The sequence below is a fragment of the Cryptomeria japonica genome, chromosome 1 (genome assembly GCF_030272615.1).
Source record: "Cryptomeria japonica chromosome 1, Sugi_1.0, whole genome shotgun sequence".
NCBI lineage: Eukaryota > Viridiplantae > Streptophyta > Pinopsida > Cupressales > Cupressaceae > Cryptomeria > Cryptomeria japonica.
The window spans coordinates 33,183,690-33,760,405 of record NC_081405.1 but is presented as its reverse complement, the minus strand read 5'-3'; the positions used below and the strand labels follow the sequence as shown (position 1 = coordinate 33,760,405).

The window sequence follows — 576,716 nt, the reverse complement described above, 5'->3', positions numbered from 1 at the left end:
TTTTCCTGCTATTTCTATTCATTATTTTGATTATTTTGATTTTTTCCAGTGATTAATTTTTAGTTTTCTTGCTTTCTTTTCAGTATTTTGAGTTTTCTCAGTGACTAATTTTTCAGTTTTCTTGCTATCTTTCTTTACTATTTTGAGTTTTTTGGGTGATTAATTTTTTTTGATTAGTTGAAGTCACAATGAGTATGATCATATGTGTACTGTTTCTGGATTTGATTGTGTGAATGTTTTTGCATCTAATTTCTGATCTATCATTGGGATGAGATAGAGATCATAAAGAGAATAAAATTTAATTATGATATTATTTTATTTGTTTAGATTAGTTTTTGAGTTGATTCATATGAACCAATCTTTCATGAGAATGAATTGTCCACTTAGAATTCAGTATTAGCTATCTCTCTTCATTATTTTTGAATTTTTCCATTGACTAATTTTTTCTTTATTAGCTAAAGTCGCCATGAGTATGATCATATTCAAAGCTTTAATTTTTTAATATATAAATAGAGGTTCTGATATTATTTTATTCATTTAGTTTAATTTTTGAGTCAAATTCATTGATTCATACGAACCAATCTTTTATGAGAATGAACGGTTCACTTAAAATTTAGTACTAACTAGCTCTCTTCATTATATTAGAGTTTTTTGTGACTAATTTTTTCTTTACTAGCAAAAGTCACAAGAAGTATGATTATATTCAATATATTTTTTTAATGTAAATAGAGGTTCTTTGTTTAGTTTAGTTTTTTGAGTTCATATGAACCCATCTTCCATGAGAATGAATTGCCCAGTTAGAATTCATTAGATCTAGGTGATGTTCACAAGAATGAAGCATCGCTTCTCAAGAATTCACCCATATAGAATTTTTCCTAGTATTACTTTAACTCAAGCGGATTTAACCATGAAATTTCTTCTATTATTACCGCAACTCTATTTTGTTAAACCATGGAGTTCCCTTTAATACTACTCTAACTCAAACATGTTTGAACTATAGAATTTTCTTCAGTTCAAAGATGTTTAATCATGAGGTTTCTTCTAATATTCCTTTGACTCAATCATATTTAATCATAGAATTTCTTCCAATATCATTTCAATTCAAATATGTTTAATTATAAAATTTCTTTAATATATTTAATCATAAAATTCCTCAATACTAAAAAAATGAGATGGATCATCTTTTTAGAAAGCCTTGATGCTTCACCTCCATAAATATCAGTTAGATATGAACCATTTCTTTAATGCAAGATAAATTGATGTAAACCACTACTTATCATATAAATCAACAAATTTGACTTGGAAAACTAGAGAATTAAATCTTAATAGTAACATGTGGATGTTGGTCTTACGCTATTCGTGTCTCTTAATCCATGCAACCAAACAGTCAAATTTCTTTATCAGTTCGTTAAGTAGCTTGGATACTTTTGAATAATTCAAGACAGACCATCATTCAGAGTTAAAATTTAGAGAGTTAACTAGAGCTTTCATTTAAAGACGATCTGAGCTAACTTGAAGGCGATCTTTATGGCCACTCTACGCTTGGAAAGTTCAACGAAGGTTCCTCCATTCTGTCTCGATCAGATTAATTCCCCGGAGATTTATCCCTCTGGAACAACAGCGAGCTTTCCTGCTATTTTCTTACCTTTCGTAAAATCGTATGCCGTGATAAAAGTATAGTTTAATTTAAGGTTTTACAATATACGTTATTAGTTTTGTTGTTTCTAAATTTGATTGTATATTTTGTGGATTTGATAATAAAAAAGTGACACATAGATTAATAGTAATTTTCTTTCATTCTGATGATGAATCAGAAAGTGTGATTTCAAATATTGAGAATAAAAAAATGACATACAATCAAATCTAAATTAATCTTCTTGTTTTTGAATTTCATGATTGTCACGTTTTCATTGGATCACATTCTATGGTGTATCATCAGGATGAAAGAGAGTTGAATCGATGATAAAAAAGTGACACACAGATTGATGATAACTCTCTTTCATTACAATGATGAATCACAGAATATGATCCAAACATCGATGATAAAAAAGTGAAATCCAATAACAACCAAAACAAAAAAAATCTTAAAATTAATGAGCTACTAATTGTTAATTTTCTATCGTTGGGTACAGCTGCTACAGGGAAAGGATTCATTGCTCGAGATATGGGATTTGAGAATGCAGCAGGAGCGAGTGCAGGACAATCTGTTGCGCTTCGAGTATCATCAGATCTCTCAGTATTGTACCGTTGCAGTATCAAAGGCTTCCAAGATACTCTGTACGCCTATAGTCAACGCCAATTCTACAGAGAATGTGACATCTTGGGCACAGTGGATTTCATCTTCGGTGACGCCTCTGCAGTGTTTCAGAGCTGCAACATAATGTCCCGGAAAAGGCAGAAGAAGCCCAATGTTATCACCGCACAAGGCAGAAGTGATCCAAACCAGAACACTGGGTTTTCGATCCACAACTGCAGGATTTCAGCGGAGTCCATTCAAACATTTTTGGGCAGGCCATGGATGCCCTATTCTCGCACAGTGGTCATGCAGTCCTTCTTAGATGGTAACATCGATCCTGCAGGTTGGGCTGTGTGGGAGGGTAGTTATGGATTGAAGACATTATACTTTGCAGAATACATGAATTCTGGACCAGGAGCTGGGCTTTCCAGACGGGTCAGCTGGCCTGGATTTCATGTGATTACAGATGCAGCAGAAGCCAGCAAATACACCGTTGCACAGTTTATATCTGGGAATTCATGGTTGCCTTCCACTGGTGTTGCATTCCAATCTGGTCTACTTCGTTGACAAAGATCTACTGTTCCTGTTGCTTCCACTTTAAAGATCAACTAGCTCTGCCGACACACAAAAAAAAAGTTATAGCATTCCTAAATTAAATTAAAAGTACTAAAAGAAACAACCACTACTGTTTCTCATTAGAAAATATGAATGCCCATCAGATTTGAATTGTATGTAATTTTCACATTATTGATATTTGGATCATATTAAGTGATCTATTATCAGAATGAAACAAAAGGTATAGTGTAGAAAGCATATAGAAAATGTTTTTGTTGATGTTATTATAATCACAATTATTATAATCATCTATATTTATCAGTTGGATTACATGTTATTTTAAAATTTTAAAATTAATATATATATATAAATATTAATATGTTTTTTCATTATTAATATCAGTTCAATTATTAATAAGTTTGACTTTTCTCTTTTTTACCTATGACTATTTACTTTATGTCCCAATGATAGATCATAGAATTTGATACAAAATGTTGGCAATAAAAAACTACATGGTTTAATTGAGAAGAATTTATTGATGTTTCTTTGTCTTTAATTTTAATTTATCAATTTATGAATTTTATATGATTTATATTCTTTTTCAAAATTTTACTACTCTAGATGTCAATCATTATCATTTATTTCTTTATGTTTAATGTAAATTGCTTTGAAAAAAGTTGTCTAAAAAAGTAAGTACTTGAATTCTTGACTCATGTCATACAATGCTATTATAATGATTCATCTATGATTGCCATTATATATGAACATTTTTTAACATGTGTCTAAATGGTTAAAGTACAATTCCAGAACTTTATTAATTGTCTTTACATCTTTTCTATGTCATAAGTAGGATTCATATGGATTTACCTTGCAAATATTATTTTACAATGTACATGACTGTTTATTAAAGATTAAGCCTCTCATTATAATCATATTTACTTTTTTAAATGTATAAATATTATTAAATTTATTAATATATGAATTTTATATAATTTGTATTTTTAATTTTTTTTTATTCCTTCTAAATGTCAATCATTATAATTTATTTCTTTATGTTTAAACTTAATTTCTTTGAGAAAAGTCATCTAAAAAGTAAATACTTGAATTGTTGACTCAATCTCAAAAAAGAAAATAGTTGAATTCTTGACTCATGCCCAACCATATTATTATAATGATTCATCTATGATTCCCATTATATATCAACATTTTTCAATATGTGTGAAAGTGATTAAAGTACAATTTTAGAACTCTATATTAGTTTTTTCTCATATTTTCTATTCATAAGTAGGAATCCTATGGATTTACCTTTCAAATATTATTTCACAATGTACATGATATTTTCCTCCCCTCTACTTTATAGATTAAGTCTCTCATTATAATCATATTTACTTTTTTAAATGTATAAATATTATAAAATTTATTTAAAGAAGTGTTATCATTGACCATTGTATAATTTTATTATTAAAATTTATTTTCCTTCCATAAAATGGGGATATTCCTTTATATGGAACAATTAGAAGGAAGAGTGAATTGTGTTAGAGTCACTCAAGGACTCAAGCTCCCAAGATCATTTGCAAAACCATAATACTGTTCTACAGAAGAGAAAAATAAGAACATAACTTTACAATAATAGACACAAATAAATTAAATCAAATGTAATCAATGAACATGTAGATAAAATGTATATATTATACCCTTCTTATATAGGAAAGTTTTAGAGATATAAGACTAACTAGGATGATGACAAGTGTCTTAATCCTATGACATGAGGCTACTAGAGGATAAGATCACATGTCTACTAAAGGCTTCTAGAAAGATTCCTAGAGCCCTAAGTAAACTTAACATGTGAACATGTGTAAAAGGATCCTAACTAAGAACTAGTTAGATAATATGTCATGTTCACACTACCCAAGAAGAACTAAAAAGTAAATACATCTATTCAAACCAATACCCCACCTTAAGAGAAACTTATGGAGAATGAATAAAATGATAGAAATATGAGTCCTTACTATTAGGATTTGATATTTTATGCCATTGCATAAAATGATTTATCATAATGTTTTAGTTAAAAAAATATTTAGTTGTGGTACATCTAAGAGATGTGTTTAGGTCACACTATGTAATTACATTGGAAACACTTGTAATTTTGTATTTTAACATTGAGTTAGTTATTTTATGTGTGTGAGATATAGACTAATTAATTTAAAATACTTGTGGAAAGATATTTAATAAAGTGAAAACTTAGTACCCAATATTAAATGAGGGGTCAATAGTTTTGTGTTCTCATACTTTTGATACACATAAATTTTTATCTTACCACTTGGTTATCACTTAGTATAATTTATTTCTTTATGTTTAAAAACAAATTTCTTTAAGACAAGTTATCTAAAAAGTAAATACTTGAAGTCTCAACTCATGTCCAACCATGTTCTTATAATGATTCGTCTATGATTAACATTATATATTAACATTTTTCAACTTGTGTGAAAATGATTAAAGTACAATTTTAGAACTCTATTAACTTTCTTCTGGTACAAGAGCACCTAGTCACTCTTATGTCTCATGAAGGCTTTATTGTAATGGTTTCTTTAAATGTGTCTCGTGGAAGAATAATAAGGTCCTAAGGACCAATTGTAATACATACAATTTCATTTGCAAGGTCATACAATTCAATTTGTAAGGCTTTTAAGTCAATCATCATATGTAGACCAACATGGGCCAGATGTGATCAATCATGGTCAAAGTACTCCAAGTGGATGGAATTGATGTAACAAGTCCTTTTAAGTCTATTTTTACATGTCTAGGGTGATTATAGTTGGTTTTCTGTCATTTTGTTGAGTTTGAACAAAGTTGTCAACTTTTTGCAAAAGTTGCTATGCAACTTTCACAAAATTGCCATATTAATGAGCATTTCTTTGTAACCAATGGTCACCTATTCAAAAATCAGTTAGGGACTATTGGAAATGGTTTAAAACAAGTTTAAATATCCTCTTTTGGGTCGAGGCATGGTTTTTGTTGGTTTTTTGGTCGAAATGAAGAAGAAAGAATAAAATTGAAGCTTTGTTCCCTAAAATTTCTGCACATTTTGCTGCTATAACATTCATAACTCTCTTGTATGGTCAAATTAGGATGTGAGACCAGTGCCATCTAAAAGCTGGTTGAATCAAATTTCTAAGGACACCAATTTTATAAGATTTCATTAAGATTTGAGTATTTTGTGAACATTTTTCTAAAATCTGTCCTGAAACCCTACTTCTAAGGGTTTGATCAAAGAAATGTAAAAAAATCTCCATTCCACTGAGGGATATTCATCAAACTTGGTGGAATGGTAGGGATAGGTGTTTTACAGATGGGTTTTTCTTCAGTTTTGCAGGGACCAAGGTTGGATGCATCTTTGGAGCAATGAATGCCTAGCATCTCTATGTGTTAGGCCAGGTAAGTGTGGGTTTGAGTGAACTTGTGTTAAATATAATTGTTTTGGCACAAAAAACCTATTGAATTGGTGGTTTGGGGTTTCTGACACCTTTCCATGTCATTTTTTGAGTTGTTGGAGTGTAAAAATAAGGTACTTGCTTTGTAAAATAGGCATAATTGGGGCTTTAGAGTAGCGGTAAAAGTCAATTTTTGATGCATACCCTCGTAAACACCCTAGGATAATTTTGAGATATGTTTTATAACTCCAAAAAAGGTATCCAAAAATCATTTCACAATCTTTATATCTGGTCTATAACAAAATATATTCATGATAGTCCTAAAAGGGAGGGCTACTAGGAATTTGGGGTGGTTGTGAAGTGTCCTTTCATTCTACATGCTAGAAGCCATCACCAATGCTTGGAACCTGTTTGTTTGGGTGTAATACGATTTTTTTGAAGTCTTCCTTTAAATTCCTAATCCATTTGAATGTCTGCACTATTTTGAGTCCTCTTTGCCTAGGTCTAGGAGGCTTGATTTGGTAGGTGAGTTGGGAGAAAGATCTCCCTAATTGTGCATCAACCTTGTTGATTGTAAAAATCAGTTGTAGACCACCCTAAGCATCTACCCATCTCTACATCATCTTGTCATCTTTTCTATATCATAAGTAAATATAAATATAGATTTAACTTTGAAATATTAATTTCACATGTACATGAGATATTCCTCCCCGCTACTATTATAGATTAAGCCTCTCATTATACTTATTTTTACTTTTATAAATGTATAAATATGATAAAATTTAATTAAATGAGTGTTTCATTAACCATTGTAAAATTTTATTGATTAAAATTTATTTTAATTCCACAAAATAGGGACACTCTTTTAAATAAAATGATCAAAAGGAAGAGTAAATTTTGTTAGATTCACTCAAGGACTTAAGCTCCCAAGATCATTTGCAAAACTAAAATATTGTTCCACAAAATATAAAAACAAGATCAGAACTTTGCAATAATGGAAAAAAATAAATAAAATCAAATGCGATCAATGAACATGTCTATAAATGAGAAAAATTGTATACATTTGGCCTTGGTTATATAGGAAAGAATGAGAGATAAGACTAATTGGGATGATGACAAGTGTCTTAATCCTATGACATGAGACATCTAGAGGATAAGATCACATGTTTACTAAATACTTTTAAATTTTTTTCTAAAGCCCTAATTAAACTTAACATGTGAACTTGTGTGAAAATATCTTAACTAAGAACTAGTTAGATAATGTGTCATGTTCACACTACCAAGGTGAAATAAGAAAGAAAATATGCCTATTTACACCAATACCCCACCTTAAGTGACTCTTAGGTAGAATGAATTTAAGAAATGCTAGTGATACAAGGATGCAAAGATGAGTCCTTACTGTTAGAATTTAGTGTTGTACACCATTGCATAAAATTGTTTATGATAATGTTGTATTTAAATAATTATTTAGTAGTGGTACATCTAAGAGATTTGGTTAGGTCACACTATATAATATTTTTGTGACCACTTGTAATGTTGTATTGTTATATTGGGTTAATTATTTTATGTGTGTGAGACATAGAATAATTAATTTAATACTTTCTCGAAAGATATAAATAATAAAGTGAAAACTTAGTACCCAATATTAAATTATAGGTCAATTTCTTTGTGTTTTCATTATTTTGATGCACATGATTTCATCTTACCACTTGGTTATATTTGTGTGAGATTGATTTTATAAAAGAAAGAACATGTTTAGTGCTGAATGTTGGCTAGGTGAGTGGGTTGTTATATTGATTCTTTCTGAGGAGTGCATGTGTGAAACATGACATCGAATATGGTCAATTAATGCTTTAACACATGAATGATGCATTGGAGAGGCTTGATGTTTCAAATGTGTTCAATATAACTATGTAAATGTCTGTATTATTTGTTGTTAAATAATAGATATAGTATGGATCTTTTTGGAGGTTTATTTTCCCTCTGAGGGTTTTTTCATGGTATATCTTACATTATCTTTTGTACTATCTATTTTACCTATCCATCATGGTTATTCTATAGTATTTTATGCATGTTGGGGTTATCCAAGAAAATGGACTAAATAAACTAATTATTGAATGCAATATTTTCTAACAAGTGGCTTTAGAGATATTATTGTGGAAGGTTTGAGATTCCAGCTGTTTGAGTTATAACTATAGGTTTAGTAGATTTGGTCCAAAATTGAATCTATGGTTGGGTGAACTCACAATGTTGGTTCCCACTTTTTCGTACATCCTGATTTTTGCTGAAATGATACATTTTTTAGAAAGTATAATGGTTTAAGCTTTAAGAGGTCCCATTTGAAGTAATTAATTGAAGAGAGTTAGATCAAAGCCTCTTAGATCAAAATTTCTTGGATAGAACCTCTCTACTTCTAAATCATACTTGCAATAGAGTCTCCTTTGCATCTATCAAATGCTGATAAAAAACCAATTTTACATTAGCTTTTGCGGGGTCAAATGAATTAATTTAGAAGTTTTGTTTTTTTAAGTATTTATCCCTTATTATAAGCTTTCCAAATAGTATAATTTTTAATATATTTAATTTCATTAATATATTTTTATTTTATTTCTTATGAATGTAGGGTTTTCACCGAACGTGAACTTCTTTGTTCAATGCTTATGGAAAAATAGTAAGCATCACCCCAAAAAGTTTGAAAAATATTTATGCACTAGGTATTGAAGTCCTCTTTCCAACAAAACAATAATAATTAATTTTCGTTACATATACAACAAGTTATGTAATATCAAATGGACATATGTCAAAATTACAGTTAAATCAACTTCAAACCTTAATAAAATATAAAATATTGAAGATAATGTTACAAAACCAATTGAAAACACTAGATATGGATGTTTCAAAATCAAATTCGAAAGAATCACGTTCATATCTATTATAGAAAAAAAGTTATGCTATACAAAGTGAGTGTCACTCTTTAAAAATGTTGTTTTTTGAAAAAAACTAGTTTTCGAGGGAGATAGAAAAATAGAAGCAAATTGATTCCAAAAATAATAAAAAAAATATTTTTAGAATCTACAAACAAAATGACACAAATCACTAGTTCACATCATCTATAAATTCCTTACGGTTTAGAAGAAATAGGTGTTTGAATCTAAAGTTTTTTTTTGAAAATGAATATTGCAGTGTCAAAGCTAGCAAGAAAATGTAACACACTATTGTGGTTTCACTCGGTTATGTAAGAAAAATATGATAGATTACAAGGTTTGAAATACATTTACTAGTTGTAGTTTTATAGATTTGGATTTTTAAGTTTTGCAGTTTTGTTAGGTTTATTGTAGATCTAGGGTTTGAGAAAAGTGTGTTAAAAGGGTTCCCTAAAATTGGTTTTGATATGAGGATTTTGCAGAGAAAGTTTCACAAATAACCTATTGAGAGAAAAAAAAATCTCACTATTAGATCTAAGTGGGTCGAGAAACAAAGATTGACATAAAACTTTCCTCATTTTGACCAAGTTGAAAAAATAACACAAATTATTTTATCCCAAACCAAATTGTATGGTTATATAACCTATGATGCTATTAGAAGAAAAGAATTGAAAAAATATACAACAACTTCCTTTTGAAAAATCTTTGCAAATAAATTATAAATTAATAATTAAAAAACAATAAAAAATCAAAAGTTAAAAAAATATAAAACAAAATATAATACTACCTCTAGAGTACTAAAATCTAAAATACCACAGGGTACAAGATAACTCATGTCCTCCCCTTCCTTCCACACCCCTCATATTCTAAATTTCTATCACCATTTAAAAAAATGAAAATAAAATATTTAAATCATTAAAATATTAAACTTAAATTAAGTCACCCACCTTTAAAATAAATGGTCACTCCTCTTTTATAAAGTTATGAAATAGTAAAATTAAATTGAATTCCATTGTATGTTTGGGTTCACATATTGGAGTTTTGGTTTTTAAAAAAAATTAAATTAAAAGATTATTCTAAGTGGGATTAATCAAAGATTATTTAAATTACATAGTGAAATTGGATTTTTTCATCTAATTGGTATAATTTTCACTCAAGGAGTCATTTGTCAACATTTTATAGTCAATGGAAATCTCTCTCTAAGAACTACACAATGGTACAAGTTTAGGTCCATGATTTTGTCATTTTTATTAACTTTAGGGCATATAAATCATATGTTCTTTGTTATGCATAGTTCTGATCCTAAATTTTGCATATTGAGTCATATTTTTTTAATTAAAAATAGGAGTTGGAGAAAATTTCTAGTATACTATATAGTGATGTAGGGAGACTCTACCTTCCAAGCCACACACATTGCAAGCCACTCAAATTACTTGAATTAATTTTGAAAACTGAAAACAACAATGAAATTTTGTTGGTGTAATTATTTATTCTTATAGGATATAATTACACTTTACTTAAGTTAACTTAGGATTGTTGGTGTAAATAATTATTCATCATGGATATTATTACACCTTACTTAAATTTACTTAGGATAATGCATTTCATAGTAGTTTGGGTATGAGACACTTGGGTGTTTGTGCCACATTGGGATGGTGTGTGTAGGAGAATTTCCACCTTTTATGGTGTGATCTTGTTACTACTTTATCATATCCACTTATTGTGGAGTGATAATTCCACCTTCGGTGGGTGATCCACCTCATGTGGAATGTTTTATTGTTTCTCCTACCTACCTTTGTTTCTTATTGAGCCACATATCATGTTTGTGTGTGCACATATCCATATAGCCTTGCATATATATGCAAGCTCGTATTCATTATATGTAAGAACTATTGAACAACTATTGATCTTTTGATCATCTATCTATTGATGAGAATATAGTTAATTCTTGTCCTATATTTTGTCTCTAATTGTACATTTCATTGAGCTCTTGCTCTTGGAAAAATCTCACATGGCATCAGAGCTATTAGAGCATCATTGCTTCATCTTTGAGAGACATTATTGCAATGTCAAGAGGCAGATCTGAAGAGCAACATATTTTGGAGGCATCCTAGACTAGGTCCGACCTCGCCATTGCGAACGGGTGGTTGTTTTCATGAATTTTGAGTATAAATTCGGCCTATTTTGGTGAAAGTCAAATTTCGGGCTTCGAGGAAAAAATTTGCCCAATTTGGGCAGTACGGTACGAATTTTTGAAAAAAAATTAAAAAATAAAATAAAAATAAGGTGTAAGTGATTTTTTTTCAAAAAAAAAAAAAATTCTACAAAAATTCTCAGGACATTTTTTTATTATTGAAAAAGTTATCAAAAATAAAAAATCAAAAAATCAATAAATTCTATTGTTACGGGGGTTTAAATCTCCCCAACGACATCGTACTGCAGAATTTATTTTGCAGGGACCGTACCAGCCCATAGGCTGACAAGTCTCCACCCATGGCATTGCTTTGACAGCCTCCACCGGTCCGCTTCATTCCCGATGACATCCATCGCCGGCGACCACTCGTTCGTAGCTCCTATCGTCGTTTGCTCTGCTGCTGCACTTGCCAGCCCCCGACGACCCATACTTCTCGGCTCCTCCGACATTCCGCCGCCTCCGGCTATTCAACCTCCTACTGGTCTCCTTCCCACTCTGGCTTCGTGGTGGTACTTTTCGACTATGTGTCGTGCGCCATGCTTCCAGGCCGTGCCTCCATGCACCGTGCAATCGCCGCGACCCCCACACCACACAAACCCTGCACCACGCGACCACATCACCACACGGACCCTGCCATGCGGCCACATCACCACACATGCAGGTTCCACTATTAGAAGTACGGTCTTCCCTGTCAGCGGACACATCAACTTGACACCTATCTACCACAACAGCGTACAACATACACATCATCATTTTCAGCTAGTCACATATCACCACGTGTCAGTCTGTACAGTACGAACGCTGAGTTAGCAGGGGAGGTGAAGTTTTGGTGATGACCATACGGCCATCAAATTTAACATCGTGTTTTTATGACATCATCATTTTTGAAAATTTGGCAGGGCCCCTCCATTGAGCTTTTTGATTTTGTAGTTCAACTTCAAATGGTCATATCTTGCTCATGTTTGCTCATTTTCGGGTGCAATTTTTTTTGAAATGGGCTTGAATTTTGTGTAATTTCTTGTGGTGGCATTATTTTCTAATTTTGATGGACAAATGTTTCAGAAATATCATTTTTTGGTGATTGTACCTGTCCAATCCCCGTTTCTGCAACTTCTGGGACTCCGTTTGGGCTCATACGAACTCCTTTTAAGGTGCCATTTTTTTTGAAAGTGCATAATTTTTCGTCTTCTCTCATATTATACTATTAGTTTGCATTGATTTTGGGTATAAATTTTACTTTCAGCATATGGTATTTTTTGGCCAATTTGGCACTTGTATTGTATAGATCTATCTTACTAGCCTTTTGCATTGTAGTTATCAACCTATTGGGGCAATTGTAAAACAAAATCATAAGTCTACCTTTCCATTGTTTGCAAGTGGCCTATTGTACACACACTACATATAAATAGCCAAAATCATCATTTTTTTTTTTTGGGGGGGGGGGGGGTACTTTAATTGATTGAATTTGGGGGGGTGTATCTTGTGCTTTTGTGCTCTTGTTCTCTTGTGCTCCTTCATTTTTCTGCTATGGGTTCTCCTAAGTTTCCTCTTTTGACTCCTCATAATTATGCTACTTGGAAAATTGATGCATGGAATAAACTTATGGAAAAAGGACTAACTCATTATATTGATGGAGCTATTGTTGATCCTGCTGATCCTAAGGTTGATCTTGTTGGTCACTTGGATTGGTTCACTAAAAATATCATGGCAATTGGTACCTTAAGAAAGTATGTACCAAAGGATCTCATTTTTCATATTGAGAAATGTACTCTAATCAAGGATGCTTGGCAAAAGTTTCAAGAATTGTATGGTTAGGTTGATGAGATTAGGGGATATCATATTAATAGTGATCTCACCATGTTAGATCCCAAGAAATTTGATACTATACAAGATTATGTCACTAAAACAAAAGAGTTGAGGGCACAACTCAAGGATTGTGGCATTGATAAGAAGGATACTCAATTGATCTTCAATTTGATGGGAAAGCTTCCACAAGAATATGCAGCATTTGTTTCTAGTTTCTAAACCCATAGGATGACAATGGGTTCAAGCTACACAATGCCTACATTTCATGCTTTTGCCGAAATGTTGATGATGGAACAAACTAAGTTGATAAGAATGGGCATTCTTAAGACTTCTAAGTCTCAAGCATTAGTGGAAAATCAAGGGAACAAAGGAAATAAAGGAAAGGACAACTCAAACAAGAGGAAATGACAATCAAAGTCTAAGGACAAAGCATCACCTTCTCCACAACAAGGAGATTCATCCTCTTCCAAGAGGGACAATTCTCCAAAGAGGGAGAGACCTACTTGTGCCTATTGTAAAAAGGTTGGTCATGAGGAGCATCATTGCCATTCTAAGAAGATTGATGAGCTCTCACACATCCTCAAAAAGCACAACATTGATTTTCCTAATGCCTACAAGAAGGATGATTCATCAACTTCCACTTCCTTACATTCAAAAAGGAAAGGGCAAGCATTCATGGCTTCTACAAGTGGGAAGACTCACTCTTTTAGGACAAGAAAAGGAAAAGCTCTTTGTGCTACTACAAGTCATGATTCAGGGAGATGGCTTCTAGATTCAGGGGCTTCTCATCATATGGCATCTTCACAGTCTATGTTCTCTACATTTAAGCCTTGCACCATGCCGCATATTTTGATGGGCAATCAGACATACATGGATTTGATTGGGAAAGGATCTATTTCCATTGGGGATAACTCCTTCAATGATGTGTTGTGTATACCCCATTTAACAAACAATCTCCTTTTCATCTATCAAATCACACATGGAGCAACTAAGAGAATTGTGGAGTTCACACTTGAGCCAGTTTTCATTAGAGACTTGGAGACTAGAGCTATCATTGCAACTGGGATGGTTGATCATGCATCTCGGTTATACTCCTTTTCTAATTTTGTTGATGATGATGATTTCACATATGATGATTCTATACATGATGATCACACTTCTTGTGATGGTTCAGATTTTGAGGAGAACTTTGGGTACTTGAACTTGGGGATTCTCACATGTGATCCCGTTCTTGAGCCTTGTGTTTCATCTCCTCCTATTGATATCACATCACCTATTTCACCCGATGGTGCGGATAGTGTGACAATTTTGCCTTCTTCTAATTTAGTGCAATAGGATATATCTTGTCTTCCAACTTCAGTTTCATGGGATGAGTACTTGACAGACATTGCAGGTTTGTTTGTGGAATCCTACATTGCAGATTTGGGAGACATCATTGATGATATTCATCTTCTCTTTGATTAAGATGATCCTTCTTTGATTGTTGCGAGGGAACACTTTGACCCTCTTATTCATTCTCTACATGATCATTCTTTCGAGGTTGATATGATTGTGGATACTTATGTACAACAGTTGGAGGAGGTCTCTTTATGTTTTGAGGAGACATGTGAGTTTTTGGGACATGTTCTACATTCATCTCCACTAGATCTTGGAGTACCTTTTTCAGCAGTGTGTTGCAGCTTACCACCTTTGGAAGAGGTATCTTTCAACATTGACATGGGGACACTTGAGCAGTTTTCAAAGATTCCATTCATCATTTGTGTTTTTCATACATCTTCCCTTCGTGATTGGGGAGACTTCATGGATACACCTTTGGTTTTGTTTCTTCCTAAGGGGAGGAATGTTGTTCGATGTTCGTAGAGCTGTTACTTCATACATCATCGAGATTCTATCATTGGTGCATATTCTGCATTGAGGGGGGGGCTTCCTAGCTTCTCTTCTTCTCTCATATGGGGGGGACTTCTTCCTCACATGGGGTTTTGTTCCTCACATGCCTCTATGAGAGTTCTCTTGTATAGTTTCATCTCTCTTTTGGGGGAGAGTTTTTTCCAATTGGGGTTTTCTCTCTTTCCCTGCTTTGTGAGAGCTTTCATTGCATTGGTTTGCATGCATTTGCATTTGTACATGGGTACCTAACAGGGCCTCATAGCCAAGACCCATCTTGCATTGCTTAGTTGCATTGTAGACTTAAGTGCATTTCCCTAAGTTGCACTTAAGGGGGGGCGTTGGTGTAAATAATTATTCATCATGGATATTATTACACCTTACTTAAGTTTACTTAGGATAATACATTTCATAGTAGTTTGGGTATGAGACACTTGGGTGTTTGTGCCACATTGGGATAGTGTGTGTAGGAGAATTTCCACCTTTTATGGTGTGATCTTGTTACTACTTTATCATATCCACTTATTGTGGAGTTATAATTCCACCTTCGGTGGGTGATCCACCTCATGTGGAAATTTTTATTGTTTCTCCTACCTACCACACCTATTTCCTACCTACCCTTGTTTCTTATTGATCCACATGTCATGTTTGTGTGCTCACATATCCATATAGCCTTGCCTATATATGCAGACTCATATTCATTGCATGTAAGAACTATTGAACAACTAATGATCTTTTGATCATCTATGTATTGATGAGAATATGGATTATTTTTGTCCTATATTTTATCTCTATTTGTACATTTCATTGAGCTCTTCATCTTGGAAAAATCTCACAAGGATAATTCATCTCATCGTAGTTTGGATATGAGACACTTAGGGAAGTGTGCACATAGGGATGTAGCTTGTAGGAGAAATTCCACCTTTTGCGGTCTTATCTTGCTATTACATTCCACATTCGGTGGGTCATCCACCTCTTGTGGAATATTATATTATTTCTCCTACCTACCCCTACTTTGTCTTACCTACCCTTGTTTCTCATTGAGCCACATGTCATGATTGTGTGCTCACATATCCATTTGGCCTTTCCTATATAGGCAGACCTATATTCATTGTATTGGTTAATCCAGTTGATCATTTGTATATTGATGAGAATACAGTTTGTTCTTGTGTTACTATTGTCTCTCTTTTGTACTTTTCATTGTGCCCTTGATCTTGGCAAAATCTCACATGGTATCAGATCCATTGGGGCTTCATTGATTGGTTTTGGGAGACGTCTTGGAAGGCTTCTATTTTCGGATCTGAGGTACTGCATGTTTTGGAGGAATCGTAGAGCATTTTTGAGCCCACTGTAGACACCTAAAAATGTCTCATTGATCATGTACTAATTATTCCTCTAATTGATTAAATAATCTTTATTATTTAATTAAGTTAATTAATCTTATTCTTCTAATTTCTTCTAATTTCATATTTCTTCATAATCTTACTAATTATTCTATTTCTTATTCTATCATCATTTAATCATTTCAATCATTTTCTAAATATTAATTAAATATTTATTATTTAATTAATTGTGTTTAATTCCCCAATTTAAATAAATAAATTCTCAATTTTTATCTCTAATCATCTAATCATTCAACCCTCTTCTAAATATTAATTAAATATTTATTATTTAATTAATTGTGATTTAATCCTTTAATTTAAATAATCTTTAATATTTAATTAAATTCCATTTCTAAATAATTAAATAGTTTCTTTAAATTATTTAATTAACTAATTAATTCTTCTATTTCCAAATCCCCAAATTCTAATTTCATTTAATTTCATTTCTTCCAAATTCAAAATACATGTGCATGATTTCAAAAACCAAATTGAAAATCAAAGTCAAGTTCTAAATATATTCAAATGCTAAATTGAATTAATAAATTCAATTATTTGAATAAATCTCATGCAAAGATTAAATTAATCATCTAAATCTAAATGCAAGCACATGCTAAATTAATTAATTAAATCAATTAATTAATTAAATCATTTATCTCTCCAATCTCTATTTCCCTCTTTCAGGTAGTTTTTTCCAAATTAAGCTCTCTGTGTCATCTTCTTTATTTCCACCAATCATTCTTTTTCTTCCTTCAGTTAGCTTTTTCTCAATCAGTTAACTCAATTAATCTATTCAATCTATTGAGTTTCACTCCTACAGTCAGCAGTTCAACTATCAATTTTCATTTGAGCTCACCTGAGTTCACATCTCTTGATCAATCTATTCCACCTTTCAATCAAGCTTCTCCAATTTTCTATAAATTGAGTATCCAATCTCCATTTTCAACAATCACGAACTTTGAATCTTTGTGTCACTTGTAGGTTACCAGCGCAATATCTGAGAGCCATCATACCACGAAGAGGAGAAGAGAAATGGAAGCAAGACGTAGTCACAGAATAGGGAGTTTTTATAGATTGAAATCATAATTCCTATTTTGGCTTGATTGTATCTTTTCATTGTCTAGTTTGTTAGATTTATTGATTAGATAAGGATTCGTGATTTCCCTTGTGCTTCTAATTGATAGCTTTGTTTATTTGAAGAATGAATTCTAGCATGCGTTACATTTTGGTGAACCCTGTAGACACCTAAAATTGTCATGTCTAATTAAATAAATATTTTATTTATTTAATTATCTAAGCTTAATTCTTCTATTAATTAAATAAATCTTTATTTATTTAATTAATTCATTTATCCTCTTCTAGCCTTATTTCTCATTTAAATAAATACATTTATTTATTTAAATTATCCTTTTCCTAAATTAAATAAATATTCTTATTTATTTAATTATCCTACTTCTTCTATTAATTAAATAAATCTTTATTTATTTAATTAATTCATTAGCCTTTTCTACCTATGACACATGTCATTCATCTCTTAATTCATACACTACCTACCCCTTTCATTATTTTATTATTTCTTTTACCTACCCTCTAATCATAGCCGACCTCCTTTTACACCTCTCAATCGTATCCTTCCATTTCATATAGTGTCTTCTATATAAGGAGATGCTTCCTTCATTATCAAACCCTAATCAATCATCCTAATCAATCATCCTAATCATTCATCCTAATCAATCATCCTAATCATTCATGCTAATCATCTTTTATGCACTTGACTACACTACGATCCTACTTGCAACCACATTCCGTTCTTTGTTGAGCTCTTGTGCATATAAAATCTGAGAGCAAATATATCAAGCAAGATCAATGGAGATAGGAAGAATGGAGATCAAAACCCTATTGGACATGTGATGGTATAATCTTTGTGATTTCATTTGATTTGCATTGTCTTAGGTAATCTTCACATGTTATGGTGGATCTTTGTTGTTGTTAGGCTAGGGTTTTGTGGTTGAATTCATTTAGCCTTTCAATATTGTTATTATTGTTATCCATTTTCACCATATACATTTTGGCATGCCCGGTGGGACATGGATTTTTCTTAGATCTATGTTTTTTGCAAATTTTTCTAACCCTATATTGTTATTTTGTAAAACAATTTGGAGAATAACCTTGTGCAGCTAGGGTTTTGGACACAAAATCAAGATCTTGGAGAGATTCGATCATATCTCATAAACGGCTCGGAAATTTTGCACCAAATTTTTTGTGCAGGTTGAAGAAAGTATCAGGAGCTCTCAATCCAAAACTCAGAATTGTTGAAGTACATTTTCATTTTTTATTAATTTTTTATGATTTTTCATAAAAAATTAATTTTGAGAGCAAATGAGAGAATATTTTGGAAATCTCTCATAATTATACATAGGATCTGTTCTTTGTGAATTCAATTTTGATGCAAAATGTTTCCCTAAAAATTGGATCTTTAAAAATTAGGGTTTTTCCTTATTTTGATCAGATCTCACAAATAGCTTTGAATTTTGACATAAAATTTGTTTTTACAGGTTAGGAAACGTATCAGAAAGATTCAGTAAAAATTTCAGATTTTTTGGAAATATTTTGCATATCATATGAATTTTTTATGATTTTTCATAAAAACTTAATTTTGAGAGCAAATTAGCAAATTTTTTGGATTTTCTTACATTTTTGGAAATCTCTCAGAATTATACATAGGATCTGTTCTTTGTGATTTTAAATTTGATGCAAAAGTATTCTTCAAAAATCAGATCTTTGAAAATTAGGGTTTTGTATTATTTTACTCATATCTCACAAACTGCTTGGATTTGTTGCAGAAATTTTTTTGTGCAGGTTTGGAAGACCATCAAGACTCTCCAGTAAATATTTTAGATTTTTTGGATCTATTTTGCATTTTATATGAATTTTTTATGATTTTTCATAAAAAATCAATTTTTGGAGCAAATTAGCAAATTTTTTGGATTTTCTTACATTTCTGGAAATCTCTTAAAATTTTATAGGTGGTCTTTTTTTATGATGAATCAGATCTTTGAATTGGTCAACAAAACACATTGTTGAAGGCCCCTATTTCACAAAGTCTTTTGGATCTAAAATTTACCTAACTTGTGTGCTTGCAGGAAGGGGTGATCATTTCAAACAATCCAAACTACTAATAAATCTTTGTTGCAGGTCCTTAGCAAGGGTTTTTGGATTTTTATTGTGTGCTTTGTTTTCATAGACTAGCAAACACTTCAATTGGTGCACTAAAATTGAATCATTGTCTTTTGTGTCTTGAGCAATAGGCTCTTTTTGTTTAATCTTTAGAGGGCCTATCTTCCCGTGTGGTCTTTAGGACTACTAGTGAGAAGAGAACGACCCAAGTGGTAGCGAGGAAAACCCACCTCTTTCGAACCACTATAAACAAATGTATTCATGGTGAAAACTATGGATAACGTGTGCTGATTAGTTGATACCGACACTATGTCTCCCCATAAACCCGTTTGATCAAATTTATTTGATCATTTGTAGGGCGTAACTCCTACCGGCTGGGAGCCTTCTATATTTATAGAGCTGAAAGTGCCGCATGTATGGCCACACGAGCGGATGCCCTTACTAGCACCTTTTTATTTTAGAAGCCAAAATCCTTCTAGTTGTTGAGGTAGGAGGTCGGACCTCTGGTAGCGGCCCACACACATATGGTTCTTAGTAGAGATACAAAGTTCACAACAGGGAGTTTTCGTGGGGACTGATGCTTGGCTGACTCGAGAAGTGAGTGCTGAGGGTGGAGCCAGTGAGGTCAAGCATCTAAGTATCCGCTCTGAATAGCGTAGCCTCGGGGGTAAAACCTCATGTGGGATCAACAACTATTGTCTTGGCCAGCCATAAGAATTGTGCTTGACTTATTTTAAACATTCAAAACATTCAAAACCAAACAACAAAACATTGTGTCTTTTGTGTTTTCAAGTGTATGCAAAACATTTTTATATCAAACAACACACTTTTCTTGGAGAGTCTAAACACTTGCAAACATTGAGTCCTCATCAACATTGTGTCCTCTTGTCACGAAAAACAGTCAAACATTCAGATTTGGTCACAACTTCACAAATTGGAAAAAATTTACAGTCCAACAAACAAGAGCAATCAGTTTCGGAATTCTTGAGCCTCCTAGGTTGTTTCTCCAGGTTTTCATCTAGCATTCAACTTGTCTTTGGGTCTCACAAAATCCATCATTGCTTTACACCTTACATTACATTCACGTTTGTCTAAACTTGAGTCAAAAGGTCACTTGCTTGTCCTCACTATACTTTGTCAACACACTACATACAACAACACTTTGCTAAGTGGTCCCTCATCAAGGTTTCTTACCTTTGGGTCTCATTTGGTTTTACTTAGAGTCAAGGTCAACTTACCTCATCAAGAGAAACTATCCTCTCTTTGGAAGTCACACCTACTCTACTACATACATACTTGGTCTTACACTTTGGACATTGCAAGTACACTTCAGACTCATTTACATTCCATTCAACTCTTGGTCTTCCATACTCTTTCCATTTTTCATCTAGTCTCTCACATCTTGGTCAATACCTAGTTCATGGTTGAAACCCGTCTTCAAAAATCTAGGAGAGAAACTAAAGAGGCTCAAGAGTCCGCAAACATGAGTTCTTTTTAGTATGACAATGATATCTTTTTCAATTCTGATCATAATACATTACCTGACATGGATGTCTATAGAAACATTCCAAATGTTGAGAACATGGACACTATAAACAACAATGCTACACACAATGACAATGTGGACAACTTTTCAGTACATTCAGCAGATGTGGAAGAATCCATTATGAATCCCCATTTCAATTGATTGGTTGAGGAAATAATGAGGAGGGATAGACAATACTTCTTACAAATGATGGCACAAAGTGGAGCCAAGATACCTCATGATTTTGACATGTCTCAAATAATGGAACATAGACCTTTGCAACAACCTCACTCCAATATGGATCAAAGGAGACCTAATAGTGGAGGAAATAGAGGACCACATATGGTACCTGAATCACCATCAGCTTTGCTTCAAAAACTAGAGGTCCCACATACACATGGTCAAACATATGATACTTACCTTCGTAGACCATTATGGAAGTCTTATGTAGACAAATATGCTCAATCACATACTAATGCTAAGGATCAACCACCAAAACAATTGGATGTTCAAAGGCATGCTCAAAATTTGGACACAAGGAAACCTCATGTCAAATTTGGGGGCAACACAATGGAACATGACATGCCTGTAGAATATGGTATACATGCGCAAAATAGATATGGGGTTCCTCAACATGAATCTATACCAAGTGGTCCATATACACAACATCATTACAGACCTCCTCCATATGAACATGTGTATGATCAATATCATCCATATATGCAACATGCACCCCCTCCAATTGGTGCCTCAAGCATGGGGTATGGTCCAAGAAGTCGATCTCCACCTAAGAGCAATTTGGAGCAACAAATCAGGGAATTACAAAAGAAAATGGAGGACATAAATACACCAAAGCCAACATACACAATGAGAGACATATGTCCTTATCCATTTGACAAGAGCATTCCAATGCCTCCTTTTCCTACACACTTTGTGACGCCTAAATTTGACAAGTATAGAGGAAAAGGGGATCCTAAGGCGCACATAAGACAGTTTTTCACAGCTTGCATTGAGGTAGTAGCAGAAGAGACATATTTGATGAGATTATTCCCACAAAGCTTAGGCGATCAAGCTATGGAATGGTTCTCCCAACTTCCACCTAGAATTAAGTCATGGGGTGACTTAGCAGAGGCATTTATTCAACATTTCTCCTACAACATAGAGACATACATATGAGTCACTACTTTGTGCAATAATAAGCAAAAAGAGGGAGAATCTTTTGCATCATTTTTACAAAGATGGAGAAATCTAGCCAGCAGATGCTCTTGTGAAATTCCACAAAAACAAATGGTAGAAATGTTCACCCAAAATGTTAACAAAGACATTGGCTATGATCTAAGGAAAGCTTGTTTGTCCACCTTCAAGGACGTTATTGAAAAAGGCTTAGCAACAGAAAAGGTCCTAATTGAACAAGGTGTCATTAAAATATTCAAGGAAAACAAAGATGACTTTAAAGGAAAAGACAAGCCAAGATTTTGGAATAAAAACAAGAACACAGTCAATGATGGTGTTGTTGATGCCAACATAGTGCGACCCAAATTCATTTTTTCTGGATCAAGTTCTACAAACAATCAAGTGAATACTCAAACAACTTCTAGATCACAAAGGAAGTATACCCCATTGGGAGAACCACTTGAGTCAGTTTTCAAGAAGTTAGTGGCAAACAAGGTGATCACAATTACAGATTTCCCACCATATGAACCAAAGGTCAAACCAAATTGGTGGAATGATGATGAGTATTGTGAATTTCATAAGAGCAAGGGTCATAAGACAGGAAATTGTCATCGATTGAAGAACATCATACAAGATCTCATTGATAGAGGTGACATTGAGATTGAGGGACATTCGTCTAATCAAGAACATGAGATGTTTAAGGAACCATTCCCAAAACATGACAAAGGAAAAGCTAAAGCCACAGAGGATCAAACCAACTATACCAGAGAATCCTATAATTATGATTCAACTATCAATCACATCTCGATGGACAATTATGTCTCTACTATTATCATCAAGGACAAAGCGTCTGAGAATTCTACCCAGAGACCCAAGATTGTCCTAAAAGGTGTTGGATCTTCTTCTGAACCTACCTTTGAATGTCATGTTACAACTCGCCGAAGTAAAATAACTTTACAAGGTGCTCCAACTAAAAACACCACTTGTTCATCAACCAAACCTGAGTATGACCTTGTAGAACAGTTAGGGAAGACACCCGCGCTCATTTCAATCCTTGAGCTATTACTCATATCTCCCGCACATAAAGCTATTCTTGACAAAATCTTGAGAGATACTGTTGTTCCTACTGATCTGAACGTGGACCAGTTTCAAGCCATGGTGGGATACCTTTCCGTTCCACACTCCCTTACTTTCACAGAAGTCGATGACGCATCTGTAAGTCAGCCACATAATGCACCATTACACATTGAAGCCTTCATACACAAGCATCGAATAAAAAGAGTCCTGATAGATGGAGGAGCAGGTCTAAACATTTGTATATTGAACACTATTAAACAATTGGGATATTCTGACAAAGCTGTGAATTCTACAAACAAAATTACTATCAAAGCATATGATGATGAAGAGCGTTCATCCAAGGGTACAGTCACCTTACTTCTCAGAGTTGGGCCAATTACAAAGGATGTGGTTTTTCAAGTACTTGATCTGGATCTCACATACAACATATTGCTAGGACGTCCTTGGATTCATGAAATGAGGGCAGTCCCGTCTACATATCACCAATGCATTAAGTTTCCTCACAATGGAGTTGAAATAATAGTTAATGCTGACCCAAATCCATTCATATATTGCAACAATCTGCAACCTAGATCAAAAATAACAATCCCAGTCAATCGACAAGTTGTTCCTTCTTCAGTATATGTGGATCCAGAATCATTAAAAGCTTCTACGCCGAAACAAACAGAGCTAAAAGAAAATTTCAAGTTTAAAGACATGGGATGTGGTGAGTATATCTTTCATGTTGATCAACTCCCACTATCTCCTAAGACATTCAATCGACAAGAACAACCTACAAACAATTTTCAATGCCAAAGAATTGGGTGTGAACCACCTAGTGTTGTGGCTACTAAGTCCGAATGCAAATCTCCTCTAGCGGTGCAAGCAACTCTTGATATCAACAATCCTAAGAGTGGTTCCAACAAAGAATCTATTGAGCATATTGCCAGCACTCTTGATAACTCACATAGCCTTACCATATCATCCACTCATTCCATTTCCACTCCACTTCCAGACTTGGATCAACAAGAATTACAAAAGCCCTTACTCATTGGGGATCAAAAATCAAGCTTTGAAAAGAAAAATCTAAAAGTAAAAAATAAAGGAAAGTCCTTTAGGCCAAATCAAAATCAAAAGCTATTGGACTCTGCAAAAATCAAAGTCAAGGATAAAAATCCAATGAAAGAAAAAGAGCAAGAGTTGATCTCCCCTAATATCAAAATAACTGGGGGCAAAAATTCTACAATTGCAAGTCAAAAAGATTACTTGTTGATCCTAAGTCTCCATCATGCTATCCTACTTTCACTTCTTTTCGCAATCATAAGCATTCATATCTCATCCACTTGTTCCACACATCCATCTCCTTTTGGCGATACATCATGGATCTTTAATGGAACTTCCTCAAGGGACTTTGTTGTCAGGGATGCCCAAACTTCTTCAGGTGACACGCATACGGGACTATGTAGTCCACACACTAGTAATTCTATCTCAATTCCTTCATCAAGGAAGACAATCACTCGAGGTACACATCATTCACTCAAGGAACAATGCAGTTACAATCACAAAGTCAAGCCTCGCACATTTGAGGTAGGTGATTTGGTTCTCAGAGAAAATCCTAAAAATCAGCAAGACAGAGAGAAGAAGGGCAAGTTTGAACCAAACTGGCTTGGTCCCTACATTATTACAACAGCATATGGATTTGGTGCATATCAGCTCTCAACTACAGAAGGTGAACCTTTGGAGGATCCTATCAACAACATGCACCTTCGCAGGTTTTACACATAGCTCTTCAGAGTATCCTAATTCAAGAAATACAAAAAAATAAAAAATTTCAAAAATACAAAAAAAAAATTTATAAAACAAAAAAATCGTTACTTGGTGAAAACCTGGCAAACAAGCGCCTTGTGACACAAAAAATATTGAAAAATCAAAAAAAGTAAAGAGAAATAATTTCGTCCAACGGTGAAAACCACTTCGGTGGCGCCCTGGGCAAGTACCATGGTAAAAACTAGGTCACCAGCGCCATGCGTAGAGACATTGCTCCTCCCTCCTTCAGGATTCTCTTTCATTATTTCACTTTGCACACACTCACAACCTATTCGTTCATAATAAACTTACCCATTCCCATCATGGCTTGTTATTGATCTACCCAAGATTGGTTAGCCATTCATAATAAACCATCCCTTTACACCCCTTTCCATCCATAATAAACCAGATCCTATCTGTGGCTAAGGCAAATCCTATGTCTAGTGATGGGTGTGGAACTGAGAACATCACATGTTTCGAGGAGTATAGTTTCTTCCAGCTTCCTCCAATCTATCCGCACACAATCCGCAATAAAGCAACATTTGCATCACAGATCCGCAATAAAGTTTCATCTTCTCCACAATAAAGTATCAGTTTCATGGATTCAGTCAGTTTTAGATGAGACACAACAGCAACAATGGGCTTCAACAAATCAAATCTTTCAACAGACTCAGACAACATTATGGTTCAGTGCTATCTATCCTTTCTGTGAAAGTAAACATTGTGACCACAATCAAATAAGACTTATACAAGTGACAAGAGACACTAAACTTGAGGACTACAGTGGATGTTGGTGTCGAGTCTTGGTTTTCTTTTGATTTTATCTTTCTGGTGACATGTCTTTTAGCTTTTCCAGGATGTCTTTGACTAGAGATTTTATCTCCAGGATGTCTTTGACTAGAAAGGCGAGGATGGGGTATCGTCACCTTTTTGTATTTTCTGTCTGTGGATTGTCTCTTAGTAATGCTATGACTTGTCCAAGGATATGAGGACACTGTGAGTCTAGTGTGAACTGGGGCATTCCTTGTTTGTGACTGTCTTATCTCCATGCAAACAGGTACAATGACTTTCTGGGTCGAACATATGCCTCGATTGTCATAACCTACTTGCCATAATAAAGCTCAATGATGATAACGCACAAGAAGCTCTTTCACTTTCATATCTTCTATCTTTCATCCCCCTTTTCTTGATTGACTTTCATCATCCGCGTAGCCTGCTGTCACATGACTGAGTATAATGACACACCAAAAATATTTGCATTTCATGTAGCTGCACCTACATTACCACATATAAGCATTTCATACATACATATAGATATCACAACTGCATCACATCCTGCACACAACACCTTTTAGCACAATTTACATTTGCATTATCATATTCATCTGCATTACTTACATTCACATTTGCATCATGCATACACATATAAAACATAAAAGAAAAAAAAAATATTGCATTGCATCATATACATATTTGCATCCATATCATAAGCATCACATAAGAACATCTCATCACATAGGTACACATGCATATAGCTGCCACAAAGATGAATCATCTCATATATATATATAAAGTGTCATGATACAATGATGTCAAAATCATATGGCTACAATCACCCGTAGGTGTCTACATCATTATACAAAATGGTACAAAACTGATACAGAGGAACTCACTGATCACTCCTGCCAACACTATTGGTAGTGCTAATCCTATCCATGTCATGGTATCCCATGCCATGTGTCCCACCCTCATCTCCAGTCTGGGATCCTAGAACACTCATCTAAGGGCATCCCTGTCTCCATCTCGATCGTATGGAATTAGCTCCCCATCAATCGATATCCGCATAATCCTATATACATCCTCCAGGGTGACTATCATCTCACCCATCGGCAGATGAAACGTGCACGTCTCAGAGTGCCATCTCTCAGCCAGTGCAATCAGTAAACCCATGTTTGCCCGAAACTCAGGCACATATAGTACATGTCTCAAACCCATCTCCTCGATAGCGGCTCTGTCCTCGGCTGTCAACTTAGGTCGCAACCTCTGAGTAGATGGGAATCTCTCCCATGACTCCAGCATCGGCAAATACTCCTGCAGTCAAGCAAATCACTCATGTCAGTCATAGTGGCATTCACTGTTCATCACAAAATGCTACTTTTTATCTAAATGCATATTGCTATCTACTCTAGTGACACTCACTGTTCATCACAAAGTGTTGCTATTTATCCTTGTGGTACTCCCTGTTCATCACAAAGTACTACGTGTGTGACTCACAAAGTGTTACTCACATTTGCACTCCCTGTTCATCACAAAGTGTTGCTCATATTTCAGTACTCCCTGTTCATCACAAAGTACTCTATCTTGGTACTCACTGTTCATCACAAAGTGCCTTGATCTATCCTAGTCTTCCTAGAGGACCTGCTTGAGTATATCCCCTCAGCAGCTTATCCAATCGACAGCATATGTTCATCACAGAACTGCCGATTTGACCTAGAAGATGCAAATTCATACTTTTCAAACGCAAACACACTTACATGACATAAACGCGCTCAAAGACTGCATAAATACGCCTGAAAAACACAAACGCACCTGACAAACATAGATGCGCCTAGCGAACACAGATGCACCTGGCACCAACGTAGACGCGCCTGGACGTTTTTGACACTTTTTGGACCCTAGTCTAAGCGCATTTATTACCCTATTCGACATGCATTAATGACAAAATTAAATGCGTCAAAGTACGAGGAGGTTTGGTGGTACTTACCGTCTCTCCTGCCTCTGCTGGCCTCTGAAATCGGTGATCGCAGTCGAATCTATGAGTAAAAGCCATCGCTGCTGACTGTTGCTGCTTTATTTTCGCTCTGCACTCTGCTCTCATGGATGTGTAGATGACAATGAGGATGTATTTTCCCCCGTGGTCTATCTTATAGCCTACCCTAGCCCTCGCCTTCATTTTTCGAGTCAGTCTTCGTTATCCCGTGACTTTGTCACTTTATCCGGTCAATCCATTCTATCTTGTCTTTCTTATCGAGAGATTGTCTGCAATCTTTTCAGACATTTTCATCCAATCTCTCGAGGGGGCATATCAATCCCATTCTGGGGCAACTCTGTATCAGTTCATCTTATCTTCTTTGAAACAACGCGACAAGCCGCATTGTCTCAAAGAGGGGCAAAATGTAGACACCTAAAATTGTCATGTCTAATTAAATAAATATTTTATTTATTTAATTATCTAAGCTTAATTCTTCTATTAATTAAATAAATCTTTATTTATTTAATTAATTCATTTATCCTCTTCTAGCCTTATTTCTCATTTAAATAAATACATTTATTTATTTAAATTATCCTTTTCCTAAATTAAATAAATATTCTTATTTATTTAATTATCCTACTTCTTCTATTAATTAAATACATCTTTATTTATTTAATTAATTCATTAGCCTTTTCTACCTATGACACATGTCATTCATCTCTTAATTCATACACTACCTACCCCTTTCATTATTTTATTATTTCTTTTACCTACCCTCTAATCATAGCCGACCTCCTTTTACACCTCTCAATCGTATCCCTCCATTTCATATAGTGTCTTCTATATAAGGAGATGCTTCCTTCATTATCAAACCCTAATCAATCATCCTAATCAATCATCCTAATCATTCATTCTAATCAATCATCATAATCAATCATCCTAATCATTCATGCTAATCATCTTTTATGCACTTGACTACACTACGATCCTACTTGCAACCACATTCTGTTCTTTGTTGAGCTCTTGTGCATATAAAATATGAGAACAAATATATCAAGCAAGATCAATGGAGATAGGAAGAATGGAGATCAAAACCCTATTGGACATGTGATGGTATAATTTTTGTGATTTCATTTGATTTGCATTGTCTTAGGTAATCTTCATATGTTATGGTGGATCTTTGTTGTTGTTAGGCTAGGGTTTTGTGGTTGAATTCATTTAGCCTTTCAATATTGTTATTATTGTTATCCATTTTCACCATATACATTTTGGCACGCCCGGTGGGACATGGATTTTTCTTAGATCTATGTTTTTTGCAGATTTTTCTAACCCTATATTGTTATTTTGTAAAACAATTTGGAGAATAACCTTGTGCAGCTAGGGTTTTGGACACAAAATCAAGATCTTGGAGAGATTCGATCATATCTCATAAACGGCTTGGAAATTTTGCACCAAATTTTTTGTGCAGGTTGAAGAAAGTATCAGGAGCTCTCAATCCAAAACTCAGAATTGTTGAAGTACATTTTCATTTTTTATTAATTTTTTATGATTTTTCATAAAAAATTAATTTTGAGAGCAAATGAGAGAATATTTTGGAAATCTCTCATAATTATACATAGGATCTGTTCTTTGTGAATTCAATTTTGATGCAAAATGTTTCCCTAAAAATTGGATCTTTAAAAATTAGGGTTTTTCCTTATTTTGATCAGATCTCACAAATAGCTTTGAATTTTGACATAAAATTTGTTTTTACAGGTTAGGAAACGTATCAGAAAGATTCAGTAAAAATTTCAGATTTTTTGGAATTATTTTGCATTTCATATGAATTTTTTATGATTTTTCATAAAAACTTAATTTTGAGAGCAAATTAGCAAATTTTTTGGATTTTCTTACATTTTTGGAAATCTCTCAGAATTATACATAGGATCTGTTCTTTGTGATTTTAAATTTGAGGCAAAAGTATTCTTCAAAAATCAGATCTTTGAAAATTAGGGTTTTGCATTATTTTACTCATATCTCACAAACTGCTTGGATTTGTTGCAGAAAATTTTTTGTGTAGGTTTGGAAGACCATCAAGACTCTCCAGTAAAAATTTTAGATTTTTTGGATCGATTTTGCATTTTATATGAATTTTTTATGATTTTTCATAAAAAATCAATTTTTGGAGCAAATTAGCAAATTTTTTGGATTTTCTTACATTTCTGGAAATCTCTTAAAATTTTATAGGTGGTCTTTTTTTATGATGAATCAGATCTTTGAATTGGTCAACAAAACACATTGTTGAAGGCCCCTATTTCACAAAGTCTTTTGGATCTAAAATTTACCTAACTTGTGTGCTTGCAGGAAGGGGTGATCATTTCAAACAATCCAAAGTACTAATAAATCTTTGTTGCAGGTCCTTGGCAAGGGTTTTTGGATTTTTATTGTGTGCCTTGTTTTCATAGACTAGCAAACACTTCAATTGGTGCACTAAAATTGAATCATTGTCTTTTGTGTCTTGAGCAATAGGTTCTTTTTGTTTAATCTTTAGAGGGCCTGTCTTCCCGTGTGGTCTTTAGGACTACTAGTGAGAAGAGAATGACCCAAGTGGTAGCGAGGAAAACCCACCTCTTTCGAACCACTATAAACAAATGTATTCATGGTGAAAACTATGGATAACGTGTGCTGATTAGTTCATACCGACACTATGTCTCCCCATAAACCCGTTTGATCAAATTTATTTGATCATTTGTAGGGCGTAACTCCTACCGGCTTGGAGCCTTTTGTATTTATAGAGCTGAAAGTGCCGCATGTATGGCCACACGAGCGAATGCCCTTACTAGCACTTTTTTATTTTAGAAGCCAAAATCACTCAATCGCATAGACATAATTATGCATTTGACCCTTCATGGTCACGCATTTGTCCAGGCAGGGTCACACAATCGCCCTGTCCGGATCACGCAATCGCCCTTTCTGGGCACGCATCCGCAGGGTTAATTGTTGTTTTATTTTTCTTCTGTCTATTATTAATTCTGTATAATTCTATCCTAAATTTGGTTAATCCGGGATCAAAATTTATTTTTACTTTAGGATTTGATTAACAAAGTTTATGGCAAGAAAAGTTCAGTTCAAAATTTCAGGTATGAGAAGGATGAAACAACAAAGGAGGGAAGCTAAACGATATCAAAAATTTCTCCAAGAAGAAAAATTGATACAAGATTCAGAAGAACAACTGGCCTTAGACAGATATAATAGCCTAGTTCTTTCTTATACAATTAAATATGATCTAATCAATATTGAATGGATGCTAAGGGATTTGGCTAGGGCTTCACAATTGGTTTCGCAGGTTCTTGATCGGGTTTAGTTTTCTTGTATTTTTCTAATTTTTTTTGTTGTTGTCTGCATTCTATCACACAATTGACCTGTTAGTGTTACGCAATCGAGCATATAAAGTCACACATTCACTCTGTCATATTTACGCATTCGCTCTGTCAGATTCACGCATTCGCTCAATAAGTATCACGCAATCACTCAGGTAGTATTACGCAATCGCCTCTGTCAAGTTCTCAGTTTCTATTTTCTGTTGGTTTATTTTGCTACTAATCTTCTGTTTACAGCTTGTGGTGGATTTGCAGAGAGGATTAGATTAGTAATTTTGCATGCACATCTCACAACAGTTAAAATGGACATGCATGGATAATCTCACACTTCAATTTTTAGTGCTTAAAATCAACAATAGTTAAAATTGACATGCATGGATAATCTCACACTTTGTTGTTGGTGCTTAAAATGAACATGGGCTAAAATTGACATGCATGCATCTTACACTTTGTTTTTGGTGCTTAAAAATCAAACAAATGGTTAAAATTGACATGTATGCCTTCATTCTTGGATTTGGTGTTTAAATTGACATGCACATGCAGATCTAACACCTAAATTTGGGCTATAAAACAAACATGAATCAGGCTGCATTAGCTTAAACCATTTTTCATTTTCTTAAGGGAAAAGAACTTTTCAATTTGTCTGGGGTGGACCTACAGTTGCACTAACTGACTTTCTACCTGCCATCGGGCTTTTTGGGAGAAAGAAGGAAGGTGACAATGACATCCAAATTTTCTTTTTATTCTACATAGTGAGGGGTATCTTTGATTGGGGATTTCATCACCCCACAGAGGTACTTCGAATTGGGATGCGTTGGGGATATCATCTCTCCCAGCGTACTCTCGAGTAGGTTTTTCGAGCCGCTATATAAATATACTGGTCAGGCGACTAGAGTGTTGAGTGAATTCAACGTATGTGGGGGCCTTCCCTGCACCGATAAGCTCAACTAAAGCCTTAAGTGGCTTGCTCCGAGAATCCGTCGTTGGATCAGGATCCCTCGAAACCTAATACTAAGAACCAAATTAGTTGCCAAAAATCCTACGTTCAGTGGTTCCGGGAGTGCGGATCGTACCCCATAGATACCCCTCATGTACCTTACATTATGAGATAGAAATCCCTCGGTGATAAGATCTTCGGATCTTTGAGGTAAGAGAGACTGGCATGCCCGAGAAGTGTGTGTCGTGGAGTGGAGCCAGTGTTGCCAGACTCTCTATCTGTCCATCTTGTTTTGGTATTTTGCTGCGGGGGCCTCACTGAATGGTGTCCAATATCCAGCCTAAGATTGTATTCTGTGCTTTTTTATGTATCGTTGTGATAGACCAGTATTGAGTTAGTCCCTTGGGCTATTTCAGGCCCTATCCCACGTATCTCTAAATTTTTTGAGATTGTATGAAAATTGAGTCAGTCAGCTATACATACCTACCAACCATTGTTCTCAGATTTGGAAGATTGCAAAACATTGTCCTACACATGAAGTTACCAAAAACAAAGTCCATTTTGAAACTGATTCTCAAAACATCCTTACATACTTGTGACCATAGGCAGTCCCTTACATAGTCTTTTGCATTGTCCCATCTATGTCCTCATTATCATCCATAGTCCCATTTACATCCTCATTATCATCCATAGTCTTTTACATAGTCCCGCTTATGTCCTCATTATCGTCCTAAGTCTTTTTGCATTATCATCCTCATATACGTCCTTGTCTAGACCTCATATACGTCTGTCTTAGTTCATCATCATTTGCATAATCATCCTAGAAAGTCATACCCCAAACGTCCAAAACACAATCAAAGGATCAATCAAACTCAACCTCAACTCAAACAAGTTGGTCAAGTTCAATCAAACATTGTCACATTCAGAGAAATGGAGAAAATATCTTACATGTTGTGATCCTAGGTCCAAACCAAATGAGAAAACATCATGGATTGGAATTATACATTTTGTAGGGAAGGTGGAGGATTCACCCCTTCCATTCCTATTACATCTCCATCGATAGAAACCTTAGCTCAACAAATCAAAACTTTTCAACAACAAGTGACTGACATGACTAGTCCTGACAACCATAGGGGCTGGTTAGAAAACATGATGAGAGAAGTGATAGCCATGAGGAGATCAGTATCAGACCAACCTTCTTATTCTTGTGAGACCATTCAAACATGCCAACCTCCATTCTTCAACAAAATTGTTCCTACCTCAGTTCAACCAACATTAGAATCATGTAAACCTTCTTTTTCTTTCAACCCACTACATCAATCATACCAATCACATTTGATAGTTCTGATACTTGATATAAGTACAGATCCAATAGCCAACAAGATGAGAGGGGGGGGGGGTGAATCATACAAACTTAATCATCCATAAAAACATCAGATTCAACCTCGGTAACACATATATCAGTCATATAACCAAAAACTGTCAAACATGCAAACTCAAAAGCATATGAACAATATAAACCTCATAACGCCAGATTTAACGTGGAAACCCAAATAGGGAAAAACCATTGTGGGATTTCGGACCCACTAAGAAATATACTCTTCTAGAGTATGCTCAGTTAAAAGCAAATCCTGTTAAAGATTACAAACACATTGCTAGATGTGACCCGGTTAAGGGATTTCCCTCACATCTGTTAGGATCTTCACTTTGTTAGAAGTGACCTTGTCAAAGGATTTCAAACACTCAATTAGAATGTCACATTGTTAGAGGATTTACATATAAGACTGTTAAGTCCACTCGGTTAACAGATTTCCTATCACTTTCACAAAATAACAGTAATACAATCTGTCTGCAACTTCACATCTAAAATGCTAAAGCAGATTCCTATTTGTTTAATACAATCTAGACATAGAACTAATCTTGTCTATCTGTTGGGCATCAATACTTTGTTATTCTAACAGGTCTTCAAGCTTTTGTGCTTGGTAATCACTATGTAGCATCCCTATGCATACACTTGCCCACATACATTGTTTATCAATAGTTTCCTATTTATAAACAATCTTCTAACTGCTTAATCTCCTTGATCACATTTCCCATGATCAATCATGGCCATCAGATCTTCAATCTTGTCCAGGTTCATTGTATCTTTCGATCTGAAAACATTTTACCCCACCTTGGAACTTGCACATTCACCTTGGAACTTGTGTTAGGGTAATGCGGTTCAATCTGAGCTGTAGATCTTCTTGCCGACTTTCCATTGCCTTAGATTCGTTAACAAATTTCTTCCATGGCTAACCAATCATTGATCCGCTCCAGCTCATCAGCATCATTCATTAAATATCACATGTAAACATTTAATGCATTATGTTGTAGCTCGGTTACAACTCGGTGAATACTAAACTTCACTCGATAGACATTCTATCTTCATTAACCAACTGCGATAACCTTAGGGTTTACTAACTAGGTTCCTTAGGGTTTATCAACTAGGTTCTTTGCCTGATAACATAGTATAGTATTAACCTTTACATTTTACAACATATGTATGATGTTAAAACAATCTAAAACATCAAGATCTCATCATTATCTGACTCGGTAGAGTTGCCCATTGAATAACTTATCCCCTTATTCATCATATTCTTTCCTGTGTCTTTATCGACTTCTTTATAATCTTCATATCATACTTCTCAAGATATGGCAACATCATACTGAATTAGAAAATCAATTTCTTGACATCAATGACAAAATAATAATATCAAGATAGTAAAACATCTTTAATCACTTATGTCCATAATCATCAACAACCTTCTTAATATCCTTATTGAAATGTCAACAATCTTTCATTGTCTGTTATAATGTAATATTGCCAACAACATCAACCCAACATTCAAACATCTTTCAACCAAAATCAAGCCCTATTCAACCAAGGTCCAAATCAAAATTCATATCAACCCAACATTCAAACCTCGTTCAACCAAAATCAAACCCTATTCAACCAAAGTACAAATCAAAATTCACACCAACCCAACATTCAAACCTCTTTCAACCAAAATCAAAACCCTTTCAACCAAAGTCCAAATCAAAATTCATTTAACCAAAATCAAACCTGTTTCACCCAAAATCATACTCCTTTCAACCAAAATCAAATCCCTTTCAAACAAATCCCAAATCAACCATATCTATCCACCATTTCATCATCCCCTAAAGTCACACAAGACCAATCCATGCCATCTCTATCTAATAACACAACCTCCCAATCGTTATTCATCGTACAAATCCAATCTAATTCAAGTAATGATTCAAAGGACCTCATTCAAAATCCTTCTTCATCAGGCCAATATGTTGAAACATTCCAAGAATCTCCCATGCGTTTACAAACTCCTTCCCCATGTCAAGAGGATGATCCAAAATCAGAAGAAATGAGTCCCAAAACAAATAAAGATCAAGAACAACCACTTCCATCCTACCCAATTTTTGATCAAGATCCCATCGACCAAGAATCTTATGATGATCCCCTCACTCTTTTCTATTCCATTCATAATCAAACCCTTCCATCTCAAGAACAAAGTGTCATTTCAAGTCCCATCCAACATCCACCTCCTAAGCAAGATCATGACATCCCTTCCATCCTCCCTAATAATCCCTTTACAAACCAAGATCAAATCATATCTTTATCTTCATGTCCTAAACAAGATCCCATTCTTTCTCAAAATCCTGATCAAGATCCCTCCATTCCTTCATGTCCATGTCATAATCCTCCATGTTCTTCACAATATCCCCTCTCAAACAAACTTACCATTTCTCCTAGTAATACCAATCTCTCTACACAAGTTGTTCATGAACCCCTTATCAATGAAATCATCAATCAAGGTCATACTACACAAAGCAACTTGTCAGCAATTGTATGTGTGCCATCATCAAATGCTAATGTAGGGACAAAAACAAGCATAACACCTGCTCATGTCATAACTTCAGAACTAGAATCAATTTGCCTCATACACCCACACTTGATAGACTGGGGGCAAGAGAACCTACCACGATTGGATTTCTTTGAAAATGATAAGGCTATACCCAAATTCATGGGTTCTAGAGCTGGATTTCCTTACGATGATCCACAAAATCGAAAAACTAATAAAATCAACATTGGAGATGTTGAACATGTACACTTAGCTGAGTCCTTATATCCTATTGAAAAACACATCTTTATCTGACTTTTCAAACAAAGACCAATGAACTACCTACACGATATTATACCTAAGGGCTGGGTTAGTTTAGGTTTTACTTTCTGCATTGCATATCATATCATTCAAAACACTGCATTACAAATAGTTTCTTTTCCAAAATGCATCGCATTCTCAAAAGTTTCTGCGTTTACATATAGTAGCATTAATAAAACAAGGCAACTTTCCAAGTTTATCATTTGTTTTCATTCAAGAGAAGCAAGGGTCATTTCCTCTCTTAGATATTTGGACATGAAGTCTTTGAGGTCCTAAGGTCATTCATTTTCAACATTACCCTATGACGATGCTTTACTTATGGTTGGGTAGTGATTTCACTATTTGAGACTTGTTAACCCACAATCTATCAATTGCTATATCTCACACCTTAACAAGATTTCTAATTCATTCTAGACACCTAGTTGATCGTATGACTAGTGAAAAATCTAAATTTCTACTTCAGCACTGCTGTAATTGTCATACCCAAGTAGGTTTCATTACTTACAAGTCAAGGCAAGAAAAGAAAAAAAGACAAAAAAGAGCTATGCCAAATATCCATCTAAAGGCAAATAGAGCAATGATATATAATTGAAATATCATGTATACAAATGTGGTAAAAAACTTGACTATGGGAACATGCAAGTAACTCCATCAGGGCTATGAATTCCTACTGGCAATGGAGCAATATTTGAGAAATTATAGTCTATAACCTCGTCGGAGCTCTCAAGGCTTGCTGGCAGCGAGGCTTGCAGTGAGGCTCTATTCGGGATGCTTTTGAAGTTAGAATAATCCATGTAGCTAGTCGTATAGGATGCTAAGGATCTTTAGTGAACACAAGAGCGAGAATTAACTCATCTGCACACACATGGGCAAAAGAAGATTGAAGTTTCAAGAACCAATGGGGAAGTTTTCCGCATCTCCATTTGTAAATCCAAGTCACTAAGTGTGTTGAGAAGAATGTTCTGAAGGGCCTTAGAGATTGATTGACCGCTTATCTATGAAATGTTTTGCACCTCCATTTCAATTGGTGTATTCAAATGCAAAAACTAACACAGTCAACCTTGTTCGAATAGGAAATGCATCTTCATCCTGCACGTTGCATGCACATAGGTCATGTCAAAAATTCATTTGTCTCCATATGAATTCTATAGATCATCATGTCATACAGGTCTACATACTGGGGGCATAACTGAAAAAATCCTAAAAATTAGATAAAGTCCTGAAAAAATCCAAAAAATTAGATAAAGTCTTGAAAAAATCCAAAAAATCAAATAAAGTCCTGAAAAAATCCAAAAAATCAGATAAAGTCCTGAAAAAATCCAAAAACATTGAAAAACTCAAAACCCAAAAACATTGAAAATCATGAAATACCAAAAACATCCATATAAAGTCCTGAAAAAATCATCCAAAAATAGTCAAAACATCAAAAAAGCTATTGGAAAAGAACTAAAAATCGAAAATCAATCAATCAAAACACTTGCAATAAAATGTGTTGTGAGAAACAAATACCCTAGTAGATATCCAGGAAACACTTCACACGAAGTTAACAAAGGATATGACTATCCAGTCAAACATTTGCAATCAACTGATCAAACTGTCTTATCAATCGTATCATATCCATATCAATGTGATCATTATCTTGTCTTAAACAGAAGAGGATACACTCGAAATCAGATAGGTTAGTCTTAAATGGGGTCCGCAACTTTCTGAGATTAGAAATTATCAACCATCACATCAAACAATTGAGAATGAAGGCACAAGGTCAGTATAGCTACTGAATTTTGTCCGGGTTAGTCTTTATCTTTTATCATTTGGCGACAGATATTGTTCCTATGCTACTCAAGGATGTCCACAAGTGACTAGAGGAGCCATGATGGGCATTATCTTTTTCTTTGTTTGCTACTTGTCTGCTACATGTTTGTTTCTTCAATGAGATATCTTTACGTCTTGGTTCCTTATACCCTGATGTGCTAAGCTTAATTGTTCAATAATAAGGCTCAGTGATGAATATATATTGACGCAATAAAATATGTGACATAGGTTCGTGAGTCATTCAATTTCATTCTCATCTCATCTGTTTCTTGATAGTCTGTTGATTTCTCATCTTCTCTCTAAATCGTATATTCTTTCTAAACATTATTTTCTCATCATCTCTTTCTAAATTATTTTCTCTCATCTAACATCATTCTAAGGCTCATTCTCCCATATTCTATCTCAATATCATCTTCACATCACCTATCTCTATCTCTAATCAACTAACCATTCTTCTATATTTAATCTCACATTCTTTTTTTTCTTTTTTTTTTTGAGAGAGAGATCATTCATGTCTTTAATGCACAAACAATCTCTCGAGGGGGCATTACACCCTAAGTATCACTAGGGTATACTGGGGCAGAATTTTTCGTTTTCTTTGAAACAATGCCATTCCGACTTTGTCTCAAAGAGGGGCAAATGTAGACACCTAAAAATGTCTCATTAATCATGTACTAATTATTTCTCTAATTGATTAAATAATCTTTATTATTTAATTAAGTTAATTAATCTTATTCTTCTAATTTCTTCTAATTTCATATTTCTTCATAATCTTACTAATTATTCTATTTCTTATTCTATCATCATTTAATCATTTCAATCATTTTCTAAATATTAATTAAATATTTATTATTTAATTAATTGTGTTTAATTCCCCATTTTAAATAATCTTTATTATTTAAATAAATTAATTCTCAATTTCTATCTCTAATCATCTAATCATTCAACCCTCTTTTGAATATTAATTAAATATTTATTATTTAATTAAATTCCATTTCTAAATAATTAAATAGTTTTCTTTAAATTATTTAATTAACTAATTAATTCTTCCATTTCCAAATCCCCAAATTCTAATTTCATTTAATTTCATTTCTTCCAAATTCAAAATACATGTGCATGATTTCAAAAACCAAATTGAAAATCAAAGTCAAGTTCTAAATATATTCAAATGCTAAATTGAATTAATAAATTTAATTATTTGAATAAATCTCATGCAAAGATTAAATTAATAATCTAAATCTAAATGCAAGCACATGCTAAATTAATTTATTAAATCAATTAATTAATTAGATCATTGATCTCTCCAATCTCTATTTCCCTCTTTCAATTAGCTTTTTCTAAATTAAGCTCTCCGTGTCATCTTCTTTATTTCCACCAATCATTCTTTTTCTTCCTTCAGTTAGCTTTTTCTCAATTAGTTAACTCAATTAATCTATTCAATCTATTGAGTTTCACTCCTACAGTCAGCAATTCAACTATCAATTTTCATTTGAACTCACCTGAGCTCACACCTCTTGATCAATCTGTTCCACCTTTCAATCAATCTTCTCCAATTTTCTATAAATTGAGCATCCAATCTCCATTTTCAACAATCACGAACTTTGAATCTTTGTGTCACTTGCAGGTTACCAGCGCAATATCTGAGAGCCATCATACCACGAAGAGGAGAAGAGCAATGGAAGCAATACGCAGTCATGAAATAGGGAGTTTTTATAGATTGAAATCATAATTCCTATTTTGGCTTGATTGTATCTTTTCATTGTCTAGTTTGTTAGATTTATTGATTAGATAGGGATTCGTGATTTCCCTTGTGCTTCTAATTGATAGCTTTGTTTATTTGAAGAATGAATTCTAGCATGCGTTACACCCACCATTGCACTCAGGAGGCCGTTTCCATAAAAATCGAGTATAAACTCGACCTATTTTGGTGAAAGTTGATTTTCGGGCTAGGAAAAAGTTTGCCCAATTTGGGCGATACGGTACAGATTTTCGGAAAATATTTTTTTATTTATTTAAAAAGTAAATAAAACAAATTGTTGCAGATTTTTTTTAAAAAATAAAACAAAATGAAAAAGAGTTTTTTGCAGGGGCCGTACCTTGCGCAGCACGCAGAGTCGTACCAGCTGCAGGCACCACTGCCGTAGACCGTACCTGGTGGTGTTGACCTTCAACCGCCCACCGCAGCACACCACCCGACCTCCCGTCGTCGCTGGTTGCAACTAGCATCTCTGGCTCTGCAAACTGTCTTCCAGCACCAGGCCCACTCACCGCCGACCTTCACAACCGGCCGCCACCGACTCCGGCACCCTGGCCATTGGCTCTGACCTCCACTCCGTCCACCAGCCCCGGCACCTCGTAGCCTACCGACCAGTCACTAGGTTTTGCCGACTCCAGCCACCTATCACCGATCCAGTGACCAATAGTTGCCGACATCCTCCTTGCTGCTGTGACACGTCACCTCCCCCGGTGAACCCACGTCTACCACGTGGAAGGAGGCCACTGCCCTGTGGGAAAACATTCTGACACGTCATCCGCTCAGTCAACGCCATGTCAATATTTTCGTACGGTCAGCCAAGGGGTGCAGCAACCATTTTGATGGTCATACGGCTATCAAATTTAACATAGCGAATTGCTGACGTCAGCCTACGTGAGCACCTTTTTTGAAAATTTTAGACCCCTCTCCATTGAGCAGTTTGGTTTTTTGGTTCAACTTTGGAGGTTCACAACTTGCTCAATGTTGATCCTTTTTGGGTACAATTTTTTTGATTCAGGCTAATTTGTTGTGCTCTCCAAAGTGGTGTGGTTGTTTTATGATTTTGGTGCATAGTTTTTTTCAGAATTTTCAGATTCTCTCAGCTATACCTATCCAATCCTCAATTCTGCAACTTCAAAGGCTTTGTTTTGAAAGTGCATGTTGTTTCGTCTACTTTCATAATCTATTATCATTTTTCAGAGATTTTGAGTGGATATTGTACTTTCATATATTGGTCCTTTTTGGCCTACTTTGTACTTGTAATTTGCTTGGATCTTAGTTTGGATCTCTTGCATTTTCAGAAGTCCACTTTGCCATTTTTCACAAGTGGCCCATTCTACACGCACTAAGTATAAAGTGCCAAATCATCTTTTATTTTTTTTTTTGGGGGGGGGGTTCTTTGATTGAGTGAATTTGGGGGGGGTGTTTTGTGTGATTGTGCCTCCCTTTCCTTGTGCTCTTTCTTTTTTGTTGCTATGAGTCCTCATAAATTTCCACCTTTAACTCCTCATAATTATGCATCTTGGAAAATTAAAGCATGGAGCAAACTAATGGAAAAAGGGCTCACACATTACATAGATGGAACAATAGCAACACTACCAAATCCTAAGGCTGATCCTAATGCTCAGTTAGAATGGATCACTAAGAATTGCATGGCTCTTGGAACTTTGTGTAAGTATGTATTAGATGACCCCATTTTTCACATTGAGAAGTGTTCTACAATCAAAGAGGCTTGGGACATCTTTCAGAAATTGTATGGTCAAGTTGATGAAATCAGAGGCTACAAGATTGACAATGAGCTCATCAACTTGGATCCCGAGATTTTTGATACAATCCAAGATTATGTCACCAAAGCAAATGAGCTAAGATCAAAGCTTGAGGATTGTGGAATTGACAAAAATGATGCTCAGTTGATATTCAACTTGTTGGACAAGCTTTCACCTGAATATGCAGCATTTGTTTCAAGCTTCCAAACTCATCGTTTGATAGTGGGGAGTTCCTACACTATGCCTTCATTTGATGCTTTCACAGAAATGTTGATGTTGGAACAATCTAAGTTGTTGAACATGGGGATTCTCAAGTCTTCAAAGTCCAAGGCTTTGGTGGCTAATAAAGGGAGTCAAGGCAAAGATTCCAACAACAACAAGAAGCAATCTAAGTCAAGCCAGAATAGGAAAAAGGACAATCATCCTCTCCATCACAAGGCGATTTTTCATCCTCTTCCAAGAAGGGGACTCTACTTAAGAAGGATAAACCAACTTGTGCTTATTGCAAGAAGTATGGTCATGATGAGCATCGATGCCACACCAAGCAATTTGGTGAGTTGACACATCTTCTTAAGAATAACAACATCAATTTTCCATCCACCTACAACAAGAAGGATTCATCTCCTTCAACTACCTCATAGTCTAAGGGAAAAGGGCAAGCATTTGTGGCTAAAACAGGTTCTTCATAGTAGTGGATACTTGACTCGGGTGCCTCTTATCACATGGGTTTTACAAAGCAGTAGTTTTCTTCATTGTAGCCATCAAATGTACCTCACATTTACATAGGAGATGATACACAAGTTGAGGTTGAAGGGAAAGGTTCAGTTGACATGGATGATGGAACATTTGAGAATGTTCTTTATGTTCCTAACTTGTCTACCAATCTTCTCTCTATGTACCAAATCACTCACTATGGGAATGGGAAAAAGGTTGAGTTTACACCTGATTCAGTTGTGGTAAAGGAACTTGATAATGATGCCTTGGTAGCAGTGGGATAAGTCAATGACAACTTAGGACTTTATTCATTCTCTCACTTTGTGCCAAGTTCTTCTTCTAGGGCCTTGCTTACTCATCCAAATTCAGAAAGTAAGCTATGGCATGAGCGGTTTGGTCACCTCAACTACCGCTATCTTCAATAGCTTAGCACTAAAGACATGGTCACGGGTCTACCTCGAATCAGTTTTTCAGAGGGTGTATGTTCAGGATGTTCCATGGGCAAGCATGCCGAGGAGAAGTTTGATAAGGGGAAAGATTGGAGAGCTTTGGAAGTTCTTCAACTTGTTCATAGTGATGTAGCAAGTCCATTTCCATCACCTTCATTTAGTAGGGCCTGCTATATCCTCACCTTCATTGATGACTACTCCCGCTTCACTTGGGTCTATTTTCTTGTTCATAAGAGTGAAGTGTTTGACAAATTTCTAGAGTTCAAGGCTCATGTGGAGAAGCAATTAGGGAAAGTGGTCAAGATTCTTCGCACAGATAATGGAAGGAAATATGTGAACAAAAGACTTGAGGATTTTTGTACATTCGAGGGGATTGATCTTCAGCATTCAATTTCTTTCACTCCACAACAGAATGGAGTTGCAGAACGTAAGAATAGAACTCTCAAAGAAATGGCTAGCTGTATGATACATGCACGTTCTCTTGATCCCGCCTTTTGGTCAGAGGCTATCAGTTGTGCCACACACATTCAAAATCGGGTTCCTCACAAAGATTTGATAGGTTTTACTCTTTTTGAGGCTTGGGCTAGTAGGAAACTGATTGTGAGATATTTCAGAGTCTCTGGGTGTTCAGCATGGGCTCCCATTCCTCTGCAGAAATGCAAGGCATTGGAACCTTAGATTAGGCCTTGAATTTTTGTTGGATATCCCGAGGGTGTAAAGGCATATCGATTGATGGATCTTGAGACACATGAGGTGTTTATTGAGAGGAGTGTTCATTTTGAGGAAAGCTCTCCTAGCCTAGCCTCCCTTCCTCTTCTACCTTTCTGCATTGTGGATAGTGATGAGAATGATTCAAATGGTGAGACTCCTTCAACTCTGACATGCAGGGTTACATCTCTACAGGGTCCACTTGTAGTTGAGGAGCCTCGTTCTCCACCTCCACCTAGACCTTGTTGGGCTCAATAGACACTTGAGTTAGTGGCTTCTCTTGTTGGGGATCCTTCAGATACATAGAGGACTTGATCACAACATCAAGACCTTCCAAATGCATACATTGCTATCGCTTCTGATCCACAGACATTTTAGGAAGCATTAGGGGTTCCCGAGGGGGACCAAGCTATGGAGGAAGAGTATAGTTCCTTGATGAGGAACAAGACATGGGAGTTAGTCCCTCTCCCTAAGGGGAGAAAGATGGTTCGATGTAAGTGGATCTATCGAAACAAGTTTGTAGTGGATGGTAGTGTGGATGGCTTGACTTGTTGCGAAAGGTTTCTCTCAGGTTCCAGGTGTTGACTATACTGAGACCTTTGCACCCATAGCCAAGGTGAACTCCATTCACTTGACACTTGCTATTGTTGTAGCTCATGGTTGAGTTGTACATTAGATGAATGTGAAGAGTTCTTTTGTTCATGGGGATCTTGATGAGGAGATATATATGGAGAAGCCATAGGGTCTCATCCAGGATTCTTCCTTGGTTTGCAGACTAAGGAAATCTCTCTATGGCCTTAAGAAGACCCCTAGGGCTTGGTACGCCAAGATGGATTCCTTCCTTGTCTCAGCAGGGTTCACCAGGTGTCATTCTGATCCAAATGTCTACATTTTGCGACAAGATGACTCACACTTGATACTTGTGCTCTATGTTGATGATTTGATCATTACAGGGAGTACCACATCCATCATTAGCAGTGTCAAATCTGCTTTACATGACAAATTTTCTATGACTGACTTGGGTCTTTTGCACTAATTTCTCGGGATAGAGATTTCACATTCATCTTTCAGGATTACTCTTTCGCAGCCCAAGTATTCTCTTGATCTACTTGCATGCTATCATATGGCTTATTGTAAGCTTGCATCGACTCCCTTTCTTTCAGGAGTCAAGCTTGAGGCTAGGTGCTCTTCTCCACCAGTTGATGCCACATTGTATCGTCAGCTTGTGGGTAGTCTCATCTACTTGACTCACATGCCATGGCATTTCATTTGCAGTTGGCATGGTTTCCCAATTCATGCAAGAACCACATGAGCTTCATTGGAAAGCTGCCAAACACATTCTACACTACATCCAGGGTACACATCATTATGGGATTCACTATGCAATAGGCACGAGACTTTTCTTGGTTGGATACACAAGCTCCGATTGGGCTGGCGATCTTGATGATCATAAGTCTACTTCTAGTTACAACTTCCACCTTGGTTCATACCCCATTTGTTGGTAGAGCAAGAAGCAACATGCTATTGCTCTGTCTTCAACTGAGGTTGAGTATCGAGGGGTTGTTAATGCAATGAATGAGACTATTTGGCTTCAGGATATTCTCACAGAGTTTGGGTTCTCCACTCCACGATTGACAATTCTACATTGTGACAATTAGAGTGCTGTTGCAATCTCGAAGAACCCAGTTCAACATCAGCAGACCAAACACATCGAGATTGATATGCACTACATCTGAGAGTTGATTCAAGAGCAAGTCATTGATTTGCAGTATTGTCCTATAGTGGAGCAGGTTGTAGACATATTCACTAAACCCTTCATTGAGAGTAAGTTCTAGTAGTTGCAAGCTCTATTAGGGGTGCAAGATGTTTCATTAGGGGGGTCAACTGACTTCTCCTTCCTCTCTTATGGGGGGGACTTTTTCCTCTTTGAGGTTTTGTCCTTCTTCTTTGAGAGTCTTTTGTACATTTATCTCTCTTTTGGGGGGGAGATTTTTCCCACTGGGTTTTCTCCCTTTCTCTGTTTGTGAGAGATTGCTTACATAGGTTTGCTTGCATTTGCATATTGTACATGGGTACCTATCATGGCCTAGTAGTCGGGACCCATCTTGCATTGTTGACTTGAGTCTTCATTCCTTTAAGTTGCACTTAAGGGGGGGTGCTGGTGTAGTTATTTATTCTTATAGGATATGATTACACTTTACTTAAGTTAACTTAGGATAATGCATCTCATCGTAGTTTGGATATGAGACACTTAGGGAAGTGTGCACATAGGGATGTAGCTTGTAGGAGAAATTCCACCTTTTGTGGTCTTATCTTTCTGTTACATTCCACATTCAGTGGGTCATCCACCTCTTGTGGAATATTATATTATTTCTCCTACCTACCCCTACTTTTTCTTACCTACCCTTGTTTCTCATTGAGCCACATGTCATGATTGTGTGCTCACATATCCATTTGGCCTTGCCTATATATGCAGGCCTATATTCATTGTATTGGTTAATCCAGTTGATCATTTGTATATTGATGAGAATAAAGTTTTGTCTTGTCATACTATTGTCTCTCTTTTGTACTTTTCATTGTGCCCTGATCTTGGCAAAATCTCACAAATTTGAACATAAGATAAGCATGCCACGCTTCTTCTTATTAACCTTCCTAAATAGAAAATTACAAGAGTTTAGCCACTAAGACAACATTCATTAATCCGAAATCTAATTACAAAATAAACAACACCTGCAATCAGTAACATATGCAAAATCAAACTACAAGAAAATTTATTCCCTCCAACTCTATTTTTAGCTACAAACTAGCTTCCCAAGTTACATAATTGTTATTCTAAAATTAAATAAACACATGGGTCTCATACAAAACATCTCTAGACTAATATAAATCAGCAAACTAATATGAAAATTAGTAAATTATGTAAGAGTGAACTACAAGTAAATTCATCCAAAACTTGAGTTGCAAGTTTACTCCAAACTCGGTCCTCCAACCTACAAAACTAAACTTGCAACTATTAAACTAGATCCCTCCAACTCCTGTAATGAATTCAATGAAATGTGATGCAAGGAATAACTCCCTCATGGTTACTGCAACCATTATTGGGAAACTTGACCAAATCCCATGCCATCTCTAGAAAAGTGCTAAAAATTTAATAAAATTAACATTAAAATGTTGCCATAAACTTTCATAAGTCAACATAAAACAATTTCAACGTTTTCACCTCCAATGGAGAGAGGTGCAGTGACACAAGATAGGTTTTTTAAGGAGGCCAGTGATATAGGAGATGATGGGAAGGAAGATGGAGACACAGATGGTGGGAGGGCTCTGGCTAGGGTTTTTGGCCAGGGTGGGGTTGTTTTTCTAGCCTAGTGTTGCCCTGGCTCGCTTGGATGCCTTTTTCCTATGCTTATTTAGGGTTGTCAGGACTAGGGTCCTATGGTTCAACTCCCTTCTGATTTAGTTTTGGTTTGATGGGTTGCCATTTCCTATTCTCATGGATCGACTACGGGTGTTATCTATTAGTTTCTCCCTTTCTCTCTGTCATTGGCTTGGGGGATATCTCTTTCGTCTACATACTACGTCCCCAATTACTGCCATTGTGATGGGTGACTGAGGATGTGGCGGCTTCACTACTTGGGCTTGCATGTCTCTTATGTTGTTTGGATATTTCTACCCTTTTTATAGTAGTTTGGAGATGTTGTGTTATATCCCTCACATGGCTAGCTTTAGGAGTGCGCTTCTCTAGCGATGTTGTCTTGATTGAAGATGGGTGCCTCTATGTTTTCTCAGACCTTTGGAGGTGGGCTTCTATGCAAAGCTAAGTTTGGCTCTTGGGCTTTGTGGGTCTCCTAATTTTGGGCATTTTTTTTCTTGGGGTGTGCTTTTGTTCTATCACATGCGCCCCCTTTGGAGACTCCTTTTGAGGTGGAGCTTCCTTGGGGTTGGTTGGGGGTGTGGGTTTATGTGTGCTGATTTTTTCTCTAAGGTTGTTATTGCTCCTTTTGGTGCTAGCCTTGTGCTATGGGTGGTTGGTTGGAAGTGGGGGAGTGCTAAGGGTTGGTTACCCTATGGGTGTTTAACTAGATAGGGCCTTGCTCCCTTCCTACATTTTGTTGCACTTGCTTCAGAATGTCACCTAAAGCAGTCACTCCCTCCTTGAGCCTTTTCTTTTGATCCCATTGGTCATCACCCTCTTTTGTGTTTTTTAAAGGGAACCCTAAGCGTTGTACTTGTTGGGGTTTTGGTGCTTTTTAGCTTTGTGAATAATAGGCCTATTGAGGTGGCCCTTTTTGTGTTGTTCACAGGGATCTTAAACAACAAAAGGTTTAAGGAGGCCTTTCAAAACCCTATGGACTATTTTTTTCTGTTTTGTTCTTTGGTACTTGTGTGTAGGGAATGGCTAGGTTTCTCTATCACTTGTTTCTCATGTCTAATGATGGAACATGGCAGGTTTAGATACAAGGTTGTGGGAAGCCTTTTGAAACCTGCACGATGTTGTCTATTACCTTGGCTTCATTGTTTTAAGCACAAGGGTTTATTTAGAACATGGTTTAGGGTGTTCTTAAACCCCCATGCTTTTTCATTAGGTAATTTTGGATTTTTGAGAACCTAGTTCCCAGCAGTTTTTTGCTTTGGTCAAAAGCGTGTTTCAAAAAAGGCTTGCCTTTTTTGGCTTTTGTTCTTTTTGATGGTCTCATTTCTTGTGAGTTCCCCCTTGTGCACCTGTTTGGTGGTTATGTATCGGTAACAAGCCTATCTCATCTCTATCTAATCAAAACTTGCATATATCTACCTTAACTCTCACCAATAAAAAATAGTTATAAAATATCTGTAAAAAATATATTCTCCCCAAATCCCACACCCAAATAAGGAGGCCACTTAAAAATAATAAATAAAATATAACATGTTCTATTTATGTTACACATGGCCACCTCTACTAACAACCAATGAAACAGGTCAACTATGACAACTCCATAACTCCATAAGAATCTATAACTTAAGAGATGGATTTCTAAGTGTCCCTTGGGAGCCCACTAATGAAGACAAGAACTTGTAAATGGTAAATGAAATATTTTAAAATACTTACCATCCATAACCAAAATGGAATATTCCAATTGCAGATGAAAAAAATTGATCTGAGATCTTATGGGAGAACATTTAGATAGATCAATCATCCAACAATGAAGTACCTCCAATAAACACACATGCACACCAAAAATCTAAGCTAGAACATGTACATGCATGCTATGGAAACCTAATCCATTGCACTTCAAGTCCTGAATATTTTGTCTTTTGTAACAATATTTCTCTTAGAAGAACATGCACAAAAGCCTACGAGGAAACATAGATTTGAGATGATGAATGCCAAAATCTAGAGAAAGTGAAGTGCAAGATAACAAGAATGCAAGAATGCAAAAGTGAATTGATTGGTAGATAGATTGAAATGAGAGAGCCTAGGCTGAATTAAATAGAAGTTCTCTGGGTGGATCCTGATTGTGGTATGAATGTGGGATAAAGAATAAGGTTTGAGAGTTTAATCCCACATGTGTGAGGTGGATTTAAATGGGTAGAGGAGAAAGCATAAATGAATAATGTAAATACTTATGCATATGTTTGTGAAAATGTATAAATAATAATATTATTAAATACATAGATGATAGAATAATAATACTATTACATGATAAATGGAATAATAATATTAATAATGGATAAATGATAATATGGATGTTATTGATGATATATAATTATATTAATGAATTACTGTTGGATAAATAGTAATATTAATGGATGAATGATGCTATAAAGAAAGTAATTGGGGAAGGGATTTTATCACCCCTGGTACCTAGACTGCTTTTCCCTTCCCAGTTACTGTCCATCTTTCTTTCCAATTGTCTAGATGGCTTGTAGTCTTTTCAGTTATTGAAGGCCATAGTTGGTGATGTTGTTCAACCAAGTTTCCTAAGGCAAGGAGAAATGCTTAAATGCATGCAAAAATATAATTGGGTGCAGGTAATGGATACATTCTGGGGATTTTCCATAGATGGGACTTAAAGCACACCATTTTAGGTGACATTTTTGATGCATTTGTTCAAGGCCTACGTTATGATGACCCGCATAGACTCTACAATTCTTTGTATACTCTTCGACATGACATAGATGCGGCAATAGTGAAAGTACTCAAAGATAATTTTCTTGCAATATCCTTTCTTCTCTCTCATCCGCATGCACATCAACTTCAACCTGCACCTGTTAGACCATGACCTCTCATACCTGCAATGCAAATAAAGGGAGATGATCTTCTCGGTGACGCCTCCTCTGCTGCAAAACATGTTTGCCATTGAGGTCATAAATCTGTGAAATTTGATGCATGTTATGGGTTGTTTTGATAAACTTCTGCCCAATTTTGTAATGTCCATTTTGTTTAAATTATCGGACCTTTAATAGTTACTGTACATAGAATATGTGCCAAATGATAGCTACTGTAATTGTATTTGCACTAATAGATTTGTAATAGCTTGTCTGATATTATGTTGTTAGCTTCTTCGTACACTTAGTTTTATATGTAAATTGCAAGATTTTGCAATTTTGATTACTGCTAGTACTATAATTCTGGATTTTGTAAACTTTTTATTATACTTAATATAATTATGGCCTAGGCCTTTTATTTAAAAACAAATATTAACAATAATATTAATGATGGATAATATTGATGATAAATGATAATAGATGGAATCATGCATGAAAATGAAATGGATCAACCCGAGATTAGGATAACAAATTTTATGTGTCTACACCAAGAATGTGTTGTGAAGATATTGTTGACATGTGTCAAACTCTAATGCTAGATGAGATGACTCTTTGCATGATATCATTTTTATTTATTTATTATGCTATTAGATTTGATGGATACATATATTATGAAGTTTAATTTTTTAATATAGGTAAGAGATTTGACGAAGTCAATATGGATTGCTGTCCAATGAGCCCATGAGGTAATTGTAGATAATTATACCATTATGAGGGTCATTATACAACTTGATGGAGCTATATGAGTGTATCTCAATATTTTATTTTGATTAAGGGAAAACAAGTTTTGATGGGCCCCTAAAACCCATTACAACATAGGATCAAAAGATAGCCATTAAAGCACTACAAAAAGCAAGAGACAACAAACAAAGAAAAGACAGGTGATCGGCAAACAAAAGGCCAACAACATAAAGACAACAAACAACAAACAAGACCGACAGAGAAAAAGCCAAGGCTAGGTAAAGTTCTTAAGCATCTCGGCAGCTTCCAGCTCTAGTTACTCAATGTTCTCAGTAGTCTGCTTAATTTCCTCAATCTCCCTACCTTGGCTTTGTTTTTTCTTGGTGCTTGCGTGAGTTCTTCTACCATGACTAGTCTCCTTATCTTCAGGGGTGTCTTCCTTCACCTTAGTGATGTCCCCAGAGGCCTTTTCCCCTTTATCACTATCAAGTTTGTTGATAAGAACCTTCATGCTTGCAGAGGCAGCCTTTAAGATCTTATGACTCTGCTCTCCAATCTTCTTGAGCATATTCTCAACCCCTTCCAGCCTTTTTCCAATAGCCCCAACTCTGTTCTCTAGGATTTGGAAGCCATTACATTGTGCATTAATGAGCTCCTCAGCATTACTAATTGCTTTGGTAAGTTCACTTAAACAATCAGGGAGAGAGCTAAATTTACTAGTGCCAATAGCTTCTAAAGTCTCAATTTTGTTGGCTTCCTGGGTTTGATTTTCTTTTATTCTTATTATTTCCTTCAGAACCCAAAGGAAAACCTTGTTGAAGCTATCCGTGCCATTTTTGATGCAAAGGTCAATATCCAAACGGGAGCCATCTTGGGCCTTGTCTCTCGCCGAATCCAAATTCACCTCTAGACCCACCTCCTTCAAATCTACACTCTTAGCTTCCTTCATGGGGGTGTCCTCCCTAGCCAGACCCTTATCCTTAGAACCAGTCAAGAAGGGTGAATGGTTCTTAGCTTCCACATCCTCATTTCTCAGAGTTTTCCTTTTATGCTTCTGGCTAGAGGGGATTTGGACCTCCTCGTTGTTAGTCTCCATATCATCATCAATTTCATCTTCCTCCTCATACCAACTATCATCATCCTCCCCCTTCTGCTTCCTTCTTGCCGATCCTTTACTCTGATCCTCTTGCCCTATTTTTCGTCTTTTCTTGCTCGACCCAATGATATGGTGGTCGTCCTCAACATCAGCTTCAATGTCGTAACCTTCACCATCATCATAATCATTTGAGTCTTCCAATTCCTCATCCGACTTGGAAACCTCTACAATGTTTAGATGAATGGTGGTATTCTTGATGTGATTGTACAAAATCACCATCAGACCCTCATGCATAAAATGATTGGTTTTGGGGTTGGAGATAGAGTCCTTTATCTCAGTATCAAGGGCTCAGAACAAATAATATGGGATGAAAATTTTCTCCTTATATCGGAAATGGTTGAGAATAACAAAATGATAGCTGTAAACCCTAGTAAATCTCCCATCTAAAGTGATAAATTCCATAATAGCAAAAAGAACCCGTCGCCATATCAACTTAATTACCTTAGGGGAGTAGTAAGTGTGACTTCCCTTCACCAAGCTGGCTTTCTCCTCCTCATCCTTATGAAATTTCTTCACTGCAACATTAGACAACTTCCTATCCCTATAGAACTTGATACCATCCATCGGTAGACCCGTAGCCTCAACAATCATGGTCTCATTCACCTTGACATTCCCACTGCCAATGGTCAAGGTTCCCTTATTCCATCCCTTTTTGAAAATCCTTGTAATTTCTGGTTGTTTCTCTTGCATTCTCTCCATAAAATCAGTCATTTTAGCTGCTTGCAGCACAACCCAAAACTGAGGATGGTCCCACCATCTATCAATTTTGGTTTCCTCCGTTGTCTTGCGATTTCCTCCCATTTTGTTATTGATTTCTATCAATTGTGATTTCCTACAAATACCACTCTTTGCTATGGACTTTCTAATTAGTAGGGAAGAAACCACTAGAAGCCAATGGATATTTCTAATGCTTCTGCTCGAAAAGGAAAAAAGCACCCACAAAGCATGCGAGGTGATCCAAAAATTATTAATTTACCTCCTTCTCGGTTGCATACAAAATTGTTTCCTAATGCCACGACCTCCCCTATCATCTCGGGATATGATTTCAAATCCGGCCTTGCTTACCATGATATCTTTCATAAATTAAGATGTCATGTGCCACCCGAGGGAGCTCCCCCTCTCTATTCCAAATCTTGATTTTCCTACTCCGTACTGCCTCATTGGCGGCCTAGTCAACACTCATGTTGGCCTCTCTATAATCATGAGAAATGTAGCACTGATCGAACCCCTCAAGCATCTCCCTGCCGAGTCATTGATATTTTTAATTGTCCACGATGGTTGGTGTTTACCAAGGAGGTAATTGATAATGTTTATAGAATCTCCCTCCAACCATAACAATTTGACTCCTAGATTGTGTGCTAATTTGATACCTTGGAGGGTGTCCATAGCTTCAGCCAGATGATTAGTCTGATTCCCCAAGGGAAAGGGCACTGCCCCAATACAAAAGCCAACACCATTCCAGATAACTCCACCACAACCACTAGGACCTGGGTTACCTTTAGCAGCCCCATCGAAGTTAGTCTTAAACCAGTCATTACGGGGAAAAGACCAGATGCACATACTTCTTTTGATTTGGTTGGTATTGATGTTCATGTGGGCTGGGATGTTCTAGTTCTTGAGAACATCAAAATCCTCCTTACTATAGCAGTAATGATCTCCCCTAGCCATCACATTCTCAACAAAATTATATTTTATCTTAGCCCAAAACACCTCAGAGGGGTTAATATCATTCTTGAAGATTCGGTTATTCCTCTCTTTCCAGATACCCTAAAGGATGTGTGGAAAAGAAAACTTTCATAAATTTCTTATGGTCAGATTGTTTGTATTACATTACCAACTCTTGAAGCAGTCTTGAATCTCCTCAAGGAACACCCAATTCAAACCCCACTATTGAAAAAACGTAGCCCTGATAGGTTGGACATAAGGACAGTGTATAAAAATGTGGTTTAGGGATTCCTCATCATTGAGACAAAGATAGAATCTTCTGGGGATGCAGAACCCCTCTTTCTCAAGTTATCTGTGGTTAGTATCTTATTTTACAAAAGATTCCATAAAAAAATATTAATTTTAGGAGTCAAACCTGGATGCCAGGCCTTAGCCTAGCAGGGGCTAGGGTCTTGATACTGAGCCAACATAAGAACACCAAATGACACATAATAATTCCCTGAAGAGGCACCACTTCACACCATGTGGTCCTCCCTTCTAGGATTTAAAATTGCATGGTTGATCACTACATTTACTTGCTTTAGGTTGGGATCAATAGAGTTGAGGTCCACCCACTTTTGATCTCTCTAGTAGTTAGCAACTTTAACACTGAACTTCTCCTTACATGTCTAGATGATCATCTACGAAACATAATTATTGAGAAGGGCTCCTCCAATCCAGGCATCATCCCAGAAATCCACCTTCTTGCCATTACCTATGACCCAAACTTTGCCTAAACTTACAATACCTTTAGCATGGATAACACTATTCTAAATTGTAGAGCCACTCGGTATCTGATCAGAGACAAGGAAATCTTCCATGGTAGGGACCACATGTAAGTACTTAGCCTTTCAAATATCATTCCACTCTCCATTTGCCTGATAGATTCTCCAAATTTATTTGGCTAGAAGGGTCTTGTTCAAGGTTCTAATATTTCTTAAACTTGGACCCCCCACCTTTTTGGGTTTATAGACATTTTCCCAGGCAATGAGGGCAACTCTCTTCTTCTCCTCAACCCCAGACCAGAAGAAAGCTTTTTGAATTTTCTCAAGAGCATCTGCAAATTTTCCAGGAATTTTGAATAGGCTTAAAGCATAAACCGGAAGACTCTGGAAAGAAGATTTTAAAAGCTGGATTTTACTAGCTTGACTAAGAAGGGTACCTTTCCAACCAACCAACTTCCTACTGAATCTATCAACAAGACTGTTCCAAAACACCTCTGTAGGTTTTGTGCCCAAAGGAAGACCCGGGTAAATAGATGGGGGCTTTCCAATTCAACAACCAAGGATCTAGGCCATCTTAATCTGTCTGTCCTCCGGGGTGTTGAAGAAGAAAACATAGATTTTCTCTCAATTAATCGTTTGACCCGAAGCATAACTATAATTTTTCAGAAGGTTCTCCATAGTGGAAGCATCTTTGATCAATGAAGTGCCCATTAAGATGGTATCATCAACAAATTGCTGGTGGGAACATGCTTTGAAACTAGAAGAGAGAGAGATTCCCAACAAAAGCCCCTGAGAAACAAATTTTCTAATAAATCTACCCAGACATTCAGTCAAAATAATGAAGAGAATAGGGGAGATGGGATCCCCCTACCTGATGCCCCTAGAATTTTTAAAGAAGAGGGAAGACACACCATTCACAATGACAGAGAAAGAAGGAGTTGAGATGGGTTGGTCAATCAACTGAATAAACCTATCACAAAAGCCAAAAGCACCAAGCACCTTACCCAAGAATCCCTAGTCCACACGATCATAGGCTTTAGGCAAGTCCATCTTCATCAGGAAGCCTTGTTTTTTTTACTCCACCAACGAGTGTATGTTTTCATGAATAGAAATGATAGAGTCAAGGATTTTTTTGCCAAGAATGAAGCCACTCTGTTGGGGCGATATTATAGACAGGAGAATCATTAGCAGTCTCCTAGTAACCACCTTTGAGATAATTTTATAGAAATAATTGCATAAGCTTATCAGACGGAACTTATCCATAGAATCAGCCCCAGGATATTTGAGAATCAGAACTAGAAAAGTAGCATTGAGTTCTTTTAAGATAATCCTAGCCCCAAAAAATTCTTGCACACCTTTAACCACATCACATTTGAGAATGTTCCAAAAGGCTTAAAAGAAGAACAATGGGAACTCGTCCGGACCTGGGGCTTTATTGCCATCAAAGGAGAAAACTTGTTTCTTAACTTCCTCCTCAGAGGGGATGACCACCAAAGCCTTGTTCTAAACTTCATTAATTATGGAAGGAATGGTCTCTAAGAGGGCCCTCTGAGAACAATCATCCAGAGCACAATCCATTGAGAGAAGAGATTTGAAAATATTCCTAGCTTCATTCCCAATCTCACCATCCTTCCTAGTTTCAATTCCACCAATTCTCAACTTTGAGATCCTATTTGCAGCTTTATGTTTCATAGAAGTCATATGGAAGAACCTGGTATTTCTATCCCCAACTTTAAGCCAAAGAGATCTGGACCACTATTTCCAAAATTCTTCTTCTCTTCTAATAATCTTATGATACTTAACAAGCACTTCATTTTCCTCCCTGATTGACACTTCATTATATCCACTAGTTTGGATTTTATCCTGTATTTCCTTAAGCTCAAGCTGGGTTTTGGGCTTGGCAGCAAAAAGATCCCCAAAAAATTCCTTGTTCCATTTCTTTATATTATCTTTCACGTACCTTAATTTTTTCACAATTCTATAGACCACCACTTCTGAATGACCTTCTCAAGGTTAGGATGGTCCAACCACATCCTTTCAAATCTAAATGAGAAGTTTATTTTAACACATATTCTCAACAACAAAAACCACAGGAAAGTGGTCAGAACCAATCCTAGAAATTGCGGATATGGAGCATAGATAATGGTTAAACCAATCATTAGAAATAAGGGCCCTGTCAAGTCTGACTTGAATAAGATCTTCCCCCGCCCTACGGTTGGTCTAGGTAAAATTGGCACCTTGGAGATCAATATCATGCAGACCCTGGTTATTGATAAAGTTTAAAAGATCCATTCTACTATCTAACTAAGAGGGGACACCTCCAAACTTCTCTTTGTCACAAAGAGGGGTGTTCAAGTACCCCATGACCATCCACATTTCATCTTTAAAAAGAGACCGAATGGCCTCCAACTTCTTCCAAAATTTACGTCTACCTAGTCTATTATTAGGGGTGTAAATATTAGTCAGGAGCCATGTGGTACCATCCCCTAAATGATGAAACCTAACAAAGGCCAAATTACTATCCTTCTTAACAAGCACCCCAGTAACACGCCTTAGATTCCAGAAAATGACAATGCCCCAAGAAGCACCATCCTAACTACCTCCTAAAACTCCCCCATCCTTAAAAAGATTAATCTTCTCAACTTTCTCTTTAGTCATTTTAGTTTCTTGGATAAGAACAATGTCTGGTTTATGTTCTCTAACTAAATTTCTAAGAACATCTTGTTTATGTGGACTATTCAATCCATGTATATTCCATGAAACAATTTTCATTTTCTTATTAGGGAACATACCTTATGGATGGTCATTTGAGTACCATCCGCTATATTCTTGCTTGCCTCTTGATCTCTGATCTGGATTTCTTTTTTTCTTTTAGGAGGAGAGGGGATAAAACCCGTATCAACTTTAGTTTGGTTTCTTGTCTTGACTGGAGTAGCTTGAGGGGTGGATTTTGACCCCTTTTTTCCCACTTTCTTTCATTCCACTACTTCATTAATCTGGCCATCTTCCTCTTGGATGTTGTAGGTGATTGTCTTCTGCTTGACATCATCAACCACAGCCTATTTAGCACTTATATTAAGCAGTGAGGTCACTGGGGACTGTTGGAAGGTAAATTTCACCATATCTATTGATTGTTGTGATTCTGACAATGAGATCCCTCCAAGGATCAAACACCTCTGGGCTTCTTCATAGTCGGGTCTAGGGCCATCTCTGTTAGTGTTTTCCATAATGCAATTCGAATCTGCTTCCTCATTGGTCTGTAACACCACCTGTATTTCTCCATCTTCTAAGTTATGACTTCGTTGTTCCTCTTGATTGGTGCCTTGTCATTCTCTCTCATCTTTGCCCATTTGATCCTCTTTCCCTTCTTCAAGCATTTGGTTTTCTGGGTTTTCTACATTAATGTTCCCTTGTTGCTTGAAGGTGTCAAGGACAATGACACTCTGGGCTTCTTCTACCATTTTCTCTTTTTCAACAATCTCAGGTTGCTTAGCAAGTTTTTTTGCTCTCCATTGCGTTGTCTTGTCTTTCTTCTCTTTCTCTTTGACAACCTGTAGAGGGCATTTTCTAGCCATATGCCCTAATTTTTTACAGTAAAAACATGCAAAAGGGACACTTTCATATTCCATAGGTTGGTTCCATTTCCCCAATCTGGAGTTAATCTTGATAGATAAGGGCATATCTGTGCCTTTCATAACTCCCACACAAATCCTAGAAAAGGTAAGTCTTCTTCTAACTGTTGTGATAGGATCCATAGATAAGAGTTCCCCAAAGGAGCTAGTGATTCCTTTAAAGACATATTCAACCCAAAACTCGAGGGGGAGGCCTGACAATCCGACCCAAATAGGAGCTTGTACAGAAAAGAATTCATTTAGGTCCATCTTAGGCGACCACTTTTGCAGAGCAAGCATTGATTTTCCAATCAACCAAGGACCATCACAAAGCACCCTCAACATGTGTTCCTTACATAAAAAGGCCATCGACAACGCACCTTTGGACATAGCAGTGATCTCCACTTGACCTTTAAGCACCCATTTACATTTTGCAAATGCCCTGACAACATAAATATTCAGCCTTGGGTCCAGAAATTTTCCAACCAGAGTTATTTCCATAAGGTTAATATTATGCTCAATCACTCGGTCTAGAAATTCAATAGCAAATCTACCCTTTTCTAGTTCTGAGATATTATGAACTGGAGGGAGCGAGGACTTTCCACTTGGTTTGACACCGAAAATAGAAGTCCATGACCGAGCGTTGTCCCTTCGAATAGGTCTTTGCCTTAGGTCTTCTCCAACACGGGATTATCCATTCCCCCCATCAGGATCGAGAGGCTTGTCGCCAGCTTGTGGGTCTGCCGAGTCCTTTCCATTTAGCTTAGAGGAATCAGGGCAGTCCCAGGATTCATCCTTTCCACCCTCCCCCTGGTTCACCTGTCCATTGCAGGGTTTCCCGCCATGTCCTAAGTTCAAATTCAAAGTTGCTCCCTTCTCCCACTCCCACATGTCTCCTTTTTTCTCGTATCTCAATATTTATTATTACCCAATAATTAAAGAATTTATGACTCAAGAGTTCAATGTTATGGTATTATGAGAACTTTGGAGTTCAAATCAAAGCTACAGCCTTCTAAAGGTCACAAAGTAGCTTGATGGAGTTTCACTTGATTTAGAACTTGGTGCTTTAAAGAAAGATCTTCTTAAGAATGACTTTTTTTTTCTTTTAACTAGCATGTTTTGGTGTGTTGAATGTTAACCTTAAAGGGGGTCCCTTAGCAAGGTGAAATTTATGACTGTAGGATTATATTTGTAGGAACAATGTAGTCATGGTCAAATGTTAGTGTATCTTATTGAGATTAATATTTTGTGTTGTTATAAGTGGCTGTAGGAAGTTATAAATCATGTAATTATTTATAACTTCATTCATCTCCTTTATATAAAGTCTCATCAGTTCTTTGAATAATAAATCATGCATCCATCATGCTCTTCAAAAAGATTTAAAATAGTAATATATGTCATTTCAGGTTTATAATTTATTTTGTTTAAATAATAAAAATAAATAAAACAACATGTCCAACAATAAGAAAATTAGGTAAAAGCACAATGCTATGTCACCCTTTTATAAAGGAAGTGACCAACACAACTAAAACTGTTTAACTTCGATTGCATAAAAGTGACATTTCTAGATTGGATTTCAAAATGATGTAAACTGATCAAATGTAGAAATATTAATGAAATTTATGTCTCTTATTTTTTTAAATTAAAAAACAAATTGATTTTTTTTTATATATTCAAAGAGATTTTGTTATTGCTAAAAATTAAGGGTTTTAGTCGGTGTTAGCAAAACAATGAAAACAAACTTATTTTTTCCTGATTTTAATTTTCCAAATAGAGGATATATATATATATATATATATATATATATATATATATATATATATATATATATATATATATATATATATATATATATATATATATATATATATATATATATGCAGTGCTAAAAAAAATTTAAATTTTGATGTATATTTTTCTCATAATAATATTTTGAAGTCCAACGTAGCTGAATTTGGCAGTTTTCATTCGACATCACCTTTTGTCTACTAAATTTAGCATTATCAAAAAAAAAAATTATACCCTTTTGGAGAAGATTCTCTCATCTAGTGAAAAATAATTTTTATAATTTTTTAAATATCATTTAATATATTTTTTTAAATTTTTAATCAGCCTCTTTTTTAACTTAAAAAATCTACTTGCAATGTTTAAAAAATAAAATTATTAAAAAAATTATGTCTAGATTTGTGATTTTGAGCTCTGCAAGAGGGTATTTTTTGATTTTTGTAAGAAATTATTCTACCTGAAGAAAAATACAGTAGAAGTGAAAAGTTTCAGAAATACAAACAAAATGTTGATTTTGCTACCACATCATGTGACACATAGGATAGTTCAGTCGAACTAGGTTTATATTAAAAATAGTTTGACAAAACTTAGAACTCTTGGTGCCATCTAGGAGCCACGACCACATCAACAGGCACCATGCGGTAGAAAAATAGTCTGGTTGAACTAAGTTCTGCCAGATTGCACCAATTAGCCCAAAGGGTGACACAACTTTGTGCTTTTGCCCAATTACATATTCGGTTAAAAAATTATAAACCAAGACATTAACCATATTGCTAAAGTAAAAGAAAAGAAATAATGAGGGCACTAAAAAATAATTTGTAGCAAACACAAAATCACTAGAAGACTTATGTTGATAGAAAAATACTAAAGTATATTTTAAGGTGGGTCATTTGGTTTCTTTGAGATTACGTATCAATATAGATAGAATTTTGTTAAGAAGAGTAAATCTAAAAATCTCTGACCTCGATATTGTGGACCCTACAAAGCTATGAGGAGGATAAGTGTTCAGTGGGGTATGAGTTGGAGATTCCCTAAAATAGCAGGGTGAATTCACAAAGCTGGTTCCCACTTTTGCCGACAAAGGAATTTGGTGAAAATGGGAATTTCGGATTTGCCCATGTTCAAGCGAAATGGAAATGTTCGCTCGGACTACCCCTGGGAGTCCGAGCGAACCAACCTTTTGACTTGGGGTCGCTCGAACATCGGGCGAGTTTTGGGTTTGAGCGAACCCATTAAAATATACCCCCCATTCGCTCGAACCCGTTGTGGTTAGGGTTTTTTTTTTAAAATTTATAAATATAAAAAATGACAGTTAAAAAGTCGTTATCAAATTTGACTTTTTCTGTCTAGTGGGGATTGGATGGAACCAGTCGTCAGCATCACGTCACCAAGCTTTGTCTGCAGCAGTTAGCATCTTTCCTATTTCAGTTTTCGACCTTTGTTATATCAGGTGCACAAAATAACCCTTTGTTTGGTTTAATAATGTCTTTTTTATTAAATTTGTAAATAATTTGTTTGTTAATTTATTTTTTTAATTAAATAATTATATATAGTTATTGTTTTTCAACATTTTAGAAAAATGTTCGATAATTTATTGTTTTTCATTATTTTAGAAAAATGTTTGATAATTTATTGTTTTTCATTATTTTAGAAAAATGTTTGATAATTTAATGTTTTGATTGAAATGTGTCAATTTATTTTTAAAATTACATAATTGTATAGATGTATATTTTTTTCAACATTTTAAAAAATTGTTATGAAAAACATAGAAAACTAACCTATAGTAAATCAAAACTTAGAAAAACATTAGCAAAAAAAAAAAAACGTTAGAAAAATTAATTTAAATAAACATTAGAAAATTTAGATAACAAATTTAAACAAATTAAATTTCCTCTACAATGTGACCCATTTTCACATCCTATTACATGCACAACATGACCCCTTAAGACCACATATGACACTATACGTTCCCTTAGGAGGTCATAGAGGATCACATATAACATAGTAGTGTACATGTATGACATTCCCTTTAGGATCACATCTAGTGTCCTAAGGGGTCATACATGGTTCTAAGGGGTCACACATGTGTTATAACACATGCATGACCCCTTAGAACCGCATATGACCCCTTATAAAATTGTAGTGTGAACGACATACCCCTTAGTCCATCAAATAGTGTCTTAACACATGCGTGACCCATTACAACCGCATATGACCCTTTATAAAATCCTAGTGTGAACGACATACCCCTTAGTCCATCACATAGCATCTTAAGGGGTCGTATGTGGTCCTAAGGGGTCACGCATGCATTAACACATGTGCGACCCCTTAGTAGGTCACATAGGACCCCTTATAACATCCTACTATACATATGACATTCCCTTAGGATCACATAGTGTCATAAGGGGTCATATGTGGGCCTGAGGGGTCATGCATGTTTTATAACATATGCATGCCCCTTAGAACCGCATATGACACCTTATAAAATCCTAGTGTGAACAACATACCCCTTAGTCCATCACATAGTGTCTTAAGGGGTCGTATGTTGTCCTCAGGGGTCACACATGCATTAACACATGCGTGACCCCTTAGTAGGTCACATATAACCCCTTATAACATCCTACTATACATATGACATTCCCCATAGGATCATATAGTGTCCTAAGGGGTCATATGTGGTTAGAACCACATATGACCCCTTGTAAAATCCTAGTGTGAACGACATACCCCTTAGTTCATCACATAGTGTCTTAAGGGGTCGTATGTGGTCCTAAGGGGTCACGCATGCATTGACACGTGTGACCCCTTAGTAGGTCACATATGACCCCTTATAACATCCTACTGTACATATGACATTTCCTATGTGTCCTAAGGGGTTGAATATGTGGTCCTAAGGGCTGACGCATGCATTAACACATGCATGACCCCTTAGTAGGTCACATATGACCCCTTATAACATCCTACTGTACATATGACATTCCCCTTAGGATCACATAGTGTCATAAGGGGTCATATGTGGTCCTGAGGGGTCATGCATGTGTTATAACATATGCATGACCCTTTAGAACTGCATATGACCCCTTATAGAATCCTAGTGTGAACGACATACCCCTTAGTCCATCACATAGTGTCTTAAGAGGTCGTATGTTGTCCTAAGGGGTCACGCATGCATTAACACATGCGTGACCCCTTAGTAGGTCACATATGACCCCTTATAACATCCTACTGTACATATGACATTCCCCTTAGGATCATATAGTGTCCTAAGGGGTCATATGTGGTTCTAACCACATATGACCCCTTATAGATTCCTAGTGTGAACGACATACCCCTTAGTCCATCACATAGTGTCTTAAGGGGTCGTATGTTGTCCTAAGCGGTCACGCATGCATTAACACATGTGTGACCCCTTAGTAGGTCACATATGACCCCTTATAACATCCTACTGTACATATGCCATTCCCCTTAGGATCATATAGTGTCCTAAGGGGTCATATGTGGTTAGAACCACATATGACCCCTTATAAAATCCTAGCGTGAATGACATACCCCTTAGTCCATCACATAGTATCTTGAGGGGTCGTATGTGGTCCTAAGGGGTTAACATGCATTAACACATGTGTGACCCCTTAGTAGGTCACATATGACTCCTTATAACATCCTCCTATACATATGACATTCCCCTTAGGATCATATAGTGTCCTAAGGGGTCATATGTGGTTAGAACCACATATGACCCCTTATAAAATCCTAGTGCGAATGACATACCCCTTAGTTCATCACATAGTGTCTTAAGGGGTCGTATGTGGTCCTAAGGGGTCACGCATGCATTGACACATGTGTGACCCCTTAGTAGGTCACATATGACCCCTTATAACATCCTACTATACATATGACATTTCCTATGTGTCCTAAGGGGTTGAATATGTGGTCCTAAGGGCTCATGCATGCATTAACACATGCATGACCCCTTAGTAGGTCACATATGACCCCTTACAACATCCTACTGTACATATGACATTCCCCTTAGGATCACATAGTGTCATAAGGGGTCATATGTGGTCCTGAGGGGTCATGCATGTGTTATAACATATGCATGACCCCTTAGAACCGTATATGACCCCTTATAGAATCCTAGTGTGAATGACATACCTCTTAGTCCATCACATAGTGTCTTAAGGGGTCATATGTTGTCCTAAGGGGTCACGCATGCATTAACACATGCGTGACCCCTTAGTAGGTCACATATGACCCCTTATAACATCCTACTGTACTTATGACATTCCCCTTAGGATCATATAGTGTCCTAAGGGGTCATATGTGGTTAGAACCACATATGACCCCTTATAGATTCCTAGTGTGAATGACATACCCCTTAGTCCATCACATAGTGTCTTAAGGGGTCGTATGTTGTCCTAAGGGGTCACACATGCATTAACACATGTGTGACCCCTTAGTAGGTCACATATGACCCCTTATAACATCCTACTGTACATATGACATTCCCCTTAGGATCATATAGTGTCCTAAGGGGTCATATGTGGTTAGAACCACATATGACCCCTTATAGATTCCTAGTGTGAACGACATACCCCTTAGTCCATCACATAGTGTCTGAAGGGGTCGTATGTTGTCCTAAGGGGTCACACATGCATTAACACATGTGTGACCCCTTAGTAGGTCACATATGACTCCTTATAACATCCTCATATACATATGACATTCCCCTTAGGATCATATAGTGTCCTAAGGGGTCATATGTGGTTAGAACCACATATGACCCCATATAAAATCCTAGTGTGAATGACATACCCCTTAGTCCATCACATAGTATCTTAAGGGGTCGTATGTGGTCCTAAGGGTTCAACATGCATTAACACATGCATGACCCCTTAGTAGGTCACATATGACTCCTTATAACATCCTCCTGTACATATGACATTCCCCTTAGGATCATATAGTGTCCTAAGGGGTCATATGTGGTTAGAACCACATATGACCCCTTATAAAATCCTAGTGTGAATGACATACCCCTTAGTTCATCACATAGTGTCTTAAGGGGTCGTATGTGGTCCTAAGGGGTCACGCATGCATTGACACATACGTGACCCCTTAGTAGGTCACATATGATCCCTTATAACATCCTACTGTACATATGACATTCCCCTTAAGATCATATAGTGTCCTAAGGGGTCATACGTGGTTAGAACCACATATGACCCCTTATAGAATCTTAGTGTGAATGACATACCCCTTAGTCCATCACATAGTATCTGAAGGGGTCGTTTGTGGTCCTAAGGGGTCAACATGCATTAACACATGCGTGACCCCTTAGTAGGTCACATATGACCCCTTATAACATCCTACTATACATATGACATTCCCCTTAGGATCATATAGTGTCCTAAGGGGTCATATGTGCTTAGAACCACATATGACCCCTTATAAAATCCTAGTGTGAACGACATACCCCTTAGTTCATCACATAGTGTCTTAAGGGGTCGTATGTGGTCCTAAGGGTTCACACATGCATTGACACATATGTGACCCCTTAGTAGGTCACATATATGATCCCTTATAACATCCTACTATATGTATGACATTCCCCTTAAGATCATATAGTGTCCTAAGGGGTCATATGTGGTTAGAACCACATATGACCCCTTATAGAATCCTAGTGTGAACGACATACCCCTTAGTCCACCACATAGTGTCTTAAGGGGTCGTATGTTGTCCTAAGGGGTCACGCATGCATGAACACATGCATGACCCCTTATAACATCCTACTGTACATATGACATTCCCCTTAGTATAATATAGTGTGCTAACATATGACATGTTAGATCTCTCTATTCTTGAATTTTTTATGTATGTCAAAGATTTAAATATGTACACTTGTTAGATCTCTCTATCTCTCTGAAATATATGTTATCTCTAGATCTGAAATATATGTTCTCTCTCTCTCTCTCACTGAAATATTTGAAATTTTTACATGTATTTTTTGAAAATGAAAATGATCTCTCTCTCTCTCTCTCTCATGAAGATTTATATGTATATAATCTCTCTCTCTCTCTCTCTCATGAAAATGATCTCTCTCTCTCTCTTTGCTTACGTATTTATTTTAACTTTATGACATGTACCTAGATAGATGGCATCCCAGGATATACCTTCGCAGGCTTCTGATCAGGATCCACCTTTGCAGGCTCCTAATCAAGATCCACCTGCACAAGCTCCACATCAGGATCCACCTGCGCAGGCTCCACATCAGGAGCCACCACAACAAGATCCTCCACAACAAGATCCTCCACAATAGGATCCCCCCTTGCCCGACATTGCTACTATTTTTTATTACAGTGATCAGGAGTTGCATAGGTTGAGGGCCATACTAGATGACCCTTGTACTGATGGCGTGTACAAGAGTACGTGCACGTCCATTTTTGACAGTTTGCGGATATTGAGGGACCGCTTAGTATCTCATACCTCATTCTCACCTGAGGTTATAGAAGATATATATAGATAGTTTAGGAGTGAGGTGAGGGGTCCTCATTCTTTTGCTAATGTGGTGGGGGTGGTCTCGAAGGAGACGATCAAGGAGAGATGCTTCCCACAATATCAGGAGAAGAGTAAGGTGAGGGGATATCAGGTTACCAGATGTATCGACCCACAGGTTGCATCACTGATTTACCCATGATTCTTAGCAGCCCATGGTCGTTATCCTAATAATAACCAGATTCCATTATACTTTGCATAGTAGGTATTTGCTGAGGTTCATTGTCAGATGAAACCAAACTACCTTGATATTCCGGGATATTATGGACAGGGGAGGGGCAGGATTGCTGATAGAGATGCATATCGTAGGCGTGATAGAGCTCCACCTAAACACAGGGACCTTGTTGGCCAGATATTTCCTACTGTAGTCCCAGCCATGGCACCCATAGCGGATCACGTTGTGATTGCTTCTCAGAGAGAAGCAATTGATAGGATTGGATAGATTGCATCAGCAACAGCCACCATATCTTCTGACAGGGTGGGCAGATATATGATGAGTCGACCACGTTCATGATCATCCATAGATCATGCATCTTCTAGTCATGGGGGGGCTTCAGATTCAGATGATCGGTATATTTCTGCTGGCATCCCCTCCCTATATGAGGTAGTAGCTATAGTCGGAGGTAGTAGACATGTACAGATGTCGCAGTATTTAGCTGAGGACCTACTACATGCTTATAGTTTTATTTCATCTCGACTTGGGATACCATTGGGTGATGTTAGAGAGGAGATTCTCAGAGATGGTCAGGCTATAGTGGCATCGACGCATACCCCGAGGCAGTCACAGCATTCTCATCACTCTACGCATGCTCCAGGCACTGACTCACCTACAGATCACTCTGTTGCTGCAGAGGAGGAGCTACGAGCTGATCAGCTCCATATCACAGATGAGGGCTGGTTGGATTCATTTGAGGAGGAGATACGAGTTGATCAGGTACATATCACAGATGAGGGTTTGGACTCATTTGAGGATCAGCTGAGAGATTTGAGCCATACTAGATTTATGGACATGCTACTACAGTCAGACACTTCATCCATGATGCCCACTCATCTAGTTAGCCCCTTGCACTCCTCAGTGATACGTACAGCTAGAGAGAGATATGCAGGCACGAGCGATGTTGTTGATATGATCATAAGACAGGATCAAACTATACAGCCTACTCCAGGTGATACACAGGTATGTACATGTACATGTGCGTTTAAAATTTTAGAAGATATGTATACATACATTGCAAATTTGTACCTGATAAATCTATATATATAGATCTCATGTTTAATAAATAATCTAGAGTTCTAAGTTTTAATTTGTAGATCATTTAAATTGATTGTGGACTATTCCTTAAATTGACAGTTAGCTCATGTCACTCCTTCCTTGAGCTCTGAGCATGTGCATAGGAGAGATTCTTTAGATGTTGTTAGTGTACAGGTTAGTTATGGTTTTTGGTATATATATTTGATGTACATGCACGTCTAGAGAGATAGATATATTATATTTAATATTTAAATAGATTCTACTTTTGCAGGACTCCCCCTCAGATGGTCGCTCAGTTCCTAGCTGACATGATCCCTGTTGATTTGCTCCAGACTTTATAGCTCATTTACATTTATCTTTTTATATACTTTCATATTATATATATTCATGCACGTACATGGAGTTTAGACTCTAGATTATACTTTATACGTGGTTTGTGTTTGACTCTAGATTATACTTTATACTTTATACATGGAGTTTAGACTCTGGATTATACTTTATACCTGGTTTGTGTTTGACTCTAGATTATACTTTGTACTTTATACATGGAGTTTAGACTCTAGATTATACTTTATAAGTTTTATACATGTTTGATTACATTAGATTTATACATGTTTGATTATATTCTAGATTTATGTACATGATGTTTGATTAAATTAGATTTAAATACATGTTTGATTAGATTGTATATTTCATGCATGTACAACGACTTGTTTAGACTCTAGATTATACTTTATACCTGGCTTGTGTTTGATCAGATTATACATGTTTGATTATATTAGATTATATTAGATTATACATGAAATGAACAAACTAAACTTAATAGGTCATGTATTGAATAGTTCACATCCAGTACATTGTAGGTATGTGAGCTTCTAGGTATGTATATTGTAGTTAAATAGTTCACAGTTCATGTACATGTCCTAATTCCATATTAAATATCAATTTTACAAATGTACAGATTACATTTTAATTTAAATATGCATTTTTTAATTAAATACAAATACAAAATTACATACAATTAAACATGTACATTTAAATACATTCTAATTTGATATAATGTATAAATAAACTTAAAAAATATTTATCCTTTAGTTTCAAATGTTCAAGTTACTTGAGATCTAGAATTTATCGAATTTATCTTGATTGTATTAATTAGATTTATACATGTTTGATTAGATTAGATTTAAATACATGAAATGATTTTCAAATGTAAAAGAGTATGTATGATTATACATGTTTCAAGATTTTCAAACAAAAGAGTATGTATGAAATGAACAAACTAAACTTAATAGGTCATGTATTGAATAGTTCACATCCAGTACATGTATATTACATAGGTATGTATATTGTAGGTATGTGAGCTTCTAGGTATGTATATTGTAGTTAAATAGTTCACAACATGTACATGTCCTAATTCCATATTAAATATCAATTTTACAAATGTACATATTACATTCTAATTTAAATATGCATTTTTTAATTAAATACAAATACAATTACATACAATTAAACATGCACATTTAAATACATCCTAATTTGATATAATGTATAAATAAACTTAAAAAATTTTTATCCTTTAGTTTCAAAACAAGTTACTTGAGATCTAGAATTTATCTTGAACTTACATTAAAATTCAATTCATGTGGATTAATAAATGTATATATAGTTCATACCACATCAAGTGGTTCACAACGCTCTTCAATAACACTTAATATTTTGTCATGATCTTCACTATCTAGTCTCCACTTTTGAGACCGCCCTCGACGTGGAACTGTTTGAAGAATTAGGCCAACAGCAATGACCAAGTGACTATACTGATATACCTTGTTGTCAATTTGGTATTCAGTGAAATGAATCCCATGTTGAACAATTTTAACTTGTTTGAAATATGTCCCTTGCACTACAACTGATCCTGCATGTACATGTATATAAGAAACGTGAGAAATTAAAAAATTTCACATAAGCGATTTGTACATGTACATGTACATATATTCAAATCAGAACTCAAACCTGTGGGAAATGACATTCCATCACTCATCTCAGATTTTGATAACTTCTTTCTCTCTTCTATGCAATGCAATAAATAATAACTAACACCTTCTATATTTCCATCTTCTGCTATGACTGCAAAAATATCTCCTGCAATTTGACACAAGTTAAATAAATTCTAAGTTATATGTCATTTTTAAGGAAATGTTTACATGTGTACGTCATGTATGTACCTTTTTTAATCAATCCTGAAATATGATCGTAATCACCAGAAATCAAAGGAATGTCTTCAAAGTTTTCATCCTCATTTGAATCCTCGTATGTGTCAGAAACATCTAGTGGCACCATTTTCCATTCACTAACATATCCAAGCTCTTGGTTCTTGCAATCAACATAGTTTTCGAAAATGCATTCAGAACAAAAACATGAATAATCCCTAGTGTATAATGTCCATGGGCGATTATCTGTACTCATGACACAATGCAAAGATCTTGTCCTCTCCACACTCTTGCATCTATGCATTGATTTTATATCCACATCTGCAAAATGTACATGTGCACAAGAACGTACATGTAGATCAAGTTGTTAAATTAAAAAAAATTAAATAAAATACTAAAAGAGAACACGTACTAGTTATCTCCCAAAACACTCTATATGGAATGGGCTTATATGTTCTCGATGATGATTCCCTAGGATAATTCGGTTGCTCAAAGTGTTTCTTACACCATTCAACAACATCATGTGCATTTTCTATACGTTCTCCTGTGTACTTTATTTGATGCTTTCTTAGAGCATGTTTGATACAAGCTCCTGCACCATCATGTTCACCGTTTCCATGACCACTCTCAAAAAAAATCCAAACATGTGGTATTTTGTCATTTCGATGATATCTACATAGTGCATAAAATGGCCTCAAAGATTTAAATTGTGCCGCACATCCATCAGACCAAACAAAATGTTTAACTATTGTTATGCCTCTATCTTTCAAATATTCAAAAAACTTCTTAAAGCAATGTTGTACAAAAAGTGTGTCATGCTCCTTATCATCACTAATATAGAAGTGGTACTCTTTCTTAATGACACGATTTTCAAATGTACTATCAACACCATCCAAATTCATCTGTGCATGTCGATAACACACATGCACGAAAATAGTGATTTGCTTTGAAAAGTAATACTCTGATTGAATCTCTTTTTGATGTGCAAAAGAGTAATTCTCTGCAAAGTCAACTACAGATAGAATAGTTCCAAGTGGGAAAGTGTCTCTTAATCTTTTAAATTGTTCTTCTTGCCACTTGGCAAAAAAACCATGGCATATGTATGGTTTTATCAACTTACGAAAATTTTCCATAAATGTTCCAATAGGTATTTCCTCTTCTACATAATCTAGTCTTGTAGATTCCTTTCCAAATTTTGTTTCAAATTTTTTGTACTTGTAACTCTTGCAATTTACCATCTTCCTCATGTCAGTATCTTCATCTCTCAAAGGCAATTTAGCCAAGTCCCCGCATGTTCCACAAATTCCTCTTATGCAATTTATTTGACCGGTTGCATTATCATCTGATTTATCACATAAGATGGATGCTATGAATTGACTTGTTTGTTTAGGAGGAGCATTTTTTTAACCATCATTATCTTCTCTAATCTTTCGAAACACCTGATAGTACAAGTCAAATTCAATGTGATAACGACAACAAGAAGTTTCGAAAACTTTGTTTAACTTCACATAATATGGCCTTAACCATTCAAACATGGTTTGTCCAATCTTTATATGAGGGTTTGTTTTAGTAAACAATACATACAATTCATGTTTTGTTGTGTCTATCCAATGTTTTACATGGAGATCATAACGATTAGGACCAATCCTTTGCTTGATAACATCTCTACTATTTGATGAAGGGCGAGTATTATCATTCCAAAAACTTGTCACAAAGTTCCTAACAACATCTTCAATTCTATCAGAAAGAGGAGCTCTACACGTAATTGCCCAATTCCCTTCTGAGGTAGTATCATCCAAAATCTTTCTCCTTTTAACATATTTAGATATTGTCCTTCTACTAAAACCAAACTCAAATGACAGTGAAGAGATTTATCTTTTTTGAGGCAATCTTTCATTTACTAAAGATGTCAACATCACTCTTCTTGAAATGGTCTTATCTAGTTTTCGAGATTTTTTACCAATGTTCACCAAACCTTTCTTAACATTATCAACAATAGATTTTTGTAGCCGAGAAGATTTTGTCTTTTGACTTGTTGTATCTATACCCAACAATTTCATTGGATCTATTAAGTCTTTATGAGTAAGTACAATTGATAACAATTGAGCTTTTTCTAGTGTAGTATTAAGATTGTTGAAATGCGACATTATTTCTTTTCCACTTTTATTCATTGACCTCCTTTTAGTATGTCTAGGTTCTTCACTGAGACGTTTCAACTCATCCACATCCATTTCAAGTAAATGATCTAAATTTTTATAAGAAATATTTCTCTTCACCTGTTTAGCTAGATCCACAATATGCTCATCCATATCAGTGGTAGGAGGTAAGGAGCCTAACCCCTCTCCTTCAAAGGTCTCCATTGGTTCAACTTGGACAATCTCCTCCCTATGTTCATCAACTATATTGTGTTCTTCAACAGGTTCGTTTGCCCGTTCTGCACATAATTTAAGAGTTTGTGTAAGGTTCTTGAATTAATCAGAGATTATTCAATTAGGATTAAGAATAGGGATGAATTTGGCTTAAAGCTTTACATGTTAAAATTAGCCCATTCAATTTGGTTTATTAAATTTAATTACTTTCAGGACCTTATTGTTATAACTCTAATTAAATTACCTGTTTAGGTTTAAAGTTCAATTTGTTCTCAGGTTAGGATTAAAGTTCAATCTCTAATTTTGAGCACTAATTTAACACATAAAATAAAATTTTGATAAATTAGAAATTCCAATTTTGAAAATTAAAAGTACAAATATTTTGATGCATGCATACAATAACTTAGGTGACCTCATATTAATTTGTTATGGACCATAATGTAAGTGGACTATAATTTGTCACATATGTGTGTATATTTAAGACCTATTATTGCATAATAGACCTCCTAATCTGAAATGTTTTTGCATGTACGCGAAGTTGAATATAAATAGTTCACCTAAATTATTCAACATGTTTAATAGGTTATAAATTTATGTCACATTTAAGACCTATAATCAATGTAATAGTCCTAATAGGCCTTATTATTAAAATCAATATGACCACATTTGAAAAAACATTTCATAATTAATATACTTAACTACCCTTAAGACAGATATATTATGTGATATTAAAGGACCTATCACATGAAATTACTTGTACATGTAGATTAAATATTCAATATATATAATTTAGAACCTAGAAATTATGACATAATAGGTCTTATTAATTTTATGACTTAATAGGTCTTATCTATTATAAATGAACTTAATGATATAGGAGAAAAATACAATTACACAACAAGCAAGTTGATGGAATTTGAAATTTGCAAATACACATGTATTATCTCAAATTAATTATGCTTTCCAATTAAAACAAAATTATTTTTAATCCTATTAAAAATATTGAATTCTAATTAATTGATACGTAATACATATTAAATTAAAAATACATACTTGCATCATGATATCTTTGTCTTCTTTGTTCTCGATATCTTTCTTCCGTTTCGGGAGAATAATTCCTTGAAGTCTTATTTTGCCTTCTCTTCTTGTTCCCCATGCTTTTACAAAAAACCTTCAAATTATTGCCTTCAAAATAATTTTCAAATGTCTTCTTTCATCCAAAAATGCAAATTATTTTAATCATTTGGGTGATAAAAAACGAAAAAAAATTATGGACATTTATACGATTCCACATATGAAAAAAAAAACCAAAAAATGCGTCGGCCAGAGTTCGAATGAAAGCCGACAGTTAAAAATTGTTGGGTTCGCTCGAACATGACAGTTAAAAAAATGTGTGTGCCAAAATCGAGCTCATTGGTTTGAGTGAATGGGGGTTCGGTCGAACCATTTTTGGTTCGAGCGAACCCAATTTGCTCGAACTTGTGTTCGCTCGAACCCGCAAATTAAGGGTTTCTCCAAAAAAAATTCAGAGTTCTGAAGAATTAATGACTTTGGAGCTCTGGTTCAATGCATGAATGAAATAATATTGATAACCCAAAAATATTAGATGGTAGTACTCGAAGCAAGCTTTCTAACGAGTATAATTTTGTTATATTTTGAATTTATTATGTTCTTGTTTTTTTAATTTTATGGAAAATTGGTTTTTCACCGAACATGAACTTCTCTGTTCAACGCATTGGGAAAAATAAGAAACTAATTCAAAAAAATTCTGAAAAATATCTATGCCCCTGGTATTGATGTCTTCTTTCTAACAAAAAAAAAAAATTGAATTTTGATTTATATAGAACAAGTTATGCGTTCAAATGTAAACCTATGTTTGAATTATGACTAGTCGGACTTCAAAACTTTATAAAATGAAAAATATTGAACATGTCACTATAAAACCAAATGCAAGCCCTGGATATTGATGTTACAAACCAAAATTTGAAAGAATTGAGTTTTTATCATTTATAGAAAAAAAGTTATGCGTTTCGGGAGGCACATCACTCTTAAAAAATGTAGTTTGTTGTAAAAAACTACTTTTCGAGGGAGATGGAAATTTTTTTTAAAAATCCTTCAAAAAAAATTGAAAAAAATGTATATAGAATCTACAAACAAAATGCTAGAAATCACTAATTTACATCATCTTCAAATTTTTAATAGTTTAAAAGTTATAGTTCTCGGAAGTTGAAGATTATTTTAAAAATGTACATCTCAGTGTCAAAAGTGGCAAAAAAGTGGGAACCATTATTGTGAGTTCACCTAGCAAGATTCATAATGTTTTACATCTTCCTTTCTTAATTAAAGTTCTTGATCAACATATTGTGCCTTTAGGGGACTTACCACCTTTGGATGATGAGAGTCAGTTAATTTTGATTCCACAAGAAGTAATGGATACTCAAGGAAAAAAGTTGAGAAACAATAACATCACAGCATAATTGATCAGATGGAAGAATTTACCATTTGAGGATGCCAAGTTTGGGAGGGACCTAAGATACTTGAGCATCTCACTTTCATTTCTTGATAGTGAGAAATCTTGGGAAGGGTGAAATTTTCATGCCATTTTTTTATTAATTCAATTTCATGGACAAATTTCTCAATTCATGTAAGTTGATTTATTTCTTGTAAGGCCTTTTAGGGTTGACCTTGTTATGTAGCATGTAATTTTCAAAAATTTGGTCTTAGGCACACATTTATAGATAGGTTGACTATTTTGAAGAGTTATTTTAATTTTTTCCCTCCAAAATGAGGCCTAGGATTTCAGGCACCCAAGTATGGGTTGTGACATATGAAACTTGTAACATTTTTATTTGGGAATTCATCTCATCTTATTCTAAATTATATGCTAGAGCACTTTGTGTTCAAGTTAGTTTTATGAATGAAAAACCATGGGATATTGTAGTCAGTGGACAAAAACCCTCTGGTACATGAGGGTGATCTCATTTAGAGATCACAAGGAAGCTTCAAGGAGTAACACAATTTAGCTAGTTTTATCTTATGTGTGTTTGCATGATCATAATTATTGTTTGTGTCACCATTTTACTATAGGGTTTGTTGTTGTTCTATGATATTATAATAATTTTTATAATAGTCTTATTTGATACAAAAACTAGATTCATATCATTATATTGTGTTTCAAGGATTTCAAGGTCATTTTATAAAGTTCTAGTGGTGATTAGTTGCTAGTTTTTGCTGTAATTTTTAAAAAAATGAATTTTGTGAAGTTTCATTGATTCAATTTTTACGTCAAACTAGTTTCTTGAACATTTATAAAATTGATGAAATTTATGTATATTTTCATTAGTGTTGCAAGAAACTAGACATGTTCATTGATTATCATAATTTGCATTAGATCTTATTGTGGATTATTAATTTATTGAAATTATTAAGATATTTTATCAGAGATATCATAATATGTTCTTAAGAAATTATAGAAATGGAAAATTATTGGTCTTATTATAGCATTGTGGAAATCAAATCACCTGACTTCTCTTACCTAGTTAATTTTTTCCACTGGATCATTTTCATTTATATTTTACTCATCAAACTTATCAAATAAATAGTAGAACTCATTGAAATACATCTTTTCAAAACTTGCTAGAGGAATTATTTAAAGATATCTAGATTTTGAGATTTTTTTCTATCATTTTAGAACCATAATACATGTAAAGAAACAAACAGTCAATAAAATTTTAGAATATAAATAATTCATATATATTTTTAAAAATATAGAATAACTAAAGAAAAAATAATACACAATATTTTCACATAAAAAATCCCTTGTAAGTAAAAATTCTAATATAGTAAAAAATTTTGCTATTTGAAAACTATAGTAAAATTAATTAAAAACTCTTCTTTCATATTGAAGTGTGTGTGATATAAGTATGAATAACAATATAAGTTTTACACATTGGATGAAAAGAAAAAGATAATCATAAATATGCAAAATAGAAAATACCCCAAATAACACCTAATTTTTTTTTAAGTATGTTAAACCAACTAGTGAGATTGATCATATCCAAACTATTCAATATAAAAATATACATGTTCACATATCAAGTAATACCCAAATTAAAGAATGTAAACGAACGATTTTGAGGTAGAATCCTTTCACAGTGCAACTCCTTAGACTTGGAAACTCTTAATGATCACATATATTTTTACTTTTGTATTGTGATTTTGGCCTTGGTTTTGATGTATAACTCTATACCTTATGGTTGGGATTCCTTGGTCACTTTTATTAAAAAAAATAAAAAAATAAAAATATTTATATTAGATATTGTTTGAATTTAAATTTCAATACATATAATTATCTTTAAATAAGTTATATTTGGTTTGTTCTTATTAATTATCGATTTTTCATTTATTAAAGATAATGCATTTTAAAAGGTAATGGTAATATATAGACATGTTATGGAATGAATTAATAGATAAAAAGTTATAGTCTTGTTTATCAAATATTATATTTAATAATTTTGTGCATATATATATATATATAAACCATTTAATAATAAACTTATATATTTTTATGTCTATTATCACAATAGTTTTGATTAGATAAGTTTTGAAAAGGATCCGAATCTTTACAAGGCAACCATCAAGACAAGAGAGACAAATCTAACAAAATGTAAGATCAAGCAAAAAAAACAAAAAAACTAAAAAACCTAAGAACTAACCAAAAAAGAACACAAAAACAACAAAAGACCAGCCAACAACTAGAAAATAAATTTAAAATGCATATCACTTGTTTATGTATAACCAATTATAGTTCTTATATTATCATCCATTAAATTTAAGAACTTGTGTAAAATTGTGTTTCTTAAACTATTTAACATTGATAATACCTAATTTAAGCTCAATCAATATCATGCACTGCTCCTCGCATTCATGTAGCAGGTTTTGGATAAGATCATGCGCTTAAAGATATGATTGAAAGCTGTACCATGGGTTTTGGATAAGATCATGCTTAAAGCTATGATTGAAAGCTGTACCCTAACCCTAATCTGTGATATGTTGTTGGGGAACATCAGAAATCTCAAATCTTCCACGTTGGTATGGAATGACATTTTGAACGTGAATTGAATTTCAGAGCTTTTCAAAGGTGATTGAAGACCCAATTATCGCATTATCAACATAATCACAGAGAGATTCTGAATTTTTCTTTGAATTTGTCAAGTCACAGTCTTTTCAACAAGATGTCGGTGCGGTCATATCTTTGGCAGAAGAAAAACTAATGACAAATTCAATGCAGAAACTTCCCCTATTCAACCACTGTTAAAGATGAGAGTTGGATGTATGGAATCAGAAATAGCAATTAAAGGACGTCCAAGATGATTACTACAAATCATTAATTCATATCTAGCATTGAATTATGAGTGAACCAAGCATTAGCATCTAGCATTGAATTAGGAGGGAAGCGAGCATGCATTAGCTCTCCTCCTCTTTAATGATTCAGATGGAGAGTTTATATCCACCAACAAAACGGCTGACCATCTCTATCCTTGTATGCCGTACCTTTTTTTTTAGTTTTTTAACTCTACCTAGTTTCACATTCTTTGTCGAATCATCTTGTGATATTTCACACCCTATAGAGTAGTTTACTATCACACATATCATTCAAAGAGAATGCTTTCTATCTAAACTTGTAAAAGAACATTTTGTCAACTATCATGAAATTTCAATAAACTTTGAGAGTGAGAATTAGGTCAGATAAGGATCCTGTGGAACTTGATTGTTGCAGGCTTCCAAGAGTTAGCTTAGTTTTATGGGGAAGATGTAATGCTTTTAGCATATATATATATATATATATATATATATATATATATATTTTGTCTTATGGGGTTATCATCATATTGTATTATTTTTATGTCAAGATGTTCTCAATATGTTATTCTATATTGTAATGTAGATTTAGATTATTATTATGAGATGGATGTGATAGTTTATGGTTAGATATAATAGTTTATCTTTGTTGTTGTATACAGATATAGCTATATTTATATACAATCATAAATAAATGTTTTAATCGTTTTGTAGTAGTTTGAATGTAATAATTTCATGGTTTATGTGACCATATGTCTTATTGAATGATTATGCATTGTTTTGACTATTATATATTACTTGTATGATTTGACATCTGAATTGAGTGTGTAGGCACAAAGTTATTTCCCCACTTCAATATTTAGGTCTGTGCTATTTTGCTAATGATAGTTATTGGATAGATATCATATAGGGCCTTATGCATATATTATCCTCTATGGTATTCAAATTTAGTGTGAGATATGTCATGTGTGACCCTAGTAAACCTAGATCTAAATCAGTGGTGATTGTGGAGTCCATTTCAATTGTAGGTTATATGTAATCATATGATTTTAATAAAAGGACTTAGTTGTTAAGATAAGGTGAAATTAACCTTGCAATCCTAAGCCATTCATAAGTTTTCACGTTCCTTGGAAATTGTTCCCTAGGACATGTGAGAAAAATATTAAATATTTATACTTTATGGATATTTGTAATTGCATTTTTCAAGAGGTGAACATGAAGAGGTGATAAATATAAATAGAAATGGACAAAACACACTCCTTCCCATGTCCATATTGAGACATGAAGGGTCATGCATGAAGATGTTGGATATTGTTATTGCTAGGATACGTTGTTGTCATTGATGTCAACATATTCTTGTGTTTTGGTATTCTGGTGATTGCAGAGACTTAAGTTGGTAAGTTGATCCATTGTGCTCTAGTATGACTATATCCTTGGTTGTGGATTTGGGAGAGTATTTGGGATGTTCATGTGTATCTTCAAGTTAGATGGTTCATGATTTGGTGCTCCGTAAGTTATCTTTTCAGTCCCAGTTGTTGTTGTTAAGTGTTCTTGAGTGTTAGCATGTTAATCAATGGATATTTGATTAAGTGGTATTGGTGTAGCTATTGTGGATGGTTCTAACGTGATTTTTGGTGTTTCCTAATCATGTTCTATTTGTTTTGGTGGTCCGCATTGATCTTTGTGCGCATTATTGAAGATCTTATGGGTCTAGTGACATTTTTTCGTGTTATGCAGTATTTTCGATGGTGTAGCGTGTTGCGGTTGATCTTGGTGACATTTCTGGTGGCGTTACATGTTTGAGGATTTGATTTGAGTCCATGCTATGCCATCTATGGCATTGTATTGGTTCTGTGGTTGATTTATGTACTGTGTGATGTAATTTTGTAATTAGGTGTTAAGGGTTGAGCCAATCTTGTAGTCAAGGTTGATGATTTGTATAAATGGGTGTTATATTCATGTAATTTGTGTATGGTGGTTGTGTTTGCATTATCAGAGAGTGGTGTATGTGTGAATAAGAGAATTCATCTTTTGGTATGTAGTGTAGAGTAGAGATTATTACAGGGCATACAATTGTGCTTAACCAGAACTGTCATCTTGGGCATTAGGAGATGCTATTACTTCAATTCATCTTAACTGGATTGTAGTATGAATGTTATTGTAAGGTAGTGAACCTTCCTTGAGGGTTGTAGCCTTTTAGGTCATTATATCTTGAGCAGTGAGCTCTAGCCAGTGTGCCTTAATGCATGTGTATTCCTCATTGTAATATTTACACATACTATTGCAGAATATCATCTTATTATGGATAGGTTCACACCGTGGTTTTTCCTTTAACTGGGTTTTCCATATCAAAAATCTATTTTCCACATCAAAAATCTTGGTGTTATGTGTGTTGTTGTTATTGTGCTTAACTCTATTCTTGTTGTAGTTGATCAGATTTGTAGTTGTGCTTAAATTGCTTAATCTGATGAAAACTGATTCACTTCCCCCCTCTCAATTTTCCTTCATTGTTGCTGCCAACAATTGGTATCAGAGCTAGATCCTCCAGGAGAAGCTTGACCGCTTGAGAGGATCTAGGATGTCAACCTATGTTTTCAAGAAAGAGACTCTAAGATTTGATGGAAACAATTACACTGTATGGAAGGACAAGGTGGAGTGTCATTTGGAGTGTCTTGGAGATGATTATTGGAAGATTACAAAGAATAGCTACAATGTTCCTCAGAATGGTCCAGTTACTAAAGCTGAGATCAAGGATGTTGAACATAACATAAGAGCTAAAGAAGCATTTTTTGAGTTCCCTGACCGATTCAAAGATGACTAATGTGATGGGTTTGGAGACTGCACATGAGATCTGGGAAAAGTTACAGACCTTGTATCAAGGAGATAAACATGTCAAAGTTGCTAAGCTACAGAGTTTGAAAGGAAAGTATGAGATGTTGAAGATGGGAGAAGATGAGAACATATCATCCTTTATGGCTAAGGTGAATGGACTTGTTATGAACATCAGATGTGTCGGTGGAACTTTTGAAGAAGATGAGATTGTTGCTAAAGTGTTGAGATCTTTGTCTCTTGCTTACAAATCTAAAGTTTTTGCTATTGATGAGATCCAAATTGTGACTACTATGACAAAAGACATGCTGGTTGGTAATCTTGCTGCCTTTGAGTTGAGTGAATTTGGAGAGTCACATGGTTTTTTTTTAAGACTGCATTTAAAGCCAATGTATCTAGGAAGTAGAAGTATGATCCAAGAGAGAGTTTATCTAGGGTTTCTAGGTATGAAAGAGAAATGAGAGGGATAGAAGAACATGAAAGAGATTTGGATGAGCTTGAAGCACTTATTGCTAGGAGATTGCCTAAGGGAGCCAGTAAGTATGATGGTAAGTTACCTTTGAAATGTTTCTCTTGTAATAAGATATGACATTTTTCTTCTAGGTGTCTTGAAAGAATATCAAGGTATGATAAGCATGATAAAGTCGAAAGGCATCATAGATCTGATAAGCATGATAAGCCTAACTAGAAGTACAAATATAAGAAGAGATGCTATTATGCTACTGATGAAACTTGTGTGATAGATGAAGAATCCGAGAATGGGAATTGCTACTGATGAAACCTGTGTGATAGATGAAGAATCCGAGAATGGGAATTCAAAGACGAATTTATATTTATTGCTATCAAGAAAGATGATCTGGTACTAGTGCATTCTAGAAGTTGCATTGTTGAGGAGAAATATTTGGCTGCTAAGATTGAAGAGAAAGATGAATGGGTAATTGAAAATGGCTATTCACATCATATGACAGGTGATAAAAGAAGATTTGTGAATATGGAGAGGTATGATGGCGGTATAATGAGATTTGGAGATGATAAAGCTTGTGTGATTCGTGGTAGAGGTTTTATTTCTTTTGATGGTAAACATAATATTGATGATGTCTTATATGTTGAAGGTTTGAAGCATAATCTTTTGAGTGTTGGATAAATGGTTGATAAGAGATATGACTTGTAATTCAATAATGGTAAATACAAGATTCTAAATGCTTTCGGTATAGAGATTGCATCAGGGACTAAGACTAAAGGTAACATCTTTCAATTGAATCCCGATGAGAAAAGTTATTTGATTGCTCAAATAGATGAAAGTTGGTTGTGGCATAGAAGGATGTGTCATGTTAATTTTGACTGCATGATTAAGATAAGTTCTTCTCAAGCTATTAGAGATTTGTATAAAATTGTAAAACCTTCTAATCTAGTATGTAAAGAATGTCAGTTGGGAAAGAAAATGAAGAATTTCATTAAAAAGTAAGTTGTATACATCTAATGGTTTATTGGATCTTGTGCATACTTGTGTGGTCCTACAAGAGTGAGAAGCATGTAGAGTGTGTTAGGATTCCCAAAGATACTGAGAGGGGGGGGGGGTTGAATCAGTATCTTGCCAGTTAACAGATTTTCTAATCTCATTAAACAAATTGCATTCCAAAATAGTGTACCGGTAAACCAGAAATAATGCAGTAAATAAGATCAATAACCATAACATAGAAAGCATACCATAACACAATATTTTTAACGAGGAAACCCAGTGTGGGAAAAACCTCAGTAGGATTTATGACCCACAATATTCACTCACTGGCCAATAAATGAATATTACTTACAATAGGGGTCTGCACATGCAGGAAGGCCAACTGCCTAAAGCTCATTTCTTAATTGTAAAAAGGGAAGTCTCATTGAATTACAAAATGGATTATGCAAATCCAATATCATGTACTACTTTGGTTTAGCATCTTCTATTCCAGGTTTAGTACCAGTTTAAGCTCATACAACTTCCATAAACCTTATTCCAAAATCTACCTTAATAATCGCATGTTTGCATCTGCCTATTACAATCCACTTACTTACACAAATGATCCTACAAGATATCATACTTATATGAGTCTTATTACAATTCTCCTTGTCGGCTTACAAAAAGATTTTACAATTAAATACAAAATATAATAACCAAAATCCTATCGACCAAGGTGTCGGTATTCATCTTTGCCTCTATTGGTAAACTATATGTCGGTGCCTGTGTTTGTTCCTGTGTCGGTGCCTACCAGTGCCATAGGATTGTAAGGTTTCCATCAATGAAAATACCTTCAATCACCTACAATTTATCATTGGAGTGTGCATTTGCCAACAATCTCCCCCTTTGGCATTGATGGCAACACTCATGAGAAAAAGTCAAAATTGTATCCAAAAATGTGTTGTCCAAAAATCTATCAAAACTATGTGCTCCCCCTGAGTAGATGATCTCTTCTGCCAATCATTTTCATTTTTCTCATCCTACTACTCCCCCTTTGGCATCAATGACAAAGGCTATCAATTAATGTCAATTGAGTGTAGTTCTAACCGGTGGGTTACAATCTGATATACATCTGCTAATGCAAAATTCAAGCTGCTAGTGAACCTCTCGCTATCCTTCAATGATGCTTCTATCCTTTGGATAGTATCGGTGAGTATTTGCATTTTCTCTTCCGGTGTCTTAAGTCCTAGAACAAGTGCCTCAGAAATCTCTTTTCTCAAAGAGACGAGGATGTCTAGTTTCAGACCAAGCCTGCATTTGAGTTCCTTAACCTTGTATTTTATTCTTTCCTTTTCCTTTTCCAATTTTTCAAGTTTCTCCTCAAAACCTGCTATCTCTTGCTCTATAACTGATATGGGTTCTGGTGAACCAATGAGATTGTTATCTATATCATTTATTTCCTTTTGTGCTATGCTGATTTCCTTGTCAATATCCACTGTCAAAAGATCAGTCTTGCAGGTGTCTCTGTACAACTCCTTAAATTTCGTTAAAGTTTTGTTTAGTGCTGGTAGAAGGGTGTCAATGTGTTCCGTGCACTTCTTTATTGTCTCTTCAAATAATTTTTCTTTTTCCTTGTTCATTTTCTCACTAAATGTCTCCTCATTAATCTGCTCAGCTGTCAAAATATTGTCGATGATGTACTTAGACAATGTGTCTAGTTGACTCAAAGAATCTTTATTTTCCACATTGCACATGGGTGCAATCAGTTTCAATAAAGGAATAGTGTCATCAATAGCCTTATATGCCTATGCATTAAACTTTGTGATCTTCTTGATGGAATCCAATAATACCTTTGTTACATTTGTCGGTCTGAATTCTGTTAAGGAGGAACCATATGATTGTCCAACTGCCTTAACGATTTGCAATATGTTGGTGTGAGTAACCTCTTTTCTTATGTTGACCTCTAGTAGGTCAGTTTGAGTCTGCATTTATACTAGCAAAGGTTTGGGTTTCTCATCTGTTGCCAATGGCATTGTCTCTGTCTGAACCTTTTCCTCTTCATGTTTCTCAGAATGTACCTCTATCGGTTTTGTCTGATTGTGTCTCAGTGTTAACCACCGATTTTTCTGTATGTACCTCTGAACTGTCTACTGACGATATCTCAATAGATTTATCAGTAGCCAGTTGCTCAGTAGGTTTTTCAGTGTGTACATCAGTGGTATCTGTCTTTCTAGTATCTAGGGGATCAGTTGATTGTTCAGTATGTGTTTCAATCCCAATCTCAACATTTCCAACTGTATCCTCAATATTTGTCTCAACTGCAATGTCCTCAGCCAGTGGCTCAGTTGTCACATCTATCTTCTCAGTTGTTTCCTTATCAACCACAATGTTAACCTCTTGTGTGTCAATATTCATGGTATACAACACCTCTGAATCAGGATTGGTGTCTTCATGTGTTGTCTCTATACTCTCAACATTATCTGTCGCAGGTGGTGTATCAATATTTACAATCGGTGGAGTATCAGAAGAAGGTGGGGGCAAGTTATCTGTTACCTTTATGCTTGGAGGACCACCTACCTTGCCTTTACCTTTATCCTTTTTCTTTTGATAGACTTTGAAAGTCTTTGGTCATTTAAGTTCTTCTTGCTTTTCCTTCTCTACAAAGAAGATATCCCATTTGTCTGTTGTCTCTTTAGTGATCTCATTTACTCTGCCAGCCATTAATGCTACATGTCGGTGACCGGTGGAAAATACAGTCCTGTTAGCTTCACTTATCAGTTCATCAATTTCTTCTGCTGATTTTACTGGGTGAACTGCAAGTAATTTTTCTACCTTAATCTTCTTATCTAGTTCCACAATTGCTGACCTTTTTGCATCTAACCTTCTGTACAAGTCACTAGGTAGATCATCTACAACTTCTATCAAAACTTTCTTATAAACATCTAAGTGTACACTATTTTCTATGCACATAGCCATCAAAGAGATAATCATGGTGGAGGGAAAAGGAGCAAGAATCCCAAATTTCAAATTGGGAAATGGCGGAATTCCTGGGGAAGGCAGATTTCCTAGAGATTGTAGTTTTTTTGGGACCGAAACTGGCAAACAGGCAAGAGGTCAAGCATCTCAAGGGTCAGAAGAGGACAAGGAAAAAGAAAAACTGGGAGAGGATAAATATTCGAACCCCGGGGACCCACATGACAGAGGTAAAGGTAAAAAATGGTCTTCACTCTTTGGAGTAAAGCCGCTGGCTAAATCTGGGCTTCCAGAAGTTACAAATATCTCAGACCCAGCCTCTGGACAAGTTGCTATCTCTGTTCTGGACAAAGTGGTTGATATGACTGTAGCTGGCCTATCCATGACATTAGTGGGATGATTCTCTAGCTTTAGGCCTAACATCGATGATGTTAGGAATTTCAAAAGGAGAAAATGGCTCATAAAAGGTCAAGTGGATGTGGCAGCGCTGCCTAGGGGGTTTTTTACCTTCACTTTTAACTCTGAAGAAGACATGAATAAAGCTCTTTGCGAAGGCCCCTGGATGTTTGGCAAGTCATCCCTGGCTCTTCAGAAATGGGCCCCGAACCTCGCCCTTGACGATTCTTTCTTTGTTTCTGCGCCAGTTTGGATGCATCTCCCGGGTCTCCCGCTGGAATACTGGAATGAGGAAGTTTTCAAGGGTATTGCAAAATCCTTTGGAGAACTCCTGACGATTGACCCGATGACGGTGGCTAAATCATGGTTAGTATTTGCTCGTATCTGCATAAATGTAAATCAAATGACGGATATGCCACAATCCATAGAAATTATATCTAAACTTGGAAAATGGTCCCAAGTTATTGAATATGAATCTCTTCCATTTGCTTGTTTCCACTGCAAAAAATTGGGGCATTGGGCAAAATCATGTTCGCTCAAGAAAAGCAAGGAAAGAAAGATCGATAGCAACATCAAGAACAAAAAGATTTGGCAAACGGTAAAGAAACAAGGAGACCCATCAACTGAGTGTAACCAAAATAAAGATGTAACAGATTTAGCGAATGAAGTCAGGAGGATTGGGAATAGCAGTAATGATAAACAAGATTGTGTCTACTCTAACAACCAACTAGAGAGCTCTAAAGAAGTAGAGAAAGGTATTGAGCTGAACAATAAATTTAATCCAGAGGACCAGAAGGTTGGATCTGTTAGTCAGGAGAAGGAAGAAACCATCCCAGACCAGGAGGCTGGATCTGTTAGTCAGGAGAAGGAAGATACCATTCCAGCCTCATCATTCTCAAAATCAGTTGAGGAAAACTTTAATGAAGCTCAAGACCCCTCTGACATTGAGACCTTATTGCTTTTTTTTAATGGAAGTCCAAAGCCACTTCTATGTAAAACCCTTTCTCAAAGTGTGGATATGCTGGATGGGAATATCTGGATTCTTGGGTCAAGAGAAGGAAAAATGAACAAGGAGGAACCCAATGGAGGAATCTCAACTAGAAGCAAGATCAAGAAAAAGGCAGATGTCGGAAGTTAGAACAAAAAGCAGGGAAGGCCATCCCTAAAACATCAAAGGGAATAGGAAAGCTAGAAGAACCGTGCTGATGGAACATAGTGTTCCATTGAGTCAGCCCTATCCCCAGTTAAAGTATGAAGATAATATCCTGGAACATCATAGGGCTGAACGCCCCTCATAAGCAGGATGTGTTGCGAAACATCATTAGAGATCATAAACCGGATGCGGTCCTTGTACAGGAAACCAAGATGTCTAAGGAAAAAGTTGAAAAGATTAGAATTTTCAAGGAAAATGGGGTCATAGGATCTAACTCGGAGGGAGCTTCTGGAGGAATTGCGATTTTTTGGAACCAAAAAACTATAATTGGTAAGGAAATCATCTCTTCTTTTAATAGGAACTCTATTCAGCATGAGCATATTAAGGACAACTTTGTTTGGGTGTTATCTAATGTATACGCACCTAACACCAAAACCAGGAGAGTTAAATATTGGAACAACCTAGCAGCCGACAGACTTAAGTTTGCTGATGAAAGCTGGATTATTATGGGAGATTTCAATACTCTACTCAAAGAGGAAGAGAAGATGGGAGGTATCCCTTTACAACTTGATGGGAAACAAGACCTTATGGATTTCAAAAATGATCAAGCTCTCATTGATGTGGATCTCCAGGGCATCAATTACACCTGGACCAATAGAAGAACTGGAGCTAATCTGATTCAAGTTAAGCTAGATAGATCTTTAATTTCTCCTGATTGGTTTTCTAAGTATAACTGCTCCCTTGCTTCTGTTATCAAAATTGGGTCTGACCATTACCCCATCTCCTTTACTGCCAACTCTTTTTTGGCCAAGAGAAACTTCCCTTTTAGATTTGAAAAAGCTTAGCTTTCCCATCCTTCTCTGGAAGCTCATATTGCTGAATGGTGGAATTCTGAGGTGGAGGGTATGACTCTTTTTAGAATTGCCAAAAATCTCAACATGCTAAAAGCTAAAATTAAAATTTGGAACAAAGAGATTTTTGGTGACATATTCAAGAGAAAAATTCAAGTCAAAGCTGAAATAAAGGAGGTTCAGGATAGAACCAAGAGGCTAGGTTGTCTGAAGATCTTAAGATGGCCGAAAATGATCTTTTATCCAAATATCACACCATCATTTCCAATGAAGAGACGTTCTGGAGACAAAAATCCAGAGCCTTGTTCCTGAAGGAAGGAGATAAAAACACCCATTTCTTTCACTTAACTGCTCTCAAACATAGGGAAGCTAATAGAATAGCTAGATTATCCTGCAATAAAGGCATCCTAACAGAGGATAGTGATATCAGAAAGGAAGCTCTCGAGCATTTCAGCACCCTGCTGGGAGATGTGGATAGCTTGGATTTCAGCAATCAAAACACCCTTTTGCAAGCTATTCCTTCAATCCTGACGAAAGACGATAGCAACCTTTTATCCTGTATTCCCTCTAATATGAAAATCAAAAAGGTGGTGTTCTCCTTTCAGGGTGATAAATCCCCTAGACCGGACAGCTTCCCTATGTTCTTCCAAATTTTTTGGCACATAGTTGAGGCTGACATCTGCAATGGTGTCAAAGAATTCTTTGGCTTTAGAAGACTCCTTAAGGAACTGAATACCATCTTCATTGTCCTTATCCCAAAGATCCTCGGAGCTGATTCTCTCAACAAGTTTAGACCTATTAGCTTATGTAACTCTGTTTACAAGATTTTATCCAAGGTTTTGACTTCTAGGTTGTTGGAAATTCTTCCTAGGATTATCTCTATCCAGCAGATTGGCTTTGTCCCCGGAAGACAAATTTTGGACTCTATCATATCCGTTCATGAAAATATCCACTCCCTGAAAGTGGCAAATAACCAGGGCTTCTTCCTAAAGTTAGACATGGCTAAAACTTTTGATAGAGTGAATTGGCAGTTTCTCCTTAGGATCATGAAAGTGTTTGGTTTTGGTGACAAAGTTATTCAGCTCTGTTCTCAACTCATGGAAACTTCCTCTTCTATTGTAATTATCAATGGTTCCCTGTCTAGTTTCTTCAAAAGCTCCAGAGGTCTTAGACAGGGAGACCCCATATTCCCTATCCTATTTACTATTCTAGCTAAATGCATGGGCAAATTTATTCTTAAAAATGTGGAAGATGGAAATCTTAAGGGTTTGAAACCTTCTTCCTCTAATGTAGTTTGTTCTCATGAACAATTCATTGATGACTCTATTACCATGGGGGAAGCCACCATTCTGGAAGCTAAAAACATGAAGAATATTCTAAACACTTATGAATCTGCCTCTGGCCAAAAAATCAACTGGGATAAAATTTCTCTATTCTTCATCAATACCCTAGTCCAAAGGCAACTAAGGGTTGGAAGGATTCTTGGCTACAATATTTCTGAGCTTCCCTCTACTTATTTGGGGCTTCCTCTGTGTCTCAATCTCGAGGATTCTTTCTAGAATAAGCTGATAGAAAGACTTAACTTGAAACTTGCTGGGTGGAAAGGGGTTGTCCTTAGTCAAGCGGGCAAAATTACTCTGCTCAAAGCCACTCTCCAAAATCTTCCTATTTATGCTCTTGGCTTGTTCAAAATTCCCTCAAAGTTTGCAAAAGCCATTGAAAGAATCCAAAAAAAGTTCCTTTGGTCAGGGGTGGAAGTCAAAAATAGAATTCCCCTTATTGTCTAGAATAAAATTTGTTCCCCTAAGGCCTCAGGTGGGTTGGGCTTAAGGAACATTGGTTCTATGAATAAAGCTTTATTAGCCAAACAAATATGGAGACTGAAAGGGGAGGAAAGAGAATGGAACTCAATCTCGAAAAACAAATATCTCTATATGCAACCCTCTGAGGAAGAATTCCTTGATAATTCCTTCATTGTTGAAGGATCAGCTATATGGAATGTTGTTCAATCTGCTAAAAGCTAGGCTACTACTGGTAGAACTTGGAACCTTGGGGACGAGAGGAGAATAAGATTTTGGGAAGATAGATGGATTCTGGATAAAGCTCTGGAGGAAATTCCAATCCTTAAAGATTGGAAAGACTGGTTCAAAAGCAGGTTTGGTGAGCTGGTCAGAGATTACTGGAGAAATGGGAACTAGATTAATTTTAGCCAGCAGTGCCCAGGGCTCAAGTTCCTTCAGATAGCTCTCTCTGCTAAAATCCCTAGAGACAACAAAGATGACAGACTGATATGGAGGGAAACCCTGGATGGGAAATATTCAGTTTCCTTAGCTGTGGCAATTCATAATGATCCGGTAGAAGAAATTCCTATATGGGCTAAAGTTTAGAACAAGAAGTTAGTTCCAAAGGTTAATATCTTCTTTTGGATTTTCATCCAAAATAAGGTTTTAACCTTGGACAACCTTCATAAAAGAGAATTTATTTTTCCTAATAGGTGTTCTCTTTGTTGTAGGGAAGAAGAGACGGCTTGCCATATTCTCAATCAATGCACTTTTAGTCAGGATATCTGGAAAATTATCTTGAGCAGGTGGAACCTGAGCTGGGTTTTCCTGAACTCCCTTGGGGATTCCTGGCAACAATGGCAATGCCCTAATTCTAATCCTAAAATTGTGGAGACTTGGAGAATCACTCTACCGATTGTTATATGGAATATCTAGAAAGAGCGTAGCAATAGGATTTTTAGGGATAAAAGGGCTATTCCTGAAGTGGTGGCAGAAAAAAAATTTAGGAGTATTTTTGAATGCCTCTATGGCACTGATCATGGACTTGCCGCTAAAGATGACTTCAAAGACAGGTGGAACCTCTCTACCACTACTACCAACAAGGAAACTGGAAGAGAAGGTCTCGTTTGGTGTTTTCCTCCTCAAGGGTGGATTAAGGCTAACTTTGATGGGGCCTTTAAAGGGAATCCGGGTAAAGCTGGATATGGGGGCATTGTCAGGAATTTTGCTGGAAGTTGTTTAAAGGCGGTGGCTGGTCCTCTAGGGAATATAACTAGCCATTTTGTCGAAGCCTCTGCCGCCCTGAACACCTTAATTTTAGCCAAAAGAATTAATTATGATAAATTATGGCTTGAGGGAGATTCACTTAATATTATTAAGTGTCTAGAGGGGGAGTCGGAGCCTTCTTGGTCAATTGAAAATATCATCATGAAAGCTAGGGAGATCATTGCAAGTTTTAAAGAAATTATTATTCAACATGTCTTCAAAGAGCAAAATAGTGTAGCGGATTGTTTAGCGAATATAGGAGTTAACTCTAACTCCCAATCGATTTGGCACGAGGAGGATCTCAATCTAAACATTAAAGAGCTCCTTAGAAAGGATCGTTATATGGGGAGAGAAGGACAGTTTAATCATGACAGGTAAAAAGAATTATTTATGCCTTGTTGGAAAGGTCATCATTACTTGGAAAAGCGATAGATCTCCAACAATCGCTAATAATTTTCTGCACGCTTTGTGGGTAACCCGGTTCAAAATCTCAAGCAACTTTGGGAAAGAAGGAATTAGTTTGCAGAGAAATAGAGCAGATAGCTTGAATTCGAAGATGGGAGGTGACCTGAGGTGGGAGGAACCAGACAATACGTTGACTTGGAAAGCGATACTGAAAGTCTGGGCAAAACTAGAAAACGGCTCTCTCACCAGCTTCATGGAGAAGCTCGTGGACTATGACAAAGGTAGGGTCAACCTCGCCATTTCCAAGATTTCTAAAAACTGGTCTAATGGCTCTTTTAAAATCTATGGAGTTAAGTTTAAGCTAGACGCTGGGCTCATATCTACTATAACTGGAATGCCCCACACTAGGCTTAATTTCTTTCGAGACCTTAAAGTCTCCAACAATGCAGTCAATCTATTCCTGTGGAAAGAGAAAGAAAGGGTTAAAATCGGCAAAGCTACTGGGGGCTACTAAGAAGCTGCAAACATCAAGAAACTATGGGGTTGGGTTCTGAATGCAATTATGGAATACATCATGGTTGAAGGCCATTTCTCCAGGGCCCACACCTACCATTTCATTCTCTTAAACCATTTCAGACACGAAAAAAAGGTATCCCTGCCCTACTACCTTTTTAGGTCACTCTCCAGGTCCCTCAATAAACATAGGAATAACCCTTCCAACCCGATTCTCCACTGCGGGCTTTTGCTGCTCATCTATGAGCATTGCAAAACCCTCGCCTTGCTGGAAAATAAGAGGATTTATGCCTCTCTGGGTAAGAGAAAGATGGAAGAAGGAGACTCCAGCAAGGAGAAGGCGTCCTCTAGTAAAAAAAGGAAAAGTGCCCCTAGGTTGGAAATAGAGGAAATTGAAAAGGTAAGCAACGGAATGGAAATGGACGACTCCAATGGTGAAGACAGCTGGAAAGATGAGGAGCTGGGTAATGAGGAAGAAAGTGGTGATAATGAGCCTGGTCATGAAAGCCCTATCCTCAGTGATTGCCGTGGTAAGGACAACAACCATCCGATGGAGGAAGTGGATTTCAAAAATAACAAGGAAACTGATGAATTCCGAGAGGGAAACGAACAAAGATTTTGAGAAGGAACAGACTAAAGATAGGGTTGGCGAGGATAAGGAAAGTGCGGGTAAAGGGCTAATCTTGGATAACCTCAAGAAACTCTCTGAGGCGAGAATGGATTACGATAGATGGACCTATGAGCTCTTGAAGAACCTGGAAAAAAGGGGAAAAATATGGATGAGAAGAGGGAGGATGAAAACAAAGAGAAGATAAATTGGAAGCAGAATAAGGAGGATAAGGTTAAATCACTGGAAGATGGGAAGGAAGCGATGAAAAATCTTATGGGCATTATTCCAAGTTTCCTTTTTGCTATCATTAAAAACCTGGAGGATGTTGCTAAGGTCTCTGATCAAATTTGCTCTCCAAAACTGGTTGTGGACCTTGACTTGGATCAAGAGACCATCCAGACTGGTAGCAGTGATGCTACTTCGGTGGGCGGCATTGTGAAGAGGACTAGGGCTAGTGTCAAGAAAGCTGTGGCTGCTACTGCAAAGGATCCCCCCAATCTTAGGGATAACATCAAAGAGTTGCACGAAATTAGCAACACTCTGGCAAAAGCTCTAGAAAAAATCAACTAGTTTCTCTTCCGGACTCTGGATGGCCTGCTGGCTTTGGGAGGCTTTTTCTGGTTTTCTTTGGTTTTCTGCTGGTTTTTCATTGGTCTATTCTTTTTTATTTCTCGTTACTTATGTTGTTTAAGTTCTGCTTGTAAAGGGTTTTGGGGCCCCTTCAAAACCTGCTTTTACCTTAATCAAAAACACTATTTTCTATGCTTTCCTTTTCTTCATTAGTGAAAGTGTTATACAACTTGCTAACATTTGACAAGTTACCATCTTCAGTTATTTCATTCAAAACTTGTTTTTCCTTTTTCTTCCTTGGGGTCATTTTCCTTGCCGGAGGCCTTACTGCCTGTTGTTTCTGTCTTGTTCTCTTTGGTGTAGGAGTGGGTACTAGTGAAGGTTTCCTTTTCCTTTCTACTCTCTGAAACTCTGTCGGTATTTCACTGTCAAAGGAGGTACCTATCGGTGAAAGATGTGTTTCTAGTTGTAATACTTCCAAGTCACTCTCCTTAATACCAGTATTATTCAATATATCTTCCTTGATTACCTTTGCCTATCTTGTTACTTTTCTAATTGTTTGTTCTATTTTCTTTATTCATTTATGTGATTGGACTTTGCTTTCAATAGTTTCAACACTACCAAATATTTCTTTTGTTGGTTCTCTAGGGGCTTCTAGAAGGGCTTTTGCAAAGTTTCTATTATGTTCTCATCAGCCTCATAACCCATCTTTGTAACCCAAACTGTCCTCGAAATCACTGCCTCCATCCATATTTCATCCTTCTTTATAACAAAACATATCTCTTTTTGATATTTATCAACTATGGATTGAGATAGTCTTTCCCTAATTTTCATTCTAGCCTTAAGTGCCTGAAAGTGTTCAATTATGTTCTTCTCCATGTCATCTCCCATGTTATAAAGAATATCCAAAATTTGTTTTCCTACCGGTATGTCAAATCCAAAATCCTTTCTCCCAATACCGGGAACTTCCTTGGTGATATACAACAATAGACATACAAGTAAGTTGCCAAATCTGAATGTGCCTTTCTTGTCACCCTTAAGTTTCTTCAGTTTGTCTATTAGCTCATCTTTTAACCATTCACATATGTTAATCTTTGCATTACTATTTACTAAGTCATAAGCACTCTTGATACGTAAACTAGAAATAGAGTATAATCTACTGGCATGTGTAGCTTTGTATCCAAGAATCATGCTAATGAATCTTATAACATTGATATCCTTTACATCATTGACTCTTTGGGATCTCTTGTCATAGGTTGCACCGGTTAGGGTCATTACAGTGTCATTTGGAACCTTTTTAGTCTTGTTAGGCCTGCTACCGGTGGAAGGTAAGCCTATCACTGGCCTAACTGCTTCTTTTGTTCTTATGAATGGAATCTAGCCAAAAGAACTCCCCATGAACTCTGCTCAATACAATCCTTATAACCTCTTTGGGAAAATCAGGAATGCTAAGTATCTCCACAAAACCTAGGGTTTCAATTATCTTGTGTTCCAGTTTTACATTACCATTTTCATCACATATTACTGTCTTATACATGTTTATAATCTCATCAACACCTAGTTCTTCAATATGACAATGTATGTAAATTCTAGGATCCTTAGCATATGCAACTCCTTTGGGTATTTTAGAAAATTCTCCTAGGTTATCATCCTTCTTCGCTACTTCAAGAATGATTTTAAATACGGGCCTAGGGCATTTAATCACTTCAATTACTATAGGGTTTGCAATGAATTCAGGTGCAGAGGAGGAAGCCATTGTACAAATACCTTAATCTACCTTTAGGTTTGAATGCTTGAATGATTTAATTCACTTTTCGCTGTGGATGCCTTCGCTCAGGTTTTTCATGCTCTAAGGAAATTTGAATGCTCGGTGAGTGAAAAAGAGTGAAAAACACTTGCTTTATAATGTCATTTTCTTCAACTACCACATTAAATGCTTGTTGGTTAAGTGAAACTTAACACATCTACCGGTAAAGAAGCAATTCAACTTCTCACCATCAACCGAGGGTAAAATAGCATGTTTTTCAATTTGTTGCCATACCCCCAAAAGGATTTCTTTTCAATTAGATGAAGAATCTCCTGTCGGTGGAGTGATACTCTGCTCTACCGGTGAAGGAATAGCTTCATTGACATTTTGATCTGACTTTCTAATCCATTGTTTTGAGAATTCTTGCTTTACTTCTTCAACCTTCTCTTTACCTTTCAAACTGGGTCCTTTGTTATTTGCTGGTGATGCCTGACTTCTACAAAATTTTGCAATATGTCCAACCTTGTTACAAGCATAACAAGTCACATTATTTTTTTGAATAGCTTTTCCATATCCTATGCCGGTATGTGTTCTGAATTGATTAGATAAGTGTCCAAATCTTCCACAAACATAACATCTTACATTCATTCTGTAGTTTTATGAATTATGACCAATTTTGTTGCATTTGGAACATTGACCAATGGGTGCATTGGTGTTCTGATAGTTTCTAGATCTACACTGATTTTCTCTATGACCATACTTGTTATAGTTAAAACATTTCCCATTAAATTTGTAGGCATTAAGTTGTCTTACCTGTTTATTGTGATCATGATTGTTTGTAGTACTAGAGCTTTCACCAACTTCAAAGCCGAGACCATTAGTATCTCCATTAGGTTTTTGATTTTTCAGCATGTCATCAAGTTCTTTTGAGCTTTTCTTGAATTTCTCCTTGTGTTGATTTGCAGTAGCCAACTCATTTTCTAAGAAATCTTTTTGTCTCATGAGTTCAGTTTTATCATGCTCCAAGTGAATTATATCTGTCTTCAACAAATCATTTTCATGACTGAGTCTTAGATTTTCATTTCTAGCATCATTGATTCTCCTAGTCAAGTCATCTTCATTCTTCTTTCGGTCTTCAATGTCTTTACAAAACCTCATAGTCATATCTTGCATCTCATTCCTCAAGGTCATGTTTTCTTACTTCATCTTGCTTACAAGATCATTAAGAGTTTCTTTTTGATCATCATCACTTTGTATCTTCTCATGAAGTTCTCTTCTTTTGTTCCTAGCAATAGTGATATTTTCTTGAAGTCCTTGAATGATTTCCTATGCAACCTTCAGATCATCTTCAAGTTTCATATTTGTCAACTTTTCTGCATCATAATCTGCAAGAGTTGTTTCCAATTGCTTTCTCAAGTTTTCCATCTGTACCACTGTCAGAATCTTCCTCAACTTGTTAAGCTTTTGAAAATAGAGGACCGAGCTCTGATACCAATTGTTAGGACTCCCAAAGATACTGAGAGGGGGGGGTGAATCAGTATCTTGTCGGTTAACAAATTTTCTAATCTTATTAAACAAATTGCATTCCAAAATAGTGTACTGGTAAACCAGAAATAATGTAGTAAATAAGATCAATAACCATAACATAGAAAGCATACCATAACACAATATTTTTAATGAGGAAACCCAGTGTGGGAAAAACCTTGATGGGATTTGTGACCCATAATATTCACTCACTGGCCAATAAATGAATATTACTTACAATAGGGGCCTGCACATGCAGGAAGGCCAACTACCTAAAGCTCACTGCTTAATTACAAAAAGGGAAGTCTCACTGACTTACAAAATGGATTATGCAAATCCAATATCATGTACTACTTCGGTTCAACATCGTCTATGTCAGGTTCAGTACCGGTTTAAGCTCATACAACTTCCATAAACCTTATTCCAAAATCTGCCTTAATATTTGCATGTTCGTATCTGCCTATTACAATCCACTTACTTACACAAATGATCCTACAAGATCACATACTTATATGAGTCTTATTACAATTCGCCTTGTCGGCTTACAAAAATATTTTACAATTAAATACAAAATATAATAACCAAAATCCTACCGGCCAAGGTGTTGGTATTCATCTTTGTCGCTGCCCGTAAACTATCTATCAGTGTCGGTGTTTGTGCCTACCAGTGCCATAGGATTGTAAGGTTGTCATCAATAACAATACCTTCAATCACCTACAATTGCTCATTGGAGTGTGCATTTGCCAACAGGGTGATAGATATCTCATGTTGTTGATTGATGATTATTCTAGAATGATGTGGGTTACTTTTCTAAGGGAGAAATCAAAAGTGTTGGAGAAATTCAAGATATTGAAAGATAAGGTAGAGACAAAGACAGGGTTGAAGCTAAAGTGTTTGAGATCTGACAGAGGAGGAGAATTCACATCTGATGAGTTTGATTCATTTTGTGAGAAGAATGGAATTAGAAGATAGTTATCTGCTCCTAGAACCCCTCAGCAAAACATAACTATTTTGGATGCTACTAGGACTATGCTGATTGAAGGAAATGTTCCACAAACCATTTGGAGAGAAGCTATTAGCACTGTTGTTTACACATTCAATTGGGTGCATATAAAAGGTGATTCCGGTAAGACACCTTATGAGCTATGGTTTGGTCATGTTCGTATAGTTAGATATTTCAGAGTTTTTGGAAGCAAATGTTATATAAAAAGAGATGAGGATATAGGGAATTTTAATGCAAGATGTGATGAAGGAATCTTCTTGGGCTATTCTACTAAGAGAAAGGCCTACCGGTGTTACAATAAGGGATTGAAGAAGATAGTGGAAAGTGCAAATGTCAAGGTTGATGAGTGTCATGGAAAGAAGATCAGAGTATGTGGATATGAGATTGATGATTTGGATGTTATTCCAAAGCATGTGTAGACTAAGATCCTAAAGCAGAATGATCTTGTAGAGATAGCTAATCCGAATACTACTACTGCCAGTGAAGAAGTTCAAGAAATTGAAAATCAAAATAATCTTCGAGGTATGTGAAATTGAATCATTCATAAAATCAAATTATTGGTGACAAAAATAAATGTGGAGTGACTAGGAGAAGGATTGCTAATGAAGAGATATGTTTTCTTTCCAAGATTGAACCTAAAGATGTTGCAGAAGCATGTAAAGATGAGAATTGGATAAAATTTATGGAATTAGAGTTGAATCAGATTGAGAAGAATAAAACATGGGAGACTGTTCCGAGACTTAAAGACAAGAATGTGATTGGCACTAAATGGGTGGTTTGGAATAAATTGAATCAAAGCTGGTGAAGTGGTTAGAAACAAAGAAAGATTGGTATGCAAGGGATATTCACAGATGGAAGGATTTGACTATGAGGAGACTTTTTCTCTAGTAGCTAGAATTATAATTGTTAGATTACTTCTTGCATATGTTGCTTACATGAATTTCAAGGTATATCAGATGGATGCTAAGTTAGCCTTTTTGAATGGTGATTTGGAAGAGGAAGTCTACATTGAGAAACTAGATGAGTTTTCATTATTAGATGAAGGAGACCTGATATGCAAATTGAAGAAAGCATTGTATGGATTGAAGCAATCCCCTAGAGCCCGATATGCTAGATTGGACAGGTGTTTGATGAAGTTGGGATTCTATAAAGGTACTGCTGATAGTAATTTATACTTTGAAGTTGATAATGATAACATTTTGATTGTTGAAGTTTTTGTTGATGACATTATTTTTGGAGATGATGATTTGAGTTATTGTGATAAAAATCTTGTTGTTATTGTGCTTAACTATATTCTTGTTGTAGTTGATCAGATTTGTAGTTGTGCTTAAATTGTTTAATCCGGTGAAAACCGATTCACCACCCCATCTCAGTTTTCCTTCATTGTTGTTGCCAACATAAGAGACAACTTTTGGGAGGAGAAAAGGTGTCCATTTGGGGATTTGAATAGTCACTGCAAGCTAGAGAGCACTCAAAATGTGTAAAGGGGTTTTGGGTTTGGCTCCCATGAGGAGTCATTTGAAGAGTTGTTTATTATTTTCTTATGTCTATTGGCTATTTATTATCCAAGGCATGATATTTTGCGACTTGTTTTGGCCCCTTGTTTTGTAAAAACAATAGTGGCTTTTCCTCTCCCATTTGGCTATAAATTGGAGCCAAGGAATAGTTGTTTAATGATTAGTTGATCATAGTTTCTTTGAGGTTTCAAAGTAGCTTAAGATCAGTTGGAGAAGTGTATTATTGTGGCATTCTCTTTTTTAAAGAATAATAATATACTTGCCCTCATTCTCTAGCGAATTTTTTTTCCTGAAAGGGTTTTTCCACATAAATCCAGTGCCTCATTTGGTATGGATATTTTTATATTTATGTTGAATGGCATAATCACATGTTCATTTTAGATTTTGTAATATTTTTAATATTTGTAATCACATAAGAAATTTAATGATCCCTGTCACCAAGCAATCTCACATCAACAAAAATATTTCCTTTCTTACATTTCGGTTTGTAGCTATCATAGTGGTAGGCCAACATTGGGGCAAAGAATACAAAATATTTAATGCTTTATGATGAATTTCAGGTTGGTCTATACGTGTCAATCCGTGGCATAAACTTGCGAAATATGTCATGGCTATTTGCACAAGGGTTGCAGGCAGTGAGATGAGTGGGGATGAAGTGCAACTAGAAAACAAAACCTATTGCAAATTGAAATAAAACTGACGAAAGGAACTTTCACTTCTTGGCGACAGGATCTGTTCTATTCTTTTCATGTGACATAAACTGTGCAGAAATTACCACAAACTCTGAAACATTTAGATCACACAATAAAATATAAAACATGGAAACCAATTGGAATTAAATACCAACTGCAAAAATTACTATATCTATTTCTAACGTTTAACCAATCCAAACAATATTGAAAAAATAAAAACACACTTGCAGAAATAAAGTATTTACATTCGTCCAGTAGCTGAAGAGTGGGCGTCCTTCCTCCAAATTGCCAGATGAAGAAAATAATCAAAGAACTTTCGAGTTCAACTCAGAATAGTAATATTAAATTTTTGAATAATACAATTTCATATATTCTTCCTCATAAATCTACGTACACTATATTATGCTCACACCAATATATATCTTGTAGCTTATATTACGCTACTTATATATATGTTGCCTTATAACCAGTATGTATAGAAATCGAGTATTTGTTTTGACCACAACAAACAATCTATATAATATAATGACCCACGTAAAACCTCTGCAGTAGCCAATAAATAAAAACAGATTTGTTATAACAAGTAGAAATAGAGACATGAATAGTTGCATTCTTTTTCCAACTATGCAACCACTGCTGGAAACCAATAAAACTGAGGGGGGGGGGGTGTGAATCAGTGTTATACCGGAATGATAATTTCAAGCCTTATTAAAACATGCATACACCAACCGGTATACCGGTACATACATAATTGAAAGAAGTAAAGCAACTAATAAGACAATCACATAAATGAGAACCATAACACAGATTTATACGTGGAAAACCTCAAAGAGGAAAACCCGCGGTCGGATTTGTGACCCACAATATCAATCCACTGGCCATATGAAGAGATATTATAAAATATGAGGGGCCTGCACTTGCAGGAAGGCTTACAGCCTAGTGCACACTGCTCAATCACAAAAGGAGCCTCATTGACTACATAAATTCCAGACTATAATCTAGATAAGTGTGAACTGCTAAGATAGCATCTTCTATGTCAGTATACAGTTCCGGTTTAAGCTCTATTTGTTCCGGTCTGAAACCCTAAACCCTTTACCAGAATAACCCTTACATGAATTTCCTCCCATACATGATCTCTTTGATATATTTCACATCATATTACATTCACATATCCATAATCTTCTATCATATGTCTCTTCTCTCTCTATTTCCAAAATGATCTATCAAACTGTCCTATATATCGTATAAAAATTTACATGCCTTATGTCGACTTACAAAAATATTTACAATATCAAATTACATGTTGGCCAGATAACATAAATGCGTAAACATTAAAATAAATTGTCAATGTCAAATTCAGGATATGTCAGCCTCCAATACCAATAACCTTTACTAAACCATGTTGGCTTGTATTTTCAGTAACCAAAGAAATCCTCCTATCATGCCAGTGCCGGTGTTGGTGAAGTATCTGTGAAGTGCCTGCCAGTATACCATAGAACCAAAACATGAAGCCATAACACAATACCATGTTTCCATCAATGAAAACATAGTGAAACCAACCAATTGAGTGCCAATTGCCAACAGGGTGGCTGCAAGAAGTTGAGTCCCACTTTTGGGCAAAAAGTGGAAGTGTTTTCTCTGTTAATTTTTTTGGTTGATTGATATCAAAATTTGATGCACTTAGAGATTGAATCAAAAAACTTCAGTAATAGAAAATGTAGTGCTTAGAGTCTACTTTTCAAATATATAATTAATTTTAATACCCACATGCTAGAAATCCATTTTAAGTAGGCATGTTTAAAAACCAGTTTTTCAAAATGCCTGTTTCAGGACCATACCACACGTGTATGACCATCCTTTTTTGATGCAAATAAATGAATTTTTGCAAATCCTTCTAGGAAATGATACCTAAGACACCAAATATTGATGAGAATATTTTTTCTTATTTTTTTATTGAATATATTTTTTTTTATTAATTTTTAACTAACAATAAAGTAGATTTTCAAAACATCAGGTGTACGACCACCATAATTTGATGAAAATTTCATATTTTTCAAAAAAAAATTAATATTCAAAAGAATTGTATGTAGATTGATGTCATATAATTAATTTTTCTAAAATCCTAAAAACAAAAAAGTTATTAAAGTTTTAGTGAACCTTGGTATTTTAGGTTTAGGTTCCACTTTTGATTAATAAATAATACAAAAATAGTAAAAAATAATCTTATCACTATGAAATTTACATTTCTGAAATTAGGATGTTGAAAACTCTAATGGGTTTTTGTTTCGTCAAAAAAATCAATCAGAAAGACCCTCAAAAAATTAGGCCAAGGTAGAAATCTGAAGTCGTTTTACCTTAGTCATTTTTTTGGAGGTCCAAGCATAAGCTTGGTGGGACCAAGCCTATCCCGAAGAAAAAATAAATGCTAAGGGTTGTTTCCTACCCCTAATTTTTACAAACGGGTGCCCATTTTTTAAATTCAAAAAATGGACGCCCATTTCACTTTGTACTGTTGAAAGCGAAACGGTCGCCCATTTTTAAAAATAGGCATTCGATTATAAAACAGGCACCCGTTTCATTAAATAACGGGCGCCCATTTCTAACAAGATCCATTGGGCCAGAATCTAGCCCATAAGCACAAATCCCAATGATTGAATGATTTTTCAATCATTGCCTGACAGGTACGATCTGCAAAGAGAATGTTTTGATTAATCATTCTCTTTGTTTGTCTTATTGTCGATTTGGTAAGGAGATCGATTCAAATTCAAAATCTGGTGTAGTCATGGAATCAAATCAATGCAGGAAGAGGCAAAGGAAGGTTCTGACAACTGAGGAGATTGTAGCAAATAGGGAGAAGGAGGCAATGCGTCAACGAGAGAGAAGATCAAGAATGAGACAAGGAGCTTCAAGTTCCACAATCATTTCAGAAGAGGAGAACATCAATGAGACCATAAATGCTGACGAAGGAAACACAATAGAACCATTTAATTTAGGTGCATCTTCTAATCCATTATTGTTTACATGTATGTCTTCACAGCCCTATGTGTTTTCTCATGAAGAAATTGGTGATTTAGTAGAAGCAGGTTACTTATTAAATGAAATGCCAATTGAAAACCAAACCCCAAATGAAATTAGAACTCAAGTTGAAACTAAAATTGAAATCCAAATTGAAACCCCAAATGAAACTAGATCTCAACTTGAAACTGAAATTGAAACTAAATTTGAAACTCCAAATGAAATTGAAAATCCACCTGCAACTAAAACTAATAATGTGTATGTAGACATGGAAACACCAATTGAAAATGAAACATGTTTGAATGATAATCAAATGAATGAAAATTTTGAAATTAAAAGTGATGTACTAGACAACCTTCCTAGCTTGGTTTCATGGAGACAGATTAGGACACATGCAAATAGATTGTTTAGACATTTTTTTTTATAATAAGAAATTCGGGTTTCAATGTCAATTAATGGTACAACTAATTAAAATTACTAAAACGCGAAGTGATGAAGAAGTTAGGCTTTTATGTCAAACCAAGAAGAAGGACGAGTCTTTAAAACAAGTTGTATCGACTGTTGCTAGCGCCTTTGATACAATTGGAAAGAAAAGTTTTTCGAAAGATAAAAATACGACACGATGGGCAATAACAACAACTTTAGTAAGCCAAACAACTTCTAATAAAAGAATGATGAGTAACATAAGTGGATATCTTAATATTCATCGCAAAACTTTGTCAAGAGTTGTAAAAAGAAGAGTTAATTTTGAAAGTGATCCGGCAAAAAAATTGTGGACTTTTAGTGGTAGACTACCAAGGTTTGATATGAAACTTACTGGTGAAGTCAAAAATTTGATCAAAAAATTCTGGCACGATAATACGAGAGTATCACCTAATGTTAGAGATGTTCTTAAATTAAGAGTTGGGTCAAAAATTTGTGATCCACATCCAAAACACCTATTGGACATGACTCAAACTAAATTGTACAAAAGAAAATTTGGATGATAAGGTATTGACTATTAGCATTTGTCAAAGGTCTTTTGAAAAGTGTAAGCCTTGGTATGCTTGAATTAACAAGGAAAGAGTCACATGTTGTTGCAAAACTCATGTTCAATTTCGCTACCATTATGATGTATTTTGATATATACGTGTTACCATGCATAGTAATGGAATGTTCCAAGAATGTGGTATAAATATACCACCTAAAACTATAAAGGAGTTTCTATCAAGTTTGTTTTGCAACCCACTAAATGAGCAAAATTTTCTTTTCAATGCATGTGTTTCCGGTGTATGTGATATATGTGGCAATCTTGCATTGTTTGATGAATGTTTGCATGAAAATCTTTCAAATGATTTTGGACAACAATTAGTTGATGTTAAAAGATTTAAAACTATTGACTATCTACTGAAGGATGGAAAGGTTGGAAAACGATGCGATCTAATCACTGAAAAAGTTAGTGTTCATGCATTTATGAATGAATTTACGAGTAACATCGTACCTAAATATGTTAAACACACTCAAAATGCTAGATGGCTCAATGGTTAGTTTTGAATATGTAAGGATACATTTCTTGTTGGTAGTATACTTTCGGTTGTTGAATTTGCAGAGAACTACACACTTGCACCACAAGATGAGGTCCAATCACAATACCATAATTGAGTGCAAGTATCATTTTTTGTCCATATTGTCTATAGGCATGCACCAGATAGTACAGAAGAGGATCACAAAATTTTGAGAGAGTACCATTTCTATATGAGTGATAATAAATTATACTCATCTGAGTTTGTCCAGTATTGCTTCAAAACCTTTTTTTAGAATTTGAGGGAGAGATAAATTCAGATGACACAACATCTAATATGGTTTGATAATTGCATAGGGCAATTCAAGAATGCTAGAATGTTTTATTGGTTGAGTAGGATTCATAAGAAAACTAATATCAAACACATGTGGAGTTTTTCGAGGTTGGACACGGGAAAGGAGAACATGACGGTGCCGGTGGATGTGTTAAGAGAGCCCTTTGCAGAGAGCAACTAAAATTCGAGGAAAAGGCTAATTTTAAAAATGCAAGTGCAATTGTGGATTGGTGTAGTGCAAATTTATCCACAGGATCAAGTCAGAACTCTACAATTAGACGTTTCTTCTGGCTAGTTAAAGAGGATAATATCCTTCCAAGATATGATTGTGATACAATCAATGGGTCAACTAGATGGCATTCATTTAAGAGTTCTAATTCTAACACTTGGACTATATGGACTAGAGAGATTGCATGTTTTTGTCAATTTTGTGTTGTAGGTGAATGGGAAGAATGTGAGAATATGGAATGGGTTGAAGAATGGCAACACAAATCCTTAACGCCTTGTGAGACACAATATGAAGATGTTAGAAGAAATGAAGACCCAGATCATGCATTTGCATCAGAAGATTATGATCGTGTTTTAGACCTCATACAACGTGGTAATTTAATTCAATTTCTTGTTTATAACTTTAAATTATATATTTTTATGTATTGTAATATAATTTATGATTGTATTTGAATTCTAAATTCTAACAAGTTTTATTTCTACATGTACTTAAATTTGTTTTCTAGGACATGTGTATGTTGTTGTTGCACCTAAGGATAATGATGAGTGGGTTGAGTATTGGCTAGCTAGATATGTAGAACCTAAGAAAAAGTTGATATGTGATCAAGTAGATGATGATGGTTTTCAGTATCCCAGTTGGGTCTGTTGTGGTAGTTGGCACATGGCTACGCAAATACTTAACAAGAAGGAATGGCTTACCATCTTATGAAGACTACCAATCAGAAAAGAATATTATACACTATTCTGATTTGGTGGTGGCAACAAACATCAAATTAGAAAGATACAAAGTTAGACCTGCTAATAAGGTATTGTGGATACTTTCAGTAGAAGAGAATGAGGCAATCATAGATGCATTGCAGAAGAGAGAGGATGCAAATGGTACATTAGGTTGAATCAAATTTATATGCATGTAAGTTTGTGTTACTTGTTGAACTCTTTTAAATTTAATCATGATAATTGTTTTTCTTTGTCCCTTTAACATTGTATTTGTCTACATTTGATACAATTTTGGTTTCATAAACAACATTGTATTAGTTATCTTCTTCTTAATGTTATTTTGTGCACATTGTAATTGTATTACAATTGAATTCTAATTTTTTATGATATATTTATTTTATTGTAATCTCTTCATAGATTAATTGTAAGTTCAAAGATATAATTAAGTCTAAAATATAATTATCGGTTCAAAGATAAGGTTTATTCATAGTCATATAAGAACTATCACTATTCCTTCTACCATTCCTCATTATCATTGTATGACAACTCTATATTTATAGTGTGATTTTATATTTTACTACCATTCTATTGCGTCCTATCTCTCATTCTCTTTAGCCATCCTCCATTCTATCCATTTTTTTCATACCACTACTATCCGCACCTATACACCTTCAATACACTAGTAAAGTAGTGTGATCAACTTAAGAGGAAAGTGGCTACTATGTTTGTAGCTCTTACTCTATTGCACATTTTGCATTCGAGGTTGTTACACACTCATTTCCCAATGGCTTTGTTACAGCTATATAAATGAAATATTATGGAAAAGGAGGTCACAATGTTCACCTACCATCTTTCAATGATAAATGTGATAGTTCTGATACTTAATGTTAAGTACAGATGCCAAGCTAACAAGATGAGAGTGGGGGGGGGGGGGGCGGGGGGTGAATCATACAAACTTAATCTTCCATAAAAACAAAAAATTCAACCTCGGTAACATATACTTCAATAATATAACCAAAACTACTAAACATGCAAACTCAAAAGCATATAAACATCATAACACTCATAACACCAGATTTAATGTGGAAACCCAAACAGGGAAAAACCACTATGGGATTTCAGACCCACTAAGAAATATACTCTTCTAGAGTATGCTCGGTTAAAAGCAAATCATGTTAAAGATTACAAACACATTGCTAGATTTGACCCGGTTAAGGGATTTCCCTTGGATTTGTTAGGATCTTCACCTTGTTAGAACTGACCTTGTTAAAGGATTTCAAACACTCAATCAAAATGTCACCTTGCTAGAGGGTTTACAAATAAGAGTGTTAAGTCCACTCGGTTAAGATATTTTTTGTCACTTCACAAAATAACAGTAATAAAAAATCTATCTACAACTTCACATCCAAAATGCTAAAGCAGATTCTTATTTTCTCAATACAATAGGACTTATCTTGTCCATCTGCTGGGCTCTATACTCTATTATTCAAAATAGGTCTTCAAGCTTCAGTGCTTGGTAATCACTATGTAGCATCCCTGTGCATACACTTGCCCACATACATTGTTTATCAACAGTTCCTTATTTATAAACAATTCGTCAACCGCTTAATCTCCTTGATCACATTTCCCATGATCAATCATAGCCATCAGATCTTCAAACTTTGACCAGGTTCAATGTATCCTTCAATCTAAAAGCATTTTATACTGCCTTGGAACTTGTGCTACGGTATTGCGGTTCAATCTGAGCTATAGATCTTCCTGCCGATTTTCCTTTACCATAGATTCTTTAACAAACTTCATGCATGACATACCAATCATTTAATCAATTCCAGCTCATGAACTTCCTTCATTGAATAATGTTTTTATTCATTCAATGCATTCTGTTATTACTCGGTTGCAACTCAGTAGATACTAAACTTCACTCGGTAGACATTCTACCTTCATTAACCGATAGCGATAACCTTAGGGTTTACCGACTAGGTTCCTTAGGGTTTATTGACTAGGTTCTTTGCTCGGTAACATAGTATAGTATTAACCTTACAATCAACAACATATGTAGGATATCAAAACAATCTAAACATCAGGATCTCATCATTGTCTAACTCGGTAATAGTTGCCCATTGAATAACTTATTCCTCCCCTTATTCATCACATTCTTTATGTGCCTTTTACCGATATCTTTATACTCATCAAATCATACTTCTTAAGATATGGCAACATCATACTGAATTAGAAAATCAATTTCTTGACATCAATGACAAAAAAATAATATTAAGATGGTAAACATCCTTAATCAGTTATATCCATATTCATCAACAACCATCTCAATATCCTTATTGAAATGCCAACAATCTGCCCTTGTCTGTTATAATGCCAACAATCTCCCCCTTTGGCATTGATGGCAAAACCAATTGATTTGACCTATTCGATTTGGATTGCTATGAGATTCTGAAATGCTCTCCCCCTATCATCAGTCTTCTCCCCTTTTCTTCAGTCTTCTCCCCCTTTGACAACAATGCCAAAAAGTAAAGAACTAAAACATAATTGCTTCCTATATGAAGTGATTTCCTGCTATTATTTGTCAACTTAGTCTTGGTTAGAGCATTTTGTCTTCAATTCTTGTTCCCTATATTTGTTTCTTGCACACCTTTAGAAAACATCCTAAAGTGTGTAAACAAGCATCAATCCACACATAATATTTTGTAGATTCATCGAATTGATGTTTTCACTGAACTCGGTCAGTGAATGGAAGATAGGGGTAGGACCCTTAACTTACTTCTGAGATACTCAAAAGTGTCCCTTGGTAGTGGCTTGGTAAAGATATATGTTATTTGTTCCTTTGTGCTAACATACTCCAACACCACTTTCTTCTCTTGAGCTTCTTCTCTAAGATAATGATATTTGATAGAGATGTGTTTTGTCTTAGAGTGCATAACAAGATTCTTTGAAATGTTAATGGCACTAGTATTGTCAAAGAATATAGTTACTAGCTTGGTAACTTTCTCATTTATACCTTCCAATAGTTGTTTGATCCATGCTATGTTGATACAATTTAATGCTGCAACAACATATTCAACTTCTGTTGTTGACTGTGAAACACATCCTTGTTTCTTGCTAAACCAACTCACTAGTCTTTCTCCTAATAAGAAAGCTCCTCCACTTGTGCTTTTGCTGTCATCAATGTTGCTTGCCCAAATAGTATTAGTATAAACTTTTAAATCAAAGTCATTTCCTTTCTGATATACTAAGCCATAATCTTTAGTGCCTTTCAAGTATCTGAAAATTCTCTTGATTCCTATCATGTGTGTTTCCTTGGGATCTGCAGAGAATCTTGCAACTATACCTACTGCATGTGCTATATCTGGCCTGCTGTGAACAACATATTGTAGCTTTCCAGTCATGGATCAGTAAAGTGTCTCATCAACAGATGCAGATTCATCATTCTTTGATAGTTTACAGTTGGTAGTCATAGGAGTACTTATTGGTTTTGAATCCTCCATTCCAAATTTCTTCAAGATTTCCTTTATGTACTTGGATTGAGTAATGAAAATCTCATTTTTCATTTGTAGTATCTGTAAACCTATAAAATACTTTATCTCACTAATTAATGACATCTCAAATTCTTTGCTCATTTCATTTCCAAAGTTATTACATAGAGAGTCATTTCCATAAAAGATAATATCATCAACAAATATGGCCGAGATCAGTATTCCATTTTCACCATTCTTCATGTACATGTTACTGTTTTCACTTGTTCTTATAAAACCAATCTTGATTAAATAAGAGTGCAATCTTTCATACCATGCTCTAGGTGCTTGTTTCAGACCATATAAAGCCTTGTTCAATTTACATACCTGATCTTTATTCTTGTCTTCAACAAATCCTTCAGGTTGTTCAATAAAAACTTCTTCTTCTAATATACCATTTAGAAATGCAGATTTGACATCCATTTGATATACCTTGAAATTCTTGTAAGTAGCATATGCCAACAATTTTCTTACTCCTTCAAGTCTTGCCACAGGTGCAAAAGTCTCACCATAATCAATTCCTTCTTCTTGGGCATAACCTTTGCAAACTAGTCTTGCTTTATTTCAAATGACCTCACCTTTTTCATTCAGCTTGTTTATGAAAATCCACTTTGTACTGATTACATTTTTGTCCTTCGGTCTTGGGACCAGTGTCCATGTGTCATTCTTCTTGATTTGATCAATCTCTTCTTTCATAGCATTTATCCAATCTTCACTATTAAATGCCTCTTTCACTATTCTCGGTTCAAATTCAGATATTAGACATGTGTTCTGTCTCAGTTTGTTCCTTATCATCTCTGGATCATCCTTATCTCCTATAATCTGACTTGATGCATGATGTCTTCTGAAATACTTGGCTAATACAGGCTCAATAGGCTCTGTATGATCTTCTTCATCACTCGGTAACTGAATATTTTCTTCATTTCCTTCTGTAGTTTTCTCGGTAGGACTTGTCGGTTGAACATAGACAAATTCATCATAATCTTCTGGTTCTTTGGAGTTTCCTTCATCATTTCTTTTTGCAAATTCATCAATTTTCACATTTACACTTTATACTATTTTGTTAGATGATTTGATAAGACATTTAAATGCTTTACTTCTAGAAGAATAACCAAGAAATGTTCCTTCTTCACTTTTCTGAGCAAACTTGCCATTTCTATCATCTTTGTGTACATAGAATCTACTTCCAAAGATTTTGAAATGACTTACATTAGGTTTCTTGTCATACCAGATCTAATATGGTGTGTTCAAAGTTCCTTTCTTCAGTTGTACTCGGTTCAGGGTGTAAATTGTTGTGCTTATTGCTTCTCTCCAAAATGTTTGTGGCACTTTCTTTTCAATCATCAGGGTTCTGGGACAATCCACAATAGATCTGTTTCTTCTCTCAGCTATTCCATTTTTTTGTGGAGTTCTTAGTGCAGAGACTTGTCTTTTTATACCATGATCATTGCAGAATAAGTTGAACTCATCAGATGTGAAATCTCCTCCTTTATCTGATCTAAGACATTTCAATTGTCTTCCCGTTTCATTTTCAACTCTTGCCTTGTAGCATTTAAACATTTGAAAAGCTTCTGATTTTTCTTTTAAAAACATAGCTAACATCATCCTTGAATAATCATCCACAAATAATATGAAATATTTATCACCATAATAACTTTGAACTTTCATAGGACCATAAAGATTAGTGTGCACAAGATCTAAAATTCCCTTAGAAGTGTAGGACTTACTTGTAAAGCTTTATCTTGTCATCTTACCCATCTGGCATCCTCAACACATAGAATTCTTAGGTTTTTCCAAACTCGGTAGACCTCTTACTCGGTGCTTCTTGCTTATTTTGATCAGATTATCAAAATTTACATGACAAAACCTTTTATGCCATAACCATGTATCATCTATCATTGCATACAGACACTTGTTCCAAGTTGAGTCAAGGTAAAATGTGTTACCTTTTGTTTGTGTCCTGGTAGCAGCTAACTTTCCATGCTTGTCATGAACTTTGACAATTCCTTTCTGAAATTCTATTCGATATCCTATATTGTTTAGCTGTGCTACACTCAACAAATTGTATTTCAAACCTTCAACCCAATAAACATCATTAGCTTTAGCATTATCAAGAAGTGTTATAGATCCTTTACCTTTTACCAAACATGGTGCTTCATTACCAAATCTTACATAACCCCCATCATAATCTTCTAACATAACAAACTTGTGTTTATCACCTTGATGTTAGCATCCACTATCTATGATCAAAGAATCATTAGTATTTATGTGAGATATTAGGGCTTTTTCTTCATACCTTTCTTCATATGATCCATCTTTGATAGCCACATAAACTACTTCCTTTGTATCAATTTCATTTGATTTATCATCATTGAATTCCTCATCGGCTATTAAGCATGACTTTCTATCTCTTCATGTGAAGTCTCAGTGTCCTCTGTAATGATTATCTTTCTGTTTGCCATCTCGGTAATCTCTCTTTTCAGTAGAATCTTTGTCAGGACAGTTAGAAGCCATATGTCCTATCTTATCACAATTGAAACATTTCAAAGGTAGTATTGCTTTATACTTACCTTTGCCTCTCGGCAACCTTCTTGCTTTCTGATTTCCTCATACAGTTTGTGTACTTCCTCCATGTTCTTGCGAAATCTTTCACTTGCTCCATTGTGATCTTGATAGGGAGGTAGGGCAAGGGGGCTGCCCAATAGGCTTGTATTTTTACTAAGTGATAGGTCCTCTGCTAGTTTCAAGTTGTAGTCACCAAAATCAGAGTGCAAAAAGCTTATAGGGAACCTAGCAACTCTCCTTGATCCACCTCCCTAAGTCAAACACTCCCTGGTTGCTCAAGGACTTCAACTCCATTGTTTTAGGCTTTGTAGTCTAACACCTTACTATCCCAATTGGAATTCATTTCCTCTGACCTTGACCTATTCTCTGACTACACAAGGTCTCCTCCTGATGAATTACAAGTTTGTGTCAAGTTCTACCCCCATGGGTGTCTTTGGTCTTCTATGGTTTGGAGTGTAGTAATCCTTCACAAGTGCTTCAAACCGACTTATGGAGTCTATCTCACCAAATGTGTTAAATGCATGCAATATTAACTAGTTTCAAGTTGATTTGATGGGTTTTATGCTTTACAACCTTCCTTTGTGTACCTGATTTGACAAAAAACCATATTTTAGGCCTAAAACGGGCTACAAGGAATTAGCCCTCTTTTTGGCGTTTTGTGCTCATCCTGCTCCAATGATGGACTTCCAGACAAAAAAAACTTATATTTTGATACCTTTTTGGAATTTCTTGAGGATTTTCTAAGTCTTAGAATCCATTAGGCATCCTCCATGACTGTCCCAAAAATGGGTGCAAAAAGAAGGGTTTGCTAGGGTTTTGATGGCAAGAATCAACTTACAAGTTAGAAACCCTCAATGTGAATCATGCAACCTTAGTTCTACCATGCCACATACTAATTAGGCCAAAATAAAGTAGTTTTACACCTTCAAAGGTTAGAGAACAAGGTTTTACAAAAGATGCTCATAAGGAGTGTGCAACATTTACAACATTTCCCTTTCTTGCTTTCCACAAACACATCATTGTATGAGTACCAATTACATTAAAAACATGTAAACATGTCCAACATTAGTGGCAATGGAGAACCACATTAGCCATGCACAAAAAGGCATTAGGCAATTACAAACCAATGAATCATTCACTGTCAAAACTTGTTATCATTGCACTTTGCCTCTTTCACTGCATTTTCACTTTAACCTGTATTTAACACTATCAAAACTCTTTTTCAAAGGTCTGTCTAGTGCTTTTGATCAATGCTCTATCTTTGAATGTTTTTTGACCTTCATACCTACTATTTGGAAGAGGAAGATTGCATAAACAACTCAACTAAAATGCAAAAATCACTCATAAATGACTATTACAGCCAGCTGGGCATTTCAACTTTGCCTAAAGGATCATTAACTAATCTTGACAATCTCAAAACCCATGGGTAGGGTCAAAGACCACTCCTTGTTCTTGTTTGTAAACAAATAAAAGGAGAAACAAGGTTTTACAAACACCAATATATGGTGGAGAGTAAGCAAATGAGTGGAAACCAACACCAAAACAGTGACTCACTGTTTTTTTTTCACAATTTTCACAAACTGAAAAATGGAACCATCCTTATCATGGCTTAGAAAGCCTCTTTGCTTTCACATACAACTTGAACATCAAGACAGGTCTTTCCATCTGATGAATGCATTTTCTATAGAAGAGAAAAACATCAAACCTCTTCAAAGACCCTAGCCAAATAGCACACTTGCCTAGGGCTCCATGGCCACAAAACTTCTTGCACCTGCATTTTTTAAATAAAAACATGTATTTACATATCTTACAAGTTGACCAACTAGTTCTTGGGAAGCCATGAACATTTAGGGCTTCAAGAAGCCAAGTTGGTCAAGCATCCTTGCCAAATTCCTAGACAAGGCAGTGAAACTGTCAAAACCAATTAATTTTGCTTAGAACTCAAAACTTAATGAAATTTGATGCCACCAAAGGGAAAACCTTTAGGAGGCATAAGATAACTTGAAAATGTAAGAAAAGTATGGCCAAGTACACCAGGTGTACGGACTGTTGCTCACATGGAGTTAAAACTTAGAGAAAAACAAGATAAAAACTAGCGCAAACTTTCAAATGCTTGATATCTCCAAACAATCAACCCTTACAATGGTTAAGGCGGGAGAATAAATACCTCTACAAGTCAGTTATCCTCCTGTATAGACAGGTACATGTCCAAGAGCACTCAAATTTGACATTTTCATGTCTAAAATGACAACTTTTAATGCCTAGATGATGCAAGGTTGATCTCAAAGACTATCAATCACCTAAGAACACTACTCACACCTAAAAACCAAGCACAAAGCCTATCTAAAAACTTTTCAAAACAAAAACACATTGAAAACTCACTTTTCCCAACATTTTGCCAGGCAACTCCAAACTGGCAACTTTGAGCAAAAAGATGAAAACAGGAAACATGACCACACAATGAGTTCAAAACTCATCCAAACAACTTAGAACAACTCAAAAAAATCTTAGACAAACTTTCCAACTCAAAAATAATAAAAATCAAACCTGCTATCAAACTTGTGATGAAATGAAGCTAGGTGCTCCTGCACCATACTCCCCCGGTGACAAAGAAGTCATGTGACTCCTTTGGGCAGAAAAGAGAGAGGAATACCAACCTTGTGGAAGTCGCTTTCAGGTATCCAAGTGGCTTCAGAGGCTAGTTGATCCTTCCACTTGATCAAATGTTCAAAGTAGTCATGCTGTCTAGTCTTCTTGATGTTTTTGGAATCAAGTACCTATTCAAGAATGGGAAAAGAAGAAGAGGGGAGAGATAGATGAGAAAGGGAATGTGAAATGTCTGAAGCTCTCTGAGTCTCTTCTGGAGGCTGCCCCTTGAAAGGTACCAAATCTGCAACATTAAAGATAGGAGACAAGGAAACATCAGCAGGTAAATCAATCTTATAAGCATTAGGACCATACTTAGCCAAAATCCTGCAAGGCCCTATTCTTCTCATCTGTAATTTGGTAGGAACTCCCTTTTTCAATTTGGACTTGTTGAGATGCACCACCACAAAATCTCCAACTGAGAATTGGACATCCCTCTTTGAAGCATCCACCCTTGCCTTGACTCTTGCTGTGGTGTCCTGCAAAGACTGCTTAACCTATTCATGGATCTCTCTCAGAGACCGTGCCATATCCTTTGCTGTCCCACTAACATGTTGCAAGTTAGTCACATCATGTAACTCAAAAACACCTTTTGGATGCATACCATAAACAATCTGAAATGGACTCTTACCAGTGGATCTATTTACACTATATTATAGGCAAATTTTGCTTGTGGAATGAGCTAATCCTAGCTTTGTCCATACTCCTTGGTGAGACATCTGAGTAGATTACCCAATGTTCTATTCACCACTTCTGTTTGGCCATCTGTCTATGGAAGATAAGCTGAGCCAAAAGAAAAGTTAGTACCCAATTTCTTCCACAAAGTCTTCCAAAAATGACCCAAAAACTTAACATCTCTATCTGACACAATGCTAGATGGCAAACCATGTATCCTAACAACTTCTTTAAAGAAAAGGAAAGCAATATGACTAGCATCATTAGTAGTTTTGCAAGGTATAAAGTGAGCCATTTTGCTAAATCCGTCAACAACCACAAAAATACTATCATACCCTGCTTTTGTCTTTGGTAAACCTACAACAAAATCCATGCTGATGCACTCCCATGGCCTAGAAGGAATGGGAAGTGGCTGATATAAACTAGCATTAGTGCTATTACCTTTGGCCTTCTGACATACCATACACTGCTCAACATACCTTCTAACATCTCTCTGCATCTTAGGCCAGTAATAGAAGTGTTGAACCAACTCTAAGGTCTTATTGAGACCAAAATGGCCACTCAAACACCCATTGTGTTTCTCTTGGATAAGGTTTTCTCTCATGGAACCTTTAGGAACACACAACTGTCCTCCCCTAAATAACAAACCATACTACAATGTATAGTCAGCATACTCACTATGGAAATGATTCTCAAAAGCGTGACAAACTTTATAAGTAGCAACAAAATCATCATCAGTAGGATACAAATCTTGAAAGCAATCAATACCAATACTCTTAACTTAAATCTCCTGAATAGTCAACAATCTCCTACTCAAAGCATCAAGTACTTTGTTACATTGGCCTTTCTTGTGCTTAAGAGTAAAGGTATATGCTTGTAGGTATTCTACCCATTTCACATGCCTATGGTTGAGTTTATCTTGAGAATTCAAAAAACTGACTGCCTGGTTGTCTATATACACAACAAACTCTTTAGGAAGCAAGTAATGCCTCCACTTCCTAAGTGCCTGGACCAATGCATATAACTCTAAATCATAGGATGAGTACTTTTTCTTTGCATCATTCAATTTCTCACTGAAGAAAGCAATGGGTCTATTATCCTGACTCAAGACTGCACCTACTGCAAGATGACTGGCATCACATTCTATAGTAAAGAGCTTATCAAAACTAGGAAGGATTAACATTGGTTGTGTAGCAACTCTAGTTTTGAGTAACTCAAACCCCTTATTGGCTGCTTCTGTCCATTGAAACTTAACCTTATGACCACCCTTTATTGTATCTAAAATGGGTACACAAATCTCACTGAACCCTCTAATAAACTTTCTGTAAAACTGGGCTAGACCCTGAAAACTCCTAACTTCACTAGCTGATTGTGGGGTTGGCTAACTTGTTATGGCTGCAACTTTAGATTGATCCATCTTAAGATCTCTACTGGACACAACAAAACCAAGATAGACTAGCTCTTGCTTCATAAAATCACATTTCTCAAGATTTATGGTTAACTGCTCATCAGATAATCTTTGCAAAACAATGGCTAAGTGTTTCAAATGCTCCTCTTTAGTCTTACTAAAAATCAGAATATCATCTAAGTAGACTACCACAAACTTACTAAGAAAATCCTACAATACTTCATTCATTAACCTCATAAAGGTACTGGGAGCATTAGAGAGTCTGAAAGGCATAACCAACCATTCATAAAGACCCTCATTTGTTTTGAAAGTAGTTTTCCACTCATCACCCGCTTTTATTCTTATCTGATGGTAACCACTCTTTAAGTCTATTTTTGTGAAATACTTTGTACCCCCTAAACAATCCATCAAATCTTCTATCCTGGGAATAGGGAATCTGTACCTTATTGTGATTTTGGTTATGGCTCTGGAATCTGTGCATAGTCTCCATGTTCCCCCTTTCTTGGGTGCTAACACTATAGGTACGACACAAGGACTTATACTCTTTCTTATTAATCTTTGATCCAACAACTCTTGAATCTGCCTAGCTACCTCTTTGTTTTGTTCAGGAGTCATCTTATAGGCTGCTTTGTTTGGCAAAGAAGCTCCTGGTATAAAGTCAATCTGATGACTAATGGCTCTAGGAGGAGGTAATGTTCCTGGTTGTCCATCACTGATGATGTCCTTAAAGTTATCAAGAATTTGTTGCACTTCTTGTGGGATCTCAACTTGTTTTTCTTTCTTCTCCTCCTTAGGGTTCACTACAAGTGCATAACCAATCCCATCTCCCTCTTTCATGGTTTGGATGCACTCTTTTTCATTGACTAATAACACTTTAGGTGCCTGTGGTTTGGTGTTCTTTGTCTCTTCACTAAGGGACTGTATTTTGTAGATAATGCCATTCTTTTGAAAGGAATATGTGTTTTTTTTACCATCATGGTGTGCCTTTCTATCAAATTGCCAAGGTCTACCCAATAGTAGATGGCAAGCATCCATAGGAAGGATGTCACATAGTATCCTATCCTTATATTCACCTATGTTGAATTCTATCCATGCTTGTTCATTAACTAGGACATGTTTCCCCTTGTTTAACCAGGTTACCTTGTAGGGTTCATTGTGCCTCATTCTAGGTAGGTTCAATTTGCTAACTGCCTCCTCTGAGATAATGTTATTTGTGGAACTTGAATCTATAACCACCTTACATACCTTGCCCAAGATTTTGCACTTGATCCTGAACAATGCTCTTCTCTGAGACACTTCACACTTGTGAGGTTCTTGCATCAATACTCTCCTCATCATTAGACTCTCACCATCTTCGGGTGCTAGGTTCATTGCTGGAGTTCTTGTACTACTTCCTTCCTCCTGAACATAGTTCACTCTCTTTTCACCTCCATGGGAAGAACTAGGCTTTTCTGGACACCTATAAGCAGGATGACCCAATTTCTGACAGTTATAGCATTTCATGGTGGAGAAGTAAGACCCTCTACCTAGTCCACTAGATCTACCCCTTCCTGGGTTTCTTGATCCCCTACCCCTATAGTTGGGCTTGCTCTGAGAATCCCCACTTTGCTCTATAAGTTTAGATTCTCCTTGGGACCTTTGATCTATATGTCTTCCCCCAAAACTGCCTCTATGGCCTCTACCATCTCTACCTCTTCCTCTACCTTTGTTATGCTGCTCTTTCTTCTTCCTACTCCTTTCCTCTACCTTAAGTACAAGTTGATAGCACTTCTAGACTGTTGTAGGACACAACAAACTTAACTCTTCCTGAATGTTCCATCTCAAGCCATTGAGATACCTAGCAACCTTGACATTTTCATCCTCTTGGATCTTTGACCTAAGGCATAGCTTTTGAAACTCCTCGGTGTAGCTACTAACATCTAACTCTTTTTGCCTAAGGTTTTGCCTTTCGTATGAAGTTGTATTTCATAGTCCTCAGGAATGTCAGTCTCTCTGATCTTGGACAACATTCCCTTCCAAGTTGTTATGGTCTTTTTGCCCTCTTTCTCACGTTCATCCTAAATGACCTTCCACCATGTTAAGGCACCTCCTCTCAACCTGGACTTAGCCACCTTCACTTTCTGGGCCTCTGTCACACCATCACATTCAAAATGGTTCTCAAGACCCTCAATCCACTCCATGACCACTTCTGGGTCCATTTTACCACTGAATAGTGGGACTCCTTCTAGTGTTCTCCCACTCATAGCTTTCAAGGCTTTCAAAAAGGGTTCATTCTCTATCACAGGGTCTGGTAGAGAGATTTCATCCTCTATAGCTAATAGCTTACCCGTGTCTTTTGTTCCATCTATCTTATTGCTGGCTTCATCTGCCTTCACTTCTACTTCTCCCAATTTCTACTCTAGGAGGTCTAGCTTCTCTCTGAGTAACCTATTTTCTTGTTCCTGATCTTCCATTTTCTTGGCTAACTCTGCATTTGTCACCATGGTTGCCAAATTGCTACTTCTTCCCAAGTGTACTTGGGCTTTGATACCACTATGATAGGGATGTAGGGAAAGGGGGCTGCCCAATAGGCTTGTATTTTTACTAAGTGATAGGTCCTTTGCTAGTTTCAAGGTGTAGTCACCAAAATTAGAGTGCAAAAAGCTTATAGGCAACCTAGCAACTCTCCTTGATCCACCTCCCTAAGTCAAACACTCCCTGGTTGCTCAAGGACTTCAACTCCATTGTTTTAGGCTTTGTAGTCTAACACCTTACTCTCCCAATTAGAATTCATTTCCTCTGACCCTGACCTATTCTTTGACTGCACAAGGTCTCCTCTTGATAAATTACAAGTTTGTGTCAAGTTCTACCCCCATGGGTGTCTTTGGTCTTCTATGGTTTGGAGTGTAGTAATCCTTCACAAGTGCTACAAACTGACTTATGGAGTCTATCTCACCAAATGTGTTAAATTCATGCAAGATTAACTTGTTTCAACTTGATTTGATGGGTTTTATGCTTTACAACCTTCCTTTGTGTACCCGATTTGACAAAAAACCATATTTTAGGCCTAAAACGGGCTACAAGGAATTAGCCCTCTTTTTGGGGTTTTGTGCTCATCTTGCTCCAATGATGGACTTCCAGACAAAAAAAACCTTAAATTCTGATACCCTTTTGGAAGTTCTTGAGGATTTTCTAAGTCTTAGGATCCATTAGGCCTCCTCCATGACTGTCCCAAAAATGGGTGCAAAAAGAAGGGTTTGCTAGGGTTTTGATGGCAAGAATCAACTTACAAGCTAGAAACCTTCAATGTGAATCATGCAACCTTAGTTCTACCATGCCACATACTAATTAGGTCAAACTAAAGTAGTTTTACACCTTCAAAGGTTAGAGAACAAGGTTTTACAAAAGATGCTCATAAGGAGTGTGCAACATTTACAACTTCTCCCTTTCTTGCTTTCCACAAACACATCATTGCATGAGTACCAATTACATTAAAAACATGTAAACATGTCCAACATTAGTGACAATGGAGAACCACATTAGCTCTACACAAAAAGTCATTAGGCAATTACAAACCAATGAATCATTCATTGTCAAAACTTGTTATCACTGCACTTTGCCTCTTTCACTGCATTTTCACTTTAACCTGCATTTACCACTGTCAAAACTCTTTTTCAAAGGTCTGCCTATTGCTTTTGATAAATTCTCTATCTTTGAATGTTTTTTGACCTTCATACCTACTATTTGGAAGAGGAAGATTGCATAAACAACTTAACTAAAATGCAAAAATCAGTCATAAATGACTGTTACAGCCAGTTGGGCATTACAACTTTGCCTAAAGGATCATTAATTGATCTTGGAAATCTCAAAACCCATGGGTAGGGTCAAAGACCACTCCTTTTTCTTGTTTGAAAACAAATAAAAGGAGAAACAAGGTTTTACAAACACCAATATATGGTGGAGAGTAAGCAAATGAGTGGAAACCAACACCAAAACAGTGACTCACTGTTTTTTTTTCACAATTTTCACAAACTAAAAAATGCAACCATCCTTATCATGGCTTAGAAAGCCTCTTTTATTTCACATACAACTTGAATATCAAGACAGGTCTATCCACCCGATGAATGCATTTGCTATAGAAGAGAAAAACATCAAACCTCTTCAAAGATCCTAGCCAAATAGCACACTTGCCTAGGGCTCCATGGCCACAAAACTTCTTGCACCTACATTTTTGAAATAAAAACATGTATTTACATATCTTACAAGTTGACCAATTGGTTCTTGGGAAGCCATGAACATTTAGGGCTTCAAGAAGACAAGCTGGTCAAGCATCCTTGCCAAATTCCTAGACAAGGCAGTGAAACTGTCAAAACCAATTAATTTTGCTTAGAACTCAAAACTTAATGAAATTTTATGCCACGAAAGGGAAAAGCTTCAGGAGGCATAAGAGAACTTGAAAATGTAAGAAAAGTACGGCCAAGTACAACAGGTGTACGGACTGCTGCTCACATGGAGTTAAAACCTAGAGAAAAACAAGATAAAAACTAGTGCAAACTTTCAAATGCTTGATATCTCCAAAAAATCAACCCTTACAATGGTTAAAGTGGGAGAATATATACCTCTACAAGTCAGTTATCCTCCTGTACAGACAGGTACATGTCCAAGAGAACTCAAATTTGACATTTTCATGTCTAAAATGACAACTTTTAATGCCTAGATGATGCAAGGTTGATCTCAAAGACTATCAATCACCTAAGAGCACGAATCACAACTAAAAACCAAGCACAAAGCCTATCTAAAATCTTTTCAATACAAAAGCACATTGAAAACTCACTTTTCCCAACATTTTGCTAGGCAACTCCAAACTGGCAACTTTGAGCAAAAAGATGAAAACACGAAACATGACCACACAATGAGTTCAAAACTCATCCAAACAACTTAGAACAACTCAAAAACATCTTAGACAAACTTTCCAACTCAAAACTAATAAAAATCAAACCTGCTATCAAACTTGTGATGAAATGAAGCTAGGTGCTCCTGCACTAGATCCCCTTTAGTGTACTTACTCATTCTATCATTGTAATCATTAGATTCACCAATATGAAAAGAATTGAATGCAGATTCAACTTTATTTACTGAAGACCCATTGTTATCAAAGTTACTTAACTCAAATGCATGTAGCTTACCATTAGTAGCATCTAAAGAAACTGGCATATTGGGTACATACCTCAATTCATTGATTGTAGAGACTCGGATTGTATAAGCTGGTAGAAGGGTTCTTAACAACTTACTTGTTATATCCTTTTCTTCAATAGTTCCACCTTCTCCATTGATTTGATTGACAATCTCCTTTAGTCTTGTACTGTACTGGGTTATGTTCTCACCTTCATTCATCCTCATAGATTCAAGTTGTCCTCTTAGACTGTCCACTTTTGCTCTTTGAACATATTCATCACCACCATACACAGATATGAGCTTGTCCCACATATCCTTTGCATCATTGCAGCCTTCTAGGTCATTAAACTCTGAGTCGGTCAATGCAGATGTTATTTCAATCATTGCTTGGATATGTTCTTGTTTCACTTTTATCTCTTCCATTGTCAATGGATAGGTGCTCAGTGTAATGAAATCATTCTCCAGATAATATACAACATATTCTCCAACTCCTGATAGGTGCAACTTCATCCTTTTCTGCCATGTAGAGAAACTTGACTTGTTCAGCTTCGGTGCATCCCTCTTATACATCTTTGGATCTTTTCCTCAAGTACCTTTAAACTTTTTCTTCCGGAGTCCAAAGCTCTGATACCAATTGATAGTTTTGATACTTAATGTTAAGTACAGATGCCAAGCTAACAAGATGAGAGGGGGGGGGTGAATCATACAAACTTAATCTTCCATAAAAACAACAGATTCAACCTCGGTAATATATACTTCAGTAAAATAACCAAAACTGCTAAACATGCAAACTCAAAAGCATATAAACATCATAACACACATAACACCAGATTTAACATGGAAACCCAAATAGGGAAAAACCACTGTGGGATTTCGGACCCACAAAGAAATATACTCTTCTAGACTATGCTCGGTTAAAAGCAAATCCTGTTAAAGATTACAAACACATTGCTAGATGTGACCCAGTTAAGGTATTTTCCTCAGATCTGTTAGGATCTTCACCTTGTTAGAAATGACCTTGTTAAAGGATTTCAAACACTCAATCAGAATGTCACCTTGCTAGAGGGTTTTACAAATAAGACTATTAAGTCCACTTGGTTAAGAGATTTTCTGTCACTTCACAAAATAACAGTAATAAAAAATCTATCTGCAACTTCACATCCAAAATGCTAAAGCAGATTCTTATTTGCTCAATACAATAGGACTTATCTTGTCCATCTGTTGGGCTCTATACTCTATTATTCAAAATAGGTCTTCAAGCTTCAGTGCTCAGTAATCACTATGTAGCATCCCTGTGCATACACTTGCCCGCATACATTGTTTATCAACAATTCCTTATTTATAAACAATTTGTCAATTGCTTAATCTCCTTGATCACATTTCACATGATCAATCATAGCCATCGGATCTTCAAACTTTGACCAGGTTCAATGTATCCTTCGATCTGAAAATGTTTTACCCCACCTTGGAACTTGCATAGATTTCTTGGAACTTGTGCTAGGGTATTGCGGTTCAATCTGAGCTGTAGATCTTCCTGTCGATTTTCCTTTACCATAGATTCTTTAACAAACTTCATGCACAACATACCAATCATTTAATCAATTCCAGCTCATTAGCTTCCTTCATTAAATAATGCTTTTATTCATTCAATGCATTCTATTATTACTCGGTTGCAACTCGGTAAATACTAAACTTCACTCGGTTGACATTCTGCCTTCAGTAACCGATAGTGATAACCTTAGGGTTTACCGACTAGGTTCTTTGCTCGGTAACATAGTATAGTATTAACCTTACAATCAACAACATATATAGGATATCAAAACAATCTAAACATCATGATCTCATCGTTGTCTAACTCGGTAATAGTTGCCCATTGAATAACTTATTCCTCCCCTTATTCATCACATTCTTTCTGTGCCTTTTACTAACATCTTTATACTCATCAAATCATACTTCTTAAGATATGGCAACATCATACTGAATTAGAAAATCAATTTCTTGACATCAATGACAAAATAATAATATTAAGACAGTAAACATCCTTAATCAGTTATATCCATATTCATCAACAACCTTCTCAATATCCTTATTGAAATCCCAACAATCTCCCCTTGTCTATTATAATGCCAACAAAATGTATAGATATTGCATATGAAGATAAATTCTAACCTAAATTACATTCATGAACTCTAAGGACTATACTCTTGAATGCTTCTAATCCTTAGCTCTTATATTTCTATCCATTATTTTGACGAGTTAGCTATCATTTTCTTACAAGCATGCATCAATATGGGCTTAGAAACAACTAACTAATTTAACTAAATATTTCTGGAGACATAATGAGTCAAATAATGACTATAGCATTAGCTTCCCAATATCTATGTGATAGGATTTGGCTGTACATGTAAGAAATATTGAACTCTAACTATTTTAATGTAATGGTTGGAATTGGAGGGCTTCCTTTACTAATTCCAGCCCTTCAAAATATCAAAAGAATTATGCATTTCAAAAAGAAATTGACAAGAAAGAATCTATGTCTACTTCCAATCAAAGAATCAATATTCGTCCTAATTGTCTACCTCAACTGATCGGGTGGAGGTGGAGGTGGAGGTGGAGGTGGAGGGGGTGGGGGTGGAGGTTGAGGTGGTGCTAGACCTAATAGCTCATATTTCTCAAACTCATCCATTCTGTGAAAATAATCTGCATATATATACAAACATGAAAATTTACAATTACTATTTAATTTACATTTCACCTTTCAAAATAACTTATAATTAAATACAATTTACCAACTTAGATATAAAAATGGAAACTCACATAGATCTATAATATTATTAATAGGTGGGTCTATTTTAATAATAAGCATCATTTAAGAAATATTATCCACTTAAATAAAAATATAAGAAATATTCTACAAAATAAAACATCATAATGCCCATGCAACTCAAACAATACTTTTTAACGTCTAAAGATGCATTAGTATAAGTTCCATCAAAATCATAAAAATAATATGAGAGAGAGAGAGAATAGATAATTAATAAATGACTCCACAAATTTAGATAATGAAGGTAACTTCCATCAAATTAAAATTTAGTACCCTTGCAATATTTAACCATTATCGCCAATTAGGCTACCACTTTATATTTTCAACTTGATAGGATTCGATTCAACTACTCTCTTTTGGTTTTAACTAAATTCATTAAAGTCATAAGTTATATCTATGAACTTGTCAATACATGTACTACTTTGTTGTGTTCTTTGCTAGAATCATTGGATGATTTAGTGATCGCAACTAGTAGTACTACACTAAGTTGAAGCTTGAATAAATAGTAGGTTCTCTACTCTTGGAGGAGTTAAAACAAAAAAAAACTCTATTTTTTTGTATATTCTATTTTATATTAGTATTTTCTTGTTCAAAGTCACAACCCACAAAATATGATTCCAATATTGATCTATATTTGATTCTTATTTTTATTAAATCTGCCACTAGTGTGATTTATTGTCCTCTTAACTTAAATCAAGCTATGTAAATTTAAAGCCTCGCAAATTTTGATAGAGAGCACATTTTTTCATGCTGCATGTGGCATTGAAAAGGTGGTTCATAATTCTTCATAGATCACACAATTATTTTCTAGAATATTCCCTCATATTTTATATTTTATTTTTCATGATTTCACATTCTAGTCATTTACTTGGACATCTTGGCACTTGAAAATGACCATCTTACATTAGATGAATTTGTTTGATATGTTTGATATGTATTGATCATTTAATTATTTATTTGAGGAGGTATCATAGGTTTCTCTATTCATCCTTTTGTGGTAAAATTAGAAAGGGATAACTATGATTCTTTTGTAAAATGATATCTTGATAAGTTTTAGGTGGTGTAATCATTTTCCTTTTATGTATGGACTCATACCTAAACTAGAAACACTAGAAATTATACAATCTTGGTGTAACATCATTGACCATGTAGGAGTGATTTGATCTAGTACCAAGATCATGATTCTATGTGTATTGCATTGGATATTGATTTCCCCCACACACTTTGGAATAGACTTTAGGAGATCCATGGAGACCCTCATATCTCTCCATTCCTAGAGGATCCTATTGTAGATTGTTTCATTCCCTTTGTAGATGAAGATCACATACCCTTCGATGGTGATACTTAAGAGGAAATTTATTATATCATAGGTCTTGCATGTTTTGACAATTTAGAGGCTTGTCTCATTCTTCAAGAACTCATCCTATCAAGACCTAATATCCATCTTAAATGTTTTTTATTATTTTAGATTATTATCACAAATTCCATAAACCCAATTGAGTTAGTCTAGCATGGCATTAACCACCTTCTAAACATGACCACTTGGGATTCATATCTTTTGAATATATTATCCTTGTTTGAGGAGTTTAGAATTACATATGTAAAATATTATTTTGAGGATATTAATATCCTCTTTCATGATAGTTATGCCATCATTGGCAACCCATCATATTATCTTTGGCGCTCATTCTACTTCAATCCTCACAAGATTCTTTATCATCATTTTGTTCCAACATGTGAATATTTGCGAAGTTTTTAGAGACAGAAGTCTATTTAGATTTGAATTTTGTATTTACCCAACTTATTATAATGACATTTCCAGTCACCAATGTATTTATTTCTTCCTAAAGGAAAAAAAAATGTTGTTTGCAAGTAATGGATCATGTTTTTTCTTCAAAATTTCATCATTAGCACTTGACCTACTTCTTTATGGGGAGTTTTGTATTCTCGTTTTATCTCTCTTATTAGGGGGATATTTACTATAAAAAGGAGGCATTGGTTATTAGAGGAAGATATAAGGATAAAGAAAAGAGAAAAAAAAAGAAAAAGGACATGTTATCATGTTTGAAAATATATAGTATATCTTTAGAGATTGGGCTAAGTTAGGAAGTAGTGAGGATTGATAGTGATAGCTAGAGTAAATTATCAAATTTAAGAACCCTATTTTTCACACACACAAAAAAACACATTCATATTCATTATCATTTTAAAGTTCAATTTAAACATAAATTAAACATCTAACTTTTACAAAAGAATCCTATAATTAAATACAACATTTAGAAATATAAATTTAAACATTCAGACTTTCACGCGTGATTAAAATAGAGAGAGAGAGGGAGAGTAGGTAATTTGATATACAACGAGTTAGAGAGAGAATATATAATTTGAGAGATAGAGAGTAGGTAATAATAGAGAGAGGGTAACATGTGAAAGAAAGAGGGGGGTAGTGTGTGTGTGTGTGTGTGTGTGTGTGTGAGAGAGAGAGAGAGAGAGAGAGAGAGAGAGAGAGAGAGAGAGAGAGAGATGGTAACGTGTATGTGTGTGTGAGAGATAGAAGGGGGGTTTATTATTGTTTTTCATCTAGGGTTTATTCTTAATTTTTTAGGGTTTGTTGTTCGTTTATTTTCTAGGGTTTTTTTTTTTTTTTTCTATCTAGGGTTTAGTATTTGTTTTTCTGTCCAGGGTTTATTGTCTGTTTTTTGTGTCTAATGTTGATTGTTCATTTACGTTTTTGTTTTTTGTTTTTTTCCTACGATTTTTACTATTCATGTTTTTTGTTTTTTTCCTATGGTTTTTACTATTCATGTTTTTTGCAATATTTAAAAACTAAAAACTATTTTAAACATGATATAAAATAAAATAAAAAATGTTTTTCAAACTTTAAAACACTAAAATTAAAAAATAACAATAAATTAACATTTTTTTATGAAAAATAATAATAATAAATTAACATTTTTTTATGAAAAATAATATAAATAAATAAAACTAAATATAAAAAATAAAACTAAATACCTGGAAGGAGGTAAAAAATGGTCTAGGGGTCAGCTGGGATGAAAAAAATGGGTACCCGTGCTCCTCTGAAACGTCTACCTATTTTTGAAATAGTGAAAATGATGGAAAATGGTTTTAAAAAATAAAATAAATACATTCCAAAAATGGGTGCCCATTTTTTTCAAATCAGCGCTCGTTTAGCTTCGGGTACCTATTGCTAAACGGGCGCCCATTTTTTAATGGCTCGGCACCCGAAGAAAAATGGTTGCCCGATTTGTAAAAATCAGGTACCGGTTTCTAGTAAGCTCTTTTCCCAACCCACGAACTTCCGTGGGATTGGGACCCAACTTTGTGAATTTACCCAACAATCTCCCCCTTTGGCATTGATGGCAACACTCATGTGAAAAATGGTCAAGGTTTCATCTATTGGTTTCATCCTGCCCTGCTCCCCTTGAGCTGAATATGCAAAATACTCCATATCTCCAAAACTCCATGACTCCAGAACTCCCCCTAATGTATACAACTATTTTTATTCTTTTTCACATCTATACTACTCCCCCTTTGAAATAAATGCCATCAAAAATTCAAAAAGGAATGTCAAAGAATAAGAACTGTACAATGAATATCCCTAAAAATATCTTACCGAAGCTTGACAAATTTGAAAATTTCTGGATAAGCCTTCTCCGGTAGCTAAAGATAAGCATCCTAGCCAGTTTTGAATGTGCCGAAAATAGATACAAGTCCACTCAATAAATGTGCAAAAGACTCTTTCTCATTTACCTTTGACGCTGTGGGCTTTCCCACCATATCCATGCATTCTTTCTTATGTACACTGAGTGAATCCAACCGGGGACTCACCAAGCCTCTCAGACTTCTGGCTCTTCTTATTATTTTGTCTCTTTCCTCCTTAAGAACAAAAACTTAGTTCTCCAAAATCAATGTTTGACCATCAATTGATTTAGTCAATGAAATCAGCTCATCAAAAGAATTTTCTCCTGAATCTCTTTTATCTTTTTATCCACATTAGATGTAAGTATTTTAGTGTTTCAACATACCCTAAATATATTTGTACATTGATTCAAAGAATTTTCTATTAGTATCAGCTTCTCATCAATCTTTTTCTTCTCTAATTCAATTACCTGATCAAATCTAGCTCTCTTAGCCTGAGTAAACCTTTCTAGTGCTTGCATGTTTGAGATTTGTTGTAAGGATTGAAAATCCTTGGAAATATGCTCAGTGATTATCTTAAGCTTGCCAAATGAGCTCACTTCATTTTCAATCTTACACTCTGGGACTAGTCTGTGTAAAATAGTGATTGATTGATCTATAATCCCTTTATTTGTGGATCCCTCCTTCATCAGTTTTTGTGTAGCCATCATCATCAGTTCAATGGGATTCATTTATGTGATGTTTTTCTTTTCTACCTATGAAGTCTCAATTGACAACAATGATGGACTAACAACCAGTTCCTTGCCAGATTCCTCTGCCTTCTCTTCTGAAGATTTATCCTTTATAACCTCCTCACTTGCACCGGTGGCTTCACGACTTGGTGCAGTCTGTGTAGCTATCAGTTCCTCTATAGAAACTGTAACCTCAACTTGTACATTTCTATCTGGAAAATAATTATCCTCAATATTAGTATCCTATACAATATTATCTTGTTCACTCTTTGTATTAACTGGTATCTCAATATTTGTCTGTACATCTGTATTTACTGGGGGCTCAATTTCCACTATCTTAATATTTTTTAAAACTGAGGGTGAAGTACCCATAATCCCCTTTCCTTTTCCTTCAACCAGGGTATCTACAGTGTCTGTCTTGGTTTCTAGTGAGGTAAATAATCCCCTTTTTTCTCCAAGACATTTAACCCATTCTTTTTGAGTCTCCTTTATTATTTCATTTACTCTTCCTAGCATCAAACTAGTTATCCTATGCTTACTATTGAAAACTTTTCTGGCTGCCACCTCAAGTGACTTTTCCATTTCATCAGGAGCAATAGTAACATAGATAGATAATGTCTCTTGAATTTTATTCTTTATCTTCTTGCATAGCTGACAGTCTTCTAGCATCTAACATGTTATACAATTCAACCAGTATTTGATTTTCTATTTCTATTAAGACTTTCTTATAAATATCCAAGTATAATAGGATTACTTCCTCTACCTCTCTTTGTTCATCCTCCTCTAAGTGATCATAGTAAAATTGAACATTCTTCAACATGCCATCTTTAGTGATTTCATCTACTAATTCTGCACAAGTTTTAGGTGGAACCTTACCAGAATCAATGTCATCCTTCTTATTCCTCTTTGCAGTACCGAATGCAGTTGTAGGTGTAGCTTTAGGTGCTTTCTTTTGTGCTGGTATTTTGATTGTAACCTTCCTAACCGGTTGCTTCTTAGCTTCTGCCTTTGTTTTGTCTGGTTTATTCCTAACAACCCTCTTAAATGCCAACAGTGTGTCATCCTCAGATTCTGATTCTGCAATAATAGGCTCAATATGAACTTTAGGATCCTTCCTCTTCTTGCCTTTCTCTGGGACAACATCAATTAATGCTTTGATTTCCTTTGAGACCTTCTGCAAATATTTGCTTGCTTTCCCTTCTTGCTTCTCTCTTTTCTTCCAATTGAACTCTGTTTCAACCTCTTGAGTTTTCTATTGCACAGTACCATAGGGCTTCTCTACCTCATCTATTGGTGCATCAATCAACATTTTTGCATAGGCACCAAGAATCTGTGCATCCACCTCATAGCCCATTTCTTCAATCCAATTCTTTCGAGGCCTAACTACTTCCATGAGTGTCTCATCCTTCTTTACCATAAATCATATGTTGGTAGAATATTTTTCTACAATATGCTTAGGTACCCTTATCTTAGACCTCATAGATTATTAGAATGATTTAAAATACCCACATACCTTATCATCTCTCTGGCTTCCTAAACTGGCAATTGACTGTTTCAATTGTCTCTCTACTAGGATGTCAAATGCCCATTGCCTCTTACCAAAACCGGGTGTATCATTTATGAAATATAACATCAAGCAAGCTAACAAGTTGCCATATCGGAATGTACCCTTCTTTTCACCCTTAATCTTCCCTAGATTTATCAACAACTCATCAAGCATCCAACCGCATAGATCTAATTTCACATTCTCTCTCATCATTTTATATGCAACCAAAATGTATGAATTAGAAACAAAATTCAGTTGGTTTGACTGAGTTACCTTATACCCAATGACCATGCTAGCAAATTTCATGTCTGTGTCAGTGATAGTGCTCACTTTCATGGATCTTTTGTCAGATTTCACGCCGGTAATGTTTCTCATAAAATTATTTGAGACCTTCTTGTCTAGATGTTGCCCAACCGATAACAAACCAGTGGTTGCCCGGATGGATTCCTTAGTGATTTTGTAAGGTCTATTTAACCATATAAACTCCCCATGTACTCTTCTCAGAACATATCTGATTATTTCATCCTCTAATTCCAGAATATCCAAAATTTGGTAAACCCTAGGTCTTCAATATGCTTGAATGCCAGTTTGATCTTTCTAGATTATCTCATCATCTCACTCATATACATGCCCTTAATTTCTGAAGTTCCCAAGTCCTCAATGTGACAGTGAATATATGCCCTAACTGTTGGCATTATAACATACAAGGAGAGATTGTTGGCATTTCAACAAGGATATTGAGAAGGTTGTTGATGATTATGGATATAACTGATTAAGGATGTTTACTGTCTTAATATTATTATTTTGTCATTGATGTCAAGAAATTGATTTTCTAATTCAGTATGATGTTGCCATATCTTAAGAAGTATTATTTGATGAGTATAAAGATGTCGGTAAAAGACACAAAAATATTGTGATGAATAAGGGGAGAAATAAGTCATTCAATGGGCAACTATTACCAAGTTAGATAATGATGAGATCATGATGTTTAGATTGTTTTGATATCCTACATATGTTGTTGATTGTAAGGTTAATACTATACTATGTTACCAAGCAAGGAACCTAGTCGGTAAACCCTAAGGTTATCGCTATCCGTTAATGAAGGCGGAATGTCTACCCAGTGAAGTTTAGTATTTATCGAGTTGCAACCAAGCGGTAACAGAATGCATTAAATGATTAAAAGCATTGTTTAATGAAGGAAGCTGATGAGCTGGAATTGATTAAATGATTGGTATGCCATGCATAAAGTTTGTTAAAGAATCTATGGCAATGGAAGATCGACAGAAAGATCTAGAGCTCAGATTGAACCACAATACCTTAGCACAAGTTCCAATAAATGTATGCAAGTTCCAAGGTGAGGTAAAACATTTTTGGATCGAAGGATACATTGAACTTGGTCAAGATTGAAGATCTGATGGCTATGATTGGTCATGGGAAATGTGATCAAGGAGATTCAACGGTTAGCAAATTGTTTATAAATAAGGAACTGTTGATAAACAATGTATGCGGGCAAGTGTAAGCACAAGGATGCTACATAGTGATTATGGAGCACAGAAGCTTGAAGACCTATTTGATTAATAGAGTATAGAGCCCAGGAGAGGGACAAGATAAGTCCTATGACTAGATTATATTGAGCAAATAAGAATCTGCTTTAGCATTTTAGATACAAAGTTGTAGATATATTTGTATTGCTGTTATTTTGTGAAGTGACAGAAAATCTCTTAACCGAGTGGACTTAACAGTCTTATTTGTAAAACCCTCTAGCAAGGTGACATTCTAATTGAGTGTTTGAAACCCTTTAACAAGGTCACCTCTAACAAGGTGAAGATCCTAACAGATCTAAGGGAAATCCCTTAACCGGGTCACATCTAGCAATGTGATTGTAATCTTTAACAGGATTTGCTTTTAACCAAGCATACTCTAGAAGAGTATATTTCTTAGTGGGTCCGAAATGCCACAGTGGTTTTTCCCTATTTGGGTTTCCACGTTAAATCTGGTGTTATGAGTTTTGTTATGATTATGTGTTCTTAAGGTTGCATGTTTTATAGTTTTGATTACATATATCTGTTTAAGCTACCGAGGTTGAATCTGTTGAATATATTGAATATTAAGTTTGTATGATTCACCCCCCCCCCTCTCATCTTGTTAGCTTGGCATCGGTACTTAACAATTAGTATCAGAACTATCACTAACATCCTCTATATAGACAACACCCTCTAGAATGCGAGAAAATGCTCCAACCAAATTTTCCAGGTTAGCCACATGTAGATAACGCTTAAAAATTGGCCTAGGGTGTTTCTTGACCTCTACCACAGTCGGGTCTGCAACAAAAATAAGAATAGAAGATGGTCCCGCTTCCATATTTAAAGATAAATACCTTTGATTTCTTTCGGTGAAAACCTCCATCAAATTCTTCTATTCGCTGGTGAGATCACTCAAGAAGAAATCTGATTGCTATGAATTGCCTTTGGTCACACTTAGTCACTCTGAATCACTCTGAAGTCACTCTGAATGCAAGGTAATTAACAATGAATTGTATTCGACCTTTTAACCTTCAAGAAAAACCCTAATCTTCCATTGACATAAATGACTACCGGTGAAAGATATTGGATCTCGCTCAGAACATATCCATTTTGGATAATTATCTCCAATGCCTGAAATATCTTCCAGAATCTCTTCCCAGGGCATATGCAACATCTGTTTGAATTTTCCCTACCCCTAAGGCATTTGCCTCAGTCACCAGATGAGCTCCCTGCCGGTGTAGGAGCAACCCCTTCTGCTAGATAAGTAATCGGGACATTCCCATCTGATGATTGTTCTTCAATATTTCTAACCCATCTTTGAGTATGATCTTCTTAGATTTCACTAACCTTATCTTTTCCTTTCTCATTTGATCCTCTATTGCCAATCGATGGATTTTTGCTTCTACAAAACTTAGTAATATGTCTAACCTCATTACATGCATAACATGTAACATTGTTCCTTTGAATTACTTTGCTAAAACTGGTGAAATTGTTTGACCTGCATTGATTAGCCATATGTCCAAACATTCCACATGCATAAAATTTAACATTCATTTTGCAATCTTATGTCTTATGACCAAATTTATTGCATTTAGAACATTGGAGCATAATCAGGGTTTTGATTTTCTCTATCTCTACTTTGCCTAGCCTTGTGACCAAATCTAATGTAAACAAAACATCTACCATTGAATTTATATGCATTAAATTGCCTTACCTGTGTCTTATGGTTTTGATCTTCATTAGCAGTACCGAAACTTTGTCCTTGCTCAAATCCAAGTCCATTGGAATCTCCAATCTACCTTTGTCTCTTCAATAACTCATCAAGCTATGTTGAGCTAATCTTGAAATTTTCTTTGTACTCACTTGCAGTAGTTAAATCTTCTCTCAAAATTATTATTTGTCTCTCAAGATCTTGTTCATTACTCTTGGATTGTACCAAATTATTTCTTAACCTATCATTTTCATGAGTCAACCTACCACATTCTTCAAATTTTTTGTCCAGGGATACAACAAGATTTTCTTCCTTCTTCTTTTTGTCCTTAATCTCCTTAGACACCCTCATAGTTATAATTTGCATTTCATTTTTCATAACCATGCTCTCCTAACTCAATTTCGAACATTGTTCCTTAAGTGCATCTTTCTCTTCATCTTCCTGACTTTGGAAAAGTTTCTTCCTCCTAGCTTGAACAGATGATAGCCTCTCTTGTAGGACAAGAATGAATTCCTTAGCAGAATTCAATTCATCTAGTTGTAGCTTTAAGTTCTTCAACCTTTTAGCATCATAATCTTCAAGTGTCATCTCAAGTTGATTCTCCAAAGCCATATCCATGGATTCCAGTTTCAGGATCTTCCTCAAGCTATTAAACTTCCTCTGAGGCACAAGGCTCTGATACCAATTGTTGGAAACCAATAACATTGAGAGGGGGGGATGAATCAATGTTATATCAGAATGATAATTTTTAGCCTTATTAAAACATGCATACACCAACAGGTATACCAGTACATACAAAATTGAAAGAAGTAAAGCAACTAATAAGCCAACCACATAAATGAGAACCATAAAACACAAATTTATATGTGGAAAACCTCAAAGAGGAAAAACCACACTGGGATTTTTGACCCACAATATCAATCCACTAGCTATGTGAAAAGATATTTAAAAATATAAGGGACTTGCATTTGTAGGAAGGCTTACAACCTAGAGCACACTGCTCAATCACAAAATGAGCCTCACTGACTACATAAAATTCTAGACTACAATCCAGATAAGTGTGAACTGCTAAGATAGCATCTTCTATGCCAGTATACAGTTCCGGTTTAAGCTTTGTTTGTTCCGGTTTGAAACCCTAAACCCTTTACCAGAATAACCCTTACATGAATTTCCTCACATACATGATCTCTCTAATATATTTTGCATCATATTACATTCACATATCCATAATCTCCTATCATATGTCTCTTCTCTCTCTATTTCAAAAACGATCTATCAAATTGTCCATATACCCTATACAAATTTACATGCATTATGTCGTCTTACAAAGATATTTACAATATCAAATTACATGTCGGACAGATAACATAAATGCATAAACATTAAAATCAATTGCTGATGTCAGATTTAGGATATATTAGCCTCCAATATCGATAAACTTTACTAAACCATGTCAGCCTGTATTGCCGATAACCAAAGAAATCCTGTTGTCCTGTTGGTGCTGGTGCCGGTGAAGTATCTGTGAAGTACTTGTCAGTATACCATAGAACCAAAACATGAAGTCGAAACACAATACCATTTTCCCATCAATGACAACATAGTGAAACCAACCAATTGAGTGTCAATTGCCAACAACCACCTCCACCACGAGTTTCCTCCATAGTCCATTTGGTTGTTTGCTCTATTTTTTGTTGACCATGAATTAAAAATTTGACTTTTTATAACAAATAGAAAGATTTCAGGTTTCCTCTACACAGTTGGCAAATGCATCTCTAATTACATTTATTTATCAATAATCTCATGGCTGCCTGTGCGTGATTAGATTTGGTACATGGTCAACATGTGAAGATGTAACTGATGACAAAAGTTCCTAGTTTGAATGTGATAGGAAGTTACCATGAAACAGGTGGCAGGTTGCATGCTGCAAGATATATTTTCCAAGGCATAAAATAATAATACTTAATAGTAAAAACAATCAATAAGTAATTTCCATATTTTACCTCAAAACTAAATTAAATACAACTTATTAATATTTAATCATATGCAACGTAAATGGTAGATTTATATGAAAATGGAATGGAATTTGAATGTAGGAATGGTTACGAAGGCATATGAAATAGGCAAAAATATAGCATAAAATGGAACACAATTGGCTCTCATCACATAGCACTTTCTTTGTATTGTACCAAATAAATCTCTTCATGCCTTGCATATTTGGATTCACACTCTGAACGTGGTCATCTACATCATATCCAAAGATCTTTCAATTTATGTTAAGTTATCACATCCACAAGTTCATTCCTTTGCTAGAACATTCAGTGTTTGAGGTGTATGTTTATTTGCAGACCTTTCTTGTTGTGTGTGTATCTACAAGTGGAACAACATTTGAGACATTTTGAACTTAGGGAATCCTTTCTTGTGGCATGCAATACATTTTCTCTTTTGTAATGTATTTTGAGGCTTGTTATACCCACAATAGGACTCAGAGGGGGGTCAATTAGTTTGGAACTCTTTAAATATGATATTAAAAATAATTAACAACTACACTAACAACATTAAGCATCAACACATGAACACTAGATTTATGTGAAAAACCCAATAAGAGAAAAACCATGATGAGAATCATACTCACAATATAAATTTAAACTTGACTACAAATTTTTAGGCTTATAGCCAAGGATCAGGAATCACCCAAAGGACTTGAAAGACTAAGGCACACTACCTTAGTGAAAGATACAATAAATTTCTCAACTAAGGCATACTACTTCAGGGAAAGATACAAGGTGTTGCCAAAAGACCCACTATTAATCAACAACAAATAAAAATGAAAAAATGATATGAGAAGGACCTTCTGATCATAAAAGTGTCCTTCAACCTCTGTGTGAAGCGACCAACATCACAACAAACATCCCTAATTAATGACCATTGTCACAACACTCTATCTCACATAGAGTATCACCTTCAAAGCTCTTCACAAATTGACTTTCACACATCTGCAATCTCAAATCTACTTGCACATCATTCAGATTTGTTTCTCATCAATCCATATTCTATTCCATATACTTCACACTCAGCTCATACATCCACACCCCTTAAATATAAGATAGATCATCGAAAACCTAATTGAGGCTCGACCACAATTGAAATAAACATTATTGTAGAAAGTAAGCCACCTAGACCAAAAATACTCAGGTTGGTCCTCTCTAGGAGAAAGAGGGGACCCAAAATAATTAGAATGTCCATTCTAAGTTGAACCCAACAATACACACACACTAATGTGCAACCTCAAAAGATGCCACCAAACGTAATGTGTAGATAAATAATAGAACTTAGCAATCAATCACCAAAAAGGTATCTTCCAATGCAAATCAGATCTGCACACACCATGGTGAGACCCATAACAATTCTCTAGCTCAACCTTCAAAGCATATCCAGACCAAAAGGAATGATCCAAACAATATAATCCAATCAAACTAAATATAATAAGCATGAATCATTCATAACTCACTAGAAGAATAGAAACACCACTAGAAAATTATACTAAAAATACTACATGAGAAACATGACCATGTCCACTAAACCGCAACATACAACTCACCATATTTGGAGGCCACCAAGCAGTTTTCAGACTAGTCTGATAGATGCCCTTATTGTCAGAGAATAATAACAACCAACTTTTGCAAACCACGAACCAGAAAACCAGTTGATACAATATATATAGAACATAATATTTACCATCCAAAGCATTGCAAATTATTTTACCAGTGAGACATCAAATATTGTTTCTTGCATACATTAAGTACTCTTGCATTTAAAACTCTTTCCTACATATTAAACTTGCCACAACCAACATTGAAACATCAAACCAATACCAAACACTAAACAAGGAAACCTGCAATAGCACATTATCATATCTAGACCAAATTCCATCTAGACCACCAGGTTTGACAAAAATGGAAACCAAACTCAAATTTCAATCAAACAGCTCAGATTTCCAACAATCTTCCCTTTTGTCATTGTGGAAAAACAACAAACAATTCCCCTTCTTCAATAAATCTCTCCCACAATTCTCTCCCCCTTTGACATCAAAGATAAAGGGCACAACACAATAGACTAATAATCAATAGATACCACATACTCCACTACTCCCCATGAGACTAACAACAACATCAATCCAGGACTATAAATGATAAACTTTGAATCTCCCCTTGGAAAGATGCACCTCTTTTAAGCATCTAGCTAGAGAAAGGATGGGCAATAACCCCTAGTTTAAGACTGAGGTACTTAAAAGCTTTCTTCATCAATGCCTTAGTTAAAATGTCTACAATCTTTTTTTGAAGGAATATACTCCAATCTGACTTCCTTTTTTGCAACTTTCTCTCTTAAGAAATGGTATTGGAGAGCAAAAGCATGAAGTTGTGTTGCACTTGGGGCTAACTGGGGGTATTCATGTCGGACTCAGTCTGACCAGACTACCACCCTGCCACATGGCACCCCATGTCATTGGTGTGACACCTAAATGGTGCCAAGAGTTTGGCCAAACTCAATTTCGCTATTTAGGTGCTTTTTGCAAGAGCTTGAGCTTAGAATTTTTCAAAAAAAATTAGAATAGTTCGACCAAACTCACCTATGTGGTAGGTGATAAGACAACCAAATCACCTATTTTGTTTGTATTTCTGAAACTTTTAACTTCTACTCAATTTTTCTTCAGGAAAAATATTTTTTTACAAAAAAATAAAAAAACCCTTTTGTAAAGCTTAAAGTCATGAATCTAGACATATATTTTTTTGTATTTTGATTAATTTTAATATTTTTTATTAATTGAACATTGCGAGTAGGTTTTTTAAGTTCAAAAAGAAGCTAATTAGAAATTAAAAAAATATTAAATGATATTAAAAAAATTAAAAAATATATTTTTCACTAGATGAGAGAATCTTCTCCAAAAGGGTATATATTTTTTTTGATAATCATAAATTTAGTAGACAAAAGGTGACGGTGAATGAAAACTACCAAATTCAGCTATGTTGAACTTAAAAATATTATTATGAGAAAAATATAACTCAATTTTTTTTAATTTTCTTTTAAAACACTGCATATATATGTCCTCTATTTGTAAAATTAAAATCGGCAAAAAATAAGTTCATTTTCATTTTGTTTGGTGACGCTGACTAGAACCCTTGATTTTCAACATTTTTTAGCAATAAAAAATCTATCTTTGAATATATAAAAAAAAAATGTCAAATTTTTTAAATTAAAAAAAAAATAATAGACATAGATCTCATTAATATTTCTATATTTGATCAACTTTTACATCATTTTGAAATTTAATTTAGAACTGTCACTTTTATGTTGTCGAAGTTAAATAGTTTTAGTTGTGTTGACCATTTCCTTTATAAAAGTGTGACACAACATTGTGCTTTTACCTTGGATTGATATATGTTTAGTTCTTGAATGCATTACCAAATTCTTTGAAATGTTTATAGCATGGATATTATCACACATAATGGGAATAGATTCATCATATACAACTCTGATATCTTGAATAGTTTGTTTAATCCACATAAATTGAGTACAAGAAGATGCTACTGCAATGTATTTCATTTTTGTAGTAGATAGAGATATTGAAAGCTATTTTTTACTTAAGTAAAAATCCAACCTGTCTCCCAAGAGAAATGCACCTCTGCTAGTAATTTTTTTTATCATCAATACTTTTAGCCTAATTAACATTTGTGTATGCATTCAGCATGAAATTTCCACTCTTCTTGTACCAAAGACCAAAATTTGGAATCCATTTGAAATACCTAAAAAAACCTCCAACTGCTTGCTCATGTGATTGCTTCAAATTAGCCCGAAATCTGACAACTAAGTAGATGACATGCATGATATCTGGTCTAGAAGCAATTAGGTATAATAGTCCTCTAATCATGGATATTTATTTCTTTTGATCAACTTTCGAAGATATATCATCTTTGCTCAATTTACAACCAACAACCAAAGGGGTTGCAATCGGTTTATAGTTCTCCATTTCAAAATTCTTTAGCATCTCTTTGACATAGTTAGCTTGAGAAATGAAAATTCCATCTTCTAACTGTGTAACTTGTAAATCAAGAAAGAATGAAAAGTCACCTATCATTGACATTTAAAATTCCTTTTGTATCTCCTCTAAAAACTCTTTATATAGACCATTACTTCCTCCAAACATAATATTGAATCAACATAAACAACAACAATCAATAGCTTGTTACCTTTAACTTTAAAGTAAATATTACTACCAACAGTACCTTTTCTAAAATTTTGTTGTAATAGATATCCATCCAATCTAGTATACCAAGCTGCTTATTTGAGTCCATACTGTAGATTAGGAAATTGAAAATCATTAAAGCAATAACAATTAGGACAACCACAAAACCTAAAGCTGCTATGAAAGCAATCCCAATCCAATCAATGAAGACATAAAGACAAGATATTCAAATCAAAAGAAATCAAAGCAAACCAACGTAGCTATCTCCTTCATGTGGCTCCATTGTTCTTCTTTCACCTTCAAATTTGATGTGAATCTCACCTACAAGTGCAAAATGCAAGTGGAAAGCAAGTTGTTGAGAGATGAAATTCGTAACATAAGGTTACTCAAAAATGTGATTGATTGATCCTTTCATTGAAGAAAATCATCCAATTTATAGACAAATTGGAGAGAGGACAAGATTAGCATGAAGAAATTTGAAAGGAAATTCAAATCAAGAATGGCAAAATTATGACAAATGTATGACAATTTCTATGCAAGGTGTATGACAAATTATGGCAAGTTGCTATGCAAGATGTATGACAAATTATGACCAACTATGACAAGATTGAAATAGAAATTAGGAATTAGGAGAAATTAGCAAATTAGAAAATTGAGGAAAAAGATGAAATAGAAATTAGGTGAATTAATTAATAGGTTTTTATCCATTAATTAACTCATGAAAGAGACCTAGGACTAAATAGATAGATTTATTTAACCCACAAAGAAGAAGAAAATGATTAAATGAACAAGTCATAAAACCCTAGAAATAAGAGGAAAAGGAATTAGGTCAAGACAACAAGAAATTAATGTAGGTTCGATCATGATTTTGATTGACAAAGGACCAATGTTGATAAATGATTGAGATTGGTTGACAAAAATCAATGACAAATTGACCAAGATTGACAAGGAGATCAAATTGATAGGTGCCAATTGGTGAGGAACAATGACTGATTGATCCAAATTGACATGATTGAAAAGGACAAGGATCGATGACGAATTGATCACAAAATGACAAGATTGACAAGGACAAGGATCGATGACGAATCGATCAAAAAATGACAAGGCTGACAAGGAAGAGGATCGATGACGAATCGATCGCAAAATGATGAGATTGACAAATTGATAATCGTAAATGATTAATAACAAGCTAAAGATGATTGAAAGATTGAAAAGAGGACAAAACCCTAATTCTATCATCGATTAGGATTGACGATGTCCAAAATGATGATAAATGAGCACGCACCATGATGCGACAGGATAAGATCGACCAAAATCATGACTGAAGATTGCTATCGACAAGACCTAATTTGAAAGCAAGAAAAATGAGGAATGCAGAAGAAGGAATCGATGCTCACAAATGATAAAGACCAAGTGCACAACATAGAAGAAATGTTAATGCGATGCAAGAACCCTAAAATAAGGAAATGTGCAAATGTTAAAGTATGACTCCACAAGCGTTGACCATTTTTAGACGTCTACATTTTGCCCCTCTTTGAGACAATGTGATTCTAAGCGTTGTTTCAAAGATCAATAGTGAAAATACCCCAGACAATAACAATAACATATGCATGCCCCCTCAAGGAATTGGCCGGAAAAATCCAGAAAAGAGGGCAAGTGATCGATAAGAATGACAGAAGACGATAGGTTCGAACGGATAAAAAATCGAAGGTCGGATGCACAAAGGACAAGTAGTGGAAGGCACAAAAGACCACGACCATCATAAGATGGAGACCATGCACGTCCATCTAGGTACTGACAAAGATCTATATAGGAGACAAGGAGAAGGAAAAGAGTTCATTTGCACTGGCCAAAGTGGAGGAGTTGTTGCTCAGGAAAAGGACCCTTGCAGAGAGATGGTGAACATTCCAATGGTAGATCACCTTGGGGAATGTGTACACACCTATAGACAACTAGATGACGTGGGAGTAGCGGTATGTACCTCAAAAACCCATATGTTCAATTTCATGAATTTTGCTTGATTGCGGGACATTGCGGGGCCCACAGGGGAGGGAAAACTGCAGAACTGTGCCTGTGTGGGCACATTCTGCGCCTATGTAATGATGTTTTGCACCTGTGTAAGGTACATAGGTGTAGCTTGATGCTACACAAGCGCAAAACAATGTGCACAAGTGCAATTGTGCACTTAGGACTCTAGTTTGACCGAAAACAGCGTGCAGATGATCCTGAAAAGAGGGATAAGGGTAGGATAGGTCAAAAATAGATAAGAAAACCTTGATTGGTGCATGAAACAAGGAAATGCAGACCTTAGGAGAAAACCCTAAAACTGACAAATTGTGCCCCAATTGTGATGTAGAGTCGACAGTATCCGTTGATCGCACGGGAGAACAGACCCGACTGTTTGATGTTGTGATACAGACTCAGGAGTACTGACAAAGACACATTAGTAAGACTTGGATTATACTACATTATGTACATGCTCGAGATTAGGGCAAACACAGGACTTCTCACCGCATTGGCCGAGCGATGGCATTCAGAGACTTCCTCTTTCCATCTTCCAACTGGAGAGGTGACTGTGATATTAGAGGACGTGTGGTGTATCCTCTACATTCTGATTCATGGGGAGATGGTGGTGTACGACCCAGTGATAGGGAGAGACTCTTTGTGCAGATTATTCGAGTGCGACGTAGATGACCTTGATATCATAGAGAGGGAGATCCGTTGGGAGACCATGGCAGCAAAGTATGATCAGCGATATGTGGTGATAGCAGTGGTTATGGCATGCCTATTAGCAGGTGACAGATGAGGACATGGATTCCCTATTAGATGGGGAAGAGTGCTAGAGTGGATGGCGACAGAGGGGACTGTATACGCATGGGGACCATGTGTGCTGGCCATGCTATATTTTCAGTTGCATCAGATAACATATCAGAGGGTACAGACTTTGAGCTGTGGGGTCACACTTTTACAGGTATGGGCATTTGAGCACATAGCCATATGTCGGCCAATTGTAGAGAGACAGGTAGTACTGCATCGACCATATGTGTACTGTTATGGGGGAGTACTGAGATAGGGTCCATTCAGATACATATTGTATTGGCAACATGAGCTAGACAGGTTGAGAGATTTCACATGGAGGCCATATCATGATTGCCCTGGATGGTCAGATGATGGCGATGAGCTACCATATTGCAGAGAGGAGATATACCTAATTGGGTGACCAGTGAACCACCAGAGAGTGATTGAGATGTATCTGCCAAAGAGAGTCAAACGACAATTTAGAGAGAGGCAGAAAGTACCGATAGGGACTGCACACTTTGCCTGATCCCACAGAGAGACGAGTTAGTGGGGGAGGATGATTCAGCCACACATAGCATATACCAACTTCAGACAACTACAATGGAGACAGTGAGATTGGAGATTAGATGTTGTAGATGTCGGGACGACAGAGAGGTATGAGCGATGGTTTGCACGACAGCGGCCAGTGCCATTGATGGATCCTGATATTCCGGTACCTAGGAGATAGGAGGACTTCCCACTCACTGGAGAGGAGGAGGATGGAGATGAGGGAGAGGAGGAGGGAGATGATGAGGAGGAAGATGATGAGGATGAGTGGGATGAGGATGAGGGGGATGAGAAGATTGAGGAGGATGAGGGCGAGGGGGATGAGGAGGCTGAGGAGAGAGAGGAGAGTCCTAGGTGCACACAAAGAGATGAGCCAGATCCAACAGATCATGAGTCATTGCAGGATATACCCATAGGGCAAGAGATAGCTAGCATAGAGGAGATGCATATATGTAGGGCTGCCATAGCGAGTCAACATGATTACATTGCTACATTGGAGAGATAGAATGCTATCTTGAGGACAGAGCAGGATCAATGGTCAACTGAGAGGGATACATTCAGAGCAGAGATAACTAGGCTGACAGTGGCTCAAGATACAGTGATAGCCCAGGCACAAGAAGTAGAGCAGAGAGTGACCAAGTATGTTGGGTTGATTAGGGATGCTAGTGCGCATGAGATGGCATAGATGTTATTAGAGGCAGGAGATGAGATGTGCCATTTGAGGACTCTATATGAGAGTACAGTTCCACTAGAGCAGAGAGTAGTGTCATATCAGTCATGATCGAGGACAGAGAGTAGGCCACACTCTCGGAGGTCAGTGAGCAGCATGGGGGTGAGTGTACCTATGAGACCACCATAGCTAGGACTAGGGACAGGAGGTGCTTCATCCTCAAAACATGGCAGGGATGAGGAGGACAGAGGGAGCACCTAGTGATAGAGGCATGTGCTCCTTATGATGGAGACATATATAGTTTGACATTATGTACTCAGCCTGTGGGCCATAAGTAGGATAGACAGTCCAATTTTGTACTCCGATATTGATATATGATACGATATGCAGCTATATGATGGGATGCAATGTGTTATGGCTTATGTTTACTTTCCATGTATAGATGTCTTATGCACCGTCTATATACTATCTTTGTAACATGTATGAATGTTGTTTATGTTTTTGATGCATTTATAAGATGAAATGGATAAAAATCTTTGTATGGGCTTGATATAATGCAAATGTACTAACCAATGAATACAGGATGCAACTTATTTTTATTTTTTAGAGATCAAAGAACTAGACCGAACGGACTGCCAAGACTGACAAAAGAAATGTTAGTAAGAAGAAATTAGACAGAGGATAGGTAGAGATGAAGGAAAACTTGCTTTCACAAATGCACGTAAGTAGGTGAGAACCTTTATTTATTGTAGCAAAGCAAATGTAGAGCATCATGGCATTGAAGGCCAGAGCTGGAACGCAACCCCTTTTGCAAAAGATAGACACATCGCACACAAGGAATGAGTGAAGCATCCTAGGGTACATACATCAAGGGTCGAGGTCTATGCAGCATTCACAAAGCAAATGTACTTATCACAGACACCCAATGATATAGTTGCCCCAGTTTGTGACAAACATTCCACAAACAACAAACACAACAAAAAAAAAGGAAAGGGACCATGAACCATCTCAGTCACTCTAAATCACTCAATGACATCATCGAGCAACATAGGAACATGATTGAAGCCAAAGATAAATCAGTAAAAAGATAAGATGCACAAATCCAACCAAGTCAAACAAACAGTCTGATCATCATCATCAAAAGTGGAAAACAAGAATGATCATTCTGTCTGGTTTCAGGGAATGTGGTACCCCGTCGAAGACAGGACATAGTCTGCTGTTGAGTATACCACACCCTGTATAAGACCCATGATAATGTTGACAAGGACCAATGGTAATGTTGATGCTATTTGGATTGATGTGACAACTGTGATCAGGTTAAATGCTTGCTTGGTCGAATAGTTAATCTATTAATGCGTGATTTCATTTAAAGCACAATGTTTGATTGATTGTCATTGGATGTATGCTCAGCGATCTATCTATGCACAAAGGGGACCATTTATTGACAAAATGCAAAATGCCAAAGAATTTGTTTTTGGATTTTTATGTTTTTCACTTTGTAGGAATTTCGAGTTTTTTACAATTTTTTTGTTCATTTTTCAAGACTTTATTTGATTTTTTAGGGATTTTTTTCAAGACATTATTTGATTTTTAGGGATTTTTTCAGGACATTATTTGATTTTTAGGGATTTTTTCAGGACATTATTTGATTTTTAGGGATTTTTTCAGGACATTATATGATAAGAAAGCTCCAGTCCGCACGCAACAATAACTCCAGTAATTGATCATGACAAGGAGCGTGCACCCCATGAAAAATTGAAAGACATATACAGCAACCAGGACCAAAACATATGCACAAGGACTGGAAACCTAAGTATGCAAGACAATGATGTTGACCAATCACAGGCCTGGAATAGAACATTGAGTCAGGGCCAGGATAATCGTGATAAACCTGCGGGGGGAAGTACAGCTAGGAGTCATGATAGATAACGGAGCAATAGTCTTTTACACATGGTGCTTGTTTGCCAGGTTTTCACCATGGTACCTGCCCAAAGCACCTGTTTGCCAAGTTTTCACTCAAGGGTGAATGATTTTTCTTTACTTTTTTGCGTTTCAATTTTTCACTTTTTTTGATTTTTTTTGTATTTTTGAGTTTTTGATTTTTTTGTATTTTTTCAGGATAATATTGAAGAACTAGTGACAGAAAAACTATTCCTAGTACTTTCGAAGGTGCATGCTATTTATAGGATCTGACAAAGGTTCATCGTCTGGGGTTGCAAGTTGATATGCCCCCGAACCATAGGCTGCAATAACTATGAAAGGCCCAACCCAATTAGGCTCAAATTTTCCTTTGATGATGTTAGTAGATTGTGTATTCTTCAGGTTTGCCTTTAGGACCATGTCTCCCACTTTGAAGTGTTGCCCTTTGACCTTCTTTTTATAAGAGCGACGGAGACGGTTTTGATATGCTTGCAAATGTGTCAGGGCTGTTTGACGTTTCTCATCTAACATCTCAAGCTGATGTAGCCTAGAGACTCTGTGCATCTCATCATCAATCAAATGTTGCAGGGAAACATGCAAAGAGGGAATTTCCACTTCCAAGGGTAAAATGGCTTCCGCTCCATACACCAAGGAATAAGGTGTTGCGCTAGTAGGTGTGTGGATGGAAGTGCGATAGGCCCATAGTGCTGGATTCAACTGTACATGCCAATCTCAACCAACGTCATTGACAACCTTTTTCAAGATCTTAATGATGGTTTTATTTGATGCTTTGGCTTGACCATTACTTTGTGGATAGTAAGGACTGGAGAAACGGTGTTGGATGCAAAACTATTCATAGAGTTCCTTGACATCTTTATTTTTGAATGGACAGCCATTATCTATGACTATTGCAAGGGGAACCCCATATCTGCATATGATATAATCCAGTAGAAACTTTGAAATTTGAACACCAGTGATATAGGTCATAGGGATAGCCTCAATCCATTTTGTAAAGTATTCTGTGGCTGTGATGATGAATTTGTGTCCGTTTGCAGATGTCGGGTGAATCTTGCCAATAAGATCCAATCCGCATTGAGAAAAGGGCCACAGAGATATGACAGAGTGAAGTTCTTGAGCTGGTGCATGAATGTAATTTCCATGTATTTGACATTTGTAGCATTTCTTGACAAAATCATGAGCATCCTTTTCCATGGTGGGCCAATAATATCCAGCATGAACCAAATTTTTAGCTAGACTCAGACCATTGAAATGGCCCCCACATATACCATCATGAACCTCGAGTAAAGACATTTGTGCCTTGTTAGAATCCAAACACTTGAGGAGGGTATGGTCAAAGGAACGACGGTAAAGGGTTTCTACGATGATGATATATTTGGCAGTTTGGCGTATGAAGGCTCAGCGTTGGTTAGAGGAAAGGTTAGGTGGTAAGGTTTGGGATTTCAAATACTGATAGATGTCATTGTAGCATGGGGAATTAGGACCAACAAGAACACACATCACATCTACTGTTGAAATTTCAAAAGAAGGCACCAGCAACTATTTGACCAAAAATTCACATCTGTCTATATTGTGGGGCATATTTAACATGGAAGCAATAGTTGCCATAGCATCTGCTGACTTGTTTTGAATTCTGGGAACTTGACTGAAATGGATATCAGTAAATTTTGTCTTGAATAAATCCACCATATGCTTGTAGGGAAGAATCTTTTCATCTTTTGTTTCATAGTCATCATTCACTTGATGGATGACTAACTGGGAATCTCCATAGACTTGCAAATGTGTAATGTTCCATTAGATTGCTATTCTGAGTCCTATGACTAAAGCTTCGTATTCTGCAATATTATTGGTGCAATGGAAAGTGATCCTATATGACTTTGGGATAGAATCTCCTTGAGGGGTGACAAACAAAATACCTACTCCTGAGCCATACTTTGTGTGAGATCCATCAAAGTATAATTGCCATTCCTTAGAAGAAGTAAGAGCAAATACTGATTCATTAGGGAAATTTGTCAACATTGGATGATCATCATGAATAGGTGCCTTTGCAAGTTGATCTGCTATGATTTGTCCTTTTATTGCCTTTCTCTCAATGTACTCAATATCAAACTCACTTAGGATCATAACCCACTTTGCCAGGCGACCTGTCAAAGCTGCCCTACTAAGCAAGTATTTCAAGGGATCAATTTTTGCAACTAACAATGTTTGATGATTTAACATATAGTGTTGAAGCTTTTGTGTGGCAAATACCATTGCTAAACATGCTCGTTCAATAGTTGAATAATTCAATTCATAGCCCACTAGTGTCCGACTAATATAATAAATAGCCCGTTCTTTGCCTTTCTCATCTTGTTGGGCTAAGAGAGCTCCTAGTGCCATTTCAGTTGCAAAGATATACATTATGAATGGCTTCCCTGCTATAGGAGGCATTAGAATAGGTGGCGACATCAGATAATCCTTGAGAGTTTGAAATGCTGAATGACATTGCTCAGTCCATTTAAAAGGGACACCTTTATGCAATAAATGTTGGAAGGGATGACATCTGTCTGCCAAGTGAGCTATAAACTGGCATATTGACTGTAACTTCCCTTGCAAACTTCTTAGTTGATGGAGATTGGAAGGAGGAGGCATATCCATTATTGCTTTAACTTTTGCTGGGTCTACTTCTATGCCTCTGTGAGAAACAATGTACCCTAATAATTTGCCGGCTGTGACACTAAAAACACATTTCTTTGGGTTGAGTCTGAGCTTGTAGGTTTCCATTCAATCAAAGATTGGGCCAAGGATGGCTAGATGACTATCTCTTGTGATGGATTTGCATAATAGGTCATCAACATAATCTTCCATCAAAGTATGCATAAAATCATGGAAAATTGTTGTCATAGCTCTTTGATATGTTGCTCCAACATTTTTAAGGCCAAAGGGCATCACATTCCAGCAGTAGGTACCCCAAGCACATGTGAATGCAATCTTATGTTGATCTTCAAGAGAAATGCGAATTTGATTATATCTGAAAAAACCATCCATCAATGATAGCATCTCATATCCGGCAGTCATGTCAACTATGATGTCTATATTCAGTAGTGGAAAGTCATCTTTAGGGCATGCTTTATTGAGATCCCTAAAATCCATATAGATTCTGATGCCCCCAGTTACTTTGCTAACTGGTACCAAATTTGAAATCCAATCTGCATAATCAATTGGTCTGATAGAGCCCACATCTAATAATTTTTGAGTTCTACTTTGACTAAGAGAGCCACCTGGGGATGCATCTTTCTGAGTTTTTGTTTGATGGGCTTGGCATCTGGTTTTAATGGCAAGTGATGAAGGACTAATTCTGGATGAAGTTCGGGCATATCTACATAAGACCATGCAAAACTAATCTTCTTCTCAAGAAAGAAATTGACAAAATCTATCTTTTCTTGTTTTGACAGAGAAACAATGAAATGAATGACCTTAGGGTTGTCAGGTGTACCCAAATTTATCTCTTCGGTCATTTCCACAAGCAATGTTGATTTATCCTGACTTGATGAGGGTATGTCCAATCTTCCACCTTTGGGCGCCTTAGAGAGGTTTTCACCCATAGGTACATCTTTTATTTTTACTTTTTCATGATCAGAGAGTGCCTTACGGTTTTCACTCAAAGACCCATTCTTTTGATTTTTTACTTTTTCTTTTTCTTTTTCATTTTATGACTAGAAGATGGAGTTGACTCCCCAAAATATGTTGTGGAATCTAAATCAATAGGAAACCCTGCCTTATGATCGCCTCGTGGTATGCCTGCCCATAGTCCAAGGAATTCTGCAATGGCTTCGTCATTTTGAAAACAATCCAATTTGAGTGGTTCTTGTTGGTCATGTTGGATAAGCTGTAGATAGACAAGGGGCATGCCATCATCAGTTTTTAGGGAGAGTTAGGGCCAAGAGAGTAAAGATAAAAATGTTTGTGGTATCACTGTCTGAACTGCTCGTATCTGATTTAGAGCTTGGGTCCCAGAATGACTCTATCCAAGCATTAGGACACATTTTGGGAGGGGGAGTTATTTCATGTTTGTCTTCCATGGGCAAATCATCAGGGTCAAGGAAAACATTGTCAAGGGCATAGGAGCTAGAAGAAAAGGAACTCCACTCCCATTCATTGGAATCAGTTTCAGGTTGGGTATCCTCAAGTGTTGTTTCATGATCAAAGTCACGCCCCTTTCCACACATGGTCACTTTGGTAGATGAGGTTCCAATTTGCAATGGTACAAAACCTAACCCTAAAGTTGGATGCCACAACTTAGGTATAATAGGTTCTATTCTTCCTTTCTTGTCAGGGCCCAAACCACTGCAGCCATCATATCCCTTTTTTTGCATTACAGTAAACCCTTTTCCATATCACTTCACTAGCAATTTGACAAGTGGTGTATCAGTTTGATCCTTATAAAGCCAATTTGTTACATCATCATCCAAAGTTTCCTTGTTAATTTCACCCCATTTTGTAAATGTAGTGGGGGGCTGATATTGAATGACTGTCTTAGGTTCCTTTTGCAACAAATGTGGTTTGCCATGTGATTTTGGAGATATTGGTAAATTCCCAATGAGGAATGTTTGAGCCATTGAATACTCTTTGCATCCTTGGTCTTGTATCTTCAATTTTCCTTTGACAGCATCTAATAACTTATTAGGATCCACATAATTATGTGAGTGGGCCTCTCTATTGACTGGGATTTGTTGTTGCGGGGAATCCTTTAGATTAGCACAAAATTGAAATGGATTATGATCTCCTGGAATTGTTATCTCAGTCCCATTATAAGGATATTTTAAACATTGATGATACGTAGATGGAATTGCCTTCATTGCATGGATCCATGGACGGCCAAGAATCATATTGTAAGGGAGATTGAGGTCTAGGACCTACAGGGAAGTGTTTTCTGTCACTGGACCTACTCTGATAGGCAATGAAATTACCCCTTTAGATGGGTGCTCAGCATCATCATATGCTTTGATTGTTATTCTTCTAGAAGAATCAATGTCATTTTCTATATAACCAAGACCAATGACTACTCTCAAGGTACAAATGTTAAGACCTGCTCCGCCATCTATCAAGACTCGTCCGATCTTGCAATTATGGACAAAGACTTCAAGATGTAAAGGATCATTATGAGGGAGCTTATAAGGGGAAATATCGTTATCAAAAAAGACAACGTGTTGGGAAACAACGAGATGTCCAATTCGGGCTTGAAACTGGTCAACATCAATGTCTGTCGGGATGGTGGACTTAGTTAAAGCTTTATCTAAGACTATGCGATGCATAGGGGACATTTTAAACAACTCAAGAATTGATATTTATGCAGTTGTCTTTCCTAGATGATCTAGGAGATTATATTGACTCATAGGAATTGATTTGGGAGGAATTGTAGGAGCTCCTTTCAGGACTATTTTGGATCGATGAGTGGTGACTGCGCAAGAAGGACCTTGTCCCTTTAATCTTATGGTGGAAACATACTCATTTGATGCTCAAAAACAATTGATGACATTGTTATAACCAGTATTTGCATAATTAAGATTCGCTGTTTGGGTAGAGTTTGAAGAAGATGCTTTGCCCTTGTCATGATCAAGCAAAGGAGTTTTGAAAATTGTATGATAAGTGTTAGAGGTCACATTGGGTGGGTCTACCTCAATTACCCCTTGATCTAACAAGTCTTGAATCATATGTTTCAATTGAAAACATGATGCGGTTTTATGTCCTTTTGACTGATGGTATTCATAATATGCATTATAATTCCACCAATGCGGCTTTACCAATGGTTCTTCCTTGACATCGGGTAACTTGATAAAATTTGCTTGTATCAATTGTTTCGTTATTGATTCAATAGGATCTCCCAATGGCGTAAACTGTTGAGGAGGCCCATCCCTTGATCTGAAAGGTTTTCGTTGCTGGTTTTGTTGCTGACCTTGTTGTTGATTATACTATTGGTATTGTGGCTGTTGAATAACATTACTTGCTTGTGTTTGATTTTGTTGCATAGCCGACATATTAGGAGCACTCAATTTATTTATCGTGAACTTGGGTTGATTTCCATTCACTACTCTTACGTCGACAACTCAATCATTAGTGACATTCTTGTTTTTGTACCAAAATCTATTTTTGTCCCCTGAATTGTTTGTGTTGTCATTGTCTTTGTTGAGCTTAATGAGTCCCTTAGCTACATAAGCATTTTCAATGTCCATCCCTTTCTTAATGAGCTTCTCAATGGTACTAGGACTCTTCAGTTTGAGCTCATACATCATTTCTAGGACCAAATTTTGAATAAATAAGTTCACTTGTTGTTCTTCAGGTATATCTAGGGAAGAACAATTGTAAAAGCTTCGCCATCTTTGTAAGAAAGTCACTAATGGTTCACCTTGCTTTTGCTTTGTGTTGCATAAATCTGACATGGTCACTTTGTTGTCAATGTTGAATGCAAAGTAGGATATAAACTTTTGAGCCAATTCCGGCCATGTCTTTATGTTCCCTGGCAAATGCGAATACCAATCCATGGCTTGTCTTGTGAGACTTCTTGCGAATAAGTGCATCAAATATGTTTCCTCATAGCTCACTTCAGTACAGGCTACAAAAAATGCTTGAATATGGTCTTTTGGATTTCCGTTCCCTTTATATTTCTCAAAATTAGGTGCCTCAAAATGCTTAGGAAAGGGAGGCATGTACAAGCTCTTGTCAAATGGATTAGGACATAAATCTTGATCTGTGTATAATTTCTTTGCCCCTTTGGTTTGCAATGCGTCGATTTGTCATTGCAACTTCTCAAGCTGTTGTGCAATTGTGTCAGTTAGCGAAGATTTTGGAAGTTCATCATTCATTCTTGGGTGTACTCTTTGTCGATACATCGTGCTCTCCATTGGCTATTGATGCTCTAAAATTGCTATCTTTGGTGTCTCTAGCATATAAAGTTCTTGATACAGCTCTTGTTGTTGTGGTTGTGCCATGCCTTAACATTGACCCTTTTGCTGTACTTCATGTGATGGGATCATCATTTGTAGCCTTGGTTGATATTGCAATTGAGGTTGTTGTTGATATTGCATGGACATCAATTGTGGTTGTGATGTATGATAATTTGTTTTTTCTGGCACATATTGAGGCACAAGTTGTTGTTGATGCCGACGAATCAGAATTTGCTAACTTTGTGCCAATTGTTGTTGTCCTGATGTAAATCCCATCATTTGTAAAAAACTTTGTTTGGGAGGTTTATGTTGTTTCTCCTTTAGATGGGGTATGGCACTTGCATTGACTAGTTGTGTTGCTTGTCCAATCCATTGTGGTGGTTGCAAGTTTGAATTGACTTGTAATGGTGCAGAAGACACTGCAACTTGTTGTTGAATGCGATATTGTTGTTGTTGTGCATTTCTTGTTTGCGCATTCGATTGTGCCTTTTGTGCATTCCTCAATTGTTGCAACACTTGTTGTTGGTGCACACCACTATTTGTGGTTCTTTGTGTTGCCACTATCGAAGGATCTATCACAATATTTTGCATAACGGGTACTTGAGTATTTGCCAAATGTATTGAACTTGATGGGACATATGAACTTTGTTGCATTGTAGAATTGTTTTGAACATTCGTAAGATCAAGCATTCCAGTCGTAAAGCTTTCTTGCATCTTAGAGTTGGATCCACTTTTAGGTATTTGAGGAATCACTTCTTGTTGAGGGACACCTGTCAACATTTGTGTGGTCATCATTTGATCTTGTGTTAAAGGTGTTGCATTAAACAATGGATTGTTTATTGTTTCGAATGTTGGCTTTTGTGGAATTGTCACTGTCAAAGTTTGTGGAGCACACTTACTCAACAATGTGTGTTGAGGTTCTTGTTGCACATTTTCTTCATTTGGATGTGGAGAGAAACTTAATAGATCACCACCTTGTTTTTTTTGCACATTAGTTTGCTCATTTGAGGAGGTCACATTACTCATCATATCAAGATATTTTTGTGGAACCATCTTTTTTGCCAACTTTGGATCTTTAAGGAACATATCAACATCATCGGAAGCATCAGAATCTAATGAAGATTCTGGTAAAACATTTGGATTTGTTTCTTGTTGAATGCCTTGATTTGAACCAAATCCTTGTGAAAGAGTTTGTTCCTCATGTAACGTTTGAGTTTGAATTTCATGTTGCAGGTTCAGTTGATTCCAGTCAAAAGGTGCATTTTCCCTTGGCGTTGGTGGAACACTCCCATATCCTAGTTTCATGGGTACAAACACTGGCTCATATAATGGAGGTGGTACAAGTTGAACCATTCCATATTGTGTTAATGATGTGTTTGACGAACCTTCAATTTGTAATGTTTGACTAGGTTGAAACTGTGAGTTTGATACATTGTCAATGGGTTGATATGTTGGTTCACCCATCTTCTTAGATTTTGACCTTGTTTCAACAGGCATGTCACTATGCAAATGCAATATCTTTGGGATTGTTTTTTTAATTTTAAAAGGATGATGTATGATATGCAACTAAATGCAACCTAAATAGATGAAAATTCAATCTATGGCAAGAATGCAACTTATGTTTTTGTTGTTTTTCAAGGTTTGGACAAACTTTTTGGAATGCAAACCTAAAGACTCATCCTTGGGAAGCTGAAATGAAGCCAAGACCTTAAAGGATAAAGGACCAAATGACAATAGGACAAATTGACAATGTCTCACCTATATGCTTGGATACTAAGCTAGGTTTGACAAAAATGGTATTAATGAAAGGGCAAATTTTAGACAAGGTCAAGACTCCCTAACAACAACTTAGGGTATCATCCAAAGTTTTGATTTTTCAAGTTTGACAAATCAAATTTTTGAGACTAAATGCAAGAAGGAAATGATTATGACAATGACTTAGGATATGCCATGAAAATGATCTAAGGATATGATATGACAAGATGAAGCTAAAACAAGATGACAATACAATGATAATGATATGCGAAGACCAATGACTTGGAATATGCAAAATGCAACCTATGCAAGACTTGATTTTAGCATGACAAGGATAATGCATGAATGTCACCTAAATGGAAATCTATCTTGGATATGACAATGAAATGCAAACTTAGGGAAATGATTTTGAACCTAAGTGCAAAATGAGGACGCTTGCAATGAAAAGGACTAAAATGAAGGGAGATGACAATATGTCCTAAGACCTAAGTTGGACTATGCAAAACCTAGCCTAAAGTGACATGAATTTTGACAAGCCATGTTCAAATGTTGGATGAATACTTGGACAAATTTGGACTTTTGTTTGGATTTTGTTTTGAATTGAAGGTTGTTGATTTTGAAAACCCAAGTTGATTATGAGCACTTTTGAAAGTTTGTTTTTGATTTAACTTTTGACAATCATAGAAGACAAAATGTTTGTTTGACTTTGACTCAAGACCATCAAGCACATTCACAACAAATCTTGTGGCTGGCAAGGGAAATATCTGTTGAATCCTCTAACCATAAAATACAACACTTAGCCAGATAGCTAGATGCTTCGTAGCACTGGCTCCCCCTTACAGTGCACTCACTTCTCGGGCATACCAAGCTTTGAGTTCAAGGGGCATCACTTCCCAAGAACTTGCTATCTCTAACTGAGGAGTACATGATTGGTGTCTTCGGCATGTGCATATCACAACGCTTGAGCCAACAGATAGAAGGATTTTGGCATCTAAAAACAAGAGATTCTAGTAAGGGCATCCGTTTGGGTGGGTATTGATCCGGCGAATAAATCGTCACAATACCATTCCAGCACCCGTTGTCTACAACTTTCGTTGCATCCACAGTTATTTAGAGTGGTTAGGAAGAGCTTGGCTTTAGCCCATCACCACTTTGGGTCGTTCCCTCTCACCAATGCCTGTGCGAAGTGCCAGACAAATCGGGAGGTAGGCCTAGTTCTAAGGGTTAAAACATGCAATGAAATTAAAAACAAACAAAGCATGCATGGTGTTCATTAACCTTTAAGAAGTGAAATGTGCAACTACTTTAAAAATCACAAGCAAGATGTTTTAATGAGAGTCTTTGATCGCATCCTGCATAAGATTCATTAGTAGTTGCATTTTTAGTCTTCATCACACGTAACGCCAAGATGCTACATAGAGAATTAGTACCAAAGAAAAACTAGAATGCAAGAAACAGAATGAAGACAAACAAATTTGCAAGTAAAAACAACTGATTTCACCTCTGTTTCTGGCCTTGCACAGGCGCAGAATGCCTCAACATAGGCGTAGAACCCATCAACACAGGTGCAAAAGTATTAACACGTGCAAAATGCCTCAACACAGGCGCAGAAGTTCCCAGAGAGCTTTGAGTCACCCTGTTTCTTGAGTTTTTCACCTACAAATGGCTCAAAAGCACTCAAAACATGGTTAAGGGGTTAGTTCACATCGGGTTCACCAAAAATGTAGATTAGGAAATTGAAAATCATCAAAGCAATAACAATTAGGACAACCACAAAACCTAAAGCTGCTATGAAAGCAATCCCAATCCAATCAATGAAGACATAAAGACAAGATATTCAAATCAAATGAAATTGAAACAAACTGACGCAAATATCTCCTTCATGTGGCTCCATTGTTCTTCTTTCACCTTCAAATTTGATGTGAATCTCACCTAAAAGTGCAAAATGCAAGTATAAAGCAAGTTGTTGAGAGATGAAATTCGTAACATAAGGTTACTCGAAAATGTGATTGATTGATCCTTTCATTGAAGAAAATCATCCAATTTATAGACAAATTGGAGAGAGGATAAGATTAGCATGAAGAGATTTGAAAGGAAATTCAAATCAAGAATGGAAAAATTATGACAAATGTATGATAATTTCTATGCAAGGTGTATGACAAATTATGCACAAATTATGGCAAGTTTTTATGCAAGATGTATGACAAATTATGACAAATTATGACAAGATTGAAATAGAAATTAGGAACTAGGAGAAATTAGCAAATTAGAAAATTGAGGAAAAAGATGAAATAGAAATTAGGTGAATTAATTAATAGGTTTTTATCCATTAATTAACTCATGAAAGAGACCTAGGACTAAATAAATAGATTTATTTAACCCACAAAGAAGAAGAAAAGGATTAAATGAACAAATCATAAAACCCTAGAAATAAGAGGACAAGGAATTAGGTCAAGACAACAAGAAATTAATGTAGGTTTGATCATGATTCTGATTGACAAAGGACCAATGTTGATAAATGATTGAGATTGGTTGACAAAAATCAATGACAAATTGACCAAGATTGACAAGGAGATCAAATTGATAGGCGCCAATTGGTGAGGAACAATGACTAATTGATCCAAATTGACATGATTGAAAAGGACAAGGATCGATGACGAATCAATCACAAAATGACAAGATTGACAAGGACAAGGATTGATGACGAATCGATCACAAAATGACAAGGCTGACAAGGACAAGGATCGATGACGATTTGATCACAAAATGATGAGATTGACAAATTGATAATCATAAATGATTACTAACAAACTAAAGATGATTGAAAGATTGACAAGAGGACAAAACCATAATTCTATCATCGATTAGGATTGACGATGTCCAAAATGATGATAAATGAGCACACACGATGATGTGACAGGATAAGATTGACCAAAATCATGATGGAAGATTGCTATCGACAAGACCTAATTCAAAAGTGAGAAAAATGAGGAATGCAGAAGAAGGACTCGATGCTCACAAATGATAAAGACCAAGTGCGCAACATAGAAGAAATCTTAATGCGACGCAAGAACCCTAAAATAAGGCAATGCGCAAATGTTAAAGTATGACTCCCCAAGCATTGACCATTTTTAGATGTCTACACATACAATTCCTTCTTCAATCTTCAAACGATATCCAGATCTTCTCACAATCTGAATCCATCCAATTTTTCAATATATACCTCTTCTTCAAGTTCTCCATTTAGAAAAGTTGACTTAACATCCATTTGATATACCTTAAAATTTTTATAAGTAGAAAATGCAAGAAACATTCTTATAGCTTGCATCCTAGCTATTGGAGCAAAATTTTCCTCAAAATCAATACCTTAACTTGTGAGTAGCCTTTACATACCAATCTTGCCTTTTTCCTTGTAACCTGTCTTTGTTCATTTAACTTGTTCCGGAACACCCACTTAGTTCCTACCACATTTTTGTCCACTGGTCTAGGTACTAGTTCCTATGTCTGATTCTTCCATAGCATTTACCCAACTCTCCTCTCTGCTTTCTTCCTCATATGATTTAGGTTCCATTAGTGAAAGGAAAATTAGTTTTCTTGCTCATTTACTTCTGCAACTCTTCTTCTTGTTTGAACTCCTTTGTTTTTGTCTTCAATAATCTGATTTTTAAAATGATTCTTTTGCACATATCTGGATAGAGTTTTAGTTACCTACTTAGGTTCTTCTTCTTCTTCTTCATTTATTTCTTTGTCACTAATGTCTTTTGGATCAGTCTTCTTGATGCGGGAGCATCCCTGGTTCATAGAAATCTTGCATCAGCCAAAAATATTTCCTTTTTGTTCTTCTTTTTGTTTGAAGTTTCAACATTTCTTTTTGTGCGTCCCAGATTTGGCTCATTGGAATTTGTGGAGTTGGATTTTTTCTTGAAGACTTGATCATCTTCCTTGTTGCCAAACCGTGGAGCATTTGGATCATTATCCGGCAAGTTATCACTATCGGTTTCTAAGAAAGTTTTATGTTATCGGTTTCCTGGACCTATTTGCATTGGTGATCTACCAGACTCCTTCCATAGCTTGTGGAGCCCTGAGCATTGATTTCGATGTTCCTTAGCATGTGGCTGACCTTTCCCCATGATCTACACTTCATCCTTTGGATTTTTTAGAGGAATTTCTTTGGCAAAGGCCGACCTTGTTGGTTTTACACTTTAGGTCTTGTTCTTCGAGTTTTGATCCCTTTTTGGGCTGACCAGATCCACTTGGATCATATCAATCATTGCAATAGAGCATTAGAATATAATCAAGAAGTTAGACTGAGTATAGAAGATAGATCTTAAGATTTGAGGTCCTGGTTGTGACTTGTTCTATATTTTGAGCATGATCTAGCAAGCCTTTGATCCTATTTTTGTAACCTGCTTTTTATCAGTTGGTTGTAATCAGTTTTTATGATATAATTCAATCTGTTTTGATTGCCTCTATCATGTCCCTATGTTTCTGTTGTGTTTACTCTTGTTGACTAGTTTGGAATGATCTCTTTGAGGTCCCTCCTAGCCGGTGACTACCTCAAGTGGTATCAGAGTGAGCTTTTGTTTCAAAGATTTTGTTGTCCTGAGATATTTTTGTTGTAGGGTGGAAGACGGTGGATCTGACCTGCAACTACAAAGGACTGGCGTAAAGATGATGCAAAGAGGAACTAGGAATGGTGGAGTGCATAGGAATACAGACCCTATTGTGATACAAAATTTGTGAGGAATAGCAGCATGGTTGGAAGCCATGGAGATAGCCCAGAGAAGAGGCCAACACACTGAAGATGTAAGTGGAGATGAAGGAGAAGAAGCCTTGGAAGAACAAGTAAACCCACTAGCGGCTGATCCGGATGAAGAAAGGTTTTTGATGGATTTGAGTAGGGAAAATACTAAACCTCATTTTACCCCACCAGAATATGATGGAAAGTTGGATTCAGATGAATTGATAGATTGGATCTTGAAGATGGAGAAATATTTTGATTTTGAAAACATTGCAAAAGAAAGGAATGTGAAATATGTCTGTACCCAGTTGAAAGGTCATGCATCTCTTTGGTGGGAGATTTTGCAGGTTGATATATAGAGAAGAGGTAAAGAGAAGAAGAAGACATGGGATCAGATGGTTGCTAAGTTGAAATCAAAATTTATGCCAACTGAGTATCAAGTTATTCTGTTCCAGAAGTTGCAAAATTCGAAATAGAAGGAATCTAGTGTGAAGGAATACACCGAAGTATTTAACAAGTTGAATAACAGATTCAGACATGTTGATGATGAAGTTGAATAAATTGTAGGATATTTGAATGGATTGCGAGTGACTATACAAGATGAACACAGTTTGATCAAATTGGAGAGTGTTTGAAGAATCTTACCAGTATGCCCTGAAGGCAGAAGAGAAGCTAAACAAAAGACATGAACAGAGGCAAAGAGGTAGAGGTGGAAGGATTTTTAGAGGAATATTTCAAGGAGGAAGAGGATATACTAAAGGTAGAGGAACCTATATGGATCAAAACAAGGAAAAGAAAGTGAGCAAAGAGGGTAATTCATACTAGAAAGATGATAAAAATTTCTACCGGAGGAGAGAACCGAATGGCTACGAGAATGAGAATTTTGGAAGAGATGATAGCGTACAAGACAAGAGAGTTGAAGGAAGATAAGTTGCTGATAAATCTTAATAAGTGTGTTAGGTCTTGGAGGCAATTGAGAGGGAGGGGGGGTGAATCAGTTGTCAATTTAATGCCGGTAGATAGTTTAGCAGATAATAACAGTACTGATAAATTTTAATGCAAGAAATAGAAAAACAAATAACATACACAACACATAACACAGTTATTTGTACGTGGAAACCCTGTAAGGGGAAAAACCACAGTGGGAAACCTTACCCACAAGTAGATGATACTACTGCAGATAGTATGTGTGTACAAATGGGGTCTACACATGCAGAAAGGCCAATTGCCTAGAGCTCACTGCTCAATCACAAAATGGGAGTCATAGTGACTACAATTTGATGGTTAAATCCAATGATAATGTACTGCTCAAAATAGCATCTTCATATGTTGGATTCAGTACCGGTTAAGCTCTTATTTGCCTTCTCCAAAATCCTCCTTGAATCTTGAATGATGTATGCATGTATAGCTCTACTTATATTCGCATATACCTTATTACAATCCTTTTTCACACTCCTCTCTACTTCTACTTAATCTCACAAATGAGATCTTAGATATATTCCAAGACCCAAGACCAAATGTGTAGGTCGGCTTACTAAGATATTACAATTAAATCAATTACAAATGAATCAATATACGATGCATGATGTCGGCTCAATGAATTTACAACAATAACAAACCATCTCCATAACATGTCATGCTGATCTGGAATAGATAATGCTTGTCGGTCCATAACCTAGACCTATTTGCCGGTAACAACAACTATGCAAACCCGATTAGATCAATGAGAAGATCACTAAAAAAAAAGTGTCCAAACAATGTCTTCAGCATAACCAAGTAATCTCCAGATGATAATAGATCATCCTTAGTGCTGGTGAACAATATAACTACTGGTGACCAGATACTGGTGACTGTGCATAAGTCACTGAACATGCCGGTGAACATAACCAAAGATCTCCAAGTGTTCTCAAGTGTTGACAAGTGTTGACATCAATAACAAAACCAATGCAACACATCCATAATACCAACAATCTCCCCCTTTGGCATTAATGGCAATAAAAGTTGGAAAAACCATCTAAGTGCCAAAGCAAAAATGCCAAAAACCAAAAACCAACAATCTCCCAAAGAGATCATTAAAATACAAAGTAACAATCTCTCCCCGAAAGATAATGTGTTTTTCCATAGATATCTCTCCCCCTTTGACATCAAATGCTAAAGCAATACAAAACCAAATACAATCTCATTACAAATACCAATGGTTATAACCACATTTATTCAATCTACTCCCCCTGAGAAGTAGCTCTCCTTCATCAAATCCGGAAAAAGATTTCTCTGTTAATTTTGTCGGTCTGATGCCATGCTCCAACTGTCTAAGTTTCTACCGGTGAGGGTATAACTCCAAGCTTCTCTCTAAGATATTCAAAAGTTTCCTTAGGCAAAGGTTTAGTAAATATATCTGCAATCTATTCTTTAGTATTCACATAAACCAATTTCACTTCTTTTTCTTCAACATTCTCTTTTAGAAAATTGAATTTGATAGAAACATGTTTAGCTTTTTGGTTAAATACCGGATTCTTTGATATATCAATTGCTTCCATATTATCACAATAAATGATTATAGGTTCCTTTCCTTTTACCTTTATGTCTTTCAACATTTGCTTAATCCATAATACCTGTGTACAATTAGTTATTGCTGCAACATATTCTGATTCTGCTATTGATAGTGATGTATAACTTTGTTTCTTGATCAACCATGAAATTAGTCTGCTGCCAAGAAAAAATGCTCCGTCGATGGTGTTTTTTCTGCCATCTACATCTCCTACCCAATTTGCATCTGTGTATGCACATAAATCAAAATTTTCATCTTTAGGATACCATAAACCAAGATTTGTTGTGCCTTGTAGATACCAGAAAATCCTTTTTACTGTTGATTCATGATTTTCCTTAGGTTTACTCTGAAATCTTGAAACAATACATACTGCATTCATAATATCATGTCTTGTTTGTGTCAAATACAGTAAACCTCCTATCATAGACTTGTATTTTGTCAGATTAACAGGTGTTGATTCATCCTTCAAAGATAGTTTATCAGTTGTAGTCATAGGTGTGCTTACCGGTTTAGAGTTTTCCATGCCAAATTTCCTAAGTAATTCCTTCAAGTACTTTGATTGATTTATGAATATACCTTTATCATTCTATGAAATTTGCAATCCTAAAAAGAATTTTATCTCTCCAATCGTAGACATTTCAAATTCTTCCTGCATCTTATTAGAAAAATCTTTACACAATCCATCTTCTCCTCCAAAAATTATATCATCAACAAAAACTTCAATAGCCAAGATGCCATCATTAGTCACTTTGTAATATAAGTTGTTGTCAGATTACCTTTAGTGTAACCAAGCTTCAAAAGTTATTTGTCCAATCTAGCATACCAAGCTCTAGGAGCTTGCTTCAATCCATATAAAGCTTTCTTTAACCAACAAACCATATCTTTGTCATCTGTCAAAGAAAATCTATCAAGTTGTTCAATGTAAACTTCCTCTTCAAGATCTCCATTTAAAAATGCATATTTAACATCCATTTGATATACTTTATAGTTCTTGTGTGGTGCAAAAGCCAAGAATAATCTGATTGCCTCAATTCTAGCTACCGGTGCAAAGGTTTCATTATAATCATTTCCTTCTTTCTGTCAATATCCCCTACACACTAATCTTGCTTTGTTTTGGATTACCTTACCATCTTCATTAAGTTTATTTCTGAATACCCATTTAGTTCCAATAACATTTTTGTTTTTAGGTTGGGGAACCAATGTCCATGTATTATTCTTTTCAATTTGTTCCAATTCATCTTCCATAGCCTTAATCCAATGTTTATCTTCACATGCCTCATTAATAGTTGCTGGTTCAAATTGAGAAATTAGACATACCTCTTCATTTTCTAGTCTTCCTCTAGTCATAACTCCTTGATACTTATTCCCAATTATCTGACTTTCAGAGTGATTCAATCTTACATACCTGGGTGTGTTCAATTGTTGTTGTTCTTCAGTCACTGTTAGATGATGTCGGTGTGACTAGATCAACATTCTATACCGGTGTACTCATAGTAGGTTCATTTGTGATTATCTCAACTGTCGGTTCACAGTCTATAAACCTTCTAATTTGTTCATCAATCTTCACATTTGCACTTTCAATGATTTTCTGTAATCTCTTATTAAAACATCTATATGCCTTGCTCTTAGATGAATAGCCAAGAAATATTCCTTCATCACTTCTAGGATCAAATTTGCCAATATAATCATCTCTCCTAATATAACATTTGCTTCCAAATATTCTAAAATATTTAAGAGTAGGAGTATTACCAAACCATATTTCATGAGGGGTCTTACCGGTTTCACCTTTGATGTGAACTTTGTTGAATGTATAAACAGTTGTATTGATTGATTCTCTCCAATACACAGGAGGTAGGTTTGCTTCTGATATCATGCTTCTAGCTGCATCAAAAATAGTTTTGTTCTTCCTTTCCACAACTCCATTTTGCTAGGGTGTCCGAGGTGCTGATAATTGTCTTCTGATTCCATTCTCTTCACATAATGTATTAAATTCCTTAGATGTGAATTCACCTCCTTGATCTAATCTCAAGCATTTGATTTTCTTACCGGTTTCATTCTCTACCATGACCTTGAATAGTTTGAATTTCCCAAAAGCTTCTGATTTCTCCCTAAGAAAACTAGCCCAACACATTCTAGAATAATCATCAATGATTAGCATAAAATATATATCTCCTTGTAAACTTCTAGTTCTTGCTAGGCCACATAAATGAGTATGAATTAAGTTAAGAACATTATTGGATTTTTCTAGAATACTCTTGAAAGTTATTCTAACTTGCTTTCCAAATTGACATTCCTTACATACCGGATTGTGAGGTTTAACAATCTTAGGTAAATCTCTTACTGCCTTAGTTGTACTGATTTTCACAATGCAATCAAAATTTACATGACACGGTCTCTTATATCATAACCAACTTTCATCAAAATGTGCAATTAAGCATGTTTTCTCATTATTATTCAAATGAAAGATATTACCTCTAGTCTAATTACTGGTTGCAATTTCCAAACCAGTTCTATTCATGATTTTGCATTTACCATTCTTGAATTGTAATTGGAATCCTTTTTCAACTAATTGACCAACACTCAAAAGATTATGCTTCAAATCTTCAACATAGTAAACATTATCAATATTGTGCTTACCATCAAAAGATATAGTGCCTTTTCCTCTGATCAAACAAGCTTTTTCATCTCCAAATCTTACTAGACCTCCATTGTATTCCTGAAAGGTTAAGAATTTACTCTTATCACCAGTCATATGATGTGAATATCCAATAATCCATTCATCCTTTTCTTCAATTTTAGCTGCCAGGGCTTGCTCTACCAGTTGAATAGTAGGTGTGGTTTGATTTTTTGTTATAGCAACAAAAGCCCATCCATTGTCTATCAGTTCCTCATCTGAATCATCAGTAACTCCTTCATCAACATACTAACATGATTTGTCTCTATTCTTCTTGATGCCCTGCAAAATGGACAAGGTTAGTCTAAGATAAACAAGACAAGACACACAAGAAAATCGTTAGTGTTATTCAATCAAAAACTAATCTAAACAGGCATATCAAAAGAGACACTAAAATCATGCTAATATATCTAACTAATGAAATAAAGATAATGAGGCATCTTCAAATGCCTCTTAGCATGCTCTTAGCTCCTTCTCCCTTGTTCCTCTCCTCTCCAAGTTCCAAAATAGTGTACCTCTCAGCAGCTTTTTGCACTATGGATGCTTATGAAGGATTGAGATTGAAATATTGCTCTAAATGTTAATAAAGAAGCTAATATTAAGCTATTGATGCTAAAATGATTTATTTTAACCAAAATGACAATACAAGAGTTTGCTATGCTAAATGCTCTCTAAAATGCGTATAGGTTAAATGCATACAAGTTTTCAGGATCTGGATTATGAAGAAATGGGCTCTATTTATAGGAAAAATGGAGCAATGGATGGTTGAGATTGAGCAATCTTAACAAGGGTCAGGATTGAATGATTTCAAATCCATGTGATGGCTTTCAACCCAATCCCAGGATGACAAGTGTCAATGTGAGATAGGTTGAGAGGGGAGGGAATAAGCATTAAATGCTTGATATGAGCTTGGGAGTTAAAGTCAAGGTTGGTTGAATGAATAAACTCTTTATTCAAAGAATAAAGCTTTTATCCAATGGATAAACTCTTGTGCAAATGTGAAATGGATGAATATGGTCAAAACAATAAATGTTTGGGGGGACAAGTTTGAAATAACCATAAATGGTTATGTAAGAGCCATAAATGGTCATGTAAGAGCCATTAGTGGTCTTGGAAGACTTTGGGGGTTAATTTGTTGAACACACAAAGCATTAAATGCTTTTCAAAGACTTGTGTAGTCTTTGAGAAGTGACTCCATTTTGCTTAGGAATGTGACAATAATTAGGGGATGGATTAGGCTAATTAAGAAGGGGTTAGAAGAATCTAGAAGGGGATTAGATTTTGCAAGTGGATTTGGTGGGTGAGGGAAAATAGGATTTTACTAAAATAAAAATTCATTTATTTCAATAAATGTGTGCAAGTTGCATTTGTAGGAAAATGCAAGTGGGGGGGGGGGGGGGGGATAATGATTTAAATAAATGATTTTATTTAATTTATTTAAAAGAGGAAAAGGGGATTTTAATTAAATAAATAGATTTTATTTATTTAATTGATTGGAATTTGATTTAATAAATTAATTAAAATAAATTGAATAATTTATTTAATTAATAGAAGAATGTTTGGGGATGAACTAATTAAATATTAATTTAATTAACTGATGGCTAGTGGATTTTTAATCAAATAAATAGCGAATATTTATTTAATTAAGCTGGACAGATTTGTGTGACTACACTTCTTAAATATGTACCTTTGATATTTAGGGTTAGGCTTGTATGTTCTTTTAGCTTCTTCTTTCAATCTTGCATGTCTATCAGGACACCTAGATGTCATATGACCAATTTTATTGCAGTTAAAACATTTAAATGGTGATTTACCTTCATACTTACTTCCAACTAGACCTTTAGGCATTTTCCTTGCAAATAGTGCTTCAAGTTGTTCAAGTTCTTCATTCTCTCTTCTGATTTCTTCAAGTTCTCTAACATAGATTGCTTTCCAATCAGTTTTTTTAGATGATGATGATGATGATGCAAATGATGAAGATTTGAAAACCAAATCTGTCTTAATTGAAGCAATAGGACCAAATTCCTCAAGTTCAAAAGATGAAAGTTTTCCAACCAAAGTATCTCTAGATACTGATGCATTAGGCATTGTTCTCAATTCATTAATAACAGTTAGTTTCATTTTGTATGCCGGTGGCAAAGCTCTTAAAACTTTAGAAATAATTTCATCTTCACTTAAGGATCCTCCACAACATTGTATACCCAAAACAATTTCATTAACTCTTTCCATAAAAGCAGAAATCCTTTCATCTTCTTCCATTTTTGGATTTTCATACCTGACCCAGAAGCATTCCAGTTTTGCAATTTTGATAGTGGTATCACCTTCATTCAGTGCCTCCAATTTATCCCAAATAGCTTTAGCAGTAGATCTATCTGATAATCCCATGATTTGTTGATCTGACAATGCACTCAAAAGTGCTTCTCTTGCTTTGCAATCATTTTCTTCATCTTTAGCCAAGGTTGGTGGATTAGGTTGACCTTGAGTAGGAACAACATGGCCATTCTTTGTAACATCCCATATGTCCTTTCTAATGTAATTAAGATGTGTCTCCATTCTGATCTTCCATATATCATAGTTGGTTCCATCAAGCTTCAGACTGTCCTTCCTGGAATAGTTAGTAGACATAGGATCTCCTCAAGTTGTTAAACTTCTACAAAAAGAGGACTAGGCTCTGATACCAATCCTTAGGTCCCAGAGGCAACTGAGAGGGGGGGTGGGGGGGTGAATCAGTTGTCAATTAATTTCAAACCAAAACTAACTTAACCAAACTTAGTGCATAATACCGGTAAACCAAACTTTAATGCTGGTAGACAGTTTAACAGATAATACTAGTATCGGTAAAGTTTAATGCAAGAAACAGAAAGACAAATAACATAACACAATTATTTGTACATGGAAACTCTGTAAGGGGAAAAACCACGGTGGGAAACCTTACCCATAAACAGATGATACTACTATAGATAGTATGTGTGTACAAATGGAGTCTGCACATGCAAAAAGGCCAACTGCCTAGAGCTCACTGCTCAATCACAAAATGGGAGTCACACTAACTACAATTGGATGGTTAAATTCAATGATAATGTACTTCTCAAAACAACATCTTCATATGTTGGAATCAGTATTGGTTAAGCTCTAATTTGCCTTCTCCAAAAGCCTCCTTAAATCTTGAATGATGTCTGCGTGTATTGTAGGGTCCATCCCTGACTTGACTTGTTTGACTAGAGTTGACCTTTAATTCATGCGTGATAGACACTATTGGGCATAGGCTATTTCAGATGATTTATAGGATGTTGATACTATCATTAATGATCGTGTGATTTATTAGACACTATATGCTTATTATGTGATTGACTATCGAAAGATTATATTGATCATGTGATTTGATGAGCATAATTGTTGATGGATTTTACATGCCTTACTATAATTGTGAATTATACTAATCATGCACTTGATGATGTTTTTATGTACTAACCATATTTAATGATTATCTATGATGAGTTGATCTTATGGTGTGTTTGATTGTTGTATGATTGTCTTCGGGATAGAGACAATTCCACATCACTCATTGCGAGCGGGATGTGTTATTGCAATTCTCTAATCCTTGTCTGTTATAATATATATATGCATATGTCGTATCATTGCTTTGTGTATGCAAGATTTGCAAGTACCAAACATCTACTCCACCTAGCTCCAAAGGTCTAAGCATGTCTTTAAATCCCAATGGTATGTGGTTTGGAGTTGGCATAATTTCCCCTCACATACTCTAGGTCTAAGTTGTTCACTGTGAGTCGTCAGTGTCTTGGCGCAAGTCGTCATGATAGTTAGTAAGCTGGGTTTCTTCTATGTTGTGAGTATGTTAGTATTGGCTAATTATTCCTTTTATGTTGAGATTGACTATTTGATTATTGATGCGAGATTAAATAATTAATGATGTTTATTTTAATTATTTTGATTAATAACGATTTGATTATTTGTTTATCTAATGTTTAATTTAATTTATTGGATTCTTTCCTTTTTGGTTATTTGATTATTTGATATTTAAATATTTATTTATTTTAATGATGATTTAATTTTTATTTGTTTAGCTTATGATGTGTTTTATATTTATTTGTGATTTGACCTTTATTGGTATTTATTTATTTATTTAATCGCCTATGGTTTAATATTTATTTGGCTTTTAATATTTATCTAGTTCATTAATTCATTTATGAGCCTTTGGTTTATTTAATTTAATTTCCCTATTTAATTTATTTAATTGTGGCTCATGTTATATTTATTAGTTTGACTTTTATATTAAGTGGTTTGTATAAATAATAAAATGATAAAACATTCCCACCAAATTGTAAAAAACATGATTTATATTTACCTTACCTACCCTCTTCTCTTATTGGTTGAATTTAGAAAGGGAGGTAAAATTATATTATATGGTGGGGTTGGTAAACTATATTATAGATTGGAATATTTTGATTGGTTGAGATTGAGGCTAGGGTTTTTGGTTAATGTTTGTCTTTTTATTTTCTTTTCCGTGAATTTTTCGGGGCTTGGTTCCTCTTTGGAAAATTTTCTCTAGCAAGTTTTCTTCTTGGTTTTGGTTTTATTCTCTCTTGGATTTTGGCTGGAGCTTGGGTTGGATTTGGTTTGGCTGGTGGAATCTCTTTTTCAGCTTCTTCCATAATGCGGGTTGCAGGTTGGAGATGTATTCTACTTTTTTATATTTTATTTTACAGTTTTTTATATTTTATTTTACAGTTTTTCTGTATGCTAGATTGAATGTGTGAGCTTGGGGAAATGAATCTAAAATTTGTACAGTGAGGAAGGAAATATATGAAGGAATAAATTTGTTGTAAGGTTTTATTCTATAGTTTGTGGGAAATATTTGTATTTCTGGGTTTGCTGAAAGCCTTCTTGTATTGGCCTTCAAGTGTTTATTATTTATTTAATGTTGAAGTGAATTTTATTTATTGGGTAATATTATTTTACCTATTAAGTAATTTAAAAGGGGGTAATTTGTATTCTTTTATTTACAAGTTATTTTCACCCTAGGTCAATGGTTTAATTTATTTTACCTACCCTTGGAATTGATTGGCTGGAAGTTTATGGTAGGTAGAAAATATATTTTATTTTCTTGAACTTTGAGAAGGTAGGTATGGAATATAATATTTTTTGAAATATTTTGATTGGAGCATGGTTTTGTTTTGTTTTATTTTTATTTTTGATAAATAAGCCTTCATTTCCTAGTTGCTTGATTGTGTGGTACTTTCCAGATTAATTCTTGTACCAGAAGCATTGTTGAGTGTGTTGATGATTTATAGTTTTATATCTGATTTTATTTGATGTATTTTGTTGGTTTCAAGCATATTTACCTTCCTATGTTATTGGGGAAAGAATTGTGCTTTGATCCATATTGATGTGCTATGGTTGGTGAGTTGGAAGTGTTGTTGTTTTGGGGCAGCAAGTGAGTTGGCCTTGCTATGGTTTTACTTTCATTAATGGTAGCAAATTTAATGGCTTGATATGCCTTTGTTTATTGCTAGCCAAGAGGCTCATTTTGTTATATTGATGTTGTTGTAGCCTTGCATATGTTGTGAGAGTATGTGTGAAAGTTATTGGCTGCATTGAGTGTTAGTTTAATGTATTTATGTTGGTAGAGCCTCTTGTGATGTGTTGTTGGGCCATGTTAGGAGGAGTGGGCTTCCTTGTGATGACCGGGGTCATGAGAGATAGGCTTGCATGAGGTTCCTTGTAAGGATGCATGAAGTCTAGACCACCAGAGCACATTGGAGTTTTCCATGATTTGTAAACAAGTGATAACATTGATAATAAATTTATTGGGATGGGAAAATTATAACTCATTTAAATAAGATAATGAATAGTTTTGAGCCTCATGACTTATGTCTTAGGGAGGATGTTTTAGGATAAGCATGAGAAGACCGTGAAGATGGTAAGCTAATCTCCCTTGGTCTCTCATAGGTTGAGATGGCTCCACATGTCCATCAGGCTAGTGCCTTGTGTTATTATGTTATTATGTTATGAGGATGGCATGTGATGACACTCCACTCCTATATGTGTTCCCCCTTTATGATTTATGATTATGCTTATTGGATGCATTTATGTCCTGATGAGTTTTACGCCTCTGAGAGTTTATTCTTGTAGCTATGTGTGATTTCTTGCTTGAGAGTCCTTGTTGGTTAGTCTCTTTGGTTTTGAGTGTTAGCCTAGATGTAGAGTGTGTGTTGGGACCTTGTGTGATCTCCTAGCACGGGGGGTGGCTCCTTTGGTTCCACATGGTCGGGTGGTTGGTGCTTTTAAGCCATTGGGATGTTCCTATCTTTGGATTCTTCTTGCGTGGATGAGGATGCTTCTTTAGATTATTCATGGATAATAATTACAGCAAGAATGCAAATGATGATGTGACTTATGTAATGAAATTCTTCTGTAATGGTTGTAAAAGAGATCATGTTTATGAGGAATGACTATGTTGTTCTAGTGATAGATTTTGATTATGGTATATGATTGTAATGATGAACCTTGATTTGTGTTGTAACATATTTATATTAAAATGGATGCATGAGATGTGAATAAGTATGGTGGTTTAGAATTTAATGATGCATTTCATGTTCTTGATAAGCCATGTTAAAAGAAAATGGTGTAAATGTTATGACAATGGTATTAGATCTGAAATGATGTCTTTAACTAATGATTTAAGTAGAAGAAATGTTATGTCTTGATAGGATGTGTGAGTTTGAGTAATGTTGGAAGATATCTTAGGACATTTTTATGAATTGTGATTGAAGAATTTGAAATTATAGTATCATACTTTGTAGTTAGTGATCTAATGGTAGGATTGAAAATCTTATAATGTTTGGGATGCAGTTGAATGTTCCTTATGAAAATATTGTATGGATGTCCTTAGTGAATGAATTGCTAATCTTATAAATAGAAATTACTAGTAAGTGTATGGGTAGATGGTAAAATGAATGCTTGTCTTTTAGAAAAGGATTATAATGTATCATGTGTTATGGTTTAATATTATATCTCCATTTGGTGGATGCTATTAGTGGTTATGGAATTAGAATATTGTATCATAGTTTATGTTGAGATGAATTCGTGTAGTTACCTGATTTGTAATAAGACGATTGTTGATTAATTGATATAGTGTAAGAGATTTTATGAGTATTAAATGAGCTATGGGTTAAATGTTTAAGGAGACTTTGTGAGTATTGCATTATGTGCTTTTAGAATCATGATGAAGTAATAAGTATGCTAGGAGCATAGAATTATAAATGACTATGTAGAAGTTAATTGAAAATGGAAATTATGTTAATGCAATGTAAGGGATTAATCTTGGTATGTGTATGGTGATGTTTATAGTCATAGGTTGGTTAATGGTAATAGGAACATTTGGACTTGATGTATAAAATGAATCTAAGTGAAAAAGGAAATAGTGGTGCATTGAAAGATGGAATCTCATATTAAATGAAAGATTAAGAAGGTTGCATATCATGAGTGTTAGGTATTGCTATGTTGCACTTATGTGTGTATAATGATTAAGATTATGAGGTATTGAACTGGAAGAAAGTAAATGCTTATTTCTTATGTAGGTAGATTAAGTAATGACATTGAGATACCCTAGGGAGTAGTAGAAATGATTTATTGTATTCCGCTTGCATAATTGTTTGAATAGCTTGAGTGAATTATTCTATGTTCATAACACTTAAATGTTGTTGTGTGCTCACTGCATTGCTTAAGTGATGTTATGTGGTGTATTGTTTAAAAAAAAATTAAATGAAATTAGCATGTTTTTAGCTATATGTCTCTGGGGTATTTTGGCGGGCATTACATTTGGTATCAGAGCCCATGTTGAAACACTGGGATCTCTGGTTAAGGATGTTGCTATTAGTCTTGTGAATATGCCTTGATGTTCCTTGAATTAAGTTACTCTTTGAGATTCATGTTAGAAGAAGTGTTATTGGAATTTTTGGAATCTTAGATATCTATGCCTTGTGTTTCTCTCTAATTCCTTTTAGGAATTATAACTTTAAGGAAAAGGTGTATTTATCCCATATGCATGTCTTCAGAATAAGAGAAGTGTCTATATGTTCTTACTTGCTCTATAAATTTCTAGTGCTTACTTGGATGATTAGGGTTGTTCTCCTTATACATAATTAATTTTGTGGTAGATTGAGAAAAGAATATGTGTATCCTCTTAACTAATGCGATGATCATAAAATTAGTCTGTTATGTTGATCTTCCTATGAATAGAAGGGTGAAGTGTTTGTATTATACATTTAGGAAGAATTAAGTATATATCATGATGTGAAAATCGAAGGAATTGTATGTGGTGCTTAATAAAAGTAGTTGGAATGCATTTTTCCCTTATTTTAATCTCCTGTGTGAAATGTAAGGAAGTTAGTTGGTAATGTAATGATTACCACATAGAACTATTGGTTATTTTGGTATATGTGTGATTTTGTATGTAATAAAAGATTGTTTGAGGAAATAATAGCTATCAAAGGATTTGGGATTGCTAGTTGCACATGTATTGGTAGGAGATCTTATGGAAGTTGAAATTGCATACCTTTAAAAGTGGTAGCTGCATTTGGCATGACTAAGAAATTCAAACTGAGTTTGCAAAAATTTGTGTGTATTGATTTGTGTGGCAGTATCCCTTCCTTCCTCTTCTCTCTTTGGGGTAAAGGATTCAAATACTTGGGGGTTATTGATATTAAGTAGAAGGATTGGATAATGATTTATGAATATGACTTGTAGACATTAAAGGGAAGATTAGATGAAGTTAATTTGGATTGGAGACTGAAATTTAGGTATTGCATTCATGATCTTTGTTCTTTAAGGGAAGAATTGATTAAATAGACTATCCCATCATTTAATTAGGAAATGTATTACGAAACTAAAAGGAGATAAATATGTGTATTGAAGCAAGGATTGGTGCATTTCATACGTAGAAATCAAAATGATATCATTGTGTCTTTATTTGGTTTGACAAGATAAAAATTTTAGCTTTGTGTAGAAATTGTGTGGCATTGAATAAATATTTCTCTTAACTAGATGGATAAATTAAGAAAGGTTATTACATCATTACCTTATTTGAATTTTAAGAAGTTCTTCCTTAGCGAATTCTATTGAGATAAAATAATAATTAGTTATATGAAATTGCGTTGGGATTCTAAATGCCATTTTTTCTTGAAATGTTGAAAATACATAGTCTATGAATGATAGTAATCAAGTAATAATAGGAAGTGATTTTAAATAGAATGATGTGTGTGTTCTTGTAATTTAAGTGGTATTAGATGAAAAGAAAACTAAGTTTTGGAAGTAGGACTGAGATATTCTTAACATTATTGGTAAGAGTAGAAATTGATATTAAACTTTGGATTTTGTAATGAGACCTATTTTTCTTGTTTAAATCTATGATTGACTAAATTGCTTAAAGACCTTATGAAGGAATTTCTAATCTTCTATAGGTTATTAGTTGTGCATTAATGGAAATAATGTGTGTTGTAGTTTACTATCAATTGAGTAATTGGATCTCTAACCTTTGTTTCTATTATAACTTGGTGAGTATGATCATGGTAGAGATAAGATATCTTGATCATTAGTCATGGTATGAGTATATTGCTTGTGCATGTGTGAGTGCGTAGTTGCTTTATCTATTCCTACCTATGTCAACTTTCATAAAGGATAATTGCCTATATTTTTTGAAAAATTGAATTGCTTTAAAAAATAATGAAAGTAATATGGACATATGGATAAAATAGAAGTCTTAAATATGGCGTGCACTCTCTAACACATTCAAGGCATTTCACCCTTGGATGTTGTGTAACGATTACTCCCTTTAGTGTGACTCATGTTGGTCACCTCGTGATGTGAGTTGGATGAATCATTTATTTTGCCTTGAGTTAATTTTTGATTTATGTGATGTGTCGTAAGGATTAATGTGTATTTTTTTAGATTTATTTACTTTTGGATGACCACTAATTTCTTCTTTCTTTTATTTTTCCCTTGTGGTGGCACTTGTCACTTAAATTTCTTGATTGATTTCGGTGGCAAATTTTCTTCTCTTTTAATTTAATGAATTGATTTGAGGATATTTCCTTTGACCTCCTCTTTTGTTGTCTATGGTGGTCATTTTGAGTGTCGATGTATTGTTGGCCCATATCTTGAGCCAGTGTTGTCTCTATCATATTCATTTTGAACCTCTTATAGTGTGTATGAGGGAGGACATCACGAAAAAGTGCACTAGACTAAGAAAACAATTAGATAATGTTCTTATTAGCTGAGTAAACGAAAAGGGTTAATAAGATGAAATTTATTGGTAACTTTCTAAAGTTTACGGTAGATAGAAGTGCCTTGGAATTGTGAAATCTGAAATAAAAGAATAGTTAAATAAAAAGTAGTTGCTGATTTCTTGCCTTCAAATCTTTGTGTACACATACTGGATTAAGGATGCCCTTTGAATGATTTGATTGGATAAGGATTGCATCTAACGTTTGTATAAAGTGTAGAGCAGTGTAAGCATGGTGGAAATTAGGACATTTGAATGTCATGAAATTTGTTCTTTTAAATAAATAGGTTATTTATGCTTGGTTATTGTGTGAGGTCTTTAGTACATTTAATTTGAAGAAGCTTAGTTCTGAGAAAATTTCACTCATTTAGGCTGATGACATGATTTGTTCAATAATATAATAGGTGCATATGTGTACGATACTGTGTAAATGTATATATCTCTCTCTCTATTTGCATGTAGCTAGATGTTGAGGGAGTATTATTATGAATAATGGTGCGAAATGTAGTGATTTCTTCTTATTGATGCTTGAATTAGTGATTGAAAAAACAGTTTTGTATTGCAAGTGTGGTTAAAATGAAGTTCCCTTGTAAGTATTTTAATAATTTAGTGTACATATCATAATTAATAGCAGTCGGTGCTTCATTTACCTCTTGTGTAACATGTTTATTTTGAATAATTGGAGCATAAGGAAGAAATTTAGTTGTCAATATCTTTCTTGGAGTTAGAAAATATTATAATATGTTTGTGTTAAAAGGAAGTTTTTGATTTATGTGTGCTAGTTTTCACCCTCACTCTGACGACTTCCAAGAGTAAGTCGAGTCTAAGGGGGGGAGGATGTAGGGTCCACCCTTGACTTGACTTGTTTGACTAGAGTTGATCTTTAATTCATGCGTGATAGACACTATTGGGCATAGGCTATTTCAGATGATTTATAGGATGTTGATACTATCATTAATGATCGTGTGATTTATTAGACACTATATGCTTATTGTGTGATTGACTATCGAAAGATTATATTGATCATGTGATTTGATGAGCATAATTGTTGATGGATTTTACATGCCTTACTATAATTGTGAATTATACTAATCATGCACTTGATGATGTTTTTATGTACTAACCATATTTAATAATTATCTATGATGAATTGATCTTATGGTGTGTTTGATTGTTATATGATTGTCTTCGGGATAGAGACAATTCCACATCACTCATTGCGAGCGGGATGTGTCATTGCAATTCTCTAACCCTTGTCTGTTATAATATATATATATGCATATGTTGTATCGTTGCTTTGTGGATGTAGGATTTGCAGGTACCAAACATCGACTCCACCTAGCTCCACATGTCTAAGCGTGTCTTTAAATCCCAATGGTATGTGGTTCGGAGTTGGCATAATTTCCCCTCACATACTCTAGGTCTAAGTTGTTCACTGTGAGTCGTCAGTGTCTTGGCGCAAGTCGTCATGATAGTTAGTAAGCTGGGTTTCTTCTATGTTGTGAGTATGTTAGTATTGGCTAATTATTCCTTTTATGTTGAGATTGACTATTTGATTATTGATGCGAGATTAAATAATTAATGATGTTTATTTTAATTATTTTGATTAATAGCGATCTGATTATTTGGTTATCTAATGTTTAATTTAATTTATTGGATTCTTTCCTTTTTGGTTATTTGATTATTTGATATTTAAATATTTATTTATTTTAATGATGATTTAATTTTTATTTGTTTAGCTTATGATGTGTTTTATATTTATTTGTGATTTGAACTTTATTGGTATTTATTTATTTATTTAATTGCCTATGGTTTAATATTTATTTGGCTTTTAATGTTTATCTAGTTCAATAATTCATTTATGAGCCTTTGGTTTATTTAATTTAATTTCCCCATTTAATTTATTTAATTGTGGTTCATGTTTTATTTATTAGTTTGACTTTTATATTAAGTGGGTTGTATAAATAATAAAATGATAAAACATTCCCATCAAATTGTAAAAAGCATTATTTATATTTACCTTACCTACCCTCTTCTCTTATTGGTTGAATTTAAAAAGGGAGGTAAAATTATATTATATGGTGGGGTTGGTAAACTATATTATAGATTGGAATATTTTGATTGGCTGAGATTGAGGCTAGGGTTTTTGGTTAATGTTTGTCTTTTTATTTTCTTTTTCGTGAATTTTTTGAGGGTTGGTTCCTCTCTGGAAAATTTTCTCCAGCAAGTTTTCTTCTTGGTTTTGGTTTTCTTCTCTTTTGGATTTTAGCTGGAGCTTGAGTTGGATTTGGTTTGGCTAGTGGAATCTCTTCTTCAGCCTCTTCCATAACACGGGTTGTAGGTTGGAGATGTATTCTACTTTTTTATATTTTATTTTACAGTTTTCCTGTATGCTAGATTGAGTGTGTGAGCTTGGGGAAATGAATCTAAAATTTGTATAGTGAGGAAGGAAATATATGAAGGCATAAATTTGTTGTAAGGTTTTAATCTATAGTTTGTGGGAAATATTTGTATTTATGGGTTTGCTGAAAGCCTTCTATGTATTGGCCTTCAAGTGTTTATTATTTATTTAATGTTGAAGTGAATTTTATTTATTGGGTAATATTATTTTACCCATTAAGTAATTTAAAAGGGGGTAATTTGTATTCTTTTATTTAAAAGTTATTTTCACCCCAAGTCAATGGTTTAATTTATTTTACCTACCCTTGGAATTGATTGGCTAGAAGTTTATGGTAGGTAGAAAATATATTTTATTTTCTTGAACTTTGAGAAGGTAGGTATGGAATATAATATTTTTTGAAATATTTTGATTGGAGCATGGTTTTGTTTTGTTTTATTTTTATTTTTGATAAATAGGCCTTCATTTGCTAGTTGCTTGATTGTGTGGTACTTTCCGAATTAATTCTTGTACCAGAGGCATTGTTGAGGGTGTTGATGATTTATAGTTTTATATCTGATTTTATTTGATATATTTTGTTGGTTTCAAGCATATTTACCTTCATATGTTATTGGGGAAAGAATTGTGCTTTCATCCATATTGATGTGTTATGGTTGGTGAGTTGGAAGTGTTGGTGTTTTGGGGCAGCAAGTGAGCGGGCCTTGATGTTGTTTTACTTTCATTAATGGCAGCAAATTTAATGGCTTGATATGCCTTTGTTTATTGCTAGCCAAGAGGCTCATTTTGTTATATTGACATTGTTGTAGCCTTGCATATGTTGTGAGAGTATGTGTGGAAGTTATTGGCTGCATTGAGTATTATTTTAATGTATTTATGTTGGTAGAGCCTCTTGTGATGTGTTGCATGTGATGACACTCCACTCCTACATGTGTTCCCCCTTTATGATTTATGATTATGCTTATTGGATGCATTTATGTCCTGATGAGTTTTATGCCTTTGGGAGTTTATTCTTGTGGCTATTATGTCCTGATGAGTTTTATGCCTTTGGGAGTTTATTCTTGTGGCTATGTGTGAGTTCTTTCTTGAGAGTCCTTGTTGGTTAGTCTCTTTGGTTTTGAGTGTCAGCCTAGATGTAGAGTGTGTGTTGGGACCTTGTGTCATCTCCTAGCATGGGGGGTGGTTACTTTGGTTCCACATGGTTGCATGGTTGGTGCTTTTATGCCATTGGGATGTTCCTGTCTTTGGATTCTTCTTGCGTGGATGAGGATGCTTCTTTAGATTATTCATGGATAATAATTACAGCAAGAATGCAAATGATGATGTGACTTATGTAATGAAATTCTTTTGTAATGGTTGTAAAAGAGATCATGTTTATGAGGAATGAATATGTTGCTCTAGTGATAGATTTTGATTATGGTATATCATTGTAATGATGAACCTTGATTTGTGTTGTAACACATTTATATTAAATGAAATGGATGCATGAGATGTGGATAAGTATGGTGGTTTAGAATTTAATGATGCATTTCGTGTTCTTGATAAGCCATGTTAAAAGAAAATGGTGTAAATGTTATGACAATGGTATTAGATCTAAAATGATGTCTTTAACTAATGATTTAAGTAGAAGAAATGTTATGTCTTGATAGGATGTGTGAGTTTGAGTAATGCTGGAAGATATCTTAGGACATGTTTATGAGTTGTGATTGAAGAATTTGAAATTATAGTATCATACTTCGTAGTTAGTGATCTAATGGTAGGATTGAAAATCTTATAATGTTTGGGATGCAGTTGAATGTTCCTTATGAAAATATTGTATGGATGTCCTTAGTGAATGAATTGCTAATCTTATAAATAGAAATTATTAGTATGTGTATGGGTAGATGGTAAAATGAATGATTGTCTTTTAGAAAAGGATTATAATGTATCATGTGTTATGGTTTAATATTATAGCTCCATTTGGTGGATGCTATTAGTGGTTATGGAATTAGAATATTGTATCATAGTTTGTGTTGAGATGAATTCGTGTAGTTACCTGATTTGTAATAAGATGATTGTTGGTTAATTGATATAGTGTAAGAGATTTTATGAGTATTAAATGAGCTATGGGTTAAATGTTTAAGGAGATTTTGTGAGTATTGGATTATGTGCTTTTAGAATCATGATGAAGTAATAAGTAGGCTAGGAGCATAAAATTATAAATGACTATATAGAAGTTAATTGAAAATGGAAATTATGTTAATTCAATGTAAGGGATTAATCTTGGTATGTGTATGGTGATGTTTATAGTCATAGGTTGGTTAATGGTAATAGGAACATTTGGACTTGATGTATAAAATGAATCTAAGTGAAAAGGGAAATAGTGGTGCATTGAAAGATGGAATCTCATATTAAATGAAAGATTAAGAAGGTTGCATATCATGAGTGTTAGGTATTGCTATGTTGCACCTATGTGTGTATAATGATTAAGATTATGAGTTATTGAACTAGAAGAAAGTAAATGCTTATTTCTTATGTAGGTAGATTAAGTAATGACATTGAGATACCCTAGGGAGTAGTAGAAATGATTTATTGTATTTCGCTTGCATAATTGTTTGAATAGCTTGATTGAATTATTCTATGTTCATAACACTTAAATGTTGTTGTGTGCTCACTGCATTGCTTAAGTGATGTTATGTGTTGTATTGTTTTAAAAAAAAATTTAAATTAAATTAGCATGTTTTTAGCTATATTTCTCTATGGTATTCTGGTGAGTATTACATGTATAGCTCTGCTTATATTTGCATATACCTTATTACAATCCTTTTTCACACTCCTCTCTACTTCTAATTAATCTCACAAATGAGATCTTACATATATACCAAGACCTAAGACCAAATGTGTAGGTCGGCTTACTAATATATTACAATTAAATCAATTACAAATGAATCAACATGTGATGCATGATGTCGGCTCAATGCATTTACAAAAATAACAAATCATCTCTATAATGTGTCACGCTGATCTGGAATAGATAATGCTTGTCAGTCCATAAACTAGACCTATTTACTGGTAACAAAAAATATGCAAAACCCAATTAGATCAATGACCAAATCACCAAAACAAAGTGTCCAAACAATATCTTCGACATAACCAAGTAATCTCCAGGTGATAACAAATCATCCTCAGTGTTGGTGAACAATATAACCTATTGGTGAATCAGATACGAGTGACTGTGCATAGGTCAATGAACATGTCGGTGAACATAACCAAAGATCTCCAAGTGTTCTCAAGTATTGAAAATTGTTGACATTAATGACAAAACCAATGCTACACATCTATAATACCAACAAAGTGTACTTTCATGAAGGAATAATTAGTCTATTTGGGATTTGTGATATCTGAGGATGGTTTGAAGATGGACCCTAAGAAAGTAAAAGCAATTGTTGAGTGTCCTACACCGAAAAGCATTGGATTGGTAAGATCATTTCATGGGTTGGCTAGTTTCTACCGAAAGTGCATCAGAAATTTTAGTTCAGTTTGTAACCCTATGACTGAGACAATGAGGGGTTTCAAATGGAATTCAAGTGGACAACCAGAGCAAACAAAAGTTTTAAACTATTGAAGCGGAAAGTGACTAAGAAGCATGTGTTAGCTTTATCATATTTCAATAAAGTATTTTAAGTGGATTGTGGTGCAAGTGGAACATCAATAGGAGAAGTCTTGAGTCAGGAAGGGAGAGCAGTAACTTATTTCAGTGAGAAATTAAATGATGCCCAGAGGAGATATTCAGTGTATGATCAAGAATTTTATGCCATATTTCAAGCCTTGAATAAGTGGAGACATTACCTACTTCCTAAGGAGTTTGTGTTGTATATGGATCATCAATATTTAAAGTATTTGAACATCCAGAGTAAGTTGAATTAGAGACATATGAGATGGGTAGAATTTTTGTAGAGTTACACCTTTGTGTTGAAGTATAGAAGTGGGAAATCTAATAAATTTGTTGACGCATTGAGTAGAAGAAGGAATTTGCTAACAGAAATGAGAGTGACAGTATTAGGATTTGAGGAATTGAAGACCTTGTATGAAGATGACCCAGATTTTTCAGAACCTTGGAGAGCATGTAGAGAATTGGTTATGGTAGATAGAAGCAAATGGTTGGATTACTTCATTCAGGATGGGATGTCATTCAAAGGAATATAGTTGTACATACCTAAGAGTTCTATGAGGGAGAATCTAATAAAGGAGAAACATAGTGGAGGATTAGCTGAACATTTTGGTATTGACAAAAGAGTAGCATTGGTGAGTGAGCATTACTTTTGGCCCCAGATTTATAAGAATATTAGTAAAAATTTGCAAAGTGGTAGAGTTTGTGAAGTTACAAAGGGTAGTAGTCAGAATGTGGGATTGTATTAACCTTTGATAGTACTGGTAAGACCTTGGGAGGATATAAGAATGGATTTCATAATTGGATTGCCTAACACACATAGAGGGAATGATTCTATATTTGTGGCAGTGGATTAGATACTAAAAGATGGCTCATTTCATACCTTGTAAGAAGACATTAGATGCGTTACATGTAGTAGACCTATTTTTCAAGGAAGTAGTGAGATTGCATGGATTACCTAAGAGCATAGTTTCAGACAGAGACACTAAGTTTGTTGGATATTTTTGGAGAACACGTTGGAAGAAGAAGAAGACATATTTGAAGTTCAGTTCTACTTTTCATCCACAGACTGATGGACAGACATAAATAGTTAACCAAAGATTGGGAAATTTGTTGAGATGTTTAGTTGGAGATAAAACCGGAAGTTGAGATTTGATTCTTGCACAAGCAGAGTTTGCCTACAATAATTCAGTAAATAGGAGTATCGGAAGAACACCTTTTGAGATTGTTACTGGAGCACACCCTAGAGGTATATCAGAATCAAGAGATATTAGCAGTGAAGACCAAAGAAGTTTAGAAGTAGAAGAATTTGCAGATCACATGAAGGACTTACATATTCAAGTTAAGCAACATTTGGAGGACATGAACATCAAGTATAAGGAGAAATCAGATGAGAAGAAGAGACATAAGGAATTTGAAGTTGGCGATGAAGTGATGGTGTATCTATGAAAAGAAAGATTCCTGGTTGGAACTTATAACAAGTTGCAGATGAGAAAGTTTGGACCTTGCAGGATTTTGAGAAAGTTCAGTTCTAGGAATACATATAAAGTGGAGTTACCAGATAGTCTGAGTATTTCAGTTGTGTTTAACATTATAAATTTTTATCTGTATCACAAACCAGAATTTAGTGAGGACAATATTGTAGACTTGGAGAAACCATTGCTATGGAAGGAACCAGATCAGATTGAAGACATTTTGGATAATAGGATTGGGCATAGTACCCAAAGCAGTCGGTATAAGGAGTATCTTATGAAGTGGATGTACAGACCAGTTGAAGATTCATCTTGGATTTCTCAGGAAGAGGTAGACTGCCTTGGTTTTTCTTTGACCCTAACAAAGTGAGAGACTCAATTTTTTTCAATAACCCTGAATGTCTGATGCAGGAGCATCCCCAACTCATAGCAATCTTGCATCAACCAAAAATATTTTGTTTTTGTTTTGTTTTCTATTTGCAATTTTAACATTTCTTTCTATGCATCCTAGATTTGGCTCACCAGAACCTATGGAGTTGGATTTTTTCTTGAAGACTTGATCATCTTCCTTATTCCCAAACCGTGGAGCATTTGGATCGTTTTTTGACAAGTTATTGCTATCGGTTTCTGAGACAGTTTTTTGTTACTGGTTGCATGGACCTATTTGCATTGGTTATCTACCAGACCCCTTTTGTAGCTTATGGATCCCTAAGAATTGATTATGATGTTCCTTAGCATGTGTCTGACCTTTCCCCATGATCTACACTTCATCCTTTGGATTTTCCAGCGGAATTTCTTTGGAGGAGGCTGACATTGTTGGTTTTACATGTTAGGTCTTGTTCTTCAGGTTTTGATCCCTTTTTGGGCCAACCGGATCCCCTTGGATCATATAAATAATTATAATAGAGAATTATATTATAATAAAGTAGTTAGACTAAGTATAGAAGATAAATCTTAAGATTTGAGGTCCCAGTTGTGACCTGTTCTATATTTTGAGCATGATTTAGCAAGCCTTTGAGCTGGTTTCTGAAACTTGGTTGTAATCATTTTTCATGATATAATTCAATTTGTTTTGCATTGCCTCCATCATGTCCCTGTGTTTCCATTGTGCTTACTCTTGTTGACCACTCTGGACTAATCTCTTTGAGGTCCCTCCTAGCCGATGACTGCCTCACTTCTCTTCTAAAAAAACTAGGATAATCTAAAATTCAGTCTCTTGTATGGGTTGAGAGTCATTGTGATCCCATTCTTCATATGATTTTACATTTGTGCTTCCCACTATCTTCTTTAGTCTCTTGTTGTAATATCGGTAGGATTTGTTGTTTGTAGCATATCTCATAAATATTCCTTCATATGCTCTGGTATTAAACTTTCTAACATCATCTTCATCTCTTCTGATATAGCACTTACTCTAAATATTTTGAAATAATTCACACTAGGAGGTATTCCATTTCATAGCCCATAAGGTTTCTTAGTATGATTTACTCTTATCTATACCCTATTAAGAATGTAAACAATATTATGAGTAAAAGCACAAAGTTGTGTCATACTTTTATAAAGGAAATGGCCAATGTTGATTCAAATTTTTAAGTTGAATCAATAGAAAGTGAAATATGTGTTTTGAATTTTGGAGTGATGTAAACTAATAAAATGTATATTTTTTTGAGTCTTTTATGTTTATAATTTTCTAAAAAAATTAAAAAATTATTTGAGTATACTTTCTTATAAAGTACACACTATAATTTAGTTGCTGATAAAATGAAGTTACATGAGGCATCACACTTTATATAGTAAATTTTACCTTATTTTCTTCATTTTTTTGTGTATATTGATAACTTGAAACTTTAGTGTAAAAATATATTTTTAACTATTTTTTGTGTATATATTTTTCAATAAATTTGAAAAGTTGCGTGTACTAAAACATAACTCTTTCCATTTGGTGTCACCTTTTTTCTTAATTATTTATCCAAATTATAAAATAATTATATCATCTTGGCATAGACTCTTTTCTCTAGTGCATCAATTTTTTTCAAAAAATTTAAATAATTTGAAGTATTTTTCCTTTACAAGATAATAACCTTATATTTTAGTGATGATGAACTACTTTCAATAAAAATAAAATACAAAATATAAAAACTAATTAAAATATTAAAAGATATATATTTATAAAATTCACTTATAGATCTATAAAAGGGTTTTTTAAATTTCAAAAAAAAATTTTTTTATAAGAATATGAGTTGTTGAAACATTGAGTTTTTCAAAAAAAAATGGTAACTAGACCTAAAGTGGTATAAAATATACATTTAGTCGACAATTTCGATTGGAAAAGTTGTGGCCCATATATAAGCTAGCTATAACGTATCTCTATAAACCATATGTTTGACTAAGATTAATTTTTAGTTAGAATTATTTAAATTCACTTGTGTTGATTAGTTAGCCTGAAATGTGACAAAGTTTTGTGCTTTTACCCTTATGCACAACTTCTTTCCAATACACATTAGGAAAGCTATCATCTTTCAACATAGTTTTAGTCGTCTCAAAAATATTCTTATTCTTTCTTTATATAACTCCATTTTGTTGAGGGGTTCTTGGAGCAGAAAAGTGTCTTCTAGTTCCATGTTTTTCATAAAAGTTATCAAAATTCATTTGAAGTAAACTCTCCTCCTCTATCATATCTCAATCATTTTATTTAAGTATCTATTTGATTTTTAACCATTGACTTGAACACTTTAAACCTTTCAAAATCTTTACACTTTTCTTTCGAGAATGTAACCTATATCATCCTAGAGTAATCATCAATAAGTAACATAAAATAACTTTGTCCATTGAGTGCTCTTGTCCTTGTAGGTTTGTAAAGATCTGTGTGAATCGGTTCCAAGGGTTTAGAAGTAGAATATTCCTTGTTCTTGAATCTCCTCTTTGTCTAGTTTCCTAGTTGACATTCCCTGTGTTAGATACTTGGTTAATCCCAAAGACACTGAGAGGGGTGGGGGTGAATCAGTGTCTGACCGATAGATGAAAGATTTAAACTTATTTGCAATTCTGTAACTGAAATTAATATACTGGTAAGAAAACAATAATGCAGTAAAGAGAAACAAAAGAATCAACACCAATGCACACCATAACACAAATATTTTGGGGAGGAAACCCTGTAAGGGAAAAACCTCGGTGGGATTTGTGACCCACAATATTTACTCACTGGCCAATATGAATAAATATTACTCACTACAAAAGGGGCCTACACATGCAGGAAGGCCAACTGCCTAGAGCTCACTACTCAACAAAAATGGAGTCACACTGATGTAAAGACAAAATTGAACTCTTACAACTTGCATCAAAATGTTGGATGAGTTCTCTGTTATGCTTTGTCTGATATTGGTTCTTCCTCTGCCAAAAACCCTAGCCGGTATGTTGTCAATATTACCGCTTACTTCATACATACATTACATACATACCAAATGGCTTACAAGAACTCATAAATATATGAGTCATCACTGTATACGGTGAAAATGGATAACAACAATGTTGAAAGACTAAATGAATTCAACCACAAAACCCTAGCCTAACAACAACAAAGATCCACCATAGCATATGAAGATTACCTAAGACAATGCAAATCAAATGAAATCACAAAGATTATACCATCACATGTCCAATAGGGTTTGGATCTCCATTGATCTTGCTTGATATATTTGCTCTCAGATTTTATGTGTGCACAAGAGCTCAACAAAGAACGGAAATGTGGTTGCAATTAGGCTTGATCGCATATGAAAGTTCGAATGCTAGAATAGCTGGATAATCATCAGGGGGCTTTGATAATGATGGAAGCATCTCCTTATATAGAAGACACTACAAAAAATGGAGGGATAAGATTGAGAGGTGTAAAAGATAAATGGTCGGCTATGATTAGAGGGTAGGTAGAGGAAATAAGAAAATAATAAGAGGGTAGGTAGTGTATGAATTAAGAGATGAATGACATGTGTCATGGGTGGAAAAGGTTAATGAATTAATTAAATAAATAAAGATTTATTTAATTAATAGAAGAAGTGGGATCAATTAAATAAATAAGATATTTATTTAATTTAAGAAAAGGATAATTTAAATAAATAAATGTATTTATTTAAATGAGAAATAAAGCTAGAAGAGGATAAATGAATTAATTAAATAAATAAAGATTCATTTAATTAATAGAAGAATTAATTAAATAAATAAAGATTCATTTAATTAATAGAAGAATTAGGCTTAGACAATTAAATAAATAAAATATTTATTTAATTAGATAGGACAATTTTAGGTGTCTATATTTTGCCCCTCTTTGAGACAATGCAGCTTGTCACGTTGTTTCAAAGAAGATAATATGAACTAACACAAAGTTGCCCCAAGATGGGAATAATATTCCCCGTCGAGAGATTGGATGAAAATGTCTGGAAAGATCGTAGACAATCTCTCGATAAGAAAGAAAGGCTAGAATGGACTGACTGGATAGAGTGACAGAGTCACGGGATAAAGAAGACTAACTCGGGAGATGAGGGTTAGGGCTAGGGCTAGGGCAGTCTATAAAATAGACCACGAGGGGAATACATCCTCATTGTCATCCACACATCCAAGAGCTTAGAGTACAAATATAGAATAGAGTAGCAGCAGTAGTCAGTAGTGATGGCATTGGTTCACAGATTTGATCGTGTTCATTGATTTCAGAGGCTAGTAGATACAGGAGAGCCGGTGAGTACCACAAAACCTCCTTGTACTTTGTCGCAATAAATGTTATCATTAATGCATGTTAGGTAGCACAATAAATGCATTCTAGAATATGTCAAACAAGGTCAAAAAATGTCGAGGCACGTCTGTGCTGGTACTAGGCACGTCTAGGTTAGCTAGGCGCGTCTATGTTTGTGCCAGGCATGTCTGTGCAGGAAAAGGCATCTATGTCAAATGCGAGTGCATTTGCGTTGTGCAGGCACATTTGTCCTATGTGGGCACGTCTGTGCAGAACAGGTGTGTCTGTGCAGAGCATAGGCACGTCTGTGTATTTTAGGCACGTCTGTGCAGAGCAGGCACGTTTGTGTAATATGTAAGCATGTTTATGTCTTCTAGGCCAAATTGACAGTTCTGTGATGAACATATATTGTCGATTGGATAAGCTGCTGAGAGGATACACTCAAGCAGGTCCTCTAGGGAAGACTAGGATAGCAGATAGGGCTAGGATTGACAATTATATGATAGAACATACGTTCCCAATTAGGAAACTACTCAAGAGGATACACTCAAGCAGAGGCCCTAGGATAGGATAGATTGAGGCACTTTGTGATGAACAGTGAGTACCAAGACATAGTACTTTGTGATGAACAGGGAGTACTAAAAAAAGCAGCACTTTGTGATGAACAGTGAGTGCAAATATGAGCAGCACTTTGTGATGAACAGGGAATGCAAAAACACGTAGTACTTTGTGATGAACAGGGAGTACCATTAGGATAATCAGCAACACTTTGTGATGAACAGTGAGTGTCACTAGGATAGAGTATCATAAGCACTTAGGATAAAAAGTAGCATTTTGTGATGAACAATGAATGCCACTTTGACTGATAGAGTTGATTTGCTTGACTGCAGGAGTATCTACCTATGCTGGAGTCATGGGAGAGATTCCCATCGACTCAAAGGTTACGACTAGAGCTGACATTTGAGGACAGAGCCACGATTGAGGTTATGGGTTTGTGATTCATTCTGTATGTGCCTGAGTTTCAAGTGAACATGAGATTGCTGACTACACTTGCTGAGAGATGGCACTCGGAGACATGCACGTTCCAATTACCGATGGGTGAGATGACAGTCACCTTAGAGGATGTATATAGGATACTAAGGATATCGATCGATGGGGAGTTGATACCCTATGATCAACATGGAGACAAGGATGCCCTGAGACAAGTGTTCTAGGATCTAGGACTAGAGATGAGGGTTGGACATGTGGCATGGGATATCATGACACAGACCGGATTGGTGCTACCAGCGGTGCTAGGAGGAGTGATCAGTGGGTTCCTGTGTTTGGATAGGGCAACATGAGGGCTGGCTATGGGCTAGGGGAGTACATTGGAGACACGGGTGATACAGCATACCAGATATGCCTGGGGACCGTGCGTGCTGGCGCATTTGTACTATGAGCTTCATCAGTTTGTATACCATGGATCTGTAGGATTGGGCTGCAGAGTGACATTATTGTAGGTATGGGCTTATGAGCATCTGTCGGTGATCCAACCAATACATTTTAGAGGCAGGAGCCATGGGAGCAGTTTTGTTCATTTATATGATATGATTACATCGCAGCCACAAATCAGGAGACTAGAGCACTGGCGCAGGGTCATCGATGAGATTGACACTATGGTATGGAGACCATACCAAGAGTGCTAGGAGTGGGAGGATGATGCAGTGGAGCTACCATACACCTTCAAGAGTAGGTATTTGATTTGGCGGACCCCTATGTACTAGAGAGGTAGTTGGTTGACAGGGTTTGTAGGTAGTTCGGTAGGATTCAGCGGATGCCATGGGGTTTCGGGATGTATGATCGAACAATGAGGGATTAGGCACACTTCGGGCCGTTATTGTCATATGATTAGGTAGTGATGCAGCTGGTAGAGATGGTGCCCTTGACTTGGGATATGTGGCTAGAGATAGAGGATGCAGGGATGGATGTAGAGTATACTGCATATTTGGCTGAGCATCTATTTCCTCGACTGATGGATCCAGGGGAGCAGATAGATGGAGATGGTGGGGGGGATGAGGATGATGATGGAGACGGTGGAGGTAGAGGCCGGTGGATGAGGTGGGGGGTGATAGGAAAGAGGAGAGTGGCTCCACAGAGAGAGGGTGGAGAGGAGAGACAAGCTTGGGTGGTGAGAGGCAGAGGTGGATTGTCTTTATAGGTGCCAGCAGCACAAGGTCCCAGATAGGTACAGGGACAGGGATAGGGATAGGGACAGGGACGAGGACAGGTGGAGGGGCAGCCACAGGAGAAGCCATAGGTGTAGGGGCATGAGTAGCCATAGGTACAGGGGGGAGAGGAGGAGGATGGGATATTAGAGTTGAGGGAGATCTGCCAGGGACATGCAGATGAGATCCAGGATCTAGAGAGGGAGATAGCTAGGCTCAGGCAACAGCTGAGGGACATAGAGCTTGAGCGGGATCAGGCCATCCAGCATTATACAGAGGCTAAGACAACACTGAGGGCAGGGAGGTAGGCAGCAAAGGCCACAAGAGCTGGTTATGCTTATGTTTTGTGAGCCGAGGAGGAGATAGGCTACTGGACAGACCTATACTATGGGGTTGTACCATGAGAGTAGCGGGCCAAGAGCTTTTGTAGACCATTGTGGATAATGACAACCACTGGAGGGAGGGACAGGAGACAGGCATCTAGCGATGGGGTCATGGGTCCTCCACCACCACCAGATAGAGTGGGCAGGAGAGATGATCCTAGGGTGGGTCCTTCTAGGGCTTAGACTCCATCGAGGCCAGGCGGCTTTGAGGGAGGGAGTTCATCATAGCCTAGAGGGCTCCTTATGTATCAGTTTTGTACCATTTTGTATGATGATGTAGACACCTTCAGGTGATTATAGCCATATGATTTTGACATCATTGTATTATGACACTTTTGATTATATATATATATGAGATTCATCCTTGCGGCAGCTATATGCCTGTGTACCTATGTGATGTTTCTATGTGATGCATGTATCTATGTGATGCTTATGATATAGATGCAAATATGTACATAATGAAATGCAATATTTTTGTTCTTTTATGTTTTTAATATGTTATGCCAATGCAAATGTGAATGTATGAAATGCAAATGAATATGATAATGCCAATGTAAAATGTGCTAACATGTGTTGTGTGTAGGATGTGATGCAATTATGATATCTATATGTATGTATGAAATACTTAATATGTGGTAATGCAGGTGCAACTACATGAAATGCAAATATTTTTGGCATGGCACTATACTTAGTCATGTGATAGCAGGCTACACGAACTCAAGAAGAATGATGGAAGTCAATCAAGAAAGGGGGATGGAAGATAGAAGATATGAAAGTGAAAGAGATTCTTGTGCATTATCATCATTGAGCTTTATTATGGCAAATAGGTTATGACAATCTAGATATATGTTCAACCTAAAAAGTTATTGTACTTGTTTGCATGGAGATAAGATAGTTGAAAACAAGGAATGCCCCAATTCATACTAGACTCACAGTGTCCTCATATCCTTGGACAAGTCATAGCATTACTAAGAGACAATCCATAGACAACAAACAAAAATAGGTGATGATACCCCATCCTCGCCTTTCTAGTCAAAGACATCCTGGAGATAGAATCTCTAGTCAGAGACATCCCGAAAAAGATAAAATCAAAAGAAAACCAAGACTCGACACCGACATCCACTGTAGTCCTCAAGTTTAGTGTCTCTTGTCACTTGTATAAGTCTTATTTGATTATGGTCACAATGTTTACTTTCACAAAATGATAGATAGCACTGAAGCATAATGTTGTCTGAGTCTGTCGAAAGATTTGATTTGTTGAAGCCCATTGTTGTTGCTGTGTCTCATCTAAAACTGACTAAATCTATGAAACTGATACTTTATTGTGGAGAAGACAGAACTTTATTATGGATCAGTGATGCAAATGTTTCTTTATTGCAGATTGTGCACAGATAGACTGAAGAAAATTGGAAGAAACTTGTACTCCTCGAAACATGTGATGTTCTCAGTTCCACAACCATTACTAGACGTAAGATTTGCCTTAGCCACAAATAGGAGCTGATTTATTATGAATGGAAAGGGTTGAATAGGGAAGTTTATTATGAATGGCTAACCAATCTTAGGTAGATCAATAACAAGCCATGATGGGAATGGGTAAGTTTATTATGAATGGATAGGTTGTGAGTGTGTGCAAAGTGAAGGTGAAATGGAATCCTGAAGGAGAAAGGAGCAATGTCTCTACACATGGTGTCGGTGACCCGGTTTTCACCATGGTACTTGCCCAGGGTGCCATCGAAGTGGTTTTCACCATTGGACGAAAATGTTTTTCTATTTTTCAATTTTTTTGTGTTACAAGGCACCTGTTTGCCAAGTTTTCACCGAGTAACGATTTTTTATTTTTATGATTTTTTTGTCTTTTTGTGTTTTTTGATTTTGTTGTATTTTTGAATTAGGATACTCTGAAGATCTATGTGTACAACCTGCGAAGATGCATGTTGTTGATAGGATCCTCCAAAGGTTCACCCTCTGTGGTTGAGAGGTGATATGCACTAGATCCATATGCTGCTGTGATGATGTAAGGACAAAGCCAGTTCAGTTAGAATTTGCCCTTCTTCTCTCTATCTTGCTGATTTTTAGGATTTTCTTTGAGAACTAAGTCACCTACCTCAAATGTGTGAGTCTTGACCTTATGATTGTAGTTGTGTCATTCCTTGAATGGATGATGTTTAGCTCAAGTGACTATCTTCCTTGATAAAGAAACTGAGATAGAATTACTAGTGTGTGGACTACACATACTCGTATGCATGTCACCTGAAGAAGTTTGGGCATCCCTGATAACAAAGTCCCTTGAGGAAGCTCCATTAAAGGTCCATGATGTATCACCAGAAGGGAAAAGATGTGTGGAACAAGTGAATGAGGAATGAAGGCTTATGATTGTGAAAATAAGTGAAAGTAGGATAGCATGATGGAGACTTAGGATCAACAAGTATGCTTTATGATTGTGAAAAGAAGTGAAAGTAGGATAGCATGATGGAAATGGAATGAGTGGATAATATGGTAAAGTTATGTGAGTTCTCAAGAGGGCTGGCGATACGCTCAATAGATTCTTCACTGGAACCACTCTTAGGACTATTGATATCAAGAGGTGCTTGCACCACTAGAGGAGATTTGCATTCAGACTTAGTAGCCACCACACTAGGTGGTTCATACCCAATTCCTTGGCATTGCAACTTGTTTGTAGGTTGTTCATGTTGAAAAAATTGTGTTAGGAGATAGTGGGAGTTGATCAACATGAAAGATATACTCACCACATCTCAGGTCTTTAATCTTGAACTTTTCTTTGATCTCTGCTTGTTTTGATGTAAAAGCTTTCAAGGATTCTGGATCCACATATGCCAATGAAGGAATAACCTCTCAATTGACTGGTATTGTTATTTCTGAGCTAGGTTGTAGATTGTTGCAATATATGAATGAATTTGGGTTAGCTTTGACAGTCACTTCAACTCCATTATGTGGAAACTTGATACATCGATGATATGTAGATGGTACTGTGCTCATCTCATGAATCCATGGATGTCCTAGCAATATGTTGTATGTGAGATCTAGGTCTAGGACTTGAAAAACCACATCCTTTGTAATTGGCCCAACTCTGAGAGGTAAGGTGACTGTGCCTTTGGATGAACGCTCTTCATCATCATATGCCTTGATGATAATTTTGTTTGTAGAATTTATAGCTTTATCTGAATATCCCAATTGTTTAATAGTGCTCAATGTACAAATGTTTGGACCTGCTCCTCCATCCATCAGGACTTATTTTATTTGATGTTTGTGTATGAAGGCTTCAATGTGTAAAGGTGCATTATGTGGTTGGCTCACAGAGGCATTGTTAGCTTCAGTGAATGTAAGGGAGTGTGGAACGGAAAGGTATCCCACCATGGATTGAAACTGGTTGACATTCAGATCACTGGGGATAGTAGTGTCTCTCAAAGTTTTGTCAAGAATGGCTTTATGTGTGGGGGATATGCGTAAAGTCTCTAGGATGGAGATAAATGCAGGTGTCTTCCCTAATTGTTCTACAAGGTCATACTCAGGTTTGGTTGATGAGGAAGCAATATTTTTAGCTGGAGCACCTTGCAAAGTGAATTTACCTTGATGGGTTGTAACATTACATTCAGAGGTAGGTTCGGAAGAAGATCCAATGCCTTTTAGGACAATCTTGGGTCTTTGGGTAGAATTCTCAGGTGTTTTGTCCTTGATGATAATGGTAGAGACATAATTGTCCATCAAAATGTGATTGATAGTTGAATCATAGTTATAGGATTCCCTGGTATAGTTGGTCTGCTCATCTGTGCCTTTAGATTTTCCCTTGTCATGCTTTGGGAATGGTTCCTTAAACATCTCATGCTCTTGATTGGATGAGTGTCCTTCAATCTCAATGTCACCTCTATCAATGAGATCTTAAATGATGTTCTTCAATCGGTGACAATTTCCTATTTTATGTCCTTTTCTCTTATGAAATTCACAATACTCATTGTCATTCCACCAATTTGGTTTAACCTTTGGCTCATATAGAGGCAAATTAGGAATTGTTATGATTTTGTTTGCCACTAGCTTCTTGAAAACTGTATTTATCAAACTTAGGTGTCACAAAGTATGTAGGAAATGGAGGCATTGGAATGCTTTTGTCAAAAGGATAGGGACATATGTCTCTCATTGTGTAAGATGGCTTTGGTGTATTTATATCCTCCATTTTCTTTTGTAAGTCCTTGATTTGTTGTTCCAAATTGTTCTTAGGTGGAGACCGACTTCTTGGACCATACCCCATGCCTAAACCACCAGGTGGAGGAGGAGCATGTTGCATATATGGATGATATTGATCATACACATGTTCATATGGAGGAGGTCTATAGTGATGTTGTGTATAAGGACCGCTTGGTATAGAGTCAGGATGAGGAATGGAATATCTATTTTTACCCTGTATACCATACTCTACAAGCATGTCATGAGTTTGTTCTAATGTGTTGCCCCCAAATTTGACACGAGGTTTCCTTATGTCCAAATTTTGAGCATGCCTTTGGATATCCAATTGCTTTGGTGGTTGATCCTTAGCATTGGTATGTGGTTGAGTATATTTTTCTACATAAGACTTCCATAATGGTTTGCAAAGGTGAGTATCATATGCTTGACCAAGTGTGTAAGGGACCTCTGGTTTTTGAAACAAAGATGATGGTGATTCAGGCACCATATGTTGTCCTTTATTGCCTCCACTATTAGGCCTCCTTTGATCCATGTTCAGGTGAGGTTGTTGCAAAGGTTGATTTTCTATTATTTGAGACATTTAAAAATCATGAGGGATCTTGGCTCCACTTTGTGCCATCACTTGTAAGACATATTGTCTATCTCTCCTCATTATTTCCTCAACCAATCGATTGAAATGGGGATCCATAATAGAGTCTTCCACTTCTGCTGAATATACTAAAATGTTGTCCATATTGTCATTGTGTGTATCAATGTTGTTTGTAGTGTCCATGTTCTCAACATTTGGAATGTTTCTATAAGCATCCATGTCAGGTAATGTAGTATGATCAGAATTGAAAAAGATATCATTGTAATACTCATAGGACTAAGAGTTGGATGAAATGTAAATGAATCTGAAGTTTACTTGCAATGTCCAAAGTGTAAGACCAAGTATGTATGTAGTAGAGTAGGCATGACTTCCAAAGAGATGATAGTTTCTCTTGATGAGGTAAGTTGACCTTGACTCTAAGTAAGACCAAATGAGACCCAAAGGTGATAGACCAAATGAGACCCAAAGGTGATAGACCTTGATGAGGGACCACTTAGAAAAATGTTGTTGTATGTAGTGTGTTGACAAAGTATGATGAGGACAAGTAAGTGACCTTTTGACTCAATTTTAAACAAATGTGAATGTAATGCAAGATGTAAAGCAATGATGGACTTTGTGAGACCCAAAGATAGATTGAATGCTAGATGAAAACCTAGAGAGATAACCTAGGAAGCTCAATAAGTCTGAAACTGACTGTTCTTGTTTGTTGGACTGTAAAAGTTTTTCAATTCTAAACACAGACGTGCCTATATACTTCACAGACGCGCTTAAATGACACAGACATGGCTCTATTAGACACATACATGTTTTTGAGATTTTTTAAATGCAATGTTGTTCAAAAGACACAGACATGTTTCTGCCCTTCATAGATGCGGTTAGATAACACAGACGTGGTTCTATCTGACATAGACACATTTTTGAAAACTTTGTGCAATTTTTCCAATGTGTGAAGTTGCTTGTTGTGACCAAATCTAAATGTTTGACTATTTTTCATGACAAGAGGACACAATGTTGATGAGGACTCAATGTTTGCAAGTGTTTAGACTCAAAATGACTCCAAGAAAAGTGTGTTGTTTGATATAAAATTATTTTGCATACACTTGAAGACACAAAAGACACAATGTTTTGATGTTTGGTCTTGAATGTTTGAATGTTTAAAATAAGTCAAGCACAATTCTTATGGCTGGCCAGGACAATATTTGTTGATCCCACATGAGGCTACATAATTCAGAGCGGATACTTAGATGCTTGACCCCACTGGCTCCACCCTCGGCACTCACTTCTTGGGGCAGCCAAGCATCAGTCCCCATGAAAACTCCCCGTGGCAAACTTTGTATCTCTACTAAGAACCGTATGTGTGTGGGCCACTCCAGAGGTCCGACCTCCTACCCCAACAACTAGAAGGATTTTGGCTTCTAAAACAAAGAGGTGCTAGTAAGGGCATCTGCTCATGTGGCCATACATGCGGCACTTTCAGCTCTATAAATACAAAAGGGTCCTAGCTGGTAGGGGTTATGCCCTACAACTGATCAAATAAATTTGATCAAATGAGTTTATGGGGAGACATAGTGTCAGTATGAACTAATCAGCACATGTTATCCATAGTTTTCACCATGAATACATTTGTTTATAGTGGTTCAGAAGAGGTGGGTTTTCCTTGCTACCACTTGGGTCATTCTCTCCTCACTAGTAGTCCTAATGACCACACAGGGAGACAGGCCCTCTAAAGATGAAACAAAAAGAGCCTATTGCTCAAGACACAAAAGACACTGGTTCAATTTTAGTGCACCAATTGAAGTGTTTTCTAGTCTATGAAAATAAGGCACATAATAAAGATAAAAAACCCTTGCCAAGGTCCTACAACAAAGATCTATTAGTAGTTTCAAATGATCACCCCTTCCTGCAAGCACACAAGTTAGGTAACTTTTAGATCCAAAAGACTTTGTGAAAATAGGGGCCTTCAACAAAATGATTTCTTTTCTTCTTTTCTTTTCAAGACAAACTGCACCAATTTCGTTAGCTAGATCTGAAGATGTTAGCTCAATATAAACCAGATTTGAAATCCAAATGATGAAAAACTAGATCAAAGAAATCAAAATGCAACAACTGCACACGGACGTTGTTCCTGAACACATACACCTTATAAATTTGTAGACGCGATTAGATCTGACACACACGCGGTTCCTGAACACAGACGCACCTGAAGACTTCACAGATGCAACTAGGGAACACAAACGTGTTCCCTAGAATCTGCACACAAAAAAAAATACTGTCGAAGGCACATACACGATTGCAGATGTCATAGATGCGGCAGAAAATAAAAAACGTGACTCAAAAGTACCTAGACGTGAAAATATCAAAATGTTGTTGGAAATGTCAGATCTGCAACTTCAAAAACACAAAATCTGCAACAAAAGATGTTAAATGCCAAAAGGGACACATGTCCCACCGGGTGTGCCAAAATGTATACGATGAAAATGGATAACAATAATGTTGAAAGTCTAAATGAATTCAACCACAAAACTCTAGCCTAAGAACAACAAAGATCCACCATAACATATGAAGATTACCTAAGATAATGCAAATCAAATGAAATCACAAAGATTATACCATCACATGTCCAATAGGGTTTGGATCTCCATTCTTCCTATCTCCATTGATCTTGCTTGATATATTTGCTCTTAGATTTTATGTGTGCACAAGAGCTCAACAAAGAATGGAAATGTGGTTGCAGTAGGCTTGATCGCATATGAAAGTTCAAATGCTAGAGTAGTCAGATAATTGGGGGGCTTTGATAATGAAGGAAGCATCTCCTTATATAGAAGACACTATAAAAAATGGAGGGATAAGATTGAGAGGTGTAAAAGATAAATGGTCGGCTATGATTAGAGGGTAGGTAGAGGAAATAAGAAAATAATAAGAGGGTAGGTAGTGCATGAATAAAGAGATGAATGACATGTGTCATGGGTGGAAAAGGTTAATGAATCAATTAAATAAATAAAGATTTATTTAATTAATAGAAGAAGTGGGATCAATTAAATAAATAAGATATTTATTTAATTTAAGAAAAGGATAATTTAAATAAATAAATGTATTTATTTAAATGAGAAATAAAGCTAGAAGAGGATAAATGAATTAATTAAATAAATAAAGATTCATTTAACTAATAGAAGAATTAGGCTTAGACAATTAAATAAATAAAATATTTATTTAATTAGATAGGACAATTTTAGGTGTCTACAATCACAATACAATATGTTGGTCATACAATTATAATTTACATTACAATTTATTTCGCATAAATAATACTATTGTCAAGTCAGCCTGGAATACCAATATGATCTGCTGCTAGTGTAACCTAGATGCCGGTGTGAATAAACCTTGTTGTATCTGTCGGTGCTGGTAGGTGAAGTCTATTTCTAGTTGAACCTATAGAACCTTATTGAATCTTGTTTCCATCAATGACAACATCTACCTTTCTCATCTGAGTGTATAATGCCAACAATCTCCCCCTTTGGTAATGATGGCAACACTCATGAGAAAAATCAAAAACAAAAAACTGAGAGTGCTCCCCCTGAGAAAATGATCTCTTTATGTTCACTTTTCACCATGCCTTACTATGTACATTTTTCTCATTATACCACTCCCCTTTTGACATCAATGACAAAGGATGTCAAAACTATCAAAAATTCAAAAATTACCTAGATACCTAAAGTTTGTTATGTACAATCTGAAAAATATCTGCAAGAACTAAGTTAAGAGCCTGTAATAACTTTGTATTGTTGGTAATTATTGCTTCAGTCTGCCTGATCATCCCGGTAAGATAGTGCATTTGTAATTCCGGTGATCTGTCTGCTTGAATTATTGCCTTGGATAGTTCATTCTGGTGAGTTAGTAGATTGTCCAATCTTGGACTTGTTAGGAACCAAGAAGGACAACTGAGAGGGGGGGGTGAATCAGTTGTGAACTAGTTGTCAATAAATTATAGTCCAAAACAACCTTATTCCAACTTTAAAACTTAGTGTCGGTAAAAGAAACTTAATGCCAGTAAACAGATTAATAGTTATAGCAGTACCGATATAACTTAATGCATGAAACATAAAGAGAAACAACATCCACAATACATGACACAAAGATTTTGACGTGGAAACCCTGTAAGGGGAAAAACCACGATGGGAAACCTTACCCACAATTAGATGATACTACTGCAGATAGTAAGTGTATACAAATGGGGTTGGCACTTGCAGAAAGGCCAACTGCCTAGAGCTCACTACTCAATCACAAAATAGGAGTCACACTGACTACAGTTGGATGGTTAGATCCAATGACAATGTACTACTTCAATGTAGCATCTGCATTACTGGATTTAGTACCGGTTTAAGCTCTGAACATGAGTGCCAAACACCTTCATAACCTTCATTCAACCTTCTGATAATATTTGCATGATTCACACAAGGATCTGCTTATTTTCGCTCTTCAATATTCGCACACACTCATCTGTTACATCTCTCAAATGAGATCTTACATTTATTTATACAAAACCTAAGACCAAATCATAAGGTTGGCTCACTAAGGATATTTAAATCAATTACAAATAAGTCTTGATGTGATACAATATGTTGGCTCAATACATTTACACATTATCCAATCAATAAACCATTTCCAAAATGTGTCGTGCTGATGGGGAATATGATATCTTGTACCGGTCCATAACCTAGACCTATCTGTCAGTAAAGGAAAATATGTGAACCCAATTAGTCCAATAAGAAAAACACCAAATCCAAATGTCCAATCCATGTCTTCGACATAACCAAATGATCCATAGATAATAACAAGTCATTATCACTGTTGGTGAACCATATATCCTGCTAGTGAACATATGTCGGTGACTATGCATAAGCCACTAACCATGTTGGTGAACACAATGTGTTAGTTCAACAACAAACCAATATAACCAGAGTGCCAAATCAACAAAGTAGACCTCCAGAAGGATAAGTGTTGACATCAATGAAGAAACCAATACAACACATGACGAAGTCATCCATAATACCAACAATCTCCCCCTTTGGCATTGATGACAACACTAGATGGGAAAAGCATCTAAGTGCCAAAAATAGAATGCCAAAAACCAACAATCTCCCAAAATAGATCAATACAAAGTTCTATGCCAAAACATAAACCATATAACCAAAACCAAAAATACATCTCTCCCCAAAGTACAATGTTTTTCCATATATATCTCTCCCCCTTTGACATCAAATGCCAAAGTAGTTAAGAATCAAAATATAACATACAACTAACTACTCCCCCTGAGCAGTAGCTCTCCTTCATCAAAGCCAGAAAAAGATTTTTCTATTAGTCCCTGTCGGTTTGATGCCATTCTTCATTATTCAAGTCTCTGCCGATGGGGAAATTACCCCAAGCTGCTCTCTGAGATATTCAAATATTTCCTTAGGAAAAAATTTGTAAAGATATCTACAATTTTCTCTTTAGTATTCACATAAACCAATCTCACTTCATTTGCTTCAACATTCTCTTTCAGAAAATTGTACTTAATAGAAACATGCTTTGTCTTAGAGTGAAATATCAGATTCTTTGATACATCAATTGCTACTGAATTATCACAATAAATAATTACTGGTTCTTTGTATTTTACCTTTATATCCTTCAAAATTTTCTTAATCCATAATACCTGAGTACAATTAGTTGCTGCTGCAACATATTCTAATTCTGTTGTAGATAATGATGTACAACTCTGCTTCTTGCTGATCCATGAAATTAACCTTCTGCCAAGAAAGAATGCACCGCCAGTGGTACTCTTTTTGTCATCTACATCTCCTTCCCAATTAGCATTTGTATATGCACATAACTCAAAATTGTCATCCTTAGGATACCATAAACCAATATTTGTTGTTCCTTGTAAGTACCAAAAAATCCCTTTTACTGTTGATTCATGATTTTCTTTAGGATTGCTTTGAAATCTAGATACAATACACATTGCATTCATTATATCAGGTCTGGTTTGTGTCAAATACAGTAATCCTCCAATCATAGATTTGTACCTTGTCAAATTAATAGGAACTGAATCATCCTTCAATGTCAATTTATCAGTTGTAGTCATAGGAGTACTTATCGGTTTGGAGTTCTCCATGCCAAATTTCTTCAAAAGTTCCTTCAAGTACTTTGTTTGAGATATGAATATACCTTTATCTGTTTGTGAAATCTGCAAACCTAGAATTTTTTTATCTCTCCAATCATAGACATTTCAAACTCTTCCTGCATCTTGTTAGCAAAGTCTTTACATAATCCATATTCACCTCCAAAAATGATATCATCCAAAAATACTTCAATAACCAAAATATCATCATTGGTGACTTTGTAATACAAATTGCTGTCAGCATTACCTTTTGTGTAACCAAGCTTTAAAAGATATTTATCTAGTCTAGCATATCAAGCTCTGGGTGCTTGCTTTAATCCATATAAAGCTTTCCTTAATCAACAAACCATATCCTTAACTCTGTCAAAGAAAATCCATTAGGCTGTTCAATGTAAACTTCCTCCTCAAGATCTCCATTCAGAAATGCACATTTTACATGTTGGCAAATGCACACTCCAATGAGAAATTGTAGGTGATTGAAGGTATTGTCATTGATAGCAACCTTACAATCATATGATATCGGTAGGCACCGACACCGACAAACTCTACACTGGCATACGTTCACCAACACTAAAAAGATTGATTACTGGCACCCTAGCCGACAGGATTTTATTATTGCAAAATGTAATTAATTAGAATATCTTTTTTGAAAGCCGACAAAGCATATTGTAATAAGGCTCATATATAAGTATGAGATCTTAGAGAACTCTTGTAGATAGGATATATGATGGATATTATGTGCAAATACTAAGGCGGAGTTTGGAATAAGGTTTTGGAAGTTGCAAAGCTTAAACCGGTACTAGATCTGGCATAGCAAAAGCCCTTTGTAGCACTACATGACATTAGATTTTCATAATCCACTTTTGTAAGTCAGTGAGACTTCTCTTTTGTATTCAAGCAGTGAGCTTTAGACCATTGGCCTTCCTACATGTGCAGGCCCCTATTGTAACAGTAAAATTCTCTTATTGGCTAGTGTGGGTCAAAAATCCCATCGAGGTTTTTCCCACACTGGGTTTCCTCATTAAAAATATTGTGTTATAATGTGTCTTTCATGTTGTGGTTGTTGTTCTTATTTACTGCATTAATTTTGGTTTACCGGTACATAGTATTGGAATTCTTTTTATTTAATAAGTTAAGAAAATCAATTAACCGTCAAGATACTGATTCACCCCCCCCCTCTCAGTATCTTTGGGAATCCTAACATTACACCCATCTGATAAACTTTATAGTCCTTGTGAGCTGAAAATGCAAGAAATAGTCTAACTGCTTCAATTCAGGCTACCGGTGCAAAGGTTTCATTATAGTCAATTCCTTCTTTTTGAGAATAACCTTTACAAACTAATCTTTCTTTGTTCCTGATTACTTCACCATCTTCATTGATTTTATTTCTATATACCCATTTAGTTCCAATTACATTTTTTTCTTTAGGCTGGGGAACTAATGTCCAAGTATTGTTCTTTTCAATTTGTTCTAATTCATCTTCCATTGCTTCTATCTAATGTTTACCCTAACATGCTTCAATAACAGATGCTAGTTCAACTTGAGAAATTAAACATACTTCATTTTCCAATATTCCTTTTGTCATAACACCATGATTTTTGTTTCCTATTATCTGATTCTCTAAATGATTCAATCTTACATACTTGGGTTTATTCACATGTTGTTGTTCTTCAGTCACAATTGAGTTTTCTAATGATGCCAGTGTGACTGGATCTTTACTGGTGCAATTTGTCTCATGGTTTAGGAGAACCTCATCAACAATTTATTCATGACCCTAAGGATGTGTGTGGGGGAAAAAGGGAAACTAAGCAAACATGCCCTAATCTCACTTTCAATCACACATTTGTGGAATACGAAAGAGCCTAGAGGTATCACACAATTGGCTACTTCTTTTTGTGGAAGAGAGAGCCACGGGCTACCTATTAGGATTTCTATTCCTTTGTTGTAATAGAAAGATGAAATGATGCAAGTTCAATTCTTAACCCCAAAGTGCAAGTATGAACTAATAACAAGATTGCAGAATTGAACTTAAACAATGGAAAGCTATAAACACAAGGACAAGACAAGAATGTAAATGCGTACCTGGTGTTAAAATCTGAGTGAAAATGTTCGGGACAGGGGCGCGGGCGCCACTGTCCTAATTCTGCCCCTGAAACTGCTCTGGAAACTGCTGTTTTGCAACCTGGAAAGCTGTCAAAAATGCTAAAAACTGCTGTCTGTCAGGAGGACCAGGGCACCCAGCGCCCCTATCCCAGGGACCAGGGTGCCCAGTGCCCCTGTCCTGGCAGGACCAGGGCGCCCCACACCCCTGTCCTAGCTTTCTGGGCTGGAATTTGGTGTGTTGTTCGGTCTCCGTTTGCTTCTTTCGGATCTGCAACTTGCGGCGTCGTCTGAATCCTGAAATCTGCACTTATATCGGAAAAGGTGTTTTGGGCAGCTATATAGGGTTTTGCCTTAGTCAAACCCCCACTTTGGTGATTTCCACCTCCACGAATAGCCAAGTTGTATTGCAAAAGTAATGTGTGTGCAGACCTTGTGTGTGTGCAAGATCCTAAAATGCAAGTAAGCAAACTAGAGCAACCTAGAAAGTAAACCCTAATTGCTTGTAGATGATAATGTAAATGCTCCAAATCAAGATACAAAGAGATCTAAAGCATGAATATAAGTGTTATAATGAGGCTTATGCAAAGACATGAAAACAACATGAAATCATACCCAACCCCAAGGGAGGGGTACAAGCCAATCTTTAGTCGGTGATCCCTTATTGCTCTTCAATGTCTTCAAAGCCCTAAATGGATGAATGAATTTGATGAATGCTTGATGGATGGATGTTGAATGTTGTTGAAGTCTTCAAAGATCTTCTCTTTCGCTGCATAGAAGGTCCTTGAAACCAAAAATCCGGATCCTTTCAAATGAAGAAAGAGAGCTCTTATATATGAAACCCTAGGTCTTAATTTCAACTTTTGGCCGACCTAGAGATTGAATCTCCCGCCAATTTCTTGGGGTTAAGCTTTATTTTATGATTGGATCGTGCTCCTAAAATTTTGGGAAAAATGTCCGGGACCATGTGCATGCCGGGTGCCATGGTCCCGACAACTTTTCACCAAATTTTCAGGGTTGTCGGATATGATGATTTTAGAGCGAATCCTGAAGTTATAGCTGATTTCGAGATGTTTTGACCCCTGAAATCAAGGCCCCAAGTTCAAAATAGGACCTAATTAGGGTTTTTGATTAAATGATGTATTGGAGGAATAAAATGAAAGGGGCACACTTTAATGAAAAGGGCCCAACTTTATGATATGGGAGATGATAAAATAGAACCCTAGACCTAATTAATTTAATTAATTAAGTGCTAAAGGGGAAATGCAATGCAAAATGCAAGATGCGCGAAGGCGGGTGCTAAACTAGGTGTGAAATTGTACCACCCTAGCAAGTGCGTACAATTTACGACACTACATTTAGCCCCCACTTTAGCGGTCATATGAACACTACGTGCATATGCAAGCTAAAGTACAGAAAAGTAAACATTATTTGAAAAAGGATATATCCATAAGTTGTCGAACGAAGCCCCCAGCGGTATCTGTAGTACACAGTTAGGAACTGCACCCTACAAAACACACGTTAGATCACAAAATCACCTAATGCTTACTAAGGAAGGTGATGAAAATTCGAGGGTAGCTATATTCCCCCCCCTGTTTCGGCTTGCTAATTTTAGTGAGTTGAAACAGGGTATCATGTTTACCACTTCGAATTGTTAAAGAATATTGATGACAAATGCTCACAAGAAGATTTGATATGAGATAAAAAACTAATGGAGAATCATTTGGTAAGAAAGAGGACTAAATCTCAATTCCAGCACAACAAAGAGTGTAAGGATTTGAGAGTTCTCTAACACAAGATGAAGGATGTGAATGGAAACAAAATGCAAAGAGAAGAAAAGAAAGGAAAAAAGCATGAATACACACATTGGTGATCCATGAGAAGAGTAGTGAGAGAGAAAACATGGACTTCTCGCCCCTAGATCTTGTCTAGGTGATCCATGGGAAAAAGGACATGGAAAACTAGCCCCTAGAGTCTGTCTAGGTGATCCATGTAAGGGAGGAGAGTGAGAAAGTCTAGCGTTATGCCACTAGTTTCACTCAACCTCGTGCATCTGTGTGTAAGGGAGGTTAGAAGCACCTCATAGGAGTCTATGCCCGAGTATGCTACAACCTGTATATGTATAGTACAAAAGCGTGACATCTCGCTCTAAGAGTCTATGCTCTGGTTCTGAGAATAATCACCTTGCATAAAAGAAAAATGGAGACATCTCACTCTAAGAGTCTGTGCTCTGGTTCCGAGAATGACCCATTGCTCAAAAAGTGTAATGTTTATGTTATAAGCAAAGTAGAACAAGGATACCTACCTTCATCACAAAAGAAGATACCCCAAAAATGCAACAATGTCATAGATCCAAGCAAGAGAGTTTTGCACCCTTTAAGCAAGGATAAGATAGTTGAAAAGGGATATCTTGTAGTATGTGTAAAGGAGATCCTTAGAGGAGAAGAGATCTTTTTACAAAAGACACCTATCCCCGAGAGGAATTGTCTTAGACAAAGAAGAGAATAAGAATGCAATACTTCCTTTCTTTTGCGAGGTGAAAGTGATTCTTAATGAAGGATGACGCTCTTTTAAACCCAATTGAGAGAGTGAATTCATTATGGATGTATTTTACCAAGTGCAAAAGAGGTTGTAGTCAAGGACTTACACCTCTTGTAAGAGAGAATCCTTGAACAAACAACAACAAATGCATACAAGGAATAACATCAAGTAATAAAGTTCACACCATCCACAAAATAGGAAAAAGTGGATCCTTAGATAAAAATAAGGAAAGATCATTGCCTCCCAAGGATAAGGATAATGAGAAGGACTTACACAATATTCTAGGGAGAGATTTAGACATAAGAAAAATGTACTACATACTCACATGAGTTCATGCAAGCAAGTCATTAGTGTATGTAAAATGCTCCTCACAAGAAGTGGGTAAGGTAAGAAAGAGAATACACATCTTCTCCCATATCTAGGAAAAGAGGATTCTAAAGAAAAGATGATCAATATTTCCACATTATTACCCCATAGGAACAAGAGATAACATAGAAAAATTAGGCTATTATGTTGCTTCAAAAATATGATTGCACTTGAAATTTCACCATCATGAATGACAATGAGCCCCCAGTAAATGAGCTACCAATGTCACATAATGATGAGCAACATAATAGCCATTAATGTTATTTAAAGACATGATAGATTGAATAAGGTATTTGAATATGACATGCTAAATGCTCAACTATAAGTGAGATCAAAAACATGTATAAAATGATAAAAATTGCAGAAGAAAAGTAAATCTTAGAAGAGGGATGAGTGTAATTTATTAGAGCCTTATCCCTGGAGGAAAGGACTTTATGATGAATAGGAGATAAAGATTCATAAGTGGATTTAGAAATTTGAGGGGAGTCATAAAGAGATTTGTTTATCACCAAGATTTCCTTATGAGGGGAATGAGATTTGATAGAAGTAGAAGATGATTTAGTTGAAGTGAGATCATCATCACTACTAAATATAGCATTCACACTGAGAGATGGTCTTTTAGATGCTTTGGTGGGCTTAGAAAGATTATATCCAAGTCCACATGAATATTCATGCATGTTATGTTCTAAAGGAACTTTAATTCCTTGTTCATTTGCGCCACAACCATTTCCACTATAGCCACTCTTAGCCAAAATATGAAAACCACGACCATAATGATTAGCCATTTCAGAAAGAAAAGGTGTTTTTTCATAAGACAAAGAATCAAATCCTTCAGAATTAGAGGTGTGAGGAGAAGAAGTTTGAGAAGCGGCCACAAAATTATTGCTCATAGGTTCAGGTAAGACTGATTGATCTCTAGTTTCTTCCTTCTTTTTAAGCTCTCTAGGAGGAACTCTATACTCACCTACAAAGGTGGGATTGAAATCAAGAGATCCCCAATCGTCTTCTACGAGAACCTTCTCAGGATCAAAAGCCTTTTCATGTGTAGATTCAAGTTGAGAAGAATCTTCTTCAGGAACTTCAGACTCATCCAAATAATTTTGATTATCAGAGGGTGATGATTCATCCATAGGTATCTTGCTTAACGAGTCATCACTAGAAGAGGAAGGCTTAGAAGAACTCCCTTTGGAAGTAGATGTTTGCAAATAGACTTGAAAATTAGTATCACCTATCAAGGTATATGTCTTATTATTATAAATAAATTTAACTTGTCTATGCAATGTAGAGGGGACAGCTTGCATACTGTGAATCCAAGGTCTCCCTAATAACAAGTTGTATGTTAGATTTCCCGACATAACATGGATAGGAGTAGGCAAAGTAACAGGTCCCACTGTGATGGGTAAGGTGATAATACCTAATGAAGACTTAGCCACATTATCAAAGCCTCGAATGGGATGAGAGTCAGGCTCAATAAGGGATGTATCCACATTCATCTTATGTAATAGATTAATGCTACACACATTAAGGCCAGAACCATTATCTATCAGTGTTCGTCTTATAGCAGTGTCATTTATGATAACCACAATCATCAAGGGATCATATTGATGTTGAATTTCACTAGTAGGCAACTCATCTTGATGAAAACACAATTTGAGCTTTAGGATTCATCACAGAGTTAACCAAAGACACTATATTACTAGATGTATTAGGTGGAGGAACATTCAAATCTTTCAAGGCATCTTGTAACATTCCATGATGAGCAGAAGAAGTTTGGATCAAATCCCAAAGGGATATCTTAGCAGGAGTAGTTTTAAGTTGTTCTATGAGATCATATTCCTTACCAAGAACTTGTGAAATACGCGGAGCTTGAGGAAGAATAGGTTGGGAAGGAGGAAGAGACACTGGAGTAACAGGAGGAAGATTAGGCTGCCTATTATTTCTAGTATTATAGGTATGAGCAACCACATGATAACTCTCTCTAGTCAGTTGCTTAGCATACTCATAAGGGCTCTTAGTAGAATAACCTCCTTGCATAGTAATAATAGGTTTGTTAGGAGTGAAAAAAGAATCATTAGCATAACCACCTTGAACCACTAAGATAGGCTTATTTAAAGGTTGAGAATTTTGAGAAGGACAAGCACCTTGGACAGTGAAGAGAGGTTTGTTAGGTGTTTCATTCACATGTATCAAATTAATTGAGGATGGTATAGAGGAATGAACAAAAGTGTTGGAAGAATTGTTGGTAGTCTTCTCTTGCACTAAAATCTCATCACGGATTAAATCAATTTTAGGAGAGAGACAAGGGGTAGGCATTGATGTTCTAGTAGGTAGAGTAATACTAGGAAAGGTCATATCATCCTCTATCATCAAAGGATATTCATGGGGAATAAACTCTCTAGGAGAAGGATCAACATTACTCTCTAAAGTCTCACTCTTGAGAGGGAGATCTTTGAAAGAGATGTTAACCATCTTGCTTTGAACTAGGGTTTCCTTATGAGTAGAACCAAGTTGAGGAGAGGGAGATGCTTTATTTTTTGAGGGAGAATAATTGAGATTGAAGGAAGGTGAGAAACTATCAAGGGAGTTTTCAATCTTGATTTCATCCCCTTTGGCTAGGGTTCTCTCATGGGGTATAGAATAGTCTACACCTTCTTCTAATGGTTCATCCCAAATAGTGAAGTTTTTGAAAGGAATGTTTGAAGTATTGTCAATTTCAGGAGAGGAGATAACATTGTTTATTAATTCCTCATCCTTAGGAGGGAGAGCATCAATAGATGTGTTAAACTCATCCTCTTTCCTCAAAATATGTTCAATATGATCTTTAGGGGAGAGAGAGTTAAGGAAATTGCTTATTATTTCATCTTCTTTCTCTAAGGGATGCTTATGGGTAAGACAAACTTTAGGAGAAGGGTAAGCATTTATCATTAATTCATCATCTCTAATGGGAATTTTGTTAGAAAAGGAAATGCCATCACTAGGAAATGTAGGGATAATGTCATCTTCTTGCACAAAAGGATCCTCATGAAGGGAGTGTTTTCTAGGAGGAACATGAACATATTTCTCCAAAGATTCATGCTTAGGAAGGAGATCTTTGAAAGAAGTGTTCATAACCTCTTGTTGCACTAACATGCCCCCATTGGAAGGACCACCTTTAGGAGAAAATAAGTCAATGTCCATCAATACCTTTTCACTTAGAGAGGCATCATCTAGGGAAGGTGAAGTAACATTAAGAAAGGTGTTTATGATATCATTCTCTTCCTCTAGGATAGCTAAATAGGAAGGGCACATTTTAGGAGAATTGTCAAGATCACTCTTAAAGTCTTCATCCTTAGAGAATGGGAGAGTCTCAAAGGGATTGGTAGAAACTCTTTTAGGCACTAAAATGTTGTTATAGATAGGGGGAGGTTCTTTAGGAGAAGGAAAAATTGAAACAAGGGAAGCTAACCCATTATCACATCTATGAAATGAATGCATCATGACAACAATTTTCCTCTTTCAAATGATAACACATGCAAAATAGAAGAAAATGTTTAATTTTAACCAATGCAAGCACTTAGAATGTAGATTTAGAAAATGAAATTTACGATTCAAATGAGTTCCTAAATCAGATTTGAAATTATTGATCCCAATTAAGCTATCCACAAGTTCAACTTTGAATTGAAAAATTAGCAAAAATTTCCTCTAAATTTTTGAATCTTGCAAGAAATTAAAACTTGTAAATACAAATTTGAATTTAAAATAGCATAAACACTCAAATTTGAAAACATAAATCAGAATTAGAGAAGATTGGGATTCACGTCGGGTTCACCAAAATGTGTGGGGGAAAAAGGGAAACTAAGCAAACATGCCCTAATCTCACTTTCAATCACACATTTGTGGAATACGAAAGAGCCTAGAGGTATCACACAATTGGCTACTTCTTTTTTGTGGAAGAGAGAGCCACGAGCTACCTATTAGGATTTCTATTCCTTTGTTGTAATAGAAAGATGAAATGATGCAAGTTCAATTCTTAACCCCAAAGTGCAAGTATGAACTAATAACAAGATTGCAGAATTGAACTTAAACAATGGAAAGCTGTAAACACAAGGACAAGACAAGAATGTAAATGCATACCTGGTGTTAAAATCTGAGTGAAAATGTTCGGGACGGGGGCGCGGGTGCCACTGTCCTGATTCTGCCCCTGAAACTGCTCTGGAAACTGCTGTTTTGCAACCTGGAAAGCTGTCAAAAATGCTAAAAACTGCTGTCTGTCAGGAGGACCAGGGCGCCCAGTGCCCCTGTCCCAGGGACTAGGACGCCCAGCGCCCCTGTCCTGGCAGGACCAGGGCGCCCCACACCTCTGTCCTAGCTTTCTGGGCTGGAATTTGGTGTGTTGTTCGGTCTCCGTCTGCTTCTTTCAGATCTGCAACTTGCAGCGTCGTGTGAATCCCGAAATCTGCACTTATATCTGAAAAGGTGTTTTGGGCGGCTATATAGGGTTTTGCCTTAGTCAAACCCCCGCTTTGGTGATTTCCACCTCCACGAATAGCCAAGTTGTATTGTAAAAGTAATGTGTGTGCAGACCTTGTGTGTGTGCAAGATCCTAAAATGCAAGTAAGCAAACTAGAGCAACCTAGAAAGTAAACCCTAATTGCTTGTAGATGATAATGTAAATGCTCCAAATCAAGATGCAAAGAGATCTAAAGCATGAATATAAGTGTTATAATGAGGCTTATGCAAAGACATGAAAACAACATGAAATCATACCCAACCCCAAGGGAGGGGTACAAGCCAATCTTCAGTTGGTGATCCCTTATTGCTCTTCAATGTCTTCAAAGCCCTAAATGGATGAATGAATTTGATGAATGCTTGATGGATGGATGTTGAATGTTGTTGAAGTCTTCAAAGATTTGCTCTTTCGCTGCATAGAAGGTCCTTGAAACCAAAAATCCGGATCCTTTCAAATGAAGAAAGAGAGCTCTTATATATGAAACCCTAGGTCTTAATTTCAACTTTTGGCCGACCTAGAGATTGAATCTCCCGCCAATTCCTTGGGGTTAAGATTTATTTTATGATTGGATCGTGCTCCTAAAATTTTGGGAAAAATATCTGGGACCATGTGCACGCCGGGCGCCATGGTCCCGACAACTTTTCACCAAATTTTTAGGGTCGTCGGATATGATGATTTTAGAGCGAATCCCGAAGTTATAGCTGATTTCGAGATGTTTTGACCCCCGAAATCAAGCCCCCAAGTTCAAAATAGGACCTAATTAGGGTTTTTGATTAAATGATGTATTGGAGGAATAAAATGAAAGGGGCACACTTTAATGAAAAGGGCCCAACTTTATGATATGGGAGATGATAAAATAGAACCCTAGACCTAATTAATTTAATTAATTAAGTGCTAAAGGGGAAATGCAATGCAAAATGCAAGATGCGCCAAGGCGGGTGCTAAACTAGGTGTGAAATTGTACCACCCTAGCAAGTGCGTACAATTTACGATGCTACAGGATGAAGACTAGGACCATTAGGATGTGTTAGGGTGTCTTGTGTTTCATGTATGAAAATAAACCCCACCATGTAAGCCCATGTCACCAATTAGGCAATTTGAGAAGCCAATTGGGACAATGTGGTAAAGAGGGGTAGTAGATGGTTTAGATTCATGTTTAATAGGTTTAAGAAATGTTTTGTGTGTGTTTGGTTGGTCCATGTGTGTGGGTCCCAACTTTAGGAAGTATGACAACTTTGTGAGCAAAATTGCAACTTTTGTAAAGTGCAACTTCTGAGTGCAAAAGTGCAACTTTTTGTAATTTGGTTGGGGAAGTCTTTCAACAGCTCCAACCTACTCCAAAATTGGTGGGAAACCATTGGAGAGTTGTATAAGCCTTGTGGGATTGATTCCCAAGGTTTTTGTTGTTGGAGTTGAAGTTCATGAAGCAATAATACTCAAACAATTCAGTTTTTCCCATAAATTCTGAGTTTGCAGGTGTTGTATGTGACTATATGGATTTAATTGAATCCCACCATCCATTAAGTAGATAGGAGGATGAAATAGTTTTCTTTTTGTGGTGGTCTGATGTCTTAATCATTCGGGAGTAGAGAGAAACCTTCATTCTACTGACTATAACCTAGAAACTTAGGGTTTGGAGAAGGTTTTGAACCAAAATGGCTTTATCTTGCATTCTAGTTCATTAGAAGACTCTTCCTTTGGAGGAATGTAGGATAAGCCTTTTTATTTTAGTTTTTTTATGTTTTTTTGCAAGGGAGACCTTGTTGTGTGGAGAAATGAACAGATTTAAGTAGGCATCTCTAGGTGACTACCTAAGGCAAGTTTTAGGACAGTCATCATAATTTGTCTTAGCGATGGATTCCAGGCGTGCAACCCTAGAATTAGAAGTTTCTCAATACCCCCACATGCCAATTAAGTTTATTTTTCATTTCGTCTACTTGTAAAGGTAGTTTCTTTGGAAATTAGGGCTAATTTCCCCTATTAGGTCTCTTAGTCTCCAAAGGGAGAAGACCTTATATTTGCAGATTTGATCAAACCATTTTGGGAATCAATAAAACTTTCAAAAGGGTATCTAGAATGCTAAGTTTTTTGTAGGGGTGTGTGGAATATTTTTAAGTTAAAGCCAAAACACTGGTATAAAAGGGCTACTAGCCGAAGGGGTAGGTTTATAAAGGAGGTATAGGGAATTGAGGACCAAGATCAAAACTAGTGCTTGAAAGACGTCTTAGATGTTGTGTGTTGAAAAAATTCTAAATTACAAGGTGTGGGGATCACTGATAAAGCCTATTTGAAGAGTTGAAGCCTTTTACTCATCTTATCGGTAAAGCCTGATTGGTAAGGCTTGTTTGAAGAATTGAAGCCTGTTACTCATCTTGAGTAGGCCTAAGAATAGGGAATGTGTGTGTAGTTTCATCTAAGGTGTAGAGTCCTTCCTTACAGGGCCCTTGTGAGTAGTTGAAGGGTTACTAGCCTATCTTTATTTGGGCTTGCTATTAGGAGTTTTGGGTAGGCCTCTGCATTAAGTGGCATCAAAGCAAAGGAGTGTCCTCTGAAAGAGAAGGAGAAGACAAGATGTCAGAAGAAGAAGGATCCCATGAGAAACCTTCCAGAATGACCAATGCAGAGTTGAATTTCCTGGTGAAGAAGCAGATGACAGAGAGTAGAGCAATTAGAGCTGAGAATCAAGCCTTCAGAAATGAGATGGACTAGTTGAAGGACAGAGTGGAGAGGGGAGAGAGAGACTCTAGAGAAGAAGGGGATGACAAGGAGATCCCTATACAGGAAGAGCTAGATGTGCCTATAGACCAGAGACCCCTAATGAGTGTCCTCAAGTCCATGGAGAGAAGAACAATGGATGTGAAGATGGATCTGCCAGTATTTGCAGGAAAGATGGAGCTTGACACCATGATGGAGTGGATAGACTCCTTGGACAATTTTTTTGAAAGTGAAGACATACTGGACCACCAGAGGGTGAAGATGGCCAATCCAAAATGAAAGGGGTTGCACTAACTTGGTGGAATTTCATACAAGATGAGAGGGTGCAAGAGGGAAAGAGAATAATAGCTACATGGAAGAAGATGATAGCTTCGGTGAAAGAAGCCTATGTCCCAATGGATTACAATATCCAATTACATAGGAGGAGAAATAATTTGAAACAAAAGGAGATGGATGTGAGTTCCTATACCAAGGAGTTCATGAAGTTGTGTGTGAGGAATAAGGTGAAAGAGAGTGAAGCTGAGAAAGTGGAAAGGTATCTCAATGGGTTGAGGTTTACAATCCAAGAAGATTTGAATCTCCACACCCTGGAGACAGTCCAAAAGTGTTTTCAATTAGCACTTAAGGTGGAGGAGAAGTTGAAGAGAATGCAAGATCAAAATGGCAGAGGTAAAGGGAAACAACAAAGAGGAGGAAGAGGCCCTTTCAGAGGTAGAGGAAATGGTTTTGTATACCAGGGATACTCTAACCAAGAAGGAAATAGAGGAGAGAGTAGTTACAACCATGGAGGAGTCTACAATCCAAGAGGGAGCTTTAGGGGTAGAAGAACACCCTCCAAAGGGAGATCCCAAGTCAAAGGACCTCCTAGGTGCTACAATTATAATCAAGAAGAGTGTATGGCCAATAGGTGTCTGGAGAAGGCTTCTATCTCCATGGGAGAAAGGAGAAGCAATTTGGTACAGGAATCTGATTGTCAAAGTGTGGCAAGTGCAAGGGCTTATCAAAGTGTGAATTCTCCTGATAGTTATAGATATCCTAAAAGAGGAGAGGCCCTGATAATGAGGAGAGTAGTAACCACCATGAAAGTACCTAGAAAGGAGCCTACACAAAGGAAATCTCTCTTCAAAACTACTTGCAAGGCAGGAGGAAAGGTATGCAAGGTTTTGATAGACTCCGGTTCCACTGAAAATTTTGTATCACTTGAAATAGTAGAGAAGCTAAAACTTAGGAAGTTGCCTCACCCATATCCCTATAAGGTTTCCTAGCTCACCCGGGGTCAACAAGTAGTGGTGGAGGAGCAACCTTGGGTGGAGTTTCAGATTGGGTCTTACAAGGATAGATTGCTATTTGACATAGCTAAAATGGATGCATGCTATCTCTTATTTGGGAGACCATGGTAGTATGACTTGAAAGCTCATCATGATGGGTTGAGAAACACCTCCTCAATCACCAAAGATTGGAAGGTGATAGAAATCTTACCTCTGATAGAGGAAGAGATGGAATTAAAAGGGAAGGATACAAGAGTGTTGATAGTAGAAGGAAAATAGTTCATGAAGGAGATTGCAGAGAAAGGTGCAGTTTTCTATGCCCTCATGCCTAGTCCTAAGGTGACAAGGAAAGAGAAGTTTGTAGAAGAGAAAGAAGGAGGACCAAAGCACATAGACCCGCCAGTCAGACAGTTTCTTGATAAGCATCAAGGCATCATCTCATATGGAATGCCAAGATCCCTATCACTAGTAAGGGACATCAATCATTACAGAGCTTTGATCCTTGGATCTACATTGCCAAACAAAGCAGCCTACAAGCTCACCCTAGACCAGAATGCAGAATGGCAAGGTAGATTGAAGAGTTGCTTGAATCAGGACTGGTTGGAAAAAGTCTAAGCCCATGTGCAGTACTGGTAGTCCTTTCACCGAAGAAAGAAGGAACTTGGAGGCTTTGTAGAGACTCAAGAGCCATCAACAAGATAACCATAAGGTATAGGTTCTCAATCCCTAGAATAGAGGATTTGCTTGATTGCTTAGAGAGTGCTAAATATTTTACAAAAATGGATCTAAAAAGTGGATACCATCTAATTAGAATAAGGCCAGGGGATGAATGGAAAATAAATTTTAAAACTAATGAGGGGTTATATGAATGGAAAGTCATGCCATTTGGGTTATCCAACACACCTAGTACCTTTATGAGGTTAATGAATGAAGTCTTGGTGGAATACATAGGAAAATTTGTCATAGTATACTTAGATGATATCTTGATCTTCAGTCACACAAGGAAAGAGCACCTCAACCACATAGATATGGTTCTCAAGAGGTTACATGAAGAGAAACTAATGATAAATTTGGAGAAGTGTTTGTTCATGAAGGAAGAGATCATCTACTTGGGTTTTGTAATCTCACAAGGTGAGTTGAAAATGGATCAAGAGAAGGTGAGTGCTATATTGTCTTGGCCTACACCTAGAACTATGAGTGATGTCCAAAGCTTCCATGGTTTAGCAACTTTTTATAAGAAATTCTAAGAGGATTTAGTCATGTTTGTGCACCCATGCTTGACACCATAAAGAGAGGACAAAAGTGTAGGTTCAGTTGGACCAAAGAGGCAGATGATTTATTTGAGACATTGAAGAAGAAGGTTGTAGAACAACTAGTCCTTGCCTTACCAGCCTACAACAAGATATTTGAAGTGGAATGTGATGCAATTCATATGGAAATTAGAGCAGTACTCAATCAAGAAGGAAGGCCTATTGCTTTTTTCAGTGAAAAGCTAAATGATGCTAAGAAAAGATACTCATCTTATGACTTGGAGATGTATGCTCTAGTACAGTCCTTGAAGAAATGGAGGCACTATTTATTGCCTAAAGAGTTCATAGTGTTTACTGATAATCAGATTCTCCGTTTCATAAATAGTCAAGAGAAGCTTAATCACCACCACATGAAGTGGATAGAGACCCTGCAAGCTTTTGATGAATCAATAATGAACAGTTAGTACCAAACCGGTACTGAGAGGGGGGGGGTGAATCAGTACTGAGAAAAACACTTTAACTTGACCGATTAGACTGAGAACATTGCACTTGACTGGAAAGAAATAACACCTGTCTAAACCAGATTACTACCAGTTAAACACAGTGAGAGACATAAATCGGTAACTTGGCTTTCCACATAATCTAACATCTTATTTCCACTTCACCCATATGCATAAACTAGTAATACTTCAACAGAAATGTAAATACGTACTGGTTCAACATGCTTTACTACTTAATAGAGAATAACAAAGCATCACATGAAAAGCATCACAAATAACACACATAGTTTTCACGTGGAAACCCAATTGGGAAAAACCATGATGGGGATGAATACCCACAAGCTATTCTTTGAACCCTTTTGAAGTCCACTTTGTTAGGAGCCTAGTCTGGTTAAAGACTTTACAATAGGTTCTGTTAAGAACTGATCTTGGTTAAGGGTTACCTTGTTAGAGTCACCCTATTAAAGGATTATAAGAACTCAATGATTTTGAGTCACCCTATTAAAGGATTTATAGCGAGCTGGTTAAAGCTACCCTATTAAGGGATTTTCCAACTGTTGAAGTGGTTAGAGGTCAATAGGTATTACAATGATTTGGTAACAACACTCAATGCCAATGCAGATCCGCTTTTGTTTCTTCCTTCTGCAATCACACTCTATAGGTATCTATTCTCTTATCTGGTTTGGAAAGAATCACATATCACTGCACTTGGATACACACACAACATTTTCCAACAACCTCAACATGAATAACAACATCGACCTTATAGGAAATAGATAGGTCGGTAGCATAAACCTTAAACCCTAAACATTTAGGTTAAGCAATTCAGTCAGTTCAATCCTAACCATTGATCATATTGCATTGATTACAACAGTCTTGAACATATCTCAAGATGTTCTCCAATGTTTGTTCTTCACCACTTCTTGGAGGTTGATAACCCATCACACATTCTCCACCGTTTACAAAGACTTCGCACATTCTCGAGGTAGATAGGATCAATCTCCTTCATGCAAGATCCTTCATGCGCACAAGGCTAACATGGCAACACAATCTATTCTTCATTACAATGCTAACTCATCACACGATGTCATCAGTTGAATCACATAGGAATAGAACACTTCAACTAGAAACCCTGAAGCTAAGACTACCAACCGGTAGTCATCCCATATGAAACCTTGATACAAGACATTCCAACATACTGATTCACTTGGACAAACATACCGCTTCACTTTTTCACATATACCAGTTCACATTTCAACATACCAGTTCACTTGGACAGACATACCACTTCACTTTTTCACACATACTAATTCACAACATCATACCGGTTCTCTTGTAAGTGCTTATTTCAATATAACGGTTCACTCTTCATCATATTGACATCAATGACAACATACAATATCATCATGTCAACATACTTTACACATATGCCAACAATCTCCCCCTTTGGCATTGATGGCAATATACAAAGATATCTCTGAGCTTCACATCTTCTCCCCCAATATTGTAGATATCTTCTCTGCTTCGCATCTTCTCCCCCTTTGACAACAATGCCAAAGTGAAGGCATAAACATATATGTTCTACTATGTTGCTCCCCCTAAGGAGTAGCATCCTTCAACACACCAATCTTGAGAAAAATATATCAATGTAAGTCCTAACTGATGTAGAGCACACACCTTTAGTTCACCTCATGAAGGGGAAGCACCCCTAATTCACCTCTCAAATAAGTAAAGGTATCCTTCAAGAGAGGCTTGGTGAATATGTCTGCTAAATGCTCCTTACTGGAAACATGTTCCAGTACAACTTCTTTGTTCTGAACCTTTTCCCTTAAGAAATGATACTTGAGCTCAAAGTGCATGGTTCTAGAATGTAAAATCGGATTCTTGGAGATGTTAATCGTACTTGTGTTGTCACAAAATATACTTACCGGTTCAGATACAGGAACTTTGAAGCCATTTAATACATGCTTCATCCAAATTTTTTGGGTGTAGTTCATAAATGCTGCAACATACTCTACTTCTATTATAGACTAAGAGATACAACTTTGTTTCTTACTCATCCATGAGACTAGTCTTCCACCAAGAAAGAATGCACCACTAATTGTGCTCTTCCGGTCATCCACATTACCATCCCAGTCAACATCTCTAAATACTTTCAGGTTGAAATCATTGTTGTATGGATACCATAATCCATAGTCAATAGTTCCCTTCAGATATCTTAGAATCTGCTTGACTGCTACCAAGTGGGATTCTCTTGGGCTTTTCTGGAATTGTGCAACAATGCCCACTGCATGTTCAATGTCTGGTATGCTATGTACTACATAGTGCAATTTACCAATCATTGATCAGTATTCCTTCTCATTTACCAACCCTGAGTCATCCTCTTTGGATAATTTACAACCGGTCACCATCGGTGTACCAACCAGTTTGTTGTCTTCCATGCCAAAGGTCTTCAACACCTTTTTAACATATTTGGACTGAGTGATAAAGATTCCATCTTTCACTTGTTGAATCTGTAGTCCAATGAAGAACTTAATCTCCCCTATAAGTGACATCTCAGACTCCTTTTTCATCTCATCTGCAAAATCATGACTCATCTTGTCATCTCCTCCAAAGATTATGTCATCAACAAATACCTCATAGATCAGAATCTGATCTCCTTCTGACTTCAGGTAGATACTTCTATCCTCACTTGTTCTCTCAAATCCAATCTTCACAAGATGGGAGTGCAAGCGTTCATACCATGCTCTAGGTGCCTGCTTTAGTCCATACAAGGCCTTATGTAGCCTACACACCATGTCACTATCTTCTGATAGGGCAAACCCATCTAGTTGCTCTATACACACCTCCTCTTCTAGTATTCCATTCAGGAATGTAGACTTTACATCCATTTGATAGACTTTGAATCCCTTAAATGTTGCATATGCAAGTAGCATATGAACTCCTTCCAATTTGGCTACTAGAGCAAAGGTTTCTCCATAGTATTCTCCTTCTTCTTGGGCATATCCTTTACACACCAATCTAGATTTGTTTCTAACCACTGAGCCATCTTCATTCATCTTATTTCTGAAAACCCATTTGGTGCCAATGACATTTTTATGCTCCAGTCTGGGTACCAAAGACCATGTACCATTCTTTTCTATCTGGTCAAGTTCCTCTTCCATTGCCTTGATCTAGTCTTCATCTTTATGTGCCTCTCTAAATGTTTTAGGCTCAAATTCAGAGATCATGCAAGAGTTGTTTCTGATCTTTCTTCTTGTAAGAATTCTTACATCCTTGTCTCCTATGATCAACTTTCGATCATGATTTAGCTTTACATACCTAGGAATGATCTTAGTTGTTTCCTCTTGCTTTTCTTCTTCATCCTCATCTTCATCAACATTAGCATCTACCAGTGTAGGAGCATTGTTACTGGTGCTTGGCTATTTTGCAACTGGTTCCCAGAAGGTTACTACCGGTTTATCTCCTACTTGCTCACTGTCGGTTTCCTCATATTTCTCAGAGGTTTCATCAACTCTAACAATGATGCTTTCGACAATTCTCTTAGTCCTATTGTTGAAACATTTGAGAGCTTCGCTCTTTGTGGAATACCCTAGGAATATTCTCTCATCACTTTTAGCATCAAACTTTCTCTGATGTTCACTCCCATTGATATAACATTTACTACCAAACACTTTGAAGTAGCTTACCACTAGTGTCTTACCAGTCCAGTACTCGTAAGGTGTTTTATCCTTACCCTTTTTGATGAGTACCTAGTTTATTGTGTAGACTGCAGTGCTCACCACTTCTCTCCAAAAGGTGTGAGCAACCTTTCCTTGGATCAACATATTTCTAGCTGCTTCAACCATAGTCCAGTTGTTTCTCTCTGCTAGGCCATTCTGTTGTGGAGTCTGGGGGGTAGATAGTTGCCTCTTGATGTCATTCTCTTCACAGTATTTCTTGAATTCACCGGAAGTGAATTCTCCTCCTTGATTAGTTCTTAAGCACTTAATCCTCTTTCTGAGGCCCTACCCCGACACATCCTAGCATTTCAGTGATTTTCATGTTGAAGCTATTATGGATGCTTTATTTTTATGCATTATGGATATAGAAATTTATATGATCCCAAGAATTTGATAACATTGATATATTGATGCTTCATTTCTATGCTTTGTGGGTATAGAATTTTATATGATTCTATAATAGGATAACATTGAGATGATGTATGTCATTATTTGATTTGCAAGACTTTATAATCATGCTAAAAATATGATTGCATATCTTATGAATGGATTAAATTTATGAGGATTATGATAAATTGCTTATGTGAATTGCTTTGATAGATGGTAAATTGTATTGTATGATGTCAATTCTATGTAGAGTGATTGATGTGTACTCTTATTTATGTGGTTAATATTATATGAGGCTATTGGAAAGTACTAATGTGTAATTGAGATGTGCAGGAAAATTATCCATGTGACCATGGAAACATTATGTAGAATCAAGCCCAGGCCTATGTATGTTCGTAAAACCAGGGGTTGTCTATTTGGAGAGACAACACCCCGTATGTATCGTATTTTATTCATAAACGTAAAATGTTTGCATGAATGTAAATTGTATTTATTAAATTGTTTAAATCATTCAAGAGACAATTGCCATGTGTGTATTAGTGATGTGGAATTATTTTTGTAGTGTCACTTGACACATATGTTGTATGTTGTGTTGGCAATTGTCATGTCACCTTTTTGAGAGATTTACTTTTTGTTTAATTGATATATTTCCAAATTATCCCTGAAGGTTCCAATAAATCTAGGAGAGTGAGCCATAAGGAGGGTCAACTCAGAGTTGACCCGTAGGTTAACTTTAGATGGACTTTCAAAGGGTTAAACCAACTCCTAGAGTCAATTTTGGGGTATTTTTATTGGGCCTCATGGGGTACCTATGGATGAGGGCCAAATTTGGCCATGTGTCCTTCCCCTAGGACTTCTCTAACCACAAAAAAAGGTGGGTTTTCCTAGATGGTCGAATTTCATCTTTAGGAGTGCCATCCTTTGTTATATAACCTTCTTGGTAGGTGTTATTCCTCTTCCCCATTTCATTCCTCTTCTTGAGGTTCCTTGGTTAGGGAGTGTGTAAGACCTAGGGAAGACCAACCAATGGGAGCCTCTCACTCTATCCAAGAGGTTGGAAGGAGTGAGAAAAACCTTCTTAGGCTAGAGATTGAGTCTTAGTGAGTTAATCACCCACTCTCCATCTTAGGAGATTTTGGCAATTTTGGAAGAAAAAAACCAATTTTAGAATAGGGATTTTGGCTAAGTGTTGTAGAAAAGATTTGTGGAATTGGGCTGCTCTTCTCCAAGCTATCCCTAGAATACCTTTGGCAGATTCAAAGTTCGTGCATTTTCTTACTTTTGTTTTTTGAAATCTGTTTGTAGGAATGCATGAATGTAACTGTTGTATCATTCCTTGCATTGTATTTGTGAAAGTTTTTATGTGATTCTTTTCCCATTTGTTATGCATTTTATTGTGTTTTGGGAGTATCCAAGGCCATCTTACCCTTGGGAGGGAAAAGTGGTCTTGGGGGTGGAAGGAGTTTGACAACCTTAGAGTGAGAGGCTCTCATTATGGGAGTGATCTCAAGGGTTTGTGTATGTGACCCTTGCTGCATAGTCTTGTTTATGCATTCAGGGGTCATAGGGGGAGAAAATATGGCATGTATTCCTTGGGGGTCATAAGGATGTGGGGTTAAGATGATTTTTGTTGTGTTCTTGGATGACATGAGTTGGCTATGACTTACTATCTATTAGTTCTCCTCAAAGGTACTTGGTCCACTTCCACCCTTGTAAAACATCACATTATGTGATGAAGTTTCAGCCTTGGTATGGGAATGTGTTTATTGAGTTTTTCCCATGTTTGCTTGTGTTTGTTTGAGTGTAACCCATCTAGGACTTGGTTCTCCAAGCTCGGTGGTGGCTTCTAGTAAGCTTGGTCTGGGAGGTGAGTACCCCATGGTCACAACCTTAAATTTTGAATGTAGATTGCTTGGAAAATAAAGCTAAGAGTTGCAGATTTTACTTTAGCTGCAGAAAGAAAAAGAATGTAATATTATTTTTTTTGAAAAGAAAAGAAGGGAAAGGAAGGAGTTTTTCTGTTGTAATGATATTGTAATGATTTATAAATCTGTAATATTGATTGTGCCTTAAGATGTATTTTATGGATGTAAGGATCATTTAAAATAAATGAAAGAAAAAAAGAATGCATTTGGTTAACTTTGTTTTGTATAAAGTGCAAAGGAAAGGAAATGTATTGTGTTGTTATCTTTTATTTAAATCTGAATTTTATTTAAATTTGTCATTTAACTAAAATCTGTCATTTAACTAAAATCTGTCATTTATTATGTCTGTAATTTATATAAAAAAAGATGCAGAAAGAAATATGAAAATGTTTTAAGTGTCTTTCCTGTAATATTTAAATGTTGTTGTAGTTATATTTATGACTATTTTAAAAGAAGAAATGAAGTGGTTGATATGTATATCAAACTGTTAAAACTGACACTCATGATATTGTTAATGCTGCATAATAAAGATCTATTTAATCTAACTAAAAGAATATTTGTATCCATGTTAACTATATCACATTATGCATAAAGAAAGAGAAATGAACGTGTATCTATTTTATGCTATCACTATTTTTCTATTTCCTGCATGTAAAAAAAAAGGGGGTCAAAAATCTAACTCAGGAAATATGTGTGTGTGTGTGTGTGTGTGTGTGTGTGTGTGTGTGTGTGTGTGTGTGTGTGTGTGTGTGTGTGTGTGTGTGTGTAAATATATATATGTATATTTACATTAATTATATTTTAAATAAAAAATATATATATAACAAAAAAAGAAAAGAGATTCCTTTGAGGCTGAACAACTATGATAACACACAATGGATGACACTAGGGCCGAACCACTATGTTTACACATAGTGGATGGCCTGGGAAGGTGCCACCACTGTGGGTAAACATAGTGGATGACACAGGCTGCCACTGTGTTTACACATAGTGGAGGGCACGGGCCACCACTGTGGTTAACCGCAGTTGTCGGCACGGGGGCCGCCACTGTGGGTAACCATAGTGGATGGCTCACGGCCGCCACTGTGGGTAATCACAGTGGTTTCCGAGGAGCTCCCCTACGTAGACCCTAAAACCTCCGTTGCCTGCATGAGAAACTGCCACCATGGCTGCTGCCTCATGGCCACCAAACCTTGCACACACACAAAAAAAATTATAATAAACTCAAACCCAATTTCGGGTTGGGTTAAAAACAATTAAGAAAAAGAAAAGAATTCTAGAAACTAAAAATGCAACCCTAACCCAATTTCGGGTTAGTGTTATCATTTAAATAACAAAGATATATTGGAAATGCAACCCTAGCCCATATTCAGATTAGGGTTTGCATATAAAAAAATAAGAGAGGGAATTTGAATTATAGTCTTTAATTATAACTTTTAATTTAGGGTTTATTTATAAGTTGCAATATAATATTTAATGGGTATAGTTGGTTCATTTTATTAAAGAAATATACATGTACAAATAGGTATAAATATAGATTTGTTCATCCAATTGTTTATATATATAAATATTTTTACATATATATATATATATATATATATATATATATATACATACATATATATATATATATATATATATATATACATACATATATATATATATAATTTTAAATTGGGGGATTAATTTTATATAGCTCTAATATCGCAATTACTGACGTAATTTTATCATGGATCATTAATAAGGATATGTCATAGATAATTTTTGTATTTAATTAAATATGGACGTCAAGTTAAATTTAATTTGGGGGAAATTTTTAAATGAGAATTATTAATTATTTTATACGATTTTTTAACATATGAGGCCAATGTTGGCCAAATTATTTAATCGTCAAAATTTGAAGGTTTAGGGGAAATTAAATTGGCTATAGTATAAATTAGATTTATTTGGCAAATAACATTATTAATTTTGAAACCTTATTGGCTAAATATAAATAATGAATTTTGCTTGTGCTCGATTAATTAAATTTTAGATTAAAGATATCTGCATCATTATTCAATTAGCCCAGAACAATTTTTTAATGCAATCTAAATATTTAATTTTCCCTCCACTTTAATTAGCAGCAATTTAATTAGGTTAATTAAATTAACTAATTAAAATTGCAAGGACCCTCTTAGGGAATAATTAGTCCTCATTAATTAATGTCTCTTTTATGAGTGAGTTAATTAATCCATTGTTAGTGAACAATTCTACTTACATCTTAATTAAGACAAAACTCAATTGGTTTCATTTTAATGTAGACTTTTTTGTGAGTTTAAGTTGTTCAAAAACAAAATTTGTTGTTTCGTTTTTGCCCAAAAGTTTGGGCATGACATTTTGGTATCAGAGCAAGGTTTCCAACACTAGGAACCTTTCTCCATTACGTTTCGCTTTGATTATTTAATTAATTAAATTTTTCCCCAAAAATTATTTTTTTATTTTATTTTATTTTATTTTTTCATAAGGATGCCTCCGACTACGCAACAAGATCGCAAGTGTGCAAGGGGTCCTAGGCATACGCGTATGGCACACGAAGATGTTGAAGGGAGGAACCGGTTCTGGAAGGGAACCCAGAGGCCCCTCCTGAACCACCAGTTGACCCAATCCAAGATATCTTATTAGCACTTCAGAACTTGATTGGGATAGTACAGGATAGGCTTCAGTAGTTGACTGTCATGCAGAAAACCAGAACTCAGGGAGCGTTAGATCAGTAGATAGGGAATGGAGTAGGAGTCCACCTCCTAATCCCGTAGAGGGCCATGTTGAGCATGAACCTAAGTCCATCCATCTACCCAGACCACCTCCAGTAGCAGCACCTGTGTACTTTGAGAGAGCATGTCGTGAACTAGGGGATCTGATCAAAGAGGTTTTGCACCTCCACCCACCATCTTTTGGGTGATCTACCGATAAGGTAGAAGCTGAGGCTTGGATTTTGAGCCTAGATCGGTGCTTTGCATTGCGTTCTTATGAAAGCAATCTGAAGGCATGAGTTGCAGTCCACCTTTTGAGAGCGATGACCTCCACATGGTGGAGACAGGAGGAAAACAAGTGTGGTCTAGCTGCAGACACCCTCACATGAAAGATCTTCATAAAGAGGTTCAGGGAGAGATACCTGTTAGAGCACTTCAAGCAGTGTAGGATAGATGAGTTCCATGACCTCTAGCAGAAGGGTCTCTCAGTGACCTAGTACGAGAGCAAGTTCATTGAGCTCCTACCTTATGTGGATTACCTAAAGGATGAGAAGCTTCTCGTCAACCATTTTATCAAGGGACTTAATGTCGAGATAGCAGGACCAGTGAGGATGGCCACTCCATGGAGCCTCCCTGTTACCATGGAGGAGGCCTTGATAGCTAAGGAGATTCAGGTCAGGCCATAGGACACGAGGGATCGGTTTCAAAACCAAAACCCGACACCCCAGTCTTTCAGGTTTCAGAAACCCCATTGGAAAGGCAACCACAGAAATGCATCGAGGTCCTATAAACCCCCTCCTCCATAGTAGTCACAATAGAATCAGAGGTAGAGGCCCCCTCAGAGACAACAAGGCTTTAAGCCCAAACAGTGGCATTCATAGGGTCCTAGGTGCGACCAAAGAGCACAGGGTACATACACACCTCTGACACAGACTCAACAGTCCTCTAGGGGTGGGTACAGTGGTTTGAGCAAGATAGGTGGGCAGCCTTTCTCTAGGCCTCAAGGTGCACAGTTCCAAGCACGCAGTGCTTGTTTCACATGTGGAGCCATGGGGCACATGGCGAGAGAGTGTCCACAGGGTCAGATGGTAGGTAGTCAGAGGATGGCAGAATTAGAGCCTATAGTTGGAGATATGGGCAAGTCCCATAGGGTCTTTGCAGTGGTTGACAACCGCTAGGCAGAGCACTAGGCCACAATCATTGAGGCTATAGGTATGATCAAAGGTATCGGTATTTCTATATTGTTTGACTCAGGAGCTACTGACTCCTTTATATCTCCATTGGTTGTGGAGCATTGCGGGCTGGTGGCAGTTAGGCAAGGTGTTAGTTAGGAAGTGGAGTTAGCATCAGGGGCTAGAGTGTCAGTGGATTCAGAGGTTAGGGGATGTCCATTCTAGATTGGTAATAACACCACCTTAGTAGACCTTAGAGTTACACCACTCAGATCTTATGGCATCATACTTGGCATGGATTGGATTTATGCCCACAAAGCCAAGATGGATTGTCGCCTGAATAAGATCGAGTGTGAGGATGATCATGGTGCTCCCATAGAAATCACTGGGATTCAGAGGCCTGTGTCTCTTCATATGATTTCTGCTATGTAGCTTAAGTGGAGCATGCGAAAGGGATGTCAATTGTTTGCTATCACCCTTAGTGATAGAGAGGAAGAAAATGAGAAGGATCCTTCCCTAGATGATCATCCCATCCTTGAGGAGTTTGCAGATATGTTTCTAGTTGAGCTACCTAGTATGCCACCTAGCAAAGAGATTGACTTCCACATAGATCTGGTACCAGGAGCCAAGCCTATTTTGGGAGCACCTTATAGGATGACCACACATGAGCTTAATGAGCTCAAGATGCAGCTAGAGGAAATCTTAGAGAAGGGTCACATTCATCCTAGTGTCTCCCCTTGGGGCACACCAGTCATCTTCGTGAAGAAGAAGGACAGGTCCCTTCGGTTATGCATGGATTATAAGCATCTGAACAAAGTAACTATCAAGAACCATTATCCCTTGCCCAAGATCGATGATTGGTTTGATTAGCTTCAAGGTGCTAAAGTGTTTTCCAAAATAGATCTGAAGTAAGGGTATCATCAGTTGAGGATTGTGGAGAGTGATATCCACAAGACCGCATTTCACACCAGATATGGCCACTATGAGTTCACTGTGGTCCCATTCAGTCTTACGAATGCTCCAGTTGTATTCATGAGTCTCATGAATGGGGTATTCTGCACTTTCCTTGATCGGTTTGTGATTGTGGTCCTCGATGACATATTGATATATTCTCGGAATGAGGAGGAGCACGAGGAGCACTTGAGGTAGGTATTGCAGTGCTTGAGGGACAATTATTTATATGGCATTCTATCAAAGTGTGCATTCTTCAGGACAGAGGTCAGATATTTAGGTCATGTTATATCCGGCGATGGGATCTCAGTTGACCCATTGAAGATCAGAGCTATTATGGATTGGCCAGCATTGACTAGCATGACAGAGGTCAGGAGTTTCATGGGTCTAGTAGACTACTATAGATTCTTTATTGATGGATTTTCTAGAGTTTCACATCCTATTACATTCCTCCAGTGAAAGGGAAAGAAATTCGAGTGGATAGAGAGGTGTGAGAGGGCTTTTCAGGATCTGAAAAGGGCACTCACTAGTGCACCTATCCTCATTGTGCCAAACCCCACGACTGATTTCATGGCATGCACGGATGCTTCCTTGGATGGGTTAGGAGCAGTCCTTATGTAGGGGGGTCGAGTTATAGCTTACGAGTCTATAAAGCCTAAGACTCGCGAGCTTAACTACCCTACACATGACCTAGAGCTTGCAGGAGTAGTACATGCACTTGTGAGGTGGAGACACTTCCTTTTGGGTCATCACTTAGAGCTTCATTCAGACCATCAGAGTTTGCAGTACATCTTCACCCAGCCTAATCTTAATGCCCATTAGAGGAGATGGATGGAGTTTCTATGTGAGTATGACTTTGATGTCCACTACATCAAGGGGAAAGAGAACGTTGTTGTAGATTCCTTGAGTAGGAGACAACATGAGGTATACTCCATATCTATGAGCATAGATTTGAGAGACCATATATTATAGCGGTTACCAGAGGATAGATGGTATCTAGAGGTTTGTTAGAGGATTCGATCTCAGGAGACCTTGGAGGGGAAGTATGTGGATTACTCTTTAGAGTCCAATGGACTATTATGCCATAGAGGGTGCATCTATATACCTTCTCTCAGGGGATTGCGAGAGTTCATTGTCATGAAGGCTCATAGAGCTCCTTATGCAGCACATCTCGGGGTTAAGAAGATGCATGTAGACTTGAGGCAATTATATCATTGGCCAGGTATGTGGTAGCTTATTGCTGAGTTAGTAGCCCGATGCCTTGAGTGTTAGAGAGTAAAGGCGGAGCACCGCCATCTAGGTGGGTTGCTCTAGTCTCATGCTATACAAGAGTGGAAGTGGGATACTATATCTATGGATTTCATCATTGGTCTTCCCATTTCATCCTGTCGCCATGATGCTATCTTGGTGACAGGTGACAAGTTGACCAAAGTGGCCCACTTCTCACCAGTCCGGACTACCTTCACAACACCAACAGTGGCACAGGTGTTCTTGCGAGACATTGTCAAGCTTCATGGTGTTCCGTGCAAGATTATTTCTGACAGGGATTCCCTCTTCACTTCTTCCTTTTGGAAGGCATTATAGGCAGCAATGGGCACCAAGCTCAATTTCAGCATAGCCTATCATCTTGAAATGGATGGACAGACATAGCAGGTTAACCAAGTGTTAGAGGATATGCTCCGTATGTATGTCATGGATCATCAGACTAGATGGGAGGAGTACCTTCATTTAGTAGAGTTTTCCTATAATAATGGGCATCACACTTCTTTGGGGATGCCACCATATCAGGCTTTGTATGGAAAACCTTGCAGGACACCCTTGAGATGGGACCGTATTGAGGATAGAGTGGCCATAGGTCCTGAGATGGTTCATGATATGGAGCAGCAAACAATTTTGATTAGACAATGCCTTAGAGAGGCACAAGATAGGAAGAAGAAGTATGCAGATGCAAAGAGGATAGACCGGAGTTACATGGTTGGGGATAGAGTTTTCCTAAGAGTGCGACCAAATAAGAGTCCAATCCATTATGGAAAGGGTTCTAAGCTCGCACCTTGCTTTGTCGGACCATTTGAGATCCTTGAGAGGACAGGACCAGTTGCTTATCGCCAAGCTTTGCCACCTAGCCTGTCACACATCCATGATGTGTTTCATGTATCAATTTTGAGGAAATATATCTATGATGAGTCTCATATTTTAGATTGGGATGCCTTGAAAGTGGAGTCGGATGGGTAGCTAGCTTTGGAGCCCATTAGCATTTTGGCTCACCGAACATTGGCCCTTCGAGGTCGAGAGCTGTACCAGGTTAGGATCCAGTGGGATTGCTATGATGAGGTTACAACTTCATGGGAGGATGCAACACGTATGAGATCACAATATCCTTATCTTTTTGATGAACTCCAGGAGGAAGTTCATGCCTAGAGGGGGAGGGTGTGAGGCCCTACCCTGACCCATCCTAGCCTTTCAATGATTTTCATGTTGGAACTATTATGGATGCTTTATTTTTATGTATTATGGATATAGAACTTTATATGATCCCAGGTATTTGATAACATTGATATATTGATGCTTCATTTCTATGCTTTGTGGGTATAGAATTTTATATGATTCTAAAATACGATAACATTGAGATGATGTATGTCATTATTTGATTTGCAGGACTTTATTATGATGCTAAAAATATGATTACATATCTTATGAATGGATTAAATTTATGAGGATTATGATAAATTGCTTATGTGAATTGCTTTGATATATGGTAAATTGTATTGTATGATGTCAATTCTATGTAGAGTGATTGATGTGTACTCTTATTTATGTGGTTAATATTATATGAGGCTATTGGAAAGTACTAATGTGTAATTAAGATGCGCAGGAAAATTATCCATGTGACCATGGAAACATTATGGAGAATCAAGCCTAGGCCTATGTACGTTCGTAAAATGAGGGGTTGTCTATTTGGAGAGACAACACCCCATATGTATCATATTTTATTCATAAACGTAAAATGTTTGCATGAGTGTAAGTTGTATTTATTAAATTGTTTAAATCATTTAAGAGACAATTGCCATGTGTGTATTAGTGATGTGGAATTATTTTTGTAGTGTCACTTGACACATATGTTGTATGTTGTGTTGGCAATTGTCATGTCACCTTTTTTAGAGATTTATTTTTTGTTTAATTGATATATTTCCAAATTATCCTTGAAGGTTCCAAGAAATCTAAGATAGTGAGCCATAAGGAGGGTCAACTCAAAGTTGACCCGTAGGTTAACTTTAGATGGACTTTCAAAGGGTTAAACCAACTCCTAGAGTCAGTTTTGGGGCATTTTTATTGGGCCTCATGGGGTACCTATGGGTGAAGGCCAAATTTTGCCATGTGTCCTTCCCCTAGGACTTGTCTAACCACCCAAAAAAGTGGGTTTTCCTAGATGGTCGAATTTCATTTTTAGGAGTGCCATCCTTGTTAGATAACTTTCTTGGTAGGTGTTATTCCTCTTCCCCATTTCATTCCTCTTCTTGAGGTGCCTTGGTTAGAGAGTGTTTAAGACCTAGGGAAGACCAACCAATGGGAGCCTCTCACTCTATCGAAGAGGTTGGAAGGAGTAAGAGAAGCCTTCTTAGGCTAGAGATTGAGGCTTAGTGAGTTAATCATCCACTCTCCATCTTTGGAGATTTTGGCAATTTTTGAAGAAAAAAACCAGTTTTAGAATAGGGATTTTGGCTAAGTGTTGCAGAAAAGATTTGTGGAATTGGGCTGCTCTTCTCCAAGCTATCCCTAGAATACCCCTAGCAGATTCAAGGTTGGTGCATTTTCTTACTTGTGTGTTTGAAATCTGTTTGTAGGAATGCATGAATGTAAATGTTGTATCCTTCCTTGCATTGTATTTGTGAATGTTTTTATGTGATTCTTTTCCCATCTGTTATGCATTTTATTGTGTTTTGGGAGTATCCAAGGCCATCTTACCCTTGGGAGGGCAAAATGGTCTTGGGGGTGGAAGGAGTTTGACAACCTTAGAGTGAGAGGCTCTCATTATGAGAGTGATCTCAAGGGTTTGTGCATGTGACCCTTGCTGCATAGTCTTGTTTATGCATTCGGGGCTCATAAGGGGAGAAAATATGACATGTATGCCTTGGGGGTCATAAGGATGTGGGGTTAAGATGATTTTTTTTGTGTTCTTGGATGCCATGAGACGACTTTGATTTACTATCTAGCAGTTCTCCTCAAAGGTACTTGGTCCACCTCCACCCTTGTAAAATATCACATTATGTGATGAAGTTTCATCCTTGGGATGGGAATGTGTTTGTTGAGCTTTTCCCATGTTTGCTTGTGTTTGCTTGAGTGTAACCCATCTAGGACTTGTTTCTCCAAGCTTGGGGGTGGCTTCTAGTAAGCCTAGGCTGGGAGGTGAGCACCCCATGGTCACAACCTTAAATTTTGAATGCAGGTTGCTTGGAAAAGAAAGCTAGGAGTTGCAGATTTTAATTTAGTTGCTGAAAGAAAAAGAATGTAATATTATTTTGTTGAAAAGAAAAGAAGGAAAAGGAAGGAGTTTTTCTATTGTAATGATTTAGAAATTTTTAATATTGACTATTCCTTAAGATGTATTTTATTGATGTAAGGATCATTTAAAATAAATAAAAGAAAAAAAGAATGCATTTGGTTAACTCTGTTTTGTATAAAGTGCAAGGGAAAGGAAATGTATTGTGTTGTTATCTTTTATTTAAATCTATCATTTATTATCTCTGTAATTTATATTAAAAAAAGATGCAGAAAGAAATATGAAAATGTTTTAAGTGTCTTTCTTGTAATATTTAAATGATGTTGTAGTTATATTTATTACTGTCATTTTCCTTTATTTAGAAAAACAAAAAACCAAAAAAAGAAGTTGTTAAAATAGGCAAATCTAAATATACGTCTTCCTACAGTTAACTATTAGAAGTTAAAAAGAAAAGCAATGCTATAGATAAACCTGTTAGTTTAAAAAGTCTATTGTTATGTGATATAAAAAAAAGAAAAGAAAATATATGCATACATAGACTTAGAAAACCAGAAATCTGCAAATAGATTGATGACTATTTTAAAAGAGGAAATGAATAGTCATGATATTGTTAATGCTGCATAATAAAGATCTATTTAATCTAACTAAAACAATATTTGTATGCATGTTAACTAGATCACATTTTGCATAAAGAAAGAGAAATAAATGTGTATCTGTTTTATGCTGTCACTATTTTGCTATTTCCTGCATGTAAAAAAAAAAGAGGTCAAAAATCTAACTCAGGAAATATATGTGTATATATACACACACACACACACACATATATATATATATTTATATTTACATTAATTATATTTTAAATAATATATATATATAACAAAAAAAGAAAAGAAATTCCTTTGAGGCCGAACCACTGTGTTTACACACAGTGGACGACACGAGAAGGTTCTACCACTATGGGTAAACAAAGTGGACAACACGGGCCACCACTATGTTTACACACAGTGGAGGGCACAAGCCGCCACTGTAGTTAACCACAGTGGTCGGCATGGGGGCCGCCACTATGGGTAACCATAGTGGATGGCTCACGACCGCCACTGTGGGTAATCACAGTGGCATTTGGGGAGCTCCCCCACGTAGACCCTAAAACCTTTGCCACTTGCATGAGAAACCGCCACCATGGCCGCCGCCTCATGGCCACCGAACCCTGCACACACACACAAAAAAAAAAATATAATAAACCCTAACCCAATTTCGAGTTAGGGTAAAAATAATTAAGAAAAAAAAAATTCTAGATACTAAAAATGCAACCCTTACCCAATTTCAGGTTAGGGCTAGCATTTAAATAACAAATATATATTGGAAATGCAACCCTAGCTCATATTCGGGTTAGGGTTTGCATATAAAAAAATAAGAGAGGGAATTTGAATTATAGTCTTTAATTATAACTTTTAATTTAGGGTTTATTTATAAGTTGCAATATAATATTTAATGGGTATAGTTGGTTCATTTTATTAAAGAAATATACATGTATAAATAGGTATAAATATAGATTTGTTCATCCAATATATATATATATATATATATATATATATATATATATATATATATATATATATATATATATATATATATATATATATAAGGTTAAGTTGAAAACCTATTTTATTTGATTTTATTAACAAATATTAATGAACGCTTAAGTAATAATTAGACCCCTTTTCACTTTTAGTAGAATTTTAAATTGGGGGATTAATTTTATATAACTCTAATATCGCAATTACTGACCTAATTTTATCATGGATCATTAATAAGGATATGTCATAGATAATTTTTGTATTTAATTAAATATGGACGTCAAGTTAAATTTAATTTAGGGGAAATTTGTAAATGAGAATTATTAATTATTTTATATGAATTTTTAACCTATGAGGCCAATGTCGGCCAGATTATTTAATCGTTGAAATTTGAAGGTTTAGGGGAAATTAAATTGGCTATAGTATAAATTAGATTTATTTGGCAAATAACATTATTAATTTTGAAACCTTATTGGCTAAATATAGATAATGAATTTTGCGTGCACTCGATTAATTAAATTTTAGATTTAAGATATCCACATCATTATTCAATTAGCCTGGAATAATTTAAATGCAATTTAAATATTTAATTTTCCCTCGACTTTAATTAGCGGCAATTTAATTAGGTTAATTAAATTAACTAATTAAAATTGCGAGGACCCTCTTAGGGAATAATTAGTCCTCATTAATTAATGTCACTTTTATGAGTGAGTTAATTAATCCAATGTTAGTGAACAATTCTACTTACATCTTAGTTAAGACAAAACTCAATTGATTTCATTTTAATGTAGACTTTTTTGTGAGTTTATGTTGTTTAAAAAAAAAAATTGTTGTTCTGTTTTTGCCCAAAAGTTTGGGCACGACACTCTTACTGCTTTCTTTTTCTACAAGTGCTCTGAAGGCTTTGAAATTTCCAAAAGCTTTAGATTTGTCCTTCAAGAATGTGACCCACATCATTCTTGAGCAATCATCAATAAGAATCATAAAATACCTATCTCCCTGCACACTCCTAGTTTTCATAGGACCACACAAATTAGTATGCACAAGATCAAGTAAATTGTCTACAGTGAAAGGTTTACCTTTAAAGGTTGAGGAAGACAGTTTCCCCAGTTGACACTCTCTGCATAAAGGATTCTCCGGTTTGCTATGCATAGGCAATCCTCTAACTGCCTTTATCTTACTGGCTTTCACAGTATTGTCAAAGTTTACATGGCAGAGTCTCCTATGTCATATCCAACTATCTTCAAACCTAGCCATTAGACATGTACTGACATTAGCATTTAGCTGAAATAGGTTACCTTTGGTCTGCATACTGGTAGCCATCAGTTCACCATTCTTTCCTTTGATTTTGCACACTCCATTTTTGAATTCCAGAGTGAGTCCATTATCATTTAGTTGAGCAACACTCAAAAGGTTGTGTCTGAGACCTTCTATCCAATACACATTGTCAACACTACTTTCATTCAGAAAGATGGACCCTCTACCTTTTACCATACATGGTGCATCATTACCAAAACAAACCACAACACCGTCATACTCTTCTAGAGATAGAAACTTACTCCGATCACCAGTCATATGGTGAGAACAACCACTGTCAATAATCCACTCATTGGAATTATCAAAGTGGGAGACAAGAGCCTTCTTGTCTGACACATCTTCCTTCACCGCTACAAACACAATATCTTCATTTTCTTCATCTTCTAATTCCTCATCAGTGACACCTTCATCAACTGCTACAAAATAGTTTCTTCGGTTTCCTCCTTTGAACTTCTTGAACCTCTTTGGTTTATCCTTGTTGTCACCATTAGGGTAGTTTATAGCAATGTGTCCTATCTGGTTACAAGAAAAGCATTTCAAAGGAAGCTTACCTTTGTATTTACAGGTTCCCTTGGGAAGTCTCCTCATCATCGATTTCTCTACTTTGTCTTGGTTCACCACTGGTACTAGCTTCTTTGCCTTTTCTAAATGGTGCAACGGATGCTTTGAAGGCTGATTCAGTCTTCTGAATACTGCCATCATAATTATTTAGCTCATAAGCTATTAACTTTGCAATGATGGAGTCCAAGGATACCTTTGTCTTGTCTACAGACCTCAACTCCTGAATAGCCGCAACCCTTATTGCATAGACCGGTAATAAGGATCTCAAAACTTTGCTAACAATAGTGGAATTTTCCATTTTACCACCTGCACTCTTGATATCTCCAACAATGGTTTTGATTCTTATTCCATATTGTTGAATGGTCTCTCCTTCAACCATCCACATGTCTTCAAACTTTCCCCTAAGGCTTTCTTCCTTAGCTTGTTTCACATGCTCATCACCACCATAGATATTCTCAAGGGTATCCCATACTTCTTTGGGATTCTCTTTGTCTTGAACATCAATGAACTCCATGTCAAATAGACTGCCAATTAGGGCTTCCATGACTTGTCCATTCTCTTGAATCTCTCTCTTTTGATCATCGATGAGAGTACCGATAGGGATAACATAAGCATTTTCAAAATAGCTCCAGTGTTGAGCACCCATGCTTCTGATGTATATCTTCATTCTATCCTTCCATATTTTAAAGTTGTCTCTATTGAACTTTGGACCTTCCCTCTTCATCATTAGAGTAGGATCTTTACCTCAAGCGGTTAAGCTTACAACACAGAGGACTTGGAGGATGCTCTGATACCAATTGATGAATCAATCATGAACAGTTAGTACCAAACCTGTACTGAGAGGGGGGAGTGAATCAATACTAAGAAAAACACTTTAACTTGACCGGTTAGACTAAGAACACTGCACTTGATTGGCAAGCAATAACACCAGTCTAAACTAGATTACTACCGGTTAAACATAGTGAGAGACACAAACTGATAACTCGGCTTTCCACAAAATCTAACATCTTATTTCCACTTCACCCATATGCATACACTAGTAATACTTCAACAGAAATGTAAAGACTTACTGGTTCAACATGCTTTACCCCTTAACAGAGAATACTAAAGCATCACATCAAAAGCATCATAAATAACACACATATTTTTCACGTGGAAACCCAACTGGGAAAAACCACGATGGGGATGAATACCCACAAGCTGTTCTTTGAACCCTCTTGAAGTCCACTCTATTAGGAGCCTAGCCTGGTTAAAGCCTTTACAATAGGTTCTGTTAGGAATCGATCCTTCTAGGGATCACCCGATTAAGGGATGGCTAAAATACTCAGTTAAGGGTTAAACCCTGTTAAAGGTTACCTTGTTAGAGGATTTTAAGAACTCAATGATTTTGAGTCACCCTATTAAAGGATTTACAACAAGATGGTTAAAGCTACCCTATTAAGGGATTTTCCAACTGTTGAAGTGGTTAGAGGTCAATAGGTATTACAATGATCTGGTAACAACACTCAATGCCAATACAGATCTACTTTTGTTTCTTCCTTCTGCAATCACACTCTACAGGTATCTATTCTCTTATCTGGTCTGGAAAGAATCATGTATCACTGCACTTGGATACACACACAACATTTGCCAACAACCTCAACATGAATAACAACATCGACCTTATAGGAAACAGATAGGTTGGTAGCATAAACCCTAAACACTAAAAATTTAGGTTAAGCAATTCAGTCGGTTCAATCCTAATCATCGACAATATTGCATTGACTACAACAGTCTTGAACAGATCTCAAGACGTTCTCCAACATTCATTCTTCACTACTTCTTGGAGGCTAATAACCCATCACATGTTCTCCACCATTTACAGAGACTTTACACATTCCCAAGGTAGATAGGATCAATCTCCTTCATGCAAGACCCTTCATGCACACAAGGCTAACATGGCAACACAATCTGTTCTTCATTACAATGCTAACTCATCACATGATGTCATCGGTTGAATCACATAGGCATAGAACACTTCAACCAAAAACCCTGAAGCTAAGACTACCAACCAGTAGTCATCCCATATGAAACCTTGATACAAGACATTCCATATACCAGTTCACATTCCAACATACCGGTTCACTTGGACAAACATAGAGCTTCACTTTTTCACATATATCGGTTCACATTTCAACATACCGGTTCACTTGGATAGAAATACCGCTTCACTTTTTCACATATACCAGTTCACAACATCATACCGGTTCTCTTGCAAGTGCTTACTTCTATATACTGGTTCACTCTTCATCATATTGACATTAGTGACAACATACAATATCATCATGTCAACATACTTTGCACATATGCCAACAACTTTCACATTTACCCTCAAGAACAAAGTTATTGATACTTTGAGCAGAAGAGTCTTGACTGTAAACCAAATCAAGATGGAGAGTGTTGGTATTGATTCCTTGAAGAGTATGTATGTTGTTAATGAAGATTTTGGAGAAATATACAAGGTATGTGAAACTTTGAGTGACCGGTATCATATTGAGTTTTCTGAGTTTTTGATACAAGATGGATTGTTGTTCAAGGGAGTGCAATTGTGTATTCCTAAATGTTCCATGAGGTTGAATATTATTAGGGAGAAGCATTGTGGAGCTATGGCAGGTCATTTCAGTTTGACAAGACCTTAGACCTTGTGAAGAGACATTATTTTTGGCCTAAGTTGCAGATAGATGTAAAAAAGTTTATGGAAACATGTGTCATATGTCAGAAAGTGAAGGGGAAGTCTACAAATGTAGGTTTATATCAGCCTTTATGCATTCCTTCTAGGTCGTGGGAGAGCATAAGTATGGACTTTGTGTTGGGTTTGCCTAGAATGAGGAGAGGATTTGACTATGTCTTTGTAGTAGTGGATAGGTTTAGTATAATGGCTCATTTCTTGCCATGTAAGACTTCTTGTGATGTATCATATGTTGTAGACCTATTCTTCAAAGAGATAGTCTAGATACATGGATTGCCCCTAAACATTGTTTCAGATAGAGATGTGAAGTTCATAGGTCACTTTTGGAGGACTCTTTGGAAGAAGTTGGGAACTAACCTAGATTTCTCATCAGCCTACCATCCTCAAACGGATGGGCAAACACAAGTTGTCAATAGATCATTAGGAAGTCTATTAAGGTGTTTAACAAGGCAACATGGAGAGAAATGGGATAACATTTTGTCACAGGTAGAATTCTCATACAATGACACCATAAATAGGAGTATCGATAAATCTCCTTTACAGATTGTTTATGGCATACACCTGTAGCATCCTAAAATTGTGACACTTGCAATTTCGACTACATTTGGGTCTACACGATGGCGATGCAACACAGAACCTGAATGGAGACCCCGAAACTTGTTCATGACATCAAAAACTGCATTTTTCAGCACCCTGGCCTGATCCTCCTTGCACCCTACTGTCCCGGGAGGTGGGACCATGGCGCCCAGTACCCTAGTCCCTGGCCCTATTTTGGGCCCGGTCTCTTATGGGGCTTCGGGTCCTTGTGCAGAGATGAATAGATCCCCCTTCGTTTCGCGGATTTTTCGGAGGACCGTGTGCACGCCGGGCGCCATCGTCCCGTCAACTTTCGCTCAAATTTGCAGAACAACACCATCTCGTGATTTTACTACTAATTCTAGGTCCGCAGCTTCATCCCATATCCCTATCTCTGTTTATAAGTGAATCTTTCCTACTTTACATACATTCCTAGTTCAATCTTTCTATCTACATTCTTTACAAAAGAGGGTATCCTTGCTATCACAACCCTTGAAACTCATTTAGAATCCAATCTTGCATTGCGTGGGATTGGATCTTGTGGGTTTCAACCCCTCTTTTGAATGTAAAGTCTCCCCTAAGTGAAAACCATCAACCCTAGTGACTCTCCCTTCTCTCTCCTCGGAGTTGGGGAGGGGAGAACAACTAGGGTTCGATTTTTTCCACTTTACATTTTGGTGAACCCGGCGTGAACATCCTCATTCTGATTATTCATGGTTAGATCTGAAAATTTTGCTTTCCTAATTATATTTCCATGTTTGATCTTTTGCAAATTTTAGAGGTTGATTGCATAAAAAACCCTAAAATTTTCTTTTTAGTAATTAAACTTGTGAAATGTTTAATTGTTAATGCTTGTTTCAGATCTACCCTTCTATTGCAAATTGTCAATTCATATTTGTGCTTTAATTCTGAAAATTAAGTGGTTAAGTGTCAAAACCCTAATTTTTAAAACCCTCTTGATTCAACCTTTGACTAATAATTTCACTAATCAAAACACCTCCAAATCGGCTGTAACTTTGGAATCAGCAACAAAATCACAATATCTCTCATCCCTGAAAATTTGGAAAAAGTTGCGAGGATCATGTGCACCCCGAGCGCCATCGTCCCCGACATTTTTTCCGAAATTTCGGGAGCTAGATCTTACTGTATTTTTCTACTAAAATCCAGAATTTTGGCTGAGTTTATCAATTTTAACACCTTCAAAATTAAAGTCAAAGTTGGTCTAGTGATGGCTTGGATTAAGGCTTATAATCATTCAAAAATCATTGAAACTGAAATTTGTGTTAAAATTGTGTTTCTTACAATCCTAAATCTAAAAAGTGTGTTGGCATTCATTCGAAATTTCAGTGCTTTATTCAAATCTTTACAATTTGTGACTTTTGAAATCAAGTGTTTAATTGCAACAACTCTGATTTCCGCTTTCAAATTTGAATTTTGCATGAAATTGAGTCAACTTTTAAATTTCAAAGCCTGCATTGCTTTCAGTATTCCCTCTAAAATCATAAAATTCAAAATTTCAGTTTCCCCCTCTTTTTCAAAATTCAAATTTTGCAGTTTTTCAACAATCTTGGTAGGGTTCAATTTTGAGATTGCAACTTTAATTTGGCCTATCCACAGATCGTAAAATCACTCAATTTTTTCAGATTAGCTTTAAAATCATCATAACTTTCATCCCTGAAAATTTCGAAAAAAGTTGCGAGGACCGTGTGCACTCCGTTCGCCACGGTCCTGGAGATTTTTTCTGAAATTTCGGGAGATTGTCCTGATTGTATTTAACAGCTTAAATATAGGAGATTGGCTGATTTTATTGAAATTTGCTACCTCTAAAATTCAAAATCTTCTCTCTCTCTTTAGTGCATGAGTTTCACAACAATAAGCCCTACTTACACTATTCCCGTTAGACGAAGCCTTAGAATTAAGTCTTTCCAAGGTTTAATTAATGAGGAGATGGAACCTAATTTGAATGGCCTTTTTAACGAGGACACGGGTAATTCCTCTAATCCTCTTAATGATGAAGAAGCTCTCCATGAGGTTTCTGTAGAACAACTTTCAAAATTGGATAACCAATTTGACGATTTTTGACAATGGATGTCTCAAGAATACCCTGATAGCGAAGCTCTTTCATTAATTGAGGGTCTAAAACGTATGGTTCAAAGTGATAAGAATGGAATTGATATTTTGCGTGGTATTGCACACATTGTGGATTCAAATGTGATGCCGATGAAAAGTTGTGCTGAAACTTTAGGTTATACACAACCTCCTACTCAAGTTAATCATTCTATTCCTTTGACAACTCCTATTGCTAGTATACCTACTTTTACATCAAACATAATGACTACTTCAATACAAGACATTCTACCTATGATCACCAGTCATGGGGGCAATCCCTCTTCTTCAATCAACCCTCTTCCTTCATTCAATCTGACTTCTTCATTCATTCCTTCAATGAGTGTCCCTATTATATCTCCATAAATGAACCTGACGCAAGGGGGCAATTCATTTAACCCTTCCATTCCTCCTTGTAGTGTTCCTCCTTTCCAATCATCTCCTATGACTAACTATCATAGTGTCCCACCACCTTACTCTCTACCTTCTTTCAATAACATAACACCTCCATCACAATCTAACACATCTAATATGAACTCTTCGACTGAAGCGACCATTAACAATCTTGCACAAACTGTCTCTTCTTTACAGCAACAAATTGCCTCTATGAATCAATCTAAGTTTAGTGTGCCCACATTTGATGTTGCGAGCCCACTTTCTCTTGACATTGTTCGAGCTATTCCCCCTAAACATGTTGAAATTCCGCATTTGGAGCTTTATAATGGTAAGGGTGATCCTCTAACACATGTTAAGACATTTCAAACAATATGTACTGATTTTGCTTATGACCAAAGGTTGCTTGCAAAACTGTTTACTAGAACATTAAGAGATAAAGCTCTACAATGGTATTGCTCGTTGCCTTCCTATTCTATTACTTCTTTCGAACAACTTGCCAATGCTTTTATTCAACAATTTCAAAACAATATAAGTCCTAAAGTTACTTTGATTGATTTAATGCATTGTAAACAAGGTGTTAAAGAAAAAGTGACTGATTTCATTGGTAGATATAAGCATTTGTATGCTCAGATTTCTTTTCTGGTACCCGACAATGATATTCAAAGAATCTTTATTTCTAATTTACAAAAAGAAATTAGAGAAAAACTTCTGTTTTCTGAGTTTACTTCTTTCCAACAGTTGTGCGCAACTCTTCACAATTATCAACTGACTGTGAGTCAAATGGAACAAGCAAATCCTATGGCTCTGAGTGATAAGGGTGATAGTAGTCAACAACCATTTGGGAAGTTTAAACCAAACAGAGAGTCCATTAAATTCAATGAAAACATCATCAACAACAATGTGAATGCAGCATCAGGTGTGCCTCCTATTTCTAAGTTTTTCAAGAAAGAAAGAAAGTTTACTCCTTTGAATGAATCATTGCATAGTATTATGAATAAGTTATTGGAACAAAATGTGCTTACCCTTCCTCCTATAAGGCAAATAGATCTTGCAAAGATTAATTCACCCTATTTTGATAACAAATCTTTTTGTCAATTTCATCGTCAACCTGGGCATGATACTGAAAAATGTTTTGCTTTGAAGGGTAAAATTCAAGATTTCATTGATAATAATACTATCTCTGGTTTTGGTGTGAATGATAAAGGCAACAAATCTGTAGCTCCCCCAAACCAAAATCTTTAGATTTTTACTGATCCATTGCCTTCTCATACCTCTAATGCGATTGATACTAATGATTCCTCTGTCTCACCTGATGATCTTGTGTCTATGACTCTGAATGTGATTAACTTTGTAGAACAACAGAAAATCCCTAAAGAACCTTCCATCACTTTTGATTCGAGTGAAACTATCAGGGCACCTGATGGTCCTTTATATATAGTTGCAAAAGTCAAGAATACACCTTGCCGTGGAGTGCTTATTGATCCTTCTTGTATGGTTAATATCATTACTAAAGAATTTATTTTTACTTTGCAATTGAATCAAGTGATCTATGATGAAACAAATGTGGTTGTGAAACTATTTGATGCATTTTCTTCTCCTACAATTGGTTCTATTACATTACCTATTGAGGTTCATAACAAATCCCTTAATGTGAGCTTTGCTATTATTCCATCATCCGAACAATTTCGTGTGAAGCTAGGCTATCCTTGGCTATCTTCCATGAAAGCTATTGCTTCTCCTATTCATAAGTGTTTGAAATTTCCCCATAATGGTGAAGTTGTTACTGTCAATCATAGTCTCTTTAAACCAGCTGAAAGAATTTCTAGCGTTCCTATTGATTACTTTTGGCCTAAACAATTCCAATCTCTTCCTCCGCGAAGTGATCATCTTTTCAAATCTTATCAAAAGTGGAAAAAAGATATGATCCTATCTCTAAGTGAACCTAGAACACCCAAACTTGATATTCCTATCATTCTTGAGAAGGAAGTTCTTCCTTTGAAAGATAAAACTAATGTCTTTCCTCAAGAAGATTCCCAACCCATCCCTATGAATGTGACTATGTCTATATCTAATAAACATCCTAAAAGTAGACCTATACCTCCTCGTCATGATGGACTTGTTCTCCTTCCTAAACCAAATATTCCTCCCTTATATGCAGCAGTTCCTCCTCCTTTCTCTTATGGAGAGAAGAGACCTTCCTCTTCTCCTATTGTTCAACCTAAGAGACCACAACCTAAACACCCAAGTGAAAAGGATGAGAACATTCCTCCTCCTCAATCTTCTCAACTTCCTACTAAGACTAGACGAAATCGTTCTGCACGTGAACGCCGACGAAAGCTTCGTCTTAGAGCTCAGGTAGTTGCTTCTCAAACTTTGCAATCCCCAAAAACACCTTTAGCCACTATTATTCCATTTTCTCCCCAGCCGACGATTGAGCCGAAATTTGCTAAACATAAGATGCATGATGGTCTTGATCCTGTGCGAGTTAAAGATCCTATTTTTATAAATCTTGATGATGATATAGATGAAAATGTTATTCATGATGAAAATGTTACTCTTGTTCATTCTGATAGTGAATATGAATATGTTGATGTTGATAACCATTTATCTAACGCATTTTCTAAAGCACTTATCCTAGCTCCTAGACAAGAACAACGTGGCTCGGAACATGAACATAGCCCTTTTTTGGATCTTGTGATAGCTCCATCTGCTGTGTTGGATGTTCCTCCTCTAGCGTGTTTCCTACCTTCCCGAAATATTGATCAGCAAGATCGGGGGGTAGATGATGTGCTAGACTAGTTTCATTAGCATAGTAGATTCTCTCCTCCTCTCTTTTGTTACTTCTTCTATGTGTTATTCTCATTCTTCTATTTGTTGTCCTTAGTGTTGTCTACTTGAGGACGATGCAAGAGCATTGAGATCTCTTTTGGTCTCTCTTATGTTGACTCAAAAGACACATGTGTTCCCTTCTTCTAGGTGACCTTCCTTGATTGGGGAATGAAGAACAATTATGCATACATACATATGATATACAGGAATTATCATATAGCATACTTACCCCGAGGAAAGTGAAGTCACCTTGTGCTTTGTGTTTTGTGTCTATTATCCTTGGGCTTATCTCACACTTGGGGGCTAAATCCTTGTGATAACGTGCTCCTTTCCCTTCTCATTCCTTATATGTATCACTACCTTAAAGCAATCACCCCTGGTGAGGCGTGTGCAATCACTTTAACGTAGGGGGGCATACATCCCGTTCATATCTTTTCAAGATACTTGAAAATTTCTTGACAAATTTAGCTTTGCCTTGAAAATTTTTGATATCTTTCTTGCTTGACTCATAGTGAGGGAACCTTACTACTGACAGTCATGGTTCTCCCTCATGATATTCCCTTTTACTTTGTCAATCGAAGTCGTAAGATCCTTAGTCCACTGGGGGCTTGGTGTATCTTGCCTCCTTGACGTAGTGAAAGTTTTTCAATGTTGTTTCCTTGTACTTTATCGGAAGTATGAGCGTACGCTTATACTCCCGCTAAAGTGGGGGCTAAATGTAGCGTCCTAAAATTGTGACACTTGCAATTTCGACTGCATTAGGGTCTTCACGATGGCAATGCAACACGAAACCTGAATGGAGACCCCGAAACTTGTTCATGACATCAAAAACTGCATTTTTCAGCACCCTGGCCTGATCCTCCTTGCACCCTGCTGTCCCGGGAGGTGGGACCATGGCACCCAGTGCCCTGGTCCCTGGCCCTATTTTGGGCCCAGTCTCTTATGGGGCTTCGGGTCTTTAAGTTTGCAAAGTGGAAAATATTGTTTCCTGGTCGGCCTAAGGTCGGGAAAATCAGTCTACCAGCCCTAATTGACAAGTATATAAACTACATTTCCTCTCTCAAAAAGGGAGGAGGACATATGTGAGCAAGGCACGAAAGCAACATTCAAGCATTCAAGCATTCCTTCAAGCAATTGAGCATTCTAAGTCTCCATTCAAGGCTAAGTGTTGCATTCAAGACAAGGATTCAACCATTGAAGAGGAGATCACTTACAACACATTACATACAACATACATTACACCTTCGCATGTAAGAATACAAACATTCTTACAACAAGGTATTAGTACTTGTTTACATTACAAACATTTACATTTACAGCATTCTCATTTCTTGGTTAATTCCAAAACCGGGGTTTGACCTAAAGGCAAACCCCTCATCCCTAACCCCCCAATCGTCCTCTCTTTTCTATGTGTAGGTTGCAGGTACGCGGCTGTAATTGAAGATCTGGAATCCTTGTGCAGAGATGAACAGATCCCCCTTCGTTTCACGGATTTTTCGAAGGACTGTGTGCACGCCGGCCACCATCGTCCCGTCAACTTTCGCTCAAATTTGTAGAACAACACTGTCTCGACATTTTACTACTAATTCTAGGTCCGCAGCTTCATCCCATATCCCTATCTCTGTTTATAAGTGAATCTTTCCTACTTTACATACATTCCTAGTTCAATATTTCTATCTACATTTCTTTACAAAAGAGGGTATCCTTGATGTCACAACCCTTGAAACTCATTTAGAATCCAATCTTGCATTGTGTGGGATTGGATCTTATGGGTTTCAACCCCTCTTTTGAATGTAAAGTCTCTCCTAAGTGAAAACCATCAACCCTAGTGACTCTCCCTTCTCTCTCCTCGGAGTTGGGGAGGGGAGAACAACTAGGGTTCGATTTTTTCCGCTTTACAACACCCAAGGGGAGTGTTGGATTTAAGAGATTGACCCAAAGAAGAAGCCATTAGTGCAGATGGTGAAGCCTTTGTATCAGCCATTAAAGAGGTGCATGACCAAGTCAAGTGTCATCTCCAACAATCTACAGTGAAGTATAAAGCTCATGTTGATAAGAAGAAGAGAGATGTATGGTTTAGTGTTGGGTATTTGGTATGGGTACATTTGAAGAAGGAGAGGCTACCAAAAGGAAAATACACCAAACTCATGTAGAGGAAGATTGGACCATGTTAGATATTGAAGAAGTGTGGACAAAATGCCTATGAGATCCAACTTCCTCCTGATCTTGGATTATCACCCATCTTTAATGTGTGTGATCTTACACTTTTCAAAGGTACTGATAATGAATAAGAGGAACCAATGCAGGTTGCAGTAGCCAATGACATTCCAATGCAGGAATCACCTAAGTTAAGAAAATTTATTGACACTAGAGTAAAAAAGAAGACAAGGAACAAGGAGTACATTGAATACTTGGTGGCTTGGCAAGATAAACCAAATTCTAAGGTGGTTTGGATGACAAGCGAACAAATATCCAATCATGGTGCAAATTTACAAACTCTGATCTCAAGTGGGCTTGAGATCTCTTCTCCCAAGGAGTATGGTGTAGGAGAACCTCATAAAAAGGTTATTCATGACCCTAAGGATGAAGACTAGGACTATTAGGATGTGTTAGAGTGTCTTGTGTTTCATGTATGCAAATAAACCCCACCATGTAAGCCCATGTCACCAATTAGGCAATTTGAGAAGCCAATTGGGACAATGTGGTAAAGAGGGGTAGTAGATGGTTTAGATTCATGTTTAATAGGTTTTAGACATTTTTTGTGTGTTTTCGGTTGGTCCATGTGTGTGGGTCCCAACCTTAGGAAGTATGACAACTTTGTGAGCAAAATTGCAAAAATGCAACTTTTGAGTGCAAAAGTGCAACTTTTTGTAATTTGGTTGGGGAAGCCTTTCAACAACTCCAACCTACTCCAAATTCAGTGGGAAACCATTGGAGAGTTGTATAATCCTTTTGGGATTGATTCCCAATGTTGTTGTTGCAGTTTTTGAAGCAATAATACTCAAATAATTCAATTTTTCCAAGAAATTCTGAGTTTGCAGGTGTTGTGCGTGACTGTACGGATTGAATTGAATCCCACCATCCATGAAGTAGATAGGAGGATTAAATATTTTTCTTTTGGTGGTGGTCTAAGGTCTTAATTGTTTGGGAGTAGAGAGAAACCTTCATTCTACTGACTGTAACCCATAAACTTAGGGTTTGGAGAGTGTTTTGAACCAAAATAGCTTTATCTTGCACTCCAGTCCATTAGAAGTCTCTTCCTTTGGAGGGATGCAAGATAAGCCTTTTTATTTTAGTTTTTTTGTGTTTTGTTGCAGGGGAGACCTTGTTGTGTTGATAAATGAATAGCTTTAGGTAGGCATCTCTATGTGACTACCTAGGGCAAGTTTTAGGATAGTCATCATCATTTGTCTTAGCAATGGATTCTAGGTGTGCAACCCTGGATTTAGAAGTTTCTCACTACCCCCCACATTCGTATTGAGTTTATTTTTCATTTGGTCTACCGGTAAAGGTAGTTGCTTTGGAAAATAGGGATAATTGCCCCTATTAGGTCTCTTAGTCTCCAAAGGGAGCAGACCTTATATTTGCAGATCTGATCAAACCATTTTGGAGATCAGTATAACTTTCAAAAGGGTATCTAGAATGATAAGTTGTTTGTAGGTGTGTGTGAAATATTTTTGAGTTAAAGCCAAAACATCAGTATAAAAGGGCTACTAGCCGGAGGGGTAGGTTTATAAAGGAGGTATAGGGATTTGATGCCCAAGATCAAAACTAGTGCTTGAAAGAGGTCTTAGATGTTGTGTGTTGACCAAATTCCAAATCCCAAGGAGTGGGGATCAACAGTAAAGCTTGTTTGAAGAGTTGAATCCTTTTACTCATCTTACCGGTAAAGCCTAACCGGTAAGGCCTTTTTGAAGAATTGAAGCCTGTTACTCATCTTGAGTAAACCTAAGACTAGGAAATGTGTGTTTAGTTTCATCCAAGGTGTAGAGTCATTCCTTGCAGGGCCCTTGTGAGTAGTTGAAGGGTCACTAGCCTAACCTGATTTGGGCTTGCTATTAGGAGTTTTGGGTAGGCCTCTTCATCATGCCTGCTCATTTATAATCATTTCAACTATCGGTTCAAAATGTATAGACCTTGATTCTCCTCTAAAATGTTTGTCTATCTTCACATTAGTACTTTCAATGATTTTCTGTAATCTTTTATTATAACATCTATATGCTTTGCTTCTGGATGAATAACCAGGAAATATTCCTTCATCACTTCCTAAGATCAAATTTTTTAATATACGCATCTCTCCTAATATAGAATTTTCTTCCAAATATTCTGAAGTATTTAAGAGTAGGAGTATGACCAAACCATAGTTCATAAGGGGTCTCACCGGTTTCAGTTTTGATGTGAACTCTGTTGAAAGTGTAAACAGTTGTATTCACTGCTTCTCTCCAGTACACATGAGGTAGATTTGCTTCCATCATCATGGTTCTTGCTGCATCCATAATAGTTATGTTCTTACTTTCCACAACTCCATTTTGTTGAGGTGTCTAGGGTGTTGATAGTTGTCTTTTGATTCCATTCACTTCACAGAATGCATTGAATTCTCTAGATGTAAATTCTCCTCCTTGATCAGATCTCAGACATTTGATTTTCTGGTTGGTTTCATTCTCTACCATTTCCTTGTATATCTTAAATTTCCCAAAAGCTTCTGATTTCTCCCCGAGAAAGGTAACCCAACACATTCTAGAATAATCATCAATTATTAGCATAAAGTATCTATCAACCTGAAGACTTCTTGTTCTTGTTGTACCACATAAATCAATATGAATTAAATCAAGAATATTATTGGATTTCTCATAAATGCTTTTAAATGTTGTTCTAACTTGCTTTCCCATTTGACATTCCTTACATACCGGATTATGAGGTTTCACAATCTTAGGTAAATCCCTTACTGCCTTAGTTGAACTGATATTTACAATGCAATAAAAATTCACATGACAGAGTCTTTTATGCCATAACCAACTTTCATCAATGTGTGCAATCAAACGTGGCTTATCACTAGTATTCAAATGAAAGACATTACCTTTAGTCTGATTACCAGTTGCAATCTCCAATCCAGTTATGTTTATGATTTTGCATTTTTCATTCTTGAATTGTAACTGAAATCCTTTTTCCACTAACTGACCAACACTCAAAAAATTATGCTTTAAACCTTCTACATAATAAACATTGTTAGTATTGTACTTACCATCCAAACAAATAGTGCCTCTTCCTTTGATTAAACAAGCTTTGTCATCTCCAAATCTTACTAGACCTCCATTAATTTCTTGTAATGATAAGAATTTTCCTTTATCACCAGTCATATGATGCGAGCATCCACTATCAATGATCCATTCATCCTTTTCTTGAATTTTTGCTGCTAATGCTTGCTCTACCGGTTTGACAATAGGTGTCAGTTGATCTTCTTTTATTGCAACAAATGCCCATCCACTATCTTTTGGATCTTCATCTGAATCATCTGTAACAACTGCATCCGCATAGTAACATGACTTATCTCTATTTTTCTTAAATCTATATCTTTGATATTTAGGGTTAGACTTATATGTTCTTTTTGCTTCCTCCCTTAATCTTACATGTCTATCAGGACACCTAGATGCCATATGACCAATTTTATTACAATTAAAACATTTGAAAGGTGCTTTACCTTCATACTTACTTCCTACTAGACCTTTAGGCATCTTCCTTGGAAATAGTGCTTCAAGTTCTTCAAGTTCTTCATTTTCTCTCCTCATATCTTCAAGTTCTTTTGCATAAAGTGCTTTCGAATTAGTTTTATCAGATGATGATGTTGATGATGATGCTTTGAATGCTATATCAGTTTTGATTGTAGAAACATGACCAAATTCCTCAAGCTCAAATGCTGAAAGTTTTCCAGCCAAAGTATCTCTAGAAACTGATGTATTAGGCATTGTTCTCAACTCATTAATAGGATTCACTTTCATTTTGTAAGCTGGTGGAAAGGCTCTTAAAATTTTAGAAACAATTTCATCTTCACTTAAGGATCCTCCACAACATTGTATTCCTAAAACAATTTCATTAACTCTTTCCATAAATGCAGAAATTCTTTCATCTTCTTCCATTTTTAAATTTTCATTCCTGACCCAGTAACATTCCAATTTTTCAATTTTGATAGTGGTATCTCCTTCATTCAATGTTTCCAGTTTATCCCAAATAGCTTTAGCAATGGATCTGTCTGATAATCCCATGATTTGTTGATCTGATAATGCGCTCGGAAGTGCTTCTCTTTCTTTCCAATCATTCTCCAAGTCTTTAGCTAATGTCGGTGGATGAGGGATATTTGAAGTAGGACCAACATAGCCATTCTTTGTAATATCCCATATATCTCTTCCAATGTAGTTCAGATGTGTTTCCATTCTGATCTTCCATATACCATAATTAGTTCCATCAAGTTTAGGAGTATCCTTCCTAAAAATATTTTCTGCCATAGGATCTCCTCAAGTTGTTAGGCTTCTGCAAAAAGAGGACTAGGCTCTGATACCAATTGTTAGGAACTGGGAAGGACAACTAAGAGAGGGGGGGGGGCTGAATCAGTTGTGAACCAGTTATCAATAAATTACAATCCAAAACAACCTTATTCCAACTTTAAAACTTAGTGTCGGTAAAAGAAACTTAATGTCGATAAATAGATTAACAGTTATAGTAGTACTGATATAACTTAATGCATGAAACAGAAAGAGAAACAACATTCATAACACATGACACAAAGATTTTCATGTGGAAACCCTCTAAGGGGAAAAACCACAATGGGAAACCTTACCCATAATCAGATGATACTACTATAGATAGTAAGTGTATACAAATGGGATCTGCACATGCAGAAAGGCCAACCGCCTAGAGCTCACTGCTCAATCATAGAATAGGAGTCACACTGACTACAACTGGACGGTTAGATCCAATGAAAATGTACTGCTTCAATGTACCATCTACAATGTTGGATTCAGTACTGGTTTAAGCTATGAACATGAGTGCCAAATACCTTCATAACCTTCCTTCAACCTTCAGATAATATCTGCTTGATTCACACAAGGATCTGCTTATTTTCTCTCTTTAATATCCGCACACACTCATCTATTACATATATCAAATGAGATCTTACATTTATTTATACAAAACCTAAGACCAAATCATAAGGTCGGCTTGTAGACATCTAAAAATGGTCAACGCTTGCGGAGTCGTACTTTAACATTTGCACATTGCCTTATTTTAGGGTTTTTGCATCGCATTAACATTTCTCCTATGATTCGCACTTGGTCTTTATCATTTGCGAGCATCAAGTCTTTCTTCTGCATTTCTTCATTTATCTCGCTTTCGAATTTGGTCTTATCAATAACAATCTTCAGTTATGATTTTGATCAATCTTATCCTGTCGCATCAATGTGTGTGCTCATTTGTCATCATTTTGGACATCACCAATCCTAATTAGGGTTTTGTCCTCTTTTCAATCTTGTCATTTTGCGATCGATTTTGTCATCGATCGTTGTCCTCTTATCAATCTTATCATTTTGTGATCGGTTTGTCATCAATCATTGACATTTACAATCTTGTTGCTTTGTGATCGATTTGTCATCGATCATGGTCATTTTCAATCTTGTCATTTTGCAATCTATTTTATCATCTATTGTTGTCATTCTCATCAATTTTGCGATTGATTTATCATCGATCGTTGTCTTTCTTAATTATGTCAATTTGGATCAATTAGTCATTGTTCCTCGTCAATTGGAGCATTTATCAATCAAATCACTTATCAGCATTGGTCATTTATGAAGTCAGAATCATGATCAAATCGAATCGACGTCAATTATCTTTTGTCAGGACCTAATTGTCATTCTTGCATTTTCTAATTCATCTTTTAGGGTTTCATGATTTATTCATTTAACCTTATTTGTCATTTCTCCCTCTAGGTTAAATAATTTATTTATTTATCCTAAGTCTTCTTGTCACAATTAAATGTTTAATTTAATTGGCTAACTAATTATTCCTCTTTTTGTGAATTAATTAATAAATGACAAATTATTAATTGATTTACCTAATTTCTCCTAATTCCTAATTTCCTAATTTTTCATCAATTTCTAATTCCTAATTTCCCAATTCTATTTCATCTAATTTCAATTCTCTCCTATTTTTCCTCCTAATTTCATGGGAATGACATTTCAGTTTGTCATAATTTGTCATAATTGACAATCAATCAATTTTGACATAGAAATTTGTCATAAATTGTCATGAATTATCAATCAATCAATCTTGCATAGAAAGTGCAAATTTGTTATAATTTGTCATAATTTGTCATAATTGACATTCTTGATTTGCAATTTCCATTTGAATCTCTTCATGCTAATTTGATATTTTCTCTAGTTTGTCTATAAATTGGATGAATTTCTTCAATCAAGATCCCTGATCCCTGGTCAAATCAATCACGCTTCTAGTACCCTTATGCTATCGTTTGGTCTTGTCAATCTTGCTTTCACATTAGGTTTATGCACTTGAAGGTGAGATCCACAAAACAAAGCAATTTGAAGGAGAAAGAAGGACAATGGAGCCACATGAAGGAGACATCTGCATTTGGTTTGCTTAGATTTCATTTTGAATGTCTTGTCTTCATGTTTTCATTGAATATAATTAGGATTGGTCATTGCAATTGAGTTTTCATGATTGAACTAGGCTAATACTACTTGCTTTGATGATTTTCAATTTCCTATCTACATTAATTGGTGAACTCGACGTGAACTAACCCCCTAACCATGCTTTTGAATGCTTTTGAGATGATTTGCAGGTGAAAAACCCAAGAAACAGGGTAATGCAGGGTTTTCTGAGAACTTCTGCACCTATGTGAGACAATTTGCGCCTATGTGAAGCATTATGCGCCTGTGTCAAGCATTCTGCACCTGTGTGAGACAATCTGCGCCTGTGTCAAGCATTCTGCACCTGTGTCAAGCATTCTATGCCTGTGTCAAGCATTCTGCGCCTGTGTCAAGCATTCTATGCCTGTGTCAAGCATTTTGCGCCTGTGTGAGACAATCTATGCCCGTGTCAAGCATTCTGCGCCTGTGTAGGGCCAGAAACAGAGGTAAAAGGCAGTGTTTTTTTTTACTTGCAAATTGTTTTGTTTTGCATTATGTTTCTGCTTTTTTGGTTTTTGGTACTGATTCTCTATGTAGCACCTTGGCATACGCATGACAAAGACAACAAATGAAACTACTAACACATTGTATGCAGGTTTGCTAGTCAAAGACTAAGAAAATCAAACTTTTGACTTGGTGGTTTTACAGGTTGCCTTATACTCCAACTAAACTTGGTGTTTATAATTCATAATTAGGCACTTAGTATTATTGCTAAATAGGATGGAATGAATGTGTGTTTTCTTTGAGTGTTGAGTTTGACATCAAAGTAGGAGAGTATGCTCTCATCCCTCTTAGGGTGATCAAAAATCCAGATCTTCGATACCATTCTCTTGGTTCAGATTGTGTGTCACCTTTAGAGGGCCTGCCTTCCTGACCATTTTCTTTTGCAAGCAAGTGACAGTCGTGAGAAGGGAATGACCCAAAGTGAGTACGGCTAGAATACCTTGGCATTCTAACTTACTATAAATAAATACCTAATGAGCGAAAGCTTTGAAGGAAGGGTTACGTGGGAATTGTAGTTACTTGGGAAGTGATGACCCTTGAACTCTTTCTCATATCAACATCTAAGTAGGGCCTCATGGTCTAAATCATGCTTGTGTGACTACATTTGTTTGGTATCTTGGTGGGCTTAATGTCTCAATCATGCTTGTGTGACACCAAGGAGTAACACTTAACAAAAATCCTTACTAAACACCTTGTATTTAGAGGCCAAAAATCCTTCTAGTTGCTTGAGAAGGACAAGTTCGAATACTTGGAAGAGATACTAAGTTCGCCATGGGGAGATTTCCATGGGGATTGATGCTTGGCTGCCTTGAGAAGTGAGTGTCGTGGAGGGGAGCCCATGGGGTCAAGCATCTATGTATTCTCCTTGAATCCCATAACAAGTCTACCTCTCAAGTACCTAATGTCCTTGCCTACCATAAGAAATGTGTGAATGAGCATGATTGTCTTGAGTCTAAATTGAAATATCTTGTCTTCTTTGCTTGTCAAAAGTTGAATTGCATCTCATTTCAAAAACAAGACAAATTGATTCAAAACAAGGTTAAACACAAGAGTTATTTCATTCAACAAAGTTCAAAACACCTTCAACCATGGTTGTCAAACATTTTTCAAAATCTTGTCTCAACATTCATGTCACTTAGAATTAGGTTCATCTTAGGTTTGCATTTTGCAAATTCATTGTCAACTACCAAGGTTAAATTTCACCTAGGTCATACTCCTTTGCATATCAATAAGGGTCATCCATTTGCATGTGTCCTCTTGCATTAGAGTAATACCATTTCATAATTCAAACTTAGGTTGACATTATCATACACTTACATTTGCATACCCTAGGTCTCTTCATTAAGTTTAGGTCATTATCATATCATATTAGGGGCATTTGCATAGTAATTGTCTCTTTGCATATAGTGTCAAAACTATATTTTTTCATACTAGAGTAATCCAAATCTTTGATAAACCCTAAGTCATTGTTAGGAAGTCTAGACCTTATCAAACCTTTTCTCTTTTTGTCATCATTGTCATTTGGTCAAACCTAGCTTAGTATCCAAGCATATAGGTGAGACATTGTCAATTTGTCCTAGTGTCACTTGATCCTTTTGTCCTTTGAGGTCTAGACACCATTTCAATTTCCTAAGGGTCTCATTTTTAGAATTGCATTCATGAGTTTGTCAAAATCTTGAAAAAGACCAAAAACATAGATTGCATTCTTGCCATAGATTGCATTTTCATTTATTTAGTTTGCATTTAGTTGCATATCATACATCATCCTTTTAAAATCAAAAATCCCAAAAACATTGCATAGTGACATGTCTATTGAAACAAGGTTTCAAGCACCAATGATGCAACAAAGTTTGACATATCAACCAACAATGCAATCAAATTTTAATCCAAGGCAATCACAATTATATCCAACCCAACAACAAGGCAATATCGATCAAACTTTTTATGATGAAACAAATGTCCAAATACAAAAACTAGAGGAGAAACTAGCTCAAGAAAATGAGATTTTGGAACAAAGAGTGAAAAACATTGTGAAGAATAGGTCACAAATGTCCAAAATGTTTTAAAAATTTCCAGGTCGAAATCCAAAGATTGAGCCAATTGATGTAAGATCTCTTCTTGAACGATCAGACATACCAGCTCTCCTCTCCCAAATAGAGATGATGAAACAATTTCAAGAAAAGAGACAACATCAATTTCAACATTATGTGCCTCCACAACAAGAACAAGAAGGTGTTTACTATCAATCAGATTTTCAACCAATACAACCAATGGTTCAACCAATTGTTCAACATATATAACCAATACAACCGATGGTCAAATTTCAACAATATGTCCAACCAACTATACAATGTCCACAAATGGTTCAACCAATGGTGGAATATCAATGTCAACAACCACAACCAAACATTCAAAAACAAAGGTTGCAACACACACCAACCCAAGTTTCAAACATGTCAGAACAATTGAACCAAGTCCAATATCAAAACATGACATCAGACCACGACCAAATTCTTGCCAAACAAGTTCAAATTCCAGATAAAACTATGTCAAAACCTTGAAAGAAAGGTGGCTTTATTGCAATGATCTTAAGGAAATTACCAAGTGAGTTCTTTGAGGAAGATCAAGATAATACACTTATGTCTAGCAATGCCTCATCCCCCCACAAACAAATTGACTCTCTAGTGGCATCTATCCCTACACCTTTAGAAGTTTCACAAGAACCTTCCATATTGTCCTCATCAAACAATACACCCAAGGATGCAATTATCCAAGAGCTATCCATAATTGATTGCCAAGATAATCCAATTCATGATGCACATCCTTGTCATGTTTCAGAAATACAAGACCCAATGCCACCATGCACTTTATCGCCATTACCTATTTTAGAGGACCCCATTCAAAGTCCCTCTTCCTCATGTTCAAGCATTGATTCCTTGCCAGAATCCATCACAAATGTTCAAAGTACATTTCCTTCATGCCAAAACATTAATCCCTTGCCCGAATCCTCCATGCATATCCAACGTCCAACCCCATGTCAAGAGGATAATTTAGAGCATGAAGAAACATGTCTTGAAACAGATCAAGATCAAGATCTTGAAACCTTATCATCCCATCCAATTGTTGACCAGGACCCCATGTTCCCAGACACTCACGATGATTCCCATATTCTTGTCCATCCTATCTAAAGTCCTATTGAAACTCCATTCCTTGAGCAAGATCAAGATATCCCAGTCCATCCAATCCCAAACGATCCCCTTCCATTTCATGAAAAAAATGTCCTTTCAAATCCCATTGACATTCCACTTCCTAAGAAAGATCAAGATATCCCTTCCATCCTTTCTGATGATCCCATTAAAAGTCCAGAGAAAAGCAACTTTAAAGAGGATTCCAATGATCTTCCTCCTTGTCAAGATCAAATTATTCCTTTAGATCCTCCACAAGATCCACTTATTCCTCCATCTCCACATCCTAATCCAGCATATCCACTCCAAGATCGCATTTCTTTTGATGATCCCATTATTTCTCCCATTCCATCTCTTGAAGAGCCTGTCATTGAACCATGTCCCCCTCACGATCCTAATCCCCCTCATGATTCTAATGTGTCAATGCAAGATGTTCATGAACCCTTGACATGCATAATGGGTTCTTCCACTTTGGTGCAATCTGATCCACTTCATGATCTCATTATTTCTCTCATATCATATCCACCTCATAATGGACTCGCGTCTTCTTCCCAAAGAAAAGAGTATCCTACAAGTCAAGATATTCATAACGGCAAAGGAGTAGACCTTCATGAGAAAGAACTCCTCAATATGAAAGAAAATCTTAAGGGTCATGTATACACAACTCACTCTCAAGACGTTGGTATCCCTCTATCAAAATCAAAACATACACCTTCCCCATCATACTTTCCATCCATCTTAGGTCCTTATATTCCTTCGTCCTCTATGCAAGGTCAGCAAAGGAAGACATCCTTGAGTAAATTTCATCAATCCAAAAGACCTCCATTTCATTCATATCCATCCATGCATTCCTTTCCTCCTCCAAGCAATTTGGATGCCAAACATGAAAGTCATAAGTCTAAAAATCCACATGTATTCAAGGATCAACATGTCCAATCTAATCGACATATCAAAGCAAAGAAAAATATGATCCAAAAAGAAACGGAAAAATCCAAAAGGCCACAAAGGCCACTGAGAAAAATAAAGCAAAGTCAAAATATATATGGGTTCCTAAATCCCCTGTGCAAGCAATGCACTCCAAGGAACCATGAAAGCATGAAAAATAAAAAACCATGTGGATCCCTAAGCGGCTCCTTGAAGCACAAAATCCTAAAGAAACATCCAACTTGGCATCCAAAATTGCTATTCCTCCATCCAAACCTCTCAAATTTGTTCCTCCATCACTTCCTTCTTCCATTTTGGGTCCTTATGTCCCAAAATCCCAAGCTATTCCTCCATCCAAATCTCACAATCTAAGATCTATTTTTCCTCCATTAGTCCATCACCCCTCAAGGTGTGTGCCAATGTTGATCTTGCCAACATTTCTATCAACTCAAGCACAGTTCTTCCAATACCCTATCCATTATCCAATGCATATTTTCCATCCTTCCATCCCTCTGGTCCAATCCTTTGCATAAATCCTTGCCTTAGTTTCATCTCATTTTCCATGTCCTTATCCTACCAACATCTTTGAGCATACTTTTAAAGGTCATGGTCCATTTTTTTTTTCAAGCCTACTATCCAAACAAATAGACGCTTGATTCCTTCTTCCATCCCCTATCATGTGTCCATCTTCTATTGAAAAAGTCAAAATACAAAAAAAAAAGTGAAAAAAAAAGAAAAAAAAAAGTAAAGCAAAAATAATTCGTCCTTTGGTGAAAACCTAGCAAACAGGCGCCTTGGGAAAGGACCATGATGAAAACCTAGCAAATAGGCGTCATGCGTAATTTATGAACTTCTTGCACACCACACTTGGGGGTAGGTTTTATCCTATCATATCCTTTTGTCCTTCATTGTTCCATTATCCTATCGAACCCCTGTCATTACCCTTCATTATCCTATTGTCCCTCATGTCCATTTCCTTTTTCCACCTTTGATCTTGACAAGGCTGAGGATCTTCATAAGCATCATGCATCTTGTTTGTAGCTTTCAGTCTATCATAGCTTTTGGTATTTATCCATTTGCTTATTACAACCTTTCATCCATATTCCCTAGCTTATTACAACTTTCTGCCACTATCCCTTAGCCTACCTCGACCTTCAGTCCATGTCCCTTATCCATTCTTGGTCTTGCTTATCCTATCCATATCTTATCACTATCCATACACCCTTTTTCATTCCTTGATCTTGATCTGACATAAGGACGCAAAATTTAAACATGGTTTCAAAAACCTCTTGACATGTCCCTCATGCCATGTTCACTACTTTACATTGTCATATCCAGTCTCTTGTCCCATCACGCAATAGCCCTTGAAAATTGCATCCGTATTGTCTCCATGATAAAAGGCCTTTATCTTCCCTCTATCCACCAACATTTCAGAAAGCCTATTTATTCACCTGTCATATTCCTTGCTTTGCTAGACACTGGGGGCAAAAATCATAAAAAAATTGAAAAATGTCCTGAAATAATCCAAAAAAATTGAAAAATGTCCTGAAATAATCCAAGAAAAAAATTGAAAAATGTCCTGAAATAATCCAAAAAAAAAATCAAATAATGTCCTAAAAAAATCCCTAAAAAGTCAAATAATGTCCTGAAAAAATGAACAAATTTTTTTTTCAAAACATCAAAATCCAAAAACAATTTCTTTGGCATTTTGCATTTTGTCAATAAATGGTTCCCTTTGTGCATAGATAGATCGCTGAGCATACCTCCAACGACACTCGCTTCAAACATTGTGCTTTAATAAAATCATGCATTCACAGATGAACTATTCAACCAAGCATTCAAACTGATCAACATTGTCCTATCAATCGAACATCAGCATTAACATTATCTGTCCTTGTCACATTATCATGGGTCTTATACAAGGTGTGGTATACATGAAACCAGACTGTGTCTTGTCTTAGATGGGGTACCACATGTCCTGAAACCAGACAGCATGATCGTCCTATCAACACTTTCAACTTTTGACAATGAAGATCAAGATGTTTGTTTGATTTATCCTCGATCATGTTCCTATGTTGCTCGATGATGTCACTGAGTGATTTAGAGTGACCGGGATGGTTCATGGTCCCTTTCTTTTTTTTTGTGGTGTTTGCTGTTTGTGGAATGTTTGTTACAAACTGGGGCAACTATATCATTGGGTGTCTGTGATAAGTACGTTCGCTTTGTGAATGCTGCACATACCTCGACCCTTGATGTATGCACCCTAGGATGCTTCACTCATTCCTTGTGTGTGATATGTCTGTCTTTTTGCAAAAAGGGTTGCATTTCAGCTCTGGCCTTCAATGCCATGATGCTATGCATCCATTTTGCTACATTAAAATAAAGGTTCTCACCTACAAAGTGCATTACTGAAAGCAAGTTTTTCTTCATCTCTAACTGTCCTCTATCTCATTTCTTCTTACTAACATTTCTTCCGTCAATTCGGATAGTCAGTTCGGTCTAGTGCTCCAATTTCCCCAAACACATATGCTACATCCTGCATTCATTGGTTAGTACATTTGCATTATACCAAACATCACATTGAGCATCACATCAAGCATTTTATCCATTTCATATTATAAATGCATCAAAAACACATAAAAAAATATATCCATACATGTTCCATAATGGTACATAAACAGTGCATAAGTCATCCATACATGGAAAATAAACATACGTCATAACACATTGCATCCCATCATATAGATGCATATCATATCATATATCAAAATAATATCAGAGTACAAAATTGGAATGTCTGTCCTAAGTATGGCCCGCAGGCTAACTACATAATGTCACACTACATAATGCCACACTACATAATGTCATCTGTCCATCATAAGGAGCACATGCCTCTATCACTGGATGCTCCCTCTATCCTCCTCATCCCTACCATGTCTCAAGGATGATGTCCCTCTTGGTCCTAGCTGTGGTGGTCTCATAGGTCCACTCACCCCCATGCTGCTCAATGACCTCCGAGAGCGTGCCCTACTCTCTGTCCTCGATCGTGCCCGATATGAAGCTGCTCTCTGCTCTGGTGGAACTACACTCTCATATAGTGTCCTCCAATGGCATATCTCCTTTGTGGTCTCTACCAATATCTGTGCCATCTCACGTGCACTAGCATCCCTAATCGACCCAATATACTCAGTGACTCTCTATTCTTCTCGCTGTGCCTGAGCTACTATTGTATCTCGAGCCACTGTAAGTCTGGCTATCTCCATTCTGAACTGATCCTGCTCTGTCCTCAAGATGGCATTTTGTCTCTCTAAAGTCACAATGTGATCATGCTGACTTGCTATGGTAGCCCTCCACATCTCCATCTCCTCTATGCTAGTTGTCTCTGGTTCTATGGGTATATCCTGCAATGCCTCCTGCTCGCCTCAATTTGGCTCATAATTATCATCCCCATCTTCATCTCTGTCTTCGTCAGCCCCCTCATCCTCATCACTGCCCTCATCCTCCTCGTCCTCATCATCTCCCTCCTCCTCTCCTGCGAGTGGGAAGTCCTCATGTCTCCTCGGTACTGGAATATCAAGATCTGTCAATGGCACTGGCTGTCATCATGCAAACCATCTCTCATACTCCTCTCTCATCCCGACATCCTCCACATCTAATCTCCAATCCCACTGTCTCTGCTGTAGCTATGTGAGGTCAGCATATGCTATGTGTGGCTGAATCATACTCCCCCACTGACTCGTCTCTCTATGAGATCGGGCAAAGTGTGCAGTCCTCCTAGGTACATCCTACCTCTCTCCAAACTATCGTCTGACTCTCTCTGGTAGGCACATCTCAATCACTATCTGGCAATTCACTGGTTGCCCAATCAGGTACCTCTCCTATCTACAATACGGTAGCTCATCACTATCATCTGACCATCCAAGGCAATCACGATATGGCCTCCATGTGAACTCTCTTAGTCTATCTAGCTCATGTCGCCAATACAATATGTATCCAAACGGACCATGTCTCAGTGCTCCCCCATAATAGTACACATATGGTCGATGTGGTAATACCTGTCTCTCTGTAATCGGTCAACATATGGCTATGTGCTCAAATGCCCATACCTGTAACAGTGTGACTCCACAGCTCAAAGTTTGCACTCCCTGATATGCTATCTGATGCAACTGAAAATACAGCATGGCCAGTACACATGGTCCCCATGCGTACACCATCCCCTTTGTTGCCATCCACTCTAGTACTCTTCCCCATCCAATAGGGAATCCTTGTCCTCATCTGTCTCCTGCTAGTAGACATGCTATCACCACGGCTATCACCACGTATCGTCAATCATACTTTGATGCCATGGTCTCCTAGCCAATCTCCCTCTCTACAATATCCAGATCATCCACGTCACACTCAAATAATTTGCACAAAGTGTCTCTCCCTATCACTGGGTCATACTCTAGCATCTCTCCATGAATCAGAATGCGGAGGATACGCCATACATCCTCTAGTGTCACAGTTGCCTCTCTAGTCACCAGATGGAATGAGGAAGTCTCTGAATGCCATCGCTCTACCAATGCGGTAAGCAGTCCTGTGTTTGCCCTAATCTCGGGCATGAATGTGATATAGTATATCCCAAGTCCTGCTAATGTATCTCTGTCTGTGCTCCTGAATCTATGTCATAACATGAAGCAGTCCGGTCGGTTCTCCCGCGTGATCAATGGATATTGTCGACTCTGCATCACAATTGGGGCACATTTTGTCAGTTTTAGGGTTTGCTCTTACGGGCTGCATTTCCTTGTTTCATGTCCAAATCAGGGTGTTTCTCATCTATTTTGACCTATCCTATTCTTATCCCCCCTTTTCGGATCATTCGCATGCCATTTTTGACCAAATTAGGGTTGCCAATGCACAACTGCGCCTATGTGATAAGTCCTGTGCCTGTGTAACACAACCTATGCCTGTGTCCCCTACACAAGCATAGAAGACCCTACACAAGTGCATAATTCTCCCTACACAAGCACAGAAGTCAGTTTCTACATTCCTTGTGGGCCCCGCAATGTCCCGCAAGCCAGTCAAATTCATAAAATTGAAAATATGGGTTTTTGAGATACATACCGCTGCTCCCACATCGTCTGGTTGTCTATGCGTGCATACACATTCTCTGAGGTGATCTACCATTGGAATGTTCGCCATCTCTCTACAAGTGTCCTTTTCCAGAGCAACAAATTCTCCCCTTTGGCTAGTGCAAATGAGCAATTTTCACTCTCTTTGTCTCATTTATAGATCTTTGTCAGTGCATAGATGGATGTGCACTCTCTCTATCTCATGTTGGTCATGGTCTTTTGCACCTTCAATTGCTTGTCCTTCATGCATCCGGTCTTCGATTGTCTGTCTGTTTGCTCCTATCGTGTTCTATCATTCTTATCGATCAATTGGCCTCTTTTCTGGATGTTTCTGGCCAATTCCTCGAGGGGGCATGCATATGTCATTGTCAGTGTCTGGGTAATTTTCATTATTGTTCTTTGAAAGAACGCTTAGAATCGCATTGTCTCAAAGAGGGGCAAAATTTAGACGTCTAAAAATGGTCAACGCTTGTGGAGTCCTACTTTAACATTTGCGCATTGCCTTATTTTAGGGTTTTTGCATCGCATTAATATTTCTCCTATGATTCGCACTTGGTCTTTATCATTTGCGAGCATCGAGTCTTTCTTCTGAATTTCTTCATTTATCTCACTTTCGAATTTGGTCTTGTCAATAACAATCTTCAGTTATGATTTTGATTGATCTTATCCTGTCGCATCAATGTGCGTGCTCATTTGTCATCATTTTGGACATCATCAATCCTAATTAGGGTTTCGTCCTCTTTTCAATCTTTTCATTTTGCAATCGATTTTGTCATCAATCGTTGTCCTCTTATCAATCTTATCATTTTGCGATCGGTTTGTCATCGATCATTGACATTTTCAATCTTGTCGCTTTGTGATCGATTTGTCATCGATCGTGGTCATTTTCAATCTTGTTGTTTTGCAATCTATTTTATCATCGATTGTTGTCATTCTCGTCAATTTTGCGATTGATTTGTCATCGATCGTTGTCTTTCTTAATTATGTCAATTTGGATCAATTAGTCATTGTTCCTCGTCAATTGGCACATTTATCAATCAAATCACTTATCAGCATTGGTCATTTATGAAGTCAGAATCATGATCAAATCGAATCGACGTCAATTATCTTTTGTCAGGACCTAATTGTCATTCTTGCATTTTCTAATTCATCTTTTAGGGTTTCATGATTTATTCATTTAACCTTATTTGTCATTTCTCCCTCTAGGTTAAATAATTTATTTATTTATCCTAAGTCTTCTTGTCACAATTAAATGTTTAATTTAATTGGCTAACTAATTATTCCTCTTTTTGTGAATTAATTAATAAATGACAAATTATTAATTGATTTACCTAATTTCTCCTAATTCCTAATTTCCTAATTTTTCATCAATTTCTAATTCCTAATTTCCCAATTTCTATTTCATCTAATTTCAATTCTCTCCTATTTTTCCTCCTAATATTATGGGAATGACATTTCAATTTGTCATAATTTGTCATAATTGACAATCAATCAATTTTGACATAGAAATTTGTCATAAATTGTCATGAATTATCAATCAATCAATCTTGCATAGAAAGTGCAAATTTGTTATAATTTGTCATAATTTGTCATAATTGACATTCTTGATTTGCAATTTCCATTCGAATCTCTTCATGCTAATTTGATCTTTTCTCCAATTTGTCTATAAATTGGATGATTTTCTTCAATCAAGATCCCTGATCCCTGGTTGAATCAATCACGCTTCTAGTACCCTTATGCTATCGTCTCGTCTTGTCAATCTTGCTTTCACATTAGGTTTATGCACTTGAAGGTGAGATCCACAAAACAAAGCAATTTGAAGGAGAAAGAAGGACAATGGATCCACATGAAGGAGACATCTACATTTGGTTTGCTTAGATTTCATTTTGAATGTCTTTTCTTCATGTTTTCATTGAATGTAATTAGGATTGGTCATTGCAATTGAGTTTTCATGATTGAACTAGGCTAATACTACTTGCTTTGATGATTTCCACATTTCCTATCATACACGGCTCACTAAGGATATTTAAATCAATTACGAATAAGTCTTGATGTGATACAATATGTCGGCTCAATACATTTCCACGTTATCCAGTCAATAAACCATTTCCAAAACATGTCGTGCTGATTTGGAATATGATATCTTGTACCGGTCCATAACCTAGACCTATCTGCCGGTAAAGGAAAATATGTGAACCTGATTAGTCCAATAAGAAAACACCAAATCCAAATGTCCAATCCATGTCTTTGACATAACCAAATGATCTCCAGATGATAACAAGTCATCATCACTTCTAGTGAACCATATATCCTACTAGTGAACATATGTCGGTGATTGTGCATAAGACACTAACCATGTTAGTGAACACAATGTGCCGGTTCAACAACAGACCAATATAACCAGAGTGCCAAATCAACAAAGTAGACCTCTAGAAGGATAAGTGTTGACATCAATGACAAAACCAATGCAACATATGACAAATTTATCTATAATACCAATAGGACCAAGCTTATTCTTCAACTCTCGGGTTTTTATTTTCAATATAGCCTTTTCTTTTTCCATATTTTCAATCTTTTCTACATGAATAGCCATTTCCTAATCTAAGATTGATGTTAGTTCTGAAGAACCAATTATGTTATCTGCAATATCATCAATCTCCTTTTGAGTTTTCCTGATTTGATCATCAATATCTTTAGTTAAATGATGAGGTTTGCAAGCTTCTCAGTATAATTCCTTATATTCCAAAATAGTGGAATTCAATGTTGGTAGCAATGAATCAATCTGCTGAGTACAATCCTTTATGAATTTACAAAAGAATTCTTCCTTTTCTTTATTAACTCTTTCTTGAATAGTCTCTTCATTTATTTTGTCTAATGTCTGAATGTTAGTAGAAATGAATTTAGACAATGTGTCCAATTTACCTATTGATCCAACAATGTGATCTACCTTGCACTCTGGTGCAATCATCTACAAAATCGATAGAGAGTCATTTATAGCCTTGAATGCTAAGGCATTACACTCAGTTATTTTCTTTAAGGAATCCAAAAGTACTTCGATGATATTTGTTGGTCTGAAATCCATAGTGGAAGTACTGGGAGAAGTGATGGGTTTTGCATTAGGTTTCTTCTCTTCTCCTATTATATGTTCAGCTACTTTGACCACTTCCTTATCCTCATTCTCACTCTTTTTCATTGTCGGTTCAGATGCTATCTATTCATGTTCTTTTTCTGCCGGTATATCAACATTTTGCTGAGTATCAATTACCTTGACCGGTGAGTCAGAGATCACAACATTTATAGACTCATATTTCTTCTCCTCAAAACTTTTTGAAATAGAGGTATTATCCACAATCAGATGATACTACTGTAGATAGTATGTGTATATAAATGGGGTCTGCACATGCTGAAAGGCCAAGCGCCTAGAGCTCACTTCTCAAACACAAATAGGAGTCACACTGACTACAGTTGGATGGTTAAATCCAATAATGATGTACTGCTCAAAATAGCATCTTCATATGTTGGATTCAATACCGGTGTAGTTCTGATATGCCATCACAAAAACCTTGCTTCACCTTCAAATGATGTCTGCGTGTATAGCTCTACTTAATCTTGCATATACCTTCTTACAATTTCTTTTCCCAATCGCATAACGATCTTACAAATAAGATCTTATATATATACCATAACCTAAGACCAATTTTAGTAGGTCGGCTCTTAAATATATTATAATAAATCAATTACAAGTAAATCAATAACCAATGCAATATCTGATTCAACATGTCGGCTTAATGCATTTACAATAACAACAAAATCATCTCCAAAGTGTGTCGTGCTGATCTGGAATAGATAAGCCTGTCGGTGCTTATTCTGGACGTATTTGCCAGTAACAACAAATATGCAAATACGAATAATCCAATGAACAAATATCCAAGACAAAGTGTCCAAATGATGTCTTCGATATAACCAAGTGTTTTCCATGTTATTCTAAGTGTCGGTGTACCAAATACCGATGACTATGCATAAGTCACTTGCTTGTCAGTGAACATTGCCAATCCTCCAAAGTGCCAGAGTTGATAAGTGTTAATAGGTGTTGACATCAATGACAAAACCATATCAACATAGCCAAAATACCAACACCCATTTGGGTTTCCACGTGAAAAATTTGTGTGTCATGAGTTGTGCATTTTTCATGTGATGTTTAAGCTATCTGAAGTCTTACTGTGTTTAACCTGTATTGCCATGGTTAATTTCAGTGATGAAGACAACCGGTTAGCATTGTTTTAACTTGATAAGTTGTTGAGAAGTTTTTGTTTGTATTGATTCAGCCCCCCCTCTCAGTACTGACTAGGGTATTTGTTGTTCATCATTATTCATCATCTTTATCAAAATCTTTAAAAGAATGATAAAGTTTACTAACATTACCGAGATTTCCATCCTGAGTTATTTCATTAACAAGATCTTCCAGGGAAAGAGTATCAGATAGCTTTTGTTCTAGTTTCTTCTGTGTAACCTTCTTCTTCTGATCGCTAGGCTCCCTCATAGCCTATTCTTTCTTTCTAAGTGTCCTTATCTTCTTAGGTGATGGAGCAAGTTTTGGTGAGGATTTTATCTTCTTCCTATCCACCCTTTTAAACTCTGCAGCCTTGTTACTATCAGAGTCGGATGAGGTAACAACAAGGGAAATATGTGTTACCGATTGTTGTTTAGATGTTCTTTCTTTTGTAGCAACACCACTCATTTGATCAAGTTTCATAAATCCCTTTGTAACATCTTCAACAAACTTTGAAGAAGATTTCAATATTATATCTCTTTTCTTCCTTTTCTTCTGAATATCAACATCTTTTTCTATGGTTTCAATAGTGCCAAAGATATTTTCACTAAGTTACGATGTGCATCTAGAAGTTTCTTGGCATAAGATTACAAAATGTTTAAGTCCACTTCATATCCCATCTGATTTACCCAAACAGTTCTAGGTTTAACTGCCTCCATCCATATTTCATCTCTCTTAATAACAAAGCATATTTGTTTGTCATATTTATCAACATTATTATGAGGGATTCTTCCCATTTGCTTCATTTTAGCTTGAAAGTTTTTGAAATATTCCTTTACATGCTTGTTACCTTCTAAACCCATTTTGCCTCCTTAATCTATTTTCCAACAGAAATATCATAGGCAAAGTCTTTGTGGCCTATACCAGGAATCTCCTTTGAGAAGTATAGCATTAAACATACAATCAAATTTCCAAATTTGAAGGTTTCCTTTTTGTCACCTTTGATTTTGTCCAAATTTTCTATCAGTTCATCTTTCAACCACTCACAAATGTCAATTTGAGAATTGTTCTTTATCATCTCATAAGCACTGTGAATGCATAGACTGGAAACATAATTCAGCCTATTTGTATGTGCAACCTTATATTCAACAACCATACTTGCATATTTAATATTGTTATTAGTTATGTCGCTAACCCTGAGTGATCTATTATCAAATGTAGTGTCGGTTAAGTTCATAACCTCTTTGTTTGGAATTTTCTTCTTCTTCTCAAGCCTTGTGATGGTAGAGGGTAAACCTGTAACAACCCTAATTGCTTCCTTAGTGATTTTATAAACTGAGTCTAGCCATAAGAATTCAACATGAACTCTACTAAGAACATATTAGACAGTTTCATCTTTGAATTCAGGCATATGAAGGATGTCTATGAACCCTAAATCTTCCACAATCTTATATTTAGGTTTAATTACACCTTGTTTGTTTGTGAAATCATTCATGATTCTTTATATCCTCAAACCATAAATTTTCAATATTACAGTGAATGTATGCCCTAGGGTCTTCTGCAAATGCTACTCCCTTTGGAATTTTTGAAAATGCACCAATAGAGTCATCCATCTTAGCTATCTTAGGGATTATCTTACAGACTGGTCTAGGACGTTTGATATTCTCCACAACAATAGGGTTTGCAATGAATTCAGGAATGAAAGATGAAGAAGCCATGTAAAATAAATACCTTTTAAGTGAAAACCTTGGATGCCCTAAAAATCTTTACTGCTTCACTTTTTGAATGTCAGTGCTCTACTTCTATTCTCTTCAAATACTTGAATTCTTGGTGAATCGAAATGAGAAATTTCAATGGTTTATAACCAAAAAGTTATCTAACAACCGCATTAAATGCTTCACCGGTTATGTAACTCAACATATGTGGCGGTAAAGAAGAATTGTGACTTCCTACCACCATCTGAGGGTAAAATGCATGGTCTTCAATTAGTTGCCTTACCCCTAAGGATTATTCCTTAGTTAGATGAAGAATCTCCTATCGGTGCAGGATTGCTCTGTTTTGTCGGTGCAAAGCCAGATTCCTCATTTCTCTGATCTCTCTTCTTGACCCATTGTTTAAAGAATTCTTGCTTGATTTTGTTGACCTTTTCCTTGCCTTTGTCATTAGATCCTCTGTTGTTTGTCGGTACATTCTTGCTTCTACAAAATCTTGCAATATGCCCTATTGGTGTAAATAATTATTCATCTTGGATATTATTACACCTTACTTAAGTTTACTTAGGAAATGCATTTCATAGTAGTTTGGGTATGAGACACTTGGATGTTTGTGTCACATTGGGATAGTGTGTGTAGGAGAATTTCCACCTTTTGTGGACTTATCTTGTTGTTACATTCCACATTCAGTGGGTGATCTACCTCATGTGGAATATTATATTTTTTCTCCTACCTACCCACACCTATTTCCTACCTACCCTTGTTTCTTATTGAGCCACATGTCATGTTGTGTGCTCACATATCCATATAGCCTTGCCTATATAAGAAGGCTCATATTCATTGTATGTAATGCTTGATGATCCAATTGATCAGTATTTTCATCTTGATAGAATACAGTTTATTTATATCATCTATTTTGTTCTCTCTTATTTGTGCTTTCCATTGCCTCTAGATCTTGGCAAAATCTCACATGGTATCAGAGCCATTAGAGTGCCATTGGTTTGCCAATTGAGAGAAATTTGGGGTTTTGCATTTTGGAGCTTTCTATTGCAAGTTATTATTGGAGCTTGTTGGGTCAGATCTAAGGTCATCGTTGGATTGAGGAGGTTCGAGAAAGTAAGAATCACCTTTTGTTTCATCCAAATCCGACATCTGAGGCCGAAAATAGAGTTGTTTGAAGGTGGAGGGTGGTGACTTGTCCTGACACCGATCTGCAATTTTGGAGCATTTTTGGCCAAATCCATCATCGCCATTGTGCTCAGAAGGCCCAAAAACCCCAGGATCGATTGTCAATTCATTGAAATCGGCCTCCGTTACCTCGAGTTGAAAAAATCTCCCCTCCTAGCCCGTCGTATGGACTTGTAGGTACAGGTCTAAATTTTTTTATTTATTTTTTTCCATTTTTAATTAATTTCGGAAAATCAAAAAATTAAAAAAAAAAATTTTAGCTTTATTGAAGGGTGGGTGCATTTTTTGTTTTTCGTTTTTAAAAAAAAAAAGGCAAAATTTTTTTGGGGGGTGCCATGATACTGCGAGTACACTGCAGTGTACCTGTGGCCCTGTAGTGTACCTATTGGTAACCGCAATGTACCTATGGGTAACCATAGGCTCTGTGGCCCCACAGTGTACCTGTGGGTCATCGCAGGCACTGCGGCCTCGCAGAGTACCTGTGGGTGTCCGCAGGCATTGTGGCCCCATAGTGTACCTGTGGTGGTCCCGTAGTACACTACGGGCCCCTCCCCGCATGGGGGGGGTAACTTTGTTTTATTTTTAAAAAAAAAAATTTATAAATAAAAAAAATCAACTTTTTCTTATTTTTTAAAGAAGTTTTTTAATAACAAAAAAAATAAAGTTTTTTTTATCTTTAATAAATTATTATTAAAGTTTGTTTTTTTCAATTTAAAAAAAAAAAAAATGACTGTCGCCTTTTTTCATTTTTTTCTTTATTTTTTAATAAATTTTTTTTGTGGGCTTTAATAAGTTTTTTTTATTTAGATTTTTTAAAATCTTTTAAAAACACAAACATCATTTAATAAGTCAAATTGGGAACATTTTTTTTCTTGTCACTTCATACCTGTCTTGCAGTGCTTCCAACTAGCACTCAAGGCGGGAGGTTGATTTTCTCCTTTATATCTCTTGGCCACATCCCAATCAGAGGTGTCTTTTTCTGCAGTATTCTATAGGGCTACTTGGTGGCATCATTTTCATGTTTCCAGATTTGCACTGTCATGTTGTATGCTCTTGCATGAGCAATGTTGTACTCGCACTATCATAAAGTGCCACACCTCTTTGTATCTTGTCATTGTTCACTATTTGATGTAATCCTCTTGTACATGTAGATTAGGAATATCTTGTGAGACTTGGTGCATGGCTCCAGTTGAGACTTAGATTGTACACGTTTGTGCATGGCTCCCATGAGACTTTGATTGTACCGGTATTTCTGCTATTTCTGAGTATCCAGATGATGCTCACAGCAGGTTGTCTCCATGCCTGATCTTCATTTTGTTGCAGCGAGTGATTCATCATCATCAACTTGGTACCTAGTTTTGTCACACTTTGACATTATTGGTGCAGCATTGGCTCTCTTTCTTCCTTATGGGGAGGTATTTTGGTCATCATCATTGGACCATCTTTGTAGGAGATTCAACATTGAGGGAGGGCTTCATGGTCTCTTCTTCTCTCTTATGGGGGGATATATTTTGTTCTTCTCATTCATCATTGAGAGCATTGTGTGCTTTCATCATCTCTCTTTTGGGGGAGGGTTTTTCCCCATTGGGTTTGTCTATCTTTCTTTGCTTTATGGGAGATTGCATTTGCATTTGTACATGGGTACCTAACATGGCCTTGTAGATGAGACCCATCTTGCATTGCTTAGTTGCATTGTAGACTTTAGTGCATTCCCCTAAGTTGCACTTAAGGGGGTGTGTTGGTGTAAATAATTATTCATCTTGGATATTATTACACCTTACTTGAGTTTACTTAGGAAATGCATTTCATAGTAGTTTGGGTATGAGACACTGGGTGTTTGTGCCACATTGGGATAGTGTGTGTAGGAGAATTTCCACCTTTTGTGGACTTATCTTGTTGTTACATTCCACATTCAGTGGGTGATCCACCTCATGTGGAATATTATATTGTTTCTCCTACCTACCTGCACCTATTTCCTACCTACCCTTGTTTCTTATTGAGCCACATGTCATGTTGTGTGCTCACATATCCATATAGCCTTGCCTATATAAGAAGGCTCATATTCATTGTATGTAACGCTTGATGATCCAGTTGATCAATATTTTCATCTTGATAGAATATAGTTTATTTCTATCATCTATTTTGTTCTCTCTTATTTGTGCTTTTCATTGCCTCTAGATCTTGGCAAAATCTCACATGCCCAATCTTTTTGCATGCATAATAGGTTACATTGTTTCATTGAATAGTTTTTCCACAACCTTGCCTGGTTTGAGTTATGCATTGATTATATAGATGTCCAAATCTACCACAAGCATAGAATTTTATATTCATTCTACAATTGTTTGAGTTATGACCATGTTTATTGCATTTGGAACATTGATCGATGGATGAGTTTGTATTCTGATTATTCCTATATCTACACTGATTTTCTCCACGACCAAATTTGTTGCAATTAAAACATTTTCCATTGAATTTATAAGCATTGGGTTTCCTTACCGGTTTGTTGTGATCATGATTGTTTGCAGTTCCAGAACTTTCTCCATGTTCAAATCCAAATCTAATTGTTTCTCCATCAAGTTTTTGACTTTTCATCATATCATCAAGCTTATCTAAACTCTTTTTGAATTTGTCCTTGTATTCATTTGCAGCAACCAACTCACCTTTGAGAGTGCTAACTTGCCTCATAAGTTCTTCTTTGTCATGTTGCATCTGAATCAACTTTGTTTTAAGCATATAAATTTCATAACTAAGCCTTGTAGATTCATCTAATCTTTCATTAGGTTGTCTGGCCAAATCTTCCTGATTCTTATTTTTGTCTTCAATATCCTTACATATTCTCATGGTTAAGTCTTGCATCTCATTCTTCATGTTACTATTCTCTTGTCTCAGTTTCTTTGCAATATCTTTGAGAGATTGTTTTTCTTCATCATCTTGTTTTTGTAGTTGTACATGTAATTCTTTTATCTTATTTTGTGCCATGACCAGGTTTTCTTGAAGTGCTTTGATGAATTCCTGAGCACATCTGAGTTCTTCCATTTTGATATTCTTTAATTTTTCTACATCAAAATCTTCAAGAGCCGCTTCCAATTGATGTCTAAAAATTTCCATCGGTACCAGTTTCAGAATCTTCCTCAAGTTGTTAGGCTTCTATAAATAGAGGACCAAGCTCTGATACCAATTGTTAGATACTTGGTTAATCCCAAAGACACTGAGAGGGGGGGTGAATCAGTGTCTGACTGGTAGATGAAATATTTACACTTATTTGCAATTTTGTAACTGAAATTAATATACTGGTAAGCAAACAATAATGCAGTAAAGAGAAACAAAAGAATCCATCAATGCACACCATAACATAGATATTTTGGCAAGGAAACCCGATAAGGGAAAAACCTTGGTGGGGTTTGTGACCCACAATATTTACTCACTGGCCAATATGAATAAATATTACTTAGCATAAAAGGGGCCTACACATGTAGGAAGGCCAACTACCTAAAGCTCACTGCTAAAAAAAAATGGAGTCGCACTGACTACAACATCACACTGATGTAAACACAAAATTGAACTCTTACAACTTACATCAAAATGCTGGATGAGTTCTTTGTTATGCTTTGTCTGATACCGGTTCTTCCTCTGCCAAAAACCCTAGCTAGTATGTTGTCAATATTACTGCTTACTTCATACATACATTACATACATACCAAATGACTTACAAGAACTCATAAATATATGAGTCATTACAATACAATATGTTGACCATACAATTATAATTTAAATTATAATTTATTTCGCATAAACAATACTATTGTCAAGTCGGCCTAGAATGTTGGTATGATCTACTGCCGGTGTAACCTGGATGTCGGTGTGAGTAAATCTTGTTGTATATGCCGGTCCCGGTAGGTGAAGTCTATTGCCGGTTGAACCTGTAGAACCTTATTGAACCTTGTTACCATCAATGACAACATCTACCTTTCTCATCTAAGTGTATAATGCCAACACCCTGCACACAATATTTGTAGGTTTCATAATCCTTGGTCAATCTCTCGCAACTTTAATAGTACTGATCTTTATCATGTTATCAAAATTGACATGTCCCATCCTCTTGTGCCACAACCAACATTCGCTACTCTATGATATAAAATACCTTCTTCCACTCTTATCTTTTATGTAATAAATATTTCCACTTGTCCTAATACCTTATGCTACCATTCTTCCATTTTTTCCTTTTCTAATTACACATTTGGACTTACCAAACAAATTTTCATAACCTTTATTTCATATCTAACTAACACTCAATAAACTATGTCTTAGACCTTCAACATAATTGAAAACATTATTTTTACGCTTATCATCAATCAAAATACTTTCTATCACATATATAGGTATAGCTTTCTCTCCTACAAATTTCACCAATCCTCCATCATACTTCTTAAGATTAGTAAACTTCTCTTTATCACTGGTCATATGATTTGAACATATGGAGTCGATGATCCAAGCTCTTAGTTCCACTTTAGCACACAATGTAGTATTTTATCTTGCTGACTTCTTGTTGTTCTCCATACCTTCTAGTCTTCCAAACATATACTTATTCTTTTCTTCTTCAACCAAAAACAAACATTCCTCATTCAGTTCATTGCCATCTTCATCCTCAAATGAATGTGCTTGCATATAACATAGGCTCATTTTCTGTCTATCTCTATCATCTGTCCTTTTCTTTGAGTTGTATCTTTTATATCTACTTTTCTTCTCAACATCATCATATCTTTTGTAATCTTCCTCGATTTGAAAGTTTGCTTCAATCTCATCCATGTTTCCACTTCCTTTCGATTCATCTTCTGTTAACTTTGACATATGAAATGTGACCTCTTCTCTTTCTCTTTTTATATCTTCCATCTCTGATATTTAATAGGCAGATAATAATCCAAAGAGTTGAACGATTGTATATTTATCCAAATCATAGCATTGTAGTGTCCCTCCTCAGTTTATCTTTTGATCTATGTGTTGATAACACTTATTTAGACATATTGATGATACTCTGATGTTTTCTTATGACTCTATTCATATCGTATATGCTATTCTATGGTGTTTTAGATTATGATCATGACTCTATTTACATTGTAAATACTCATTATGATGTTAGGAATTATTGGATAATATAATACACTGATGACTTATGTGGATACATGTTATTTTGATGGTTTATATGGATGATGGTACTATCATTATTGATCATATGATTTAATGAGTATAAGTGTTGATGGATCTTATATGTGTTCATATGCTTGATGGATTTTACATGCCTTAATATATTGATTAATTATACTAACCATGCACTTGATGATGTTTTTGATGTACTAATCATATTTAATGATTATCTACGATGAGTTAATCTTATGGTGTGTTTGATTGTTGTATGACTGTCTTCGGGATAGAGACAATGTCATGTCACTCATTGCGAGCAGGATGTGCCATTGTGATTCTCTAGCCCTTGTATGTTATAATATATATATATATATATATGCATATGTCGTATCATCGCTTTGTTGATGCAGGATTTGCAGGTACCAGACACCAACTCCACCCGGCTCCATAGGTTTGAGTGTGTCTTTAAATCCCAAAGGTATGTGGTTCGGAGTTGACACAAGTTCCCCTCACATACTCTAGGTCTAAGTTGTTCACTTTAGTCATCAACATCTTGGTGTAAGTCACCATGTCAGTTAGTAAGCTTGTTTTCTTTTGTGTTGTGAGTGTGTTAGTATTGGTTGGTTTATTTTATTATGTGAGATTATGTGTATATTAATATTGAGACTAATTATTTGATTATCAATATGAGATTAAATAGTTAATAATGTTTATTTTAATTATTTTGATCAATAGTGATTTGATTATTTGATTATCTAATGTTTAATTTAATTTATTGGATTTTTGGCCTTTTGAGTATTTAATTACTTGATACTTAATGTCTATTTATTTTAATGATGATTTATTGTTTATTGTTTATCTTATGTTGTGGTTTTATATTTATTTGATATTTGTGATTTGACCTTTATTGGTATTTAATTGTTCATTTATTTAATCATCTATGGTTTCATATTTATTTGGTATTTAATATTTATCTGGTTCTTTAATTTATTTATGAGCCTTTGGTTTATTTTATTTAATTCCCCCATTTGATTTATTTAATTGTGGCTCATGTTTTATTTAATAGTTTGACTTTCATTTCCTAAGTGGGGTGTATGAATACATTAAATTAAAATAATAATAAAACCTTCCCACTTTGCTGGATAAATATATTTTATATTTACTATACCTACCCTTTACTCTCATTGGCTAAATTCAAAATGGGAGAATAAATTATAATATATGGTGGGTTGGTAAAATATACTCCAAAATAGAATATTTTGATTGGTCGAGATTGAGGCTAGGGTTTTGATTATTGTTTTCTTTTTATTTTCATTCTCATGATGTTTTTTGGGTTGGCTATTCTCTGAAATTTTTTCCTGCAAGCTTTTTTCCTTTGGCTTTGGATTTACACTTGGATTTTGGCTGGAGCTTGGTTGTATTTTGGTTTGTCTTTGTGGGGAGCTCTTCTTCAACTACATTCCATCACTTTTGGTTGCAAGTTGGAGCCTTGAGTCTTTGTATTATTTTATTTTAATGGCTTCCCTATGCTTCGTGTCTGCACATTGTTTTCGAGAGATGGGTTGAAAATAATATTTATTCAATGGTTTTAATATAGTTTTGGAAATAAATATTTGGGGAGAAACTTTATATTATATGAGTTTTTATATAGTGTGTTGGAAAATATATTTTGGCTTCCTATTAATGTCATCTCATAGCTCTGTGAAATTTCTGTGTGAATATCTGGTTGTTGAGTCATTTGATTGTTTGGGAGTGTGAATAGTTTTTCCTTTGTGAGTCTTTTAGTCTGAAGGTGTTTTGATTCGATTGTATTGGAGTTTCTATGTGTTTTAGGTGGTTCTATATGCGTTTTGCCATGAAGGAAATCTTATTAGAACTGGACTTATAGTTTGTATCTATCTATTTCATTTATGTCATTTTATTCCTTATTTTTGGGCGACCTTGTTGGTCTTTGTTTCGTAAAATTTGGTTAAGTGTAAGATTTTAATTTTCTATCAAATTTTTTTTGAGTTTTTCCATCTAATTTATGCATTTGTGTTGTTTTAACAAAGAGCGCTAATCTGTTGAACAAAAGTGCTAACCTATTGAACAAAAGAGCTAACATGTTGAACAAAAGCGCTAACCTATTGAAAAAAATGCTAACCTATTGGGTAAATGCATGAACCTGTTTGATTTATGTGTTTTTCACAATTTTTCTTATTTTGATTAGCTTTTTCGATTGAAGTTTTGTACCAGAGGCTTTATTAAGGTTTGCTGATATTTTCTAGATTTGCCTTTGATTAGTTTTGATGTATTTTTATGGTTTTACGTATATTTACCTCTCCATGTTGATAAGCCATGGTTGATGAGTAAGTTGTATTGTTGTTTTGGACCATCAAGTGGATTGGCCTTGCTATGATGTTAGCTTCTTATTTGATGGCAAATTTAATGGTTTTGTTATGCCTTGTATTTATTGGCCAAGAGGCTCATTTTGTTATATTTGAAGTTGTTGTAGCCTTGCATATGTTGTGAGAATATGTGTGGAATTTCTTGGCTACATATGAGTGTTATTTTCATGTTTTATTATGGTTTAGAGCCTCTTGTGATTTATTGTTGGGCCATGTTAGGGGGAGTGGGCTTTCATGTGATGATCAGGATCATGAGAGATAGGCAGAGAGTTGATATGCCTCCCATCTAGATCGTCAGGGAATATTGGAAGTTTTCCTATTGTTAAAGAAGTGATAACTTTAATAATAAATTAGATGGGTTGGGTAACTAGGACTCACCTAACAAGATAATAAATTGATTTGTGCGTCATGACTTGATCCTAGGGAGGATGTTTTAGGATAAGAATGAGAAGGCCGTGAAGATGGTAATTCAAATCTCCCTTGATTCTCTCATGGGTAGAAATGGCTCCACATGTCTATCAGGGTTATGTTATGCCTTGAAGAGTTGTGTTGGCAATGTTATGGGGAGGATAGCATGTGATGACACTCCACTCCTACATGTGTCCTTGCTCGAGATGTATTGATGCCTTTTTGATTTGTGCACCTCTGTGAGTTTCTATTTGTGCTTTCTTGTGATTGTTTCTTGCTTGAGTGTCCTTGTATTGTTTAGTCTATTTGGTTTTAGTTGACAGCCTAGATGTAGAGTGTGTGATGGGACATGGTGTCATCTCCTAGCACAGGGGGTGGTTCCTTTGGTTCCACATGGTCGTGTGGTTGGTGCTTTTAAACCATTGGGATATTCTTATCTTTGGATTCTTCTTGCGTGGATGAGGATGCTTCTTTAGATAGTCCATGGATAATTAATGCAATAAAAATGTAAATGATGATGTGATTTATGTGATAAAATTATCATGTAATGGTTGTAAAAGAAATCATGAGAAATGAGAAATGATTATGTTGTTCTAGTTATAGTGATAGCTTGGGTTATAATATATGATTGTAATGATGGTCCTTGAGTTGTATTGAAACACATTTAGATATTAAATGAAATGGATGCATGAGATGTGAATAAGTATTATGGTTTGGAATAAAATGATGTAGTTTGTATTCATGATGAGCCATGTAAAAAGGAAAATTATGCAAATATTATGATAATGGTAATAGCTTAGGAATGATGTCTTTAACTAATGTTTTAAATACGAGAAATGCTATGCCTTGGTAGGATGTATAAGTATGAGTAATGATAGAAGATATCTTAGGACATGTTTATGATTTGTGATTGAAGAATTTGAACTTATAGTATCATACCTCGCAGTTTGTGATCTAATGGTAGGATTGAAATCTTATAATGCTTGGGTTGTAATTGAATGTTTCTTATGAAAATATTGTATGAATGTTCTTAATGAAAGAATTACTAATCTTATTAATGGATATTACTAGTAAGTGTATGGGTAGATAGTAAAATGAATGCTTGTTTATCAAAGGATTAGATTGTATTATATATTATGGATTAAGATTATAACTCCAATTGGTGGATGCTATTAGTTGTTATGGATTTAGGATATTGTATCTTAAATTGTGTTGAGTTGAATTCATGTAGTTACTTAATTTGTAATAAGATGTTATTGGAATGGAATAAATTAGGTTCTAGGTTAATTGATATAGCGTAAGAGATTTTATGAGTATTAAATGAGCCATGGACTAAATGTTTAGGAAGAGTTTGTGATTGTTGCATTATGTACTTTAGGAATCATGATTATGTTGGCATATTGGCATAACTGTTGATGATATTGATAAACCGGTATAAGGACTGTTGGTGATGATATAGTTGAGATGTTGTTTGATGACTTGATGATCAATTTGTGTTGTCATTGATGGAAACTATGGTTATATTGTTTTACCATGTTATCTAAGTCGTCTATAATTGACCGAAAAACTATGGAATGGATTTGATAGTTAACTAGCAAATAGGACTTTAACCGGTAAATGTGAAACTGTGTTATTCTTAAGTAATTGGATCTTGATATTGATGAAGAATTCGGTGTTGGGGTTTGGAATATGTGTTGGTAAAATTGTAATGAGGTTATGACCGAAACCACATCATGTTTTGGTTAACGTAAGTCATGTTTGTGATTGACTGATGTATTTTCTGTAGGGTTTTAGTATGGTTTAAGAACCAGTATTCAAATCTCATAACCACTAATGATTTGGAGTTCGACAGTGTATTACATTATGTTTGTAAGATGGTGATGACATGGTTGAATCCACGTGAAGTGTTTAAATGATGTTTTGGCATGATCAAAGAGGTAATTTCTTGGGAAGCTATGAAGTGCTTAGAAGAATGAGCTAAGGGTTTGAAAGTGTATCAGATCGAGGTGCGGTGATCATTCAATGGTTGTAATTGATTATAATGATCCATGTGAAGATCTGTAATGAGTTGTAAAGATCTGTGATGATCTATGATGTAAATCTTAGGGTTTTGTAACCGAATAAGTTGTAAAGTCTATTTAGGGTAACTTTGTGATGATTTACTGTGTCAGTGATCAAAAGAAGAGTGTGTGGCCGAACTAGTGTGTGTGTCTGCAAGAGAGAAGCATATTGGAATAGAAAAGGATCTGTACAAGCAAGAGTGTTATTTTCATATCATTTATCTGTTGTTCCCTAACAGTTATAGCAGACTCAAAATCCCTTAACTGGATAGGTCCTGGCAGACCTGATTGTATAAATCGCTTAATTGGGTGACTCATTAGCTTGGGTTCTTGTTGGTGTAAATAATTATTCATCTTGGATATTATTACACTTACTTAAGTTTACTTAGGAAATGTGTTTCATAGTAGTTTGGGTATGAGACACTTGGGTGTTTGTGCCACATTGGGATAGTGTGTGTAGGAGAAATTCCACCTTTTATGGTGTTGATCTTGTTGTTACACTCCACATTCAGTGGGTGATCCACCTCATGTGGACTATTATATTATTTCTCCTACCTACCCACACCTATTTCCTACCTACCCTTGTTTCTTATTGAGCCACATGTCATGTTTGTGTGCTCACATATCCCTAGCCTTGCCTATATAGGCAAGCTCATCTACATTATATGTAATTATGATTATTGATCATTTTCTATTGATGAGAATACAGTTTATTCTTGTCCTATATTGTGTCTCTATTTTGTACACTTCATTGAGCTCTTGATCTTGGCAAAATCTCACATGGTATCAGAGCCATTGGGGCTTCATTGATTTGTCTTGAAAAGGCATTATTGCAACGTCAAGAGGTAGATCTAAGGAGCAGCATCTTTTGGAGGCATCCTAGACCAGATTTGACTCCGCCATTGCGTCCACAAGGCCGTTTCCATGAATTTTGGTTATAAAGTCGACCTATTTTGGTGAGAAATTTTTTTTCGCCAATTTTGCTATTATTGTATGAATTTCGAAAAAAAATTTATATATTTTTTCGAAAAAAAAAAAATCAAAAAAAACTTTTCGAAAAATTAAAAAAAAGAAAAAAAATTCGTCAAAAATTTTCAAAAAAAATAATCAAAAAGTGCTTTTTGGGGAGTCCGCAGAGCCCCCCCATGATTCCTGTACTTGCAGGTCTGCGGAGAACTACCACTATACCTGTACCGATGGTACTTTTTTTAGGCTGCCTCTGTCACCGCCGCTGTCGCAAAAGTTTCCCCGTGCCGCCGAGTCCCGGGCACCTCCCGCCACCACTGAGGAATTACCCACCGCTGCCACTGCTCTCTCGCCGGTCGCCTCGCTCCCACCGTCGGCCGCTTTACCTTCCGCCGCCACCGACCGCCTTGCTCTCCCTGCCGTAGCCGCAGCCCGTAGTCCATAGCCCGCAGCTCCTCCCACGTGCCTCGGCTCCCTCTACTGCAGCCGCCGCGCCGCCACGCGCCTCTCGACGCACCTCCCTGTAGTGCCGACGCTCCGACGACCCTGCACTGCCGCCACCACACAAGTGGACCCACCACCTCCTCCGCCACGTGGATAGCTGACCCTGTCAACAACACACCTAGCGAACCTGTGTCCGCCATGTGGTAGGCGGCCACTGGCCCGCGGGCTAAACCGTACACACAGTCACCATGCCACGTCATCTGTACGACGTGTATAGTCATCTGCCACATCAGCCTATTCGTACAGTACAGACGCCCAGTCAGCAGAGAGGCGAAGTTTTTGCGACGATCATATGGCCGTCAAATTTAATTAGGTGATTTGCTGACATCAGCACACGTCAGCAAGGTTTGAAAATTTTTGGACCCCCCTCTCATTTGCATTTCTAATTTTGCAGTTCAACTTCAGACGATGATATCTTGCTCATTTTTGCTCCTTTTTTCAAGCAATTTTTTTTGAAATGGGCTAGAATTTCATTCTCTCCGCAGTGGTGAAGAAATTTTTTGATTTTGATGCACTGGTTTTTTAGAAAATACAGTTTTTGGTGACTGTACCTGAGTAATCCCAGTTTTTGGTGACTGTACCTGAGTAATCCCAGTTTTTGCAACTTCAGAGACTTCGTTTAGGGTCATACGACCTCCTTTTCAGGTGCCATTTTTTTTGAAAGTGCGTATTTTTTCATCTACTTTCACATGATGCTATTAGATTGATGCCATTGTAAGTAAAAATTGTACTTTCAGATTTTGGCCATTTTTGGCTCTCTTGGTACTTGTATATTTGCTTGAATCTCAGTTAGATTCATTGCACTATTGATTGAAGTCTCTTGTATCTCATTTGAGAAGTTGTAAAATTTGCATCATAAGTCCACTTTGCCTTGTTTTGCAAGTGGCTCATTGTAATCGCACTAAGTATAAAATGCCAAAATCATCACTTTGGGGGGGGGGGTACTTTGATTGAGTGAATTTGGGGGGGTGTCTCTTGTGCTTTTGTGCTCTTGTGTTCCTTCCTTTTTGCTACTATGGGTTCTTCTAAGTTTCCTCTGTTAACTCCTCATAATTATGCTACTTGGAAAATAGATGCATGGAGTAAACTTATGGAAAAAGGACTCACTCATTACATTGATGGAACTATTGTTGCTCCCGCTGATCCTAAGATTGATCCAGTTGGTCACTTGGATTGGCTCACTAAAAATATCATGGCAATTGGTACCTTAAGAATGTATGTATCAAAGGATCTCATTTTTCATATTGAGAAGTGTACTCTAATCAAGGATGCTTGGCAAAAGTTTCAAGACTTGTATGGTCAAGTTGATGAGATTAGGGGATATCAAATTGATAGTGATCTCACCATGTTAGATCCCAAGAACTTTGTGTAAAGCGGAAAATCGCGATCGAACCCTAGTTGCTCTCCCCTCTTCCAACTCCAAGGAGAGAGAAGGGAGATTCACTAGGGTTGATGGTTTTCACTTAGGGGAGAGACTTTACATTCAAAAGAGGGGTTGAAACCCACAAGATCCAATCTCATGCAATGCAAGATTGGATGCTAAATGAGTTTCAAGGGTTATGACAGCAAGGCTACCCTCTTTTGTAAAGAATGTGCATAGAAGAATTAAGCTAGGAATGCATAGAAAGTGAGAAAGATTCGCTTATAAACTGAGATAGGAATACAGTATGAAGCTGCGGACCTGGAATTAGCAGTAAAATGTCGATACGGCGCTGTCCTGCAAATTTGAGCGAAAGTTGCCGGGACGATGGCGCCCGAGCGCCACGGTCCTCCGAAAAATCCGTGAAACGAAGGGGGATCTGTTCGTCTCTGCACAAGGATTCCAGATCTTCAATTTCAGCCGCATACCTACAACCTACACACAGAAAAGCGAAGACGATTGGGGGGTTAGGGATTAGGGGTTTGCCTTTAGGTCAAACCCCGGTTTTGGAATTAACCAAGAAATGAGCAATGCTGTAAATGTAAATGTCTGTAATGTAAAACAAGTACTAATACCTTGTTGTAAGGATGTTTGTATCCTTATGTGCGAAGGTATAGACGTTGTATGTTGTAGTAGTATGTTGTAAGTGATCTCCTCTTCAATGGTTGAATCCTTGTCTTGAATGCAACACTTAGCCTTGAATGGAGACTTGAAATGATCAATTGCTTGAAGGAATGCTTGAATGCTTGAATGCTTGAGTATAGTTTCCACGCTTTTTCTGTCATGTATGTATCTCCCCAAATGAGAGAGGAAAATGTAGTTTATATACTTGTCATTTAGGGCTGATAGACTGATTTTCCCGACCTTAGGCCGACCAGGAAAGATAATTTTCCAATTTGCAAACATAAAGACCCAAAGTCCAAAAGAGACTGGGCCCAAAATAAGACCCAGGGACCAGGGCATTGGGCGCTCTGGTCCCACCTCCCGGGACAGCAGGGTGCAAAGGAGGTTCAGGCCAGCGTGTAAGAAAATGCAGTTTTCAGCGTCATAATCAGGTTTCGGGGTCTCCATTCAGGTTGCATGTTGCGTCGCCATCATGAAGACCGAAATGCAATTGAAATTGCAAGTGTCACAATTTTAGGATGCTACATTTAGCCCCCACTTTAGTGGGAGTATAGGCGTACGCTCATACTTCCGGTAAAGTAAAAGGAAACAACATTGAAAGACTTTCACCACGTCAAGGAGGCAAGATACACCAAGCCCTCAGTGGATTAAGGATCTTACGACTTTGATTGACAAAGTAAAAGGGAAGATTACGAGGGAGAACCATGACTGTTAGTAGTAAGGTTCCCTCACTATGAGTCATGCAAGAAAGATATCAAAAATTTTCAAGGCAAGGTTAAATTTGCCAAGAAATTTTCAAGTATCTTGAAAAGATATGAACGGGATGTATGCCCCCCTACATTAAAGCGATCGCACACGCCTCACCGGGGGTGATTGCTTTAAGGTAGTGATACATATAAGAAAATGAAAAAGGAAAGGAGCACGTTATCACAAGGATTTAGCCCCCAAGTGTGAGATAAGCCCAAGGATAATAGACACAAAACACAAAGCACAAGGTGACTTCGCTTTCCTCGGGGTCAGTATGCTGTATGATAATTCATGTATATATATCATATGTATGTATGCATAATTGTTCTTCATTCCCCAATCAAGGAAGGTCACCTAGAAGAAGGGAACACATGTATCTTTTGAGTCAACATGAGAGAGACCAAAAGAGATCTCAATGCTTTGCATCATCCTCAAGTAGACAACACCAAGGACAACAAATAGAAGAATGAGAATAACGTATAGAAGAAGTAACACAAGAGAGGAGGAGAGAATCTGCTATGCTAATGTATCTAGTCTAGCACGTCATCTACCCCCCGATCTTGTTGATCAATGTTTCGGGAAGGCAGGGAACACGCTAGAGGAGGAACATTCAACACAGCAGATGGAGCTATCACAAGATCCAAACAAGGGCTATGTTCATATCCCAAGCCACGGTGTTCTTGTCTAGGAGCTAGGATAAGTGCTTTAGAAAATTCATTGGATAAATGGTTATCAATATCAACAAGTTCATATTCACTATCAGAAGCAAGGGGAGTAACATTTTCATCATGAATAACATTTTCATCTATATCATCATCAAGATTTATAAAAATAGGATCTTTAACTCGCACAGGATCAAGACCATCATGCATCTTATGTTTTGGAGATTTTGGAGAAAATGGAATAATGCTTGTTGAAGGTGTTTTTGGAGATTGCAAAGTTTGAGAAGCAGCTGCTTGAGCTCTAAGATGACGCTTTCGTCGACGTTCGCGTGCAGAACGATTTCGTCTAGTCTTAGTAGGAAGTTGAGAAGATTGAGGAGGAGGAATGTTCTCATCCTTATCACTTGGGTGTTTAGGTTGTGGTCTCTTAGGTTGAATAATAGGAGAAGAAGAAGGTCTCTTCTCTCTATAAAAAGAAGGAGGAGGGACTGCTCCATACAAAGGAGGAATATTTGGTTTAGGAAGAAGACCAAGTCCATCATGACGAGGAGGTATAGGTCTACTTTTAGGAAGTTTATTAGATATAGACATAGTCACATCCATAGGGATGGGTTGGGAATCTTCTTGAGGAAAGACATTAGTTTTATCTTTCAAAGGAAGAACTTCCTTCTCAAGAATGATAGGAATGTCAAGTTTGGGTGTTCTAGGTTCACTTAGAGATAGGATCATATCTGTTTTCCACTTTTGATAAGATTTGAAAAGATGATCACTTCGCGGAGGAAGAGATTGGAATTGTTTAGGCCAAAAGTAATCAATAGGAACGCTAGAAGTTCTTTCAGCTGGTTTAAAGAGACTATGATTGACAGTAACAACTTCACCATTATGGGGAAATTTCAAACACTTGTGAATAGGAGAAGCAATAGCTTTCATGGAAGATAGCCAAGGATAGCCAAGCTTCACACGAAATTGTTCGGAAGATGGAATAATAGCAAAGTTCACATCAAGGGATTTGATATGGACCTCAATAGGCAATGTAATAGAACCAATTGCAGGAGAAGAAAATGCATCAAATAGTTTCACAATCACATCTGTTTTGTCATATATCACTTGATTCAATTGCAAAGTAAAAAGAAATTCTTCAGTAATAACATTAACCATGCACAAAGGATCAATAAGCACTCCACGGCAAGGTGTATTCTTGACTTTTGCAACTATGTATAAAGGACCATCAGGTGCCCTAATGGTTTCACTGGAATCAAATGTGATGGAAGGTTCTTTAGGGTTTTCTTGCTGCTCTACAAAGTTAATCAAATTTGGAGTCATAGACACAAGACCATCAGATGAAAAAGAGGAATCATTAGTCTCAATCGCATTAGAGGTATGAGAAGGTAATGGATCAGTGAAAATCTGAAGATTTTGATTAGGAGGAGCTACAGATGTGTTGCCTTTATCATTCACTCCAAAAATAGAAATAGTATTATTATCAATCAAATCTTGAATTTTACCCTTTAAAGAAAAACATTTTTCAGTATCATGCCCAGGCTGACGATGAAATTGACAAAAAGCTTTGTTATCAAAATAAGGTGAAGTAATCTTTGCAGGATCAATTTGCCTTATAGGAGGAAGAGTAAGCACATTTTGTTCCAATAACTTATTCATAATACTAGGCAATGATTCATTCAAAGGAGTATACTTTCTTTCTTTCTTGAAAAATTTAGAAATAGGAGGCACACCTGATGCTGCATTCACATTGTTGTTGATGATGTTTTCATTGAATTTGATGGAATCTTTGTTCGGTTTAAACTTCCCAAATGGTTGTTGACTGCTATCACCCTTATCACTCGGAGCCATAGGATGTGATTGTTCCATTTGACTCACAGTCAGTTGATAATTGTGAAGAGTTGCACACAACTGTTGGAAAGAAGTAAACTCAGAAAACAGAAGTTTGTCTCGAATATCTTTTTGTAAATTACAAATAAAGATTCTTTGAATATCATTGTCAGGCACTGGAAAAGAAATTTGAGCATACAAATGCTTATATCTACCAATGAAATCAGTCACTTTCTCTTTAACACCTTGTTTACAATGCATTAAATCAATCAAAGTAACTTTAGGACTTATATTGTTTTGAAATTGTTGAATGAAAGCATTTGCAAGTTGTTCGAAAGAAGTAATAGAATAGGAAGGCAACGAGCAATACCATTGTAGGGCTTTGTCTCTTAATGTTCTAGTAAACAATTTTGCAAGCAACCTTTGGTCATAAGCAAAATCAGTACATATTGTTTGAAAGGTCTTAACATGTGTTAGAGGATCACCTTTACCATTATAAAGCTCCAAATGCGGAATTTCAACATGTTTAGGAGGGATAGCTCGAACAATGTCAAGAGAAAGTGGGCTCGCAACATCAAATGTGGGCACACTAAACTTAGATTGATTCATAGAAGCAATTTGTTGCTATAAAGAAGAGATAGTTTGTGCAAGATTGTTAATGGTCGCTTCAGTCGAAGAGTTCATATTAGATGTGTTAGATTGAGATGGAGGTGTTATGTTATTGAAAGAAGGTAAAGAGTAAGGTGGTGGGACCCTATGATAATTAGTCATAGGAGATGATTGGACAGGAGGAACACTACAAGGAGGAATGGAATGATTGAATGAATTGCCCCCTTGCGTCATGTTCATTTGTGGAGATGTAATAGGAACACTCATTGAAGGAATGAATGAAGAAGTCGGATTAAATGAAGGAAGAGGGTTAATTGAAGAGGAAGGATTGCCCCCATGACTGGTGATCACAGGAGGAATGTCTTGTGTAGAAGTAGCCATTATGTTTGATGTAAAGGTAGGTATGCTAGCAATAGAAGTCATCAAAGGAATAGAATGATTGACTTGAGTAGGAGGTTGTGTATAACCCAAATTTTCAGCACAACTCTTCATAGGCATCACATTCGAATCCACAATGTGTGCAATACCACGCAAAATATCAATTCCATTCTTATCACTTTGAAGCATACGTTTTAGACCCTCAATTAAAGGAAGAGCTTGACTATCGGGGTATTCTTGAGACATCCATTGTCGAAAATTGTCAAATTGGTTATCCAATTTCGAAAGTTGTTCTTCAGAAACCTCATGGAGAGCTTCTTCATCATTAGGAGGATTAGAGGAATTACCCATGTCCTCGTTAAAAAGGCTATTCAAATTAGGTTCCATCTCCTCGGTAATTAAACCTCGGAAAGACTTAATTCTACGGCTTTGTCTAACGGGAAGAGTGTAAGTAGGGCTTATTGTTGTAAAACTCATGCACTAAAGAGGGAGAGAAAATTTTGATTTTAGAGGTACCAATTTTCAGTAAAATCAGCCAATCTTTTGGATTTAAGCTGTTAAATACAATCAGGACAATCTCCCGAAATTTTAGAAAAAATGTCAGGGACCGTGGCGCTTCGGAGTGCACACGGTCCGGGCAACTTTTTTTGAAATTTGCAGGGATGAAAGTTATGATGATTTTAGAGCTAATCTGAAAAAATTGAGTGATTTTACAATCTGTAGATAGGCCAAATTAAAGTTGCAATCTCAAAATTGAACCCTACCAAGATTGTCGAAAAATGCAAAAATTTGAATTTTGAAAAAGAGAGGGAAACTGAAATTTTGAATTTTATGATTTTAGAGGGAATGTCAAGAGCAATGCAAATTTTGAAATTTAAAAATTGACTCAATTTCACGCAAAATTCAATTTTGAAAGCGGAAATTAAAGTTGTTGTAATTAAGCACTTAATTTCAAAAGTCACAAATTGTAAGAATTTGAATAAAGCATTGAAATTTTTAATGAATGCAAACACACTTTTCAGATTTAGGATAGTAAGAACACAATTTTGACACAAAATTTCAATTTCAATGATTTTTGAATGATTAGAAGCGTTAATCCAAGCAATCCCTAGACCAACTTTGACTTTAATTTTGAAAGTGTTATAATTGATAAAATCAGCCAAAATTCTGGATTTTAGCAGGAAAATACAGTAAAATCTAGCTTCCGAAATTTCGGAAAAAATGTCGGGGACGATGGCGCTCGGAGTGCACACGGTCCTCGCAACTTTTTTCCAAATTTTCAGGGATGAAAGATATTGTGATTTTATTGCGGAATCCAAAGTTACAGCTGATTTGGAGATGTTTTGATCAGTGAAATTGTCGGACAAAGGTTGAATCAAGAGGGTTTTAAAAATTAGGGTTTTAACACTTAACCACTTAATTTTTAAAATTAAAGCACAAATATGAATTGGTAATTTGTAATAGAAGGGTAGATCTGAAACAAGCATTAACATTTAGACATTTCACAAGCTTAATTACTAAAAAGAAAATTTAGGGTTTTTATGCAATTAACCTCTAAAATTTTGTAAAAGATCAAACATGGAAATGTAATCAAGGAATCCAATTTTCAGATCTAACTATGAATAATCAGAAAGGATGTTCACGTCAGGTTCACCAAAATGTAAAGTGGAAAATCGTGATCGAACCCTAGTTGCTCTCCCCTCTTCCAACTCCAAGGAGAGAGAAGGGAGATTCACTAGGGTTGATGGTTTTCACTTAGGGGAGAGACTTTACATTCAAAAGAGGGGTTGAAACCCACAAGATCCAATCTCACACAATGCAAGATTGGATGCTAAATGAGTTTCAAGGGTTATGATAGCAAGGCTACCCTCTTTTGTAAAGAATGTGCATAGAAGAATTAAGCTAGGAATGCATAGAAAGTGAGAAAGATTTGCTTATAAACTGAGATAGGAATACAGTATGAAGCTACGGACCTGGAATTAGCAGTAAAATGGCGATACGGCGTTGTCCTGCAAATTTGAGCGAAAGTTGCCAGGACGATGGCGCCCGAGCGCCACGGTCCTCCGAAAAATCCGCGAAACGAAGGGGGATCTGTTCGTCTCTGCACAAGGATTCCAGATCTTCAATTTCAGCCGCGTACCTACAACCTACACACAGAAAAGCGAAGACGATTGGGGGGTTAGGGATTAGGGGTTTGCCTTTAGGTCAAACCCCGGTTTTGGAATTAACCAAGAAATGAGCAATGCTATAAATGTAAATGTCTGTAATGTAAAACAAGTACTAATACCTTGTTGTAAGGATGTTTGTATCCTTATGTGCGAAGGTATAGATGTTGTATGTTGTAGTAGTATGTTGTAAGTGATCTCCTCTTCAATGGTTGAATCCTTGTCTTGAATGCAACACTTAGCCTTGAATGGAGACTTGAAATGATCAATTGCTTGAAGGAATGCTTGAATGCTTGAATGCTTGAGTATAGTTTCCACGCTTTTTCCGTCATGTATGTATCTCCCCAAATGAGAGAGGAAAATGTAGTTTATATACTTGTCATTTAGGGCTGATAGACTGATTTTCCCGACCTTAGGCCGACCAGGAAAGATAATTTTCCAATTTGCAAACATAAAGACCCGAAGTCCAAAAGAGACCGGGCCCAAAATAGGACCTAGGGACCAGGGCGCCCTGGTCCTGAAGGACCAGGGCGTTGGGCGCTCTGGTCCCACCTCCCGGGACAGCAGGGTGCAAAGGAGGTTCAGGCCAGGGTGCAAGAAAATGTAGTTTTTAGCATCATAATCAGGTTTCAGGGTCTCCATTCAGGTTGCGTGTTGCGTCGCCATCATGAAGACCGAAATGCAGTCGGAATTGCAAGTGTCGCAATTTTAGGACGCTACACTTTGATACTATACAAGATTATGTCACTAAGGCAAATGAGTTGAGGGCACAACTCAAAGATTGTGGCATTGATAAGAAGGATACTCAATTGATATTCAACTTGATAGGCAAGCTTCCACAAGAATATGCAGCATTTGTTTCTAGTTTCCAAACCTATAGGATGACAAATGGTTCAAGCTATAAAATGCCTACATTTGATGCTTTCAATGAAATGTTGATGATGGAACAAACTAAGTTGATAAGCATGGGCATTCTTAAGGCTTCTAAGTCTCAAGCTTTAGTGGCAAATCAAGGGAACAAAGGAAATCAAGGAAAGGACAACTCAAACAAGAAGAAATGGCAATCAAAGCCTAAAGAAAAAGTACCATCTTCTACACAACAAGGAGATTCATCCTCTTCCAAGAGAGATAATTCACCAAAGAGGGAGAGACCTACTTGTGCTTATTGTAAAAAGATTGGTCATGAGGAGCATCGTTGCCATTCTAAGAAGATTGATGAGCTCACACATATCATCAAAAAGCATAACATTGATTTGCCTAAAGTCTACAAGAAGGATGATTCATCAACTTCCACTTCCTCACATTCAAAAGGAAAAGGGAAAGCATTCATGGCTTCTACAAGTGGGAAGACTCACTCTTTTGGAACAAGAAAAGGAAACGCTCTATGTGCTACTATTAGTCATAATTCAGAGAGATGGCTTCTAGATTCAGGGGCTTCTTATCATATGGCATCTTCACAGTCTATGTTCTCTACATTTGAGCCTTGCACCATGCCACAGATTTTGTTGGGCAATCATACATACATGGATGTGATTGGGAAAGGATCTATTGACATTGGGCATAACTCCTTCAATGATGTGTTGTGTGTACCCCACTTGACAAACAATCTCATTTCTATCTATCAAATCACACATGGCACAACTAAGAGGGTTGTGGAGTTCACACCTGACTCAGTTTTCATTAGAGACTTGGTGACTAGAGCTATCATTGCGACTGGGGTGGTTGATCATGCATCTCAGTTATACTCCTTTTCAGATTTTGTTGATGATGATGATTTCACATTTGATGATTCTACACATGATGATCACACTTCTTGTGATGGTTCAGATTTTGAGGAGAACCTTGGGCACTTGAATATGGGGATTCTCACATGTGACCCCATTCTTGAGCCTTGTATTTCATCTCCTCATATTGATATCACATCACCTATTGCACCTGATGATGCGGATAGTGCGACAATTTTGCCTTCATGTGATTCAGTGCAGCAGGATATTCATTGTCTTCTAGCTTCAGATTCATGGGATGATTACTTGACAAACATTGCAGGTTTATTTATGGAACTCTACATTGCAGGTTTGGGAGACATCATTGACGACATTCATCTTCTCTTTGATGAAGGTGATTCTACTTCGATTGTTGCGAGGTCACACTCTGACCCTCTTGTTCATTCTCTACATGATCATTCTTTCGAGGTTGACATGATTGTGGATACTTATGTACAGCAGTTGGAGGAGGTCTCTTTATGTTTTGAGGAGACATGTGAGTCTTTGGGACATGTTATACATCCATCTCCACTAGATCTTGGAGTGCCTTTTTCAGCAGTGTGGCACAGTTTACCACCTTTGGAGGGGGTATCTTTCAGCATCGACATGGGGACACTTGAGCAGTTTTCAGAGATTCCTTTCATCATGAGTTTTCTTCATACATCTTCCCTTCATGATTGGGGAGACTTCATGGATACACCTTTGGTTTTGTTTCTTCCTAAGGGGAGGAATGTTGTTCAATGTTTGTGGAGCAGTTTCTTCATACATCGAGCTTCTATCATTGGTGCAGATTCCACATTGAGAGGGGGCTTCCTAGCTTCTCTTCTTCTCTCATATGGGGGGGACTTTTTCCTCACATGGGGTTTTGTCCTTCACATTCTTCTATGAGAGTTCTCTTGTATGTTTTTCATCTCTCTTTTGGGGGACGATTTTTTCCCATTGGGTTTTTCTCTCTTTCCCCACTTTGTGAGAGATTTCATTGCATTGGTTTTCATGCATTTGCATTTGTACATGGGTACCTAACATGGCCTATTAGCCGGGACCCATCTTGCATTGATTAGTTGCATTGTTGACTTAAGTGCATTCCCCTAAGTTTCCCTTAAGGGGGGGTGTTGGTGTAAATAATTATTCATCTTGGATATTATTACACTTACTTAATTTTACTTAGAAAATGTGTTTCATAGTAGTTTGGGTATGAGACACTTGGTTGTTTGTGCCACATTGGGATAGTGTGTGTAGGAGAAATTCCACCTTTTATGGTGTTGATCTTGTTGTTACACTCCACATTCAGTGGGTGATCCACCTCATGTGGACTATTATATTATTTCTCCTACCTACCCACACCTATTTCCTACCTACCCTTGTTTCTTATTGAGCCACATGTCATGTTTGTGTGCTCACATATCCCTAGCCTTGCCTATATAAGCAAGCTCATCTACATTGTATGTAATTATGATTATTGATCATTTTCTATTGATGAGAATATAGTTTATTCTTGCCCTATATTGTGTCTCTATTTTGTACATTTCATTGAGCTCTTGATCTTGGCAAAATCTCACAGTTCTAAATCCTTTCACAAGGTTACTCCTAATAGAGAAAAGCTCCTAATAGGTCTGAGGTAAATCCCTTAACCAGGGGACTCCTAACAAGGTATGCTCCTAACCAGGCTAGGCTCCTAATAGGGCACATTCTAAAAGAGTGCAAAAATCTTGTGTGTACCAATTCCTACTGTGGTTTTTCCTATTTGGGTTTCCACGTGAAAATCATGGTGTTCTTGTGTTGATTTATTTCTTATGTGTTGAGTTGATATCTTTCTATTGCATGCATGTTGATGGACACTTAGATGAGTAGTTTGATAGATCTAATTAGCAATATGATTTCAGTTGTAATTGGTACTATTTATGAGTTGTTTTGAAAGAATTTTTTGGTGGTTGTTTAAGTTTTAAAGTTTATTGTTATTACTTATTTGCCCCGCCTCTCAGTAATAACTAGTTCCTCACAAATAAAAATTGGCATAAGAGCATTGGTCCTCTGTGTGCAGAAGCTTAACCGCATGAGAAAAAAATCCAAAGGAAAATAGTGAAGAAGGAGGGCCCGAAGTTTACCAAGGACAACTACACAATATGGAAAGACAGAATGAAGATTTATATCAAAGGTATGGGTTCTCAGTTTTGTTAACATGTTACTACTAAATATGTACCCCCTATCAGTCCTCTAACTCTAGATCAACTTAAGGAGCAACAGGAAAACAATCAAGCACTGGAAGCTATTATAAGTGCATTGTCTAATACTGAAAACGTTGTTCTACATGGATTAGAAGTTGCATCTGAAGTTTGGGAGAAATTAGAACTAATCTATGTTGGTGACAAACATATTCAAAAAGCTAAGGAAGAGAGTCTTAGAGGTAAATTTGATGACATGAGAATGGTAGAAGGAGAGAATATAGATCAATATGGAAAAAGGATTAAAGAGGTTGTCAGTGGTATTAAAAGTGCTGGAGGACAGATTGAAGATAACATTGTTGCAAGTAAGATGTTAAGAACTCTTTTACCTGCCTATTATATAAGAGTTTCTACAATTCAAGAGTTAAGGTCAATAAGTAGTGATAAAGTCACTGTTGATTCTCTTATTGGTAAACTAACTGAATTTGAATTAAATAGTTTTGATAACAGTATTTATAAGACATATGAATCAGCCTTTAAAGCATCTATAATTAGTACACCTATGAGAAAAGGGAAAGATGTATGTCATAGTTATGGCTATAGATCTAGTCATGGCATTAGCAAAGGAGACAATGACGATGAAGACCATGTGATGGAGTTTGAAGCTCTTTTGGCTAAGAGACTTCCAAGAGGTACTGGTAAATATAAAGGTAAACTACCTCTTAAGTGTTTCTCTTGCAATAATATTGGACATATTGCTGCAAATTTCCCTAATAGTGATAGTAAGGAGAAGTTTAGGAAATATAAAGAAAAATGGAAGAAACAATGCTATGTTATAGTTGATGGAGGTGTGATAGATGAGGAATCTAAAGATGATGATGATGAGGAGATTGTCTTTGTTGCTATGAAGGAACATTTGACTGATGAAATGTCCTTGGTATCTAAGTTTGACTCTAGTGATGAGTGGATAATAGATAGTGGTTATTCATATCACTTGACCAGTGATAAGAATAAATTCATATTCCTTGAAGAGTTTGATGGAGGTGTGGTAAGATTTGGTAATAACTCACCCTGTATGGTAAAAGGTAAAGGATCTATTTCACTAAATAGTAAGAGTAATGAAGATGATGTTTATTTGGTTGAAGACTTAAAACATAACTTGCTAAGTGTTGGACAATTAAATGATAAAGGATATCACTTTGAGTTTAAAAAATGAGTGTGCAGGATCATGGGATGCAATGGAGATTTGATTGCTATTGGTAAATAGACTAGATGTAATCTTTTTCATCTGAACACTAATGTGAATAGTTGTTTGTGTTGACATTCTACACTCAATGAGAATGGCTGATGTTGTCATTGATGGAAACCAACCAGTAACATGATTATACAGGTTCACCGACAACATAGACATCATTCACCGGCACCGACAGGCACAACAAAGGTCATTCACCAGCATCCAGATTACATTGGCAATGAAGTATACCGACAGCCAGACTGACATGAGACAAGTTTTGTTTTTGTGAATTATATTGTAAATGTAATTAATTATTTGTAAGCTGACATGATGTATTATAAAGACTCATATATGTATGAGATCTAATAAGTTATTTTTGTAATAGCATGGAATAGAAGAATATTATGTAGAAGATAGCGAAAGGATTTTGTAATAAGGCAGATAGGTTATGTAAGTGAATATCATTCACTGGCAAAGTTTTTGGTTAAGGTTTCTAATAGAGCTTAAACCAATGTTGAATCAAGCATTGCAGATGCTATTTTGAGCAGTACATTAACTTGGATTTAATTATCCATTTTGTAGTGAGTGAGACTCTTCTATTGAGAAGTGAGCTCTAGGATGTTGGCCTTCTTGCATGTGCAGGCCCCTGTTGTAAGTAATATTTATTCATATTGGTCATTGAGTAAATATTGTGGGTCACAAATCCCACCGAGGTTTTTCCCACACCGGGTTTCCTCGCCAAAATATCTTGTGTTATGGTGTGCATTTATGCTGTCTCTGTTATTTCTCTTTTTTGTACTATTTCTTGTTTACTGGTACATTAATTTAAGTTACAAAGTTATAAATAAGTTCAAATATTCCATTGGCTGGTTAGGCACTGATTCACCCCCCCTCTCAGTGTCTTTGGGATTGTCATTGCATCTAACAATCAGTATCAGAGCCTAGTCCTCTATTTGCAAAAGCTTAACAACTTAAAGAAGATTTTGAAACCAGTACCGATGGAGAATTTGAGAAAATAGTTGTAAGGAGCTCTTCAAGATTTTGATACAGAAAAACTAAAGAATATCAAACTTGAAGATGATCTGAGGATTGCTAAGGATTTCATTAAAGGACTTTAGGAGAACCTGGTTATAGCATAAAACAAGAGGAAGGAACTTCATGAGAAAATGCAGAAACATGATGATGAAAAGGAAACTTTTAGAGATATTGCAGAGGAGTTGAGGCAAGAGAACACTAATATGAGGAATCAAATGCAAGATTTAACCATGAGGCTATGTAAGGATATTGAAGACAGGAAGAAGAATGAAGAAGACTTGACTAGGAGACTTAATGATGGAGTAAATGAAAATATGAGACTTTGTCATGAAATTGATATGCTAAAGGCAAATCTGATTCACATGCAACATGATAAAGAGGAGCTTATGAGACAAGTTGGGATTCTGGAAAATGGGTTGATCACTGCAAATGAACACAAAGACAAATTCAAGAAAAGTTTAGAAAAGATTGATGACATGCTGAAAAGACAAAAACCTGATGGAGATACAATTGGACTTGGATTTGAACATGGAGAAAGTTTCAGGACTGCAAATAATCAAGATCATAGAAAACTGGTAAGACAACCTAATGCTTATAAATTTAATGGGAAATGTTTTAATTGCAACAAATTTTGTCATAGAGCAAATCAGTGTAGATTTAGAAATAATTAGAATACAAACTTACCCACCGATCAATGTTCCAAATGTAATAAAGTTGGACACAATTCAGAAAATTGTAGAATGAATGTAAAATGCTATGTTTGTGGTAGATTTGGACATTTATCTAATCAATACAGAACACAAACCGGTCAAGGATATGGGAAAGCTATTCAGAGGAATAATGTAACTTGCTATGCATGTAACAAGATTGGGCATATTTTAAAATTTTGTAGAAGCAAGACTATACCGGCAAACAATCAAGGATCTAATGAGAAAGGAAAAGAAAAGGTAAACAGAATAAAGCAAGAATTTTCAAAACAATGGATTAAGAAAAGAGATCAGAGAGTTGATGAATCTATCTCTGCACTAGTTGAACAAAGTAATTATCCACCGGTAGGAGATTCTTCATCTAACTAAGGAATAATCCTTAGGGGGGTATGGCAACAAGTTGAAAATCATGCACTCCACCCTCGGTTGATGGTAAGAAGACTGATTTCTTCTTTACCGGCATATATGTTAAGATTTCACTTAACCGACAAGCATTTAATGCAAATTTTGAAGAAATTTTTGATTATAAAGCACCAGAAAACCCTCATTTCAATCCACCAAGAATCCAAGCATTCAGAGAGCATGAAATTGAGCAAATAAATTCTAAAGGCAAAGCAACAAAGTGTTTTTCAGGCATTCAAGGATTTCAAGTAAGAGGTATTTATTGAAGTGGCATCCTCATCTTTTGTACTTGAATTTATTGAAAACCCTACTGTGGTAGAAAACATTAAGTGCCCTAGACTTGTATTTAAAATCATCCCTAAAACTACTAAGCAAGATGATTCTATCGGAGCTTTTTCAAAAATTTTGAAAGGAGTCGCTTTTCCTAAAGACCCGAGACTTTGTACTCACTGCAACATAGAAAATTTAGGGACTGATGACTTAAAGAACATGTACAATGATGTTATTACTGATGAACAAGGTTTGGTTAAACTGGAACATAAGATTGTAGGAGACCTAGGATTTGTTAAAATTCTAAACATACCTGAATTTCTGAAGGAGGTAGTTCGTCTTGTACTGAGTAGAGTTCATGTAGAGTTTATGTGGCTAGACTCTATTTTTAAAATCTCAAACGAAGCAATCAAGGAAGTTACTAGTTTACCCTCAACGGGTAGTAGGCCTGACAAAATAAAGAAGATACCTAACAAGAGTGTTATGAACCTAACCAGAGCCACATATGACAACAAATCTCTTAGGGTTAATGACATTACTGATGCAAATGTGAGATATGTGAGCATGGTACTTGGCTATAGAGTAACTCATGCAAACAGATTAAATTCAGTTTATATCTTATGTATTCATAGTGCATATGAGATAGTTAAGAACAATGCTAGGATTGATATCTATGAATGGATTAAGGATGAATTGATAGATAACTTGAAAAAGAAAGATTAAGGGTGACAAGAATGGGACATTCCATTTTGGCAACCTACTTGTGTGTTTGATGCTTTACTTCACCAAACAGATACTCAACATTGGTCATAAGGACTTTGGATATGACATCCCAGTAGGCAAACAATTCATGGAAGCTATTATCGCTATGGGCTCTAACAGTGATAACATTATAGCAGACTACTTCAAAAACTTCCAAACTAAGATGAAGGCTAGAGAAAGGTTACCACAAAGCATTGTAGATAAATATGATAAGAAAATATGTTTTGTAATCAAAGGTGTTGAAACATGGATGGAAGCTGTTACTCCTAGAACTGTTTGGATAATAGAAATGGGATATGAAGTTGATCTAATAATTCTTGAAGCATATGCTAAAACACTTCTTGATGCACCTAAGGAACCATCTGAAGAAATTTTTGGTATTGCTAAGACCATTAAGAGTGCTGTTTCGATGTAGAAGCAGAGAAAAAGAAGAGAAAAATTCATCCGAGATGCACCCAAGATGGCTAAGGAGGTTAAGGAAAATGTAATGAACTTGAGTGGCATATCTGCTAGTGAATTGGAAGGATTGGAACCAGTAGCTCATGTTTCACCGGTTGTCACTTCTTTGGATACAGACAGTGGAAAAGTAGCTGAGTTCAAGAGAGTTGAAAGGAAGAAGAGGAAAACCCCACTGGTACCCTCTCCTTCTCCCAAAATGACTATAACTTTAAGGAAGAAGCAATAGGATATAAGGGAGCCTACGAAGAAGCTAACTCCTAAGAAGAAACAAACTAAGGCACCATATACCCTTACACTGGAGAAACTAGTAAATGAGATAACACAAGAAGGTAATCTCAGTAATGTGAGCAAATTGTATCATTCTTACAAAGATTCTGACAAGGAGACAATAGAGGCTAGTATTATTTTACATCTAGACATCTATAAGAAGGTTTTGATTGAAGTTGTAGATGATCTATCGAATGACTTGTATCTAAGATTAGAGGCTAAAAGAATGTCAGTGATGGAATTAGATAAAAAGTTAAAAGTTGAAGCATTATTGGTTGGCAGTGCACCCTTTAAATTCTAAAGAGGAAATTAATGAACTGATTTCTGAAGCAAACTGGTCGGTTTTTGTGAGTGGACACTGGAAGGTTAGCCTAATGGCTAGGAGAGTAAAAGAGATAGTTGATGAAACTGCAGACAAATGAGACATATTTTTTTTTGAAAAAGAAAAGAAAGAGGAAAGGGAGAGACAGAAAATGGATAAATCTTTTGCAAAGGTATACCAAAAGGACAAAGGTAAAAGAAAAATTGGTAGTATACCTATTATAAAGGTCACATATAATATTCTTCCACCAACATAGGATACTCCACCAATAACTTCAGATTCACTGGTACATACAGGCAATCAACCGAATAAGGCAACTAAAGAAGTAACACATGATGACACTAACCCAGATTCTGAAATTCTTTTCACTATGAATGTTGATGCACAAGATTTTAATATTGTTGTGGATAAGGATACCTTAGAAGTTAAGACAACTGATGCTAAGAATAGTGAGATCTTTGAGTCACCGACACACACTGTTGACTCTCAGAACACTGAGATATCGATGGAAGCTAAGAAACTGGAAACTAAGGAACCGACTGATGCAGAGGTACTTACACAGACTAAAAAACCAACAAAAGTAGAAGTAATAACATAGAGTGAGAAGGACAAGGAGAATTCGAGCAGGGATTGGGATAAAGTTGGAGAGGGGATAATTTTGGATAAACTCAAAAACCAGTCTGAGGCTCATATGGGTTTTGACAGGTGGGTTTATGAAGGTAGAAAAAAATGATAAGCAGCAGGAAGAGAAAGGGAAGAAAGCTGAAATAAACCAGGAACAGTGGAATAAAGGTATGGAGGAAAAAGTGGAGAAGCTAGAAGCTCAGATTGGTAATCTGGAGGAAGGAAAAATAGCTATGAAAAACTTTCTGGTAATGATTTCGGATATCCTTACCTCTGTGACTAAGAATTTAGAGGAAATTACCAAGTTCCTTGATGGTTCTAGCACCTCCAAACCTGTCATGGACCTAGATATTTATGAGGATGCTATCGAGGTAGGGACAATGGAAAGTGCTCTTGGTTGTGTGGCAAAAAGAACAAGGGCAAGCATGAAAAAAGTTGTTGTGGCCTCTTCCAAGGATATCCCTAAGCTTAGGGATAATATTAAAGATTTGCAAGGGATTAGCAGAAATTTGGATAATGCCCTAAAAAACATTAAGTAATTTGTCTTCTGGCTTTTTTATGTTTATGGTTGGATGTGGATGGTTTTGTTGGCTTTTTTTGCTGATTTTTGCCCATATTTGTGTTGTTTTTTTGGCAGTCCATCTTTTCATGTTTCTTAATGTTATTATCTTTTAAGGATCTTTTGTAAAGGGTTTTGGGATCCCTTCAAAGCCTACTTCTACTGTAATAAAAAACATAGAGTGAGAAACCGGAAGAAACTGTAAATAAAGAGGAAACAATTGTTGGAAATAAGGAAGAAATTGTTAAGGCAATTGGGCAAGTATCTATTGAAAGGAAATCTATTGCAGAACCAAGCGCATCCACTGGAGAATTTAGACCCACTAATGTAATAGATGTTATTTTGGATTCAATTAAGAGGATAACAGATTGCAATGCCTTAGCATTTAAGGCTATTGATGACACATTACCTATTTTGAAGATGATTGCACCAACCTATAAGATAGATCACATTAATGATTCTTTAGGTAAATTGGATGCATTGTCCAAATTTATTGCTGAAAATGTTCTAACCATAGATAAGGTAAATGAGGAAACTATAAAGGAAAGAGTAGATAAAGAGAAAGGTGAATTCTTTGAGAAAACTATCAAAGACTATACTGAGCACATGGATTCATTATTACTGGTACTTAACTCAATAATTTTGGAATATAAGGAGCTGTATGGAGAAGCTTGCAAGCCTCACCACCTAAATAAAGATATTGATGAGGAATTAAGAAGACACAGAAGGAGATAGATGACATTGCGGATAATATGATAGGTTCTTCGAAACTTACCTCAATTTTTGAATAGGAAATGGCAGTTTATGAGGAAAAGTTAGAGAAACTTGAGAAAGAGAAATCAAGGATAAGGTTAAAGGCCCTGTTGGGACTCATTAAATTTGAGTCAAGTTTAGAGGCCAATTTCAAAAATTTTCTCTACATTCCCAAATAAGTCAATTTGAATGGCCTAGTTAGAGAGGGTAAAATGGAGCCAGTTGATTTTCAAAGAGTAAGGCATTGGAAACTTGTTGTACACCTTTCATTTGGCCTATGTAGTGATGTGCAACTTTTAGATTTCAATTTGGATTAGTTTATCAGGTACCCATTTCAAGGGGTGAGCTGAAAGTGCATTTTAGGCACAAATGCAAATTTTACCAAGTAGCTTACTTTGGGTGTTTATATCTTTTGCCCTGTTGATCGTCATGAAGAGTTTCAAATTGGATTCAATTCTATGCATAAATGAGTTATCTTGCAAAATTTTGAGTCCTTACGAATCCATTAGCTCAGTTTTCAAAGCTCAATCCATTTGCAGTTCGTGTTGTTTGACAAGTCCCTGTTTCAACTGCTAATCAGAGCCTTGTTTTGCATAAGTGTAAAAGTTGCCTCGGTGAACGTCATGCCGGACTGTTTGTCCTAGGATATTGTTGGTATAAATGACAAGCTATATATTTCTAGTTTCAAGCTCCTGCCAATCCATTTGATCAGTTATCAAAAGGGTTTCTTGAGCCATCTATTTCAGTGATCTGTACTTTTGTTGCTATATCAATTAAAGTTGCTATTTTCATGAGCGCGCCACTCGCACCCAGTCAGTCTTTTGGTCAAACTGAGTGTTCTAAGATTTTATATATACTTCAAGGTGCCTATGTCTCAAATTTTAGGGTCTATGGAGGTCGTTTGATATTTTAAAGAAAGGCATCATGTGTTGCCTGAACATTGACTTCATCAGGTCCACAGTGCCGACAAAGCCAGTTGGTCATTTTTGACAATTAATATCTCTTCACTCGGGATTCTTCTTGAGAAACCACTTGGTAGAGTTCATGCTTGTATATTAGCGCACACGCCTGTCAGATGGTGAGGCTCAAAAAGGTGTTTTGACTAGTTTGAAAATTATGTCTTCGCGATTAAATACGAAAATGTGGCATAAGTGCCTGAAAGTTGCAAAACTCAGTTCAATGATCTGAAAATAGTGTCGATCGATTCCAGAGGTGTGTTCAAGGTTTGTGAGGCATTTTAGAGGTCAATTTCATGGAAACAAAAAAAAATTTAGTTGGACCCACTTTGGGGCCCGACTTGGCTCATGCTCTTGCAGTGTTTGTTCTATGGAGAAAATGCTCTTAGTACGTAGTATCATGATGCATAAAGGTATGAATCAAATCATTACTTAAGGGTGTATATAACTGATGTTGATAAAGAGAGGTGGAAAGTCCCAAGAGAATTGGTAGCCAGAAACAATGATGGTGATATAATTGATAATAAGAAGGAACGTGAATTGAAGTTTTCATATACCAAACATCCATTTGGCTTTGTAGTTACAAGGTTTTCCAATGGAGAAGTTCTGTTTAATTCCACTACATGACATGTAGGCAATGAGCATCTATTTGGTGATATGGTGTTGAAGGACCCATATTTGGAGATTTTTATTGTTCTTCATCCGAATGATTCTTTGTATGGATTGGAAGAGAGCAGCCAGCATGGGTCTTATCTGTTTCATCTGGATGTAAGAGATGGAGGCGTTGAAAGCCTAAAAACCAAAGTAGATTCCATTAACAAGTTTTCCCCCTCTGCCTTGGAGTCTAGAGGGCTTTTTGGAACATGAAACAAAGGAAAATTGACAAGAATGCAGGCAACAGTCTATCCTTCCCCTCTACGTGATGGTTGTTATAAGATTATGCAGAAGCTTTTATCCATAGAAAACTTCCCTCTCCATTGTGGGCTGGATAAGACCTTGTAGAAGACTTGCCCATGGTGAGTTTCACTTCCAGCGTGGCTGGTCAAAGGAAGGTTTTGGAATCCTTCAAGCAAATGCACATTAGAGGTATGAAGCCCCTCGTGGATCCTTTGCATTAAAGGAAGGCATGTAACAACAGTTCATGTGATGGCTAGTGGTAGGAGAAGCATGTAGAAACCTCCAAGCCAAGTGCAAGCAGTAGTCTAGTTTCCCCTCATGAGCTCTCCCATCTCACGTGGCATTGTAAAGTAACTTTCATTCCCAAGGAATGCAAATAGAAACAACATCCTCTCCTCCTGTCTTCTGCATGGCATGGTAAAAGACACTTTTGAAACTTTCAAGGGATGCAATCAGCAGGTATAAGGCTAAATTCCTCTCTTTGCGTGGTATGGGCAGCAGTACAGGAATCAAATACATGCTCCCTGCATGGTGTGTGGCTGTTGAAAAGGCCACAGGAAAACTTAAAGTAGCTCAATCCTCCCTGCGTGGAGTGAAAACCATCAAAAAACTTTCAAAGCAATTGCAACTGGAAGATGTGGCGCCCAAATCTCCCACGTATGATATGCTGGAGCTATATGAAAAGGTTTTAAAATTTCAATCAAATGCAAGGAGGAGCCATGAAGTCTCAGAAATCGCTTCAAAAGGTGTAGTCCTAGGCTTAAGGAAATATCCCACATTGGCCGGGGAGCGAATATTTTTAATATTTATAAGAAAAGCTCCACACAAGTATAATGTTGAAAGCTAAGGGCTTTTGACACAAGGTTCTGATGGGCGCCCAGGTGGACCCCATGCATGTGGGCATAGATCCCAAGGCAATCAAGCAAGCTGATAGGTGGCGACAAGGTGGACCCCACGTAGGCATGGCTCCCGAGGTAGGCAAATTTTACAGAGAAGGAGCAGATTAACCAACGAGCAAGTTCCAGGAGATCCAATAGTTGTCATGACTTCGCGAAGGGAAGATGATCGAGAGTTACCTATCACGAAATGGTGAAAGATAGGTGGCGGGTCCAGGTGGAAAGACAACTCGCAGGTCTCGATGACATGGCAGTGACATGGCGCTCAAGGTGGCAGATTTCGATGAAAATGCTTGTTCGATGAGACCTGTAGACTGCTCGCCGAAGAAGAAATTCCACCGAAAGACTGAGACCTGATAGATAGGTGGCAGACACATGGTAGACCCAGCAGTGACATGGCACTCAGATGGTGGTCCACGGTGGGCCTGACAGTTTCGATGAAAATGCTTGTTTGATTAGACCTATAGACCACTCGCCGAAGAAGAAATTCCACCGAAAGATTGAGACAAGACTGCTAAGGTGGCGGACATGTGGTAGACCCGAGAGATAGGTGACGACTAGTAGACCCTACGAGCGAATCACAGGCTACCACATGGTAGGGCCTCAGATGAAAAATCAGGCTAAAAAGGAGGGAAAAATCAAAGTTAAATTGTATAGTACAGACTATAGTGTAAAAAATCAAAAATTTAGATGACAGAGGCACATGAGTGATTAATTCACCCAAAGGCTAATTTTTGCTTGAAATGGCAAGTATTGTATACTGTTGGAAAGCCCTCAAGACAAGGAATCCAGTCATGAAGTTTGGTTCAAGAGATCTCTGACATTTGGAGAGAAGTTTCCACGGAAAGGAGAACAAAATAATTTTTAGTTAGGGAAGAAGGCATCTGGCAATTTCGGTTGTAGACCTAATTTTTCCCTCTTCTTCTTAGTCTCTATTCTTCTCATTTTAAAAAAGGATCTCTCAAGAATTTTGTAAGGAACCTCTGGCAAAAAATATTTAGGGTTTTTTCTGGTTTTATAGAGATTGGTCTGAGTTATTAAATATTTTCAAGAATGAATATGAATATACAGATCAAAGTTTCAGGCCTAAAATTTTGTTTTCTTCTGGTATGCATTCTTTAGTTTGCTGGTTTCATTTGGATAATCTAGGGTTGTTTGAATGAACATGGATTATAAGGCAATCTTGTAGATGTTATTTCTAGTTTTTCTCTTTAGGAGAGGGATTAAATATGCATGAAATACTTCTGTCAGCAAGTCTATTGTTTGTTGCTATGAATCTGATGAATTGTTTTAGTTGAATGGGAGAGGATCTATATATATGTTAGGCATGTATGGGATTCATAAAATCCAAAATGATGAGATGTATATGAGTGTTCCATTTTGAGAATTATTGTTTGATTTAGGTGACTCTGTAGCCTAGATAAGGCACTAGTATCAGATTGAAGGATTTCTTTCTATCTTTCTTAAAGATCAATACTGAAATGAATATAAGTTTTTTTCTTTTAATATTTCAGTTTATGTTGAGGTGATGAAATCCACTTGTTTTTGATACTGGTTTACTGTGGATCTCATTTAAAAGTGTGAAAGTATTCACAAAAGGTATACCCACCTGAACTTTGGATAAGTTCAAAGTGTAGAAGGTTTTCAAAACCTTGTTATATGTTACTCTAAGGTTCTTTTTTCCTTGATCTCTTCATGTGCAAACAGAGTTATTCATTTTCTTACAAGGGGATAGGAGGGAAATCATAATTTGAGACTAACAGGCCCAAGAACTAAAAAGAAAACTTGGTCCAAGAATGGATAGTCTTATTACTCGATGGGTTGAGCTATTAAAGGCAACAATTCAAGGAGAATGGTCACCGGAGCAGTAGATGCACTATCTAAATGACATGATCCAACAGACAGAAACCATTCTTTTTGATAGTAACAAATTCATGCAAAACCTGAATCTAATTTTGGTGGACATTTTTCAACTTGTACATAACCGGTTATAGGCCATGAGGTAGCATTTTGTTTGTATTCTTTTATTATTTTTGACATCCTTTGTCATTGATGTCAAAGGGGGAGTAGTATGGAGAAAAATAAATGCATAGAGGAGATCACTTGCTCAGGGGGAGCACACTTCTTTTGGATTTCATTTTTGGATTTCATTTTTAGATTTGGATAACAGTTTTGGATTTTTATCATGAGTGTTGCCATCAATGCCAAAGGGGGAGATTGTTGGCATTCTACACTTAATGAGAATGGTTGATGTTGTCATTGATGGCAACCAACCGGTAACAGGATTCTACAGGTTCACTAACAATACAAACATCATTCACCAGCACCGGCAGGCACAACAAAGGTCATTCACCAACATCTAGATTACACCAACAATGAAGTATACTGGCATCCAGGCTGACATGAGACAAGTTTTGTTTATGTGAATTATATTGTAAATGTAATTAATTATTTGTAAGTTGACATGATGTTTTATAAAGACTCATATATGTATGAGATCTAATAAGTCATTTTTGTAATAGCATGGAATAGAAGAATATTATGTAGAAGATAGAGAAAGGATTTTGTAATAAGGCAGATAGGTTATGTAAGTGAATATCATTCACTGGCAAGGTTTTTGGTTAAGGTTTCTAAAAAAGCTTAAACTGGTACTAAATCAAGCATTGCAGATGCTATGAGTAGTATATTATCTTGGATTTAATTATCCATTTTGTAGTGAGTGAGACTCTTCTATTGAGAAGTGAGCTCTAGGTTGTTGGCCTTCCTGCATGTGCAGGCCCCTATTGTAAGTAATATTTATTCATATTGGCCAGTGAGTAAATATTGTAGGTCACAAATCCCACCGAGGTTTTTCCCACACCAGCTTTCCTCACCTTGACATCTTGTGTTATGGTGTGCATTTGTGTTGTCTATGTTATTTCTCTTTGCTTCACTATTGCTTGTTTACTAGTACATTAATTTAAGTTTCGAAGTTATAAATAAGTTCAAATATTCTATTAACCAGTTAGACACTTATTCACCCCCTCTTTCAGTGTCTTTGGGACTGTCATTGCATCTAACAGTTTGGTGGCTAAAATTGAAGATAGTTGGTTGTGGCACAAAAGGTTATGTCATGTCAACTTTGATAATTTGATAAAGGGTAGCAAATCAGGTATGGTGAGAGGTATGTCCCAAATTGTTAAACTGGATAATGTGTTATGCAAAGATTGTTAGAAGGGTAAGATGACTTTGACATATTTTAAGAGTAATTTTTTTTCTTTAGAGCATTTTCTTGATTTAGTGCATACTGATCTGTGTGGTCCTATAAGGAATAGAAGTTTTTATGGTGATAGGTATTTTATTATTTTCACTGATGATTTTTCAAGGATGATGTGGGTAACTTTCTTTAAGGAGAAATATGAGGATTTCAGCAAATTCGAGATCTTTAAAGCCCTAGTTGAAAAGGAAACTGACAAGAATTTGAAGTGCTTAAGATCTAACCAGGGTGGAGAATTTACTTCTGATGAGTTTACTAGGTATTGTGAAGAAAATAGAAAAAAGAGACAGATGTCAGCACCTAGGACTCCACAACAGAATAACATTGCAGAGAGAAGAAATAGAACAATAGTGGAAGCTACTAAAACAATGTTGATACAAGGAGATGTTCCAAAAATGTTTTGGAGAGAGGAAGTTAGCACCGTTGTTTATACTTTGAATTGGGTTCTTGTGAAGAAAGGTACTGATAAAACACCTTATGAACTTTGGCATGGTAAGATTCCTACTATTAGCTACTTTAAAGTTTCTGGTAGCAGATGTTTTATTAAGAGAGATGATTTTACTGGAAAGTTTGATGCGAAGAGTGATGAAGGAATATTTCTTGGATATTATACCAAGAGTAAAGCATTTAAATGTTATAATAAAAGGAAAAAGAAAATTGTTGAGAGTGTTAATGTTAAAATTGTTGAATTTTCTGACAAAGTTGATGAGTCCAACAAATCTGAGCCTGCTGATGATAAAGAAAAACTTGTGTATATTGAACCAGAAGTGCAGAAGGAAGATGAGAAGAACAATGCAGAAATAGGAGCTCAACCAGTAAGCATTGAAGAAGATGATGAACATGAAGCAGAAAGCATTGCACTAGAAATGGTAATCCAAAGATATGTAAGGCTAAATCATTCAGAAGACTAGATTATAGGTGACAAGAATGCTAGTGTGTAGACAAGAAAAAAAAAGAGAGAATTCCTGTCTAATTTCAACTATTGAGCCAAAGAATTTTAGAGAAGCTTTGAAAGATGAAGACTGGTTGAATGCAATAAATGAAGATCTTGACCAGATTGAGAAGAACAATATATATGGTCTCTTGTTCCTAGACCAAAAGACAAAAATGTTATTGGGACAAAATGGGTATTCACAAACAAACTCAATGAGGATGGTGAAGTTGTTAGAAACAAGGTGAGGTTGGTTTGAAAAAGGTATGCACAAGAAGAAAGTGAAGAATATGGTGAAACCTTTGCACTAGTGGCAAGACTTGAAGGTGTTAGAATGTTGCTTGCCTTTGCTACTTTTAAAGGATTTAAGGTATATCAGATGGATGTTAAATCAACTTTTATAAATGGTATCATAGAAGACGAAGTATATATAGAACAAACAAATGGTTTTGCATTGAGTGAAGATGAAAATATGGTTTGCAAACTACACAAGGCACTATATGGATTGAAGTGAGCCCCCAGAGCATGATTTAAAAGATTGCATGCACATCTGATCAAGATAGGATTTCGGAGAACCAGTGAAGACTGATGGAGACAAAATGTTACTTGCTGAAGTTTTTGTTGATGATATAATATTTGGTGGAAATGATGACGTGTATGTATTTTTCAGATGAAATGAAGAAATAATTTGAGATGTCTCTTATTGGTGAGATAAAATTCTTTATTGGTTTATAGATTCAACAACTAGAGAATAGAATATTTATCTATCAGACTAAGTATGTAAAAGAAGTCTTGAAGACTTTTAGCATGGAAGATTGTAAATTGGTTGGTACTCCGATGGTGACAGGTTGTAAATTGTCAAAACAAGATGATTCACCATATGTAGATGAGAAAGAGTACAGGTCTCTGATTGGAAAGTTGCATTATGTTGTTCGCAATAGACTAGATATTGCACATGTTATTGGATTGGTTGCAAGATTTTAGAAAGATCCTAAGGAGACACACATGGTAGCAGTAAAAAGGATATTCGAGTATTTAAAAGGATCAGTTGATTATGGTCTGTGGTATCCTTATAATGATAATTTTTCTTTAAAAAATTTCACAGATGCAGACTGGGCTAGAAATGTTGATGACCGGAAAAGCACAACTGGTGGAGCTTTCTTTTTAGGAGAATATTGGTGTCCTGGATAAGAAAGAAACAATCCTGTATTTCACAATCTATTACTGAAGCAGAATATGTGGTAGGATCAATGAATGGTACTCAAGCTATATGGATGAGACATATTTTGGAAGGTTTTAAGGAAGACATGTTTGAACCAGTGACTATTCATTATGATAACACTAGTGCTATTAATATTTTTAAAAATCATGTGTTACATGCAAGAACAAAGAACATTGAGTTGAAGTATCACTTTCTAAGGGGAAGAGTACAAGAGAAGAAAGTAAAAATGGAGTATGTGTCTAGCAAAGAGCAGTTAGCAGATATATTCACTAAACCTTTACCTAAGACAACCTTTGAATATCTCAGAGGTAGATTAGGGGTTGTACCCCTGCACAAGATCAACTAAGATGCTGGTGATGCATCAATCCGGTGAATTAATTGAATATCTTTCATTTTTGGATTGATATGAAGTGGGCTACTCCTCAAGGGGAGCAACTACAATGAGATTGATGGACTTGAAAAGCACTGAGAGGGGGGGTGAATCAGTGACACCAAAAATAAAATTACTTCAAACACTAACTGGTGGATGAAATTAACAAAACTTTTAAACACAATGCATGCAATCCAAAATGATATAACAATATCCACAATAAGTAAAACATCCACCATAACACAAGTTTTTGTACATGGAAAACCCAAATAGGTAAAAACCACGGTGAGATGGAACTCACAAGTTAACTATCTGCAAAAATAGATAATTGACCGGTTAAGGTCTACAAAGTGCTCTGCTAGGAGCGAATCTTTTTAGAGATCCCAAAGCTTGATTAAAAGCTACACCCTGTAAAAGTTAGTACCCTATTAGGAGTAACCTCAATAGAGGATTTCTGAATCCAAACTAATGGATCATCTTGTTAGAGGATTTGAACAATGAAGCTTGTTAGAGCTTACTTGGTTAGGGGATTTTAATTTTTCTCTAATTGTTAGAAGACAACAAGATTTGTTTGATCTGTCTAAGTAGCACAATACTTGCTTGATCACATCCTTCTAAGCATATTCAACATTGCTTCTCAACATACTCTGCAACTTAACACTTTTTCCTTTGCACATAATGTATCACTTTCGCTCATATAAAATAATTCATTATGATGTCAACATAAAGACATTTAGATTTCATGTCGGCCTCAAGAAATCATAACACAATTTCCTAGGTGATGTGTATCTGGTCAAGTGACCATAACTCATCACAAAATACTGCCAAAACTTGTCGATGGTGATAACACATCACACAATCTACAAATACCAGTTGGAACACTTAATACCAGTTAGAGTTAAACAACTTATCCTTGATGCTTTTGAGATAGTGTCCGCTGCATCTTCATAATGATGCAGAGACATGTATAACCAAGTGGTTATCTCCATGCATATACCAGTTAGAAATAAACCTCTAGTATACCAGTTATAGTGTAGACAACTTGAAGTTACACGGGTAGGCAATATAAACATATGTGTGCATATGTGTTTCATCAATGAAAACATATGATGAGTTCGTTAGAATCCTCATCAAGACAATAGAGATAAGCAGAGATGAAGACAACAGAGGTATTTGCACCTTTGGCATTGTTGTCAAAGGGGGAGAAGAATTAGTTGAAGATTAGCTATGAGAAGAAAAAGATCAGCTATGAGAAGAAGAAATAGATAACCGACAAAAGAGGAGGATGAGCAAGTACAAAACAAATCAGTTTAGTTCATCATGATGAGGTTTTTAAGTGTTGCCATCAATACCATAGGGGAAGATTTTTGGCATATTGTCATAACTGTTGATGATATCGATGAAATGGTATAAGAACTGTTGGTGATTATATAGTTGAGATGTTGTTTGATGACTTGATGATCAGTTTGTGTTGTCATTGATGGAAACTATGGTTATATTATTTTATCATGTTATCTAAGTCGTCTTTGATTGATCGAAAAGCTATGGAATGGATTTGATAGTTAGCTGGCAAATAGGACTTTAACCAGTAAATGTGAAACTATGTTATGCTTAAGTAATTGGATCTTGAGATTGATGAAGAATTTGGTGTTGCAGTTTGGAATATGTGTTGGTAACATTGTAATGAGGTTTTGACCAGAACCACATCATGTTTTGGCTTCCGAAAGTCATGTTTGTGATTGATTGATGTATTTTCTATAGGGTTTTAGTAGGGTTTAAGAACCTGTATTCAAATCTCATAATTGGTAATGATTTTGAGTTTGACGGTGTATTACATTATGTTTGTAAGATGGTGATGGCGTGGCTTAATCTGTGTGAAGTGTTTAAATGATGTTTTGGTGTGATCAGAGATGGAATTTCTTGGGAAGCTGCGAAGTGCTTAGAAGAATGAGTTAAGGGTTTGAAATTGTATCAGATCAAGGTGTGGTGATCATTCAACGACTTTAATTGATTTGTAATTGATTGTAATGATCGATATGATGATCTGTAATAAGTTGTAATGATTTATGATGTAAATATTAGGGTTTTGTAACTGACTAAGTTGTAAAGTCTATTTAGGGTAAGTTTGTGATGATTTACTATGTCAGTGATCAAAAGAAGAGTATGTGGCTGAGCCAATGTGTGTGTCCGCAAGAGAGAAGAAGATTGGAATAAAAAAATATCTGTACAAGCAAGAGTGTTATTTTTAGATCATTTATTTGTTGTTCCCTAATAGTTGCAGCAAACTCAAAATCCCTTAACCAGATAGGTCCTGACAAGCCTAATTGTATAAATCCCTTAATCAAGTGACTCATTAGCTTGTGTTCTAAATCCTTTCACAGGGTTACTCCTAATAGAGTAAAGCTCCTAATGGGGATTAGGTAAATCCCTTAACTGAGGGACTCCTAATAGGGTTTGCTCCTAACCGAGCATATTTGTAAGCTCCTAACCAGGCTAGTCTGCTAAAAGGGTGCATTCCGAAAGAGTGCAAAAATCTCGTGGGTACCAATTCCCATCATGGTTTTTCCCATTTGGGTTTCCATGCGAAAAATCCTGGTGTTCATGTGTTTAATTGATTTCTTATGTATTGAGATGATATCTTTCTATTGTATGCATGTTGATGGACACTTAGATGAGCATTTTGGTAAATCTGATTAGTAGTATGATTTCAGTTGTTACTGGTGTTGTTTATGAGTTGTTTTAAAAAAAAAATTGGTGGTTGTTAAAGTTTTAAAGTTTATTGTTATTACTGATTCACCCTCCCTCTCAGTAATAACCAGTTCCTTGAAAATAACAGATTAAGAGATGGACACACTAGGTGCATAGAATCATAAATAGTTATGTGAAAGTTAATTGTAAATGAAAATTATGATAATGCAATGTAAGGGTTAATCTTGGCATGTGAATGATGATCATAATAGTTGAAGGTTGGTTAAGGGTAATAGGAACATTTGGACCTGGTGTATAAAATGAGCTTAAGGAAAATGGGGAAATAGATATGCATTGAAAGATAGAATCTCATATTAAATGAATGGTTAAGTAGGTTGCATATCATGAGTGTTAGGTATTTCTATGTTGCACCTATGCTTGAATAATGATTAAAATTATTTGGTATTGTTCTGGAAGAAAGTAAATGTGTATTTCTTATGTAGGTAGATTAAGTAATGGCATTGAGATATGATGTAGAGGCAAGAGGATTAATTGCAAAACTTGCAGATAAATATATGATTAGGACCCAAACCCCACACTCCTAAGGTGATTCAAGTACATCTAATGCCTCTAAGAGGCTCAAAAAATTTCCTCCACTAAGACAAGTGGATCCTCTACCCCTACACCAATTAAAAACTCCCAAACAACATGTGTCTAATTTTCATAAGACATCAAGACTCGATTTGTCAAGACAACTCAAGTATTAGCCTGAAACTAGGCCTAGGCTCCTACTAGCCCTACAAACACTATTTTAGGCGATTATCTCCCCAAATTTGCAAATCACCAAACAAGAAAATCACATATCAAGATACTCTTTCCATCCAACAATAACATGTCCAAAACTCAGGTACTATTACTTTGGACCAACAATCTCAAAAATTCACTGTCCTCTATATCTGATAGGCTAATTATGCCACATTTGTAAAGGAATTACTTTCAAAACACATCTCCACAAAGAACCCTTCTATACAGTCTTTGGTTATGATCCAAAACTGAGAATTTTCTAGGTCTTATGGATAGGGAAGGCTTCTATATTCCCTAACCCCAAAACCCTCACTAATTCACCCCTAAACCTAGGGCTTTCTCAAAAACTCATCCAAACACACTTCCAGGATCAAATAAGTTTGATTCACCATGTCCCCAAAATAATCTTACTATTTCAAACATAAAAATATCCCCTCCTTAAGGCCAATCTACTACTACTATAACTGTGGCACAAAAACCATGCATTTTTCAGTCAATCCTCCATGGTGTACACCAAACTTTCTCTTCTTCCTGTCATTAAATTGTTAGGAATGTATGATACAAGTTAGGGTTGATCCAATACATAGGAAACAAAGTCTTACATCTGCGGTTGGATCATTATGTCAAAGGAAACCAACAAAATAGTAAATAAAAGACTGCAGACTCAGGCATGTACAGTACAATGTGTGATTCCAAATTTATTGAACCTTCAACAGATTAAAAACATGTAAGGATGCACACACACCACCCTCTCTTCATTACAAAAAACAAATATCAAACTACTTTAGTGCAAAGAAAACATGAAACCACATATTTGTAGAAAAATAAATGAGTTTTATTGCTATTGAGTTGCAGTCCTTACAATTTGTACTTGCTTGTGCTCTCCTCTCATACAAATGCCTCTCAAGGTTTTAAATAGGACTCCAACAACTACCCCAACTGATACATATAGTTATGTGTCATTACAAATTCTTAAACAAGCAAATATTGTTATTTCCCACCAAAATGACACTAGCCGTTATATTCAAATATTTGAATTAAAAACTCTTATTAAACATCGTATAGTGACTTCTACCCAAAGCTAATGACTCCTAAAGGATACAAATACTTTATCAAATAGATCTAAACACTCTTAAGATCATTCCCAATCCTATAACCCTGAAATCTCATATTTGGTCCTATGGTCCTATTAGGCCCATCATGACAATTAACCAATACATTAGGATCATTACAATAAAATGACATAATTGGCTTTAAGACATCAAAATTGAGTCTATTAGACCCATACACCTCCTTGTCATGTTCCATGGTGTCCTCAAGTTTTCTTCATGTCAGGGGCTCCTACACCATACTCCCCCCCAATAAAAAATCTCTTGTCCCAAGAGAACAAAACTTTTGTATTCAGATCTTGTGACTCCAGTGATGATTGTTTGGTACATGTCTACACCTTGTTCAGCTACTCAAATGGAACTCTTAGACCTTTGCAACCTACATCAATCTCAAAACAAGGATTAGTGCTCAGAAACTTATGTTTTGGTCCCCTCATGGGACTATCTTTTGCCTGCCCTTGCTGCCTTCTTTCATCTGCTATTTGATCTGCCTTTTGGTGAACACCAATGCCACCATTACTGCCCTTCTTCTGCACTTCAATAGGACACAAAACTGATCCGACCATTACACCATCCTCCCTACTATTCCATGGTACATCTATGCTTACTAAATTGTTGTCATCAACCACCATCTATTTCTTCGCATGAGGCTTATCTCTAACTTGCAAACTCACATGCATTGGATCTCCAAAACATATGACACTTTTTTCATTTGAGTCAACAAGATTCAAAGGATTCATCAAAAATGTTTGTCCGTATCTATGCACAAGGTATCTATTAGTGTATCCATCATGCATTGTCTTTCTCCCATACTGCCAAGGTCTTCCTAGGATTAAGTGTGCACAAGTCATAGGTACCACATCACACAAACCTCTATCATGATATTCCCTAATTGAAAAATTGACATATGCTTGTTCCCTAATGAGGATATGTTGTTCTTTTCTGACCCAAGTAGCATAATAAGGACTTCTATGAGGAAATATTTGTAAATGAAGTTTATTTACCATCTCATAGGAAACCAGGTTATTATGTGAACCCGAATCTACAATCAATTTGTAAATTTTACCTTGACACAAACATTGAGTTCTGAAAATGGATACCTTATGCTCTTCTTGTTGCTGCAACTTGCCTTTGTTAAGCATGAGGAATTCTCCTTCCATCACTGGACTTGCTTTCACTGGTTCATTTTCTTCTTTCTTTTCTTCTTCTTGTGTCGGGTTGACTCTCCTACCCTGCCTTTATCTGATTGTTCCTACTTAGGACATTTAAAAGAAGGATTCCCCACTTCATTACGATTAAAGCATCTGCCTATGAAAGTGCCTCTACCTGCCCCAAATCTTCCACTTCCCCAGTATCCTTCTCTTGAATCAGAAGATGTCTCTTTTCCTTTCTCATTGCTTCATCCTTGTTCCCAATTTATTCTACCACCTCTTCCTCTTCTTCCTCTTCCACCATTCCCTTGTCTTTCCTGCTTCCTCTTCAACTTCTCTTCTTCTCTAATGGCCAACTAAAAACATTCTCCCAATGTCCTAGGCATCTGCAAACCTATTTCATCTTGAAGATTGAATCTTAACCCATTCAAGTATCTTTCTATCTTCTCTTCTTCATCCTCTAGACCCCCTTTGATACTAATCTTATGAAATTGTTCAGTATAGGACATCACATCCATGTCCTTTTTCCTCAAATTATGTCTCATCTTCTTCACATGAATTGTATAATCAGATGGTAACAACTAATCCTTAATAAAACCCTTCATTATAGCCCATGTTGTGATCTTTTCCAATCCTCTAGTCATTGTGTCATTCTGTATATCAGATCACCATGTCAAAGTTGTACCTCTCAACTTAGTTTTGGCAAACTTCACTTTCTTTTCTTCATCCATTTCCTCAAATTCAAAGTAGTTGTCTAAGGAATCTAACCAACCTAATATTTCTTGACTATCCATCCTCCCTTGGTAGATAGGTAGGTCAATGTTATTCTTACCTCCACCTGGACTACCTTTAGTAATCTCACTAATCTCTTCTCTTCAGGATCTTCTTCTCCCATTCTAGGCTCTTCATGCCTTTCCCCTTCATCGTGTGCTCCCACTTCTTCATTCATTTCCTCTCTTCTATGTTATCCCCTTTCTTTCTATAAGGCTTCAATCCTTTCTAGTAGTTGTAACCTCTCTCTCCTTTGTTGTTTGTCCTCCCTATCCTTTGCTACTTCCAACTTCCTCTTTTCCCTCTTCTCTCTTTCAAGGGCTTCTCTCAACTCCTATATCTCCCTAGCCATTTGATTTTTAGGTGCCATCTTATCAAAACCTTTCCTAAAAGATCTAATCACTGCTCTGATACCAATCTGATGTAGAGGCAAGAGGATTAATTGCAAAACTTGCAGAAAAATATATGATTAGTACCCAAACCCCACACTCCTAAGGTGATTCAAGTGCATCTAATGCCCCTAAGAGGCTCAAAACTTGTCCTCCACTAAGCCAAGTGGATCCTCTGACTCTACACCAATTACAAACTCCCAAAAAACATGTGTCTAAGGTTCATAAGACATCAAGACTCCATTTATCAGGACAACTCAAGTATTAGCTTGAAACTAGGCCTAGGCTCCTACTAGCCCTGCAAACATTGTTCTAGGCGATTATCTCCCCAAAGTTGCAAATCATTAGACAAGAAAATCACATATCAAGATATTTTTTTCATCCAACAATAACATGTCCAAAACTTAGGTACTATTACTTTGGACCAACAATATCAAAAACTTACTGTCATTTGTATCTAGTAGGCTAATTATGCCACATTTGCAAAGGAAGTACTTTCAAAACACATCTCCAGAAAGAACCCTTTTGTACAGTCTTTGGTTATGATCCAAAACCAAGGATTTTCTAAGTTGTATGGTTAGGTAAGGCTTCTATATTCCCTAACCCCAAAACCCTCACTAATTCACCCCTAAACCTAGGGCTTGCTCAAAAAATCATCAAAACACACTTCTAGAATCAAATGAAGGTTGATTCACCATGTACCCAACATACTCTTACTATTTCAAACATAAAATTATCCCCTCCTTAAGGCCTATCTACTACTGCTATAACTGTGGCACAAAAACTATGCATTTTCAGTCAATCCTCCATGGTGTACACCAAACTTTCTCTTCTTCCTATCATTAAATTGTCAAGAATGTATGATACAAGTTAGGGTTGATCCAATTCATAGGAAACAAAGTCTTACATCTATGGTTGAATCATTATGTCAAAGGAAACCAACAAAACAGTAAATAAAAGTCTGCATACTTAGGAATGTAGAGTACAATGTGTGATTCCAGGTTTATTGAACCTTTAGCAAATTAAAAACATGTAAGGATGCACAAAAAACACCCTCACTTCATTACAAAAACCAATATCAAACTAATTTAGTGCAAAGAAAACATGAAACCATATATTTGTAGGAAAATAAATGAGTTTTATTGCTATTGAGTTGCACTCCGTACAATATGTACTTGCTTGTTCCTCCTCTTGTACAAATGCCTCTCATAGTTTTAAATAGGCCTCCAACAACTTCACCAACCGATCCATATAGGCATGTGTCATTACAAATGCTTAAACAAGCAAATGTTGTTATTTCCCACCAAAATGACACTAGCCATTATATTCAAATATTTGAATTAAAAACTCTTATTAAACACCCTATATTGACTTCTACCCAAAGCTAATGACTCCTAAAGGATCAAAATACTTTATCAAATAGATCTAAACACTCTTAAGACCATTCCCAATCCTATAACCCTGAAATCCCATATTTGATCCTATGGTCCTATTAGGCCCATCAGGACAATTAACCATTACATTAGGATCATTACAATAAAATGCCATAATTGGCTTTAAGACCTCAAAACTGAGTCTATTAGACCCATACACCTCCTTGTCATTCCTCCATGGTGTCCTCCATGTTTTCTTCATGTCAGGGGCTCCTGCACCAAGATACCCTAGGGAGGTAGTAGTAATGATTTATTATATTCCGCTTGCATAGTTCATTAATAGTTTACGTGAATTATTTTATGTTTGTAACATTTAAATGTTGATGTGTGCTCACTACATTGCTGAAGTTATGTTATGTGTTATATTGATAAATAAAATAAAAAATTATTATTGTGTAGTTAGCTATATTTATATAGGGTATTTTGGTGGGCATTAAATTTGGTATCAGAGCCCATGTTGCAACGCTGGGATCTTTGGTTAAGAATGTTTCTTTCGATTTTGAGTAATATGTTATTTTGTTCTCTTGAGTTAAGTTGCTCTTAAGAATTATGTTGGAAAAAATTCAATAGAGCTTTGATGATCTTAATTTTCCATGCTTTGTGTTTCTCCCTAATCTCCCCTACAAATCATAATTGTGTGCAAATGTGTAATCGTTCTTTATGTATGCCTTGGTTGAGAGAGATGGTTATGTGATTTTGTATGATCTTTCTGTTTGCAATCCCTAATTCCTTCCTGAATGTTAAAGGTTTCTACTTGTATATATAGATGATTATGTTATAGAAAGAGGGAAGATTGTCTGTACTCTTTTAACTAATTCTATGTTTCTAGGATTAGCTTGTTATATGGATCTTACATGAATGATAGCTAGAAGTATCTTTTCTATTATCCCATTTCCTATGTAAATATAAGGAATAATAACTAGTGTAATATGGAGATGTCAAGAGTACAAATATGGGTGAACATGTCTATAAGAAAAGATTGTTTGATTATACCTTATCCAGTAATAATGATTGGGATCTCTATTTGCATTCGTAATATTAGGAAATATCATTAGTAGTTAAAATTACATATCTTAGGAAAGAATGTAGTAGATGCATAAATCTTGTCTAAGAATTTAATCATTCCTGTATAATCTTTGTGTGAGTTTATTGATTGTTGGAAATATCCTTCCTTCCTTTTTGTCTCTAAATGAGTAAAAGATTCATGTACCTAGGAGTTATCCACATTAAATAGAAAGATTGAATAGCTAATGGTGGATGTGAATTTTGCATTAATAAAAGTAGCTAGATGGAATAACTTGGCATTCAATGTAGGACTTAGGGATTGCATCCATGATTTTTATTTCATTTAGAAGAAGAAGAATTGGCTAGATAAATATCTCTTCATATAGATGCAAAAGTATTTACAGAATAGAGGGTTAAAACACCATGATATAATGAAGTAAGAGTGGTGCATTGCATGTGTAGGAAAAGATACCATTGTGTCTTAACTTGATTTGGTTAAGTTAAACTCTTAAGCATTGAGTATGAATTATGTGGTTCAAGAAATGTTTTTCTTGATCAATAGGTAGGCTAGGTGTGAATGTTATTTCCTTTATTTAAATTTTAAGAAAGTATTTTTGTTACTAGATTCTAGTAGTGTGAATTGATAATAACTTGAATGAAGATGTATTGAGTATTCTAATTAGGCAATTCCCTCTTGAAATACTGAAAGCACTTAGTTCGTGAATGTTTATGACTAAGCAATGATAGGAGATGATTTTTTAGTAGAATGATATATGTATCTATTTGATAATGTGGCAATAAGAAATTAAGTTTTTGCAATTAGAATTATGATTTATGTAATATCTACAAATGAATAACAATGTATAAGGAGATTCCTATTATGTAAAAGGAGTGGATGTAATTGGAAACTAATATTAAATGTAGCGTAATTAATGAGACTATCCTTCTTGTCCAAATATATGCTTGATTAAGTTTCTCAATGGCTTTATGAATGAAATTCTATTCATCTATGTGCTATTAGTGTGTTTAGAATGGGGTAGCCCAACGGTTTATCCCTGCTTGTCATATTCTTTCATTAAGTGATTCTATATTGTAGCTTATAGTTTTCCTTGTGTCTTGGATTGACAAGATGTCTATCGAAGATAGAAGTCATGGAAGTAATGGTCATTTTGGGACTCGAGGAAATCCTTGTTCTGGAATTGCAGATGAAGGATGCGTAGAGGAGCATATCCAATGTGAGGAAGGAGAACTAGTTGGTGATACGGATCCAAAGTTGATCAATACGCTTCAAGATCTTCTCATGAAATTGGGAGAAAGGTGGGAGGAACTTCATCGTGCTGGATCAGCAGATGGAGTTGTGAATCAGGAAAGTAGAGAGATGACAATAGTCGACCAGGATGTCGATGCAGTAGACCATACGAGAGAGATTCTTAAGACTCACCCTCTCACTTCCAATGGATCAGGTAGTAGGACTGAGGTAGAGAATTGGCTATTGGATATAGGGAAGTGTTTTTCTATGTACCTATGTAACAATAATATCAAGGCTAGATGTGTAATCATACATCTTCATGGTGTGACATACTCATGGTGGTGCTTGGAAGAGATGAGGCTACAGTTGGATGTTATGATGGTGCCTTGGGAGATGTTCATAGAGTGGTTTTGTGCATATTTCCTATTGGATTTTTGGAGGAAGAGTGAGGTACGTCCAGTCGAGGAGAGCTTGGTTTGAGTTTCTGGAGTTTCACCTAGAGTGCAACTAACGAATGATCCAGTTTTAGGAGCAGATGTGAGAGGATTACATACGTCGATGGTAGGAGTTGCTAGGAATTTTCATCCTCTAGTTAAGAAAAGACAATGCAAATATAGATCGAAGAAGAATAAGGAGCGTAGAAGGAAGAGTTCTATTTGTTCTCACGTCTCATAGTCAGCTCGAGGTATTCGATAAAACTTTATTAAGGATATCTTCCAGCGAGGTAGTGTGTCTTCAGCAAGTCAAAGTATTAGGTGGAAGTGTTGCTTCATTTCCGGTCAGCAAGGACATATTGCTATTCATTTCCCTCAGAGGTTCTCATAGGTGTTCGGTCAGAGATTAGCAGTGGTTGAACCTATATTTTTGGGAGCTACAGGTAAAATATGTGATACTTTTTTGTCATGTCATTTGTAATTGGTGTCTTTTGAATCCTTTCTTTTCCCTTATTGGTGGAGTAGTTTCAAATTTTTATGGCTAGTTAGTCATTGGTTCCAAGGTTGAGATATTGTAGAAACCAATTTAGTGGTAGTTTTACTTGCTTTTAGTTGTGATCAGAGCCATGCAATGAAAGCATTATGTGCATCTAGATTGTCGTGTCTCCATCATATGTCTCTTTTAGTCACTTGGTGACCATATTTTTCTTAATAAATTACATAATTGGATTGATATGAATTGGAGGTGGAGGACAAACAACCTTTTTGGGTGCTCATGTGCTTTATCCGGCCTTGGGATATAACCTTCAAGGGTTGCAATATGGAGCAGGAGAGGATCGAATAGGACTTAATTGAGGATTCTTTGGCTTTTGAGTGAGGATGCTGATGGTATGATGAAAGAATAAGTATCTGATAGAATACTGAGAGGGGGAGGTGAATGAGTATACCAAGAAACTAATACAAACTCCTAAACTCAAAAATAAACTTATCAACAAATAACTTAGTCAAGATAATTACTCAAAGATTACCAACATCAACCAACATCAATCGGTTTAATTGTTATGACAACTTAATAGTAAACAACTTCAATCTTGTAAACATAAAAAATACTTAATCATATGTCAACATATTCATCTCTTAATGCTTCAAGTTATCATGCCTTATCAGAATAGTTAAGTAGTTAATCAAATCAACAAATAAAATCATAACCACAAAATCATTCACCACTTGACACAAATATTTATATGTGGAAAACCCAAATAGGTAAAAATCATGGTGAGATGAGACTTACAAGGATAGCTATCTGAACTCTTGTGAAGTTCACCCTGTTAGGAGCCAAGCCTATTAAAGCTTTTACAATGTCCTATTAAGAACTAATTCTATTAGGAATCACCTGGCTGAGGGATTTACAAATATGCCTTGATGAAAAGCACAATACCCTGTTAGGAGTAACCTCAGTAGAGGGTTTGAGAATCCAAACTAATGGACCAACTTGTTAGAGCTTACTCGGTTAGGGGATTTCAATTTTTGTTGCAACTGTTAGAAAACAATAGGTTTTCTTGATCTGTCTGAATATCACTACGTCTGCTTGATGAGATCCTTCTTAAGCTTCAATCTACCATTACTCAAACTACAGATCCATCCACCAGTTAGGAAACCACACACTCAACTAGTTTCTGCCAATCTTGTCAACTTTGCCAACTCTTAACAAAACAATATCATCGACCTTAAATACAAATCAACTAGGCCGGTAACACAACAAAAACCTAATTCTCCTCATCAAGATTACAAACAAGTCAGTACAATCTTGACCATTAGAAATCATAACAAACTCTTCACATTAATTAACAAAATTTCAACCACTCCATGATCATCACTTCATTGGACTCGTAACTCATCACGTGCTATGCATTAGATGCAATCTAGTTTGATCCTTTCCAAAACAATAAACAAACACACCAAATCAATCTGAACTAATCCTCATACAATGATCACATGTGTCTCCATTATTACTGCTCAACATTAGATCTTAAACCAACAAACTTCATCGGTTAGGGCTTAACAGAAAACAACTGGTAGGGTTTAATGATTACATAACATAGAAAGGTTTAACCCTTTACACTGGTTCAAGTAACAAACTACCATATACTGGTTTACAACATCTTCCTTAAAGTTTATCATACCGGTTACAATACAATAGCAATAACAACAATAACATCAACAATATCATGAATACCATTCACTGGTTCAATTGACATCAATGACAACATATCATTAATGCAATCTATATGCAAAATGCCAACAATCTCCCCCTTTGGCATTGATGGCAATACAAATATCAACACCTCTAATTGTTGTTGTGGATTGGTGAATAGGATTCCTGGTTTACATTACCAAGTATTCACCATGCTCTGTCTATCTTTAGTCTATCGCTAGTTCACCTAATCATACACATAATTCTTCTCCTCTATCACATAATTCTTCTTCCCCTTTGACAATAATGCCAAATTAAAAGTAAAACATGTAATGTCAAATTCTCACTATGCATCAACATACTGCAACTTGATGCTCCCCTATGGAATACATCCACTTCCAAAAACATCAATCCATGTAAGATTTTGAAAGTAATTCAATGACTGATGCAATCAACATCATGTTTAACTGACCTCATGAAGATGGACAACCCCCAACTGACTTCTAAGATACTCAAAAGTGGTCTTAGGCAGAGGTTTGGTAAAGATATCTGCAAGTTGCTTCTGGGTAGAAACATGCTCTAAGATAACATCTTTACTTTGAACTTTTTCCCTCAAAAAGTGATACTTCAATTCAATGTGCTTAGTCTTTGCGTGCAAAACAAGATTCTTAGAAATATTTATTGCACTTGTATTATCATACGAAATCTTTATAGGTTTTGATCCTCATCTTAAAACCTTCCAAAATGTGTCTCATCCAAATAGCTTGTGTGCAATTCATGAAAGCTTCTACATACTCATCTTCCGCACTAGATTGTGAAGTACAACTATGCTTCTTACTACTCCATGAAACTAGCCTTCCTCCTAGAAAGAATGCTCCATTGGTAGTACTTTTTCGGTCATCAATATTTCCCAACCAATCAGCATCTGTGTATGCCTTCAAATCAAAGTTTCCTCCATGTGGATACCATAACCCATAGTCAAGTGTACTTTTCAGATATCTAAAAATTCTCTTGGTTGCTATTAGATGTGCTTCCTTTGGATTTTTCTAAAATCTAGCAACTATACCAACTGCATGGGCAATATCCGGTCAACTGTGAACAACATAGTGTAATTTTCCAATCATTGAGTTGTATTTCTTTTCATCTACAGACATATATGCATCTTCCTTGAACAATTTACAACTTGTAACCATTGGAGTTCGAACATGTTTACAGTCACTCATGCCAAAAGTCTTCAAAACTTTTTTCACATATTTAGATTGAGTAATGAAAATACCATTCTTATCTGTTATATCTGCAAGCCTATGAATTTTTTTATTTCTCGTACTAATGACATCTCAAACTCATTCTTCATTTCATCTGCAAAACTATTGCTCATGACATCATTACCTCCAAATATAATATCATCAACAAATACTTCACTGACCAGTATTTCATCTCCTTCATACTTGACATAAATGTTGTTGTCATCACTGGTTCTTGCAAAGCCTATCTTCATCAGATATGTATTAAGCCTTTCATACCATGCTCTAGGTGCCTTCTTTAATCCATACAAAGCTTTATGCAATCTGCATGCCATGTATTCCTTACCTGTCAATGCATAACCCTCAGGCTGCTCTATATAAACCTCTTCTTCCAATATCCCATTCAAAAATACAGACTTAACATCAATTTGGTATACCTTGAACTTCTTATGGGCTGCAAATGCAAGTAATGTTCTAACTCCTTCCAGTCTTGCTACTAGTGCAAAAGTTTCACCATAATCTTCTCCTTCTTCTTGCACATAACCCTTGCAAACTAATCTTGCCTTGTTGCAAACTACAACACCATCTTCATTTAACTTGTTTCTGAACATCCATTTAGTACCTATAACATTCTTGTTTACTGGTCGGGGTACCAGGGTCCAAGTGTTATTTTTCTCAATTTGATCTAATTCCTCCTCCATTGCTTTCACCCAATGATCATCACCAAATGCCTCCTTAGCACTTCTTGGTTCAATGGTGGAGATCATGCAAGAGTTCTCTCTAATTATCCTTCTAGTTAGTACTTTGACATCCTTATCCCCAATAATCTGCTCAGGATTGTGATCCAGTCTCACATAACTAGGAATAACATGATCATTCTCTTCAGGTTCAACTTCTTCAATGTCTTCTTCCTCTGAATTTATTTGTTTTGGTTGAACAAGTACATCAGGATTTTCTTTACTAATTTTTGAATTAATAGTTTTAGGTTCCAAAAGCAAAATGCAAGGATCTTCATCCTTTCTCTCTAAACCGGTTCCTTCTAAAATTTCAGGACATTCATCTACACGAACATCAACACTCTCAACAATACTCTGTGTCTGGTTGTTGAAGCATTTGTAGGCCTTACTCTTCGTGGAATAGCCAAGAAATATGCCTTCATCACTCTTACCTTCAAACTTGCTTATGTAATCACCTCTTTTAATAAAACACTTGCTACCAAAGATCTTAAAATAGCTAACATCAGGTGACCTTCCATACCAATATTCATAAGGTGTCTTGTCCTTACCTCTTTTCACTTGAACTTGGTTCATTGTGTAGACCATTGTACTTATAGCTTCTCTCCAAAATGTTTTTGCTACATTTTCTTGTATCAACATAGTTATAGCCACTTCAACCACTAACCGGTTGTTCCTCTCTTCTATACCATTCTGTCGTGGTTTCCTTAGTACAGAAAGTTGCCACTTGATACCATTATCATCACAATACTTAGTGAATTCATCAGAAGTAAATTCATCGCCTTGATCTTTCCTTAGACATTTTATCTTTTTGTCACTCTCTTTCTCAGCTAAGGCTCTAAATGCCTTGAAGCTACCAAAAGATTCATTCTTATCCTTCAATAATGTGATCCACATCATCCTTGAACAATCATCGGTGAAGATCATGAAATATCTATCACCTGAAATACTTCTAGTTCTTATTGGTCCACATATATCTGTATGAGCCAAATCTAACAAGTGCTTTGCTGAGAAGGACTTTCTCTTGAAAGTGGAAGAAGTCATCTTTCCTAACTAACATTCTTTACAAAGAGCACTAACTGATTTGTCTATCTGAGGTAGACCTCTTACTGTCTTAGACTTGCTCACTTTAACAATGTTATCAAATTTTATATGACAAAATCTCCCTTGCCAAAGCCAACTATCATCTATCTTTGCAATCAAACAATTGCTAACTTTAGGATTAAGATGAAAGAGATTACCTCTGGTCTATTTTCTAGTTGCAATCAATTCACCTTTGTTGTCAAAGATTTTGCACATACCATTTCTAAACTCCAGTGGGTATCCTTTGTCATAAGTTGTGCCACACTCGGAAGATTGTGCTTTAGGCCTTCAACCCAATAGGCATCGTCAACACTGCTCTTCCCATTAAGAGAAATAACTCCCTTACTTTTAACCATACATGGTGAGTCATTGCCAAATCTGACAACACCACCATCAAATTCCTTCAAGGAAATAAATTTGATTTGATCACCGATCATGTAATGTGAACAACCACTATCAATGATCCAATCATCAGAGTTATTTGTCTTGGACACTAGTGCCTTCGGATCTGATATCTCTTCCTTAATAGCTACAAACACAATTTCTTCACTAGCATCATCATCAGATTCTTCATCAGTAATACCACTATCAATAGCAACAAGAAAATATCTCTTGCCTTTACCCTTATATTTCTTAAATTTGTCTCTCTTGTATTCATTTTCACCATTAGGGCAATTAGCTGCTATATGACCAATTTTATTGCAAGAAAAACATTTCAACAATAGCTTACCTCTATATTTCCCAGTGCCTCTTGGCAGTTGTTTTGCCAACAATGCTTCAAGCTCCATTAAACTGTCTTCATCATCAGCATCTCTACTGGATCTAGATTCATAGCTATGGCCGATCTCTACTTCTTGTCACAGATGGGTTAGAGATAGAAGCTCTGAATGCAGATTCTGATTTTTGTACATGAGCATCATAGCCATTTAGTTCAAAAGTAGTAAGTTTTCCAATGATAGATTCAAGAGTTACCTTTATTTTGTCAATGGATTTCAGCTCTTGAATAGTTGCAACTCGGATAGCATAGATCGGTAGCAGGGTTCTCAATACCTTACTGATCACTATGGCATCTTCCACTTTCCCTCCTGCCCTCTTTATTTCACCAACTATCTCTTTTATCCTTTGACCATACTGTTGGATATTATCACCTCCAGACATTCTCATGTCATCAAACTTTCATCTTCAACTCTCCTCTTTAGCAATCTTAACATGTTTGTCATTGCTATAAATCTCTTCAAGTTTTTTCCATACTTCATATGCAGTTTCAAGACCATGAACATCTACATATTTAGCATTAGATAGGGAAATGATAATAGCCTCTAATGATTGATGATTCTCTTGTTGTTTGTTGTTCTTGATTTTGAAAACCTTTGTTCCCTCTCTTTTAAAAATGAAAGTTACTACCTCTGTGTTGCAATGGAAGAGGACAACAAAAGCTTGAAATAAAGACAACAAGACAAGGTTTCAATGAGGAAACCTCCTACATTTTAATCTTTTAAAATCTTGGGCAGGTGAACCCTTTTATGACTATTTTCTTACAAAAATAGCAAAAGGTTTATAGAGATCCAGTGTACATTCCTATAAACTTTCCTTATTGACTGGTACAAGTAAACATAAAATGGAAAGTTGATTTGACTTTTAGAGAAGGACCACAAAAATGCATTAAAAAAAAAACCAATAGGTAAACCAGTGCCTTATCCAGGCAATAAAGTCATCTACAACAGACTGCAACCTGACAAGAGAAACTCGTACACAAGTCACAAATTAGTGATCTATTAACTTTGTATATGCCTGACATATACAAAGTCCTAATCTACACCAGACTTCATTATCAAATCCACACCAAAATATTGATATCAATGACTTTGTTCAAAGTACGTTTATATTTCTTCCTTGAGAAAAAATACTTAAATCAACTTCATGTAATGCCTAACAAGTCATTCAGATAAACAATCCTTGATTACTTAAATGAAATGAACACCAGTACAATGACATAGAGACAATACAAGTCTGAGTTAAAATTCTTTGGACTGTATATTTCATTTCTCCATCAAAAGATTACAAGTACATCCTATCTGACTCAAAAATTGCTAAGAAAATGGCCTGTATTAATTTTGCCAGAGTTTAGCTACAAAATTTTGTGTCCCTTTTCTAAGTAGTCCTGGTAACCATTTATACAGATATGGATGCGACAAGCTTCAGACTTCCCTAGAAAACAAAAATTCTAAATCCTAACCATAATCCCCCTAAAAAGGTTACATTGATTACCATCGAAGCAAGAGCATAACAAATTAGTTAACCAGCTGGAGAAAAGCCAACTGACTACTCAGTATTCACCGTTCAAGTGCTAGGTGTCTTTGATTCTTCAGAATTCTGATTTCCAAAAAAAATCATTGCAAGAACGAACCGCTTCTGGTTGCCTGAGGGTTACTGCATATTGGAGCGTCGGTCGATTCTTCCTTTGCCCTGTCCCTTTCATCACATACTTAATTTCCCATTCTTGTTGCCGGAGAAATCACAAAACCACACCTATTTTCTCTGCAACTTTACACTTCAAAACAATGTCGGACGAGAAGCTGCACAGTTCTGCCATTAGTCTTTTTGAAAATTCAAATTTTGGCACCAACGGATCAGAGAAGCTTTCCTCTAAGAACTTTTCCTTTAGTTATTGATCCGCGATGACTAACAGTCAAGCTTCTCCTCATAGCGGTTTAGCAACAATCATGAGATCATACAAAACTAGCACACCCTTTAACTTACCTAAGCCACCTACTTTAGAACGGGTCCAACCATTTGGTTGCTGGTTCACAAAGGGTATTCATCGAGAACTTCACAACGGCAGTATAGTGACCACCATTGGATCATTTCTAACTTGCTTGACCTTTAACTCATCTGAGCTACTCCCTTCTATCGAGTGTCACTTCCTGATTTGTTTGCACATCCAACTGGCCACAATCTGACTTGCCACCTCATCTACCACTTCACTTAAAGTTTCCATTGGTTTGTTCGATATTATTCTTTCAGCCAAACTTCCTCCCTTGGTGAGCTCCTCACATGTCTCATCGATTCTGTAGTTTCATTGATATTTTTTATTTTATCAATGGGAATAATTCTGATTTCTTTGATGTACTTTATTATCGATGGAAATGATGCTTTCGGTGAATCCTTTTAGAGATCCATCGCGGCCAAGGTTTATTCAATAAGTCATTTTATGAGTTTGATGACATGCCACCTGACTACCATCTCATCACCATTAGACCCACCACTAGACCTTGGTTTTATACCCTCTGCTCCGCTAAATGTCACCCCCTGATTGGCTATGGAGTCCTTACCCTACCACCTTAGCACGACCTCACTAACCATCGGAATGAAGCTCCTCTTTGTCGGTGGGTTATGATGGATATTCTAACGAGTAGATTTATGTCGCAGTGTAGGGACAACCATTGATCATTGAGCTACTAACCATTCAATCTTTAAATTTCTTTCAAAACTTAACCACCATCGCTTAAACGTCTGCCTTAACTACTTGCATTAACTTTTTGTGTGGACCCGCCCCTAGTAGTTTGTCGATGGGTTGTAAGAAATAACCGTCGCACACCTTTATGTCGCGGTCTCACGACAACCATCAGATCTTCCTCCTGACCGTCCAATTTTCCTTGGACTTTCTCAACTTTTACCTTGCCTGAGCGGTTCTCTTCTCATGGCTCCCACCACCTGGTCGCTGGTCTAGGAAGGGTAATATTCGAGCAACTTTGCATATCGGATTACAAACAACCACCAAATCAACAGGAACCTACTCGATTTTTAAGGACCCGACATATACATAGGAAAAGACATAGAACTTAGGAAAATATTGTTGGTATTTTGGTATGGTTTTGTCATTGATGTCAAAACCTATCAACACTTATCAACTCTAGCACTTTGGAGAAATGGTTATGTTCACCGGCAAGCAAGTGACTTTATGCACAGTCATCAGTATCTGGTACACCGGCAGGATATATTGTTCACCGACACTTGGAATGACATGGAAAACATCTGGTTATGTCGAAGACATCATTTGGACACTTTGTCTTGGAGATTTTTTCATTGGATTATTCATGTTTGCATATTTGTTGTTGTCGGCAAATAGGTCTAGAATAAGCACCGACAGGCTTATCTAATCTAGATCAGCACGACATGCTTTGGAGATGATTTTGTTGTTATTGTAAATGCATTAAGTCAGCATGGTGAATCAGATATTGCATTGGTTATTGATTTACTTATAATTATTTTATTGTAATATCTTTTAGAGCTGACCTACTAAAATTGGTCTTAGGTTATGGAATATATGTAAGATCTTATTTGTAAGATCAATATGCGATTGGGAAAAAGAATTATAAGAAGGTATATGTGAGATTAAGCAGAGCTATACACACAGACATCATTTGAAGGTGAAGCAAGGTTTTTGTGAAGGCAATCAGAACTGCACCGGTACTGAATCTAGCATATGAAGATTCTTTTTTGAGCAGTACATTCTTATTAAATTTAACCATCCAAATGTTGTTAGTGTGACTCCTATTTGTGTTTGAGTTGTGAGCTCTAGGCGCTTGGTCTTTCTGCATGTGCAGACCCCATTTGTATACACATACTATCTGTAGTAGTATCATCTGATTGTGGGTAAGGTTTCCCACCATGATTTTTCCCCTTACAGGGTTTCCATGTACAAATATTGGTGTTATGTGCTGTGGATGTTATTGTCTTTCTGTTTCATGCATTAATCTTTACCGGTACTGTAATTAATTGATATATTGTCTACCAACATAAATTCTAATTTACCGGTATTAAGCATTAAGGTTGGTTAAGTTTTTTTTGGTTTGAATTTATTTCATAACTGACTCACCCCCCCCTCTTAGTTGTCTCCAAGACCTAACAATTGGTATCAGAGTTGATTCCTCATTTTGCAGAAGTTTAACAACTTGAGGAGATCCAATGTCTACTAACTATTTCAGGAAGGACAATCCTAAACTTGATGGAACCAACAATGGCATATAGAAGATCAGAATGGAGACACATCTAAATTGCATTGGAAAGGGACACTTGGGAAGTTACAAAGAATGGCTACATTGCTCCTACTCAAAGTCAGCCTAATGCACCTACCATAGGAAAAGATGAAGAAAATGATTGCAAGGCAAGAGAAGCACTTTGAGTGCATTATCAGATCAACAAATCATGAGATTATCATTTAGGTCTACTGCTAAAGCTATTTGGGATCATTTGGAAAGATTGAATGAAGGAGATTCCATAGTCAAAACTGCAAAACTTGAAAGCTTCTGGGTCAGGTATGAAAATTTGAAAATGGAAGATGATGAAAGGATTTCTGCTTTTATGGAAAGAGTAAATGAAATTGTTTTGGGTATTAAATATTGTGGAGGAACCTTAAGTGAAGATGAAATTGTTTCAAAAGTTTTAAGAGGATTTCCATCGGCATATAAAATGAAAGTTACTACTATAAATGAATTGAGAACAATGCATAATACATCAATAACTAGGGATACATTGATTGGAAAACTTTCAGCTTTTGAAATTGAGGAATTTGGTCCTGTTACTACTATAAAGATAGATTTAGCCTTTAAGGCATCAATATCATTTGCACCATCTTTTGACAAATATGATTGGAAAGAAGGAGAGAAAATGAAGAACTTGAAGCACTATTTGCAAGGAAAATGCCTAAAGGTCTAGTTGGAAGTAAGTATGAAGGTAAAGCACCCTTTAAATGTTTTAACTGTAATAAGATTGGTCATATGGCTTCAAGATGCCTTGATAAACATGCTAGACTAAGAGAAGAAGCTAGAAGAACATACAATCCTAACCCTAAATATCAGAGATACAAATTTAAGAAGAATAAAGATAAATCTTGTTATCTTGTTGATGAAGGAGTCACTAATAATTCTGATGAAGATCCGATGGACCATGGATGGGGTTTTGTTGCTATAACAGAAGATCAACTGACACCTACTGTTCAACTGGTAGAGTAGGCCCTGGCAACTAAAGTTGAAGTTAAGGATGAATGGATCATTGATTTAGGATGTTCACATCATATGACTGGTGATAAAGGTAAATTCTTGAACTTTCAAGAATATAATGGAGGTTTGGTAAGATTTGGAGATGATAAAGCTTGTTTGATCAAAGGAAAAGGTACTATATCTCTTGATAGTAAGCATAATACTGACAATGTCTACTATGTAGAAGGTTTAAAGAATAATCTTTTTAGTGTTGGTCAATTAGTTGAGAAAGGATTTCAGTTACAATTCAAGAATGGAAAATGCAAAATTATGAACAAAACTGGTTTGGAAATTGCAACAGGTAATCAAACTAGAGGTAATATTTTTCATTTAAATAACAGTAAAAAGACATGCTTGATTGCACACATTGATGAAAGTTGGCTATGGCATAAGAGACTTACCTAAGATTGTTAAACCTCACAATCTGGTATGTAAGGAATGTCAATTTGGAAAACAAGTTAGAGCATCTTTTAAAAGTATTCCAGAAAAATCCAATAATGCTCTTGACTTAATTCACACTGATTTATGTGGTCCAGCTAGAACTAAAAGCTTACAAGGTGATAGATATATCATGCTAATCATTGATGACTATTCTAGAATGTGTTGGGTTACTTTTCTCAGAGAAAAATCAGAAGCACTTGGGAAGTTCAAACTGTTCAAAGCAATGGTAGAAAATGAAACCAGTAAGAAAATCAAATGTCCGAGATCAGATCAAGGAGGTGAATACACATCTAAGTAATTTAATACATTCAGTGAAGTGAATACAATCAGAAGACAGTTATCAGCACCCCAAACACCACAGTAGAATGGAGTTGTAGAAAGGAAAAATAGAACTATCTTGGATGCAGCTAGAAGTATGCTATCTGAAGCAAATCTAGCACATGTATATTAGAGAGAGGCAATAAGAACAACGGTCAATACATTCAACAAAGTTCACATCAAAGGTGAAACCGGTAAGACCCCTCATGAACTATGGTTTGGTATTACTCCTACTCTTAAATATTTCAAAATATTTGGAATTAAATGCTATATTAGAAGAGATGAGTATATTGGAAAATTTGACCCTAGAAGTGATGAAGGAATATTTCTTGGTTATTCATCTCAGAGAAAAGCATATAGATGTTTTAACAAGAGATTGTAGAAAATTGTTGAGAGTACAAATGTGAAGATTGATGAACAGTTTAGAAGAACTTCAAGGTATATAGACTCTGAATCGGCAACAGAGATACTGACAAATGAACCTACATTGAATCCATCTCTATAGAATGAAGATCTAGTTACAATGGTATCATCTGAAAATTCCATTGTAATTGAGGAACAACAACAAATGAAGACACCCTGGTATGTAAGATTGAACCACTTTGAAAATCAGATAATTGGGAACAAGTATCAAGGAGTTATGACAAGAGGAAGACTAGAAAATGAAGAGGTATGTCTTATTTCTCAAATTTAACCATCACCAATTAATGAGGCATGTGAAGATAAACACTGGATTAAAGCTATGGAAGAGGAACTAGAACAAATTGAGAAGAATAACACATGGACATTAGTTCCTTAGCCTAAAGACAAAAATGTGATTGGAACAAAATGGGTATTTAGAAAAAAACTTAATGAAGATGGGAAGGTAATCGGAAATAAAGCAAGACTAGTGTGTAAAGGATATTCTTAGAAAGAAGGAATTGATTATAATGAAACCTTTGCACCGGTAGCTAGAATTAAGGCAGTTAGATTAAACTTGGATTTTGCAGCACACAAGAACTACAAAGTATATCAAATGGATATTAAATGTGCATTTTTGAATAGAGATCTTGAAGAAGAAGTTTACATTGAGCAACCTGATGGATTTTCTTTAACAGACAAGAAAGATATGGTTTGCAGGTTAAGGAAAGCTTTGTATGGGTTGAAGCAAGCTCCAAGCGCTTGGTATGCTAGATTGGATAAATATCTTTTGAAGATTGGTTTTTCTAAAGGTAATGCTAACAACAACTTATACTATAAAGTGACTAATGATGACATCTTGGTTATAGAAGTTTTTGTTGATGATATAATCTTTGGAGGAGAAGACGGATTATGTAAAGACTTTTCTATTGAAATGCAACATGAATTTGAAATGTCTATGATTGGAGAGATAAAATTCTTTTTAGGATTGCAGATTTCATAGACTGATAAAGGTATAATCTTAAGTCAATCCAAGTACTTGAAGGAGTTACTAAAGAAATTTGGGATGGAGAACTCTAAACCGGTAAGTACACCTATGACTACAAATGACAAAATATCACTAAGGGATGAATCTACACTTGTTAATCCGACTAGGTACAAGTCTATGATAGGAGGCCTACTATATTTGATACAAACAAGACTTGATATTATGAATGCAGTATGTATTGTTTCAAGATTTTAAAGTAATCCTAGAGAAAATCATGAATCAGCAGTAAAAAGGATTTTCCAGTACTTACAAGGCACTACAAATTTTGGCTTATGGTATCCTAGAGATGAAAACTTTGAATTATGTGCATACACAGATGCAAATTGGGCAGGAGATGTGGATGATAGAAAAAGAACCACCGATGGAGCATTTTTTCTTGGAAGCAGATTAATTTCTTGGTTGAGTAAGAAACAAAGTTGTACATCTTTATCAACAACAGAATCAAAATATGTTGCAGCAACAACTAACTGTACATAGGTATTATGGCTTGAACAAATGTTGAAGGACATAAAGGTGAAATGCAAGGAACCTATAACTATCTATTGTGATAACACTGTAGCAATTGATATATCTAAGAATCTGGTACTATATTATAAAACTAAACATTTTTCTATGAAATTGAACTTTCTGAAAGAGAATGTTGAAGAAAAAGAAGTAAAACTGGTTTATGTGAATACTAAAGAGCAGATTGTAGATATTTTCACTAAGCCTTTGCCTAAGGAGACTTTTGAATATCTTAGAGATCAGCTTGGGGTCATACCCCCACCGGTAGACTTACACAATTGATGTTTGTCATCAACCGGCAGAACTAATAGAGAAATCTTTTATTCCGGCTTTGATGAGGAGAGCTACTTCTCAGGAGGAGTAGTTGGCATACTGAATTGGTTGGTATTTTGTATTTGAACCTGGCTTTTGTATTGGCTTTGGCATTTGATGTCAAAGGGGGAGAGATTGATATGGAAAAACATAAGGAAAACACATGTTACTCTCAAGGGGAGAGATTGTTACTTTGGATCTGAATTTTGATTTATGGTTATGATCTCTTTTGGGAGATTATTGGTTTTTGGTTTTTGGCATTTCTGTTTTGGCAATTTGATGGTTTTTCCATCTTGTGTTGCCATCAATGCCAAAGGGGGAGATTGTTGGTATTTTGGTATGGTTTTTTCATTGATGTCAACACCTATCAACACTTATCAACTCTAGCACTTTGGAGAAATGGTTATGTTCACTGACAAGCAAGTGACTTTATGCATAGTCATTGGTATCTGGTACACCGGCAGGATATATTGTTCACCGACACTTGGAATGACATGGAAAACATCTGGTTATGTCGAAGACGTCATTTGGACACTTTGTCTTGGAGATTTTTTCATTGGATTATTCATGTTTGCATATTTGCTGTTACTGGCAAATAGGTCCAGAATAAGCACCGATAGGCTTATCTATTCCAGATCAGCATGACATGCGTTGGAGATGATTTTGTTGTTATTGTAAATACATTAAGCCGACATGTTGAATCGGATATTGCATCGGTTATTGATTTACTTATAATTATTTTATTGTAATATCTTTTAGAGCCGACCTACTAAAATTGGTCTTAGGTTATGGTATATATGTAAGATCTTATTTGTCAGATCAATATGCAATTGGGAAAAAGAATTATAAGAAGGTATATGCAAGATTAAGTAGAGCTATACACACAGACATCATTTGAAGGTGAAGCAAGGTTTTTGTGAAGGCAATCAGAACTGCACCTGTACTAAATCGAACATATGAAGATGCTATTTTGAGTAGTACATTCTTATTGGATTTAACCATCCAATTGTAGTCAGTGTGACTCCTATTTGTGTTTGAGCTGTGAGCTCTAGGCACTTGGTCTTTCTGCATGTGCAGACCCCATTTGTATACACATACTATCTATAGTAGTATCATCTAATTGTGGGTAAGGTTTCCCACTATGGTTTTTCCCCTTACAAGGTTTCCACATACAAATATTGGTATTATGTGTTGTGGATGTTATTGTCTTTCAATTTCATGCATTAATCTTTACCGGTACTGTAATTAACTGATAAACTGTCTACCGGCATAAAGTCTAATTTACCGATATTAAGCATTAATGTTGGTTAAGTTTTTTTTGGTTTAAATTTATTTGACAACTGATTCACCCCACCCCCTCTCATTTGTCTCTGGGACCTAACAAATATGCGAAATCTTTCAAAATTAAAGGAACCTGCGTAAGGCTAAAACATAAAGTGGTCCCCCTTTCAACAATGCAGTGACCCTTCCACTTAAATGGAAAAGGTAATGGGCAAATAGAAGTGACATGAATATAATGCGACACAAAGGTTTATTTTCAAATGGTTTTGAAATGTAAAATAAAACCCTAAACCCTTAGAACCATAAACTTGCAGACAAAGGTCAAATTTCTGAATTTTGAAAGACTCCAATAGCTAAAAGGAAAGATTTTCAACATATTCAAAAATAGTGATAACAATGGCTCTGACTGGGCATGGTTGGATGCAAGACCAACACAAGGATCTAGAAAAACTCTGGAACGCAGACCAACAAAACCCTAACAAAATAAAACTAAAAAAAAGTAGATCAAACAAAAGCAAACCTAAACTACTATGCATGGAAAACTCATGAGAAATATTGATTCAGAAACTGTCCATGCACTACCAATTCCTGTAACTCACCATTCAATCTTTGAAGGAAATATGAATCTTTTCCATTAACATAAAAAATGATCAAAGGGCCTATCCACATCGATTCAAATTTCTTGTGCTTACCTTTTTCTTGATCTCTTGCATTCCACTGCAACACCATATCACCAATCTGGAATTTTTTTATACTAGTCCTTTTCTCAAAAAGGTACTTTGACTGTAATTGAAGTTTCATATTCCCTTTATGGGTTGTAGTCCTTATTTCCTCTAGCTCTACTAACTGAATCATTCTTTCTTCCATGGGCTCAGACATTTCTAATTCTTCAATCTGCAAAAAATTGTAAATTGGAAGCAATTATTCACAGGTAGTCTAGCTTTCACTCCATAAACCAGCTCAAAAGGGGATGTACCAATGGCCTTTTTTATAGTCACCCTGTCAGCCCATAAAGCCAACCTGGGCTTTTGATCCTAGGACATTTTATTTTCCTCTAGGATCTTCTTGATAATATTGAGGAGACTTTTAGTACTTGATTCTGTCTGGCTATTTCCCTATGGGTGGTATGACATAATAATCCCATAATTAGCACAAAACTCTGCAAACTCCTTAGACCTAAAGCACATGAAATTGTCCATTACCATTTTAGCAGGCACACCAAACCTTGTTATTATATTATCCATCAAAAAATTGATGACCACTTTACTAGTGGCCTGTTCGGTAGGTATGGCTTCAATCCACTTGGTGAAATAATCTATAACCACCAGGATCCATCTATGACCCCTACTTTATTTTTCTATTATCTCTCCAATAAAATCATTGCCCCATTGAACAAAAGGGGCTTCAACTATAACAGAATTCAAAGGCAAAGCACCAACATACTTTAGTTTAGAAGAGAACCTTTGACAAGGATCACATTTTTTAACATACTTATGAGAATCCTTGAACAAAGTTGGCCAATAATACCCTGCTCTGATTATTGGCTGAATAGTGGCCTCTATATACCCCATTGTGCATCTCTTTCAGAACCTTCTTAGCTTGGAATTCATCTAGACAAACCAATAGCATCCCATCACTATTCCTCCAATACAGGTCTCCCTGAATAAGAACATATTTTTGTGATTTTAACTTTAGTGTTCTCTTCTGGTTGTGTGTCATACCTTCTGGACATGAGGCATTCTTCAAGAAGTATACTATATCTAAATACCATGGCGGCCTCTCAATACTAGTAACCATAACCTCTTCAACCTCAACATTATTGATGTCAATATCCTCAAAGTTTGTCTCAGTCATTAACTTGGCTAAGCCTAAACCTCTCACCAGCTTTGTGATTTTGGTCTCAAGATCAAATTCTTGTATTCTGCTTATCCATCTGCATCTCTTTCTAGTTACTTCAGACTAGGACAGGATATCTTTCACAGCTGCATGTGGTACATAGGCTACAATTTGGGCATTTACCAGATAAGGCCTAAATACTTTAACAACCTTGACTAAAGCATATGCTCGTTTTTCCATAATTTCATATTTCAGTTCAGCAGCTTACAATGAATTTTTGTATAAGTACCGTTGCTATAGTATGATATGAAGCAAAAGAAAATAGTGAAAAAGGCTTACTATAGTCAAGGGACTTAAGCATTGGGGCTTCCTAAATAGCCTGTTTAATCTTATCAAATGCTAGTGCTTCCTCATCATCCCAAACAAACTTGGCATCCTTCTTCAAAAGCTTCACAATGGGCTTAACAATTTCAACAAAATCTGCATCAAATCTCCTAACAAAGTTTACTTTACCCAGAAAAGACTGAATTCCTTTAATATTTTTTGGTTGAAGAACCCTGTTGATAGCCTCAATTCTTTCAAGGTCAATTCCGACTCCCTCCTTAGATACAATGTGCCCTAGTAACTTTCCTTTAGTTACAAAAAAGTGGCATTTCTTTGGATTTAAAGATACACCAAACTCCAAGGCCTTGAAAAATATTTTTTCCAAATGACCACAATGGTCATCTACCTTCTTTGAGAAACATGTCAGATCATCCTGGTAGACAACCATTATGATATTAATAAATTCCTTTAAGGCTACATCCATAGCCCTCTGAAAAGTTGCACCAACATTCTTCAAACAAAATGGCATTCTTAAATACACATAGGTTCCCCAGGGGGTAGTAAAAGTAGTCTTAAACTATTCAGACTCTTTCACTAATACCTGATTGTAACCAAAAAATCCATCCATCATTGACAGTAAATCACAACCAGTTACCCTTTGTAACATAGCTTCCATGTTTGGGGATGAATAATTGTCTTTAAGGGAAGCAACATTCAAGTTCCTAAAATCCACACAAAGCCTTATGTCCCCATTCTTTTTTTTTGACAGGCACTAAATTTGATACCCATGAAGAATGTCTTATAGGATTTATAATACATCCTTCTCTCAGCTTAATCAACTCTTGCTGCATCTTGGGTTTTAGGAGGGGGTTAATGGGTCTTTACTTTTGTCTAAAAGGTTTAGCATCAGGATGCGGAGGTATTTCATGTTGAAATAAGTCTTGTCTATACACCTTCAAATCCTCATAGGACCAAGCAAAACCATGTTTGTACTTCCTTAGCAAATTAAGGAGGTTAGTCTTAATATGGGGAGACAAGTTTCTCTCGATATACACTAACTTAGGCGAAGATTTTGTCCCCAATTTTACCTCGTCCAACTCCTCCAACTTTGTAGATGATGTGATCAAAAGCAAATCTAAAACAGTGGAAAAATATTTTTATATTTTTTTTAGTTTTTCTATACATTAGTAATTGGCATTTTTGAAGGTCGTCGGGGCATTTTTAACCCTTGAAAGTTTGGCTTGTCCTTTAGAACATTTTCGTAGGCATGTTCTATCAAGACTTTGCCTCCAACTCTTGGAGACCTTTCCAATGAGTTAAACGACTTATAATTTTGAGTCCCATTCAGAAAGTTATGCCTAGTTAAAGTTAGGACAAAATTTTATATAGTTTTTTGAAAATTTCATAGTTTTAGATTTTATTATGTAAATAAACACGATGTGACTATTGGGTTTTGATTCTCAAGGAGTTGTTGGTGACCCTTGGAATCCCTTGGACTGATATATATTAGATTTTTGAATTGAATAGATCACTTTTTGGCTTATTGGAACAGGTACACTTCATAGAGCATGACATACTCAGGCATCGCAGCTTCTCTTTCACCATGGTTTGGATCATTTGATATATCATAACGCCCTTGTTTCTAGGCTTGGGGAAAAATCCTACACCTAGCTGGGGGCAAACTCTTGATCATTTTGAGCTTAATCAAACAAGTAGAATAACAATTAGACAACTCTTATCAAGCGAAAACTGAAACACATCCAACATTGAACACGAGATCAAACTATCAACTATCAAGCTATCACAAAATCAATCTAAGCACATCACACACTTTTCGGTGGATGATATATTTTTGGATAATGATTGTAACATGATTGTTCAACTTTTCTATATTGCTTTTCGCTATCATGATTTCTGAGTGACTCAAGATGTCTTTGACTAGAGGAACAAGGAAGGAACATGATATTTTTCTTGTCTGTTGTCTGAAAATTAATCATTAATATGTGCAAATTTGTCTCGAAACATGATCATTGGAGTATCATTGAAGACATTTCCGATTTGCGTATTGAAATGTTTAATATTGCCTATTTGACACAATCAACACTCAGGTCATCTCGGTTCAATTATACCTCGATGCTTTTGCTAACTTGCCATATCAAAATCCAGGAAAGAAGTGCTCAGGTCATCATGGTTTAATTATACCATTGATGTTTGCACTCACTTCCCACATTTCAAAAGCTCAATGATGACAAAAACGCAAAATAATCCAGTGACTGATCTGGTCATTCCATTGCATTTTAGCTTGCATTTCATTCTTGTATGGGATCCCACATGCTCCTTTTATCCAAGGCTAAATCGATCATAGGAATAATCAAAGTATCATCACAAGTGTATACACAATCAGAATAATGACTCATATATCTTCAGATATTGTAGACCTAGCCCAAATCTTATGCTATCTCTCTCAACAGAATCAACAATCAGCATATCCAAAAATTTCTGCAACTTGATATCAACAAACTCTCAGTTCTTTATCTAATCAACCTTATCAAATCAAATCAATCAATCAAACCTAATCAATTCTATCATGTCTTATACATGATGTATCCTTCCTGAAACTAGATGATCTGATTCTGATTCATGTCTTATACATGATGTATCCTTCTTGAAACCAGATGTTCTAATCATGTCTTATACAGGATGAATCCTTCCTGAAACCAGACGCTTTGATCATTGTTGTCTTATATAGGATGAATCCTTCCTGAAACCAGACTGAATCTAGATCTTATCAATCTAATCAATCAAGATTTATCAATCTTACCAATCTAAGCAATCAAGGTAATAGAAGAACTCACATTTTCATCAAAACATAGTTGCAGAAATCAAATCAAATCTATTGGGATATCAATTTTGCAAAAACTCCAAAGATCAATTATCTCAATTGATCTCCCAAGGGGGCATCATCATACCAAAATTTATCAATCAAGAGCTGGGGCATCCTATCAAATCAATATCATCATCAAAATGAGATTATTCTTTGAATCAAGGCATCATCACACCTCACTTCAAAGAGGGGCAAAATGTATACACCTAAAAATGGTCCGAAGATAATTAATTAAGTAAACAATTATTTAATTAATCCCCCTTCCCAATTTAATTGAATTCATCAACAATTTGATTAAATCTCCCTTTCATCTACTTATTAATAAATCTAAGGATTTATTTAATAGGTTCATTCCAATAATCCCCTAATTAATTAAAACAAATCAAATTCATGAGTTGTTGAGATTAATTAGCCTTTCCTTATTATTTGAATTTTAAAATTCAAATTCTTCTAACTTCTACCACTCCTAAACCTAACCATTCCTAAACCTAACCCATTCTACCTACCCACATGTTCCCTTTCATCCAGCCTCTTCTAGAAGCTTTATGACACTTGTCACTAAGTCTTCCCTTTCATCCAACCTCTTCTAGAAGCCTCTTGACACTTGTCACCATAGAGATGATAGATGTTCCCTTTAGTCCAACCCCTTTACCAACCTCCTCCAATTTAACCATTGATATCTTCAAATCAATCTTGACCATTGATTCCTGCCACTTCACCCCTAGCCTTGGGAAATCCTATAAATAGACCTAATTTTGGAGCACAAAGGGTCCCAACTTCATCTCATCTTATGCATTGTTACTATAGGCATCCAACTTCTAGTTTCTCATTTCAAGCATTGTTATCATGCTCAAATTTTAGCTTAATTGCATCTTCATTCTAGCCTATTTTATAGAATAATCAAGAAATCATTTAGCTTAATCATGCTATCATTGCTAGATCATGCATTTTCATCATTTAAATCCTCCATTTAAGTGTAGTCAAGTCACTGGAGTTTGCATACCAATATCTGAGAGCAAAATTCATACTTGCATTTACTAGGAGGTGATAGATCGCTTAGCTATGGTTTTGTCTTTCTTTGATTTAATTCACTAACCATTTCTTGTAATGATTTATTGGGTGCATTGTGTTTATAGGTATAGGTACACTTCACAAAGCATGACACTAATATATTTCATGCCTTAGCAGCAAAGCTTGGCATCAAAGATTGTGAGAAGCACCGAGTTTTGAAATATCAGAGTGGACTCCATAGGTATATCCAAACAGAAATGGAATTCATGAACATAGAGACTTTACCTAGTGCATATATATTTGCTACCAAAATTGAGGAGAAACTCAAACAGAAAGGAAGGAGGGATAATTTCACAAACAACAGATGGAAGGGTGAAGGTGGTAAAACTACATGGAAACAAACCTCTAAGGAACCCTCTCCCAATTTACCAACAAAAAGAACATGGAGTATGAAGAAGACACAAGAGAACAGTATGTGGTGTGAATTCCATAAGAGTCCCTCTCATAACACAAAATATTGCAGAACCATAAAAAGCTTAATGATGGAGATGCATGAGGACAAGGCAGAATCTAAGGTGGTAGAAACTTGCACATAAGAAAGTCATGAATAGGTCACTAAGGCTGATCCATATGCCATGGTAGCTACTACAAAGATATTACCTTGGGAGGATGAGGAGAGATTGTTCCATTTATAGATGTGGGTCAGAGGTAAAACCCTACACTTTATCATTGATAGCGGAAGTCAAAAGAACCAAATATCATCAGAGACTGAATCTGAAAACAACCACCCTATTCAATGGGATGGGCAAGTCAAGGGAGAGATATCCAAGTGCACCAGCAGTGTCGCCTTTCATACTTCTTAAAACCTTTCAAAGATGAGGTAATCTGTGATGTGGCTCCTTTAGATGTTTGTGATATTCTATTGGGACAACCATATATGTACCAGTGACATGGTGTTTATGAGTCCAGGCCTTGTAGCGTGACAATCAGATTAGGTGAGCAGAAATACCGACTACCAGAGGTAAGCATACACTACCTTTTTTATTAGTGCCAATAAATGTAAGAGGTTGGTTGCCAAAATGGGAACATTCATATTATTGATGATTCATTCTGAAGAAGAAAGGAAATCGGTCTATAATTCCCCTGCCATCACAAACACCGCAATATTGCAGAAAAGATCAATGGATCAAATTTTGATGAAATATGAAAAATCTATTTAAGTTACCAACTGGGGTACCTACACACTACCAAGTGAGACACACTATTGATTTGATACTAGGAACTCCATTACCTAATGAACCAGTCTACCATAGGTTAGTATTAGAGAATAATGAGATTAAGAGGCAAATACAAGAATTGATTGAGAAGGGACATATTCGTCCAAGTGCATCACCCTGTGGCAGCCCCATTGTTCTAGAAAAGAAAAAGGATGGAACCTGGAGACTTTGTATTGACTATAGGGCCTTGAATAAAATCTCAGTCAAAAATAGGTATCCACTTCCTCGGATAGATGACCTCTTGGACCATCTTAGAGGGGCCCGATTCTTCACCGAAATTGATTTGAAATCAGGGTACCAATTGAATCGGCCGATGTGTCGAAGACAACATTCAAATCTAAAGAGGAATTGTTTGAATGGATAGTGATGCCTTTCGATCTAACAAATGCTCCAGCAACATTCATGAGAATGATGAATGATATACTTAGACCATTCACTGATTCCTTTGTGATGGTATATCTTGATGGCATACTCATCTTCAACAAAAAATGGGAGGAACATTTGCAACATGTGGAAAATTTTCTCTCAACCTTACAAGATCATGGGATTTATGAAAACAAAGAAAAGTGGTCCTTTGGTATGTAGAGTATCAGATACTTAGGATATGTTATTGACAATGAGGGTTTCCATGTTGATCTAGAGAAGATACAAGTGATTAAGGATTGGCCATCTCCTAGAAATCTCATAGAGTTACAAAGTTTCCTCAGGTTGGCAAACTTTTATCACAGATTTGTGTTGGGATTTTCCCATTTGTCTTGGCCTTTAAATCAGTCCTTGAGAGGGGGGACACAAGAAAAGTTTAAATGGACAAGTGCTCAATAAGAAGCATTTGAGGGGCTAAAATGAAGGTTATGTTCTACACCAGTTTTATCTCTTCCTGGCCTGCAACAATCATTTGAAATACAAAAAGATGCCTCAAAATATGCTCTAGGGGAAATCCTCATGCAGCATGGTCATCCAGTTGCATATCACAATCAGACTTTTTTTGATACAATGCATCGGTATGCCACTTACGACAAGGACCTGTATGCTATTGTTCAAGCATGTAAGTAGTGGAAACATTACATTTTGGGTAAGGAGACTGTCATCCACACAAATCGCAAACCTCCTCAACTTTTGCAAACATAAGGGAAGTTGCAGAATGATTGACATCAACGATGGTCAACATATCTTCAACAATTTGACCTCAATATTCACCACAAGAAGGGAAGCATGAACAAAGTAGCAGACTGTTTGAGCAGGCCTCCAATTGCAGCCATAAGTATGGTTTTGAACTCATGTGGTCATCAAACTAGAGCCTGGGCTTCCTTGTATGAGAACGATGTTAAATTTGTAGATGTTTACAATTTACAATCAATTGGTGAAGGGATATCAAGTGAATGACTTCTATTTGCAGGATGGAATGCTTTATCACCTTGGCCAAATCTGTGTGCCCAATGTAGAACGCAAAAGGTTGATATAGGAAGCTCACTATAGTAAGGTTGCTAGTCATTTTGGTATAGGTAAGACTACTTCTATACTTCAGAGGTATTTCTATTGGCCAAAATTATGAAATGATGTTATTTCATATATTCAAGCTTGTACTGCATGTTCTATTGCTAAGCCCACCAATCGTAAACTTGGGCTGTATTCACAACTTCTTGTTCCTAAAAAACCTTGGCACTCAATTTTGATGGACTTTATGTCTGGTCTTCCTACCACCAAAAGAGGCCATGATTGTGTGTATGTTGTGGTAGATAGGTTCTCAAAAATGGCAGTAATAGTGGCATGTAAAAAAATAATTTCTGCAGAGGACATTGCAAAGCTCTTTTTTGAATACATTTGGGTTCATTTTGGTCTGCAGAATACCATTATCTTGGATAGGGACAACATGTTTCTTAGTAAGTTTTTGTCTACACTATGGGTAAAGATGGACACAAAATTAACAAAGTCTACTGCTTTCTACCCTCAAACAGATGGCCAAACAGAGGTAGTGAATCGGATGATCATACACATCCTATGAATGTACCACTCAAAACATCCCCGCACATGGGATGAATGTCTTCCATATGTTCAACATAGCTACAATAGGGCAATTCACAATTCAAATAGCCACAACCCATTTGAGGTTTGTCTTGGTTATCATCCACTTGCACCCATGGATGTTGCCATACCACTTATTCAACCTGATCTGGTTCCACGTGTTGGTAAGGAGGAAGATAAGGCAACCTAGTTCATTGATAGAATTCATCATCTGCAACAACAAGTTCATGAATGTTGGAGTACATAAATAAGAAATATAAGGAGAGACATGATGAGCATCGTACTCATAATTTTCTTCGATGTACTTTATTGTCGATGGAAATGATGCCTTCGGTAAATCCTTTTAGAGATCCATCGCGGCCAAGGTTTGTTTGATAAGTCATTTTATGAGTTTGATGACATGCCACTTGACTACCATCTCATCACCACCGGACCCACCACTGGACCTTGGTTTTATACCCTCTACTCTGCTACATGTCACCCCCTGATTGGCTCCAGAGTCCCTGTCCTACCACCTTATCACAACCTCACCAACTACCAGAATGAAGTTGTTCTTTGTCACTAGGTCGCGATGGATATTCTAATGAGAAACTTTATGTCACGGTGTAGCACCAACCATTGATCATTGAGCTTCTAACTATTTGATCTTTAAATTTCTTTCAGAACTTAGCCGCCACCGCTTAACCGTCTGCCTTAACTGCTTGCATTAACTTTTTGTCTAGGCCCACCACTAGTGGTTTGTCATTGGGTCACAAGAAATAATCATCGCGCACCTTTATGTCATGATCTCATGCCAACCATCAGATCTTCCTCCTGACCATCCAATTTTCCTTGGACTTGCTCAACTTTTACCTTGCCTGAGCGGTTCTCTTCTCACAGGCCCCACCACTTGGTCGCTGGTCCGCGAAGGGTAATATTCTGACAACTTTGCATAGTGGATCAATGACAACCATTAGATCAATAGGAGCCTACTTGGCTTTTAAGGACCCAACACATACATAGGAAAAGACATAGTACTCAGGAAAATATGCAAAATATTTCAAAATTAAAGGAACCCGCCTAAGCCTAAAACATAAAGTGGTTCCCCTTTCAACCATGCAGTGACCCTTCCACTTAAGTGGAAAAAGTAATGGGAAAATAGAAGTGACATGAATATAATGCGACACAAAGGTTTATTTTCAAATGGTTTTGAAATGTAAAATAAAACCCTAAATCCTTAGAACCATAAACTTGCAGACAAAGGTCAAATTTTTGAATTTTGATAGACTCCAACAACTAAAAGGCAAGATTTTCAACATATTTAAAAATAGTAATAACACTATTCTTTCTTTTGATCATCAGTCCGAGTTCTAGTAGGTGCAGTATACTTACTTTCTACATGATCCCAATACTGACTACCAAGACTCTTAATGTAAACTTCATTCTGTCACTCAATATCCTATAGTTATCTTTGTTGAACTTCAGACCTTCTTTCTTCATCATGATCTATAAGATCTTTTCCTCAAGTTGTTAGGCTTTAGGTTAAAGAGGACCTGAGACACTCTGATACCAATTGATGGTATGATGAAATAATAAGTATTTGGTAGAATACTGAGAGGGGGGGTGAATCAGTATACTGAGAAATTGATACAAACTCCCAAACTCAAAAATAAAATTATCAACAAATAACTCAGTCAAGATAATATTGTTGATATTTTGGATATGTTGATATGGTTTTGTCATTGATGTCAACACTTGTCAACACTTTTCAACACTTGTTAACACTTGTCAACACTTATCAGCACTTAGAGATCTTTGGTTTTGTCCACCGGCATGTCAGTGACTTATGCACAATCACCGATATTTTGTTTGTCGACAGGTTATATTGTTCACCGGCACTTGGAATGACTTGGAGACTACCTGGTTATGTCAAAGACATTATTTGATCACTTGGTTTTGGCATTTGGGTTATTGATCTAATTGGGTTTTCATATTTGTTGTTACCGGCAAATAGGTCCATGTTATGCACCAGCAAGCATTTGTATTCCAGATCAGCACAACACGTTATAGAGATGATTTATTATTATTGTAAATGCATTGAGATGACATGATGCATCGCATATTGATTTATTTGTAATTGATTTTATTGTAATATTCTTTGTAAGCTGACCTACTCATTTTGTCTTAGGCTTCGGTATATATGTAAGATGCCATTTGTGAGATTGTAATGGGAATGTAAGTGCGAATAAGGTATATGCAAAAATAAGCAGAGCTATACACGCAGACATCATTTGAAGATTGAAGGAAGGTTTGAAGAAGGCATATCAGAGATAAACCGGTACTGAATCTAGCATATGAAGATGCTATTTTGAGTAGTACATTATCATTGGCTCTAACCATTCAATTGTAGTCAGTATGACTCCCATTTTGTGTTTGAGCAGTGAGCTCTAGGTAGTTGGCCTTTCTACATGTGCAGACTCCATATTGTACACACATACTATTTGTAGTAGTATCATTTGATTGTGGGTAAGGCTTCCCACCATGGTTTTTCCCCTTACAGGGTTTCCATGTACAAATATTTGTGTTATGTGTTGTGGATGTTATTGTCTTTTTGTTTCATGCATTAATCTTTACCGGTATTACAATTAACTGATAAAACTGTCTACCAGCATAGAGTTTGGTTTACCGGCATTAAGCATTAAGCTTTGGTTAAGTTAATTTTGGTTTAAATTTATTGGACAATAGATTCACCCCTCTCCTCTCAGTTTTCTCTAGGACCTAACAATTGGTATCAAAGCCTAGTCCTCTTTTTGCAAAAATTTAATAGCTTGAGGAGATCCAATGTCTTCTAACTATTTTAGGAAGGACAATCCTAAACTTGATGGAACTAACTATGGCATATGGAAGGTCAGGATGGAGACACATTTGAATTTCATTGGAAAGGACATATGGGATGTTACAAATAATGGTTATAATGCTCCTACTCAGGGTCAACCTAATCCACCAAACTTGGCTAAAGATGAGGAAAATGATTACAAAGCAAGAGAAGCACTTTTGAGTGCATTATCAGATCAGAAAATCATGAGATTATCATATAGATCCACTACTAAAGCTATTTGGGACAAATTGGAAACATTAAATGAAGGTGATACTATAGTCAAAATTGCAAAAATTGAATGCTTCTGGGTCAGGTATGAAAATCTGAAAATGGAAGAAGATGAAAGAATTTCTGCTTTGATGGAAAGAGTAAATGAAATTGTTTTGGGTATACAATGTTGTGGAGGAACCTTAAGTGAAGATGAGATTGTTTCTAAAGTTTTGAGAGCTTTTCCACCGACATATAAAATAAAAGTTACTGCTATAAATGAATTGAGAACAATGCCTAATGCATCAGTATCTAGAGATACTTTGGTTGGAAAACTTTCAGCTTTTGAACTTGAGGAATTTGGTCTTGTTACTACTATTAAGACAGATTTAGCTTTTAAGGCATCATCATCATCTATAGCATCATCATCATCATCTAAGAAATCTAATTGGAAAGCCTTTTATGCAAGAGAACTTGAAGAAACCAGAAAGGAGAATGAAGAACTGGAAGAGCTTGAAGCACTATTTGCAAGGAAAATGCCTAAAGGTCTAGTTGGAAGTAAGTATGAAGGTAAAGCACCCTTTAAATGTTTCAACTAAAATGAAATTGGTCATATGGCTTCTAGGTGTCTTGATAGACATGCAAGATTAAGAGAAGAAGCTAAAAGAACATGTAAGCCTAACCCTGATTATCAGAGATACAAGTTTAAGAAGAATAGAGAAAAATCTTGTTATTATACTGATGAAGGAGTCACTGATGATTCTGATGAGGATCCGACAGACAATGGATGGGATTTTATTGCTATAATAGAAGATCAACCAACACCTACTATTCAATCGGTAGAGCAAGCCCTGGTGGCTAAAATTGAAGATGAGGATGAATGGATTATTGATTCTGGATGTTCACATCACATGACTGGTGATAAGAGTAAATTCTTAACCTTTTAGGAAAACAATGGAGGTGTAGTGAGATTTGGAGATGATAAAGCTTGTTTGATCAAAGGAAAAGGAACTATATCTTTTGATGGTAAGCACAATACTAATAATGTTTACTATGTTGAAGGTTTTAAGCATAATCTTTTGAGTGTTGGTCAATTAGTTGAGAAAGGATTTAAGTTACAATTCAAGAATGGTAAATGCAAAATCTTAAACAGAACTGGTTTAGAAATTGCAACCGGCAATCAAACTAGAGGTAATATCTTTCATTTGAATAAAAATGAGAAAGCATGTTTGACTGCACATATTGATGAAAGTTGGTTATGGCATAAGAGACTTTGTCATGTAAATTTTGATTGCATTGTAAAAATCAGTACAACTAAGGCAGTAAGAGATTTACCTAAGATTGTTAAACCTCACAATTCGGTATGTAAGGAATGTCAATTTGGAAAGCAAGTTAGAGAAAATTTCAAGAGTATTCTAGAGAAATCTACGAATGTTCTTGATTTAATTCATATTGATTTATGTGGTCCAACAAGAACTTGAAGTATACAAGGAGATAGGTATTTTATGCTAATCATTGATGACTATTCTAGAATGTGTTGGGTTACTTTTCTGAGGGAGAAATTTGAAGCATTTGGGAAATTCAAACTATTCAAGGTGATGGTAGAGAAAGAAACCAGTAAGAAAATCAAATGTTTGAGATCAGATCAAGGAGGTGAATTCACATCTAAGGAATTTAATACATTCTGTGAAGTGAATGGGATCAGAAGACAATTATCAGCACCCTAGACACCCCAGTAGAATGGAGTTGTGGAAAGGAAAAACAAAACTATTTTGGATGCAGCTAGAAGCATGATATCAAAAGCAAACCTACCTCATATATATTGGGGAGAAGCAGTGAATACAACAGTTTATATATTCAACGGAGTTCACATCACAAGTGAAACCGGTAAGACCCCTCATGAACTATGGTTTGGTAATACTCCTACTCTTAAATATTTCAGAATATTTGGAAGTAAATGCTATATTAGAAGAGATGAGTATATTAGAAAATTTGATCCTAGAAGTGATGAAGGAATATTTCTTGGTTTTTTATCTAAGAGAAAGGCATATAGATGTTTTAACAAGAGATTGTAGAAAATTGTTGAAAGTGCAAATGTGAAGATTGATGAATAGTTTAGAGGAAACTCAAGGTACGTAGACTCTGAATCGGCAATAGAGATAATCACAAATGAACTTACTATGAGTCCATCGATATAGAATGTTGATCCAGTTACAACAGCATCATTTGAGGATTCAACAGTCACTGAAGAACAACATCAAGTAAAAACACCCCAGTATGTAAGATTGAATCACTTTGAAGATCAGATAATTGGAAATAAATATCAAGGAGTTATGACTAGAGGAAGATTGGAAAATGAAGAGGTATGTATTATTTCTCAAATTGAACCTACAACTATTAATGAGGCATGTGAAGATAAATATTGGATTAAAGCTATGGAAGATGAATTGGAACAAATTGAAAGGAATAACACTTGGTTATTAGTTCCCCGACCTAAAGACAAAAATGTAATTGGAACTAAATGGGTTTTCAAAAATAAACTTAATGAAGATGGCAAGGTAGTTAGAAACAAAGCAAGATTAGTGTGTAAGGGATATTCATAGAAAGAAGGAATTGATTATAATGAAGCCTTTGCACCAGTAGCTAGAATTGAGACAGTCAGACTATTATTGGCTTTTGCAACTCACAAGAACTATAAAGTATATCAAATGGATGTTAAATGTGCATTTTTGAATGGAGATCTTGAAGAAGAAGTTTAAATTGAACAACCTGATGGATTTTCTTTGACAGATTACAAAGATATGGTTTGTAGGTTAAGGAAAGCTTTATATGGACTAAAACAAGCTCCTAGAGCTTGGTATGCTAGATTAGACAAATATCTTTTGAATCTTGGATACACTGAAGGTAATGCAGACAACAATATATACTACAAAGTGACTAATGATGACATCTTGGTTATTGAAGTTTTTGTTGATGATATAATCTTTGGAGGAGAAGATGGATTGTGTAAAGACTTTTCTAATAAAATGCAACAAGAATTTGAAATGTCTATGATTGGGGAAATACAATTCTTTTTAGGATTGCAGATTTCATAGATTGATAAAGGTATATTCTTATGTCAATCCAAGTACTTGAAGGAATTACTAAAGAAATTTGGCATGGAAAACTCTAGACCGATAAGCACACCTATGACTACAACTAATAAACTAGCTTTGAAGGATGACTCAACACCTGTTAATCTGACTAGATACAAGTCTATGATAGGAGGTTTACTATATTTGACACAAACAAGACCTAATATTATGAATGCAATATGTATTGTCTCAAGGTTTCAGAGTAATCCTAAAGAAAATCATGAATCAACAGTAAAGAGGATTTTCTGGTACCTACAAGGCACTACAAATCTTGGTTTATGGTATCCTAGAGATGAAAATTTTGATTTATGTGCATACATAGATGCTAAATAGGCAGGAGATGTATATGACAGAAAAAGAACCCCTGACAGAGCATTTTTTCTTGGTTGCAGATTAATTTCTTGGTTGAGCAAGAAACAGAGTTGTACATCATTAGCAACAACAGAATCAAAATATGTTGCAGCAACAACTAATTGTACACAGGTATTATTGATTAAACAAATGTTGAAGGACATAAAGGTAAAATGCAAGGAACCTATAGCTATTTACTTTGATAATATGGCAACAATTGATATATCAAAGAATCTGGTATTTCACTCAAAAACAAAACATGTTTCTATCAAATTCAATTTTCTAAAAGAGAATGTTGAAGCAAAAGATGTGAAATTGGTTTATGTGAATAATAAAGAATAGATTGCAGATATTTTTACTAATCTTTTTCCTAAGGAGGCTTTTGAATATCTCAGAGAGAAGCTTGGAGTTCTACCCCCACCAGTAGAGACTTAGATAGTTGACGTTTGTCATCAACTGACAAAATTAACGGAGAAATATTTTATTTCGGCTTTGATGAGGAGAGCTACTTCTCAAGGGGAGTAGTTGGTATTTTGTAATGAGTTGGTATTTTGTATTTGAAACTAGTTTTTGTATTGCTTTGGCATTTGATGTCAAAGGGGGAGAGATATTATGGAAAAACACATTATCTTTTGGGAAAAATTATTCCGAGGGGGAGAGACATTATGTATTTTGATTTCTGGTTAGTGATCTCTTTGGGAGATTGTGTTAGGTCCCAAAGACAACTGAGAGGGAAGGGTGAATTAATTGTCAAATTCAAACCAAAAATAGCTTAACCAACTTTAATGCTTAATACCAGTAAACCAATCTTTTGTGTCAGTAGACAGTTTTATCAGTTAATTGCAATACCGGTAAAGATTAATGCATGAAATAGAAAGACAATAACATCCACAACACATAGCACCAATATTTGTACATGGAAACCTTGTAAGGGGAAAAACCACGGTGGGAAACCTTACCCACAATTAGATGATACTACTGCAGATAGTATGTGTATACAAATGGGGTCTGTACATGCAGAAAGGCCAAGCGCCTAGAGCTCACTACTCAATCACAAATAGGTGTCACACTGACTACAATTGGATGGTTAAATCCAATAAGGATGTACTGCACAAAATAGCATCTTACTATGTTAAATTCAGTACCAATGTAGTTCAGATTGTCTTCACAAAAACCCTTCTTCAACCTTCAAATGATGTCTGCGTATATAGCTCTTCTTATTCTCGCATATACTAAATTTTTTCTTCCTTCGTATATCACACTTGATCTTACAAATAAGATCTTACATTTATATCATAGCCTAAGACCAATTTTAGTAGGTCGGCTCAAAAGGATATTACAATTAAATTAATTTACAAATAAAACAATGTCTGATGCAATAACCGATTCAACATGTCAGCTTGATGCATTTACAACAATAATAAAACATCTCCAAAGCATGTCATGCTGATCTGGAATAGATAAGTCTGTCGGTGTATAACCTGGACCTATTTGCTGGTAAAAGTAAATATGCAAATACGAATATGCCAATGAAAAAATCTACAAGACAAAGTGTCCAAATGATGTCTTCGACATAACTAGGTGTTTTCCATATCATTCTAAGTGTCAGTGAACATTATATCCTATCGGTGTACCAGATACCAGTGACTATGCATAAGTCACTTGCTTGCAGGCGAATAGTTCCAATTCTTCAAAGTGCCAGAGTTGATAAGTGATAGTAAGTTTTGACATCAATTACAAATCCATACCAAAATACCAACAAATTGTTGGTTTTTAGTTTTTGGCATTTCTGTTTTGGCACTTTGATGGTTTTTCCATCTTGTGTTGCCATCAATACCAAAGGGGGAGATTGTTGGTATTTTGGATATGTTGATATGGTTTTTTCATTGATGTCAACACTTGTCAACACTTTTTAACACTTGTCAACACTTATCAGCACTTGGAGATCTTTGGTTTTGTCCACCGACATGTCAGTGACTTATGCACTGTCATCGATATTTTGTTCACCGGCGGGTTATATTGTTCACCAACACTTGGAATGACTTGGAGACTACCTAGTTATGTCAGAGACATTATTCAATCACTTGGTTTGGTGTTTTGGTTATTGATCTAATTGGGTTTGCATATTTGTTGTTACCGATAAATAGGTCCATGTTATGCACCAGCAAGCATATCTATTCCAGATCAACACGACACATTATGGAGATGATTTATTATTATTGTAAATGCATTGAGCTGACATGATGCATCACATATTGATTTATTTGTAAATGATATTATTGTAATATTCTTTGTAAGCCGACCTACTCATTTGGTCTTAGGTTTCGGTATATATGGAAGATCTCATTTGTGAGATTGTAATGGGAATGTAAGTAAGTACAAATAAGGTATATGCAAAAATAAGTAGAGCTATACACGCAAACATCATTTGAAGATTGAAGGAAGGTTTGAAGAAGGCATATTAGAGCTAAACTAGTACTGAATCCATCATATGAAGATTCTATTTTGAGCAGTACATTATCATTGGATTTAACCATCCAACTGTAGTCAGTGTGACTCTCATTTTGTGTTTGAGCAGTGAGCTCTAGGCAGCTAGCCTTTTTGCATGTGCAGACTCCATATTGTACACGCATACTATCTGTAATAGTATCATTTGATTGTGGGTAAGGCTTCCCACTGTGGTTTTTCCCCTTATAGGCTTTCCATGTACAAATATTTATGTTATGTGTTGTGGATGTTATTGTCTTTCTGTTTCATGCATTAATCTTTACTGGTACTACAATTAACTGATAAAACTATCTACCGACATAGAGTTTGGTTTACCAGCATTAAGCATTAAGTTTTGGTTAAGTTAATTTTGGTTTGAATTTATTGGACAACTGATTCACCCCCCCCCCTCTTAGTTGTCTCCAGGACCTAACAAATATCTCAAATATTACCAACATCAAGCAACATCAACCGGTTTGACTGTTATGATAACTTAATAGTAAACAAATTTAATCTTGTAAACATAAAAAATTCTTAATCATATGTCAACATATTCATCTCTTAATGCTTCTAGTTATCATGCCTTATCATAATGGTTAAGTAGTTAATCAAATCAACAAATAAGATCATAACCACAAAAGCATTTACCACTTGACACAAATATTTATATGTGGAAAACCCAAATAGGTAAAAACCATGGTCATATGAGACTCACAAGGATAGCTATCTAAAATCTTCTGAGGTTCACCCTATTAGGAGCCAAGCTTGTTAAAGCTTTTACAATAAGTCTTGTTAAGAACTGATTCTGTTAGGAATCACCCGGTTAAGGGATTTACAAATATGCCTTGATGAAAAGCACAATACCGTATTAAGAGTAACCTCGGTAGAGGGTTTGAGAACCCAAACTAATCAACCTACTTGTTAGAGGATTTAGAAAGTAACCAAGCTTGTTAGAGCTTACCTGGTTAGGGGATTTCAATTTCTGTTGTAATTATTAGAAAACAACAAGGTTTTCTTGATCTGTTTGAATAGCACTACATCTACTTGACCAAATCCTTCTTAAGCTTCAATCTGCCATTACTCAAACTACATATCCATCCACTAGTTAGGAAACCACACACTCAACCAGTTTCTGCCAACCTTGTCAACTTTGCCAACTCTTAACAAAACAATATCATCGACCTTAAATACAAATCAACTAGGCTGGTAACACAACAAAAAGATAATTCTCATTATCGAGATTACAAACAAGTTGGTACAATCTTGATCGTTAGAAATCACAACAATCTCTTCACATTAATCAAGAAAATTCCAACTGCTCCATGATCACCGCTTCATTGGACTTGTAACTCATCACACGCTATGCATTAGATGCAATCCACTTTTCTCCTTTCCAAGACAATAAACAAATGTGCCAAATCAATCTAAACTAATCCTCATACAATGATCACACATGTCTCCATCATTACTGCTCAACATTAGATCTTAAAGCAACAAACTTGATCGGTTAGGGTTTAACATAAAACAACTGGTAGGGTTTACCAGTTACATAACATAGAAAGGTTTAACCCTTTACACCAGTTCAACTAACAAACTACCATATACTGGTTTACAACACCTTCCTTAAAGTTTATCATACCAGTTACAAGACAATAGCAATAACAATAATAACATCAACAATATCATGAATACCATTCATTGATTCAATTGACATCAATGACAACATATCATTAATGCAATCTATATGCAAAATGGCAACAATCCAAAAATGCCAACAGATGTGACTTGAGAGAGAGCGAGTTACCCCATTTGTTTCAGGCTTCCAGGAGTAAGGCTAGGGCAAGGGGGAGGATGTAGTTTCCCTGAATTTATCTTTTGATCTATACGTCGATAACACTTATTTAGACATATTGATGATACTTTGATGTTTTCTTATGACTCTATTCATATCATAGATGCTATTTTATGATGTTTTAGATTATGATCGTGACTCTATTTACATTGCAGATACTCAGTATGATGTTAGGAATTATTGGATAATATAATACTCTGATGACTTATGGGGATGCATGCTATTTTGATGGTTTATATGGATGATGGTACTATCATTATTGATCATGTGATTTAATGAGTATAAGTGTTGATGGAGTTTATATGTGTTCATATGCTTGATGGATTTTACATGCCTTACTATATTGATGAATTAAACTAACCATGCACTTGATGACATTTTTGATGTACTGACCATATTTAATGATTATCTATGATGAGTTGATCTTATGGTGTGTTTGATTGTTGTATGATTATGTTTGGGATAGAGATGATGTCACATCACTCATTGCGAGTAGGATGTAGCAGTGCGATTCTTTAACCCTTATTTGCTATATTATATATATGCATATGTTGTCTCATTGCCTTGTGGATGTAGGATTTGCAAGTACCAAACATCGACTCCACCTGGCTCCACAGGTCTGAGCATGTCTTTAAATCCCAATGGCATGTGGTTTGGAGTTGACACAAGTTCCCCTCACATACTCTAGGTCTAAGTTGTTCAATGTGAGCCGTCAACATCTTGGCGTAAGTCGCCATATGAGTTAGTAAGCTTGGTTTCTTCTATGTTGTGAGTATGTTAGTATTGGTTGGTTTATTATATTATGTGAGATGATGTGTTTTTTAATGTTGAGACTAATTATTTGATTGTCAATGTGAGATTAAATAGATAATAATGTTTAATTTAATTATTTTGATCAATAGCAATTTGATTATTTGATTATCTAATGTTTAATTTAATTTATTGGATTTTTGGCCTTTTGGGTATTTAATTACTTCATACTCAATGTTTATTTATTTTAATGATGATTTAATATTTATTTAATATTTATTGTTTAGCTTATGTTGTGGTTGTTAGGATTCCCACAGATACTAAGAGGGGGGGGTGAATCAGTATCTAACTGGTATATTGAATTTCTTAACTTAAAACTGTTAGTATTTTGGTATGGTTTTGTCATTGATGTCAACACCTACTAAAACACTAGCAGTCTAGAGATCCAGCAGCATTCACCGGCAAGCAAGTAACTATTGCACAGTTACTAGTATATGGTTCACCAGCAGGATATAATGATCATCGACACTTGGAATGATATGGAAGACACTTGGTAATGTCGAAGACATCATGTGGACACATTGTTTTGAAGAATTAATAATTGGTATATTTATATTTGCATATTTGCTTTTACCGGCAAATAGGTCCAGGGTTACCTAGGGTTACACCGGCAGGTTTATCTTTTCTAGATCAGCATGGCACACTATGGAGATGATTTATTATTGTTGTAAATTCATTAAGCTGACATGTTTAATCAGTTATTGCATCGGATATCATATTGTTTGTAAAATTCTTTTATTGTAAAATCTTGTAGAGCTGACCTACTAAAATTGGTCTTAGGTTATGGTATAAATGTAAGATCTTATTTGTAAGATTGAATGTGGAATGTGAAAAAGAAATGTGAGAAGGTATATGCAAGATTAAGTAGAGCTATACACAAAGACATCATTTGAAGGTGAAGCTAGGTTTTTATAGAAGCATATCAACATTACACCGGTACCGAATCCAGCATATGAAGATGCTATTTTGTGTAGTACATTCTTATTGGATTTAACCATCCAACTGTAGTCAGTGTGGCTCCCATTCTGTGATTGAGCAGTGAGCTCTAGGCTGTTGGCCTTTCTACATGTGCAAACCCCATTTATGTACACTTACTATCTGCAGTAGTATCATCTAATTGTGGGTAAGGTTTCCCACCATGGTTTTTCCCCTTACAGGGTTTCCATGTACAAACATTGGTGTTATGTGTTGTGGATGACTTTATGTTTATGTTTCATGCATTAATCTTTATCGATATAGCAATTAAATGTTAACACTATCTACCGACATACTTAACTAGTTTACCAGTATTAAGCATTAAGTTGGTTAAGTTGTTTTTGGTTTGAATTTATTTGACAACTGATTCACCCCCCCCTCTTAGTTGTCTCTGGGACCTAACAATTGGTATCAGATCTTATTCCTCTTTTGCAGAAGTTTAACAACTTGAGGAGATCCAATGACTACTAATTATTTTAGGAAGGATAGTCCTAAACTTGATGGAACCAACTATGGGATATGGAAGATCAAAATGGAGACACATCTGAATTGCATTGGTAAAGACATCTAGGAAGTTACAAAGAATCGTTATACTACTATTGTAGCTGGTCAGACCGCTCCAACTATCTTAGCCAAAGATGAGGAGAATGATTGCAAAGCAAAAGAAGAACTTTTGATTGCATTATCAGATCAACAAATCATGGGATTATCAGATAGGTCTACTACTAAAGCTATTTGGGATCATTTGGAAACACTGAATGAAGGAGATTCCACAGTCAAGATTGCAAAACTTGAAAGCTTCCAAGTCAGGTATGAACATCTGAAAATGGAAGAAGATGAAAGGATTTCTGCTTTTATGGAAAGGGTAAATGAAATTGTTTTGGGTATTAAATGTTGTGGAGGAACCTTGAGTGAGGATGAAATTGTTTCAAAAATTTTAAAAGGTTTGCCACCAGCATATAAAATGAAGGTTACTGCTATAAATGAGTTGAGAACAATGCCTAATACATTAGTAACTAGGGATACATTGATTGGAAAACTTTCAGCCTTTGAAATTGAGGAATTTGGTCCTGTTGCTACTATAAAGACAGATTTGGCCTTTAAAGCATCAACATCATCTGCTCCATCATTTGACAAATCAGATTGGAAAGCCTTTTATTTAAGAGAACTTGAAGAAACTAGGAAGGAGAATGAAGAGCTTGAAGAACTTGAAGCACTATTTGCAAAGAAAATGCCAAAAGGTACAATTGGAAGTAAGTATGAAGGTAAAGCACCTTTTAAATGTTTTAACTGCAATAAGATTTGTCGTATGGCTTCGAGATGCCCTGATAGACATGCTAGACTAAGAGAAGAAGCTAGAAGAACATACAAGCCTAATCTTGAATATCAGAGATACAGATTTAAGAAGAACAAAGACAAATCTTGTTACATTGCTGATGAAGGTGTAACTGATGATTCTGATGAGGATCCAATAGACAATGGATGAGTTTTTGTTGCTATAATAGAAGATCAACTGACACCTACTGCTCAATTGGTAGAACAAGCCCTAGCAGCTAAAGTTGAAGTAAAGGATGAATGGATCATTGACTCAAGATGCTCACATCATATGACAAGAGATAAAGGTAAAGTCTTGAACGCTCAAGAATATAATGGAGGTTTAGCAAGATTTGGAGATGACAAAGCCTGTTCAATCAAAGGTAAGGGTACAATATCTCTTGATGGTAAGCATAACACTGATAATGTTTACTATGTTGAAGGATTAAAGCATAATATTTTAAGTGTTGGTCAATTGGTTGAGAAAGGATTTCAGTTACAATTTAAAAATGGAAAATGCAAAATCATGAATAGAACTGGTTTAGAAATTGCAATCGGTAATCAGACTAGAGGTAATATCTTTCATTTGAATAATAGTGAAAAGGCATGCTTGATTGCACATATAGATGAAAGTTGGTTATGGCATAAGAGACTATGTCATGTAAACTTTGATTTCATGGTAAAAATCATTACTTCTAAGGCAGTTAGAGATCTACCTAAAATTGTGAAACCTCAGAATACAATATGTAAAGAATGTCAATTTGGAAAACAAGTTAGAGCTAGTTGCAAAAGTATTCCAGAAAAATCCAATAATGCTCTTGATTTGATTCACATTGATTTATGTGGTCCAGCTAGAACTAAAAGCTTACAAGGTGATAGATATTTCATGCTAATTATTGATGATTATTCTAGAATGTGTTGGGTTACTTTTCTCAGAGAAAAATTAGAAGCACTTGGAAAGTTCAAACTGTTCAAATCAAATGTTTAAGATCAGTTCAAGGAGGAGAATTCACATCTAAGGACTTTAATACATTCTATGAAGTGAATGGAATTAGAAGACAGCTATCAGCACCTTGAACACCACAACAGAATGGAGTTGTTGAAAGGAAAAACAGAACTATCTTGGATGCAGTAAGAAGTATGTTATCTGAAGCAAATTTACCACATGTGTATTGGAGAGAAGCAGTCAGCACAACAGTTTATACATTCAACAAAGTTCACATCAAAGGTGAAACCGGTAAGACCCCTCATGAACTATGGTTTGGTAATACTCCTACTCTTAAGTATTTTAGAATTTTTGGAAGTAAATGTTATATTAGAAGAAATGAGTATATTGACAAATTTGATCCTAGAAGTGATGAAGGAATATTTCTTGGTTATTCATCTAAGAGCAAGGCATATAGATGTTTTAATAAGAGATTGCACAAAATTGTTGAGAGTACAAATGTAAAGATTGATGAACAATTCAGAGGAACTTCAAGGTATATAGACTCTGAACCGGCAATAGAAATTGTGACAAATGAACCTACACTAAATCCACCGGTACAGAATGAAAATCTAGTTACCCCAATACCATCAGATGATTCCACAGTGATTGAAGAACAACAACAAACTAAGACACCTTGGTATATAGAATTGAATCATTCTGAAGATCAGATAATTGGAAACAAATTTAAAGGAGTTATGACAAGAGGAAGATTGGCAAATGAAGAGTTATGTCTTATTTCTCAAATGGAACCATCATCTGTTAATGAGGCATGTGAAGATAAATTTTGGATTAAAGCTATGGAAGAAGAATTAGAACAAATTGAGAAAAATAATACTTGGACATTAGTTCTCGGACCTAAAGATAAAAATGTAATTGGAACCAAATGGGTATTTAGAAACAAACTTAATGAAGATGGTAAGGTTGTCAAAAATAAAACAAGACTAGTGTGTAAGGGATATTCTCAGAAAGAAGGAGTTGATTACAATGAAACCTTTGCACCGGTAGCTAGAATTGAGGCAATCAGATTATTCTTGGCTTTTGTAGCTCACAAGAACTACAAAGTTTATCAAATGGATATTAAATATGCATTCTTGAATGGAGATCTTAAAGAGGAAGTCTATATTGAACAACCTGATGGATTTTCTTTGACAGATGACAATAATATGGTTTGCAGGTTAAGAAAAGCTCTGTCTGGATTGAAACAAGCCCCAAGAGCTTCGTATGCAAGATTGGATAAGTATCTTTTAAAGATTGGTTTTACTAAAGGAAATGCAGACAACAATTTATATTACAAAATAACTAATGATGATATCTTAATTATAGAAGTATTCATTGATGATATAATCTTTGGAGGAGAAGATGAACTATGTAAAGAATTTTCTATTAAAATGCAGCAAGAATTTGAAATTTTTTATGATTGGAGAAATAAAATTCTGTTTAGGATTGCAGATTTCACAGACTGACAAAGGTATATTTTTGAGTCAATCCAAGTACTTGAAAGAGTTACTAAAGAAATTTGGGATGGAGAACTCTAAATCGGTAAGCACACCTATGACTACAAATGACAAATTATCTCAAAGGGATGAATCTACACCTATTAATCCAACTAGATACAAATCTATGATAGGAGGTTTACTATATTTGACACAAACCAGACTTGATATTATGAATACAATATGTATTGTTTCTAGATTTCAAAGTAATTCTAGAGAAAATCATGAATAAGTAGTAAAAAGGATTTTCCAGTACTTACAAGGCACTGCAAATATTGGATTATGGTATCCTAAAGATGAAAATTTTGATCTATGTGCATACACAGATGCAAATTGGGCAAGAGATGTGGATGATAGAAAAAGCACCACCGGTGAAGAATTATTTCTTGGAAAGAGATTAGTTTCTTGGTAGAAACAAAGTTGTACATCTTTATCAACAGCAGAATCAGAATATGTTGCAGCAACAACTAATTGTACACAAGTACTATGGCTTAAACAAATGTTGAAAGACATAAAGGTAAAATGCAAGGAACCTATTACTAGATATTGTGATAACACTACAACAATTGATATATCTAAGAATCCAGTATTACATTCTCAAACAAAACATGTTTCTATCAAACTGAATTTTCTAAGGGAAAAAGTTGAAGAAAAAGAGATAAAACTGGTTTATGTGAATACTAAAGAACAACTTGTTGATATTTTCACAAAACCTTTGCCTAAGGATATTTTTGAATATCTCGGAGATCAGCTTGGATTCATACCACCATCGATAGAGACTTAGACAGTTGATGATTGTCATCAACCGGCAGAATTAACAGACAGATCTTTTACTCTGGTCTTTGATGAGGAAGCTACTTCTCAGGGAGAGTAGTTGGTATATTGAATTGATTGGTATTTTATATATAAACTTGGTATTATTATAACTTTGGCATTTTATGTCAAAGGGGGAGAGATATGTATGGAAAAACACATTATCTTTAATGAGAGATTGGTATTGAAAAACTTTTGGATAACACATGTTGCTCCCAGGGGGAGAGATTGTTGGTTTTTGGTATTTGGCGTTTTTGTTTTGGCACTTTGATGGTTTTTCCATCTTGTGTTGCCATCAATGCCAAAGGGGGAGATTGTTGGTATTTTGGTATGGTTTTGTCATTGATGTCAACACCTACTAAAACACTAGCACTCTAGAGATCTAGCAACATTCATCGACAAGCAGATAACTATTGCACAGTTACTGGTATATGGTTCACCGGCAGGATATAATGATCACCGACACTTGGAATGATATGGAAGACACTTGGTAATGTTGAAGACATCATGTGGTTACTTTATTTTGAAGAATTAATCATTGGTATATTCATATTTGCATATTTGCTTTTACCAGCAAATAGGTCCAGGGTTACCTAGGGTTACACCGGCAGGTTTATCTTTTCTAGATCAGCATGTCATGCTATGGAGATGATTTATTATTGTTGTAAATGCATTAAGATGACATGTTTAATTGGTTATTGCATCAAATATCATATTGTTTGTAAAATGTTTTTATTGTAAAATCTTGTAGAGCCGACCTACTAAAATTGGTCTTAGGTTATGGTATAAATGTAAGATCTTATTTGTAAGATCAAATGTGGAATGAGAAAAAGAAATGTGAGAAGGCATATGCGATATTAAGCAGAGCTATACACGAAGACATCATTTGAAGGTGAAGCTAGGTTTTTATAGAAGCATATTAGCATTACACCGGTACTGAATCCAGCATATGAAGATGCTATTTTGTGCAGTACATTCTTATTGAATTTAACCATCCAACTGTAGTCAGTGTGACTCCCATTCTGTGATTGAGCAGTGAGCTCTAGGCTATTGGCCTTTCTGCATGTGCAGACCCCATTTATGTACACTTACTATTTGCAGTAGTATCATCTGATTGTGGGTAAGGTTTCCCACCGTGGTTTTTCCCCTTATAGGGTTTCCACATACAAACATTGGTGTTATGTGTTGTGGATGACTTTATGTTTATGTTTCATGCATTAATCTTTACCAGTATAGTAATTAACTATTAACACTATCTACCAGCATACTTAACTGGTTTACTGGCATTAAGCATTAAGTTGGTTAAGTTGTTTTTGGTTTGAATTTATTTGACAACTGATTCACCCCCCCCTCTCAGTTGTCTCCAAGACCTAACAAAAACATGTAGAACATATTATAACAGTGTATCAGTATGCAAGAAATAATGCAATAAACATAATTAAAAGCATCCACATGAAAAACACACCATAACACAATGTTTTAATGAGGAAACCCGGTGTGGGAAAAACCTCGGTGGGATTTGTGACCCACAATATTCACTTACTGGCCAATAAGAGAATATTACTTACAAGAGGGGCCTACACATGTGGGAAGGCCAAGTTCCTAGAGCTCACTGCTCAATGGGAAGTCTCACTGACTTACAATGATGGATTATATGAATCCAGTATCTTGTACTGGTTCAGAATAGCATCCATAATGCTAGATCCAGTACTGGTTTCTGCTCTGCTTCTTACATAAACCCTTAACCTATAATTCACTTCAGAGGTCTGCCTTATTTCACCTAAATATTTTCCTCTCTCTTATTACAAATTTTCTATAATGATCTCTCATATATGTGAGTCATTTTACAATGATGCCAAGTCGGCTTACAAAGATTTTACAATAATAAACAAAATATAATATAACAAAAATCCTATCGACCTCTGTGCCAGTATGCTTCCTTTCTCTGTAGGTGCCAATGGTCTGAGTGCTGGTGTAGAGTCCGATCTTGCAAGTGCCGCTGTAATGCCTTGCCAGTGCCATAGGATTGTAAGATTGCCATCAATGACAAAATCTTCAATCACCTACAATTTCTCATTGGAGTGTGCATATGCCAACAATCTCCCCCTTTGGCATTGATGGCAACACTCGTGAGAAAATTCAAAACTGTATCCAAAACTTTTAATCCAAAAATGTTTCCAAAAATATGTTACCAAAAATATAAGAGCTTCCCCTGAGTAGATAAGTCTTTTGCCGGTTATTTACTCATACTACTACTCCCCCTTTGGCATCAATGACAAAGGTTGTCAAGATGTCGGTAGAGTTGTAGTCTCAACCTTGTAACTGGGTGGTTACAATTTGAAAAACATCTCCCAAAATCAAGTTTATACTTTCCATAAACTTCTTGTTGTCCTTTATTGTTGTCCCTGTTCTTTGAACTGTATCAGTGAGGTGTTGCATATGCTCTGCTGGTGTTCTCTATCCCTGTACTAGTGCCTTAGATATTTCCTTCCATAATGATGCTAGATAGTCCAATCTTGGACTCAGTCTTAGTCTCAAATTCTTTGCCCTATTTACTATTCTCTCCTTTTCTCTTTCTAACTTAAGTAACTCTTCCTCAAAACTTGTTATCCTTTGTTCAAAAACTAATAATGTATCAAGTGAGTTAACAAAATTGTCTGCAAGTTTATTGATTTCATCCTGTACCTTGCTCATTTTGTTATCTATGTCTACTGTCAAAAAGTTTGTCTTTTACTTTGATGCTCGAAGGTCCACCAACCTTTCCTTTTCCTTTGTCCTTCTCCTTTTGGTATACCTTTATTGGTTTGGGGTTCCTGTACTCTTCCTATTTTTCTTTCTCAACAAGGAATATGTCCCATGCATTTTCTATTTCCTCTATTACTTCATTCACTCTTCCAACCATTAATACAATATGCTGGTGTGTAGTAGAGAATACTGACCAATTGGCTTCTGCAATTAAGTCATCTATCTCCTTAGGTGAGTTGACTGGGTAAATAGCAAGTAACTTTTCAATTTTGATTTTCTTATCAAGCTCTACAATAGCTTGTCTTCTTGCTTCCAATATTTTGAACAATTCATCTGGTAGTTCATCTATCACTTCCATTAAGAACTTCTTATAGACGTCCATGTGTAAAATGACACTATTTTCAACTTGTTCTTTTTCATCTGCTGACAGTGTATCATAGACCTTTCCTAAGTTCTTGAGTTTCCCTTCCTCTATGATTTCATTTAGCAATTTGTCAAGAGGGGCCATGTTTTGTTTAGTATTCTTCTTCTTTGGTGTCAATGTTTTCTTTGGTGTTGTCTTTCTAACCGGAGACCTCACTGCCTGTTGTTTTGGTCTAGTCCTTCTAGGCGAGGGTGTGGATGTCGGTGAAGGATCCCTTTTCCTTATAACTCTTTTGAAAGTTGCAGGCATGTCATTCTTCAAAGAAGTAGCTACCGATGATAGGTGAGTCTCAGGCTGTAGAGTTCCTAACTCATCCTCAGTGATACCGGTTTGTTTTAGTACATCTTCTTTAATAGCCTTAGCCTATCTAGAACCTCTTCTCACAACTGCTTCAACCTTTTTCACTCTCTTCTTAGATTGAATTTGACTTTCTATGGTCTCAGCACTACCAAATACTTCTTCGATTGGTTCATTTGGTGCTTCCAAAATTTCTTTAGCATAAGTCTCAATGATATGATCATCGGTCTCATAACCCATCTCTATTACCCAAATTGTTCTTGGGATGATTGCTTCCATCCAGATCTCATCCTTTTTTATCACAAAACATATTTCATCCTTGTATTTGTTGACAATCTTCTATGACAGTCTAATCCTTTTCTTCATCCTAACCTTTAGTGCCTAAAAATAGTCATGAATATTATTTTCTTTGTTTTCACCCATGTTGTTGAATAGGTATGTTAACTATTTTCGTACCGGTATATCAAATCCAAGGTTCTTATTGCCTATACCAGGAACCTGTTTGGTTATGTGTAGCATCAAGCATATAAGTAGATTTCCAAATCTAAAAGTTCCTTTCTTATCCTTCTTGATTTTGCCTAAGTTATCAATCAACTCATCTTTTAACCATTCACATACATCAATTTTTACATTGTCTTTAACCATGTCATAAGCACTCTTAATGCATAAACTGGAAACTAAGTTAAGTCTATTTGTATGAGTTTCTTTGTATCCTAAGATCATGCTAACAAATCTCACATTTATATTGGTCACATCATTAACCCTCAGAGACCTTCTATCGGATGTTGCACCAGTTAAGTTCATTACTAGGTCATTGGAGACCTTCTTAGTCTTGTCTGGTCTGTTACCGGTGGAAGGTACCCTGTTACTACTTTCACAGCTTCCTTTGTAATTTTGTGAACTGAATCAAGCCAAAATAATGAGCCATGTACCCTACTTAAAACTATCCTAATCACTTCCTTGGGAAATTCAGGAATGTAGAGGATTTTAGTGAATCCTAGGGTTTCAACAACTTTATGTTCAGGCTTTACATTTCCGGAATTGTCACATATAATAGTCTTATACATGTTTTTAATTTCTTCATCTCCTAATTCTTCTATGTTGCAATGAATGTATATTCTGGGATCTTCTGCAAAAGCAACTCCTTTTTGGAATTTGGGAAAAAGCACCTACATTGTCATCTTTCTTAGCTACCTCGGGAACTAGCTGAAATATGAGCCTAGGGCATTTTATAACCTTGACTACTGTAGGGTTTGCTATGAATTCAGGTGCAGAGGAGGATGCCATGATGATAAATACCTTTTTCTACCTTTGGATGGATTGATTGCTGAAGTGCTTTGCCTCTTTGCTCAAAATGCCTTAGCTCTGCAAATTCTACGCTCTTCGAATGTTTGAAATCTCAGTGAAATGAAATGGAGCCAAAACCACAAATTTATAATGTTTATTTGCCATCTACCACATTTAATGTATGCCAGTTAAGTAGTCACTTAACATTGTCTGCCGGTATTGAAGTAATTTCCAACTACTCACCATTAACCGAGGGAATTATAGCATATGTCTCATTTGATTGCCAAACCCTCAAGAAAATTTTCTTTAATTTGATGAAGAGCTTCCTGCCAGTGGAGTATTACTCTGTCCTGCCGGTGAAGCACTACTCTGTCCTGCCAGTGGAGTGTTGATTGGTTCTACCGGTGGAGGAGTATTCCCAACAATATTTAGGTCTGACTTTCTAATCCATTGTTTTGAGAATTCTTGCTTAACCTCTTCAACTTTTTCTTTTCCTTTCAAACTAGAACTTTTGTTGTCTGTCGCTGATCCTTTACTTCTATAGAATTTTCCAATATGCCCAATTTTGTTACATCATAGCAAGTCACATTATTCTTCTGAATAGCTTTCCCATAACCTATGCCAGTATGTGTTCTACATTGATTAGATAGGTGTCCAAATCTCCCACAAACATAACATCTCACATTCATTCTACAATTTTTCAGAGTTGTGACCAACTTTGTTGCATTTTGAACATTGACTAGTGGGTGTGTTGATATTCTGATAATTTCTAGATCTACATTGATTTGCTCTATGACCATACTTGTTACAGTTAAAGAATTTTCCATTAAATTTATAAGCAGTAGGTTGTCTTACCGGTTTGCTATGATCTTGTGTGTTTGCAGTACCAGAGCTTTCACCAACTTCAAAGCCAATTCCAGAAGTGTCACCTTTAGGTTTTTCATTCTTCAGCAAGTTACCAAGTTCTTCTGAGCTTTTCTTGAATTTCTCTTTGTGTTGATTTGCAGTATCTAGTTCTCTTTCTAAGAATTCTTTCTACCTCATCAGTTCATTTGAGTCATTGTGAGTGTGCATCAGATCTGTCTTCAACAAATCATTTTCATAGCTAAGTCTTGTGTTTTCATTTGCAACATCACTTAGTCTTCTGGTCAAATCTTCTTCATTCTTCTTTCTATCTTTAATTTCTTTACAAAATCTCATAGTCATATCCTGCATCTCATTCTTTGTTGTCATGTTCTCTTGTTTCAACTTGTTTATCATATCATTAAGAGTTTCTTTTTCATCATTCTCATTTTGCATCTTTTCACAAAGTTCTCTTCTCTTGTTTCTTGAAATAGTAAGATTTTCTTGAAGTGCCTGAATGATATCATGGGCTGCCTTTAGATCATCTTCTAGTTTGATGTTTTTCAATTTCTCTACATCATAGTCTAAGAGAGCTGCTTCTAGTTGCTTCATCAGATTTTCCATCTCTACCAGTGTCAAGATCTTCCTCAAGTTGTTAGGCTTCTGAAAATAGAGGACCAAGCTCTAATACCAATTGTTAGGATTCCCACAGATACTGAGAGGGGGGTGAATCAGTATCTAACCGGTATATTGAATTTCTTAACTTAAAACATGTAGAACATATTATAACAGTGTACCAGTATGCAATAAATAATGCAATAAATAGAATTAAAAGCATCCACATGAGAAACACACCATAACACAATGTTTTAATGAGGAAACTCAGTGTGGGAAAAACCTCAGTGGGATTTGTGACCCACAATATTCAATTACTGGCCAATAAGAGAATATTACTTACAAGAGGGGCCTGCACATGTAGGAAGGCCAAGTGCCTAGAGCTCACTGCTCAATGGGAAGTCTCACTGACTTACAATGATGGATTATATAAGTCCAGTATCTTGTACTGCTTCAGAATAGCATCTATAATGCCAGATCTAGTACCGGTTTCTACTTTGCTTCTTACATAAACCCTTAACCTATAATTTGCTTCATAGGTTTGCCTTATTTCACCTAAATATTTTCCTCTCTCTTACTTACAAATGTTCTATAATGATCTTTCATCTATGTGAGTTATTTTACAATGATGCCAAGTCGGCTTACAAAGATTTTACAATAATAAACAAAATATAATATAACAAAAATCATGTCGGCCTCTGTGCCGGTATGCTTCCTTTCTCTGTCTGTGCTGGTGGTCTAAGTGCCAATGTAGAGTCTAATCTTGCAAGTGCTGGTGTGATGCCTTGTCGGTGCCATAGGATTGTAAGGTTGCCATCAATGACAAAACCTTCAATCACCTACAATGTCTCATTGGAGTGTGCATATGCCAACAATGGTTTTATATTTATTTGATATTTGTGATTTGACCTTTATTGGTATTTAATTATTTATTTTTTTAATTTTTTTTCAATAAAAGTGGATTATTCCACTAAACTTTTTTATTAATATATTTTTATTTTTTACATAGGATTCAAAGAGCATACCTGAGGAAAGAATCCTGGGAAGAAAACCTCTGGTCACAACTCATAAAATAAACCTATAGTATCTAACAGATCAGTTTATACAACCCACCCAAAACCACATACACAATGTAGTCAAAACACATATAATATCAGTTTTACATAGAGCCCATATGGCAATTTGCAATCGGATAATTTTCAAATGTAGACTCCACAGCTGCTATCAATGAAAGAAGACAAAATTTTCCAAAGCCCTATGCCAAATCCCATGAGCCAAAAACCTTCCTGCCAAAAAAGAAAGTATCAAAAAACCTTTGGAAAAACATTATTGTATCAAATACCATGAGCTCGAACTCTCCTCTAGACAACGAACATGAGTACTTGAAATGAAAGGGGAAAGTGGGAATAATTACCATCATAAAATTTTACATCAACATTACTCAAGAAAATAACATAACTATTGTTGCAAACCTTCCCATACCCTAGAAGGAATTTCCTAAAAACCCACCTCTCGCTGATTAGCATTGCTATCAATGGCTAAATTTTCCAAATGATCCGCAATCTTATTAACTTCTCTGTAATAATGGGATAACACGAAAGATTCAAACAATTCTAATTTTTGTAAAATGAGATCAAGTATATAATACAAATTCCAACAATTCAATTTCTTTTTCATAACACATTAAATAATCACCATAGAATCACCTTCAATTATTAAGTCCTTAATTCCCAAAGAGATTGCCAAATCCAATCCAAAAGACAAAGCATGAAATTCCGCATAATTGTTAGTTTTAAAACCAATAGCATGACACTTAGCTCGAATAAAATTTGCATTGTGATCATAAATTACCAGGCCTACCCTAGCTGACCCAGGGTTACCATGAGAGGCCCCACCAAAATTTAGTTTAAAGTGCCCCCTTGGAGGAGGTTTCCATCTAGCAGAGCATCTCTTACCTATTGCATCATTCTTTTTTTAAATTGAACCATTAGAGGGTAAAACCGATAGCGTCTTCCAAACTCTAGTAACTCTACTATCCCAGTTTGAAAAAGAAGTAAGATTTTCCAAATTGTTATAAATAAATGACAAAGCAACCTCAGAGATTGAAGACTCAATTTTTAATAGAACCTCAGACACAGGAGAACTTGTTTTTTTAAATATCCTATTGTTTCGCTCTAGCCAAACATTCCAAATTACAATAGATGGAGATATGATCCAAAGGCATGCATAAAAAGATGAGATAAACATAAATGGCCAAGATCTAAAATGGGAAATGAGATCCTTACCAATAACAAAGAATATATTTAACTTCTCAAACAACCACTGCCAACATTCATAAGCATAATCACAATGTAGGAACAGGTGTGAAGAAGATTCCAAATTTTTGTTACAAAGGACACTAGGGAAAACAACAGTAATACCAAGCTTGTCTAGTCTCATACCTATAAGGACTCTGTCCTGAACTGCCAACCAAGCAAAGGCTCCAACTTTAGGAAGACAAGCCGAATGCCAAAACAACTTATAAGGCCAGGATGATAAATCTTTAGCAACCATAAGAGAGTTGTAACCATCTTTAATGGTGTACTTACCAGAAATATTCTTTGTCCAAATAAGTTCATCCTTAGAATAAAAAAGAAATATAATTCTATCCCCCAAAATTTTCTCAAAATCTAATTTCATACTTTGATCAACATCTAAGAAATCAATCGACTTCCATCTAGCTAGATTAAGGGGTCCAATAGTCACAATTTCAAAATAATCTACTACAAAAACACCCCAAAGGGAGGAAGAAATAGTGATCAGAGGAGACCAATCCCTAATATTCACCAGAGGTGTGTGTCCATTCCATACTTCATCCCAGAATTTGACCTTTCTACCATTATGAAAAATCCATGAGAGATGAGGCAAAATAATTGATCTACATTTACAAACAAAATTCCAAATAGTAGAACCCGAAGGCAAATTTGAGACTTTAAAAATGTACTCTCTCAGTCCATTATTTAAATATTTGGAAAACATAATTTGTGCCCATAAGGAGCTAGGCTTGTCATATAATTTCCAAACCAACTTAGCACCTAAGGCTAAATTCTGATTCTCTAGACTCTGAATTCCTATTCCCCCAAGTTCCTTAGGCAAACATACCTTATCTCATGCAACTAAAGGGAGTTTACTCTTGCCATCTCTATTATTGTTCCAAAGATAATCTCTAAGAGTATCCTGTAAAATAACAATAGCTTCTTTTGGAGACTTTAAAACAAACATGAGATATATAGGAACAACATTCAAAACTGACTTGATGAGAACAATTTTACCTGCCAAAGTTAACCATCTATGATTCCATGAGAGAATTCTTTTAAAAATGACCGAAATAATCTTATCCCCAAAACCAATCTTATCCTATTTAACAACGAAAGGAATCCCAAGGTAAGTACATGGAAGATTTCTAGTCTCAAATCCCCAAAAGAATTGCAACCTATGTTGAACTAGTTGTGATGTATTAAGGAAGAAAATATTTGATTTATCACCATTCACTTTCTGACTAGAAAACGATGCATAATTCTGTATTATTCGTTTAATCACTTTTGCCTCAACTAATGAAGCATGTCCAAATAATAGAGTATCATCTGCAAAGAGACAATGAGAAATACTTTGGGGAATATTTTGAATCCTTATACCTTTCCAAAGATCTCCTACTTTAGCAACCCTAATAGGCCAACTAAAGGTTTCAGCTATGAGAATAAACAAAAAGGGAGAAAGGGGATCTCCTTATCTCAAACCCCTGGAGGAAGTGAAAAAACCACAAGGAGAACCATTAATTAAAACCGAGAATCTTGCAGAAGAAATACATGCACAAATCCATTTGACCCAAGCCTTGGAAAAACCTAACTTCTCAAGAACAACACATAAAGCCCCCCACTCTACTCTATCATAAGCCTTCATCATGTCTAGTTTAAGTATCATGGTCAGGGTTCTTTGGGTGGAAATAGAATGAAGCACCTCATGTGTTACAATTGCACCCTCTGTCATCTCCCTTCCAAGAACAAAACCACCTCGCTCCAATGAAATGATCCTAGGTAGAATTTTTGCCAACCTAAGGGAAATTGCCTTCGTAAATATCTTATACAAAGTATTATATAAAGAAATGGGGCGGAAGTCAGCAAAAGTCTTAGTATCCTCTTTTTTAGGAATCTTTGCAATCATTGTAGTATTAAGTTCTTTTAAACAAACCTATTTCTCCTAGCTTCCTCGAGAGCCAATAAAACATCATTTCCCACAAAATCCCAACATTTTTGAAAAAATAAAGGAGTAAAATCATCTAGTCTCAGAGCTTTATCTGGATTCATGGAAAAGATAGCACTCTTAACTTCTTCTAGGGAAAAGGGAGACATAAACATCTTATTGTCTTCCAAAGATACTAAAGGGGGAATATTAGATTTAATTTCATTACTGAGATTTCCATTTTCTGAAGATAATAATGACTTAAAAAACCTAACTGACTCTGAGGCAATGTCCTCCGGCTCTATCAATAAAGTCCCATTCTGACACTGAATACAAGATATCCTATTCTTACATCTTTTAATCTTAGTTGAAGAATGAAAATTTTTTGTGTTCCTGTAACCATCTAAAAGCCATAACTCTCTAGATTTCTCTCTCCAATAGATTTCCTCTCTTGCTAACACCTCCTCAAGCTGTAATTTTAGTGACTTCAATTCATCAAAAACTTGTGGCACCATACCATGTTGAAGCACATGAGTATTAAGACACTCAATCATATCTTTAATCCTTTGTTTCTCCTGAAAAATGTTCCTAAAATGCGAGATATTCCATTCCCTAATATTCAATTTCAAATAACTTAACTTTTTAGCAATTTGAAACATATGGGACCTAGAACAAAAGGAGCAAAATTCCACCATTTCATAAGCAAAGGCAAAAAGGAAGAATCCCTAAACCACATGGGCTCAAATTTAAATGGAGACTTAAAAGAAGCCCTATCCTCAATAACTAAAAGGCAAATTGGAAAGTGATCAGAACCCAAGATCGGTAGAATAGAGGAAAAGAATTCAAAATCTGAATCAATCCAATTCTCAGATAACAAAAACCGATCTAATCTCTCAGTAATCTGAGAAAAATCCCTTCTCATGTTTGTCCATGTGAAAACCCCATTCTGAGACTTACAATCAAAAAGGCTCATATCAGAAATAAAATCCCCAAAGTCATCCATTATCCTTTTATTAGGGAAAACACCTCCTCTTTTCTCATCTAAATCAATGATAGCATTAAAATCACCCCCGAAGATAATAAAGGAACCATGTCTTAAGGGAGAAGAAATCATCTTTAATTCACCCCATAACTTACTCTTCCCTTGAATTCCCGATGGAGCATAAATGTTAAAAAAGCCAAAATTTAACCTTCGAAATCTTTCTTATAACTAAAGTCAACATCCAATTTGTAGTAGATGCCACTAACTATACCTCAATATTATAATTATTCCAAAGCAATGCCAAACCTCCTGAAGCACCACAAGCAGGAGAAGAAATAAAATTCCACCTTCTCCAAGATGAAAAAACCAAATCAGCAGACTCCTTTGACAACTTTGTTTCTTGCAACATAAAAATATCACACTTAATTAAGTCCACCTGGGACTTAATTAAGTGTCTCTTGTTAGGGGAATTTAAGCCCCTAACATTCCAAGAAATAATTCTCATTGTCCTCGAGGGGAGGCTGAAGCTCCCCTCTTCCCATTAATCAGAGAATTTTTTCTTTCCCCAAAGCAACCTTGCAAATTACGTTTCACAGCCCCTACCGAATGCCTCCCTTGCCCACCAGTAGGAGAAAGGGACAAAGTCTTTTGAATTCGAGCATCAATTTCCATTTGAGTCTTAAGATTATTTGGAGGCCTACCTCTCCCAAGAGAAACAACTGATGGTGAAAAAACAAGAGTTGTTTGGACAATTGGTAAACTCTTGCATGACTTTGGAGAAGCCAGGATAATTGGATTATCTTCAAAACCTGACTTTGTTGTAGCCAAAACCACAAAAGGATTAGTAGATGCAGAAATCAGAAGGGTCGAGTTTATACCCCCCAAAACATTCTTAATTGAACAAACAACTCTATTAGTAATACCCTCATCCATCTGATGTGCATGATTGTTAAAAATATCATTTACTTGCTGAACCAGATTCTCATCTAGCATAATAATAGGGACAACCTCTGACGGATTACTATTCCCTAAGGAAGATTCATTAGCCATATTAATTTCAACATTCAAAGGGGAATTATTAGACACCAAATTCTTAATTTCCTGAACTAAAGAAGCATCATTAGGAAACCAGATGACAGGTACTACATTTTTATCTAAATTCACATTCTTTGAAGAATCCTAAACCTCCTTATGAGTACATGAAGACAAATTTATGTCCTTACCCTTTATGTGATTATTTGACATCTTAGGGAAATCTATTGTCAATGGATGATCTACTCCATTTATCGGGGGATTACCATCCATCACTATACCCCTGTTATTAGAAAATGTCTTCAGTAAAAACAAAAATGAGACCAAATTTGAAGTGTGATCATTTGGTTTCCCAGAACTACGACACAGTGGATTATTTTCAAGAATAATGTGACCTGTTTCTACCAATTTATACGAAGAGACATTTCCACATCCTTCAACTAAAGGTCCTGCCAGCAAACTATCCTTATTAAGGGATTTAGGGACAAAGCCAACAACCTGCTGGTTTTTCTTAAAATCCATAAGTAACAGAGCATCCAAAAGTAAAGGAGACTTAAGAAGCTCCATATCTAATTTCTCAATTGACTGGCGCCAAATACCATCATGATACTTGATATTACAAATACGGGGACAAACATTGTTAGGGTTAATAATAAAACAAATTTTTACCAGAACCTCCCCCTCCAGAAAGTCCATTTTAGATGTTAAAAAAGTTCCAATAGTATTTCCAATTTGCTCAAGAACATCTGGATCCATAAATTGAAAAGAATTTTAGGTAAACCAAACCAGAAAGGAATAAGTTTCGAACTAGACCAAGCAGGAACAAAAAAAGGTTTCCAAGCTGCAATTGAAATTAAATGTTTTCCAAACCAATGATGCGAAGTTCTTAATACCTCATCTCTAAAAGAAGAAGAATAAAAGACAATAATAAAATCATTTATAGACAATAATTGAAAATAATGCATATCCCCCCATCTTTTCTGCAATTTATGATAAAGCTTTAATAAACTAATTTGATCACCCCAAATTTCCCTAGAAATAGCATTCATATGCAAACAATTCGCTTTCTTATCGACATAGGAACCTAGAAGATCAATACAAGGGATAGGAGCCCAAACATGTGATGAAGAAACCCTTGGTAGAATAGGATCTATAGGTATCTTACTTACCTTTTCCAGACTAGCTTCCTTGAGGTTCACATTTACCTTATTTCCCACCTACTGTGAAGAAACAGAAACCCTAGCCATTGTCTCCTTATTTGCCAAGCCAATAACTCTAGCAAATGTTCACTGATTGCCCGGAGCCAAAGACCATTTCCCTGAAAAGACCTTCAATTGCTTCTTAGAATTCCCTTGATTCACACCATTATTAAAACACCCTCGAGTGAATCTCCTTCCATTGTTATTCTGCATCCATGCCACACTACGTCTGTTCTAAAAGAAGCCTTGAAAGTATTTTGAAACTGGCCAAAAAGCCTTGTTATTTCTGCTCTAGTTTACCTGTTTTGCCATGTCCTTCCATTTTCCATTTGTGTAGACCCACTGCAGAACATGGGGTAGGTCTTCCCAGCCCACATCTGCCCATGAACCCAAATGCCTTCTATCGGCCATTTCCTATAATTACTTTGACAAAATTTTTATTTTTGATGTCTGGATAGACAAACCTTTTCCAAGGTGTGGATAGACAACGACGGCTGGGCACGAAGATGCGTCTAAGTTGATGGTGGTTGTAGCGACTGTTGAGATGAATAGGTGGCTGAGAAGGCAGCAACTGTTAGTTTCTGCTAATTTCTACGAACAAGAGGCAATTCACACAAAGCTCTGCTATATTTATTGTCCACAATGTCTTTGCTACCTGGTTGCTTTAAACAAAGGCTCGAGTTCCTCCTTTATAGAAAATTCTAGAATTAGGGCTTCTTATTACACCGAAGAAGGACCACCTATCTTTTTTTTTTTTTTTTTGCAGATTGCCGATTCATAGGAGTATCACGAATTCAATGTTGGACCTATCACGAGAATCCTCAACATCCTCTTTTCTTATAACTAATAGATAATTCCAAATCCTTTCAATAGCCTATCGCATACTCCAAATCATATATTTAAACCTTTTTCAATAGCTTGTTGCATTTGACATATTTTGATAGTGTAGATAGGAATTTGGAATTCATCAAAGCAATAGACATTAAACTAGCTCAATCACAAAAACTAGATTGCAATGATAAGAAATCCTAATTACAATCAATAAAGGCATGAAGATGAAATACTACAATAAAAAGCAAACCAAAGCCTGTATCTCCTTCATTGTTCCTCCATTGTTCTTCTTTCACCTTCCAATTTGATGTTGTTCTCACCTATAAAGTGCATTTGCAAGTGGAAAGCAAGTTGTTGATGAAATTTGTAGCATAAGGTTACTCGAAAATGTGATTGATTGATTCCTTGACTGAAGAAAATCATCCAATTTATAGACAAATTGGAGAGATGACAAGATTAGCATGAAGAGATTTGAAAGGAAATTTCAAATCAAGAATGACAAATATGACAAATTATGACAAAAATTGACATTTTCTATGCAAGATTGATTGATTGACAAATTATGACAAAATTGACATGCAAGATTGATTGATTGACAAATTATGACAAAATTATGACAAAATTAAAAATGCAATTCTCATGACAAAAGGGAAGAGAGAAAATAGCCTCCATGATTGCAACAAATGGAAGCATAATCATAGGAGAGAATTAGGGGAAAAATTAGAAAAACTGAAGAAAATAGGAGAAATAGAAATTAGGAATTAGGAGAAATTAGTAAATTAGAAAAATTGAAGAAAAAGATGAAATAGAAATTAGGTGAATTAATTAATAGGTTTTCATCCATTAATTAATTCATGAAAAGACCTAGGACTAAATAAATAGATTTATTTAACCCACCAAGAAGAAGAAAAGGATTTAATGATCAAATCATAAAACCCTAGAAATAAGATGACAAGGAATTAGGTTAAGACAACAAGAAATTAATGTCAATTCGATCATGATTTTGATTGACAAAGGACCAATGCTGATAAAGAGATAAAATTGATAGGCGCCAATTGATGAGGAACAATGACTATTTGATCCAAATTGACATGATTGAAAAGGACAACGATCGATGACAAATTGATCACAAAATGACAAGATTGACCAAGACAAGGATCGATGATGAATCAATCGCAAAAATGATGAGATTGACAAGAGGACAAGGATTAATGACGAATTGATCGCAAAATGACAAGATTGACAAGGACAAGGATCAATGATGAATCGATCGCAAAATGAAGAGATTGACAAGAGGACAAGGATCGATGAGGAAACGATCACAAAATGACAAGATTGACAAGGACAAGGATCAATGATGAATCGATCACAAAATGACAAGATTGACAAGAGGACAAAACCCTAATTCTATCATCGATTAGGATTGATGATGTCCAAAATGATGATAAATGAGCACGCACCATGATGCGACAGGATAAGATCAACCAAAATCATGACTGAAGATTGCTATCGACAAGACCTAATTCAAAAGCGAGAAAAATGAGGAATGCAGAAGAAGGACTCGATGCTCGCAAATGATAAAGACCAAGTGCGCAACATAGAATAAATGTTAATGCAACGCAAGAACCCTAAAATAAGGCAATGCACAAATGTTAAAGTATGACTCCACAAGCGTTGCCCATTATTAGACATCTATAGATAGCATTCTAAATTTGAGGATAGGAGCTTAAACATAGAATAATGGTGACTAATTGTTTATTTATTTAATCATATATGGTTTAATATTTATTTGGTATTTAATTTTTATTTTTTTCTTTAATTTATTTATGAGCCTTTGGTTTATTTTATTTAATTCCCCCATTTGATTTATTTAATAGTGGCTCATGTTTTATTTAATAGTTTGAATTTCATTTCCTAAGTGGGGTGTATGAATATATTAAATTAAAATAATAATAAAACATTCCCACTTTGTTGGATAAATATATTTTATATTTACTATACCTACCCTTTACTCTCATTGGCTAAATTCAAAACGGGAGAATAAATTATAATATATGGTGGGTTGGTGAAATATATTCCAAAATGGAATAGCTTGATTGGCTGAGATTGAGGCTAGGGTTTTGATTATTGTTTGCTTTTTATTTTCACTCACGTGATGTTTTTCGGGTTGGCTATTCTCTGAAAAATTTTCTTGCAAGCATTTTTCCTTTGGATTTGGATTTACACTTGGATTTTGGCTTGTCTTTGTGTGGAGCTCGTCTTCAACTACATTCCATCACTTTTGGTTGCAGGTTGGAGCTTTGAGTCTTTGTATTATTTTTATTTTAATGATTTTGTTGTATGCTTCGTGTCTGCACATTGTTTTCTGGAGATGGGTTGAAAATAATATTTATTCAATGGTTTAAATATAGTTTTGGAAATAAATTTTTGGGGAGAAACTCTATATATTATGAGTTTTTATATAGTCTATTGGAAAATATATTTTGTCTTCCTGTACATGTCGTCTCATGGCTCTGTGAAATTTATGTGTGAATCTCTGGTTGTTGATCCATTTGATTGTATGGGAGTGTGAATAGGTTTTCCTTTGTGAGTCTTTTAGTTTGAAGGTGTTTTGATTCGATTGTATTGGAGTTTTTGTGTTTTAGGTGGTTTTGTATGCATTTTTTTGTGAAGGAAATCTTATTAGAACTGGGCTTATAGTTTGTATCTATATATTTCATTTATGTCATTTTATTCCTTATTTCTAGGTGATCTCGTTGGTCTTCGTTTCGTAAAATTTGGTTAAGTGTAAGATTTTTTTTTTGGCATAAGTTTTTTGAGTTTTTTTGTCTAACTTATGCATTTGCGTTGTTTTAACAAAAGCGCTAACCTATTGAACAAAAGAGCTAACCTATTGAACAAAAGCACTAACCTATTGAACAAAAGAGCTAACCTATTGAACAAAAGCACTAACATGTTGAACAAAAGCACTAACTTGTTGGGTAAATCCATGAACCTGGCTGATTTATGTTTTTTTCATAGCTTTGCTTATTTTGATTAATTTTTCCAATTAAATTTTTATACCAGAGGCTTTATTGAGGTTTGCCAATATTTTCCAGATTTGGCTTTGATCAGTTTTGATGTATTTTTATGATTTTACATATATTTACCTCTCCATCTCATTGTAGATGTTTTGGACTCTCTCCATGTTGATAAGCCATGGTTGATGAGTAAGTTATATTGTTGTTTTGGACTAGCAAGTGGATTGGCTTTGTTGTGATGTTAGCTTCTTATTTGATGGAAAATTTAATGGCTTTGTTATGCCTTGTATTTATTGGCCAAGAGGCTCATTCTGTTATATTTGAGGTTGTTGTAGCCCTGCATATGTTGTGAGAGTATGTGTGGAAGTTATTGGCTGCATATGAGTGTTATTTTCATGTTTTATTATGGTTTAGAGCCTCTTCTAATTTATTGTTGGGCCATGTTAGGGGGAGTGAGCTTCCATGTGATAACTAGGATCATGAGAGATAGGCAGAGAGTTGATATGCCTCCCATGTAGATCGCCAGGGCACATTGGAAGTTTTCCTATTGTTAAAGAAGTGATAACTTTAATAATAAATTAGATGGGTTGGGTAACTAGGACTCACCTAACAAGATAATAAATTGATTTGTGCCCCATGAATTGATCCTAGGGAGGATGTTTTAGGATAAGCATGAGAAGGCCGTGAAGAGGGTAAGTCAAATCTCCCTTGATTCTCTCATAGATATAAATGGATCCACATGTCTCTCAGGGTTATGTTATGCCTTGAAGAGTTGTGTTGGCAATATTATGGGGAGGATAGCATGCGAGGACACTCCACTCCTACATGTGTCCTTGCTTGAGATGTATTGATTTTTTTGTTGATTTGTGCACCTCTGGGAGTTTCTATTTGTGCTTTCTTTTGATTGGTTCTTGCTTGAGTGTCCTTGTATTGTTTAGTCTCTTTGGTTTTAGCTGTCATCCTAGATGTAGAGTATGTGTTGGGATGTGGTGTCATCTCCTAGCATGGGGGGTGGTTCCTTTGGTTCCACATGGTCAAGTGGTTGGTGATTTTAAACCATTTGGGATATTCCTATCTTTGGATTCTTCTTGCATGAATAAGGATGCTTCTGTTTGGATTAATGATAGTCCCAAATATACTAAGAGGGGGGGTGAATCAGTATCTAACCAGTTAACATAATATTTAACTTTATTAAGTATTTTGCATTCCAAAATAGTGTACCGGTAAATAATAATTAATGCAGTAAACAGGAACAATAAAGACACCATATAAAACACACCATAACACAAGTTGTTTAATGAGGAAACCCAGTGTGGGAAAAACCTTGGTGGGATTTGTGACCCACAATATTCACTCACTGGACAATGAAAAATATTACTTACAATGAGTGGCATGCACATGCAAGAAGGCCAACTGCGTAGAGCTCACTTCTCAATCTACAAAATAGAAGTCTCACTAACTTACAAAATGGATAATGAAAATCCAATACAATGTACTGCTTCAAATCAGCGTCAACTATGCCAAGTTCAGTACCGGTTTAAGCTCATACTATAACCATAAACCTTATACAAAATATGTCCTATGCATTTGCATATGTAGCGTCCTAAAATTGTGACACTTGCAATTTTGACTGCATTTGGGTCTTCACGATGGCGGCGCAACACTGAACCTGAATGGAGACCTCGAAACTTGTTCATGACACCAAAAACTGCATTTTTCAGCACCCTAGCCTGATCCTCCTTGCACCCTGCTGTCCCAGGAGGTGGGACCATGGCGCCCAGCGCCCTGGTCCTTCAGGACTAGGGTGCCCAGCACCCTGGTCCCCCAAGACCATGGTGCCCAGCGCCCTGGTCCCTGGCCCTATTTTGGGCCCGGTCTCTTTTGGGTCTCGGGTCTTTATGTTTGCAAATTGGAAAATAATATTTCTTGGTTGTCCTAAGGTTGGGAAAATCAGTCTTTTAACCCTAATTGGCAAGTATATAAACTACATTTCCTCTCCCATTTTGAGAGATGGAAAAAGGGGCGAAAGCAATATTCAAACATTCAAAGCATTCAAGCATTCAAGCATTCCTTCAAGCGATTGATCATTCTAACTCTCCATTCAAGGCTAAGTGTTGCATTCAAGACAAGGATTCAACCATTGAAGAGGAGATCACTTACAACACATTACATACTACATACATTACACCTTCGCATGTAAGAATACAAACATTCTTACAACAAGGTATCAGTACTTGTTTACATTACAAACATTTACATTTACAACATTCTCATTTCTTGGTTAATTCCAAAACCGGGGTTTGACCTAAAGGCAAACCCCTCATCCCTAACCCCCCCAATCATCCACTCTTTTCTATGTGTAGGTTGCAGGTATGCGGCTGTAATTGAAGATCTGGAATCCTTGTGCAGAGACAAACAGATCCACCTTTGTTTCGCGGATTTTTCGGAGGACCGTGTGCACGCCGGGCGCCATCGTCCCGTCAACTTTTGCTCAAATTTGCAGAACAACACCGTCTCAACATTTTACTGCTAATTCCAGGTCCGCAGCTTCATCCCATATCCCTATCTCTGTTTACAAGCGAATCTTTCCTACTTTACATGCATTCCTAGTTCAATCTTTCTATCTACATTTCTTTACAAAAGAGGGTATCCTTGATGTCTTAACCCTTGAAACTCATATAGAATCCAATCTTGCATTGCATGGGATTGGATCTTGTGGGTTTCAACCCCTCTTTTGAATGTAAAGTCTCTCCTAAGTGAAAACCATCAACCCTAGTGACTCTTCCTTCTCTCTCCTCGGAGTTGGGGAGGGGAGAACAACTAGGGTTTGATTTTTCCACTTTACATTTTGGTGAACCCGACGTGAACATCCTCATTCTGATTATTCATGGTTAGATCTGAAAAATTTGCTTCCTTAATTACATTTCCATGTTTGATCTTTTGCAAATTTTAGAGGTTGATTGCATAAAAACCCTAAAATTTTCTTTTTAGTAATTAAACTTCTGAAATGTTGAATTGTTAATGCTTGTTTCAGATCTACCCTTCTATTGCAAATTGTCAATTCATATTGGTGCTTTAATTCTGAAAATTAAGTGGTTAAATGTCAAAACCCTATTTTTTAAAACCTTCTTGATTCAACCTTTGACTGATAATTTCACTGATCAAAACACCTCCAAATCGGCTATAACTTTGGATTCCGCAATAAAATCACAATATCTTTCATCTTTGAAAATTTGGAAAAAAGTTGCGAGGATCGTGTGCACCCCAAGCGCCATCGTCCCCGACATTTTTTCCGAAATTTCGGGAGCTAGATCTTACTGTATTTTTCTGCTAAAATCCAGAATTTTGGCTGATTTTATCAATTTTAACACCTTCAAAATTAAAGTCAAAGTTGGTCTAGCGATTGCTTGGATTGAGGCTTCTAATCATTCAAAAATTGTTGAAATTAAAATTCCTATCAAAATTGTGTTTCTTACTGTCCTAAATCTGAAAAATGTGTTAGCATTCATTCAAAATTTCAGTGCTTTATTCAAATTTTTGCAGTTTGTGACTTCTAAAATTAAGTGTTTAATTGCAGCAACTTTGATTTCCACTTTCAAAATTTGAATTTTGCATGAAATCGAGTCAACTTTTAAATTTCAAAGCTTGCATTGCTTTCAGTATTCCTTCTAAAATCATAACATTCAAAATTTCAGTTTCCCTCTCTTTTTCAAAATTCAAATTTTGCATTTTTCAACAATCTGGGTAGGGTTCAATTTTGAGATTGCAACTTTAATTTGGCCTATCTACAGATCATAAAATCACTCAATTTTTTCAGATTAGCTTTAAAATCATCATTACTTTCATCCCTAAAAATTTCAAAAAAAGTTGCGAGGACCGTGTGCACTCCGTTCGCCACGGTCCCGGACATTTTTTCCGAAATTTCGAGAGATTGTCCTGATTGCATTTAAGAGCTCAAATCTAGGAGATTGGTTGATTTTATTGAAATTTGCTACCTCTAAAATTCAAAATCTTCTCTCTCTCTTTTGTGCATGAGTTTTACAACAATAAGCCCTACTTACACTATTCCCGTTAGACGAAGCCTTAGAATTAAGTCTTTCCAAGGTGTAATTACCGAGGAGATGGAACCTAATTTGAATGGCCTTTTTAATGAGGACACGGGTAATTCCTCTAATCCTCTTAATGATGAAGAAGCTCTCCATGAGGTTTCTGTAGAACAACTTTCAAAATTGGAGAACCAATTTGATGATTTTCGACAATGGATGTCTCAAGAATACCCTGATAGTCAAGCTCTTTCATTAATTGAGGGTCTGAAACGTATGGTTCAAAGTGATAAGAATGGAATTGATATTTTGCGTGGTATTGCACACATTGTGGATTCAAATGTGATGCCTATGAAGAGTTGTGCCGAAACTTTGGGTTATACACAACCTCCTACTCAAGTCAATCATTCTATTCTTTTGACGACTTCTATTGCTAGTATACCTACTTTTACATCAAGCATAATGACTACTTCAACACAAGACATTCCTCCTATGATCACCAGTCATGGGGGAAATCCCTCTTCTTCAATCAACCCTCTTCCTTCATTCAATCCAACTTCTTCATTCATTCCTTCAATGAGTGTTCCTATTATATCTCCACAAATAAACACGACGCAAGGGGGCAATTCGTTTAATCATTCCATTCCTCCTTGTAGTGTTCCTCCTTTTCAATCATCTCCTATGACTAACTATCATAGTGTCCCACCACCTTACTCTCTACCTTCTTTCAATAACATAACACCTCCATCACAATCTAACACGTCTAATATGAATTCTTCGACTGAAGCGACCATTAACAATCTTGCACAAACTGTCTCTTCTTTACAGCAACAAATTGCCTCTATGAATCAATCTAAGTTTAGTGTGCCCACATTTGATGTTGCGAGCCCACTTTCTCTTGACATTGTCCGAGCTATTCCCCCTAAACATGTTGAAATTCCGCATTTGGAGCTTTATAATGGTAAGGGTGATCCTCTAACACATGTTAAGACCTTTCAAACAATATGTACCAATTTTGCTTATGACCAAAGGTTGCTTGCAAAACTATTTACTAGAACATTAAGAGATAAAGCCCTACAATGGTATTGCTCGTTGCCTTCCTATTCTATTACTTCTTTCGAACAACTTGCAAATCCTTTTATTCAACAATTTCAAAACAATATAAGTCCTAAAGTTACTTTGATTGATTTAATGCATTGTAAACAAGGTGTTAAAGAAAAAGTGACTGATTTCATTGGTAGATATAAGCATTTGTATGCTCAAATTTCTTTTCCAGTGCCTGACAATGATATTCAAAGAATCTTTATTTCTAATTTACAAAAAGACATTAGAGAAAAACTCCTGTTTTCTGAGTTTACTTCTTTCCAATAGTTGTGCGCAACTCTTCACAATTATCAACTGACTGTGAGTCAAATGGAACAAGCAAATCCTATGGCTCCGAGTGATAAGGGTGATACTAGTCAACAACCATTTGGGAAGTTTAAACCGAACAGAGAGTCAATTAAATTCAATGAAAACATCATCAACAACAATGTGAATGCAGCATCAGGTGTGCCTCCTATTTCTAAGTTTTTCAAGAAAGAAAGAAAGTTTACTCCTTTGAATGAATCATTGCATAGTATTATGAATAAGTTATTGGAACAAAAGGTGCTTACCCTCCCTCCTATAAGGCAAATAGATCCTGCAAAGATTAATTCGCCCTATTTTGATAACAAATCTTTTTGTCAATTTCATCGTCATCCTGGGCATGATACTGAAAAATGTTTTGCTTTAAAGGGTAAAATTCAAGATTTGATTGATAGTAATACTATCTCTGTTTCTGGTGTGAATGATAAAGGCAACACATCTATAGCTCCTCCTAACCAGAATCTTAAGATTTTTACTGATCCATTGCCTTCTCATACCTCTAATGCGATTGATGCTACTGATTCCTCTGTCTCACCTGATGATCTTGTGTCTATGACTCCGAATGTGATTAACTTTGTGGAGCAGCAGAAAATCCCTAAAGAACCTTCCATCGCATTTGATTCCAGTGAAACTATCAGGGCACTTGATGGTCCTTTATATATAGTTGCAAAAATCAAGAATACACCTTGCCGTGGAGTGCTTATTGATCCTTCTTGTATGGTTAATGTCATTACTGAAGAATTTCTTTTTACTTTGTAATTGAATCAAGTAATCTATGATGAAACAAATGTGGTTGTGAAACTATTTGATGCATTTTCTTCTCCTGCAATTGGTTCTATTACATTACCTATCGAGGTCCATAACAAATCCCTTGATGTGGACTTTGCTTTTATTCCATCATTTGAACAATTTCGTGTGAAGCTAGGCTATCCTTGGCTATCTTCCATGAAAGCTATTGCTTCTCCTATTCACAAGTGCTTGAAATTTCCCCATAATGGTGAAGTTGTTACTGTCAATCATAGTCTCTTTAAACCAGCTGAAAGAACTTCTAGTGTTCCTATTGATTACTTTTGGCCTAAACAATTCCAATCTCTTCCTCCATGAAGTGATCATCTTTTCAAATCTTATCAAAAGTGGAAAAAAGATATGATCCTATCTCTAAGTGAACCTAGAACACCCAAACTTGATATTCCTATCATTCTTGAGAAGGAAGTTCTTCCTTTGAAAGATAAAACCAATGTCTTTCCTCAAGAAGATTCCCAACCCATCCCTATGGATGTAACTATGCCTATGTCTAATAAACTTTCTAAAGGTAGACCTATACCTCCTCGTCATGATGGGCTTAGTCTCCTTCCTAAACCAAATATTCCTCCCTTATATGGAGCAGTTCCTCCTCCTTCCTCTTATGGAGAGAAGAGACCTTCCTCTTCTCCTATTATTCAACCTAAGAGACCACAACCTAAACACCCAAGTGATAAGGATGAGAACATTCCTCCTCCTCAATCTTCGCAACTTCCTACTAAGACTAGACGAAATCGTTATGCACGTGAACGCCGATGAAAGCGTCATCTTAGAGCTCAGGCAGCTGCTTCTCAAATTTTGCAATCCCCAAAAACACCTTCAGCCAGTATTATTCCATTTTCTCCTCAGCTGACGATTGAGCCGAAATCTCCTAAACATAAGATGCATGATGGTCTTGATCCTGTGCGAGTTAAAGATCCTATTTTTATAAATCTTGATGATGATATAGATGAAAATGTTATTCATGATGAAAATGTTACTCTTGTTCATTCTGATAGTGAATATGAATATGTTGATATTGATAACCATTTATCTAACGAATTTTCTAAAGCACTTATCCTAGCTCCTAGACAAGAACAACGTGGCTCGGAACATGAACATAGCCCTTGTTTGGATCTTGTGATAGCTCCATCTGCTGTGTTGGATTTTCCTCCTCTAGCGTGTTTCCTACCTTCCCGAAATATTGATCAGCAAGATCGGGGGGTAGATGACGTGCTAGACTAGTTTCATTAGCATAGCAGATTCTCTCCTCCTCTCTTTTGTTACTTCTTCTATGTGTTATTCTCATTCTTCTATTTGTTGTCCTTAGTGTTGTCTACTTGAGGACGATGCAAAGCATTGAGATCTCTTTTGGTCCCTCTCATGTTGACTCAAAAGACACATGTGTTCCCTTCTTCTAGGTGACCTTCCTTGATTGGGGAATGAAGAACAATTATGCATACATACATATGATATACATGAATTATCATACAGCATACTGACCCCGAGGAAAGCGAAGTCACCTTGTGCTTTGTGTTTTGTGTCTATTATCCTTGGGCTTATCTCACACTTGGGGGCTAAATCCTTGTGATAATGTGCTCCTTTCCTTTCTCATTTCTTATATGTATCACTACCTTAAAGAAATCACCCCCGGTGAGGCGTGTGCGATCGCTTTAACGTAGGGGGGCATACATCCTGTTCATATCTTTTCAAGATACTTGGAAATTTCTTGACAAATTTAGCTTTGCCTTGAAAATTTTTGATATCTTTCTTACATGACTCATAGTGAGGGAACCTTACTACTGACAGTCATGGTTCTCCCTCGTGATCTTCCCTTTTACTTTGTCAATTGAAGTCGTAAGATCCTTAGTCCACTGGGGGCTTGGTGTATCTTGCCTCCTTGATGTGGTTAAAGCTTTTCAATGTTGTTTCCTTGTACTTTACCGGAAGTATTGGCGTACACTTATACTTCCGCTAAAGTACGGGCTAAATGTAGCGTCCTAAAATTGTGACACTTGCAATTTTGACTACATTTGGGTCTTCACGATGGCGGCGCAACACTGAACCTGAATGGAGACCCCGAAACTTGTTCATGACACCAAAAACTGCATTTTTCAGCACCCTGGCCTGATCCTCCTTGCACCCTGCTGTCCCAGGAGGTGGGACCATGGCACCCAGCGCCCTGGTCCCTGGCCCTATTTTGGGCCCGGTCTCTTTTGGGTCTCGGGTCTTTATGTTTGCAAATTGGAAAATAATATTTCCTGGTCGGCCTAAGGTCGGGAAAATCAGTCTTTTAACCCTAATTGGCAAGTATATAAACTACATTTCCTCTCCCATTTTGAGAGATGGAAAAGGGGTGAAAGCAATATTCAAACATTCAAAGCATTCAAGCATTCAAGCATTCCTTCAAGCAATTGATCATTCTAAGTCTCCATTCAAGGCTAAGTGTTGCATTCAAGACAAGGATCCAACCATTGAAGAGGAGATCACTTACAACACATTAAATACTACATACATTACACCTTCGCATGTAAGAATACAAACATTCTTACAACAAGGTATCAGTACTTGTTTACATTACAAACATTTACATTTAGAGCATTCTCATTTCTTGGTTAATTCCAAAACCGGGGTTTGACCTAAAGGCAAACCCCTCATCCCTAACCCCCCAATCATCCTCTCTTTTCTATGTGTAGGTTGCAGGTACACGGCTATAATTGAAGATCTGGAATCCTTGTGCAGAGACGAACAGATCCACCTTCGTTTCGCAGATTTTTCGGAGGACCGTGTGCACGCCAGGCGCCATCGTCCCATCAACTTTCACTCAAATTTGCAGAATAGCACCATCTTGACATTTTACTGCTAATTCCAGGTCTGCAGCTTCATCCCATATCCCTATCTCTATTTACAAGCGAATCTTTCCTACTTTACATGCATTCCTAGTTCAATCTTTCTATCTACATTTCTTTACAAAAGAGGGTATCCTTGATGTCTTAACCCTTGAAAATCATATAGAATCCAATCTTGCATTGCGTGGGATTGGATCTTGTGGGTTTCAACCCCTCTTTTGAATGTAAAGTCTCTCCTAAGTGAAAACCATCAACCCTAGGGACTCTTCCTTCTCTCTCCTCGGAGTTGGGGAGGGGAGAACAACTAGGGTTTGATTTTTCCGCTTTACAGCATATATCTCATCTTCTATATCCTCTCTCATGTCAACCTTTTTTTCTATATGAAAATGATTTACAAGATCTCATACATATATGAGTTTTTTACAATATGCCATGTCGGATTTATAAAAAGATATTTACAATTAAATACAATAAACAAAAGTTTATTCCTGTCGACTGGAATGTCGGTATGCATTGTTGCCGCTGCCGGTGAAGTGTTTGTCAGTGCCTGTGCCTGTCGGTGATTTACCAGATGAATGTTGGGTGGTTTCCTAAATGTTGCCGGTAGGTTGCCATCAATGACAACACCATCATTTCTCACTAGAGTGTAGAATGCCAACAATCTCCCCCTTTGGCATTGATGGCAACACTCATGAGAAAAATCCAAAACTGTTTCCAAAAATGAAGTCCAAACAATTTACCAAAAATATGTGCTCCCCTTGAGCAGATGATCTCCTCTGAATAGCCATTTTTCTCTGTCCACTACTCCCCCTTTGACATCAATGACAAAGGTTGTCAAAAATTGTCAAATGAGTGCAAAATTTCACCTTAATGTTTGTAATTGGTTGGTTACAATCTGAAATATATCAGCCAAAACCAAATTTAAACTCTGCATGAATCTGTTGTTGTCATTCATGATTGCCTCAATTCATTGGATCATGCCGGTGAGATGATGCATATGTTCCTCCGATGATATTTCTCCTTGAATTAATGCCTTAGAGATCTCATTTCTCAGAGAGATAAGGTTATCCTGTTTAGGACTAAGTTTATACTTCAACTCTCTGGCATTTGCCTTGATCCTTTATTTTTCCTTCTCAAATTTCTCTAAATTTTCTTCAAATCATGCTATTTCTTGCTCAATAACTTATATAGGTTCAGATGAAATAATGATGTTATCAGCTATATCATCAATTTCCTTTTGTACTCTACTTATTTCTTTTTCAATGTCCTGGGTCAAATAGATGTGGCTTGCATGTTTCTCTGTACAGTTCCTTATACTCCAAAATTGTTGTATTTAGTACTAGTAAAAGTGTGTTAATATGCTCAATGCACTTCTTTATTGTCTCCTCAAATAATTTTTCTTTTCCTTTTTCCATTTTCTCTTTGAATGTATCCTCATTTACCTTATCCACTATTATTACATTTCCAACAATAAATTTAGACAGTGTGTCTAACTATCCTAAAGAATCCTTTACATTATCTACATTTCATTTTGGTGCAATCATCTTAAGAATAGGTATGGTGTCATCAATTGCCTTGTAGACTAATATATTACAATCAATTATCTTCTTGATTGAGTTCAGAAGTACCTCTGTCACATTAGTAGGTCTGAATTCAGATGTTTGACCAACTACCTTTATTATTCCAGTGCTTCCAACATTTGTTACCAATTTTCTTGTCTGAACCTTTGGTGGATCGGTCTGAGTTTGTGTTTCAACCTATAGTGGTTTGGGTTTCTCAGTGATTAGCGGCTTTGCTATCTCAACATGTACTTGTGCCTCTATCAGTTTCTCTGTTGGTTTCTCTATGTTATCAGCTATCGGTTTCTCTATGTTATCAATTGCTGGTATCTCTATCTCTGTCGGTTTCTCCATGCCAACATCTACACTACCAATATTTATTCCACTGTCCAAAGGTTTCTCTGTGTGCACTATTTTCTCTATTTTCTCTATTGGTATTTCAACCTCTACATTTTCTGTCGGTTGCTCAACAATGTTTCCACTACTAGTAATATCATCCTATACCCATGTGTTGTCCTTGTCCATAATAATCTTCACTTCCTGAGTATCAACATTCATGGTATATAGAATTTGTGATTCAGCGTTAGTGTCATCATGTGTTATGTCAACATTTTCAGCAGTCGATGTATCATCAATATGTACCAGTGTAGTATCCAAGGGTGGTGGTAAGTTGTCAGTTGTTTTGATGTTTGGTATTCCACCAACTTTACCTTTCCCTTTGTCCTTGTCCTTTTGATATACTTTGAATGTTTTCTCGGGTCGGTTCAATTCTTCCTGTTTTTCCTTTTCTACAAAAAAGATATCCCATTTGTCAGTTGTTTCCTCTGTAATTTCATTTAATTTGTTAGCCATTAATCTCACTTGTTAGTGACCGCTAGCAAAAAATGATCTATTAGCTTCACAAATTAGTTCATCAATCTCCTCTTTTGAGTTAACTGGATGAATAGCCAAAAGTTTTTCAATCTTAAGTTTCTTATCTAACTCCATTATAGCAATCCTTTTTGCATCTAACCTTCTACATAGATAATTTGGTAAATCATCTACAACTTCAATTAACACTTTCTTGTAGATGTCCAAATGTAGAATAATGTTGTTTTCGACACTTTCCTTTTCAAAATCAGTGAATGTGTTATACAACTTGCTCACATTAGCCAAGTTACCATCATCAGTGATTTCATTCAGCAAATTATCGAAAGGTGGTATCACCTATTTCTGTTTCTTCTTAGGTGTCAACTTCTTTGCCAGTTGTCTTATCGCTTGTTACTTATTTCTCAGAGTTCTTTTTTTCTTGGGTGGAGAAGAGGGTACTGGTGAAGGTTTTCTCTTCCTATCAACTCTTTTAAACTCAGCAGGTATTTCACTATCAAATGATGTGCCAACCAGCGAGATATGTGCCTCTGGTTGCAATCCTTCCAGTTCACTTTCCTTTATTCCAATAAGGTTCATGACATTTTCTTTTACTTCCTTTACTTGTTTTGATGCATCTCTTATATACTTTTATCTTATCTTCCTTTGTTTCAATGTTTGTACACCACTCTCAATTGTTTCTGCACTGCCAAAAACTTCTTTCGCTGGTTTTCTAGGTGCTTCTAATAGGGCTTTATCATAAGTCTCAATAATATTTACATCAGCCTCATACCCCATTTCAGTTACCCATACAGTTCTAGGAAGAACTGTTTCCATCCATATTTCATCTTTCTTAATTACAAAGCAAATTTCCTTATCATATTTGTCTACTATACTTTGTGGTAGTCTCTCTCTGGTTTTCATTTTGGCTTGGAAAGCTTTGAAATATTCAGTTATATTGTTTTCCCTAGCTATACCCATTTCGATGAAGGCTTCTTGCAATTGCTTGCCTACCAGTATGTCATATCCAAAATCTTTGTGTCTAATACTGAGAATTTGTTTTAAAAAATACAACATAAGGCATACCAATAGATTACCAAAATGAAATTTTCCTTTCTTGTCTCCTTTTATCTTCTTCAAATTATCAACTGCTTCATCCTTCAACCATTCACATACATCTATTTTTGCATCATTATTTATCATATTATAAGCACTTTTAATGCAAAGACTATAAACTGAGTTAAGTCATTTTGCATGTGTGGTCTTGTAACCTAAAATCATACTTATGAATCTCACATTGATATCCTTGATGTCATTTACTCTCAGAGATATACTATCAGATGTTGCTCCTATTAAGGTCATGACTGTGTTGTTAGGTACCTTCTTTGTTTTGTCTAGTCTGTTGCCAATAGAGGGTAAACCTATCACTACCCTAATTGCTTGTTGGGTGAGTTTGCAAACTGAGTCTAACCAAAGAAATTCTCCATGTTCCCTACTTAGGATAATTCTCACTACTTCCTCTAGAAATTCAGGGATGTTCAAGATTTCTACAAAACCTAAGGTTTCAATAATCTTGTGTTCGGGTTTGACATTTCCATTCTCATCACAAATTACTGTTTTAAACATCTTTAACACTTCCACAGAACCTAATTTTTCAATATTGCAGTGAATATAAATTCTAGGGTCTTCAACATAAGTTACACCTTTAGGAATTTTTGAAAATGTGCCTATGGAATCATCTTGCTTAGCTATCTCATGAATAATTTTGAAAACGGGCCTAGGGCATTTTACAATTTCCACAACAGTAGGGTTTGCAATCAATTTGGGAGTAGAAGAGGAAGTCATTTGAAAAATACCTTAAGCTTCCTGATAATGTTTGAGTGCTTGAAAGAAATCGCTTCACTTCTTCACCTTGAATGCCTTTGCTCATATTTGTGCATTCTCTGCTAGTTTGAATGCTTGGTGATTCAAAAAAGAGGGAAAACCGATGATTTATAGTAAAATTTCATTCAACAACTGTAATAAATGCTCGTTGGTTAAGTGAAAACTTAACACATCTGCTAGTACAGAAGAAATCTATCTTCTCACCATCTACTGAGGTAATTTACATGATATTCAACTTGCTACAATACCCCCAAAGGGCTACTTCTCAGTTGGATGAAGAATTTCCTTCCGGTGGAGTAATACTCTATTCTACCAGTGAAGGAATAGTCTCATCAACATTCTAATCTATCTTTCTAATCCATTGTCTTAAAAATTATTGCTTTACCTCATCAACCTTTTCTTTGCCTTTCAAACTGGGTCCTTTATTGTTTGCCGATGAAGTCTTGCTTCTACAAAATTTTGTAATATGTCCAATCTTGTTACAAGCATAACAAGTCACATTATTCTTTTGAATAGCCTTTCCATATCCTATGCCAGTTTGTGTTTTGCATTGATTAGATAAGTGCCCAAATCTTCCACAAACATAACATCTCACATTCATTCCATAGTTTTCTGAATTATGACCAACTTTGTTGCATTTGGAACATTGACCGATGGGTGCATTAATGTTCTTATTGTTTCTAGATCTACACTGATTTTCTCTATGACCATACTTGTTATAGTTAAAGCATTTCTCATTAAATTTGTAAGCATTAGGTTGTCTTACCAGTTTACTATGATCATGATTGTTTGTAGTACTAGAACTTTCACCAACTTCAAATCCAAGTCCATTAGTATCTCCATTAGGTTTTTGACTTTTCAGCATATCATCAAGTTCTTCTAAACTTTTCTTGAATTTCTCTTTTTGTTGATTTGCAGTAGCCAACTCATTTTCCAGAATTCCCATCTGCCTCATAAATTCAGTTTTATCATGTTGCATGTGAATCAGATATGTCTTTAGCATATCATTTTCATAACTGAGTCTTAGATTTTCATTACCAGCATCATTGAGTCTCCTAGTCAAGTCATCTTCATTCTTCTTTTTGTCTTCAATGTCTTTACAAAATCTCATAGTCATATCTTGCATTTCATTCCTCATAGTCATGTTTTCTTGTCTCATCTTGTTCACAAGATCATTAAGAGTTTCCTTTTTATCATTGTCATTCTGCATCTTCTCATGAAGTTCGTTTCTCTTATTTCTAGCAATAGTAAGATTCTCCTAAAGTCCTTGAATGAATTCCTATGCAACCCTCAGATCATCTTCAAGTTTTATATTCTTCAACTTCTCTGAATCATAGTCTACAAGAGCTCCTTCCAATTTATTTCTTAAGTTCTCCATCTGTACCGATTTCAGAATCTTCCTCAAGTTGTTAGGCTTTTGAAAATAGAGGACCAGGCTCTGATACCAATTTTTAGGATTAATGATAGTCCCAAAGATACTTAGAGGGGGGGGGGGATGAATCAGTATCTATCTAGTTAACAAAATATTTAACTTTATTAAGTATTTTGCATTCCAAAACAATGTACCAGTAAATAAGAATTAATGCAGTAAATAGGAACAATAAAGACAACATAGAAAACACACCATAACACAAGATGTTTAACAAGGAAACCCGGTGTGGGAAAACCTTGGTGGGATTTGTGACCCATAATATTCACTCACTAGCCAATGAATAAATATTACTTACAATGAGGGGCCTGGACATGTAGGAAGGCCAACTGCCTAGAGCTCATCTACAAAATAGAAGTCTCACTGACTTAAAAAATGGATTATGAAAATCCAATACAATGTACTTCTTCAAATCAACATCAACTATGCCAGGTTCAATACTGGTTTAAGCTCATACTATAACCATAAACCTTATACAAAATTTGTCCTATGCATTCACATATATCTTATCTTCTATATCCTCTCTCATGTCAACCTTTTTTTCTATATGAAAATGATTTACAAGATCTCATACATATATGAGTCTATTACAATATGCCATGTCGGCTTTATAAAAAGATATTAACAATTAAATACAATAATCAAAAGTTTAATCCTATCGGCTGGAGTGTTGGTATGCATTGTTGCCGCTGTTGGTGAAGTTTCTATCCGTGCTGGTGCCTGCCAGTGGTTTACTAGATGAATGCTGGGTGGTTGCTTGAAGGTTGCCGGTAGGTTTCAATCAATGACAACACCATCATTTCTCACTAGAGTGTAGAATGCCAACAACTTCTTCAAATAGTCGATGGATAATTAATGCAGTAAGAATGTAAATGATAACGTGATTTATGTAATGAAATTATCATGTAATGGTTGTAAAAGAAATCATGCTCGTGAGAAATGATTATGTTGTTCTAGTTATAGTGATATCTTGGGTTATAGTATATGATTGTAATGATGGACCTTGAGTTGTATTGAAACAAATTTAAATATTAAATGAAATGGATGCATGAGATGTGAATAAGTATTATGGTTTGGAATAAATGATGCAATTTGTATTCATGATGAGCCGTGTAGAAAGGAAAATTGTGCAAATATTATGATAATGGTAATAGCTTAGGAATGATGTCTCTAACTAATGTTTTAAGTAGGAGAAATTCTATGCCTTGGTAGGACGTATAAGTATGAGTAATGATAGAACATATCTTAGGACATGTTTATGATTTGTGATTGAAGAGTTTGAACTTATAGTATCATACCTCCTAGTTTGTGATCTAATGGTAGGATTGAAATATTATAATGTTTGGTTTGTAATTGAATGTTTCTTATGAAAATATTCTATAGATGTTCTTAATGAAAGAATTACTAATCTTATTAATGGAAATTACTAGTAAGTGTATAGGTAGACGGTAAAATGAATGATTGTCTATCAAAGGATTAGATTGTATTATATATTATGGATTAAGATTATAACTCCAATTGGTGGATGGTATTAGTTGTTATGGATTAAGGATATTGTACCTTAAGTTGTGTTGAGTTGAATTCATGTAGTTACTTAATTTGTAATAAGATGTTATTGTAATGGAATAAATTATGGTGTAGGTTAATTGATATAGCATAAGAGATTTTATGAGTATTAAATGAGACATAGATAAGTGTTTAGGAAGACTTTGTGATTGTTGCATTATGTACTTTAAGGATCGTGATTGAGAGATGGACATTCTAGGTACACAGAATCGTAAATAGCTATGTGAAAGTTAATTGTAAATGGAAAATATGTTAATGCAATGTAAGGGTTAATCTTGGTATGTGAATAATGATCATAATAGTCAAAGGTTGGTTAAGGGTAATAGGAACATTTGGACTTGGTGTATAGAATGAAATTAAGGGAAAAGGGGAAATAGCTATGAATTGAAAGATAGAATCTCATATTGAATGAATGGTTAAGTAAGTTGCATATCACGAGTTTAGGTATTTCTATGTTGCACCTATGCTTGAATAATGATTAAGATTATTAGGTATTGATCTAGAAGAAAGTACATGCTTATTGCTTATGTAGGTAGATTAAGTAATGGAATTGAGATACCCTAGGGAGTTAGTAGTAATGATTTATTATATTCCTCTTGCATAGTTGATTAATAGTTTAAGTGAATTATTCTATGTTCATAACATTTAAATGTTGATGTGTGCTCACTACATTGCTTAAGTGATGTTATGTGTTGTATTGATAAATAAATAAAAAAATTATTAGTGTGTAGTTAGGTATATTTCTCTAGGGTATTTTGGCGGGAAATACTAGCATTCTTTAATCCCACATTTCTTAGGCTTGTAGGGTTTAGGAAGTGTCAACAAGATATTTGTTACAACATTACCTTCTTCTCATTTTCCACCAACACCTCTAATAGCATTTTCAATCTCATTCACCCCGGTTATGTAGTTCTCAACACCTTCACCATCAACCATCCTTAAGCACTCATATTTATGTTTTAGATTCATTAACTTATATTTCTTTGTCTTGAGATATCCTTCATATAATTGACATAATTTGTTCTAGAATTCTTTATCTTCTTTCAATTTACTAACCTTACCAAATACTACATCACTCAATAAATTGAATATTATTTCTCTAACTTTTGCATTAGACTCTTAATTCTTAAGTTCATCCAAATTCTAAGGTCCATCCAGTGAAGGTGTATAAACTTTATTGACAATATCCTAGATTTCATTCTGAAAAGTTTCCAAATATGATTCAATCCTCTCCTTTCAATAAGAAAAAATTGTACCATCAAACAATGGTGCTCGGAGATGAAGTTCCTATGGCATTCTAGATCTACCTCAAGTGGTTAATCTTGCCAAAGAGCATTCCAGATCTACCTCAAGTGGTTAATCTTACCAAAGAGGAACTTGTTGGCCTTTTGGAGGAATTGATTATGTGTTGCATTGATGTTTTGTCATTGATGTCAACACTAGCTATTTTGGATGCTTTATTGGCACCCTTCTGGTACCGATAGGATGTGTGGTTTCTGGTTGGTTTGGATCCGATATGATCTGGTATGCTCCAATATGATTTGGTTATGGAATTGGATTACTCATGTTCATATTCAGTCAGTTAGTTTTGGTCTAGTGATCGAATGCTATCCTATTTGCTTGGAAGCTTGGTTTGTGGTTCCGGCAAGGGTTTCACCAATAGAGCTTTGATAAAGATCTTTGATGATATGCATAAGTGGTGTTGGTGCAGCTTTTGGTGGAGATTATAGATGTTGATGGTGACCAAGTTCAAGAATTGGTAGATTGGGATCATTGCTTTAAAATGTGAACCTATATTGGGTCGCAGTTTATCTAGGTTATGGACCGACTTAATGTAACATGTGAATTGGACCGCTTGATGTGTTTGTGGGATGTCTTATGGGTTGCATATTATTTGTTTGGTCTAAGGCCGACATCTTTTGTAATTATGTAATTGATTTTTTGTCTAGTGGCCGACCTAATTGTTTATGGTCGAGGGTTTGTATATATATATATTGTAAGATCTCATTACAGATCATGGTCATGGAATGGGATATGGGATGTGTGAATAATGTAATATCATTCAGGCAGAGGATTTTATCGATCATTGGAGATTGAGTTGGGTTTATTTAAGAGGATTTAGTCCTTCGGTATTGAGCTTAATCGGAACTATATTTAGGCATAGGAGATGTTATCTTTATAGTTCATTCATTCTTCTAGATTGTAGTCTAAATTTCTTTGTAGTCAGAGAGACTCCTTTAGTGATGAGTAGTGTGCTCTAGGCTATTGGCCTTCCTACAAGTGCATGCCCCTCTATTGTAATTCACATGCTTACTGCAAAAGTATTATCTGACTGTGGGTAGGCTTCCCACCGTGGTTTTTCCCTTTACCGGGTTTTCCACTTATAAATCTTGGAGTCATGTGGATGGTATTTATTCTATGATTATTGTTTATGCTTAATTGGTTTATCTGTTATTTCAGTATTTGGTTTAAGCATTCCGGTATTAATGTTTTGGGTTTCGGTATTAAATTTTTAATTGCTAATGGTTCCGGTAATCTGTGACAACTGATTCACCCCCCCCTCTCAATTATCTTCCGGTTATTTGAATTGTCTAACAATTGGTATCAGAGCTTTGGTCCTCTCTACAGAAAGATTAACTGCTTGAGGAAGATCCTATGGTGACTAACAGTTCAAGTTCATCTAGTTCATCTGGAGCTATCTTTCGAAGAGATATTCCTAGGCTTGATGGAACAAATTACACAGTATGGAAGATTCAGATAAAGACTCATCTGAGATGTCTTAGTAAGGAGATTTGGGAGATCACATAGAATGGTGTTACACCTTATAATCTGACATTTGACAAAACTCCTCTGACAAACTTGGATAAGGAGCTTGAGAATTATTGTAGAGCAAGAGAAGCCCTCTTGTGTGCACTTTCTAATCAGCAAATAATTAGATTGACTGATAAATCATCTGCAAAGGTTATATGGGATAAGTTGGAGACTCTTAATGAAGGTGACCCTACTATGAAGATTGCTAAACTTGATGGTTACCGGGTGGGATATGAAAACCTAAAGATGGAAGAAGATGAAGGGATTACTGCATTCATAGAAAGGGTAAATGAGATTGTTATAGGAATTCAATGTTGTGGTGGAACTCTGAGTGAATATGCATTTTTTTCTAAAGTTCTGAGAGCCCTATCACTAGCTTACAAGATGAAGGCTACTACAATTAATGAATTGAGAACAATGGCTAATACTTCTGTCAACATAGATACCTTGGTTGGGAAATTATCTGCTTTTGAGCTTGAAGAATTTGGACCTTTTGGAGCTGTGAAGTTTGAACCTGCTTTTCATGCATTTTCATCATCAACCAGTAAGCAAGATTAGAAAGCTTTATATGTAAAGGAATTGGATGATATGAAGAGAGAAGATGATGAGTTTGAGCAACTTGAATCACTATTTGTTAGAAGAGTACTTAAAGGACCAGTAGGAAGTAAGTATGAAAGAAAAACACCTTTTAAATGTTTTTCATGTAATAAGATTGGTCATTTTGCATCTAGATGTCTTGAATGGAATTCAAGATTTGAAGAAAGAGTTAGAAGATATTTTAAGCCCAACCCTAGATATCAAAACAAGTATAAGTATAGGAAAAACAAAGATAAATCATGCTACATAGCGAATGAGGAAGTTGTGACTGATTCTGATGATGAACCGATAGAAGACTTTGCTAGTGGTTCCAACAATGGGAAAGAATGGGTGTTCCTCGCTATCAAGGAAGATGTTATGGCATTGGAAGAGAATGTACCTGAAGAGAAGGCACTTGCTGCTGAAATTGAATACAAGGATGAATGGGTAATTGACAGTGGATATTCATATCATATGACTGGAGATAAAAGGAAGTTTCTATCCTTGCAAGAATTTGATGGCGGTTTGGTTAGATTTGGAGATGACAAAGCATGTATGATCAAAGGAAAAGGAACTATATCATTGGATGGTAAGCACAATATTGATAATGTTTATTTTGTTGAAGGTTTGAGGCATAATCTTTTGAGTGTTGGAAAATTGGTGGATAAAGGATTTCAATTACAGTTCAAGGATGGAAAATGAAAAATCATTAACCGATCTAGTTTGGAGATTGCAACTGGTACACAGATAAAAGGTAATATATTTCATTTGAATTTTGGTGAGAAGACATGTTTGATTGCACAAATTGATGAGAGTTGGCTATGTTGGCAAATGCACACTCCAATCAGAAATTGTAGGTGATTGAAGGTTTTGTAATTGATGGCAACCTTGCAATCATATGATACTAGCAAGATAGGATACTGGCACCGGCAACGACAAACTCTACACTGACACACAGAACACCAGCAGTGAAAGGAAGGATACCGACACCTTGGCCGAAAGGAATTTTGTTTATAATGTATTTTGTAATTAATTGTAAAATCATTGTAAGCCGACATGGCAAGTTGTAAAATGACTCATATATGTATGAGATCATTATAGAACATTTTTTTTAAAAAGAAAGAAGGATATAGGTGAAATTATGCAGACCTAATATGTGAATTATAGGTCAAGGGTTTATGTATGTAGAAGAGCTTAAGCCGGTACTAGATTTGGCATAGAAGATGCTAATCTGAAGTAGTACAAGACATTGGATTAATATAATCCATTTTTCTAAGTCAGTGTGACTTCTTTTGTAATTGAGCAGTGAGCTCTAGGAACTTGGCCTTCTTGCATGTGTAGGCCCCTATTGTAAGAGTAATATTCCCTTATTGGCCAGTAAGTGAATATTATGGGTCACAAATCCCACTGAGGTTTTTCTCACATCGGGTTTCCTTGTTAAAATACTATGTTATGGTGTGCTTCTCATGTGGTTGTTGTTATTCTTATTTACTACATTATTTCTTATTTACCGATACATAGTTTTAATGTGCTTTTCAAGTTTTAAGTCAAGTAAATTTATTAACCGGTCAAATACTGATTCACCCCCCCCTCTCAGTATCTTTGGGAATCCTAATCCTAACAGGCTATGGCATAAGAGGCTATGTCATGTGAATTTTAATTGCATTCTAAATATCAGTTCAACTAAGGCAGTTAGAAATATACCTAAGATTGTGAAGCCCTATAATTCGACATGTAAAGAATGTCAAATGGGTAAACAGGTCAGAACCTCTTTTAGGAGTATACAAGACAAATCTAATGATGTTCTTGATCTTATTCATACTGATTTGTGTGGCCCTGCTAGAGTTAAAAGTTTTCAAGGTGATAGATATTTCATGCTAATCATTGATGATTATTCTATAATGATGTGGATTACTTTTTTAAGGGAGAAATTTGAGGCTTTTGAAAAGTTTAAAATCTTTAAAGCTAAAGTGGAAACTAAGACATGATTGAAGATCAGGTTTTTGAGGTCAGATCATGGTGGAGAATTAACATCTGGTGAGTTTAATAACTTTTGAGACAAGCATGGTATTAGGAGACATTTTTTTGCTCCCCAGACACCTCAGCAAAATGGAGTTGTGGAAAGGAAGAATAGAACTATCTTGGATATTTCTAGAACAATGATGATGGAAGCTAGTCTACCTCATATCTACTAGAGAGTAGTAGTGAGCATAATGGTTTATACATTCAACATAGTACATATCAAAGGAGAAACCGGTAAGACACCTTATGAATTATGGTTAGGCAATACATCTACAGTTAATTATTTCAAAATATTTTGTAGTAAATGTTATATAAGGAGAGATGATTGTTGGTATTATGGATGACTTTGTCATGTGTTGCATTGGTTTTGTCACTGATGTCAACACTTGTCTTCTTGGAGGTTTAAATTATATTTACCGGTATGGTTAGTGGCTTATACATAGTCACCGGTATGGTTAGTGGCTTATGCACAGTCATTGGTATATGTTCACCAATAGGTTATATTGTTCACTGGCAACGATGATAACTTGGAGATCATTTGGTTATGTCAAAGACATGGATTGGAAGTTTGGATTTGGTGATTTTCTTATTGGTCTAATCCAGTTGATAGATTTTCCTTTATCAGTAGATAAGTCTAGGTTATGGACTGGTACATGTTATCTATTCCAGATCAGCAAGACATGTTATGGATATTGTTTATTGACTAGATATTGTGGTAAATGTATTGAGCCAACATGTTGTATCGCATCAAGACATATTTTTAATTGATTTAAATGTAATATCTTTAGTGAGTTGACCTATTCATTTGGTATTAGGTTTTGTATAAATGATTGTAAGATCTTATTGAAGATTGTCATGACATGAGTGAGTGTGGATATTGAAGAGTGAAAATAAGCAGATCCTTGTGCGAATCATGCAAACATTATTTGAAGGTTGAAGGAAGGTTATGAAAGTATTTTGACACTCATGTTCAGAGCTTAACCGGTACTGAATCCAACATTGGAGATGCTATTTTGAGCAGTACATTATCATTGGATTTAACGATCCAATTGTGTAGTCAGTGTGACTCCTACTTTGTGATTGAGCAATGAGCTCTAGGTAGTTGGCCTTTTTGCATGTGCAGACCCCATTTGTATACACATACTATCTGCAATAGTATCATCTAATTGTGGGTGAGGTTTCCCACCATGGTTTTTCCCTTACCAGGTTCCCATGTCAAAATCTTTGTGTTATGTGTTGTGGATGTTGTTTCTCTTTATGTTTCATGCATTAAGTTAAACTGGTATTGCTATATCTATTAATTTGTTTTACTGATAATTAAGTTTGGTTTACCGACATTAAGGTTAAATTGGAATAACTTGCATTTGGTTTACAATTTATTGATAACTGGTTCACAACTGATTCACCCCCCCCCCCCCCCAACATCGCAGTTGTCCTTCCTGGGACCTAACAATGATATCATTGGAAAATTGGATCCTAGATGTGATGAAGGCATATTTTTTGGTTATTCTAATGAAAACAAGGCATATAGATGTTATAATAAGAGATTGCAAAGAATTGTGGAGAGTGGTAATGTCAAGGTGGATGAGCTGAATAGAGGTCAAATCAGTGTTTATGAGCAAGAACCGATAGTGGAAATGATTATATCTAAACTGATAGCACCTTTACCAGAACAAAGTGTTGAACCCGTTACTCTGACAATATCAGAAAATTTAATAGTAACTAAAGAAATGGGAAGAGGAATAGAGAGTCAAAAGACTCCTAGGTATGTGAGATTGAATCATTCAGAAGATCAGATCATTGGGGATAAGAACAATGGAGTGATGACAAGAAGAACACTGGAAACTAATGAAGTATGTTTAATTTCTTAAGTTGAAGCGGTATAAGTAATTGAAGCATGTAAAGATGAATGTTGGTTAAAATATATAGAAGAAGAATTAGATTATATTCAGAAATATAACACATGGACTTTAGTTCCTTAGCCTAAAAATAGGAATGTTATTGGAACTAAATGAGTTTTTAGGAATAAATTGAATGAGGATGGTCAAGTTGTGAGGAATAAGGCTAGATTGGTTTGTAAAGAATATTCTTAGAAGGAAGGAATTGATTATGGTGAAACTTTTGCACCTGTAGCTAGGATTGAAGCTGTAAGATTATTTCTTGCCTATGCTGTCCATAAAAACTACAAGGTTTATCAGATGGATGTTAAGTGTGCATTTTGAGTGGGGATCTTGATGAGGAAGTTTATATTGAGCAACCTGATGGTTTTTCACTTTTAGATGATACAAACATGGTTTACAGGTTAAGGAAATCTTTATATGGATTGAAACAAGCACCTAGAGCTTGGTATGCAAGGTTGGATAAATATCTTTTGAAGCTTGGTTTTACTAAGGGTAATGCTAATAGTAATCTATATTGTAAGGTCACTAATGATGATATATTGATTATTGAAGTATTTGTTGATGACATTATTTTTGGAGGTGAAGATAAGTTGTGCATGGAATTTTGTAAGAATATGGAGAAAGAATTTGAAATGTCTATGATTGGGGAAATGAAAATTTTCTTAGGTTTGCAGATTACCTAGACTGACAAAGGTATTTTCATCTGTCAAACTAAGTATGCTAGGGAATTCTTGAAGAAATTTGGTATGGGAAATTCTAAATCGGTAAGTACTCTTATGGTTATAAGTGACAAATTTGCAAGGAAAGATGTTTCTGCACTGGTAAATCCTACAAGATACAAATCTATGATTTGAGGTTTGCTTTATTTGACTCAAACTAGGCTTGACATAATGAATTTTATTTGTATTACATCTAGATATCAGAGTGATCCTAGAGAAAATCATTAGAGTGTGGTGAAAAGGATTTTTAGACACTTGAAAGGTACATCTAAATATGGTTTGTGGTACCCTAAGGATGATGACTTTAATTTATGTGCATATACAGATGTTGATTGGGCTAGAGATGTTGATGACCGAAAAAGTACTTTCAGTGGAGCTTTCTTTCTTGGAAAGAAGTCGGTTTCATGTATCAGCAAGAAATAGTCATGTACTTCTTTATCTACTGTTGAAGCTGAGTATGTTGTTGCTGCTACTAACTGTACACAAGTTCTATGGATGAAGCAAATGTTGAAGGATATCAAAGTGCATTGCACTGGACTGGTAGTTATTCATTGTGATAAGTCTACTGCTATTGACATATAAAAGAATCCAATATTTCACTCTAAGAAAAAACACATATCTATCAAGTATAACTTTTTGAAGGAGAAGGTGGAAGAAAATGAAGTTAGACTGGTTTATATGAACACTAAAGAGTAGATTGCAGATATTTTCACTTAACCTTTGCCTAAAAAATCATTTGAGTACCTAAGAGATAGGTTAGGGGTTTTTGCCCCTTTGGTAGAGAACTGATTGATGCTTTTTCGCATCAGTTCAATATGTATTATCAGAGATATTATTCATTCCGACAATGATGTGGGGATGCTACTGCTCAGGGGAAGTAGTTATCTTTGTGTTTCAGTGGCTTTTACTTTTGCTCGAATATTTTTGTCAAATTTTTGGCATTGATGTCAAAGGGGGAGAAATATTGATGTGAAAAACTTAAGGAGTTATATACATTAGGGGGAGAGATATATGTGTAACATAGAGCTTTACAGAGATATCGTTCATAGGGGGAGTTTGGTCTTTGTTTCATAACTTCATTGCTATATCTTTGAGTGGGAGATTGTTGGTTGTCTTCCATTGGGGAAGACTTGTTTGACATTTCTTGGTACTTAGATGTTTTTCACATCTAGTGTTGCCATCAATACCAAAGGGGGAGATTTCTGGCTATTTGGAGGAATTTATTATGTGTTGTATTGATGTTTTGTCATTGATGTCAACACTAGTTGGTTTGGATGCTTTACCGACACCCTTCTGGTCCCGGTAGGATGTGTGGTTTCTGGTTGGTTTGGATCTTACATGATCCGGTATGATTTGGTTATGGAATTGGCTTACTCATGTTCATATTCAGTTAGTTGGTTTTGGTCTGGTGATTGGATGCTATCCTATTTGCTTGGAAGATTGGTTTGTGGTTCCGGTGAGGGTTTCACTGGCAGAGCTTTGATGAAGATCTTTGATGATATGCATAAGTGGTGTTGGTGCTGCTTCTGGTGGATATTATGGATGTTGATGGTGATCATGTTTGAGACTTGGCAGATTGGGATCATTGCTTTAGCATGTGGACCTATATTGGGTCCCAATTGATTTAGGTTATGGACCTCTTTAAAGTTGTTGACATGTTTGCCATTGATGTCACCCCTGCATGCATAGTTTGAATATAATCAATAACACATTTAGATCATTACACAAAGAAAGCACAATTGACATTGATGTCAAAGTATACAGAATATTAACATTTTGTTGTCTTTCTATTGTTGCCAAAGAGATAAATAATAAAAGAACATAGGTTGTGCATTTCACCTTCTTCCATTGATTTAACATTTGCCTAGACCTCTCGATGTGTTTTTGGGATGTCTTATGGGTTGGACATTATTTGTTTAGTCTAAGGCCGACATGTTTTGTAATTATGTAATTGATTTATTGTCTGGTGGATGACCTGATCATTTATGGTCGAGAGTTTGTATATATATGTTGTAAGATCTCATTGCAGATCATGGTCATGGAATGGGATGTAATGTGCAAATAATGTAATATCATTCAGGAAGAGGATTTGGTTGATCATTGGAGATCGAGTTGGGTTTATGTAAGAGGATTTAGTCCTCCAGTATTGAGCTTAACCAGAACTATAATCAGGCATAAGAGATGTTATCTTTGTAGTTCATTCATTCTTCTAGATTGTAGTCTAGATTTTTATGTAGTCAATGAGACTCCTTTTCTGATGAGCAGTGTGCTCTAGGTTGTTGGCCTTCCTGCAAGTGTAGGTCCCTCTATTGTAATTCGCATACTTACTAAAAAAGTATTATCTGACTATAGGTAGGATTCCCACCATGGTTTTCCCTTTATCGGGTTTTCCACGTATAAATCTTGGAGTCATGTGGATGGTATTTTTTCTTTGATTATTGTTTATGCTTAATTGGTTTATCTGTTATTTTGATATTTGGTTTTAAAAATTGGTTATTTGGTTTAAAAATTCTGGTATTAATGTTTTGGGCTCTGGTATTAAAGTTTTAATTGCTAATGGTTCCAATAATCCATGACAACTGATTCACCCTCCACTCTCAGTTGTCTTCTGGTTATTTGAACTGTCTAATAGAACCTTTCTCTAATACCAATTGGTATACCCATGATAGCGCTGAGAGGGAGGGTGAATTAGTTTGGAAATATTTAAATATGATATTAAACAATACTTAACAACTACACTAACATCATTAAGTATCAACACATGAACACGAAATTTATATGGAAAACCTAGTTAGGGAAAAACCACGGTAAGAATCATACTCACAATATAAATTAATTTGCATACAAAGTTTTAGGCTTACATCCAAGGAGAAAAAAGAACCTGAATGACTTGCAAGACTAAGGTGCACAACCTTAGGGAAAGATACAAGGAATTTCGCAACTGAGGGACACTGCTTCAAGGCAAGATACAAGGTGATATCAAAATACCCACTATCAATCAACAACAAAGGAAATAACAAAACTAATATGTGAAGGATCTCCTAATAATGAAATTATCCATGAACCTTTGTGTCAAATGACCAATATCATGGCAAACATCTTTGAAATCACCATTGTCACAACATTTTGTCTCACAGAAAGTATCACCTTCAAAGCTCTTTACAAATTAACTTTTGCATATTTGCAATCTCAAACTTGCTTGCACATCATTCAAATTCGCTTCTCATCAATTCACATTCTATTCCATACACTTCACACTCAAATCATACATTCACACTCTTTAAATATAAGATAGATCATCAAAAACCTAATTGAGGGTCAACCACAATTGGAATAAACATTATTGCATAAAATAAGCCACCCAGACCAAAAATACACAGTTTGGTGCTCCTCAGAAGAAAGAGGGGACCTAAAATCATCACAACACATTGTTCTATCAATTAAAATGATCCGCACATGCTAACACAACCTCAAAAGATGAAACCAAACGTAATGTGTACATAAACAATAGAACTTAGCATTCAGTTAGTGAAAAGACATCTTCCAATGCAAATTATTTCACAAGAATCTCCACACACCATGGTGAGAACCATAACAATGCTCTAGCTCAATCTTTAAAGTATATCTAGATCAAAAGGTTTGGTCCAAAGAAGATAATACAATTGGACACACCGAATCATATTACAACCGAATATACTAAGCATGAATCAATTATAACTCACTTGTGGAACAAAAACACCACCAAAAAATTACACTAAAAATACTGCACAAGCCAAACAACTATGTCCACTAAACTTCAACATAAAATTCAACATATCCATAGGCCACCAAGCACTTTCCAAACTAGCCTCACAGATGCCCTTATTGTCAAAGAAGTGTAACAATCAACTTCTATAATCCATGAACCAAAAAACTAGTTGACATTCATAGAACACAATCTTTACCATCTGAAGAAATGCAAGTCATTTTACCAATGAGACATTAAGTATTATTTTTTGAATATATTAAGTGTTGGAATCAAGGAACATTGAGGGGGGGGGTGAATCAGTGTTCTGCAATTTTTTTTTTTGTCAATCTATTACTTTAACCACTTAATACATTGAACCAAAAGAAAGATGCAAGAACACAAGATAATCAACCAAAACACCATAACACAAGGATTTTATATGTTGAAAACTTGGTCAAGGGAAAAACCATGGTGGGATGAGACCCACAAAATGAGTATACTCAAATATAAAGTTTACAAGGGAATGCACATGCATTCAAGCACACTACCTAGAGCCCACTGCTCAAAACAACAAAGGGAAACAATTTTGGGAAGTCTCACTGCCTTACAAATGAGTTACAAATGATCACAAGAGAATTTGAACTATTGAACAACATCTGCAAATCCTTAAGTATATTTTTGGTTAAGTAATTTGTCCAATGATTTCACACTTTTCCTTATACTTCTCTGTTCTACAGTTCTGCAATATTCCGAAGCATAAATTTCTAACTTTTACACGTGAAATTGCACACAATTGATCATGAACACCTCTCGCATACCTATTGATATCGAAAATGATCATAGAAATTGACCTTATATATCCACAACAAGAAATTAGGTTACTTACATGTCAGCTTCAAGAGCACTTTACACATAATGAAATGTGTACACACTGTTAGCTTAATCCAAACCAAAATACCAATGTGGAACAAAACAATTGTCCACACTCTACCAAAACCATCTAACAAAACATCCAGGTCTCAAAAATAATCACCAAAATCGATCCACATAATTTGCATAAGGATTATCCACACGAGACTATTGATGTGCACTAATAAACTGAAGACCGATATATCAGAGCACCTAACATACAATCCAATCAACACTAGAGGCTAAAAATCCAAAATAAGACTGCCCAGCCATGCATCAACTTTCAACCAAATTTACAACATAGGATAAAGACCAGAAATGAAATGCTACCCGAAATACTAAACTATGTCGGATATGTTGGCATTTTGATGCAATTTTGTATGACAGGTAAACAATATGGTTGTCATTGTTGGCAACATCATCTCCTTAGTCTTCCCAATCCTTAGGGAGTAATAAAACCAGGTAGTGAGTAAACAAGCAGATAGTAAGACCGAGCAGTGAGTAAACTAGCAGATAGTAAGTATACCGGAAAGAAGAAGATCGACAAGTAGTAGACCGACAAGAAACAAGGTGATCAGGTAGCGATGAGTAGATTGGTAAGGAAGACATCCACTAGCTAAGAAAAGACTAAACCAGTACACTAGAAGAAATCATCTAGTCAAGGTATTGATTGGTTCACCAGAAAAGTCGGTAACTAACAAACTGGTAACGTTCAGTTACAATTAGCGAAATTGGAAGTCTTCTCTTAGTCAACCAACAAACATATTGGCATGTTTGACAGAATTGATAGAGATTCCTGCATGATTCCAGAAGCACATTTTAAGGCTTGACAACAAAATTTTGAAAGGTATGTTTTGGAGGGAAAAGTTGGCGAAAGACTTAAGGATATATAAATACACAAATCTCATTGCTGAGAAGGTTGTTGTCAAGGTGATTAAAGTTAAATGTGAAAAAGAACATAGGGGGAGTTTCATAGCACACAGAGCCGAGTGACAGAAGACCAATAGAGTGGGGTTTCATAGAGTAGTGACTTAGGTGACAGAGGATTGGCAGTACAAGATTCAAGTATCAACAAACCGATAGAAGGAAAAGTTGTGAAGGACAAGCACACTGATGCAGACCAAGACTAATGACTAATTGTGATATGATCAGGCTAATGTGTAGCTTCATGTATCTGATCATTTTATCTGTTGTTTTGAAATGACTACAATATAAATCCCTTAACTGGGTGGACTTTAACAGGTCCCATTGTATAACTCCCTTAACTGGATAACATCTTAACTGATGTTCTAAGTCCTTTAACTAGGATACCTTTAACAGGGTAAAGGCACTAATCGGCCTTCATCAAAATCCCTTAACCGGGTGGCACCTAACCAATGTCTTTGTAATCTCCTAATAGGGATGGCTCTTCACTGAGTGTACTTCACAAGAGTGCAAATTTTGTGAGTTCCTATTCACATCGTGGTTTTCTCCATATAGGGTTTCTACAAGATAAATCTGTGTGTCTTTGTGTATCTTTTCATGCAAGCTTAATCTTCTGCAGTAATTGTGTACATTGGTGAATGGTTAATTAGTTCATATTTAAAGCTAAAGTTTCAATTAGTAAAAACTAGTAATGTATTGATTCATCCCTCCCCTCTTAGTACCAGTTGGATCTAACAATTGGTATCAAAGCTCAGTTCCTCTGAAGTGAAGCTTAACAACTTGAGGATAAAGATCATGGAAGAGTACCGATATTAGAAGTAGATTGATGAAGCCAATGAGATCATTTCTCAACTGAAAGAGAGACTGAGAAAATCTCTTGCAAAAAGGAAGGAATTAGCTCAACATCTAAATGAAAGTTAGGATATCATAGATCAACTCTCTGAACAAAGTGGATTTGAAGAAGTTGAAGAAGCAGTCTCAGAACTCATGGAAAAGAACAAGAAGCTGACCAAAGAAGTCACACATCTCAAAAGGGAACATGAAGGTCAGGCCCTAAGAATGACTGAGATACTAGAAGCCAACATAAGTGTTGACGAAAGAAAAAGAGAGGTAGAAGAAGAACTATCAAAAGCTGAAAGAGCCAGGAGACTTGCTGAAGATGCCCTGAGAGAAAATGATGCAATCATGATTGAGAAAGATGAAGAAATCTAAGTTCTTACTCAGGAGAATGAATACATATACAAACATCTGAATGAAAATGCAGAAGAAAAGGAGATTATGATGAAAGAGATTGAACAACTCAAAAGTGAGTTGAAAACTAAGAATGAGAGAAATGAGAAGTTGAGAAAGTTCAATGAAATCTATGAGAAGGTAGATAAATAGTTGAAGGCTCAGAGAAGAACAAAGGATACAACCGGTCTTGGTTACCCCGGTTCAGGTCCTATAGAAATTGGAGAATCATCTAAATCCAAAAGACTGAAGGATGATAAAAGAAATTATTCAGAAGCAAGAGGTATGAAGTCTTTTCAAATTCTCTTGTAATCATTGTGAAAAATCGGGTCATAAGACCAATGACTGTAGAAATAAACCAGTTAATCAAAAGAAGACTTTTACTTTTGATGGTTATTGTCACAATTGTCATAAGTATGGTCACACTACTTATGAGTGTAGATCTCAATCAAGTATCCTATCAAGTGCAAAAAGATTTAATGGACATTGATTCACTTGCAATAAGTTTGGACATAGATCAAAACAATGTAGATTCAAGACAAAGGTATCAAGGCCATAGTTAAAATGGGTTAGTCCTAACAAAAAGAGTAATCAGTTGAATGCCACCTATTCCATGTGTGGTAATTTTGGTCATGTTGCCGAAATATGCAGAATGAGGATGGGTCAGAAAAAATATCCAAGACCATGGAGGACAACTGGTATGGCATGTTTTAACTACCATAAGATCGACCATCTAGCTAGAGAATGCAGAAGTCAATCCTACAACCAGTCTACAGACAAGAATTGATTTAGCAAGAAAGCGGAGCAAAATGACTTGAAAGGAAAGAAAACAACAAAAGAAATAAGAGATGAAATGAAAAAGACATGGATCAAGAAGGATGAAGGAAAATAAGGACAAGGACATTCTGAAACCAAGTCATCATCCATTGGTGATGACAGTTCCACTTCCAACTAGGCATACCGATGCCTAGGGGGAGCACATATGGTAAGATTACTCTTGAATCTGTTCAACAAATGTAAGGATGTGTTTATCTGTATAGTTGTGATGTACAAAATTTGGTCTGAAAGTTCTTAATTGAAGTTTGTCTTGTGAGTTATTTATTTTGAGTATCAATTTCAACAATAAATAACCAGTGAAGTCAAATTAGTGTACTTTAAGTAGTGAGCTTCAATCTGACTGTTGGATCCTAGCATCGATAAAACTCAATGGATAAATAAGGAAATGATAGTGCAATTTTATTTACCTAATGACTTGTGAATTTTCTTGAGCTCCCAAATGTTCCAAGGTGATTTGAAAATTTCTAAGCTTTGTTTGTGAGAAAAAAAGAGAGGAGAAATTCAAGCAGAGTGTTAGTGGTGTTTGGCATTCCCTAAGAAAGGGTTTTCAACTGCATCTGAGAAAATATTGATTGAAGGTCATCATGGCAATGTAGTTATCAACTCCTATGTTGGTTGAAGCTATCAAGGAACCCCAACCCAAGTTCAAGTTGCACCCGATGAAAGCTGGTGAAATTGACAAAATAGTTCCTTTATCATTTGTGCCCTTCAGTGTATTGTTGGTAGAAGATATTCGCTACTACATTTATTGCAATCTTGAAGAACTTGGAGATAAGTTCATTTGAAATGAGTTTAATGGGTTTTGTGACAATGATCAATTGAAGCCATAATTTCTATCTCTGAAGACAAAGGGTCTGGCAAATGTGATTGATTTTCCTATTTAGTTTCAATACGACTGGTTAGATATGTACTAAGCAGGGTTCATGATCAATTTTTGTGGCTATAGGCTAATGCACTGATCAAGATTTTAGAGGAGGTGATTCAAAGAGTGACTGGGTTTAGTGCTATTGATGAAGCACTAACCCTACGAATGATTTCATCAAATGAAGTCATCCGGCTAACCAAATCTCAGTGTGACAGTTGAGCAATGACTATCACTCATATTGAGGATGCTGAAGTAAGATTTGCCTCTCCAATGTTGGGTTACAAGGTATATCAATCAAGTCGGATGAACAGTGTGTTGAGCGGTGCCATCCATGCTGGATACCAGATTATCAAAGAAGATGCAACATATGATATATGTGGGATGATGCAAAGTCATTTCATGGTGAACATGAAAAGAATAAAGAAGGATAAGAAGCAATCCTTCAAATATGGCTCTCTACTGGTATGTGTTGGTATTTTGTGATAATTTCTTTTAATGAATTGTATTTGGTTTTGTATTTCTTTGGTATTTGATGTCAAAGGGGGAGAGATATCTATGGAAAAACACTTTTGGAGAGGTTATTCCTAGGGGGAGAGATATTATGTATTATGTTTAATGATCTCTTTGGGAGATTGTTGGTTTCTAGTTTTGGGCACTTTAATGGTTTTTCCATCTTGTTTTGCCATCAATCCCAAAGGGGGAAATTGTTGGTATTTTGGATATGTTGATATGGTTTTGTCATTGATGTCAACACTTGTCAACACTTATCAACACTTAAAGATCTTTGGTTATGTTCACTGACATGTTCAGTGACTTATGCATAGTCATCGGTATCTGGTTCACCGACAAGTTATATTGTTCATCGACATGTAATGCCCCGCTAGGAAACCCCTAAGGGTTTAAGTTAAAAACACTCAAATAGAGTGTAAAATTTTTTATTTTTTTATTTAATAATAATTAAGAGCGTTAAAGCAAAGTTACAACATTAAGATAGTTGAAGTTAACTCAATTCATATTTAGACACGACATTAAATTACAATGGAGATAACCTGTCAATTTAGATATCACAGCGGAAGGCTCAAACAATTTCCTAAGGAGTTTCCTAACGCGATTACATAACCTTACACCTAATTCAACTTGCGTCATTAGATCCACTAAACTGGATAACTTAATTACGAGGTAATGCATAGATCTTGATTACGTATGAGTTCAATGGTTCGACATCTTATAATTTTTTATTTTTTTTTAGGAAGCGTTCAATTGCTTTGGTTAGTGAGGAGGCCAACGAGAGGTTATCTACTCAAGCACTTTAATTCATAATTTCATTAGGAGGTCTCCAAATAGGTTCAAGCGTTTTAAATATAACAAAGTTCATTCATTAGAGTTTTAAAATAACCATCCACACTTGACATCATCCTTAAATGCTATAATTATGCTAAATGAGATTCATTCGTTTAGGGTTAAACTACGATTAGTAAAACGAGGGCCCCATCATTTGGTTTTAAAGTATTCACTCACATTTGATATATATATATATATATATATATATTTTTAAATATTAAAAGGTATGGTTAGTAGGAAGGATTCGTTCCTTAAGGATTATCTACAATTAATAGAGTGAGGTCCTTTCATTTGGTTTCATGCATAGCCAACTGATGGGTTGAAATTCTTTTATGAAAGGTATAATGTGAGAAGCCATAGATTTCATTGAAGTTTTAATAATGCTAATAGATGGCTAAATTCATTAAGATGAGAGTGTATTAGGAACCCATGAGATCATCCTTTAAATTAAGATATACTTAGCAAGGTGATATTCATCTTTTCAAGATTAGAGTAATAAGATCAAATGACGTTCTTCTATTAGAATTAAATTACAATTAACTTATTGCATATTTTTTTTGATAAATGAACGTAATATGCGAGAGGTACTTTTACTAAGATTTAATGTATAAACAACAAATCAATTACCTGCCCATTTAGATTAATTTTAGCAATCATGAGGGATTCCTTTTATAAGGATAAAAATATGGATATCTAATTGAGTTCACCCAATTGTAAGTTAATCTGGTGAGGATTATTGATTATAATTACAACATGATTTATTAAGTATATTCACCCAATATACAACATGAATTACCCAACTGAGTCCACACGATTATCAATTTACTCTGATGAGGACTATAGTTAAGGTTAAAGCGTGAAATAACTTAACAAATCATCCAATGCAATGAAACATAATTAACGTGGCGTGAATTCATTCACTAAGGTAAAAGGATAGATGTTTATATGATGTTCAACCTTTTAATCTCAATCTGGGAATTGTGACATAAGTTTCAACTTTGTTTTCCCTTTTTACATTCAATCCATTAACATACTTATTAACAAATTAATCCAATGTAGTAATTCTAACTAGCTTTCTTCCACTATTACAATTTATATTAACATTATCAAATTACTTTTTTTTTTTTTACAACTTTAATTTCAATATTTAAATACTTTGCCATATTCATAATTCACAACGTTTTATGAACTTAAATAGCTTCATTTATCCAGATGTTTAATGTTATGCACTTAAATTTGAGTTCATTAAATTTTCACCATACACTTATGCAAGAATACAACCATCCATGATAATTTTAAAACATAAAACAAAGTACGCTAAAAACATCGCATAACACAGGAATGATCTCGGAGTTCACCCCGGATGGGCTACATCTCCGGGTCTGCTCAACTGCAAGACCCCTTTGGTATTATATCGTTAGGAATACATGATATTTACAAGTCCTTTACATCTTGCCACCTAGGCGAATACAATCAGTATACAACAGACACTTCGATCGGGAAATACATAATTGGTCCCTTCTAAAACGGAATCAACTGACAATTCAAAGCAAGTACAGGTTCTAATGACTGAGGCTACTTGACTAGGGCGAAATCGGTTATGACCAACCCAATTAACCCAACGACTGGGTTCAAAACAAATCTAGCAAGACGTACTACTATAACAGACGCATTGACTACTAAATAATAAAGGGTCGACCTCTAGCGTTAACAGGTAATTACAACATCTTCCAAGTTGTCTTAAGCATCTAGACAGTCAAGTTATATCTTAGATAAACGCTAATGACATGCTAGTAATACAACAATAATCTAACCCCTGCTTTAATGATACGAAACAAACAACCCCCTTCTACAAGAGCAAAATATATTAAGAGTAAATCGAGGAATGGACAAATCATTTCCAAGCTAAACTAAGCCTCTACTGCATACATAACCACAAAGAAATTAAAGTCCATTACCCTCATGAAATATACTCACCATCTTATAATCAACTATCATTTGACTTTCTTTTTTTTTTTTAAAATAAACAAACTACAATGAAAGTCATGGCTATACTAAAGCCCAAAATCTATATGTGTAATTAACAATATACGTTAAATAGAGGATATCTATATTAGCCTATATTTTAATATACACATTTATCTTCTTTTTTTTTCTATTTTAAAAAAAATACATTATTCACTAAAATCAAAACCTCAACTCCTTTTTTTTTTAAAATACCATATTGCTAAACATTAAAAATAACTTACATTAAATATAATGTTAAATATTATATGCTTCTTTTCTTTTAATACAGGCAAAAAAAAATACATAAAAAAAGAAAACGGTTTTAAGACTACGAAGCAAACATGTCATAATAAAACATTTTTTTTTATGTTCGCCGAACCCTAGGGCCCCTGCGAAAACCACTGTGGGACGCAGGTCCCTGCGAGCCACACTGTGGTCTCGCAGGGTTTCCTGTGGCCACACTGTGGTCTCGCAGGGTTTCCTGTGGCCACACTGTGGTCTCGCAGGGTTTCCCTGCGGGCTACTGCGGCGCTGCGGGGTTGGGGTCGGGTCGAGCTCCGGCTCCCCCCCCGAAAACCCTCAAAAAAAATCTCTTTTCTTTTGTGTTTTTCGTTTAAATTTTATTTTATTTTTTTTTTGGTTTCTTTGCAACTTTCTCAGTTCGAATCAAATCGTTTTTTTTTTTTTTTTTAATAAGAACATTGAAAGAAATAAAAATCTTGCACAGACGTAGCCATTCTTTCAATTTTTTTTTTTTTGTGTTCCATTTTCCTTTCCAGCATGATCACAGTAACGGATTGGGGAGGGATTTCCAAATATCAGTTCAAGAATCTCCCTCAAACACAACAAAATACACAAAAGAAAACTCTTAAGTAGGCAAGATTTTTAACTCTTAAGACAGTGACAAAAATCATGATTCAATGATCACCATAATTTCAAACAAGAACTCAGATTTCTTTAGGGAGAATCCAACATACTTCTTTTGTTTTCAGATGGAATGAAAGATAACAAGAGACCTACCTCCATTTGCATTCCTGGTATGAATTTGAAGAAGAGCTCCAGCAACTCCAAGCAAGAAAGAAAAACTCTATTCTTTTTTTTCCCCAAAACCATGTTTTTCCCCCCCAAAAATGACCAAAAAGCCCAGAACCCCCCAAAATGCTTGCAAAACTAAGTTAAAAGAAAAAGCCCTAATTTTGCCCTAATTTTTAATTTCGAAATTAGGCATTTGTTTTTAAAATAAAAATGAATGGAAATCCCAAATGGAAGTCATTCATTACCATTATTTATTAATCTTATATGTTTTCCCTTATTAAAATTAAAATGCTTCTTTTCTTATTGAGTTTTAAAATTTTTAATTCCTCAGTATTAATTTTAGAGCTACTTTTATATTTCGGAACTATTGACTCGGGGTAAGGCACTTGATTAATTTAATTTTCTAAAAGTCAAACTTTTATTCTTTATCGACTTTACGAGTAAAAAGGAAATAATCTCGTTTAATTATAATAATTTACCCCTTTTTTCTTCCAAAATGCGAAAATGAGTAATTTATTTCTATCTCCCAAACGACTTTAAAATTCTTCCTTTCTAAAACGTATAACTCAATAAATTCGTTATTTTAAAATCAGCTATTAAATTAACTCGCTATAACATAATAAAGCGACATTTTTAAATAAATGACTAATCTAATGCAAGGGTCTTGTTTATTCAAATTTCTCAACTACAAATGTATAAATGTTACAAATGCGTAAATGAGCACACTAACCCCAGTTAAATGCCTTAAGCTAGCTACAATAATAATTTAAAGCAAATCTCTTTAATTACTGATTAATCGTATAAAAGAAACTACCTATTTAAATTTCTATATCTCTAATGTGTACGTTTAATCATAATTTTAAATTTAATACTTAGGATAACAAACCTCACTTACCTCGCGCAAGGCACGCAAATCGAGGAAGTCCTCCAAATCTCTCGACATGCATCCCAATGAAAGGCAAGTCCCACGAATCCACACACGATGCTCACCTAACCATGGCTAAGGCAAGGACGAGAGTTATATGACCACTAAATCCGAATTCAAAAGATGAAGGAGCATACTCAACCTTGCAAATTCCAAAGGGGATAAACCTTGCCCTAAGGGGTGTTGTACCTGCAATCCCCTGCACCCATGAATTCATACAAGCATGCATATACATATACATATTCAATGAAGGCGTTAGCTCAAGATTTATCTCAAGGGTTAGGAATCAATTACATTTACATGAAAATCGATGCAAAAGCACAATAATAAGTATGCACAATCTATTTATATTATCTAAACTACACATTGCATATCGGTTAATCTACCATTCAAAAATGCCACATAGGAAGTCAATCAAGGTTAAACGGGTTTTAAAAGTCCGACTAGGGTATGGGCATTACACGACACTTGGAATGACCTGGAGATTACCTGGTTATGTTGAAGACATTGTTTGGACACTTTGTTTTGGTGATTTATTCATTGGTCTAATCGGGTTCGCATATTTGCTATTACGGGCAAATAGGTCTAGGTTATGGACTAGCAAGCATATCTAATCCAGATCAGCACGACACGTCATGAAGATGATTTATTATTATTGTATTTTGCATTTAATTGTAATATCTCTTTGTAAGCCGACATGGCATATTGTAATAAGACTCATATATAAGTATGAGATCTTGTAGATCATTTTGTGCGACGACATAGAGGATAGATATGATGGATATGTAGAGTGAATTTTAAGGCAGATTTTGTAGAAGGGTTTATGGTTATTGTATGAGCTTACACCAGTTCTGAATCAGGCATTGTAGATGTTGTTTTGTAGAAATGCACTATATTGGATTTTCCTAATCCATTTTGTAAGTCAATGAGACTTCCTTTTGTAATTGAGTAGTGAGCTTTAGGCAGTTGGCCTTCCTACATGTGTAGGCCCCTCTTGTAAGTAATATCCATTCATTAGCCAGTGAGTGAATATTGTGGGTCACAAATCCCACCAAGGTTTTTCCCACACCAAGTTTCCTTGTTAAACACTTGTGTGATGATGTGCTTTCTATGTTGTCTTTACTATTCTTATTTATTGCATTAATTCTTGTTTACCAGTACATTGTTTTGAAATGCAAAATATTTAATAAGGTCAGAAAATCTATTAACCGATTAGATACTGATTCACCCCCCTCTCAGTATCTTTCGGAATCCTAACAGTATGTATATTCTTCTATGTGCTAAAATACTTTCCCGGTAAGGGTAATGTAGTATGGTCACGAGAGTAACCTATCATGGTTTGGATAGGTAAAATGATTAGGGATCTGGGAGATAATTTTGGGGAAGTAATGTGGGGTTATTTCAAAGAATTCCAAACTAGAATGCACAAGAGGGAAAGAATTCCAACCAAAATAGTGCAGAAATACAACAACATCTATTTTCTTGTAGACATAGATTGTTGTATTATCCAAGTAGTTGAACCAATAACTTTTTGGGTTCCGCCTATGGGATATGAGGTTTCAACAGATCTAGTTAAAATTCATATCAATATGCTTCTATCTAAACCTGTAGATTTGAAGGCAAAAGGGTTTGGAACATATGAGGAGGCAAGTTCTAAAATAAAACAAGAACTTCAGGCACCTATCATTAAAAGAAAAGTAAAGAAAATGACAAATACCCTTGACAATAAATATGGAGGTGAAGCATCCGGTGCTACTACCTCCACCGGTGTGAGTGAGAAATAAGGGGTCACACCTGCCAAAGATGAAGAACTGACCGGTGAAAAGAAGAAAGTGACAAAAACAAAACCAAAGGGCACTGCAACAACTAAACCAACAACATACACAAAGGAAAAGAATCCAAGTACTCCGGTATCTTCACCAAGAAAAGATAGATGGGTAGGAGTAACTTACACCAAAAAGAGGAAGAGTGATCCAAAACTTAAAGAGGATAAAAAAGAAGGTGACATTGGGCCAGATGTGGAAGTAACATAGGTTAGAAGAAGTCAAAGGAATAAAACTCCAACAATTGATGAGATGGTGTATGGCATCAAATAATTTGGAGGTTTGTCTAGTGTTAGAAGGAGATATTCTCTTAGTAATGATGAAAACAAGAGAAATCTTGAGGAAGCTTTGATCTGGAACTTGCACACCTTTAGTAGAACTCCCAGTGAATGGCATTATTCAATTAGATTTGATGGATAAAATTGAAGGAAGATGGAATTCTGCTCTAGCTATTGAAAAAGAGCGTAGAATAAAATCTCTCATGGAAGTGCAACATGAATTAGATTTTGATCAAGCTTCACTGATGGCTGAAGCATGCATTCAACATTTCAAGATAAGTAACAGAAATGGAAGAGTGGTAGTAGGTGAAATTAAAGAAGTGCACACTGAAGGTGTTGCCCTGTGGAAGGAAATTATGGACCAGCAAAAGAAGGTTGAAGAAGAAATTGAACAAGAAACTAAATAGGACAAAGGGGCATATGTCCTTGATAAAGGGAAAGCTAAAGACTCCACTAAAAGATTTGATACATTCTTTGTTGAGGATATCATAGGAGATGTTGTGTCAAACATTCCCAATCTGACAATAGGTATTGAACAACCGGTTCACACTTCACCGGTAGAGGAAGCCGATAAAACTAAATTGTTAGGTCAAGATGAAGTTTTAGTTGAAGATATTCCTTATGAGGATACACCTCATAGAAACTTACCAACACCAAATCCTAATCTCTCTCAAGATGGAAAAGAGGAAGAAAATAAGATAGAGGAAGAGAAGAGAACAAAGGAAGGAAATGAGGTAGAGAAGAGAATAGAGAAAGAAAAAGAGGAGGAAAAGAAAATAGAAGAAGATAAAGAGGAAGAAAAGAAGACAGAGGAAGAGAACAAAATAGAAGAAGGAAATAAGGAAGAAAAGAAAATAGAGGAAGACAAAGAAGAAGAAAAGAAATCAGAGGAAAGAAAAGAGGAAGAAAAGAAAGTAGAGGAAGGAAAAGAGGAAGTGAAGATAAAATATAAAACAAAAGTGTTGGATACCCCTCTAGTAAAAAGGAAATTAGACTTAGACAAGGAAAATGTAAAGAAAAAGGTAAGAATTGTCACAACAACTAGCTCAGAAGATGAACCCTCAAAAATTAAAGAAGGAATAGAGGAGGAAGAAGAAGGTGATTTAGTTATAGATATAAAGAAGATGACCCCAAAACAATTGATGAAAGTCTCAGAAAAACTAAAAATCTGTTAGTGAACAGATTTGTCCTTTGAAGATAACTATACAAATAAACTCAAAATTCCTAGAATGAAGGACAAAAAGTACTAACAGTTGGATAGATTATCATTGAAGTGATAATCTTCCTCTGAATTGAGAGGTATAACTCCCTCTTAGAAGATTTACAAGGAATTAAATTGCTGATATGCTTTTAACTAGAAAGCAATAAAGGAAAATAACATTCATCCATAGCCATGAAAATGAATGCCAAAGACTTACAAAATAGATATAAATGAAGACCATTAAATCAAAGTTTAATTTTCTGCACTTATGGATAGCATTTGGACTAAAAACTAACAGAGAAAGTCGTTGCTCCAATATGGCTTACTTTCAAGCACACAGACTTGTAATAAATCCACATACACAATTGATTATAATAGAAAAGGCATTAATAAACAATTGCAAAGGCTCAAAGTCCAGCTATAGCCATGAGAAGAATATCAGCAACACAAACATTGAAGATATCATCTACATTCTATTTATCTCTGGAAATCAACTCAAAGATTGATATTTTCTGTACAAAGCATTGCTTAAAAAAGCTTCAACTCCTCCCTTACAAATAAAAATCCACTCTCCCTCCCCCACAGGCTACTGGAAGAAAATAAAAAGAAGAAGGACCCCTCCTCTTTCAATCCTTTCACAATAAATAGTTACATGAAATCTTTATTCGGTTTTTATAACTGAATCTTGAAAAACTTTTTAACTTCTACTTTTCACTTTTCTCATTACTCTTATTTATAACATCAAATATTTATAAACATTATAAATATAATTCTCTAAAGTTTATAAAATATTTGGATAGGTGGCACTTGAATATTTTAAACCAAAATGAAAATATTCATTATGTTGGGCGGACTGAAAATATTTGTGACAGTCAAAGTCTGTCTCGGTACAGGGGCCATAAATTTTGTTTTCACCATTGGATCTTCCTCAATTTTGGATATGTTGGCCACAACCTAGTGTTCTCCATTCTAACTAGGGAGATTTCAAAAATAATGTCTGGGTAGAAAGATATGAGCTACTGTGTGCGGGTCTATATGACTGTCATAAAATCAGACCTGCAGAGCTTGAACCTTGAACTTCATTGAACAGTTTGAACATCACCGAACTGTTTGAAATAGGTTCAAATGGTTCACATTTTGGAGAAAGAGTATAAGAAATATCACTTGCGACTGTGAAATAGAGTTGTTGCAAAACACTTAAGTGAATGTTAGCCTGAAAATGTCTTAGACACAACTCAGAACCTGTGGTACCTAAATGAACACTATGAACTCTGTTCAAGATGGTTCAAGGGGTTCAAGGGGTTCATGAGGTTCAAACAACTATTGAAATGTAATGCCAAGGATTTAGAAATGATTTATAGGAGGATTAGAGATTGAACCAATGAATTTTTAACAAGACAAAGACTCAACTAAAAATTTTGCAAGGCGACTCACTCTTGTTATGAGGTACAAATGACAAGATAATAGAATCCAAGATGAAAAGGTAAAACTAAGAGAAAAGAAAAACAAGACAAGAATCCTCACCTCTGCCAAAACAATTCTCTGATCTCATACCAAACATTGCAATTGATGATACCGCACCCATTATTGATTAGTTGAATACTCTGGTCAAAGCAATAAGTTTAGAGGCAATGGATCTGGAGAAGGTTGTAATAAGACAATATGAATCTAAGAGAGGAGATAACCTAATGGAGCAGATATCAGTTGGCAAAGTTTTTCTATCAACCAGAACAAAAGAAGTTAAGACCACACTACAAGAAGTTGGTTGACTCCTATTGAAATATTCAAACTTTCCTATCTTAATCTAAGATTTAGATGATAACAAAAATCAAATTAAAAAGGATATTTAGGATCTGGGAATCTGATTTGATCCTCTTAGTAGTTCAACATCAACTTTCACTGGAAAAAGCAAAATGCTTAATCATCAACTCAGAAAGTTGAAAGATGAAGAAGATAAAAGAAGTCTTAGTATGTTAGAGCTCCAGTGCTATTTAGCACCAATTCTAGACTTCATGCAACTGAACATTAAAGAGGTAGACCACCTAATTAATACATCAGATTGCAAGATAGTTGACAATATGGAGGTCTTCATTGCAGTATTACATGGATACTTTACTACCATGAAACAAATTCAATCCTCATGGGAATCTTCCTTAAAAGTGGCTCAAGAAACCTTCAAAGAGATTTTTGCTTTATTTTGACAAATCATCTTGGATAGTCTTTACCATTGATGGAAAAGGGGGGAATTTGGATATTATGGAGTCTTGTCAAGAATAGGGGCCATGGGACTGGCACAATAGATGGGACCGGCTAAATAGTTTGTAGAATTTTCCACCAATGCCAAAGGAGGAGTTTGTTGGCATTTTGATGCAATTTTGTATGACTGGTAAACAATATGGTTGTAATTGTTGGCAACATCATCTCCTTATTCTTCCCAATCCTTAGGGAGTAATAAAACCAGGCAGTGAGTAAATAGGCAGACAGTAAGACCGGACAGTGAGTAAATCGACATACAATAAGTATACTGGCAAGCAGCAAGGCGATCGGGTAGTGGTGAGTAGATCAGTAAGGAAGACATCCACCAGCTAAGAAAAGACTAAACCAATACACTGGAAGAAATTGGCTAGTCAAGGTATTGATCGATTCACTGAAAAAGTCGGTAACTGACAGACTAGTAACGTTAGGTTACAATCAGCTAAATCGGAAGTCTTCTCTCAGTCAACCAACGGACATATCGACATGTTTGATAGAATTGATAAAGATTCCTACATGATTCCAAAAGCACTTTTTAAGGCCTGACAACGGAATTTTGAAAGGTATGTTTTGGAGGGAAAAGTTGGCGAAAGACTTAAGGATCTATAAATACACAAATCTCATTGTTGAGAAGGTTGTTGTCAAGGTGATTAAAGTTAAATGTGAAAAATAACACAGGGGGAGTTTCAAAGCGCATAGAGCCAAGTGATAGAAGAGTGGTAGAGTGGGGTTTCACAGAGTAGTCACTTAGGTGATAGAGGACTGACAATGTAGGATTCAAGTATCAGCAAACCGACAGAAGGCAGAGTTGTGAAGGACAGGTACAACTGATGCAAACCAAGACTGATGACTAATTGTGATCTGATCAGGCTAATGTGTAGCTTGTTGGTATTATGGATGTGTTGCATTGGTTTTGTCATTGATGTCAACACTTATCAACACTTATCCTTCTGGAGATCTTTGGTTATGTTCACCAACAAGTTCAGTGACTTATGCATAGTCACCGGTATATTGTTCAATGGCACTGAGGATGACTTGTTATCATTTGAAGATCATTTGGTTATGTTGAAGACATGGTTTGGACACTTGGTTTTGGTATTTTGGTTATTGGTCTAATCGGGTTGACATATTTGTTGTTACTGACAAATTGCTCTAGGTTATGGACCGACATGCATTATCTATTCCACATCAGCACGACATGTTATGGAGATGATTTAATCAATTGGATATTGTTGTAATTGTATTTAGCCGACTTGATGCATCACATCTTGACTTATCTGTAATTGATTTAACTATAATATTCTTAATTAGCCGACCTACACATTTGGTCTTAGGTCTTGGTATATATGTAAGATCTCATTTGTGAGATGATGTAAGTATGTAAGAAAAGATAGAGAGACGGTATATGGTTATGGTATTGTAACATGGTATGTCTGGATATTCAAGATCATATGAGCAGACCATAGAGAAGGTTCAAGGAAGGTTTGAAGGAGATTATCAGAGCTTAACCGGTACTAAATCCAACATTGGAGATGCTAATTTGAGTAGTACATTATCATTGGAATTAATCATCCAATTGTAGTCAGTGTGACTCCTATTTTTTGATTGAGGAATGAGCTCTAGGCGGTTGGCCTTAAGCATGTGCAGACCCCATTTGTATACACATACTATTTGCAGTAGTATCATCTGATTGTGGGTAAGGTTTCCCAATGTGGTTTTTCCCCTTACAGGGTTTCCACGTACAAATCTATGTGTTATGTGTTGTGGATGTTGTTTCTCTTTCTGTTATATACATTGAGTTTCACCGGTATTAATATTAACTATTAATCTGTCTACCAACATTAAGTTTTGGTTTACCAGTATTAAGTATCAAGTTTGATTAAGTTATATTTGGGTTGAAATTAATTGACAACTGATTCACCCCCCTCTCAATTGCCTCCAGGTCCTAACAATTGGTATCCAAGCTAAGTCCTCTTTTTGCAGAAGTTTAATAGCTTGAGGAGATTCTATGGCAACTAAATTTTTCAAGAAGGACAGTCTGAAACTTGATGGAACTAACTATGGTATATGGAAGATTAGAATGGAGACACATCTGAATTGCATTGGAAAAGATATATGGGATGTTACAAAGAATGGCTATGTTAGTCCTACACCGAATCAACCTAATCCACCAACATTGGGTAAGGATCAAGAAAATGATTGCAAAGCAAGAGAAGCACTCTTGAGCGCCTTGTCAGATCAGCAAATTATGGGATTATCAGACCATCTACTGCTAAAGCTATTTGGGATAAATTGGAGACATTGAATGAAGGAGATACCACTATCAAAATTGCAAAACTGGAATGCTTCTGGGTCAGGTATGAAAATCTGAAAATGGAAGAAGATGAAAGAATTTTTGCTTTTATGGAAAGGATTAATTAAATTGTTTTAGGAATACAATGATGTGGAGGTTCCTTAAGTAAAGATGAAATTGTTTCTAAAGTTTTGAGAGCATTTCCATAAACATACAAAATGAAAGCAACTGCTATTAATTAGTTGAGAACAATGCCTAATACATCAGTATATGAGATACCTTGGTTGGAAAACTTTCAGCATTTGAGCTTGAGTAATTTGGTCATGTTGCTACAATTAAGGCAAATTTAGCCTTCAAAGCATCATCATCATCATCATCATCATCATCATTGACATCATCATCATTTGATAAATCTGATTGGAAAGAACTTTATGCAAGAGAACTTGAAGATACGAGGAAGGAAAATGAAGAATTGGAAGAACTTGAAGCACTATTTGCAAGGAAAATGCCTAAAGGCCCTATTGGTAGTAAGTATGAAGGTAAAGCACCATTTAAATTTTTTAACTACAATAAAATTGGTCATATGGCATCTAGATGTCCTGGTAGACATGCATGATTTAGAGAAGAAGCTAAAAGAACATATAAGCCTAACCCTAAATATCAGAGATAGATTTAAGAAGAATAGAGACAAATCATGTTACTATGCTAATGAAGGAGTTACTGATGATTTTGATGAAGAACCAACATACAATGGATGGGCTTTTATTGCAATAAAAGAAGATCAACCGACAGCTACTGTTCCACCGATAGAGCAAGCCCTGGAAGCTAAAATTGAAGAAAAGGATGAATGGATTATAGATTTCCGATGTTCACATCATATGATTGGTGACAAAAGTAAATTCTTATCTTTTCAGGAATATAGTGGAGGTCTAGTAAGATTTGGGGATGACAAAGCTTGTTTGATTAGAGGAAAAGGCACTATATTTTTTATGGTAAGCACAATACTGACAATGTTTATTATGTTGAAGGTTTGAAGCATAATCTTTTGAGTGTTGGTCAATTAGTTGAAAAAGGATTTCAGTTACAATTCAAGAATGGTAAATGCAAAATCATGAATAGAACTAGTTTGGAGATTGCAACTGGTAATCAGACTAGAGGTAATATCTTTCATTTGAATAACAATGAAAAGACAAGCTTGATTGCACATATTGATGAAAGTTGGTTATGGAATAAAAGACTCTGTCATGTGAATTTTGATTACATTATAAAGATTAGTTCATCTAAGGCAGTAAGGGATTTACCTAAGATTGTAAAACCTCATAATCTGATATGTAAGGAATGTCAAATGGGAATTCAAGTTAGAACAACTTTTAAGAGTATTTCTGAGAAATCCAATAATGTTCTTGATTTAATTCATACTAACTTGTGTGGTCAGGCAAGAACAAGAAGTCTATAGGGAGATAGATACTTTATGCTAATCATTGATGATTATTCTAGAATGTGTTGGGTTACTTTTCTTAGGGAGAAATTAGAAGCTTTTGGGAAATTCAAATTAATCAAGGCATTGGTAGAGAATGAAACCGGTAAGAAAATAAAATGTTTAAGATCAGATCAAGGAGGTGAATTCACATCTAAAGAGTTAAATACATTTTGTGAAGTGAATGGAATTAGAAGACAGCTATTAGCACCCTAGACACCTCAACAAAATGGAGTTGTGGAAAGGAAGAACAAAACTATTCTAGATGCAGCTAGAAGCATGATATCAGAAAAAAATCTACCTCATGTGTATTGGAGAGAAGTAGTGAATACAACGGTTTACACTTTCAATAGAGTTCACATCAAAGGTGAAACCGGTAAGACACCTTATGAATTATGGTTTGGTAATACTCCTACTCTTAAATACTTTAGAATATTTGGAATCAAATGTTACATTAGGAGAGATGAGTATATTGGTAAATTTGATCCTAGAAGTGATGAAGGAATTTTTCTTGGTTATTCATCTAAGAGAAAAGCATATAGATGTTTTAATAAAATATTGTAGAAAATTATTGAGAGTGCAAATGTGAAGATAGATGAAAACTTTAGAGGAAATTTAAGGTCTATGGATTTTGAACTGGCAATTGAGATGATCACAAATGAACCTATACAAAGTGCACCGGTACAAAATGTGGATCCAATCACACAGGCATCATCAAATAATTCCACAGTGACTGAAGAACAACAGCAAGTGAACACACCCAGGTATGTAAGATTGAATCACTCTGAAATTCAGATAAATGGGAATAAGTATCAAGGAGTTATGACAAGAGGAAGACTAGAAAATGAAGAGGTATGTTTAATTTCTCAAATTGAACCAGCTTTTGTTATAGAGGCATGTGAAGATAAACATTGGATTAAAGCTATGGAAGATGAATTAGAACAAATTGAAAAGAACAATACATGGACATTGGTTCCCTGGCCTAAAAATAAAAATATAATTGGAACTAAATGGGTATTTAGAAATAAACTTAATGAAGATGGTAAGGTAATAAGAAACAAAGCAAGATTAACGTGTAAAGGATATTCACATAAATAGGGAATTGATTACAATGAAACCTTTGCACCAGTAGCTAGAATTGAGGCAGTTAGATTATTTCTTGCATTTGCAACACACAAGAACTATAAAGTATATCAAATGGATGTAAAATATGCATTTATGAATGATGATCATGAAGAGGAAGTTTACATTGAACAACTTGATGGATTTTCATTGACAAATGATAAAGATATGGTTTGCAGATTAAGGAAAGCTTTATATGGATTGAAGCAAGCTCCTAGAGCTTGGTATGCTAGATTGGACAAATATCTTTTGAATTTTGGTTACACTAAAGGTAATGCCTACAACAACTTATATTTCAAAGTGACTAATGAAGAAATCTTGGTTATTGAGTTTTTTGTTGATGACATCATTTCTGGAGGAGAAGATGGATTGTGTAAAGACTTTGCTAATAAGATGTAGGAAGAATTTGAAATGTCTATGATTGGGGAGATAAAATTCTTTTTAGGATTGCAGATTTCACAAACTGATAAAGGTATATTAATATGTCAAACAAAGTACTTGAAGGAACTACTGAAGAAATTTGGTATGGAAAACTCTAAACCAGTAAGTACTCCTATGACTACAACTGATAAATTGATAATGAAGGATGATTTAGCTCCTGTTAATCTAACAAGATACAAATCTATGATTGGAGGTTTACTATATTTGACACAAACAAGACCTAATATAATGAATGCAGTATGTATTGTTTCAATATTTCAGAGTAATACTAGAGAAAATCATGAATCAGTAGTGAAAAGGATTTCTTGGTATCTACAAGGCACAACAAATCTTGGTTTATGGTATCCTAAAGATGAAAATTTTGATTTATGTGCATACACCGATACAAATTAGGTAGGAGATGTAGATGAAAGAAAGAGCACCACTGGTGGGGCATTCTTTCTTGGTAGAAGATTGATTTCATGGTTGAGAAAGAAACAGAGTTGTACATCATTATCAACAGTAGAATCAGAATATGTTGCAGCAACAACTAATTGTACTCAGGTATTATGGATTAAGAAAATTTTAAACGACATAAAGGTAAAAGGCAAAGACCCTATAATCATTTACTGTGATAATTCAATAGCAATTGATATATCTAAGAATCTGGTATTTCACTCTAAAACTAAACATGTTTCTATCAAATATAATTTTCTGAAAGAGAATGTTGAAGCAGAAGAAGTGAGATTGGTTTATGTGAATACTAAAGAGCAGATTGCAGATATCTTTACTAAGCCTTTGCCTAAGGAAACTTTTGAATATCTCAGAGAGCAGCTTGGAGTTATACCCTCACTAGTAGAGACTTAGATATCTTATGATTGGCATCAAACCAATAGAATTAACAGAGAAACCTTTTTCCGGCTTTGATGGAGGAGGGCTACTTCTCAGGGGGAGTAGTTGGATATGACAATTGGTTATTGTAACTGGTTCTATGAATTGGTTGTATCTGGTATTTGTATTGCTTTGGCATTTAATGTCAAAGGGGGAGAGATATCTACGTAAAAACAAACATTATCCTTTGGGGAGAGATTACTTATTGGGGGAGTGATATATACTCTCTGCATTTGTATTTTGATTTCTGGTATTGATTTATTCTGGAGATTGTTGGTTTTTGTTTTTTGGCATTCTGTTTTGGCACTTAGATGTTTTTCCATCTTGTGTTGCCATCAATGCCAAAGGAGGAGATTGTTGGTATTATGGATGTGTTGCATTGGTTTTGTCATTGATGGCAACACTTATCCTTCTGGAGATCTCTGGTTATGTTCACTGGCAAGTTCAGTGACTTATGCACAATCACTGGTATATTGTTCACCAGCAGGTTATATTGTTCGTCGACATTGAGGATGACTTGTTATCATCTGAGGATCACTTGGTTATGTTAAATACATGATTTGGACACTTGGTTTTGGTATTTTGGTTATTGGTCTAATCAGGTTGACATATTTGCTGTTACTAGCAAATTGGTCTAGGTTATGGATCGACATGCATTATCTATTCCAGATCAGCACAACACGTTATGGAGATGATTTAATTGATTGGATATTGTTGTGATTGTATTTATCCGACATGATGCATCGCATCTTGACTTATCTATAATTGATTTAATTGTAATATTCTTAATTAGCTGACCTACACATTTGGTCTTAGGTCTTGGTATATATGTAAGATCTCATTTGTGAGATGATGTAAGTATGTAAGAGAATATAGAAAGATGGTATATATTATGGTATTATAACATGGTATGTGCGAATATTGAAGATCATATGAGCAGACCATAGAGAAGGTTCAAGGAAGGTTTGAAGGAGATTATTAGAGCTTAACCGGTACCGAATCTAGCATTGGAGATGCTACTTTGAGAAATACATTATCATTGGATTTAATCATCCAATTGTAGTCAGTGTGACTCCTATTTTTTGATTGAGAAGTGAGCTCTAGGTGGCTGGCCTTTCTGCATGTGCAGACCCCATTTGTATACACATACTATCTGCAGTAGTATCATTTGATTGTGGGTAAGGTTTCCCACCATGGTTTTTCCCCTTACAAAGTTTCCACGTACAAATATCTGTGTTATGTGTTGTGGATGTTGTTTCTATTTTTGTTATATGCATTGAGTTTCACCGGTATTAATATTAACTATTAATCTATCTACCAACATTAATTTTTGGTTTACCAGTATTAAGTATTAAGTTTGATTAAGTTATATTTGGGTTGAAATTAATTGACAACTGGTTCACCCCCCCTCTTAGTTGCCTTCGGGTCCTAACATAGCTTCATGTATCTGATCATTTTATCTGTTGTTTTGAAATGACTGCAATATAAATCTCTTAACTAGGTGGACTTTAATAGGTCCCATTGTATAAATCCCTTAACTGGGTAACATCTTAACTGATGTTCTATGTCCTCTAACCAAGCTACTTTTAACTAGGTAAAGGCACTAATCAACCTTCATCAAAATCCCTTAACCGAGTGGCATCTAACCAGTGTCTTTGTATTCTCCTAATAGGGATGGCTCTTCACCATCCATACTCCAAAAGAGTACAAATTTTGTGAGTTCCTACTCACATTGTGGTTTTCTCCCTATTGGGTTTCCATGAGATAAATATGTGTGTCTTTGTGTATCTTTTCATGCATGCTTAATCTTTTGTAGTAATTGTGTACATTGGTAAATGGTTAATTAGTTCATATTTAAAGCTAAAGTTTCAATTAGTAAAATATGGTAATGTACTGATTCATCCCTCCCCTCTTAGTACCAGTTGGATCTAACAGGATACTCCATTCTAGTTTGCGGAACTTGAACCAATCTGTATTCTAATTCTGGGTAGGATCAAATCACATACTGTGGATGGGATAACTGAATTTGGTTGCCATCAATGATAACATCAGATGATATGTGGAGTGTCTCTTTCCAACAATCTCCCCCTTTGGCATTGATGGCAATACTTAGTGAAAAATGACTAAGTGTCAAACCAAATATGAACATAACCCTGCAAAACTCCAAAAATCCAAAAACTATCAAAAACTCCCTCTAAGATAATCAAAACATTTTTCACTCCCCTACACTCCCCCTTTGACATCAATGGAAAATATGGGGTTTCACATACCAAAAAATCACACAAAATGGCTATGAACATACTGCATGTACAAATTGACTCCTCAACCTTACACAAAATTGAATACATTTGCAAAAGTGATTTTTAATGAGAACAAATTGATATCCTAACTTTTCTTGAGACTCTCCAAAATAGAAATGTGATTGCTAAAAAGATAAGTTTGCATCTCTGCTATCAGAATATCTGTTGGATCACTTACAACCATATATTCATGTGCTTCATTCAAAGCATTGAGAATTGTCTCCATCTTCAGACCAATTAGACCTCAGAGCTCACCAAGTCTTCCTACAATATTGTCCTTGTCATGCATCAAATTTTTAATCTTGTCAAGCAAAGCAATGACTTGACTTTCTTGACTACTCACTGAGACAGTCAAAGGATCAAAAGATTGAGATAAATCTACTAATTTCTTCTCATGCTCTTTAATCTTCTTTCCAATATCCTTAGTGAATTTGGACAATGATAAACATGCTTTGTAGAAATTTCCACCTTCTGATAGTGCATCTTGAATGGTTTTAATAAATATGTGTAACAAAACTCTATCACTAGCAATCATACTCTTCAATTTACTGAGTCTATCTGCATCAAACTTTTTACTAACCTTGACCTCTGCTAACTTCTCAATTGACTCAAAATAAGTACTTATCAAATTAATAAGACTCTTCAGTTGGCCAGAGGTCATGTAGCCATAACCAGTAAAACCCTCAAAGATAATCAATCAACTTATGCAACAAGAGTAACACAATGGAAGCAACAAGAACACATAACAAGATTACAAAACAATTCATATTATTGCCTTAGAACCTCTGACAATCAACTGGATATCATTATACAATCATCATAGAACATTTGGTAGTTAACCAGTTACATGCAAGCTATCAGCCAGATACAATCCAACCGAGACTTTAAGAATCAACTGGATCACTAAATGTGAATCTCAATCCTTATTCTCAATTCTACTTCCTCTACCCCTATAAATGATTACATAATGCCATATTTATACCCACCGAAACATATCCGGGTTAGCCTCACAAGATTACATTTACCAATGCAAGAAAATGAAATGTATAACTAGGTCAGCCCTAAGAATTAAAGAAATATTTTCGAAAAATAACAACCAAGAGGTGTGGTTCAGCAGGAAGGCTGGTCACACACCAAAGAACATTGGATAAGACTCAAAATAGATCCACATGCCAAGAATCGCTTTGGAAATGAAGGAAAACCAACTGGTAACCACAAGAACTATCTTGGAACCTAGAAACAGTCAACCAGGAGTGATAACTGACTGGAAAAGAATCCAAATGAACTGAAAATCTAGAATTAAGCACATGAACCAGCCTGGAAACCAAAAATAATTTCTACCACAAAAAGAAAGCAACTACCAATACCAACTAGTAAGAACACAAAAAACTTCACAATGAACTAAACAAGAACAAAACTGAAAGGAAATATTTTTGGTTTATGCAAGATTTCTTAGAGACTGGGGATGCTCCTGCATCAGACACCCATGGTAGGAAAAGATGTTCAATGAGAGGTGACTCAAGAACATCTAAAAGGATTCAGGATAAAGACCCCATGCTCATTTCTGATCCAAACATCTTCTTTATCTGCCAACCTCTGCTTTAGCTCCTCTAGTGCCTCAACTGGCTTCTCTAACATCTAGCTCTCTTTATTTCTCTTCCTTTTCTTTAGATCTACACATTGTCTTTGTTTACTACTCTCTTTCTTCTACAACTCTAATTTGTTTCTGCCACAAGACTTCATCTAGTTTGTCATCATAAGCTCTATGTCATCCGGTTCTAGCTATCCATCAGGCTCATCTGTCAGATCCTTTTGCAAACTCATGTCACCCTCTAGTATAACCTCTACAACCAATTCTATCAGATCTTTCTGCAAACCTTCTGGTATAACCTCTCCAACCGGTTCCTTAGTACTACAACTTTTCCCAAGGTTTAGATTCTTCACCTCCTCCTTCTCCTTCAAAGAAATCAATGTGAAATTCTACCCATCTTTCTAAATAGTGACTAGCTAGGTTTCTTCTATAGTTATAAATAGCTCTTCTATCAAACTGCCAAGGTCTTCCCAACAAGACATGACAAGCACTCATAGATACAACATTACACAAAACTTCATCCCTAAAAGGCCCAATATTAAAATTCACCAAACATTATTCCTTTACTTCTATCTTTTGATCATCTTGCAACCAACTTACCTCATACAGACAAGGATTCTCAGGCCTCTTCAATCCAAGCTTCACAACCATCTCCTTAGATACCAAATTGTCAGTACTCCCATTATCCACAATAACCTTGCAACAGTTACCACCTGATTTACACACAGTCCGGAAAAGACTCTTCCTTTGAGTATATCTAGTATCCTTTCTACTAAACATAAGGGATTCTTCTTGCTCTAGTGCACAGTTAGATCCAGTACCTTCACCTTCCGGTTCCTCATTTTCCACACAACTTCTTTCCATTCCCTGCTTACGTTCATAAAATCTATGTCTGGTTTCTCCACACTTGAAACATTTATTGGGGGATTCTCTATTGGTACTGCTACTGCCTTTCCTCTGTGTTTTCTATTCTGGTTCTTTACCCCACTTAGGTTTTTATTCTTCCTCAACACTCTTCTTCTTTGTACTCATCTGTCCCTTGAATTTCTCCTTCTCTCTATCTGGTTGTCTTCTTCTCATCTTCTCCTCAGCCTTCAAAGCATACTGGTAAGCTTCCTCAGTTGTGGAAACCCTCAACATACTCATCTCATCCTGAATGTCAAATGCAAGTCCATTTAAATACCTCACCACCTTTTCTCTGTCCATCTCTCTATATCCAAATCTAATCATCACCTTGTAGAATTCCTCAATATATTCTTTCACAGTCATGTTTCAGGTTCTGCAACTTCTTGAACAATTCCAACTCATAGTCTCTTGGTATGAACTTGGCCTTCAATCTTGCAACCATCTGTCTCCACCAGGTGATCTTCATTTCACCATTCTTTACTCTGTCTTTCTACAACTCTTTCCACCATAAGGAAACATGCCCTTTCAACTTAGTTTGTGCCAACTGGACTCTCTACGGGTCCTTGACATCCTCAAACTCAAAGTAATCCTCCAGCTCTCTGATCCAATCGATCAAATCCTCCAGGTTCAATGTTTCATAAAAGTTGGAATTTTCAACTTGATGAACTTTACTCACTTGCGCCACTGCTCTCAGGAATATATTCTCTCTTTCATCTTCCAGTCCTTCAGCTTCTTCAAGCTCTTCACCAACTTCTTCATACTCATCCTCCGATCAGGGTTCCTCCACAAACTAGTCAAAGCATTTCGGATTTTGTTCTTCACTTCATTCTTCCATTATTCCAGCATCTTTTCTACCCTCTAGGGGTTTTTCCTTCTTGGAGGCATCTCCTCTTCCACTCTAGTGAACTGCCTCAACTCGATGATCTAACTACCAGTTTCAATTGCCTCCCCTCAGCGATCTATTGAACACATGCACAGCCTGCCTCCAATAGATGATTTGTCCACCCAAAGGAATGGATCAATATTCGCAAACAACTCTTCCACCAGCCATTTCATAACCAACTCTAATACCACTTCATGCAGCCATAACTGGTAAAACTCTCAAAGAGAATCAATCAGCTTATGTAGCAAGAGTAATACAATGGAAGTAATAAGAAAACATAACAAGACTACATAAAATAGTTTATATTATTGCCTTAGAACCTCCGGCAACCAACCGGTTATCATCATACAATCATCATAGAACATTTGATAGCTAATTGGTTACATGCAGGCTATCAGTCTAATACAATCCAATTGGGACTCTAAGAATCAACGAAATCACTAAATGCGAATCTCAATCCTTATTCTCAATTCTACTTCCTTTGCCCCTACAAATGATTCCACAATGCCATATTTATACCCACCAAAAAATATCTGGGTTGGCCTCACAAGATTACATTTACCAATGCAAGAAAATGAAACGTGTAACTAGGTCGGCCCTAAGGATTAAAGAAATCTTTCCACAAAATAACAACCAAGAGGTGCAGTTCAGTAAGAAGGTTGGCCACACACCAAAGAACATCAAACAAGACCCAAAATAGATTCACATGCCAAGAATCACTCTGTAAATGAAGAAAAACCAACTGGTAAGCACAGAAACTATCCCGGAACCCAAAAATAGTCAATCGAGAGCAATAATTGACTTGAAAAGAATCCAAATGAACTAAAAATATGGAATTAAGCACATGAACCAGCCTGGAAACTGAAAATAAGATCTTCTATGAAAAGCAAGCAACTACTGATAATAACACAAAAAAATGCACAATGAACTAAACAAGAACAAAACTGAAAGGAAATATTTTTGTTCGATGCAAGATTTCTCAGAGAGTGGGGATTCTCTTGCATCAAGAGGGAGTATGTGATGTGTCTTTGGTATGAGTAGGCATGATCTTCTCTAATACACTGAATGCAAGAGTGAGAAATTCACTATCCTCAATGTGAGACTTCAACATCTCCTTCCTTGCGTTCTCCTAAGAAAATGATGCTAGTTGCAATTTCTGAATAGGGGATATAGACGCTAAGTTGATATTCCCTTTGTGATGCAGGAGAATCCTTCATTTTTGGCAATCTTGCATCAACCAAAAAAAAATATTTTTCAGTTTATTCCCTATTTTGCAGTTTTAGCATGTCTTTCAGTATTTTCTTGCATTTGCTCATTGGATCTTGTAGAGCTGGATTTTTCTTAAGGACATGATGATCTTCCTTATCCCAAGTCCATGAGGCATTTGGATATTTTTTAGCAAGTTATCACTTCTGGATTCTGAGACAGTTCTCTGGCTTAGAACACTGAAACCGCTTGGACCTATTTTATTATTGGTGAATCTTGCAAATACTTTTCATAGATTACGGAGCTTAATTTCAATGCTTCCAATTTTCCTTGGTGTAAGACCAACCTTCCCTTTGGTCCGCACTTCATCCATTGGATTTTTTGGAGGATTCTCTTTGGGGGAGGCTGAACTAGTGGTTTTACATGTTTCATCTTGTTCATCGGTGTTTGATTCTTCTTGGGCTGATGTGGACCCCTCTAGATCATATAAAATAATTTAATTTAGCTTGTAGTAATAAGTTTTTATAACATAGAAGATCTATCTTGAGATTAAGAGGTTTGGAGTTGACCAAGACTATAATTGAGCATGTATGTATTTAGGCCAGTGAGCTGAATCTTGTAGCTCGCATGTTTCCAACATATTGTAATTGGTTTTCATGGTAGAATTCAATTAATTCTGCATTGCCTCCATCATCCTATTTTTTTTCAGTTGTGTTTTACTCCTACTGCACTATCTGGATTGATCTCCTTGAGGTCCTCCTAACCGTGACTACACCAAGTGGTATCAAAGTGAGATTTCATTCCAGATATTTTGTGTTAGGGTGGCGGAATGAGTATCCGACCTGCAACTGCAGAGGACTTGCGTGAAGATGGTGCGAAGAGGAAATAGGAATGTTGGAGCATGTGGGAATGTAGACCCTACTATGATGGAAATTTTGAGAGGAATAGCAACCCAATTGAAAGCTTCTAAAATAGCCCAGAGAAAGGGTCAATATATTGAAGATGTGAGAGAAGATGAAGAAGAAAAAGCACTAGAAGAACAAGTAGCAAATCCACTAGCGAATGATCCAGATGAAGAAAATTTTATAAGAGCATTGTCAAGAGCGAATACCAAACCATATTTTAGTCCACCAGATTATGATGGCAAGTTGGATTTAGATGAATTGCTAGATTGGATCATAGAGATGGAAAACTATTTTGATTTTGAAGGCACCGTGAAAGATAAGAAGGTAAGATATGCTTGTACTAATTTGAAAGGTCATGCATCACTTTGGTGGGAACATTTCTAGGTTGATAGATAGAGAAGAGGTAAAGAGAAGATCAAATCATGGGAGAGGATGGTTACCAAGTTAAAATAAAAGTTTATGTCAGCTGATTATCAAGTGAATTTGTTCTAAAAGTTGCAGAACCTAAAGTAGAAGCAATCTAGTGTGTAGGAGTATACTGAAGCATTCTACAAGTTGAATATTAGCTCTGAACATACTGCTGATGAGGTCAAACAAGTTGCAAGATATTTGAATGGGTTGCATATGTCTATACAAGATGAAATCAGTTTGATCAAGCTACAGAGTGTTGAAGAAGCTTATCAATATGTCCTAAAAGTAGAAGAGAAGCTAAACAAAAGACATGAGCAGAGACAAAGAGGTAGATGTGGAAGGTTTTCCAGAGGAAGATTTCAAGGAGGAAGAGGAACCTATGTAGATCAAAACAAGGACAAGGAAGTGAGCAAGGATGGTAGTTCATACCAAAAGGATGACAAAAATTTCTACTAAAGAAGAGAACTTGATGGTTATCGGAATGAGGGTTATGGAAAAGATGATAGCAGACAAGAAAATAGAGTATTTAGAGGAACTTTCTTTAAGTGTGGAAGAGAAGGACATCTTGCTTTTGAATGTAAGAAGGTAGATAAAACTGGAAGAATGACATTGGTAGAAGAAGACCATACCAAATCAAATAACAAACTGGAAGATGGAGAACTGTTGATGATGAGGAGAGCTTTGTGTCATACTAGAGATGATGAAGAGCCCTTGCAAAGGAGGAATTTGTTCAAAACCAAGTGAAAAGTATTCGATAAGTGTTGTAAAGTTATAATTGATAGTGGTAGTTTAGATAACCTTGTTTCAGAGGAAATAGTGAATAAGCTAAATTTGGAAAGGTTGAAGCACCCTAAGCCTTATCAGATAGCATGGATTTAGGATGATCATAAGATATTAGTAAGTAAATAATGTTTCGTTAAATTAAAAATTGGGAAGTGTCATGATGAAGTTTTGTGTGACATTATTCCTATGGATATTTGTCATATCTTGTTGGGAAGATCTTGGCAATTTGATAGACATGCAATACATGATGGGAGAAAGAACATATACACTATTGTAGCAAATGGGATGAAACAAACCTTTTTACCCTTGATGGTGCCCCTGAAAAGTGAAGTTTGTATGAATGAAAGAATCTATTTTTTTGATGGAAGGAAATTCCTAGATGGAATGAGACATGAGAATGTTTGTTTTTCCCTAGTTTATAAGAAGACTGGGAACCCAAAGCATGAATAACAACCTGAGGAGATAAAGGAGTTGCTGATATAGTATGAAGACATCATTTCAGATAATGTGACTAATGGATTACCGACTATGGTAAGTATCAGTCATTGTATGGACCTTATTCCCAGAGCTAGTTTTCTTAATAAAGCAACACACTAGATGTTGAACACAATGTACCATTGAAAGGGGGGTGAATCAATGGTTCCTAAATTCTTTTCTTTTTAAACAACCTTGGAATACTGGTTATTACCCTGAGCACTAAATAATCAAACCAGTAAGACAAATATGGATATAAAAAGAGGAAAACACACAAATGCAACCCACAACACTAGATGTACAAGGAAAACCCAATATGGAAAAAACCTCGGTGAGAAATGTTGCTGGAATCTATTGCTCCAATATAGCCTCACAATGAAATAATGGATTACAATGATTTAGGGCACCAACCAAAGGAGCACCAACCCCTGCACCAAGCTCCAACTTAGTGATGTATAATGAAATACAATTTTGATAAAGTTATAGCAGCTGGTTGCAAATTAGTTATACAACACCTCATCAATAGATTTATACCAGTTAACAACCTCCTCTTCTTCACTGGTTCTCATAGTGCCAGTTATCACATTACTCTCTTTGATCACTCACCAATTACTCCTAGCCTCTCTCCTATCTCCCTCAGCCTCACACCACACTATGTCACTCTTAGATGCCTTCTTGATCAATCTCACCTCATCAGTTAGCTTAAATGTTAGACCTACAACAGTTTACCAATTACTCTGTCTCTATCGATTAGACCCTCTCACCGATTTTCTTGCTAACCCACTCTACAACATTCTTAGAATAAACTCTAAGGAAGATGATCTTTCTCCTTGATCAAGCTCTCTTCTCTCTCACTCTTTGCATCAAGAATCAATTGACTTATGTCTCAAACTCACATATTTGTCATCTAGGGTTCCTGCCAAATCAACATTCAAATAGTATCATGTTAGGTTTTCTCTTCACCAACTCAATCCATATTGGATTTGATCCAATCTAGTTTTCCAGAGAGATGATCTATATGCCATCGATCAAAATCACCAATGGCTCACATTCCAATGTATGCTTTCTAAATCTGGAGGTTTGCATTGTGCTTTTCTTCTTTTCTCAATAACATGCCATTAATGGATCGACTATTTCCTTTAGCAAATGGGTACAAAGATCTGATCTTCTTGTAGGATTAGTTCAATCGCTTGCCAACTTGTCTTCCTCAAGCCGCAATCTTCTGCCATCCTCCCATGACTTGTGGGTTCTTCATAAAAGTCAACCTTCTTGTTGACTATTATATTGGTGCGCACTTCACTGACTTGTTCATGATCACCACCTGGCGTCCTGCTATCATCTTTGTCGACATCCATCTCTGCTTGGTTTTCTATGTTGGTTTGACACTTTTCATTGACCAAGATTGACTACCGATTCAACTCACCTTACCAGTAAAACCTAACTCCACCGATGGGCCTTCATACCAGCAGACCTCTTCTATGTCGGTGGAACAACTTGGCCTTCCATCAAACATGTTGGTCCTATTACTCAGTCCATTTACTAACAACATTGATCTTCTTTGAGTATATTGGTTTACATCCTTCAATTCTTCTCTTGCTTTCTTGCCTTACCAGTGGTCCTTCTTTACCAGTAGATGACACATTTAATGTGTATGGGTAAACTTCCTTCTATCTACTTACTCACATATGGATTGACATCATCATGTCTTACTTCTCCTATATCGATCACCACTTCTTACTCACTGGTGACCATGCCAAACCAGTTGACATCAATGACAACTTAATGCCAATAATTTGAACACCAGATGACACCGACAAAAAATGAAGAGTTGAATAGATGAGTACAGGAGCTGTTGGAGAAAGGTTTGATCAGAGAAAGTTTGATTCCTTGTGCAATACCAACCATGTTAGCATCTAAGAAGAATGGAGAATGGAGGATGCATACTGATTAGAGAGAAATAAAAAAGATCACAGTGAAGTACCAGTTTCCTTTTCCTAGGATTGATGACATAATGGATTGTTTGACTGAAGCCAAATACTACACAAAGATAGACTTGAAGAGTAGATATCATTAGATCAAAATCAGAGAAGGAGATGAATGGAAGACAACATTCAAGACAAATGAAGGATTGTATGAATGGTTGGTGATGCCTTTTGGGTTGACTAATGCACCAATCACTTTCATGAGATTGATGAATAAGGTATTGAAGAAATTCTTGGGTAAGTTTGTTAATATATATTTGGATGACATCTTGATTTTTCAGTAAGACAAAGAAGGAACATATGTTGCAATTAAGAGAAGTTTTACAAAGATTGAGAGAAGAGAAGTTGCTGATAAATCTTAAGAAGTGTAGTTTCATGGAGGAAGAGTTAGTCTATTTAGGATTCATGATATCTATGGATGGATTGAATATGGACCTTGAGAAGGTGAAAGAAATTGTTGAATGGACTACACCATAAAGTATTGAAGAGGTAAGATCATTTCATGGATTGGCTAGTTTCTACCAGAAGTTTATCAGAAATTTTAGCTTAGTTTGTAGCCCTATGATTGAGACAATGAGAGGAGATAGGAAGGATTTCAAATGGACAACCAAAGAGAATAAGAGTTTTGAATTATTGAAGCAGAAGGTGATTGAGTAACCTATGTTAGCTTTACCAAATTTTAGCAAAGTATTTCAAGTGGATTGTGATGCAAGTGGAAATGTAATTGGAGCATTGTTAAGTTAGGAGGGAAAAGTAGTAACTTATTTCAATGAAAAGTTGAATGATGCAAGAAGGAGATATTCAGCATATGATCAGGAATTTTATGCCATAGTTCAAGCCTTGAAGAAGTGGAGACATTACTTGCTGCCTAAGGAGTTTTTGTTGTCTATCGATCATCAAACTTTGCAGTATTTGAACAGCCAAAGTAAGTTGAATTGGAGACATATGAGATGGGTAGAGTTCTTGCAGAGTTACACCTTTGTGTTGAAGCATAGGAGTGGGAAGTCAAAAAAAGTGGTTGATGTATTGAGTAGAAGGATAAATTTTCTGATAGAGATGAGGGTGATAGTGTTAGGATTTGAGGAGTTGAAGACCTTGTATGATGATGACCCGGATTTTGCAGAACCTTGGAAAGCATGTAGAGAACTGGTAATGGTGGATAGAAGTAAGTCGTTGGATTATTTCATTTAGGATGAGATGTTATTCAGAGGAGTTCAATTATGTATACCTAAGAGTTATATGAGGGATTATTTGATAAAGGAGAAGCATAGTGGAGGATTAGCTAGACACTTTGGTGTTGACAAAATAGTAGCATTGGTGAGTGAACATTACTTTTGGCCTCAGATTCATAAAGATGTTAGGAAATTTATGAAGAGCTATAGAGTTTGTCAGATAGAGAAATGTAGTAGTCAGAATGTTGGATTGTATAAGCCTTTGACAGTTTCAGGAAGACCTTGGGAGGAAAGAAGCATGGCTTTCATACTTGGATTACCTAAGACACGGAGAGGAAATGATTCTATATTTGTGGTGGTTTTTAGATTCTCAAAGATGGATCATTTCATACCTTGTAAGAAGACATCAGATGCAGTGCATATAGATGGCTTATATTTCAAGGAGGTAGTGAGATTGCATGGATTACCTAAGAGTATAGTTTTAGACAGAGACACTAAGTTTGTTGGTTATTTTTGGAGGACACTTTGAAAAAAGATGAAGACGGATTTGAAGTTCAGTTCTACTTTACACCCACATACTGATTGACAGATAGAGGTAGTGAATAGGAGTTTGGGAAACTTGTTGAGATGCTTAGTTGGAGAGAAGACCAAAAGTTGGGATTTGGTTCTTGCACAAGCCAAGTTTGCCTACAATAATTTAGTAAATAGGAGTACTAGATGAACACCTTTTGAGATTTTTATCGTAGTACACCATAGAGGTATATCAGAATTGAGAGATATCAATAATGAATAAGAGAGAATTATAGAAACAATAGAATTTGCAGATCACATGAAGGGCTTACATGTTCAGGTTAAACAACAATTGGAGGATATGAACAAGTATAAGGAGAAAGAAGATGAGAAGAGAAGACATAAGGAATTTGAAGTAGGTGATGAAGTGATGGTGTATCTGAGAAAAGATAGATGCCCAGTTGGAACCTATAACAAGTTGTAGATGAGAAAGTTTGGACCTCGTAAGCTCTTGAGGAAATTCAATTCCAGAAATGCATATGAAGTGGGGTTACAAGATAGTTTGGGTATTTCACCTATATTCAACATTGTAGATCTACATCAGTATCATGAATCAAAATTTAGTGAAGACATTATTGTAGACTTGGGGAAGCAGATGTCCTAGAAGGAGCTAGATTAGATATGTTGGTATTAGGTTAGTTACATGTCAGCTTCAAGAGAACTTTAAAAATAATATAATGTGTAGACACCATCGACTAAATCTTAACCAAAATACCAATACGTAGAAAAAATATTGTCCACACACTACCAAAACCATCAAATAAAACATCTAGATCTCAAAAATAATCACCAAAATTGATTCACATAATCCACATAAGGATTATCCACATGAGACTATTGATGTGCACTAATGAACTGAAGACCAATATACCAGAGCACCTAACTTACAATCCAATTAACACCAGAGACTAAATATATGAAATAAGACTACCCAGACATGCATCAAACTTCAACCAAATTTTCAACATAGGATAAAGACTAGAAAGAAATGCTATGCAAAATACTAAACTCTGTCGAATACTATGTTCTAGTTTGCAAAACTTGAACCAATCTGCATTCTTACTTCCAGTAGGATCACATATTGTGGATAGGAATAATAACTTAGGTTTCCATCAATGACAACACTGGATGATTTGTTCAGTGTCTCTTGCCAACATTAAGTACTCTTTCTTGGATTAAAAACTCTTTCTTGCATATTGAACTTCCCACAACCAACACCAAAACATCAAAACAATACCCAACACTAAACAAGGAAACTTGCAATAGTACAAGATGATATCTAGACCAAACTCCATCCATATCACCATTTTTGACATCAATGACAACCAGACTTAGATATCAATCAAATATCCTATATTTCCAACAAGGTCGACCTACATGTTTGATCACTCTTTGGGTTTTGAGACCTTGTGACCTATGAGGATCCTTTTTAGAGCTTGAGGAGAATATACAAGATCATTTTGTAATAATTTTAAAGACTATGCATAGTTAATAGTTTTTAGGTAATCATATAGTAAGTTTAATCTTTAGATTCAATTCACCAATCTGGGGGATTGCGATCAAGCCAATGTGCTCCTTGTAAACTTGTAATTGTTGGCAATTTGGAGGAATTGATTATGTGTTGCATTGATGTTTATCATTGATGTCAAAACTAGTTGTTTTGTTGTCTACCGACTTCTGGTAGAGTGGTTGGTCTTTGATGTTGATGTAAAGATTTATCTCCAGTTTGGTCTGGCTGTTGGAATTGGTTTGGATTGGTTATTCATGTGTTCCTGATGTGTATCACATTTAGTTGGTTCGAGATTTGATGATCCATATGCTATCATATGTTCTAGTAATCCTTTTGGTTACCGGTAAGGGTTTTACTAACAACACTTTGTTAAAGATCTTTTGGTGAATTCGATAAGTGGTGTTGGTATAGCTTATAGAAGGTTATCATGTTCATGTTCTAGTTATTCATGGTGTTTCATTTGGCTTATGGTGACCTATTTTGGGTCTGGTATTATTCTTCTAGGTTATGGACCAGTTTATGTAAAGTGTTGGTTGATGCTCCTGATGCGTTGTGGGTTGGATTTATTATTTGGTTTATGTTGTTTCAATCTTAGGCTGACTTGGTTTATCATTAGTTTGTGGGATTATGTAATGGATCTATTGTATTATCTTTTATATGGCTGACCTAATTGTTTAGGTCTCGGGTTGGAATAAATATGATGTAAGATCTCTTTGTAGATCATGTGGTATGGTATGGTTATGGGATTATCTGTGTGCGAATAAAGATGTAATCATATGCAAAAGGTTTTGGTCAATCATAGGTGATCGAATTGGGTTTTTGAAAGAGTTTTAAGACCTATGGTATTGAGCTTAACTGGAACTGTACTCAGGCATTGGAGATGTTATTCTTGTAGTTCACTTATCTTTTTGGATTGTAGTCTAGATTTCTTTGTAGTTAGTGAGGCTCATTTTGTGTTGAGCAGTGCGCTCTAGGTTGTTGGCCTTCTTGCATGTGTAGGACCCTTTTATTGTAACCACATGCATGCTGTAGAAGTATTATCTGACTATGCGTAGGCTTCTCGCCATGGTTTTTCCATTTACTGGGTTTTCCACATACAAATCACGGTGTTATGTGTTATGGATGGTTCGTACTTGTTCTATGATTTATGTTTGTGCTTAATTGTTATATCTCCTATTCCGGTATTCGGTGTATTCTTTCTGGTAAAAAAATTTGTGTGCTTAAAGTTTTATAATCTGTTGACAACTGATTCACCCCCCCCCTTCTCAGTTGTCCATTAGTTATCCTAACAACTAGTATCAGAGCTTGGTCCTCTCTGTAGAAGCTTAACCGCTTGAGGAAGATCCTATGTCAGCTAATAGTTCAACTACATCTATTTTCTGGACATAAACCCCTAAGCTTGATTTGACAAATTACAGGGTATAGAAGCTTTAGATGGAGACTCATTTGAGATGTATTGGGAAAGATATTTGGGAGATCATGGGGAAAGGATATACTCCTCATAATTTGGCATCTAGAAATCCTCCTCCGACAAACTTGGATAAGGACATTGAGAATGATTGTAGAGCTAGAGAAGCACTCTTGAGCGCACTTTCTGATTAGGAAATTATGGGATTAACTAAACAATCATCTGCAAAGGCTATATGGGATAAGTTAGAGGCTTTAAATGAAGGTGACCCAACTGGTAAAATTACTAAACTTGATGGTTACTGGGTGAGGTATGAGAATCTAAAAATCAAAGAAGATGAAAGCATTACTTCTTTTATGGAAAGAGAATGAAATTGTTATGGGAATTCAGTGTTGTGGTGGATCTCTAAGAAAAGATGAGATTGTTTCTAAAGTATTGAGAGCTTTTCCACTGGCTTACAAGAGGAATTTTACTGCAATTAATGAGCTGAGAATAATGGCTAACACTTTTGTTAACATGGATACTTTGGTTGGAAAGCTATCTACTTTTGAGCTTGAAGAATTTGGTCCTCAAGGAGCTGCAAAGACTGAATCTTCTTTTCATACATCTACATCATCAACTGGCAAGAGTGATTGGAAATATTTATATGCAAAAGAATTGAAGGAAATGAGGAAAGGAGATGATGAGTTTGAGCAACTTGAAGCCCTATTTTCTAGAAGAGTACCTAAAGGTCTAACAAGAAGTAAGTATGAAGGAAAATCACCTTTTAAATTCTTTGCATGTAATAAGATAGGTCATTTTACATCTATATGTCTTGAAAGGAATTCAATACTTTAAGAGAAGGCTAGAAGATCTTTTAGGCCTAACCATGATTATCAAAACAAGCATAAGTATAGGAGGAACAAAGACAAATCATGTTACTATGCAGATGAGGAAGGTGTGATTGATTCTGATGATGAATGGACACAAGATTCAGCTATTAGATCTGGAAGTGGAAATGAATGGGTATTTTTGGCTATCAAGGAAGATGCTCCGACACCTTTTATTCAAAATTAGGAAAAGGCCATTGCTGCTAAAATTAAAGACAAGGGTGAATGGGTGACAGATAGTGGATGTTCATATCATATGACTAGAGATAAAAGGAAGTTTCTATCTTTACAATAATTTGATGGTGGTCTGGTTAGATTTGGAGATGACAAAGAATGTATGATCAGAGGAAGAGGAACTATATCATTGGATGGTAAGCATAACACTGATAATTTTAATTATGTTCAAGGTTTAAGGCATAATATTTTGAGTGTAGGATAGTTGGTGGATAAGCGATTTCAATTACAGTTCAAGGATGGAAATTGCAAAATCATTAACAGATCTAGATTGGAGATTGCAACCGGTACATAGACTAAAGGTAACATCTTTCATTTGAACTCTGGTGAGAAGACATGTTTGATTGCACAAGTTGATGAGAGTTGGTTATGTCATAAGAGGTTGGGTCATGTGAATTTTGATTGCATTGCAAAGATCAGTTCAACTAAGGCAGTTAGAGATATACCTAAGATTATGAAGCCCTATAATCTGGTATGTAAGAAATGTCAAATGGGAAAGCAAGTTAGAACTTCTTTTAAGAGTATACAAGACAAATCTAACGATGTTCTTGATCTTATTCATACTGATTTGTGTGGTTCTGCTAGAATAAAGATTTTTTAGGGTGATAGATATTTTATGCTAATCATTGATGACTATTCTAGAATGATGTGGGTTACTTTTCTAAGGGAGAAATCCTCAGCTTTAAAAAAATTTAAGATCTTTAAAGCTAGAGTTGAGATAGAGACAGTGTTGAAGATTAAATGCTTAAGGTCAGATCAGGGTGGTGAAGTCACATCCGGTGAATTTAACAGTTATTGTGAGAAGCATGGGATAAGGAGATAGTTGTCTGCACCCCATACACCTCAACAAAATGGTGTTATAGAAAGAAAGAACATAACTATCTTGGATGTGGCCAGAACTATGATGATGGAAGCTAATTTGCCTCATATATATTGGAGAAAAGCTGTGAGCACAGTGGTATACACATTTAAAAGAGTTCACATCAAAGGAGACACTGGTAAGACACCTTATGAGTTATGGTTTGGTCATACACCTATAGTTAAGTATTTCACAATCTTTGGTAGTAAATTCTATATTAAAAGAGATGATTCCAATGGAAAGTTTGATCCTAGATGTGATGCAGGGATATTTCTTGGTTATTCTAATGAAAGAAAATCATATAGATGTTCTAAAAAAAGATTGTAGAGAATTGTGGAGAGTGCTAATGTCATGGTGGATGAGAAGTACAAAGGTCAAATTGAAACTTATGAGAGAGAATCAAGAGTGGAGATGATCATAACTGAACTGGTAGCACTTGTACCAGAATAAAAATTTGGACTAGTTGACCCAACGGTATCAGAAAATTCAATAGTAACTAAAGATTAGAGTATAGGAATGGAAATTCAAAAGACTCCTAGGTATGTAAGGTTAAATCATTTAGAAGATCAGATCATTGGAGACAAGAACAAAGGATTAATGGCAAGAAGATGGTTGGCAGCTGATGAGGTATGTTTAATTTCTCAAGTTGAACCAGTATTAGTTATTGAAGCTTGTAAAGATGAATGTTGGATGAGAATTATGGAAGAGGAATTAGAGCAAATAGAAAAGAACACATGGACTTGTTATCTCATCATTCATCCTTCATAACAAGATTAAGTCACCCTACAAAATTTTATTTGAGTCCTTATCTTTCTAGAAATTCCTTCGTTCAATCCTAAATCCATTTGTAAATTGTCTCTTAATCCATAGCGCCAAGTTTAAATGGTTTGTTTGAACCCCATGAACTCATTGAACCATTTTGAAGGGAGTTCATAATGTTCATTTAGGTTTCGCAGGTTCTAAGGTGTCTAAAAGGTTTTCATGCTAACATTCACTCAAAGTGTTTTGTAGCGGTTCTTTTTCATGGTCACGTACGATGTGTTATATCTTCTTTCTCTAGGCCATGAACCCTTTGAACCTTGTTCAAACAGTTCAGTGGTGTTCAACATGCTCAATGAAGTTTAAAAGATCAGCGACACTCAACGGAGTTAATCCTTTCAAAGAGAATTTTATTGGTGCAGTGTACATCTTGAACTACCCGAATTCTCATGAAGTCAATTCAGATTGTTCATGCGTGTTCAAATCAGGTGGATCCCATGAGTTAAAAGACATGATGGTGCATTTATTGCTAAGTATGATGAAGATTGAACCATATCTCGGGTGACATCAACTGGTTGAGTTTTCAAGGCAAGTAATCATTTTTGGGAATTGGCGGTTACTCCAAAAATGTCGCCATGCATTCAATGGATGCGTGTGATGTCCTTGATCCCAATGCTCAGCAAATTTGAGTTGATGATCAAAATTAATGCACTTAATAAGTTCGTATCACTTCTTTTTCTATAAGGTATGAAGTGATTAATTTCTGAAAAACTTGTTCATTGCTACGAAGTTTTTGGATAGAAGGTTTGTTTGCTAGTAGTCATCTGATTGGTCTCAACTATGAAGGTGAGTTTGTTTCCTGTCCTCTCTAGTGATTTTTACCTGCTTTTACTCTCTCATAATAAAATTTGCTGGGGAAAATAAGGGTTGTTGTTTATGAATTATGAAGTCCACATTGCACCTTTTTGGGAATATTTTCAGTCTTGCATGCACAAAGCCCATAGTCAGTGATACAGACTTGAAAGGAGAAAATCTGGAAGTTTTAAAGGAAAGGGTGTTTAAAGGAATTGATGGTTCATTTGGTTTAGAAATTCCAATTAGTGGTCTCATAGAAGCGACAACCTTTCCACCTACTATCCCGTGCCCAAAACTAGTTAGGGAGTGTATTGCAAGGTATGATCCTATTTTTGAAACTATTAAGAGAGATAATGGTGAAACCCTCCTTGCAATTAACAAGGAAGTTATTTCCTCCATTTTCAAATTTCCTAATTATTAGTTCTCAATAATTTCTCCCACCCAATCAATCACCGAGTTCAATGTAGATAAAAATGGACACTGGAATAATATAGCCAAGTATTGGTTGAAGGTTCCTCAGAGTGATGGCTCCAGATTACCTAGGAATCCCAACAAGAACCACATGCTTCCCCACATCCATGATGTCATGTTACTACTACACCTAGTTAGAGGTTTAGCTAAGGCCTACAACTTCGATCATTAGATTTACTGCTATGTACAACTGGTGCTGGATGGAAAGCAGTACCTTGATTGGGCAGAGCTGATTGCCGACTCCATGAGGGAACGACTGAGTATGGTGAAAAAGTTCAAGCAAAATTTCTTCATGTCCTCATATCTAATATATTGCTTGGCATGTGTTAAAGAGATAGTGGGAATACCTAGGCAACTTGCTGAGGGAGAGGTTTCTGTGTATGACTTTTACCCTATGTTACAAAAGGATAATGCTTTGCAAGATTTTAGGAGAGTACATAATGCTTTCCTGTGAGATTTGTGTTATGAGTTAAAGAACATGAAAACCAAGAGAATGTTTGAAGATGCACAGGCATTAGTGAAGAAATGTGGTAGTTTCTTTGTTCAATTTCCTCATTTTTTCTACATAAGAGTAGATGGTTTTGAGGAAGAGCCTTGCAGACTTCCATGTTTTTGTTCAAATTGTTTCGTTCTTGCTGAGGTCTGTAGGTAGTTGGCTACTATAATTAAGAAGGCTCAACCAGAGATAAATGGGAGGATCATTTCCCTATTCAATTGGGTATTTTATCTTGTAGTCCAATGTTAGATGCTCTAAGCATTGGAGCCAACTTGAAGAACTTCAATTTTCCACTATATCATGAAAGAAAGGGCTTTGACAATAAAGGTTTCTCACGAAGTCTTGGTTTGATGCCACACCTTCCAATCCCACACCTGGAGGACTTCTGGGAAGATTGCAATGATGAGCTTGAAGTGTTCAAAAGAGAAAACATGAGAATGGTTCTGGAACAGGTAGTTTCACTACAGGTGAAACTTGATATAAGGGGAATGCAAGAGGATTATCTAGAGCTCTTTGAACCTGGATATCAAGACCAAGTTGAACCCAAAACATCCTACATTAATTGTGATGTAGAAGAAGAGGATGACATACATCTTAAAACAAAGACAGTCTTGGAGAGAACCACAAAATGGGTTAACAAGAGAAGAGCAATGAAACTAGGCAACAAGATTGGTCCTGCAAAAGGTGGTGAGGCTGCTCTACATTCCCCAAAAGGTTTTTCTAACCCCACTTCTATGCTTATTCATGCAGGTAAAGATAAGAAGCCATCTTATACCAAGCACAAGCCTAATCTGGCTCTGGACTTTTCTACTCCTTGATATACAAGGACATAGAGTGCTGCGCAAAAGAAAATGGACCAAGTCAAAGACACAGAGGCAAAAGACAAAATCCTTGATACTCAGATTTTCAAAGTTGAGAACCTTGACAATGACATTGTCAACACCATAGATTCTCATGTGGTCACTGTAGCCATGACAGTGCCTCCTAAGGTGATCAGAGGAATAGCTAGTTCAAGTGCAACTCCTAAATGGCTAACCACTTCAGTAAGCAAGAAACGGAGTTTCATTCCAGTAACCATCCCAATTCAGGACATGGTGGTTAAGTACACAAAGAAGGGTCCCAAAAAAAAGAAGTTCCAAACAACTACCAAATTGGATACTAATGAAGAGACTGGGAGGTGGGTTGCTGAGATTGCTTCTTATAAGCCCAAAGATGAGAATAAGGAGGTAAATGCAGAGGACTTTGAGATCACCAAAGTGGAGCTCGGGAACATGAGTAGGGATTCAGATAATCACCTTTTCCAAGTATTGGCTAAGAAGATGCTCACTAGGTCATAAAAAGATAGGCAAGAGAAAAGAGAGCTGAAGTGGCATATCAAAATTCTTTCTCAATTCATTGATAGTATCGGTTGCTTTGGAGCACTTCCCATATCACATGCTTCAGAATGTTTTGACCCCACTACGCTAGAGAACAAGAAGCTGATGGGTCAAGTTCAGCGAGCCAAAAGTATCTTGGGGGCTATGGAGAAATGGATTGAAGGAGTGATTAGAGATGGTGAAAAGTATATCACAAGCTCCAGGAAGTTATGCGATGAGATGCAAAGCCTCATTGCAGAGATTCAGAATCAGATTGTGCCATGGGAAAAAGAAGAGCATAAATGGGAAAATGTCTTACCCATGCTCACCAAGATAGAAGATTACGGAGCCACCAAATTTTTAGCAGAAAACTCAATCAAGTTGGTAGATGAGTGCCAACTCTTTGTATTGAAGAAGACTATAATGTGGCAGGTACTCACAATCAAGTCTGTGATTTCTAATGCCAGGGCTTTTGTTTATGAGCTTCAGGATCTTCAGTGTAGCTTGGTTAATAAAAATAAAGTGGTTAATCCATACCATGATTGGCAACTGGGACTTTGTGGGCCGAACATGCAAGATGAAATAAAGGCTTTTAGGCTACACATGGAGAAAGTTAAAGCCAAAGGCAATTTCACTCCCGAAGATATAACATAAAGTTGCCCGAATTGAATCCATGACATTCATCGGTAACGATCGGTTACCTAAGCATGCCGAGAAAATGGTGAATCACAGGTGGGACAAAGAAGCTGCAAAAGCAAAGATCAACGCCATGAAAAATACAAGCCAGTCTATAATTCAGGAGCTTGCAACCACCCACGATGCCTAGAAAAGTGGAGGAGAGGATGATGATGGAAAAGAAGCGTAGCATGATGATAATGCTCTATTTTTATTTTATGTGTTTTTCATAATCTTGCAAATGACTTCAAGACATTTGTCCCTAAAATACTCTATTGGTTTTTATAACTGTTTCAGAGGACGTCGGGTTTTAAGGGAGACCTCCTCTATCTTTAAAGATACTATAAATTAGATTAAGATAGATAGAGAAGGGGTTAGAATAAGGGACTTAGATTTTGTTTTTAGAAGTTCTATTTTTGTTGGAAGGAAGTCACCAGTTTCCTGAAATCTGAAATTAGAAAGAACTTATACATGTATTGTTGTGTCTTTGTTGCATGAAATACATATATATATAAAGATCATATGCATTTTGGAGAAGGAAAACCTTTGAGTTTTGAATCTATGGAGTGGTATTTCTTTGCAAATATGAGTCTAATTGAATGACTGTGATCACCTTTCTGATGGTAAATGTTGTTATTATTCTGGAGCTCCTTTCTATGTGATTTTAAAAGATATGTGTTTGAAAAGAGATTTTATTTCTCTTACCTATTTTTATGAAGTGTTGAATCGGTGTTTCTGAACTTTGTTTCGATCACCTCCATTTTTCATGTTGAAGCATTTTGAAGAATAGTTTTCTCTAAAATATTTGTAAACCATTAGCCTCTCATCTAAGAATGAAGTAGGCAGCCTTATGTGCTTTTAGGTTAAAAGCATACCAGTTTAATTTAATTAGACTATTCCCTGAATAACTAATGGAGGGAGTTGTACCTATCAAAAATTCAGAGGGAAGTGGTGTATGTCACACTTACCCAACTGTTTAGTTGAACTTTTGTCTTTCAAAGAAGGCGACACAGTTTAAAACAATTTAATTTGAAGAAAGGCAAAAATCTGTTCACTAACAAGACTTTAGTTCCCCAACCTAAAAATAAGAATGTTATTGGAACTTAATGGGTTTTTTAGGAATAAATTGAATGAGGATGGAAACGTTATGAGGAATAAGGCTAGATTGGTATTTAAAGGATATTCTCTAAAGAAAGGAATTGATTATGATGAGACTTTTGCTCCGGTAGCTAGGATTGAAGATATAAGACTATTTCTTACTTATGATGCCCATACGAAATACAATGTTTATCAGATGGATGTTAAGTGTGCATTGTTTAATGGAGATCTTGAAGAGGAAGTTTACTTTGAACAACCTGATGTATTTTCACTTTTAGATGATAAAAGCATGGTTTGCAGGTTAAAGAAATCTTTATATGGATTGAAACGAGCCCCTAGAGCTTGGTATGGTAGATTGGATAAATATCTTTTGAAGCTTCATTTCACTAAAGGTAATGCTGACAATAACTTATATTATAAGATCATTGATGATGACATATTGATTGTTGAAGTCTTTGTTGATGATATCATTTTTGGAGGTGAGGATAAGCTATGTATGGAATTCTCTGAAAATATGAAGAATGAATTTGAGATGTTTATGATTGGGGAGATGAAATTTTTCTTAAGTTTGCAGATTACTTAGAATGATAAAGGTATTTTTATCTGTCAAACTAAGTGTGCTAGAGAGTTGTTGAAGAAATTTTCTATGGAAAATTCCAAACCGGTTGGTACATCTGTGGTTACAAGTGAGAAACTGAAAAAGAATGTTGTATCAACTCCGATAAATCCTACAATGTTGTCTTCTCAATGTCCTCTACCCTCATACTGATCTGATGATACCCTAATCTCAAATCTATCTTTTTGAAGAAGCATGCCCCATGTAGCTCATCTATCAACTCATCTATCCTCGGAATGGGGTACCTGTTCTTAATGGTTTTCTTGTTCAAGGCCCTGTAGTCAATGCACATGTGCATTGTTCCATCCTTCTTCTTAACCAAAACAACTGCTGAAGCAAAAGGGCTTTTGCTTAGCCTAATGTGCCCCATCTCCAACAACTCCTTGATGGCTTTCCCTATCTCATCCTTGTGTTTCTTTGGATGATGATAGGGCATGATCATAATCGGCTTAGCCCCCTCTTCTAACTCAATGATGTGCTCTATCCCCCTATCTGGAGGAACACCATGTGGAATACTACCAAATACCTTAGCATGTCTATCAAGGATGTACTGCATATGAGGTAGATGACTCTTAACCTATGGCTCTGGTAATGCTGGCATAATCAAGCATTCCACTACCCACTCAACATCATCATGTTTGAACAACCTCTCCATTCTCCTCAAAGAAACTACCCTACAACTGCCATTTGATAATCCTCTGAGTACCATGGTCCTGCCCTCATGTTGGAACCTCATCTCTACTCTCTCAACAATGTCATCCAAGTCATCCCTAAGATAACATCATAATCACCCATGTACATAACATAGAACTCATCTTGGAGCTCATAACCATCTCCCAATCTGATGCGAAGATTTGCAATCTTCTGTGTGCATAGTAACTTGTGACCACTAGCTACCATGACTCGGAATCCTGAATGTTCTTCAATTTGCCACCCTCTCCTAGCTACTAACTATGAAGCTGTGAAATTATGTGTGGCCCCAGTGTCCAACAAAGCAACCACCTTCTGTCCCTGTATGGTACCACGCACCTTAAAAGTAATTGCCTTTTGAGCACTTGTCAATCTAGCTAGGGACTTCTCATTCCCTAAACCCTCCTCAGTGGCACTACTCTCACCATCAGTCTCTAACTATTGCTCCTCATCCTCTAACTGTGACTCCTTAGCAGAGAAGTACTCTATTTGGTTGGCCTTAGCCTTTAGAGGACACTTGTGAGATAAATCCCATGGTTCCGTACACTGAAAATATAGTTTTTTCTACCTCAACTCATTCAGTGTCTCATTGTCTAACCTCTTTGATTCTTTTTTCTGAGGCTAAGAATCCTTATGTAGAGGTTTCTTAGCATTATCCTTCTTGAAGTCTGGATCCTTAGGAGTAAACTTACTCCTAGAAGTGGAAGGTGCAAGATCTCTCACCTTCCGAATGGCATCCTGCAATGTGGGGGGATCATGTCCCTTCACCCAACCATGAAGAGGCTCTGACAATCCATCCACAAATAGTATAATCAACCTCCTCTTTGAAATGTTTGTAACCAACACTGATAGACTCTAAAAATCTAAGATGTAATTGTCGATAGGACCCCACTATCTCAACTGGGCTAACTCCTTGAAATGGAGTTCTGGATCCTTCATATCAAACCCATCAATCAACCTCTCAGTGAACTCTACGTATGTGTCTATCTAGTTATGGCCCAATGTGACCATACCATGGTGCGACCACTCGTGTGCACTCCCACCCAAGTGCAATGCAGCATACTTAATCGCATCCTCCTCAAGAATGGGATTAAGCTATAAATAAGTATCTAATTTTTGGACCCATGTCCGTGCTGAAGCCTTCCCTATACCATCATAGTATGGAATAGACAACTTTCCCAACTTCTTCCTCATCTCATAATTCTATTGTTAGTTTCCTCTCATGGGCATATTCTTGAGTCTAATATCCATATATTCCCTAAATGTCATCTCAGCCTGTAACTTAGGGCTAGAGTCCCTCCAATCATCTATAATCATATCTTGAATCTCTCGTTGTGTAGGACTGGCATTATTCTAGTCATTCTGTCTCGGAGGAAACTGTGGCATGAGTGGTCTCGTAGTAGAAGAACCTACTCTAGCATATATCTCAGTTCCCCTATTAACAGATGCGTCTCCATTGCCTCCATTACCCTGTCCACCTCCCTGGTTAGCATTATTACCCTGATTAGTATTATTACCTTGGTTGCCATTATTGCCTTGATCTGCTCTCGTCAAATGTTGTGTAATGGCTATAGCCATTTGCTTCAATGTAGCCTAGAGCTCCCTCTGACCCCTAGCAAGATCACTGAGCATCTCCCTAGTGCTAGGTTCTCACCTTTCCCCATCTCTGTCACCCATGGCTTGTCCTGAAAAAGGGTCACCCTCCTCTTCAATCTCTGGTGAATTCTGTAAGTTTGGGATTGATCAGTTTCTCCTCAAGTAATACTGATGTGCTGGATGCATGAAACCCTCACAAGATGGCAGGAAAAACAAGCTCTGATACCACTGTAATGGACATCCTAGAATGCCCAAAAACTAAACCAATTGTTGATAGGAATTTAGTCAAAAAGTTTGCATCCAACTCCTTATTTCTCCGTTTAATGCTTAAACCTCTTATGGCTTCGGAAATAAAATGTTTGTTTGTTTTTAAGTCTTTGCATAGATTTCAAATCACATAACATGAACTAGAAGGAAATTACAATAATATGCAACATGAAGATTGACCTACTGCTGATATGATATTATTTCCAAAATTAATAAAATCAAATACATAGCAGATTTTTCAACTCACTAAATACTCCAGCGTTTTTGACATAATGTTCCAACAATGACTTCCCATCTTGCTACTACAGTAACATGATTAGTGTCATGCTATAGTAACATGAATAGTGTTGCACTACAGTAGCGTGAATAGTGTCGTGCTACAATAACGTGAATAGTGTTGTGCTACAGTGCTGCTATAGTATTAATTAGTCTTCAATCAGTCCAATATCTTCATAAAATCATCCCTTCAGAATGGCATAAGCATTGGTCAAGGAGTGAAGAAGGTATGAGCAAAACACCAAATCTGCCTGTAACCGGAGATGCACCCAATCTGCTTGTTAATGAAGCTGATAGCAATGGATTCCAAAGGCCAAACCCCAAGGGAATGACATCAGGAATGTCACAAGAGAGGATAGACATCCTCTAATGCCAAGAACGGATCTGCAACTCACACATCAATTTCTTCTCATATTCAACATGTTGAATGAAGCCACAAAAGCTTCCTTTTATTCTTTCTTTAAGGATTGACCCAACTCACTTGAGCAATGTGGGATAAAAGATGTTCAATATAAAACATATTAAAATATTCACTTATGTCTCCCTTGGGTGCTCCTTTGATTTGCACACATCCCCATAAAATAAATATTAAAGTAACACTTTAATATTTTACAATTAAATTAAATGTTACTTTAATAACACTTCAGGCATTAAAATATATTAGCAATCGGGCTCTGAATAGCGCGAGTGATAGCTCATCGAAAATCTCTCATCGAGGAGTATCGAATCCAATCACCAAAGCTAGCCTCTATTGTGTCCTATTGACTTAATAAAAATAGTAAGTATGCTTGAAACTAAGTAAATCAACTCCGTTTTAGCCCAAACTAGAAATGACTAGGCCAAAACACTCTAGGATCCTCTTAAACCCTTCGTTAGCCCTTGAGACCATGTAGAGCTAGGTTAACACACATACACTTGGTCAACTGCTAAAGTGGGGACATTATAGTATAAATATGATGTAAGATCTCTTTGTAGATCATGTGGTATGGTATGGTAATGGGATTATCTGTGTGCGAATAAGGTTGTAATCATATGTAGAGGTTTTGGTCAATCATTGGTGATCAAATTGGGTTTGTGAAAGAGGTTTAAGACCTCTGGTATTGAGCTTAACCGGAACTACACTCATGCATAGGAGATGTTATTCTTGCAGTTCACTTATCTTTCCTAATTGTAGTATGGATTTCTATGTAGTCAGTGAGGTTCCTTTTGTGTTGAGCAGTGCACTCTACGTTGTTGGTCTTCCTGCATGTGTAGGCCCCTCTTATTGTAATCACATACTTGTTGCAAGTATATTATCTGACTATGGGTAGGCTTCCTGCCATGGTTTTTCCCTTTACCAGGTTTTCCATGTACAAATCATCGTGTTATGTGTTATGGATGGTTGGTAATTATTCTGTGTTTTATGTTTGTGCTTAATTGTTATATCTGCTATTCCGGTATTTGGTTTATGCTTTCTGGTAAAAAAAATTGTGTGCTTAAAGTTTTATAATTTGTTGACAATTGATTCACCCCCGTGCTCTCAGTTGTCCAGAGATTATCCTAACAGTAATTCATAATGGCAGGCCTATGATCCCATTGACATTATAGATACTAATTTGTATGATGTAATTAATGTTGTCGATGATGAATATAGTAATTTTATTGTTTGAAGATCATGGTATTATGTTATTTCTATCGTGTTGCCTCTAGGCTACATGGTTGGATAGTCCTATTTTGAACCCTCCATTTGTGACTACCCCAAGTGGTATTAGAGCAAGTTTCAAGTCCTTGTGGAGTATATGCATTCCTTGTGGCGAATAGATCTCTGACCTGAGGTAGTATGCAAGTTTTTTCAACCGATCACTGACTGTGAGATAGTTAAAACCTTGTAGGCAGGTCTCCGAATTGAGGTAGTTGCATTGGAGCCAAGGAAGAGATTTCATTGAGGAGAATATATGTATAAAATGTTGGTAATAAAATGGATGCAATGAAGGAAATGATGAGATCAATGAGAGAATGATTGGATGTTGTATAAGAGGATAGAAAGAGAGGCTTAAACCCTAGACTAGAAAGTGAAAGTGATGATGAATTAGACCAAAACCCAATTGAAGACGATTTCATATAAGAGGAAGATAAATACAATCAAGTTAAGATGATGAAAGCTATTTCAAATATTAACAAGAGACTTAGAATTGAAATTCAAAATTACATAGGAAATATAAACTCTAAGGAATTGATTGATTGGATAAATGATATGGAAGAAAACTTTAAATATGAAGAAATTGAAGATCCGAAAAAATAGTGAAATTTGCAAAAACAAAGTTGAAAGGTCATGCTTCTTTATGGTGGAAATAAGTTTAGTTAGATAGAATAGGAGATGAAAGGATAAAATTAAAAAATGGGAGCAGATGGTAAAAAAATTGAAGAATCAATTTATACCTATCGATTATGAGCTTGAGCTATTGAAGAGACTACAAAACCTGAGCTAAAAGGAGAAATATATGGAGTATATTGAGGAATTCTACAAAGTAATTATTAGGGCTATACATAGTAAAGAAAATAAAGATAAGGTTGTATAGTACATCAATGGACAGAGAAAATATTCAGGAAGAATTGAGTCTGGTAAGAATATCCATAGTTGAGGAAGCATACCAATTTGCATTGAAGGTGGAGGAGAAGCCAAATAAGAAGTTTGATCAGAGACAAAGGTTCATAAGAGGTTGATTTTGTAGAGGTAGAATAAAATATGGAGAAGGAAGACACTATATTGAGAAAAACAAGGAAGATAGATGCATTTAGAGTGATGAAGAAGAGGAAAATGTATACCACAAAGGAAAATATGACAAAAATACCTATCACAGTGATGGAGGAGGCTAGAATTACTACTACAATGATGGATACAAGATAGATGGAAGTATATTTGAGAAAAGACCATTAAGAGGAACTTGTTTCAAGTGTGAAGGTGAAGGACATAGAGCATTTACTTGTCATCAAAGGAGTGTCAATAATAGGACTGAAAATAATTTCAGAGTAGTCTATGTAGAAGAAGAACTTGTTGGATTGCCCTAGAGGCCAGTTGAGAAATTGGAGAACGATGAATCATTAGTGATGAGGAGACATTTATTGCAAGAAGAGATCATTAAGGAGCCACCACAAAGGAAGAGTTTGTTCAAAACCATATGCAAATTATCTAGAGGTAAATTTTGTAGAGTCATTGTTGATAGTGGTAGTATAGACAATTTAGTTTTAGAGGAGATGGTGACTAAGTTGAATTTGAAGAGACTATAGCATTCAAGACTCTAGAAAATAGCATGGATTCAATATGAATACAAAATACTGGTAAGTGAACAATGTTGGGTAAAATTTTATATTGGATCTTATCATGATGAAGTATTGTGTTATATTATGCCCATGGATGTATGCCATCTATTGTTGGTAAGAGCATATAAATATGATAGGAAGACAAATCATGATGAGAGAAGGAACACTTATACGATGAAATCTAATGGTAAGAGACATATATTGATACATTTGTATGAAGAAGAATAGAAGAGTGAAGTGTGCAGTAACACCAAAATCTATTTGGTCAATGGCAGAAAATTATTAGGAGGTCTGAGACATGAAACTATGCATTTTGCATTGTTTCTGAAGAGGTTTGGTAGTTCGAAAGCTAAGAGTCATACCAAAACAAATGATAACCCACTATAGAGAGAGATAGTAGAATCATCAACATAATACTAGGACATTGTATTAGAGAAGATGCCAAATGGAATACCACCAATTCAAAGTATTATTCATCATATTGACCTTATATCGAGAGCTATTTTTCTAAACAAAGAAGCACATAGAATGACACCAATATAGAATGTAGAGTTGAATAGACAAGTAGGAGAGTTGTTGAAGAATGGATTGATCAGAGTAATCTTAAGCTCATGTGCGGTACCTATTGTGCTTGCACCAAAGAAAGATGAAGAATGAGGATGTGTACTGACTCAAGAGAAATCAACAAAAACATTGTGAAGTATAGCTTCCAATTACTAAGGAAGGGAGACATTATGGACTATTTGAGTGGAGAAAAGTATTTCAACAAGATTGACCTAGAAAGTGAATACCACCAAATCAGAACTAGAGAGGGAGATGAATGGAAGACTGAATTAAGATAAGTGAAGGATTGTATGAATAGTTGGTGATGCCTTTTGGATTGACTAATGCACTAAGTTATTTTATGAGGTTGATGAATGAAGTGTTGGCATTATGTGAATCGGTATGTGGACATAATGACATTGTATGTTGTCATTGATGTCAATATGTTGAAGAGGTGTGAACTAGCATATGTGAGAACCGGTATAACACTGTGAACCGGCATTTGTGCCAAAGTGAAGTGGTGTTCTTGTTCATGATGAATTGGCATATAGTTATGGGAACTGACATATGGAAGTATTGTATGACTACCAGTTGGTAGTCTCAACTTCAGGGTTTCCGGTTGATGTGCTTCAAGCCTGTGTGGCTCAATCGGTGACATTGTGTGATGAGTTAGCATTGTAAAGAAGAACAGATCATGTTGCCATGTAAGCCTATGTGCGTGAAGGATCTTACATGAGGGAGATTGTTCCTATCTACCTCGGGAATGTGCGAAGTCTATAAAATAGTGATAACATGTGATGGGTTATCAGCCACCATAAAATCAGTGGAAATGGACGATGGAGAATGTCTTGAGTTTGGATCAAGATATGTTGCATTTAATGCAGTGTGCTCAACGGTCAGGATTGAACCATTTGAATTCCTTAACCCAACAGGTTTAGGGTTTACGGTTCATGCTACCGACCTATCTATTTTCCTATAAGGTTGATGTTGTGTCTCTTTTTGAGGTTGTTGGCAAAAGTTGTGTGTGTGTATCCAAGAGAAGGGATACATGATTCTTGCCAGACCAAAAGGAGAGAAGTGATACCTGCAAAGTGTAAGTGCAGAAGGTGAAGAGAAGCTTAAGCGGATTTGCATTGGCATTGAATGCTATTACCAGATCATTGTAATACCTATTGATCTCTAACCACCTCAATAGTTGGAAAATCCCTTAATAGGGTAGCCTTAACCGGCTTGCTGAAAATCCCTTAACAGGGTAATTCAAAGCTACTGAGTTCGGAATCTTTTAGCTATTGAATTCTTGAAATCCTCTAACAAGGTAACCTTTAACAGGGTTTAACCCTTAACTAGGTATTGTAGCCATCCCTTAACCAGGTGGTCTCTAACAGGATCGGTTCCTAGCAGAACCTATTGTAATGTCTCTAACAGGACAAGGCTTCTAACAAAGCAGAATTCTAAAGAGTTCAAAAATAGTTGTGGGTATTCATCCCCACCGTGGTTTTTCCTAGTTGGGTTTCCACATGAAAAACATGTGTGTCATGTGTGATGCTTTTATCTTGTGACGCTTTGCTATTATCTGTCAAGCATATGATGGTTTTGTGTTTTATGTCTATCAATAAAACATGTTGAACTAGCTGGTATTATGATCTGATGATAGATTACCTATTTATGCATACAGGTGAAATGGTAGTATAGTCTTGAGTTGAGTGGAAAGCTAAGTGAGTAACCAGTTAATGCTTGTCTCAGACATTCTTAGCTTTAACAGTTGCACTCTATTTCAAACCGGTGTCATTGTTTGCCAGTCATTTGGAGTGTCTGCTATCAAACCGGTTTAGGACTATATTTTTTGTCTATATAGATTCAGTCCCCCCCTCTCAGTACTGGTTTGGTACTATTCACTCATCATCGAGTTATCAATTAGTATCAGAGCGTCCTCTAGGTCCTCTGGGTTTTAAGCTTAACCACTTGTGGTAAAGATCCTAGTCAAATGATGAAGAGGGAAGGCCCAAAGTTTAACAAGGAAAATTTTAGTATATGGAAAGAAAGAATGAAGATATTCATTAGAAGCATGGGTGCTCAACACTGGAGCTATGTTGAGACTGTCTATGTTGCTCCTACTGGTACCCTTACCGATGACCAAAAGAGAGAGATGTAGGAGAATGGGCAAGTCATGGAAGCCCTAATTAGTAGTTTATCTAACATTGAGTTTATTGATGTTTAGGATAAGGTAAATCCCAAAGAGGTATGGGATACTCTTGAAAATATCTATGGTGGTGATGAGCATGTAAAACAGGCTAAGGAATTAAGCCTGAGAGGGAAGTTTGAAGATATGCAGATGGTTGAAGGTGAGACCATTCAACAGTATGGAATAAGAATCAAAACCATTGTTGGAGATATCAAGAGTGCAGGTGGTAAAATAGAAGATTCCACTATGGTAAGCAAAGTCCTGAGATCCCTATTGCCGGTCTATGCATTAAGGGTTGCTGCTATTCAGGAGCTAAGATAAATAGACAAGATTAAGGTATCCTTGGACTCCATCATAGCAAAGTTGACAGCCTATGAGCTAAATAGTTTTGATGGCAATATTCAAAAGACTGAATCAGCTTTTAAAGCTTCTGTTGTACCATCCAGAAAAGGAAAAGAAGCTAGCACTAGTGGTGAACCAAGACAGAGCAGAGAAATGGATGATGAGGAGATTTTGATGGCATTTGAAGCTCTCCTTACTAGGAAGCTTTCTAAAGGAACCGGCAAATATAAAGGTAAGCCACTTGTGAAATGCTTTTCTTGTAACCGAATAGGACATATTGTTGTAAACTATCCTAATGGCTACAACAAGGAAAAACCAAAAAGGTTCAAGAAATTCAAAGGAGGAAACCGAAGAAACTGTTTTGTGGCAGTTGATGAAGGTGTCAAAGAGGAAGAATCAAAGGATGAAGAAAATGAAGATATTGTGTTTGTTGCTATCAAAGAAGATGTGTCAGACAAGAAGGCTCTTGTCTCCCAGTTTGATAATTCCAATGAGTGGATCATTGAAAGTGGCTATTCTCACCATATGACTAGTGACTAGAGCAAGTTTCTATCCTTGGAGGAGTATGATGGTTGTGTGGTTCACTTTGGCAATGATGCACCATGCATGGTCAAAGGTAGAGGGTCCATCTCTCTGAATGGAAATAGTAGTGCTAACAATGTGTATTGGGTTGATGGTCTCAGACACAACCTTCTGAGTGTTGCCCAGCTGAATGACAGTGGCCTCACTCTGGAATTCAAGAATGGAGTTTGCAGAATCAAAGGAAAGAATGGTGAATTGGTGGCCACTGACATGCAGACCAAAGGTAACCTATTTCATCTGAATACAAATATAAGTACATGTCTTATGGCTAAATTTGATGATAGCTGGATATGGCATAGGAGACTCTGACATGTAAAATTTGATAACACTGTGAAGGCTAGTAAGATCAAGGCAGTTAGAGGGTTGTCGGTGCTAAGAAAACTGGATAATACCTTGTGCAAAGAGTGTCAATTGGGGAAAATGTCTTCCTCAACCTTTAAAGGTAAATCTTTCACTGCTGACAACTTTCTTGATCTTGTGCATAGTGATTTGTGTGGTCCTATGAAAACTAGAAGTGTGCAGGGTGATAGGTACTTTATGATTCTCACTGATGACTGCTCAAGAATGATGTGGGTCACATTCCTGAAGGACAAGTCTGAAGCCTTTGTAAAGTTCAAAGCTTTCAGAGCATTAGTGGAGAAGGAAAGCAGTAAAAGGATCAAGTGCTTGAGAACTGATCGAGGAGGGGAATTCACTTTTGGTGAATTCAACAAGTACTGTGAAGAACATGGCATCAAGAGGCAATTGTCTGCCCCCCGGACTCCACAACAGAATGGCCTAGTAGAGAGGAATAACCAGACTATGGTTGAAGCAGCTAGAACCATGTTGATTCAAGGAAAGGTAGCTCACACCTTTTGGAGAGAAGCGGTGAGCACTGCAGTCTACACAATGAATCCGGTACTCATCAAGAAAGGTAAGGATAAAACTTCTTATGAGTATTGGACTGGTAAGACACCTATGGTTAGCTACTTTAGAGTGTTTGGTAGAAAATGTTACAACAAGAGGAGTGAACACCGGAGAAAATTTGATGCGAAATGTGATGAGGGAATATTCCTAGGATATTCCACCAAGAGCAAAGCTCTCAAGAATTTTAACAATAGGACTTAGAGAATTATGAAAAGCATCAATGTAAGAGTTGATGAAACCTTTGAGAAAACTGAGGAAATTGGTAGTGAGCAAGTGGTAAGTGAACTAGTTGCAACCTTCTAGGAACCAGTTGTCAATCAACCAAGTACCAGTAACAGTGTTCCTACACCGGCAGATGTAGATACTGATATTGATGGAGATGAGGATGAAGAAGAAAAGCAAGAGGATTCTATCAAGACCATTCCTCGGTATGTCAAGCTAAATCATAATTCTAAGCAGATCATAGGAGATAAGGATGCAGGAATCCTTACAAGAAGAAAAGTGAGAGAAAACTCATGTATGATCTCTGAATTCAAGCCTAAAACATTCAAAGAGGCACATAAGGATGAAGACTGGATCAAGGCAATGGAAGAGGAACTTGACCAGATAGAGAAAATGGTACATGGTCCTTGGTACCCAGACCGGAGCACAAAAATGTTATTGGTACCAAATGGGTCTTCAGAAATAAGCTAAATGAGGATGGCACAGTGATTAGAAACAAAGCCAGATTGGTGTGCAAAGGATATGCCCAAGAAGAAGGAAAAGACTATGGAGAAACCTTTTCTCCTGTAGCCAGATTGGAAGGAGTTCGTATGCTTCTTGCATATGCAGCTTTTAAAGGCTTCAAAGTATATCAAATGGATGTAAAATCTGCATTCCTAAATGGTGTACTTGAAGAAGAGGTGTATATTGAGCAACCAGATGGGTTTGCCCTATCCGAAGATAGTGACATGGTATGTAGACTACATAAAGCCTTATATGGGCTAAAGCAGGCACCTAGAGCATGGTATGAGCGCCTGCATTACCATCTTGTGAAGATTGGATTTGAGAGAACAAGTGAAGATAGCAATATCTACTTGAAGTATGAAGGAGATCAGATCTTGATCTGTGAGGTATTTTTTAATGACATTATCTTTGGTGGAGATGACAAGATGAGTCATGAATTTGTAGATGAGATGAAGAAAGAGTTTGAGATGTCACTCATAGGGGAGATTAAGTTCTTCATTGGACTACAGATCCAACAGATGAAAGATGGAATCTTTATCACTTAGTCCAAGTATGTCAAAGAGGTGTTGAAGACCTTTGGCATGGAAGATAGCAAACCGGTTGGTACATCGATGGTGACTGGTTGTAAACTATCCAAAGAGGATGACTCTACATTGGTTGATGAGAAGGAATACCGATCAATGATTAGTAAGTTGCATTATGTAGTACATAGCAGACCAGATATTGCACATGCAGTTGGCATTACTGCAAGGTTCCAGAAAAGTCCAAGAGAATCCCACTTGGTTGCAGTCAAGCGGATTCTTAGGTATCTGAAAGGAACTATTGACTATGGGTTATGGTATCCATATAATAATGATTTTAATCTGAAAGTGTTCACAGATGTTGATTGGGCTAGTAATGTAGATGACCAAAAGAGTACAACTGGTGGTGCATTCTTCCTTGGTGGTAGACTAGTCTCATGGATGAGTAAAAAGCAGAGTTGTATCTCTCAGTCTACAGTGGAAGCAGAGTATGTTGTAGCTTTCATGAACTGTACCCAGACAATTTGGATGAAGCATGTATTGAATGGCTTCAAAGTTTCTGTATCTGAACCAGTAAGTATATTTTGTGACAATACTAGTGCAATTAATATTTCCAAGAATCCAATTTTACATTCTAGAACCAAGCACTTTGAGCTTAAGTATCATTTCTTGAGGGAAAAGGTTCAGAACAAAGAGATTGCACTGGAGCATGTTTCCAATAAGGAGCAGTTAGTAGACATATTCACCAAGCCTCTCCCAAAGACTACATTCATATACTTAAGAGGTGAATTAGGGGTGCTGCCCCTTCCGGAGGTGAACTAAAGGTATATGCTCCACATCAGTCATGTATTGCATAGTCAAATCTTTTTTCAGGATTGATGTGTGAAGGATGCTACTCCTCAAAAGGAACAACATAATGGAACAGGGAAACTTGTGCCTCCACTTTGGCATTGTTGTCAAAGGGGGAGAAGATGTGAAGCGGAGAAGATATCTACACACATTGGGGGAGAAGATGTGAAGCGTAGAGATATCTTTGTATATTGCCATCAATGCCAAAGGGGGAGATTCTTGGCATTATGTGGACCAGTATGTGGACATAATGACATTGTATGTTGTCATTGATGTCAATATGTTGAAGAGGTATGAACTGGCATATGTGAGAACCGGTATAACACTGTGAACCGGCATTTATGCCAAAGTGAACCAGTGTGCTTGTTCATGATGAACTGACATATAGTTATGGGAACCGGCATATGGAAGTATTGTATGACTACCGGTTGGTATTCTCAACTTTAGGGTTTCCGGTTGATGTGCTTCAAGCCTATGTGGCTCAACCGGTGACATTGTGTGATGAGTTAGCATTATAAAGAAGAACAGATCATGTTGCCATGTAAGCTTGTTTGCGTGAAGGATCTTGCATGAGGGAGATTGTTCCTATCTACCTCGGGAATGTGCAAAGTCTATAAAATGGTGATAACGTGTGATGGGTTATCAGCTGCCATAAAATTGGTGGAAATGGAGGATGGAGAATGTCTTGAGTTTGGATCAAGATCTGCTACATTGAACCCTTTTGAATTCCTTAACCGAATAGGTTTAGGGTTTAGGGTTTATGGTACTGACCTATCTGTTTTCCTATAAGGTCGATGTTGTGTCTCTTTCTGAGGTTGTTGGCAAAATTTGTGTGTGTGTATCCAAGAGAAGGGATACATGATTCTTGCTAGACCAAAAGGAGAGAAGTGATACCTGCAGAGTGTAAGTGCAAAAGGTGAAGAGGAGATTAAGTGGATCTACATTGGCATTGAGTGCTATTACTAGATCATTGTAATACCTGTTGATCTCTAACCACCTCAACAGTTGGAAAATCCCTTAACAGGGTAGCCTTAATCGGTTTGCTGAAAATCCTTTAATAGGGTAATTCAAAGCTATTGAGTTTGGAATCCTTTAGCTATTGAATTCTTGAAATCCTCTAACAAGGTAACCTTTAATAGGGTTTAACCCTTAACCGGGTATTGTAGCCATCCCTTAACCAGGTGATCTCTAATAGGATCGGTTCCTAGCAGAACCTATTGTAATGTCTCTAACAAGACAAGGCTTCTAACAGAGCGGACTTCTAAAGAGTTCAAAAACATCTTGTGGGTATTCATCCCTAGCGTGGTTTTTCCCAGTTGGGTTTCCACGTGAAAAATATGTGTGTCATGTGTGATGCTTTTATCTTGTGATGCTTTGCTATTGTCTGTCAAGCATATGATGGTTCTGTGTTTTATGTCTGTCAATAAAACATGTTGAACTAGTTGTTATTATGATCTGATGATAGATTACCTGTTTATGCATAAGGGTGAAATGGTAGTATAGTCTTGAGTTGAGTGGAAAGCTAAGTGAGTAACTGGTTAATGCTTGTCTCAAACATTCTTAGCTCTACCAGGTGCACTCTAATTCAAACTGGTGTTGTTGTTTGCCAGTCATTTGGAGTGTCTGCTATCAAACCGGTTTAGGACTGTATTTTTTGTCTATACTGATTCACCCCCCCCCCCTCTCAATACCGATTTGGTACTATTCGCTCATCATTGAGTTATCATGAAGTATTGAAGCAATTCTTGGCTAAGTTTGTTATTGGTTACAGGGATGACATTCTAATTTTTAGTAAGAATAAGAAAATAATTTGTGGCATACTCGATAAGTATCTTATAGGTTAAGGGAATAAAAGAAGCTAATCAACATCAAAAGTGTAGTTTCATGAAGACTAGTGTAGGGGCACCCAAGAACATTGATGCCTCCATCAGGAATTTTTTAAAAATATTCTTTGATTTGTGTCTAATGAGGTCCTATGGGCCATTTGTGTAGTGATTTGTAATCAACAAATGTAATTGGAAACCCTTTTTGCTCCATGATGTAAAGTTGTTAGGAAATTGTCAATATTGTCATGAGGAGGAAAAATGTTGTCAATATGTGTCAAAAGGAATTCTAACATTGTAATCGGGTCTATGTTGGACATAATGGATCACTAAGAGGGGGGTGAATCAGTGATTTAACACTTTTTGTTTAAATAGGGATATACTGGTACAATATAAAACAAACAGAGTGATGACCAGTAAGCCAAACTATGCAAACTAAGTGTGAAAGGATTTGGTATAACATCAAAATAACTCATACACCAGAATGCATCACATAACAATAGATATGTGAGGAAAACTGAATGTGGGAAAAACCTCGGTGAGAATAGCTGTTGGAGATCTTCTGCTCCAATCCAACCTCACAATATAACTGATCTGATTACAATTTTAGGGCACTAACCCAAGGAGAACCAACCCCTGATTTATGAGCACTGAATCAAAGGAGAACCAACCCCAGAATAATTTATAGGCTTCAACCTAAAGGAGCTACAACCCCTGCACTAAGCACCTACTTAGTGAAGACAATATGAAGATTCAAATACAAAAAGAAATTCCTTATTGCAAATGAAGGTTTGCAACCCTTCAATACTCTGCTCTACCAATTTCAATCTTACTAGTCTATGAAACCTTCACACACACTGCAACACTGCCTTGATGCTAGTCCTTACTCTGTTGAAAATTCTCTTCCTCTATCTACTGGATCCACTTAACACCTACTCACACTTTTCCAAGTTCTGCCTCTATCGGTTTGTTCTCTATTGGTTCACACACCTTATCGGTTTCTCCTTCAACACACAATCACTTAAGATTTTTCTTGGTTTTTACTTAAACAATATTTTCTATCTCTCTTTCATTAACTAGCATAATCACATATCATTCCACAACAAAAGTCTCATTGATTTAGACCTATGTATTTAAGAACACTTTTTCCCGCCAAAAACATATTCAAATTTTAGGCGGTTAGGGTTTCATTCCCTCAACCAAATTTGTATCAAATCTGATTTGATCTGCCTTGGATCGCTCACCTGCATTTGGGGAGATGCATCTGTACATGTTTTTATTAATCTAATGCATGTTTTCTAAAAATAGAAAACTTCACCCTGCTTTACGGCCTTGATCCTCGTCGACCTCATTTCATCCAATTGTTCCTAACTGAAGGTCAATCTGCAATTGGATTTCATGCCCTAATCACCATGCCAACAACTATTTGATCATTCTTTGTCATCCATTCTTCCTCAAGGTGCATTAGTTAGATAATATCCTGTGATTTGTAGATTTATCATTTAATGACCACCAACTGCATGGATAGCCATGTCGATGAACATTTTATCAACCTTTGCATGTTTTCCACCTCAACTCCCCATGGCACACATCAACATACTTTCAACTCACCGCCAAAGAGTTGGTTCAATCCTAAACATCCTTGCTAGTACAAACCTTTACCAGTATGCTTAATACACTGGACAACTACTTTTATCAGAAGCACATCATACTGACAGTTCATCTTGCCTTCTGGTATGTCTTCATGCCATTCGTTCAGTTCAGCTCACCAGGTGTTGTTGTGATTCATCTAACATTCTGCCTCTTCATCACAAACAAACAACCAACCATCTTACCAATTTATGACTTACCGGTTAATAATAAAGCATGCCAACTCACTCCTGCATCTCACCTCATACTAGTGGTATCATCTGTCAACACATAATCATACTTCTCTTCTTTATGTCGGTTCAATTTTCTTCATATCGGGTTGACACACTACTGGTAACCTGCAATACCAGTTGACATCATTGAAAACTCAATGCCAACAGTCTATTAGGTCTCTTCAAACATATTTTTAATGGTTTCAAGCCATAAGAGTCTTGGTTAAGGTCCTTTTAGCAAGTTTTGTAAAAGTTGTCATGATTGACAAAAAAAAGAGTTGTCATTGTAAAAGTGCAAAATGGGAAGTTGTAAAGATAAAGTTGTAAAGGGGTAGTTGGAGAAGTTAGAAAGGGTGTAGAAAGTTATAAATACATCCCTTTTGAATTAGTAAAATTTTGTTAAGTGTGGAGGAAGGTGGTGAGGATGGTTAGAAGATGGAATGAATAAGAAACCTCATTTTTCTCTGTTTTTTTTTAGAAATTTGCATCTCTTTTGTTTAGCTTGTCCTGTATGGACGTGATGAGGGTTTGAATATTATATAGTTGTAAATCTAATTGAATTAAAAAACTTTTTAATTCTTACCAGGTCAAAATAAAAGGTCATTTAAGTTGTCTAATGGTCGAATCTTTCCAGTTACCCAGTTCAGAAACTAGATTTTTCCAGCATAACAGTCCATTGTTTAGGGTTATGTTTTGAAGAAACCCTATCAAATTTTGACATATGTTTTATAAATCCAAAATGGGTACTAAAAATGGTTTTATTTTTATGGTATGATACATGTATTGAAAGTTATGCCCAAAAAACTCAATCTATTGTATTAATTAGGTCTACTTTCATATTACCGATCAATTATTGAGTCATTTGTTCCAAAACAACCCCACCTCAGTTCTTTAAATGTTGTTAAAATAAAAAATGGGTATCCAAAAATATTTTCATATTTTCCAAATGTTGTCTGTACAGGAAGTTATGCTCAGAAAACCTATGTTGGAGGGCTACTAGGGAAATAGTAAGATTGTGAGTGAAATTCATGGAGTTAGTGTCCCACATTTACAAAATTGTGTAATTTGAGTGTTTTTGTTGATTTAATCCCATCTTACTACAACAAAGATGAAGTTTTAATATTTGGGATTTGTCATTTTTGTAGAGAGATTGAAGATGGATCTAGAGAAGGTTAAAAAATTATTGAATGGCCTACACCAATAAATGTTGGAGAGCTAAGATCATTTCATGGATTGGCTAGTTTCTATAGTAATTTCATCAAGAATTTCAATAGTATTTGTACACCTATGATTGATACAATGAGAGGAGATAGTAAATAATTAAAGTGGACATCTAGAGGACAAATAAGCTTTGAACTATTGAAGCAAAAATTGATAGAACAATTGATGTTAGCTTTGCCTAATTTTAACAAATATTTCAAGTTTATTCTTTGCATATTGTTGTTACACATTATATTAGGTCTACACAATAATTACTAATTTAGTAAGATATTTCCTTTGTATCAGTAGTTGGTGACTTGTCACTATACAAGATGATTAAAGAATGGTTGTCTATAGGTCACATGTCTTATTTGGTGCTTCACACTATGTTTTAGACATAAGGTTGTGTTAGGATCAGTCTTTGATAAGTAGGTTTGATGGTTGAAGATAATTATGTGTATTTCATTGATTGTGGTGGTTCTTGACCTATTCTACTTATGTTGGAGAATGCTTGGAGGTATGCTATCACTTGTTAAGGCTGACTATGATATTGGGTTGAGCCACAACCCTTTTATTCATGATGTCCCGTGTTTTGGAGCCAACTTGTGCCTTGTCATATTTTTACTTACTAGATCCTATTGAGCCGACCTACTTGATGTTTTGGGATATAGATAGATATATATAAGGAAGAATAAGACATTTCTAGTGTGAGAAAAAACTCATCTTTACAAAGGTGTGAGAGTTGATGTGATGGTTCATATTGTGCAAAATAATATAGTAGGATATTAAATATGTATGAAGTGTACAAATTTAAAGTGACAAACTAGTTTTAGACTAAAAATATGACTGCACTTCCAACATTTCTAAGATGCATCTTCTACAATAGTTTACCATGTGTTGTTCATTGTAATGCTATTGTACCTTACACTAAAGAAGTGATATTCTATTTGCAATTATTTTTATCTTACCCTAGGGTAGTGTGCCTTAGTCTGCAAGTCTAACCTATGGTAGTGAGCTTCCTAGGCAATATGCCTAAAATTGACATTGCAATACTTGTATTATACATTGTGAGTTAATCTTCACCGTAGTTTTTTCCTCATTTGGTTTTACATATTAAAACCTTAGTGTTCTTGGGTGATGAATTCTTTGTTTTTCTCTTTATTTTTGTATATCTAAATTTAATGATATAAGAGTTAATGAATGAATGAATTTTAGTTTATGTTGATTCACCCCTCCTCTCAGTATATAGTGTTTGTTCAACACCAAATGCATGGGTGATTAATAGTTGATTCTCTAATCATATGATTGGTGATAGAAGAAAGTTCATTAATCTTGAAAAGTGAAATGGCGAATTAGTTAAGTCTGGTGGTGAAGAGTCTACTCAAATTTGTGGTAAAGGAACCATAACCATTGATGGAAAGAACAAGACAAAGGATGTTCTCTATGTTAAGGGATTGAGAAATAATCTTCTCAATGTCAATTAGATGTCTAGTAAGGAATACAAGCTTACATTTCATGAGAAAGGATGTGAAATAAAAAAGGAATCTCAGGAAGACTAATTGTAGAAGTTACAAGAACTAATGGAAATATCTATCATCTAAAGGAAGCCAAAGGAGGAAACTGTTTGATAGCCTAGATCAGTGAATTTTGGCTTTGGCACAAACATATGGGACACATCAATTTTGATAACATAGTAAAGATCATCTCTACAAAAGCACTAAGATATATGTCCAAGATTATCAAGCCTACTAATAAATTGTGCAAGGAGTGTTAGATGGGAAGGAAACACAGACAAATTCAAGAGAAAGTAATATTCTACTATAAAACCCTTAGAGTTGATACATACTAATCTATGCAGACCTACCAGAATAAGAGGACTAAATGTTGAAAGGTATTTTATGTTTCTTGTTGGCACTCCACCTCCACCTAATTACTATAGAATATCATGGGTCATTTTTCTAAGAGAATAATTTGAAGCACTAGATAAGTTTAATTATCCTAAGTCTACATTTGAGAATTAAATGGATTCTAAGATCAAATTCTTAAGGTCTGATAAAGGAGGTGAATTTACATCAAGTGAGTTTAATATATTTTGTGAAGATGATGGCATTAGGATACATATGTCTTCTCCTAGGACCCCTTAGTAGAATGGGGTGGCAGAAAAGAAAAATAGAACAATTCAAGAGATGGCTAGGACAATGTTAAAATATGCTAATTTTACTAATGTTTATCCAAAAGAGGCTATGCATAAGTTATTATCTATATTATTCATGGAATGCAAGTGAGTCGATAATTCAAAAACCCCCTATGAGCTATGGTATGGGAGAACTATCCCTATTAGGTACTTTAGAATCTTAAGAAGTAGGTGTTACATTAGAAGAGATGAAGAAGATATTGGAAAGTTTGATTTAATAAATCATGAATGAATATTTCTTGGTTATTCAACAAGAAGAAAGAATTACATATGTTACATCAAGAGGCACAAGGATATAGTTGAAAGAAAAAATGTAAGAGTAGATGAAAATTAGAGTCAGACCATTGACGAACCCGGGGATTATGGAATAGAAGGTGTTCCTACAATGCAAAAGAAAGAAGAGGAAGAAAAAGAAGAAAAGGAATCAGAAAAGACCCTGAAGACTCTTGAAAAGTATGTTCACAAGAATCATTTAGAAGATCAAATTATTTTTGATAGAAATAAAGGTGTGCGAACTAGAAGAGGATTTGCCAAGACAAGTGAATATGTATCTTTTGTCAAAGGTTGATCCCAAGACCTTTTCTGATGCAAGCAATGATGAAGGTTGGATGAAATCTATGAAAGAAGAATTTGATCAAATTAAGAAGAATTAGACATGGGAACTTATTCCCAAACCTGAACATAAGAATGTTATTGAAACCAAGTGGGTGTTTCAGAATAAATTGAATGAAATATAAGAAGTGACAAGAAACAAAGCCATATTGGTGTGTCAAGGATTTTCTCAAGTAGAAGGCATTGTTTTTGAAGAGAATTTATATCCAATGGCTATAATGGAGGAAATTATAATGTTTCTTGTATTTTAAACTAACAAAGACTTTATGGTGCATCAGATGGATGTCAAGTCAACCTTCTTGAGTGGAGATATAAAATAATAATTCTATATAGAATATCTTGATGGATTTTAGCTGTCAGAGGATCCAAACATGGTGTGTATATTGAAAAAGGCTTTATATGGTGTTAAATAAGCTCCTAGGGCTTGGTATGCAATGTTGGATAAGTAATTAATACAACAAGGTTTCATGAAAGGTACAAAATATATTAATATTTAATTCAAGATTGATGGTGAAAAACTATTGATAGTTGTTGTATATGGTGATGGTATTAGCTTTGGCAAAGGTGATGTTGTACGCAAGAGATTTGTAGAGTAAATGTAGAAATAAATTGATATGTCAAAAATTTGTTAGTTGTCTAAAGACACGCCACCAATAATTTAGATATGCCTAAAACTCACATTGCAATACTATGTTATACATTGTGAGTTAATCCTCACCATGGTTTTTCCCTAATTTTGTTTTCCATATGAAAACCTTAGTGTCCTTGTGTGATGAATGCTCTGTTTTGTTCTTTCTTTTTGCATATCTAAAATTATTGATCTAAGAGAATGAATGAATGAATTTTAGTTTATGTTGATTCACCCCCCCTCTTAGTATCTAGTTTTTGTTCAACACCAAATGTATGGGTGATTGACAATTGATTCTTTGGTCATATGAGTGGTCATAGAAGAAAGTTCATTAATCTTGAAAAGTGGAATGGTGAACAAGTTAAGATTGGTGGCAAAGAGTCTACATAAATTGTGGTAAAGGAACTATAACCATTGATGGAAAGAACAAGACAGGATGTTCTCTATGGTAAGGGACTGAGACATAATCTTCTCAATGTCAATTAGATGTTGTAAAAGGAATACAAGCTTACATTTCATGAGAAAGGATGTGAAATAAAAAAAGGAATCTTAGGAAGACTAATTGTAAAAGGAACAAGGACTAATGGAAATATCTATCATCTAAAGGAAGCCAAAGGAGGAAATTGTCTGATAGCCTAGACTAGTGAATGATGGATTTGGCACAAACATATGGTACACATAAATTTTGGTAACATAATGAAGATCAGCTCTATAGACATAGTAAGAGATATGTCAAAGATTATCAATCATACTACCACATTGTGAAAGGAGTGTCAGATGGGGAAGGAAACAAAGACAAGATTCAAGAGCATGGTTTATTCTACTACAAAACCCTTAGAGTTGATACATATTGATCTATGCTGACCTACGAGAATAACAGGACTAAATGCTGAAAGGTATTATATATTGCTTGATGATTACTCTAGAATATTGTAGGTCACTTTTCTAAGAGAAAATTCTAAAGCACTAGATAAGTTTAATTATCTCAAGTCTGTGGTTGAGAATGAAATATATTCTAGGATCAAACGCTTAAGGTCTGATAGAGGAGGTGAATTTACATCAAATGAGTTTAATACATTTTGTGAAGATCATGACATTAGAAGACATATGTCTTCTCCTAGGACCCCCTTAGCAGATTGGAGTGGTATAATGGAAAAATAGAATAGTTCAAGAGATGGCTAGGAAAATGTTAAAATATGCCAATTTTCCTAATGTTTATCCAAAAAAGGTTGTGCATAAGTTGTTGTCTATGTTATTAATAGAATGCAGGTGAGAGTCGATAATTCAAAGACCCCCTATGAGATATTGTATGGGAGAACTATTCCTATTAGGTACTTTAGAATCTTTAGAAGTAGGTTTTACATTAGAAGAGATGGAGAATATCTTGGCAAGTTGATTCAACAAATGATGAAGGAATATTTCTTGCTTATTCAACAAGAAGCAAGACTTACATATGTTACATCAAGAGATTTAGGAAGATAGTTTAAAGAACAAATGTAAGAGTAGATGAAAATTGGAGTCAGACCATAGAAGAACTTGAGGAAATTATGGAATGGAAGGTATTCCTATAATGCAAAAGAAAGAGGAGAAAGAAAAAGAATCGGGAAAAACCCCAAAGAATCTAGCAATGTATGTTCACAAGAATCACTCAGAAGATGAAATTATTTATGATAGAAATGAAGGCGTGCGAACTAGAAGAGGACTTGCCAAGGCAACTGAACAAGTGAATATCTATATTTTGTCAAAGGTTGAGCCCAAGACCTTTTATGATGCAAGAAACTATAAAGGTTGGATGAAATATATGAAAGAATAGGGTGTGTGCACCAAGATGGTGCCCAAAAAGTGGACACACACCTTAAAAAAGTTGAAAAACCAATAGCGCGTACATGGTTTTTGAATTTTGAATGGTCCATTTATGTTGATCCTAAAGGAAAGGGACCATGTATGCGGTCCTTAAAAACTAAGACCATGTATGCGGTCCCTTAGAAATTAGGACCCCGTATGCGGTCTTAGTGTTTTAAGACCGTGTATGCACTGTCTATCAATATATATATATATATATATATATATATATATATATATATATATATATATATATATATATATATATATATATATATATATATATATATATATATTTTACGTCGACTGGGTCTCATTTTCAACCCGTGGCTGAAAGTAGTTTGGAGGGGCATTTTCTAGCTAAATCGCACACAAGCACCCAATTTCCACTTCCCAGCACCATGGAAAGAGGTAGGTTAATTTTTTTGTTTATTTTACATATTTGATAAATTTTATTTACATTTTGAATTTGAAATCATTGATTTTGATTTTTTTTTTTCTATTTTGTTACAAATATACCAAATTCCCAAAATATAGAACCACAAAAAGATGAAAACCCACAACAAAACCAACAAAATACACCTCCAACTCCTCCTTTAGAGCATACACCAACTACATAGGGTCAATTGCGTAATCAGTTAGGGCAAAACACTGCTAAAATAAGTAGACTAGTTAATAAATTGAAAACATCTAACATTGAGAATCATTTATCCCTTGCCACTAGCCTAGAAACATTAGCTAGTGGTTCCATCGCAGTTTCCACTCAAATTACAAAATGGGGAAACTATAGGGATAGGTGTCATGCATTTTATGAGAATGGATTATCATATGAGGGAGTGAAAAATAAAAACATAAGTAAATCACAAATATGTGCTCTTTTTGTTGATCCTAGAACTGGTGATTCCTTACCTCTTAATGCAAAGAGGTTTCCCATACATTGGTGTACCAATGTGCAGATGATGGATCTTTTTTGTAATAATTATGAGCTGCCATTGTATTTTTTGAGGAAAGTATATTGTGAGTTTGTCCTTAATGAGAAGCCTAATTATTTTGACATAAGATTTTCCATGGTAGAGGTGGCGGCTCTACCCAAGATAGACTTGGAGCTCGTAGGCTAGTAGACCCACATAGTCATTGCCCCCTAGCACCCAAACCCAAGGTGCATGTTGTTGGCATTTTTGATGTTTATGTTGTGATTGTCATTGATGGACACACACTTGCATTGAGATCCCCTTTATATGTATGAGTTAGAGGACAACCGGTATTTGTTCCAACTGGTATGTTGTATTATAGTCTTTAGACTATTGATGTTTTGCAGAATGTGTTTCCCGGTCTGAAGCGGCATGTTGATCTCAAGTGGTACGAGGGATTAAAGAAGCATAACACATTTCTACCAGTCTTCATTTTTGTCAAATTGGCAACTAACATTTTGTATGAACCGGTAATACTTTGTGATGAGTTACCATCCACCAATTGTTTGATGGTGCTGACACTATAGCAGTGCTTTTTGTGATGTATTACCAAGTATGTCTAGGTTCATTGAACCTAGGAAATTGGAATGTAATCATATTGGACTGACATGAAATCAGTTTCCTTTATAAGGACATCATGTCTAGGGTTTTAGGTTGTTGAAGTTGTTGTTGTTGCGATAGTTGATATTGCAGCTAGGGTTTAAGATGGTTGAGGAGTTGGAGAGAAGATGAATGTGTAGAAGACTGAAGTAATGTTGGAGTGCATTAAGAATGAGCTATCAAGGATCTAACCAAGTAGTCTGTGCTATTAGATAGATCAAACACTTGCTGATTACTCACATCTTTGACAAGTCTGTAGCCTTTAACCAGGTAGGCCCAAAAGCCTTTTGTAAATCCTCTAACAAGGTGGTTCACATTTGTGGATCTAAAATCCTCTAGCAAGGTAGACTTTAATCAGACTTATCTCCTAACAGGATCTATTCTGGTAAAGAACATTGTAAGAGCTTAACCAGTTCAACCTTAACCAGTCTGGTTCCTATTTTGCAGATAGTTACTTGTGAGTTCCATCTCACTATGGTTTTTCCCATTTGGGGTTCCATGTCAAAATATCTTGTGTTATGGTGTTTATGCTTCTGTGGGTGAATGCATTATTAGCTATTTGGTTTGCATGTTTGTTAATCAGTTTGTTTATTAAACTGTTTTACTGGTTTACTGCTAATGTTGCAAAGTGTTTAAATGCAAAGATTTTTGGCATACTAATTCACCCCCCTTCTTAGTATTCATCAATTGGTATCAGAGACAACCTTTCTATAAGTTTAACCACTTGGAAAGAGATATGGGGGAATACACATTGAGGGAACTTACCCACCAACTCACTTAGTCTGAGCAAGCCTATGATGATCTTATGGTCAAATACAAGGCATCTCAAGCAAAACGAAGAGAACATGTAGAAAAGCTGATGGAGCTATCTAAAAATAGTTCTTCAGATGAAGCAGACATGGAAGCCCTAATTGCTGAAGTAAATAAGTTGAATGAATCAAACTCCAACCTGAGAAAGGAGTTGGAAGGACTGACTATCCGGATGTGTCAATAGCTTGAGAACTGGAGAAAAGCTGAAGACCTAGTGAAAGAAAGAGATCGTGAGATCTCCAAGCTGAAACAAGAGATGAGTGCCCTAAATGCTCAACTCCATGCAAGGAGAACTGAACACTGCCATCTCTGAGAATGAAAACCTATTGGTAACAAATGCTGCTATATCCAAAGAACTCTCTGAGTCAAAGGAAATACTTGCTAAGTTCAACAAGAGTACTGTCAAGCTAGAGAAAAAGCTTGAATCTGCCAAACTAGTTAAGAACACCAATGGACTTGGTTATTCTGGTCATGAGGAAGGTGAGACCTCTGGTACAAATGCTAGAACATCAAAGAAACAACCGACATCAAAGGATAAAGGTAAGCAAAAGTTTAAACCTGTTTGTTTCAACTGTCTTAAAGGACATACTACTAATGTGTGTAGGAGTAAGGCTTACAACAATTTTCCTTATTTCCTAAATGATAAGCCTAGATCCTATAGATTTGATGGTAACTATTATGCATGCAACAAGTATGGGCATAGAGCATCTGAATGTAGGTCTGTTATGAATAACACTAGAAGATATCCTCAGAGGACCCAAGGAGTTGGTCCTGAACCTTTTGTGAACTGGAATCACAACCTGTTTAATGCCTTCAATCATCAACCAAGAAGCAGTGGTTATCAAGTGGCAACCAGATGGAGAGAAAATTGTATGATCTATCACGATCATGGTCATACTACTGCAACATGTAGAAGGAAGAATGGGAACATAAACAATGGACCTTGGAGAGCACCTGGATTGGTCTGCTATCACTACAACAAACTGGGTCACATTGCCAGATTTTGTAGATCAAGAAAGAACATATCTGATGATATACCAGTCACTCTGGAAGGAAACATTGATGTTGACACTATTCAAGCAGACATGAACAAAATCTGGAAGGAGAAACCAGTGGTGTTACAAGAGGAACTGGTTTCTACACCTAGTGTGGAAATCACGGAACCAACAAACTAAGCTTCAAAAAGCTTAGGGGGAGCAAACGGGGAAATGTTTCAAACCCTCGGTTTACACCAGTAAAAGACCTTAACTGGTATGTTATACCTATCATTTGGTAGAAGACCAGAAATGGTAAAAAGGCAAATTAGGGTTTACACCCTAATGAAGGAGCATTAATGACGGTAGGTGAGGAATATGTTTAAAAGCATTTTTCAAATCATTTCTCACTATTATTTTTCGAACGAAGAAAAAGTCTCTCAAAGAGCAGAGCGACGAAAAGGCGATTTGAGTAGAGATTTTGAGAAATTGAGAAACCGCGAAGGAGATTCAAATTCAAATTGGAAACTGTCAAGTGGAGAACACAAAGCGGTGATTCAGCAACCGACAGAGTGTGAAGTGAAGGAGAATCGACAAGCCCTAATTTCGCGTGTTTCAAAAGGTATTTCTTGAGTTCTTAAGATTTATATCATGGCTTCCACATCTCATACTAGTTCTAGTGCATCTGTCGAGTCTGCAAGTTTTATTCAATGGAAGTCCAAGTATAATGCCCTATCACAAGTTCCGACTGGTGTGATAGTAGAAGAGGGAATTTCTGACTACATAGATTGCAAAATAGAAGACCTAGGGTCTCTAGCTATCCACACCCAGTTAGGTTTATTTTGTGGTAAAGATAAGAAGATCAAACTAGAGTTTAATATTCTAGAGAAGAAAAAGCTCCACAATGCTATTTACTTCCTGGAAGATTTCACAGAGGATCATATAAGGATCATTCTGAGCAGAGTCCGTGGTGTTAAGATGTACCTGAAGAGAACACATGACATCACATTGTAGGCAATTCATGCAGTCACTAGATTCTACAACACAGGGGAAGTGCCAGTCCTAAGAACGGTAAGCAAAACTGAAATGTCCAAGCTCACCGGTTCAGTGAGCGACTCACATGGCATGACAATAAATTCTATCAAGGATGATCTAGTTAAGTATGTGTGTATGGTGATTGGATACCAGACATTCTCAAGTAGCAGAATTAACTCTGTATCTGCTGCAGCGGTAAATGCCACTTACTGAATGATAAAGGAGGATGCACCATTTGATCTGTGCACCAGTATGTAGAGACAACTCCTGTTGAATTTGAAGTTGATCAAATAGGATAATGCACTTAGGTTCAAGTTTGGACAACTATTGGTTGGGTTGTTCTTCTATTTCCAAGGCTACTTTCCAAGAGTAGGAGATGTCCAATGGTCTGGTGACCAACCGGTGACCAACCAAATCAAGGAAAGCATTGAAGCAATTGGAACCAACTACCTTGATGTTCTGAACAAGTATTTTGATGAGTTCAGAAGGAAAATGAGCCAAAGAGTGAGGATATCAGGTGACATCATCGAGAAATATGAAGATGATATCTGCTTCACCATCCAAGTAGATAAATGCATAATGGAGGTTGTTGAGCCTAGACAGGAAGAAGTGGAGCCAATGGGCTATGAGGTGATGTATGATATGCTGGAAGGGTATGCCTCTACCCTTATTGCCTCACCACTTGATTCTAAGGTGAAGAGAACCGACACCTACCTAGAGAGGATAGCACCGGTTGAGGAACCACCAGCAATGAAAGAAAAAGAACCAACAGTGAAGAAGGAAAAGGCAGTGCCTGCAGCATCATCACTGGTTACTACTGCAACTCCAAAAGTGACCAAGCGGTCACCAGCTAAGAAGAAACCAGAAGTTGAACAGGCTAAAGTGTTCCAGAGAAAGAGGAAGACAAGGAACACCTCTCCAGACTCAGAAGAAACTTTGTTTGAGGAAAAGCCAAAGAAAACATGTCAAACAAAGAGGAAGACAAAGAATGAACCAGCATCATCTACACTAGTAAATATAGATATATCTTCCTACAAACCTTTGACACATTGTCAAAGAACAATAAAGAATATTAGGAGAAAAGTGCTAAATGACTTACTTGAGTGTTTTGATGACTTTAATGAGGATGAAAAGGAAGCGGTTGAAAAGGAAATAATTCATTATTTATGTGTTAATGATCGGTCACCCTCAGAGATCAAATCTGACACTGGATTCTTTGCATATGTCATTAGACAATAGATGGTGCATTGCCATAGAGAAAGAATAGGAAATTAGGGAGAAAGTTTTTGCACAGTACTTTCCCGACCTATCAAATTCTAAATTGTTTGATGTTATTGACCAAAATAAAGGACTCTTCTTCACTAGAAAAAGAAGACTCTAGCTATTAGAAGGTAGAGTTGATGATGTCGAAAAAGACACTCATCTGTATATGAGAACTATTGTCTAGACTCACAAAGCACGTCTAGCCAACCAGCAAGCTGAAGAAGAACCAGTTATATCCAAACTGGACAAAGTATTTGATGATGAAGGAAATCGGGTTGCTGAACTGATTGACACCATTGATGTCGATGCTCTGGATGTTGAGGATGATACTTAGGAAACACCATCTGAGGCAATAGGACAGAAACAACAGGCTAAACAAGTTGATAAGCAAGTCGAGGATAGACAGGAAGCGGCAAAGGAAGAGGCAGAGAAGTGGAAAAAGGATGAAGAAGAGAAGTGGAAAAGGGATGAAGTAGAGAAGAAGAAGAAAGATGAAGAGGAGAAGAAGAAGAAAGATGAAGAGGAGAAGAAGAAAAAGGATGAAGAAGAGAAGTGAAAAAGGGATGAAGTAGAGAAGAAGAAGAAAGATGAAGAGGAGAAGAAGAAGAAAGATGAAGAGGAGAAAAAGAAGAAGAAATATGAAGAGGAGAAGAACAAAAAGGATGAAGAAGAGAAAAAGAAGAAAGAAGATGAAAAGAAAAAGAAAGAAGAGGAAGATAAAGAACAGGAGAAAAAGAAGGAAGCAGAGAGGAAGAAGGAAGAAGAAGGTAAGGAATAGGAGAAGAAGAAGGAAGCAGAAAAGAAAAAGACTGAGGAGGACAAGGAAGCAGAGAAGAGGAGAGAAGTGAAGAAGAAAGCAGAAGAGGACAAGGCAGGAGAAGCAGAGAAGAGCACCCAAATGGAGACTCCGAAGGTAACCGGGAGTCAAGCCAAACCGGCTGACCTCACTAGTCCTATAGATCTCCAGTTTGCAAGTGAAATGGAGCTAATGTAGAGCATCAAGGTAGCTCAAGAGCGCCTTGAAATCATCGACGAAAGAAGGAGAAGGATGTAATTCAAGTGGTTGTCGATGATACCCGGTACAAATCTTCCAAACACCGATTCATCACTAGCTAGACTTAATCTCCTATGCACAGTAGTGGATGATCAGGTGCAAAACCTTGAAGAGGCAGCAGAGGCTAATGTCAAGAAGGAGCATCAAAAAGCTCTTAATATAGCTCTGGTGAAGAAGTTGAATGAGCTCCAGACTGAACTAAAGAAAGAACAAAAGGATATAAGGGGTGCTCTAGATGAGGGGAATCTTCTACTTAGCAAAATCTGCCAACCCCATCTGTTTTATGATGATGTGCTAGCTCAAAAGCAAAAACTTGAAAAGGACTTGCAGTCCTACTTGAGCACATTCAATCCGCCTTATGATTCCTTCACAACTTATGGGCAAACCATTCACCGGTTTCACATCCAGTCAGTGAAAATGGAGCAAGAGATCTGCACTCAGTCTAGAGATTTGCAGGAGCTACAACTGGTTCTACTCCCATGATTGCAAATTCTTCAAAAGTGCTATCTGAACCTAGATGCCTTAACAGTTACACAGGAGATGAGCACAATTGATGCCATGGAAGAATAGGTCTCCCAGATGCAGATAGAGCAAGAAGTAGCCACCTCCCTACTTGAGTCTTGGTCTTTGTCAATGAAACAATTCTTGCAGGACTTTAAATCTATTTTTGACAAGTATCATTCCTTGTTGTCATAAACTTTTATTATTTTTAATATCAAATGAAAATAGGGTTGTTCAGCTGTACTTTGTCATTGTTGGCAAAGGGGGAGAAGAATTCTATTGGGAGAAGTATCTAATAATCAAATTTTGATTATATGCTCTGTATATCTCAATGTTTATGCTCTATATACAAAATTGTTATACATTGTATTGTTAAAGGGATAGTGTATATGCTTAGGGGGAGCAATTTTGTAAATGGCATGAATTTTTTGTAAAACACTTAGATGTCAAAATTTTATTTTCCTAAGTGTTGCCATCAATGCCAAAGGGGGAGATTGTTGGCATTTTTTATGTTTATGTTGTGATTGTCATTGATGGACACACACTTGCATTGAGATCCCCTTTATATGTATGAGTTAGAGCACAACCGATATTTGTTCCAACCTAGTATGTTGTATTATAGTCTTTAGACTATTGATGTTTTGTAGAATGTGTTTCTCGGTCTAAAGCGGCATGTTGACCTCAAGTGGTACGAGGGATTAAAGCAGCATAACACATTTCTAGCAGTCTTCATTTTTGTCAAACCGGCAACTGACATTTTGTATGAACCGATAATACTTTGTGATGAGTTACCATCCACCGATTGTTTGATGGTGCTGACACTATAGCGATGCTTTTTGTGACGTATTACCAAGTATGTCCAGGTTCATTGAACCTAGGAAATTGGAATGTAATCCTATTGGACTGACATGAAATTAGTTTCCTTTATAAGGACATCATGTCTAGGGTTTTAGGTTGTTGAAGTTGTTGTTGCGATAGTTGATATTGCAGCTAGGGTTTAAGATGGTTGAGGAGCTGGAGAGAATATGATTGTGTAGAAGACTGAAGTAATGTTGGAGTGCATTAAGAATGAGCTATCAAGGATCTAACCGAGCAGTCTATGCTATTAGATAGATCAAACACTTGTTGATTACTCACATCTTTGACAAGTCTGTAGCCTTTAACTAGGTAAGCCCAAAAGCCTTTTGTAAATCCTCTAACAAGGTGGTTCACATCTGTGGATCTAAAATCCTCTAGCAAGGTAGACTTTAATCAGACTTATCTCCTAATAGAGATTGAGATTCCTAACAAGATCTGTTCTAGTAAAGAACATTGTAAGAGCTTAACCGGTCTGACCTTAACTAGTCTAGTTCCTATTCTGCAGATAGTTACTTGTGAGTTCCATCTCACTGTGGTTTTTCCCATTTGGGGTTCCATGTCAAAATATCTTGTGTTATGGTGTTTGTGCTTCTATGGGTGAATGCATTATTAGCTATTTGGTTTACATGTTTGTTAACTGGTTTGTCTGTTAAACTATTTTATTGGTTTATTGCTAATGTTGCAAAGTGTTTAAATGCAAAGATTTTTGGCATACTAATTCACCCCCCCTCTTAGTATTCATCAATTGGTATCAGAGACAACCTTTCAATTGGTATTATAGTCTTTAGACTATTGATGTTTTGTAGAATGTGTTTCCCATTCTGAAGCGGCATGTTGACCTCGAGCGATTAAAGTGGCATAACACATTTCTACTAGTCTTCATTTTTGTCAAAACGACAACCGACATTTTGTATGAACCGGTAATACTTTATGATGAGTTACCATCCACTGATTGTTTGACGGTGCCGACACTATAGCGGTGCTTTTTGTGACGTATTACCAAGTATGTCTAGGTTCATTGAACCTAGGAAATTGGAATGTAATCCTATTGGACCGACATGAAATCAGTTTCCTTTATAAGGACATCATGTCTAGGGTTTTAGGTTGTTGAAGTTGTTGTTGTGATAGTTGATATTGCGGCTAGGGTTTAAGATGGTTGAGTTGGAGAGAATATGAATGTGTAGAAGACTGAAGTAATGCTGGAGTGCATTAAGAATGAGCTATCAAGGATCTAACCGAGCAGTCTATGCTATTAGATAGATCAAACACTTGTTGATTACTCACATCTTTGACAAAGTCTATAGCCTTTAATCGGGTAGGCCCAAAAGCCTTTTGTAAATCCTCTAACAAGGTGGTTCACATCTGTGGATCTAAAATCCTCTAGCAAGGCAGTCTTTAGTCAGTCTTATCTCCTAATAGAGATTGAGATTCGTAACAGGATCTGTTTTGGTAAAGAACATTGTAAGACCTTAACCAGTCTGACCTTAACCGGTCTGGTTCCTATTCTGCAGATAGTTACTTGTGAGTTCCATCTTATCGTAGTTTTTCCCATTTGGGTTTCCACGTCAAAATATCTTGTGTTATGGTGTTTGTGCTTCTATGGGTGAATGCATTATTAGCTATTTGGTTTGCATGTTTGTTAACCAGTTTGTTTGTTAAACTGTTTTACCGGTTTACTGCTAATGTTGCAAAGTGTTTAAATGCAAATATTTTTGGCATAATAATTCACCCCCCCTCTTAGTATTCATCACATGTGACTGTCCTAGTAGCCGTGAAAGAGTTGATGGAGCTAGAGATTCTTCAAGCAGCCACAACACTGATAGATGCCATCATCTAGCATAGGACACAGTTAGCACACCCTCTTGTACCAGATGATGATCCATTAGGTGGTGCAGCTGGCGCTGGTGAGCCCATTCAACATGTGTGTCCCACTTGCTCAGGAATATGCATGGGGATGGATGACGAGGCCACTGTAGATGGCTCCACAACACATTCATGCATGATTTGCGGGATTAGATGTCAGACCAACACAACTGAGGATATGGTGTTGACAGATGAATTGATGGACATGTTGTTTTCTAGTCAGTCACAAACACAAATGTGTTGATTTGAATTCATAACATTTTATTTATCAATCACTTAAAATTTGTAATTGTAAATGAATTTTAATTTATAGATCGATTTAAATTGATACAAACAATATGAATTCTAGGATGCAACATCGACATCTGATATTCCTCCTTTGGTTATTGCAACTGCAACATCGACGCCTGATGTATAAATTTTATAACATGTTAAAATAGAATAGTACACTTTGAAATTAAAAAAATTACAAGATATACTAACTCTCTTTAATGATTGACAATTTTTTGTTTTTTAGGCATTGTCAAGGGACCAAATGTCCCAGATTGATGATGTCATGCTCTCGGCAATTGATTTTGGCCTACAGAGCTATGCGGTATCATATTTTGTACACCTTATTTTATGTATTCTTTTGATGGAATTTATACAAGTCATTTAATTTTAGATTTGTTAAATTATGTTTAATATTATCTGTACTAATATCTTTTGTGTTAATTTTGTTTTTTTAAGGGTACCCCTTCCGTGTGTAGGCCTGGTCCTCAGTGAAAGAAATCCTCAAGGATGCCTAAACGTGGGAAGAAGGTAACTGAACACAATTTTAATTTTACAATTGTTTGAAAAGGTTGAAATTTTCTTAGTTGTAATTTGTAAATTGATTAGTGTTTTTTGTCTATTTTATATACAACAGCCATTGAGCTTTGCAAATATGTTGAATGCATCTAATACACTCGAAGATCGAGAGAGGGCGGATGTATGTATCTCTACTTTATTTTCTTGTTTTGATGATGGTATGCATGTGTACATGTGAACTTGTCATAAATTATAATCTTATCATTTTTCATACAAGAAATATGCATAGCTTCTTCATCAATATCGAGTCCTCCTCCATGTACTGGAGAAGAATCTCAGGCTCCGGTATGCATTTGTTTTATTTATTACATTAATTTTTTTTAACCTACAATACTTATCAATATATTAATTGTATTTAATCTTGATCATTTTTTGTACAGGTAATAGCGACAATTGTTCCATTGATGGCGATCTCTCCTCACTCTATTGGAGAAGCATCTCAGGCTTCAGTACAATTTTGTTCTCTATATCGTATATTTTTAGTGTTTTTGATGTATATATGTTAGTACAATGTATTAATTGTATTTAATAGACAATATCCCCCTTCGCGGTTCAGCCATAACTTGGAGCCTTTGAAGAAGGTATTCAAGAGAACTCCTAAGGATGACAAGGAGAAGATAGAGAAGATAGTAGATCCTAGATCAGCAGATGAGGTAATCTACATTTCTATTGCAAAGAAATTCTAGTTAAATGCATAGTTATGTTGATAACTGTGAACTATTTTCTACAAAAGGATTCTAACTTAGCTTTTGAATTGTGGTTTTGCAGCCATCTACAAAGCCACATACTGCATCGAAGAGGCTCGATTTTGATTATCCACCACAAACTGTATAAGATCATATCATGTTAGATGTGGTCATTGAATGACCAATACATGTAGATATATTCTACATTTTTATTGTATATCAATTTGGACATGGCATATGTCACATTTTTGTAAAACTTGTATTGACTTGGCATACGTGCCTTTTTTGATATATATAAGTATTGATATTCGATCCAATAAATGTGTATTGTGTTCATTATTGTACATTTCATTGATATTGATAGTCATTTTTGATACATACAAAATTTGCATTATGATATATATATATATATATATATATATATATATATGATAAATAACTATTGATAGGGTTAAATGATTATTGTTGATCGTTGTATTTGGTGGCTGCCCTTTTATAAAGTTAAATGAATATTTACCTATGTAATCAACAATATGAATATAATAAATATGACGATGGAGAGTTTGAAACCACAACTCTAGCCTGCTCCCCTGCTTCAGCTATGCCCTCTGGTTCGAATCAAGCAACGAATGATCTTACGCGCCATGGTCCATCTTGGGCATTGGTGATTGTTGGTGGCTCTCACCCTGACTCTGCTTAGGTTTCGAGGGTTCCCTCTTCATTTTTTTGTAGAGGGGATGGATTAGGGTTTACCCCGGTCTCCTGCACCACCTTTGTCAATGTGAATGAGGAGTCTGAATGGGAAATAGAGAACAATGTGAAGATTTTTACTGAGCATGGTATTATCTATAGATTCAAGGGTATCTGGTCTAGCCTCCAAGAGTTGCATAAATGGATCTCCCAACACTAGGATCCTCTCATTTCTGGTAATTTTCACATTTTCCCTATGGCTAAAGGTTTATTTGTTGCTAAATTTGAGAATGCTAAGGATAGTAGAAAAATCCTGTGTGAAATCTTTTTCTATGAGAAAGATAAAATGACACTTTTGGCCAAACCTTGGCACTTTGATTTTAACCCTGTCTCTGAGAAATTCAACAAAATTTTGGTTTGGGTTAGGCTTCCTTACCTTCCTCTCCATTTGTGGGCTAATTCTCTCTTTGAGGAAATTGGTGATGCTATTGGGAGCTTCATTACGATGGATAATGACTCCTTTGGGCTTTACCATACTACTTTTTCACGCATTCTGGTTGAGATAGATGTTTCGAAGGGATTTATAGCTGAGATTGCCCTTAATTCCTCTTTTGGAAGTTGGGTCCAATCTTTGGATTATGAAGGTATTCCTTTCAGGTGCTATAGATGCTTTAAAATTGGCCATGCGATTGGGAATTGTGGGCTTGAGAAGAAAAATCCTGTAGCCTCATGGTGGTCAGGGGCTTCTTACCAGCATTACATGGTTAAGAAATCTTTCGACACTTGTAAAGAATCTTTGGGTGCTGGGGATTCTACTTTGGTTGGCTTGGATTCTTTATTGTTAATGAATTCTTTGGATGCCACTATAGATGTTCCTGTGATTAAAGATGCTATTATACATGTTGATGATGTCTCTGTTGGCATATGTGCAGAGCTTGATGACATGATGATATTGTATGTTGTCATTGATGTCAATATGCTAAAGTGTAAACTGATATATTGAAGTAAGCAAACTGGCAAGAGAACCAGTATGATATTGTGAACTAGTATATGTGAGAACTGGTATGATATTGTGAACCGGTATATGTGAAGTGGTATGTTGGAATGAGAACTGGTATATGGGAAGTTTTGTATCAGGGTTTCACTTGGCATGACTACCCGTTGGTAGTCTCAACTTCAGGGTTTCTGATTGATGCATTCCAAGCCTGTGTGATTCAACTGATGACATCTTGTGATGAGTTAGCATTATAATGAAGATTGGATAGTGTTGCCACATCAGCCTTGTGTGCGTGAAGGATTTCCTTGAGGATCTTGCATGGAGATTGATCATATCTACCTCAGGAATGTGTGAAGTCTCTATAAGAGGTGGAGAGTGCATGATGGGTTATCAATTTCCTGAAGCAGCAAAGAATGAACATTGGAGAATGTCTTGAGATCTGTTCAAGACTGTTATATTCAATGCAGTATGATTAATGGTCAGGATTGAACCGACTGAATTGTTAAACCTAAATGTTTAGGGTTTAGGGTTTATGCTACCGACCTATCTGTTTCCTATAAGGTCGATGATGTTTTTCATTTTGAGGTTGTTGGCAAATGTTATGTATGTATCCAAGTGAAGAGATACTTGATTCTTGCCAGACCAGAGAAGTGTGTTGATACCTGCAGAGTGTGATTGCAGAAGCAAAGGAGATAAAGTGGATCTGCCTTGGCATTGAGTGTTGTTATCAGATCAATGTATTACCTATTGACTTCTAACCATTTTAGCAGTTGGAAAATCCCTTAACTGGGTAGCTTTAACAGGTTTTTGTGGAAATCCTTTAACAGGGCGACTCAATTCAATGAGTTTTACAAATCGTCTTGCGAGGTAACCTTTAATAGGGTTCTAACCTTTAACTGGGTATTTAGCCATCGCTTAACCAGGTGATCCTTAGCAGGATCGGTTCCTAGCAGAACCCATTGTAAAAAGTCTTTAACTGGACTAGGCTCCTAATAGAGAGGACTTCAGAAGAGTTCAAAGAACAACTTGTGGGTAATCATCCCCACCATGGTTTTTTCCAATTGGGTTTCCATGTGAAAAATCAATGTGTCATGTGTGATGTTTTTCATGTGATGCTTTAATATTCTTTGTCAAGTGGTAAAGCATGTTGAACCGACAGTCATTATATTTTTGATGATATATTACTTGTTTATGCATATGGGTGAAGTGGAAATGAGATATTAGATTGTGTAGAGATCTAAGTGTTTACCGGTTTATGTCTTTCATACTCTCACTGTGTTTTACTAGTAGTGCTCGGATTTAGACCGGTGTTACTATTTACCAGTTAAGTGCAGTCTTTGCAGTCAAACTGGTTCAGGGAAAGTTTTTGTCTATACTGATTCACTCCCCCCTCTCAGTACTAGTTTGGTACTAACTGATTCATCATCATTCATCAGTCTCTTACCCCACTGGCTACTTCATAGTGTGTTGGCACAACTTTTTCCTCATCAGTTGGTTGTGATCATGTGCCCACGATGGTTGTTGCTCCCTCTTCTAACACTCTTTTTTCCAGTCCGGAAAGATCAGTGTTGGGCCCTTCGGGTTGGTCAGTTGCAGCAACTAAAGTTGAAGAAGGATGGATTACTATAAAGGGGAAGCATTCAAAGATGTCCAAGCCCTCTTTTGATATGACTCTTCATTCCCACAAGGCTAATTGTAAATCTTGAGGTCCCTTGTAGTTGGTTGTTTGGGCTGGTTTTACTAGCCCTTTCTTTGTATGGGTTGCCTATTGTCTTTAGGGGTTGTCCCTATTTTTTTGGTTGTTCTATCTAGCTAGGCTTTCAATGCTTTATTTATTTTATAATCTAATGTAAAGGGTTTCAAGGACCCTTCAAAACCTTCTTTTCACTTAATAAAAAACAATATAAATATAAACAACAAAAATCTATGATATAAAGCATTGCAATAGTGATAAACTTTCTAAAAATATTGAATTAACCCCACAAAACTCCTTGTCTAAATGAAAATGAAATTCAATGGTAATGGTCAAATTTGATCCATGTTAATGATCACTGGATGCTTTTGATTCCTTTCATTTATATTTGTTAATGTGAGTGGTGTGATAGCACCCTCACGCTCACAATGGTCAAATTCTAGTTTTCGTATTGTTCTCCATTGTTTTATATAAGGTGATTTGGGACCATTAATGGTCATTTGAAGTCATTTGTGAAAGTTTGGGGTCATGTAGATAAAAAATGTAAAAAATTTCATTTGTGAAAGTTAGAAGCTGAACGCTACTTTCTTGTTTGCAAATTCAAAAAAGATGGAGATGAAAATGGCGAAAGATATTTCTTTTGTTCCCCTCAGGTGTATTACCAATGTTAAATTTAGCTTAGCCACTTTTGAAGAAATAGTAAGTCTCTTCTCTTTTCTTTTGACCTTAATTTATGCCAAGAAAATTGTAAGATGTTGTCAAATTTTTTGTCAAAGTTACTCACTTGTTATCAAAGTTGCTCAGTTGTTGTCAAAGTTGTCAAAGTTGCAAGGTAGGATAGAATTGATTCCATTCATCGTGGGCACAAACCAACATCACAGGCACCTCTGAGTGGAAATTTTTATGCTAGGCATGCTCCCGTTGTGCCTCCCAAAGTGTCGAAACGTCGAGAGCCATACCCTACCAACGCGATCTCTCAAGTGCTCTGAGTCCAAAAAATTATCAAACTTTGATGGTCTATTTCTCTCAATCTAGGATACATATGATTGAAATGTTTGAACCTTTAGGGTCATGTGAGGCTCTTCTATAATGGCCTATCTCAGTTTCTGACAACTCAGAGCCATTTTCAAATGGTAGCATATTTTCACCTACTGCAAAAACCCTCAATCACATGCAATGCAAAGTTGCAAGATAGGCTAGAATTGATTATGTTTGTCAAGGCACAAACCAACATCACAAACACTTTTGAGTCGGCATTTTTATGCTAGGAATGCTCCTTGTTGTGCCTCCCAAAGTGCTGGAAGGTTGAGAGCCATACCCTATTAGCGTGATCTCTCAAGTGCCCTGAGTCCAAAATTGTGTCAAACTTTGATGAACTGTTTCTCTGTATATAGGAACATATGATTAATTCATTTGAACCCATAGGGTCATGTGAGGCTCTTCTACAATGGACTTTCTTAGTTTCCAATGACTCGCAGCAGTTTTCAAATGGTAGCATTTTTTTGCCTGCTACAAAAACTGTCAGTCGCATGCAATGTAAAGTTGTAAGATAGACTAGAAATGATTTCATCCATCATGGGCACAAACCAACATCATGAGAACCTTCAACTAGGAAGTTTTACGCTAGGCATTCTCCTTCTGTGCCTCCCAAAGCACCGGAATGTTGAGAGCCATACCCTACCGACGCGATCTCTCAAGTGCCCTGAGTCCAAAAAATTGTCAAACTTTGATGGACTATTTCTCTCAATCCAAAACACATATGATCAATCTGTTTGAACCTATAGGGTCATCTAAGGCTCTCATACAATGGACTATCTCAGTTTCTAATGAATTGGTATCATTTTCAAATGGTAGCATTTTTTCACCTGCTGCAAAAATAGTCAGTGACATGCAATGCAAAGTTGCAAGATAGGCTAGAATTGATTTTGTCTATCATGGGCACAAACCAACATCACAAGAACCTCTAAGTGGGCATTTTTACGCTAGGCATGCTCCTTTTGTGCTTCCCAAAGCACCAGAACATCAAGAGCCATACACTACCTCGAGGGAGAGGGGGAGAGATAATGAGGGGGAGAGAGGATGGAAAAGGGAGGGAGGGATAAGGAGAGGGAGAGGGAGGGAGGGAGAGGGAGAGGGAGGGAAATAGAGAGGGGGAAAGAGAGAGGGGGGTAGAGAGAGGATGGAAAAGGGAGATAGAGGGGGGAGGGAGAGAGGATGGAAGAGAGAGAGAGAGAGAGAGAGAGAGAGAGAGAGAGAGAGAGAGAGAGAGGAGGGAGTGGGAGGGAGAGGGGGAGAGAGAGTGAGGGAGAGGGGGAGAGAGGGGGGAGAGGATGGAAAATGGAGGGAGGGAGAGAGAGAGGGAGGGAGGGAGAGGGAGAGGGAAGAAAATAGAGAGGGGAGAAAAGAGAGGATGGAAAAGGGAGACAGAGGGGGGGAGGGAGAGAGGATGAAAAAGGGAGAGAGAGAGAGGGGATGGGAAAGTAAGGGAGATAAAGGGAGAGCATGTTGGTCATATGGTGTCCTATGACCCCTTAGGACACTATATGACCCCTTACGACACCATAAGGTCACGTAGGGTCCTAATTGAGCCACACATGTGTTAAAACACCATATGATCCCTTAAGACACCATTTGACCCCTTGAGATATTATACATGGTCTGAAGAGGTCATATGACATCATTGGGGGCCATGTATGGTCATAATGGGCCTACACATGTGTTATAACATCATATGACCCCTTAGGACATCATCTAACCCCTTAGAACATCATATGGTCTGAAGGGGTCATATATGTGCTAAGGGACCTTACATGATGTCATTAGGTGTTATGTGGGGTCCTAAGAGAGAGAGAGATGAATACAATGTAGAATACAATATCAAAAGACTATATCAATATATATGTACATGTAGATACACATGTACATATAATACACATAATATAAGAATATTGCTACAGATTTCCTTGTTTGCCACGGTAATGCACCCGTGGCTCAATTTCAAACCCTTATTCTTCCTATTCAATGCACAAACACATTATTAATCAATGAATTTTCTTACATGATAACAATTAAAAGAGAAAGTTAGCAAAAATAAATTGTACCTTTGAGCTTTTGTAGACAATCTCCATCATTTTATCTTTCGAAGATGATTTATCATCTTGTTCAACTAGATGAATGTCTCTTCTATAACCTAACATTATATTATATTGTTGTATTACAATTAGGTCTTCCATTTAGTGGTTACCATTTGGATGAACAACATACCCAATAATCCCAAGATCCGCAGTTAGAGTTCCAAAGGCTATGCTTTCCTTGATAGAATTAGCATTTCAATCCTGGTATAAAACCCATTATGCATCATCCCTCCACCACACTCTTCATGTAGTGGGCTTTGGGTAGTCTTTCGTAATGCACATATTTTGTTTCTAATTTTTCCCCCTGCAATTCTCAGAAAACTAAGAGCTACACGATGAAGTGGTTTCCAGCTCATGGTTTGGGTGACAATTTATAGTCATACCAAGGAAATCAATTCCATTACATTTAACTGTCTTTTTAGCTTATGCAATAAGATTGATTGATATGCTCTCAAATAAATATTCTCACAATTTTGTAGTCATGTCAAATAAATATTCTCACTTTTTTTGCAGTCACGTCAAATAAATAAGAGTTCTTAAAAGATATGTGTATATATATTTTATTAATGGTAATTAAACTTTAACAAAATAAATTTTAGTTGATTTGATGTTTGATTTAATGGATAAGCATACAAAATTAAATGTAGGTTGTAGTAACTTTGTTGAAGAAAAGTTAATGTTTGTTTGCAAGACAGATGGAGATGATTGAATCATTTATTTCAGTTTATAACCACCAATCACACCTTGGTGTGCAATGGGTATGCCAAATAATTGTGAAGTTCAATTCTAAGGATAAATCTTGGTGCATTTTTTTTATATATTTGAGTAGTGCATGAGGTCAATTGACATATCATTTAGCAAATGATTTTGTACGTGCAAAAAATATCTTTGTGAAGTAATAGCTTCAAATAACCTATGCATCCACTTATATATGTCCAAAAAATACTAAAAAAATCCTTAGAAATAGGATGACAATCAAGCTCCGCTACTAATAGGCTCATCGTATATAATTTGAAATACAGAGGGATGAGAGTGAGATATAGATACCTATTGAAAGAGGAAGAGATAAAGGGGGGGATTTGATAAAGAGGGAGGGGTAAAGAGATAGAGATAAAGGAAGAGATAGAGATTGAGGTGGATAAGTGGAAGGAGAGGGAGATGTTGTTCACCAAAAGTGATAACCCAAGAACACCTGCAATTGATCTATGAAGTAGCCAATTCAATCTATGAAGAACCTTAGGGCTTTGACAACATGACAAGGATATGAATCCTTCTACTCTTCAGGCTCTGCAAAAACCTAGGTGGGTATACCTATGATGCATTTAATCATACCCATTACACACAACACTGCATCAACAACAAGCAGATAGATCATTCCACAGACTCACCAAATCTGGAAACACATTACAGATTGGCTAAATCTGTATAAACCACAAATGAAAAAGAGCTTGGAATGAAAGAACAAAACCCCTAAACATAAAGGGAAATAGATTTTCTTTTAAAATATATGTTTGAAACCATCCCCAAATCTGTCAAAGACCAGTGCCTTGTTCATTGGGCAACAAAGTCACACACAGGACTACAAAATGTCAATCACAACTGCAAATTTGTTTTCCTTACAAAATATCCTTGCATTAATACCTTATACTAATGCATTACTCAATCCATTCACAAAACTATCAGATCTGGGACACATTCCATTGTTTATGAGTGATTATAGAGTTTAAACTCTTCATTGAAGAATGCCTACAAACAATCATACAATCTCCTTGAGATGACAAATTATAGGCCTCCTTGAGGATTAAATTCATAACAATGAAATAAATGCACAGAGACAATATCATGGGAAATTTACTCATGCCTGACACAAGTAAGACTTGCAACTAGAAAACAATCTGTCATCCTGCAATGTAGCCTCTATACCCTAAACAAATCCATAGACCCTTACAAGTTTGGGTCAAGAAATTCAGAAAATGGAAGCCATGAAAATTGGAGCCACTCTGACAGAATTCTGGAACCCTTACAAAATGAGAAGAATTGGGAATAAGAAGGAGAGGGAAGAAAATCAAATCTGCAACTAAAATTGCCAAGTATCTCCTCTCTAACTAAATTCCACTCCCATGGAAACTGCTCTCGAAATATCCCACATTTGTCAACATTAACTGCCTGACCGGATTCCTCATTCCGAGATATTTCCAGCGATATATAACACTTCATATTTTGAGCAAAAATGAGACCCTGGGCAAATTAATCCTTCCAATGTGCACAATCATTTACATTTTTGAATTTTCTCTAAAGTCATAACTACATATTTAATTGATTTTAATTTTTATTTTTTCCTCCCTTTTGGCCCTAATGCTTTGCCACATGGCAACCTCTGATTGGTCAACGAGGTCCACTGGGCACCATCTGGATGACACCTCATCACTACCATGTCACTGCCTCATCAGTGCCACTTGTCTACTTGCTTGTCGGCCACCTAGGTGCCACCTCTGCACCACATCATTGCCACCGGGACGACACCTACCTGCTAGACATCTGACTGTACCTGCCACGTCATTGCCACCTGCCTTTTGCCATTTCGCAGCCTCTAACGGGTGAGCATCTTTAGGTCACAAAATCGCGCAGGCCATCGGATCCTCTGAACTTGCTCACTCTTTAACTCTTCGCGATCTACCAGAGCTTTTCACCATTTCGTAGGGCTTAACTCACATGCATCTCGCCTTCGCGAAGTCATGCTGATCGTCGATCTGCTCCGAACCTGCTTGCTGGTTAAGTCGGCCTTTCTCTGCAAAATTTCACCTATCTGCCTAGGGAAGTGTGCCTACGTGGGGTCCACCTGTCGCTGTCTATCATCTCCTCCGGTTGCCTCAGGATCCACGCCCATGCGTGGGGTCCACCTTGGGTGCCCAACAGCACCGTCCGTCAAAAGCCCAAATGGCTTTAACATATTACATTAGTGGAGATTTAGTTATAAATATTAAAACTTTCCCTCCCACCACCAATGTGGGATAATACAGTTTTGCCCAGAAATGCATTTTGAAGGTTTTCCCTGAGTTTTAATGGCGGCTGGTGTTTGCATTTGCTTCTAATTTCATTTGCTGAAGGATTAAAACACCTTCTCCACACCATTTCAATGGGTTCGATGCCTTCTAATGCATTTGTTGAGGTTTATAATGGCTCCTTTCTATTTTATGTGGCTTCAAACATGCCACATGAAAGGGGGTTGCTAGACTGTTGTTTGCATTGGCTACTACACTCTTAAACCACGTGAGAAATTGCTTCTATTTGACTTGTTTCATGTTTCACTGGCTTTTGCCCATATTCCATTTACATAAATCTGAAAACTTCAATGCCCAACCAGCACTCTGAGGGAGTTTGAATGGCATTAAAATTGCCATTTGCTGAAGCTATTGTTGCCCCTTCACCATACTACGTAGAGCTTCCAAGTTGCACTTGCTGGAAGTTTCATGTGGCCTCCAAACTATCCACGCAGGGAATGATATTGCTATTTGCATTAACTCTCCAATACTACACGCAAAGGGATGTAGTTGCTGTTTGCATTAACTCTCCAATTGTAAATGCTTTGAAGTTTAAAATTTGCTGCCTAGTTAATCACGCCAAAGTCCACCCTTAGCAACATCCACAGCAGAAGGGGAGTTTTAACTTTCAACCAAAAGCATTTGATTGAAGTTTAAAAGTATTGTCTCTACCAACAATCACGTGGGGAAAGGAAGGAAGCAACACTGCTAGCAATTTGTTTGCATTTGTTTAGTTCCTCAAAACTTTAACACTGCCCTCACTAGTATCCATTTGCTGATTGAAATTCTTTAAAATTTATGTGGCTTCAAACATGCCACGTGAGAGAAGGAGAGGACTGCAATTAACTTTACCATGCTATTTGTTTGGAAGTTTCAAAGAAAACCCCCTCCAATCTGGAAACAGGGAATGCTTTATACCAATAACACTTACTTTAAATTTTCAATAAAACATCTAATCACTCATCTTGTGTGAGCCTCCAGCAGCATCCTTGATGTTAAAATTGTCTATTTTGCCACATTCAAATTCACATTTGGTGTTGGAGTGTCTCTCACTATCCAACTGGCGAATTGCAATCGAGCCAATATGGATATACATATATTGCTAGGAAAAAAAGAACATTTCGCCATTAAAATTAAAGTACAGGCATGAGCCAAGTCAGGCCCCAAAGTGGGTCCAACTAAATTTTTTTTCATTTTCAGACAATTGACCTCTAAAATACCTCAGGAACCTCAAACACACCTCTGGAAACGATCCGCATCATTTTCGGATCATCAAACTACATTTTACAACTTTCAGGTACTTACGCCACATTTTCGCATTTAACCGCGAAGACGTATTTTTCAAGTTGGTCAAAACACCTTTCTGGAGCTCGCCATCTGACAAGTGTGTACTTTGATATACAAGCATGAACTCTACCAACCGTTTTTTCAAGATGAGTCTCGAGTGAAGAGATATTAATTTTCAAAAATGCCCAACTGGCTTTGTTGACACTGCAGACCTGACGAAGTCAATGTTCTGGCAACACATGATGCCTTTCTCAAAAATACCAAACAACCTCCGTAGACCCTCAAATTTGAAACATAGGTACCTTGAAGTACATACTAAATCTTTGAATTCTCAGTTCGACCAAAAGCCTGACAAGATGCAAATGGTACACTCATAAAAACAGCTACATTAACTGATATAGCACTGAAAGTACGGATAACTGAAAACGATGGCTAAATGAACCCTTTTGAAAACCAATCAAACGGATTGACAGAGGCTTAAAATTTGAAACGTAGCTCATCATTTATACCAGCAATAGCTCAGAAAAAACATTTTGACATGACACTTACTGAGGCAACTTTTACACTTGTGTGAAACAGGGCTCCGACTAGGCACTCAAACAGGGACTTGTCAAACCATACAAATTGCAAACATATTGATCTTCAAAAACTGAGCAAATGGATTCGTTAAGACTTGAAACTTTGCAGGTTGACTCAAATTTATGCATACAATTGAATCCATTTTTAATTTCTACATGAAAATCAACAGGGCAAAAGATGTAATAGCTCAAAGTAGGCTACTCAATAAAATCTGCATTTGTGCCTAAAATGCACTTTCAGCTCACCCCTTGAAATGGGTACCTAGTAAACTTCTCCAAACTGAATTCTGGAAGTTGCACATCACTGAATAGGCCAAATGAAAGGTGCAAGACATGAATCCTGATCCTAACCCCCTGAAAATCCACCGGCTCCATTTTACCCTCTCGCAATCTAGGCCATTCAAACTGACTCATTTAGGATACCTTTCTGACATGCAAAGCAAAATTTTGAAATGGGCCTCTAAACTTGACTCAATTTTAATGAGTCCCAATAGTGGCTCTGACTAGGGATGGTTGATTGCAAGATCAACACAAGAACATAGAATCAATGGTTAAGCAGACCACCCAAAAATGAATCATTTCTCACTTCTTCTCTTCTCTTCACTTCTCATTTCAAAAATAGGCATCCTTATTCTATCCAAATAACAGGGCACTTTATTGAAAACCACACAACTAAAGCAAAGCAACTATAAAAGAGATAGAAACATAAATGGCCCCGGGCCATCAAAACTGAAATCAATTCTTACCTCTTATCAAACACATGACTTTCATTTCCGCAAACTAGAGGTAAACTGGAAGTTTCATTCACATCTGCCTGTTCAGAAACACTTTCACTTCTAATCAGCTAATCACATAAAACATAATCATCAACATGTTTATAATCATGATATCTCTGAAAATAAAACACATGCTGAGAGGGTTGGTCACTAGGTGAGCAAAGAGTGCCATATTTTTTACCATCACTTCTCTGTTGAAATGAGAAGTAATCTGACTCCCTCTGAAAGTTGGGAATATCAGACAGATCCTTATTGCTAGTTTGCTGAAATAATAAACACTCATTCACAATAATATCCTACAAACTAGAGAGGAAAACTTCCTCATAAAATGACTGCACTTCAACTTGCTGATCACAATTTCTATCAGCACTTTGCATACATGAAAATACATGATTTTTACTTGGCAATGGTTCATTTCCTCCTTACAAATTTGAGAAAAACACCTCAGATCTGTCATGTCTTTGAAAAGGTAAATCCACATAATGCATATCAAAGCCAGAGTTCATATCAACATTTGAATCTACATCACCATACCTATCAACCATATATGCATTATCATTTTGTCTATCAAACATAGGAAGAGAATCAACATCATATGTATCATTTTTTACACCCTCAAAAACATCATCAGTATCAAAAAATATTCTGAATGGGTATGAAAGATTGGGCACATTTTTGAATCCACATCTCTGAAAAATCAGCAGCTAAGAGTTCTAAAATTTTCTCACTACTTAGTGAACCTCCTTCATTTTCATTTTCATTTTCCTTGGCTTCATCCTCTGAGCTGTAAACATTGTCCCAATCTGATAAGGGTATTGGATCTGCAGTGCTCATGTCTCTATGCACATTTATTTCATCATCACAACAACTTGCATCTGCATCATATCCTTTATCATGCTGCTCATAATGTGTTGCTACATGTTGCAACATAGTTTCACAACTTTGTTTGCCTACATTTTGTGGATTGAAATCAACAAGAAGGTGATCTACATCATTAGCATCTGAAACCTCAACGGGCTCATGATTAGTTGAACAATCACTGTTCTTACAAATTTCTTCTCGTTCTGAATACACATCTAAATTGTCATGCTGAGAATAATCACATTCAACATCATAGGAGGTACATCCACTCAGGGGCTCATCTCCTTCATTATTTTTAATCTTGTGTATATTTTCAGATTGAATTCTTTCAACCATATCTATCCATTCTTTAATACATTCAACACATTCTTCTCTAAAGGCAGTAGACCAATTAACTGAGTCAGGCTCATAAAGCTCTAAGAATAACTCAATCAAAACAGACTCATGGGGTCTAGCATTAGCTGAAAGCTCATTTGATGCAGCTAAAAATCTTCCATAGAAAACATATGATGATTCTTCTATTTTTCTTGTCCCTACTTTCCTTTTTAACAACCAGACAAATCTCTCTTGGATCATTTGAAGACATATTATAATTTCTCTATTGATCTCTTTCAGATTTGACAAAGGATTCTCGAATCTAGGAACTACATCTAGATCCATCCGTTTTATAGCATTCACTGAACCATTATCATGCATCTTACTATTTTATAAATTCTTTTAAAACCTTGTAGTCATTAACTTCAGAACTACATACTTCTTTGATCATTTAACTAAAATTTATTTCATAAACATGAAGTATGCATACTGCAAATTTGTTTTCCTTTCTATGGTGACTGTTTCACCTTATAAGGAACATATAATTTCATGAAAACCTTGGGGAATACCTGATAAATTTGCTGCTGCTGTTCACTTCACCTCTAACTGAAAATTTGAAGAACTCCTCCAAATCTTCGGTTCGTTCTTACAGAGTCGCCACCTCCCTGAAGAGGAATAAAACTTAACCACTGATCTTCACTCTGAACACTTTTAGATTTCTGGGTCTCACCACACAGCAGAGTCACACAATATTTTTGAATTTCTTAGCAACAAAAATCTTCAAGGTATACACTTCCAAATCCGAAAATGACTTTCAGATTTCTAAACTTCTAAGACTCTTCCCCAAATGAATTTTGGCTAGACTCATGAGATTTGATTCAACATGAATTATTACAACACTTCCCCAACAAAGTCACCATTTTTGTTGTTCAATAAAAGTGATAACCCAAGAACACATGCAATTGATCTATGAAGTAGCCAATTCAATCTATGAAGAACCTCAGGGCTTGGACAACATGACAAGGATATGAATCCTTCTACTCTTCAGGCTCTACAAAACCTAGGCGGGTATACCTGTGATGCATTTAATCAGACCCATTACACACAAGACTACATCAACAATAAGAAGATAGATCATTCCACAGACTCACCAAATCTGGAAACACATTACAGATTGGCTAAATTTGTATAAACCACAAATGAAAAAGAGCTTGGAATGAAAGAACACAACCCCTAAACATAAAGGGAAATAGATTTTCTTTTAAAATATATGTCTAAAACCATCCTCAAATCTATCAAAGACTAGTGCCTTGTTCATTGGGCAACAGAGTCACACACAAGACTACAAAATATCAATCATAGCTACAAATTTGTTTTCCTTACAAAATATCCTTGCATTAATACCTTATACTAATGCATTACTCAATCCATTCACAAAACTATCAGATCTGGGACACATTCCATTGTTTATGACTGATTATAGAATTTAAACTCTTCATTGAAGAATGCCTACAAACAATCATACAATCTCCTTGAGATGACAAATTATAAGCCTCCTTGAGGATTCAATTCATAACAATGAAATAAATGCACAAACACAATATCATGGGAAATTTACTCATGCCGGACACAAGTAAGACCTGCAACTAGAAAACAATCTGTCATCCTATAATGTAGCCTCTATACCTTGAACAGATCCATAGAACCTTACAAGTTTGGGTCAAGAAATTTAGAAAATGGAAGCCATGAAAACTAGAGCCACTCTCACAAAATTCTGGAACCCTTACAAAATGAGAAGAATTGGGAATAAGAAGGAGAGGGAAGAAAATCAAATTTGCAACTGAAATTGCCAAGTATCTCCTCTCTAACTAAATTTCACTCCCATGGAAACTTCTCTCGAAATATCCCACATTTGTCAACATTAACTGCCTGACCAGATTCCTCATTCCGAGAGCTTTCCGACAATATATAACACTTCATATTTTGAGCAAAAATGAGACCCTGGGCAAATTAATCCTTCCAATGTGCACAATCATTTAAATTTTTGAATTTTCTCTAAAGTCAGAACTATATATTTAACTGATTTTAATTTTGATTTTTTCCTCCCTTGTGGCCCTGATGCTTTGCCACATGGCAGCCTCTGATTGTTCGACAGGGTCCACTGGGCACCATCTGGATGACACCTCATCACCGCCATGTCACTGCCTCATCACTGCCACTTGTCTGCTTGCTTGTCGACCACCTAGGCGCCACCTCTGTGCCACATCATCACCACTGGGACGGGACCTACCTGCTGGACATCTGACTATACCTACGATGTCATCGCCACCTGGATTTTGCCATTTCATGGCCTCTAACGGGTGAGTATCTTCGGGTCACGAAATCGTGCAGGCCGTCGGATCCTCCGAACTTGCTCACTCTTTAACTCTTTGTGATTTGCCTGAGCTTTTCGCCATTTCACAGGGCTAAACTCACGTGCATCTCGCCTTCGCGAAGTCACGTCGATCGTCAATCTGCTCCAAACCTGCTCACTGGTTAAGTCAGCCTTTCTCTGCAAAATTTTGCTCGTCTGTATTGGAAAGCGTGCCTACGTGGGGTCCACCTGTCGCTATCTATCATCTCCTCTGGTCACCTCAAGATACAAGCTCGTGTGTGGGGTCCACCTTGGGTGCCCAACAACACCATCCATCAAAAGCCTGAATGGCTTTGACATATTACATTAGTGGAGACTTAGTTATAAATATTAAAACTTTCCCTCACACCACCAATGTGGGATAATACAGTTTTGCCCAAAAATGCGTTTTGAAGGTTTTCCCTGAGTTTTAATGGCGGCTGGTGTTTGCATTTGCTTCTAATTTCATTTGCTGAAGGATTAAAACGCCTTCTCCACACCATTTCAATGGGTTTGATGCCTTCTAATGCATTTGTTGAGGTTTATAATAGCTCCTTTCTATTTTATGTGGCTTCAAACATGCCACGTGAAAGGGGGCTGCCAGACTGTTATTTGCATTGGCTACTACACTCTTAAACCACGTGAGAAATTGCTTCTATTTGACTTGTTCCATGTTTCACTTGCTTTTGCCCATATTCCATTTGCATAAATCTAAAAACTTCAATGCCCAACCAGCACTGTGAGGGAGTTTGAATGGCATTGAAATTGCCATTTGCTGAAGCTATTGTTGCCCTTTCACCATACTACGCAGAGCTTCCAAGTTGCACTTGCTGCAAGTTTCATGTGGCCTCCAAACTATCCACACAGGGAATGATATTGTTGTTTGCATTAACTCTCCAATACTACACGCAAAGGGATGTAGTTGTTGTTTGCATTAACTCTCCAATTGTACATGCTTTGAAGTTTAAAATTTGCTACTTGGTTAATCACACCAAAGTCCACCCTCAGCAACATCCATAGCAAAAGGGGAGTTTTAACTTTCAACCAAAAACATTTGATTGAAGTTTAAAATTGTTGTCTCTACCAGCAATCACGTGGGGAAAGGAAGGAAGCAACACTGCTAGCAATTTGTTTGCATTTGTTTAGTTCCTCAAAACTTTAACACTGCCCTCACTGGTATCCATTTGCTAATTGAAATTCTTTAAAATTTATGTCGCTTCAAACATGCCACGTGAGAGAAGGAGAGGACTGCAATTAACTTTGCCATGCTATTTGTTTGGAAGTTTCAAAGAAAACCCCCTCCAATCTAGAAACTGGGAATGCTTTATACCAATAACACTTACTTCAAATTTTCAATAAAACATCTAATCACTCATCTTGTGTGAGCCTCCAGCAGCATCCTTGATGTTAAAATTCTCTATTTTGCCACATTCAAATTCACATTTGGTGTTGGATTCTCTCTCACTGTCCAATTGGCGAATTGCAATCGAGCCAATATGGATATACATATATTGCCAAGAAAAAAAGAACATTTCGCCATTAAAATCAAAGCACAGGCATGAGCCAGGTCGGGCCCCAAAATGGTTCCGACTAAAAAAAGTTTTGTTTTCAGACAACTGACCTCTAAAATACCTCAGGAACCTCAAACACACCTCTAGAAATGATCGGCATCATTTTCGGATCATCAGACTGGATTTTACAACTTTCAGGTACTTACGCCACATTTTCGCATTTAATCGTGAAGACATATTTTTCAAGCTAGTCAAAACACCTTTCTGGAGCTCGCCATCTGACAGGCGTGTACTTTGATATACAAGAATGAACTCTACCAACCGGTTTTTCAAAATGAGTCTCAAGTGAAGAGATATTAATTTTAAAAAATGCCCAACTGGCTTTGTCGACACTGCAGACCTGATGAATTCAATGTTCTGGCAACACATGATGGCTTTCTCAAAAATACCAAATGGCCTCTGTAGACCCTCAAATTTGAAACATAGGTACCTTGAAGTACATACTAAAACTTTGAATTCTCAGTTCAACCAAAAGTCTGACAGGATGCAAATGGTACGCTCATAAAAACAACTACATTAACTGATATAGCACTGAAAGTACGGATAACTGAAAACAATGGCTAAATGAACCCTTTTGAAAACCAATCAAACGGATTGACAGAGGCTTAAAATTTGAAACGTAGCTCATCATTTATACCAGAAATAGCTCAGAAAAAACATTTTGACATGACACTTACTGAGGCAACTTTTACACTTGTGCGAAACAGGGCTCCGACTAGGCACTGAAATAGTGACTTGTCAAACCATACAAATTGCAAACATATTGATCTTCAAAAATTGAGCAAATGGATTCGTTAAGACTTGAAACTTTGCAGGATGACTCAATTTTATGCATAAAATTGAATCCATTTTGAATTTCTTCATGACAATCAACAGGGAAAAAGATGTAATCACTCAAAGTAGGCTACTCAATAAAATCTGCATTTGTGCCTAAAATGCACTTTCAACTCACCCCTTGAAATGGGTACCTGGTAAACTTCTCCAAACTGAATTCTAGAAGTTGCACATCACTGAACAGGCCAAATGAAAGGTGCAAGACATGAATCTTGAGCCTAACCCCCTAAAAATCCACCGGCTCCATTTTACCCTCTCGCAAACTAGGCCATTCAAACTGACTCATTTAGGATACCTTTCTGACATGCAGAGCAAAATTTTGAAATGGGCCTCTAAACTTGACTCAATTTTAATGAGTCCCAACAGGAGAGATAAGGAAAGGGAAACAAGATAGAATAGATAAATATATATAGAGTGAGAGAGAGGGCGAGAATGAGAGAGGGAGAGATAAAAAGATACATATAGAGATGAGAAGTGATATAGAGAGAGGTTAAGAGAGGGAAAAATGTAGGGGTATAGAGAGACATAGAGATACTTAGATAGAGATAGAGGAATAAATGTAAGGAGAAATATAGAGAAGCAAATAGGTAGAGATATAGAGGTATAGGAAGAGGGAGAGCTAAAGATAGAGAGATATATTGAAAGAAGAGATAGAGATAAATAGAGGAAGAGGGAGAGGGAGATATGAAGAAAGATATATAGGGGGTGAGATAAATTGATAAAGAGATATATAGAGGGGGAAAGGGAGAGAGACAAATAGAAAGATAGAGAAACAAAGAGAAGTATAGATGGATAAATAAAGATGGAAAGAGGGAAGGTAGAGAAGGGGGAGAAATGTAGGGAGATAAAGGGGAGAAAGGGCAGGAGAGAGAGATAAATAGAGGAGGGAGAAAGAGAACATGAATGGGATAGAGAGAGATAGAGATAATATGGGGAGAGAGGGATGGAGAGAAGAAGAGAGAGAAGAGAGGGAGTGATAGATCAATATATAGAGGGAGAAGGAGAGAGGGATAAATTCAGATAGATGGTGATATAGAGATGGAGAGAATATGAGTGAGGGGGGAGACACAAATAGGCAACTAAATAATAGAGACCTCAGAGAGAGAGTGATATAGATAGAGGAAGATATAAACAGTTAGAGGGATAAGGAGAGGCTAATATAGATAGAAGGGGATATACAAAATCAAAGGGATAGGGGGAGAGAGAGATATAGAGTAAGAGAGATGGAGTGAATAAAAGAGAGAGGTAGAGATAATGATATATATAGATGAAGGGGGAGAGGGAGAGGGAGAAATATGGAGATAAAGATAGAGGGAAATAGTGAGAAAGAAAAGAAATAAAGAGAGGTATAGAGGGATAGAGAGATAGAGATAGGGAGGGAGAAATAGGATATTGTGTGTATATAAGTGAGAAATATGGAGGGAGAGATAGAGAGGGAAGGAGAAGAATATTTTTAAACACACACATTAATATTTTAATGATGGAGTATCACAGGAAGAACTGTGTACGCGTTGTTTTTTGCTTTAAAACCACGTATGAGATTCTTATAGAAAAACACCCTGTATGCGGTTTTATAAAAAAAAACCATACCCGATCTTTATACAAAAGAAAGCCCATACGTGCTTTTGACCATTTAGGCTTGTGAATAGGCTTGGATGACAAAGTTGTGGGTCGGAAGTTTGATTTCGCTCCATTTCCCTCCTTTTTGATGTGTTTTGTTTTATCAACTTGGTTTCTCGACTTTGTCATCATCAGGTTTACACTTCATCAAGTGGGTATTTCTAAAATTGCCACCATATTTTCACCCATCTTTTGAGCTTTCTAATAATATAATTTTTTTAAAATTTGAACAACAATAACATATTATTATTGAATTTGTTTTACCAGTGTCTCCATAGTTCGTAGAGACATATGTGTACCATTTTTTTCATAACTTTTGGTCTACTTTTCCAAATTTAAAAAACTTTATATATTATTATAGTGAACTTGATTCTTTACAATTTAAAAAAAAAATGCATTTTTTATTGTTTTGGTGCAAGTTATGTTTCACGCATGAATAGGTACCTGATTTTCAGGATGTGCTCGATTCGAAAAATCATAAACAAATACTCAACAAAAAATTACAAAAAAATACATAACTTCTAGTGCTCACTCTTAACTATCTTTCTGCCAAAGGATTTGTCAAAATACTAAATCTAACTATGACTTTTTTGATGCGCACGTCAGACACCATGTTATGTTTTTTAGAAAAAATCAGGCTATTTATCATGCACAAAGGATTTGACCCCCTTGATCTTATCCAATTTTGAAAAAAAATAGTAGTTTGCAAACTAGATTTAGAGTACTACAGTCTTTTTTCTTTGAGTATCTTCATATCTTGAGTGGATGACTCTCAACTTTCTCCTCCAAGTTTAGGTTTACCCAATTTCAGAAAAAAAGTGTCCACTTATACCCTCTTTTTTGACACCATCTTTGTGCACTTACCCAAGAAATTGATTAGATTAAGAAGAATTAGACATGGGAACTTATTCCCAAACCTGCAGATAAGAATGTTATTGGGACCATGTGGGTTTTTTGTTGAAATCCAAAAACACTGAGAGGGGGGGTGAATCAATGTTCTACCTAAATGATTAATTTTAACCTTAATAAAACATGCATACACCAACTGGTATACCGATACATATACAATTGAAAGAAGTAAAGAAACCAATAAGCCAATCACACAAATGAATATCATAACACACAAAATTATACGTGGAAAACCACAAAGAGGAAAAACCACGGTGCGATTTGTGACCCACAATATCAATTCACTGGCCATATGAAGATATATTACAAAATATAGGGGCCTACACTTGCAGGAAGGCTTACACCCTAGAGAACACTTCTCAATCACAAAAGGAGCCTTACTGACTACATACAAATCCAGACTACAATCTAGAGAAATGATTGAACTGCAAAGATAGTATCTTTTATGCCTGAATACAATTTCGGTTAAGCTCTATTTGTTCTGGTCTGAAACCCTAAACCCTTTACCAGAATACCCCTTTACATAAATATCCTCACATACATGATCTCTATCATAGGTTTCACATTACATAACATTATCATATTCTCCTATCAATCCATTACACAAAATGATCTAACCAATTGACCTATATACCCTTTACAATTCATCATGCCTTATGTCGACTTACAAAGATATTTACAATATGAATATACATGTCAGCCAGATAACATAAAAAATAAATATCAAATACAATTGCCGATTCCAGATCCAAAAGATGTCAGTCCCCAATACCAATAACTTGATTCTAAACCATGTTGGCATGTATTGCCATTAACAAAAGAAATCTATCTAACCTATCAGTGCCGATGTCAGTGTCGGTGAAGTGTTTGTGATGTGTCTGTCGATACACAACTGAACTAAAATGTGAAGTCATAACAAGTTTCCATGTTGCCATCAAAGACAACATGTTGAAACCAACCAATTGAGTGTCAATTGCCAACAATCTCCCCCTTTTCCATTGATGGAAACACTCATGACAAAAATGATCATAGTTTCCAACTGTCATTTCCATCCTCAGCCTGCTCCCCTTGAGCTGAATATCCTGAATATTTTCCACCTATACTCCCCTAATGTATACAACTCCCTCTTTTTCTTTTGCACATCAATATCTCTCCCCCTTTGACATAAATGCAATCAAAAATTCCAAAAAGAATACCAAAAACTAGGATGAAGAATGAAAAATACTGTACAATGAATATCCCAAAAATACCTTACCAAAGTTGAATATATTTGAAAATTTCTGGATAGGCCTTCTCCAATTGCTCTAGATAAGTATCCCAAACAGATTTGAAAATGCCAGAAATAGATACAAGTCCATGTAGCATATGGGAAAATGAATCTTCCTCATTTAACTCTGTCGATGTGGGCTTACCAACCATCCACCAAATTGGCATTGAGGAAAAAATATATGGCGGACTTTGCGGGAGGAGGGGAGCGGCAAGCGGGAAATTCAAATTTCAAACATGGGGATGGTGGTCTTTCTGTGACTGGTTCTGGAGATCATGTAGGTTCCCAGGCATCTTAGGGTACTGAAGGGGACAAGGTGACAATCAACTTGGTGGAAGATAAAGATTCCAAAACTGGGGACCCACATGATAGAGGTAAAGAAAAAAAATGGACGACTCTTTTTGGAGTCAGACCTTTGGTGCAATCTGGACTTTCAGAAGTTAAAAATCTTTCTAATTCGGTGACAGGGGTTTTTGCTATATCTCTTCTAGATAAGCTGGTTGATTTCACTGTTTCTGAATTATCTATGACTTTGGTTGGACAGTTTTCTGATTTTAAACGTAACATCGATGTCATAAGGAAATTTATAAGGAGAAAATGGGTTCTCAAAGGCCAAGTAGATGTGGCAGCTTTGCCTAGGGGGTTTTTCTCCTTTGCTTTTAATAATGAAGAAGATATGAACAAAGCGATATGTGAAGGGCCATGGATGTTTGGTAAGTCAACTTTGGCTTTACAGAAATGGGCTCCTAATCTACCTATGGATGATTCCTTTTTTGTGTCAGACACGTCTTCCTAGCCTTCCATTGGAGTTCTAGAATGAGGAGGTTTTTAAAGGGATTGTGAGCTCATTCAGGGAACTTCTGTTGATCAACCCAATGACTGCAACCAAATCTAGGTTGGTTTTTGCTCGTATTTGTGTTAATGTTAATCAAATGACGGATATGCCTCAATCCATTGAGATTTTGTCTAAATTGGGGAAATGGACCCAAGTGATTGAATATGAATCTCTCTCGTTTGTGTGTTTTCATTGTAAAAAGTCGAGTCATTGGGAAAAATCTTGTCCTTCCAAGAAGGGTAAGAATAGTAAAATTGATAGCAATTTGCAGTAGAAATGGCAAATGAAAGGGAAGAATGATGATCCACCTTCAGAGGTTATCCCTAAGAAGGAAGCGACCAAGATGGAAAATGAGGAAATGAAGGGTATGAACAATAACAAGGAAAAATCTGATTATGCCTGTTCTAATAGTTAAAAAGAAAGTAACAAGGAGGAAGAGAATGGGACCGAAGAACTGGCTCAAAAAATTGAATCAGAGGATTTGAAGGTTGATCCTATCATCTAGGGTAAAGCTGATTATTTTTCCAATGATGATGCTTCAGCTTCATTTAATAATGAACAAAATGAGGAAGACTTTAATGAAGCTCAGCACTATAATATCTCATAAACTGTGTCCCTGTTATTATTAACCAATGGAAGTCTTAAGAAAATTGGAAATATGATCTTGAACTCCCAATGCAAAACTCCTCCCAAAAGAATGGAGATGGTGGATCTTGAGGGAAATCCTAGGATTTTCGGTATTAAAGAAGGCAAGTCAAATAATGGAGAACCCAATGGAGGTATTTCAACAAGAAGCAAGAATAAGAAGGTTGCAGATGTTGGAAGTCAGAGAAAAAAATAGGGGAGACCCTCTTTAAAGAATCAGAGGGAACAGGAAAGTTGGAAGAACTGTGCTGATGGAACACAGAGCTCCATTGAGTTAGCCTTATCCCTGGTTAAAGTATGAAGATAATTTCATGGAATATCATAGGGTTGAACACCCCCACAAGCAGGATGTGTTGTGTAATATTGTTAGAGATCATAAACCAGATGTAGTTATTATTTAGGAAACTAAGATGTGTAAGATAAAGTGGAAAGAATTAGAATTTTCAAAATAAATGGTGTAATTGGAACAAGCTCGGAGGGTGCCTCTGGAGGTATAGCTATCTTTTGGAATCAGAATTCTATTAAAGGTAAGGAATTTGCTTCAGGGGTTAATAGGACCTCAGTTTTGCATGAGCATATTAAGGATAACTTTGTCTGGGTTATCACTAATATCTATGCACCTAATTCTAAAGTTGGAAGAGCTAAATTTTGGAGGAGCCTGGTTGAAGAGAGATAAAGTTTTTCTGATAAAAGCTGGATGATTATGGGAGATTTTAATACCCCTTTAAAAGAGGATGAAAAGATGGGAGGCCTTTCTTTGCAGTAGGAGGGAAGACAAGATCTTATGGAATTTATTAAAGATCAAGCTTTGATGGATGTGGATCTCCAAGGGATTAATTACACTTGGACCAATAGAAGAATTGGCCCTGATCTCATTCAAGTTAGGCTGGATAGATCCCTAATATCTTCCGATTGGCTCTCTAAGTATAATTGTTCTTTGGCATCTATCATTAAGATTGGTTCTGATCATTATCCTATCTCTTTCACTGCCAATTCTACTTCCTCAAAGCATAATTTCCCTTTTAGATTTGAAAATGCTTGGTTGTCCCACCCTTGTTTGGAAAACTTTGCTTCTGAATGGTGGAATTCAGAGGTTGAGGGTATTGCCTTATTTAGAGTGGCCAAAAAGCTTAATATTATCAAAGCTAAAGTCAAAATCTGAAACAAAGAGACTTTTGGAGATATCTTTAAAATGAAAGCTAATATTAAGACATATATTAAAGAAGTTCAAGATAAAATTCAAGTGGAAGGTCTTTCTGAGGATTTGAGGAATGCTGAAATGGGTTGCTCTCCTAATACCATGAAATTATCTCTAATGAAGAAAGTTTTGGAGACAAAGATCAAGAGCATTGTATTTGAAGGAAGGTGATAAAAAGACCCGATTTTTCCACATGACTTCTCTCAAGCATAGAGCAGCCAACAGGATATCCAGTTTATCTAGCAATAGGGGGATTTTGTCGGATGAAAATGAAATAAGAAAGGAAGTTGTGGATTTCTTTAGTAATCTTTTGGGAGGTGTGGATTCTCTAGATATCATAAATAAAGACCTTCTAGCTCAAGCTATCCCTCCCATTTTAAATGAGGATGACAACAAAAATCTCTCTAGAATCCCTTTGAATTAGGAGATCAAAAAGGTTGTGCTTTCCTTTCTTGGAGACAAGTCTCTTGGTCCAGACGGATTCCCTATGTCCTTCTTTCAAAAATTTTGGCATATTGTGGAGATTGAAATTTGTAATGGAGTTAAAGAATTCTTTGGATCTAGGCAGCTTCTAATAGAACTCAATGCTACCTTTATCGTCCTTATTCCTAAGATCCTGGAGCTAATTCTCTCAATAAGTTTAGACCTATCAGTCTTTGTAACTCTGTTTACAAGATAATATCTAAGGTAATCACTTTTAGAATGCTGCATATCCTCCCCCACATTATTTCGGCCCAACAAAATGATTTTGTCTCTGGTAAATAGATTCTAGATTTCATCATATCAGTGCATGAGAATATTCATTCTCTAACCGTAGCTAAAAAATAGGGCCTTTTTCTTAAGTTGGACATGTCCAAGGCCTATGACAGAGTGAATTGGCAATTCCTTTTCAAAATTATGAAAGCTTTTGGGTTTGGGGAAAAGGTGATACAACTTTGTTCTCATTTGACTAGTAGTACCTCTTTTGCAGTTATTATTAATGGATCTCCATCCAGTTTCTTCAAAAGTTCTAGAGGTCTAAGACAGGGGGATCCTATCTCTCCTATCTTGTTTACTATCCTGGTAGAAAGTTTGGGTAGATTTATTATGAGAAGTGTGGAGGAAGGGAAACTCAAAGGCCTTAAGCCTTCCTCATCCAACTTAACTTGTACTCATGAATAGTTTATTGATGACTCTATTACCATGGGACAAGCTACCATAAGAGAAGAAATATATATGAAAAGTGTTATGGATTCCTATGAAGCTGCTTCTGGTCAGAAAATAAATTGGGATAAGAGTTCTTTGTTCTTCATCAATACCCCTGTGGATAGACAAAGAAGGATTGAAAGGATCCTTGGATGTAAAATTGTTGAGTTTCCTTCTACTTATTTGGGTCTCCCTTTGTGCTTAAAGCCTTCGGAGAATTTCTAGATGAAGCTAGTTGATAGATTCAATTCCAAACTGGCTGGGTGGAAGGGAGCCATCCTTAGCCAAGCGGGTAAGGTGATGATGCTTAAGGCTACCCTTCAAAATTTTCCTATCTATGCCCTTAGTTTATTTAAAATCCCTAGGAAGTTTGCTAAGGCCATTGAAAGAATTTTAAAAAATTCTTATGGTCAGGAGTGGAAGATAAAAATAGAATCCCCCTTATTGCCTAGATTACTGTTTGCACTCCTAAGGCTTTTGGGGATCTGGGAATAAGGAACATTATGACTATGAATAATGCCTTGTTAGATAAACAAATTTGGAGAATGAAAGAGGAGGAAAGGGAATGGAATTCCATTTGGAAAAAGAAATACCTTCACATGCAACAATCTGAGGAAGAATTTATGGATAAATCCTTTCTTGTGGAAGTTTCTGTAATTTGGAATGTTGTTCAAACGACCAAAGTTTGGGCTTCTGCTGGAAGAAAGTGGAAACTGGGGAATGGGAGAATTATTAGATTCTAGGAGGACAAATGGCTTATGGATAAACTACTGGAGAAAATCTCCATTCTTAATGAATGGAAAGACTGGTTTAAAAGCAGGTATGGAGACCTTGTTAGGGACTACTAGAGAAATGGGAAGTGGATTGAGTTTAGCCAGTTTTGTCTGGGATTAAGAGTTTTGGAGACCTTGCTTTCTTCCAAAATATTTATGGAGCATTCTGAGGATTGTATGATTTGGAAGGAAACTTCTTATGGGAAATATTATATGTCTTCAGCAGTTTCTATTCATTACAAAGTTCCAAAAGAGATTCCTCTATGGGAAAAAGTGTGGATAAAGAAGTTGACTCCCAAAATTAATATCTTCTTTTGGATTTTTATCCAAAATAAGGTGCTAACCCTTGATAATGTCCATAAGCATGGATTTTTTTTTCCTAACAGGTGCTCTCTTTGCTGCAGGGAGGAGGAATCTACCTACCATATCCTCTACCAGTGCAATTTTAGTCAGGATATTTGGAATATTATTCTTGATAAGTGGAAGTTGAGCTGGGTTTTCCCGAACTCTCTGGAAGAGTTTTGGCAGCAATGGTTTTGGCCTAGTTCTAATTTTAAGAATGTTGAGCTTTGAAAACTTATTCTCCCTATTGTCACCTGGAACATCTAGAAGGAGTGTAACAACAAGATTTTTAGGGAAAAAAGTGTGAACCCTGAAGTGGTGGTGGATAAAATCTATAGAGGGATCCATGAATTCTTATACAAAATTGATACTGGTTTATCTGCTAAAGAAGACTTTAATGGAAGATGAAACCTTTCCAATAGTAGAAACAACAAGGATAAAGGTAGAGATGGTCTTTTCTGGTGCTTTCCTTCTCAGGGATGGATCAAGGCCAATTTTGATGAGGCCTCTAAGGGAAATCCTGGCAATGCTGGTTATGGGGGCATTGTCAAGAATTTTGCTGGAAGTTGCCTTGTGGTTGTTACTGTCCCTTTGGGTAACCAAACTAGTCATTATGCTAAAGCTTTGGTTGCCCTAAATATGCTCATTATAGCTAAAAATCTCAATCATGACAATCTATGGTTGGAGCGAGATTCTCTTAATATTATTAAATGCCTTAAGGGTGAAGTTGAGCCTTCATGGTCTATCAAAAATATCATTTTTAAGGCTAGAGAAATTATTACTAGCTTTAAATCTATTATTATTGAGCATTCTTTTAGGGAAAAAAATGTTATAGCGGATGGTCTTGCTAACCTTGGCATTATTTTCAAAGATCAAAGCATATGGAATGGTGAAGATAATATTGATTCCAATATTAAGGACCTCATTAGAAAGGACATAATTATGGGGAAAGAAGGATTGCATTTTAATCATGGTAGTATTAATGATTAATCATAAAATCTTTAGAAAGATAATGATAGCTTGTCAGAAGGGAAGAGTGCTAAATAAGAATATAAAAAATTTGCACGCTTTGTGGGTGTGTATTTTCAAGAAGTCGAGTGTCATTTGGAAGATTGCTTTGAAGTTGTAGAAGTAGAGAAATTGTAGAACAAATTCAAGAATGCAAGGTAATCTTAGAAGAGAGGAACTTGATAACATTTCTAGATGGCGGGAGATGCCTAAGGTATGGACAAAGCTAGAGAAGGGTTTCATGACACATTTCATGGAAAAAATGGTGGATTATGACAAAAGAAGAGTTAATATGGCAGTTACCAGAGTGATTGAAAACTGGAAAAATGGTTCCTTCAAAATTCATGGTGTAAAATTCAAGCTGGACGCGGATCTCATCTCTACGGTCATAGGTATGCCCCATACTGGCCTCAATTTCTTTAAGGACCTAAAAGTGTCCAATAATGATGTGAAGCTCTTTCCGCACAAAGATAAGGAGAGAGAAAAATTAGGCAAAGCATTTGGGGGGTATTATGATGTGTCTAATATTAAAAAAAATTGGGGTTGTGTGCTTAATGCCATTATGGAGTATATCACTATGGAGGGTTGTTTCACTAGGGTCCATACCTATCACTTTGTACTTATGAATCACTTTAGGCATGAGAAGATGGTTTCTCTTCCCTATTACCTTTTCAGGTCCCTATCACGCTCATTGAACAAGCACAGTAAGAACCTCTCTTCTCCTATGCTACATTATGGCCTTATTTTGCTCATTTATGAGCATTGTAAGATTTTGGCAATCCAGGAAAATAAAAGGCTGTCGGTGTCACTAGGGAAAGGAAAGAGGAAAAGTGAGGACCCTAGGCCCAGTAAGGATAAGCTGAAACTGAGTAAAAAGGTTAAAAAAGCCTCTGTGGAGAAAAATGTTGAGGACATGGAGTTGAGTCATAAACAAAAGGATACAGAGGTTGATCCTGAGGATATGGGAAAAGAAGGTAGTGAGATGGAGACTGATGATTCTGATGGGGAGGAGAGTTGGAAAGATGAGGAAGTGGGGGAAAAGGAAGGAGGAGAAGATGATGATTTTGATCAGAACAACCCTACCCACAATGTGAGTACTGGTAATTTTAACAACCAGCCTATGGAGGAGCAGGACAACCAGATTAATCAGGAGGAAAGGGAAATGGAAACTGAGCAGAACAAGGATAAGGAGGATATGAGTAGGGAAAAGGATAGAGATAGAGATGAGATTATTCTAGTTAAGCTCAAGAACTAGTTTGATGCTTGTGTGGGTTTTGATAGGTGGGTATATGAAAGAATTAATAAAATGGAAAAAATAGCTAATTAGCAGGAAGAGCAGGGACAAAAAGGTGAAAGTAACCAAGAGTAGTAGAATAAGGTTATGGATGAAAAAGTGGAGAACCTAGAAGTTTAGATTAGCAAGTTGGAGAAAGGAAAGATAGCCATGAAGAAATTCCTGATTATGATTCTAGATATCCTCAACTCTGTGACTAGGAATATGGAGGAAATTACCAAATACCTTGATGGCTCCAGCACTTCCAAACTTTTTGTGGATCTAGATGTTGATGATGATGCTATTGAGGCTGGGAATGTGGATAGTGCTCCTGGAGGTATGACCAAAAGGACTATGGTGAGTATGAAAAAGGTTGCCTTGGCCTCTTGCAAGGAAATCCCAATTCTCAAGGATAATATCAAAGAAATGCAAGGGATTAGTGGTAAATTGGCTAGTGCCCTTAAAAACATTAAATAATTTGTCTATTTTATGTTTTGGCTGGTTGTTGCTGGTTGTGTTGGGCTTTTGCCCAGTACTTTGTTGGTTTTTTTGTAGTCTGCCCCATCTCGTTTCTTAATGCTCTTATCTTTTAAGGTTCTTATGTAAAGGGTTTTGGGGTCCCTTCAAAACCTATTTTTCCTGTAATAAAAAACCATATCTATACACTCCTTATGTACACTTAATAAATCCAACCAAGGACTCACGGAATCTCTAAGACTTTTGGCTCTTCTTATGATTTTGTCTTTTTCCCTCTCAAGAGAAAAAACTTGTGCTTCCAAAACCAAAATTTGACCATCAAAGGATCTAGTCAATGAATTCAATCCATCAGAAGAATTGGCTATACCTGTAATCTCCTCTTGAATGTCCTTAATCTTTTTATCTGACTCAGCTATGAGTAGACCTATGTTATAACATACTATATAGATATTTGTACACTGCCTTAAATAATTATCTATCAATTTCAACTTATCATTGATTTCCTTCCTTTCAGACTCAATCATTTGATCAAATGTAGCTGTATTTGCCTGTGTCAATCTCTCCAGTGCTTGTCAGTTTGATATCTACTGCAAGGACTGAAAATCCTTTGAAATATGTTTAGTGATTATCTTAAGATTGTTGGATGGGCTCGCTTCATTGCCAAATTTACATTGGGACAATTATATGCAAAATAGTGATAGACTGATCAATAACACCTATATCCATCCTTCATCATTATCCGTGTAACCATCATCATGAGTTTAGTAAAACTCATCTTGGTTATGCTTTTCTTTTCAACCTGCGAGGTGTCAATTGACAAAAATGATGGACTCACTATCAGTTCCCTATCAAATTTCTCTTTCTTCTACTCTGATGATTTAACCTTTATAGCTTCCTCACTTGCACCGGTGGCTTCACCACTTGAAGTAGTCTCAGTAACTGTCGATTCCTCCCTAGGAACTTTATCATCATCCTATACAATTTGATTTAGAGGACCGTTATCCTCAACACTAGTAACACATTCATTAACAATCTTTACACTCTCTGTATTTCTCAGTATCTCAACATTTGTCTGTACATTTGTATCTACCAGGGGCTCAATTTCCACTATCTTAATTTTTTTCAAAATTGAGGGTGAAGTACCCATAATACCTTTACCCTTCCCTTTAGCTGGGATGTTTGCAGTATCTATCATAGATTCTGGTGAAGTATTAAAACCACAGTTTTTTTCAAAGAACTTAATGTTGGTATTTTGGATATGTTGATATGGTTTTGTCATTGATGTCAACACTTGTCAACACTTATCAAAACTTGGAGATCTTTGGTTATGTTCACCGACATGTTCAGTGACATATGCACAGTCACCAATATCTGGTTCACCGGAAGGTTATATTGTTCACCGTCACTTGGAATGACTTGGAGATTACTTGGTTATGTTAAAGATGGTCTAATCGGGTTTTCATATTTGTTATTACTGGCAAATAGGTCTAGGTTATGGACCGGCAAGCATATCTATTTCAGATCAGCATGACACATCATGAAGATGATTTATTATTATTGTAAATACATTGAGTTGACATCATGCATCACATATTGATTCATTTGTAACTAATTTTATTGTAATATCTTTTAATGAGCCAACCTACTCATTTGGTCTTAGGTTTTGGTATAAATGTAAGATCTCATTTGTGAGATTAATACAAGATTGTGAAAAAGGTTTATAAGGTTGTAATATTTGGTATATATGAATATAAGTAGAACTATACATGCAGACATCATTCAAGATTGAAGGAAGGTTTGAAGAAGGCAAATCAGAGCTTAACCGATACTGACTCCAGCATATGAAGATGCTATTTTGAGAAGTACATAATCATTGGATTTAACCATCCAATTTTAGTTAGTGTGACTCCCATTTTGTGATTGAGCAGTGAGCTCTAGGTAGTTGGCCTTTTTGCATGTGCAGACTCCATATTGTACACACATACTATCTACAATAGTATCATCTGATTGTGAGTAAGGTTTCCCACTGTGTTTTTTCCCCTTACAGGGTTTCCACGTACAAATAACTATGTTATGTGTTGTGTATGTTATTTGTCTTTCTATTTCATGCATTAAACTTTACCGATATTGCAATTAGCTGTTAAACTATCTACCGATATTAAGCATTAAGTTTGGTTAAGCTTGTTTTGGATTGCATTTATTGGACAACTGATTCACCCCCCCCCCCTCTTAGTTGCCTCTGGGACCTAACAATTGGTATCAGAGCCTAGTCCTCTTTTTGCTGAAGTTTAATAGCTTGAGGAGATCCAATGTCTTCTGACTATTTCAGGAAGGACAGTCTGAAGCTTGATGGAACTAACAATGGCATATGGAAGATCAGGATGGAAACACATTTGAATTGCATTCAGAAGGACATATGGGATGTGTAGCATCCTAAAATTGCGACACTTGCAATTTTGACTGCATTTGGGTCTTCACGATGGCGATGCAACACGGAACCTGAATGGAGACCCCGAAACTTGTTCATGACATCAAAAACTGCATTTCTCAGCACCCTGGCCTGATCCTCCTTGCACCTTGCTGTCTCGGGAGGTGGGACCATGGCGCCCAATGCCCTGGTCCTTCAGGACTAGGGCACCCAGCGCCCTGGTCTCTGGCCCTATTTTGGGCCCGGTCCCTTATGGGGCTTCGGGTCTTTAAGTTTGCAAATTGGAAAATAATGTTTCCTGGTCGGCCTAAGGTCGGGAAAATTAGTCTATCAGCCCTAATTGACAAGTATATAAACTACTTTTCCTCTCCTAGAAAGGGAGAGAAAGAGGAGGGCATATGTGTGCAAAGGCGCGAAAGCGATATTCAAACATTCAAACATTCAAGCATTCAAGCATTCCTTCAAGCAATTGAGCATTCTAAGTCTCCATTCAAGGCTAGGTGTTGCATTCAAGACAAGGATTCAACCATTGAAGAGGAGATCACATACAACATACAACATACTACATACATTACACCTTCGCATGTAAGAATACAAACATTCTTACAACAAGGTATCAGTACTTGTTTACATTACAAACATTTACACTTATAGCATTCTCATTTCTTGGTTAATTCCAAAACTGGGGTTTGACCTAAAGGCAAACCCCTCATCCCTAACCCCCCAATCGTCCTCTCTTTTTTGTGTGTAGGTTGTAGGTACGCGGCTGTAATTGAAGATCTGGAATCCTTGTGTAGAGACGAATAGATCCCCCTTCGTTTCGCGGATTTTTCGGAGGACCGTGTGCACACCGGGCGCCATTGTCTCGTCAACTTTCACTCAAATTTGCAGAACAGCACCGTCTCAACATTTTACTACTAATTCTAGGTCGGCAGCTTCATACCATATCCCTATCTCTATTTATAAGCGAATATTTCCTTCTTTACATGCATTCCTAGTTCAATCATTCTATCTACATTTCTTTACAAAAGAGGGTATCCTTGCTATCACAACCCTTGAAACTCATTTAGAATCCAATCTTGCATTGTGTGGGATTTGATCTTGTGGGTTTCAACCCCTCTTTTGAATGTAAAGTCTCTCCTAAGTGAAAACCATCAACCCTAGTGACTCTCCCTTCTCTCTCCTTGGAGATTGGGGAGGAGAGAACAACTAGGGTTCGATTTTTCTGCTTTACATTTTGGTGAACCCGACGTGAACATCCTCATTCTGATTATCCATGGTTAGATCTGAAAATTTTGTTTCCTTAATTACATTTCCATGTTTGATCTTTTGCAAATTTTAGAGGCTAATGGCATAAAAACCCTAAAATTTTCTTTTTAGTAATTAAGCTTGTGAAATGTTTAATTGTTAATGCTTGTTTCAGATCTACCCTTCTATTGCAAATTGTCAATTCATATTTGTGCTTTAATTTTGAAAATTAAGTGGTTAAGTGTCAAAACCCTAATTTTTAAAACCCTCTTGATTCAACCTTTGACTGATAATTTCACTGATCAAAACACCTCCAAATCGGCTGTAACTTTGGATTCCGCAATAAAATCACAATATCTCTCATCCCTGAAAATTTGGAAAAAAGTTGCGAGGACCGTGTGCACCCCGAGCGCCATCGTCCCCGACATTTTTTCCGAAATTTCGAGAGCTAGATCTTACTGTATTTTTCTGCTAAAATCCAGAATTTTGGCTGATTTTATCAAATTTAACACTTTCAAAATTAAAGTCAAAGTTGGTCTAGTGATTGCTTGGATAAAGGCTTATAATCATTCAAAAATTGTTGAAATTGAAATTTTTATCAAAATTGTGTTTCTTTCAGTCCTAAATCTAAGAAGTGTGTTAGCATTCATTTGAAATTTCAGTGCTTTATTCAAATTTTTGCAGTTTGTGACTTTTGAAATTAAGTGTTTAATTGCAACAACCTTGATTTCCACTTTCAAATTCGAATTTTGCATGAAATCGAGTCAACTTTTAAATTTCAAAGCCTGCATTGCTTTCAATATTCCCTCTAAAATCATAAAATTCAAAATTTCAGTTTCCCTCTCTTTTTCAAAATTCAAATTTTACATTTTTCAACAATCTTGGTAGGGTTCAATTTCGAGATTGCAACTTTAATTTGGCCTATTTACAGATCGTAAAATCACTCAATTTTTTCAGATTAGCTTTAAAATCATCATAACTTTCATCCTTGAAAATTTCAAAAAAAGTTGCGAGGACCATGTGCACTCCGTTCGCCACGGTCCCGGACATTTTTTCCGAAATTTCGGGAGATTGTCCTGATTGTATTTAACAGCTTAAATCTAGGAGATTGGCTGATTTTATTGAAATTTGCTACCTCTAAAATTCAAAATCTTCTCTCTCTCTTTAGTGCATGAGTTTTACGACAATAAGCCCTACTTACACTATTCCCATTAGACGAAGCCTTAGAATTAAGTCTTTCCAAGGTTTAATTACTGAGGAGATGGAACCTAATTTGAATGGCCTTTTTAACGAGGACATGGGTAATTCCTCTAATCCTCTTAATGATGAAGAAGCTCTTCATGAGGTTTCTGTAGAACAACTTTCAAAATTGGATAACCAATTTGATGATTTTCGACAATGGATGTCTCAAGAATACCCTGATAGCGAAGCTCTTTCATTAATTGAGGGTCTAAAACGTATGGTTCAAAGTGATAAGAATGGAATTGATATTTTGCGGGGTATTGCACACATTGTGGATTCGAATGTGATGCCTATGAAGAGTTGTGCTGAAACTTTGGGTTATACACAACCTCCTACTCAAGTTAATCATTCTATTCCTTTGACAACTCCTATTGCTAGTATACCTACTTTTACATCAAACATAATGACTACTTCAACACAAGACATTCCTCCTATGATCACCAGTCATGGGGGCAATCCTTCTTCTTCAATCAACCCTCTTCCTTCATTCAATCCAAATTCTTCATTCATTCCTTCAATAAGTGTTCCTATTATATCACCACAAATGAACATGACGCAAGGGGGCAATTCGTTTAAGCATTCCATTCCTCCTTGTAGTGTTCCTCCTTTCCAATCATCTCCTATGACTAACTATCATAGTGTCCCACCACCTTACTCTCTACCTTCTTTTAATAACATAACACCTCCATCACAATCTAACACGTCTAATATGAACTCTTCGACTTAAGCGACCATTAACAATCTTGCACAAACTATCTCTTCTTTACAGCAACAAATTGCCTCTATGAATCAATCTAAGTTTAGTGTGCCCACATTTGATGTTGCGAGCCCACTTTCTCTTGACATTGTTCGAGCTATCCCCCCTAAACATGTTGAAATTCTGCATTTGGAGCTTTATAATGGTAAGGGTGATCCTCTAACACATGTTAAGACCTTTCAAACAATATGTACCGATTTTGCTTATGACCAAAGGTTGCTTGCAAAACTGTTTACTAGAACATTAAGAGATAAAGCCCTACAATGGTATTGCTCGTTGCCTTCCTATTCTATTACTTCTTTAGAACAACTTGCAAATGCTTTCATTCAACAATTTCAAAACAATATAAGTCCTAAAGTTACTTTGATTGATTTAATGCATTGTAAACAAGGTGTTAAAGAAAAAGTGACTGATTTCATTAGTAGATATAAGCATTTGTATGCTTAGATTTCTTTTCCAGTACCTGACAATGATATTCAAAGAATCTTTATTTCTAATTAACAAAAAGATATTAGAGAAAAACTTCTGTTTTCTGAGTTTACTTCTTTCCAACAGTTGTGCGCAACTCTTCACAATTATCAACTGACTGTGAGTCAAATGGAACAAGCAAATCCTATGGCTCTGAGTGATAAGGATGATAGTAGTCAACAACCATTTGGGAAGTTTAAACCGAACAGAGAGTCCATTAAATTCAATGAAAACATCATCAACAACAATGTGAATGCAGCATCAGGTGTGCCTCCTATTTCTAAGTTTTTCAAGAAAGAAAGAAAGTTTACTCCTTTGAATGAATCATTGCATAGTATTATGCATAAGTTATTGGAACAAAATGTGCTTACCCTTCCTCCTATAAGGCAAATAGATCTTGCAAAGATTAATTCACCCTATTTTGATAACAAATCTTTTTGTCAATTTCATCGTCAACCTGGGCATGATACTGAAAAATGTTTTGCTTTGAAGGGTAAAATTCAAGATTTGATTGATAATAATACTATCTTTGTTTCTGATGTGAATGATAAAGGCAACAAATTTGTAGCTCCCCCAAACCAAAATCTTCAGGTTTTTACTGATCCATTGCCTTCTCATACCTCTAATGCGATTGATACTAATGATTCCTCTGTCTCACCTGATGATCTTGTGTCTATGACTCTGAATGTGATTAACTTTGTAGAGCAGCAGAAAATCCCTAAAGAACCTTCCATCACATTTGATTCTAGTGAAACTATCAGGGCACCTGATGGTCCTTTATATATAGTTGCAAAAGTCAGGAATACACCTTGCCATGGAGTGCTTATTGATCCTTCTTGTATGGTTAATGTCATTACTGAAGAATTTCTTTTTACTTTGCAATTGAATCAAGTGATCTATGATGAAACAAATGTGGTTGTGAAACTATTTGATGCATTTTCTTCTCCTGCAATTGGTTCTATTACATTAACTATTGAGGTCCATAACAAATCCCTTGATGTGGACTTTGCTATTATTCCATCGTCCGAACAATTTCGTGTGAAGCTAGGCTATCCTTGGTTGTCCTCCATGAAAGCTATTGCTTCTCCTATTCACAAGTGTTTGAAATTTCCCCATAATGGTGAAGTTGTTACTGTCAATCATAGTCTCTTTAAGCTAGCTGAAAGAACTTCTAGTGTTCCTATTGATTACTTTTGGCCTAAACAATTCCAATCTCTTCCTTCGCGAAGTGATCATCTTTTTAAATCTTATCAAAAGTGGAAAAAAGATATGATCCTATCTCTAAGTGAACCTAGAACACCCAAACTTGACATTCCTATCATTCTTGAGAAGGAAGTTCTTCCTTTGAAAGATAAAACTAATGTCTTTCCTCAAGAAGATTCCCAACCCATCCCTATGGATGTAACTATGCCTATATCTAATAAACTTCCTAAAAGTAGACCTATACCTCCTCGTCATGATGGGCTTGGTCTCCTTCCTAAACCAAATATTCCTCCTTTGTATGGAGTAGTTCCTCCTCCTTCCTCTTATGGAGAGAAGAGACCTTCCTCTTCTCCTATTATTCAACCTAAGAGACCACAACCTAAACACCCAAGTGATAAGGATGAGAACATTCCTCCTCCTCAATCTTCTCAACTTCCTACTAAGACTAGACAAAATCGTTCTGCACGTGAACACAGATGAAAGCGTCATCTTAGAGCTCAGGCAGTTGCTTCTCAAACTTTGTAATCCCCAAAAACACCTTCAGCTAGTATTATTCCATTTTCTCCTCAGCCGAAAATTGAGCCAAAATCTCCTAGACATAAGATGCATGATGGTCTTGATCCTGTGCGAGTTAAAGATCCTATTTTTATAAATCTTGATGATGATATAGATGAAAATGTTATTCATGATGAAAATGTTATTCTTGTTCATTCTGATAGTGAATAGGAATATGTTGATGTTGATAACCATTTATCTAACGCATTTTCTAAAGCACTTATCCTAGCTCCTAGACAAGAACAACGTGGCTCGAAACATGAACATAGCCCTTGTTTGGATCTTGTGATAGCTCCATTTGCTGTGTTGGATGTTCCTCCTCTAGCATGTTTCCTACCTTCCCGAAATATTGATCAGCAAGATCGGGGGGTAGATGACGTGCTAGACTAGTTTCATCAGCATAGCAGATTCTCTCCTCCTCTCTTTTGTTACTTCTTCTATGTGTTATTCTCATTCTTCTATTTGTTGTCCTTAGTGTTTTCTACTTGAGGACGATGCAAAGCATTGAGATCTCTTTTGGTCTCTCTCATGTTGACTCAAAAGACACATGTGTTCCCTTCTTCTAGGTGACCTTCCTTGATTGGGGAATGAAGAACAATTATGCATACATACATATGATATACATGAATTATCATACAGCATACTGACCCCGAGGAAAGTGAAGTCACCTTGTGCTTTGTGTTTTGTGTGTATTATCCTTGGGCTTATCTCACACTTGGGGGGCTAAATCCTTGTGATAACGTGCTCCTTTCCCTTCTCATTCTTATATGTATCACTACCTTACAGCAATCACCCCCGGTGAGGCGTGTGCGATTGCTTTAACGTAGGGGGGCATACATCCCGTTCATATCTTTTCAAGATACTTGAAAATTTCTTGACAAATTTACCTTTGCCTTGAAAATTTTGATATCTTTCTTGCATGACTCATAGTGAGGGAACCTTACTACTGACAGTCATGGTTCTCCCTGTGATCTTCCCTTTTACTTTGTCAATCGAAGTCGTAAGATCCTTAGTCCACTGGGGGGCTTGGTGTATCTTGCCTCCTTGATGTGGTGAAAGTTTTTTTCAATGTTGTTTCCTTGTACTTTACCAGAAGTATGAGCGTACGCTTATACTCCTGCTAAAGTGGGGGCTAAATGTAGCATCCTAAAATTGCGACACTTGCAATTTTGACTGCATTTGGGTCTTCACGATGGTGATGCAACACGGAACCTGAATGGAGACCCCGAAACTTGTTCATGACATCAAAAACTGCATTTCTCAGCACCCTGGCCTGATCCTCCTTGCACCCTGTTGTCCCGGGAGTTGGGACCATGGCGCCCAACCCCCTGGTCCTTCAGGACTAGGGTGCCCAGCACCCTGGTACCTGGCCCTATATTGGGCCCGGTCTCTTATGGGGCTTCAGGTCTTTAAGTTTGCAAATTAGAAAATAATGTTTCCTGGTCGGCCTAAGGTCGGGAAAATCAGTCTATCAGCCCTAATTGACAAGTATATAAACTACTTTTCCTCTCCTAGAAAGGGAGAGAAAGAGGAGGACATATGTGTGCAAAGGCGCAAAAGTGATATTCAAAAATTCAAACATTCAAGCATTCAAGCATTCCTTCAAGCAATTGAGCATTCTAAGTCTCCATTCAAGGCTAGGTGTTGCATTCAAGACAAGGATTCAACCATTGAAGAGGAGATCACATACAACATACAACATACTACATACATTACACCTTCGCATGTAAGAATACAAACATTCTTACAACAAGGTATCAGTACTTGTTTACATTACAAACATTTACACTTACAGCATTCTCATTTCTTGGTTAATTCCAAAACCAGGGTTTGACCTAAAGGCAAACCCCTCATCCCTAACCCCCCAATTGTCCTCTCTTTTCTGTGTGTAGGTTGCAGGTACGCGGCTGTAATTGAAGATCTGGAATCCTTGTGCAGAGACGAACAGATCCCCCTTCGTTTTGTGGATTTTTTGGAGGACCCTGTGCACGCCGGGCGCCATCGTCCCGTCAACTTTCGCTCAAATTTGTAGAACAGCACCGTCTCAACATTTTACTGCTAATTCTAGGTCCGCAACTTCATACCATATCCCTATCTCTGTTTATAAGTGAATCTTTCCTTCTTTACATGCATTCCTAGTTCAATCATTCTATCTACATTTCTTTACAAAAGAGGGTATCCTTGCTATCACAACCCTTGAAACTCATTTAGAATCCAATCTTGCATTGTGTGGGATTGGATCTTGTGGGTTTCAACCCCTCTTTTGAATGTAAAGTCTCTCCTAAGTGAAAACCATCAACCCTAGTGACTCTCCCTTCTCTCTCCTTGGAGATTGGGGAGGAGAGAACAACTAGGGTTCGATTTTTCTGCTTTACAGGATGTTATAAAGAATGGCTATGTTGTTCCTACTCAAGGTTAACCTATTCCACCAACCTTGGCTAAAGATGAGGAAAATGATTGCAAAGCAAGAGAAGTACTTTTGAGCGCATTGTGAGATCAGCAAATCATGGGATTATCAGATAGATCTACTGCTAAATCTATTTGGGATAAGTTGGAAACATTGAATGAAGGTGATACTGCAGTCAAAATTGCAAAACTAGAATGCTTCCGGGTCAAGTTTGAAAATCTGAAAATGGAATAAGATGAAAGGATTTCCGCTTTTATGGAAAGAGAATGAAATTGTTTTGGGTATACAATGTTGTGCAGGAACCTTAAGTGAAGATGAAATTGTTTCTAAAAATTTTAAGAGCTTTGCCACCAGCATATAAAATGAAAGTTACTACTATAAATGTATTGAGAACAATGCCTAATACATCAGTATCTAGAGACACTTTGGTTGGAAAACTTTCATCCTTTGAACTTGTGGAATTTGGTCCTGTTGCTACTATTAAGATGGATTTAGCTTTAAAAGCATCATCATCATCATTTGATAAATCTGATTGGAAAGCCTTTTATGCAAGAGAACTTGAAGAAATTAGAAAGGAGAATGAAGAACTGGAAGAGCTTGAAGCACTATTTGCAAGGAAAATGCCTAAAGGTCCAGTTGGAAGTAAGTATGAAGGTAAAGCACCAATTAAATGTTTTAACTACAATAAGATTGGTCATATGGTTTCTAGGTGTCCAGATAGACATGCAAGATTGAAATAAGAAGCTAAAAGAACATATAAGCCTAACCCTGAATATCAAAGGTATAGATTTAAGAAGAATAGAGACAAATCATGTTACTATGCTGATGAAGGAGTTACTAATGAGGAACCGACAGACAATGGATGAGATTTTGTTGCTATAACAGAAGATCAACTAGCACCTACTATTCAACTAGTTGAGCAGGCCCTGGCAGATAATATTGAAGATAAGGATGAATGGATTATTAATTTCGGATGTTCACATCATATGACTAGTGATAAGAGTAAATTCTTAACCTTTCAGGAATACAATAGAGGTCTAGTAAGATTTGGAGATCACAAAGCTTTTTTTATCAGAGGAAAAGGCACTATATCTTTTGATGGTAAGCATAATACTGATAATGTTTACTATGTTGAAGGTTTGAAGCATAATCTTTTGAGTGTTGGTCAATTAGTTGAAAAAGGATTTTAGTTGCAATTCAAGAATGGTAAATGCAAAATCATGAATAGAACTAGTTTAGAACTTGCAACCAATAATCAAACTAGATGTAATATCTTTCATTTGAATAACAATGAGAAGACATGCTTCATTGCACATATTGATGAAAGTTGGCTATAGCATAACTGACTGTGTCATGTAAATTTTGATTGCATTGTGAAAATCAGTACAATTAAGGCAATAAGAGATTTACCTAAGATTGTTAAACCTCACAATCCAGTATGTAGGAATGTCAAATTGGAAAGCAAGTTAGAGCATCTTTTAAGAGTATACCAGAGAAATCCAATAATGTTCTTGACTCAATTCATACTGATTTATGTGGTCCAGCAAGAACTAGAAGTTTACAAGGAGATAGATATTTTATGCTAATCATTGATGATTATTCTAGAATGTGTTGGGTTACTTTTCTCAGGGAGAAATCAGAAGCCTTTGGGAAGTTCAAACTATTCAAGGTGATGGTAGAGAATGAAATCGATAAGAAAATCAAATATTTGAGATTAGATCAAGGAGGTGAATTGACATCTAAGGAATTTAATACATTCTATAAAGTGAATGGAATTAAAAGACAATTATCAGCACCTCAGACACCCCAACAAAATGGAGTTGTGGAAAGAAAGAACAAAACTAATTTGGATGGAGCTAGAAGCATGATATCAGAAGCAAATCTACCTCATATGTATTGGAGAGAAGCAGTCAATACAATTGTTTATACATTCAATAGAGTTCACATCAAAGGTGAAATTGGTAAGACCCTCATGAACTATGGTTTGGTAATACTCCTACTCTTAAATATTTCAGAATATTTGGAAGCAAATGTTCTGATTAATTTAGAAAAATAGGTTTTCAGGACCTGAAACCTTTAACATAGGAGATTAAGATAAGACAATTAAAAGTCCAGAGATTATAAACCGCTTACAAAACGACCGGCAAAAAAGCCAACAAACCAAAAAGATAGTTAAAGATAAAAACAACAAAAAAACTAGGAAAGCACTACACAGCTATAGTCTTCAGAAGGTCCTCCACCTTTTTCACCAACTGGTCATAGGTGGCCCCAACATCTTTGAGATCATCCAGGTCCTTGTTAGGTTTCTTTTCTTTCTTTTTGCCTCTGGTTCTGGTTCTGGGTCCTTGAGCATCTCCTGTGTCTTCAGTGTCAAGGTCAATATCTAGGGTCTCCTTCTCCTCGTCCAATTTGCTGATGAGAGTATTAGTGTTGCTAGCAAAAATCTTCAGGATGTTTAAACTCTGTTTTGCAATACTCTTGAGGCAATCCTCAATTTTGCTGACTTTACTAGCAATGCTCGAAATAGTTTGATCATTAGCGTCAGCAAGAGATTTCCTTTCCAGTAGGTCTTTTTCTATTTTCTCAAATTTGGGGTTGAAGGAGTCTCTTATGTTTTCAGCTTTTGCAATGGTATTTTTCGGGTCCTTAATGTAATCAACCATAGTCTTCCCTTCCCTAGTGTTGATAGTTTCTAGAATCTGAATTCTGTGGCTGAGCTTTTTGTTGTATTAGAAGAGATGAGTATATTGGCAAATTTGATCCTAGAAGTGATGAAGGAATATTTCTTGGTTATTCATCTAAGAGCAAGGCATATAGATGTTTTAATAAGAGATTGCAAAAAATCATTGAAAGTGTAAATGTGAAGATTGATGAACAATTTAGAAGGTCTATAGACTCTGAATTGGCAATTGAGATAATCACAAATGAACCTACAATGAGTACACTGGTACAAAATGTTGATCCAGTCACACTGGCATCATCTGAAAATTCCATAGTGACTAAAGAACATCAGCAAGTGAAAACACCCTATTATGTAAGATTGAATCACTCTAAAAATCAGATAATTAGGAACAAGTATCAAGGTGTTATGACTAGAGGAATACTGGAAAATGAAGAGGTATGTCTTATTTCTCAAATAGAACCATCATCAATTAATGAGGCATGTGAAGATAAACACTGGATTAAAGCTATGGGAGATGAATTGGAACAAATTGAAAAGAATAACACTTGGACATTAGTTCCTAGGCCTAAAGACAAAAATGTAATTGGAACTAAATGGGTATTCAGAAATAAACTTAATGAAGATGGTAAGGTAATCAGAAACAAAGCAAGATTAGTTTGTAAGGGATATTCACATAAAGAAGGAATTGATTATAACGAAACCTTTGCACCGGTAGCTAGAATTGAGGCAGTAAGATTATTCTTGGCTTTTGCAGCACACAAGAACTATAAAGTATATCAAATGGATGTTAAATGTGCATTTCTGAAAGGAGATCTTGAAAAATAAGTTTACATTGAACAACCTGATGGATTTTCTCTGACAGATGACAAAGATATGGTTTGTAGGTTAAGGAAAGCTTTATATGGATTGAAGCAATCTCCTAGAGCTTGGTGTGCTAGATTGGACAAATATCTTTTGAAGATTGGTTTCATTAAAGGTAATGCTAACAACAATCTATATTACAAAGTGACTAATGATGACATCTTGGTTATTGAAGTTTTTGTTGATGATATAATCTTTGGAGGAGAAGATGGATTATGTGAAGACTTTTCTAAAAAGATGCAGGAAGAATTTTAAATGTTTATGATTGGAGAGATAAAATTCTTTTTAGGATTGCAAATTTCACAGACTGATAAAGGTATATTCATAAATCAATCAAATTACTTGAAGGAATTACTTAAGAAATTTGGCATGGAAAACTCTAAACCGATAAGCACACCTATGACTACAACTGATAAGCTATCATTGAAGGAAGAATCAACACTTGTTAATCTAACAAGGTATGAATCTATGATAGGAGGTTTACTATATTTGACACAAACAAGACATGATATTATGAATGCAGTATGTATTGTTTCAAGATTTCAAAGTAATCCAAAAGAAAATCATGAATTGGCAGTGAAAATGATTTTCTGGTATCTACAAGGAACTACACATCTTGGTTTATGGTATTCTAGAGATGAAAACTTTGATTTATGTGCATACACAGACACAAATTGGGCAAGGGATGTAGATGACTGAAAAAGCACCACCGGCGAAGCATTTTTTCTTGGTAGTAGATTAATCTCTTGGTTGAGCAAGAAACAAAGTTCCACATCTTTATCAACAAAAGAATCATAATATGTGTAGCAACAACTAACTGTACACGGGTATTATGGATCAAGCAAATGTTGAAGGAAATAAAGTTAAAATGCAAGGAACCTATAACAATTTCAAAGACAACATCAAAGAGCTGCAAGAAATTAGCAGCACCTTGGCAAAAGCCCTGGATAAAATCTGATTTTTGGATGGCCTGCTGGCATTTTGGGGCTTTTGTGGGTTTTCTTCAGTTTTTCATTGGTTTTTTCCTTTTAGTTCTGTTCCTCTCTGTTTCTCATGGCTTTGTTGTTTAAGTCTTTCTTGTAAAGGGTTTCGGGGCCCCTTCAAAACCTGCTTTTTCATTAATCAAAAACAATTTGCTGCGATAATATGACAACAATTGATATATCTAAGAATCTAGTATTTCACTCAAAAACTAAACATGTTTCTATCAAATTCAATTTTCTGAAAGAGAATGTTGAAGCAAAAGGAGTGAAATTAGTTTATGTGAATACTAAAGAGCAGATTGCAGATATCTTTACTAAACCTTTGCCTAAAGAATCTTTTGAGTATCTCAGAGAGAAGCTTGGGGTTATACCCCCACTCGTAGAGACTTAGACAGTTGATTATTGTCATCAATCGATAGAATTAATAGAGAAATCTTTTTCCAGCATTGATGAGGAGAGCTACTTCTTAGGGGGAGTAATTGGATAAATTAATAAGTTGGTATTTTGTGACAGGTTCATTGAACTGATTGTATTTGGTTTTGTATTGCTTTGGCATTTGATGTCAAAGGGGGAGAGATATCTATGGAAAAACACATTATCTTTGGGGAGATATTACTCCTAGGGGGAGAGATATTCTGTATTTTAATTTCTAGTTAATGATCTCTTTTGGAGATTGTTGGTTTTTTGGTTTTTGGCATTTTTGTTTTGGCACTTTAATGGTTTTTCCATCTTGTGTTGCCGTCAATGCCAAAGGGGGAGATTGTTGGTATTTTGGATATGTTGATATGGTTTTGTCATTGATGTCAACACTTGTCAACACTTGTCAACACTTATCAGGACTTGGAGATCTTTGGTTATGCTCACCGACATGTTCAGTGACTTATGCACAATCACCGGTATCTAGTTCACCAGCAAGTTATATTTTTCACCGGCACTTGGAATGACTTGGAGATTACTTGGTTATGTCAAAGACATCATTTGACACTTTGTTTTTGTGATTTGTTCATTGGTCTAATCGGGTTTGCATATTTGTTGTTACCGGCAAATAGGTCTAGGTTATGGACTGACAAGCATATATATTCCAGATTAGCACGACACATCATGAAGATGATTTATTATTATTGTAAATATATTGAGCCGACATCATGCATCACATATTGATTCATTTGTAACTAATTTTATTGTAATATCTTTTAGTGAGCCGACCTACTCATTTGGTCTTAGGTTTTGGTATAAATGTAAGATCTCATTTGTGAGATTAATATAGGATTGCAAAAAAGGTTATAAGGTTGTAATATTTGGTATATGTGAATATAAGAAGAACTATACACACAGACATCATTCAAGATTGAAGGAAGGTTTGAAGAAGGCAAATCAGAGCTTAACCGGTACTGAATCCATCATATGAAGATTCTATTTTGAGGAGCACATTATCATTGGATTTAACCATCCAATTGTAGTCAGTGTGACTCCCATTTTGTGATTGAGTAGTGAGCTCTAGGTGGTTGGCCTTTTTACATGTGCAAACTCCATATTGTACACACATACTATCTATAGTAGTATCATCTGATTGTGGGCAAGGTTTCCCACCATGGTTTTTCCCCTTACAGGGTTTCCATGTACAAATAACTGTGTTATGTATGTTATTTGTCTTTCTGTTTCACGCATTAAACTTTACCAGTATTGCAATTAACTGTTAAACTGTCTATTAAGTATCAAGTTTGGTTAAGTTTGTTTTGGATTGCATTTATTGGACAACTGATTCAACCCCCCCCCGCAACTCTTAGTTGCCATCGGGACCTAACATTTAACCCATGCCTTGTGGGTCTCCTTGATTATCTCATTGACCCTTCCTAACATAAGACTAATTATTCTATGCTTGTTGTTAAAGATTTTCTTATCTGCAACTTCAAGTGTCTTATCCATCTCCTCTGGAGCAATAGATACACAAACATATAACATAGCACATATGCTTGTCTTCTTGCATTGTTGATAGTCTTATAGCATCTAACATATCATACAACTGTGCTGATATTTGGTCTTCAATTTCTAACAAGGCTTTCTTATGAATATCCAAATATAACAAAATTGCTTCCTCTACTTCTCTTTGTTCATCATTATCTAAATGTTCATAATAAAACTGTACATTCTTTAACATACCATCTTTAGTAATTTCATCAACTAACTCTGCACAAGTCTTTGGTGGAATAATAGTTACATTACCATATTCAATTGCAAGACCGATGCCATCCTTATTCTTCCTTCTTCCAATACTGGATGGGGCTGAAGGTGTTTCTTTTGGTGCTTTCTTTTGTGCTAGTACCTTGATAGTAACTTTCCTAACCAATTGCTTCTTAGCCTCTACCTTAGTCTCTTAAATTTTCTTCCTTATTACCCTTTTGAATGCTAGGGGTGTGTCATCATCAGATGCAAACTCTGCTGCAATAGGCTCAATGAATATTTTTGGTTATTTCCTCTTCCTACCTTTCTCCAAAATAGCATCAATCAATGCTTTAATGTCTTGTGAAACTTTTTCAACAAATTTACTTGCCTTTCTTTCTTGCTTCTCTCTCTTCTTCTGGTTGTACTCAGTTTCAACCTCTTGCTTCTTCTATTTAGTAGTGCCAAAGGTTTTGATAGTTTCATCAATAGGTGCCTCAATTATCATTTGTGCATAAGCATCAAGGATATGTGCATTGACTTCATAACCCATTTCCTCAATCCAAATCTTCTGGGGTTTTACAACTTCCATTAAAGTTTCATCTTTCTTGACCATGAAGCATATGTTGGTTGAGTACTTCTCGATATTGTGCTTAGGAACCTCCTAGAATTCATAGCCTTTTGAAATGCTTTAAAGTAACCCCATACTTTTTCATCTCTCTGACTACCCAATGTAGCAATAGACTGTTTTAATTGCCTCCCTACCAGGATATTGAATGTCCATTTTCTCTTCCCAAAACTGGGAGTCTCATTGATGAAAAATAGCATTAAACAGACAATTAGGTTATCATACCAGAAGGTTCCTTTCTTTTCTCCTTTAATCTTTCCTATGTTAATCAATAATTCATCCAACATCTAACCACATAGATCTAACTTCTCAGTCTCCCTCATCATTTTATGAGTTGCGTAAGTGTAGGAGCTAGAAACAAAATTGAGTCAGTTTGATTGAGTTATCTTGTAACCAATGACCATGCTATCAAATCTGATATCTGTGTTGGTGATAGTACTAATTCTCATTGATTGTTTGTCTGATGTTGCATTGGTAATCTTGTTAACTTGATCATTTGAAACTTTCTTCTCTAAACATTTTCCAACCTACGATAAATTGGTGATTGCCTTGATGGCCTCCTTCGTAATCCTATATGGTCTATCCAACTAGATAAACCCTCCATGCACTCTGCTCAAAACATACCTAACAATTTCATCTTTAAATTCTAGAATATTTGGAATGCCTATAAACCCTAGATCAACAATATGCTAGTATTTAGGTTTTAATCTTTCCAGAATCTCCCATTAACTCATTCATGTACATGCTCTTGATATTAGTCATTCCAAAATCCTCAATATGACAGTGAATGCAGGCTCTTAAATATTCAACATACATGACTCCTTCTGGAACACGGAAAAAAGTGCCAACCGAATCGTCTAGGGTAGCAACATGTGGATATTGCTTGAAAATTGGCTTGGGATGATCCTTGACCTCAACAACAGTCAAATTTGCAATAAACATAGGTGTAGATGATGATCATGCTTCCATGATTGGAGATAAATACCTGGGAATCACTACCACTGAAAGACCCTAAAGCCATCTTCCACTTGCTAGTGAAATCACTCAAGATGATATCGATCGCACTGATTTGCCTTAGACTTCCTCTAAAACGCTTTGAATTTCTTTGAATGCAAAGTGATAAAAAATGAAGTGAATTTGACCTTTTATCCTCCAAGAAAAACCTTAATTTGTCATTGATATAAATGACTTTTGGTGAAAGATATCGGATCTTGGTTAAACATCTCCATGCCAGATAAGCATATCCAATGTCTAGAACATCTTCCAGAATCTCTTCTCGGGGCATATACAATATCTTCATGATTTTTTCCTACCCCTAAGGCATCTGCCTTAGTTGCTGGTTGAGCTTCCTACCGGTGCAGGAGCAACCTCCTCTGTCGGTTGAGTAAATAGAGCATTCCCATCTACAAATTGATCTTTTGACTTCCTGACCCATCTTTGGGTATGATCTTGTCAGATTTCATTAACCTTTTCTTTCCCTTTCTCATTTGATCCTCCATTACCAACTAGTGGATTTCTACTTCTATAGAATTTAGCAATATGTCCAAGCTCATTACATGCATAACATGTAACATTGTTCTTTTGAATTGCTTTGCTGAAACCGATATAATTGCTAGACCTACACTGATTAGCCATATGTCCAAATTTTCCACATGCATAACATTTAACATTCATTCTGCAATCTTCTATCTTATGTCCATACTTAGTAAATTTAGAATATTGACCAGAAGTAGAATTAGGGTTCTGATTTGCTCTATTTCTACATTGCCTAGCCATGTGACCAAATTTATTACAAATAAACAATCTACCATTAAATTTATAAGTATTAAACTAGCTTACCTGTGCCTTATGATTTTGATCTTCATTTGCAGTACCGGAACTCTATCCTTGTTCAAATCCAAGTCCTCTGGAATCTCCATTCTTCCTTTGTCTCTTCAATAACTCATCTAGTTGTGCTGAAATAATCTTGATTTTTTCTTTATAATCACTTGCAATAGTCAAATCATCTCTCAGAATTATCATTTTTCTCTCAAGCTCTTGTTCATTACTCTGGGATTGTACTAAATCAGTTCTCAACATATCATTCTCATGAACCAACCTACCACATTCTTCAAATTTGTTCTTCAGAGATACAACAAGATTTTCTTCCTTTTTCTTCTGACCTTCAATCTCCTTAGACATTCTCATAGTTATAGCTTGCATTTCATTTCTCATGACCATCTTCTCCTAACTCATCTTTTGACACTATTCCTTAAGTGCATCTTTCTCTTTATCATCCTAATTTTGCAAAAGTTCCTTCCTCCTAGCTTGAACAGATGACAACCTCTCCTGTAGGACAAGAATGAATTCCTGAGCAGAATTCAATTCATCTTGTAACTTCAAGTTTTTCATCCTTTCAGCATTTTAATCTTCAAGTGCTACCTCAAGTTGTTTTTCCAAACTCATATCCATGAATTTAGGATTCAGGATCTCCGTCAAGCTATTAAACTTTTTCTAAGGCACAAGGCTCTAATACCAACTGTTGGAATCCAAGAACACTGAGAGGGTGGGTGAATCAATGTTCTACTGAAATGATTAATTTTAACCTTATTAAAACATGCATACACCAACTGATATACTGGTACATAGAATTGAAAGAAGTAAAGCAACCAATAATCCAATTGCACAAATGAATATCATAACACACAAAATTATACGTGGAAAACCTCAAAGAGGAGAAATCATAGTGGGATTTGTGGCCCACAATATCAATTCATTGGCCATATGAAGAGATATTACAAAATATAGGGCCCTGTACTTGCAGAAAGGCTTACAGCCTAGAGCACACTGCTCAATCACAAAAGGAACCTAATAGACTACATACAAATCCAGACTATAATCCATAGAAATGATTGAGCTACAAAGATAGCATCTTTTATTTCTGAATATAGTTCTGGTTAAGCTCTGTCTGTTCTGGTTTGAAACCCTAAACCCTTTATCGGAATACCCCTTTACATAAATATCCTCACATACATTATCTCTATCATATGTTTCACATTACATAACATTATCATATTCTCCTATCAATCCATTACACAAAATGATCTAACCAATTGACCTATATACCCTTTACAATTCATCATGCCTTATGTTGGCTTACAAAGATATTTACAATATGAATACACATGTCGGTTAGATAACATAAAACATGAATATCAAAACAATTGTCAATGTCGGATCTAAAAGATGTCAGCCATGTCAGCTTGTATTGTTGGTAACCAAATAAATCTATCCAACCTACCTGTGTCGATGAAGTGTTTGTGATGTGCCTGTCGGTACACAACTGAACTAAAATGTGAAGCCAAAATAAGTTGTCATGTTGCCATCAATGACAACATATTGAAACCAACCAATTGATTGTCAATTACGAACAATTTCAAAATAAATTGAATGAAGAAGAAATAACAAGAAACAAAGCCAGATTGGTGTGTAAAGGATACTCTCAAGTAGAAGGCATTGATTTTGAAGAGAATTTGGATCCAATGGCTATAATGGAGGAAATTAAAATGTTTCTTGTATTTTAAACTCACAAAGACTTTATGGTGCATCAGATGGATGTCAAATCAACCTTCTTGAGTGGAGATATAAAAGAATAATTTTATATAGAATAGCTTGATGGATTTCAATTGTCGGATGATCCAAACATAGTGTTTATATTGAAAAAAATGTTATATGGTCTTAAATAATCTCCTAGGGTTTGGTATACAAGGTTGCATAAGTACTTAAGATAGTAATCTTTAATTCAAGATTGATGATGAAAAACTATTGATATTTTTTGCATATAGTGATGATATTATCTTTGGTGAAGATGATGTTGTACGTAAGAGATTTATAGAGGAAATGTATAAATAATTTGATATGTCAATGATTGGTGAACAACTTGATGGATTTCAATGATGCAAGAGCATCCAGGGTGTAGGGAAAATCTTGCATGACCCAAAAAAATAAATTCATGCAGAGGATGGAGGATCTGGTTGCAATCTTGCAAACTAAAGTATAATATGGACCCAAACCCCAACACTCCTATGGTGTTTCAAATGCTCAAAGTGCCTTAATAGGCTCAAAACTTGTCTTCACCTTAATCAGGTGTTTCCTCCACCTCCACACACATAAAATAACTTCAAATAACATGTCTCTAAGGTTTTCAAACCCTCAACTCATCAACTGATACAAAACCCAAATCTAGCCCTTCACTAGGCCTAGTCTCCTAGTAGCCGGGTGGACTGTTTTTGGCTCTTTTCACATAAATTTCCCAAAACATGGACCAATGTTATGACTGATTTAGATACCCAATATCAACCCCTATCAACACCCAAAATATTACCTATTGTTGTTTTGGAACAAATCATTCAAAAAACTGCTGTCCCTAGTCATCGTGAGGGCTAATTAGGTCACTTTTGTGAAGGAAGTACCCTCCAAACTCACTTCTAGGATTAACCCTTTTTTAAAGTCTCTTTTTATGGTCTCAATACAAGTATTTTATAGGTTTTAATTTTTCGTTGCACTCTTAGATACCCAAACTCCAAAACCCTCCTTAAATCAACCTTACAACTAGGGCTTTCTCAAAATCCCACCTCTAGTCACTTTTGAGGCTCAACCAAAGTTCAAAAACCTTCAAAAATGGTGTTTCTAGACACTTAAATTCATAAAATACCCCCCTTGTTCAATTATATTCTCTGTTGCTACACTCTAGCCTTCATTTTCACTCACTTTCAGTCATTTTTCTTCAACTTTCATGCAACTTTCATGGTGTACTCCTGCACTCTTCACTCCTTCCTATCAATAATGGTTTATTAAACTATTTTAAATGTCATTAGGCATCCACCCTATGAGAATCAGACATTTACATTCATAGGATGGATCCACACATGCTTGGAGTCTCACAAAAGTAGTGAGAAATCACTGGTTTTCCTGGGACAGTCAGCAATAAAACAAAAATGATATCTTTTCAGAACTTCAAAACATGTTATTCATGTAAATAATAGTCTATGGAGTCCCTAAAACATAATAATATCAGCCCCTTCACTTAGCAATGCAAGAAAAACATGAAAACACAAGATTTTGACAACAAATAAAGAGGTTTTTTATTGATTTTCTGGAACAGTCCGTACAAATCCGTACTAGCATCATCCAATCACACAAAAATGAATTTAAGGAATTTATAAGACCTTCCTCAACCAACTCCAACTGACCTCCAACTAATTGGATTGATTAAAGTGTTTAAACAACTCCAAAACTTAATTCCCACCAAAATTGGAACTAGCCGTTGGAAGTCCAATTTTTTGAATTTAAACTTCATTTTTAATGTTTTCAATCAAATAAACCTATCAAATCAATGGGTTTTAATCATGATATAATCATTTAAAACATATTAGACCCTTATTCAACCTATCTAGACTGCTAGGCATCATTTGCCCAATTACATAGCATTTTGGTCCTTAGGCCTTTATCAGGACCTTTAGGAATTTTATACATTACATATGATTTATTGCTTTCAAAAGCCATTATTGGCTCTAAAACTCTCCAATCAACTTGATTTGCTTCATAAAACCTTCCTGGTATCTTCATTGTCTTCTTAGTTTTGTAGGTTTGCCAGAAAATGTTGCATTTTCCTTTGTTTTGTGGTTTCTCCTTTGTTCTGTGGGATCCATTAGGTTGGTTGCACTATATAAATTGTGTAGAATCTTAAAATATCAAAAGTAGTCATGCACTACTTTCAGGACTTTTGCTCGTTTTTGGTCATACGGACATGGAAACTAGTCCAGAGGAGCAGAATTGAAAAATAAGATGATTGGCCAAAGAATCACCTCAATATCCTGAGTGGTTTGAAAGATATCAAAGTTTTTATCCCTATAAATTTCTCCAATGAAGCTTAAAACTCAAAATTGAAAACCTTAGAGGCCCTAAAAAAGGTTCAAAACCATGACAAATAGATTTGATTATTAGGCATTGTAGCTCTCTTCACCTTCATGAGTTTTCCAATGATATATTATAATAAAAAATCAAACAATCGAGTCAAAAGTTATGGCTCCTAAAAGTTTTTGGGACATTTTGGTCCTTGGAAGCCCAATGAACTAAGTTGCTATAAATAATTGTCTAGAAGAATGCTCCACATTCCTCTACATTTGATGATATGGTCTTGTGTATTTGAAAATAATGCTTATGTAATGGGGACATTACACTCCTATATTTGCAGGTCCCTAGTGTTGCACCTGATATGGTTGGTGATTATAGTTTGTTGATGGTCTACCTCTCTAACAAATTTGATTTAGGAAATGCTCCAAATTTCTCCATGTTTATGTTTCAAGATCTATGGATTTGAATAAATGTTCATGATGTTTTTTTTGTGTCTGAGTTCAAGTTTTAGGTGTTGATGTTGTTAGCAAGAGTTGATAATGGCATTTTATTCATGACTAGTTTTCATGCCCCTCTAAAATGAAGTGTTTGTATCAGTTGTGCTGCTCCAATATGATTTTGATATGAAAAGGAGAAATAATTACTTGGGGATGTTTTTTTTATGTTAAAGGAACTTCCTTGCATGCTCTGCATGATGCTAGAAGGGTTGTTTGATGGTGCATTATGTCTGGCATGTGTGTTTCAAGGTATCTGCTTTGGTTTGGCTGATAGAAGTTGTTCTCTTGCGTGTAGTGTATCCGTGGGTGTCTCTACTTGCATTGAAGGTTATGTTACATTGTATTTGTGTCCTACCTTTGTGTGTGAGGATCGAAATTGGTCTTATTAATCTAGAAGATATGTTTTGGGTTGACTAGTGATGTGTTCCATTTCTTATCTACATATTACCTCGTTGCCAACTTTAGAGGATGTGTAATATTATGTGAATTTTTGAAAACAAATTAGAAAGAAGTGATATGATGACTTTAGCTCCTCTCTATCTCTTGGATTGGACTTATTTCAACCCAATTGTGTTTTTGGTGGCTGACTAAATAGGACCTATGTTTATCCTCTTCTCTAGCCAACCTAATTGATGTTTGTAATGAAAAAGATGGTATATATAGAAGATTAATTCAATGATTATTGTGTGGATGAGTGTGTGGATCAATATGTGTGTTGCACTTACATCATTATATCATTTGCACTATCAGTGATGCAAAGTTGGGGCAAAAGAAGTGTGTGGAAATTTCTTTGAAATTGGCTACTTGAGATAGAGGTTCAAGGACAACTTCATACTTGGATATTGTTGGAGGTAGTATTGTTTAAGGTCCATTCATCTCGATTCATATGTTCATGTACCTTGCTAAGAGATAGTGAGTCTCCTCTGCAACTTTTGTGTCTTTCCCTAAGGTAACTTGTCTTAGCTTGCAAGCCCCTTGTATCTTGCCTTGGGTTATTTCACCTTATCTTGCAATTCATTTAGGGAGTAGTGCACTTCCTTTAAAGTGATCCTAAAACAATATTCTAATCATATTCATATATTGTGATTTGACTCTCATTGTGGTTTTTTCCTGTTTTTATTTTCGACGTGAATTTGGTGTTCTCTTCTACATGGTATTCATTGTTTTATCATTTATTGTTGCTGATAAGTTTAAGGGTAAGTTAGTATTGAATTGTGGTATAAAGTTCAAGTGGTTGATCAAGACTGATTCATCTCCCCCCCTCAATCTCAAGGTGTGTTTAATAAAATTTCCTACATTATAAGAATAAAATCAAATTCTTCATCATCAACCCCTAAAATGTCACATCCAATCTCAAAGGTGACAATTTATCTTAATGAAATTCTAATCCATCTTATTCTCCTCACCTCATAATCATATGCACATTCTACCCACTTAAAGTTGTGGGAGATGATGGAAAGCTGGGCCAATTGTAGATTTTTCTTCACAAAATCTTTATTATCAAAAGAAAATCTCATTTCATAAAATTGCATTAAATATTTAATCACATCCCTTTCAATTTTGAGATAATATAATTGTAATTGAATACTTGTGTTTTTTTATGGCATCTTTTGTTTACTTCAGCCACTTGTCCACATATCTCTATGAGAACAAAATTTTCCTCAACATACTTGGGAAAATTTATATGGAGGACCATCAAAATTTCCTACTCTAATGTAGGATAATCTTTAGAACTAAATGAAGTGGTTTTCATATTGGTTTATCAATTGCATATCTTCAAAAGAAATCTACTAGCATACATCACCTTTGATTTCTCTTAACAATTTCATGGTGAATAAAACATTAATCCTTCTAAAATTCTTATAACTATTATCTAGCTACAACTAAGTATATTAATCACAAATTTGAATGTTATCATCATATAATTCTACAAGGTGAAGACCTAGCCATTGCATGGTGCAATTTAATGCATAAAACAAATATGATGATATATAGAAAAACCTATTCAATGGAAAGATGGATATCATCGAATATAAATGTTGTTGCAAGGTGTGTGCCCTTGGTCTCCTTGTGTCGTGCAACACAATGCTCAAGTTTGTGACATGGCTTAACCACCTCCTATGGATTCTATAAGTCTAGTGGATGTATCAGGCATTAACAGGTCGATCTTTTGGTGCAACGATAACCACACTTGTAACAAGTGGTATTGGATCTTGGTCACATGTTCAAACCCCTTGCTTATGCTGGGGGAGGATTGTTGCAAGGTATGCACCCTTGGTCTCCTTGTGTTGTGCATCGCAATGCTCAGGTTTGTGACATGGCTTAACCGCCTCATGTGGATTCTCTAAGTCTAGTGGTTGTATTGGGCATTAACAGGTAGATCTTTTGGTGGAATGACAACCACACTTGTAACAAATATTTATTGATAATTATTTCCCAATCTAAATATTGTTCTTCATTGATAATTATCTAGATGAAGAAATATGTCTAGTCCTCAAAATCATGGGTAGTTGCATTTCACTTCATCATATACAATAAAATAATCATATCATAAATTTCATCTGCAATGTGTGACATACAATGTTTTGGAAAGCTATCATTTTCATTTCTTTCGAGTATAAAATCCCTCTCTAGATATTACATTTATATATTTCCCCTTTTTTCTCCTTGAACCTTTGATGAGACAATGAAAAGTTTAAATATGTGTAGAGCTCCCTTTTAGGCAAGCAAAAACATCCACTAATAGTTTACTTATAGGCAGTGAGGAGTAAGTTATTATCATTAGTTCTAATCTCCCTCATTTTTGGATCATAGCTATTGGTATTTTGATAAGTGTTAATAGGTGTTGACATCAATGACAAAACCATATCAACATAACCAAAATACCAACAATCTCCCCCTTTGGCAATGATGGAAACATAAAAACCACCAAAGTGCCAAAACACCATCAAAGTGCCAAAACAAAAATGCCAAATACCAAAAACCAACAATCTCCCAAAAGAGATCATAACCAGAAATCAAAATTTAGATACAAAGAGTAATCAATCTCTACCAAAGTAGAAATCTCTCCCCTTGAGAGTAACATGTGTTTTCCTTGTGTTTTTCTATATCAATCTCTCCCCCTTTGACATCAAATGCCAAAGCCAATACAAAAGATAGGTTCAAATACAAAATACCAACCAATTCAGTATACCAACTACTCCCCCTGAGAAGTAGCTCTCATCATCAAAGCCGGAGTAAAAGATTTCTCTATTAATTCTGTCGATTGATGACAAACATCAACTGTATAAGTCTCTACCTATGGTGGTATGACCCCAAGCTGATCTCTGAGATATTCAAAAGTTTCCTTAGGAAAAGGCTTAGTGAAAATATCTACAATCTGCTCTTTAGTATTCACATAAACCAACTTTACTTCTTTTGCTTCAACATTCTCTTTCAGAAAATTCAGTTTGATAGAAACATGTTTAGTTTTAGAATGTAATACCGAATTCTTAGATATATCAATTGTTGCAGTGTTATCACAATAGATAGTCATAGGTTCCTTGCATTTTACCTTTATGTCCTTCAACATTTGCTTAAGCCATAATACATGTGTACAGTTAGTTGTTGTTGCAACATATTTTGATTTTGTTGTTGATAAAGATGTACAACTTTGTTTCTTACTCAACCAAGAAATTAATCTTCTTCCAAGAAAAATGCTTTGCCGGTGGTTCTTTTTCTGTCATCCACATCTCCTACCCAATTTGCATTTGTGTATGCACATAATTCAAAGTTTTCATCTCTAGGATACCATAAACCAAGATTTGTAGTGCCTTGTAAGTACTGAAAAATCCTTTTTACTGCTGATTCATGATTTTCTCTAAGATTACTCTAAAATATTGAAATAATACATACTGCATTCATAATATCAGGTCTTGTTTGTGTCAAATACAGTAGGCCTCCTATCATAGATTTGTACCTAGTCGGATTAACAGGTGTAGATTCATCCCTTAGTGATAATTTGTCATTTGTAGTCATAGGTGTGCTTACCAGTTTAGAGTTCTCCATCCCAAATTTATTTAGTAACTCCTTCAAGTACTTGGATTGACTCAAGAATATACCTTTATCAGTCTGTGAAATCTGCAATCCTAAAAAGAATTTTATCTCTCCAATCATAGACATTTCAAATTCTTACTGCATTTCAATAGAAAAGTCTTTGCGTAGTTCATCTTCTCCTCCAAAGATTATATCATCAACAAAAAATTCTATAACCAAGATGTCATCATTAGTCACTTTGTAGTATAAGTTGTTGTCAGCATTACCTCTAGAAAGTCCAATCTTCAAAAGATATTTATCCAATCTAGCATACCAAGCTCTTGGAGCTTGCTTCAACCCATACAAAGCTTTCCTTAACCTCCAAACCATATCTTTGTTATTTGTTCAAGAAAATCCATCAGGTTGCTCAATGTAATCTTCTTCTTCAAGATCTCCGAATGCACATTTAATATTTATTTGATATACTTTGTAGTTCTTGTGTGCTAAAAATGCCAAGAATAATCTAACTGCCTCAATTCTAGCTACCGGTGCAAAGGTTTCATTATAATCAATTCCTTCTTTCTGAGAATATCCCTTACACACTAGTCTTTCTTTATTTTTGATTACCTTACCATCTTCATTAAGTTTGTTTCTGAATACCCATTTTGTTCCAATCACATTTTTGTCTTTAGGCCGGGGAACTAATGTCCATGTGTTATTCTTCTCAATTTGTTCTAGTTCCTCTTCCATAGCTTTAATCTAGTGCTTATCTTCACATGCCTCATTAATTGATGATGGCAATTTGAGAAATAATACACACCTCTTCATTTATCAGTCTTCCTCTTGTCATAACTCCTTGATACTTGTTCCCAATTATTTGATTTTTTGAGTGGTTTAATCTTATATACTGGGGTTTCTTTGTTTGCTGTTGTTCCTCAGTTATAGTGGAATTTTCAGATGATACTGGGGTACCTAGATATTCATTCTGTACTAGTGGGTTCAATGTAGGTTCATTTGTTAATATCTTTGTTGCCAGTTCAGAGTCTATATACCTTGAAGTTCCTCTAAACTGTTCATCAATCTTCACATTTGTACTCTCAACAATTTTCTGCAATCTCTTGTTAAAATATTTATATGCTTTGCTCTTAGATGAATAACCAAGAAATATTCCTTCATAAATTCTAGGATCAAATTTGCCAATATACTCATCACTTTTAATATAGCATTTAATTCCAAATATTTTGAAATATTTAAGAGTAGGAGTAATACCAAACCATAGCTCATGAGGTGTCTTATCGGTTTCACCTTTGATGTGAACTTTGTTGAATGTATAGACCATTTTGCTTACTGCCTCTCTCCAATATACATGTGGTAGATTTGCTTCTGATAACATACTTCTAGCTGCATCCAAGATAGTTTTGTTTTTCCTTTCTACAACTCCATTCTGTTGTGGTGTCTAGGGTGCTGATAACTGTCTTCTGATTCCATTCACTACACATAATGTATTAAATTCCTTAGATGTAAATTCACCTCCTTGATATGATCTCAGACATTTGATTTTCTTACCAGTTTCATTTTCTACCATTGCCTTGAATAGTTTGAACTTCCCAAGTGCTTCTGATTTTTCTCTGAGAAAAGTAACCCAACACATTCTAGAATAGTCATCAATGATTAGCATGAAATATCTATCACCTTGTAAACTTTTAGTTCTAGTTGGACCACATAAATTAGTGTGAATTAAGTCAAGAGCATTATTGGACTATTCTGGAATACTTTTAAAAGATGCTCTAACTTGTTTTCCAAATTAACATTCCTTACATACCGGATTGTGAGGTTTAACAATCTTAGGTAAGTCTCTAACTACCTTAGTAGTACTGATTTTTACCATGCAATCAAAATTTACATGACAGAGTCTCTTATGCCATAGCCAACTTTCATCAATATGTGCAATCAAGCATGTCTTTTCATTGTTATTGAAATGAAATATGTTACCTCTAGTTTGATTACCGGTTGCAATTTCCAAACCAATTCTGTTCATAATTTTGCATTTTCCATTCTTGAATTGTAACTTAAATCCTTTTTCAACTAATTGACCAACACTCAAAAGATTATGCTTTAAACCTTCTACCTAATAAACATTGCTAGTATTATGCTTACCATCAAGAGATATAGTACCTTTTCCTTTGATCAAACAAGCTTTATCATCTCCAAATCTTACCAGACCTCTATTATACTCCTGAAAGTTCAAGAATTTACCTTTATCACCAGTCATATGATGTGAACATCCTAAATCAATGATCCATTCATCCTTAACTTCAACTTTAGCTGCCAGGGCCTACTCTACTGGTTGAACAGTAGGTGCCAGTTGATCTTCTTTTATAGCAACAAAAACCCATCCATTGTCTATTGGATCCTCATCAAACTCATCAATGACTCCTTCATTAGCAAAATAACAAGATTTATATTTATTCTTCTTAAATCTATATCTCTGATATTCAGGGTTAGGCTTGTATGTTCTTCTAGCTTCTTCTCTTAGTCTATCATGTCTATCAGGGCATCTTGAAGCCATATGACCAATCTTATTATAGTTAAAACATTTAAAGGGTGCTTTTGTTGGCATTATGTGAACCGGCATGAAGACATAATGATATTGTATGCTGTCATTGATGTCAATATGAGACATGGTGTGAACCGGCACATGTGATAGGTGAAAAGAGAGAGGAACCAACATATGTATGAACTAGTTTATATGCCAAAGTGAAGTGGCATATTTGTTCAAGATGAACCGGCATGCAATTACGGGAACCGGCACATGGAAGCATTGTGTTACTACCGGTTGGTAGGTAGGTTACACTTTAGGATTTCTGATTGGAGCACCTCAAGCTTGTGTGACTCAATCGGTGATCTTTGTGTGATGAGTTAGCAGTATAATGGAGAACAGATCATGTTGCCACGTAAGCTCTGTGCACGTGAAGGATCTAGCATGAAGAAGACTATTCTTATCTACCTTGGGAATGTGTGAAGTCTATCAAATGGTGATAATGTGTGATGGGTTATCAACTGCCATGAAATCGATGGAAAATGGATGATGGAGAATGTCTTGAGATCGATTCAAGATTGTTGCATTTAATGCAGTATGATTCAACGATCAGGATTGAACCGCTTGAATTGCTTAACCCAATAGATTTAGGGTTTAGGGTTTTTGCTATTGACCTGTCTATTTCCTATAAGGTTGATGTTGTGTTTCTTTCTAAGGTTGTTGGAAAAAGTTGTGAGTGTGTATCCAAGGGAAGAGATACATGATTCTTGCCAAACCAAAGGAGAAAAGAGATACCTACAAAGTAAATGTGCAGAAGGAGAAGAGGAGCCAAAATAGATTTGCATTAGCATTGACTGTTGTTATCATATCACTGTAATTCCTATTGATCTCTAACCACTTCAACAGTTGTGAAATCCCCTAACAGGGTAGCCTTAACTGGCTTGATGCAAAATCCCCTAATAGGGTGGTCTTAACAGGCTTGATTCAAATCCCTTAACTGGGTAACTCGAGGTTAATGAGTTCTGAGAAGCTATAGAGCTCAGGAGATCCTTTAGCTATTGAGTTCTAGAAATCCTCTAACAAGGTAACCCTAACCGGGTTTAACCCTTAACCGGGTGATCCCTAACAGGATCGGTTCCTAGCAGAACCTATTGTAATGTCTTTAACCGGACAAGGCTCCTAATAAAGCAGACTTCAAAAGAGTTCAAAAGCAGCTTGTGGGTATTCATCCCCACTGTGGTTTTTCCCAATTGGGTTTCCACATGAAAAAAATATGTGTGTCATGTGTGATGCTTTTATCTTGTGATGCTTTGTTATTACCTATTGAGCATATGATGGTTCTATGTTTTATGCCTGTCTATAAAGCATACTGAACTAACTATTGTGATGATCAGAGGATAGTTTACCTATTCATTCATGAGGGTGAAATGGTAGTTTTGTTTGGAGTAAATGAAAAGCTAAGTGTTCAACAGTCAATGCTTGTTTTAGACACTCTTGGCTTTACCGGTTGCAGTCTATGTTGAACAGGTATTCCTGTTTGCCAGTCGTTTGGAGTATTTGTTGTCAAACTAGTTTTGGACTATATTTGTGTTTGTACTGATTCACCCCCCCCCCTCTCAGTACCAATTTGGTACTAGTGGTTCATCATTGAGTTATCAATTGGTATCACAACACTCCAGGTCCTCTATGTTGTAAGCTTAACCGCTTGAGGAAAAGATCCTAGTCAAATGATGAAGAGGGAAGGTCCAAAGTTTAACAGGGAAAATTTCAGTATATGGAAAGACAGGATGAAGATATTCATCAAAAGCATGGGTGTTCAATGCTAGAGTTATGTTGAAAATGTATATGTTGTTCCTACCGGTACTCTCACCGATGACCAAAAGAGAGAGATACAAGAAAATGGGCAAGTCATGGAAGACCTCATCAGTAGTCCCTCTAACATTGAGTTTATTAATGTTTAGGACAAGGCAAATCCCAAAGAGGTATGGGATGCTCTTGAAAATATCTATGGTGGTGATGAGCATTTAAAATAGGCTAAGGAAGAAAGCCTGAGAGGGAAGTTTGAAGACATGCGTATGGTTGAAGGAGAGACCATTCAGTAGTATGGAATAAGAATCAAAATAGTTGTTGGAGAAATCAAGAGTGTAGGTGACAAAATAGAAGATTCCACTATGGTAAGTAAAGTCCTGAGATCCCTATTGCCAGTCTATGCAATAAGGGTCACTGCTATTCAGGAGCTGAGATCAATAGACAAGTCTAAGATGTCCTTGGACTCCATCATAGCCAAGTTGATAGCCTATGAGCTGAATAGTTTTGATGGCAGTGTTCAAAAGATAGAATCAACATTTAAAGCCTTTGCTATACCATCCAGAAAAGGAAAAGAGGCTAGCACTAGTGGGGAACCTAATCAGAGAAGAGAAATAAATGATGAAGAGTTTCTGATGGAATTTGAAGCTCTTCTTGCCAGGAAATTTTCAAAAGGAACTGGTAAATACAAAGGTAAGCTACCTTTGAAATGTTTTTCCTATAACCGGATAGGACATATTGCTATGAATTGTCCTAATAGCGACAACAAGGATAAACCGGAAAGATTCAAGAAATTCAAAGGAGGAAATTGAAGAAACTATTTTGTGGCAGTTGATGAAGGTGTCAGAGATGAGGAATCAGAAGATGAAGAGAATGAAGACATTATGTTTGTTGTTGTAAAGGAAGATGTGGTAGACAAGAAGGCTCTTGTCTCTCGGTTTGATAATTTAAATGAGTGGATCATTGATAGTGGCTATTCTCACCATATGACTGATGACTAAAGCAAGTTTCTATCCTTGGAGGAGTATGATGGTGGTGTGGTTTTCTTTGGAAATGATGCACCATGCATGGTCAAAGGTAGAGGGTCCATCTCTCTGAATGGAAAGAGCAGTGTTGACAATGTGTACTGGGTTGATGGTCTCAGACACAACCTTCTAAGTGTTGCCCAGCTAAATGACAGTGGCCTCACTCTGCAATTCAAGAATGGAGTTTGCAGAATCAAAGGAAAAGATGGTAAATTGGTGGCCACTGGAATGCAGACCAAAGGCAACCTATTTCAGTTGAATGCAAATATAAGTACCTGTCTTATGGCTAAGATTGATGATAGTTGGATATGGCATAGGAGACTCTGTCATGTAAACTTTGATAACATTGTAAAGGCTAGTAAGATCAAGGTAATTAGAGGGTTGTCGGTGCTAAATAAACTGGATAATACCTTGTGTAGAGAGTGTCAATTGGGGAAAATGTCTTCCTCAACTTTTAAAGGTAAATCTTTCACTGCTGACAACTTGCTTGATCATGTACATACTGATTTGTGTGGTCCTATGAAAACTAGGAGTGTGCAGGGTGATAGGTACTTCATGATCCTCACTGATGATTTATCAAAAATGATGTGGGTCACATTCTTGAAAGACAAGTCTGAAGCCTTTGGGAAATTCAAAGCTTTCAGAGCATTAGTGGAGAAGGAAAGCAGTAAAAGGATCAAGTGTCTCAAAACTGATCAAGGAGGGGAATTCACTTCCGGTGAATTCAACAAGTATTGTGAAGAATTTGGCATCAAGAGACAACTGTTTGCCCCCCAGACTCCATAGTAGAATGGCCTAGCAAAGAGGAATAACCAGACTATGGTTGAAGTAGCTAGAACCATGTTGATTCAAGGAAAGGTAGCTCACACCTTTTGGAGAGAAGCGGTGAGCACTACAGTCTACACTATGAACCAAGTACTCATCAAAAAAGCTAAGGACAAAACTCCTTATGAGTATTGGACCGGTAAGACACCTGTGGTTAGCTACTTTAAGGTATTTGGTAGCAAATATTACATCAAGAGGAGTGAACATCAGGGCAAATTTGAAGCTAAATGTGATGAGGGAATATTTCTAGGATATTCCACCAAGAGTAAAGATTTCAAGTGCTACAACAATAGGACTCGAAGAATTATGGAAAGTATCAATGTAAGAGTTGATGATTCCTCTGAGAAAACTAAGGAAACTAGTAGTGAGAAAGTTGTAAATGAACTGGTTGCAACCTTCTGGGAACCGGTTGTTAGCCAACCAAGTACCAGTAATAGTGTCCCTGAACAGGTGAATGCTAATACTGATGAAGATGAGGATGAAGAAGAAAAGTAAGAAGAACCAATTAAGACCATTCCTCGGTATGTCAAGTTGAATCATGATCCTAAGTAGATCATAGGTGATAAGGATGCAGGAATCCTTACAAGAAGAAAGATCAGTGAAAACTCATGTATGATCTCTGAATTTGAACCTAAATCATTCAAAGAGGCTCATAAAGATGAAGACTGGATCAAGGCAATGGAAGAAGAACTTGATCAGATAGAGAAAAATGGTACAGGGTCCTTGGTACCCAGACTTGAGCATAAAAATGTCATTGGCACCAAATGGGTGTTCAGAAACAAGTTGAATGAGGATGGCACAGTGATTAGGAATAAAGCCAGATTGGTATGCAAAGGATATGCTCAAGAAGAAGGAGAAGACTATGGAGAAACCTTTGCTCCTGTAGCCAGATTGGAAGGAGTTCGTATGCTTCTTGCATATGCAGCTTTTAAAAGGTTCAAAGTATATCAAATGGATGTAAAATCTGCATTCCTAAATGATGTACTTGAAGAGGAGGTATATATAGAGAAACCATATGGGTTTTCCCTATCTAAAGACAGTGATATGGTGTGCAGACTACATAAAGCATTATATGGTTGAAAGCAAGCACCTAGGGCATGGTATGAGTGCCTACATTCCCATCTTGTGAAGATTGGATTTGAGAGAACAAGTGAAGATAGCAATATCTACTTGAAGTCTGAAGGAGATCAGATCCTGATCTGTGAGGTTTTTGTTGATGACATTATCTTTGGAGGAGATGACAAGATGAGTCATGAGTTTGCTGATGAGATGAAGAAAGAGTTTGAGATGTCACTCATAGGGGAGATTAAGTTCTTCATTGGACTATAGATCCAGCAGATGGAAGATGGAATCTTTATCACTCAGTCCAAATATGTCAAAGAGGTACTGAAGACCTTTGGCATGGAGGATAGCAAACCGGTTCGTACACCGATGGTGACGAGTTGCAAATTGACAAAAGAGGATGATTTCGCACTAGTTGATGAGAAGGAATACTGATCAATGATTGGTAAGTTGCATTATGTAGTGCATAGCAGACTGGATATTGCACATGCAGTTGGCATTATTGCAAGGTTCCACAAGAGTCCAAGAGAATCCCACTTGATTGCAGTCAAGCGGATTCTTAGGTATTTGAAGGGAATAGTTGACTATGGATTGTGGTACTCATACAACAATGATTTCAATCTGAAAGTGTTCACAGATTTTGATTGGGTAGGTAATGTGGATGACTGAAAGAGCACAACTGGTGGTGCATTCTTTCTCGGTGGTAGACTAGTCTCATGGATGAGTAAAAAGCAGAGTTGTATCTCTCAGTCTACAGCGGAAGCAAAGTATGTTGTAGCTTTTATGAACCGCCCTCAAACAATTTGGATGAAGCATGTACTGGAAGGCTTCAAAATCCCTATATCTGAACTGGTAAGTATATTCTGTGATAACACAAGTGCTATCAATATATCTAAGAATCCATTTTTACATTCTAGAACCAAGCATTTTGAGCTTAAGTATCATTTCTTGAGGGAAAAGGTTTAGAATAAAGAGATTGCACTGGAGCATGTGTCCAGTAAGGAGCAGTTAGCAGACATATTCACCAAGCCTCTCCCAAAGACTACATTTGTGCATTTAAGAGGTGAATTGGGGGTACTGCCCCTTCAGGAGGTGAAGTAAAAGTAATTGTTCCACATCAGTCAGGTATTGCAAGGTCAAATTTTTTATGATTGATGTGTTGAAGGAAGCTACTCCTCAGGGGGAGCAACATGATGGAACAGAGATGCTTGTACCTCCACTTTGGCATTGTTGTCAAAGGGGGAGAAGGAGTGAAGTGAAAAGATATCTGTAACAAATGGGGAGAAGATGTGAAGCGGAGAAGATATCTTTGTATATTGCCATCAATGCCAAAGGGGGAGAATGTTGGCATTATGTGAACCGACATGAAGACATAATGATATTGTATGTTGTCATTGATGTCAATATGAGACATGGTGTGAACCGACACATGTGATAGGTGAAACCAGTTTATATGCCAAAGTGAAGTGGCATATTTGTTCAAGATGAACCGGCATGTAGTTATGGGAACCGACACATGGAAGCATTGTGTTACTACTGGTTGGTAGGTAGTTTACACTTCAGGATTTCCGGTTGGAGCACCTCAAGCCTGTGTGACTCAATCGGTGATCTTTGTGTGATGAGTTAGCAGTATAATGAAGAACAGATCATGTTGCCATATAAGCTCTGTGCATGTGAAGGATCTAGCATGAAGAAGACTATTCCTATCTACCTCGAGAATGTGCGAAGTCTGTCAAACGGTGATAACGTGTGATGGATTATTAGCTGCCATGAAATCGGTGGAAAATGGACGATGGAGAATGTCTTGAGATCGATTCAAGATTGTTGCATTTAATGCAGTATGATTCAACGGTCAGGATTGAACCGCTTGAATTGCTTAACCCAACAGATTTAGGGTTTAGGGTTTTTGCTATCGACCTATCTATTTCCTATAAGGTCGATGTTGTGTTTCTTTCTAAGGTTGTTGGAAAAAGTTGTGAGTGTGTATCCAAGGGAAGAGATACATGATTCTTGCCAGACCAAAGGAGAAAAGAGATACCTGCAAAGTAAATGTTCAGAAGGAGAAGAGGAGCCAAAACAGATCTGCATTAGCATTGAGTGTTGTTATCAGATCACTGTAATTCCTATTGATCTCTAACCACTTCAATAGTTGTGAAATCCCCTAACAGGGTAGCCTTAACTGGCTTGATGCAAAATCCCCTAACAGGGTGGTCTTAACAGGCTTGATTCAAATCCCTTAACTGGGTAACTCGAGGTTAATGAGTTCTGAGAAGCTATAGAGCTCCAGAGATCCTTTAGCTATTGAGTTCTAGAAATCCTCTAACAAGGTAACCCTAACCAGGTTTAACCCTTAACCAGGTATTACAGCCATCCCTTAACCAGGTGATCCCTAACAGGACCGGTTCCTAGTAGAACCTATTGTAATGTCTTTAACCGGACAAGGCTCCTAACAAAGCGGACTTCAAAAGAGTTCAAAAGAAGCTTGTGGGTATTCATCCCCATCGTGGTTTTTCCCAGTTTGGTTTCCATGTGAAAAAAATATGTGTGTCATGTGTGATGCTTTTATCTTGTGATGCTTTGTTATTACCTGTTGAGCATATGATGGTTCTGTGTTTTATGCCTGTCTATAAAGCATACTGAACTAACTATTGTGACGATCAGAGGATAGTTTACCTGTTCATGCATGAGGGTGAAATGGTAGTGTTGTTTTGAGTTAAATGAAAAGCTAAGTTTTCAACGGTCAATGCTTGTTTTAGACACTCTTGGCTTTACCGTTTGCAGTCTGTGTTGAACAGGTATTCCTGTTTGCCAGTCATTTGGAGTATTTTCTATCAAACTGGTTTTGGACTGTATTTGTGTTTGTACTGATTCACCCCCCCTCTCAGTACCAGTTTGGTACTAGTGGTTCATCATTAAGTTATTAGCTTTACCTTTATACTTACATCCAACTGGACCTTTAAGCATTTTCCTTGCAAATAGTGCTTCAAGTTCTTCAAGTTATTCAAGTTCTCTCCTGCTTTCCTCAAGTTCTCTTGCATAAAAGGATTTCCAATCAGACTTGTCAAATGATGGTGCAGATGATGTTGATGTCTTAAAAGCTAAATCTATCTTTATAGTAGTAATAGGACCAAATTCCTCAATTTCAAAAGCTGAAAGTTTTCCAATCAATGTATCCCTAGTTACTGATGTATTAGGTATTGTTCTCAACTCATTTATAGCAGTAACTTTCATTTTATATGCCAGTGGCAATCCTCTAAAAGTTTTCCAATTAATGTATCCCTAATTACTGATGTATTAGGCATTGTTCTCAACTCATTTATAGCGGTAACTTTCATTCTATAAATTCTACGAACAAATTAGTACACTGAACCACTATGGGAAAACTACGCGCCTATAAATGACCACTTTTATTATTCTTTGAATAATTGGAGGCCTATTATCTTAGTTAACCCTTTCCCAAAATTCATTTAGGTTTATGTGCCCTAGCCAAGAGTTCCCATTTTTTTCCATTATTCTTGATAGACTGGATACCTCTCATAGGCTAGGTACTTGCATTCAACAGTAGCCAATTTTGGCTAAAATAGAGGGTTTTAGATTCTAGGAAAATTTTGGTAAAATTCCACAAGAATGTGTGTTTTTTACCATGAGAATGACTCAAAACCATTTCTTAAATGTTATATGGTGGTGTAGTAGAATGAGAACGATAGATGCTTACTATTTTCAAGTTGGAATATGGTGCTTATACCTTGGATTTTGCAAAAACTTGTTAAAATGACTTATTTTGAGCTTATTTCATCTTTAATAATTCTACATTTAATGCCCTTAGATTTTTCCAGTTAGCATTAATGGTGATAGATAAATCTTGTACTTTTCACCACTTTTTGAAAAGTAATAGGATTTTTGATAGGTTTCAAAAACCTCATTGCATTTTGACAGGGTTTCAAAATCTCTTTTTCATTGTCACCTTTCTCTTTTAAAATTTTTTCTAACCATATTTGTGAAAAGAGAAGCCAAAAATATGAGTTTTAAATCAAGAACCAACAAGGTTGTGAGAACCTTGGGCTTTGAAAGAGGTTCCAAAATTCATAGTTTTCCTCAATGTCAAGTCTTCAAAAAATTCCATTTAGAAAAATTTGAGAGATTTTTTAAGTTGGGTGTTATAAGGTAGACCTCGACAAGGTTTTGAAAAACTTGTTTGGTCTTGATGTAGCTTCATGAACCTCCTTAAATATGGATGAAAAGGAAAGAGATAAAGAAATTTTTCTAGAGAAAGGATTTTGGGCGAGACTTAAGTAATTTTTGATAACCTCGTTAGGAACCAAAAGGGTTGGAAACCTTGTTAATGTAGAATCTTTTGTAGCGATCAAGCTTCTGCCCTTCCTTCTAAAGAAGGATCAAGCGAATTTACTTTCTTTGGGCATGGTGGACCCCATCAACATTTGGCAAGAAGTTGTGTCTCTTTCATAATTTGGACCCGGTCTAGCTAGAATTATGTCTACTCACAACATGTTGCATCTGTAGATAATTCAAACCATACTATGGAGCCGGTTTAAAGAAACCTCACTTACTCACCACTTGCCACATTCATACGAAGGTCCCACCAAAAAAACCGTAGAATTTATAAGAATCCCATGAACCCTCCATGCATGTCATCTGTATCCCCACCACAATGATTCCCGACTGTTAGGATTGTAGTGGTCTTGAAGAATGAATGATGGAAATAGCTTGAAAAGTTGTGCATGCATGATATGGAATATTTTCAGGGTGCTTTCAAATCAAGAAAAAACAAAAAAAAGAAGAAGGTAGTTATCTTTTCAAACATGATCAAAGTGTTGGAAATTGACACTCATACGGTAAGGGTTAATGTCTCTTAGGGTTGTCATTGATGGAAACTCTTCTCCAGGTGATTGGAGATTGTTTGGGTTATCCAACATTAACTGACATTCATTTCACTTTATTGGCATTCACTTTGCTTCAACCAGCTAAGTCCCGATCCCGGTAACTGATCTCGATAATGTGCATTTGGAACCCGATAATGGATAGGATCCGACTAGGAGATCTTAAGGCCCTGATCATTTATTTCATGGATTTAATGGTAACGTGTGAAGGCTGACATGATCATTAGGATTATGTTTGAGATTCATTATGTTTCAATAGCCAACAGGTTTATACTTTTCATTGAAGCCAACATGGTAGAAGATAGAAGGATATTTAAGGAGATCCTTTTAGTGATAGATCAAAGAAGTTGTGGAATGCAAATTTTTGGTTGTGAATTATGCATTTTGGTCAGTGATTAGAAGCATCTATGTGCAGTTTCATGTGCACAACATAACCAGTAGTAGAACAGGCCATAACAGAGCATCAACAAACTAGTACACATTGAAGATTATCAAAGTATGAACCTGAACTTATCCAGTATGGTTAGATGCATCTTACAAGTTCATTCTACCTTGTGATTACTTTGTAATGTTTTGTAAGTCAATGAGACTTCCCATTCTATGTTTGAGTAGTGAGTTCTAGGCAGTTGGCCTAATTGCATGTGCAATCCCCAATGTGTAATATTTGTATACCTTGATCAAGTATATAGATATTGTGGGTATCAACCCCATCATTGGTTTTCCATTTGTAGGGTTTCCCACATTTAAATATTGGTGTTATGGTGTTGCCTCTTTATGTGTTATTTGGTGTATGCACTTTAATTTTATTTACTATTAACCGGTTAAAAATCAATAAGTTCAAAAATGTCATTACCGGTAGAACATTGATTCAACCCCCCCTCTCAGTGTTCTTGGATTACAACAAATGGTATCACAGCTTGGTTCCTTGGAAGAATTTTAACCACTTGAGGAAGATCCAAAATTTGAAATCAATGGAAACCGGTCGACAACAACAACTTTGACTTTCTCTTGAGTATCTTGATAATGAGAAAATGGACAATAATAAAATAAAAAATAAACTAAAGCAAGCTAGAGAACACATCACTTCATTGCAAGGAAAGCTTTCAGTTGTTAAGGCTAAGAGAAGGGAACTCTGTGATCAATTGTAAAATTAGAACAATGATGAGGAAGATGCTATGAAGAATCAATGTCAAAAACTCACTCAGGATAACACTATCTTAAAGAATGATATGAAAGCCCTAACAATGAGAATGTGCAATGAGATTGAGGACATAAAGAAAAATGAAGAAAACCTAGCTCAAACATTGAAGGATAGATCTAGTGAATGCAACAGATAGACACATGAGAATGATATGTTAAAAACTTGAGTTGACCTAGCCCCAGAACAATGAACAAGAACTTGAGAGATAGATTATAATCATGAGAGATGACCTACTTATTGAAAACAAGTACAAGGACAAGTTCAAGGATAACTACATTAAATTTGATGAACTGCTCAAGAATCAGAGAGATGTCAATGATAGGAGAGGTCTTGGTTATGAAGAAGGAGAAAGCTTTGACACTGCACAACAAAAGTAGAATCATACCAACAACTGGAACCATAAATAACTGGTAAGATAACCTAATGCTCACAAATTCAATGGTACATGCTTTGTTTGCAATAAATATGGTCATATGGCTAGTCAGTGCAGAAATAGGAATAAGCAAAACAATACATCATTCACCGATCTTGGAAATGTAAGATGTCATGCATGTAGAAAATTTGGATGCATGGCTAACCAATGCAGATCAAATGGAAATCAAGGAAATCCAGGGTTTAACAAAGCAATTCAAAAGAACAGTATTGTCTGTTATGCATGCAACAAGGTTGGACATACTGCTAAATATTGCAGAAGTAAGAACCCACTGACAACTGATGCAAATGAAGATGAGAAGGGAAAGGCAAAAGTGGAAGACATAAGACAACAACATGAGAAAAGATGGGTAAGAAGATTAGATAAATAACTAACAGATCACTCGGTAGATTCATCGAGTCCTACACCAATAGCAAATACAACCGGTAACTAAGGCACTCATTGAAGATCATGCGAATACCCCGGATTGGATCTATAGTCAGAGAATTCTTATTGCAAATAGGTACTCAAGAAATTTTAGGAATTTACCAGAACCTACTTGCAGACTATGTGAACTGGTAATGCTTCCCAATAACATTTATGACAATGAAAATTAGGGTTAACATTGATAAAAGGGAAAAGTAAAGTTATTTTCATCACACAACGATCTAGAATTCAGACGAGCGATTTCCAGAGTGATTTAGAGTTCAAGGCAATTTGTCTAAGCACTTTATTTTCAAAAGCAATTTCATCTCCCGACAGTGTCTTGAGGTATTTTTCATTTGTGGAAACCCTAATCTTTGTATTTGGTTATTATGGCTTCTTCATCATCTAGCATCGACACTCCTTTGGTGGTGGAAATCAAGAACCACCCCCATCCATTTTTCAAGAAACATCCTTTCAAGTCTCTTTTGGATGAACCATTGGGTGCATTTTTTGAGAGTTTTTCATGGTACTCTTCACACTAAGGATATTAGGGCATACATACATTGCTATATTGAGGAGCTTGGAGGATATGAGTTGTCTTGTGTTTTCATAAAAAAACTAATCACTGACAACCAGTTGAAACCAGAATTTGCACACTTGCAGAGGAAGGGTTTCACTCAGTTCATGGATTTTCCTACTTTTGATGAGGCGAAATGGGTGCGATATGTTTTGAGCCACATTCATAGAGAGTTTATCTAGTTGGACCAATCATACAAGATTATAGAGGAAGTGATCAAGAATGTCACCTGTTTACAAAAATTAGGAGGTGTACCCGGCCCTAGGTGCAAGCTTTCTAACTCTGAACTCAACAAACTCACCAGCACTAATTTTGATGGACGATCTATGAGAGTTGATGATGTAAAGGATATTGATGTGAAATTTTTTGTGATGATTATAGGTTAGTCTAACCGATTGAACTTTGTCTCTGGAAACAACATTTTGGTTTCTCATTAAATGGTTAAGGAGGATGCACGCTATGATCTTTGCAGCATAATGTTGAAAGAACTCATGACAAACCTCTATAAAATCAAGCAAGACAAAAAGAACACTTTCTACCAAGAATAATTTGGATCATGCCAATGGAATATGAGGTGGATGAGGCCACACTGGATGCCTATGCACGACACCTATTGTAGGCATCGGTAGATGAAAAACAAGAAAATTTTGGCACAACCAAAGAAAAATGACTTAAGGTTCACCAAGAATAGGTTGCACCAGCAATAAGAAAGAAAATGCATAAGGTTGCAATGGAATCTCTTATTGGTGAAGGTCATGACAGGGCAGAAGTTGAACAAAAAGTTAAAACTCTTGAATCCCGTAGGAAAGAAGAGATGAAGCAGAAGAGGAAAGAGGAAAGGGAAGCCCAGAAAGTAACTCATGCCACTCCCAATGTGGTTCCAGTACAAACAGAGACTTCCAAGAAATCAAAAGCATCATCCACATAGCCTACTACTTCTAAACCGGCTAAGAAGAAGGCCACCCATCAATACATGACTCTTTCTTCTAAGGAAACAGAAGCAGATGAGGGTGTAAAGGAAATTCCAAAGAAGAAAGGTGTAGAGAGGGAGAAGAAGGAGGAGCACAAGAAAGAACCTATCAAGGAGACTCCCTAAAAGCCCAAGATAAAAATTGTACATAAAAGAAAACCCAAGTCAAATGAGAAGTCCCAATTGGAAGAAAAGAGGAGAACTGATAAGAAGAAGTTGGAAGCTGATGGGATGGTGCTTGGGATAGACTAGCCTAGTCTATGCTCTTGGATCCTTTCCTTGGATCACCTAGTGTTCTCTACACACCCTAGGGTCTCTAGGACTTCCTTGCTTAAGGAATCTCCTGACCTTGCCCAATCTACCCACCAATGAGTTGCAATGCTGCTCCTAAGGTCTCACCTACTCATGAGACTCAAAAAGCCCTTACTATGGCTAATAAGGGCTAGGCTTGTTCTACACCTTCCAAGGTCTTAGCAAGGTTAGGATAGGTCATAAACCATGTTCTACATCCAACCATGTGCCCCCAAAAACTTACAACCTTTATCCCTCCTACCGATTTCACTATTTTGTGTTTTGCTTACAAAATAGGGCTACAAGGATTAGGACCAATTGGGCCTCCTACCCAAACTTTTAGGGCTCCCTCTCACAATCGATGCACAAACTACCCAAACTCCCAAAATGGACTACCATTCATTTGGAAAGGGCTCAAGGATTTCTCTAGTTTTGGGCCTCCAAGTGGTCGTATAGTGCCTAGGGTGAATTTTGGGGTTTTTTAAGGGTTTTATGAGGGTTTTTATGGTCTACCTGGGTCACAGTGAATGTTTTGTGTTTTAGCATCCTTGTCTAGATTGGTAGAGGCTCCTCTTTCACACCAGTGGTGCTTCACACACTCCTCTACACCTCCTCCAAAGGGTGCACTCTCCTCTTACCAACCTTGTTCTCCAAGACCTCTGCACCAACAACCATTCCTAACCAGGCACTGTCCAGTCTCGCCTAGGAATGGGTCTTCAAATGGCTTCCTTGCATTTTCAAGGGCCTTGCTTGCATGGAACTATGGTACAACATTTTCACTCCCATTACCCATGGTTTCATGGTGATTCCACAATGGGGAATGGAGTTATGATTCCATTTCCACAAACCAATCCAAAACTGGACAGTGAGAAGGCAATTTACAAACTATTTACAAACACACAACCTACAAATAAAAACCTAATCTAATTGCTCACAATGAAATTATTTACACCATAGAAGAAACTCCACATATTTTTACACACAAATCAATCCATTAAGTTGCTCGGTAGATTCATTCAAATTGACTAGTAACCAACAAACAGTCACAGTCAGGCTTTTCTCACTTGGGTCATAGAATGTCTGACATCCAAATCATTCACTTAGGGATTGGAAATACTTATACTATCCAGACCTTGATTAGTGTGCCAAAATTAGGGCTCTCCATGCTCAATAAGTGTCTTTGACCTTTTGGATGGAAAAGTTGCTTGACAACTTTTAAAAGTTGTCATGCAACTTTTGCATCTTTTGAGCAACTTTGCCATTGTTGCTTTTCATGACTCCTAGGCCCATTTTGGGATATCCTAAGGACATCCACATACCATTAAGGCCTAACACACATCCAAGTCATAGTCAACCTCTCCTGCACAAGAAATCACAACAAAAATACTAAGGACCTAAAACTAGGACCTAGTCAAAAACAAATGAGCTCATGGATCTTATTACATATACAATGGCTTCAAAAGAAGCATAACCCCAACAAAAAAAAGAAGGAGGAAGAGATTGGAAGGGTGCTCCTACACCATACTCCCTCTCTACACATAACTAAGAAATAGAAGAAGAGATGAGAGTTGGGTCTATGCCAAGTGTCTTGAACTTGCTCTCTTCAACCCAGGTAGCTTCAGACTCAGGCTGATCTGCCCACTTCACCAAGTGTTCCATGTAGACCTAGTGTCTGGTGGACTTCTTTACTCTGGATTCCAAGATCTCCTCTACTATTGGCTTCTTCACCTGTGGTAAGACATTAGCATCTAGGTCCTACAACACCTTGGCTTGGTTCTCCTTTTTCCCTACTATTTCACCCTTGTACATGATCAGGTCAGCTACATTAAAGACTGGTGATATGGCCAAATCTTAAGGCAGGTCAACCTTGTAAGCATTCTCCCCATACTTTGACAGAATTATACAAGGTCCTATACTCTTCATTTGTAGTTTGGTAGGCTTACCACTTTGCATCCTAGCTTTGCTCAAATGGACCATCACAAAGTCACCCACCTTGAACTGAACCTCTCTGCTTTTCTCATTGATTAAGGCCTTCATTTTTTGAGTGGATTCAAGGATGGCTTTCTTGACTTGCTCTTGGACTTCCTTGATGGTTTGAGTCAAGTCATCTACTTGCCCACTCTTCATTTCCAAGGTACCAAGGTCTCTCAACTCACATACTCCTCTTAGATGTCTACCATAGACAACCTCAAAAGGACTTCATCCAGTGGTCCTATTCACATTGTCATTATATGCATACTCTGCTTGTGGAATGACTAGATCCCATGTCTGCCCATACTCCTTAGTTAAGCACCTCAACAAGTTGCCTAACACCCTATTGATGACTTCAGTCTGACCATCTATTTGTGGATGGTAAGCTAAGCTAAATGAGAGATTAGTTCCAAGTCTCCTCCATAATGTCGACCAAAAATGACCCATGAACTTGTTGTCCCTATTTGAAACAATTCTTAAAGGGAGTCCATGAATCCTAACAATCTCCTTAAAGAAGAGATGTGCAACATAGCTAGCATCATGTGTAGTTTTACATGGAATGAAATGGCTCATCTTGGAAAATCTATCTACTACCACATAGATGCTGTCCATACCTGTCTTTGTCTTGGGAAGTCCTACTACAAAGTCCATGCTTATACATTCCCAAGGCCTATTTGGGACCAAAAATGGTTGATAGAGACCAGCATTGCTTGATCCTCCTTTTTTCTCTTTGGCATACACCACATTGTTCTACATATCTTTTCACATCCCTTGGCAACTTTGGCCAATAGTAGTACCTCTGTACTAAATCCAAGGTTTTGTTGACTCCAAAGTGTCCACTTAAACTACCATTGTGTTTCTCTTAGATGAGGTTTTCCCTCATGGATCCTCTTGGTACACACAACTGATTACCCTTGAACAAGAGACCATTTTGGAGAGTGTAATCCGCATACTCACCATGGAAATGGTTCTCAAACTCCTTGCAAACCTTGTAAGTTGATGAGAAGTCTTCATCTCCTTCATAGAGGTCCTTGAAACCTTCTATTCCTATGCTCTGCAACTGTAGTTCTTGAACTGTCAACAACTTCCTGCTCAATGCATCTACCACCTTGTTAAGTTGCCCCTTCTTATGCTTGATGGTGAAGGTGAACGATTGGAGGTATTCCATCCATTTCAAATGCCTATTGCTAAGCTTCTCTTAAGTGTTAATGTAACTCAATGCCTGGTTGTCTGTGAACACCACAAATTCCTTTGGAAGTAGGTAATGGCTCCATTTATTTAGAGACTACACTAATGCATACAACTCTAGGTCATAGGCTGAGTACCTCTTCTTTTCTTCATTAATCTTCTCACTGAAAAATGCCACAAGTCTTCCCTCTTGACTCAATACACCACCTACTGCAATTCCACTTGCATCACACTCCAATGTGAATAGCTTATCAAAGGTAGGTAGGAGAAGGATAGGTTTTGTGGCTACTTCTTGCTTCAACAATTGAAATGCTTTGTCAACCTGCTCAGTCTATTCAAACTTAGTTTTAAGGCCTCCTTTAATGGTGTCAAGGACTGGTGCACATATGCCATTAAAGTTCCTCACAAACTTCCTATAGAATTGAGCTAATCCATGGAAACTCCTAACTTCAGTCCCTGTTCTAGGTGCAGGCCAATTCAAGATTGCCTCCACTTTGCTTGGATCCATCTTCAAGGTTCCTTTAGACACCACAAATCCTAAGTAGACCAGCTCTTGCTTCAATAAGTCACACTTCTCTAGGTTGATGGATAACTTCTCCTCATGCAATCTCTCTAGGACTAACCTCAAATGCTCAAGGTGCTCCTCTTTGGTTTTTCTATAGATAAGAATGTCATCTAGGTACACCACCACAAACCTGCCTGTGAAATCTTTTAACACCTCATTCATCAACCTCATGAAGGTGCTTGGGGCATTGGTGAGTCCAACTGACATCACAAGCCATTCATACAATCCTTCTACGGTCTTGAAAGCAGTCTTCCAATCATCACCCTCCTTGATTCTAATATGGTGATAACCACTTTTAAGGTCCAATTTGGTGAAATACATAGAACCTCCTAGACAGTCCATCAAATCCTCTATTCTAGGAATAGGAAACCTATACCTTATGGTGATCCTATTTATTGCCCTTGAGTTAGTGCATAGTCTCCACTTACCTCCCTTCTTTGATGCTAGCACTACCAGGACTACACATGGGCTGATACTCTTCTTAATCAGTCCTTGTTCTAATAACTCCTGTACTTGCCTTGCTACCTCCTTGTTTTGATCAGGTGTAAGCTTGTATGAAGCTTTTTTAGGTAGGGATGCTCTGGGTACAAAGTCTATTTGATGGCTTATAGACCTTCTAGGTGGGAGTGTTGCAGGTGCTCCATCACTCACTATGTCTTTATACTCTTGTAGCATTTGCTTCACCTCCTTGGGTACTTCTGCCTGCAACTTGTCTTCTTCCTCCTTTGGTTTCACAAAGATGGCACACTTCACTATCTCCTCCTCATGTAGCAAGCTTAAGAACTCTTTACTAGTAGCCAATAAGACACTAGGTGTTCTTGAAGTTCCCTCTTCATCCTCTGTCAAGGACTAAATCTTGAAGGTCTTGCTATCCTTCTTGAATGATATGGAGTTCTCCTCTCCATCATAGATCACCTTCCTATCAAATTGATAGGGTCTTCCTAGCAGCAGATGACAAGCATCCATAAGCAACACATCACAAAGGATATTATCCTTATATCCTCATATAGAAAACTCTACGCAAGTCTATTCATTGACTAGCACACTATGTCCTTTGTTCAACCAAGTCACCTTGTAAGGGATAGTGTGGGGTATTCTTGTGAGTTTCAACTTCCTAACTACCTCTTTAGATATGATGTTGTCAGTTGAGCCTGAATCAACTATCACCTTGCACACTTTACCAAGAGCTTTGCATCTCACCCTAAACAGTGCTCTCCTATGCTTGGGTTCCTCCTTAACTGGCTGTCTGATCAAAATCCTATTGAACATCAGATTTTCACCAATTTATGATTCAATTTAGTCCACATCCAGTGTCTTTCTGCTTGAAGAGTCTTCATGTACATAAGCAACCCTCTTTCCATTGTTTGATGAGGTAGGCTTGTCAGAGCATCTATATGTCGGGTGTCCCAATTGTCCATAATTGTGACACTTCATAGTTGCAAAGTAGGAGTTACCTCTGCTGGTACCTCTACCCCTACTTGGACCACCTTGTGCACCTCTTCCTCTAGAATGGCCCCCTCTAAGATTGGTTTCACTACCATGTTAAGTCAACTTGGCTTCTCCTTGGTTCCTCTGCTCATTTGACTCGCTTTGGTAACCACCTCGGTTGTTCATTTGGTCTCTACCTTTGCCTTTACCCCTGTTATTGGAGTCTCCTTTCCTTTTGTTCCTCTCTTCCACCTTGACAACAAGCTGATGACAATTTTGAATAGTAGTAGGAGTCCATAGGCTTATCTCCTCTTGAATGATCCACTTTAGGCCGCTTAGATACCTAGCCACCTTAATAGATTCATCTTCTTGGACTTTGGATCTAAGACAAAGTTTTTGAAATTCTTCAGTGTAGGAGGTCACATCAAGGTCTTTTTGCTTCAACCCCTATCTCTTCTTATGAAGTTGGACTTCATAATCCTCTGGTAAGTAGTTCTCTTTGATCTTTCTCACCATGGCCTTCCAATTGGCAATAGGTAGCTTCCCCATGCTAACTCTCTCTTCTTGCAGGTACTTCCACCATGTTAAAGCTGCTCCCCTTAATCTTGATTTGGCAACCTTAACCTTTTGAGCCTCTATCACTCCCTCACACTCAAAGTGGTTTTCCATGCCCTTAATCCATTCCATGATAGTGTCAATGTCCATCCTTCCACTGAAATGTGGCAATCCTTCAAAAGCTTTGGTGTTCAAAGCCTTGATAGCCTTCACAAATGGTTCTTCATTAAACAAGGGATCTGGTTCAGGTATAATGTCATCTATGTCAATGGTTTTCTTGCCTTTATCCTTGGTGTCTTCACCCCAAGGTCCTTGTGTCCTCTGATCCACCACTTCTTGTAGTTTATCCCTTATCTCACTCATAGCTTCTTCAAGGAGTCTATTCTTCTCCTTCTGCTCTTCTACCTCCCTAGCTAGCTCTACATTAGTGACCATTTTGCTCTCCCCTACTGATTCACCAGTATATAAACACATACACAGTCCAACAAATCTTTGACTTGCTCTGATACCAATCTGATGGGATGGTGCTTGGGATAGACTAGCCTAGTCTATGCTCTTGGATCCTTTCCTTGGATCACCTGGTGTTCTCTACACACCCTAGGGTCTCTAGGACTTCCTTGCTTAAGGAATCCCCTGACCTTGCCTAATCCACCCACCAATGAGTTGCAATTCTGCTCCTAAGGTCTCACCTACTCATGAGACTCAAAAAGCCCTTACTATGGCTAATAAGGGCTAGGCTTGTTCTACACCTTCCAAGGTCTTAGCAAGGTTAGGATAGGTCATAAACCATGTTCTACATCCAACCATGTGCCCCCAAGAAGTTACAACCTTCATCCCTCCTACCGATTTCACTATTTTGTGTTGTGCTCACAAAATAGGGCTACAAGGATTAGGACCAATTAGGCCTCCTAAGTGGACTTTTAGGGATCCGTCTCACAATCGATGCATAGACTACCCAAAATCCCAAAATGGACTACCATTCATTTGGTAAGGGCTCAAGGATTTCTCTGGTTTTGGGCCTCCAAGTGGCCGTACAATGCCTAGGGCAAATTTTGGGGTTTTTTAAGGGTTTTGTGAGGGTTTTTACGGTCTGCCTGGGTCACAGTGAATGTTTTGTGTTTTATCCTCCTTGTCTAGATTGGTAGAGGCTCCTCCTTCACACTAGTGGTTCTTCACACACTCCTCTACACTTCCTCCAAAGGGTGCACTCTCCTCTACACCAACAACCATTCCTAACCGGGCACTGTCCAGTCTCGCCTAGGAATGGGTCTTCAAATGGCTTCCTTGCATTTTCAAGGGCCCTTCTTGCATGGAACTATGGTACAAGTTTTTCACTCCCATTCCCAATGGTTTCATGGTGATTCCACAATGGGGAATGGAGTTATGATTCCATTTGCACAAACCAATCCAAAACTGGACAGTGAGAAGGCAATTTACAAACTATTTACAAACACACAACCTACAAATAAAAACCTAATCTAATTGCTCACAATGAAATTATTTACACCATATAAGACACTCCACATAGTTCTACATGCAAATCAATCCATTAACTTGCTCGGTAGCTTCATTCAAACTGACTGGTAACCAACAAACAGTCACAATCAAGCTTTTCTCACTTGGGCCATAGAATGTCTGACATCCAACCCTTTCACTTAGGGTTTGTAAATACTTATACTACCCAGACCTCAGTCAATGTGCCAAAATTAGGGCTCTCCATGCTCAATAAGAGTCTTTGACCTTTTGGGTGGAAAAGTTGCTTGACAACTTTTAAAAGTTGTCATGCAACTTTTGCATATTTTGAGCAACTTTTCCATTGTTGCTTTTCATGACTCCTAGGCCCATTTTGGGCTATCCTAAGGACATCCACATACCATTAAGGCCTAACAAAAATCCAAGGCACACTCAACCTCTCCTGCACAAGAAACCAGAACAAAAACACTAAGGACCTAAAACTAGGACCTAGTCAAAAACAAATGAGCTCATGGCTCTTATTACATATACAATGGCTCCAAAAAAAGCATAACCCCAACAAAAAAAAGGAGGAAGAGCTTGGAAGGGTTCTCCTACACTAGAAGCTCAAGATTCAATTGATCAAGTTATTAACGATGGGAATCTAGATAATATTTCTTTATTCTTTCATGGATTTGAGGAGAAGGATAAGAAGCAAATTTAGGAAGATATTCTTTTATATCTTGATTCTTTTAGTAGGGAATTGATTGAACTTGAGAAACTTTTGCCTAAAGAATTGTATGATAAGTTTATTGGCCCAAAAATTACATGCTCGAACTCTAGACCGACAGATAAAAGAGACATAACTAGTCAATCTCTATCCCACAATAACCCCTCCAGAGATGGCAGATTTAATTAATAAATCATCTCATCCAAATTTAATCCCAAGCACAAAATAAATAGCCTAATGTTGGAAAGATTTGAGGAGATTCGGAAGGAATTGTAGATATTTGGGTGAGAATTCTTTTGAGTTTGGGTTATGAGCTTGTTGGCAAATGCACACTCCAATGAGAAATTGTAGGTGATTGAAGGTATTGTCATTGATGGCAACCTTACAATCATATGATACCGGTAGGCACCGGCACCAACAGACTCTACACTGGCATACAGTTCACCGGCACCGAAAAGAAAGATTACCAGCACCATGGCCGACAAGAATTTTGATTAATTGTATTTTGTATTTAATTATAAAATCCTTTTGTAAGCCGACATGGAGGATTGTAATAAGACTCATATAAGTATGAGATCTTGTAGATCATTTAGGAGACATATAGATGCAAGGATTATTGTAGACCTAATATGTGAATTGTAAGGTAGATTTTGGAAAAGGGTTTATGATTATTATAGAGCTTAAACTGGTACTGAATCTGGCATGGTAGATGCTGATGTGAAGCAGTATATGACATTGGATTTGTGTAATCCATTTTTCTAATTCAGTGAGACTTCTTTTGTAACTGAGCAGTGAGCTCTAGGCACTTGGGCTTCCTGCATGTGCAGGCCTCTATTGTAACAGTAATATTCTCTTATTGGCCAGTAAGTGAATATTATGGGTCACAAATCCCACCGTAGTTTTTCCCATACCAGGTTTCCTTGTTAAAATATTGTGTTATGGTGCATCTTTCATGTTGTGTTTATCATTCTTATTTACTACATTAATTCTGGTTTACCAGTACACAGTTTTAATTGCTTTTCATATTATAAGTTAAGAAAATTCATTCACTAGATAGATACTTATTCACCCCCCCTCTCAGTATCTTTGGGAATCCTAACAATTGGTATTAGAGCTTGGTCCTCTATTTTCAAAAGCCTAATAGCTTGAGGAGGATCCTGACACCGGTAGACATGGAAAACTTGAGAAAGAAATTGGAAACAACTCTTTCAGACTATGATGCAAAAAAAGTGAAGAATATCAAACTTGAAGATAATCTGAATGCTGCACAGGATATCATTCAAGGACTTCAAGAAAATCTCACTATTGCAAGGAATAAGAGAAGAGAACTTTGTGAAAAGATACAAAATGATGATGATGAAAAGGAAACTCTTAATGATCTGGTAAACAAGCTGAGACAAGAAAACAATACAATGAAGAATGAGATGCAAGATATAACTATGAGATTTTGCAAAGAAACTGAAAATCGGAAGAAGAATAAAGAAGACTTAGTTAGAAGACTCAATGATGCTACAAATGAAAATCTAAGACTCAGTCATGAGAATGATATGCTAAAGACAGATCTAATTCACTTAGAGCATGACAAAACTGAATTCATGAGACAGAAATATTTCTTGGAAAATGAGTTGGCTATTGCAAATCAACACAAGGAGAAATTCAAGAAAAGTTCAGAGGAACTTGATGACATGCTGAAGAATCAAAAACCTAATGGTGATACAAATGGCCTTGGCTTTGAAGTTGGTGAAAGCTCTGGTACTGTAAACAATCATGATCACAACAAACCGGTAAGACAACCTAATGCTTACAAATTTAATGGGAAATGCTTTAACTGTAACAAGTATGGTCATAGAGAAAATCACTATAGATCTAGAAATTATAAAAACACTAATATACCCACTGGTCAATGTTCTAAATGTAACAAAGTTGGTCATAATTTAGAAAATTGTAGAATGAATGTAAGATGTTATGTTTGTGGAAGATTTGGACACTTATCTAATCAATGCAGAACACATACCGGCATAGGATATGGAAAAGCTATTCAGAAAAAAATGTGACTTGTTATGCTTGCAACAAGATTGGACATATTGCAAAATTTTGTAGAAGGAATCACCGACAAACAACAAAGGACCCAGCCTGAAAGGCAAAGAAAAAGTTGAAGAGGTAAAGCAAGAATTCTCAAAACAATGGATTAGAAAGTCAGATCAGAATGTTGATGGGAATACTCCTCCACCGACAGGAGACTCTTCATCTAACTAAAGAAAAATCCTTTGGGGGTTTGGCAACAAATTGAAAAACATGCTAATATACCCTCGGTTGATGGTGAGAAGTTGAATTACTTCTTTACCGGCAGATGAGTTAAGTTTTGACTTAATTGACAAACATTAAATGTGGTAGTTGGAGAAAATAACATTATAAAGCAAGTGTGTTGGCTCTTTTTTCATTCACTGAGCATTCAAATCTCCAAGAGCGCAAAAATCTCGAGCAAAGGCATCCTTAGTGAAAAAGTGAAGCAATTCATTCAAGCACTCATCCTAAAGGTAGATTGAGATATTTATAACTATGGCTTCTTCATTTGCACCTGAATTTATTGCTAACCCTACTATGATTAAGGTTATCAAGCACCCCAGACCCATATTCAAACTGATTCCCAAATTGCAAAGAAAGATGATACCTTAGGAGCATTCTCAAAAATACCTAAGGGAGTAGTTCATGCAGAAGATCCTAGAATGTATATACATTGTCATATTGAGGAACTAGGAGATGATGAAATCAAGAATATGTATAGGACTATAATCTGTGATGCAAATGGTAACATCAAACTGGAACACAAGATAGTGGAAACCCTAGGTTTTGTGGATATTCTTAACATCCCTAAATTTATGGAAGATGTGATAAGAATAGTCCTAAGCAGAGTCCATGGTGAATTCTTTTGGTTGGATTCCATCCATAAGATCACTAAAGAAGCAGTTAGGGCAGTAAAAGGCTTACCTTCCACCAGTAGTAGGCCTGACAGAACTAAGAAAGTTTCTAATGACACTATGACAAAATTAACTGACGCAACATTTGACAAAAGATCCCTAAGAGTCAATGATGTGAAGGACATAAATGTTAGATTTGTCAGTATGATTCTTGGCTATAAGGCCACACATGCAAATAGGTTAAACTTAGTATCCAGCCTATGTATTAAAAGTGCATATGACATGGTAAATGATGATGCAAGAATTGATGTGTGTGAATAGCTTAAAGATGAATTGATAGACAACCTGAAGAAAATCAAAGGTGATAAAAAGGGAACTTTCAGATTTGGAAATCTGCTTGTATGTTTAATGCTATACATTACCAAGGAAGTACCCGGTATTGGTAGGAAAGACTTTGGCTTTGATATACCGGTAGGAAAGTAACTATTGGATATATTAAACAACATGGGAGATGACAAAGAGAAACATATAAATGAACATTTTCAAGCACTGAAGGCTAGAATGAAGAAAAGAGTAAGGCTATCCCAAGCAACCGTTGATAAATATCAAAAAGTGATATTCTTTGTAATTAAGAAAGATGAAATTTGGATGGAGGCAGTTGTCCCTAGAACAATTTGGGTAATTGAGATGGGATATGAGATAGATGATAACATAATTGAGACTTATGCAAAAGCCCTCCTTGAAGCACCAAAGGAACCATCTGAGAAAGTGTTTGGAAATGCTGAAACAATTGAGAGTAGTATCCAATCTCAGAAAAGAGTCAAGAAAACTGAACAGATAGTGAGGAAGGGAATAATACATGCTAAAGCAATAAAAGAAGATGTATTGAAGAAAATTGGTATCAAGGAAAGTGAGTTGGAAGGAATTCAACTGGAAGCTCATCTTTCATTGGTTGCAACTTCTTCTGAAAGTGATATACCGGTTGTATTCAAAAGGGTAGAAAGGAAAAGAAAACCCTCACCGACACCCTCTCCTACACCCAGAAGAACAAGACAAAAGCAACAGGCAGTTAGGTGTCTAGCTAAGAAGTTAACTCCAAAGAAAAAGAAGGAAAAATAGGCTATTGCTCCACTGGACAAACTTCTAAATGAAATAACTGAGGATGGAAAATTGAAAAATATCAGAAAGATGTATAACACACTTTCCAATGATGATAAAGAGAGTGTAGAGAATAGTGTAATTTTACACTTAGACATATACAAGAAAATTTTGATGGAAATTGTTGATGATATACCCAATGATTTATACAGAAGACTAGAAGCTAGAAGGGTAGCTATTTTTGAGTTAGACAAAAAGATAAAAATAGAAAAATTACTTGTTGTTCAACCAATGAACTCCACTAAAGAGATAGATGAATTAATCAATGAGGCCAACTGGACAGTATTTTCAACCGGTCACTTGCGTGTAGCATTAATGGCAGGCAGAGTGAATGAAATCACTGAAGAAACCATAGATCAATGGGATATATTCTTTGTTGAAAAAGAGAAAAAATACGAACTTAAAAGACCTAAGACCATCAGAGTCTACCAAAAGGACAAGGATAAGGGGAAAGGTAAGGTAGGTGGACCTCCAAGCCTAAAGATAACTAATAACTTTCCCCCACCTCTTTCAGATACTCCACCGGTAGAAACCATTGACACACAACTAACAACAGAGAGTATGGAGACTCCTCATGAGGATACAAATCTTGAGTCTGAAATTTTGTATACCATGAACATTGACACTCAAGGGGTAAATATTATAGTAGATAAGGAATCAAATGGGAAGACAGATGTGGCAACAGAGCCACCGACTGAAAATATTGAAGTTGGAAACATTGGAATTGGGGGACAACAACAAAATGAAAAATCAAATGATCCCCCAGACACTGCAAAGACGGAGACCACAAATGTGCATACTATTGCATCTACTGAGGCACTGACAACTACAAAAACTGAAATACCATCTGAGTCACCAGTAGTAGACAGCACAGAGGTGAACAAAGAGAAACTGGCAATGGATACCACTGGTAAAGCATCAAAAACATCGGTAGATAACAATGAAAAACAATCAGAAAAACTGGCAAACAAGAGAACAGTGAAACAAATAGAGACAAAAGTAGAGAAATGGTTAGAGGCACAGGTTGAGAAATAGGAATAGAAAAAGGTTGAGGTACAGGTTCAAATAGAGATAGTGCCATCTTCATCTGAAAAGCCCAAACCTTTGGTAGTGGAAATGCAAACTCAAACAGATCCTCCTGAGAAAGAGGAAAGAAAAGCTATCACTACAACCGGCAGACTATAGATTGTGAGGATAGTTGGACAATCATCTAACACATCAATGACTGAATTCTAGCCTACAAATGTGACGGAGGTACTCTTGAACTCAATAAAGAAAATAACAATGTAATACACAAGCTTACAAGGCTATAGATGACACATTACCAATTTTGAAAATGATAGCTCCAAAGTGTAACATAGATAATAAAGATTCTTTGAGCCAATTAGACACATTATCTAAATATATAACTGGCAATCTAATTACACTAGACCAGATAAATGAAGACACATTCAAAGAGAAAATGGATAAGGAGAAAGAAAAATTCTTTGAGGAAATAGTGAAGAAGAATAAGGAACAAATGGAAACCTTATTACCAGCACTAGGAGAAACAATTTTGGATTTCAAGAAACTGTACAGAGATACCTGCAAAACTGATATTTTGACAGAAGACATAGATTCGGAGATCAGCAAAGCTCAAGAAGAAATCAACAATATTGCTGACAATTTAATAGGAACATCATATTCATTTTTGGAAATTGAAAAGAACATTGTAGATCTTGAGGAGAAAATTGAGAAGTTAGAAAAAGATAAAGAAACGATAAAGCATAAGGAAAAGGATTTAAAATGCAAACTAGGTCCTAAACTAGATTACCTCATTTCTTTGAGAAAAGAAATTTTTGAGGCTCTGGTTCTTAGACTTAAGACATCGGAAGAGAAAATGCACATACTCACCTGTACAATTCAGAGAACTGAAGCAGCATTAAAGGACAGCGAGAGATTCAGCAATAGTCAAAATTTTGCATTGGCAGACATCTATCATATTGTAACCCACCAGTTACAAGGATCTAGGTAGGAACCACACTCCACTGACAGTGAATGATAAACTTTTTCATTGATGTCTAAGGGGGAGTAGTGGAGATGAGAAAAATGATCAGAAGAAAGACATCATCAGCTCAAGGGGAGCATACATTTTGATAACACAGTTTTGGTAAGACAATTTTGGCAAATTCTTTTTGGACATCATTTTTGGACACTTTTTGGATTTTTCTCATGAGTGTTGCCATCAATGCCAAAGGGGGAGATTGTTGGCAAATGCACACTCCAATGAGAAATTGTAGGTGATTGAAGGTATTGTCATTAATGGCAACCTTACAATCATATGATACCGGCAGGCACCGGCACCGACAAACTCTACACCTGCATACAATTCACTGGCACCAAAAAAAGATTACCGACACCATGGCCGATAGGAATTTTGATTAATTGTATTTTGTATTTAATTGTAAAATCCTTTTGTAAGTCAACATGGTGGATAGTAATAAGACTCATATAAGTATGAGATCTATTAGATCATTTAGGAGACATATAGATGGAAGGTTATTGTAGACCTAATATGCGAATTGTAAGGCAGATTTTGGAAAAGGGTTTATGATTATTGCAGAGCTTAAACCGGTACTAAATCTGGCATAGTAGATGTTGATGTGAAGCAGTACATGACATTGGATTTGTATAATCCATTTTTGTAAGTTAGTGAGACTTCTTTTGTAACTGAGCGGTGAGCTCTACGCACTTGGCCATCCTACATGTGCAGGCCCCTATTGTAATAGTAATATTCTCTTATTAGCTAGTAAGCGAATATTGTGGATCACAAATCCCACTGAGGTTTTTCCCACATCGGGTTTCCTTGTTAAATTATTGTGTTATGGTGTGTCTTTCATGTTGTGTTTATTGTTCTTATTTACTGCATTAATTCTAGTTTACCGGTACATAGTTTTGAATTGTTTTTCATAGTATAAGTTAAGAAAATTCATTCATTGGTTAGATACTGATTCACCCCCCCTCTCAGTATTTTTGGGAATCCTAATAGAGCTTAGTCCCAGTTTTGTGCAATCTTAGAATATTCAATTGCCAAAAGTTCAGCAACAAGTAGAACAACAAAGTGTACATACTGAGAAACCGACAGATAATATACAGGTTATAGAGTACATAGAGGCACATACAGATAAGGATATAGTCTATAAGGGGGCAGAGGATGTTCAGGATCTAGATAGGGCACCAAGTCGTGAAGCCACTGGTGCACAGGAGATAAAAGATTCTAAGATTATCTCACCGACAGACAAGGGTAAGGAAGTTGTGACAAAACTCTCTTCCAGCTTAGAAATTGACACTACAACCTTAGCCAAAGGGAATATGTCACAAATTTATATCAGTTTTGACAAACCCTATCACAAAATGTCACCGATAGAGAAAATTTTGGTAGTAGCAGCTCTTCAGGCTCAAGCTACCTAGGAATTGGCTCAAGAAGAGTCAAAAGACAAAAAATTAATTGAACGCAGTTTTGAAATTTTGAACTGGTTAGTACAAGAATTTTCAAGCACTGACATTCATTTCACTTTACCGACATTCACTTTGCTTCAACCTACTAAGTCCTAAACTTGGTAACGTGCATTTGGAACCCGATAATGGATAGGACTCAACTAGGAGATCTTAAGGCCCCGATAATTTATTTCATGGATTTTATGCTAACGTGTGAAGGCTGACATGGTCATTGGGATTATGTTTGAGATTCATTATGTTTTGGAAACCACCAGATTTATACTTTTCATTGAAGTTGACATGGTGGAAGACAAAAGGATATTTAATGAGATCCTTTTAGTGATAGATCAAAGAAGTTGTGGAATGCGAATTTTTGGTTGCGAATTATTTAGTGATTATCGGTATGCATTTTGGTCATCAATTAGAAGCGTCTTTGTGTAGTTTTGCATGCACATCATAACCAGTAGCAACAGGGTAGAACAACGCATCAATAAACCGGTACATAATGAAGATTATCAGAGCATGAACCAGAACTTATCCAGCATGGTAAGATGCATCTTATAAGTTCATTCTACCTTGTAATTACTTTGTATTGTTTTATAAGTCAGTGAGACTTCCCATTCTGTGTTTGGGTGGTGAGCTCTACAGTTGGCCTGATTACATGTGCAATCCCCTACATATAATATTTGTATACCTTGATCAAGTATATAGATATTGTGG

The 576,716-nt window shown here is 36.2% G+C and overlaps 2 protein-coding genes across 2 annotated transcripts in view; one reads left to right on the top strand and one right to left on the bottom strand.

Moving 5' to 3' along the window:
• Positions 1 to 3,006, top strand: part of LOC131048643 (pectinesterase) — a 4,258-nt gene extending 1,252 nt beyond the window's left edge. Inside the window, exon 2 of the mRNA XM_057982679.2 lies at positions 2,133 to 3,006. Within this exon, the coding sequence (XP_057838662.2) occupies positions 2,133 to 2,803 (671 nt within the window). The 3' untranslated portion in view covers positions 2,804 to 3,006. The remainder of the gene's footprint in view (positions 1 to 2,132) is intronic.
• A 54,502-nt stretch (positions 3,007 to 57,508) lies between these two features.
• Positions 57,509 to 58,294, bottom strand: LOC131048652 (uncharacterized). Its single transcript, XM_057982692.2, has one exon. The coding sequence runs from the start codon at positions 58,292 to 58,294 to the stop codon at positions 57,509 to 57,511; it is 786 nt and encodes a 261-aa protein (XP_057838675.2).
• Positions 58,295 to 576,716: the final 518,422 nt, after the last annotated feature.

Coding starts and splice junctions, on each gene's coding strand:
- LOC131048652 (XM_057982692.2), bottom strand. CDS start 58,294: ATGGAAATAACTCTGGTTGGAAAATTTCTGGACCCAAGGCTGAATATT.